The 576,716-nt window shown below is 36.3% G+C and overlaps 2 protein-coding genes and 2 long non-coding RNA genes across 6 annotated transcripts; 2 read left to right on the top strand and 2 right to left on the bottom strand.

Moving 5' to 3' along the window:
* Window positions 1-171,567: 171,567 nt before the first annotated feature.
* Window positions 171,568-191,694, bottom strand: LOC129479423 (uncharacterized). Its single transcript, XR_008656674.1, has 3 exons — window positions 191,649-191,694; window positions 189,773-189,811; window positions 171,568-171,674 (listed from the first exon to the last, which is right to left on the bottom strand). It is a non-coding gene; the product is annotated as an uncharacterized lncRNA (long non-coding RNA).
* A 9,879-nt stretch (window positions 191,695-201,573) lies between these two features.
* On the bottom strand, window positions 201,574-442,836 carry LOC134736312 (uncharacterized). Its single transcript, XR_010120256.1, has 4 exons — window positions 441,175-442,836; window positions 439,608-439,745; window positions 289,385-289,450; window positions 201,574-201,764 (listed from the first exon to the last, which is right to left on the bottom strand). It is a non-coding gene; the product is annotated as an uncharacterized lncRNA (long non-coding RNA).
* FERD3L (Fer3 like bHLH transcription factor) lies at window positions 442,775-448,264 on the top strand. Of its 3 annotated transcripts, XR_010120255.1 has the most exons (3): window positions 442,775-443,309; window positions 444,329-445,438; window positions 448,237-448,264. XR_010120255.1 is itself a non-coding variant. In XM_063637040.1 (2 exons), the coding sequence occupies exon 1, from the start codon at window positions 442,776-442,778 to the stop codon at window positions 443,274-443,276; it is 501 nt and encodes a 166-aa protein (XP_063493110.1). In that variant the 5' UTR covers window position 442,775; the 3' UTR covers window positions 443,277-443,309; window positions 447,111-447,169. The 3 variants fall into 3 exon arrangements, 2 of the variants coding, with proteins under 2 accessions (XP_063493110.1, XP_055128472.1); XM_063637040.1 differs by lacking the exons at window positions 444,329-445,438; window positions 448,237-448,264 and adding an exon at window positions 447,111-447,169; XM_055272497.2 differs by lacking the exon at window positions 448,237-448,264 and having other exon boundaries at window positions 444,329-445,522.
* Window positions 448,265-472,449: 24,185 nt separating this feature from the next.
* TWIST1 (twist family bHLH transcription factor 1) lies at window positions 472,450-474,423 on the top strand. The gene is made up of 2 exons (XM_055272498.2): window positions 472,450-473,219; window positions 473,758-474,423. Exon 1 carries the CDS (start codon window positions 472,566-472,568, stop codon window positions 473,175-473,177), a length of 612 nt encoding a protein of 203 aa, XP_055128473.1. The 5' UTR covers window positions 472,450-472,565; the 3' UTR covers window positions 473,178-473,219; window positions 473,758-474,423.
* Window positions 474,424-576,716: the final 102,293 nt, after the last annotated feature.

The following is a 576,716-nucleotide window of genomic DNA, read 5'->3' on the forward strand; positions in this document are numbered from 1 at the left end:
TTTATTTCTTGGGTCTCTTTATGTTTTTCCTATCTTAGGGAAAGGTAGTATAGTAAGGGCAATGAATGATGGGGGAAAGTACATATCAAAAAACTCTTAAGTGTGTGTCTACACAAGGTACTGGGCCAAAATGGTAGGTTTTGTTCAAAACATTTGTAAGGGCAATCTTTAATATAGTTGAAAGAATTATTTTATAGGAATCTTGTATATATAAATGAACTAATATTAAATCAATTCAGTACTTCTGACAAACTAAATAAATTATGAATTAGGAAACATTTATGGTTATGGTGACACAGGGAGCTTATCATAGTGGTTAAGAAGGTGAGTTCTGGAGTTTAGTCATGGAGATCAAAACCCTGAGTGACCGTGGGAAAGTTAATCTCATATGCCTCAGTTTCTTCAATTGTAAATTGAAGATAATAATAGTAGCTATCTAATAGGGTTATAATGAAAATTAAATGACTTTTTTTAAAAAAAGGCTTGGAAGAGTTGCTAGCAAATGCTCGATAAGAATTCTTTTAGATTCCTATAAATGATTGTATCAATATAAAATATTAACTGAATGTAAATATAGTCATGTGGTAAGTGCTGAATTTACATAGATAATTTCACAGTTGACTGTTCAAAAACACAATCTTACCAATGTGACATGGTATATGCATACGCAGGATTAAACTTACAGCCAATGAAGCTGCAAGAAACATAATAGCGTAGACATTAGGCTCTTTGAGAAAAGATTTTAGTTATAATCTAATATGATTTTCCAGGAAAGGAAACTAAGGTCCACAGAAATTAACTGGCTTTCCCAAAGGAACATAAATTAGTGGAAAAGCTGAGCCTTGAATGAAGATCTTCTGATTTTGTGTACCTATAGAAAACTTATAGACATTTACATTTTGGGGACAGTGTGTTTTAGACATTGTATTATAAAAAGATAATTGTATGTTAGCATAGAACAAATTCTATAATTTGGTCTTTTGATTCTTATCAAACACCATTAAATAATTTAGCTATGACTGACATATGAGTTATTTAGTAATCATAGTATTACAATATGTATGATTTGTATGATTATTTAAAACAAAAAGACTTTGGCATATCCATACTGTAAATACTGCTAGTATAAAGTATGGTATAAAGCACAGACAGCATTTTAAAAACCAATTCTATATATTGAAGAAGAGAAACTAATATTTTCATTTTTCTTAATGCTAATGACATATTTTTTCAAGTAATTCTCACAGTTTTATAAGTAGTTATTATTGAACTTATTTTATAAATTACCTGAGGACCAAGGTTATTTAGGTAGCTTTATCCAGGCTCACACTATTAGTGAGTGGTCCAGATGAATTCAAAGCCAGATCTCTAACACCAAATCCCACACACCTCCAGTGTACTGGATGAATTTATTCTGCACATATTTACTCACTCTTTCCTTTGCCTTCTGAGAATATAAAAGTCTCTTGGAGATTATTTCTTTGCATAGTCCACATTTTTTTAATGTTCAATGGAGTTTGATGATTTTCTTTTTTGCTCAAGTTTCTTTACACAAGTCAAGGTGTTCAAAATCCTATTTATTTGAAGGGTAATCTCTAAGGCTGCCAGTATGAGCATTATCTAGGAGCTTAGAAACGCAGATTCCTAGCTCTACACTCAGATCTACTGAATTGGAATCTGCATTGTAACAAGCTCCCAGGTATTTTACGTGCACATCAAACACTGAAAAGCACCAATCCAAATTACTATACACTTGTTTAAATGCTGTTCAACCATTAGTGGTGTTCATAATGGTAGTTGCAAAAAAAATTAGCCGGGCGTGCTGGCGGGTGCCTGTAGTCCCAGCTACTCGGGAGGCTGAGACAGGAGAAAGGCGTGAACCCCGGGAGGCGGAGCTTGCAGTGAGCCGAGATCGCGCCACTGCACTCCAGCCTGGGCGACGGAGCAAGACTCCGTCTCAAAAAATAATAATAATAATAATGGTAGTTGCAGTGCTCATGTTTCACAAATTAAACAGTTTGTGGAAAAAAATTGTTTTTAAAATCAAAAGTTAAATCAATATTTATGCCCTTTATATATTATTTCTCTTCAATTTACCATAAGCTCTGCACAGCCATTAAAAAGTGCGAATTAAGGAAGTCAGAGGATTTCATATGCCTTTGAAAACAAAGGGATTGATTACTGGATCATTGGACCTTTTACAAGGACTCTCAAAATATCTTCTGGAGAATTAGGAAGATAGGAATAATGGAGCACTGAATCACCATCCATCACCTTAATTGCTAACATTTATAAAATCTCTAAAGTTGAGAGGAAATTTCACATACATGATTATGAATGTTTCCGGCAGTGGGGGAAAATCATATAATTGAATAATCCAGAAATTAAGGTATATGACTTTAAGTGCAATGTAATTAGAAAAGTTTCTCTTAAAATTTGCTACTTGCACAAAGGACTTTACATGTCATATAGTTTGTAGGTCTCATGTTAACTGTCAAAAACAAAATGTTTTTTTAAAAAATACATTACATTCCAAAAAGATCACTCTTAGAGCTAAGTTGAGACAGAGTCTAATAGTGTAAAGACAGAAATAGGAGACCTGCCAGGAAAATATTGCAATAATCAAAATTGTAGGTCAGAACAAATTGGCAGTAGAAGATATGAGACATGAATAGATTCTGAAACTTGAATATAAACAGAACGTGCTGGTGGATCAGAGGCGGAATGTGAGAGAAAAGGGAACAGAAGTTGGTCTCAAGTCTTTTAGCCTGAGAAACTGGTAAGGAGTTGCCATCAAATTAGATGTGGATGCTCTACTTGGAACATGTTTTTTTCAGGAAATATTATTAATATGAGGAAAACATACTAGGAATAGGTGATGGGGAGATTAAAAATTTGCAATATGAAGGAAAGGTGTAACAAAAGCACGGCACTACAGTAAGGGAGTGAGCTTGCTTGAGAACATTGTGACTGTACACTAATTTGAGGTTTTGGTCATGAAGCTATAGTAATACCAACTTTTCAGGATATGCAATCATTTTCATCATTACCCAGCTGTACACATTCAGTAAGGCAGAAGACAGAGTTTGGTTTATCCTGGATTTGATTGTTGACAGTGTGATGAAGGAAGAAAAGGAGAGTGAGTTGAGGAAATTCACCAAGGAATGTCTATAACGTTGAGCTACAGAATTTAACCAACGTAAAGGGGAGATAAGAATTAGACTGGCATGGTGGCAGATGCCTGTAATCCTAGCTACTTGGGAGGCTGAGGCAGGAGAATCACTTGAACCCAGGAGGCCAAGGTTGCAGTGAGCCGAGATGCACCACTGCACTCCAGCTCAGGCGACAGAGCAACACTCTGTCTCAAAAAGAAGTTGTGGAGTACAGGGAGAGGGGGAAGTAAGGAGACACTAAAATACCAACAACATATAACATTTATAGGATTCGATGATCTTACTGCCTTTAAGCCTATTTCCAAAGATTAACATTGACGAATGTGCCCACAAAGAAAAATATTTATCACATTGCTGATAATAGCAGTGCCTGAATTGTTCAGCCTAGATATTATTATAGAGTGTAAGAGCAAATATACTTTCAAAGTTCAAACTCATTTTCATTTATTCTTTGTGACTAGTGGACTTAATAAGAACTTCTGACAGAAACAGATTTTCATCAACTATAAATAGAACATAATTCTTGAATTTGTGAATGGTTCTTTGCTGTTATTAATTAGTCCTTTCTTTTTCACATGTAGACTTAATTTAGTGATTAATTGAAATGTGTTAGGACACTTGTGTTGTCTTAGCGGCTCTGTAGGATTTATGTACGACTTCTGGACAGCGATATAAAATGTGGATTTAATCACAATGCCTTACACCCTATCTCCAAGAAATTCTATAAGAAACTAAGCTTTCCTAGTTCTAGTGCTTGTTTGGCAGAAAGAATTAAACTTTTTAAAACCATATGGCTCCATCATTTTATTATACAGGGCTTTCTGTATGTGGGTTACCTAAATGACATAGCTGAATCTAATGAGCCAAATTTATCAGAGACCTATAGGTCTCATAACCTCCTCAAGACCAGATAGAAAGCATAATCAGTGAGTGTGGATTAAAGATACATTTCCTATAATTGTTAAGACTTTATCGTAACCAGATTATGAATCTCTAGATACCAGTTCAACTCTCTCCTGGGAATTTTAGTGCTTATTTATTAATTTGAGGAACAGACTACCATCTTACATCTGGTAATACTATGGACTAAATTAGTTTGTGTCAAATTTCTCACCTTCTTATCTGGTTCTAAGCCTGTAATGACATGAGTTTTCCTCTGTTCAAAAAAGACATATCATCTAGTCTAAGTATCATAAAACACATATTATCATTAAACATCTCTGCCTAATCTGAAGCTATTATACTTGTTCTTTATCTTGGAAGCAGTCAACTAACACCACCCACAGGGATCAAGTATATTTAATGCAGGAGGGATGACGTTTGGGTTTGTCTGATATTTTCTCATGAGTAACTTCAGGTGATAGGCCTCCAAAAACGGCTGTCTGATGAAGTTAAGCCATTCTCCACCACAAAAAGTTAGAATAAAATGTCACAAAATAGAAACGAATAGATAAATAGGTATTTCTGGGTACTGCAAAATGATCAAAGGCTTACAACAAAATGAGATATGTGTTTACTCTTTAAAAACTGCTATTGCCAGTGAGGTGGCTCATGCCTGTAATCCCAGCAGTTTGGGAGGCTGAGGTGGGTGGGTCACGTGAGGTCAGGAGTTCGAGACCCGGCCTGATCAACGTGGCGGAACCCTGTCTCTACTAAAAATACAAAAAATTTAGCCGGGTGTGGTGGCAGGCATGTGTAATCCCAGCTACTCAGGAGGCTGAGGCATAAGAATTGCTTGAACCGGGAGGCCAAAGTTGCAATAAGCTGATATCACACCACTGCACTCCAGCCTGGAGGATAGTGTGAGACTCTGTCAAAAACAAACAAACAAGCAAACAACAAAAACCTGCTACTACATTGGAGGAAACCAATGGAACATCTGTGGGATTCTTACCCAGGGATGCTCAAAATACCACCAACCTCCACCCACCCCTACCACCAAAGCTCAGGCAGTAAAAACTGGAGCTTTATGAGCGGTAAGTGATGGTTCACACAGTTCAAGATTTGCGGCACAAAGGTTTACTGGCCATGCTGGTGGACTCATTTAGGAAGAGAATATAGGAGGCAATAATTGGCAACTATAATGGCCAGAAATTATGGTCTCAATGTGGGGTGGGAGGCAGAACATTAGAAATTTAAGGGAGAAATCTTGAAATGGAGTTACAGAAGGCATAAAATAACAAACTCTCCACATCTTTGGTGGACTGCTAAACTATGCCTTAAGTTGGAGACCTGTGACTGACCAACGAAAAGTAGAAGAGATTCTTGAGTCATGAGTAAAATCCAAGTCACTTGTTATTTTAAACGTATTCCTCTACCTACGCAGCCCAGTTAGCAGAGAGTGGAAGCCTTACAAATTTGAGGTGATTCAGCATAGTTTCTGCCCAAATCACTGTTTTAAATGTGAAAGTATCCAATCCTCTAGGGATCAAGCTACAAATATGTTGAGTGGAGATATATGCGGCTATACACAAGAGGAAACGGATTTCCCAGGATGAATCTAATCAATTAATGGAAACAAAAAACTTTAACAAGTAATTACAGCAAGGTTATAGAATAAAAGGTTAATATACAAAATCAGTTGCTTCCTTATATATTAGCAATGAACAATTATAATTTATAATTAAAACACAGTATCATTTATATTAGTGCCAAGAAAAGAGTGAGAAAGAAATAATTATGTACACACCAAACAAATTATATACAGGATATATGGGAGAAAACCTAGAAAATGCAATAAAGAATCAAAATCTAAATAAATAAAGTCTATGTTCATGGAAATAAAGACTTATGAAAATGTCATTTCTTCCCCAAATGAATTAAAAATCCAACACAATCCCAGTCAAAATTCCTGCAAGTTATTTTGTAGATATTAATAAACTTACTCTAAGGTTTATATGGAAAGGAAAAGATCCAAAACAGCTAACACAATGCCAAAGAAAAACAAGGTCAAAACACTGACACTAACAACTTCAAGGTTCACCATAAAGCTATGATATTCACAACAGTGTGGTATGGTGAAAGAATGGACAATTAGATCAATGGAATAGACAGCCCAGAAGCAGACCCACCAAAATACAGTCAACCGATCTTTAACAGAGGAGTAATGGCAATTCCAAAAGAGAATGGATGGTCTTTTCAACAAATGGTGCTGAAACAACTGGACATCCATAGGCAAAACAGAACTAAACAAAATAAAAAACAACCAGATAGGCATTTTATGTCTTTTGCAAAAATTAACTCAAATGGATCTTAAACCCAAGTACAAATTGCAAACTTATTATACTTGTGGAAGATAAAATGGGGTAAAATTCATGCAACCAGATTTGGTGATGAGTTTGTAGATACAACACAAAAAGCACTATTCATGGAAGAAGAAATTGATCATTTAGATGTTATTAAAATTAAAAACTCCTGCTCATTGTTAAGGGAATAAGGAAACAAGTCACAGACTGGGAAAAATCATTTGTAAAACATATCAGATAATGAATTTGTATACAATTATATACAAAGAACTCAAAAACTCAACAAAAAACAACACAATTAAGAATGGGCAAAAGATCTGAATACAGCTCAGTAAAGAAAATTATACAGATGACATATAAGCATAGGAAAAGATACCTCATATGAAGTATCTTTAAGAAATTATAAACAAAACAGTAATGAAATACCATTACACACCTAGTAGAGTTGCTAAAATTAAAAACAAACCAACAAACATACGTGATACCAAATGCCAGTGAGAATGCTGAGCAACAGGAACACTCAATCATGGCTGGCAGCAATGCAAATAGCTCAACTATTTTGGAAGACAGTTTGGTAGTTTCTTTTAAAGTTAAAAGTAATTTTACCATATGATCCAGCCACCATATTCCTAGGTATTTACCCAGTTTTGAAAATTTATGTCCACACAAAAACCTGCACATAAATGTTTAGAGCAGCCTTATTCATAAATGCCAAAAACTTAAAGCAACCAAGATGTTCTATAATAGACGATGAAGAGACAAACTGTAGTGCATTTACGGAATGAAATATTCAGCAATAAAAAGAAACCTGCTAGTGTTCAATAGCACTGTTGGGTGACTATAATTAACAATTTATTGTTTATTTTCATATAGCTAGAAGAGTGGATTTTGAATATTTACATTAAAATGGATAAATGCTTGAGTTGCGGGATATGCTAATTACATTTGTTTGATCATTGTACATTATGCATTGTACATACTATACTCCATAAATATGTAAAATTATGTTTCAATTAAAAATACTAAAAGCAACACAAAACACATGTGCTATAAACCATGAAAAGACATGAAAACAATTTAGATGTATATTATAAAGTGAAAGAAGCCAGTCTGAAAAGGCTCCATGCTATATGATTTCAATTATATGACATTTTTGAAATGGCAAAACTATAGAAATCATTTTCATTTACAGTATTTAATGGATCACTTTTACAATTTTGCAATTTTTAATGAATCAGTTTTACAGATATTTTTAGATCAGTGGCAGTCAGCAGAGAGGGAGGAGAAGGATAAGTAAGTGAAGTACATGGTATTTTTTAGGATGGTGAAACTATCCTGTATAAAACTGTAATGGTTAATATATATTATTATGCATTTGTCAAGCCCTGTAGAATTTTACAGCACAACGAATGACCTTAATATAAACTATGAATTTTAGCTAATAATAATATATCAGCATTAGATCATTAATTATAACAAATGTACCATCCTACTGCAAGATGTCAGTAACATGGGAAACTGTGACAGTCATGGTAGAGAATGGGGTTTGAATGTATGCTGAATTATTTTGTAATACCTGCTGAATTATTTTGTAAATCTAAGACTATACTAAGAATGGTCTATTCATTATTTTAAAAATCAACAACCCTAAAACAGAACAGAATCTAGTCACTGTCACATATTACTTATCATGCTAATTGCAAAAAAAAATTCCAGACATGTAAATAAGCAAAAATATGTGATGCATGGTTGAGAAAAGAAAATCAAAAGGAATTGACTTCAGGTGGGCATGGATATTAGATTTAGCAGACAAAGACCTTAAAGTAGGACTGAGAAGTATGTTCAAATAATTAAAGAAAGAATAGCTAAAATATTAATGGGAAATATCATAACAATGAGACAACAAATAGAGGATCTCTATTGAGGAATATAAAGTATAAAAAAGAACCCAGTAGAAAATTTAGAGCTGGAAAGCATAATAAATTTAAAAATTACTCAATGAACTCAATAGTAGGTTTGAAATAATAGAAGAATCATAACTTTGAAAATAACCAATAGAAATTATTTTATCCAATAAAATAGAAAAGGTTAAAAAATAAACATTACTTCAGAGATCTCTGGGATAATATCAATCATCCTAAGATATGTGTATCTGGAATTCCAGGAAAAGAGGTTGAGAAAGAGAGAGGCAGAAAAATTATTTTGAAATAAATGGCCAGAACTTTACCAAATTTGCTCAAACACATTAACTATATAGATCCAAGGATCTCAACAAACCCCAAGTAGGATAACACAAAGAGAAGTACACCTAGAAGTGTTACAGTAAAATTCCTAAAAGACAAAGGTTAAAAGAAAACAAAACAAAAATTTTAAAAGTATCAAGACAGCTACAATTCATCATGTAGAGAAGGATGATAATGAGGTTAAAGGCAGACTTATCAGAACAATGGAATCCAGGAGATAGTAACATATTAAAAGTCCTGAAGTAAAAGAAAATGTCAACTAAATATTTTATGTCAAAATTATTCATCACAAAATAAAGACATTTCCAGGTTGAGAAAAAAAATAAACACAGAATTTGTTGCTATAGACCTTCCTTTCAAGAAATAACTTTAAAATTCCATCAGATGGAAAAGAAGGGACATGAAATGGTAACTAAAAACCACAGGAAAAAATGATGAATACATAGATAAAAGATTTTGTGTAGGTGTATGTAGGTATTTTCTTTTTCTCTTTAATTTAAACACATTATAATTAAATCCAAAAAAACCCCACTCAATTGTTGTTTCTATAATGCATACAAACACGATATGTCGATAATAGAAAGAGAAAAAAATGGAGCTATACAGAGACAAGTTGCTATATTTTATTGGAAATGAAGTCAGTGCTAACTTGAAGATTGTATTACGTTACAGATGCATATTTTAACTCTTAGAGTAATCAAACACTGAAAGTTACACACCTAAGTGTCAGAAGAGTTAAAATGGCAAAGTAAAAAAGTTTGTTTACCAAAAAAGAAGGTAATAGAGGATGAATAGAGAAACAAAAATAGTTAAATAGAATAAAGCAAAATGTCCAACCTAAATCCAACCTTACCTATTATTATATTAAACATGAATTGAATCAATATTTCAAGCAAAGACAGAGAATGTCAGACTGTATAGAAAAAAATATTCAACTAGATGTTTTCAACGAGAGATGTACTTTAAATACAAAGTCCCAAATTGATAGGACAACATGTAAAAAGATGTTCCATGCAAAAAAATTACAGTTTAGCTGGAGTGGCTATATTACTATTAGAGAAAAGAAGCTTCAATATTTAAGTAATAATAATAAATATTACCACTAATAACAATTACTAATTATGCCACCACTTGGCTAAATATTGGAATAGATGCTTTTCTAAAGAAGGTACACAAACAGCAAATAAGTACATGAAAAAATGCTAACCTTTGCTAGTTATTAGAAAAATGCAAATCAATTACATAATAAGATGCTGCTACACAAACACTAGAATAGTTGAATTAAAAAAAAACACTGACAATACCAAGTATTGGTAAGAATATGAAGAAGTCAGAATTCTCAGACATTGTTGGTGGGAATTTAAAATTTGACAGCAACTTTGGAAAACAGATTGGTAGGTTTTTACAGACACTTATATAATTTAGCAGTTTCATTCACAGGTATTTACCCAAGCAAAATGAAAATCTATCATCACACTAACACTTGCATATAAATATTTATAGGAGCACTGTTTATAACAATGAAATAAACCAAATGTCCTCTAGCAGAATGTCTTCTTCCTTGGGGAGCCTCATTGATTCGTCTTAAGGCCTTCAACTGAGTATGAGTCTCATCCAGTTTATGGTGGGTAATTGGCTTTACTCAAAGTCTATTGATTTAATAGTTAATCGCATCTAAAAAGTGTATCCACAGCAACATCTAGACTGGTATTTGATCAAATACCTGGACACCATAACCTAGTTAAGTTGACACACAAAATTAACCATCACAGTATACTACACACATAGCACCACATCTATCAGCCAATCCTTCCTCCTTTCAAAAACTACCTCATTAAGCTCTTGAGTTCCTTGAACCCACCTACTTTTTGTTCCCTTTCCATATTTTCCTTGTTGAGTATTCCAAGACGACTCCTCATTTTCTTCTACGTCTAACAAGCTCCTTTCCAACTCTGGGTCATTTTTACTTCATATTTTCTCTGTTTCTTTTTTTTTTTATATACTTTAGGTTTTAGGGTACATGTGCACAATGTGCAGGTTTGTTACATATGTATCCATGTGCCATGTTGGTTTGCTGCACCCATTAACTTGTCATTTAGCATTAGGTATATCTCCTAATGCTGTCCCTCCCCTCTCCCCCCACGCCACAACAGTCCCCAGAGTGTGATGTTCCCCTTCCTGTGTCCATGAGTTCTCACTGCTCAATTCCCACCTATGAGTGAGAACATGCGGTGTTTGGTTTTTTGTCCTTGAGATAGTTTACTGAGAATGATGTTTTCCAGTTTCATCCATGGCCCTACAAAGGACATGAACTCATCATTTTTTATGGCTGCATAGTATTCCATGGTGTATATGTACCACATTTTCTTAATCCAGTCTATCGTTGTTGGACATTGGGGTTGGTTCCAAGTCTTTGCTATTGTGAATAGTGCCACAATAAACATACGTGTGCATGTCTCTTTATAGCAGCATGATTTATAGTCCTTTGGGTATATACCCAGTAATGGGATGGCTGGGTCGAATGGTATTTCTAGTTCTAGATCCCTGAGGAATCGCCACACTGACTTCCACAATGGTTGAACTAGTTTACAGTCCCATCAACAGTGTAAAAGTGTTCCTATTTCTCCACATCCTCTCCAGCACATGATTATCCCAATAGATGCAGAAAAGGCCTTTGACAAAATTCAACAATGCTTCATGCTAAAAACTCTCCATAAATTAGGTATTGATGGGACGTATCTCAAAATAATAAGAGCTATCTATGACAAACCCACAGCCAATATCATACTGAATGGGCAAAAACTGGAAGCATTCCCTTTGAAAACTGGCACAAGACAGGGATGCCCTCTCTCACCACTCCTATTCAACATAGTGCTGGAAGTTCTGGCCAGGGCAATCAGGCAGGAGAAGGAAATAAAGGGCATTCAATTAGAAAAAGAGGAAGTCAAATTGTCCCTGTTTGCAGATGACATGATTGTATATCTAGAAAACCCCATTGTCTCAGCCCGAAATCTCTCCTTAAACTGATTAGCAACTTCAGCAAAGTCTCAGGATACAAAATCAATGTACAAAAATCACAAGCATTCTTGTACACCAATCACAGACAGAGAGCCAAATCATGAGTGAACTCCCATTCACAATTGCTTCAAAGAGAATAAAATACCTAGGAATCCAAGTTACAAGGGATGTGAAGGACCTCTTCAAGGAGAACTACAGATCACTGCTCAATGAAATAAAAGATGATACAAACAAATGGAAGAACATTCCATGCTCATGCATTGGAAGAATCAATATCGTGAAAATGGCCATATTGCCCAAGGTAATTTATAGATTCAATGCCATTCCCATCAAGCTACCAATGACTTTCTTCACAGAATTGGAAAAAACTACTTTAAAGTTCATATGGAACCAAAAAAGAGCCCGCATCGCCAAGTCAATCCTAAGCCAAAAGAACAAAGCTGGAGGCATCACGCTACCTGACTTCAAACTATACTACAAGGCTACAGTAACCAAAACAGCATGGTACTGGTACCACAACAGAGACATAGATCAATGGAACAGAACAGAGCCCTCAGAAATGATGCCGCATATCTACAACTATCTGATCTTTGACAAACCTGACAAAAACAAGCAATGGGAAAAGGATTCCCTATTTAATAAATGGTGCTGGGAAAACTGGCTAGCCATATGTAGAAAGCTGAAACTGGATCCCCTCCTTACACCTTATACAAAAATTAATTCAAGATGGATTAAAGACTTACATGTTAGACCTAAAACCATAAAAACCTTAGAAGAAAACCTAGGCAATACCATGCAGGACATAGGCGTGGGCAAGGACTTCATGTCTAAAACACCAAAAGCAATGGCAACAAAAGCCAAAATTGACAAATGGGATCTAATTAAACTAAAGAGCTTTTGCACAGCGAAAGAAACTACCATCAGAGTGAACAGGCAACCTACAGAATGGGAGAAAATTTTTGCAACCTACTCATCTGACAAAGGGCTAATATCCAGAATCTACAATGAACTCAAACAAATTTACAAGAAAAAAACAAACAACCCCATCAAAAAGTGGGCGAAGAACATGAACAGACACTTCTCAAAAGAAGACATTTATGCCACCAAAAAATACATGAAAAAATGCTCATCATCATTGGCCATCAGAGAAATGCAAATCAAAACCACAGTGAGATACCATCTCACACCAGTTAGAATGGCCATTATTTTCTGTGTTTCTAGTGTATGGCTGGTAATGAGCAAAAATTGTTTCCTTGTATCTAAGAAAACTTCATGCTATCAGTTCTCTGGGAAATTCCTTGGGAAGCCTCTTATTCATTTCTCATAAATTCCCTGTTTTCTACAGCAATGTGACAGAAATCTTCATAAACCAAATTTCTGATATCATCACTTTCTTTATCCCTCTTTGAGGTGCAAGATTTGCCATCATCTCTTGACCAAAATCAGTTAAGATCCACTAATTAATATTTGGACTCCTCCTGACTCTAGTTTCAACTTCTTACATGACCATTACCCAACTTCAAATTCTAGCCACATTTCACTGTAACATAAATCTGATTCTTCACAAAAACTGGATCATCAACATTTCCTCAAATAAAGACCTTGCCTTATGCTTCAGAACTAGTGGAATGCCCTTCACTCAAATGTTTATTGAAAACTTTCTAAACCCATGAATGAGTAAATGCATAAACTCTTGAATCCATGCTTGTTTCTCAATCTTTTAAATTCGAATCTACCCCTTAAGGATTACCTCAAGTGCCATTTTATGTTGTATATCTGACCTGATCAGACTGCCTGAATCTCAATAAACACTCTGTCTGCCTGTCTATAGCACTGATTTTTTTTTTGTATCATTCATCTGGTACATAATATATCCTACCTTTTAGAAATATGCTCATGCTGATCTCCATTAGAAAGTAAGCTATCTGTCTTGTTTACGCAAGAACTGCCTCACAGTTGTACTAATTGAAATTCCTTTAGTGTAGTGTTTCACACAGTATCATTGCGAAACAACAGGTCTCAGCACAATAAATGGGTGGAGGGATAAAAGAATTAATAACTGAAAAATAAATGTTACCAGTAGATTCCTGATAGTACATCATGGATTTATCTTTAGTTAGTTAGCTCTTTTTATTTTATTAAATACCCTACAATATTCTCTAACAATAAAGAGCTATATTTTAGCTCAAGCTGTTATATCAGAGAAATGTAGAATTAAACACACAATGAAAAATACATTTATTTTAAATAGCGAAAGAAAAAGCATAAATTTTATTGCAAGAGAGATAAAAAGTTAAGATCTAGTTGACTTACCCTTACTTTAAAAAAAATATGTAAAGGGACATGGGGGGAAAACAGAAGTAGTCTTTTAAAACAATGCTGCTGACTCAGCCCTCCAAATAAAAACATCAATGATACTGGTACGACAAAATAGAGTCTAGCTTAACAGAATTCTAAAGGTATAAATGAAGTTGACCTTTAAAAGAAAACAAGTAAAATAAGAAGAAAGTCAAAGAACCTTAACAAGCACCAAGTATCTTCTTTTAAACTGTGACAAATATGTTCCCAAGAGATGATTCATCAACATGAGACTACCAACAGAAGTTCCCAGCCAGTACCTAATGTTCTGGATAAACCCACAGGATTACACTGAGAAGTGAGTAGAAGGAATTTACGGCCTATGGCTTCTTCCCCCCAAACCCCTGGCTCAAAATAGTAGTTTCACATAATTTTAAAGGAACCTTAATATTCTCTTTAAGTTTAATTTTAAATTCATAAAACTTCCTATCATATTTCTTTAAAATTTCATAGAATTCTTCTATTAATCTATTCGCAAGTGAAATATCACAATGTCACTTTTAATTTTGCATTTCCCGTCAGGTAATAAATAAGTTGAGGACATTGAACATCTTTTTTTTTTTTTTTGCCTAGTTATGGAGTTAAAGCACAGGGTGTAATCTTAGCTGCTGCTCTTTCATTATTTGGGAACTCCGTTCTTGGAAACAGCTAGCCTTTTGTGCCAGGGGGCATATTCCCAATTATTTCATAGAGTAATTTGACACCACATTTAGCCAGGGATAATTTCTTACAGTTGTGATTTGATCAGATGATAATTCACTGAATTAGCCTAATTAGACTTATCTCACTTTGTCCTTTGGCTTTGAATGGAGGTGACTAGAGTAATACACATTCACTTATGATTTTTTAAACCCACCAAGTTAAAAATAGTTTTAAAATAATCTGTTAGCCAGATTATTTTTCTTATTTGGTAACCAGACAGAAACATTTAAAAACATAATCTGTTAACCAGACAAAAACTTCTTTTTTGATTACGAATACAGTTTACATTGATGAGCAATGGAGATTATTGAAATGTGACTGGAGATTATTGAAATCTTAACTGCAATTTAATTTTGATAATTAAATCCTAAGCCATGGATGACTTTTTTATATTCAGGAAATATATATAAAAAAAGAGCTTGGATGATCTTCTTGTGCCAAAAAGTAAGAAAGCAGCAGAAAAAGAATAAAAGAAAACAAAATGATGCAGGTGAGGTATGTCAAATACACATAGAAGACAATTAAAAGAGATCCTAATGGCCAAAGCTGACACAATTTGAAGAACAGAATAGACAACATTATATTAGGTCACAAAATAAATATCCATGAGTCTATAGTGATAGAATAAAAATAATCAAATAAATAAATGGAAGAGAATAAACAAATCTTATCTGCAGGAAAATTCTAAATAATTTTAATATCTCTAATAATGCAGATATACTCCCACTCAAAGATGAGGAACATAACTCCCTACACCTCCAGTCTTTATGTGTAGGCTGTATACAGAGTGACTTCTTTCCACAGTTCAATATGAAAAGAGGGGAAACAAGAATTAACTTTACAATGGAAAATTTTAACGTGGTCTGCCTCGTCTAGCTAGTGCATGTCAAGTTTATTTCTGTGGTCTTCCTTCCCCAAATCCATAGCCCCAGTGGAATCATTAAAAAAAAAATCAACAAATTGAGGGACATTCTTACCAGTGTCCTGGTAAAATGTCTTACCAGTACTCCTCAAAACTGTCAAGCCATCAAAAATAAGGAAAGTCTGAGAAAAAAATCAGAGCCAAGAGGAGCCGAAGGAGACATGAAAACTAAATATAATGTGGTATCCAGAATGGTATCTTGGAAGAGAAGAAGGACATTAACCAAAATCTAAAAAAAACCGAATGAGGAACAACTTTTAGTTAATAATTATGCCTTAATACTCATTCATTATTTGTGACAAATGTATCCTACAATGTAAGATGCTAAAAACAGAAGAAATTGAGTGTAGGGTACAAGGAACCTCTATAATATCCTTGAAACTTTTCTATAAATCTAAAAGTATTCTGAAATTTAAAAAAGTGTGTTTCTTTTTAAAAGCAAAATGTCATGTTTAATTTTAAATACATCTTGAATGGGATACTTATTTGCTGCAGCATAGTCATCAAATATAATACATTTTGAAGGAAGATTCCACATACTTTTCAGATGCATCAGCCTTAACCACAGGGTGGATAAAGAATAATGACGGGACAGATATCTCCAGAAGGTTGTTAACACCACAAAACATTTCCTCAAGAAAGCTGCAGTTTGATCATTGACAGCTCAGTAGCAACTTCAGATCTTAGGATAATACAGGCTGCCTATTAATTTAGTAATAAAAGCAAATCTCCTGCAAATCTTAATCTTGGACCATCTTTTCATCATCACTGTTCCTTCTCAGTAAATGGGCCATTTAGTTATTTGCCCACTCCCTTGTGTCTTCAACACAGTTGAATACAAATCCAGTCACCAATTCTATTAGCATGACAGGATCAGAATCAGCATTTCAACATTTATTTGTATGATCAAAGCCTTAAATTGGAAGAACTGCAGGTTCCATATGAAACTAATATCCCCTTGAAGGAGCTGCTGGAAAGATCTGATCCAATTATAACAGAAGTCAAATCCCCAGGTTTTCACAGTAGCTAGATTGTCATTCAAATAGAGGAGCCAAATACAACCCTCTTGACTTGGCAACACCATCACTTGGATGCCTGTCATTTGCTTTGAGACAGGATGGACTATTGAACTTCTTGAAGATTTTGGGACTGCACTTACAAAATAGTTTTAGTAGCACTTATGAGTATTGGGACTACAAAAATGATTCTGTATTTAAAACTGGAAAGCAATTTTATTTAACTGTGAACAATGCATATTCCAGATGTTTTTTATAATGTTGAGTAAGTCATGCAAACATAAAGGCAGTTTATATATTTACCAGTCTTATTCATTATTATTTTGAATGCAATGGGAAAGTGAAAAATCATTATTCATCACAGACCAGTCAGTCATTTGCAATGATTCCCAATGATAGGAGGAATGAGAGAATGCCTTTCTGGAGAGCAGATTGTGTGTCATTAGCTGGAGTGGGCAGGGGAAATGTGTACACACACACACATATATATACACACACATTTTATATAAATTCTGTAAAGTTTTCTCAGTTGATGGTACTATGCATAAAACAAAGCGAAAAGTAATTGTTGGTTTCAAACCATTCAGAAACATTGTGTGAAGATTCAGATATTGCATTTAGACATAGGTGCACCGTTTTCCAGTTTCAGTTCTTTCATTGTTCTAATTTTTATTTGTAGAAATACACTTTTCCCTCTGGGTTCTCCTCTGTGACCAAAACTAATCGTTACTTTTCTATCTTTGGATGTAAATTATGTGCCCTACTTTCTCCTTTTTTTTTTTTTTTTTTTTTTTTGAGACTCAGTCTCGCTCTGTCACCCAGGTTGGAGTGCAGTGGCGCGATCTCAGCTGCAAGCTCCGCCTCCCGGGTTGATGCCATTCTCCTGCCTCAGCCTCTCCGAGTAGCTGGGACTACAGGCGCCCGCCACCACACCCGGCTAATTTTTTATATTTTTAGTAGAGACGGGGTTTCACCGTGGTCTCGATCTCCTGACCTCGTTCTCTTCTTTATTGTTATTATACTTTAAGTTCTGGGGTACATGTGCAGAACGTGCAGGTTTGTTACATAGGTATACATGTACCATGGTGGTTTGCTGCACCCATCAACCTGTCATCTACATTATGTATTTCTTCTAATGTTATCCCTCCCCAAGTCCTCCATCTCCTGACAGGCCCCAGTGTGTGATGCACCCCCCTACCCCCTGTGTCCATATGTTCTCATTGTTCAACTCCCACTTAGGAGTGAGAACATGTGGTGTTTGGTTTTCTGTTCTTGTGTTAGTTAGCTGAGAATGTGTTAGTTTTTGTGTTAGTTTGCTGGTCTCGAACTCCTGACCTCAGGTGATCTGCCCACCTCAGCCTCCCAAAGTGCTGGGATTACAGATGTGAGCCACTGCACCCTGCTGTGTGTTTAGTTTTTAATAACGGCCGTTCTAACTGGTGTGAGATGGTATCTCACTGTGATTTTGATTTGCATTTCTCTGATGATTAGTGAGAATGAACTTTGTTTTATTTTTAACATTTTTTGGCCACTTGTATGTCTTCTTTAAAGAAGTGTCTGTTCCTTCTCAAAAGAAGACATTTATGCAGCCAAAAAACACATGAAAAAATGCTCATCATCACTGGCCATCAGAGAAATGCAAATCAAAACCACAGTGAGATACCATCTCACACCAGTTAGAATGGCCATCATTAAAGTCAGGAAACAACAGGTGCTGGAGAGGATGTGGAGAAATAGGAACACTTTTACACTGTTGGTGGGACTGTAAACTAGTTCAACCATTGTGGAAGTCAGTGTGGCGATTCCTCAGGGATCTAGAACTAGAAATATCATTTGACCCAGCCATCCCATTACTGGGTATATACCCAAAGGACTATAAATCATGCTGCTATAAAGACACATGCACACATATGTTTATTGGGGCACTATTCACAATAGCAAAGACTTGGAACCAACCCCAATGTCCAACAATGATAGACTGGATTAAGAAAATGTGGCACATATACACCATGGAATACTATGCAGCCATAAAAAATGATGAGTTCATGTCCTTTGTAGGGACATAGATGAAACTGGAAAACATCATTCTCAGTAAACTATCTCAAGGACAAAAAACCAAACACCGCATGTTCTCACTCATAGGTGGGAATTGAACAATGAGAACTCGTGGACACAGGAAGGGGAACATCACACTCCAGGGACTGTTGTGGGGTGGGGGGAGGGGGGAGGGACAGCATTAGGAGATATACCTAATGCTAAATGACGAGTTAATGGGTGCAGCAAAATAACATGGCACATGGATACATATGTAACAAACCTGCATATTGTGCACATGTACCCTAAAACCTAAAGTATAATAATAAAAAAAAGAAGTGTCTGTTCATGTCTTTTGCCCATTTTTTAATGCATTTCTTTGGGGTTTTGCTAGTTGATTTAAGTTCCTTGTAGATCTTGGATATTAGGTCTTTGTCTGATGCACAGTTTGTGAATATTTTCTCCCATTTTATACGTTTTCTGCTTATTGATAATTTATTTTGCTGTTAAGAAGCTCTTTAGTTTAATTAGTTCCCACTTGCCAGTTTTGGCTTTTAAGGACTTAGTCAAGAATGGCATTTCCTAGGTTTTCTTCCAGGGCTTTTATAGTTTGAGGTCTTACATTTAAATCTTTAATCCATCTTGAGTTAATTTTGCATATGGTAAAAGGTAGGGGTCAAGTTTTATTCTTCTGCATATAGATAGCCAGTTATCACAGCACTATTTGTTGAATAGGGAATCCTTTCCTTATTGCTTGTTTTTGTTCAGCTTTGTTGTAGATCAGTTGTTTATAGGTGTGTGGCTTTATTTCTGTGTTCTTTATCCTGTTCCATTGGTTTGTGTGTCTTTTTTTACACCAGGACTATGTGGTTTTGGCTACTGTAGCCTCATAGGATAGTTTGAAGTTGGGTAGTCTGTTGCCTTCAGCTTTGCTCTTTTTGCTTAGGATTGTTTTAACTATTTGGGCTCTTTTATGGTTCCATATGAATTTTAGAATAGTTTTCTTCTAGTTATGTAAAAAATGACACCAGTAGTTTGGTAGGAATAGAGCTGAATCTATAAATTGCTTTGGGCACTATGGCCATTTTAATAATGTTGATTCTTCCAATCCATGAGAATGGCATATTCTTTCATTTATTTGTGTAATCTCTGATTTCCTTCAGCAGTGTTTTGTAGTTCTCCTTGCAGGGATCTTTCACCCTCTTGGTTATCTGTATTCCTAGGTATGTTGTGTGTGTATAAGGGAGGTAATTGTAAATGGGATTTCATTCTTGATTTGACCCTCAGCCTGAACATTATTGGTATATAGAAATGCTACTGATTTTTGTACATTGATTTTGTATCCTGAAACTTTACTGAAGTAATTTATCTGTTCTAGAAGCCTTCTGGTGGAGTCTTTACGGTTTTCTAGGTATAGAATCATATCATCATTGAAGAGAGCTAGTTTGACTTACTTTCCTATTTGAATGTCTTTTGTCATTAATTTATTAATTTAGGTTCTGAAATATGTTTATTTTAAGCAAAAGTCTCTGATGTATACAGTTTTAAGTCCCTAAATTATTATTCCTTTGATTTAGAAATGATTACAGAACAGAATTTTTTCCAGATATACAACATTCATTCCTCAGTTAATTTCTCATTACTTCAAGGAGCATGAATTGCCTATTCTATTTAAGGCACTATAAGGTACGGAAGATTAATAAAATTCAGACTCATTCCTTAAGTAGCTGAGAATCTGCTGGCAGAGTCAGAAAAAAAAAAATAAAAATCAAATAAACAAAAACCAGTGTGATAAATAGCAGTGTGCTAGTAACATTAAATGCTCTACTCTCTATGAGAAGGTGAAAATCCCTGGTTTGTGGTGTTTGCCAATTTCCATGGTATAAATATTCCCACTGTGGTCAATTTCAAGACACCATTGTGGTATCACTGAATGTGGAGTTGAGAAGAGATGCATATAATTGGCTCTTACCAGCTGGTTTCAGCACATCACTGAATTAGAAAAGAGATATGCCTTAATACTACAGGTACGCAGCATAGGTGGTCAGAAGAGAGACATTTGACTCTACGTGTTAGGTCAGGAAAAGATGGCAGAATAGGGAATCTTTGGGTTGATATTTAAAAGACAAGTAGGCGTCAGTCAAGTGGGCAAAGCAAAGGAGAGTATTGCAGGCAGAGGAAACAGCATGTGCAAAGCAAGGAGGGATGACTTCTTTTAGAACAGAAACCAGCAAAGATTTTCTTAAAGGGCCAGAGAGTATAATAGTAGGCTTTGAGAGCCAAGAGGAAAATTCTGGATATTATGTAGGGACTCATATAACTATAAAATATTACCATTTGAAAAATGTAACAAACAGTTTGAGGGCTATAAAAAACAGGCAGCTGACTAGATTTGGCCCAAGGATTGTAGCTTGCCTGACCTCTGTTCTAGAAGAAGATACAGACTGCAGGCAAATCACACTAAAGCCTCCCTTCTGCAGAGTTGGTGTGTTTTTCTCATTCTCTTAAGATATAACAGAGCCAACAAGTCCACTCACAGACTTCTGGAAACAGCATTTTATTTGGCTTGACCTCACACTTCCTGATCCAGCAGCACTAAGGAGTGTTAGTGAGCAACATCAAGTGAATAAAATTCCCCATTCATTTTATGTACCAAAATACACATTGCTGGACATTGGATGCTATGATATCCCCACCAAGTCAGGGAGGAGAATGGAGTTCAGAAATTATTTCAATGCCAATGCTTACAGACGAACTTAAGCCATCATTCTTACATAAAGTGCAGTAATAGGAATACTCAGATTCTTCAACAGGATTAACTTAGCGTGAAAACAGGTAAGTGTTTGGTACAATATTGGAACAGAGACATTCATTGGCATTAATCTTTCTGTGATAGTCTCGGAAGATAATCTTTTCCTGGTTTTAGCTTTTAAAAAAATATACAAAAGCTTTACATGTATTACATTCTTAAAGGATCTGATTGCCTCTCTTCATAACAAAAGCATCTCGTGGTGCCAGGAAGTAAGGATGTACTCAGAAAAGTATAGGCTTATGTCAAAAGGGCACAGGAGCCAAGCTAAAAATCTTCTCCAATGGCCAAAACCGGAATTATCTGGGCAAAAGTAAGTGAAACATTACTGGATTGTAACTATTATAAAAAATAAATACCTCACAAAAATAAATATCCAAAGCTAATCATAATTCAACCAATAAACAAATGAAATAGAAGAGATAGTTAATTCTTTCAGAAGAATACCAATTATAACTGTAGAAGGGATAAGACCATTGTAATGATCACCATTAGAAAACGACGATTATTATTGCAAGCAAATTCTACCAATGGATGCTAAAATTAGTGAGCAAAAGCTTGAGGAAAAACAGAGTATTTGCATAGTCTCAAGGTATTATCTCAAAGTATAACCTTTGAAATTTAGAAATATCTACCCCTAAGATATTTCTAAATTGCAAAGGAGACACCTAGCAGGCAGCTTCTTAACCAAGTTATCAAGATTAACATTGCTAGAAGTAAGTCATATCAATATTTTGTACCCCTTCATATGATATTCTGATTGAAGTGAAGTAATTACATTACTTCCGTGTTATGCTTACCAAAATTTACAACCTCAATCTAATTATTAGTAAAAACTCAAAGCCAAATTGAGAAACATTCTACCTGACCAGTACTCTTCAAATTTGTCAAGCTCATGAAACATAAAGAACAAATGATGAGCTGACACAGACTGAAACAGACTTAGGAAACAAACATGACAATTAAGTGCAATATGGTACCCAGGACTGGATCTTGAAACAAAAGGAGGACACCAGTAAAACAAAAAAACCACCACCACAACAACAAAATTGACCTATACTGTAAGGTCTGCAGTTTGGTTAATGCATTTTATCAAGGGTTTTGTTACGGGTTTTTTTTTTTTATTTGCTATGGTTAATCAAGATATTAATACAGGGAAGTTGGGTAAAAGGTATACTAAAATTCTCTGTACTATCGTTGCAACTGTTCTATAAGTAAAAAAAAAAAATTTCAAAATCAAAGTTTAAAAAAATAGGGAAAGACTGAATTAACATTTTTCATTTATAGCATATTTTCCCTTCCTGGACCCTATTTGGGTTTTCACCATTTGTTTTAGTTCCTACAGGTGAGTAAGAGCCATAGCTTATACACAGGAGGGTATACTGGACTTGAATCCCTTCTCCAACCTGCTTAAGGTGGAGAGTACAGCCTTTAATGCGCACAACTGTACATCCAGCCTGACTAATTTTATAAAATCCCAGGAATTTTCCAGGAAATAAAATATCATTTTTATCTCCATTTTACATTCAGTGTTATTGAGGCACTAAAATATAAACTCCATCAGCACAAATTTTTGTCTTTTTTGTTTACTGTCATGTCTTTAGCATCTAATATATTTCATAGCATATTTATTGCATTCAATAAATATTTTGAAAGAAATGAATAAAGGAATCTTAAAACGATTAAGCAACTTACCCACACAGCTAGAAAACAGAAAGTTGGGTTTTTACCTAGAAACGTCTCATCTCAGAAGACAAACTCTTATCTACTGTACTAGACAACATAGGTCTTAAGATTCTGAAACAGTGGGAATAGCTGCAATACATTTTTGTGGTGACTGCTCATTTATACTAGTCAATTCATAAAAGATGTGAGAACCAGGAAATCTAAGGAGACTGTTAGTCTGACTTCTGCAAAACTTGTTTTCTCTCTGTTTGCTCAAGCAATTAAAAAATGGACAAGATATTTCTTAGCAAACCATGACTGCAAGTAAGAATGACACAAAAACACATTCCTAGAAATGGCATACAAAGTACCACAGTGGTATGGCTTCCACTTTGAACAGTAGGAGGACATTGCTGATGGTTTGGCTAAGTTTAATTCACCTTCCATGGAGTAGTTTGCGGAATTTTCCCCAAGTATTTGGCTGAGTTTATTTGAATTTCTCTCAAAGTTAAACTTGAATAATATTTTCATTTCTTTACCACAGAACGTGACAATTAATTTAAATCACATCTCATATTTTAACATTGTAGCACCTTTGGGACTAGACATTTTATTTCTGTGTTACTTTGGAAAAGAGTCTACTGCAAATTGAAGGCCTGGGTAATGTATTTGAAAGACCTCTGGATTGAAAGTCAGAATAGAGTTCTAGGTCTGGCTCTACTATTAACTAGTTGTGTGACTTCTAGCAAGCAATTCAAAACATATCTGAGACTCAGTTTCCGCATCTCTAAAAAGAGAAAATTATTTCTTGGCCATTTTACACAAATCTGTTTTTAAAATTAAATGATAAAATAGACCAGGCACAATGGCTTATGCCTGTGATCCCAGCACTTTGGGAGGCCAAGGTGGGCTGATCGCTTGAGGCCAGGAATTTGAGAAAGGCCTGGCCAGTATGGTGAAACCCCACCTCTACTAAAAATACAAAATTAGCTGAAGGTGGCAGCACATACCTGTAGTCCCAGCTACACAGGAGGCTGAGATGGGAGAATCACCTGAGCCTGGGAGTCAGAGGTTACAGGGAGCCAAGATTGTGCCAATGCACTCCAGCCTGGGCAACAAAGTGAGACTATGTCTCAAAAAAATAAAAAATAAATAAATAAAGATAAAATATATGTGGCTATGTTTTACAAATTCGAAAGCATTATATCCAAGGCTGTTTTTGTAAACTAAGAACTCAGAAAAGTAGCATATTCATAAAATGAACTGTAAGTCCTTTTATAAAACATCTTTTATGTTTTTAACCTATGACTAATTTATTTTATATAGGTTTTCTAGTTTTTTCTACTCAAGTTCATTCTTTCTATGTTAAATTTTTATCATTAGTATTTACAATATGTGAATTTTCCAAAATTTTACATAATCCTGTAGTCCATAATTTTCTCAATAACTTTTACTTAGAAATCCTAGGACAATATTTTTAACTAGAAGCCCTTTTTTGTTTTTTTAAGAATATAGTCTTTTAAGTTTACATGAAAGGCTATCTCTTAAAAAATGAAAGACCTACTTAAAGATTAAACTGCAGATAATCATTTAACTATTTTAGCCATCCCTCAAATTTATTGAACACTAAGAACACAATTATGAACCTCCATTAGTTAGAAAAGAGAGAGAATAAAACAAACCAAAATTGGTATTATTTATATCAGTCATTCATCTGAATTGATTCAACCTTTAAAAAGTGGTCCATTGGTAACTATAGTCACCATGTTGCACATCAGCCCTCCAGAAGTTATTCATCTTGCGTAAATGAAACTTCGTATCCTTTGACCAGCATCTTCCCATATTCCGCAGCCCACAGACCTTGGTAGCTACCATTCTGCTCTGTGCTGCATTGTATACATGAGGTTTACTAGAAGGCTAGATCTTAAATATTTTTACCAAAAACCTTGAAAGTGGTGATCATTTCACAGCCTATAGGTATATATAAGTATCAAGTTATTATATATGTAATATATATCATTTAAATATATATTTATATTTATATATCATTTAAATATATAATATATGATTAAATGATATTTACCATTTAAATTATATTATTACCTCTTAAATACATATCATTTCTATTTGTTCATTACACCCAATGAAGCTGAAAAATATGATGTATTAGGAAGTATTATAAAGATAAGACTATATTGGATGTCACGAATTCAAACACCACTGGGGACAGGCAATGTGAATGAGTCAAGCAGGCAGAACAGGGAACTACAGTGAGGACTGGGGACCCAGTGGCAAAAGGGGGCCACTTAATTCTAACTGATTGCTGCCTCTCAGTAATGCACACAAAACTCAGCCTTTAAAGATATGTGATCCTTCAAATTAAATTGAGAATCTGATTTTTAGTGAAATCTTCAGTCTTTAAAAGTTACAAATGAGTCAAATTTTTATAAAATTGCATGGGACAAATAAAATAGTCCTCAGAGGTCACTAGTTTGGTAATTCTGTTAATTTTTTCATCACTATCAATTCATTGCCTTAGGTTATGAATAAGTTCTTTAGATAGACATGTGTCTCCACTGAAGAACCTCTGATATAAAAGCAATAATATTGGAATCCAGCATCATTAGTATTAGAAAAGGAGTTTTTACAAAGTGACTCACCTTAGGAAAGTAAATAAGTAGTGTGTTATTGAGAAGTGAAGCCAGCTGGACTTCCTGGGTCAAGTGGGGACTTGGAGAATTTTCTGCCTAGCTAGAGGACTGTAAACGCACCAATCAGCACTCTGTGTCTAGCTAAAGGATTGTAAATGCACCAATCAGCACTCTGTAAAAATGCACCAATCAGTGCTCCATGTCTAGCTAAAGGACTGTAAATGCACCAATCAGCGCTCTGTAAAAATGCACCAATCAGCACTCTGTGTCTAGCTAAAGGATTGTAAATGCACCAATCAGTGCTTTGTAAAAATGCACCAATCAGTGCTCTGTGTCTAAAGGATTGAAAGCATACCAATCAGCACTCTGTAAAAACGCACCAATCAGCTGTGTCTAGCTAAAGGATTGTAAATGCACCAATCAGCACTCTATAAATGAACCAATCAGCACTCTGTAAAATGGACCAATCAGCAGGACTTGGGCAGGGACAAACAAGGGAACAAACACTGGCCACCCCAGCCAGCGGCAGCAACCCACCTGGGTCCCCTTCCATGCTGTGGAAGCTTTGTTCTTTCTCTCTTCACAATAAATCTTGCTGCTGCTCACTCTTTGGGTCCACACCACATTAAAGAGCTGTAACGCTCACTGTGAGGGTCTGCAGCTTCATTCCTGAAGTTAGTAAAACCACGAACCCACAAGGAAGAACAAACAACTCCAGACTTGCCACCCTTAAGAGCTGTAACACTCACTGCAAAGGTCTGCAGCTTCACTCCTAAAGTCAGCGAGACCACGAACCCACCAGAAGGAAGAAACTCTGGACACATCTGAACATCTGAAGGAACAAACTCCAGACACACCATCTTTAAGAACTGTAACACTCACCTCGAGGGTCTGCAGCTTCATTCTTGAAGTCAGTGAGACCAAGAACCCACCAGAAGGAATCAATTCTGGACATACTATTTTGCTACATTTAAAATAAAATTAAGCACAGCAATGCAACAATAATATACAATCCTTCTACCTCAGAAGTCTCCAATGCCCTGGCCACAGACCACTGCCAGTGACCTGTTAGGAACAAGGCCACACAGCAGGAGGCGAGCAGTGGTGAACCAACAAAGCTTCGTCTGTATTTATTTACAGTCACTCCCCATCACACGCATTACTGTCTGAGCTCTGCCTCCTGTCAGATCAGCAAAGGCATTAGATTCTTTTGGGAGGGTGAACCCTATTGTGAACTGCATATGCAAGGAATCTAGGTTATATGCTCCTTATGAGAATCTAATGCCTGAAGACCTGCCACTGTCTCCCATCACTCCCAGATGGGACTGCCTAGCTGCAGGAAAACAAGCTCAGGCTCCCACTGATTCTACATTATGGTAAGTTATATAATTATTTCATTATTTATTAAAATGTAATAATAGATTCATGGGCAAGACAGCCGAATAGGAACAGCTCTGGTCTGCAGCTCCCAGCGAGATCAATGAAGAAGGCAGGTGATTTCTGCATTTCCAACTGAGATACCCGGCTCATCTCATTGGGACTGCTTAGACAATGGGTGCAGCCCATGGAGGGTGAGCAGAAGCAGGGTGGGGTGTTGCCTCACCCCGGGAAGTGCAAGTGGTCAGGGAAATCCACCCCCTAGCCAAGGGAAGCCATGAAGGATTGTGCCATGAGGAATGGTGCATTCTGGCCCAGATACTACACTTTTCCCATGGTCTTCACAACTCACAGACCAGGAGATTCCCTCAGGTGCCTACACCACCAGGGGCCTGGGTTTCAAGCACAAAACTGGGCGGCCATTTGGGCAGACACTGAGCTAGCTGCAGGAGTTTTTTTTTCATACCCCAGCGGTACCTGGAATGCCAGCGAGACAGAACTGTTTACTCCCCTGGAAATGGGGCACTGAAGCCAGGGAGCCAAGCGATCTAGCTCAGCAGATCCTGTCCCCATAGAGCCTAGCAAGCTAAGATCCACTGGCTTGAAGTTCTAGCTGCCAGCACAGCAGTCCAAAGTCAACCTGGGATGCTCAAGCTTAGTGGGTGGAGAGGTGTCCACTATTATTACTGCGGCTTGAGTAGGTGGTTTTCTCCTCACACTGTAAACAAAACCACTGGGAAGTTCGAACTGGGCAGAGCCCACCTCAGCTCATCAACGCTGCTGTAGCCAGACTGCTTATCTAGATTCCTCTGGTCTTGGCAGGGCATCTCTGAAAGGCAGCAGCCTCAGTCAGGGGCTTATAGATAAACTCCCCATATCCCTGGGACAGAGCACCTGGGGAAAGGGGTGGTTGTGGGTGCAGCTTCAGCAGACTTAAACATTCCTGCCTGCTGGCTCTGAAGAGCAGCAGATCTCCCACAGCACTCGAGCTCTGCTAAGAGACAGACTGCCTCTTTAAAAGTGGGCCCCTGACCCCGTGCATCCTGACGAGGAGACACTGCCCAGCAGGGGTCAACAGACACCTCATACAGGAGAGCTCTGGCTGGCATCTGGCAGGTACCCCTCTGGGATGAAGCTTCCAGAGGAAGGAGTAGGCAGCAATCTTTGCTGTTCTGCAGCCTCCACTGGTGATACCCTGGCAAACAGGATCTGGAGTGGACCTCCAGCAAACTCCAACAGACCTGTAGCAGAGGGGCCTGACTGTTACAAGGAAAACTAACCAAAAGGAATAGCATTAATATCAACAAAAAGGAAATCCACACAAAAACCCATCCAAAGGTTATCAACATCAAAGACCAAAGGTAGATAAATCCACAAAGATGAGAAAAAACAACACAAAAAAAGCTGAGAATTCCAAAAACCAGAATGCCTCTTCTTCTCCAAAGGATCACAGTTCCTCACAAGCAAGGGGCCAAAGCTGGATGGAGAATGAGTTTGACGAATTGACAGAAGTAGGCTTCAGAAGGTGGGTAATAACAAACTCCTCTGAGCTAAAGGAGCATGTTCTAACCCAATGCAAGGAAGCTAAGAACCGTGATAAAAGTTTAGTGGAATTGCTAACTAGAATAACCAGTTTTGAGAAGAACACAAATGACCTGATGGAGCTGAAATGTAGAGCATGAGAACTTCATGAAGCATAAACAAGAATCAATAGCTGAATTAATCAAGCAGAAAAAAGGATATCAGAGATTGAAGGTGAACTCAATAAAATAAAGCATGAAGACAAAATTAGAGAAAAAAGAATGAAAAGGAATGAACAAAGCCTCCAAGAAATATGGGACTATGTGAAAAGACCAAACCTATATTTGATTGGTATACCTGAAAGTGATGGGGAGAATGGAATCAAGTTGGAAAACACTCTTCAGGATATTATCCAGGAGAACTTCCCCAACCTAGTAAGGCAGGCCAACATTCAAATTCAGGAGATACAGAGAACACCACAAAGATACTCCTCGAGAAGAGCAACCCCCAAGACATATAATTGTCAGATTCACCAAGGTTGAAATGAAGGAAAAAATGTTAAGGGCAGCCAGAGAGAAAGGTCAGGTTACCCACAAAAGGAAGCTCATCAGACTAACAGCAGATCTCTCTGCAGAAACCCTACAAGCCAGAAGACAGTGGAGGCCAATATTCAACAATCTTAAAGAAAAGAATTTTCATATCCAGCCAAACTAAGCTTTATAAGTGAAGGAGAAATGGAATTCTTTACAGATAAGCAAATGCTGAGAGATTTTATCACCACCAGGCCTGTCTTACAAGAGCTCCTGAAGGAAGCACTAAATATGGAAAGGAAAAACTGGTACCAGCCACTGCAAAAACATACCAAATTGTAAAGACCATCGACACTATGAAGAAAATGCTCAAATAATGGGCAAAAAACCCAGCTAACATTATAATGACAGGATCAAATTCACACATAACAATATTAACCTTAAATGTAAACAGGCGAAGTGCCCCCAATTAAAAGACACAGACTGGCAAACTGGATAAAGAGTCAAGACCCACTGGTGTGCTGTATTCAGGAGACCCACCTCACGCGCAAAGACACACATAGGCTCAAAATAAAGGTACAGAGAAATATTTACCAAGCAGATAGAAAGAAAAAAAAAAGCAGGGGTTGCAATCCTAGTTGCTGATAAAACACACTTTAAACCAACAAATATCAAAAAAGACAAAGGGCATTACACAATGGTGAAGGGATCAATGCAAAAAGAAGAACTAACTATCCTAAATATATATGCATCCAATACAGGAGCACCAATATTCATAAAGCAAGAGACCTATAAAGAGACTTAGACTCCTACACGATAATAAGGGGAGACTTTAACACTCCACTGTCAATATTAGAAAGATCAATGAGACAGAAAGTTAACAAGGATATTCAGGACTTGAACTTGGCTCTGGACCAAGCAGTACTAATAGACATCTACAGAACTCTCCACCCCCAAATCAACAGAATATACATTCTTCTCAGCACCACATCACACCCCTTATTCTAAAATTGACCACATAATTGGAAGTAAAACACTCCTCAGCAAATTAAAAGAATGGAGATCATAACAAACAATCTCTCAGACCAGAGTGCAATCCAATTAGAACTCAGGATTAAGAAATTCCCTCGAAACTGCACAACTACATGGAAACTGAACAACCTGCTCCTGAATGAGTACTGGGAAAATAATGAAATTAAGGGAGAAATAAATAAGTTCTTTGAAACCAATGAGAACAAAGACACAATGTACCAGAATCTCTCTAGGAAACAGCTAAAGCAGTGTTTAGAGGGAAAGTTACAGCACTAATGCCCACAGGAGAAAGTGGGAAAGATAAAAAATCGACACCCTAACATGACAATTAAAAGAACTAGAGAAGCAAGAGCAAACACATTCAAAAGCTAGCAGAAGACAAGAAATAACTATGATCAGAGCAGAACTGAAGGAGATAGAGACAGGAAAAACCCTTCAAAAAATCAATGAATCCAGGAGCTGCTGTTCTGAAAAGATTAACAAAATAGATGGAACGCTAGCGAGACTAATAAAGAAAAGAGAGAAAAATCAAATAGACACAATAAAAAATGATAAAGGTGATATCATCACTGATCCCACAGAAATTTAAACTATCAGAGAATACTATAAACACTTCTATGCAAATAAACTAGAGAATCTAGAAGAAATTGATAAATTCCTGGACACATACTTCCTCCCAAGACTAAACCAGGAAGAAGTCAAATCCCTGAATAGACCAATAACAGGTTCTGAAATTGAGGCCATAATAAATAGCCTACCAACCAAAAAAAGCCCAGGACCAAATGGATTCACAGCTGAATTCTACCAGAAGTACAAAGAGAAGCTGGTACCATTCCTTCTGAAACTATTCTAAACAATAGAAAAAGAGGGACTCCTTCCTAACCATTTTATGAGGCCAACGTCATCCTGATACCAAAATCTGGCAGAGATACAACAAAAAAAGAAAATTTTAGACCAGTATCCCTGATGAACATCGATGTGAAAATCCTCAATAAAATACTGGCAAACTGAATCCAGCAGCACATCAAAAAGCTTATCCACCAAAATCAAGTTGGCTTCATACCTGGGATGCAAGGCTGATTCAGCATACACAAATCAATAAATATAATCGATCACATAAACAGAACCAATGCCAAAAACCACATGATTATCTCAATAGATGCAGAAAAGGCCTTTGACAAAATTCAACACGCTTCATGCTAAAAACCCTCAATAAACTAGGTACTGATGGAACGTATCTCAAAATAATAAGAGCTTTTTATTACAAATCCACAACCAATATCATACTGAATGGGCAAAAGCTGGACGCATTCCCTTTAAAAACCAGCACAAGACAAGTATATCCTTGCTCACCACTCCTATTCAACATAGTATTGGAATTTCTGTCCAGGGCAATCAGGCAAGAGAAAGAAATAAACGATATTCACATAGGAAGAGAGGAAGGCAAATTGTCTCTGTTTGCAGATGACATGATTGTATATTTAGAAAAACCCATTGTCTCAGCCCAAAACCTCCTTAAGCTGATAAGCAACTTCAGCAAAGTCTCAAGATACAAAATCAATGTGTAAAAATCACAAGCATTCCTATACACCAATAATAGCCAAATCATGAGTGAACTCCCATTCACAACTGCTACAAAGAGAAGAAAATACCTAGGAATACAACGTACAAGGGATGTGAAGGACCTCTTCAAGGAGAACTACAAACCACTGCTAAAGGAAATAAGAGAGGACAAAAATAAATGGAAAAACATTCCATGCTCATGGATAGGAAGAATCAATATTGTGAAAATGGCCATACTCACCAAAGTAATTTATAGATTCAATGCTATACTCATCAAGCTACCATTGACTTTCTTCACAGAACTAGAAAAAAAAGTACCTTAAATTTCATATGGAACCAAGAAACAGCCCGCATAGCCAAGACAATCCTAAGCAAACAGAGCAAAGCTGGAGGCATCATGCTACCTTACTTCAAGCTATACTACAACGCTACAGTAACCAAAACGGCATGGTACTGGTACCAAAACAGATATATAGACCAATGGAACAGAACAGAGGCCTCAGAAATAATACCACACGTCTACAACCATCTGATCTTTGACAAACCTGACAAAAACAAGCAATGGGGAAAGATTCCCTATTTAACAAATGGTGTTGGGAAAACTGGCTAGCCATATGCAGAAAAGTGAAACTGGACCCTTTCCTTACACCTTATACAAAAATTTACTCAAGATGGATTAAAGACTTAAACATAAGACCTAAACCACAAAAACCCTAGAAGAAAATCTAGGCAATACCATTCAGAACATAGGCATGGACAAAGACTTCATGGCTAAAACACCAAAAGCAATGGCAACAAAAGCCAAAATTGACAAATGGGATCTAATTAAACTAAAGAGCTTCTGCATAGCAAAAGAAACTATCATCAGAGTAAACAGGCAACCTATAGAATGGGAGAAAATTTTTGCAATCTATCTATCTGACAAAGGGCTAATATCCAGAATCTACAAAGAACAAATAAATTTACAAGAAAAAAACAATGCCATCAAAAACTGGGCAAAGGATATGAACAGATACTTTTCAAAAGAAGACATTTATGCAGCCAACAAACATATGAAAAAATGCTCATGATCACCGGTCATTAGAGAAATGCAAATCAAAACCACAATGAGATACCATCTCATGTCAGTTAGAATGTCGATCATTAAAAAGTCAGGAAACAATAGATGCTGGAGAGGATGTGGAGAAATAGGAACACTTTTACACTGCTGATGGGAGTGTAAATTAGTTCAACCATCATGGAAGACAATGTGGTGATTCCTAGAACCAGAAACACCATTTGACCCAGCAATCCTATTACTGGGTGTGTACCCAAAGGATTATAAATCATTCTACGATAAAGACACATGCACACGTATGTTTGTTGCAGCACTATTCACAATAGCAAAGGCTTGGAAGCAACCCAAATGTCCATCAATGATAGACTGGATAAAGAAAATGTGGCACATGTATACCATGGAATACTATGCAGCCATAAAAAAGATGAGTTCATGTCCTTTGCAGGGACACGGATGAAGCTGGAAACCATCATTCTCAGCAAACTAACACAGGAACAGAAAACCAAACACCACATGTTCTCACTCATAAGTGAGAGTTGAACAATGAGAACACATGGACACAGGGAGGGGAACATCACACACCAGGGCCTGTCAGGGGTTGGGGGTCTAGAGGAAGGATAGCATTAGGAGAAATACCTAATGTAGATGATGGGTTGATGGGTGCAGCAAACCACCATGGCATATGTATACCTATGTAACAAACCTACACATTCTGCACATGTATCCCAGAACTTAAAGTATAATTTAAAACAAAGAAAAAATAGTAATAATAACAGAAATAAAGTACACAATAAGTGCAATGCACTTGAACCATCCTGAAACCATCACCCCCCTACCTCCAAAACCTGCTCTGTGAAAATAATTGTCTTCCATGAAACTCGTCCTTGGTGCCAAAAAGATTGGGGACCACTGTTCTACATTATAGACCCCCCCATGCCTTCCTTTCTCTACACCCAGAGGCTCTTAGAATTTAATTCTATTAGCTGAACAGTAAATTAAAGGTAAGAGAATAAACCTCACACTGGTAAATCTCTATAACATTCTACCCACTGCAAAAGTTTCTCAATTCTCATTGATTCATATAACTAGGTTTGACTGAAAATAAAAGATAAATAGCTGTGTCTTTTGGCTTCTGTTTAACACACCTTCGATATAGTACCTGTCCATCCAATAGAGAGAACTGTAATGGTGATTATCTAAGCCAAGTGACACTGCCATTTCCAACATATTTTCACCCCAATTTCTGAGAGCTCTCCCAAGATTTCCAGTCTCAAAAATATGGCACCTCTTTCAAACCTCTCTGTTTAAGTCTCCTCCCTCCCCTACCTTTACACCATCTCTGGGACTTCATTACATTTTCCTTCACCAGCCACTCACCAGATGCATTATCCCAGCCCTCTGAGAAATGAGAAGTGAAAAGTGGCTCTTTTCAAAACTAGATAGAAACTTCTGTCTTAATATTTTTCTGAAGCTTGCTTTTATTTTCCAAATGATCTGGGTTTGGCAAAATCCTTTTCCTTAAGTAATAGACAAAAGCGTAACATTCCAAAAGGGAAATGGCAAACCTAAACAATACCGTGAAGATTAAACACTGGACCCTTTTTGTGCGGCCCAAATAATCTTCCCCAAAATGGAGACCCTCTTGCACTTCTTCGATAGCTAGTATAATAGGATATGCATTGCTGTCACTTAAATTGGTGTTTTATTTTATTCCTTCTCTTCTTTTATAGATGACAAGTAAAAATTTTCATTTATGTCTAGAGCCCAAGGCTCTTAGAGTAGAACTTAAACCCAGAGTGAAGAAGTCAAATAATGACTTGTGGTTAGATACTACTATTATCCTCATTTTAGACAAAGTAACTGAGACACAGCATGGCTAACTAATTTGAACAAGATTCCACAATTTTAAATTTTGAATCTGGAATTAAAACCTTGGTTCTCTTTTTCCAGAGCCCTTGACCTTTAACCCTGTGCTATGTGGCCTCTCCACTACTCTATTTTTATATCCCTTTATAAAGTATCTGACTCTGGGAATGTATTTCCATTTTGAATTTGAAACAAGCCATTGCTGTTGGCCTGAGACCAAAAGCCTCTATAATTTTATATTGCATATATAGCTCTCTAGTTCTGATCTTAAGACTGAGAATCTTAGATTTTGATGTTCATTACAGTGATGAGAATTTTAAAAAAATCCTTTCAGACAAATTCTTAAGAACAAAGCTCCTATTAACATATTCTTTATTCTAAAATAAATATCAGAAGGGAAAATTCATACTGAAATTATTAGAATACTTCATAAAGCAAAAGAAGAAAAAAGACACTGAGGGAAGAGAGAGCCCTCAAAAATACCCTCTGAGCCATTTTAGTGAGTTTTCTAAACATATTGTACCAACTTTAGTTATCCATCCTCTCCAGCCTCAGGCTGGGGTAACTTCTGAGGACGGTGGAACCTGTGCTGTTACTCCTCGGAGCTCTTGTTCTCTGCCAATGGGACCCTGGTAACTTAATGGAGAGAAAGCACCACCACTGGGGATGTGTCTCATGTCCCTGTAACATCAGAGAAGGTCTTCTCAGGCACTATCAAAGCTTGTTTTCCTGCTCTATTTTTAGTAACAGTCGATATATAGAATCTGAACATTTAGGCCTATTGGGGCTTCATGGCCTGTCATCATAACTAGTGATGACAACAGAATTCAGTGAGGATCTGTATCTCTGCTCTTTCAGGTTGAGACTTGCCCATCTCATATTCCTGTCATGTTGTTCGGTCTTGGTCCTCTCTACGAAAAGCAGGTCCCTGAGAAACACTAAAAGTTGTACCTTAAAACCTTTCAAGATGCTTTCATGTTTCTCTCCCCCTTTCTAGCAACTCCTTTCACCTTTGAAGGATCCTGGCGATTCAGAATTTCTTTGAAAAGCAGGAATTTCTTGAATGTAAGGTTCAACTCAACATGAAGTAGTGAAAATAAGTACTGTCAAAAGCGATTAAGGGTTTCACACCCAGAACATAAAGTAAGCAGGTACCAATGCCTACAGATGCTGATGCATTTATAGCATTTACAGTAGACTGTTATTGAGATCATCCAGAGTCAAAGAGCAAAATCTTGCCGTTATTACCTTGGAGTCCTTAAGCAGGCCCTCAGCCATAACTGTGAGTACCGTGTCTTCTCAGGTACATATGTTCCATGTATCTCCACAGCCTTTAAGCGAGCAGCTTCAACAAGTGCATTCTATAACACTGTTCCCTGAGCAGGACAGAGCATTCTGAACCAGCCCCTGTCCATAAGTTTCCCTCTGCACATCAGGAGAAAAATATCACTGCTTTGAGCTGCTCTGTTCTTATGGAAGGCACAGCTTCCTCTGGTTCTCTATTTGTGCCCAAACACAACCCAGCAAATGATACTACAGGACTTTGTTCCTGTCTTAGTTCAGAATGAGCATGGCCCTTGGGCCAAGATGAGACGGGAGGCACATTTTCAAGTCTAGAGTCTGTGATGGCCTCTCATACCTCTGAATGTGCCTTGCTTATTCTGTCCTTCCTTTTTCAAACACCATGAACCTCCCTCTTTCCAAGCACCAGCTCCAGGCCCATTCATGTGGTCTCTTTGAGAGGATGCTGTACCCACCCCTACTCTCCTGCCTCTGCCAGTGATACATGTCAAGGACTTCCAGGTACCTGAATGGGCTCCCTGGACCTTAAGTTCCTCATATTCATCTTCATAGCCATATAATGGTTCTCTCCCACCAGATCCCCACCTCCAGCATCCATGGTCAACCTCCTGGGACTCTTTCCCAGAAGTAGATTCCCCACGGAATTGGTCCTAAATTGTTGTGAGAGACAACAGAAAGAAGCCGTACTATATCCTCACAACTCCTGCTCATTTATGCTTTACTCAATGGCATGTGATGCACTGGGCTCACTGTAATGAAGGGAAAAAAAAGAAGAACTAAATCAGTTAACCAGGTAGATGACCCTCACCTTTTTCTGTTTTGTGCCTGGGGCTGGGACCCATAAATAAAGAAGGGAAGGGAGGGTGTGGTAGATACAAGATGCAAACCCCTGATGTAAGTGGATAGTTATATAATACTTTGAGGAAAAAAATTAGTTTGTTATTTTCATTTACTGTAATTTGTATTGTACAATAAAACCTTGTCTAATCAAATTCATGTTAAGAATGATTGGTTTTTGCATATTAATTGCTGTCATGAAAATAGTATTTCTAACACAGTTAAGAAATTTTGGAATCAAATTCCCACTGTAATTGTCTTTACCTGATGAGTTGATTTACAAACTCTTTATAAATCATTCTATGCTAAACTTAAGGCAAGCTCTTGTTGAAAGTATCACAAACTATCAATCTGTAAGATTTTACTGTGTTCCTAAATCCTATTTCCCATCTCTAAGTATTTTCCCTTATGAAACTGAACAGTTTGATGGCCTCTTTGATATTAACCTGTGACATTTTCAGAAAAAAAAAATTCCTCATTCCATTTTTACTGCCTTATGGAGATACAATCCAATTTTACTTTTTGCCTTCCTAACAATACACAGAGAAATCTTAAAAGTTCTATCAAGAAAATGTTTACTGCATATTTCCAATTCAAATGGAAATAGCTTTCACTTTTGATCTTGTAGGAAAACCTAGCTAAGTGATGAAGTACAATACTTTCTTTGTGTTACACTAGGCTGCATGACTGTTACAGAATATGTTTGAGCATTTCAGCTAAGAGAACAGAAGAGGCTTTCCAGCCACATGTTTAAAAGAACAGGCAGCAAGAAACGGCTTAAGTCAATTATAACCTTCCTTTCAGAACCATCTTGTGGGACGGATACTACTATTATCCAGATACTTGTATCTAACAGTCAGCCAATTCTCCTCTTAACTGGCTACGTTTTTGAAATCCACTTACTCTTGAGACTGACCATAAAATCAACACACTGACAAAGCAACAGTTTTAAATTCCAAACATGCACAAAACCCAGAACTGTAATTACCTCAACTCTAAGCCCAGTGGGAAAGTGAAGCATGTCGCCTCCTGTATTTTATTCAGTGCTGGGGACCTTGTCAGTACTTCACGAATGCCAAATAAATCCTCAGAACAACAATCCTCCAATCTAAGGGCCAATGAGACAGGGAGAGATTTATCCTGAAAGGCAATGCACATCCTAGACTCCATGCTCACTTTGTGATAAGTTTTGCCATTTTAGCCAGGGGCCACTCAGAGAAGGAAATCAGGACCACTACCCCATGTGAACATGGTCCTCCGAAGAATGGCTGGTTCATACAAGCTGCAGGCATGGGGTGCTTATTCTAAGCACAAACTGAGATACAGCTCACTGAAATTTCAGTTGGTTAGATAATTGAAGTCTTATACATTTAAAGCCCAGTTCTAAGGAGAATATTGAAGAAAAGTTAGGTTTTTTGGGGTTTTTTTTGTTTATTTTATTTTATTATTTTTTTTTTTTTTGAGATGGAGTCTTGCACTGTCCTCTGGGCTGGAGTACAATGGCGTGATCTTGGCTCACTGCAACCTCCACCTCCCAGGTTCAAGAGATTCTCCTGCCTCAGCCTCCCAAGTAGCTGGAATTACAGGTGCCTGCCACCACGCCTGGCTAATTTTTTGTATTTTTAGTAGAGACGGGGTTTCACCATGTTAGCCAGGATGGTATCGATCTCCTGATCTCGTGATCCACCCACCTCAGCCTCCCAGTGTGCTGGGATTACAGGCATGAGCCACTGTGCGCAGCCAAAAAGTTAGTTTTTAATAACCCTCTACCACCTCAGAAAGAAGAACTTCTTTAACATTGAGTCAAACAGATAGATTGTTTATAATAGGTCTTTATACTAGAGATGTTCATTATTACCATTATTATTATTATCAAGACAAAAGGATCCACTCTGTTACACAGGTTGGAGTGCAGTGGCATGATCTTAGCTCACAGAGACATTATTTTGAATGTTCTGAAGCATATTGGATGTTATTGAGAATAAAAATCCTGTCAAATCCATACAGCAATAATCAAACAAGCCAGTGAGACTTTTTGTAACTGAATAATGTCAGGTAAGTGATTACTCACAGAGATGTATTTTATGAATGTTTTTCAACAAATAAGTATCAATTTCCTACCATTCACTGAGCACTATGCTAAAGGTACTGTGTATCCTATGGGAAACAAAAGAGAAAAAATGGCCCCTGTTCCTGGTGGAATTTCCAGGGTAGTAGGGAAGGCAGACATTATCAAACAAAATATTAGGGAATTATTCATTAACAAATGATTCCTCAAGGTCCTAAAAAGCCTGTGTGTGAAAAAGTTGTATTCTGGGCCAGATGTGCTTTCCTGGGTGTTATTTCAATTGATCAGGGATAGAGAAGAGGCACGAATTTCTTATAGTGCTGTATTACCTCTGCCACTAGAAAACCCTGTTCAGACACATGGGGACTTGGTCCCAGAAGTAAAGGCATAGTCTCCTTATCATCAGCCTCTTAATTAAAACTTAGCACCCAGTGGAAACTCTGCTGATGTAAGTTACTGAGCTGAAAAAACACATGGCAGTTATGGCAGCATGAACTACACACATTGGCCTCCAGGGCAGGCTTTAATTGTGATCAAGAGGCTGCATTTCACCAACATGGAACATGTATACATATGTAACAGACCTGCAGGTTGTGCACATGTACCCTAAAACTTAAAGTATAGTAATAATAAAATTAAACAAAACAAACAAAAAAAAGAACACTTTACCTCTGCCACAGGACCAAAGGAACAGAAAGCAACTACCAACTGTTTCCCAGCAGTCTGTCCAGAAAGCATGCTTATAAACTGAGCCCTGATCTTCTGATTATGGATCTACTTGCCGAAGTAAATTTTCAAATGGATTCATTGTGATAGGTACAGTTTTTAGTGATCTCAGTTAAAAGACAGGTATGAGTTTTAGTAGCTCTGAGACATAGACTACTAATTTGAGGTGACGCCTACATTTTCTCTATGGTAGCTTCCATAAAAGGAAAAAATGCATTCTTTACTCACTACAATTCTGTAGCCATGTATGAATTTGAATCATAATTTTGTCATTATATACCCATTTTGAGACAGGACAATAAAAAACAATTCTGTGTTCAAAAGTAGCAGGTCTTATTTTGCATATAATACTGGAATTTTAGTTAATTATATTTAAAAGTGCAATTTCAGTAAATAATAATGTGCAACTTTTTGGTGTAGTCATGTATATGGATGTTTACATGTGGGTATATGTGGGTATACATTAATAGACGTTAAGTTGGTATATGGTGAGAAAAATCAATTGTCTCATAGTTTTGCATAATAAATTCTGTGATAACTGTTCCTATCATTGTAGAGGAATGTGCTACATAATAAACTGAGTGTTATCATTTTATACAGTAACTCACACAGAGGTTTTTGATTCACTGCAGATTCTGAATTATTGAGAAAAAATGGCAGTTAACTGACCATAACACCTGTGCTGGAACACCTCGGTGGTGGGGGGGGTGTGGGGGAAGGAAGGGGACTATAAAATTAGCACTTTGCAACTGAGTTAAATATATCATTTTAGTTCAGTAGAATTGACTATCATAAGCCAAACTCAGGTTACAACGAATTAACTTCTTTTATATGCAAAAATGTATTTATTTGATTAATTCATTAATGCACTCTTTTATTGATTTTGTTCCTAAACAAGGTCTACTGCCAAAAACTGAGTCACAAGTGGGTCTTTCCAACATAGTTTTAAAATAAACTAATGCAATAGCCCCTTCTTTCTGCAGTTGTAAAATGGTTTTCCATTGTATTTTAGTCAATTGATGTAATATTGTAGCTAGTTTTACCCTTCACCTCCAGGGGAATATTCAGTTCTTGAGAGAGAAAATAATGTCTTATAACATTTAATGTTATAAGATGAAACGATATGTACTTGAAAATATTTTCTGTGCCTTGATCTTAAACCACCACAATGTACTAGAACAAATAGCAGGTTGTGAATTATTTAATACAACTTCTCACATTTATGAGAAATTCTGCTATAGATTCAACAACTGTAATTTGGAGCCATGTATGCATCCATTTCTCTATGTCTTCATTCAACAGATATTTATGGAGAGTATACCATGTATATTAACACCATGACAGTTTCTGGGGGATGTAGAGCTGCATTAAGGCAGGCCTGATTTAGGTACCTACATATATTTTTCATTTCTCTCCAGAGAAAACTTGAGTCACTATCATTATCTCAGTGCTGTAGTTAAGTGATTAAAATTGGAAGATAAGGCATGTACACCCTTCCTCAATGTAGAAAATGGAAAGGAAGAGCAATTTCCAGGATTTGTTTCTATCATCCTCTAGGGTGAAAAAATGACAGATGGTATAGTAAGTGTAAATTAAGTAACTTTAATTGAAAAATCATTGAAATAACATTTTAATCAAGCCATTATTTTACATGTGCGTGCATACACACACACATATATATTTCAAAATTCTTCCTAAATAATGCCAACTTATAGAACCCTCACCACAATCTAGTTTTAGAACATTTCCATGGCCCCAAAAAGATCCTTGTGCCTGTTTACAGTTAATTACTGTTCCCACCCACAGCTCCAGGCAATCACTATTTACTTTCTGTTTCTCTACATTTGACTTTACTAGACATTTCATATAAATGGAATAATACTAAAACATGTAGCCTTTCTGTGTCTCGTCGAGCCATTCTTTCAAAACATAGCTTTTAAGTTCTTATTAAATTATTTAACAATTCACTCATGTACCTTATAACTCTAGGAACTCATTAGGCATAACTGGAAACTCAGGGCCTCAAGTATACATGTTAAGAAACAAAACAATCCAGCCAGTTCTTTTGTTTGGATGACCAATTCATGGAGACTGGATATAGACACAGTTGTCATTGTTGTGTATATTTATAAGGTGATTCAGTGTCTCAGCAATTTTCTTAGTGATGAGCAATGAAGTATATATTTTACGACCAAAGTCATTGTTGACTGCAGTCCCAGAGTCTCATTAGGTCATATGTTTGAATATAATTTAAGAAGGAAAATCTGAAAATCTTGATATTTTAATGAAATTTAGTGCATTTTGCATACCAATAATATGCTGACAGATACATTTTATTCCAATCCAATGCAGTTCTAAGTATGATGATCAGAGAAAAATGATGATATTAGGTAAATAGATTCATCAATTGTACATAATATTTTTTCAAACTAGTTTTATTTTGGCTATATCTTTTTTGGGGGTGATATAGGATTTATTTTAAAATTTTTTACTATTTTTTTCCAACTTTTATTTTAGGTTCAGGGGGTACATGTGCAGGTTTATTAGAAAGGTAAATTGTGTGTTGCTGGGGTTTGGTGTACAAATGGTTTAATCACCCAGGTAGTGAGTACAGTACCTGATAGGTAGTTTTTAGATCCTCATCCTCCCCGCTCCCTTCACCCTCAAGTAAGTCCTGATGTTTATTGTTCTCCTCTTTGTGTTCATATGTACTGTTTAGCTCCCAATTATAAGTAAGAACATGTGATATTTGGTCTTCTGTTCCTGCATTAATTTGCTTAGGATAATGGCCTACAGCTGCATCTATGTTGCTGCTAAGGAGATGATTTCATTCTTTTTGATGGCTGCATAGTATTCCATTGTATATCCATGGTGTATATGTACCACATTTTTTTATCCAGTTCACAATTCATGGCCATCTAGGTTGATTCCATGTATTTGCTATTGTGAAAAGTGCTGCAATGAACATATGTGTGCATGTTTCTTTATTGTTGAATGATATGTATTCCTTTAGATACACACCTAGTAATGGAATTGCTGGGTCAAATGGTAGTTCTGTTTTAAGTTCCTTGAGAAATCTCTAAACTTTTTTCCACAGTGGCTAAACTAATTTACATTCTCACCAGCAGTGTATAAATGTTCCCTTTTCTCTGCAGCCTCACCAATGTCCGTTATTATTTGACATTTTAATAAGAGCCATTCTGACTGGTATGAGATGGTGGTTTTGACTTTCATTTTTCCAATGATTAGTGATGTTGAGTATTTTTTCATGTGCTTGTTGGCCATGTGTATGTCTTCCTTTGAGAAGTTTCTGTTCGTGTCCTTTGCCCATTTTTTAATGGAGTAGTTTTTTGCTTGTTGCTTTAAGTTCCTTATAGATTCTGGATATTAGATCTTTGTCAGATGCATAGTTTGCAAATGTTTTCTCCCATTTTATAGCTTGTCTGTTTACTACATTGATAATTTTTTGTTGTTTTTACTTTTATTTATTTTTATTTTTTGCTCTGTAGAATCTCTTTAATTAGGTATGTGTTAGTCTGTTTTCACACTGTTATAAAGATACTACTGGAGACTGGGTAATTTATAAACAAAGGAGGTTTAATTGATTCACAGCTCCATATGCCTAGGGAGGCCTCAGGAAACTTACAATTATGGCCAAAGAGGAAGCAGGTGCCTTCCTCACAAGGCAGAGAGAGAGAGAGAGAGAGAGAGAGAGCGCATGTGAAGGAGGAACAGTCAAAAACTTATAAAACCATCAGACCTCATGAGAACTCACTATTATGAGAACAGCATGGGGGAAACTGCTCCCATAATCCAATCACCTCCCACCAGGTCCCTCCCTCAACATGTGGAGATTATGGGGATTACACTTCGAGATGAGATTTGGGTGGAGACACAGAGCCAAACCATATCATTATACCCCCGGTTGCTCCCAAATCTCATGTTCTTTTTACATTTCAAAACCAATCATGCCTTCCCAATAGTTCCCCAAAATTTTAACTCATTTCAGCATTAACTCAAAAGTTCAAGTTCAAAGTCTCATCTGAGACAAATCCCTCTGCCTATAAGCCTGTAAAATCAAAAGTAAGTCAGTTACTTCCAAGATACAATGCCGGTACAGGCATTAGATAAATGCTCCCATTTCAAATGGGAGCAAGTGGCCAAAACAAAGGGGCTACAGGCCCCATGCAAGTGTCCCACTTGTCAATTTTTGTTTTTGTTGCAATCGCCCATGGAATAGGTTAGGGGATCAGAAATAAAGCCACACACCTAGTTACATGAGAAGATCACATCTGCTCCTCTACAAAGTTGACAATAACAAGCAATGGGGAAAGTACTCCCTATCAATAAATGGTGCAAGAATAACTGGCTAGCCATATGGAGAAGATGGAAACTCGACCCCTTCCTTTCACTACATATAAAAATCAACTCAAGATAAAAGAAGACAAATGCAAATCCTTAAACTGTAAAAACTCTAAAAGAAAACCTAGGAAATACCATTTTGGATGTACACCTTGGCAAAGACTTCATGACAAAGCCCCTACCTTTGAGGTAAATCATTGAACACACTAATGGAAGCAAGAGAAAACAAAGCCTTTTTTCTCTTACCTTTTCTTGTAGGAAAGTAATTAAAACTCTACAAGGTTTTTATTGGTAATATAGCCTGAAGAGTAGCAAGAGAGATTAGTGTAACTAGATGATTTTTAACCACATAAATCACTAGATACGGAAAGTTAGTATAAATAAGGAATTAAGTGCCATTAAAATAAAAATTTGAAATTAATAAAAAGACTACTAGAGAAAACAAAACAGGCTCTACACACTTAATGCTATAAGAAGAGCTTGGAGAAGTTTCTTTCAGAGCGATTACTGCTTTTGAAGAAGTTAGGAGAGATTAATGAGTTGGACAAATTTGTGACTACTAATGGTATCTGTAGCAGTAAAGATAACAGTGAGGAAAAGGAAATCACAAATTAATTGATTGTGTCCAAATGACAGAGAAGTCATTTATTGCAAAAACCGTAGAAAAACACAGGCAAAAACTCTAGTAAAGTTCTCAGCAGATGTAGTTTTGTAATACACCAGACTAAATTCCTCAGGGTAGTTTTAGTTAAAAACTAAAAACAAAACAAAACACTTTTGACCTAACTCAGTTCTTACAGATGACTTTTAATTCAGATGCAGTTTCCCTAGGTGCTCCCAGTAAGAGAGGTTGTCTTTATCACTAACTGCTGCTGGACACTGCTGATGTCAACCTAGGATGGAGCTGACCACAGTGCTTCTCTAGTTCTTAGGGGATCTTAATAATTCACCTCTAAACTTTCAACTATCCTAGAAGTAGTATTTATCCAAGTTGGGAAACTAGAGAACTTCTTTGATTGATCTGACTTACAAAGCCAAATTCATTCTATGTAAACATACATACATTTTCACAAAAGTATATGCCCTCCAGTTTAGAGGGGAGAGAGGGTCTCTTTGAAACTTACCACTTCAGTTGATCTCTTGTTTGGTAAAGAAATGAAGTACAGTACACTTCGAAGAATGATATAGTCACATCTTACCCTTATACATCATCTATCTTACCCGCAAACACATGATGAAAAACCGTATTTCAAGACTCCCCATTGTTATATACAGAAAATATAAGCAAGTGAAATATTAGAGTTCATAAGAAGAACAAAATGACATTCAATCATTATTCAATTTGTTTGTCTATGTGGTTATGCATGAATACATAGAAAAAAATATTCAACCAAATGTTGATTCCATAAAGAAAGTCAAACTTAATCCCATATTCCCCCAGGAGTGGCTAAATTTCTCAAGTTGTTCCTCCAAACTAGTGATACAATGCAGCTGGGAAAGCAAGAGCAAATCCCAGGCTTGCTCCCAAAACTGCAGATATCTGGTAACCTTCAACTTAGAAATAACACTACATCAAAACTTATCAGCAAACAAGATGCTCATTTAAATATCACAGACTTTAAAGTTTCTGTCTCTCAGGTCTAACTCCCAAAAGGCAGATGCTAATTTGGAAGGGTTGTGAAATTACTCTGAAAAAAATAAACAAAAAAACAACCAGCTGTGGTCTTTCACAGCCTTCCTCTCAGCTGACTTACCCACCATTTCAAACATCAGAATTTTCACAAGCTTTGGTCCATATTCTATAAGCCATTCCATGAAAATATATTTTTACAAAACATTTTCTAGCTTCCATCACAAATGTGTGGAAATAGATAGAGTTGAGTCAGTCTGTAAGATCTCCTGCAGTTACTAACAATTTTCACAGCACATCAACCTTTCCCAGTGACCGGTAGGTTTTGCCTCATTTATCTTTGATATGTTTTTCCTCCGTGTATCATCAAAAAAGTTTAGAAATAAAGGCATACTTACAAAATATTGGGGAGCTGGACAGAGGCTATTTTCCTAAATAGCTATTTTCACTGGGATTTTGGTTCCAATTCACAAATAATAGGTTAAAAATTACTATGTTTGTTTTTTAATAATTATTATAAAAATAACGGTAATATAACCACATCAGAGAAAAAGTTTGGAAAGGAGAAAAGGAAAAATATACATAAGACACTGCCTCAAAATAACAGCTACCATGATTTTGGAGTATTATTCCCTATCTTTTTCAGATGCACATTTTTAAATATCTGTATAGTTTACACAAAATTTTTATCATGTTTTTTTTTGTTCCCTAACATTAGTTCATAAGCCTTTTTTCATGTCAATATATAATAATAACCATCACTTTAATGGTTGAATAATATACATGTGGTTGATGTATCGTAATTTTTTTTTTTTTATTATTGTACTTTAAGTTCTAGGGTACATGCGCACAATGTGCAGGTTTGTTACATATGTATCCATGTGCCATGTTGGTGTGCTGCACCCATTAACTAGTCATTTAACATTAGGTATATCTCCTAATGCTATCCCTCCCCCCTCCCCCCACCCCACAACAGTCCCCGGAGTGTGATGTTCCCCTTCCTGTGTGCATGTGTTCTCATTGTTCAGTTCCCACCTATGAGTGAGAACATGTGGTGTTTGGTTTTTTGTCCTTGTGATAGTATACTGAGAATGATGATTTCCAGTTTCATCCATGTCCCTACAAAGGACATGAACTCATCATTTTTTATGGCTGCATAGGATTCCATGGTGTATATGTGCCACATTTTCTTAATCCAGTCTATCGTTGTTGGACATTTGGGTTGGTTCCAAGTCTTTGCTATTGTGAATAGTGCCACAATAAACACACGTGTGCATGTGTCTTTATAGCAGCATGATTTATAGTCCTTTGGGTATATACCCAGTAATGGGATGGCTGGGTCAAATGATGTATCATAATTTAAACAATCACTTGGTAGGCTGGTACGCCTGTAATCCCAGCACTTGGGGAGGCCAAGGCCAGTAGATCACCTGAGGTCAGGAGTTCAAAACCAGCCTGGCCAAGATGGAGAAACCCCGTCTCTACTAAAAATGCAAAAAATTAGCCAGGCGTGGGGGCGGGTGCCTGTAATCCTAGCTACTGGGGAGGCTGAGCAGGAGAATCATTTGAACTTGGGAGGTGGAAGTTGCAGTGAGCCAAGATCACACCACTGCCCTCCAGCCTGGGTGACAGAGTAACACTGTCTCAAAACAAACAAACAAACAAACAAAAACAACCATTTGGTTATCACTGAATGCTTTTGTGTTTTCAGTTTTTGGCAGTTACAGATATCACTAAACAACAGGGTTACCTTCTGAGAAACGTATTGTTAGGTGATCTTGTCATTGTGCAAACATCATAGTGTACTTACACAAACCTAGATGGGAGAGCCTACTATACCTAAAATATTCGGTATAGCCTATTGCTCCTAGGGTACAAAGCTGTACAGCCCATTACTGTACTGAATATATAGGCAATTGTAACCCAATGGTATTTGTGTATCTAAACATAGAAAAGTTTACAGTAAAAATATCATATAATTTTATATTTAAGTCTCTATTCCATCTTGAGTTAATTTTTGTATATGGTGTAAGGAAAGGGTCCAGTTTTAATTTTTGCATATGGTTACCCAGTTATCCCAGCACCATTTATTGAATAGGGAGTTTTGATATTCAATATTCCCCATTGCTTGTTTTTGTTAGGTTTCTCAAAAATAAGACTGCACATGGTCTTATTTCTGGGTTCTCTATTCTGTTTCATTGGTCTACTTTTTGCTTAGGATTGCCTTGCCTATTCAGGCTCTTTTTGGTTTCATATGAATTAAATTTTTTTTCTAGTTGGAGGCCATTATCCTTAGCAAACTAACACAGGAACTGAAAACCAAATACCGCATGTTCTCACTTATAAATGGGAGCTAAATGATGAGAACACATGGACACATAGAGGGGAACAACACACACTGGGGCTTTTCAGAGGGTGGAGGGTGGAAATAGGGAAACGATCAGGAAAAAAAAAACTAATGGGTACTAGACTTAGTACTTGAGTAATGAAATAATTTACAATAAACCCTCATGACACAAGTTTACCTATGTAACAAACTGCACATGTATTGTTCAACCTAAAAGTTAAAAAAAAGCCATATAATAATCTTACAGGACAACCATCATATATGTAGTCAGTCATTGACTGAAACTTCATTATGCACAGAATAACTATAGTGCTTTTCTAAAAGTCTTTGTTATTTTCTTGTGATAGATAGCCAGATACTGGACTAATGGATTACGGTATTGGTTGTATAGATACATTGTAAAATTAGTTCCTCAAATATCATGCTCCTTGTTAATACTATGAAGAGTATATGAAGTCGCCAACTTTAGTTGCATTTTGTTGTTTGTCTATTTCTGTAATTCCACACTTTGTAAATTACTAATGAGATAGAATTTAAATTTTTATTATTTCCCATTTTGTGTCGATAGACCAGAACCCTTTTCTTTGTTATTTTATGAACACAATGCAAAACAATTTATTATTCTATTTTATTTCGGTTAAGTTACTAGATGATTGAATATCATATGACAATAATAAAGACTTTTTCTGGATTACACATTAAAATAATTAGTCCTTTTTTTCTTTAATACCAGGTCATGATCTTTTTGTAAGTAACCCCTTAATTTGAGGCTCACAAAAGATATTAGCTAAAAAAAAATAACAAAACAAAATAAAATACATTGGTTTAAAATCCCAGGATCATGCCATGGATATACTGTGGACCATATAGACACTCGACAAATGAACTACACTAGGGACAAAAAAACCCTCATTCAGTTAAGGTCATCACAATACTGATATCTAAAAGATGGAGTGTGTTCAAATGGAAGTTTATATTCAAATGGAAGTTTATATTCAAATGATTAACTAATATTTGCCTTTCTATCTGTATGTCAGTTATACGTAAGGTTCAGTTTGAAATAAAGGTATAAAACATTGGCTTATCTGAACACAAATGACAACCCAGTGCTTTTGGAGAAATGTCATTATCATAACCACATAGTGAATAATATCCCATGGAAATTCGTAAGAAAGAAATTATAGAATTTCAATAATGTGACAAAAGTTCAAGTGAAATGTTAAAGGGTATTGTATAACCTTCTTCATAAATTTTAATTTGCTCATTATTCTCTTTGAAAAATATACATAATCTATAATAAATGAAGTAACCAGGTTATTAGACTTTGGCCTAAGAAACTGGAGCCAAAATATAATGTTGTGTATTCACAGCGGCCTCTTTTCCAAACCTGAAATGCTAAACAAGTCTAAAAAAATATCCAGCCTAAATGAGCAGTTGGTAAAGCAATCAGCCTTTCACATTGGAACAAGCAACAAACATATGCAATGACCTTAGCATTTCTTTTTGATTTATAGCATCTTGGAAAGCAGCTTAACAAGGTGGCACAGAACTTCCAGAGCAGTTGCAGTCAATTTATTGTCTAAGTTGTTAAAGATGTTAATTAGATTAGGAATTTGCTGAGGACTTTTATTCCTTGTAAGAAAGAAGAGTGTTTCTAGTGTTTCTCTTTGAAATTCAGCTTTGTGGCATAAAAATACAGGAAAGAAGAAATCCTACACTCAAGGAAATTGTAGGGTCCCATTGAATTCCATAAAATTGTAAAAATTCCAATAATAACATTTAGAAGAGAGCCAAGAAAGTACCAGACCTGTTTTTAAAAATAATATACTCCAGTGATTCCTGCATTGTTTGATGTACATAATACAAAAAGTGGGCACATCATGGATGGTATATCTAGGAGGCCTGGGCTTACAGAATGGAAATTATATCAGGGAGCACATCCAAGCATGCATTGAGACAAAACAAAGAGTTTCCAGAAAAACAACAGGCAGGGCTTTTTAGTCCAGTGCAATGAACATCACTCTGTATGTTATTTTAGTACTCTGGACAAATGTTTTAATAGTGAGTTGTTGCATAGGCATTGGAAAGGTCATTAGATACTTTGCTTTTAACACAATTCCTTTGCGGTAGTCCATTGTGGGAACATGTTTTGCCTTAAATTAAACAAAAGAAAACATAAGACAGCCCAGTAAATTACCTATTCATCTATAAAAAGTGTGAATAGAAAATTTTCTCAGAAATGTAACTGCAAGCATGAAAAAACAAGATTGTTATCCAATTAATGGGGTAAGTAGAATATTAGGATAATTATTCTAATATTCTAGTAATATTGGTAAAGATTAAGTTGTAATGATTGATCCATTGTTGAAGGCAATTTTTCTAAAATTATTTTAGATAAATTTTGAAACAGAAATGTACATATGCTGACAAATGCAGGGTAATTATTCACAATAGCATTCAGGAAGAAAATGCATAACGTAATAGCAAAGTCAAGTATTTTAAGCATATATGATCTAGGCAAGGTCACCTTAGGAAAGAAAAGCTGTTGCATGGTCCAAGGAACCTGAATAGGCTGGATACTTAGTCAAAGACTTGAGTCCTTCACATAAAGTCCTTTTATTCTAACTTCAACAGTAACTAATATTTCAGGGAAAGGGCTTCAGATTTTGTGAACTAGCTTTTTAGCATACCTAGCAGACAGTCTTTGGTCATTTAAGAAGATGAGGGGGAGCACCTTGCACCGTGTGATCTTTAATTTTCCACCCTCCTCCACCTCCAAGACTGATCAGGGGAAGAGGTGGGGGTAAAGCTGAGAATCAAGTCAGTTACCAAGAGGTTCTGAGGACGGGGAAAGGCCTAAAGCTACCTTTAAAATAGTCAGAATCTATTTAAATAACTCCACAGTGGTGGCACCTTTTAAATAAAGCTAAAAAGTTTTTCCAGTAATTCGACCCCATGTATGGTGTTATGGACAAAATTTGTTTCTCCCAAATTCATATATTAAAGCTCTAACACCAATGTGATTCTGTCTGGAAATGGGGCGTCTAAGGAAGTAATCAAGATTCAATCAGATCATAAGAGTGGGGCTTTGATCTGATAGGATTAGTGACCTTATAAGAAAAGACAACTAGGCTGGGCGCAGTGGCTCACGCCTGTAATCCCAGCACTTTGGGAAGCCAAGGCGGGTGGATCACCTGAGGTAACGAGTTCAAGACCAGCCTGGTGAAACCCTGGGGGTCTCTACTAAAAATACAAAAATTAGCCTGCATGGTGGCACATGCCTGTAATCCCAGCTACTCAGGAGGCTGAGTCAGGAGAATTCACTTGAACCCAGGAGGTGGAGGTTGCAGTGAGCTGAGATCGTACCATTGCACCAGCCTGGGCAACAAGAGCAAAAGTACATCTCAAAAAAAAAAAAGAAAAAAAAAGAAAAAAAAGAAAGAAGAAAAGAAAGGAAAAAGAAAAGAAAAGACAACTAAAGGATCTCCACTATGTGCATGAATGGAGGAAAGGCCATCCAAGGACATAGTGAGATGGCAGCTGTCTACAAGCCAGAAAGAGAGCCCTCGCCAGAAACTGAATTGGCTGGCACCTTGATCATGGACTTCTATAGCCTCCAGAATTGTGAGAAAATGCATGCCTGTTGTTTAAGCTATCCAGTCTGTGGTATATTGTTACAGCATCTCGAGCAGACTAATACAGATGGCATGAATGCAGGGCATTGGAAAAATGTAAGAATATTTTTATAGTTTCCTTAAACATTGTGATACTTGTTTGGGGGAATTGGTGAAAATGACAATTTCTTTTTGTCTAGTTGTTACTTGGTACGTTGGGCATACCTCAGAACAGCTACAATTTTAGACTTAAATTTATGGTGCCATTCATTCTTGTAAAAATTTCTCATCTTTGTGGTATTCCTTTCTGCTTCTTCATTGACCTCTAGAACTCAGAAAGTCTTCAACTTCTTTACTATTGCCTTGAGTTACTATGCCATAAGACAAACTATTAAACAGATCTTCTTTTCATGCTTGCTGGTAATCTGTAAATATACCTAAAAAGCATCAAGAGATTAACACTGCATTATTTTATATGACTACCCCAACAATTTACCTCTATAAGATATATTTGGTAGAGTGCAATTTTTACAGTGCAATTTTGTAATCTTTCTTATTTCAGTATAAATTAGTATAATCCACAATTTAACATCCATATATACAGTTACTTTGTCTATGAAATATTTTTTAGATATAAACTAAAAAGCTCAGATTAAGAGGTAAACACAGCTTCAAATATATGGGGTGTTACTTGAAAAAAATGCATGTTTAGGAAGTTATTCTCTTTTTATTTATTTAAGCCTAAATTTTAAAATTAGAAATTAAAGGTAGGATGCTGGAAAGAAGTTAATTCTGCATCTACACTTTTAAAATTGTATAAGAAATTAAGTAGAGATATTTCTGATTCTAGTATCAGTGGTAAATTTACAAGGAAACTTGTCAGAAAATGGATAGGCTGGTAAGGGGGTTGTGATTATGCATATTATTCTCTTAGATTTTTTTAATGAAATAATAAAATGTTTCTTATATGAGAATGTCTGATTATCAAAAAGGAAAAATGTCTGAGTCATAAATCTGTCTGTCTGTTTATTCACCATCATGAACCACTGTAACTTGTTTGGGTTGTAATTGTTGGAGTACTTTTCATATTTCCCAACTGGATTTTATGTTCCCTGACAGCAGAAATCACAAATGTATGGTTCTCAGTTTTAGGCAATTATTGTTTTGCTCAGCTCTTCCTTTTCTTTTTTTGGTTAATTCCCTTTGCATTTTCCTCAAAGTAGAAGCCATGAGGCAAGAACTCCCTAAACTTTCTTCTTCTATACTACAAAGATCAATGAAAAAAAAAAAAGATGAAATTAAATGTTCTTCGAGAATACTAATAATCACAATAGTTCAGAATAAGTGTTTGTAAAGAAAACAAACTCTTGAAAGACCACCAAGATGAGAACAAATTACATAAAGAAATAGAAAACAATAAAAGATGAAATAATAGAAGACATATCATAAAAGTCCAGGTTACAAAATATAGAGATTCTGAAAAACAATGCAAATAGCTTAGCAACAACAATCCACTGTATGGGCACAAAGAACTTTCTTAATCACAAAAAGAGCTGATTTGGGAGCCCTAGAGATTGCCAAAATGTTCAAGCAAAACCAGTGTATTAAGTTCAAACGCATACACACATACACAAATGCCCCAGAAAAAATTATTAAATTTCAAGATTAAAGATTTTTTCTAGCATCCAGAAGGAAGAAAAGAGGTTACTTTCAAAGAAGTAAAATCTAATCAATCTCACATTTCTTCTTCATGACAATAAACAATTCAAAATGCAATGAAAAATTGTCTTCAGAGATTTGACAGGGGAGAGAATTATGCCCTGACGATTTTATTTTATTATAAAACATCCTCAGATTTACAAGGTTTTGGAAAATGAAACAACATAATACTTTTTTCTTCCAAAGATTTCTATGTGGTCAGATGACTCAAACAAGAACAAGCCCAAGAACTGAGGAGTCACAGTGGAAACAGACTGACAGTGAATATGAAAGCGAGCTAAAGATCACAAATAAGATGAAGGGAGAAAATAAACACGCACTTGGATCAGAAATGTTCCAGTTTTACAAAACACCACGTGGAATTTATCTAGTTTCTTAAGCTCACACTATTAATATAAGATGAAGCTAGTATTTCTATCTAGATCTTTCAGCTTCCAGAAGGCAAAGGAAATGAAATTACTATTTTTGAGAGGGGGTTTGAACCAATTCCTAAATAACTGTCACCATGATATCAAAACAGTACAAATGAGAAAACAGAAATGTTGATAGTAATTTAGTATACATATAGATGTATAATTTAGTATGTATATATATGTTGCATGTATATATATATATACACACACACACACATATATACAGGATTTGCAGTGCTAGGTTGAATAAATGAAGATAAGCAAAAGAAAAAACATGCAGGCCAAGGAAAGTTATAATCGTTTCTTACAAAATGGGTTTTAAATTATTTTTTTTGTAATTTAATTATACAATTGGACATTATGTACATTTGCCCATAATGATATCATTAAAAGAATTAAAATCACAATAAATTTCTGACAAATCAATGCAAAAGATAAAGCAAGCAGTCTGTATAACAAAAAAGAAAATGAGAAAAAGATGGAAGCCTGAATAACCTATTTGTAACTGAATTTATTGTATTCATGTAGCCTTATTTTACCTGATGTCTCATTTAGAAGTTTGAGGTCTCCTATCTCTTTGGTTGCTCTTTCTCAACTTCCTTTGCCAATTTTGCTTCTTATACCCAATTAAATGTTGAATGTTTTAGTCCATCCAGGCTGCTATAACAAAATATCATAGTCTGGGAGGCTTGTAAACAGAAATTTATTTGTCATAGTTCTAGAAGCTGAGAAGTCCATGATTAAGGCAGGTTTGATGTTTGGAGAAAGCCCACTTTCTGGTTTCTAAATAGCACTTTCTTGCTATGCTCTCCCATGATGGAAGAGGCTAGCTAGATCTGTGGTGTCTCTTTCTTAAGGGTGCTAATTCTGTTCATGAGAGCTCTATCCTCATGACCTAATTACCACCCTAAGTTCACACCTCCTAATACCATCGCCTTGAGAGTTAGGATTTCAACATACAAATTTTGGGGAAAACAAACATTCTCACCATAGCTTTTGAGAACGTCAAGGCTTGGCCCAAGGCCCTTTTACCTCCTTGACAGTCTTATCTTTAAAAAATTATTCTTTTCCACCTTCTGTATCTGTCAATGACCACCAGTTTTGTATCTCCTAATATAAATTTATCTACTCAAAATTTATTCTTTAAGATTTTCCAGCCCTCTGAAACTCAGTATGATAAAAACTGAACATCTTCTATCCTTACCTCCCCAAATCAGGATTCTCATCCAACGTTTCTAACCTCATTAAAACTCATCACTATACCTCCTCAGCTGCTCAAGTCATAACTTAAGAATGGTCCTGGGCTTCTGTCTCTTCTCCAACACAGTCCCTTTACCCCGTCTATTCCAATTAGTCTTACTGATTCTATTTCCCCTAAATCTAGGTGTATCCATTTAATTCCAAATTGCCAAAACTGTTTTAGTGCAGGTCATGATCATCAGTCACTCCAGATCATCTAAACCTTTCTAGATGGTCTCCCTTTGCCCATCTTTATTTCCTTCCAAACCATTCTCTATTAAAGTTGAATTTTTATAAAGGCTAGTATCAGAATGTCATCCTTTTCTTTAAAATTTTCTGTACTTTTAAAACAGAATCACCATATGTCACCATTTATGCTCATGTCCAGGCATAATTATTAATAGTGCCTCCTGTCTTTCTCAAAAGTATCCCAGCTTATGTGAGAAATAATATAGTCACTGTTCTTCTGAGGGCTTTCCTGACCTGCACAGCTTTTCTGACTTCCTCTCCAGACTCACCTCATCTACTCCCCACCTTGCCACGTGTACTTTCAACATGGCAAACTCTCTCTTCTTTTCTCCCCTACTCATCTTTTCTTTCCTTTTGGCTCTAGCCAGTTACCTACGAACAGATAAGAAAAACCAAAACCAAAAATTTAATCTTGTTTTTTACTGGGTGACTCATACTCACCCTCCATATTTTAGAAAAAAAAAATGTACTTGCTTTAACTTTCCCCTATTCCTTAGACTTAGGATTTCCTGCTCTGTCTTTCATAACACATATTACCTCCCTACTATGACAACACTTTATTGTATCATACAATTTATTGTGATTTTTTTCTATAATCCTCAGTGTAATACAAGAGATATCAAGACTGGGTCATCTTTTTTATCATTTTAACCTCAGTTCTCAGTCACCAACAGTTAATAAATATTCCTAAAAGTCATAAAAATGTTAGTACATTCTTGAAAGTCATAAAAGAATTAAAAGAATACCAGTCATAACAACTTAGACCATCTTTCAAAACTCTTCCTCATACATACGTAACTTTTTCCCATTGGCTTAGAGCATTTTAACTAAAAAGTCTATATCATTAGAAGGAGAATATTTCTTTAAAGAAAAGGCAACACATTATGTGCTTGGACCATGCCAAAAGTTTTGCTTCTCTCCTATTGGTTATATTTTTATAGTTAAATATCTTCTAAGGTAAATTGCCTTTGTAGCAGATCTCTAAATCTTGAAAGGCTTTAAAAGAAGCCTTCCTATTTTCCTTCTTAGAAAATTGCAGCTGCAATAGTGTTGGCAACCAGGCACACTACATTCTTCATCTCTTCCCATTTTCTCCCAAGCAGCTGTGGGTATTTTCTCACAGGACTTCCTTTCATTCCCTTCTCCTTTCATGATCACCCTTCTGAAATTCTGTTGCTGGTAACAATCACAGGCTGCAAGTACTTTGTGGAGATATGTGTACTTGTCCATTGGCAAGGCTTCCGAAGCACATGAGGACTTGCCAGATGTGTAGATTGGGAGGCTAATTACGGCCAGTGGGTAGCTATGAAACCCTTTATTCCTCTGTGTCTCAATTCAGTCTCTCGTCTGGTTCAGATTTCAGTGTGATATTTCACCCTCCTGCCCCTTCATTCTGTGGCTGGAGTGTTAAGTGTTGATGAGATAATTATTGGATCAAATCCAAGGAGTGCTTTAAAAATTTAATGTATGTGGGTAATGAATAATGATCTCACACAGTGTATGACCCAGAGTACTTGAGTGTGTCGTGTTACTAAATTACCCTTAGGTAACCAAGACTGTGTCTGGGTGGTCACTAGTAGCAAAGGAAGGTGAAGGGTGTCTTTAAGTGTGTGTGGTGGAGGTAGATGAGGGCAGAAGGGAGTGGTGTGTCGCATCAGTCTCAACATATTCATACTCTTAATTGGCCTGTCACTTACACAATTTTTATATATCTATGTGAAAGCATTTGATTTTATAGGTATGTATTTTGCTGTTCCTGAAACTACCATAATTTCTATTAGAAGTCTGAAGTAGGTTTAGTGCTTGTGTGGCTTTCAAAACAAAAAGGTTTATAAAATATCTAATATTTTTCAAGCTTATCCAAATATCTGCAATGTTCATTTGAAAAGAAATTTCATTAATAATTATTTTCTTGAATGGAATGTACATATAAGATGAACTCTTTATGGGAAAGCAATACTGAAAAGCAGAGTTAATATGATAGAAAGCTCCTATAACAATAACTGAAGATTTTTCCACCTTCTAAGTGGTTCTACAAGTCCAAGGGATTAGGAGAGGCCTGCAGAAAAAATGGAAATGGAAATGTTTTTATACTTTTACAGTGTATACAGGCACCTCAAAATATAAATCACTGAGTCTGATCCCTTGTCTTTGAGTTTGGGTACACTCCTACATGAAAATTAAAATAGCAGATCTACCCAAGGAAACATTTATGCCTAATACACAGATAGAACTCAAACCTAAGAATCTCAAATACTGTTTAATGTGCAACAATCATTAATTAACACACTTGTGTTGTCTACTCTGACATAGGAAGTCTTAACAACGATGAATAGGAGACAGTTCTTGTCTGAAAGAACTCACCTTCTCTTGAGGGAGACAGACATAAATAGTGATGTGCCAGTAGGGCATATGTAGTATTAGGCATAAATTTTGAGAATAATAGGAAGACAAAGGAGATACAACAAAACCAGTCTGGGTGTTCAGGGAAGGTTTCCTGTTAGAGGAAACACATGCATGAGCAAAGACTTAGAGGTGTAAACAACACATGGCACATAAGCAATTAGTAGTGATGGGCTGAAGAAAGTAAAAGATAACAGAGGATCTTTCATGACATGAAGAAAAGCTAGGACTTGATTCTGTACTGATTGAGTACCATTGATAGATTTTTTTTTATTATTATACTTTAAGTTCTAGGGTACATGTGCATAACATGCAGGTTTGTTACATACGTATACATGTGCCAGGTTGGTGTGCTGCACCCATTAACTTGTCATTTACATTAGGTATATCTCCTAATGCTATCCCTCCCCCCTCCCGCCACCCCACGACAGGCCCCAGTGTGTGATGTTCCCCTTCCTGTGTCCTAGTGCTCTCATTGTTCAATTCCCACCTATGAGTGAAAACATGCGGTGTTTGTTTTTTTGTCCTTGAGATAGTCTGCTGAGAATTATGGTTTCCAGCTTCATCCATGTCCCTACAAAGGACAGGAATTCATCATTTTTTATGGCTGCATAGTATTCCATGGTGTATATGTGCCACATTTTCTTAATCCAGTCTATCATTGATGGACATTTGGGTTGGTTCCAAGTCTTTGCTACTGTGAATAGTGCCACAATCAACATACATGTGCATGTGTCTTTATAGCAGCATGATTTATAACCCTTTGGGTATATACCCAGTAATGGGATGGCTGGGTCAAATGGTATTTCTAGTTCTAGATCCTTGAGGAATTTCCACACTGTCTTCCACAATGGTTGAACTAGTTTACAGTCCCACCAACAGTGTAAAAGTGTTCCTATTTCCCCACATCCTCTCCAGCACCTGTTGTTTCCTGACTTTTTAATGATCACCATTCTAACTAGTGTGAGGTGGTATCTCATTGTGGTTTTGATTTGCATTTCTGATGGCCAGTGATGATGAGCATTTTTTCATGTGTCTGTTGGCTGCATATATGTCTTCTTTTGAGAAGTGTCTGTTCATATTCTTTGCCCACTTTTTGATGGGGTTGTTTTTTTCTCATAAATTTGTTTAAGTTCTTTGTAGATTCTGGATATTAGCCCATTGTCAGATGAGTAGATTGCAAAAATTTTCTCCCATTCTGTAGGTTGCCTGTTCACTCTGATGGTAGTTTCTTTTGCTGAGCAGAAGCTCTTTAGTTTAATTAGATCCCATTTATCAATTTTGGCTTTTGTTGCCATTGCTTTCGGTGTTTTACACATGAAGTCCTTGCCCATGCCTATGTCCTGAATGGTATTGCGTAGGTTTTCTTCTAGGGTTTTTATGGTTTTAGGTCTAACATGATAGATTTTAAGCAGAAGGAGGTGGACTGTGAGGTCATGTTACAGTCTATCAGCCACCCAAGTAGCACTGAATTAAGAGATTACTGTAATGATCCAGGAGACAGATGATAAGGGCTAGAACGAGGATGATGATAGCAAGGATGTAGAAGATAGAGAAGACTGAATAAAGACTTCAGGGAAAGAATAGGTAGGACTTGAAATTGGCCATGAGGCTGAGAATGATGGGGAAGTAAGGATAACTCCAAATTGGTGATGTGATGGATAGTAAAACTATGAACTGGGATGGAAGATACCAGAATAAGAGTATACATATTTAGAAGGAGCTACTGAATTCAGGCTTATTCATGTTGAGTTTCAGGTGCTTATGGAAATGTTCAGTTAAGAATATAACAAAAATGCTGAGTGAAACTATCCAATAAGTAGTTAAATTAGTCCATCTGATACAGGCTAGAGAGTTGGGAGTCATGGGCCTATGAGTGACTTCCAAAATTTAAATTATATAGGATCACTAGAGACAGAATTCTGAACTTCAACACATAAGAGACAGATGGGAGAAAAAGAAGCTGAGACTAATATGAAAAAGAAAACCATATTGCCACTTTTCTGGGACTACTTTGTAAATACATGGATAAATATGAAGTCAGTTACCCAACTTTAGACTTTGTTTAAAATATGTTTAATCCACATGTCTCAGTTCTAAAATGTGTAATACAATAGCAAGTTACTGGCTTTATAAAGGGTTTTATGCTCATGTGTAAGTATGAACTGAGAACACTTTTGATAGAATTACTTGCTGATGCCATTTAAGAGACTGACACTTCACATTCAAGCAAGTCTGAGTGCATGGATCTAACAGTTCATGGCTTTAGAAAGAGTTCTCTATGTGTGTAAAAACCTAACAACTAATTTGTTTTCCATTAAAAGTAGTGCTTTCTTCTCTTTACAGAAAAGTCCAAAACGAGATTTAGAAGACTACTGCTGTGCGAAGAAGCCAAGTTATCACTAAAATAGATGGAGCAAAAGAATTTAACAATACTTTCACAGCTGAGTATTTAATCCCATAAAGAGATGATGGCTCTGATTATAAAGAGATACTGACTCAGAATGTATGAGAACGGAATTTGAATTTCTAAGAAAAAATGTTTGAGAATGAGAAAACTGCAAATTCTGTGAGAAACAATGTTTTAAGTGCCTTCTAATAAGAATAAGGTGTTTCTTAGACGAGACAGAAAGGACATACTTCCTTCTTATCTAGGTATAGATGTTACTCACTTGCAAGATTGAGATATTAATTAAATTTGAGCATGCTAGGTAGAGGAAAGGTCAAGAAGATACCTCACAGATGGCCATAAATTACCACTAGAGTCTGAGCTAGAATCTGAGGTTAGAAATTTTGTCTGTTTTGTTCTCTGATATATCCCAAGCACTTAAAACAGTATGATATCTACCAGGCACTCAATGAATTTTTATTGACTAAATGGTCAGTTTAACAGAGTCTAAAGTTTTAATTTTATCAGCACATCTACAGCATATCCATGTCTTAGGGGTTTACTTCAGCAATTCAAGAGAGAGTGGTATCAAAGAACAATGATCATTTATTAATTTGGAAGAGAAAAATCATCATAGGAATAATCAAATGTGCAACATTAACATAAATAACTTTGTTGTCTAGCTAAATACAAAGCTAAGTCATAACCAGAAATAAATTTTAAAATTTACAATGAGAAATGTAACTTTCCTAGGAATCCCAATGTTAATGTGTGTCTGAAGAGCAAATTAAACCCCTGTAAAAATCAAATGGGAACCAACATTAAATGAAAATAAACATGTAATCCTTAAAAGGAAATAACTTTAAAAGTATAATCTTAGTGGAACCTGATAAGTAGGCTGTTGTAGTCCTCTCAAAACAGGACAGAATACTAAAGTTCAGTGTCTATAATCTCCTTCATTCTGCGACACATATATTGGCTTCCGCCAAGGATACAGAATGTAGAAAGTGCATTTACAAAAGTTTCCCTCGACCATGGACTTCCTTGAAGAACAGACTTCAGTCTATATGCCTATCCCTTTTAAATTCCTAATGGAAAAATCTCCACCCACTGCACCGCCCTCTAATAAATCTCTTCTTTGTTTAGATAACTTGATAAATTAAATTATGCAAAAGCAAACTATTAAATCTTTTTCTAATTTTACTTCGCACATTCTACTCTGGTTAATTATGTGTTGATCTTACATTTTAACCTTCAAAAACAATTCCTATAATTCCCAATTCTAAAGTTTGGTGGAATACCTCAATAACAAATATAATTTATTGTGTGTGTCTATACAATCATATTTTAGTTAGTTCTATGGTATCCATACAAGGTAGGTATTGCACAGCCTGATATGTAAAATTGTAAGTAGTTACGAAGTAACAAGCTTTGGGTGGCCACAGAAAGTCAACAACTTCTGAGCAATGGAGAAAGTTTTTTATTATTCAACTTATATATTTTATTTTTGCAAAAAAAAATCAACATGGTCCATTTTACTAGTCTCAGGATTGCTACTCAGTGCAAAGAGGGAGTTCAGAGAGGAAACACTGTTGCATAGTGTGTACTTGAGAATCCCGTAGTTGTTTCATGGCTGGGCATTTATTTGCAATGGCAGATTGAGAAAAATAGCAACAATGAAAGCAATAGACAAAGACATGAATTGATGTATGTGTTAACCTGACTGACTGTACAGATTAATTGACTGCTCTGCAGTTCATTAAAAAATAAAATTATTTCAGTAATTAATTCTGAAATGCAGAATAACTGAATTGTACAAAATGAAGATGGTGAAAAGAAAAACAGAATCTATGAAGCAAGGTAGAAAAATTTCCTTCAGTCAAATCAAATTAAGGGGTACAACAAGAGAGAAATGATGATTAGTGAATTTTTTAAATTACATTTTTACATATTGTTATAAACTTTGTAAGGTTCTTTCCACATTCCAACTACTAAAAACCGTAACATCAACCAAAATATTCAGAAATCTCATTGATAAAGAGAAAAGACAAGATAATTTGGCTAGTTCATTTCCTTTCAAAAATTCAAAATATTACTTGTGAGTGAAATAAAATAATGAGATAAGAATTACATAACTAACTGTGGGGTAACGTTTTTCCTCATTGCTAGGCCTTGATCTGGGCTATGTGGACACAAAGCAGAATAATTATGCAAATGCCACCACAAAGTCCATGCTATATCTCTAAGCATCGTGCTTTACTTGCAGACGAAGCTTTGGAAACTTGGTTTAGAAAAATAGGTAGTCACGTTTATTATTTTAGAAAAATACCAAAGCTATTACAACAGAATTTTAGAAATTGAAAATGCAAAATGAAAGATACAGCCGCTCGGCTGCTGACTTGAAGCTAAAGAAAGGGGCTGTGAACCAAGGAATGCAGGCAACATTGAAAGGCTGGAAAAAGGTAAGCAGATACAGTCTTTCCTGGTGCATCTAGAAGAAATGAAGACCTGTCCACACCTTGATTTTGATCCAGTGAAACTCACTGCAGAATTATGACCTTCATAACCAAAAGATAATTAGTGTTGTTTTAAGCCACTATCTTTGTGATGATTTGTTATGGCTGTAATAAAAAACTAATAATCTGTAATTTTATTTGCAAATATCTTTTGCAGTTTGACATTTTTATTTTACTAATTGTGTCATTTTTCTATGACAAAGTTTTACAATTTTTATATAATCCAGTAGGTCACTGTTATCCCATACACTAATAGTTTGGATGATATGAAAGTTTTCCCCATGCTCAGAATATAGGGGAATTCACACATGATTTTATTTTCTAGTACTTGTATGGTTCTCTTCTTAAGTTTAAACTACTGATCCATGCCAAATTTATCTTGGTATATGGTATAAAGAATGAATCCAACATTTTCTTTGTCTATAAGGCTATTCCTTTTTTATATTTAATAATTTTTTCTTCTCCTTGATTTGTTTTGCTACCTATAGCATATTCAAAATTTCCATAGATAATTGGTTCTGTTTCTGGATTTTATATTTTTTGTTCCATTCATCTGCTTAGCATGAGCCGATACCAAATGGTTTTAATTATATAGGTTTTTACATTAGATTTTTTAATGCCTGTATGGCCAGATCCCTTCATAACCCTTTTGTATTAGTCCTTTCTTAGCTATTTGTATTTATTCTTCCAAACAAATTTCATAGTCAACACTTACATTTAAAAAAAGAATAATATTTCTACTGGGATTGCATTTTATTTGTAAATTAGCTTGGGGAGAACTGACATTTTTATGATGCTACATATTACTATCCAAGAACATGGTGCATCTTTCCATTTCTCCAAGTCTACTCATAATTCTCAGGAATGTGATTTAGTTTCTTGACAGATATATTGGATTTTCTTTAAGTTTACATGTGGATTTTTTTCTTATTATGGTAAATCAAACTTTCAAGTTTATATTTTCTATCTTGTATTTGTATTGTAACTTGTATGTTTTCATATATAATTTTCTAAACTGCTACTTTATTAAATTGTTTTTTATTTTTCCATTAGTTCTTTTGGGGTTTCCAGGCATATATGCATGTATCTGTAAATAGAAGAAATTAGAACTTTTTTAGAAACTACTAATTGCTTTACCTAATGTGCAAATAATTCCAACAGTATGCTAAATAGTACAGATAATGAACATTCTTGTCTTTTTCTTTAGTGCGGAAATATCTATTGATTCCATGTCAAGTAAGAAACTAGCTTTGGGGGCTGAGATTATTTTTATATTCCAAACTACATGCTCTAGCCATCTATCTCTAGCTATTTATGTTTATCTATCAATCTAGTCACGTAAGAAATGATATACCCCAATTCCTGTCTTATGGAGTGTTTTTAAGATGACTGGGTGCTGAATTTTATCAAATGTACTTTCTTCAAATATGAAGATAGCATGTGATTCTGAATTTCTCAAATCTTATTCGGTCATGATGTACTACTTTTTTGGATTTGCTGATAGACTATATATTAATATTTAAGTTTTTTACATTTATATGCACAAGTGACATTGGCCGATAGGTTTTTTCATTAGCGAGTTTTGATTAATGTATTTACTTCATCAAATTAGCTGGAAAGTATTTCTGCTTTTCCTATTCTCTGCAATTGTTTGAGCAGCATTGGAATTATTTAATCTTGTAAGGTTTTATAGAATATTCCAGTAAAGTTACATGACTCTGGTGCTTTTATGTGGAATAACTCTAAATACATTCTCTATTTATTCTATTGCCATTGATCTGTTTTAGATTGGTTATCCCTACTGGGATCAATTTTGGTATGTCTGAAATATCAATTTAATCTAGGTTTTCAAATAGAGTTATATAATGTCTGTTAAGACTTGCTTAAATTAACTCTTTGGATGACTATGTCACACTTTTTAATTGCTAATTTAGTGTATCTGTTTTTTTTTTTTTTTCTTTTATTTGTTCGAAGTTTAGTTAGTGGTTTTTCAATTTTGTTGCTTTTCTAGTTTGCTGATTTTCCATTTCCTAACTTGTTAACTACTGGTTTTTTTTTACCTTTATTAAACTGTCTTCTACTTTGCTTTAGTCACTGTTTTTCTAGATTTTGAGTTGAGGATTTAACTTATTTTATAGTTTTTATTGATACAATTATTTCATTTAAAAAACTTACTAATTTTTTTAGCTCTATCCCCAAAATTCTGATGTCATATTGTTCTTCGTTTCTAAAACATCCTTCATTTTTTTACTTTGAAATTATCCTTTAGTCATTAACAATGTGTTTCTTTCTTCCTCTAGGTAGAGAAAATTTTAATTTTTTGTCAGTAATTTTTAGATTTACTGTCTTAAGTAAGTGACTACCTTTGGGTTGTTTCTGTTGTTTTAATTGGTTGAGGTTTTATGAGAAAGGAAGATATATTATTTATTAACAGAGTTCAGTATTTGTATTTTTCTATTAGAAGTATTTTATTTTGTCATCATTATCTTGGTTTGTCCGTTTGACCCATCTTTGAAGGAGTTACTTAAGTTAAAATCTCCCTTTATTGGTGTGTCTTTCTATGTGCATCTTCTGTTGCTTCTGCTTTAGGAAGTTTGCTAGAATATTATTACATAATTTTTTAAAATTTTTATTTGTACCCCAGACATTAAAAATATTCTTTCTTATATCTTTTAAACCATTTTGGACTGGATTCTACCTAATTTGAATCCATTTCATAAGCCTTGCTTTCATTTCATTTACAATTAATTGCCTTTCATGTATTATTGTCCTCTCATTTTAATTCTTTGTAATCTGTTTTTGTGTTTGTCTCATAGAAGCATATTTAAGCAGTTAATTAGTTAAATGCTAATTTTTGGATAATCTAAAACTGTCTTGTAATATATTTAGATTTTTTGAGATTCAATTAAAACTTATTGGTATGATTGATGTTTTATTCTTAATTCTCTCACATTCTGTTATATTTGAATATGTCTCCACACATATAGCCTCTCCCTGTGTGCTGTTTTATGCTTGCTTCTGTTTTTCTTTTTACTCCTTCTTGCCATCACCCTCCTTTCTCCTTGTTTTACTCTTCCTTTCCCCCTTCTTTCTTCTTGTTAATATCATTATATAATAACCTTTTTTAGGCTACCATCTATTTATCCTTTTCTGTGGGCAAAATTGTCATTAATAACTTCTACTCTCTTTACTTTTTCTCCCCCAGCATCCTATGTTAAGTATATTCTTTTACTACCATTAATACTGGTCAGTGATTAGAAAGTCTATTTAAATTTTCTTGCTTTTTTTCTCCTCACCCTCTATTTTTCATAGTTATATTATAGCTATGTAATTAAAGCAAACCACCATTACATACCATGATCTATTATCTTCCTTATAACCATTATGTAGCACTGATTTACAGAATAATATAGATTTAACATTTATAACTATCTTTATTTTGATGTGTCTCCAGGCTTTTTTGTTGTATAAAGTTTACTATTATTATATTTTCCAGGAAATACTCATAGGAGCAATAATTTCTGAATCTTTACATATTCACAAAATTTGAGTGGTTTATTTGCTTGCTATTGAGTGGTTTTACTTCCGTAAATATTTTGATTATTAATCTTTTATCAGATGTGTAGTTTGCAAATATTTTCTTACACTCCATAGGTTGTCTCTTCTGAGTCTGAATATGTATTGCACATATTCCTAAACCATTCCAAACTTGCACTCTAAGCAGAATCAGATTACTCTATACAGCAGAATAGAGAACTTTTCATAGGTTCAGGCCACAAATAGTATTTCTAATTACAAAAAGCCACTGCTTCTGTATTGCAATAGAAAATAACAGATTGGCTGCATAGACCACCAGGTATGTCAGCTTCACCTTGATAATTGAAACCCTGCCATCAAGCAAAACTATATCCTTTGGTGTTACACTGGTTTGGGATCTGGTCAATTAAAATTGTATGTTTAATTCCCTTAACATACACCTGCAAATCTTGAAGGCAACACAGGTGTAACTTCGGAAGTTTGAGTGATATTTGTAGCTCACCTCTCAAAGTTCAGTTAAAACATTTCAAATTAGACATTTTTTTTTTTGCACTCCTGACTGCCTCTTTCAGTCTGAAGAAGAACAACGTGCACAGGAGTTAGAATGATTTTTACAAAGGACCCCAGTGCTGTTGTGGATTGGGGAGGAAAGTGAACAGTAGAGAAACAAAACCAAAGCAATGATTTGTTACCATTTAAAAATGCTGCTGGATTTGCCATCAGAGTGGCAGTGCAGCTTCATATATGCAAACACAAGCCTCTTTTAAGAAGAATCTTTATGTCTGAACAGAAAGTATTTTGTCTTCGCAGGCAGGAAAACTAATGCAGGGCTTACCCAGAGATATGTTTTTTACCATGTGGCCAGGACAATAAACATGGGGCTTTTGATCTGTGTGGCAATACTGGCTGAGCTGGAGTTCTAAAAGGAGAAAAATGGGAAACAAATCTGCCAGGGGTGAGTGTGTGCCCTTGGGGTACTTTTGCATGTCTAAAGTTCACCAAGGAAAGCAAGAGAGATTTCAAATAAACATGTCTAAAGGGGTCATAAAAAACTTAACCAGTGTGATTGCTTAAATCCCAGTGTCAAAACACAGAAATGCATGGCCTACATCACAAGAAACTTCTTTGGCCCCAGGTTTATAAATTAAACCTCTTTCAAACTCCTGTTTTTACAAACATAAATTTATAAATGCCTTTCCTCCTTACCACCATCTTCAAACTATGAATAACAGCAATATTTTCTGTTACTGCAGGTGAAATAGTTTTGTAACTAACATGGGGGCAACAAGGACACTCATAATGAATCTTTTCTAATTTTCACAAGGACACAATTGTACACCATTGTCATAGTATCGGTGTCCTTTTTAACTTGTTCTTTAAAAGGTTATCCAAGAAATCATTGCAATTTATTATGTTACACGCTACCTTCATTTTCAAATCAAAATGCCAAAGTGAAGCACAGTGTATTTCAGCAATGTTGAAATAGAGTGCTGTTATTAGAAAATGTGAGTAGGTTGAAGTGGGACTCCCTGTGAAGTTAACTTGGCAGAGTTAGAGTTCCTGGCTCAACCTAATATTAAAAGTGAGTCATCAGTTTACCCTCACAGCAGGGTCTTCACTTTGTACTTCTCAATCTGAGCGACTCAACAGTGGGGCCAAAGATTCAAGGTTAGTTTCTATAATTAGTAATCAAGTGAAGAAAATCTCTTGTTTATTTTGAGATTTTATTATTCATAAATTCGTAAATATTACTGTCTAATAAATAATATGACAAATAAGAATCTACCTCATAAAAACAGTTTGCACATTCAGTGCGACTTATCTTTAGTAGAGACCAAAGGTGTCTCTGTTCACATGAAAGAGTTTTTATCCTTTATATCCATTAAGATAAATTTGAAAGGCAACAGTTTCATGCATTTTTGCTCCTATGTAAGCCAACATTTTTGGAAGAAAAAATTCAGTAATTATTGTGTGCTCATATAAAGATACATATTAGAACTATCATGACTTTGTAATACTTCTGGTTTTAATAAAGAACAAAGAAAAAATATTTTAAAGATGATTTTCTTACTTTAAGAATTTGAGTGCAATTTACTTTACCTTTATTTAATACACTAAATGTAAGAGATACAGCATGGTTTTTAATCCAAACTCAGTAAATACTTATTTTTCAATATAGCCTTAAAATGTCTTGGTAAAACAATATATTTCCTACTGCTTACTAGAGCATGCCTATTCGAAAGTGAAATAACATGTATTATCTTAAACAATATACAACATTGACAATTTTTAAAAGGTTAGTGTAAGTTCCCTGGTAGCATTTTAAAAAGATTGTGCATTTTTTTGGTTCACACATTATGTATACATATAATCTCCCACACCCATACACACGTATATTTGAAACATACTTTCTTAGAATAGCAGAGAAAGCCCTTCATAAGTCAGACCTCATCTGAATTTCCAGCGTGGCCCTCATGACTTGCAGTCATGAACTCCAGCTACAGAGATCTAATCTGCAACAGGCTTTCTCAGGCTTTGCATCTGTGCACACACTGGCTCACCTCCCAGGACTACCTTCATCACTCTTCTATCTGGGACCCTGATAGGTATCTTTAAAACCCTGTTCAAGTATTATCATGATGCTTTTTCAATCCATTAACACATATTATAATATTAATTCCAATGTATTTTAATCAGTTGCTAAAACTTTTTTGTTTTTTTGAGACGGAGTCTCGCCCTGTGCCCAGGCTGGAGTGCAGTGGCACGATCTTGGCTCACTGCAAGCTCCGCCTCCCGGGTTCACGCCATTCTCCTGCCTCAGCCTCCCCAGTAGCTGGGACTACAGGCACCCGCCACCACGCCCAGCTAATTTTCTGTATTTTTAGTAGAGACGGGGTTTCACCATGGTCTCGATCTCCTGACCTCGTGATCCACCCGCCTCAGCCTCCCAAAGCGCCGGGATTACGCGTCCAGCCAGTTGCTAAAACTTCTGCCTCCAGCACAAAACTTCTAGAATAAATGGCTTCAATATGTCCTTTACTCCGTCCATTCTATTTCCTGCCCTTCACCATTAAGAAACACTGAATATCCCCTAACAGATGTTCTATGCTGGTACATGGGGACAGCAAGCTCACATATCACTCGATTTCCTGTGAGACATCTCGCAGTGCTTGAGTTTGCACTCCACCTATTCCTAGCTATCTAATTGAACATCTCATATGATCCCCTATCAACTTTTTAAATTCCAACCATCAAAAAAAAAAAATCCTATTGGCCCTTTTATGGAGACTGAGTTAAATATATAAATTTTAAGTGGAACTTGATATCTTTACTTGGTAACACTTGTCAATCAGTAAGTTCTGTTTCCGTTCATTCTAGTCTTCCTAAAATTTCCTCATTAAAGTTTTGAAGTTTCTTCATATAGGTCTTACGTATTTCTTGTTAAAATTATTCCTAGTTATTTTATATTTTTGTTTAATTTTCATTTTGAATTGTATCTTGTTAGCTTTATATTTTTAGTCAAGTTTTGGCAGTTCATGGTTGAATGTTGAGTATTTTAACTTATATATAATTTTGATTAGTTATGACAGATTGTTAGCTTATTTGACTGAATTATCTAGGTAGACAACCCTATACATCACAATGATTTTGTGTACTCTTTTTCAATATGTATGCCTCTTTTTGTCTGCTTTAGTGTATTACTTATACATTCTAATACTATTAAAATTAGGTTTGACATTAGATGGCCTAAACTTTTAATATGATTTTGAATATTTAGAATTTATATTTTCATGGAAATAATTTTATTGTAATTACCAAATTAGTATTCATATTACATGTTACAGTACTTTCAGATATATTTAAAAATCTCTGAATATGAAGTTCTGTGTTATTTTTCTGAGTTTTTCTTTTACCTCATTAGCTCAGTTTTTCTGAATAATCAGTCATTCCAATATTTATCAATTTATAATTTCCATCTTTATCTTAATAATCCTTCTTCCCTCTCAGTCTAGGTTGTTCTGCTGTTCTTGTTCTGTCTTCTTGAGTTTAATGTTTAGTTTATTTTTACTTTTTTCTTATTTGTGGAAGAAAAGATTTAGAGTTGAGATTTTTTAAGATTTTAACTCTGATGAGAGACAGTCTAATAGCTCCTATGGCTTTGATACAGTAGGTTCTAAATGTTGTGAATTCCTAATTGTTCTCTGACTTTTATTTGTTCTAAAATTTATGAAGGAGAGTGTTTTTGTTTTGTTTACAATCTGAAGTGACAGCGACACTTCTATCTGTCATTCATAGTTTATTTCATTTAATGTTTTTGATCAGATAAGAGCTGTAAAATCTCTGCATATTTTGATGTACTGTCTATGACTCAAAACATGATCTTTTTCTTTCAAACTTCCCCACGACTAGGCAAAATGTAAACACTATTTATAATACATAGAATACATATACATAGAATACATATACATATATACGTATATATGTATACATACATATATGTATGTATATGTATACATATGTATATATGTATACATATATATGTATGTATATGTATACATATGTATATATATGTATACATACATATATATGTATGTATACATATGTATACATACATATATATGTGTACATGTATATAAAACATGTAATTAACATATGTCTGATATATAACATAATTTTTATAAATACACATACATAATTAATAGCAATACCCATTATGGCTTGCTGTTAAAAACAAGGGCTCTGGACTTAGACTGCCTGACTTTAGATCTCCATCCCTATTTTTATAATGGCATAACCCTCAGTTAACACTAGGGTTGTTTGAGTAATATTAAACTATGTGAAGGATATAACCTAGGCCTGATGTATAAGTGGTCAGTAAATATTACCAGTAATTACTATTACTGTTTTCTGCACAATTGATTTGTCAAAGTTCAAAAGATGTGAGTTTCAGTTCTCCTGAGTTGACATCAATTTGCATTTACAAATGCATAAAAAAAGAATTTATTCTTAAGGTTTAAATGATTTAAGTTTTGATATTTGGGGACTTTTGAAATTATGTAACTCAGTTTTTAAATATCATTGAACATTTGAGTGTATCTATATTAAAGTATGTCAAGTGTAGAACATTTCTAGAAATTGTGTTAATAGCTTGGTTTGTTGAGGTTACATTCATTGAAAAAAGGAGATTAAGTGGACAACCAGCATCTACAATTTCCTATGACTTAAGCTCTGTGTTGGAAAAAAAATTTAACCAGACATCTGTATAATTTTAGTTTTTTTATATTAACAGTTCCCCAGCATCAAGAACAATTTTTATTTTATGAAATTATCTAGTTTAATTAAGTCACACCAGAACCTATGGGTAAAAGTCAAACTTCTGACTGAATATCTAATCCCATGTGACAGTTTCTTTCAGGAAACACTACGTTGTGTAGAGTTTCTGGCAAGCCTTCAGTAAAGGTCATAGAAGTTAAGTGTTCCAGCAGTGAACCTAACTCTTAGTAGCCTTCAAAGGACTTCCCCAGGTTTTGAACTGTACATTACAACAGAGAATATCAAAGGCATCCCTTAAAATATTTTTGCAGTTAATTTTGACCACCTTTCCATTTTAGGCATTCAAATACTATTAAACTTTAGGCTAGTTTAACCTGTACTGAGTATAAAAGATAAATGCATAAATGGTAACAAATTGTATTTCTTTCTTTTTCCTCTACCAACTATACCCTTTCTTCCAACTTTAGTTTGAGAAAGAATAAGAGCCTTATTTGTTCTATTTCATATTTTTTCAAAGTATATTTTTTAACTTGAAATTTTTTGAACTGTAGCAGACTTACAGATAAATGCACTTTTCACAAGTGTATAACTTGATATAGTTTAATAAACCATACACACCCATGTAATCAGCAGCCAGATCAATAAACATTTCCAGGACCTTTAAGCTCTTTTGTGCCTCTTTCAGTCACAGTCCATGACCTGTCCCCCAAGAGTATCCACTTTCTCCAATTTTACCAGGACAGATTAGTTCTGTTTTATAATTTTAAATTTTCCATGTAATCACATGGTATGTACTCTTTTGCTCTTCATTATGTTTGTGAGATTGAAAATATTCTCCAAGTACTTGTAGAATATTCATTGTCATTGCTATACAGTCTTCCACTGTATGACTATAGTAATTTATTTACCCATTTTGCAAAAATCAAGTATTCACATAAATGTAAGTGTATATGGACATGGTATTCTGGCCCAATCATCCCTGTGTGTATCCTTTTCCAATTCCATATTGCCTTCATTAATATAGACTTATAATAAATCCTGCTATAAGTGTTAATGTCCATTTTCTAACTGTTTTTGTTATACAAGATTGTCTTGAATGTCTGAGTTTTTGAATTTCCATATACATTTCTGAAAATCTTTCTCTCCCTTCTAAAAGAAAATCTTAACTGAAATTGGAGTGTCTTCGAATTTATGGATGAATTTGAGGGAAAATTGGGGAGTATCTTTACAATAATTAGTCTTTCAATCTGTGATTATGTTTTCTCTCTCAATTTTGGTATTCTTTCATTTTCTCAATAATATTTTATAGTTTATAGTGTAGGGATATTTCCTTAGATGTATTCATAGGCATTTGATATTTCTTAATGTACTTTTAAATTGTATTAATTTTAAAATTTTTTATATAAATATAACTGATTTGGGAATATATAATTATATACCTTAATCATGAATTCATTTATTAAAACATACCTTTTCTATAGATTTATGTAAAGAAAAACATCAAGAGCTCTATGAATAGTGCTTTATTTCTCCCAGAAATTATACATTTTTTTTAAAGAAAATCCTATCTTCATATTTGAAACATAAGAACAAAAAATTTTAAGTGTAACATGAGCCTAGTAGAGTAACACCCAGTACACCCTTTGCCCAATCCACTGTTTACATTTTGTCCCAAATGCTTTATCATTCTCTCCTCTTTTCTCCTTTCCTCTTCTCTTCACTCTATCTTGTATTTGTACGTGCATATATGTATGTATAGATATTATATTGACATACATGTATAGACATTTACATTTATACGTATTGACTTATATATATGGTCAGAAACATGTCCCTACAACAACAAATACTTTAGTACATATTTTCTGAAAACAAGAACTCTTTTTTTAAGTTCTGGGGTACCTCTGCAGGATGTGCGGGTTTGTTACATAATTAAATGTGTACTATGGTGATTTGCTACACCTATCAACTCATCAGCTAGATATTAAGCCCAGCATGCATTAGCTAGTTTTTCTGATTCTCTCCCTCCCCCCAACCCTCTTGATAGGCCCCAGTGTGTGTTGTTCACCTTCTTGTGTCTATATGTTCACATTGTTCACCTCCCACTTGTAACTTAGAACATGGAGTGTATGCTTCTCTGTTCCTGTGTTAATTTGCTGGGGTAATAGCTTCCAGCTCCAACCATGACCCTGCAAAGGATCATGATCTCCTTCCTTATTATGGCTGCATAGTATTCCATTGTGTATATATACCACATTGTTTTAAATCCCATGTATCATTGATGGGCATTTGGGTGGATTCTAACAAGGAAATTTTCTTAATGACCACAGGAAAATAATCAACATCAGGAACTTTAATATAGTAATTACAATATTATCTAATAAATAGGACATATTCAAATGTCAATTGTCCTAATAATGTCCTTTATAGTTCATTTTTCCATTGTCCAGCGTCAAAAAGTTGTTATTCATTGCCTCTGGTTATCATGTCTTTTACTGAAAGTCAAGTTTACTAGGGAATAATTTACATATAGTAAAATTCCTTGATATCAGACATCCAGCTTTATGAGTTTTAATAACTGAATACAGTTGTTTAACAACCACAAATATCAATATGTTTATTTCCGGAACTGTAAAATGGTGTCCCTATAATATTTGACATGCAATCATCTTCCCCATCTCCAGCCTCTCATAACCACTGATTTTATTCTTGTCTCTATAGTTTTTTCATTTTTAGAATTTCTTATAAAATGAATTGTACATTATTGTATCTGACTTCTTTCAGGAAAAAAGCTATACATTGAAAAGCATAAGGTATTAATGAAAGAAATTGTAGGGGACACAAATATAAAGATATCCCATATCCATGGATTTGAAGAATATTGTGAAAATGTTCATACTACTCAAAGTGATCTGCAGATTCAGTACAACCCCTATCGAAATCCCAATGTCATTTTCACAGAAACCAGTTCTTTTGCAGATTATTTGAAATTTCCTACATAGACAATTATGTCATCTGTGAATCAAGATGTTTTTATTTCTCCCTTCTGATTTTTATGCTTTTCTTTTTTATTGCACTGACTAGATCCCTAGCATAATGATTCAAAATGATAAAACATCTTGCCTTATTCTTGATCTTAGAAGGAAAGCATTGTTGTTCACCATTAAGTGGATATTAGCTATAGATTTTTGGTTGATCCCCTTTATCAAGTCAAAGATCCTTTCAATTAGTTGAGAGTTTTTGTCATGAGTGGATATGGAATTTTTACAACTGTTTGTCTGAATCTGTTGAAATAATTATATGGGTTTTTGTCTTTAGTTTGTTGATATGGTAAATTGCATTAATTGATTTCTTACTGTTGAAACATCCTTGCATTTTAGGGGATAAATTCCATTTGGTCATGCCATGCCTTTTTAATCTCCTTTAAACTGGAAGAGTTTCTGAATTCTTTGTTTTTTCTTGACATTGGAAGTTTTGACAAAGACAAAAGCCAGTTATTCTGTAGAAATCCTATCCATTTGGGTGTTTCTAATATTTCCTCATGATTAGATTCAGGCTACTCATTTTTAGAATGCCATTGATGTAACAGTGTTGCTTCTCAGTGATTTAAGTTAGAATGCACATATTTTCTTTCTGATTTTGTTGAGATTAACACTGATCACTTGATTTAGGTAACATCTACCAGGTCTCTTCTTGATTAAATTATGTTAACTTATAATAACTAATTTGGGTGATAAATCTTGAGGCTATGTAAATATCTTACTCCTCATCAAATTTTAATCAACTAATCATCCACTTTTGGATTTCTAACCACATTATTCCTTCCATCTTAAAATTTTACAATATAAAATAACTTTCCTTTCTTCTTTATTCACTTATTTAATCAATGCATTTATAGATTCAAGTATCATTCAATTGTTTATAATCTATTACTGTTACTTGGCTTCTGTGTCCTTTTAATATATACTCTTAGTTCTTTGAGCATTTCCTTAATTTATTATAGTGCAAAAAATATTTTCAGGCTCATCCTGTACTTTTCTTTTCTCAGCCCTGTGATCGGGTATTTCTCCAAGAAGCCTTGGTTCTTTTTAATGATAATAGTATTTAGAACAAGTACTGTACAATAGCTGTACTCTGATTGGCGAGCAAATCATTGATTCCAGGCTATCTTAGTATATACATACATATGCACATATGTACATACCTATGAGGTACACGTATTTATCTACATCTTCATATATACTTCCACATATATACACATAAATATACACATGTACATATAGGTGTGTGTACATATATGTAATTAATTACTTCAATTAAAATCCAACAGGACAGGATTATTCTAGTCTCCCCATTTTTATATTTTTAACTTCCTTCTTTGAGTAAGAAAACTATCTCCCATTATCAATATATGTATACATTTTTTAAGCCCAGAATATACAATAATTGTAAGATTGCAAACCCACAGTACTGTAAGCGCATCAACCAATTAGTAAGTTTAATTTTATTAATATCTCTTTCTGAGGTTTAATTTTCATACACTGAAATGCACAATTGCTGTGTGCAATTTGATGATTTTATGAGAAAACCCTAAACTCAGTAATATCCTGGAGCTAGCCCATACTGGCTTGTAAGAGGTGATTACTAATTTTCCAGAATTTAATTGTTTTAAACACAGTCTTAAAAATGAAATTTTGTAAACTTACAACTATGTGTATAATATTGACCATAAAGACAATAAGTACTCTAATGTTTCCTTCCTACTTATTATATATTAGTATTGTCTATACCCTTGAGGTTATTTATGTCTATTGTATCTGTGTTGTGAAAATACTTTAATAATGTGTTATTGTGCATTTCTTCCCAATTTGTGTTCAACGATGTCATGTTAGTAGCTTGAAATTGTCCATGGTAGGAGTATTTATACCACAGAAATGGACAAATGCTAAAAATTATCACTTAATTCATTGTTTGCTCATTGTCTAGACTTAGAAAGTAATGGAAAAATGTGAATATAACAAACTAAATTTAAAATAGGGTTGTACCTGTATCCTTTACATAGCAAATAGCACAAAAATTTGAGGTAATGATATTTAGTATTCAAAAATTCTTCTCTGATTCAGCAAATAAAATGCTCTTGTCATTGACGAACAAATAAAAATAGATGATCAAAATAAAAAACGGAGGTAATGAAAAACCAGATTTTCCTTACTCTCATCCATATCCTGGTTTCCTTCACAACTGTCATTCTTGCTAGACTGCAAGATCAACGTAAGATGCAGAGGTACTTCCCCAAATTTCCTAAGGCTGGACCTTCTAAACCCTAGAGGAAATCCTTTAGTCTGTTATCTACAGTTGTTCTAATGCTAAGTTATGATTTTCATCCATCTTAATGGCAACATTTTTCTGATGAGTTGTTACCTACAGGAAATTTATGCCAATTATTTTCATCTTTAAAAAAAAATAGATAGGGTCTCACTCAGTAGCCCAGGCTGAAGTGCAGTGCTACTATCATAGCTCATGGTAGCCTCAAACTCCTGGGCTCAAATGATCCTCCTGCCTCAGCGTCCCAAGAGGCTGGGAATATGGTCATGTGACATCATATCTGTATACATATCTTTTAAATTTTTGTAGAAATGGGGGGTTCTTGCCACATTGCCCAAGCTGGTCTTGAACTCCTGACCTCAAGCGATCCTCTCATCTCTGCATCCCAAGTAGCTGGGATTACACATGTGAGTCTTTATGCTGTGCTTGACTTCACCTTTTCTTACATAGTATCTTAGCATGTTGTTGAATGTATCCTTTTTTCATTACTGCTTTTTAATAAATTATATTTCCCAGAATTATTTTCCAGTGCTTTCTCTAAGGATTGGAGATGGATTAAGATATCTGTCCAAACTTCACAAATGTCAGAGCTCTCTTCTGTTGCTACAAGATGACCCATGGTCTTAAAATAAGGTTCCTCTATGTAACCATTTCTCCTCTGAATCTCAGAACTTAATCTCGTAAAGGAGAATTTATACCACCAGTTTTAAGTTTTACTATTTTCTTTACAAACTGCATCTCAGGTTACTGTTATCAAGGGACACACAGCCTTTGTCTTCCAAGATGATGGCATCACAGTTACGTGTATTTGGCTAGTGCTTTTGAAATTTGCAACTTCCTTGCCCCACTGAGTACTTTCTATGCCTTCTTCCTCCATCTCGCTGTGCCAGGGACATGTTAGGTCTCAGCCTTGCTGATAGCATCTCTACCCTAGAGTGGATTCTCTTTTTCTAGAAATGAATACTCGTTAAACTTTCTCAGCTGCGCCACTGACCAATCTGATAATTAATGAAAACGGAGCAATTTGGCAACTAATAAAGAGGGAGGATTAAGACATTAAACCAGTCAGCCCTAGATTAGGAAAATATTATCAGCTCTCTCAAAAGTCTTCATAGTATAAACTAAAAGTCTGCTAGATTTTGTTGTAATTAATTTAAAATTTAATCTTTAAAACTATTTCTAAACTATTATTAAAATGTATTAGGGAGTGAACTGATCATTTAATATACCTTGTGTTCTGAGTTTCTGTCTCCTTTCCGGTGCTTCCATTTCAGCGTGGCCCCTTACTTAAGGCTCTATCTCTATTCTCTGACACCACACATAAAGGTCTCATGTTCATTTAGATCTTAGTTGCATGCCAGTTGTTCTAATTAGGAATAGAAACTTGTAGAAATGCCTCCCTCCTGGCTTTTTCTACTGTGCCCTGGCACCCTATCTCCCTATCCACTGCCAACCCTACCCACCCACAACCATAAAATTATGTTGTCCCTAAGCTCCGTCTTCCACGCATAAAGAGAATGCTACTTTAAGCAAAATAGGATGGTTTCTGTGTTAGAACTGAGAAATTCCACACTTGGTCAAATTTTATATATTGGTAGACCCCGTTACTAACTAATGATAATGATAATACAAATAGTAATGTTAAATTAGCTTTGGATTGAACTGGTAGACTTTTCTGAAAAATATCTACGAAATATGTGCAATTTTACTAATTTAATGACATCTTTCTAGTCATGCCATGGTAGAATTTCTTTAAGCTTATATTTTGAAAGTATCTAGAGAATAAATAGAAAGTAATATTTAACTCATGTGAGTAAAACATTCTTCCTGTTACAACTATTGATTAAGAAAGTACAAAATAAATTCAATTCAAATGGGAGATTAAGTGATTTCAAATAATCCAAGCCTAGTTTTTCTTGCTGCAAGGCATTTTAACATTTATTTAGTTTTTTTCAAGTTCCAAAATATGCCTGATTTTCAGCTCACTTTGGAATGTATGTTCAAAACACATTTGACTAATAAATAATAAACTAAAAGGCAAAACAACAACCATTTTACTGTGCCATATTCAAAAAGCTATTATGTTAGACTTGGCTGGATAAAAAGTATGAGATTTCCACAGTCAGTACCTTCTGTACCAAATATACTATTATTTTTAAGTAATTTCAATTTTAAATGCCAAATTAGAACACGTGACATTTATTTTGAGAAGATGACAAATTAGCTAAATGAGAAAGAGTGAAGTCTTCACCAATTTGAGAATAACCAGCAGAGTCCTGGAGAATTCTGACATTTCTTGCTCTAAATATACTCTTACCTCTCAAAGTGAGCTGTGTGAACTTGGAATTTGTTTGCTATTGTAAATCTTTTAGAGTCAGGAATGTGCAGTTTCTCAGATCCCCAAAGAGTCATTTCAAAAGATTAGGAATCATAGTTTTTCTTCTCCAAAAATCTGTTACAAAATGACAGATTAAAAAACTGAACATTGTGATGGTTTATGAATAACTATTCTGGCTCTAGACAAGAAGCAGGACACTTCTGTTCTGAATAAATTTCAGTCCCAAGGGGTTGTGAATTTAAAGGAGTTAGAATCATCTGTTTCTCAGATGCATAAAAACAAGAACAAATAGATTATCTTTTTTCCACAATGGAACAGAAAAATGTGTGTACTTGTCTGCACCTACTATTGGTGATCAACCAAAATAAAAATAGTTTCCGCATCAACAGAACTCAGAGGGTAAAGATAAATAATGTATGATAAAATACTTGAATTTTCAATCAGAAATTGGCAAGAATGTTCCACACAAAGGTCACTTTCCCCAAGGGACTTTCCGTTTGTCTCTTGATTTGACTAAGTCTGTGTTCTCTATCCTTGTAAGCAATCGATGCATTCTTCTACTACTAGAATCTTCCATTATAGAAACAATGTCGTTTATTTCTGTAGTTTTAATCATATCAAACATTAAAACTGAAACTTCATCAAGCAATACACTGCTGCATCTCAACATCTAAAACAGTTTCTAACACATAGTAGGTACTAATAATTATTAGTTGGCCTAATAAGTAGGCATTTAATAATTATTAGTTGCATAAACGATTTGGATTTCAATAAACAATATATCTAATTAGTCAGCACGGATGCCAGAGGAAGATTACAGGTCAAGCTGTATTGTAAAAATAAAAAGTCCCCACATTATAAAGATTTTCAAGTTGTAGCCATAAACTAAAATGCTACAAGTCACTTTTGTTGCAGTTAAATTTTAATTTGCTCACTAATATAGGAACTATTGATGCAGACAATTCCACAAGAGAGGCTAGAGATAGTGAGGAGACCCCAGAATATTAACCAAACCATATGTAAGTAAAACCTCATGAGGGGAAAACTGAAAATATATCTTGGTAGGAGGGAACCCAAACTCATCCACCCACAGGAAACCCCAGCATTTTTTTCCCCAGCAGAAATATATTTCTTAGAAAAGTCATCAAAAGTATATTTTAAAATTTTCCTCTGATATTTTAGTTAACTAATTGTGTGTGTATGTGAATATATATGTATGTGTATATATACATGTATATGTGTGTATATACATATATGTATATATGTGTGTGTATATATATATCTCTGTGGAAAACAGAAGTAGAATCTATAAATGTTGATGCATGATATACACTGGTCAGTATATGGAATCAGCGTCCAATCTATAAGATTCAATCACAGAGAACAAAAAAGAAACAGGCATACTTATTGCTTTTCACTTCAAATGTTAATGAGAGCATAAACAAATTTCTAAATTTTTGCTATACATTATAGTGTATATTTATTACCCAAGCAAATGCTGAAGATTAGCTTGAAACTTACTATATTCTAACTAAACTACACGCAACTAGTTTCATGAGAGCTCACGGTCCAGCTGATCTTCAGAGTATAAAGTAACCGTGAAATGTTGGCCATCTTACCAAGAAATGGTGTAATTGCCATTCACAGAGAAACTGATGCAGAAATAAAAATCTTTGCTCAGAGAGGTGAAAGGAGAAAGATGTTTATCATCTTAAAACTACTGTGCTTCAGGAAATGCCATAATCACTCCCACATGCAAGGTATGTGCATGCAAAATAAAAATGGTAAAGTACTAGAAAACTCTGGGTGAAGACGAAGTTCTAGGTATTTCCAGTCGGATAACTGAGAATCTGGACTTACTTGGTGCCATCTGAATTCTCTCAGAACAACTGAAAGTTTGAGCTATGTCCAAAATTGACAAATGGGATCTAATTAAACTAAAGAGCCTTTGCATAGCAAAAGAAGCTATCATCAGAGTGAACAGGCAACCTACAGAATGGGAGAAGAATTTTACAATTTACCCATCTGACAAAGGGCTAATATCCAGAATCTACAAAGAACTGAAATAAATTTATGAGAAAAAAATCAAACGACCCCATCAAAAAGTGGGCAAAGGATATGAACAGACAATTCTCAAAAGAAGACATTTATGCAGCCAACAGACACATGAAAAAATGCTCATCATCGCTGGCCAGAGAAATGCAAATCAAAACCACAATGAGATACCATCTCACACCAGTTAGAATGGCCATCATTAAAAAGTCAGGAAACAACAGATGCTGGAGAGGATGTGGAGAAACAGGAACACTTTTACACTGTTGGTGGGACTGTAAACTAGTTCAACCATTGTGGAAGACAGTGTGGCGATTTCCTCAAGGATCTAGAACTAGAAAGACCATTTGACCCAGCCATCCCATTACTGGGTATATACCCAAAGGATTATAAATCATGATGCTATGAAGACACATACACACGTTTATTGCGGCACTATTCACAATAGCAAAGACTTGGAACCAACCTAAATGTCCATCAATGATAGACTGGATTAAGAAAATGTGGCACATATACACCATGGAATACTATGCAGCCATAAAAAATGATGAGTTCATGTCCTTTGTAGGGACATGGATGAAGCTGGAAACCATCATTCTGAGCAAACTATTGCGAGGACAAAAAACCAAATACCACATGTTCTCACTCATAGGTGGGAATTGAACAATGAGAGCACATGGACACAGGAAGGAGAACATCACACACTGGGGCCTGTCGTGGGGTGGTGGGAGAGGGGAGGGATAGCATTAGGAGATATACCTAATGTAAATGATGAGTTAATGGGTGCAGCACACCAACATGGCACATGTATACATATGTAACAAACCGGCACGTTGTGCACATGTACCCTAGAACTTAAAGTATAATAAAAAAAAAAAAGAAAAGAAAGTTTGAGCTATGTACATCCACACCCTCGTCTTGAAAAAACAATAAAGCTTTTACTACCAAGGCTGTAATTGCTATTAGATGCTATTAATGGTTATGACAAATCTATTCCAAGATAACTCCTTTTATTTTAATAACTTTAAAATTAACTTTCACGTCTGCCATAATTTTTAATCTTTATTTATGAATATCCCATTCTATCAAAATTTTATTTTATTCCACATGCCATGCCTCTCAAGTTTTCTGTTTTAGTTTTGCTTTTTCTATCCAATTCTTAGAAGACCACTTGGCAAAGATAATGAGACATTCATCACCCAGTTGTGTGGAAGATGGCGGCAGGTTTGAGTGAAAGGAGGCTACCCTCATAGAACTTGCCATTTGACAGGGAATTTTCAAGAAGCCTACTGGTTTATCACAGTAAAAACATATTTAGAAATAATTTAGATTTGTGTTGCTTGTATACTTCAGTTTTCTTTTACCACTTACAGGTGAACATACTAAAAGCATAAATATACAAGCACAATTACATGAAGAAATGGAGTGTAACCCTTGGTAAAGCAGCAGCACAAATTAATTTAAAATAACATTATGTATAAATATTTTCTACTTTTACCTTTACCTTTTTATATAAACTCACACAAAGGACTTCACCTTCTACAGCAAGACTTATGCTTTCCTTTTATGTAATCAAAGCTTAAAATGAAACTACTTTTGGACCTTAACTTTTCCCTAAGTGTTTTTAAGGAGTATAAAGAGGAATTTCACTTTAAATGATATAAAACAGCTCCAGTTTCTTTCTTTGAAAGCTAACTCCAACCACCAATAGCTATTGCTCATTATTTGCCTTCTGCAGAAATATTTTCCAGTCAATAATATTTTAAAAAGTAAAACGTCCAATTCAATAAATTGGAAGTTAGATAGCTCTGCAGAAACCTTATCATTGATATTCAGAATATAGTTTTACTACTACATAAAGAAGCCCATACTTAAGGGAAGTTTCTTCTGTTCAGCAGGATGTGTAATATTTAAGCTGGTGGCTACAGGGCGCTCTTTTGTATCAGAAGCAATTGCCTAAAAGCAAAATCAAATCTATGAAAAAAAAATCAAACTAATTTTTTTACAAATTAAAGGCAACCATTGATGAAAGTACAATGCATACCTGACATTTGATTTAAAGCTTGTATTCTTATTTATGTTTTTCCCTTGTATTAACAGCAACAACAACAACAAATAAAGACAAAACCAAGTCAAGTTTAATTCTTCCAAAGGGCAAGAGCCAAGGTCTGATGCAGCAGGTACCTCAGATTTATTTTCTAGAAGTTGCCAGTCAGTTTATGCAAACTTAAAGGCTTGCTACCAAAAGCACATGAACTCACTTTAGAAAAAAGGGAAAGTGGAAGGCGATCAGCCCTCTTGTTTAGAAGTACAAGGGTCCACCTCATGTGGCTACAGAACACATGGAACCTTTGTCAGACCTCTGGCCCTGGCAGCAGGACTTCAAAGCTGTGCTGTCACCTGCCACACTTTGCTTCCTTTCAACTGTTGCGTGGGAAAATGAGAGGCACATGTGAGACGAACTCTTACAGTAAAGGGATAAGGAGGGAAAAAAGCTTACCCTTTTACCAATCAGTTTGCTTACTTTTGCCTTTTCTGTTTCAGACCACCGGGTGTCTGGAATTAATATATCTAGGGCCAAATCCACTTCAACTCAGCCACAGTTTTGGCAAACTGAGCTTCCACTGTGTGGTTTGGTGTGCCTTTGGCCTCCTCTGTCTGCTGGTCAGGTAGTTAGTTCTCTCTAACCATGAAATTTGTGGGCGAGATTCCTAAGCCTTTTCTTTTACTCTTTCCAAAGCACAGAAATTGGAGCATTAATATTTATTTAAAAATCAGAATCCTTGAGCATTGGAAAAATTTGTGGGGCTTCATGTCCCTACACTGGTGGTAGGTAGCTCAAGGGATTGACTGCTTGGGCTTGGGATATTTGCCAGAGGAGAGTTTCAACTTAATTATAAAAAGCCATCAATACCATCGAGTCCATCCTGGGTATGAACTTTTAACTGCAAGCCTAGAGGTCTTGACCACACACTAGGCCTTCTATAAACCCTGAGGTAGGCTCTGAGGGTGTGGTCTGTACTTTGCAGACTCCAGTGTCCGGGTTAGAAAAACAGGCAGCAGCTTTCTCAGAATGTTACAGTCATTTAAAATATCTACCTCTTTCTAAAGTAAAGGGCAATATTTTTATTATTTTATATGCTGCACATTTCAAATACTAACCAAGACACTAATGTGTAGAAAAAAGTACACTTTACAGCAAAAGGAGAATGACTTTAAAAGACAACAATAAACTGGCTTCTGATATTTATTTGGGGATCTCAAAGCACCATCAGTAGTAACCTAATGAAGCATCCTGCCATCTTTCACAATGTAGCTTTTGGATCACTGGAACCCATGAAGGTGTTCCAGGTGGTTTGGGGACAAGCCCAAATTGCAAGTTACTCACACGCAACAACATATTTTTATAAATGTATTTTCCACTGCAAAGCTGATCCTGTGCTGGAAAGCATGAAAATGAGCTTTTTAAAAAATCTAACCACAATAATGATTACAGAGCCAAGCAATAACACCACAAAATTGTATTGAAGCCTTTGTGATATCAAGGAAAGGAATACACTTGAGTAGGTGGTCCTCAGGGCCTTATGCCCTAAGTGGTCTGGGAAACTGTCCCAGGGCAGTGGAACCAGCATAATTTTCTCAAGGTCTCTTGCAGGTGAATATTTATCTTAGAGAATGGCTCACATTTTCCAAAGTTTGGGGCTTCTTGTTATTATATTCTTAATACATACTTCTACATGAATTAAACACTGATTATATAATACTCAATGTTTATCTTTTGAAATCTCTTAAACTCAGGAGTAAACAGACGTAAAATGTTTTTAGTTAGGGGAGCCACACACTTATGTAAACATAATCCTTATTTGGGATCATGCATTTATTTATCATGTACACAGTCAAGCTAAATTTGAAGCTGATTTTCAGAGGAAGCCTATGGCACAGTGGTGGTATTTAATAATGGTACCTATTACTATTCAGTGGACATTTTGGGGTGTGGGATGGAAGCTGCAATGTTCTATCATATCAAGGTAGGTTCATGCCAGATTGCTTTTTATTTGGATATATTTTGAGTTAAGTCGAAGGGGGAATGGTGGAGAAACCTGTGGGATTTGTACTGTAGCAAATATAATGCTACTAGCTTTATAGGAATTATCTTATTTACTTCTCACAATAAATCTATAAGATAGATATTATTGAAGGCAGCAATGGCCCATCTGGAGGGGCTACTGTGAAGACTCTGGCTGCAGCAGGGGAGGTGCAGCGGGGACCACACGCTCCACGGAGCTGGCAGGGGCCAGGAACAGGTGAGAGCCCTGTCCTTTTCTGAGTTGGTGGGGCAGGAGCCCCACTCTCCCAGGTGTGGTTGCAGCTGCCCAGCCACAGCTGTGGACCTGGACATTCCTGCACTCTCAGGGGCCTGGGAACGCCCTTTGCCCCTGCAGGCTTGAAGGTGTCTGCTCCTGCTGCCTGGCCTCTCTAAACTCCTAGGACCCACTCTGATTTTGGAACAAAGCTGAGGCTGAGCTCAGGTACTGTTGTGACCCAGCAGGTGTGCACACTCTTGAGGCAGCACTGACACACCAAACCCCTGCCAACTTGGCCCCCTCTGGTCTTTAGGCACTGATGATCATGGGAGGGAGGCCAAGGGGGACAGAGGGTGCTTGGTACAGGTCTGCAAGCACCCTTTGGCATGAGCAGCCTGGGCACTGTGGACAGCAGGTTGATGGCAGCAGGAGGCAGACTGACTCCCGGGTGGAAAGGGGTAGGTCCCTGGTGAAGCACACCTTCAAGCTAGGGACAGCCTGAAGCATGGGGTCCAGGCTGTCAGTTCTGGGTGGAGTTCCTGGCCCAGACCGAGAACTTATGGTGCTTTTTCTAGGCCCAACGATGGCCGTCCATGGACCAGTCAGCATGCACTTCTCCCTTCTGAAGTCCTTAAAAACCCGGGACTCAGCTAGACTCACAGAGACATCAAGATGACCTGCCTGTGGATAGGAGCTACCTGCTCTGGGTTTCCTCTCCGCTAAAGACTGCGGAGATGTTGGAATGACCTGCCTGCAGATAGGAGCTACCGACTCTGGGTCTCCTGACCACTGAGGGCTGCTGAGATGTTGGATGACCTGCCTGCAAATAGGAGTTACCTGCTCTGGGTCTCCTCTCTGCTGAGAGCTGCAGAGACATTGTGATGACCTGCCTGCAGATAGGAGCTACCCACTTTGGGTCTCCTGAGAGCTGTTCTGTCACTCAGTCAAGCACTTCTTCGCCTTGATCACCCCCTGGTTGTCAGCATACCTCATTCTTCCTGGATGCAGGAAAGGAACTTGGCACCTGCTGAATGGTGAGATTGAAAAAGCTGTAACACAAGAAGGACTGAAACACTGCCCTCCCCTGCTCACCATGTTGTGGGCAACAAGGAGAGAAGAGCTGAGGCCATTCTGGGAGCCCAGACCTAGGGGCTCACTGAGCCAGGGCTGTGACACCCTCTTTGGGGCTCTGTGGTTTCTGGTGTCTCCAAACTTCCGGGCACCACTATGTTCCCCTCATCCCGAGGCAGGTGCCTACAGCAGAAGCCACTCCCAATGCATCTGATCCAGCTGAAGACTTTCATGGAACCAGCACCTGTGCTGGTGCCTGTAGCTGCCCACCCCACCACAGCAGCCAGTGTGGCACACTGCATAGACCCCACACTCACTTGCTCACATGCCCCTTGCCTCTCTGCACCTGGCTTGCCCTTGGCAGTCGTGGGATCCAGGCCAGTAGCATGAGCTGAGTGCAGTCTGCCAGGCTGAGTGGGTGGAACGAGCTCAGCAGGCCCAAATAAAAATGGGCAAAGGTGCCACGGGCCACAGAGGCTTCCAGCTAGAAATGCAACACCCCAAGGGTTTCAGGACATTATTACCTAGGTTTACAATAGACATGAAAACAAAAGCTCAGAGAAATTAAGTGATTGGTCTAAAGTCACATGTCAATAGAGGTAAGGTGCAAACTTCAACTCCCATGATAATGTATCAAGGGTATTTCCATTACATCTTTTTAATCTGCCATCCTGAGCTTCCTCACAGGTTGGCTTCATTCTTGTCTGTTGCTGTCTCTTATCTAAATGGTAGAGACTACCGCTCATCCACCAATAGTGCATAGAATTTAACAGTTGGCTTCATTTTTGCCTTCCACACCCACCCTTCTGGGAATTGTACTACATTCTGGGAATGTACTTTTCAAGGTAACTGAAAGCCTGATCTGGAAGAAATATTTTTACTTGGTTAAGAATAACCTGTGTATTTAGAGATTAAAGGTTAAGTTGTCATTTGGGGTTTTTCAAGAACTTTGGGAGTATGTTGGGAGAGACGGTATTTTGTGAGTCTCTTGCTTCCTACAAGTCTGACTAACTTAACTGTGTCAAGAAGGTGAGGCCCTGACTGTTCTTCACACTAGTAATTCCTAAGGATTTTGTTTATGCAATTGGTAACCTTGAGAGATAAAATAGTGTCTTTCTACTAAACGAATAGCAGGCTTTCTTACTGCTTGCTATAAAAGTAGTAGATTCCCCAAGGTTAGAATTTCTCTACTGGGATGCCAAACTGCTGCATGTGAGCATTCATCTGAACCATGCTTTATCGTGGGACCTACAAATAAAAAAAAAAAAAACTTTGGTAGGCGGAATTATAACTCCAAGAAGATTCCACACCTAATCCCTGAGAGAGTGAGTATAATGAGATAACATTCTTGTGAATACATTGCCTTACACAACACAAGGTATTTGCAGAGGTAATTAAGGTTACCAAATAGTTGACCTTAAAATAGAGACATTATGCTGGATTATCAGTTTAAGCATAACATATTCATATCAGGCCTTATAAGCACAGGCAAAAGAGAAAGTCAGGGAAGTACAGGAGGAGACGAAGTCAAGGAGATTCAGAGAAAACGTATTTGATGTGCCATTGATCTTGAAAATGGAAGATCCCACAGGCCCGTGGATACAGGTGACCTCACCACGAAACTGAAAATAAGCCCTGCCCAACAGCAGCCAAGAATCAAGGTCCTTAGTCCAACAACCACGTTATTTGAATTTAATTCTGCCAACAAATTTTCGAATGTGCTGCAAAATGTATTCTTTCATGGAGCTTGCAGAAAAGACTCCAAGCCTACTGACACCTTGATTTTGACCTTGTAAGACCTTAAACAGATTATCAGCCAAGCCTCTGGACTTCTGATCTACAGAACTGAGAGATAATAAATGAGTGTTGTTTTAAGCTGCTAAATCTGTGGTAGTTTGTTACATCAGTAAAAGACAACTAATACAGAAACCAATGTGTATCTACTAATGCCCAAGTTGCTTAATAAGTTGTGAGTAACACATTCTTTGTCACTGACCCAAGAGTTCTCTGTCCTCTGCAAGCAACCATCAAACAGTAATAGGCAAACTTATTAGCTAACAACTAGAGGAAAATCAAATTGCAGACTCATCAGTGCCCAGAATTAGTAGGTATTAGTGATAATACCCCATTGTGCTAATAGAGGCTCTATGGCAGAATGAAAAAAATATTAGAGGGGAGAAGACCCAGGATTTAATCAAGGTTCTAACACTTAATAGCTATATGATCTTAGACAACTTAAGTGACCTTACTGAACTTCCATTTTTAAAATTTTTATATTAAATTGCTGTCAACATTAAATGAAATTATAAATATTTAATTATTCTACAGTATCTGACATGTCATAAAGTCATCCCCTTTCTTGCTTCTTGCAACTTGCCTGTATGCCTGCCAGAATGATAGTTTAGTGAACAGGGCAAAAAAAGTGAGTGAAGTTTCTGGAGTAAAAGAGAAAATCTCCCTTAATAACTTATTTCTTCAATTAATGATCCAGTGTGTATGTTAAGAATTTCAGTGGGAAAACACAAACACACAAAGATTAGCTCCAACAGCTGATCTTATACAAACGTAGATATTGACTGATTCTAATTCTTTTTTTTTTTTGAGGCAGAGTCTCACTCAGTCGCCAAAGCTGGAGTGCAGTGGCGCGATCTCGGCTCACTGCAAGCTCCGCCTCCCGGGTTCACACCATTCTCCTGCCTCAGCCTCCCAAGTAGCTGGGACTACAGGCACCCGCCACCACGGCTGGCTAATTTCTTTTGTATTTTTAGTAGAGACGGGGTTTCACCATGTTAGCCAAGATGGCCTCGATCTCCTGACCTCGTGATCCGCCCATCTCGGCCTCCCAAAGTGCTGGGATTACAGGCGTGAGCCACCGCGCCTGGTCGACTGATTCTAATTCTAACTTTAGATAATCTTCATGTAAAGATTTATTTAGTGCCACAATTATATTGATGACTTTCAGGTATTCTTATTCTAGATTAATTTTTACCCTCTCAGTATCTTGCTCCCCCTACTCTTGTCTTCTTGTCCATGAAAAGCAACATTACAGGCTACCTTTATTCCTGTTTTTTTCCAATGTCTTGAATTATCTGCAAATATTCACTCAGAGTTTTCAGGCAAAATCTACAGCCACTAGTTGAAACAGCTTTAGCTTCTCAGTCATTAAGGTGATATCTGGAACAAACATTCATTAGAGGACATCAACTAGAAAATGTTTGCAATACATGGGATTCTGAGATGGGCTGATAGCCTCCAATTTATAGATGAGGAAATCTCATGCACCAATATTTAACGATACAATAGTGAAAGGCCACACTCAGATCAGAACCCAGTTCTCTGGCTTCCCCAAGCAGTGGGCTTTTTATTCTACCCCACCTCTAAACACATGGGCAGTCAATGCCTCTCCTTTATGATAAATACTACACAGAAAGACACAGATTCAGAAATGAGTGGGATTCTTTTTACTTTTCCATTGCTCTTTTATATACATCTTCCTTTTTTACCTGTCTAAAACAACAGCTACAACAAATATATATTCATGGCAACTGACTCCCAAGGATCACTTTTTCTGCCAGAGTCTTGGAATTATTGACCCAGCAAGTGGTTGAGGAGGAAACAAAGGAAAGAAAGGGAAAAAAATAAATTTGAACATTGAGGACTTTGACAGGTCACAGTTTGTAGAACCGCTGTAGCTCATTTTTCATTTTTTCTTTTTTTTTTTTTTTTTGTACATAGACTAGGTAAGAAACAAATTTAGTCTTCTACTGACACGACTTTTCTCCATTTGCTCAACCACTTTGGTGGTTAGGAAACTCTTTAAGTCTTATTTGAAGAATTCAGGCAACTGACCAGCATATAGTTGACCTTGAGTTATTTAGAATAACTAAATTAATGTGTCATGGAAGAAGTAAAAGAAATGTATTAGAAATTCTGCTAGTGGAGAACCATTCTGAATGTTGAAACAGCCCAGGATGTAGTGCATATTTCTCACCTCATTAACTTACACAAAAACATGCCATTGTCTACTACTTTTCAAATTAAGTAACCTGGACAACTCTTAAAAATATTTAATTTGACCCACTCCATGAAACAGTCAGGTTCACCTCTGCAGTTGTAAATGTAAATCTTGCTTGATTTGATAATCTGCAGTGATTGAAAACATTTTTGTGAAAATGTAGAACACATAGGTAAAAAAGAAATGAAATAAAAATGAAGGAACCCAATGCATGGAAAGTTGGCTCCCAAGGCAGTTTTGCAGAAGGTTTTGGAAATGAAGCCATAACCAGCATTCCTATCCCTTTCTTCTTCAAAGTTCTTTGTATTTTCATTGACCCCCACATCTTTTGGTCTTCATATCATTTTGATTTCTTAACCGTATGAATTTTTTCTGAATCTTCCAGACTAGCAAATTAACAATGAAATTATCTGCAAAAATAGTTTGCTAAATATCACTTCCAAGACATCTAGACATATGCATAGTCAAGAGCAGAAATGTCTGTATCTTTAAATCATTTGCCCTTTTTTTTCTGAGCGTTATTTAAAAGTAGCACATCTTGGTCGTCTTTTCTGAAACACTGAAGAGTTTTAAGGTACTGTTTTGCTTATTCTAATTCCAACTCATATCTTTTCTTCGATAAGACTTATCTGGATATGCAACAGAATTTTTTAAATATATAAAACATTTTAGATGTTATATTAAAAAAATCACTTGTCTAAGCTAAGCCACTTTTATTTCTTACATTTTTTTGTCCTAGGAAATAATTTCCTGTGTTTTGGGACCTTTGCTCTTTTTCTTTGGACTGTCTTTTAAGGACATTAAAATGTAATTGAGTTTATCAGACCCAATGCTAAAATAAAAGGACTTCAAAAGTTCTAACATTTGATACCTTTAAAAAGGCATAATTTTTAAAAGGTATAATTTCTGAGCTAATGGAGTGTAGGAGAGCTAGGCCCTGTGCCTTAGCATATTGAAGTGGCTGTTGTGGTGTGGTTGTTGATAAAGGAAAATGCACAGACTCACTCAGCTTGGTGTTTTCTGAGATAGCAGATGAACCTATCACAAATACAGCACCAAAAAATACAGCAAAATGGATATTGCTCGTTAGAAAGATCTAATGACTCTATCAACAGTGGGCAATGTATTCTCTCCTTTTATGAAAGTAATGAATAATTGATTCACAGCTTTACTTTTTAAAAGCATATATTCAGGGCTCTACTATATGTCTGATGATAGATGTATATTATTATCCTTTCCTTGTTTTTTTCACTGCTCTCCCCTTCATCCTATTCTTATAATTTTATAAACGATTTAACTGAACTGAATTACATGATTATGTTGGCACTTATTGTCAAATCTGAATTACTCACATATCGGGAGTTTCTTTACTTTCATATCCCTATTATCCATAATTGTTCACCTGTTGTTACTTTATATCATTAACTCAGGAGAGAATGATTAAAAGAAATAAAATTACATTTATTGGCTGGTAACATGAACAAGGTATTTGGTATTTTAATATCTGATTTAATTTTCACAAAAATCTATGAGCCACAAAAATATTTTCACATTTATTTAACAGATTAGTTAACTAAGGCTGGATTACATAAGTAAATTGCCAAAGTCACATAACTACTAAAGAAATAAGTGATAAATCTAAATAGGGTTCAAACAACGATATATATCACCTAATTAAGTTAGTAATTACATATAAGTAATTATTAATGCCTTAAGCGAAAGACATAGGAAGTTGGAACTAAATTTTCTTAACCAACATATTCATTAGTTTATCAAATAAAAATAATACCAGAAACCATTTGATAGAAACGTAGTTAAAATATATTACGAATTTAAGATTTAAAATGTGTACTTCAACTTCCCCTTCTACTTATGATGTTGTCGTTTTTGGCAAACAGCAAACAATACTCCCACTGAGAATACTTAGCAAAGCTGAAAAACACCCATTCCTTCATCCCTGCCCCCACAGCTTCACCCCAACACACATACAGGGAGAAGTGATGACGCGGGCAGAATTGGAGGAACCAATATCTGAAGGGAACTTCAGAGTGATGAGCAGACTTTCTACCTACTTTTGTCTTTAGAATATTTGCTGATTCTTGGCACTGTGAGAGGTTCAGAATTCAAGTACAGGACCACTGCTAAAATAAAGAGAAGCCAGTAGGTGTTAGAAATTCCACAAACTTGGGGAAAAAAAAAGAGATTATCCATCTGTCAAGGCAGTCAGTACTTTTGGGACCAAGATTTCAGAGAGAAAATGAAGATATAAACAGAACATTCAATGGATTTCTTCTTAAAACACAAGACACACTTTCCAGTTTCACTGGATAAAAGGCTGAGAAGACTAACAAATTTAATGAATAGCAGAGTGAAGTTTTAGCAGTCTCACAGTGCTAAGGTGATTAAACGAGGAGCTCAATACCCATCGAGGAGGTGGAGCACTAGCAGACATCCCAGGCTTCTAGTCAGGAATGATAGAGGGCTATGCCTGGTGTGGGGCTGAAACAGAGGTGGATCAAGCCTTACAAATTAACTTCACTCTGATTATCAAAAGAATGGCTATCCTTCCTTTGAAGATAGGTAAAATAATTATAATCCTCTACAATATTTTATACAGAATATATGGCATTTGCTTGATAGCTACAGATAAGACAAACAATCCCAAGACACAAAAGAACAAGATGACAGAAATGGACACATAGATTATTTAGTTAGTAGAGTGATCATATGTAAATCTTAGACCTAAAGTAGATAACAATAACTAAAACTTCTCCAGAGAACTGCAAAACATAAAAATGAAATAAATGGAAATTAAAGGGCTAAAAATAATAATGTTATGAACCAAATTGACGGATTTAATTGCAGATTACACACAGCAAAAGAGAAATCAGTAGAAAATATCCAGGTAAATATGAGAATAAAACTGGAAAATGAAAACAAAATACTTATTAGAAAATATGAAAAATAATTAAATCATCTAAGGTGTGTGTAATTAGTTACGTAAAAGAATGGTACAAAAAATGTTAATATAGGCTGAAAATTTTCTGAACAGAAATATATTGAGCCAATAATTCAGAAAGCATTATAAACACTAAGCAACATATATATAAAGAAAAACACACCTTGGCATGTTGTATTACATAATAACTGGTAAAAACAAAACTGAAAAGAAAATATTGAAAGTAGCCAGATGAAAAAGATACATCAGGCCGGGCGCGGTGGCTCATGCTTGTAATCCCAGCACTTTGGGAGGCTGAGGCGGGCGGATCACAAGGTCAGGAGATCGAGACCACGGTGAAACTCCGTTTTTACTAAAAATACAAAAAATTAGCCGGGCGTGGTGGCAGGTGCCTGTAGTCCCAGCTACCTGGAGAGGCTGAGGCAGGAGAATGGAGGGAACCTGGGGGGCGGAGCCTGCAGTGAGCCGAGATCGCGCCACTGCACTCCAGCCTGGGTGACAGAGCGAGACTCCATCTCAAAAAAAAATAAAAAATAAAATAAAAAAAAAAAAGATACATCATTTGCATATTGAGTTAGATATTCAGTGGACATTTCAACAGACATAATAGAAAACAAAAGACAATGAAATACCTCTTGAACCTATAGAAGGAAATTAATTTCTATTTTAGTCTGTTCAGGCCATTGTAACAAAAGTGCCATAAACTCTATGGCTTATAAACAACAGAAATTGATTTCTCATAGTTCTGGAGGCCGGAGAGTCCAAGATCAAGACACTGGCAGACTTGACACCTGGTGAGTACTGCTTTCTGCTCCCCAGACAGATGACTCTTTATTGCATCCTTACATGGAAGGAGAAAAATAGCTCTCTGGGGCCTCTTTTATAAGGGCTCTATCTCTAATCATAAGGGCTCCACCTTCACGATCTAATAATCTCCCAAAGGCCTCACCACCAAATGCCAATATATTGCGAGTTAGATTTCAGCATGTGGATTTGAGAGACACACAAATATTCAGTCTATAACATTTCACCTGTGACTCCGCCCCATTTCATATCCTCACATACAAAACACATTTATTCCATCCCAATAGCCCCACAATACTTAACTCTTTCTGGCATCAACTGTAAGTTCTAAGTTCAAAGTCACATCTAAACATCATGAAAATCAGGTATGGGTTAGACTCAAGATGACATTCATCTTGAGGCAAATTCCCTTCCAACTGTGTACATAAAATCAAACAACTTCTGTGCTTTCAAAACACAATGGTGGAAAAGCATAGGATGCATTCCCAGCCCTAAAGGAAGAAATAGCAAAAAAGAAAGAAGTGAGAGACTGCAAGCAAGTCCAAACCCAACAGGTCAAACAACATTAAACTTTAAGGCTTGAGAATAATGATTTATGACTAAATGCTCTGCCCTCCAGGCCTACTTGGGCCTAGGTCTCACCTTGAGAACACACGGGGGTGGGGGTACTGCCTTCTGGATTCACTGGGGAAGCGGTCCTCCCTCCACAGCTTTGCCAGGCAGGGGTTGAGCCCCCATGGCCATTCTCTGTGGTAACTCTACCTCCATAGCAGCTGTTCCTGGGTCACGTACCTGAGGCTCTCCCAGCCTGGAATTGCATGCCAGTGGCTTTACCAGTCTGGCGTCATGGGGACAGCACTGCATCTGCAGTTCCACTGGGCACTGCCCTGTCAGGGGCTCTCTGTGGTGGCCCCACACTCACTGGGCTCTTGCACTCTAAATCTGTGTTGGGAGGGGCAGCCCTGATGATTTCTAAGGTGTCTTTAGGGTCATTATTCCATTATTTTGGATAATGGGTCCTAATTCCTGATAGCTGACTAAACTTTTCTGATGGTTGGTTGGCCACACCCTTCCTATTCTCTTCCAAATAGGTTCTCTCATTCTTTTCAATGTAAATAGGCTGAAAGTGTTTCAAATCTTTAACTTCTGTTTCCTTTTTGATTCACTATTTCATCATTATATTATTTCTCTCTTCTCATATTTTACTATAAGGAGTCTTAAAAAAAACCAGACTGTCAAGATAGCCAAATAAGAACAGCTCCACTCGGCAGCTTCCAGCATGAGCGACACAGAAGAAGGGTGATTTCTGCATTTCCAAATGAGGAAACAGGTTCATCTCACTGGGGCTTGTCAGACAGTGGATGCAGCCCACGGAGCAGGGTGGGGCATCACCTCACTCAGGAAGTGCAAGGGGTCAGGGAATTCCCTTTCCTAGCAAAGGGAAACTGTGACAGATGGTACCTGGGAAGTTGGGACACTCTCACCCTAATACTGCGCTTTTCCAGCGGCCTTAGCAAATGGCACTCCAGGAGATCACATCCCGCGCCTGGCTCAGAGGGTGCCATGCCCACGGAGCCTCGCTCACGACTAGCACAGCAGTCTGAGATGCACCTGCAAGGTGGCAGCGAGGCTGGCGGAGGGGCATCCGCCATTGCTAAGGCTTGAGTAGGTAAACAAAGCTCCTGGGAAGCTCGAACTGGGTGGAGCTCAATGCAGCTCAAGGAGGCCTGCTTGCATCTGTAGACACCACCTCTGGGGACACGGCATAGCTGAACAAAAGGCAGCAGAACTTCTGCAGACAAACATCCCTGTCTGACAGCTTTGAAGAGAGCAGTGGTTCTCCTAGCACGGAGTTTGAGATCTGAGAATGGACAGACTGCCTCCTCAAGTGGGTCGCTGACCCCCGAGTGGCCTAACTGGGAGACATCTCCCAGTAGGGGCCGACTGATACCTCATACCGCTGGGTGCTCCTCTGAGACAAAGCTTCCAGAGGAAGGATCAGGCAGCAACATCTGCTGTTCTGCAATATTTGCTCTCCTGCAGGCTCTGCTGGTGATACTCAGGCAAACAGTGTCTGGAGTGGACCTCCAGGAAATTCCAACAGACCTGAAGCTGAGGGACCTGACTGTTAGATGGAAAACTAACAAACAGAAAGGACATCCACACCAAAACCCCATCATCAAAGATCAAAGGTAGACAAAACCACAAAGATGGGGAGAAACCAGAGCAGAAAAGCTGAAAATCCTAAAAATCAGAGCACCTCTTCTTCTCCAAAGGAATGCAGCTCCTTGCCAGCAACAGAACAAAGCTGGATGGAGAATGACTTGGACGAGTTGAGAGAAGAAGGCTTCAGATAATCGGTAATAAACTTCTCTGAGCTAAAGGAGGATGTTTGAACCCATCACAAAGAAGCTAAAAATCTTGAAAAAAAAAATTAGACAAATGGCTAACTAAAATAAACAGTGTAGAGAAGTCCTTAAATGACCTGATGGAGCTGAAAACCATGGCACGAGAACTATGTGATGCAGGCACAAGCTTCAGCAGCTGATTTGATCAAGTGGAAGAAGGGGTATCAGTGATTGAAGATCAAATGAATGAAATGAAGCAATTAGAGAAGTTTAGAGAAAAAAGAGTAAAAAGAAATGAACAAGGCCACCAAGAAATATGGGACTATGTGAAAAGATTAATTCTCCATCTGATTGGTGTACCTGAAAGTGACTGGGAGAATGGAACCAAGTTGGAAAACACACTTCAGGATATTATCCAGGAGAACTTCCCCAACCTAGCGAGGCAGGCCAACATTCAAATTCAGGAAATACAGAGAACGCCACAAAGATACTCCTCGAGAAGAGCAACTCCAAGATACATAACTGTACATTCACCAAAGCTGAAATCAAGGAAAAATGTTAAGGGCAGCCAGAGAGAAAGGTCGGGTTACCCACAAAGGGAAGCCCATCAGACTAACAGCAGATCTCTTGGCTGAAACTCTACAAGCCAGACGATAGTGGGGGCCAATATTCAACATTCTTAAAGAAAAGAATTTTCAACCCAGAATTGCATATCCAGCCAAAGTAAGCTTCATAAGTGAAGGAGAAATAAAATCCTTTACAGACAAACGCTGAGAGGTTTTCTCACCACCAGACTGCCTTACAAGAGCTCCTGAAGGAAGCACTAAACATGGAAAGGAATAACTGGTACCAGCCACTGCAAAAACATGCCAAATTGTAAAGACTATCAAGGCTAGGAAGAAACTGCATCAACTAACCAGAAAAATAACCAGCTAACATCATAATGACAGGATCAAATTCACACATAACAATATTAACCTTAAATGTAAATAGGCTAAATTCTCCAATTAAAAGACACAGAATGGCAAACTGGATAAAGAGTCAGGACCCATCAGTGTGCTGTATCCAGGAGACCCATCTATCTCAAATGCAGAGACACACATAGGCTCAAAATAAAGGGATGGAGGAAGATCTACCAAGCAAATAGAAAACAAAAGAAAGCAGGGGTTGCAATCCTAGTCTCTGATAAAACAGACTTTAAACCAACAAAGATCAAAAGAGACAAAGAAGGCCATTACATAATGGTAAAGGGATCAATTCAACAAGAATAGCTAACTATCCTAAATATATATGCACCCAATACAAGAGCACCCAGATTCATAAAGCAAGTCCTGAGTGACTTACAAAGAGACTTGAACTCCCACACAATAATAATGGGAGATTTTAACACCCCACTGTCAACATTAGACAGATCAATGAGACAGAAAGTTAACAAGGATACCCAGGAATTGAACTCAGCTCTGCACCAAGCAGACCTAACAGACATCTACAGAACTCTCCACCCCAAATCAACAGAATATACATTCTTCTCAGCACCACATCACACTTATTCCAAAATTGACCACATAGTCGGAAGTAAAGCACTCTTCAGCAAATATAAAAGAACAGAAATTATAACAAACTGTCTCTCAGTCCGCAGTGCAATCAAACTAGAACTCAGGACTAAGAAACCCACTCAAAAGTGCTCAGCTACATGGAAACTGAACAACCTGCTCCTAAATGACTACTGGGTACATAATGAAATGAAGGCAGAAATAAAGATATTCTTTGAAACCAGTGAGAACAAAGACAAAATATACCAGAATCTCTGGGATACATTTAAAGCAGTGTATAGAGGGAAATTTATAGCACTAAATACCCACAAAAGAAAGCAGGAAAGATCTAAAATTGACACCCTAACATCACAATTAAAAGAACTAGAGAAGCAAGAGCAAAGACATTCAAAAGCTAGCAGAAGGCAAGAAATAACTAAGATCAGGGCAGAACTGAAGGAGATAGAGACACAAAAAACCCTTCAAAAAATCAATGAATCCAGGAGCTGTTTTTTTGAAAAGATCCACAAAATTGATAGACCACTAGCAAGACTAATAAAGAAGAAAAGAGAGAAGAATCAAATAGATGCAATAAAAAATGATAAAGGGGATATCACCACTGATCCCACAGAAATACAAACTACCATCAGAGAATATTATAAACACTTCTACCCAAATAAACTAGAAAATCTAGAAGAAATGGAAAAATTCCTGGACACATACACCCTCCCAAGACTAAACCAGGAAGAAGCTGAATCCCTGAATAGACCAAAAACAGGTTCTGAAATTAAGGCAATAATTAATAGCCTCCCAACCAAAAAAAGTCCAGGACCAGATGGATTCACAGCCGAATTCTACCAGAGGTACAAAAAGGAGCTGGTATCATTCCTTCTGAAACGATTCCAATCAATAGAAAAAGAGGGAATCCTCTCTAATTCATTTTATGAGGCCAACATCATCCTGATACCAAAGCCTGGCAGAGACACAACAAAAAAAGAGAATTTTAGACCAATATCCCTGATGAACATCGATGCAAAAATCCTCTATAAAATACTGGCAAACCGAATCCAGAAGCACATCAAAAAGCTTATCCACCAGGATAAAGTTGGCTTCATCTCTGGGATGCAAGGCTGGTTCAACATACACAGATCAGTAAATGTAATCCATATAAATATAATCATATAAATAGAACCAATGACAAAAACCACATGAATATCTCAATAGATGCAGAAAAGGCCTTTGACAAAATTCAACAGCCCTTCATGTTAAAAACTCTCAACAAGTTAGGTATTGATGGGATGTATCTCAAAATAATAAAAGCTATTTATGACAAACCCACAGCCAATATCATACAGAATGGGCAAAAGCTGGAAGCATTCCCTTTGAAAACCAGCACAAGACAAGTATGTTCTTGCTCACCACTCCTATTCAACATAGTATTGGAAGTTCTGTCCAGGGAATCAGGCAAGAGAAAGAAATAAATGGTATTCACATAGGAAGAGAGGAAGGCAAATTGTCTCTGTTTGCAGATGACATGATTGTATACTTAGAAAATCCCATTGTCTCAGCACAAAATCTCCTTAAGCTGATAAGCAACTTCAGCAGTGTCTCAGGATATAAAATCAATATGCAAAAATCACAACCATTCCTATACACCAATAATAGCCAAATCATGAGTGAACTGCCATTCACAATTGCTACAAAGAGAAGAAAATATCTAGGAAAACAATGTACAAGGGATGTGAAGGATCTCTTCAAGGAGAACTACAAACCACTGCTAAAGGAAATAAGAGAGGACACAAACAAATGGAAAAACATTCAATGCTCATGGATAGGAAGAATCAATATTGAGAAAATGGCTATACTCGCCAAAGTAATTTAAGATTCAATGCTATACCCATCAAGCTACCATTGACTTTCTTCGCAGAATTAGAAAAAATTATCTTAAATTTCACATGGAACCAAAAAACAGCCCGTATACTGAAGACAATCCTAAGCAAAAAGAACAAAGCAGGAGGCATCATGCTACCTGACTTCAAACTATACTACAAGGCTACAGTAACCAAAACAGCATGGTACTGGTACCAAAACAGAGATATAGACCAATGCAACAGAATAGAGCCCTCAGAAATACTACCACACATCTACGACCACCTGATCTTTGACAAACCTGACAAAAACAAGAAATGGGGAAAGGATTCCCATTTAATAAATGCTACTGGGAAAACTGGCTAGCCATATGTAGAGGGCTGAAACTGGATCCCTTCCTTACACCTTATGCAAAAATTAATTCAAGGTGGATTAAAGACTTAAATGTTAGACCTAAAATCCCAAAAACCATAGAAGAAAATCTAGGCAATACCATACAGGACATAGATATGGGCAAGGACTTCATGACTAAAACACCAAGAACAATGGCAACAAAAGCCAAAATTGACAAATGGGATCTAATTAAGCCAAAGAGCTTCTGCACAGCTAAAGAAACTACCATCAGAGTGAACAGGCAATCTATAGAATGGGAGAAAATTTTTATAATCTACCCATCTGACAAAGGGCTAATATCCAGAATCCATAAAGAACTTAAACAAATTTACAAGAAAAAAATCAAACAACCCCATCAAAAAGTGGGCAAAGGATATGAACGGACACTTCTCAAAAGATATTTATGCAGCCAACAGACACATGAAAAAATGCTCATCATCACTGGCCAGAGAAATGCAAATCAAAACCACAATGAGATACCATCTCACACCAGTTAGAATGGTGATCATTAAAAAGTCAGGAAACAACAGGTGCTGAAGAGGATGTGGAGAAATAGGAACACTTTTACACTGTTGGTGGGACTGTAAACTAGTTGAACCATTGTGGAAGACAGTGTGGTGATTTCCTCAAGGATCTAGAACTAGAAAAACCATTTGACCCAGCCATCCCATTACTGGGTATATACCCCAGGATTATATATCATGCTGCTATAAAGACACATGCACACGTATATTTATTGCGGCACTATTCACAATAGCAAAGACTTGGAACCAACCCAAATGTGCATCAATGATAGACTGGATTAAGAAAATGTGGCACGTATACACCATGGAATACTATGCAGCCATAAAAAATGATGAGTTCATGTCCTTTGTAGGGACATGGATGAAGCTAGAAACCATCATTCTGAGCAAACTATTGCAAGGACAGAAAACCAAACACCGCATGTTCTCACTCATAGGTGAGAATTGAACAATGAGAACACTTGGACATAGGGTGGGGAACATCACACACTAGGGCCTGTCGTAGGGTTGGGGGAGGGCAGCGGGATAGCATTAGGAGATATACCTAATGTAAATGACGAGTTAATGGGTGCAGCACACCAACATGACACATGTATACATATGTAACAAACCTGCACGTTGTGCACATGTACCCTAGAACTTAAATAAAAAAATAAAAAACAAAAAGAAAAACCAGACTGTTCTTTTAATGTTTTGCTTAGATGTCTCCTCTGGCAAAATCCAACTTTATTTCCCACAAGTTTTCCCTTCCACAAAATAGTAGGACACAAACACAATTCAACCAATTTCTCTGCCATTTTTAAAGAACGACTGCCCTTCTTTCATTGCCTAATAACATGCTCTTCATTTCCATCTGAGACCGTATCAGAATGGCTTTTACTGACCATATTTTTACCTAGATTCTTTTCAAGATTACTTAGGTACTTTCTAAGAAGATTAAGCCTTTCTTTATAGCTCTCTCTTCTTTCTGAGCCTTCACAAGTATCCCCCTTAATGATCCATTATTTGCAATGCAGACTTTCTCTAGCATGTACTTTAGAACTGTCCAGCTTCTAGTCATTACTCAGTTCCAAAGTCACTTTCATGTTTTTATATATTTGACTGTACCCTTACTTCTTGATACCAATTTTCTGTTTTCATCTATTTTGGCTGCTATAAAAAATAACATAAACAGAAACTTATTCCTCATAGTTCTGAAGGCAGAGAAATCCAAGACCAACACGCAGCAGATTTAGTTTCCAGTGAGGGCCACTTCCTGGTTAATAGATGACTGTCTTTTCACTGTGTTTTCACATAGAAGAAGGAGCAAAAGAGCTCTCTGAGGTCTCTTCTATAAAAACAGTCATCCTCTTAAGGAGGACTCTACCTTTCTGACCCAATTACCTCCCAAAGTCTCCACTTCCAAATACCATGACATTGGGGATTAGGTTTTATAGGAGATTAGAATATGCCACTCCAAAATATTTCACTGACGTAACAATGATGATGTTATTTTGAGCTGAAGGCAATGAGAAGAAGCAGATACAAAAAAAGCTTTCTCCCCTCTCCCTATTTGCCTAAAAGCAGGACATAAATTTACAAAGGTGTTCCTCCTTCCCTATACACCAAGAAAGACAAAAATTGATCACTGAAGACAACTTTAGATCCATAAGAGTGGGGATGGCAGAAGAGGAGTCTACAAAATAAACTTTGATTTATTTGTCCTCTTGCAACTTGCTACCCCTAAAGACTTACATACTTTTATTTTGTCTTGTCACTTTTCTAAATAATTATTGTTCTTTGTTGAAGCTGCTGTATAAGTTAGAGTTCTAAGCTATCTCTTTGAAAATTAATTATTTCCTGTGTATCTCCCATGTATATATAAATGTTCAAAAACAAACCCTTCTATTTAATTTATTCTTGTTAATTTTGTATGTTATAGGGCCACCAGCCAATAAACCTAAGATGGGAAGAAGAAAAAATTATTTTTTCCTTCCCTAAAATTTCAACATATAAATTTTGAGGGACCATAAATATTTAGTTTACAGCAACTTCTAACTTAAAATTCTACATCCCGTGATAATATCCTTTAAAGGGAAAGACATATTTTCAGAAAATAAAAACTGAGATAGTTTTCTCATTGGTAGAACCCTACTAAAGGCAACACTAGAGAAGAGAGAGGGAGGTGGAGTAAGATGACCAAATAGAATCCTCCACCCATTGTCCTCCCCATAGGAACACAAAATTGAACAACTCTCCACATAAAAAAGCACCTTTATAAGAAGCAAAAATCAGGTGAGCAATCACAGTACCTGGTTTAAACATCATATCAAGGAAAGAGGCACTGAAGAGGATAGAAGACAATCTTGAATTGTCTACACCCCTGCTGCCCCATCTCCCAGTAGTACTGCATGGCATGGAGAGAGAATCTGTGTGCTTGAGGAAGGGAGAATGGAGTGATTATGTGACTTTGCATTGGAAGTTGGTGCTGCCCAGTCACAGCAGGAAGCAACACCAGGCAAAATTCAGCCAGTGCCTGCAGAGGGAGCATTTACACCAACCCTGGCCAGAGGGGAATCATTCCTCCCAGCAGTCAGAACCTGAGTTCAAGCTAGCCCTGGAACTCCATTATTGGCTAAAGCTCTGTGAAGTCCTAAATAAACTTAAAAGTCAGTCTAGGCCACAATTCCTAGAGAAGTCCCATTGCTGTGCTGGGATTGGAGTCAATGGACTTGGGATGCATGCAACTATCAAGACATTAGCTGTGGTGAACAAGGGATTGCTGTGTCACTAACATAGGAGTTAAGAAGAAATTACTTAGAAAGATAATAAGGATACAGGAGTCCAGAAAGGTGGCACAACTCAAAGCAGGAAGTGGACTTCCAGGTTACAGGTAAGTGAGAGACAAACAGCTGCATTCTTTTGAGTTTCTGGTTAGCTTTTCCAAATGAGGCAATCAGATATGCATTTATCTCAGTGAGCAGAGAGATGACTTTGAATAGAATGGAAGGCAGGTTTGCCCTAAGCGGTCCCCACCTTGACTTTTCTCTTCAGTGATTTGGGGGCCCAAAGATTTATTTTCCTTTTACATTTACCCCCTTGTCTTTTAAAAATCTTTTGGAGAAAGAATTTTAGAAGAAAAGGAGTCTCTGGTCTCAGGTTCTTCTGATCGCTCAAGGCTAAGACAGATTATTCCTAAATAAGTAGGTCCCAAGTTATTAGAAAAGCTGATTTTTAGCAGGTTGTAAAGTCTCATGTCCTACAAAGAGAAAATAGAAAGAGGAAGGGAGAAAAACCACAATAAACAAAAGAACAATCCTGGAAAATCAATATAGGCCACATTACTATGAAGTCTATACATTAGTAGGCAGGTGTGAAAGTGGCTTATGTATGTAAATAAGTTGCTGTTATTTTCTTCTGAAGTTTAAGTTGTCTAGCTTGAGTTTGCTGGGCTTTAAGAAAGAACAGCTAAGTTTTCAGTGATTTCAAATTAGGAAAAATAGGTAAGAAAAGGAAAAGAAAAAATAAAAACAATTGAAAACATTATTTTAGAAACATGTAGCCAGGAAAAATTAGAATTTAGTCCAAACAGTATAAAATAATAAAAATAGAAAAACATTAGACAAGACTAGAATCTAAAAACAGGTATACTATAGTTTTTGAAACATGATTTTTCTCTCTCCAGTTTCCCATTTTTACTAAAGACAAATCATTGTAGGACCAATTTGTTTTATTATACTTGGCCAGATAATTTGTATGAAGTGCAACAAGAATCATTTTTCACATAGGCATTTTAAATTGGCTTTGATGGAACTTTGTTCCATAAAAGCAATCTCAGATAATTATTTTCTAAAGCTGAGCCCAGCCATGGATTTGTACCATCAAATACCAATGAGTTGGGTAAATTCCTCTCCTCTTGAGGTCCCAAGATAACTTAGGGCTCCTGGGCCTGTCAGAAAGTGACACTCATTACTTACCACAGGTCAGGAACCCTGTTCAGGGACTGTTTAGACAAAGTATGAGGCCAGTTTTCCCAAGAGGCTTTTATTGGCTCTGCAAATCCAGTTTGATTCTTTAAAGAAAAGCACACTATTCTAGTCAAAGCCTTGGAAAAATAACCACTTTCTCCAGTGGTGTCCTGTTGCAGAAGAAAACATTCTTAGGGCACTTATGCGAATAACTATATTGCCATAAGTTAAGCATAATCACAAATACTTTCCAAATTCTGGAGAAATCAGGTAGAGAGAAACAAATACACTCCAAATTTTGTTCATAGGAGTACACTCTACCCAATTGCTACAAACTGTTAATAGCTCAAGTTTTCTTGACTTTGAAAAACAAAGAATCAGGTATGTTTTAAGCAAAAATGTCAAAAGATTAGCTCAGTCCTCTATTGGTTCAGCCCATGCAGTCAACTCCTGTTCTGCATAATATTCATGAACATTCCAGCTCTACATGATAGTCCTGAAAGTTTTCGCTCTAATGTCACAATCTCCAAAGTTATCAGAACCCTGCATTCAAGAGCACCTGTTAGAGTTTTACAGCTGACTATAAAACCTCCTTCTAAACAGGACCAAAACAAGACAACGATTGTCCGTGGATGACAAAAAGTTTTAGGGCAGTCAAGGATGCAATTGACAAGAAAATTTGTTACCTATGTCACACACAATAATTTAACATAACAATTACAATTATTACTGATAACATACACTAAGTCATATCAGAATTATAGGAGTTTCCCATAATTTTGGAACACATACCAACAACATATTTATATAAATACAGCCCCCAAAATGTCAAACATCATTTCATATTTGACAATGCTTCCTGTATGATTTTTATACCAAATAAGCCAAATAGTCATTTTTGGACTTTAGGAAACTTAATATCCTAAAGCATTAAGTCAGAAAAAGACATAATTTATAATTTGATTTTAGAAAGTTTGTTAAAGAAGTTTAAAACACTTGATATCACAAAATGGAATCACAGGTCACTGTAAAATAAGTCATTCATTTAACTAAAGTGATACCTCAAGGATTTCCAAAAGAGGCAAAAAACATTCTTTGAGAGGAGACTTAATTTTCCATAAAAGCCCTAATAAAAACAGCATGAAGCCAATTTAATTTGGTTTTCAAAATCTTATAAATAATCTATAAAATTTAAATCATCTTGACTATAAGATATAAAGGTTATAAAAGGCTTATGGAAATTATAACCTTTATTAAGGAGTTGATTAATGCTTCAAGAAAACCTTATTAGGGCCAGGTGCGGTGGCTTACACCTGTAATCCCAGCACTTTGGGAGGCAGAGGCAGGCTCATCATGAGGTCAGGAGCTCAAGACCAGCATGACCAACATGGTGAAACCCCGTCTCTACTAAAAATTCAAAAATTAGCCGGGCATGGTGGCGTGCACCTGTAATCCCAGCTACTCAGGAGGCTGAGGCAGGAGAATCGCTTGAACCCAGGAGGCGGGGGTTACAATGAGCCAAGATCGTACCACTGCACTCCAACATGGGCAACAGAGTGAGACTCTGTCTCAAAAAAAAAAAAAAAAAAGAAAATATTAATCTGACTCAGGGGCCAGGGGCCCATATGCTGGTCTTGCATCAGTGTGCTTTTCACATTAATGGTTAATTTATAGGGAAACTGAACTTAATTCATCTCTCAAAATTGGTCTTTACAATGTCATATGTCCACCTCATCCATGCTAGTTCCTGGGCCTTGAGGAGTTGAATAGCTTTAATTTCCGGCCTTGTGTCTCACAGTTTATTTTAATTGGCATCTTCTACCGGATTTGAAGATGAGGTTTTAACTGCTGTTAGTGTTAAGACTTAACCAGGACTTGGTGTCCTTCTTAACCCAGGAGTTAAAGCCCTCTAACTCAACAGCACAAGGACTTTAAAAGCACATACAGAAAGTTACACAGATGTAAAAACCTTGATTTAAAAATTTTCTCTCAGTTTTTCTCTAAGCAAACTAAACTTAGTAATAATGACATAGGAATTCTTTCAATAAAGTGTAAAATCTGTTTATTAGACCAGTTACCCAAGGCAAAATAAAAGACCTTCTGCAGTGTGACTGCAATTCCCTATGGGGAGTATTATGTTGGGAGGAAACCTTCCCTTTAGACCTTTAAGATAAAACTTTTCTTTTCATTTTGCTTGCCATTTTCCACCCCCCCAACCCCTCAACCCGCAATAGCGCCTTTTGTGTGTATGTGTGTGGCAGGGGGCAATTTAGCCACTTCAGAGGACTTGTTCCCCACAGTTTGGAAGTTTCCTTCGGATTTGATCAAGTTGGATATAATTGGTCAGACCCAATGGGAAAAAGACTGAAACAACAAAACAGACTGAAACAACAAAACAGAAACAAACAACAACAAAAAAAAAAACAGTTAAGGGAAATAAACAATCACACAACTTATATGATTATTGAGTCCTCTAACGGTAAGAAGAAATTACGAGCAGCTGGTTGTTAATCTTCACTTAGCCAAGACAAACCCCAATTCAATTACTTTCCAGGGGAAAAGTCTCAGGCTGAAGACTGCTCTCTACCATCCTAGAAAGAGGTAAAAACTTAAACTCATCTTCCCTGTTGGGAGTGAGCTCAAACTCCATAAAAGAGTTATCTGACTTCCATCATCATGGAAGCAGGAAAACTTGTGTTCCTTGTGTTGGAAGCAAGCAAACCTCCAAAAAAGAAGTTGTATAGCAAAATAAACCTTAGATCTTGACTAAATTTGGGGAGATTAGGGATTTCTGGAGGGGGTGCTTCCAGGCCTCAGTAAATTGTCCTATTGGTTTGAGCCATAAAGATAGCTTAACCTGGTACTATGCATCAGTAGAAGATTTGTCAAAGCTCAGGCGCACCTCCACTCAGAATCCCTTTGTGGTTACCAAAATGTGAAGCCCAAATATCTGATACAGGTCTCAGTTAATTTAATAAGTTTATTTTGCCAAGGTTGAAGGTGCATGCCTGTGACACAACCTCAGGAGGTCCTCATGACATGTGCCCAAAGTGATTGAGGCATAGCTTGGTTTTATACATTTTAGGGAGACATCAGACATCAATCAATATATGTAAATGTATTAATACATTGGTTTTGTCCAGAAAAGTGGAACAACTCGAAGCAGGAAGGGGACTTCCAGGTCACGGGTAGGTGAAAGATAACCCATTGCATTCTTTTGAGTTTCTGGTTACCTTTCCAAAGGAGGCAATCAGATATGCATTTATCTCAGTGAGCAGAGGGATGACTTTGAATGGGAGGCAGGTTTACCCTAAGCAGTTCCCAGCTTGACTTTTCTCTTTAGTTTAGTGATTTTGGGGTCCCAAGATTTATTTTCCTTTCACAACCCTAACACACATATGGCTACATGACCAAAAACTTAGATCACAACACTCAATTCCCTTTGAATGCTTGGAAAGCTGTCTTAGGGACAGGTGCAAATACATCCAAACTGCAGAGATTAGATACCCAACTCTTCAATGCCCAGCCATCGATGAATATACATAAGCATCAAGACCATCTAGGAAAACATGAACTTACAAATTGAACTAAATAAGATACCAGTGACCAATCCCAAGTTACAGAGATAAGTGACCTTTCAGACAGAGAACTAAAAAGGGCTGTTTTGAGAAAGCCCAACAAAATTTAAGATAACACAGACAAAATTTAGAATCTCATGAGACAAAATTGACAAAGAGTTTGAAATAGTTTTTAAAAAATCAAGTGGAAATTCTAAAGCTGTTAAGTTTAATTGACAAACTAAATAATGCATCAGAATATCTCAACAGCAAAATAGATTAAGTGGAAGAAAAAAATAGCTTGAAGACAAGCTATTTAAAAATTTACAGTAGAGGAGACAAAAGAAAAAAGCATAAAAAGAAATGAAGCACACCTACAAGATCTAGAAAACAACCTTAAATGGACAAATCTAAGAGTTATTGGCCTTAAAGAGGAGGTAGAGAAAGAAATCAGGGTAGATAGTTTATTCAAAGATATAATAACAGAGAACTTTCCAAACCTAAAGAAGGATGTTGATATTAAAGTACAAGAAGCCTACAGGACACCAAGCAGGCTTAACTCAGAAAAGACTACTTCAACACATTTAATAATCAGACTCTCAAAGGTAAAAGATAAAGAATGAATCCGAAAAGCAACAAGATAAAAGAAAAAACATTTATTATGGAGAAGAAAGTCTCTTCAAAAAATGATGCTGGGAAAACAGGAAATCCATATGCAGATGAAATGAGATTCCTATCTCTTGCCATATATGAAAATCAAATCAAAATGGATTCAAGACTTAAAGAACAAAACTGTGAAACTAGTAGGAAAAAAAAAAAAAAAAAAATTGAAAAAACTATCCAGGACATTGTTCTGGGCAAAGATTTCTTCAGTAGTACCACAAAAGCACAGGCAACAAAAGAAAAAATGGACAACGGGGATCATATCAAGTTAAATTCTTCTGCACAGCAAAGGAAACAATCAACAAAGTGAAGAGACAACCCACACAATGGGAGAAAATGTCTACAAACTATCTACTGAAAGGGACTCATAACCAGAATATATAAGGAACTCAAACAACTCTATAGAAAAAAATTTAATAATTTGATGTAAAAGTGGACACAAGATCAGAACGTACATTTCTCAAAAGAATACATACAAATGACAAAGAGATATATGAAAAGGTGCACAACATTATTGATCATCAGAAAAATGCAAGTCGCGTTGGGCATGGTTGCTCACGCCGGTAATCCCAGCACTTTGGAAGGCCAAGGCAGGTGGATCACCTGAGGTCAGGAGCTCAAGACCAGCCTGACCAAGATGGTGAAACCGCATCTCTACTAAAAATACAAAATTAGCCAGGCATAGTGGTGCGTGCCTGTAATCCCAACTACTTGGGAGGCTGAGGCAGGAGAATCACTTGAACCTGGGAGGCGGAGGTTGCGGTGAGCCCAGATCACACCTTTGCCTTCCAGCCTGGGCAACTGGAGTGAAACTCCATCTCAAAAAAAGAAAAATGTAAGTCAAAACTACAATAAGATATCACCTCACCCCAGTAAATGGGTTTTTATCCAAAAGACAGATAATAACAAATGCTGGCGAGAATGTGGTGAAAAAAGAACCCTCGTAAAATGCCAGTGGCAATGTAAATTAGTACAGCCACTATGAAAAACAGTATGGAGGTTCCTCAAAAAGCTAAAAATAGGACTACCATATAATCCAGCAATCCCACTGCTAGGTATATATCTAAAAGAAAGGAAATCAGTATATCAAAGAGATATCTGCACTCCCATTTTTATTGCAGCACTATTTACAATAGCCAAGATTTAGAAGCAACCTAAATATCCATCAACAGATAAATGGATAAACAAAATGTGATACATATACACAATGGAGTATTATGCAGACATAAAAAAGAATTTGATCCTGTTATTTGCAACAATGTGGATGGAACTTCATGACATTATCTTAAGTGAAAGAAGCTAGGCACAAGAAGACAAGCTTTGCATGTTCTCACTTATTTGTGGGAGCTCAAACTTAAATCAATTGAAGTCATGGAAACAGTAGAATGACAGTTAACAGAGGCTGGGAAGAACAGTGGTGGGGGAGAGTGGTAACGGTTAGTGGTTACAAAAATACAGATAGAATGAATACGATCTAGTATTTAGTAGCACAACAGAGTGACTGTAGTCAGTGATAATTTACAGTACATTTTAAAAAAACTAAAAGTATAATTAGAATGTTTGTAACACAAAGAAATGATAAATGCTTGAGGCGACAGATACCTCATTTACTCTGATGTGATTATTACACATTGTATGCCTATATCAAAATATCTCATGTACCCCATAAATATACACACCTACTATGCACCTATCAAAATTAAAATTAAAAACATAAAATGAGCTTTTTGAAAAAAAAAATACTAAAGAGAGTTTTTTCAGGTAGAAGGAAACTCAGAGAAACAAGATAATGCAAGAGACAGTAAAGTGCAATGAAAGTAAATGTATATGGTAAATAATAATAAAGTCTTCTTGTATCACGGGGTGTCTTTGTGTCTAAAATGCATGTCAGCTGGGTGCAGTGGCTCACGCCTGTAATCCCAGCACTTTAGGAGACTGAGGTGGGTGGATCACTTGAGGTCAGGAGCTTGAGACCAGCTTGGCCAGTATGGTGAAAACCTGTCTCTACTAAAAATACAAAAATTAGCCAGGTGTGGTGGCGTACACCTGTAATCCAAGCTACTAGGGAGGATGAGACAGGAGAATCGCTTGAACCTCTGAGACAGAGGTTGCAGTGAGCCGAGATCGTGCCATTGCACTCCACCCTGGTCAACAGAGTGAGACTTCATCTCAAAAAATAAAAATAAATTTTAAAAAATAAAATAAATACCTTAATAAAATGCATGTCAATGATAACGAAGGGCAAGAAGGTGATAAACAGAATAAAAGAACTAAAGTCAGCGTTGTCAAGTGGTTGTAAAAGTATTGTATTATACTATAATAAAAGAATTCATGTTGTATTCTCTATGATAATCACTAGAGAATAGAAAAAGAACATACCTAATAACTTCATAGGTTGGAGAAATGAAAAATATATTATAGTAGATTTAAAGCCAAATCTATCAGAAGTTGCATGAAATATAACTTTTAAATGTTTTCTTAAAACACAAAGATTCTTAGATTGAATTACAAAACAAAACCTACATGCTACTTGAAAGATTCAACTTGAATATAAGAAAACAAAAAGGTTAAGAGTTAAAAAAATGTTACTAGATACAAACCTGTCCCTCTCATCATACATAAAAATCAACACAAGATAAATTAAATACTTAAATGTCAAACTCCTAAAACCATGAAACTACTAGAAGAAAACAGAGGAAATGCTTCATGACACTGAACCTGGAGAAGATTTTTTTAATTAAGACCTCCAACAGAAATGAGAGAAATCATTTGCAATCTATACATCGGACAAGGGGTTAACATCCAAAATATATGAGAAACTTAAACAATTCAACATCAAAAAAACAACCAGATTAAAACATGGGCAAAAGGCCTTAATGGACATTTTTTCAAAAGAAAACATACAAATGGATGACACATATATTTTTAAAAAACAGTTAATATTACTAATCATCAGGGAAATGCAAATCAAAATCACAGTAAGATACCATGTCAATCTACTTAGAATGGCTTTTATCAAAAAGACATAGGAAAACAAGTGTTGGCAAGGGTGTGGAGAAAAGAACATTTACACACTGTTGGTGGTATTGTAAATTAGTACAGTCATTATGGGCAAACACTATGTAGGTTCCTTGAAAAACTACAACTACTTTATTATCCTGCAATCCCACTATTGGGTATATATCTGCATTAGTCCATTTTCTGTTGCTATGACGAATAGTTGAAACTTGATACTTTATAAATAAAGGGAATTTATTTCTTACAGTTATAGAGGTTGGGAAGCTCAAGGTTGAGAAGCCACATTTAGTAAGAGCCTTCTTACTGAGGCATACCAAGGTAGTACAGGTTATCACATGGCCAACTCAGTGGCCTCCTTCCTCTTCTTGTAAAGGGACCAGTTCCCCTTCCACGGTGAACCACTAATCCCTTAACTTATTAATTAATGAATGGATTAATCCATATGACCCAATTACTTCTAAAGGATTCATTTCTCAATACTGCCACATTGGGGGTTAAATTTTAACATAAGTTTTAGAGAAGACAAATTCAAACCATAGCAATATCCAAAGGAAATGAAATCAATATATTGAAGAAATGGTCTGCTCTCCCATGTTTATTGCAGCACTATTTACAATTGTCAAGATATAGAATCAACCTAAGTATACAACAAAGGATGTGGATTTTAGAAATATGGGTGTGTGTGTGTGTGTGTGTGTGTATATATATATATACACACACCATATTTTATACATAAATATTATCTGTATATAATTCTGTTTACATATATAAACAGAATAGAATACTATTCAACCATAAAAAGGAACAAAATCTTGCCATTTGTGACAACATGGATGAATCTAGAGAACATCATGTTAAGTGAAATAAGCTGGACACAGAAAGACAAATACTACATAATCTCACACACATGTGGAATCTAACAAAAAAATATGTTGATATCATAGAAGCAGAGAGTAAAACAGTAGTTGTCAGAGACCGGGGAGGAGAGGGCCATGAATGAAGGATGAGTAAAGATTGGTCAGTGGTACAGTAGTGTAACTAAGGTATTGTAGATCTCAAAATAGATACGAAAAACAGGCTTTTGAATGTTCTCACTACAAAGAAATAATAAATGCATGAGGTGATAGATATGCTAGCTACCCCAATTGATCATTATACAACATACATATGTATCAAAACAACAGATTCTACTCTATAAATATAATAAAAATTACAATGTGTCCATTTTTAAAAATAGATGCAAACACTAAATAAAACTGGTACACCCATAGAACCAGTTTTGCAGACTTTAAAGCATGAAACCCTAATATATATACATATAAGGGATTCATAAATATTAAAAGGGCAATGCACTAATAACAAGTAATAATTATAAATTTATATGCATCTAGTAAAATATTTATACAATGCATAAATCAAAATTGGAAAACCTGAAAGAGAAATGAAATAACCTAAAAAGAGAAATGAACTAACCTATAATTAAAGTGGAAAAATGCATATGGCTACCTAACTGAACAACATGATTAATAATCTGGACTTGATTGACATATATAAAATTCAGAAAAAGATTAAGCAAGTAACATTATCATATGGTAAACTTCCAGCAAGTCTTAAAGGATTAAAGTCTTAAAGGATTAAAACAATTCAAAACATTTACATGAAATCAAACTAAATAATTAAAAGATAAACACTGCCAAATATTCAGAAATTAAAGAAAATTCAGAAATTATAAGAAATTCAGAAATTAAAGAAAATATTTTCTAATTTGAATTGGCATGAACTAGAATAGTCTATAGAATTAATTATACCAATCAATGTGTACAGCTTCATGAGAAAGTACAAATGAGAACACACATAACCAGCATCTAAATCAAGTAAGAGTATTACCAGAAAGTATTGTACTTAGCAATGCATTTCAGTAATTCAAGGGTTAAAGAAAAAAATCACAATGAAAATTAGCATAAAATTTGAACTAAGTAAATATATACCCTTTGATAATTTGCAGGATGCAGATAAAGTTGAGCTTACAGAAAATTTGTAACTTAAATTAATATTAGTGAAAAAAACTCATCTTCTAAGTATCCATCTCAAGAAGTTAGAAAAAAACACAACAAATAAAGAATAATAGAAGAAAAGCACTTACAAAAATATGAAGGTATTAATGAAATAGAACAAAGACCCGCATTTGAGAAAAGGGAGGGAAAGCCAAACATTTGTTTTTTTTTTAAGGATCAATACGATTGACAGACTTCTAGCAAAAAGAAAAAAAAATAAAAGAAAAGAAATTATCACCAATATAAAAAATAATGAGGCCATCCCAAGCATTCAGGAAGTATAAAATGTCTATCATTCAACAACAGAAACAGAGGAAACACTTTCTAACATGATTTATGAAGCCAACTGAAACCTAGAAAAAAAAAAAAACTGACAAGAACATTCCAAGAAAGAAATATTAAAGGCCAAGCTCTTTTCTTAATATAAATGGAAAATCATCAATAAAATATTTGCAGACATCTCAGGAATATATAAAAAACATGATAATAAATCATGATAAAATTGGATTTGATCCACAAAAGTAAAGTTATTTTAACATACAAAAAATTATCAATAAAATTTACCACCTGAACTATAAAATGGAAAAAATGATATTTTATTAGCTATAGAATAAGCATTTGATAAAAATCCTTTTATAAAAAAACTCATAGCAAACCAGGAAATTTAAAAAATATTTGTATTGTGACTAAATATCTACCAAAACCCTTTATAGCTAATATGATGCTTAATGATCAAATGTTAAACCTCTCCTCAAGTTTAGGCCTAAGACTTTTACTGAACTCCGTACTCTAGTGGAATTAGGTAAAAATAAATAAATAAAAATATGTAAACAGAAGAAAGAAAACTGCCATTATTCATAGATAATATTTTAACAAAGAAAGTCCAAATAAAAATAAAACATAAGAATTTATAAATAAATTTAGCAAAATTATTAGCAAAGGCAATAGAAATTTGATTTCTATAGACTAGCAACAAAAAATCAGAAAACAAAACAATGATTTCATTTTGGTCAGTTCTGAACAAAATAGAGTAGATATATTTCAACCCATTCTGTCTTGCTGATGATACTGATAAACAAGTACAACAAAATACATGAAACTATCATCAGAGTACTCTGAAAGGTAGGGGGAAAATGCAGACTCTCTTGAGAACTGAGGACCCTGGGTTCAGTTTCCCATTTTGTGTTTGATTGCTTCTTTTCTGTTTTTTGGTTCTGTTTGTCGGTTTTCCCTCCTGTGTATCCCCAGTCTGGTGATGAAGAAGCTTTTGCCACCTGGAAACACCAAGGGTCACACACTGTAAACGTGAAAAATAAAAAACTGGCCAGGCACAGTGGCTGACACCTGTAATCCCAGCACTTTGAGAGGCTGGGGCAGGAGGCTTGCTTGAGCCTAAGGAGGATGAAGTTGCAGTGAGCAGTGATCATGCCACTGCACTGCAGCCTGGGTGACAGTGCAAAACCCTGTCTCAAAAACAAAAGCAAAAACAAACTACCACACCCATACGCACAAAAAACTATTCATGCTTTTTCTGTTCTAGCTGTAGGTCTGGGAGAGGAGTATCCCTGCAGGACAAAAACTTTTTGTTTTGTTAGTGGTTTATTCAGGGATTCGACTTCTTCCTGGCTTAGAGTTAGGAGGGTGTATGTGTCCAGGAATTTATTCATTAGGTTCTCTAGTTTATTTGTGTAGAGGTGTTTACAGTATTCTCTGATGGTAGTTTGTATTTCTGGGGGATCAGTGGTGATATCCCCTATATCATTTTTTATTGCACCTATTTGCACTGAAATTGAGGCAGTAATTAACAGCCTGCCAACCAAAAAAAGTTGAGAACCAGACCGATTCACAGCCGAATTCTACCAGAGGTACAAAGAGGAGCTGGTACCATTTCTTCCGAAACTATTCCAATCAATAGAAAAAGGGGGACTCCTCCCTAACTCATTTTATGAGGCCAGCATCATCCTCATACCAAAACCTGGCAGAGACACAACAAAAAAAGAAAATTTCAGGCCAATATCCCTGATAAACATCAATGCAAAAATCCTCAATAAAATACTGGCAAAACGAATCCAGTAGCACATCAAAAAGCTTTTCTACCATGGTCAAGTTGGTTTCATATCAGGGATGCAAGGCTGGTTAAACATATGTAAATCAGTAAATGTAATCCATCACATAAACAGAACCAATGACAAAAACCACATGATTATCTCAATAGGTGCAGAAAAGGCCTTCCGTAACATTCAACACTGCTTCATGCTAAAAACTCTCAATAAACTAGGTATTGATGGAACATATCTCAAAATAATAAGAGTTATTTATGACAAACCCACAGCCAATATCACACTGAATGGGCAAAAACTGGAAGAATTCCCTTTGAAAACTGGCAGAAGACAAGGATGCCCTCTCTCACCACTCCTATTCAACATAGTATTGGAAGTTCTGGCTACGGCAATCAGGCAAGAGAAAGTAATAAAGGGTATTCAAACAGGAAGAGAGGAAGTAAAGCTGTCTGTTTTGAGATGACATGATTGTATATTTAGAGAGCCCCATCATCTCAGCCCAAAATCTCCTTAAGCTGATAAGGAACTTCAGCCAAGTCTCAGGATACAAAATCAATGTGCAATAATTACAAGCATTCCTATACACCAATAACAGACAAACAAAGAGCCAAATCATGAGTGAACTCCCATTCACAATTGCTTTAAAGAGAATAAAATACCTAGGAATCCAACTTACAAGGGATGTGAAGAACCTCTTCAAGAACTACAAACCACTGCTCAAGGAAATAAGAGAGGACACAAACAAATGGAAAAACATTTCATGCTCATGGATAGGAAGAATCAATATCATGAAAATGGTCATACTGCCCAAAGTAATTTATAGATTCAATGCTATCCCCATCAAGCTACCCCTGACTTTCTTCACAGAATTGGAAAAAAACTACTTTAAACTTCATATGGAACCAAAAAGCAGCCCACATAGCCAAGACAATCCTGGGCAAGAAGAACAAAGCTGGAGGCATCACACTACCTGACTTCAAACTATACTACAAGGCTACAGTAACCAAAACAGCACAGTACTGGTACCAAAACAGATACATAGACCAATGGAGCAGAAAAGAGGCCTCAGACATAACACCACACAGCTACAACTGTCTGATCTTTGACAAACCTGACACACATAAGCAATGGGTAAAGATTCCCTATTTAATAAATGGTGTTGGGAAAACTGGCTAGCCATACACAGAAAACTGAAACTGGACCCCTTCCTTACACCTTACACAAAAATCAACTCAAGATTGATGAAAGACTTAAACATAAGACCTAGGACCATAAAAATCCTAGAAGAAAACCTGGGCAATACCATTCAGGACATAGGCATGGGCAAAGACTTCATGTCTAAAACACCAAAAGCAATGGCAACAAAAGCCAAAATTGACAAATGGGGTTTAATTCAACTGAAGAGCTTCTGTACAGCAAAAGAAACTATCATTAGAATGAACAGGCAACCTGCAGAATGGGAGACAATTTTTGCAATCAATTCTGCTGACAAAGGGCTAATATCCAGAATCTACAAAGAACTTAAACAAGCTTACAAGAAAAAATCAAACAACCCCATCAAAAAGTGGGCGAAGGATATGAACAGACACTTCTCAAAAGAAGACATTTATGCAGCCAACAGACATATGAAAAAAAGTTCATCAGCACTGGTCATTAGAGAAATGCAAATCAAAACCACAATGAGATACCATCTCACACCAGTTAGAATGGTGATCATTAAAAAGTCAGGAAACAACAGATGCTGGAGAAGATGTGGAAAAATAGGAATGCTTTTACATGGTTGGTGGAAGTGTAAATTAGTTCAACCATTGTGGAAGGCAGTGTGGTGATTCCTCAAGGATCTAGAACTAGAAGTACCATTTGACCCAGCTATCCCATTACTGGGCATATACCCCAAGGATTATGAATCATTCTATGATAAAGACACATGCACACCTATGTTTACTGTGGCACGATTAACAGTAGCAAAGGCTCGGAACCAACCCAAATATACATCAATGATAGACTGGATAAAGAAAATGTGGCACATATACACCGTGGAATACTATGCAGCCACAAAAAAGGATGAGTTCATGTCCTTTGCAGGGACATGGATGATGCTGGAAACCATCATTCCCAGCAAGCTATCACAAGATCAGAAAACCAAACAACACATGTCCTCACTCATAAGTGGGAGTTGAACAATGAAAACACATGGACACAGGGAGCGGAACAACACACACTGGGGCCTGTCAGGGGTCGGGGGCTAGAGGAAGGATAACATTTGGAGAAATACCTAATGTAGGTGGTGGGTTAACGGGTACAGCAAACCACCAGGGCATGTGTATACCTATGTAACAAAACTGCACATTCTTCACATGTAACCCAGAACTTAACGTATAATTTAAAAAAATCTTTTTGACTACACTCACTCTACTCTAGCCAAACATATGAAAATAAACACCACTCTATCCCTCCCTTGCTCCACTGTGCACAGCTGCCAGCGCTGCAACTGTCTGACAAGAGCCTTGGCTTCTACCCCACCTCTATAGTGAGGAAGTAGCTTTGTCTCCTGTCTGGTAGGCATTTGCAGAGGCTGTGCATATGAGCAGAGCCTGGCTACCATCCCAAGGTGACCATAGGGAGACAGTTCCCCTCCTGACACTGGTAGGCATCTGCAGAGTTTGTCTGAGTAAAGCCTTATTATCATCTCACACAAGCAGTTAAAAGACAGCTCCTCCTGGCTCCTAGGTATCTGCAGAGATTATGTGTGTGAACACACCCCTGACTACCACCCTAGCTTGACTGTCATGACATTTAAATAGGAAACTGAGTCATATCATACTACCTCAAATTTCTAAAATGCAATACAACTCTTCATAACTAGAAACATTAACTCAAATGAGGAACAATCAATCTGACACTAACAGAGCAGAGAAAAAGCGTCAGTAAATTTGAATATAAATAAAAAGGTATTGTCTGAACAACAAAGAGAAGATTGAAAACAAATGAATAGAGCGGAGCCTCAGGGAACTGTAGGACAATACGAAGATCTTATCTCTGTGTCATGCGACTCCCAGAAGGACAGGAGTTCATAGAGTTTCAATTAAAAAATAAAATAAAATAAAATGAAGGCTGAAAACTGCTCAAATTTGGTGAAAGACATAAAATTCCAGAATCAAGAGGCTCAGTGAACCCACAAAGAGGATAAATCAAAATAACCCATCCCCAGGCACATCAAAATCAAACTTCTGAAAACCAAGAACAAAAAAAATCTTAAAATCATCCAGAGAAAAACAATGTATTACTTATAACAACAACATTCTGATGACAAATTTCTTTTCAAAAACCCTGGGAACCAAAATAAAGTGGCATATTTTCCAAGTGCTGAAAAAAAAGCCCCTGCCAAGAGTTGGAATCTTATATCCATGGAGAGTGAAATAAATACCTTTTCAGATTAAGAAAAAGAGAGATTGATACCAGAAAACCTATCTGAAAAGAACTGTTGCAGACAGCTATTCAAATAAAGGAACTAACAACAGAAAGAAGTTTGGAACATCAGGAATGAAGAAAGAGTAAAGAAGCAGATAACTACATGAGTGAATATAATAAGATATTCTCCTTCTGAGTTTTAAAAACTGTGTGTGTCTCTAACAAAAATATTTTATCTAAAAAAATAGAAACTCATCCAAATCAACAAAAATTATAAATAACTTTTAGGAAAGATATCCTGAAATTTGAATTGGCATGTCAAAAATGTTTTAAGGATGATATAGAAATGGCCAGTAATTATGTGAAAAGGTATTTATGTTGAGTAGTGACCAGGAAGATGCCAATTTGCAATAACATGGGATACCAACATGCACCTATTAACATGGCTAAAATTAAAGATTGACAACACTAAGTATTGGCAAGATTGCAGAGCAATTTGAACTCTCATATACTGTTGGTGCTATGTTCATTATTCACTATAGTACATTTTTTGGTGATCAAACAGAAGATGCATTTAGTTAACATCTATTAACTCATATTTATGGTCTTTGGTGTTATATTTTAAATTAGTTTTATAAAATTTCACTGTATTTCATAAATGTTCCATGGGCAGAAATTTTTAACAAAATAAATTCAGTATTTGTTAAAGAAAGAGTAAACTACATATGCTGCAGCCAAAATTGCTCATGGTGAAGGCATGTGTTATTTTCTCTGGATGGAGTTGCAGCTTAAATTTTCTCTGATGTTTTTCTGTATTTCTGTATTAATGCTAAAATACAGCCAAAGGTTCCTCTCAAATTTGTTCAATTTTCACTTAGGTCATAGAAATACTGTTTTTTACTTTCTTGCCAATACTATTCTTTTTTTTTTTTTCAAAAATTACACATATACATGGCTCAGACAAGCAAAGAGTGCCGGAGATAATATAAAGAAAAATAGCAGCCTCTTGTGCCACTTCATATTACCCCAATTCCTGCATTCAACTCTGTTATTCGGCATTTATTTCCATGTTTCCAAACAACACAATACTGTTATGTATTGTTTTCATTTCAGCTAAAACTTGACTTCTTAGTATGGAAAATCCTCATTTAGTTCTTGACCTAAACTCAGCATGCTTTTTCTCTAGTATGATATAACAATTTGTAATTAAACTTCTCTCTCGGTCCAGCATATGAAGAAATCCAGGGGTTTGGTTATTATGCTTGTCAGCATTATCATGCACTCTTGTTTCTTTTTTGCTTCCTCCCATGCAGATGCTGATATCATGAAGGTCTTGCTCGTTTTGGTAGGTTTTGATGGGTTAGCCCCACCTGCTTGTATTTTTGGATTTGTAGGGAAACCTTGTCAATTAGTTTTGTTGTAAATGCGCATGGATTTGGGGCTTTGCTGTCTTATTGCTCTGCTTCTGTGTGGGGATTTGCCATCTCCACTGTCATGACACCTTTCTGATATCCCCACATTTGAATATAAAACTGAGATGATAACACATGTTCTTACATTATAAGTGTATAAGAATTCACTTAGAAGAACACCATTAATAAATACTATAAGAAAATGTGATGAATCACTGAAACGGAGCTTTATATAGCAAAAGGCGTATTTTCCCAATGAAGACTTAGGTGATCATCACAGCCCAAGAAAAATAAATCATAATTTCTCTTCTGGCATTTACATAATGATGGCTTGAATAATTCTCACATGCGGACATAATTTGTCTTGTAATCTCCTTTGTGTGATTGTGTAGGACAATGGTTGAATGCTCATTATTACTGAATAGACTCTAGCATGAAACAGAAGTGGTGCTAATGATGATCAGTGAAGATTTGTTAAATGAGCAAGTAAACGAAAGTGTGAATTGATTAAAAATTATTTTTCTTTGATTTAGAGTAAATACTTACATATTCGTGGACAGGTTATCTTACTTCTTGCATTATCTTGTATGGCAGTACAAAAACATTTCACTGAATTCTTTGCTTTATTGACAAGTGAACTCCTATTTTCTCTGAGCGTGGAGATTTCCAAACAACTATGTAGGTTTTGTGTTACAGAGAATAAACATGAGAGGATGGAACTTAGACCACTCTATTTTCTTCCCAGAGGAAATTACAGAACAAATTTTAGTTTGGAATTAGATTGTGGGAGTGGGCTCCTGTCCAGTTCCTGCCATGTCAGACCTTCAAACTGTGGCTTTATTATTCTGTTCAAAGTGAATTCTCAACATATCAAACACATGTAATAACATATGTCTAAAAATGTTACCACTACTGGATGAGATAAATCAATTTTACATTATTTAATATTTTAATCACTTCTTCCTCATTATGATTAACAGAATAATGACTTAGTGGCATTAGGAATAGGAAAAATTTTATTATTTTATTATTCTGTCATATTCATTCAGCATATTTTTAAAAAGGGAAGCCCTGGTCAATGTTACCTAGAATCCTAGGGAAAGAAAGAAGCTGGCTGTGGTGGGAGGTATATGGTATCTAAGTTACCCCATGTCATCATCTAAAAATTTCAAGGAATTTGGTCTTACAGTATATGACAACCAGAACTGGCCTTATAATTTGTTAATAACATTATTTACAGTTCATATTTCAAAGCTAAGAAAGATTAATTAAGCCAAAATTTCACAGAGAGGCAGAACTGGAACTAGAATCCGGATTTCCTGGCTCCCTGTTCAGTGCTTTTTCTTCCTCATCTCCCAAATTTGCCCCAGCGCAAGTTTGTTTTGATTAGCCTTCTTCAGGTCTAAACTATTAATGCCTGAAAATCAGACACAGAATATTCCAGAAAAAAAGTTCTATAGTGGCCAGATTAAAAATGTGATAAACCCCACTGAATTTGAGAAGAGTGCTAAGTAATTGAGACATGCCATGACATAAGCCTCTGCCATCAGTGCTTCCCACTTTGTCCTAAACTGTAAAACTCAATACCTCCCTGAAATGGTCCAAATGCTGAACAGAAATTCTATTAATTATAATTGAAAATGGCATCACTTACAATCATCTTAATAATGCACACTCCCCAAAGACAATATGTAATGATTAGCCTTGAGTCCAGCACACACCTATATAACAGTATTGGGTTACAGTTCATATGATTTTCTTTTTTGTTTCATTTAAAAATATTTTATATGGCATAAGGCTATTGGATTTTTGAAATCTTAAATCTACAAAGATGTTCTTTCAGCTTTGAAAACATTTTCTGTTTCATTCATAAAGATCATGTTTATTTGGCCTACTTATGGCCACTCAAAAATGCTGTTTTAAAGGAAAATACTTTTTTAAAGTTGACTAAAGTTTAGAATTTACAACACAGATAAAATATTATTCTCTATCTTAGTATGTTACTAAACTGGATAATTTATGCAATTAAAATATTGCACAAAGGAATTGCTCTATGCCTCATCATAGTTTTATTTTTCTTAACACGATCTTAAAATGCTTCTTTAACTCATTTCAATTCTAGAAGTAATAAGGATCAACCACATTTTTTAAAGACTTTAATCTTCCTGGAGGTGATTACAGAACAAATTTGAGTTTGGAATTTGATTGTGAGAGTGAGCTCCTGTCCAGTTCCTCCTGTGTTAGAACTAAAAAACTGTGGCTTTATTATTCTGTTCAAAGTGAATTCTCACTTTATCAGACACATGCATAATAACATCTATGCCTAAAAATGTTACCACTACTGGATGAGATAAATCAATTTTATATCATTTAATATTTTAACCACTTCTTCCTCATTATGGTTAACAGAAAATGACTTTGGATAACAGTGCTTTATCAGATGTGTATGTTGCAAATACATCCTCCAAGTTTGTGCTTTTCTTCTCATTCTCTTGATATTGTCTTTCACAGAGCATAAGTTTTTAATTTTAATGAATTACAACTTCTGAATTATTTCTTTCATAAACATGCCTTTGGTGTTGTATCTACAAACATCACTATATCCTAAGTCATCTAGGCTTTCTTCTATGTTATTGTCTAAGACTTTCTAAGACTTTTGTAGTTTGTATATTACATTTAGGTCTGTGATTCATTTTTATTTATTTATTTTTATTCCAGCGTAAGGTCTCTGTCTAGATTTTATTTGAACATGTGGTTGTTGAGTTGTTCCAGCACCACTTGCTGAAAAGACATGTTTTCTCCATTGTATTGCCTTTGTTCCTTTATCAAAGATTAGTTGATTATATTTATTGGGTCTATTTTCTGGGCTGTTTTTTCAATTGACCTATTTGTCGGCTCTTTCAACAATACCACAGTCTCAATGACTGTAGCTTTATAATAAGCATTGAAGTCATGCAGTGTCAGTCCTCCAACTTTGTCCTTCACCATCAATATTGTGTTGATTATTCTGGGTGTTTCTCCTCTCCATCTAAATGTTAGAATCTGTTTGTCAATATCTGCAAAATAACTGTCTGGGATTTTGACTAGGATTGCATTGAATCTGTAGATCAAGTTAGAACTTACAACTTGGCAATATTGGGTCTTCCTTTTCATAAAAGTATTTCTATTTATTTAGTTCTTCCTTGATTTTATTCAGATTTTTTGTCATCTTCCTCATGGAGATCTTGAACATATTTTGTTAGATTTGTTTCTGTTTAATCTTTGGGGTGCTAATGTAAATGGTAATGTGTTTTAATTTCAACTTCCAATTGGTCATTGCTGGTATATAGGGCAATAATTGACTTTTGTATATTAACCTTGTTTCCTACAACCTAGCTATAATTGCTTATTAGTTCCTGAAGTTATTTTTGTCAATTCTTTCAGATTTTCTACATAGGCAACCATGTCATTTGTGAAGAAATTAAGCTTTGTTTCTTCTTTCCCAATCTGTATAGTTTTCACTTTATTTTCTTGTCTCATTGTATTAAGTAGGATGTCCATTACAATGTGGAAAAGCTGTGGTAAGAAGAGACATCCATGCCTTGTTCCTAAATTTGGTGGGAAAGATTCTATTTTGTCATCATTAAGTATAATGTAAGCTGTAATTTTTATGTAGATATTTTCATTTACCTCTATTCCTAGTTCATCATGAATGGACATTAAACTTTAACAGATGCTTTTTCTGCATCTATTTGTATAATTACGTGATTTTTCTTCTTTTGCCTTTTGATGAAATAGATTAATTGATTTTTCAATGATGAACCAGCCTTGCATACCTAGGATATATCCCCACTTATTCATGGTGTGCAATTACTTTATTACATGTTGGATTCAATTGCTAGGATGTTGAGGATTTTAGAATCAATATTTGTTAGATATTTGTCTGTAGTTTCCTTGTAACATCTTCTGTTTTGGCATTAGGGTAATGCTGGCCTCAAAGCATGAGTTAGGAAGTATTTCTTATGCTTCTGTCTTCTGGAAGAGATTAGAGAATTTGTATAATTTTTTCTTAAAAGTTTGGTAGAATTCTCTAGTGAACTCATCTGGTACTGGTGCTTTCTATAGAATATTATTTATTTATTCAATTTATATAATATAGGCCTATTCAGATTGTCTAGTTCTTCTATTGTGAGTTTTGGCTAATTGCGTTTTTCAATAAATTGGTCAATTTCATCTATGTTATCAAATTTGTGGGAAAAGAGTTGCTCATAGTATCGTCTTTTTAATGGACATGGAATCTGAAGTGATCGCCCTTCTTTTGTGCCTAATACTAGTAATTTGTATCCCCTCTCTTCTTAGCCTGGCCTAGTGATTTAATTAAACATTTTTTTTTTTAAACCTGCTTTTGGTTTTATTGATTTTCGGTTTTTAATTTCATAATATCAGCTCTAAACCATCATATCTAATTTAATTAATCAATTTCAATGTAAAAACTTTACAGCAGTTTTAAGTTTATAGAAAAATTGAAAGGAAGGTAAGAAGATTTCCCATATGCCCTCCTAGCCCCAGGCATGCATAGCCTCTCCCAATATCAAATCCCCAACCAGAGTAGTACATTTGTTACAATTCATGAACCGGTATTAACACATCATAATCACCCAAGATATTTGTATAGATTGAAATTTTAAAAAAAATATAGCTCTGATAATGATTACACTGAATGAAATCACATCAATTTTATCTGGTTTTTGTTTTTAAGTTTTTCTCTATCAAAACTATACCTGATTGTTCTAAAATTCAAATTGTACAAAAAGCGTCAGGTGAACATTACAACTTAAACTATTGTCACTTTCCAACTTTCCAGTCCAGAAATAACTACAATTAATATTTTTGTAGGTATCCATTAATATTATAAACATAAACATATGTACATCATTTTCCTACAAATAGGATTCTACTATCTATATAAATCTGTAACTTGAAAATCTACTTAATCTCTATCATCAGAAAATCTTTACTAGAGTAACATCATTGTTTATGTCAATAGAATGCATAACAAACTAATTTAGCTGATGCTCAGTTCCCCACAGCTAAATTTTAGCTACTAAAGATACTTCAGAATAACCTAGTATTGAGGATAGTAGGTGAGCCAATTTGAAACTTTAGTTGGTCATGCCTAGAATATTGGAAAATTTGTTGACTGGCTTTGGAACGATGATGTTAAATCAGATCACTGAATTACCACAAATGCAAAATCTCAAACTATTCTTCCCAAATCTAAAATGATGTATTTTACGTTGTATCTAAGTTACCTTTTGAAAAATTTCCTCTGGTTTTTCAGACTATCTTAACTTCACCATTAGAATCTGAGACTCAGTCAATGGTTTAGGACGGTCAGAGGTAGAGCTCACAAGAAAATAGGACACTGTCATTGATGAAGGAAGATCCAGTAAAGAACACCATTATCTTTTAGAGCTGTGAAATAATATTTGAGGGTCTATTTATACGTCACCAAAGAAATGGAGATAAAAGATCAGATTAGTACATTTAGAAATTAGTCTGTGGGCAAACTTATGCACTCTTTTCATTTTTATTTTGAGAGGAATGCGCCTAGGGCAAGAAACACCGGCATCTACATAATGGATGGCACCGTGGAAATGCTGGGCTTCTTTTTGGTGATTTTTTAACTTTGAAAAGCAGTGGAGGAACTGTGAAATGAGTTTCATGGCTAGGAGCTCAGCAATCTCATTTAAAAGGCCACTCCATATTTTTTTCAAATATAATTAAACTTATATCTTTTGTGAATACATCTTTTCACGTGATTCAGCCAAAAAATCGCTCAAGAGGTTAAACAGTAAAATTAAGGAAAAGCATATTTTCTTATATAGATGTCCTCGGACTGCCCAATTTCATTTGGAAGGTTTTTAGCATTTATAAAAATGTACTCTAGGCCATTGTTTTTAAAAGATAGAAACATTCCAGAAATCCCCTGGTAGAGATCATGTTATTAACCAATTGGCGAAATGTATACAAGAGACGTGGGATTATTTGTATAAAAACTTACAGCCCAAAAATTTATGGCAGTAATATAAACTCATGAACGTCCAGTGCTGCTTGAGGGAATTCTCTGCAGTAGCTAGATGACTGATGATGTGGCAGAGTGTGATAACAAGTACAGCTGTTTCTATAAAAATGTGATCATAACAAGCTAAAGAATAAATCCTCCATAAGAAATCTCTTAAAGTGACAATCTAGTTTACTTGTTTTACTGTAATAGAATTCTATCATCTACTCTTTCCACCCAATGTACAAATTAAGTTTACAATATTTCTTATTCTGGTTCTTCAAATTCAATAAACAAGATAATTTTTCAAGTGTAATATTTTAAAGTAAACCATTTTACAAAGAAATAACATAAACTAAATACAACTGTCACAAGTCACAACTCACTCAAGGAAAACATTTTCAGACACAATTACATCATCTTTAGTGATGGAAGTGTCCATGTTTCTTGGGTTTATCTTAAGGTTTGATGATTCCACATCAATTTGGGGAATCCCAGGACATGAAATGTTTTGAACATTTAAAATTTATGGGTAAAAATTATCTTCATGCTGTGAAACTACCTATAAACAGAATATTAGAGAATGTTATATGTATATATGTATATAAATGAATTCTAGCTTTTGCTAACACACTTAGACTGGCCATACGTATGCCCCATACCTAAGCATGCTCCAGAAAATTTGAGTTCTAGTGTATGACTTCCCATAGTGACCAGTGAAAATTCCATCTCTTCAAGTATACTCAAAATTAACACATAAATTTAGTTTAATCCTAAAAGAGACTTCTACTAATATTTTCTTTACAAGGGTCAAAATATGTTTGGCTAGTGTGAGAATTAAAATGTTAATTATTAATTTTATCTTATCTGTTATGGCACAGTAATTTTTGGGACTCAGACAAAGCAATGCAATATTGCCTAAGCCATGGGAAGAAATGATAGAGGTTCTGTCAGCTGACACTGGAATACATAGTGGGGGTGCTAACTTCCAGAGAGAAAGGGTGGTTGTTGATGCTTACTTTAGCCACAGATTTGCCAGTAGGGGCAGGATCAAAGTGGTTGTATCCCTCTGGTTAAAAAAAGGCTCATCACCTACATATCCTGTACTAGTTATAAATGATCTCATATTGTATAAAATATACTCTTTTACCTCCAAAAATGTTTTAAGAAGTATATACACAACTATTTGTTAACACTAAATTTTAATTTTACATCATTTCCCAGCACCATAATAAATGTAAAGTCTATCCTATTCAAATAATTGAATTTTATTAAGCATACATTAGTTTGACACCTGCATGTGTGTGCAGATATTTTTTAACTCAACACATATGTAATAAGCTGGGTCACCACACATCCCAGTTTGTCCAGGTCCTGGTTTTTAAATGTTGTGCCAACATAATTATTAAGAGTATCCCTTTTACTCTCAAAAAACTTTGGATGATAAATCATGTGGCCTCCCTAGTATAAATACATACTTGGATATTTTTGGTTCAATTATATTTACCTGGATTCTCATTTCAGAACTCAAGCAACCTGCTTGTAAGGATGAGGTATTTGTTATATATATAAAGCAATATAATTATGTAAGTTATATTGAAACTTGAAATAGCTTGAAAACAATAGACTCCTGTAAGCCATGACGGCCCACTATACCCATTCCATGTAAATTGTGATACTATTACTGCTGCTAGTAAAAAAGACAACTGAAAATATTATATTAAATTAGATAATAGTGAAATCTCAGTTACAGGGTGTACAAGCTGCCAGATTATCACACTGGTATGCACACACATAGTTATGAGACTGGAAACTAATCCTTTCCCCAAGCATCAAGCCCAACAAGGTTAACTCAGGTAGAGAGACTTTAAGAAGGTCCATTGTGATGGATTGTACAGATTCAGGAAATTGGACCAATGGACCTCAGAAATCACTAGGTTCCTCTATTACTCATAGGAAAAGAGAATTTGGGGATTTCTCATTTTCCCGAAGTACTACATTTTCTGAACACAATGATTGTGCACATTGCTCATATATAGTTTGTGCTCCATATGTGATCAATGAGTACATGAATGAGCTGCTGAGTAGAGATAATATTTATATCCTATACCTCCCCTTGAATAATAATTACTTCCAACAAAAAATAGTATAAACGTTAGACTGATTCCATATTTCTAGTTGTAATATGAATTAAATAAACTTCATCTTTTGAATTAACACTGTATATTAACCTTAAAATTATCATACTTAGAATGCTTGAGAACGAGTTACAGAATACAGGAAAAACATGAGAGGATAGATTACCATAATCAAATGCTTAGAGTAAAATACTATCTTAAGTACAAATAGTTAAAGAAAATACATATAATGACTATTCTATTTTTGCTGATGTAATATTATTCCCTTTAAATTAATACAGTATTTTTTACCCTTAATTTTCTGTAAGTTGTCTTCTAGCATCAGTTTAAAAGTTGACCTACTTTAGTAGTGGTTGTGTTAGTATGAGTTGCATGTCAAGTCATTTAATCTGCCTTCAATATATAAAATAACTTAATTTACCATAAGAATTGAAACCAAGAAGCTAGTACTAATATATACATTATATATAATATATATATATATGTGTGTGTATATATGTGGCAAATAACAAATTACAGTCATATTAATGCAAACTTAAAACCACATCACTTTCACTGTATTGTATTAGTATCAGCAAATGTAGCATCATATCTTACAGTCAAATTTTACAAATAGGCTAACTTTATATAGGGTATGAGTTCCCTCCTATATTTTATATTTGAGGGGGAAGAGAAACACAATTGTCCCCATGCTCTCTGGCTCTTTTTCTTTGTGGATTAGGGATATTCTGTATCTTAAATAAATGACCATGTTTGAATAAAAGTAGGCTGTTTCTTTCCAATAAAGTGAGTGTTATTATGAGATAGGAGATTTAGACTGCTTTTTGGTTTATGAAGTTTGGCTTAAGACTTTCACCTTTGCTTTACTTATTATGTTTTCATTTGGAGTGTTGGGCTTTTTCATGCTTAATTTTTCTGCATTTACAAGCTGAAAGGCTCAATTCATAATGAAATATTTGTAAGCAATATGCACAGTTTCGAAGGTTTTACTAGGTGGCTGCCAAGGAAGCATGTAAAATGGTCAAAGAAAATGAGCCTTTTGGAGGATATTTGTTGGTGTGGAAGTGGAGGTTAATGAGGAAATGTGGTTCTATAATAATAATAATAATAATAATGCTTTGCATTTATATACCTGCTTTCCTTAGAATGCTTGAACACTTAACCTCTGCCTTCATTTTCTGACACTTGTCATACATTTTGAATGGTTGTTACAAATCCATGCTAGGTAAAAAAGAAATGCTACAAATTTACTGCTTCTCAGACATTAACAAGAGCAATCAGCCTCAGGGTCTAGGTAGCTATTAGGAATGACACATAAATTAGTATGTGCATTCAGATTTTTTCCATTTACAGACAGAACCCTTGGACTTCTGCTCAAACTATAAATCCTAGTTTAGGTATGATCATGTTGGGTGAGTTCGGATAGGAGGCCTCCCAAAAAGGCTCATGTCTGAAAAGCAGAGAGATTCAGGCTTCGTTACATTGTCCAAGATTCACCAGTGGGAGCCCCAGTTTCCTTATCTATGTTTTTGGTAACCTTTCTTTGTTCTCAACCCCAAAAAAGAGAAGTCATCTTATAATGTTTCACATATGTGTGCATCAAGGCTACATAAATAGTTTCAAGAAACAGGACTTACACTTCAGCCAAATTCCCCAGAAACCATGAGCCCATAAAGAGCAATCGTTCGCAGCCAAAAGAAAATCCACCCAGGCTCTAAATTAACTATTGTTCAGTTATCCATTTTTCTTTTTGTGCCACAGAATATTTCACGAAATAAAAGTTATATATTTTTTCCACTTACTACTTAGAAAAACCTGATCAAACCCTTGAAAATGAAGGGAACCCATTTAAGTAGATATTTTTTAAAAGATGCTTTGAAAAACCGCAAAAAATCATTAAAAAAAATTAATAATGCTTCTTGAGACTTCTGAGTAAGGCTCTTGCAAAGTCATCACCTAAAATAGAAAAGGTTAAAGTAATTTCACAGGAGCATACTGTGAAATGATGATAAGACAAGAGGGGAAACAGGCATCTCATTCCCCAAGCTTGCATCTCAACAGAGTCAGGCTTTCTCTCAAGCACTCAGGAAAAAGCATCTGACCATTATCGTTTTTTCCAGAAACCTGCATTACATTATTCTCTGCTTTTTAAATAATTGAAATGAAAGATATTTTCTACCAAGGACAACTCTGCTTATAATTAACCCTAGGGGCTTATATTTTGACTCCATGGATAAAGTTATTATAATGTTGAAATATTGTGCCAAGTGATCACAGGAATATAAAAGCTGGAGCGAATTTCCACCTAGCCAATCTGAATGTAAGTCAGATTTGCTTCTCTTGGGGAAAAAAGATGCACTATTGCCATGACCCAAATATCTCCTACTTTAACTTTCTCTAGGTAACTCCATACATGATTCATGTGCATAATATAGACTGGGAATACAGGTCTGATATTTATTAGCATTAGATCCATAAAAGGAAAAATGTACATTGGTTGTTTTTTCATATTCTAAATCATGTTTGTAATTATTAAGTAGAAAATAAAATTTCTTTTTGATGTGACATTAGATTTATTCTGAAATTACTTCATCTTATGCTAATTTAGTTCCATAGATTCTGTCCTTATGATACCACTAGACTAAAACCAATTGAAATTTTAAATATAGTAATAAAATGGAAGCTTAAGTTTGAGGAATGTCGGAAAATACTGCTGGTGCAAACCATAGCTTATAAAATATCAGAAAGCCTTGGACAGAATGATCTGCAGGAAGCAACACTGAAGTGCATTGATCTTCCATCTACAGCAGGGGTCATCACACTGTGAGGCAAGAGACAAATATGTCCCACCTGTTTGTTTTTGTAAATAAAGTGTTACTAGAACACAATTATGCCCATTTGTTTATGTATTTATGGCTGCATTCATCCTTACCAGAGTAGAGTTTAGTAGTTACAACAGACCATACGATACACAGAGCCAAGTAATTTCACAGGAACACATTGTGAAGTTATGATAAGATGAGAGAGAAAAAGGCATGTCAATTCCCAGGCTTACTTCTCAACGGAGTCATACTTTCTCTCAAGGGTACAGGAACTATCTGACCCTGATAGTACAGAGTACTATCAGATCCTTTCCAGCCTAAGCTTGCCAACCCCTGCTCTAAAGCAATTGTTCCCAACCAGACACATTCCCTGGATATCTACTGACCAAACTCCAACGCAGGCCAGGGATGATAAATGTCCAGTGTCAGAGAATCCCAGAGAATGAAGAACCATCTTCATCAGAATAAAAACAGCATCCCCTATGGAGAACTTTTGCCACTGCCATTAAAAAGTTTGTATTGATGTAGGAAAGAGTATGGACACAAATAAACCATAAAAAGGTGGAAAAAGCAGAAGATGGAATAAACAAGATGAAGTGTATGTGTGTGTGTATCTTAGCATTGGAAAAAATGATCAAAGTCATGCAAGTTCCCCAAAGGGATGTTAAAAAATGTTTTTTTCTTGTTTTTCACAATGTGAAGCATACATCTGAAAAGCATATAAATCGCAGTATCTATGAATCATAATGTGTACACATCCAAGTAACCACTAGTTAGATGTAGATACAGATGACCAACACACTACAGTCCTCTCTAGCATTCCCTTCTAGTTATTACTCAGCTTGCAACATCAACTACTGTATTAGTCCATCCTCATGCTGCTAATAAAGACATACCCAAGACTGAGTAATTTATAAAGGAAAGAGGTTTAATTAACTCAGTTCAGCATGGCTGGGGAAGCCTCAGGAAACTTACAATCATGGCAGAAGGGGAAGAGAACACATCCTTCTTTACATGGCAACGGCAAGAAGTGCCAAGCAAAAGGGGGAAAAGCTCCTTATGAAACCATCAAATGTCGTAAGAACCCCTCACAAGAACAGCAGCATGAGGGTGACTGCCCCCATGATTCAATTACCTCCCACTAAGTCCCTCCCATGACACATGCAGATTATGGGAACTACCATTCATGATGAGATTTGGGTGGGGACAAAGCCAAAAGGTATCAACCACCATTTTGATTTGTATTGTATGCTAGGTACACTCTCAGGTGGCTCCCATTGATCCCTGCCTCCAGATGTCCATACTCTTGCATAGTTCCCTCCTTCATTACACCAGGGTTGCTTTTGTGTGGTCAATTTTATATAGCATAAGTGTTCATGTGTCACTTCTAACATTCAGTTATTAAAAGACTGTGGCTCTATCTTGGGTTCTCTCTCACATACATTAGTCACTCCCCTGAGGGAAGGCTATGTCATAAGCAGCCTTATGGATGGTTCAATATGATGAGGAACTGAGGCCTCCAGCCAACTAAACTGAGTGAGCTTAGAAGAAGATTCTTTAGCTCATCAAGACTTTAGAAACTGCAGTTCTGGCTGATAGCTTGACTGCACTCATGAGGGACCCTGAGCCACAATCACACTGTTAAGCCACTCCCAGATTCCCAACCCCTAAAAACTGCATGTGATAATAAATGTTTTTCCTATTTTAAGCTATTGTTTTTTTTGAGACAGACTCTTGATCTGTTGCCTAGACTGGAGTGCAGTGGCACAATCTTAGCTCACTGCAACCTCTGCCTCCTGGGTTCAAGCAATTCTCCTGCCTCAGCCTCCCTAGTAGCAGGTATTATAGGCACATGCCACCATGCCTGGCTAATTTTTTTATTTTTAATAGAGAGGGGGTTTCGCTATATTGGCCAGGCTTATTTCAAATTCCTGACCTCAGGTGACCCACCCACCTCGGCCTCCCAAAGTGCTGGGATTACAGGCATGAGCCACGGCGCCTGGCAGCAATTTTTTTAGTTAATTTGTTATGTAGCAATAAATAAACAACACATATCACCATGGATGTGTTTTGCCTGTTTTTAAAAGATTTTAATTTTATAGAGCAATTTTAGGTTCAAAGCAAAATTAAAAGGAAGACACAGAGATTTCCTATATACTCACGCATAGCCTCCCCCATTATCAACATCCCCCACCAGAGGGGTGCATTGGTTAACGACTGATGAAGCAACAATGCTACATCATAATCACTCAAAGGTAATAATTTAGAGTTCATTCTTGCTGTTGTACATTCTATGGGTTTGGGCAAATATATAAAACATGGATTATTATAACATCATCCAGAGTGTTTTTACTGCCCAAGGTTTGACTCCTTTGAGTATATAACAAGGAGCACAATTTCTAGATCACATAGAGTATGTTTAGTTTCATAAGCAATTTGGACCCTTCTCTTATGCTATACATGAAAATCAACTCAAAAGTGGACTAAAGACTTAAATGTAAGACTTGAAACTGTAAAACTCCTAGAAGAAAACATAGGAATAAAAGCTCCTAAACTTTGATCTTGACAATGATTTTTTAGATATGCCACAAAAGCATAGGCAAAAAAAAAGCCAAAATAAAATACTATACCAAACTAAAAAGCTTATGCACAACTAAAGAAAAAAATTAAATATCAGAGAAAAACTGAATAGCAAACAAAACAACAAATAACTAGAAGAAAAAATAAGCAGAGGACCTGAATAGACGTTTCTCCAAGGAAGACACACAAATGGCCAATAGGTATATGAAAAGGTGCTACACATTACTGCTCATCAGATAAATGCTAATTAAAACCACAATGAGAAAGTACCTAACACCTGTGAGGATGGCTTTTTTAAAACGTGTTAGCAAGGATGTGGAGGGAAAAAAAAAGCCCTGTATACTGTTGATGGGAATGTAAAATTGTACAGCCACTATGGAAAATAATATTTTGGTTCCTCAAAAAAACAGAAAATAGAACTACTGCCATATAATCCAGCAATCCCACTTCTGGGTATATATCCAAAGGAATTGATATCAGAATCTCAAAGAGATTATCAGCACTCCATGTGTATTGCTGCCTTAATAACAATAGCCAAGATATGGAAACAACGGGGCTATTGACAATAGCCAAGTTAATAGGGGGATATTAACAACAGCCAAGATATGGGAACAATCTAAATGTCCATCAGTTAATGTATTGGTAAGAAACTGGTCTGTACATACAATGGAGCATTATTCCACATTAGTAAAGCAATAGCATGGATTTACTTGGGTGTTGTTCAGTGAGATACGTCAGACAAAAACACATACTATGAGCTAACTTATATGTGAAATAAAAAATAAACTGAAAAGGCAGAGAGTAGAATGGAGGTTACCAGAGGATTGGGGTGGGGTATGGGGATGCTCATAAGGTACAAAGTTTCAGTTATGAAAACAAATTAGTTCTGGAGACCTACTATATAGCACAGGGCCTATCACTAACAATATAGCTACAATGAAAATTTGCTAAGAGCATAAATATTAAGTGTTCTTTCCACACACACACACACACACACACGCACACACACACACACACAACAATAATAATAATAATGATAAAGGGGGCAGAGGGAAACTGGTAGTTGATGGATGTGTTTATGGCCTTGGTGGTGGTGATACTTCTCCACGTGTCCACTTGTCCCGAAACTCACTGAGACGTATGCATTAAATGTTTACAGCTTTTTATGTGTCAATCATACCTCAATAAAGTGGTTTTGAAAAGAAAACTTTGTATACCACAAGATTACAAAGCTATTTTCCTTTGCTATCTTTTATTAATTTTATTGATTTTACCTTCCACTGTAGTTTTGTGATTTATCTAATTTTGATAGTTGTATATTATGAGAAATTGGGGTAATTTTTAATTCCATATAAACATCAAATTGATCCAAGCCATTTTTGTAAAGATCACTTTTTTTATATCGCACTGTAGCTCCAACTTAGAAATAAATCAGATGATTCTATAAATGTAAATATTTTTCTGGTTTTTCTATTTTATTCAATTGATCCAGTTTGCTATCCTCATGTCATGCTAACACCACACTGTTTAATTTGTATAACTTTGTAAGTATGAAAGATTACCAACTTCATTCTTCAAGATTTTAATAGTTATTCTTGGCCTTTTGCATTCGCATGTAAATTTTAAAATCAGGTCTGAGAGTCAGGAGAGGCTCCTGGGTGGGGAAAACAGTAAGAGAAAAACGCTGCAGGCTACATGACAGGCTTTTACCATCTCAGCTGTGAAAGAAATCCTTTACCCACTAGGGCCCCAGGCCTGACTTGAAGTGCTGCCTAATGATTGCACAGAACTGTCGCTCCAGAAAGGGAATCCACACAGGATCCCACAAGATATCTAAGCCTGGAGAAGCTTCAGCTAGGAGCCATTTTGAGATTCTAGATACCAGGGACCTACAGACATGGCTGTAGCCACTGCGCTGCTCCAAGAAGGGAGAAGGGAGACGAGGTGCTCCTGTACCCCTATGAGGGTCCCTGCCACCCTGCTGTGGGCTGCCGAGACCGAGACAGGAGCAGACTGTACTACCCACAGCTTCTTGCTCATGCTGCTGGCCTGAGAGGGATCCCACCCTCTCTGTTTCCAAGCCAAAGGCACTATTTTGAGAGTTTAATGTTGAGCTGTACCCCACCCTCTGCCTGAGATCCCGCTGATTTGGCTGCAGCAGCTGCCCAGCCAAGGAGGAACAGGGAATCAAGATTATTCTATGCATATATAGGACAAGACCCATTACTCTGCAATGGGCTCCTGTGAGACTGAGATGCGAGTGGACCACACCCTCCACAGCTTCTTCCTATACTACTTAATTTAAAGGTGCCATGCTCCCTCTGATCCTTGGCCCAAGGTGCCATTTTGAGAGTTTACCTTTGGGCTGCACCCCACCCTTGGACTGAGATCAGGCTGACATGTCTGCAGCCACCACTGAGCCATGGAGCATCAGGGAAACCAGGCTACCCTATGCACATCTAGGAAAACACCCACTGCTCTCCAATGAGCTGCTGTTGATACTGAGATGTGAGCAGACTGCAGTCCACACAGCTTCTTGCCCATGCTGCCTGCCTGGGAGGTGCTTCGCCCTCCGTGGTTGTAGGGTCAATGTGCCATTTTGAGATTTCAACACCATGCTGTGTCCAGACCTCAGGCCAAGTTCAAGTTGACATGGCTGTAGCCACCACAGGGTCAAGAAGGACAGGGAAACCAGGTTCTTCTATGCATATCTAGGACAATATCTAATGCACTGTTATGAGCTGCCATGAGAACAAGACTAGAGCGTACTGCACTCCCCAGTTTCCTGCCCATGCTGCTCACCTGACATGGGCCCACCCTATGTGGTCACAAGCCCACAGCTGGCACCATTTTGAGAGTTTAAGGTTGGGGTGTGCCCCACCTGCAGGCAGTTTGAGGCAATGTGGCTGTAAATGGCATCTAGTCAGGAGACGAACAGGGGAGAACAGGCTCTCTTAAGCACGCTTAGTACAATAACCTTCGCCCTGCTATGGGCAGCTGTGGGACTGGGAACTAGCCCACCCAATCCATCAGAGCTTCCAACAACAGCAACACAGACTGCTTGGGTCCCAGGAGTTGCTCCACCACCACTACTACCATCACCCACACCACACCAGCTACCCAGTGGCCTGAGAAGCTACCTACATACCTGGTCCACCATTCCCATTACTAGCTTCTAGGCTGGCCAGCTGGAGGCCCAGGAATCAGCTCTCCAGGACCCACTCACACCAGGGTCAGTGAAAGCTGCTCTGGAGCCTAAGAACAGGCATGCTCACCCTACTTCTGCCACCACTGGGGCCTGAAGACTGGGCTTGGTTGGTGTCCCAAGTCCCAGCAAAACTTCACCACAACCTCAACTAATAACTGTGCCCTAAGTCACTCAGGAAATCACAGAAACAACTGACCCTGTGTACTGCCGAAGACAACATACAAAGAAAAAACTACCCTAGGCACCCAAAATCAAAGCCAAAGTATTAAATTCAATAAACAGGGTACATGAGTCTCAGGAAAAAAAAACTCACCTACAAAAGCAATTTCAAAATTTTGGAACAAGTGACTGCTACACCAGGTACACAAATATCATCAGAAGGACACAGGAAACATGAAAAAGCAGGGATATATGACACCAAAGGACCAAAACAATTGTCCAGCAACAGATCCTAATTAAAAAGAATTCCCTGATATGCCAGATAAATACTTCAAAATATGGTTTTAATGAAGCTTAATGAGATGCAAGGGAAATTTGAAAACTAACACAAATGAAATCAGAAAATCAGATCAAGATATGAAGGAGAAATTTACCAAGGAGATAGATAATAGTAAACACATCACCAAGCAGAAATTCAGGAGCTAAAAAATTCATTGAAGAAAATTCAAAACACATTCTAAAGCTTCAGTAATCTGCTAGACCAAGCAGAAGAAAGAATGTCAGAACTTGAAGACAGGTATTTTGAAACAATCCAGTGAGACAAAACTAAAGAAAAAATAAAAAAGAATGAACAAAACTTTTGGGACACCTGGGAATACATAAAGCAACCAAATTTATGAATTATTCTATACTGGATTTCATGCCTATCAAGGGAGTTAGACATCCACATAGAGAAGGCCCAGTAATCCCCAGGCAAATACATTGCTAAAGGGCCTTTACTATAGCATATTATATTCAGAAAGTCTAAAGTCAAGGTGAAATAAATAATTTTAAAGTTAGCAAGAGGGAAAATGGCAAATAGGAGGTAGGACTAACTCGCAGCTTCCATTTGGACAGACAGAATAGTGTGTGGAGACTCACATTGTGAACTTCTGCTCTAAGAACTACCACAGGAACCTACCAGGAAAGCCAAGAGAATCCACAGACGCTTTGAAGGAGGTGGATTGCTACTGCAGCCTCCCTGGGACAGCCAAAGAATTGTGAGTCTGTGAGTCTGCTTGCTTTCTGAGCTGAGAGGCTTGTAGCCAGGGGCAAGTTTTCAGCCCTGCTCACTGGCTGCCTGAGAAATAAACCTAGTGCAGTTGGTGGGGGCACAGTGAGAGTGAGACCAGCCTTTCTGGCTGTGGCAGAAAGGGAGCTGGGCGAGCCTGTGGCTACCAGCTTTCTCCTACTTCCCTGGAAACCTTCCCTTGCAGCAGACAAACCAAGCCCCACCCAAGGAGAGTCTGAGTTCAGACAAACCTAACCCTGCCCCCACCTGATCGTCTTTCTCTATTCATCCCAGTAGCCAAAGACAAAAAACATCATCCCTTGACAGCCCTATGGCCCTGCCCATCTCTTGACCCTAGGGCAAGCTTGAATCCTCCCTATACAAGTGCAGCTGATGCACCTTTGAAAGTACCACCTCGTGGCTGGAGGCCAACGAACACAAAACCAGCACACTGAACAAAAATTTAACCAATTATCTTCACAAAGTCCACTTCACTCCCCTGCTACCTCCGCTGGAGCAGGTGCTGGTATCCATGGGTGAGATACCTGAAGATGAATCACATCACAGGACTCTTTGCAAACACTCTCCAGTACCAGCCCAGAACCAGGTAGCTCTGCTGTTTGGCTAGATCCAGAAGAGAAATAACAATCATTGCAATTTGGCTCTCAGGAAGCCCCATCCCTAGGGGAAAGGGGAGAGCACCACATCAAGAGAGCACCCCATGGGATAAAAGAATCTGAACATCAGTGCTTGAGTCCCAGATCTTCCCTCTGACACAGTCTACCCACATGAGAAGGAACCAGAAAAACAATTCCGGTAATATGAGAAAACGAGATTCTTTAACACCCCCAAAAGATCACACTAGTTCCCCAGAAATGGATCCAAACCAAGACAAAATCTCTGAATTGTCAGAAAAAGAATTCAGAAGGTAAACTATTAAGCTAATCAAGGAGGCACCAGAAAAAGTGAATTCCAACTTAAAGAAATTTTAAAAAAGATACAGAATATGATATGAATGGAAAAATCTCCAGTAAAATAAATAGCATTAAAATAAAAAATAATTATAAGTTCTGGAAATGAAGGACACAGAGAATTGCAAAATTCACTGTAAAGTCTCAGCAACAGAATCAACCACGTAGAAGAAAGAACTTTAGAGCTCAAAGGCAAGGCTTTTTAATTAACCCAATCTGACAAAGGCAAAGAAAAAAGAATTTAAAAAAATGAACAAAGTCTCCAAGAAGTTAGGAATTATGTTAAATGACCAAATGTTAGAATAACTGGTGTTCCCAAGGAAGAAATCTGAAAGTTTGGAAAATGATATGGTTTGGCTGTGTTCTCTCCCAAAACTTATTTTGAATTGTAGCTCCCACAATCCCCATGTGTAGTGGGAGGGACCCAGTGGGAGGTAATTGAATCACGGGGGTGGATTTTTCCCATGCTGTTCTCATGATAGTGAATAAGTCTCATCAGATCTGATGGCTTTTTAGAGGGCAGTTTCCCTGCACATACTATCTCTTGTCTGCCACCATGGAAGATGTGCCTTTGCTCCTCCTTTGCCTTCTGCCATGATTGTGAGGCCTCCCCAGCCATGTGGAACTGTGAGTCCACTAAACCTCTTTTTCTTTATAAATTACCCAGTCTTGGGTATTTCTCCATAGCAGCATGAAAATAGACTAATACAGAAAACATATTTGAGAGAATCGAAACTTCTCTAGCCTTGCTAGATATCTGGACATCAAAATAGAAGAAGCTCAAAGAACACCTGAGAAATTCATCACAAAAAGATCATCGCCGAGGCACATAGCCATCAGGTTCTCTCTCTCAGACCACAGTGGAATAAAATTGGAAATTAACTCCAAAAGAAACCCTCAAAACCATGCAAATACATGGAAATGAAATAACTTGCTCCTGAATGATTGTTGGGTCAACAATGAAATCAAGATGGAAATTAAAAAAATCTTTGAACTGAATGATAATAGTGACAAAACCTATCAAAACCTCTGGGATACAGCACGGGTGGGACTAATCGGAAAGTTCATAGCATTAAATGCCTACATCAAAAAGTCTGAAAGAGTACAAATAGACAATATAAGGTCACACCTCAGGGAACAAGAGAAACAAGAACAAACCAAACGCAAACCCAGCAGAAGAAAATAAATCACAAAGATCACAGCAGAACTAAATGAATTTGAAAAAAAAAATACAAAAATAAATCAAAAAGCTGGTTCTTTGAGAAGATAAATAAAATTGATAGATCATGAGTGACATTAACCAAGAAAAGAAGAGAGAAGATCCAAATAGGCTCAATCAGAAAAAAAACGGTAAATATTACAACTGATACCACAGAAATGCAAAAGAGCATTGAAGGCTACTATGAACACTGTTACATGCATAAACTAGAAAACCTACAGAAGATGGTGGATAAATTCCTGGAAATATGTAACCTTCCTAGATTAAAACAGGAAGAAACAGAAACTCTGAACAGACCAATGACAAACAGTGACATTGAAACGGTAATTAAACAGTTACCAACAAAAAAAGTTCAGGACCAAACAAATTCACAGCTAAATTTTATCAGGCATTCACAGAATTGGTACCAATCCTATTGACACTATTCCAAAAGATACAGAAAGAGGGAACCCTCCCTAAATTATTCTGTGTAGCCAGTGTCACCCTGATACCAAAGCCAGGAAAGAACATAACAAAGAAACTACAGACCAATATCCCTGATGAACATAGATGCAAAAATCCTCAACAAAATCCTAGCTAACAAAATTCAACAGCATATCAAAAAGATAATCCACCATGATCAAGTGGGATTCATACCAGGGATGCAGGGTGAATAATATCTGCAAGTCAATAGAAGTGATAAACCACATAAACATAATTAAAAACAAAAATCACATGATCATCTCAATAGACACAGAAAAAGCATTTGACGAAATCCAACATCACTTTATGATTAAAACCCTCAGCAAAATTGGCATAGGAGGAACATACCTTAAGGTAATAAAAGCCGTCTATGACAAACCCACAGCCAACATTATACTGAATGGAGATAAGTGGAAAGCATTCCCCCTGAGAACTGGAACAAGACAAGGATGCCCACTTTTACCACTTCTATTCAACATAGTACTGGAAGTCCTAGCCAGAGCAATCAAACCAGAGAAAGAAATAAAGGTCATTAAAATTGGTAAAGAGAAGCCAAACTGTTGCTGTTTGCTGATGACATAATTATATACCTGCCAAAAATTCCTAGAACTGGTAAATTAATTCAGCAAAGTTTCAAGATACAAAATTACTGTACACAATTCAGTAGATGTGCTGTACCCCAACGATGGCCAAACTGATAATCAAGAACTCAGCCTTTTAGAATGAATGCAAAACATAAAATACATAGGAATATACTTAGCCAAGAAAGCGAAAGACTTCTACAAGGAAAACTACAAAGCACTGTTAAAAGAAATCATAGATGACACAAATAAATGGAACACATTCCATGCTCATGGATTGGGTAGAATCAATATTGTGAAATTGACCATACTGCCAAAAGCAATCTACAAATTTCATGCAATTCCCATCAAAATACCAACATCTTTCTTCATAGAACTAGAAAAAACAATCCTGAAATTCATATGGAACCAAAAAAAGCCCACACAGCCAAGGCAAGACTAAGCAAAAAGAATAAATCTAGAGGCATCATATTATTTGACTTCAAACTATATTAAAAGGCCGTAGTCACTAAAACAGCATGGTACTTGTATAAAAATAGGCATGTAGACGAATGGAACAGAATAGAGAACACAGAAATACAGCCAAATACTAACAGTCAACTTATCTTTGACAAAGAAAACAAAACGTAAAGCAGAAAAAGGACACCCTATTCAACAAATGGTGCTGGGATAACTGGCAAGCCACACATAGAAGAATGAAACTGGATCCTCATCTCTCACCTTATACAAAAATCAATCAAAGATGGATCAAAGATTTAAATCTAAGACCTAAAACCATATAAATTCCAGAAGGTAACATCAGGAAAACCCTTCTAGACATTGGCTTAGGCAAAGACTTCATGACCAAGAACCCAAAAGCAAATGCTACAAAAACAAAGATAAATAGATGGGATTTAATTAAACTAAAAAGCTTCTGTACAGGAAAAGAAATAATCAGCAGTATAAACAGACAACCCACAGAGTGGGAGAAAATTTTCACGATTTGTAAATCTGACAAAGGACTAATATTCAGAACCTACAAAGAACTCAAACAAATCAGCAAGAAAAAAACAATCCCATCAAAAAGTGGGATAAGGACATGAATAGACAGTTCTCAAAAGAAGATGTACAAATGGCCAACAAACATATGAAGAAATGCTCAACATCACTAGTTATCAGGAAAATGCAAATCAAAAACCACAGTGCAATACCACTTTACTCTTGCAAGAATGTCCATAATAAAAAGAAACAGATGCTGGAGTGGATGTGGTAAAAAGGGAACACTTTTACACTGTTGGTGGGAATGTAAACTAGTACACTGTGTAAAACAATGTGGAGATTTCATAAAGAACTAAAAGGTGATCTACCATTCAATCCAGCAATCCCACTCCTGGTATCTATCCAGGGGAAAATAAATTATATGAAAAAGATACTTGCACATGCATGTTTATAGCAGCACAATTTGCAACTGCAAAAATATGGAACCAACCCTAATGCCCACCAATCAATAACTGGATAAAGAAAATGTGGAATATATATATCCCATATTATATATATAAATAATATTATATATATATATGTATATGTACCATGGAATACCACTCAGCCATAAAAAAGAAATGAAATATGACATTTGCAGCAACCTGGATGGAATTAGAGACCATTATTCTAAATGAAGTAATGCAGGAATAAAAAAACAAACATCGTATGTTCTCACTCATAAGTGGAAGCTAAGCTATAAGAATGCAAAGGCATAATAATGATACAATGAACTCTGAGGACTTGGGGGAAAGGGTGGGAGTAGGGGTGAGAGATAAAAGACTACACATTGGGTACAGTGTACACTGCTCAGGTGCTGGGTACACCAAAATCTCAGAAATCACCACTAAAGAACTTAATTCATGGACCCAAATATGATCTCTTCCCCAAAAACCTATTGAAATAAAATAAAATTAGCAAGAGAAATGTGTAGTCATCAATAAAAGAAACCCCTTCAAGATAACAGTGGACTTTTCAATGAAAACATTACAGGCTAGAATATAACTGGATGGCATTTTCAAGTTGCTGAAAGAAAAAACCCTGCCAGTCAAGGCTTTTGTATCCTGCCAAAATAAGCTTCCAAAATGAAGGAGAAATAAAGTCCTTCCCAGAAAAGCAAATGCTGAGAAAATTTGTCACCACTAGACTGGTCCTACAGGAATAACACAAAGGGGTATTAAACATAAAAAGAAAGGTCCAAATTCACCATCACAAAAGCATCTGGAAATATGAAACTCATCATTCATATTCAACAATTCCACAAAGGAGGAAAACAAAGGAATGAAATGGCAACATGATTGAATTTCATCAAACCACATTACAAGAAAAAAAGAAAGAAATGGAGAATTTATCAAACAACTTGAAAATCATCAATAATATGACAGGGAAAAAGCCTCCCATATCAATGTTAACCTTGAGTGTAAATGGATTAAATGCTCCACTTAAAAGATACAGATTGGGGAAATCAATTAAAAATTTAAAGAAACCATGATCCAACTATATCATGCCTACAAGAAACTCACCTTATCCATAACACATATAGACTAACAGTAAAGGTGTGAAAAAAGATTTTCCACACAAATGAAAACCAAAAGTGAACAAGAGTCGCTGTACTCATATCAAATAAAACAGATTTTAATCAAAATAATAAAGACAAGGTACTGTTCTGTCCAAGAACTGGAATAAAACAAGGATGCCCTATTTTACCACTTTTATTCAACATTATACTGGGAGTCCTAGCCAGAACAATTAAGCAAGAGAAAAAGAAGTATCTAAATTGGAAAAGAGGAAGGGAAATGACCTTGTTCACTGATGATATGATCTTATGTCTAGAAAATCCTAAATATTTCATCAAAAATGCCCTTAGATTTGATAAATGAATTCAGTATACTTTCAGGATACAAAAGTAATATATAGAAAACGGTAGCATTACTATACACCAATAACAATCTAGCCAAGGACAAAATCAAGAAGGCAATTTCATTTACGATAGCAACAAAACAAAACAAAAAATCTAGGAATATATTTAACCAAGGAGGTGAAAGACCTTTGTAAGAAGAACTGCAAAACACTGATGAAAGGAATGATAGATGACACAAACAAGTGGGCAAATATCCCATGTTCATGGACTGAAAGAATCAATATCATTAAATTGACTATACTTCCCAAAGCTAGCTACAGGTTCAATGCAACCCCTATGAAATTACCATTATCATTTTTCGCAGAATTATAAAAAAAACCTAAAATTCATATGAAAAGAGACTATGTAGCCAAAGCTATCCTAAGCAAAAAGAACAAAACTGAAGGCATCACACTACCTGACTTCAAACTATATTACCAGGCTATAGTAACCTAAACAGCATGCCCCTGGTATAAAAATAGATGAATGGAACAGAATAGAGAACCCAGAAATGAAGCCACATACAATCAACTGAGTTTAAAGTCTACTAAAATATACAGTGAGGGAATGACATTCTATTTAATAAATGTTGCTGGGATGATTGGATAGCCATATGCAGAAGAATAAAGCTGAACTCATACCTCTCACCATCTACAAAAAAATTACTCAAAATGGATTAAAGACATAGTGTAAGACCTGAAATTATAAAAATTTTAGAAGAAAACCTAGGATTTTCCAACCTCCTCTGGACATCGGCCTTGGCAAATAATTTATAATCAAATCCTCAAAAGAAAACACAAAAACAAAAATAGATCAATGGGGCTTAAACTAAAAAGCTTCTACACAGCTAAAGAAACAGAATAAACAAATAACCTAAAGAATAGGGAGCAAACTATGTATCTGACAAAGAGCTAACATCCAGAATCTATAACGAACTCAGACAACTCAACAATAAAACAACCCCATTATAAAGTGGGCAAGGGAAATGAACGCACATTTTTCGAAAGATGACATACAAGCAGCCTTCGAACTTATAAAAAAAATGCTCAGCATCCTTAATCAGAGAAATACAAGTTAAAACCACAATAAGATACAATCTTATTTTAGTCAAAATGGCTATTATTAAGAAGTCTAAAAACAACAAATGTCGCCAAGGATGTGGAGAAAAAAAGGTAACACTTATATGCTACTAGTGGGAATGTAAATTAATACAACATTTCTGGAAAGCAGTGTGGAGATTTCCTGAAGAACCAAAAATAGAACTACCATTGGATCCAGCAATCCCACTACTGTGTATACACCCGGAAGGAAATCTTTATATCAAAAGGATAACTATACTTGTATGTTTACTGCAGCACTATTCACAATAGCAAAGATATGGAAGCATCCATCAACAGATGATTGGATAAAGAAAAAGCAGTATATATACCATGAAATACTACTCAGTCATAAACAGAAAGAAGAATATATTGAAAGGAACTCACAACCAATAGAAGTTTAAGAATGTATGGTTAATTTAACATCTTAAATTATTTAATGTAATGAACCACGTTAACAACGAAAGGAGAAAAACCATATAACCTCACCCAAGCAGATAAGCAGTATTTGATAAAATTCAACACCCATCCATGGTTAAAAACACAGGTCTTAGCAAAGTAGAATTATGATTTGACCTCCCTAGTGAGATAAAGAATACAGAAACATGCAGCAAATTTAATACTTCATGATAAAATATTAAAAGCTCCCATTGTGATGTTGGGAACAAGGTAAGGATATTTATTAAAATTATATCTATTCAACATTATACTGGAGTTCTTTGCCAGTGTAATATGGCAAAAAAGAATGATTTAAAAAGGAAGAAAAACATTTTCATTATTTGCAAATGATATGATGGTATGTAAAAAATTGAAAATTTGAAAAAAAATTATATAAAACATTAGAATTTGAATTTTGCATAGTTACTTCATGTAGCACAAATATGCAAAGCAATTATAATTGTTTTTCTGACAACCAACTTAAAAATCTTATAATTGATATAATTTATAATAGAATCAAAAATATCAAATTCCTAGGAATACATCAAAGAAAAGTTATACCAAACCTCCATACATAAAATGATATTACTGAAGGAAGTTTTAAGAGACTTAGGAAAGGGAGATATATCCCATGTTCATTGTTTAAAAGACTCAATATGTTAAATATTTCAGTTCTCACCAAAATGATCTATAGAGTCAATGTATACTCAATGTTGGCAGGGTATTTCATAGAAATTGACAAGTTGATTTAAAATTATTTTAAAGAATTCTTACCTTTTATGTATTTAGGGAGTGCAAATGCAGATTTATTGCATGTATATATTGTGCCATGGAGAAATCTGAGCTTTTAGTGTGCCAATCACCTGAATAGTGAACACTGAATCCAATAGGTAATTTTTCAACCCTCATCTTCTTCCCACCCTCCCACCTTTCGTAGTCCTCAATGTTTATTAATATTTTGCCAGCCCTCCAATTTTTATTTTTTGTACTCTCCACAATAGGTTGTGGTATCAATATAATGCTACTCTCATAAAACACATTGAAAACGTCTTCATTATTCTACTCTCTAGATTGGAAAATTGAACACACATCCCTCTATTCAGATGCTTTACTTCTCATGGCAGTATTAGTAAGTTGTGTTTTTCAAGCACATTGTTAATTATATTTAAGTTTATTGATGTAAAGTTTATAACAGCTTTTTACTACCTTTTTAATAGCTGAAGGAACCAAACTGATGTTCCATTTATTATTCCTGATATTAGCCATTTGTGCCTTTTTATCACTATTGCTAGAGGTCTGACTCTTTTATTACTATTCTCAGATAAAAAAAATTTTGACTGTTGATTCTTTTTACAGTGTTTATTTCTATTTCATTAATCTTTGCTTTTTTTCACTTTTGTTCTTCGATTTTGTGCTTAATGTGTTATTCTAATGTTAGCTTTTTCAAATGGATAGTTAGGTCATTGATATTCAGTCTTTTTGAATACTGACATTTAAAGCATTAAAATTTTCCCAAGTCAGGATTTCTTAACCTAGTCACTATTGACATTTGGGGACAGGCAAGTCTTTGTGGGAAGGAATTATGTATACTGCAGTATGTTTAGCAGCATCCTTGGCTTCTACTCACTAGATGGCAGTTATACCCCCTCCCTCCAATGTGACAACCAAAACCATCTACAGACATTACCGCATGTTCCCTTGCAGGCAAAAGTCACCCAGATGAGAACCACTGTTCTAATCAGATTTAGTTCTGTCCCACAAGTTTGATGTATTTTCATTATCAATCAGTTCAAATTACTTTCTAATTTCTAATATGATATCTTATTTGGCATGTGTGTTATTAAATATATAACACTAATTTTCAAACAATGAATTTTAAAATTTTTGTAATGATATTCTAATTTCATTCCACTAAAATCAGAAAATATATTGCGTTTGAATTCAACCCTTTGAGCTTTATTTAGACGGTGTATTACTCTGCTCTCAAACTGCTGTAAAGAACCGCCTAAGACTGGGTAATTTATAAAGAAAAGAGGTTTAATTGACTCACAGTTCCAGGAAGGCTTAACAGGAAGCTGACAAGGAAGCCTCAGGAAACTTATAATTATGGTGGGAGGTGAAGAGGAAGCAAACACCTTCACAAGGTGGCAGGAGAGAGAAAGAGTGCGAGCAAGGGGGGAAGTGCCACACACTTTTAGACCATCAGATCTCCTGAGAACCCACTTTCATGAAAACAGCATGGTTGAAACCCACCCCCATGACCTAATCACCTCCCACCAGGTCGCTCCCCCAACATTGGGAATTACAATTCAACATGAGATGTGGGTGGGAACACAGAGAAAAAACATATCAGATGGCTCTATATTTTGTTAAGTTCTCCATGTGCACTTTTTAAAAAACGTGTATTTTGGCAATTATTTAATCCAACGTTCTATATATGTCAATTAGAATTTGTTAATTGTGTTCAAATTTTCTATAGATAGCCTTACTGATTTCCAAAAAGCTCATTCTGTTGGCTTCTAATATTAGTGTTACATTTCCAACTATAATTATGAATTTGTCTCTTTCAATTGCTTAAGGATGTTAAGTTCATATTAATATAGAATTGTTACGTTTTCCTCTTGCTTATTTATTTTAATGTAATGATGTTCTTAATCCTGGTATTCTCTTAAACTCTATTTAACCTGATATTAGAAAAGCTATATCATCTTTCTGTTATTTATGGTTTTTATATATTCTTATGTCTGTATATTTAAGTATGTCTCTTGAAAGCAACATGTTTTTTATTCCTATCTGAAAATATTTAACTGATGTGTTCAGTCCATTTATATTTAATGTAATTACTGATATATATAAATTTAAACCTACATTTCAATATTTACTTTCTATTTGCCCTTTTACTAATTTTTTCTTTTAATCTCCTTTCCTGACTTCTTTTAAAATAACCAACACTTTTCCAATTTTCCCCTTTATTAGCTTTTTAATGTTACATTATTTTATTCTTATTTAGTAGTTATTCTAGAGATGTCAACACGTATCTTGGAATTATTGCAATCTCGTTTATACTTTAAGTATTTCTAGAACAGATAAGGAATTAACCAAATTTCAATGTGTGCTCCCTTTTGTGTTATTATTGTCATTTATGTTAATGCCAAATATGCTTAAACCTCAAAAGATTATTTTAAAACAAAAACAACCTATTTATCATTTAACATTTTCAAGGATTTGTATTGCCTTATTATCAAGCTGCTATATAAAAATCAATGCATATCACTACTAAAAAAAGTACTAAAATTGTTGCCATAGTAGTCATTATCTGATATATGTCAATTCAAATACAATCGATGACCCTCACTTTCTATAATAAAGTCCAACGGCCCTAGCCTGACATTCATTGTCTATTAAACTAATTTCCAACCTTATCAACTTTCTTAGACAAAAATCTTTGAGTTCACTGAAATTATCTTGATCACCCAAATATATGTAACTGATACACTGACCAAGAAGGACTCATGAGATGTAATTTTCAAATCTTTATTTCTGTTTCCCATTAATAATTGAAACTTTATTTCATGATGGTCACCTTGGATGAAAACCTAGGTAGGTCCTATGGTCAGTTTTTTTTAACATTTACACAGTATAAATTCAGGAGTATGAATATGAGAATAGCATATTAATCTACAATCAATCTTCATGGAAAGCTGAGACTTCTTTGCAGTCTCCCAGACAGGAACTTCTGGTAGCTATTGCATGCTGCAGGAGAAGGGTTGGGGGGAGGCAGTGTAACTGGCTTTCTCATGTCTTTTTGTACACCCTTCCCTCACTCCTAGCTGCTATTTTGGACACCTTCTGGACAGAGATTGGAAGTGGCATAAAGGATATTTAAAGTTGACCTCTTCCTTCAAGGGCCACTTTCATGGGTTCTGTGAAGACCCCAACGACTAATGATGTCACCTGCAGGCTTCTTGACCATTTTATTCTACAATGATCCTCAGCCCCACAGAACTCCCTCTCCATCTTCAGGATCCCCTCTAGGTGGCCCTATTGGACAAGTTCTAAGATGGCCTATAATGCACTATCTCTGGTCTTCAGGAAGCACTCATTTATTCTATGCCTGTACAAAATCTGAAAGTGCAGCCCATTCACAACACAGTAGGCACACTCCCCACACCACCATCAAGTCACTGGCTGGCCTTCTCTGCCTTAGATATTTTCCCAGCAGGAGTCAGATAGCAATGTAACTAACTACAGGAGGCCCAGAATGCTGAGAAATCCCACTAAAACCCTCTCTCTTGTCTTGACAGGAAGAGGATCTTACCTCCTACCTTACAACCTAGTTCTCTCTAAAGACATCCTCATCACCAACTTCCCTACGCTTCAACTGCCTTATGTATATAAGATGTGTAAGGTATGTAACAAGTTTTTGATTAGTCGTTTGTAACTTGCCTATGGTGTAGCACTTTCCTTGGAATCAGCTTTGATTGTATCTAATGTTTAAGTGGAAACTTTCAACATTTGGTAATATACATTTAGCCCTTGTTCATTACCAAGCTTTTCGAAATACACTTTCAAAAAGAACATTTCAGTTTCTTTCAAAAGAAACTGTTTCCCAATCCATATTCTATCCATATTTACAAGTTGTAATTATTGTTTTTGTTTAAATGCAACACCAGGATTTAAAGAATCTTTGAAAAATGCTAAACACTTGTACTTTATCAATTTCTAATCACTAAAATATGTATTTCACTATTTTTCTAGAAACATCACAGCTTGGCGGCTATTTTGGTTCTTTTTTTTTTTATTTTTTTATTTTTTTATTATACTTTAGGGTTTTAGGGTACATGTGCACAATGTGCAGGTTTGTTACATATGTATCCGTGTGCAATGTTGATTTCCTGCACCCCTTAACTCGTCATTTAGCATTAGGTGTATCTCCTAATGCTGTCCCTCCCCCCTCTCCCCACCCCACAACAGTCCCCGGAGCGTGATGTTCCCCTTCCTGTGTCCATGAGTTCTCATTGTTCAATTCCCACCTATGAGTGAGAACATGCGGTGTTTGGTTTTTTGTCCTTGCGATAGTTTACTGAGAATGATGTTTTCCAGTTTCATCCATGTCCCTACAAAGGACATGAACTCATCATTTTTTATGGCTGCATAGTATTCCATGGTGTATATGTGCCACATTTTCATAATCCAGTCTATCGTTGTTGGACATTTGGGTTGGTTCCGACTCTTTGCTATTGTGAATAGTGCCGCAATAAACATACGTGTGCATGTGTCTTTATAGCAGCATGATTTATAGTCCTTTGGGTATATACCCAGTAATGGGATAGCTGGGTCAAATGGTATTTCTAGTTCTAGATCCCTGAGGAGTCGCCACACTGACTTCCACAATGGTTGAACTAGTTTACAGTCCCACCAACAGTGTAAAAGTGTTCCTATTTCTCCACATCCTCTCCAGCACCTGTTGTTTCCTGATTTTTTAATGATGGCCATTCTAACTGGTGTGAGTACTACAAGGCTACAGTAACCAAAACAGCATGGTACTGGTACCACAACAGAGACATAGATCAATGGAACAGAACAGAGCCCTCAGAAATGATGCCGCATAGCTACAACTATCTGATCTTTGACAAACCTGACAAAAACAAGAAATGGGGAAAGGATTCCCTATTTAATAAATGGTGCTGGGTAAACTGGCTAGCCATATGTAGAAAGCTGCAACTGGATCCCTTCCTTACACCTTATACAAAAATTAATTCAAGATGGATTAAAGATTTACATGTTAGACCTAAAACAATAAAAACCCTAGAAGAAAACCTAGGCAATACCATTCAGGACATAGGCGTGGGCAAGGACTTCATGTCTAAAACACCAAAAGCAATGGCAACAAAAGCCAAAATCGACAAATGGGATCTCATTAAACTAAAGAGCTTCTGCACAGCAAAAGAAACTATCATCAGAGTGAACAGGCAACCTACACAATGGGAGAAAATTTTTGCAACCTACTCATCTGACAAAGGGCTAATATCCAGAATCTACAATGAACTCAAACAAATTTACAAGAAAAAAACAAACAACCCCATCAAAAAGTGGGCAGAGGACATGAACAGACACTTCTCAAAAGAAGACATTTATGCAGCCAAAAAACACATGAAGAAATGCTCCTCATCACTGGCCATCAGAGAAATGCAAATCAAAACCACAGTGAGATACCATCTCACACCAGTTAGAATGGCCATCATTAAAAAATCAGGAAACAACAGGTGCTGGAGAGGATGTGGAGAAATAGGAACACTATTTTGGTTCTTAAATGTAAATGGTTGGACGCAAACCTTCTTTGAACAAAATTTAGAATCTTCACAGTTTACCCAATCCAAATGCATATGATACTATATAACTAGAACAAGTTCTGACTATAGATTTAGAAATCCGTTTATCAGGTTTCTTCCCCTGATGCTAATTAAAAATTAAAAAAAAAAAAAAAACAGAACAAGCATCTTCACTGGGCTGCAATTGAAATTATCATGTACATACGTTTCTGTCTTTTTCAGCATGTTTTATATGATTTTAACGTAATTTAAAGAGAAAAAAAACCATCAGAATGGAGTCTCAGTCCACTATGAATAGCTGTGTATCACTGAGTATACTAGTTGACCTCCCTAAACACACTTGTTCCCTAATCTGTAAAATGGGAAACACCAAACCCACCTCGCAGAGTTAATAATGAAATGATTAACAGATGTAAAGTGCTTAAAAAGACCCCTAGCAACAGAAGGTGAAAAATAAAAGTTACTGTTTCTTCTTTCAGTTCTCTTTTTATTCTCACTCCTGCTTTCAATTACCCCCAAAGTGATTTTATATACATGATTTTGAAATCACCTGAGGAAAAGCAGTTTGGGGGGGAAAAAAAGGCATTTCCTTTAAAAGTACCCTCATTGTTCCCTTCCGTGATCATCTTGTTCCACACTGTGAATTTTCTTCACTATTCTTTAGGCACTTTATATTTATTAGAAGCATTAGCTTTCCTTTAATTTGTCTAATCTCTAGAACTGAATTTTAGTAGCAACTTCCTTAACACGACTAGGAATTTTAACAGGAACTGAATCCTGTGAAACAGGAACTTGGTCTTATATTTACTTCTTGTATTCCCTAATATTCCACAAACTCCCTTTCCAAAGTAGAAACTCATTGAAGATTTATGTATTGTCTCTTCTGGTGAAGATTAAAAACTTTCAAGATTGGTGGGGCAAGGTCTTAGCGGCCCTCGACATTAGTAATTAGGAGGTGCTTATTCTAGGAATTGTGAGAACTGTAAAAACATAGTGATGTAAATAGTGAGCAATTAGTATGTTTACCAATTTTAACCAAGTGCAACAGGGGAGTGTTTTGGGAAGTCAAAAGGAACCCACATGGGCTCTAATAAGAGGATAGCTTTCAAAAGCATACTTCATAAGGCTAGCCTGTATGAGATTAGCTGAAGGTAGAAAAACCTTGAATGGATATCATTTAAATTACTATCTTCATAATGAGTAAAAATATCGCCTTAGTCCATTCTGTGCTGCTATAAAATAACACCCGAGACTGGCTAATTTACAAAAAACAAGAATTTATATTCTCACAGTTCAGGAGTCCAAGATCAGGGCCCTGGTAGATTCGATTCCGTTGTCTTGTGAGGGCTCCTCTCTGCTTCAGTGATGGCGCCTCACTGCCGCATTCTCCAGAGGGAAGAACATTACATCCCCAGAAGGGAAAGCTAGCTGAACCCCACCTGAAGCTATTTTAATAAGGGCCTTAATTAGGGGAGGAGCCCTCATGACCTAATCACCTCTTAAGGGCCCTACCTCTTAATACGATCACATTGGCAACACCTGAATTTCAGAGCGGCCACACTCAAACCGTAGCAAATATTCTTCTTGTTGCAGGTTGCATTCACTGGAAAGTAGACTCTGTGACAGATATTAGAATGCAGGAGGATCATTAGTGTGTTGTATTAGTCCATTTTCACACTGCTATAAAGATACTACCTGAAACTGAGTAATTTATAAACAAAAGAAGTTTAATTGACTCACAGTTCAGCATTGCTGGGGAGGCCTCAGGAAATCATGGCAAAAGGCGAAGAGGAAGCAGGGGCCTTCACATGGTAGCAGGAGAGAGAGCACAGGGGAAACTGCCATTTTAAACCATCAGATCTTGTAAGAACTCCCTCACTATCACAAGAACAGCAGGGGTAAAACTGCCCCCGTGATCCAATCACCTCCCACCAGTTCCCTCCTTTGACAAGTAGATATTTACAATTTAAGATGAGATTTGGGTGGGACACAAGGCCAAACTATATCAGGAATCCTTTGAAATCAAAATTTAGGGAAGAAGATTTGAGAAGAGAGGGGTTAGCTGTAATTCAGTCTCAATGAAGACCTCAGCTAGGAACTCTGAAGCTAAAATGACCTTCAGACTTGTCCTGAGTTAGAATAAAGAAATCAGCCTTATCCCTCATATTGATCTGTCACTGGAAACAGGGAGTCCTGGGAAGGAGACACGACCTTGGAAGAGGTTGCTCTCTTGACCCTAAGTAATTCCTAAGGGTTTTCAGCTGAGGGCTGTCTACCAGCAGCACTCCTAGCGTTCGAGGTACGAAGCCCATTGTTCTTGTTCTTAAAGGAGGACCTGGGTCCACCACACCTAGGAATGCTGACTCTATTTTAAATAGCATGTTAATGCCTATTTGAATAATGACTAACTTATATGGAGCAACTAGCAAGTGCCAGAACATTGTTAGGTACTGAAGTTCAAAATGAAACAAGACAGGCTGGGCACGGTGGCTTATGCCTGTAATCCGAGCACTTTGGGAGGCCGAGGCCGGCGGATCACAAGGTCAGGAGATCGAGACCATCCCAGCTAACACAGTGAAACGCCGTCTCTATTAAAAATACCAAAAAAAAAAAAAATTAGCCGGGCGTGGTGGCGTGTGCCTGTAGTCCCAGCTACTGGGGAGGCTGAGGCAGGAGAATGGCATCAACCCGGGAGGTGGAGTTTGCAGTGAGCCAAGATTGCGCCACTGCACTCCAGCGTGGGCAACAGAGTGAGACTCCATCTCAAAAAAAAAAAAAAGAGAAAAAAAGAAACAAGACAGTTCTGGCTCTTGAGAACCTAGTATATGACATTTTTAAAATATTAAATATGCACTATGGGAATATTATAATATTATAATATATTCATCTATATGTGAGTCCACATGCCCGCTTTGTGGGCCTTGTATAAACCATCTTCTAAACACAGTCAGACAAACTAGAGCCTATGGGCCAGATCTGGCCTGCCACATATATTTACAAATAAAGTTTTATGGGAACAATCATGTCCACTCATATATGTATTGTCTATGGCTGCTTTTTCTCTACAAGGGCGGAGTTAGGTGTTTCCAACAGAAAGCATACGGCATGCAAAATCAAAATATTTACTATCTGGTCTTTCACAGAAAATGTTTGCTGTTTGCTCTGAGTTTTATAGTAACATGATATTATGACAGGTCTACAAAGTACACATGATAGTGATCTGGGAATTATAATTTTATTTTTTAAGAATATATTGTCCACACGTTGGAAAATGTTATCTTTGATTATTAATCACATCCTACTTCCCCATTGTATAATGCTTATACCATAAAGAAATTTTCTTTTAAATATCTTTCATGTATCCCTTTGCATCATCATCATCATCATAATGCAAACTAAAAAAAGAACACATTTTGAACATAACTCTAGATAAATTTAGTCAATATGGCTTGAAATATTAATTAATGGTTCGATGCCACCCTGGATGAAAATATTCTGTGGTATCCCACAGTGTTTTATATGTATTGTATTCTTTTCAGCATTTTTATCAGGAATTTGGACTGAAACAAAAAGCATGTTTATCCAGTATGTGTATAATACAAAGCTGTGTAGCAGTAGTTACTATATTGGATGATAGAGACAGTATTCAAAAAGATTGAAAAATATTGGAAAGATGGGCCAAAACTAACAAAGTGAAATGTAACAGGGCTAAATATGAAGTTCTATATTTGGGTTAAAAAATCAAGCCACAAATGTACAAATGCAGGATGGGAGAACACATGATGAAACAGCAGTAAAAGGTGACGGAGTTTTACGGTTATAGTTAACTGAAAGCTTAATTGTGAACCAACCCTTTGATATGGATATGAAAATCACTCATATAATCTTGTCATGCGGTTCAATATAATTATGCATTCTGTTCAGATCAAGGTGGCTAATTGCATTGCATACTGCATTGGTCATAAGCCATCTGGAATGATGCATTCAGTTTCAGAACCTATGTTGTAATAGAGATCTTGACAAATGTAGTGGATGTTTGACATTTTTTTTCCTATCATAGATGTCAGATACCTGCTTTCTCAGACCCTTGAAGCTAGGTGCAGGCATAAAGCCAGGGTCTAATCAGCAGCACCTGCAGTATGAGCCAGAGATGCAGAGTAGCAGAGAATACTTGGAATTCATTCTAGTGAGGATAAAATCAGGGCTATAGATCCAATTTCTCGAAGCATTGGAGTTAAGTCAAGCACTGAATGTTGTCGGCAGTGAAAGTCATTGTGTTTGTGGAGAAGTGATGTCTTCTAGATCAGTTCTGAGTGTAATTTTATACACTGTTTCTGGCTATATATAAGGCATTATAAGGGATGGTAATCCAGATGACCTCCAGGGGCTTTCTCAACTCTAAAATTTCTTGATTTGCTGTTTTTAAATGGCTTACTCTTTACAGCCTGAGAAATATATGGGAGTATACATAGAAAGGTTATAGTGCCAAGGACAAAGAAAAATTAATGAAAGTGCATTAGGGAAGGGAAGTGGCTAGAATCTGCCTCTGTTAAATGGCTGATATCAAGTCCTTATTCTATAGGAGAAAATACATTCAGGTTCTTAAATAGCTTGCTAGTAAAATATTTCATAGAAAAGACCATATATTATAAGCAATAGAGAGACAGGATGATTGGGCATTAAAAAAAAACAAGTATATAATGTAGAAGCAATGGTGTTTATGCTCTTTGTATCATAAACTGTAATATGCCTCATGAAATTGCCTATAGAATATAAGTGAAAAATGTGCTCGTTTCAATTTTTTTCCATTTTATTTGGGCTTACTATTTATATTTTATTACTCTGTTCTATTACCCATAGTGCATTACCTGGTATTCTTTCCCTATGTAATCAATGGTTTCTGAATGGCAGAGTGCATTATGAAGAGAACATGGGCTTTGGAGTCAGGCTAGGCCTGAGTTCAAGTCCCAGGTCTTCGTAACTAAGTCTGTGATTGCGACTTTGGAAATTTACTCTAGCATCCTGGGCCTGTATTTTCTGATCTGTAAAATAACAAAGAATGTATCTCACAATGTTGTCCTGAAGTATACGTAAGTTGAAGCATAGAAGCGTGCACTGGTAATACTACATCTCACACCCAGCTTTATATTTTTTTGTCACTGTCTTCATTTTCTTTGCTTGCCCAAAGAAGATGAGAAACCAATAAACTTTGGATAAAATAATTTTTTTTTGAAAATTTGTGTTCCCATTCAGCTATCTCATCCCCAAAACCCATGCCATCCCCCCCGTACCCCACCCGGAAAATGACTTCCCTACTTTGAGTAATTTCTGTGATAATATTCCATGTGGAATTGTAAAGAAACCAGTCACTGATTTCTAAAATTACAGTTTTATAAAGCTTATCTCATAAAGGAAGGTGCAAAAGTCCATGGTTTTTGGATATAATAAATGTGTGAGGAACGAACAGAAAAGTAGTAAATATCATATTAAGTGCTTCATAACTCAACCATAAAAGTTCTTATTTCTGGCCGGGCGCGGTGGCTCACGCTTGTAATCCCAGCACTTTGGGAGGCCGAGGTGGGCGGATCACAAGGTCAGGAGATCGAGACCACGGTGAAACCCCGTCTCTACTAAAAATACAAAAAAAAAAATTAGCCGGGCGTGGTGGCGGGCGCCTGTAGTCCCAGCTACTCGGAGAGGCTGAGGCAGGAGAATGGCGTGAACCCGGGAGGTGGAGCTTGCAGTGAGCCGAGACTGCACCACTGCACTCCAGCCTGGGTGACAGAGCGAGACTCCGTCTCAAAAAAAAAAAAAAAAAAAGTTCTTATTTCTAGGATTAGCCACTAAAATAACAGAATCTGGTTTTTGAAAGGTTTGTATGAAAACAATTGTTGATAGGAGGTAAAAAAATTTATTTAACTTTTAAGTAAGTATTGTGTTTCTTAGATTATCATAAGGCATGTTGTCACAGAATTAGATTGTCACTATTTAAAAGACTGGAAAATGGTATTTCTAGAAATAAGATTAATATATATATTACTTAAATTTTGAAACTTCAAACCCTTCTAAGAGACATAAATGAGAAATAAAGCTATATTTATTAATAGAAAAAATATTTTAAAGATATCACTGCTCTCTAAATTATTTCATAATCATAATATGATACTAAACTAATTTTCAATTGTAACAAATATACTACACAAATGCAAAATGTTAATAATAGGAGAAACTGTGTTTTATTGTGACTATTGTCAAGTTCATCTGAAAAATATGCTAAAAGAATCAGGAAAATATTAAAAACTAATGAGGGAGTCTAACTGTACAAGTAGAAATATAAAAGGAACTTGAAATGATTCATTATTAAAAATACAATAATTTAATGAATATGAAGGAACAATATGATTCATAATTATACAAACACAAATGCAAATTAAATAAAATATGCTTTTTCACCCATTGGAATGGCAAAAATAGATATGGGAAAATTGATATTATAAATTGCTACAAAATTAGGAGGGTAATTTGGCAATATTTACTGACATTTAAAATGTGCATGCCTTTGGCCTAATAATTCTACAGATAGAAATTTATGCTGTGGATACAACAACAAAAAACAAGGAGAACACAAAAATTTTAGAATTCATCAATATTTGGCAAATACTACTCAATTTTTTAAAATAATGATATATATATGTATGTGCCAATATAGATCTCCAAGCAATATTATCAAAATAAATCACTATGAAAATTGTGTAAATAAAAGGAGTATAGGTATGCACATATATAAGTGCACATATAAATATACACGTATGGCCAGGTGCAGTGGCTCACGCCTGTAATCTTAGCACTTTGGGAGGCGAGGGCAGGTGGATCACGAGGTCAGGAGTTCGAGACCAGCCTGACCAACATGGTGAAACCCCGTCTCTACTAAAAATACAAAAATTAGCCAGGCGTGGTGGTGCGTGCTTGTAATCCCAGCTACTCAGGCGGCTGAGGCGGGAGAATCGCTTGAACCCAGGAGGCGGAGGTTGCAGTGAGCCAAGATCACGCCACTGCACTCCAGCCTGGGCGACAGAGCAAGACTCCATTTCTAAATAAATAAATAAATAAATATGCACATATATTTATGTTAATAAATAGACAATGTTCTGCAAGGAAGTATAAGAACATTGCAACAATGGGAAGTAGGGTTGTAAGTCTAAGGGGAACATACTTCAATTTAATTTCTTTTTATAATGAATGCATCTTTTATCCTGTGCATTTATTACTTTTTTATTAATATATTTTATTTTTAAGGAAATGTTAGGGCATAACCATCCATGAAATGGAATATCTTTCCATTTATTTAGGTCTTCTTTGAACCTTTTCATTAGAGTTTTATAGTTCTCTTCATATAGGTTTTGCACATATTTTATTAGCTTTACACCAATTCAGGTTTTTTGGTGATAATATTGGTGCTAAGGTAATGTTAACATAAATGAAACAAATTCTAATTGTTAATTGCTGATATGTAAGAATACAATTGATATGCATATTAATCTTGTATTCTAGTACTTTACTATAATTACTTATTAGTTCTAAGAGGTTTTATGTCCATTCTTTGGGATTTTTTTTTTTTTTTTTTTTGAGATGGAGTCTCCCTCTGTCACCCAGGCTGGAGTGCAATGGCATGATCTCAGCTCACTGTAACCTCCATCTCCCAGGTTCAAGCAATTCTCCTGCCTCAGCCTCCCGAGTAGCTGGGATTACAGGCACCTGCCATCATGCCTGGCTAATTTTTGTATTTTTGTAGAGACAGGGTTTCACCATGTTGACCAGGCCGGTCTTGAACTCCTGATCTCAAGTGATCTGCCCGCCTCGGCCTCCCAAAGTGCTGGGATTACAAGTGTAAGCCACCGCGCACAGCCGGGATTTTTTTTTTATATAGACAATGTATTAGGGTTCTCCAAAGGGACAGAGTGAATAGAATATTTGTATATATAAAAGGGAGTTTATTAGGGAGAACTGGCTCACATGATTCCACGGCAAAGTCCCATGATAGGCTGTCTGCAAGCTGTGGAAAGGAGAAACCGTACTGGCTCAGTCCAACCACAAAAACCTCAAACCAAGGAAGGTGACAGTACAAACTGTGGTCCTGAGAACTCCCAGGAAGCTGTTGGTTCAAGTACCAGAGTCCAAAAGCTGAAGAACCTGGAGTCTGATGTCCAAGAGCAGGAGGAGCAGAACCAAGAGTCTAGCATGGGAAGAAGAATAAAGAAAGCCAGAAGAGTAGGCAAGCAAACTTAACCCACCTTCTTCCTCCTGCGTTGTTTTAGCAGGAGCTGATTTGATCTGGCAGCTGATTGAATGGTGCCCACCCATTGAGAGTGGATCTTCCTCCACCAGTCCATGGACTCCTCTTGCAACACCCCCACAAACATACGCAAAAACAATACTTTGCCAGCCATCCAAGCATCCCTCAATCCAACCAAGTTGACACCTAATATTAACCACCACAGACAGTTTTATCACCTGTAAACAAGGAGTTTTATTTATTCTGTCTCAAATTGTATATATTTTTTTCCTTTTCTTATCTTATTGCATTAGTTAAGACTTCCTGAGCAATGCTGAATAAGACTGGTAAGAGGTGATGTCATATTTTTCTTGTCCCAAACTTTAGGGAGAAAGCATGTAGTTTCTCATCAGTGAGTATGATGCTAATTCTTTTCCTAGGTTGCTGACAGTCTTTATCATGAATGCTTGCTGGGTTTTATCAAATGCTTCTTTCTACATTTATTGATATGATCACATATTGTTTTCTTCTTTAGCCTATTGATCTGATGGGCCATATCAACTGATTTTCAAATGTTGAACCAGCTTTGTACATAAAAATAATGTACCAAAAAAATGACCAAATAAACTACTCGGTCATTGTATTATTAGTCTTTTATCCCACTGCTATAAAAAATGCCCAAGACTGGGTAATTTGTAAAGAAAAGAGGTTTAATTGACTCACAGTTCCACATGGCTGGGGAGGCCTCAGGAAACTTACAATTATGGCTGAAGGGGAAGCAGGCACATCTTACATGGTGGCAGGTGAGAAAGAACATATGAAGGACGAACGGTCAAACACTTATAAAACCATCAGATCTCCTGAGAACTTACTCACCATCATGAGAACAGCATGGGGGAAACCACCCCCATGATCCAATCACCTCCCACCAGGCCCCTTCTCTGATACATGGGGATTGTGGGCATTCCAATTCACGATGAGATTTGGGTGGGGACGCAGAGCCAAACCATATCAGTCATGGTGTATAATTATTTTTATGAATTGTTTTGCTAATATTTTGTTGAAGATTAGATGTATTTTTGTGAGAGATATTGGTCTATAATTTCCTTTCCAGTAACGTATTTGTTTCATTTTCATATGAAGGTAATTCCAGCCTCATAGAATAAGGTAGAAAGTATTTCTTCAGTTTTTATATTGTGAAAAAGATTGTAGAGAATTATTTAAAGTTTGTTAGAACTTACCAGTGAAACTGTCTAGGCCTGGACTTTCCTGTTTTGAAAATTTATTAGTTATTGATTCAAATTCTTTAATTGATATAGACCTATTTAAATTATGTATTTCTCTAACAGATATATAATCTTGAGTTTTGGTAGACTGTGTCTTTCTAGAATTGACTCGTTTCATCTAAATTTTCAAATTCTGGGTAATAGAATTGTGCTCACTTCAGCAACACACAAACTAATAGAATTGATAATAATATTCCGTTATTGTCCTTTTAATGTCTGTGCTATCAGCTGTGATAACCCTTCTTTTATTTTTGATATGAGTAATTTGTGTCTCCTCGTTTTTGGTTAACTCAGCAAGAGGTTTAGTTATTTTATTGATCTTTTCAAAGGACTATCTTTTGGTTTGATTGGTTTTTGTACTAATTTTCTGCTTTCAGTTTTATCGATTTATATTGTAATTTATTATTATTTATTTCCTCCTTGGATTTAATGTGCTCTCCTTTACTAGTTTTGTAAGGCAGAAACTTAGTTAGGGACTTCAGATCCTTTATCTTTTCTAATACATGTATTTAGTGCTACAAATTTCTCTCTAAACACTGCTTTTGCTGCATATCACAATTATTTTTATCTTTTTTTTTTTTTGAGACAGGTACTCACTCTGTTACACAGGCTGGAGTGCAGTGGCATGGTTTTGGCTCACTGCAACCTCTGCTTCTTGGGCTCAAGCAATCCTCCTGCCTCAGCCTTCTGAGTAGCTGGGACTACAGCTACATGTGCCACCATGCCTGGCTAATTTCTTTTCTTTTTTTTTTTCAGTAGAGATGAGGTTTCACCATTTTGCCCGGGCTGGTCTTAAACTCCTCGGCTCAAGTGATCCACCTGCCTTGGCCTCCCAAACTGCTGGGATTACAGATGTGAGCCACCACATCTGGCCACAAATTTTGATAGTTGAATTTTTATTTTCATTTAGTTTGAAATTTATCTTGACTTCTTTGAATCACATATTATTTAGAAGTGTGTTGTTAAATCTCCAATTATTTTGTGATTTTGTAGCTATTTTTCTGTTATTAATTTCTAGTTTAATTCTATCTTGACTTCTTTGAATTTTACAATTTATCTTGACTTCTTTGAATCACATATTATTTAGAAGTGTGTTGTTAAATCTCCAATTATTTTGTGATTTTGTAGCTATTTTTCTGTTATTAATTTCTAGTTTAATTCTATTGTCATTTTGAGAACAGACATTGTATTATTTTTATTATTTTTAACTTGTTCAGGTGTATTTCACTGCCAGGAATGTAGTTTATCTTGGTGAATGTTCTGTGAACTTGAAAAGAATATGTATTATTACGCTGATGGGTGAAGTCTTCCATAAATGTCAAATAGATCCAGTTGATAGATGGTGTTATTCGGTTTCATTATATAAGTACTGTCTTTCTATCTGCTGAATCTGTTTAATTCCTGCAAATTGAATTCTCCAAATATAATAGTGGATTTTCCCATTTCTCTTTGCTGTTCTAACAGTTTTTGCCCCATGTATTCTAATATACTTTTGTTAAACATGTACACATCCAGGATTATTATGTCTTCTGGGAGAACTGACACTTTTGTGATTACATAAAGCCTGTCTTTATTTCTGATCATTTTTCTTGCTCTGAAGTCTGCTTTCCCTGAAGTGAACATAACTACCCCATCTTTCTTCCGATTAACATTAGCATGGCGTATCTTTCTTCATACCTTGGTTTCTCATATATTAGTGTTTTTATATTTAAAGTGGGTTTTTTGTAGGTGAAATGTAATTGAGTTTTGATATCCACTCTGACAGCCATTTTTAATTGTTGTATTTAGATCATTGACATTTAAAGTGATTATTGATAGTACCGGGTTATTATTGGCTACATTCGTTGCTGTTTTCTATTTCTTTCCCCTGTTCTTTCTTTGTTTTTGTCTTCCACTCTCTTTTTTCCTTTTCTGGTTTTGAGCATTTTATATTATTCTATTTCCTCTCCCCTCTTAGTGTATCAATCATACTTATTTCTTTAGTTTTTTAAATGATTGTCCTAAAGTTTACAATACACATATACAACTAATCTAGGTCCACTTTTTATTACAGGTACCATATAACAAAGGATTTCCAATTTCTCCCTTCCATCTCTCATAACGTTACTGTCTTACATTTCACTTATATATAAGCTGTATTTGTTCAATACACTGTTGCTATTAATGTTTTTAACTGTTACGTTTTAGATCATTAAAATATAAACTAGAAACAATTTTATTTTATCCCCTTTTATTTCATTTGAATGCTCTTCCTTTATATAAATCCAATTTTAGTATCTATATCATATTCCTCTCCTCTGGAGGAATTCTTTTAACGATTTGTGTGTGTGTGTGTGTGTGTGTGTATTTAAATTTAAGGGGTACAGGCCGGGCGAGGTGGATGATGCCACTGGGAGCCCGAGGCGGGCAGATTGCAAGGTCAGGAGTTTGAGACCAGCCTAACCAACATGGTGAAACCCCGTCTCAACTAAAAATACAAAAATTAGCCGGGTGTGGTGGCACTTGCCTGTAATCCCAGCTACTCAGGAGGCTGAGGCAGAAGAATTGCTTGAACCCGACAGGTGGAGCTTGCAGTGAGCCGAGATCGTGCCACTGCACCCCAGCCCGGGCTACACAGCAAGACTCTGTCTCAACAACAAAAAAAAATTAAGGGGAAATGCAGTTTTGCTACAGGGATATATTGCACAGTAGTGCAGTCTGGGCTTTTAGTGTAACCAATACTTAAATAATGTACCTTGTACCCATTAGCTAATTTCTCATCCTTCACCCCCTTCCCACCCTCCTACACTTCCAAGTCTCCAGTGACTACTATTCCACACCCTATCTCCATGTGTCCACATTATTTAGCTCTCATTTTTAAGTGAGAACATTCAATATGACTTTCTGTTTCTGAGTTGTTTCACTTCAGTCCACTCATAACAAATTCCTTCAACTTTTTTTGTCTGAGAAAATCTTTATTTCTCTTTCCCTTTTGAAGAATAATTCACTGAACACAAAATTCTAGGTCACTGGGTTTTTTTTTTTTCTTTAAATACTTTCTTTGTATTGCATTCTCTCCTTGCTTACATGGTTTCTGATGAGAAGTCTGATATATTCTTATTCTTGTTCCTCTACAGGTAAAGTGTTTTTTTTCTCTGACTTGTCAAAATACTTCTTTGTCTTTGATTTCCCGAAGTTTAAATATAATATGCGTAGGTATACATTTTTGATACTTATCTGAGCTTTCTGGATCTGAGATTTGCTGTCTGTCAATAATTTGGGGAGATTCTCAGATGTTATTTATTAAAATATATCTTCTTTTCCTTCTTTTTTTCTTTTTGTATTCCCATTGCACATACATTACACGTTTTGAAATGGACTCATAGTTCTTGGATATTTTGTTCTCAAATATTTTTATTTACTTTTTAGTTTCGAAAGTTTCTATCATCTTCATCCTCACTGATTCTTTTCACAGCTATGTCCAGTCTAGTGATAAGCCCATCAATGACATCCTTCATTCATGCTGCATTATGATTTCTAGTATTTCCTTATGACTCTTCTTTAGAACTTTCATATCTCTGCTTATATTCTCTACCTATTCTTTCATGTTGTCCACTGCTTTTCATTAGACCTCTTAGTATATTAGTCATAGTTACAATTTCCCAATTGGATAATTCCAAAATGTGCCATATATGAGACTAGTTCTCACTCTTTCTGTCTCTTTAGACTGTTTATTTTTGTTTTGTTTTGATTTTTTCTATTTTACCATGCCTTATAAATTTTTTGTTGAAAGTTAGAAATGATATGTTATGTAAAAGGAACTAAGATAAATAGGCTATAGGGTGGGGTGTCGTTTACCTGGCTAGGATTTAGGCTATGGTTACTCTTTGCTACAGTTGTTATTTCAGAGGTTAAAATTTTCTCTGATGTCCTTGTTTTTGTCTCTCCTGTCGTGCTCAGGTTTCCCTAGAGACCACTTTTTAAACAGTGTCTGAACCTCACAGATTTTTTCAGCTGCAATCTCTTGCTATTATACAAGTTCCTTATTGTCATGGTAGTAAAATGTCAGGAGAAAAGTGTTGTGTACTCCTGTGGGTAGGTCTCAGTCTTTTAGTGAGCTTGTGCCCCAGGTTATGACTTTTACCAGGGTTTCTCAGCTTTTATGTTCAATCCCTTAGGTGAGATAGAAAGGCTAGAGAGGGCTGGAGTTGGGTATTTCCTTTTACCCAGGTCAGTTAAACTAAGGTACAGTTGAACTTGGTTAGGCTCTGGTAAAATAGTGTCCTTTGAGGGCAGGCCTTTGTTAAGGAGAACGGAATGCTATGGACACATTTGCAAGTGGTTACTCTTCCTCTCCTACTGCTGGAAGCAGGAAGGGATTTTTCATGGATCTTCACAGTGAGAACATGTTGGCGCTCTTAGAGGTAAAACTCACAAAAGTATGAGGAACCCCCTAATTCTGGGATTTCAGGAGTTTTTATCTCTTAAGCTAGTCCACACTCAGTCTCCAGCATTTAGTCAGTTAAGTATTCTTTAACTGTTCTCACCAGATGCTGGCTCCTGTGGCATTTCCTGCTCACTATGCTGTGATTGTTTGTTTATACCTGACTCTCCAGTTTTGGGGATGGTAGCTTACCTTGTGAACTCACTTCTCTGATGTATCCAAGAAGAGCTGTTAATTTTCAGTTATTCAGCTTTTTTTCCTTATTATGAGGATAGGAGAGATGGCTTCCAAGCCATTTTTATATAGTACCCCAAACCAGAAGTTCATATATTACTTTTTAATTCATTAAAGATTATGAGTATATAATGTCTGTGAAGTTAAAGGCGTTTTCTCTCCCTCTTCCCTTGCCTTGTCTTGTTTTCCCTTCCCTTCCCTTTCTTGAAAAATCAGTTTTAAAAATATTAGTGGCCAGAACAAGTCAGGCTGAATAAGATGCACCTGTGGAGAAGTGGTGCACTATGGGTTGTCAGCCAAAGCGGATTAGAGGTTCATGCACACATGTGAGGTGGGTGGCCAGTATGGGCAATCAGCTAGAGTGGTTAACATCATTAGTAAAGGAGTAAGTAGAACCTGTGAACCACCTGATAGGATGCAACAAGAAAACCTAGCATCCTTGAGATATTCTTGACAATGATGCATAACCCGAATCTAATCATGAGGCCAACTAGAAAGACACAAATTAAATAATATGCTATAAAATGTGTCCTGTAATCATCAAAAGTATCAAGGTCATGAAAGTCAAGGCAATAATCGGAACTACTCTAGACCAAAGGAGATTAAAGAGACATAACGACTAAATGCAACTCATGATTCTGACCAGAATTTTTTTCTATAAAAAAATTATTTACAAAATTGGAAAAACTTGAGTAGGGTCTGAGGCTGAGTTGATAATAATATATTAATGTTATTTTCCTGATTTTGATGGCTGTATGCTGGTATGTAGGAGATTGACTATGTTTATAATAAATTACACAAGATTAAAGTATTTAAGTTGTTTATCAGGTCAACAACTTACTTTCAAAATCAATACTTTGTATTGTGTTTGCAAGTTTTATGGGATTATTTCAGAATAAAAATACATTTAAAATAGATGATTCCAGCAAGGGATAAAAGATACAAAATTAACTGTTTGAGTGACTCTAAATGAGTTCCTTCTTTTGTGATCTAATACCTTATACCTTAGCATCTATTTCTTGTTTATTTGCTTCTTTGTTTTAGTGCACTTTTTTTGGCACATATTCTTCTCTCATTTTCCTTAGAGATAAGGTACTTAACAGACACACACAATTTAAGACCATTGAAGACAGGATGAACATCTTGTTAATCATATATTCATGGCTTAGAATTCTTTATCTCTTATTTATGGCTAAAAAAACTTTATGTAATAAGCTGCTTGGTCTTAATCATATTGTAAATAATATTAACAATGCAAACAAAGCAAAACAGTGTAAAAGATACTAACTCCAGAAAAATTCAGCTTTAATTTTTCTTCATTTTTTACTTTGGCCTTGGTGGAAAAGAAACATTTGTCTTCATAAGTTTCTTTAAAACAGTTCAATTTGAATAAACTCTGCAAATACACTTATTTATTATGTCTCTCAAATTGCAACTACAGCAAGAATATAATTTAGAAAGTATATAAATTATTTTTAATGTTTAAAAGATAAAGCATAATCTATTTTTTCTCTCATGTGTTAGCATTATTATTTGCAATGCCAACAGTCATATTCCAAAAGACTATTGTTTCATAAAAAGCTAATTTTTAAGTGTAGCTTTCAAAGCAGGGAGCAAATTTGGTCTGCCAGCTCTAGAAACTGCTTCTTGACCTAACTTTATCAATTTTATGTCTGGTCAGCTAGCATATTTATGTTGGTTTTATCTTATATAAATACAATTATCAAAGTAATGTTTCTGAAAATAAAATATATAAATTTTTAATTTCCCAAATGTCTTACCACTTCTTACTGTAAGAAGGAGTCTAAACCCATTTTTTCTTTTTTTTTCTTTTTTTTTTGAGATGAAGTCTTGCTCTGTCGCCCAGGCTGGAGTGCAGTGGTGTGAACCTGGCTCACTGCAACCTCCACCTGATGGGTTCAAGTGATCCTTCTGCCTCAGCCTCCTGAGTAGCTGGAATTACAGGCATATGCCACCACGCCCGGCTACTTTTTGTATTTTTAGTAGAGACGGGGTTTCACCATGTTGGTCAGGCTGGTCTGAACTCCTGACCTCGTGATCTGCTCGCCTCGGCTTCCCAAAGTGCTGGGATTTGAAACCCATTTTAGAGATGTGAAAACAGGCCCAGAAACACTTAGTAACTGGTAGGTGACGTTTAGATACTTGTAAGATGATACCAAATAAACAGCAATTTAAGGAAAAGCACAGTAGTCATAGAGCAAAATGGTAACATATATTCATGCATATACATATGTATCTGTTTTTCACTCATTGTATCAATAAATATGCATTAAGCATGCAATATAAACTCTAAACTGTAGTATAATATAGTTTGGTTTTTGTTTGTTTGAAACCTTGTCTTCACCCAGTTTTGCAGCAATAGCTAGAGGCAACCAGATCCCCTTCCTGGGCAGCTATTTATGTCTATACCCCAGCCACTTCCTTTATCAGGTTCTTACACTCCTAGGTAACTATGAACCCTCCTGCTTGCCCCAGAGCTAGACACCAGACAACTAGAAGCAGCCTCAAAGCCCTGGACCCTACAAAATTATTCAAACTTGCCAATAAACTAGGAGTCCAGTAACCTATCTAAACCCACCCCACTTGCCATACATAAGCTGCCCCTACAGCTCCAGCTTGTTGTTACTCTTCCCTGTGTGGTCCTGCATAGCAGCCTTTTCTCCTCTGGAGCTATAAGTGACAAAGAGTTCTGCCTTTCATCTTTCTGTCATTGTGTTTTGTCCTACCATCAAAAACATATTTTAATCTTAGAAAATAGATATAATGGTGAACAAAACCCAGTCTCAAATCTAACAGCTTTCCTACTTATTGGAAAGACAGACAACTAAGCTACCATGCACAAGCCAGGAGATTCCTCAGTTCCAAATCATGACCTCGGACACTATTAGAAGTTTGTCAGATGACAGGTATGGAAGGCAGTGGGGGATTACTACAGGAGGAGTCTAAAAATACTGCAAAGAATAGGAGATAAGAGAAAGCTCAGAAGATTGGTAGAGCATAATTTGGGTGAGTGGAAAGGTCAGAAGAAGTAGTGAAGGATGATCTTAGTTGAACAGAATCAGACACTACAGAGCATTTTATATAGTAAAGAATGTTGGCCCATCTTGAGGCTAATGGAGAGCTATGAAAGGGGATTATGCAGAAAACTGGCCACGACCAAGATAATATTTTGAAAGAGTGTTTTGATTTTAACATGAAAAATGAATTGGAAATTTTTAAGGGGGAGTGCAAACTGTACACAGGGAATACTAGCCAGGAAAGCAGTAATACTGGCTACAGTGGCTGAAAGAATGACTTGGAGTAATGGGAGCAGGACATAAGTGTATGGCCATGAACAAACTGTGGCAGGTGAGGGTAGACTTTACAACACACACACACACACACAGACACACACGTTTGTATCCTGATTAAAGGTTTTCAGGAACTTTATTTTTAAACTTCTAACATGGCTTTAATCTATCCTGTTATCTTTTAGCTGGTATTGGCTCCAGTTCAGAGTTTTATAAAAATGATTTTATTGAAACCCTTCAGCCTAAACCAAACCTTAATCAAAAACATGGTTCCTTCTGATTCTTCCAATGCTAATTTATACAGTAGTAAAAATGCTGTCCTAAATTAGCTTTAATCTTCATTTGTATCATATCATTTACAATTGAGTTAACTTGTTAAATATAATTGATTACAGATTAAGCTTTCTAGGGAATAAAATATACTCTCTCATGTAAAATGACCATAGGGAAAATCAAAGCACTTGATGCAAGCGTATCCTAAGCAGTCTATTTGAGCAAAAGGAAGAGTTTTTCTTTTCTTATATATTCTGTCTATTATTAGGAAAGATCTTTATTTGTGCTTAAATGACCAAAAATGACTATATTCAACTACCAACAACTGGTAGATTGGCATTCAACCCACAGAACAAGAGCTCACCCAAATAACATGTCTTTAAAAAAATTCCATATGCTTGGAAACTCATTGATTGCAATTAAATTTTTAGCAGCATATTGTACTTATTTCTCTTAAGTGAGCAATGGGTTAAGACATTGTAAAAGGACAATATAGTCTTCTGGGAGTATGGCAGAACTTTTATTGACTAGGAGTTTCTTTTTTGTAAAGTTGACCTTCATCCTGATTTTTTCATCTGTTTTTAAATTACATTCCTAAACATTACACAGAAAGAAACGGTCATACTGTTCCTCACTGTCTCCTGCCGTTATGAGGTCCTCAGATGGCCTTGGAAATAATCCTATAATCCCGTGGACAGAAAAGTATTCTAGTGACTCTCAGCTAGATCATTAATCATAATGCAGAATCCACAAATAGAATCATCATTAATCTGTTTCAGTATCCCTTGAGAAATCTGAAATATAAAGTGAGTCACACATAATTAGAAAAATCATATTGCATTTCAGGAGAGGAGGGCAAAGGGCTCTCAATGACAAAGCTACATGTAAAATGAAGAAACCCACTGAGTGCAAGTTTAGCAGTGAAAGAGTACTCGCTTGACTACCCTGCCATGTGCCTGTTTTGTATAGGATGTCAAAAAACAGCCTACAACTATATTTGATAATTAACCAGTAAAAATTTTTTTTATTTATCTGCTCAAAACTTCGAATAACCAAAGAACCAGAATATAGAAGAAAAATATTCTTAAAGTTACCTATAACATTTATGCATGCATCTATAATATGGTGAAAATAGAATTTATGCTTAAATGAATACTATTGACATCAGTTCTATACTTGGATCGAGATACATTTAAAACATTTTTTTAAATTTGAGACAATTAAAAGTTTATAGCTGGTGCAGTTGCAAGAAATAATAAAGATATTTGTGTACCTTTTACCCAGTTTCATCAATTATAACATTTGCAAAACTAAAATAAAATATTACAGCCAGGATATTCACATTGATACAACCCACTGATGTTGTGAGAATTATGTTATTAATGCCTGGTCAACATACCCCAAATTGAGCTAATATCTCCCTCTCCTCATATTGTTCTTCACACTATACTCCCACATTTATGTTTTGGATTCATGGGCAAATAATTTGCCATTTGCTGAGATGATGAATAAAAGAGAAAAATTAGGTACTTGAAGGTGGTGATTAGAGAGAAGAGTCTGAAGATGTTGGGCTGGGGTTCCTGCAAGACCTCCAGCTTGAGGTGTCTGGCAGGTATTTGGCTTGACAACTCTGCAACTCAAATCTGAACTCTGCCACACCTAGCTAGAAAGTAGGTATTATAATTAGGCTAAAGAAGCCAAGAAAAACTTGGCCACCTTTAAAAAAACACACACACACATCAACAGTAGTGGACACATCTCTTCCAGAATACCCCTCTAGAACAACTACTTCCTTTATTTCTCAGGGCTTCTATTTACACCTCTTATTGGCCTCGAGAGTGAAATGTCAAGAATACAAAGATTGATTTGGTTTTGTCTGGGAGTAGAGTTTATTTTAAAGATGCTAACAAATTCAAGTAGTGGCAGAGTATAGTTTCTATAATATAAAATTTCAAACAGCCAGTTACTGTTCTTCCATCCCTTTGAAGGGGCCCAAACTAAACAGCTCCATATTCATTACAAAAGACCTCTGTGGAGTACCTTATTATGCATCATTTAAAGAGTGTAGAAGAACACAAATCCAGGAATCCTTTGGAATTTCAGACTATATAAATAGCCCGTCAGTGAATGACAGCTTAAGCTGTGCTATGCAAAAAGCATGGCAGAGACAATAAATTATTTGAACTGAGTTGGTTTTTCCATATTATTCTAACCCTTGAGCATCATAGGGACAATTTCCCTTTGCTATATTTCTATACTAAAGTCCAAGGGTAATATTTGGAGTGATTTCCCAAGAGCTCCTGTGATGATCTGCATTATTAAAAACGATTATTTCCAACCAGAGGCCATATCTGCCAGCAGCAAGACAGGGGGGAAGCATTGTGTGAGCTCCTGGCTCCAGGAACACTGCTGTAGATCCCGGGATAAAGTGCCAGTGACTTTTTTCACCTGACTGGAGGATTTGGAAATGGTTTTCCTTTGTGTCTGCAATCCACTTTAACAAAATAGTTTCTGTATTTAGTTAAAACCAGAATAACAGAGAAGATGAGGCCTTTGAGAATGGTTGTTTCATCAACTAAGGACTCCTGGCAAACTTTAAACAATGCTGAATTACATTCCTTCTTGATTTTTCTGGCCAAAATAGCATAATGGGTGATACAACATCAGGTAGACTCACCGCTGGATATGGAGTAATAACGTGCAACTAAGATTTGTAGAGATTAGGGAAATTAAATGTGATTTATTAAATGTTAGTTAATACTCATCAGTGCCTCCATCTTTGCTGGGCCTTTCACAGCCTTAGATAAATGTGAAACACCCTTTGGCATTTTCATATCTATCTAAGGCTTTTCCCAGAACATTCTTTACCTGAACCTGGTGTCTAGACTGTGAATGTAATTGGAAGGAAATGTCTAAAGCTGAGAGGAGCAGAGAAAGCTTCCTCCAGAAATCCACTAAGAACCTTACTTTCAGAATAATAACACCCTGATGTCAACTGCTTCCTTCTACTGACTACGTTTCTGCCAATGCCAATCTTGACCTGAAACACTAACTCCCTTCCCCCTCTTTCATAAGAAATCCAAACATATTTAATATATTATTTTTTATAATATTGCAGGTTGGGGAAGGTAGGTAGGTAGGTAACAGCCCACAGCCTACTAATATTTCACTTTAAAAAAGTCTCTTTACCAAACCACAAGGTCATATGACTTCCTACTGCCAGCCACAAGGTCACAATGCTGTAACCATTCTTCCCACTCACTGTTCAGAAGGGTTCCTTCTTCCTTTCACCAACACTGGGTACCAGTCCTAGGGTAATTTTTCTTTTTGAGTTGGAGTCTTGCTCTGTCGCCCAGGCTGGAGGGCGGTGGCGCAATCTCAGCTCACTGCAACCTCTGTCTCCCAAGTTCTAGCAATTCTCCTGCCTCAGCCTCCCAAGTAGCTGGGATTACAGGTGCACGTCGCCACACCCGGCTAATTTTTTTGTATTTTAGTAGAGACGGGGTTTCACTGTGTTTCCCAGGCTGGTCTCAAACTCCTAAGCTCAGGCAGTCCACCCGCCTCGGCCTCCCAAAGTGCTAGGATTACAGGAGTGATCCTAGGGTAACTTTTCAAAAGGTCTTTTGATCAAATCTTATCTTGCCCTACAAAAATATTCTCACATCAGTGTTCAGAAATTCGACTTTTTTCTGTATCATTGGATTAATAATGATGATAATGACCTCAAGCAAAAGAAGGAGAAGAGTATGTCTCCTATTTCATCTTAGAAAGTATTCTATGGAGAAAGCAATGTTGCATAGACAGAAAGTAATATGCTCTGGGATGGGGAAGGAGGCAAGAGTTAGGTTCAGCCAAGGTAAATACAGTTAATGACTCCACAAACAATTGACTAGATCGGACCCTTTCTTGTCACTTTCTGTTACATAGCATTGGGGTATGTTTAAAAAGTTCAGAGAGGGCAGCTATTTATAGAAATTATACAGGAGGTATCTTTATGTTTTCCTATTACCAGTATTTCAAAATGTATACTGCACTTCCCTAAATTAGCACTTCTTCACTCCAAATTGATGTTTCCATTCCCATAAGGATGTATCTAGTTTTAGGTCTTCTATGAAATCCTCTTCATATTCATAAAATAAATATAGGTTATCTTCAGAAAAATTTATAAATACTGAATGTCCATGCTAATTTGAGAAAAACCCTCAATTAGAGACCAAACTACAATACGTAAAGAGAAATATTGCTACAAAGTATTACTTGACAAACATCTCAGAGCACAGTGTACCTATATTTTTATTCCTTCCTTCCTTCTTTCCTTCCTTCCTTTCATTCTTTTTTTGAAATGGATTTTTATTCCGTCCTTCCTTCTTTCCTTACTTCCTTTTATTCCTTTCCTTCTTTCTTTTTTTGAAACGGAGTTTCACTCTTGTTGCCCAGGCTGCAGTGCAATGGTGCGATCTTGGCTCACTGCAACCTCCACCTCCTGGGTTCAAGCGATTCTCCTGCCGCAGCATCCCAGGTAGCTGAAGTTACAGGCATGCGCCGCCACACCCAGCTAATTTTTTTTTTTTTTTTTTTTTTTTTTTTTTGTATTTTTAGTAGAGACGAGGTTTCACCATGTTGGCCCGGTTGGTCTCAAACTCCTGACCTCAGGTGATCCACCCGCCTCAGCCTCCCAAAGTGCTGGGATTACAGGCGTGAGCCACAATACCCGAACTCTGTTTTTTTTTTCTTCTATTTCCCTCCTTCTGAACCTCCCCTCTCTTCCATCCACACAATGAATAAAATAAATTTCTATCATCCTGGAAATCAGGATTATTTTTTGAGAGTCTCATCTCCAGTTTCGAAATATTCATAATTTGCCCAGCAACTATTGATGAAGTTCATAGCTGATTCATCTCCCATCAACATTTCTCATCTCCTCTGTCAGGCTAAAAGTGCCCTTTAGAGAAAATGGTGACTGCTGTAAGCAAGACTGTGCCTCAGTTTGGGAAGAAACAGCAGGTAGGGTCTACAGGAGCCTTGGGCGTTTTCTTTGAAGATCTGTTTTGGGGATGGGATGTTAGTGGAGGCATAGTAATGAAACATTTTGGAATCGGACAAGAAATGAACAGGAAGTTGTTTTAGTCCTGGTTTGCTAAATGACTGCAAGGAGCAAAAAAGGAAAGGAGAGACGGAGAGAAAGTTGGATAGCCATCAAAGGATGATTGCTTAAAAGTTCCTTCCTCCTCTTCCTTTTTATTTCGATTAACTATCGTGGAACTGCCAGCTTTTCCCTGAAATTAACCCTCTGTTACACTACCAAGAACATAGAAGTTCTGTTTAGAGAAGTCGTTCTATGAAGAGTCACTGCTATTTCAGAGAAGGAAAGTGATAAAGGGTAGAGTAGCTAAATGGAGTCAAATGGGGAAAAATGAACGGCAAGAAACAAAGAAGCAAATGAGCTATGTACCAGATTTCTAAATCTGTAGTTTTATTTGAGCATGCAACTAAGATTTTTGAAAAATTTAATTAAAAATTTTATAGAACCTTGGAGTTATAAATTACCTTAGAAACAACAAAATATGACCATTCTCTTTTTCCGCTTACATGAAGAAAATGAATTCCTCACGGATGAAGACATTTGTCCATACATGTCATAACAGTGGTAAGTTTAGACCCTCAACCAGGTCACCTGAATTTTTGAACATAATTTTTTTTTTTTTTTTTTGAGATGGAGTCTCGCTCTGTCATCCAGGCTGGAGTGCGGTGGTGCAATCTGGGCTCACTGCAAGCTCTGCCTCCCAGGTTCACACCATTCTCCTGCCTCTGCCTCCTGAGTAGCTGGGACAACAGGTGCCCACCACCACGCCCAGCTTTTTTTTTTTTTTTTTGTATTTTTAGTAGAGACGGGGTGAATATTTTTATGTACTAGAATCATATAAACAAGTTACTATGTACAAGGCATCTGTCAGTCAATTGACAATATTTATTATGATCACTAATTATTTGAACATTATTCTTAAAAAACAAAATACAGTAAGCTATAAATAACATTGTGATATATTTTAAAATTTAAGTTGCATACATGCAAATAGAAGAAAACAAAGGAAGCCATAATACAAATCAGTGTTCTGACCTCTACATGATGAGCATTCCTTTAAAAAATTGAATAATTGCCATCTCTGTTTTCTTCATGTTTCAATATTTTTTAAACACCTGAATTTCTAGCAAACTTGAAGCACCACATTTTTTTAGTTCAATTAATAGCCAGGAAACCCTGGGTAAGTTCCTTAACCTGTTGTGATGATCAGATGAGGTATTTTATGTTGAAGTACTTAGCCTGGCATCTGGTATATAATCAGTGCAGTGTTAGCTGTTTTTATTAGTAGTAAGCATTTTTTAATGAAAAGAGTAAAAAGGAAAGGGTCACCTATATCCGAAAAAATGTAGGATTTGGCTATAAGCGTCAGTTCACTGTAAGCAACAGCTGGTCTCTTTACAGGGCTTAGGATACAGATTACATAAAATATATATATAGGAAGAGGAAAAGGGTAAAAACTTTCAAAGTTCACCAGTTGTAGCCTACAGCATTTCACTCAAGCTCATTAGGAAGTTTACATTTATAATGTAATCTCTTTGAAACAGATTTGATTTTTTTTTTTTTAGTAAGGATCTTGTAAATTAAAATTTTCCCAGGGGGCTAACCTAATACAAGTTGTTCCAAGAGGTGGAATTCCTTCTGATCAAATATCTCCAAGCAGAAGAAAAATGGTTCACTAAGACTAGTGTACTGGCTTATATAATTAGCAGTGAATATCAGAATACCAGGGGGCAGCACCAGCAATTAATAATACACTTGCCTTCAGAACTGCATTTAGCAAAAGAAAGACATTTAGCCTACATAAAAGAACTGCACAAATTAGCAGTACATTGTCTCAGTCCAGCTGTTGTAAAGTATTACCATATGGCTTTATAGTACACCTTTATTTTACCTTGGAGATTAAAAAGCCTTTTTAAAAAATACTATTTCCTAAGGTTGTTCTCTGCTACACAAAAAATACCAGTACATCTAAACATTTTGGGGAAAATGGCTAACTTATGAAGGTTACAGTTTACACCCTTACCTTTTCCTACTACCTCACCTAGCCAAGATTCCTGTGAATGAAGTCATACTTACATCAAGCAAAGTAATTCAGAAGTGAATTAAATTCTGCTTCCAAACCACAATGCATGCAGAGACACTAGCTGCGGAAAGTGCCATGTAGGGAACAAGAGAGTTCCTGCAGGAGATTTTTCTTTAGTTGAACTCGATATGAAAATGGGGCCCCTCAACAGAGGCAGACTGAAGGTCTTATGAAACAGTGACCAAGCATATTGCCTGGCACCAAATTGACACTTATAGATGATATATGCACCAATAAATACCTTTTTTAAATGACATTGGGATAGAGTCTCATAGGTTTGCTGTCATTTGTAAGGACTATTCAGCTCCACAGGAGCAAAATACTGTTCAGGAAGCCTGGTGATAAAAAATGTAAGATCTGGGAATAAAGCCTTTAGAATCCTGCCACTAAAGGGAGGTAAACTGACTTGAAGCCAATAAGGTAAATGAACAATAAGAGAGTAAGTATTTTTTATGCACTTCTACTAGTGGAAAATTTTATATCCAATGTGATCAAATTTATTGAGCAATTATTTGAAAAATCAGCTGAAGCTAATTATCATCTTTTTAAACAAGGACATACATATCTGGAATATTTTAAAGCATAAATACATGTATATTCTAGCTATATGCTGCTAATGTGGGACAACATCCTTTTCATTGCATAAAGTGGATTTTCAAATTTTTTCTGTAAAGGACTATATATTAAATATTTTAGGTTTTGAGGGCCCTGTTGGGCCTCTGTTGCTGGGCTGCTGCAGATCCTCCTCCTCCACCCCCTTCTGCCTCTTCTTTTTCTCTTTCTTCTTTTTACAACCTTTTAAAATGTAAAAATCATTCTAAGGTCATAGTTCATACAAATACAGGCCTCAGGCCATTTTTGACATAAGCCATAGTTGCTGGCTCCCAGGACATAAGTTCACTGTTGGTGTTCTGTTTTCATCCCTGCATAAATCACATTGATAATCAAGTGTAACTTCCAAATTATTTCTCTTTTAACTGCAAATAAATCATTTAAAGACAAATGCACAGCACTATAAATGTAATACACATTTTTTTCTGATTAAAATTTCCTCTACAACGTTCAACTTAGTTTTCCTAGAAACAATTCTGTTACTTCTTAAATTTCTATTTTATAGGTTTGCCTAGTACTCAAATTGCAAGGATAACCAAAATGGGAATATACAGGTTGGAAACAAACCTATTGTCTCTGGGAAAAAAAAAAAAAAAATCAAAGACAATAAGCAGAAGCAGCAGTGTGGTAATACACTAGTGTGTTAGCTGTGAAGCTTCCGCATGCCCTGGGCATTGATAAGTATGTTTTAGAAAGAGAATGGAAAGCACTGGTAATCCCATGAATCAGTTTAACTGCAAGTGATTCTGGAAACTTATATGGAATTCCTTGGGCACTATATTAAATCTTTACATATGTTTAATGGCCAGAGAGATACCATCCCACAGGATAATAAAAAACTAGCTAACATATATTGCACACTTAATTTGTACCGAGCAGTTTTACATGCATTCTTACTTAATCCTCACCATACCTCTAAGATGTAGGTACAAGTATTAATATCTGACTTCTGATATTTAGTAGCCATGTGACCTTAGCCAAGTTTAGTTTCCTCATCACTTAATAAGAGTAACAGCACCTACATAATACAGTTTCTATTCTTTTTCAAATACTTATTGAATACTGACTACATCATTTAGGCATGGAAAATAAAACAGTATTTAGACCACTGGCTCTCAGTGTAATCACTGGCCCAGCAACATCAGCAACACCTGGAACTTGTTAAAGATGCAAATTATCAGGCTCCACCCTTGATCTACCCAGTAAGAAACTCTGGAGTTGGCACTTGGCAATCTGTTTTAACAAGCCCTTCAGAGAGCTCTGATACAGGTTAAAGTTTGAGATTCACTGGTTTCAAATGGACGGTCCTTAGACTGTAATACACTGTTGTGAGCATTTTTCCAGTTAATACATATATAAGCACTCAGAATTATTCCAGGTACAAACTTGGCAATCATTAAATGTTTGCTATTATTATTATTATTATGACTACTACTAGTACTGATATAATAACTATGAAGTAGGAAATACTAAAAATTTACTTTCATTAGACATAACTTCTATCTATGACATTTAGTAGATATTTACATTATGAATATGGAGGAACATTAATCATAAATAAATGACTCAGGACAAACTTTAAAATATGGTTTTGTAAATTTCAGAGAAGAAAGAGATCATTTAGAAGTTAAAACTCCAAGTGCAACAGGTAATATAAATGACTCTTAAAAGTCCTATACTAAAGAGGGAATTGAACACATTATATAAGGGGCCACGGCTACTCACCTGCACCCAATTGTTGCTACGTGGAAACGCAAGCCCAGCAGTGCCAGATTTTATGATTTTTCAAGTGAAGCTGGAAATCTGGAGTTTTATATAAAATATCCTGCCTTTTAAATATTTAAACCTAATTCAATCTGTGGATCAAATTAAATGTTTCTGTAGGCCACACCTGGCTCTAGAGCCATCAGTTTGGAACTTTTATTTCACCTATTCCTTTTCGTTTTACATGCATACAAATGAGGGCCCAGAGAACTTCAGAAACTTATTTAAGATCACAGTGTCAATGAGGAAGAGAAACGGGAATTTATGACTTTCTTTTCATAATCACAGTGCCTCGTTTAGCCTTTTCCTATTCTGAATGACATTTACCAAAATTGGGTGGGGTAGAGGGGAGGAGGATCAGAGATGAAACTGTACGAAATGAGAAATTACCACACAACGTAGGATTTAATAAGTGTTTATGAGTTAAATTCCAACATGAATTAGAGTCTTTCAAAGATCTAATATTTCAAGTACTCAAGTTCACAGGAGAGTAGCTTTGTTTTTTTTCTTTTACTACACCAACCTGGTCTGATTCTTGGAATAGAGTTTCTGTTTTGTTGAGGAAAATTCATATTGCTTCTTTTTGTCTCTGAATGTTTTCACCATCTTTATTCCTTTTCATTGTCCCTGGTGGCTCAGGCCTTAACACAAAACTTTAAGAATTTTGATTTGTAAATGCTGTGTTTGCATGCAATTGAGAAGAGGCCACTTCATTTGTATGAAAAGAGTTGAAAGACTAGCAGATCCATACAAGGCCAGATTCCATATGAGGCACCTCACACTGCACCCAATATGGCATTTCCAGGCCCCAAGTGAAGTTAAAGTTAGCCATACTATACACCATCATTCAAACTTGTTTAGATTTTTTCTTTTGATTCATGCCTTTGCTGCACTTTGTACATCCTCCTGACCATTCTTAGCAGCTGTAACAACACTTGTGGTATTACCAGTAATTTGCAACTTATCAAACATGATTGAACCTTGTTCTTTTGTGTAAACGAAACAGAACTCTTTGGTTGGCTTTCTTTATACTTTGGACATAGCGTAAAGGAAACGGAGACTATATTTGCATGCCAGACAATGAAACATAACACACAGTGTATACATGCCTTTGACATTGTAATTACTAGCTGTTGTTTAGATTCCATGTATGGTCACTGGCTTTGGCTGTGTTGAAATCAGCTGTATCAACATTTAATCAAAGTCTTATAGATTTTGGTTGTATATTTTTCTAACGTCAAAATAGAAATGCTGAGACTAAAAAATAGGTTGGAAGGAATGGAAATGTGTGTGCAATACATTGCAAAAATAATGAACATTCACGGTGTAATAAATGAAGTTTTTCTGATTTTGTCAGTAATGAAATCAAACATCACATGGAGCTCGTTTAAAATTATGATTATTTCTCTAGAAGTCAGCAACTACTAATTAATTTTGCTTCAGTTTACATTCAAAATAGCCCCCTTTGCAACATATTCTATTTAGGTATTTTGTGATTTAACAAGAAAATTTTTTTTAATTGTAGGATTTTTCTTTTGGCAAAACCATAATATATAACTCTTGAAAATAACATATAGAATATACAACAAATACCATATCATTTAACACCATGCTATGTAATGACATTGAGCACCACAATGTCTAGTAGTACTTTGCTCCTGGGATAAATTTTTACAGATTTATACCTGGGACTTCTAAAGTTTCAAATGCAATATATATATATATATATATATATATATTTTTTTTTGGTGGCAGTGGCTGGGGAGAGAGGTGGGGAAAAAGAGGAAATGATCTGTGGTGCCAAATCCAGGCCTATTGCTCTATGAATTTTTAGAAAACTCCCAAGATAATGGTATTCTCCATCCTTTATTACTCAGATTAATGTCCCTTATTGAATATACAGGGTTCCCATAAAATTTAAGGCTATGAAACCATATACCCATAACAAGTGATGAACATATATTTATTATCTCATATACTACATGATGCTATACCCAGAATTATCTTTCATTTACAGGATCATATAATTCTTATGTACCATATAATGCAACTATGGTATAAATATAATGAATATTAGGTTTTTGTACTCATTAACCAATCGTCATGTACTTTTGATATATAAAGCCCTGGAATAATCACCATAGAAAATATAAAGGTAACTGAACCTGAAATCTGTCTTTCATGAGTTTATAATACCAGAATACATTGCAATTATACAACATAGAAAGCAAGTCATGCAGAAACATGATTGCATTATGTGCTAGATCAGAAAAGAGAAGAATCTCTTCTAGCCATAGTGATCAGGAATGTCCTTATGTGGACTTATATTGAGGAAAGACAAACATGGGACATGTAGGGCTAGAGGGACTACCACTGATGTTCTCTCAAGAAGACAGGGCTGCAAAGCTGAGTTTCAGGAGATGAGGTTTGTGAGTCTACAAACATGATCAGAAACATGATTTAAAACTAGATGAATAACAGGCACGGTGGATCACTCTTGTAATTCCAGCACTTTGGGAGGCCGAGGCAGGAGGATTGCTCGAGCCTGGGAGTTTGAGACCAGAATGAGCAACATAGCAAGACTTCATTTCTACGTAAAAAAATTATTTAAAAAACCAATTAGGTGGGCATGGTGGCATGGGCCTGTAGTCCCAGCTACTTGAGAGCCTGAGGAGGGAGGATCACTTGAGCCCAGAGACTGAGGCTGCAGTGAGTTATGATACCACCACTGCACTCCAGCCTGGGCAGGAGAGTGAGACCATGTCTCAAAAAATAAAAAATAAAATAAAATAATATAAAAATAGATGAATATATGTGAGTAGGACAAATTTAGGGATACAAAAGAAAAATGAAGAAGTTGCTGTAATGATATCTGACAGATTATAAGAGATTGATGTGTGAAAGAGGGGATATAGGAGACAGCTGTAGAATTAACAAAGGAGGCTAGGAAAATATTGTTGATTAAAACATCAAGCTTGCATGAGTTGGGGAGTGGTGGAACAATATTGCAAACACAAAAAGCTCAATGGGGAGGAGAAGTTCAGAAAGAGGTATATGAAATTTACAAATAAAGGAGTCAGCTAGTTGTCATGCTCAGCTAGTACCTGGGAAAAAGAACCGGGCTAGAGATGTACATTCACAAAATAGTTTTCCATTGGTTGAGGAAATTACCAAAGGGTTATAAGGAGTCAAGAATAGAAACTTGAGTAAAAATTAGAAGGTCCAAAAACATTTGTTGTTGAACGTTCCAGACCCAGAGAAAGAAAAAGAAGACATATAGAAGTCAACATAAGAGATGTTCAAGGAAAGCTTGGTTTTAACAACATTAAATTTTTTAGAGAATATGGGACGATGTGGACCAAAAACAGTTTGTAAGTAAGAAATTATTGCAAGTTTTTGCAAGGTGGCTTAATTTTTTTTCTTAGCTTGCTAGACAGAAACCAATGCAAAAATAAGTAATGGAAAAACAGAAATAGTAAAAACACAAGGATAGACGTTTTTAGGTAAATTGTAGCGTGGAAACACCAAGAAAATCCTTTTGCCATTCTCCATTAATGTACTTAAATATCCCCTTTTATAGAAGAGCATGTTAAACACCCGCAACAATCATAAACTAAAATCTGTTTGCCACAGACTGTGTAGGATTCTTCAATAACAAATGAGCACATGCCTCTAAAAGTGATTTTAAAATAAAAAGCACAATTTCAATCTATGAACTATTATTGTCATCATCCTCACAATAAACTGATCCACAAGGCAGCTAGCCTACTTAGGCTGTTCTCTAACTTCAAAGTTAAATAAATGGGCCTTAAAAGCAGCCCTTAAGACTGGGTAAGGATTAGCAAATTAAACTTGGAGATGAGTCAAATGTACTTTAACTATAAAGACATTAAGAGAGGCTTGTCTGTGGCATAGAGGGTCAGTAGGATACAGAAAATGTTGCTTCTTGTTTGCTTTAATTGAACAAGACTCAGTTATATTTTAGACTGAAAAGAAGGATCCTTTAGAAAGACAGCTGGTATAGAGGAATACTTGATGGAACTAAGTCTCTTAGGATATAAGAAAAAGGAACCAATGGGCACTATTTGAAATCTCACATTTGGAAAAGGAGTCTATTTCTTATTCTGATGCAAGATAGAAAAAACCATGATGGTGAGACAGTCTAAAAATGAATACAGAAGTTGTATAATTATATGTGCATATGAAAATTTGGTTTTAGAGTTCAATATAATTCTAGGTAAAATTAAATCCACAGCACACCAATTTTTAAAAAATCAAATCTCTTGGTAACATTTCAAAATATTAAATTCTGTATTTAACTCAACAAAATTCTAATCTTAGTATAAAACATAGCTAGCTTTTGTACTTTGGACTCTATATGAATAATGTTAATCACTTGATGCTTAGCCAAAAACTACTATCTGGGGCTGCTGTGGACTGGCTTTTTATGCTGGCAAAGATCCTCAAAGCAAGGGAGCAATTTAGCAGGAAGCCTGACTTATTATTCATTCTCAGTTTTTACATCCTTTTTTTCTAGGGACAGGCGAAGTTTACCAATAGTCTCTAAATACAGAGACAAATATAAATATATAAATTTATACAAATATATAAACAAAATATGCTTCCTATTAATCCTACTAATGAGAAGTAAAATGCCTGAATTTTATAAAGGCAGATGTTAGCAACAATTTTACAGCTGCTCCATTGGACTCTGAATGAGACATCATTTGTCAATACATAAAAATAACGATGCTGGTGAGGTTGCAGAGAAAAGGAAAGACTTATACACTGCTGGTGGGGAGGTAAATTAGTTCGGCCATTGCGGAAAGCAGTATATCGATTCCTTAAAAAACTTAAAACAGAATTACCATTTCACCTGGCAGTCCCATTATTAGGTATATCCCAAGGGAATATAAATTGTTCTGCCATAAGGACACATGCATGTGCATGTCCACTGCAGTGCTGTTCACAGTAACAAAAACATGGTATCAGTCTAAATGCCTATCAACAGTAGATGAGATGAAGAAAATGTGGTATACATACACCATGGAATACTATGCGGTCACAAAAAAAGAATGAGATCCTGTTCTTCACAAGAACGTGGATGGAGCAAGAGGGCATTATTCTAAGCAAACTAATGCAGGAACAGAAAACCAAATACCACATGTTCTCACTTATAAGTAGGAGCTAAACCATAGGAACACATGGACACAAAAAGGGGAAAAACAGACACTGGGGCCTACTTGAGGGTGAAGAGTGGGAGGAGGGAGAGGATAAGAAAAAAATATCTACCTAGTACTATCTTTATTACCTGGGAGACAAAATAATCTGTGAACCAGACCACTGTGAAAGGCAGTTTACCTATATAACAAGCCTGCATATGTATTCCTGAACCTAAAATAAAAGTTTTTAAAAATTGGTAGAGATTAGAGAGCCCACACATGAGGCAAAATGGAACAGCTGTGAGCCCCTTTGGGAGAGAATTAAAACACGACTTTTTAACTTCCAGAGATTTCAAAGGCTATCTTTGTTTTCTGTAAATGGGAAATGATTTTTCAAATCAACAATGCTTCCTTGTAGTAGTAGCAAAACACTTTCTAAAGAGGACTTCTCTATAGGATAAAGTCTTCTTTTTATTTAATCAGAAGACTTGGGGTGTTTTGAGATATGACAGGAGTTGTCCTGGCTAAAGCAACTCAAAGGCAAACACAGAGCTGCACTGGTAACTGTTACTCTAAGACATAAGAAGACATCTGTGCAGAAAACATTGTAACAGTCCTTGAAGTGTTTTTGAATGATGGCAAAAGTCAGCACTATGTCTTTTTAATCTCATAGAGAGAGAGAAAAAAAGAATGACAAGTAACAGCACCCAGATCACCCTTTGAGGAGATAACATTGACTTGAAATTGCTCTAGACAGAGGAACTCTTGTCTAGAAGTTGAAGGTTTTAAGCCTTTAGTTGTATGCTCACAGGAACAAAACCAATGGTTACTTAGTTTAGAAATTATTCATTCAACACATAGTATTGACACCAACTCTGTGCCTGATGCAAGAGTTGGGAATATAACAGTAAACAAAATATAGAAATCTCTACTCTCACTGAGGTTACATTTTAAGATAACAGACTCAATAACCAGAGTAAGCAGGTAGATATTGTCTGGTTGGGGTGCATAAGTGTTTTGGAGAATCAAATCCAAGAAGAGAGATGAGGGAGGATGGCCTAACAGAGAAGGAATTGAGACCTGAAGACAATGAAGGAATGAGCCATGTGAAAATCTGGAGGGTTCTCCAGGGGAACAGAACTGAAAGTACGAAGGCTTTAAGGCATAAATATGCCTGGCAGGTTTGTGAAAAAAGCAGAGGCCAAGGCTGCTGAAACAGAACAAGCAAGGAGAGAAGGACTGGGAATAAAATCATAGGAACAGTTTGTAGTTCCTTGTGGTCCATTGGAAACACATTGGCTTTTACTCTTTGTGAAATGGAGAGTTACTGAAGAATGTATAAAATGATGTGGTATTCTAGGAATCGCTGCCTGCTCTAGTGAAAATAGGAAAGGAAATCAAGAGCAGAAAGCAGGGAGACCCACGATGAGGCTATTACAATAATCCAGGTGAGAGATGATGGTGGATCAGACTAGGATGGCGGCTGTAGAAATGAAGAAATGTGATTGGGTTCCAGATGTATTTTAAGTAAAGTGCTGACAAGATGTCTTGAAGGATTTGATGTGAGGTATGAAAGAAAGAGGAATCGGGAATGATCCCAATAGTTTTGGTCTAAGCAACTGTAAAAATAAAATTACCATTTGCAGAGATGAGTAAGACAGAAGCAAAAGATGATTTGGAGTGATGGAAAATGTCAGTAATTTACTTGTAGGCACATTAAGTTTGAGAGATGCCCATTTTACATCCAAAGGAAGATGGTGTGGGGGTAGCAGGATTTAAGATTTCAGAGTTCAGGAGAGAAGTTTAGGATGGAGATACAAATCCTGAAGTCGTAGGCATACATGTGGTATTAGATCCCTTAGCAATGATTTAATAAGGGATTTAGTGTAGATGCAGAAAGGAAGAGGACCCATGATTAGGCTTCAGAGATGAGAAGGAAATAGCAAAAGGGCGTGAAGAGAAAATGGCTACAGTAATTGAAGACAAGAAGAGCGTGGGTCTTAGACACCCAGAGATACATAAGTTATAACAGGAGTGCTTCACGACAATGACAAAATCAGTATTCAGAATAACCATTGGAAATTTAATGGTGAGGTCAGTGGTGGCCTTAGTAAGAGCAGTTTCAGGGGAAGTGGAAGAATAAAAGCTTGGTTAGGGTAAACGAGAGAGAAAATGGATGGAAAGCTGTCGACTAAGTATAGAAAGCTCTTTCAAGTACATTTCCTATCAAAGTAAGGAGAGAAAGAGATGCTCAAAGAGGGATGTGTCAAGAAATTTTAGTTTTTTTTAAGACAAAAAAAACATGTTTGTATGCTGATAGAAAAAATCTAGTAGAAAGGCTAAACTTGATGATACAGGAGCAAAACAGAAATGCTGTCATGACGTTCTGGAGTAAGTCAGAGAGGTTGGGATATAGTGCACAAGCGAAAGATTTAGCCTTTGTCAAGAGCACAATTTATCTAGTGAAATAGGAAAACCAGAGTAGAGGCCAAGATGCAGGTGGAGAAGGACGTAGTGGTGGAACAAATGGAAATTCTCTTCTGACAGATTTTATTTCCTTAGTAGAAAGGAAGGAGTCATCAGTTAAGATTGAGTATGGGAGATGAGGTGTTGGGGGTTTACATGGAGAAGAAAAAGCATGGAGAGTCATCTAGAAGGGTAGGAATGGAAATGGGTTAGGGAAATAATTGCTGTAATTCATTAACAGTCCAGCTGAGTTTGGTAATCATAAAATTAAAGTGTGACTATTTTTGTCTTTATTTTCTAGCCCCCTTCAATCAGCTGCTTGGGTACATCCACAGAATTTACAGAGAGTTGGATTCAAGCCAAACTTTACATGTTCAAGTGGTTAAAAATATTGACTTCACTTTTATTTTTCAATTGTATCATCATGAAAACGTGGTACATATGAAATGTTCGTGATCATCAACAGTGCTAAATTACCCCAGCTCTAATGCCTAATTTTTTATGCTGTACATAGATTTGCCTACGTATATTGATATAAATTGTTTCACAATATAGTATGGCTTTAAACCATGGGTCAGCAAATTTTTTTTATAAAGGGCTCAATAGTCCACATATTAGGTGTTGTGGGCTATATGGTCTCTGTCAGGTATTCAATAGCTATTAATAAAATATTTAGATAAACTTAAAATTTGTGAAAGCATCTACAAGTGTGCCTGGCATTAACAAAGATAATTAGAACATTTTCCTTCAGTGGAATGTATAGTTGGAATCCTTGATGTCCAAGGGGTAATATACAAATCAACAGGATCAGCTTCACCTGGGAACTCATTAGAAATGCAGAATCACAGGCTTCCCATCCTGTCTTATTAAGGAGTTTGCGTTTTAAAAAGAGCCCTATGTGGTTGTATGCACATTAAAGTTTGAGAGCTTTAGTTCAGAAAGCAAGACTAGGATTTTCCATATGTGGAATAAAATAACCTGTAACAAATATCACAAAGTTAACAAAAACTGGAATAATATGAAGCAAAACAAGAGAGAAATAAGAAAAGAAGAGGAGGGAATTCATTTCCTGATCAGATGTCCATCAAACAATAAATGGATAAATAAAATGTGGTATATCCATAAAATTGAATATTATTCACCCATAGATGAATCTTGAAAATATGCCTAGTGAAAGAAGCCAGTCACAAATGGCCACACATTTTATTTCCAATTATATGAAACGCCCAGAATAGGCAAATCCATAAAGACAGAAAATAGATTAGTAGTTGCCAGGAGCTAGAAAGAGGGAAGAATGGGAAGTGATGGCTAACGGGTATGGGGTTTCTTTTCTGGGTGACGAACGTGTTCTGGAATGAGATAATGATAATGGTTGCACAACTGTGAATAAAAGCTAAAACCCACTGACATGTACACTTTAAAATAGTGAATATCATGGTATGCAAATTATATCCCAATTTTTAACATTCAAAGAATTGAAAAATGGAGACAATAATTTAAAAAGTGATGAAAGATTTCCTCCCATGGCAATTTTGTGGCAATTGTGTTTAAAGAGTTCAAGAATTTTAGGAAGGAGAGATGAGCAGAGACTGCCGTTCCTATAAAACTGATTGAAACAAATATCTATAATCAGAAGGAGTTTTTCTTTAGACTTTAGGTGAGTTTGATAAGGATGAAAAACTGCAGAGAAATTGGTTTTCCAGTGTACCTAAAGTAACCTACCTTGGGCCAAGTTGGCAGGAAGTTTGCTGGCAACTACTCCTGAAAGAAAGAGAGGGAGGGAGAGAGAATTTGCAAGTTTGGTATGTTACACTGAATGTAACTTGAGTATCTTCCTGTATTAACTAACACCACAGATCTCTGCCACTAACCCCACAACACCACACCCTGTAGCCACAAACAGCCTTCAAGTTTTTCCTCCCCGCCTTCATAACCGTCTTAAGCCCAACCACATAATCTGAATTGGAAGATTTAAGTTGTTTGTATATGCTCCAAAAGGAATCCCAACTGTTTGAGTGTTTCACATACTTCGGAGTCAGTAATCACACAGCCTGGGTGATGACTGAATGAGTCACACTGAGGAAAACACAGACTGAAGTTGAATCTGGACTACAATTTGCAGATGTGCCCTCACACCCACTCAAAATGGGAGTCTCCACTTATTTAAAGCCTCTAACTGTAACTTAGTACCATTCTCTTATACTGAAAATTTACAAAACCCACAGATTTTCTTTTTTTTTTTTTATTATACTTTAGGGTTTTAGGGTACATGTGCACAATGTGCAGATTTGTTACATATGTATCCATGTGCCATGTTGATTTCCTGCACCCATTAACTCGTCATTTAGCATTAGGTGTATCTCCTAATGCTGTCCCTCCCCCCTCCCCCCACCCCACAACAGTCCCCAGAGTGTGATGTTCCCCTTCCTGCGTCCATGAGTTCTCATTGTTCAATTCCCACCTATGAGTGAGAACATGCGGTGTTTGAAAACCCACAGATTTTCTGAGCTGAAAATTAATTTTCAAATAAAGCTGAAAGTAGCAAATTCTTTACATTTTGAAAAATATATATAAAGAGAGCAGTGAGTGCATTAGTTACTAATAATTAGTAAGCTGTGATTTTTAAGGTTTTTAAGGATAATTTTCATTTTAAAGTCAATAACATCAAGCTTATCTATTAAGGAGCAAATCTTAATTCTTCTTTTCCTGCACCCACAGTAAAATGATAGTGGTAGGACAGCATATAATCACTTTCACAAACAAAACCTAACTTCCTAAAAAATTCCAGTTTGGGCCGGGCGCGGTGGCTCATGCCTGTAATCCCAGCGCTTTGGGAGGCTGAGGATGATGCATCACGAGGTCAGGAGATCGAGACCATCCTGGCTAACACGGTGAAACCCCATCACTATTAAAAAAAAAAAAATACAAAAAGTTAGCTGGGCGTGGTGGTGGACACCTGTAGTCCCAGCTACTCGGGAGGCTAAGGCAGGAGAATGGCATGAACCCGGGAGGCAGAGCTTGCAGTAAGCCAAGATGGCGCCACTGCACTCCAGCCTGGGCAACAGAGCGAGATTCCGTCTCAAAAAAAAAAAATAAAATAAAAAAATTCCATTTTGGATTAACTCAATAATATAGTTAACTCATTTTGTAAGAATGAACATAGAATGAGCAATGGGACTTAGAAATAAAACAGATTATAGGCCAGGTGTGGGTGGCTCATGCCTACAATCCCAGCATTTTGGGAGGCTGAGGCAGGCAGGCTTGAGCCCAGGGTTCGAGACCAGTCTGAGAAACATGAGGAAACCCTGTTTCTACAAAAAATACAAAAATTAGCTGGGCTTGGTGGCAAGTACATGTGGTCCTAGCTACTTGGGAGGCTAAAGTGGGAGGATTGCTTGAGCCCAGGAGGTCAAAGCTGCAGTGAGCCGAGATTGTGCTACTGCACTGCACTCTAGCCTAGATGACACAGCAAGCCCCTATCTCAAAAAATAAATAAATAAAAGATTATAATCTTTTAGGGAAATTTTGTTAAAGTCTCTTTTAGTCATAGTATGTTTATCATAGTTCAATAACTTTAGAAGAAAAAGTTGCACTATACCTCTGTATACTCTTCTCGAGGGCTGGTTCTTATGCCAGTGAAGCAGTAAGTAAATGTTATCATCTCCAATGAAGAGAAGAGAAAGAGTAGATATTAAAGCTTAGAATATAACTCTAACGTGGAATGCCAAATACATTTCATCATTTGAACCAAGAACTTAATGGTGGCTGCCTTGAACAAGGACTTGAGGAAGATTCTCAAGCTATATCTAGTTCCCTAATCAATTAGATATGTCTGCTACGAGCTTTAGAAGTGAAACGTGGGTAGAATTTCTATACGATATTTATTGCTCAGGTTATAATTTCAGTCCTGAATATATCATCCCTCTCAACCTCAGGTCACCATACTAAGTCAGGGTGAAAGCTCAGCCCTCAGTTAAAATGATTTTATGAAAAAAGAGCATTTTCAAGAAAACTAGAAATCATCAAAATGAGAATCCTTGAGGAAAACTTAGCAATCAAATACCAGTTTGAAAAAAAAAATGCAGACATCTGAAAGGTGGGTGAGCATCCAGAGAATACCTCCCAGGGAAGTTAATTTGTGTAGTCTAAGTGTGCATGGTAATGCATCAAAATGCAAGTCCTTAGAAAAATAACCCGCCTTGTTCTTTATTCTTGTCTGCTTTCATTTGTTCCTTGACTTTAGGACTCCCAAGATTAGTAGGGTCTTTTCTCAATGCTTTTGCTGTTTAGGTATTTCCTTATAAATTTGCCCATTTTTCTTAAGGATTTTTGTCATTTCTTCCAGCAAATCAAAATATTTGACATGGGATAATAATCAATCAGAACTACATCTTGAAATACATAATATATAGACATGTATGTTTGGTTTTATGAATAATGTTATATAGCTGTGGTCACTAAAATAACTTAAAATATACATTTTTTTGTTTTACTTGTGCAGCATTTGCAATTTCAGTCATTAAATGAGCTTTGCAGGTGTGCAAATACCCTGTTAATCCTGGTGTTTTCTGAAAGACTGCTAGCCACATCAACAAATACTTTGGAAGACTGGCAAAATGGAGAAGCTTTTGCAGAACCCAACAATAAATTAATAAGATGAGTTGTATAACAACTGGAACTTTGTTGAGTTAAAAAATAAGACCACCTGAAATTTTATTTTTTAAGTCATCAAGAATTGGATTTTTAAATGCAAAACCAGATATGACCATTCTTGTCTGTCCTTTCCTTTTTCTTACATGTAAACATTATTTTCTTGATGGGGGGAAAGTCCCTAACCTGTACTTCTCATTACAAAAATAATAATAATAATAACATTCAGACTGCTCTGTTGAGTTTTGGTCTGGGGTACTTCTTTTAAGGGGCACTTGTGTGCAGTAGAGAGAAACTATCTTTACATCTTCAGGGTGATGTGTGGCTGTTAGAAAACACCAATGAAACTACTTGGATGGCATGCAGAAACAAGTAAAAAAATACCTTTACCTTTTCAGTGTATTTTTAATGGTCTTTCCACACTGTTTTTAGCTGATCACACAAAGAGCTTTATAGTAACAGTGTTCTTTACTGTTTCTACAATAGAAAAGTAACCTGATACGTAATTCCCATTGTAGAGTCAGCCTAAGCTGTGAACTTTAAAAATGTGTCAGTAACAGAAGTCAGGCTTTATATTACTTTGTAGCTGCCAACAATTCAGGTTATATTTTGGACCCAAATTCTGTAAATTATGAAGGAAAATAATTCACTCAGTTCTACATAGAGCTTGAGAATACCTCTTATACTTGGATGTCATGAAAATGACTGGAAAAATGGCAAGTTCTCAGGTATTATTGCCACCCCAGTGGCAGCCAGTTATCAATTGTTTTCAAATGATCCCATACATTATTAGTTCTTATGAATTTGCAATCATTGACTCACTATGAATTTGGTAACCCTTTGTATAAATAATTCTCCTCAAAAGAGAGGACGAACTTAGCACTGAGAAGCATATAGGCATCTTAAACATCCTTTGAAGACCAGCCTAAGAGAATACTGTTTATTTTTTTGCTGCATGTGAAAGTTCATTCTCAGTATCAAGTTTATTTTGTCCGCTAACTTTGTTAACCTTTCCAATTTCTTCAGTATTTGGTATCCTTTCACAAAGAGCTGTTAGGATAGAACAGTTGCATCAGGGTTAAAGGCCAGAGCCATTACCATGTTAACCTGAAGCATATATACTATTTCTTGAGCTCCCAATGTGTTTCTGATTACTTTTTTAAAATAAAAAATGCCAAGAGTATTATAGCATTGTACAAGGCATCTATAAAACCTCCTATATCTAGTACATGTTACGTAAATGCTTAAAATATTTCTATTTGTAAGGTCACTAAAAAGGGCAGGAAAAAATGCAGTTTTTTAATTAAAAGAATCAGTTTTGATGATTTTATTTTAGCTAACATAGCTGAATTTGTGATGAAATCAGAAATTTGAACTTTTTCAAAAAGTGATGTATTTCTACTGATCTTTTAAAATAATATTTATCTGAGCATGGTTAATGACTGAAACAATATCCATTCTTATTGAAATCATACTATCATAATGAATAACTAACTGAGAGATATTTTCTTGTAAAGATTTACTGCTAATCCCTTGGTCGTAATTCATTTCACTTAAGAGACATTCAGCCTATCGCTTAGAAACAGTATTTGCAGACTTCACCAGGGTAACAGCTCTAATCCTTAAGGTAATCATCTTTCACCCTCCTCTCCAGTTCTTTCTCCTTTTAAGTCTTCACTGGTCTTTTTAGAAAAACAAAAACTAGAAGACAGCTATTATTCTCCTCCATGGGATAGTCTACTCCATTCAGGCAAGTAATATTGTCTTCTGTTTACCTTCATCTATAACAAGTGCACAGGGTCACCCTCTTCATGCTGATATTTTCCCAAAGCCAAAAGAAAGACTATGTCAGGAGACAGTCAGATTGCCAACTATAAGAACCTAAGAAGTAAGCTCCATTTGCCTTTTTATTTTTGTATTCAATACCCAAGGGAGAGGAGAAAGAGAAGATGATAAAGGGGAAGGAAGAGAAAAAGAAGAAGGAGAAGGAGAAAAGAAAATCTATGTTTCCACATCAGAACTCATCCTAAATCTATCTGAATATCTTCTTTTACTTTTGCTAATATTCATTAACAACATTCCAAAGCATACTATGATCAGCAACAAGAATAATTAATACTTCATTATTTTATTTAATACTGGCATTTTCCAATATAATTTCAGGCCAAGGAAGTATTAGTACATAAAGAATGGAAAGTACTAGTACATAAAGAATAGATTACATGCTTTCATATACCAGTGACATTTTTCCCAAAACTTACCAATTGTGTCACTTACTTATTTAATGATCCTGATGGGTCCCTAACAACAGAAGGGAAGTTTCACATGCCTTAGCTTCACAAACAAGGCCCTCAGTGGAATAGCCAGAGCTTGTCTTTTCAATCTTATCTTCACACATTCATCCTTTATCTGTTAATCACACTGAACTCTAAGTTCTTCAGGCATAGATGTTTTTTTCTTTAATCTTTATCTTGAATTTTCCAATAGGATCTTATACATTGCTCTTCCTAAAAGCGCAGTGGCTCATACCTATAATCCCAGAACTTTGGGAGGCCAAGGTGGGCAGATCACTCGAGGTCAGGAGTTCAAGACCAGCCTGCCCAACATGGCAAAACCCCTTCTCTACTAAAAAAAAATACACAAATAGTTGGGCTTGGTGGCACATGCCTATAATCCCAGATACTCAGGAGGCTGAGGCAGGAGAATTGCTTGAACCCTGGACGCAGAAGTTGCAGTGAGCCAAGGTCACACCACTGCACTCTAGCCTGGGTGACAGAGCAAGACTCCACCTTAAAAAAAAGAATAATAAAAACTAACAACAGGCATATAGTCATTAAGACTTCATTAAATTTAGATTGTTTTCCTTTGGACAAGCACTGACACTTCTTTTGCCTATTCTTCTTTGACATTTTATTCATTCAGGTTCCAAACAATCCTGCCTTTAATATACCCTACAGATGACATTTCAACTGGCAACATCCTTCCTCGGATATTTTGTTTTTATAAAGGCAGGATGTGGCTTCTTCATTCTGACCTTTGGGCACTTATTATTATGAAAATACATAAGTGAATTATAAAAATCCATTTATTGACTCACATGTTGGTTCACCATATAAAATCAGCAAAAATGTCGCCACAACTTCTACATACCACACCCCAAAAGGAGAAACTTCATGTACTACCATACTATTAAGTAGCCTCAGAGATCTCTACCCACTGTTTTAATGCTGAGTTCCACAATGAGGTCATGTGAACAAAACCTCAGGTTCCCACATAGGGTGGCTCACTCTTGAAGGAAAGGGAGCTTTCACTTCCTCGAACTGCAGATAGCCTCATGCACAAACCTTAGGAACAGGGCCAGATCAAGATCCGTGGGTACTCAAGACAAGCTAATAATTTAACATCCTTTTAAACCTATACTTTTCAAAGTCTAGCTAGATCACTATGTATTTAGAAAAGAAGCTGGGAACTCAGTAAGAAAAAGAGAAAAAGCAGAAAAGGAGCATTCACACAGCTTCTCTTGTCATGAAAAATCAACATGAAGAGAGCAAAATTCCGGGCTTGTAATCGTCACTTTTATGTGTCACCTGGACTGGATCATGGGGCACTCAGACCTTTGATCAAACATTTGGTTGTTTCTATGAGGGCATTTTTGGATGAAATTAACTAATAAAACAGTTGCCGTTCCTAATGTGAATGAGCTTCATCCAATCAGTTGACGGACTGAATAGAAGAAAAAGTTTGAACTGCCCCTGAGTAAGAAAGAATTCCTCCTGTCCAATGACCTTCAAACTGGGACATCAGCTTTTTTCCCCTGCCTTTAGACTTGAGCTAAAACATCAGTTCTTCCTGGGTTCCAAGAATACCAAGCTTCAGGCTGGAACTATACCATTAGTTCTCTTGCAAATAACTAATTCAGGAAAAAACAAAACAAAATGCAACATATAATTAAAAGAATATTAAAAGATGTAAAGGATGTTTATTTCCAAAAAGCAAGGATGTTTCCATATTTCAAAAATCTATTAATTCAACATACAAGTAGATCCAAAGAGAAAAATCACACAATTATGAAAATGCTAAAAAAAGTTTGATAAAATAAATCATCTTTAATAATTTCCTATAAGTATGTATGTGTGTATATATGCATGTGCATATGTACACACATACACACATATACACACACACCTGTATTTCAGGCTTACTGCAGAAATACCAAGAATATCTTCAGTAAAGTAAAAACTGAGACAAATATGCCCACTATCTCACAATCATTTAACACTATATAAGAAGTATTAGCATTAGAGTTCAACTAGGAAAATAATTAGAAGCATAAAAATCAGATATACAAGACCAAAAATAGAATTAGCTACACTGGCATGATTGCATACATAGAAAATCTAAGAGATTAAAATTCTAGAGAATTCAGTGAATTGGCAAGGACAATTTGAAATCAGTATCTTTCATATAGACACACAATAGACTAGAAGATATAATGGAAAAAATTCCTTTTTTACAACAGTAACCGAAACAATAGAAATATTTTAAAATTTGTCTAGTGATAAGCTTGCAAGAAATGTACAAGATCTACAGAAGGCAATTTTTAAAATACTACTATATTTTATAAGAGAGACTGGAAAAAATAAAATTTTTATAAAAGGAAACCCCCCAAAATTTAAAGTAACATATATTTAATGCTACTTCTATGAAATATTAGAAAGATGTTTCTGTTTCTTACCAGACAAACTGATTTTTGCATTCATATGGAAAAATAAAAACAAAGGATTAAAATAAAATGAATGATGGGAGAGCCTAGTACTACCACATTTTAAAACACATTCAAAAGCAATAGTAGTTAGAAGAATGAGATAATAGTGCAGGAAGAAATAAACAGATAATTTGAAAAGAACAGAATGTCCAGGAATTAACCCAAATACATTAGGGAAATTGCATTCCGAAGGTTGGAATTCAATCACTACAGGAAAGAATGGATTATTTAAGAAATTGTGTTGAGAAAGACAAATAGCCATTTAGGATAAAATATTTTTGGTTACATACCTCAAGTCTTATACAAAAGTAAATTTCAAATGTATCAAAGAGTTGAATGTGAAAAATTAAACTGTATAAATGCTAGAAGAAATAATGTTAGCATGTTTTATAATCTCTGACAGTTAAAGACCTTTTTTGACCCCCAAAAAAACTACATAAGACATTGATAACATTATTAGATTTTTAGGAAGGTGTTGGTTTTACTGATCTGTCAACTTGTCTAGGCTATATAAGGTCTCCAGTTGTTCAATCAAGCACTAATCTAGATGTTGCAGGTAAGGCATTTTGCAAACGTAAATAAAATTCCTAGTCGGTTAACTTTAAGTAAGAGAGATTATTCTGGATATTCTGCATGGGCCTGACTGAATCCACTAGAAGGCAAAAACACAGGAGAGAGATGTCCTGAGAAAAAGAGACCTTCTGCCTACGGACAATAGCCTCTAGCTGTTACTGTGGAGTTCTTTCCTGCTTGGAATACTCCTTTCCTGACTACCTTGCTGTACAGGCTAATAGCTCAAGCATCCACCTGTGGGTTTGAGACTGTCCATAATCTCACTCTTCCTGACTGGCTGCCCTGAAGATTCTGGACTTGCTTAGCCAGACCCCACAATCAGATAAGCCGATAGACAGACAGATTGACAGACAGACAGACAGACAGACAGACAGATAGAAAGAAAGAAAAATATATACTACTACCTCCGACTGCTTCTTTGTTGAACCCTGGTTGATATAGGAGGGTAACTGTGTGTTTAGGATGAGAGATGTGGGAGATAAACTTTTGGCTGTATCTACTCTTCTATTTTTAAAATTGGAAAAATGTGAATATATTACAAACTCAACAAATAAACCAAATACATTTAGATAGTATGCCCTAAACACAAAGTATTGAAAGCTCTGCATTAATTAATAGAAATGTGTTCTAACCTCTTAAAAGGACTTACAAACCTGCTATTTTGCTATTTTCTACCAAAATTAAATTCAGTATTTTTTCAAACCTTTGATAGTTGCTGTTTGCCTACACATGGTTCTACCCCAATTCTATCTCGAGTACCTGCATTTTTAAAAATGTATATTGAAAACTTAGTATTTATCTTGACACATAAAAATGAGCATTGGCTTATTCCAAGGCTTCAAACTGACCTCCTAGCATGAATTGGCCTTCATTTATCTACTTGGCTTGCTCTCCCCAAGGCCCTACCTCTGCCAACGGCAGTACAGAATGGTAGAGAGCCCTGCTCTTCGAGTGGAGACATCTGGGGTTCAGTCTAACCATAACATTTATTAATTTTGTTATATATAATATCTAACCAAACTGCTCTAAATTCAGAATAACCTTGTGTGATGGTAATAGAAACAGTTCCTCTGTCCACACCACATAGCATAATAAACCTGGAGGCATTTGCCAACTGTGGAGTGCTGAGTAACTGCAAGTCGCTGTTTTTATCACTGTTAGTTATTTTAGATTTGAGTCTACTTGCACTTGGATTGATGTAACTACAAACCAAGAAGGAAAAGAAAAGAAAGAGGTAAATTATCTGATAAGTATTTGCTCCACCTAGGCTGCTTTCTCAACCTCATTTAGTATAGCAACTCCTGAAGGTAGGTTAACTCTGCCAGAGTTCCAGAACAGGTAAGAAGGGAAGCTAAATTTTAAAGAAAAAGCTGCCCGGCTTTGAAGTTGGTACTACAATGGAATGGCCATACAAATAACTTTCCTTGTTTATTTATATATCACAAACATAAATATATATGTAAAATAACCCAAATCCTTAAACCCAAAGAACCATCAGATTAAAGTTAGTTAAAACAATGTTCTGCATTAGAACCATTCAGTTTTTTTTTCTTTTTAATCTTGCCGTTTCATTTGTGTTGGTGTTTTGTATACTCAACAATAAAAAGAGACGGGTACTTCCTTGAGATTCCATTTGATAAGGAAAGACAAATTAGACTAGAAGACTGAGATTGCATTAAAATGTCCATTTAGCTGGTTGAAGAGAAACATTGAACACTTTGTTCAAAATCATTCTGTTCACAGCCTTGTGGATTTTCTCAGAAATAAAATTACTTTAGAAAACAAATTTTTAAAAATCCCTCTGATTATAGATTTATTCTAATAGGGCATACATTGGATTATATAAAAAAGGTATTTTTTTCTGAATGTGGGATGATAATATAAACATATGGCTTTTGCTGAATGTTAATTTTCTCTGGATAATCTTACTGTAAAATTAAAAAATATTTATTTTTGGACTCACTGTATTTTTGAGGCCATGTATTAATATACTACTATAGTAATTATAATTGGATTTGTACTTTGGATTCAGATTAAGCTTAGTCATTTGAGTATCTACTATATGCCATATTTATTTCTATTATTTCATAATTTTTATAATAATCATTTGTTGTAGTCCTATTTTTCTTAATGAGGTAATAGGCAGAGAGGTTGTGAATAAGTAAAGCCGTATTACATATTTGAAATTTGCTAAGAGAGTAGATTTTAAGTGTTCTCAAAAAACGGTAACTATGTGAGGTGACGAATGTTCTAATTAACTTGATGGTAGTCATTTCACAATGTATATATATAACCAATTATAGCACTGTACACATTAAATATATATGATTTTGTTAGACAATTATACCTCAATAATGCTGAAAAAACAAAACATAAACAACCAATCAAACTGTATATCTAAAATGGGAGCACTTTATTACATACAGATTATACCTTAATAAAGTTGATTTTAAGCAAAACTGAACCTACTTCATGGGACATGTCTGGAACTTTACAATGCAGTTAGAAAGATCAGTCTTCCTCATACCTTCAAGCTGTGAGCCTGGCCTGCTTCTTTTAACTCATTTATCCTACAAATAGAAGACAGAAGAGACTTCTTCAAGCAAATTTTTATTTGCATCACTTCCCTGCTCAAATCCTTCTAACTATTCCCAATTATTTTAAAATCGAGTTGCTACTTTGAATTGGGAAGCCAACAGTTAATTACTTGATTACTACAATTTGACAGAGTACTTATTTTCCAAACACATCATTCAGAATTCTGTCTTCTAGTTACAAAGTGTCTTCCTTGTTTCCTACCAATTCTTCAGAAATTTGTTTCAAGTTCAACTACTTTCTAAAGCTAGTCCAACTAAAGGCAAGTGTCCCACTTCTCCATGTTCACACACTAGCTCATGTGCACACACAAATGCCTATGACTGATCATGTATATATATATATATACATATATATATATCTGTTTTTTGGTTGGTGGTGACTCTGTTGCATGTAACTTATCACGCTTCAAGCATCCTTTGTAAGTGCATGTAAAATATTGTAAAATTGGAGGCCTTCGTAAATTTTAGTTTCCATCCTTTTTACTTTTTTCTGATTATAAGCACCTTGAGGGCAGTGTTGCCATTTCCGTTTACCACCTGGCTAGTTATAGCTCTTCTAATATGGCAGGTGTTCAATAAATTGCATTGCATAAGGATCTGTGGTTGACTGATTAACTTCTTGGCAAATGAAATTTATTTAATATTCCCCTTGAGTTCACAAATGGTTTATGCACTTCACAAAGCACCTTTACTTAGAATCATTCTGGCCTTGCTTGAATCTGACCAGTAACCTCTAAATAAAACACTAAGGTTTCTAAAATGAAGACTGTCTTTTAGCCACATGGAGTATTTTCATTTTTATTACCCTATTGTTGCACACATATCAGACTGGAATATGGTTTACATACTAGAATCTTCCAACCTCCAACCCAGCAGTCTTGCACTGGTCTTTCTGTGCTCTGTTTTCTTTGTGAATCACGGATTAGTAGTGTAGCCTTTCTGACCTGCAATAAAACTCACACATTCTCTTAAACATATGCTACTCTACAGTGAATTTCATTGAAGGAAAAAATACACGTGAATTCTACCTGACTGATTTTTTTTCAGCTTTGGGGTACTGTGGTTAGATCAAATAATGCAAGTTATGTCAGAGAGAGCCAGGAACTTCAGGCCTCCATAAATTCTGATCCTGTAAACCCAATGACAGAATTAGAATATTTTTCTTTGTCAAGGCTTCAACTTATTTTTGTTTAAACATCAGGTCTTTCTAATCAACTTGCTATTGTTTCTCAGACAAAACAGAATCAGAAGTCATATTCTAAGGAAGGATGTGGCACAAGATAAATGATGGGAAATAAAGCTTACTACTGGAAAATACTCTTTAACAGTTTTCACTTGGATATCACAGTTTTGTTTACTCTCTCGCTCTCTCTAGCACTAGACTTTTGAAAATACACATTATCCATACCACACCAACATAAAATGAAGCCTGATTCTGTATGTATTAATACTTATTTACATTACTAAGTCAAAGAATTTTTAAGTCACATTTAAATATGTTTATCATTTCCAAAGCTTTTTAAGAAAATGGATATTATTTATCTATCACTAGAAAATACTGCTATGAAACTCTCCTCTGCCCGCTCCACACAGAGAAAAGATATATACACACATATTAATTGTTTGCCTTTTTCTACACAAAAACTCTGGAAGAATAAATTATTAAATTTTTAACAAAGTATTTTATGTATACTTCAGCCTCATTTTTTTAGGGAAGCATTTCTATAAGTTATGTCAATTTGTTTCTATTATGAAGACATACAAAGCACTTCTAATCTTCTTTTTGAAAGTAGACACTGGGGGAAGTTATTTTATCCCATCATGAATTATGACTTTAAATTTACTTTGTTTTTAAAATTATTTTTAAAATTAATATACTTTGGGGTTGAGTAATTTTACATTCCCAGAAAAACTGGGTAGAACATACAGTTTCCATACATTATTATCCAACCCTCCCCACTTATAATTTCCTGTGTTATTAACAATTTGCATTAGTGTGGTAGATTTATAATATTCTTTTAATATATGCCTTTGGTAGCATTTATATTAATAATAATCTATGCTTAATAGCAGCTGAAAATACATTTTTAAATGGATATTTTACCTTTATGTTAAAGATAAATAATAAAGATCTATACAGAGTTATAACTATTTATTTTATGAGATATAAATAGTACATAATCCATCCCATTTTTATGATACTTTATAAAATTTTAAGCCTACCTTGATGCTTTTTGAAATAAACACACACACACACACACACACACACAACTGCTTGTTTATTTTCTGAGGCCTGCATGGGCATTTTACTTCAAAATGTGCTAATTGCTCTGACTTCAGCCCGGACTCTTTGCTGGGCTGCACACCTCTGTCTGCTACATCTGTGTTTACATAACTTGTGGGATCACTCAGAGTCCTGCTGCAGGTCCCTTTGGCTTCTTTCAAGACCAGGCCTCAGTGAGTCTAACCAAAGTCAAAATCACCCAGATCAGTTACTCCCGAGAGCTTACTCTGGTCAGAATCTACCTTTCACTAACAGTTTGATGCAAAATCATACACAACATATTCCCTCAACTGAGGACATATGGTTTGTAAGACTGTGAATTTAAAAAGTAGTTGATAAATTACTTTGTAAGACCTTTACTATTAATTTCTGTCAGGAGACAGAAAAATAGTAAAGGGCATCTACCATTGTTCCAAAAACAACACTTCCTGCAACAGGGTAGAACTCTCTGCAGTGTCATATTGAAATTAATCTTGCTCTGGTGCTGGTTACTGAGTGCTATTCAAAATTATTCAGCTGAAGTTAAACAGAAGTATTGTTCTTACCTAAGAGTATAAAACCAAATTCATATATTTCATATATAATTAATGTCTGCAACACAGGTCTAATAATGTCAGCAACAAGATACGGACGGAAGAAAGACAAATATGTAATATTAGAAGTCAGATCCACAAATATAATGAAATAAAAACTAGTTGGAAACTTATGCCTACTCTAATACAATGGATATGCCATTTGTTGTGCTCTAGGGTGTTTTTTAGGTAAAGCACAAACTAATTTGTCAGTTTAAGTGCCTGACAAAGAATTCAAAATAATTGTTTTAAAGTAGCTTATCAAGTTACAAGAGAACACCGTTATACACCTTAATAACATCAAGAAAAAAATATACAAACAAAATGAAAAAATCAACATAGATATGGGAAAAAACAACAAGCAGAAACACTGGAACTGAGGAATACAAATGAATGAAATTTAAAAGGCAATAGAGGGTTTTCAACAGCAGACTTAACCAAATGAAAGAAAGAATCTGTGAACTCAAGAGAGACATTTGAAAATATCTAGTCAGAAGAGAGAAAATGAACAGTGAAAAGGGATGTACATAAAAAGCCTGTGGGATTCATGGGACACGTTTGCACTACATGAATTTCATAAGATAAAAGGACAAAAGTTTATTTAGCACAATAATGGCTGAAAACTCTCCCAAATCTACTGAAAGATACAACCATCTAGGTACATGAAGATCAAAACTCTCCAATCAGGTTCAGCCCAAAGAAGACTTCACCAAGACATTTTATAACCAAACTGCCAAAAATCAATGACAAAGAGAATCTTAAATCCAGCAAGGGAAAGGCAGTTTGTCACATACGATGGAAACACCATACTGGCTACTGGATTTCTCGGCAGAAACTTTGCAGGCCAGAAGAGGTGTAAAAACTATTTTTGAAGTACTGAAAAAAAAAAAAAAAAAGGCCGGGTGTGGTGACTCAAGCCTGTAATCCCAGCACTTTGGGAGGACAAGGTGGGCAGACCACGAGGTCAGGAGATGGAGACCATCCTGGCTAACACAGTGAAACCCCACCTCTGCTAAAAATACAAAAAATTAACCGGGCATGGTGGCACACGCCTGTAGTCCCAGCTACTCGGGGGGGCTGAGGCAGGAGAATCGCTTGAACCCAGGAGGTGGAAGTTGCAGTGAGCCGCCCACTGCACTCCAGCCTGGGTGAGAGAGAGACTTCATCTCAAAAAAAAAAGGAAAAAGAAAAAGAAAAAACCTGCCAACCAAACATACTTTGCCTGGTAAAGCTGTTCAGCAAGGGGGAGATCAAGACTTTCCCAGACAAACAAAACCTGAGAGAATTCATTATTATTAGACTTGCCTTACAAGAAATGCGACGGGAATACTTCAAGCTGAAAAGATGGATTCTAATTAGTGAAATAAAGTAATATGAAAGCATAAAACTTACTGGTAAAAGTAAGTATAGTGTCAAATTCAGAATATGTAATACTGTAATGGTAGTGTGTGTATAACTTATAGCTCTAGCATAAAGGTTAAAAGACAAAGTTATTAGAAACAAATAGAGCTACAATAATTTGTTAATCAATACACAATATAAAACTATGTAAATTGTGTCACTGGAAACGTAAAAATTCAGGAAGAGAGTAAGCGTGTAGTTTTTATATGCAATCAAATTAAGATATTAGCTTAAGATAGATTGTTAGGATTATAAGATGTTATATGTAAGCTCATAGTAATCACAAAGCAAAAAGCTACAGTTAAAGCAAAGATAAAGAAATCAAACCATATCATTAAAGAAAATTATCAAATCACAAAATTAGAAAAATAAGAGGAGAAAGGAACAAAGGATCTACAAAACAACCAGAAAATAAATAACAAAATGACAATAGTATTTACCTAAAAATAATTACCTTGAAAGTAAATGGATTAAATTATCCAGTAAACAAAACATAGAGTGGCTGAATGGATTAAAGAAAAATATATACAAGATCCAGCTATATGCTGCCTATCAGACTTACTTCAGCTTTCAGACTAGACTGAAAGCGAAGGATGAAAAATGATGTTCCATGCATATGGAAACCAAAAGAAAGCAGAGGTAGCTATACTTATATCAGACAAAGAAGACTGTAAGTCAAAACTGTAAAAAGAGAAAAAGAAGGTAATTATGTAATGACAAAGGGGTCAATTCATCACATATATAACAATTATATATATGTGTGCACCTAACAGCAGAGCACCCAAATATGTAAAGCTAATATTAACAGAACTAAATGGAGAGATAAACAGCAATATAATAACAGTAAGGGACTTCAATACCCTATTTTGATCAATGGATAGATTATCCAGACAGAAAATCAATGAGGAGACACTGGACTTGAACTATCTCAACAAATATATACAGAACATTCCATTCCACAACAGCAGAATACCTTATTCTTCTCAAGCATAAAACAGAATATTATCTATAATGGATTCTATATTAGGGCACAAAACAAGTCTTAACAAATTTAAGCAGAGTGAAAGTATATTTTTTTTCCAACTATGATAGTATAAAAATAGAAATCAGTAACAGGAGAAAAACTGGAAAATTGACAAATATGTGGAAATAAAACATGTTCTTTTACCCAAAGATAATAGTCTTTTATCCAAAGATAATAGCCTTTGGATAAAAGCTATCTTAATTGATGTGAAGTGATATCTCATGGTGGTTTTGATTTGCATTTCTCTGATAATTAGTGATGCTGAGTACCTTTTTATATACCTATTGGCCATTTGTGTGTCCTCCTTGGAAAAATACCTATTCAGTTCCTTTGCCCACTTTTTTAGGTAAAAGATGTTATCACTTTCTATTTATTTTCCAAAATCATGGAACCAACCCAAATGCCCATCAATCAATGAGTGGATAAAGAAATTGGTATATATATACAATGGAATATTACTCACCCATAAAAAGGAATGAATTAATGGCATTTGCAGTGACCTCAATGAGATTGGAGACCATTATTCTAAGTGAAGTAACTCAGGAATGGAAAACCAAACACCATATGTTCTCAATGAGATGTGGGAACTAAGCCACATATCATGAGGACACAAAGGCATAAGAATGATACAATGGACTTTGGGGACTTGGGGGGAAGGCTAGGAGGGGGGCAGGGAATAAAAAACTACAATAGGGTGCAGTGTATACTTCTCAAGTGATAGGTACACCAAAATCTCACAAAGCACCACTAAAGAACTTACTCATGTAACAAAATACAACCTGTAACCCAATAACCTATGGAAAAATAAAAAAAAATTAAAAAGGCTATTATCAAAAGTTCATGGCAGCATTATTCACTATAAGCAAGATATGGAAACAACCTGTCTCTTGATGGATAAATGGATGGATATATTGTGTGTGTGTGTGTGTGTGTATGTATGTGTGTGTGTGTGTACACAATGGAATATTAATAAGTCTTAAAAAAAAAAAGAAGGTCCTCACATTTCCAACAACATGAATGAACCTGGAAGACATTATACTAAGTGAAATAAGCCAGACACAGAAAGACAAATACTACATAATCTCACTTATGGGTAGAATCTAGAGACGTTGAACTCAGAGAGAGGAGAATGATGGTTACCAGAGGTTGGAGGTTGAGGAAATGGGGAGATCTTGGTCAAAGGTTAAAAAATTTCAATTAGGCAGGATGAATGAATTTTAGAGACCTAATGTTCAGCATGGTGACTATCAATTTTAAAAATACACTATATGCTTGAAATTCAGAGACACTAAGAAGGTATGTCTTAAGTATATAGGCATGTTCATTAGCTTGATTGTAGAAATTATTGAACAATGTATATGTATATTAAAACATCATGTTATACTACTTTAAAAAAAAGAACTCATTTGTTCCACTGTGGGATTCTTTTACGTAAAGCAAAAGCTGATTTGTCCACAAATTTAGAAGCAACACTTTACATTTAAAGAGCTAAGTAAAGCACATATAAATTAATAACATGCACTTCTAATAACATAGGAAAGAATTATAATTAAGAACTTTTAATACAGTTCTAAATATATTAATAAGTCATTGACTTTGTGGATTGATATGTATTTTACATTTTTAATCCTTTGAGTGTCTTTATACAAATCAGTGATCTTTAAAACTGACTTGCTAGTATTATACTCATATAGGTTGACAAATTCATTCCCCACCTATCATGAAGTAGCATTAAGATGAAACATATATTTTGTTAACTGTCTTTTGTTCAAGGCGGTTACTGCTGTTCTATATCACTGCAGGTAATTCAATGTCTATATTAGATATTTTCTCTTTAAAATATTGCTCAAAACTCACCTATACAGAATATGTGAGGTTTAAAGAAATATAATATTGATCATCTTGAAAGGAAGCTGTTTAATATTCATTTTGGCAAATATTTTCACCAAAAATGTGTGTTACATGGTAGAAATAGCCTATATTATGTCTTTGCAGTAGAATTGAATTCTGATGAATGTTAGTGCTACTTCTTCATTGGCTTTTGACAATGTTAGTAGCTCAGAACACAGATTATAAGGGTATCAGAAAGCCCATTTAACCTTGAGGGTGGCTCAGTGAGGCTGGATCCAAGGCTAAAACAGAAGGAAGGAAGATGGACCTCTGTGATACGAGACATGGTCGTGCCCTATTTACTGACTAAAAGGCTAAAGCCACGCATGTGACCACCTTACAAGCCACTGTTCCTCTTACTCTCTATGACATGTCTGAAAGTGCACAAGGTGTTAGGAAACTAAGGTTCATTGCATGTTAATTTTAACTCAACAAATTCTTGTTATAGTGAATGATATATAATACAGAGAAAAAGTAATAAGTGTTTCATATTTTATAAGACCTAAGGATTTTATGTGAGATTTTTTATTCAGTTTTTACTCAAGAGAAAATTTTGAATCTTTAGTTTTATTGACTACCCTCTTAGGAGATTTCTAATAGGACTTAAAATTTTTTTCCCAAGAACTTTTGCCTATACTAAGTATTAGATATTAATTTTCAACCATCAATAGGTAACTTTTTCTTGGTGTCATCATAAGTTGGAAGATGAGCTATGTGCCTTTTATAGATAATACCAATTACCTATAGCTTACAAGTAATGTGCTTCATGGAAGGCTCTTCAGGACCTCAGAATTGTACTTTCTATCAGATATTCTATATATACACATGAGAAGCATCTTGCTACTTTTTAAGATTTCTTAACACTATATAGAAAAGTTTTTTTTCTATTATCTTCTTTTCACAACTATTTTCTAATATGAGGTTATATGCTTTTGTACCTGCCTATGATTTTTCTTTCATATAGCCTTCCCAGACATCCTGTAACTCTATGTCTACCCACTCAGCCAAAAGCAAGTTCCTAACTCTGAAAGTCTAAGATTTTAATTAGTTGGTCATGGCATTATTGACAAGATACAAGAAAACAGGTTTGCAGAGACTTAGGTTGCAACAAAAGTTACATCTACAAACTTTTAAGTAGTATGTGTGCACACACACACGCACACATGCACACATGTATATAAGTGAAGAGAGGCTTTGCTTCATTTACACTTGACCAAAAAAAAAAAAATATTATCTAGTATATTTCATCCATGCACTGTTTTAACAGCTTTTAGAGTCAGTTTTCACTTTTGCACCATTTGGGGTTTATGTCTAGGAAGCATCCTCTGGCAAAGGCTGTGCAATATTTGTGAAAGGAATAGCACATAAGTTACCAATAAATCAAATGAACTTTACATTAGAAGTCTATAAAGGAAATTAGAGTGATTTACATCATGGGTGAACCAAGATTGACATTATTTAGAAGTATTAGATTGGAAAGATAAGGAAAATCTACATCCTCTTTTGCAGAGGGACTGTTGATTATGGTAGGAAGAAAAGAAAGTGAGAGATGCAGGGTTTCATCAATAGCAGAGAATGCAAAGGCCACATTGTTTATCTGGACTTTCCAAAAAAAGGAGAGTTTTGTTCCAAACCAGTATCATAATTCTCTTCAGGTAGATGGTGTGGCCATAACAATCAAACCATGGAAAGAAAATATCAGTGAAAGTTTTGAGAAGAGTACAAAAGTTTGAAGGGAATTAAAACTAAAACTATATGCAGACCAGCATATGCTTTCCTGCTGCTAACTTTAGAGCAAGCTCTCAAAGTGTTTTTTAAATTTAATTTTTACTGGTTCTTGATGAAATGAGAGCAGACATAGACTGCTAAAACTTTGTTTTTACAGTAATAAAAAAAGCTGAAAAGGAAATAAGCAACTACACTCATTTTTTAAGTCAAATGACAAATCCTGCCACATATTTCAAAAGCAGCTAAAGAAGAGAATAAAATAACAGCTAATTTAATCTGATTTATTTGAAAACCTAGATGTGTGTGCAAGTTTTTAAAACCATGGTTTAACTCATGCTGCGTTTTAATTTGATATCTTTTCCTTTGAATTCAAACGCACTAAATTAATAGTATTATCTTCTTTGTAAAACTTACATATATTTATGTTTCCATGCATAATTTAAATTCCCTTGCCCAAAATAATAATCAATTGTTTTATCAGAACTTAGTAGCAACCTAAAGAAAAATAAAAGAATCCAATGGAGCACTTCCAGTTATTATGTATGGAGATAGCTCTGAACAAATTCATATTTATCTGTTGGGGGACCAGGTATTTTTTTGCAAGTCTCACGTCACCTGTTAAAATAGAGTAATATGATACTTCCAGAATACAACTGCCTAGTGGAGTGAAGTTTATTTGTAGGATGAAGTTGTATTTAATTCCTCATTTCTTTTCTTACTTACTCAAATGGCCTCTAAATCTGATTTCAACTGTTTTACATAGGTTAATCCTTCTCTGACAGTGGGCAAATGTTTGCCACAGAAAGAATCACAATTAATCAATAAAATAATATAGAAATAAATCATTCAATCTACTTCCTCCTAATTTTTCTATCCAGAGCTCCTTTTCTAAGTCCCTTTGGCCATAAAACTCAATGAATCTACTAGATAACAGATAGTTGATCTAGAAAGCTGTTCCTTATACCTTGAAAAAAGTACTTCTTGCTAAAGTTTCTAATTTATTTTCAGTCATTAAGGAGACCATAAGAGAAATTAAAAGTAATCCTTGGCTATATTTCTTGTTTTATACTTTTTAATCCACTTTACATTTAATGCATTTTCCTCTTATTTTTATATAGTGTCTGCATCACTCACCTGTTCTTACTTGTGGTAAAAGTTTGCAATTTTTTTTCCCAAAAGTAATACATGTGTTTGGTAGAATATCAATTGTTGAATTGATAAAGGTATTTTTACTCTTGAGATTTTTTTGTTTACTCTTCTTTTTACTATAACTACAAGAGGGAAAAAAAGGCATATCTACCCTAGGTTTAAAAATTTCCCTGAACTCTGAAAACCTTCCAGCTGTATCTTAAAAGGAGATTTTGGCTTTTGACTCTCTTTCCTGTCTTATGGATAAGAGCCTAGCTGTTTTCATAAACAGTGACCAGCTGTTCAACTTCTAATACTGTTCAACTATCTCCTACTTTTCACAGGAAAAATACATCTTGATTGCTTCTTCTTCTCCCGCCTAAGTTAGGAAACTCATTAAAGATTTTGAATTTATAAATGCTTCCTTAAGCTGGACACGCAATAAATGTATTCAGCTGCTGGTGTAAACCTAGAAGTTGTCTGTAAGTTTCAACAACCTCCTTGTAGTTATTAAGCAGACTGTTTGGGGATATTTTAGAAACTTTAGAGTAAGACACTATCAATGTAAGAGGACAGTCGAGGGACAAGTATACGCTGAGCATTTATGAGAAATAGCCTAACCATGTAAATTTGTTTCATGCAATTAGCAAAGTTGGCTACATGGAAATGTTATGGGAGCAACAGATACTGCTCGTCTTTACTGCCTATTCCACCATGTAAGGGACTTAAGAACAGTAGTACAATTGTATGGGGTGAATAAACTAATTGTCACAGCCATTCTATCTTAAAGAATAATCAGAACACAGGGAATATAAAACTCTAAGTTGACCCATCACATAGTAATCTAAATGCTAAATGCTTTATTTATTTTAATTAACTAATTTACTTATTTTTTGAGACAGAGTCTTGCTCTGTCACCCAGGCTGGAGTGCAGTGGTTCAATCTCGGTTCACTGCAACTTCCACCTCTGGTTCAAGCGATTCTCCTGTCTCAGCCTCCCGAGTAGTTGGGATTACAGGCACTGCTACCATGCCTGGCTAATTGCTTGTAGGTCTTTTTTTGTTGTTGTTGTTTTGTTTTGTTTTGTTTGAGACTGAGTTTTGCTCTTGTTGCCCAGGCTGGAGTGCAGTGGTTCAATTTCGGCTCACTGCAACCTTCACCTGCCAGGTTAAAGTGATTATCCTGCCTCAGCCTCCTGAGTAGCTGGGATTACAGGCACGTGCCACTACGCCCAGCTAATTTTTTTGTATTTTTAGTAGAGACGGGGTTTCATCATGTTGGTCGGGCTGGTCTCGAACTCCTGACCTCAGGTGATCCACCCACCTCGGCCTCCCAAAGTGTAGGAATTACAGGTGTGAGCCACTGCGCCCGGCCAATTTCTTGTATTTTTAATGGAGACGGAATTTCACCATGTTGGCCAGGCTGGTCTCAAACTCCTCAAGTGATCCACCCGCCTTGGACTCTCAAAGTGTTGGGATTACAGGAGTGAGCCACCACGCCTGGCCAATGCTTTATTTTTTCAAGTGAAGACTATTAAGATTAAAAAGATGGCAAGCAGAAAAGGAGAAAAAAATACGGGTAAACTTTTAAAAGCGATAAAAAATAGACTTTTTTCATTAAGCTTTTCTAATTGAAGAACATTATTAATTATTCTCAAATAAAATATTTACTTTTGTGCAAAAACTATCAGGTGAAGAAAGTATCACTATCATAATCCAAATGATAAGAGCAGGTATTCTGGGAACATCTCTTATTCTGATTAGATAAAGAATAAATACATATGTCTATATCCATACGATATATGACTTGAATATAGACATGGACAAGAACATCGTTACAGAGATGCCTCCTTCTTGAAATTAGACTGCCATAGGCCAGGATTATAGGGAGATGGAAGGAGGAAGGAGATGAGAGAGGAAACTGGAAAATATTTTCCACATGTGAGTTCAAATATTTCACAAAGAAAATTCCTGTATGAATAATTGTTCAACCATTGTTCTGTCAGAATATTCTGAATTGCAAAGGTGTTACATGGAGTTCAATGTAGCTCAGAGTCTGTTACTTGTGAGGCTATATGTGTATTTTCCTTACTAAACAAGTACCTGTAAGTTTGCAATTCCATGGGACTTAGTAATCTAAGGAATGTTAGCAAATGAAAGGATAAATATCAGAAGGTTTCCTGCTAAGGACATTTAAAATGTCAACAGAGTGTGATGTTTACGCATCTTGGAGAATTTTGAAATAAGATCCTGGGCGCTCTGTCTGAATAGTTATGGCTAGATTAATTGGACTGACTACTAAAGTAATACTTTATTTTTTCATTATATTTCAGGTACCTCTATATTTTATTAAGAGACACAATGTAAATGTAATTTTACAAAAATGAATTTCTGATGTCTGACTTGGATTTTCTTTGAAATTTAGAATTTGTAACTTCTAGCAGCTATGGATTTGCCATGAAAGTATGCCCTCAAGAAGGAAAGGAAAAGCTCATATATCAAGGAGAATTTAAAACTTTTGAAAAATAAGGCTATTTTAGATTTATATAAAATGTCTCCATGTATAAAGCACTTTGACAGCCATTATATCATTCCGTTCTCTCAACGACTCTGTAAGGTTGGCAAGGAAATGGTATTTTTCCCATTTCCCAGATGAAGAGGCTGAGGCTCCAAATGCTTTCATGCTTTGCCTTAGAACAATGTGCTAGTTAAGCTGCAAGACTTGAATTCTGACCAGCTTTCTCCAGCTCCAATAATCTTACTTTCCTACACCATCTGCCAGAACAGCTACACACAGGAGATGAAGGGTGACCAGTTATTTAAAATATCAGAAATTAATAAATACACTACCTTTGCTTTCTAAGTAAAACTTTTTTCCTGGTAGGAAAAAAAAGATAACTCAAGAATATTAAGCATGCAAAAAACTTTTCTTCATCAGTTTGGTTCTTTTCAAATTAAAGAGATTTAGTGAACTTGCTGTTGGAGATGACAGTAAACAACTCAAAATACAAACACACCAATCAAACCTGTAAGTATAGTCATAGTCATTGAAATTCAGAATCACTGTTCCTTGTCTGGTTAATTAATATAATTTTAAATATTTCATATGAAAGAATTTTTTGGAAAAAAAATGAAATGAACCTAAGATTGACTGGAATTTACAAGCTCATTTAAAGAAAAGTCTCAGCTATTTTTTTCTTAAAAATGTAATACCTCCCCAGATGGCAGTCTTTGTAGTTTGTGGCACTGATTCAAAAGGCTTATTAACTGCCACTCTACTAGCTGCATCAAGCATTTACAGGCCTCCCTACAGAATGGGTTCAGCAGTAATTAAAATAACACCCTTCCTCAGGGTGAAGTTACACTTGAAGAGTTCGGGGATGTTTTTCTTTCCTTCCTTTGGGTAAATTCCTTCTCCCCAAAATATAAGAAAAAGATGGGAGTGGAGAGAGCTTAAGAGAAAGATAGGGAGAGAGGGAGAGAAGTTTAAAGTAGTACACCAAAGCGTGTGTCACATAAACTATGTTAAAATGTTAGTATTTCTTCCATTCCCTAGCAGACATTGATAGACAAACAGGTTGAAAAAAAAGCAAGGGGGAAAAATATCATTTACTCACTGTAGCAGCAGGAAATCAAGGAAAGAAAATAAACAGGGCTTGAATTGTGGGCCTTTAACCTGCTAGTCAGACAGTTTCATTCTGTGTGTATTTGTGTGCTGGTAAATGGCGAAGGGGAGGTACAGGGACGGGAGGGCTGTGGGATTCTCGGGACTCCCACAGCTACCAGTCCAGCTGTACAAACATGCACAAGCTTTGTTAAGGTACAGTGGGCAACAAGCTCAAACTGCTGAGCTATCTGACCTATAAATCCCTAGCAAAAGCTCCACTTGAGGGGAAGCCAGAAGTTATGTGTAAATTTTTCATCCAGCCAGAAGCTAGCTATTGGTCACTTCCGTCTCCCCTGTCTTTTTCTCTCAATGGATCCTCTGCTCTGGCGGGCTATATTTTAAGTATGTTTAGATGCATAAATGGCTATCTTAAATTCTACTTCTCTCTAGGCTAAACAAGAAAGAGGATGACTCAGAAGCACCCCCCACCACTTCATGACACAGCTTACAGCATATGTTCCAAAATTATGAGCCATAACTTTAGGCAGAGCAATGAAACTTTCTGTTATTATTTTTATAAATTTCTTTTTCAAACTCAGTAAGCGCATCACTTTAAAATACCATAAATTTACAAATACAATTTTTTTTAAACAACACAAGCACAAGAGACTTGAGATATTCCCTTACATATGACACAACTTACTTTGCTCTGTTTTTAACTTTGCTTTTTTCCTGATTCAAAACAGATAATCTTAGCTTGGCATATTGTATCTTGAATGCAAACAAAGCAAAGGTTCTGAATTGCTAACTCCAAAGCGAACCTTCCTAAGATTTTTTTTTCTCTTTTCTAAACATTTCTGAACTCTAAGTGACCTCCTTTTATGAAGCTTCCAAATGGCATCCAAACACCTTAAACATCGTGCAGTTACTAAACTGTTTAGACTATTAAAAAGCTGAATAAATTACATAAAACGATAACAAGTGAAGCAGGCTTAATTGAAGTAGAAATGGCTTTTGTAATCATTCAGAAAGCTAGAGATGTCTCTATATGTAAAATACTTAGAAGCCAATTTGGGCTTTCCAAAATCCCGAGGAAAAAATATAATCCACACTAAAAACAAAAGGCATGTGCCCACAGAGAGATGTTTACTCTATGCACCTTCTGTTCTGGTAACTTAGAGTTATGTGATTTGGGTAGCATTCAAACAATATTAAATATTGAGAGACATTAAGCAAAAGTTGCATTATACTGAAATAATATTTCATGTTAGTCTAAAGATTTACTTCAATAATTGTCACTGAATTTCTACAATACACTGAGCACCAGATTAGGACTAAAAAGGGTGGTAAGTGATGAATCATTGCTCTTGCTATCTTATCAGAATGTGCACTCAGGGAAAGAAGATAAAACAAGCACAGCCATAACTACACCACACAACTAAAAGAGAGAAGTACACCAGAAAAGTAAAAACGCAGAACTATGGACATTCAGAAGTGGCAGGAAGGACTTCCAGAAAGAGGAAGTCAATAAAAATCATGCCTTGGACCTTTTCATCTTCTCAAAATATATCATATATATCATATGAAGGATGGATGACTTCCATCACATTAAAATAATGATAAAGAAATAGAGATGACTTGTGGCAAAAGTTTGTAAACATTCTCTGACAAGGAATTTGAAGGACAGAGATTTTGTTTCAGTGAACCAAATCCTGGGAGATGCAGCCTCCAGTGTAAAAATGAAGGTGCACATTCTAGAAAACAAGGAGAGGGTTCAAGTTTTATAGCAAAAAAATCCTGCCTGGGTTCCCAATCAGATCTGTTTATGCAAATGAAGGACTGAATCTTCCTTAGTTCTGATTGGTCAGTGCAGCTGAGCCTTGATTGGTTGGGGCAAGTAAGAGCCGACTGGTTTGTTTCAAAGCCCCAAACCAGAAGTCTCTGTCTTGTTTTTCTTTCAAAGAGCAGTGGTGGGTGTGCAAGAGGGCATGAGATGGCATGAAGCGGGGTGAGGTTCTGGCTTTCTGGTCCAGGCCTGACAATAGGAACTGGTTTTGCTTGATTATAGAAAAGAAGGTCCTGTGATACTTTCACAACATCTTTCTGAGAACATTGAGTTATTGATGCCTCCCTCATCCAGCTATGGCTGCATAGTTCTGTTTTAACTTTAAGCACTTCTGTCAGCCGTGGGGAAGTCCATTTTGTCTGTTGGCCAGCAACACACTTTAGCAAGTTAAAGGCTAGAGTAAGTGACTTCCTATTGAAAAAGATAGCTCAGCTAGGATAACCAAAAAAGAAGTAGATTCCTGGTCCCTGACTTCCATTCAGAAGGCAGTATCTGTTCATCTGCCTTCAGATATAGATTCAGAGAACACAGCTTTATATAATCTCTTGGAATCCAGAAAAGTCTAGTAATGTCAGCATTGATTGTGTGCTTTATCGAATTAAATTGATATAAAATAATACAATTTATCTCACCATCATTTCTCCCTAGTTCTAAAGGCCAGTTTTCCAAGTGTTCTCTTGATATCTCTAATATTCTAGGAAATGACAAACAAACCCCAATATATGGAGACTCTAATAATAAATAATGTATATAGCAATTCTAACACTTATAAATGCAGATGATGTTAGGGATCACTATTCATGGTGACTGTGGCCTGACTACAGTTACTATTGATGATATTAGGGATCACTATTCGTGGTGACTGTGGCCGACTACAGTTACTATTGCTTCTTGCCTTATTTCTGTGAACTAAGAAAGACGTAGGTAATAATATTGACCAGGACCAAGGTAAATTTAGAAGAAAAAAAATCATGGCACAAAGTCACAGAAAGTAAAGCTCTGACTGCTATTACAGTGACTCTGAACTTTAGCTGTACACATAATAGTACGTCACCTCACTTTGTCATCCTTTAGCGCGCATGAAAGTTTGTCGCTTCAAAACCAAGTATACCACATACAGAATTTTATCTGACTTAAGCCACTTGGCAATTCAAATATAAAGAAAAAGGAACACTCTTAGCTAAACAGAAAGAAGGAAGGAACTTGATTTAAAACAGAATAGATGTAGCTAAACTAACCAGGATCTTCAGTGGAAAAACTACTGACCTGAGATTTAGGACACTTTGTTGTTCCACTGAGTCCCTCTGTAATACACAGAAGTTACTCAATTGCTGTTTGCTTTGCTTTGTTCATTTGTAAACTAAAAAAAAAAAAAATTGTTTTCCCTCCCTACTTCAAATGGCTTTGAAAATATTTTTAAACCAATTGCAGTATAATTATTAACAAAATGCCTTAAGACAACAATAACTGAAACAATAATATAAAATGATAGAGCAAATTAAAAAGTCATCCATTCATGAGCAAATGTAATATTTTTTAAATTTTATAAAATTATTTAGATTCACCAAATATGCCAAATACCAAAGACAAATTATAATTATTGCAAAATTTTTCTCATACTCATTTTTATTATTATTGCAACTTTTTAGTAAAATATTAACACAGTAAAGTGTATTAGAATTATTATTTAATGACCTTAACATATTTACTTTGCTCATTTTTCTCAACTAATACACTGGACACAAAACAAACTTTCCACTGAATTCTAAGCTTCCATCTTCCTGTTATATAAACTTAATAAGTGAAGTTTTTTTGGATTTTTTGAAATATTAGAGAGTAGAGATTAATATTTGAATACCACAAACTGACAAGATACTCCATAACATCAATGAAAACATTTTCAATGCAAGATGATACATAGGCAATAGTTTTTAAAACTGCTGACCAACCAATATTTATGTCTTCATAAAGCATTTAAAAATGTAATATATTTCAGATGTCAGGAAATATTTTATATAACTTTATTTGGTTATTCTGAGTTTTGATATTAACCCACAGTAATTCTCATAATTTCACAATATAAGATTAATTATTCATCATGATTATCTCATATTCTCATCATTGTGTATTTTCTTTGGAGTGTACACCTCCATACACACACACACACACACACACACACAAACACACACAGATATTCAAATGGCAAGTAAAGATACATGTACTAAATTATAGTTTTTGAGGGAATTTTATATTTCTTGAGTGACTATGTGCCATAAAGTTGCAACACTAGACACCTCACACATCACTGAATTCTCCTCCAATCACATGAAGTAGTATACTTACTTGCTGTTCATTCTACTGATCTACCAAACTAGTGGATGTGCATTTATGCTAAGCATGTCCTTCTGGGGCCCTGCTGTAATCAGACCAATTTTGCTTTTATTTATTTATTTATGTGGCCATGCAAGATTTCATTTCAACAGATATTTTTCATGGCTAGCAAGAGTTAGAAAATTACTCTACAGAGACTCCCAAGCATCTGGGATTAGTCCTTTCCAATCCCGTAGATTTATAATTGAGAAGTCAGGAAATCACCACTAGAAATTCATTATAGCCACCTGACTATTTTCAGAAGGAAGCAAATTATTGCTTAAGTTACGTATCCTTGATTTTGAGAATTTAACTTTGCTATGTGATCTACATATAACTTTATGGTAAGCAATGCAGTTAATATCCATGTTTCCAGGAGACCCTTTAACCTGTACTTTTGTGAACATAAACAATATCTGCAGTGTGAAAATGGGAAGGCAGAACAAAACAATTTCCTTTACAAATGTACTTGGCTTCCTCCCCCAAATCTGCAACTCCAGTCTAATCATAAGAAAATATCAGACAAACACAAACTGAGGAACATTTTACAAAGTATCTAACCAGAACTCCTCAAAACAAGTAAGGTCATCAAAAATGAGGAAAGTGTGAGAAACTGTCACAGCCATGTGGAGCCTAAGGAAACAGGACAAGTAATTGTAAGATGGTGTCTTGGGTGGGACCCTTGGACAGTAAAAGAACAACAGGTACAAACTGAGGAATTCTCAATAAAGTATAGATTTCAATTAATAAAAATATATCAATACTGATTCATTAATTGTGACAAATGTCACAATATACTACAGAAGATACTAACAGGGCAAATTGTGTGGGATGGTATCTTTACTATCTTTGTAATTGTTCCATAAATGCAAAACTATTCTAGAATATAAAATTTTTCAAATTTACAAAGTGTGCTTGGTGAAAAACATGCATTTTCAAAATTTTGACTAATCTGGAGGCTATAGTAGCTATATATAGTTTTTATAAAGGAGAAGGAGAAATGTTTATGCTTAAAAGAGATTAACTATAAATTACATTTTATTTCTGAATCCTTTGCTGATGCTTCATTTCACCTGTGTTAACATAGGGGCAAAGGAGATATTACAAGTTTAAATTTGTAAATTAATGAATGGATTGAGTAAATTACCTGCATTTTATTAAAACACATTTTGCCATTAAAAAATTATTCCTCAAAAATGACATTTCTTTATAGAAAAGTAGTAGATCAAGAAATCTAAATATAACAGTCCAAAGTTTTAGTGGTGCAAAGGAGAAGCTGTTATATACAAATAAAAGATTTTTTTCTAATATGTGCCTTCTGAAGTTGATATGAGGGTAATAATACCATTATCTTTACCTAAAGTATAAACAGTAAATTATTTTCTGATCACATATTTATGGAATGCTCACACAATTCTACAGCACAGCTCACACGTCCTTTAAAATGGCTATCTGGCCCAGAAATGGATGGGGGTGGGGATCTAAATATTCATAAACTGCCTCTAGAGACGCAACCATTTTTTTCTTGGACCTGAGAGACGGAGTTTATCTATTCAGTACCCATAGTGGGAAAGTCACTTTGTAAATTTGCTGTAGATCTGAAATTAAATTTACATCACTGAACAGACTCAAACCTAGAAGAAGATATCACATCTCTTTTGGGTCATCCTCTAGCCTTCATATAATTTACTTCTAAAATACCAAAGTTAAAGAAACTTATTCTCTAAGAATTTCTATGATTGACAACTCACCGTTTATTGGAGGATTTATCAATCTCAAAGCATTGCTTCCTTACATCTAACCAACATCTCTTTTAAGTCAAGCCTGCTTCACCTCTTATAGTTCTTTACTGACAGAGAGCAAAGTGATTACCACTCCTCCATCTCAAAAAAAAAAAAAAAGAAAGAAAAACTTATTTTAGGCCTTAGCATGTAGCAACAGTTGTTAATGTTCAATTGCTAATTATAGCATAGATTAGACCATGCAAAGGTAGCACAGAACAGTGTAACATGATTAACCTGTATGACAGCAGATATATCATTACTATTATGGTGGCATTATTAACAGAGTTCTTCCTGTATTAGAAGATCATGCATTTCCCCACCTTAGGGACTTAACTCATCAATTTGGTGAAAGTTCTAAATATTGACCTGACTAGCCTAGACTGAAGCAGCAGAGTTACTAACCTCTCCTCATAATGAGTGCAGAATCTCGAACTACTCGTGTCACCTCTGCATTGTCAATAAGCAAAATAATTGTGCGCAATGGCAGATGGAGCTAAAAAGACATCTAAGATCTTGGTCTCCTTGAAAGAGAAAACAAAGTCCATTCACAGATACAGTAGTATGTGTGTGTTTGAGGTCGAAGTACTGAGAAAGGAGGAGCAAAGAGAATGAATGACAGAGGTGAATATTTTGAAAAAGTAAACTGGATTATTTTTAAAAATACAGTAAGAAGTAACTACAAAGTGTCATGATGGAAAGTAATATTAAACTATCCATTCATCAAGAATAAAACACACTTATTTTCTTTCAACCTCAAGAAAACACAGTACTTCTTTTTGTCTGCTCAGGCCCTTCTTAATCATCTTTAGCTACTCTCCTTAATGCAACTGTGTGCATCTACATGGGTAAGACTTTCCTATCTTAAATAAAAGGAAACATCTGGATTGATGGAAATGATGAGCATGCTTTAGAAAGGTGCTGTTGAACAGCAGGTGATAAAGTACTCATAGTCAAAAAAATATTAACATTGTTTCAAGGTCATGTTCTATATAAAAGATAATGTTTTCCTTTTGGAATTTTAGCTGTTCCCGACCATTCACACTGTTTGAAGTGCTGAGAACCATCGACCCAACTCAGCTCGTAATCTCCTTCTACTTTGATGTTTCACCATGACCAGGCTCAGGAGTTGCTCAAACAAAAAGATGACATATCCTAACGACCTGTGTGTTTTTCTTAACGATAGACTCATAAAAAGATGCTGAAGATAGAGTTAAAAATATATGTGCTTACCTTTCTGTATTCCTTCTCATGTGTACTTGTGCATAAGAACATAATTATATCTGGTTTTGTACCTCTGGCAGACGCTATTGTTTACTCACTCAGTAGGTACATCTCATCTCCTCCCTATTTGTTGAACAGCTCCAATTTTTTTCAGGTATGTTCTCTCTCATAAGCTTACAGGAAGTTACCCTGCCCCGGAGAGTGAATGCAGATTATTCTTTCTAAGCAATCATGGTCACTCCAGTCCCTTTCATGGTAATTAGTTTAGGGGTAGGCATGAGATGTAAGCCAGACCAATGAAGCATAAGAGAATTTATGGATTTCTGGGGAAGCTTTTCCTTCCTAAATACAAATTGTAAAATATAGCTTGCTCCTGACTGGATGGCATCCAGTGGTACATTAGAACCAACTTATACTGACTCGTGATGGTGCACATCTCTCCCCAGCTCCGCGTTCAGACACATCATGTTGGACCTGGGAATCATTTGATCCTGGTGGGAAAATTTACAACATAAAAATCAGCAAATGCTGCAAATTAAAATGCTTTTTGTTCATTTTTGTTTTCCAGATAAAAGGTGATTAAACATTTACCAGACCATCACTGAGTACTCTGAAGTGTGATGTTTGGCTCTAGTGACACCATCTTGTTACCAGGAAGATAGACATTAGTGGCACACTGAGAGTGCAGATGGTGGAGGTGGGAGTGTGATAGTGATGAGAAATCCTGAGTTCTTTATAGCATTCTTCAGCCGCTAAACCAGCCCTGGAAGCACCTCACCTTCAGATCCCTTCTTATGTTAATAGATCCACATTGTTTAAATATCTACTGCTGAATATCTTGTTACTTGACTTGAAGCTGAAAATAGCATGTACAGTCTGTGAAAACAGACATAGAATGGACTCAATTTCTCTACTAAAGAAACTCTGAAATTATGTTTCATTTTATTAAAAGAGATGAGAAAAGAGTATTTATTGCAAAGTATTTTCATTTGAAGCTTTAAAGTTAAAAGGGGTGGGGGCATTAAGTGAAAACAATAGTAAAACTGCACCCACTATTTCTTTTCTAAGTTAGGAATATGATCACTAACATTTTCCTTAATTACATGATTAGGGATACATTTAGTATTTGTAAAACAAGATGTTCTGAGGGAAATATAAGAGTAATAGCCAGAGCAGCAGGGTGAGCACAGCTAACCACTGCAATAACATTAGACTAATCCTTCTTACCACACAGGGACTACCAGGACACAATCACATCCAATTCAGACCAGAATTTTAGTGATGGGATTTCCATGAAGCTGGGATTCTGCCCTGAATATGTTATATTACGTCCTTCTGTTCCTCGGGCAGTGGGATGAGGACAGTGTGAAATGAGTTGTTCTGGTTTCATCTGAAACCAATTACCATGGGTGGACCCAAATTGCTAAGACTGCTGCCGAGCAGCCGCATCCCAAGTACAGCTGGGAATCCGCTGCAGAGTGCTGTCAAGAATTCTCCCTATCAATTGATTCCAGGCCAGTTTGTGATTGCCTTTCACCTCTCAAGCATCACTTTTCTGTTCTCCAAAAACTGTTCCAAATGGCAAGAATTTGCAAATAAAATTAAGTAAGGAGGGGGAAGGGAAAGATCGGGAGAGAGAAGATTCTGGGAGTAGGACCAATCAGGAAAGGAAGAACTTGGCATGGGACCTCAGTGAATTTATTTTACTGGTGAATACTCATGTATCTGGGATCAATTTTATAATGAATGAATTCTTTTTCTTCCCCCTGCAAAACAACTCTTCTCCATAAAAGCAGAAACTTGTTGCTATTTAAATGAATTGTCTAAAAGCAATAATTATTGATTTACTAGTTATAAATTTGGGTTTCTAATTTTCTCCCTTATTCTGATTATTTCTTAGTTTAAACAAAGGACCCTGATTTTATAGAGAAGTTGTTTCTACAGTAGTCTGTTGCTTTCATGTAACAAGTATAGGTGAAATGCACAATTTATGAGTTTCCCAAAAGGCATTATGGGACAGTCTTTTTAAGAAACAGTAGATTTTAACGTATGTTACAGGAAATAATATTTAAAAAAAACAAAACAAAAATGTTTTCTTCTTGTAATCAGCAAGAAACAGGACGAATAAGCTAACAAATGAGTGATCTTTCCCAGTGGTTTCCAAACTTTGCTGCACATGGGAATTATCTGGTGATTAGAAAATTTCTAATATTGTGATGTAATCATTATGGGCTTAAACTGGACACCAGGATTTTTTAAAAGCTCCCTAGGAGATTGGGATGCGTAACCAAGTTTGATCTTTATCAATAAGACAGCAATAGCAACAATAATCTTTATTTGCTGGAGAAAAGGTTGTCAATTTCATTATATTTAATATTCCGTACATGCCATAGGTATTCTTTTATTTCATAATGAAATTAATTTATATAAAAAAATTTGAAAATATATTCTAAGCACTCAACTCAAGAATATTGAATACCAGCCCAGGCACAGTGGCTCGTGCCTGTAATCCCAGCATGTTGGGAGGCTGAAGTGAGAGGATTGCTTGAGCCCAGGAGTCTGAGACCAGCCTGGGCAAGATAGTGAGAAAAAGAAAAAAAAATTAGCTACAGGTGGTGGTGTGCACCTGTGGTCCTAGGTACTTGGAGACCTGAGGCAGGAGGATAGCATAAACCAGGAGTTTGAGGCTGCAGTGAGCTATGATTGCATCACTGCACTCCAACCTGGGTTACAGAGTAAGACTGCAACTCTAAAAAAAAATCAAAATAAAAATGAAGATAAATATGATGTACTCCGGAGGCTGAGACAGGAGAATGGCGTGAACCCGGGAGGCGGAGCTTGCAGTGAGCCGAGATCGCGCCCACTGCACTCCAGCCTGGGTGACAGAGCGAGACTCTGTCTCAAAAAAAAAAAAAAAAAAAATATGATCAACACAAAATAAATTCGAGAAAATTAAGATGAAAGCAGAAATTACTAAAATGAAAAACAAATGAAGACCTCAAAAAGAAAAGTTGATCAAAACTCAAACCTGTTTCTTTTAGAATGTTATTTTAAAGGCCTAGTTAAAATTCTTCAAGAAATAAAGGTAAGATAAATATTTTTAAGAAACATAAAAGAATCATCAAAATGAACACATTTGTCAATAAATTTGAACATTTAGTTAAAAACATAAGTTTTTTTTGAAAAAAATAAATTACAAAAAAGACTCAAAAATACAAACTACTTCATGTCAAAACCTTGGTGTTTAAGTACTATCTCACCTACTAAGAACTATGGTTTTGGGGAATAATTGCTGTTTCCAGGGATGTGGCTAGAAAAGTACACGACAAGCCTAGCACATCTTGAAGTGCCACAGAATAAGAACGTTCCAGGAGTGAGGGGGACATGTCAAAAGGACATAGGAGCCAGCTTACAGTGACTCCTACTCACCAAATCTAGGATGAGATCAAACTAGACAAAGGCAGCACTGGACAGTCATATTAAACTAATCTTACTGATGAAAGTGAATGGAAAAAATGTTAAACAAAACTTCAGCAAAAGATCTCAGCAACATTAAAAAATCATAATGATCATCTTCCACTCCCGCTCCTCCATTCCTAAAGAGCAGAGTGACCTTTTAAAAACAGAAGTCAGATCATGTCACTTTCCCTCTTCAAAACACTCCAAAGGCTTAACATGTCCTTTGGAGTAAAAGTCAGTTTTTACAATTTCCTACAAGCCCTCTCCTGATCTGCTCTGCTTCCCTTGACCTCTCTTATCTTTTCTTCTACTCCTTTCCTCTATACTATACCACTACCTGGCTTTCTAGGTGTTTCTTGGTCATTCTAGGCTTTTATGCTGTTAAGGTCAGATCTACTTTGAAACATTTTCTGCTATTAACTCATTTTAAAATTTCTGAGATAAATTGTATTTGTTAGACTCATTAATAATTGCTCTCTCACATTGTAGCTTCTCCCAAGAGCTTGCACTTAGTATTCAGAATCATGCTTTTGTTTCTGTTTTACTGATGTCTCTTTCTCCCTAGTAGACTGCAAGTTCACCATTTTATACTCAGTGGAGAATACAGTGTCTAGCAAGTAATACCAGTTCCTAAGTATTTGTTAATTTTTATCAATCATCACTAGCATAGAAGACTTGACCTTCATAAGAGCCAAAAGTCCTGAAGAAAAAATAGCATGTGCTACAAAAGGAAATTTATGATATCAGAAATTTAAAGCTGAAGAGAAAAATTGAAATCTGAACTGAAAATAAACAAAAACTGCCTAAACAAATGGCAAAACATTAAACTTAAGTCGTGTAGAACAAATAAGAAATTCTCTCAGAAACCAAGAACAAAAAGACAGCATGCTATTTAGAGGGGCTGGGGATTTAGAAGGACAGGGATTGGATACCAAACTATAGAATTATAGATACAGATATTTTTATTAGAGAAATTATAATTACACATATAAAAATTATTTTAGATAACTTAAGAGAACATTTTTGGGCTTAAACCAAATTTAAGCATAAGAGGGAAAAGTTTCACTATCTCCCAAACAAATATATAACAAAATCCTTGAATAGATATACCTTGGAATTTTTACATATCAAGAACAAAGAAAGCATTCTCCAAGTGTTTTGGGAGAAAATAAAATAAGCAGAGAAAAATGCCAGAATAAGACAATGGAGGAAGAACATTTTAAAGATACATGTTACATAGTAAAATCTTTAATTGGGTGCAGAGGAGGATGATCTGGTTAGACAATACTTTTTTTAGGCATATCTCTGCTTTAACACAACCATTTTGTGTTGACTTCTTTTGAACTCTACCCAAAATTGTTTTATTAGACTTCCCTCCAAATACCCTAGAAACCACTGGGTGCAGTAAATAGAAGGGGAATAGCATATTACCATAGCCATTCTTGTGCTAATGACATTCTAAATTGTCTTCAAATTTTGAGAGTTTTGTATACACAAATGAGTGACGAGTCACTCAGGAGATACTTAGTAAATGAAGGACCGAGGGGATTGAAGAAATATTTGTTTAGGGCTAGCTAGGGAAATATTTGCCTGACCTGTATTGTTGACTCCTCTTCTGTCATCTCTTCTCTTGGTATTTGAAAGCATGCTTTTTTTCCTCGAAACACCACTCCTAAATGTCATTTCTGATTACACACAATCAAATATCTCTAACTACAGTATATTTGTTTTATCTTTCAGCAGGATAAATAAAAACTACCCCACAGGATCTCTAGTGCTGGTAATGCAACAGACTAACTCTCTAACAGCTGACAATGAGAAACCATACATGGACTAATGAAAATAAAACATTTTGAAGTCTCTGGTGTACAGTGAAAATCAGGTAGGGATCACAGAGGATTCACCCTTAAAAGTAAAGAATCTCCCTGGATAAGATCCACATATTTATGACCTTTCCCTTGAGGGAAAACTTCAGTCCTGTGGCACAGGTTGAATAGAACTTGAAAAGAAAGCGACAGTCTCTTGAGTCTGAGAAACCTGATGAGGTATGGAGATTGACTAAATGGAGGCATAAAGTGAATTCCTGGGGATCTGGAAATGTTCTATATTTTGAGTTGATCATTGGTTACATGAATGTCTACATTTGCCAAGCTCATCAAACTGAACACTTTAGATATGTACATATCTTTCTACGTACATTTGTCTTGGTTTTGTTTAACAAAGGAAAGGCAAAAATATTTGTATTATACAAGCCAAGAGCATTTTTGCCTAAAGATTAAGGCAATCTGAAACCAGATGAAAATTAAGATGCAAAAATAATAGCCATATGTTATGAAGTTTATAACAAATGAAGAAGTAACATATATAAAAATAATAGCAAGACAGTAAAATATATAATTACTATACTGCTGTAAGATTCTTACCTTGTACACAAAGGGGTAATATAAGACAGGCCGTAATAAGATAGGAATGTATATTGCAACTCCTGCAATAACCACTATAAAACAATATAAAGAAAGATAGCTAAAAAGATAATAAAAGAGGATGGAATACAAAGAATACATAGAAATTTAAAAGACAGAACGGAGGCACAAAGGGAAAAAAACAGATGTGGGACAACTACAATTCTTATACATTACTGGCGCAGACAGAAAATTGTCCAATCACATTGGAAAACAATTCATACATTTCTAATACGAAGTTGAACCCACATTTATCCCAAGTCACAGTAATTCATCTATCATAAGACATATCCCTATGTAATTACCCAAGAAAAATGAAAACATGTCCACAAAATTGCTTCTGCAAGAATGTTCACAGTAGTTTTAATCATAATCTACAAAAACTGCAAACTATCCAAATTTCTGTAAAAGGAAAAGTGACTAAACAAATTGGTGTATTCATAAAATTGAATATTACTCAGGAATAAAAAGATTAAATTGCTGATACATGCAATACTATGGCTGACTATCAATGACATTTTGTCGACCTCAGCAGTCAGACACAAAAGAAGATGTGCTGTTTGATTTCATTTGTATAAATTTTTCGGTCTGCAGACTATTCTAGACTACTGTATATCAACTACAGCAATGGAAATCACAAGTTACCCTGCAGAAGTGTAGATAAATTGGAAAGTGTCTCTGGGAACTTAGTGTAACGGAAAAGTCCTACATCTCAATTGGTCACAAAGATGCATTCATTTGTCAAAACTCTTCAAACTTTATACAAAGTCTGCTCATTTTGTTATGTACAATAACACCTCAATAAAAAAGAAAAGCATACTGTACATTACTGTTTTGACTTTTTCTATTTAAATATTCCATGTACACACACTGTCTACATTACATATTGTTCCATGATAAGTCATCCTTAAAGAAGAACTTTAATTGTTCAATAAGTAAGTAATGTGTCCTCATCCAAGAAACCCTTTTTGCAGAAAGGGACTTGGTAAATTTTTGTACATTGTATTTTACATTTAAAACAGACCAGAACATTTGTATCATATTTGGCCTTTATTTGGATACTTTTAAATGAATATTATTTCACTGATATGTTAACATATGACTGATTAAAATAAAATGTCCGGGCAAGGAGGGGTGACTACAGTCATGCTCAGAAGTAATTAACACCATTTTTTTAAGGGACCTACAATACATATGTATCCCTCAATGCTCTGAAAGTAACAAAACCCAACACCAGCCTACTTAAGCAGAAAAGAAATATGTTTTAAAAATGTGTGTTCAATCACAGGATCTCTGTGCTAGTTTCTGTCCTCCAAGAAGGAGACACCAGGACAGAATTAAAAGTTCAAGTACTTCATTAGGGAAAATGTCCCTTTAAATAAAATGGGAAGGGATCTGGGTCAGCTTGGAGAGCCATCAGACCTTGCAGCAATTCCATGCCTGTGAAGGAGAGAAGGGGAAAGATCAAATGGGGGATTCTGAATACAGGCTAAAGAAAGCTTGGGCCAACAGACAGCCCATTGTTCCTGAGTTCAGTCACTGATTCAGTGCAGCCTTTTTGGAAAGCAAGGACAAATTCAGTGTTGAATTCAGAGCTTATCAGCTATACCCTTGCTCAATTAAGCTTTTAATAGTTGGAGGTCTGTGAGAAACATTCTCATGGCCACCACAAGCACCAAGTGGACTAACAAACAAGTGTCAGAGTTTTAAAACCAGGAATAACTCTAAAAATTATATTTCAAAACTGTCTAGTGAAGACCCGACCGAGTCACCTCTTAGGACAGCGTAAGGCGGCTTGCATTACTAATATGGAAAGTACTAGATTTTAGATGCCACCATTAGCAGCACAGACCTTGACTCTCTAGGAACTGAATCTTTCTGCAACCTCCAACAGAAAGGAGTTCTGGCGGTCCTTGCATCACGAACTCCTGATTTGATGTGTGGGACAAGTGAGTCAGAAAGTTGAAGTCTAAGTCATTGGTCCACACCCTACCTAGCATGAAATCTGGGAAATCAAGTATCAGACATTTGGTAGGAGGCATTGCATCTTACCAAAACTCAAAGATGAGAAATATTTGAAAGATAGGTGCCAGGGAGACAAAAGAATGACAAATATCCACCACAATATGCCACTAAGAAGAGATGAAAATAGTATTTCCAAAATTGTCAATTATATATATACTGTCCAACATTTGTTTCTGAAAATTCTAATTGATCTCTATCCATTATTTGTTAGGTCAAGGTAGTTATTGATGCTAACGTATTTTTTTAAGAGAAATTCTTGGGAAGAATGGACATATAGCATATGTCTAAAGAGGATTAGAAGGCCACACATTTGTCAAACATCTGGAATTTTCACTGAAAAATCTTTCTGACATGAATATTTTGACTATACCTGTAACCCTAATAACACCAAAAGAAAATTCCCAGGTGTCAAATATTTCCTAACTTTGCTGACTAAAGGTTACTTGTTACACTCTATAGCTTTAAGGACTTAATTTTAAAAGCTGCATATAGTTTTGCTCAAGGGCTATTTCCACAGCCATTTGATTAAGCACAACTTAAAAATTTCAGGAAATATATTTGAATGCACTGATTGAACAAGCCACAATGCTTGTACTTACAAAATTAGACATAATTTTTTTATCCTTAAACTTTAAAGTTGCCTTCTCATTCAACTCCCTCCACCTTATTCATTTTTATTTTTTATTTTTGACATTAGAAAATAATGCCGATGTTGCTAAACTACAAGAACATTTTCAACTATAACCTGTACTATAAATGGGTTTTCAAATGTAACTACTATATACACACAATGCAGATAATAGGCAGAGAGTGCAGGGAGAAGAAATATCTTCTAAAAATGCAACAAAATATTTCCTAGCCATAATTAATTAATGTAACAAACGTAGAGTGACTCATATAACTACATTTTTGAATCCTAAGTGTAAGAAAAGTATAAAAAATACTAATGGATAATTTCACAAAATCTGCTATATTTTTTGAAAACAGTACAACTACAAGAAAATTATTAAAATTTAGGTGTAATATTTCTAGTTTCTAGTTTTGGAAAACTATAATCATTTTATAATTGTATGATATCCTAAATAAATTAAATTTATAATATTTATCTTGTTCTTGTTTTATGTTTTCACAACAGGTATATTTTAAGACATGATAACAACTAAATATTTGGCAAGCCTCAGTTTAACATACAGAGAATTTCTTCTATAGAGTATTCATAATAAGCTACACTAAAACTATTTTTGAAGTACAAAATAAGTTTAATATGGCTTATTAATATAAGTTCAATTATAGTTTATTGAATTAAGTTCAATAGTAACTTTAACATATAATTTTTTATTTAAGCTATAAAAGAATATGTTTAATCATCTTTTAATTTTAAACAACAGAGTCATATATGATAATCAAATCTAGGTCAGGCCTTATATCTATTTAATTAGCATTGTGAGTTTTAGAGTGAGTTAATTAGAACTCCAGAGATACAACTTATCAATAAGAAACCAAACACCAGGCAGGAAACAGAAGTTGTCCAAAGTCATACCACTCACTAGTGGTGGATATTAGACATAATTTTGTATATTTTAACTACTATGCCATTGTTGTTTTTATTGTACTATATTGGTTTTCTGATTATATTAATTTGATGGTTGTTTTATCATTTTTAGATATTTTCCTTTACATAGCACAGGAGTTATATAAACACAAACATAAAAATGTTCAAATAGAAAACCAGACACTGCACGTTCTCACTGATAAGAAGGAGTTGAACAATGAGAACACATGGACACAGGGAGGGGAACAACACACACCATGGACAGTCGGGGTTGGGGAGGGGGATGAGGGGTGAGGGGAGGGAGAGCATTAGGACAAATAACTAATGCATGCGGGGCTTAAAACCTAGATGACAGGTTGATGGGTGCAGCAAACCACCATGACACACATATACCTATGTAACAAACCTACACGTTCTGCACTTGTATCCCAGAACTTACAGTAAAACAAAACTTAAAAATGTTCAAATAAACTCTTACATTTTAATTCTCTAGACTATGTAAACCAGTACTTTTACAATGTATTTTAACATTGTTTTGCATATATTTTAACTACCTAACAGATTATGTACTACCATGCTTGGCATATATGCCTAAGATTTTGTGTTGAATAAGCATAAAATGACCTTCTACATATAGCAGATATTTGAGGAAACCATGGCATTCTCTTACCTATTCAGCAACATCTCCGTTTTCTCTGCCCTTCCTTGATACCAGAAATTTGGTTATATTCAGAGCAGTAATATATGAAGACCCTAGCAATGAATTATGATTAATCCAAACTAAGCATGATAATCCTGCTTCCCATTGTCAGATACAACATATTTCTTTTCTTACAACGATCAGTTCTAGCCCACCGACATAAGGAAAAGTTTGATAGGGATATTTCTTGGATTTAGCTTGCCTACTAAAGGAGATGGGTATGTTTAGGGCAATGTGTCTCTCCTTTTTTATGTTCTAAATACAGTCTTGATTTCTAGAGTTGGAGCAGCCATCTTGCCATCATAAGGAAAAGACCAAGAAGATTGTGGAGATATCGCTCCTGAAGTCATTGCAGATAGTAACCATTATCACAGCTCTTATTTTTTTTACCAGAATTCTTTTATTATTATTATTATTATACTTTAAGCTCTAGGGTACATGTGCACAACGTGCAGGTTTGTTACAGAAGTATACATGTGCCAGGTTGGTGTGCTGCACCCATTGACTTGTCATTTACATTAGGTATATCTCCTAATGCTATCCCTCCCCTACCCCCACCCCACGACAGGCCCCAGTGTGTGATGTTCCCCACCCTGTGTCCAAGTGTCCTCACTGTTCAGTTCCCACCTGTGAGTGAGAACATGAGGTGTTTGGTTTTCTGTCCTTGTGATAGTCTGCTCAGAATGATGGTTTCCAACTTCATCCATGTCCCTGCAAAGGACATGAACTCATCCTTTTTTAAGGCTGCATAGTACTCCATGGTGTACATGTGCCACATTTTCTTAATCTAGTCTATCACTGATGGACATTTGGGTTGGTTCCAAGTCTTTGCTATTGTGAACAGTGCCGCAATAAACATGTGTGCATGTGTCTTTATAGCAGCGTGATCTATAATCCTTTGGGTATATACGCAGTAATGGGATGGCTGGGTCAAATGGTATTTCTAGTTCTAGATCCTTGAGGAATCGCCACACTGACTTCCACAATGGTTGAACTAGTTTACAGTCCCACCAACAGCATAAAAGTGTTCCTATTTCTCTACATCCCCTCCAGCACCTGTTGTTTCCTGACTTTTTAATGATCACCATTCTAACTGGTGTGAGATGGTATCTCATTGTGGTTTTGATTTGCGTTTCTCTGATGGCCAGTGATGATGAGCATTTTTTCATGTATCACAGCTCTTATTTTCAGATAAATTGCTACATGAAAAAAATAAGCATAAATTCTCTTTTGTTTAAGTCACCTTAAGTCAGGATTTCTAAGACTTTCATCTGAATGTGTTCCTAAGTTATACATGCAAATGTAAGCATTGTTGTAAATGCAATGAAAATATTATCATCATTTAGGGATGTTTGCTGATATGTTGTTTCCACCCACTAGTAAATGTTTGTTTTACTCTGTTTTCTGTTTATAACAGAATACCTGAACTTGGATAATTTGTAAAGAAAATAAATGTATTTCCTACATTCATAAAGGCTGAGAAGTCCAAGCTGGAGGGATCACATCTAGTGAGAGACTTCTGGCTGGTGGGGACTCTGAAGAGTCCTGAAGTGGCACAGAGTACCGTGTGGCAAGGGGTCTGAGTATGCCAGAATGCGTGAGTAGGTCTTTCCTTCTCCGTTTATAAAGACACCAGTTTCATACTTTGGGAGGCCGAGGCGGGTGGATCACGAGGTCAGGAGATCGAAACCATCCTGGCTAACACAGTGAAACCCCGTCTCTACTAAAAATACAAAAAATTAGCTAGGCGTGGTGGCGGGCGCCTGTAGTCCCAGCTACTCGGGAGGCTGAGGCAGGAGAATGGCATGAACCCAGGAGGCGGAGCTTGCAGTGAGCGGAGATTGCACCACTGCACTCCAACTTGGGCAACAGAACGAGACTCCATCTCAAAAAGAAAAAAAAAAAAAAGACACCAGTTTCACTCCCATGAACACCCACTATTCCATTAATCCATGAATGGATGAATCCATTCACAAGAGTGGAGACTTTACAATCCAATCACCTCGTAAAGGCCCCACTTTCAATACTGCCACATTAGGGATTAAGTTTTCAACACATGAAATTGGTGAACACTATCAAACCCTAATAATATTTAATATTCAATGAATTTTATAAAAAATTTCTTTGATCTGTGTTACCCTGTCACAACTAGAAGCATTGTAACATAACCAAATCTCTACTTACCTTATATCAGATAGATAAACCAAATAGAAGTTATTATGGTTATGATTATGGTCAATTCTGTGTATGCTATAATGATTATTCTTTTTCTGAAATTGTGGAGTGGAAGCATTGATCACACTACTTAGCAATTGCTGACTTTGTTGTTGCATGCCAAACACTATTCAATTTGGCCTTTTAAACTTCTTTAGTTTCTAAAGACTGTAAGCATTGAGATTATATCAATTCAGAGTTCAATAAAACTTCTCACCCTGTTGCAAGGCATGATTCATTACCAAATATTTTCTTCACAGAACCCAGAGGCCTCCTGATTGGTACATACTATTTCCCTAGGTGGATATTCCTTATATGAGGTCCTCTTTTACATGTGGGTGGCTCTCAGGACATTCTAAGTACAAGAAATGTATCCATTACACTGTATTTCAGCTCAGCTCACACAAAACGCTCAGCTCTAGTGACAACTGAACAGCCTTAGTCCCAAAACAGCACCCTCCCTGACTGAGTGAGGAGGAGTTTACAAACCCTTGTCTCTTCTGCTTTTGTTTCTTAATCATTGGTCTCAATCTGACCTCTGTTGAAAACTTCTCATTTCTGAGTAGAATAAAATTTAATTTCTCTTACTCTATCTTTTGTTTGGATGTTTAGGATACTCTTCAGTTCCAAATGCATTTCTACTTAGGATATCTCTACCTTTAATTTTCAAACCCTGTACCTATGGTACACTCCATGTAATCTCAGCTCATGGAATCAAGTATAAATAAATACCCAGGCAATTTTTTCTCTTTGAATGAAAAGAAAGCCAAGAATTTTCTCTAAGATTAGCCACAGACATTAATTCCAAAAGAAAAATAGCTGAATTTTCCTAAACAGGCTATTATGAAAATGCCACCTGACATGGGGTATAAAGATTTATGATAAATATTTGCTAAACTGGATTGAAAAATTAAAAAAAAATCCTCTACTAGATTTACAGTGTAATTATGTTTCTAACACAAATGTACTGAATTAATCTTCACTACATTTATACACATATAAAGTACTTAATAAATACCTTTTGATATTAGGAGTTAAGGAATTTTACAACTAATAATTTTCTGTACAACTTTATTTATTAACTTATTACTGCTGTGATGTAATCAGCACTAAAAATACTGACCCTCTACTAAATATCTCTGGTTGTTTCAGTACTTACATAGGGTGCATAGCACTGCCAAATAATTCTTAAAGCTGATTCAATTAAAAAAAATTGTGGCTGGGTGAGGTGGCTCATGCCTGTAATCCCAGCACCTTGGGAGGCCGAGGTGGGTGGATTACCTGAGGTTGGGAGTTCGAGACCAACCTGACCAACATGGAGAAACCCTGTCTCTACTAAAAATACAATATTAGCTGGGCGTGGTTGCACATGCCTGTAATCCCAGCTACTCAGGGGGCTGAGGCAGGAGAATCACTTGAACCTGGGAGGCAGAGGTTGTGGTGTGCTGACATCGCGCCATTGTACTCCAGCCTGGGCAACAAGAGTGAAACTCCGTCTCAAAAAAATATAATTTTTGTTTTCTGAATGGGGGGATAAGTGTACTTTTGGAGGTGATGGAACTGTTTATTAGCTTGATTGTGGTGATGGTTTCACGGGTGTATGCATGTGCCCAAACTTATCAAATTGCATACATTAAATATATGTAGGAATTTATGTCAATTATACTTTAATGAAGCTATTTTTAAAAAGAAAAAGTAGTTCTTTTTCAAATGCCAACAATGTTTTATTTCAGTTTACACAAAATCATTCACTACTAGTGTTACAACATTAGTTACCTCCTTGGGATCCTATGAAGATTCTTTGCCAGCTTATGAAAACCTGAGTTGTTAGAAGAGTGGTTTTTAAAGCCAAACTTGACAGAAATTTAATTTGTGGCATACCAAATGTAGCGATTTTCCATTCCTCTTAGAAAAGTCAAAGGGTGATGCAGCCATATGGGTTACAAATATATCAGCAGGCTAAATCTATTCCTGGAGCTCATTCATCATTATAACACCCCTTTGACATGGGAGGGTGACAAGGATTATTGTTCTTATTTTAAATAGGATTGAAAAGTCCTTGACTAAATCCTGGTTTGAGAGTGAAAAGCAATTGGACTAGACTCTTATCCATGATTTTACCTGAATGCGGATCTCTAAATATTAAGGTAAACATCCTTTGCTACTAAAACTCATACTTTCTAGATTATAAAGCCCATTGTCATTCAAAAAATTCTAAATTAATGCACTATGAAAGGTTATTTCCTTTTTAATTTTACTATCATTTTCAAAAAATTAGATAAGAAACAGTATAATGAATCCATATAATTAAAACTGAGATTTAATAATACTATGCCATATTTGCTTCATCAATCTAATTGATATTTTTTGCTTACGTTTTAATTACATTTATCATGACATTTTATCTTTAAATATTAAGGTACATATATTTAGAAAGTAAGCTATGTTTCTATATGACTGTGACACTTGTATAGATTGGAATTCTCCAGAGAAAGCAGGACAGTGGGATATATACACATACATAGAAAAAGACTGATTATGAGAAACTGGCTCATGATTATGGAGGCTGAGAAGTTCCACAATCTGGTATCCACAAGCTGGAGGCCCAGGAAAGCCAGTGGTGAAGTTCCATTCAATCCCCAAGGCCTGAGAACCAGGTAAGCCAACAGTGTAAGTCCCACTGATATAGTTTGGTGTCCCCACCCAACTCTCATGTCGAACTGTAATCCCCAATGTTGGACGAGGGGTCTGGTGGGAGGTGATTGGATCACAGGGGCAGAATTTCCCTTTGCTCTTCTCGTGACAGTGAGTTCTTATAAGATCTGGTTGTTTAAAAGTGTGTAGCACCGCCCCCTTCACTGTCTTCCTCCTGCTGTGGCCTTGTAAGGCATGTCTCCTTCCTCTTCACCTTCCACCATGATTATAAGTTTCGTGAGGCCTCCCCAGCCATGCTTCCCATACAGCCTGTGAAACCAAGAGCCAATTAAGCCTCTTTTCTTTATAAATTACTCAGTCTCAGGTAATTCTTTATAGCAATGTGAGAATAGACTAATGCACCCAGACAGAGTCCAAAGGCCTGAGAAGTGGAGTTCAAAGGGGCCTGAGAACCAAGAGAACTAATGTCCAAGGACAGAAGACGGACAGAACAGCTCAAGCAGATAGAGCAAATTTGACCTTTCTCCACCTTTTTGTTCTATTCAAGCCCTCAAGGAATTGAGTGATGGCCACTTCCATTGGTAAGGGTGATCTTCCTCACTTAGTCTACACATTCAAATGCTAATATATTCTGGAAGCACCCTCACAGAAACACCCAGAATGTTTTATCAGCTATCCCTTAGCCCAGTCGAGACGTAATTACCAAGTCTTTATCAAATGTGACAAAGTAATAATTTTTAAATATAGTAGTCCTCCCTTACCCATAGGAGATACGTTCTAAGACCTCCAGTGGATGCCTGAAACCAAAGAAGGTAGCAAACCCCATATATACTATGTGTTTTCCTGTAAGTACATACATACTTATGTTTAATGTATAAATCAGACACAGTAAGGATTAACAATAACAAAACAGAATTAGAACAATAAATTGTAATAAGTTATGGGAAGGTGCCCTCTCTCCCTCTCTCAAAATATCTTATTGTACTGTACTCACACTGCTTCTTGTGATGATGTGAGATGATACAATGCCTATCTGATGATATGAAGTGAGGTAAGTGACGTAGTGATGTAGTGTTAGGATACTACTGACATTCTGTGTTCCTGAATCTTAGTAAACACCCCTTATGTGAAATAAATGGTTCCATGTCACTTGTTTCAGGAGATCCCATTGCTAAAGTCTTCCTTTGTATAGGATCAATGCTTTCTGGCTCAACACACTGCCATCAATCAAACATCGTTTCTATTCATGTCTTCCACCCACAAATGTAATACCTTTTCCTTCTTAACTGAGCACTGATCAAGCACTGTGGCTTCGCCTTTTGGAGTTTGAGGTACAACAGCAAAACTAGCATGAATTTCTCCTTCTGCACAATTTCACAGACAGAAAGTTAGTTCTTACCTTAGAACTTATCATCCTCAACATATGATGCTTTTTTTCTTCTTAATCAGTGGAAAACTTTCACATTTTGACTTAAAGGAAGCATTTTATGGCTTCTCTTTGGCATATCCAAATTGCCAGCATCACTACTCTTTTACTTTGGAGCCATTATGAAGTAACATAAGCATTACTGAACACAAGCACTGAGATACTGCGATAGTTGATCAGTTACTGAGAGGACCTGTAAGTGACTCAGGGGCATGTGGCCTAGGGGGCATGTGGCCTAGAGGGCATGGATTTTCTGGAGGAAGGGGTGATTCATGTCCAGAGCAGGACAAAGTTAGACGCCACAAGATTTCATCAAGCTACTCACAATGGCATGCAACTTAAAACATAAATTATTTCTAGAATTTTTGATTTAATGTTTTTGGACAATAGTTGATGGCTAGTAACTGAAACTTCAGAAAGCAAAACCAAGGATAAAGGGGAACATCTTTATTGTCTAATATCCACTACATATTTAAATTTCTGCAATGGTTCCAGAGTTATGTCTTATAGCTAGTTTATCCAAACCAGGATTCATTCAAGGACTATATATTTCATCTGGTTGTTTTGTCTCTAAAATCTTTTTTAATTTGCTAAAGTTTGCCTTCCTCAACTTGTCTTTTATTCAATATATCAGCTTATTGAAAAGACTGGGACTTGTAGGTGGTCTCATTTTCTGTTTTTCTTTTTTTCTTTTTTAACTGGTTGCTTATTCTATTGTTTGACTTGTTCCTCTATACCTTGTATTTTCTGTAAACTGGTCCAAAGAAATGACAGATTTAACATTTTTGGCAAGTGTACTTCTTTAGTGATGCTGGAAAGCCCCTATTTATAATGGAAAAATAGTAGAATAAACCTAAGGTTTTCATTTGTTTTTGCAAGGATAATATAATCATTTCTGAGTTTATGGCAACTAATGGCTTCAAATGCCAGGAACTTTGGAAGATTTTCTTATTCATTAGGTGACAATCTGGATCAACTGCTAGGCAGTTAAAGGTCTTCAAGAGCTATAATATGGAATAAACTTTGCAAAAATTCTGATGTCAAGAGGTTTCCACTTCAGTTAATAAAATTAAAAGGATCAAAAGGGGTTCTGAGAAATCTACAAACCACACTGGAAAAGATGTTTCTACTCTGGATGACACACATTCAATGGAAGCTTCATGACTAAGAAACATATTCTCAACAGAAAAAAAGACATCTGCTTAATTTAGATTCATATGGGAATTTCTCCTTGGTACGGCTATAGATACATAAGCAACAGAAAGGTAACCTCAGCCTCCTCTACTTCCAATTGTGTACCTGCTCCTGAAATTATGGTTGTCACTGGCCTTTGTTGCTAGAAAATACTGTTTTAGTTGATTTGAAAAGGTGTAAGGAATTTTTCTCATTTTTGGTTTTTGAATTTGGATCAAATACATATAAAAGGAAAGCCTTGATAATTTTACTCTCTTGAGTGGATAACAGAAGCAACTGTGCATATGCAAAGCAGAGTACAGAAACAGTAGGAAAGGGTATTGCTGTTTCTCTAAGCTACAAGTAACATTCTTCTATTCTTGATTCTTAGAGTTTAGTTCACACCATAGTTTGCTACTATGTTGGGGCAGAATTAATGAAATATTTATAAAGTCAAGGACTCACCCTTGAGGAATGGCTAAGCTCTGTTGAGCTTTTATTTCTTCCAGACCACACAAGACTCCATTTTAATCATGCTCCTCAGATGTTCTTTAGATCATTTCTACCACTGCATTTTTAAACTAACATCTATGCAGAGTTTATTTATTGCTGTTTCCAATAACTCCCTCAAGGTATTAACATAATGATGACGTCTGCCTTAAAACTTGTTTCATCATTTTGTTTTAAAAATAGAGATGGGCTTACGCAAAATTATTAAGTACTTAGGTTTAAGTTTTTATGAATTTCAGTTTTATACGGAGTCTGTACACACATCTGCCATACAGATACAAGTTTAAGAACTTCAATATCAATCTCCAAACTCCTTTTCATTTGGCCAGGACCTTCTGCTTTCCTCATTTTAATTCTTACTTGACAGTTAGAGGTGGTTTCCTAGTTATCACAGACCCAGCTTGGTCAGTAACTTGTGGTACTGCAATGGTAACTACATATTAAATCACACTTGATCTACGCAGTGTTATACTAAATAGTTAGAGGAAAATTACCCAGTAATTTTTTAAAAATTAGCTATACAAATACAAACACAAACATAATTGTTCCATTGTATTCAATTATTTACTTGAAAAAATATTCATTCAATGTAACAAACTTTAATATATTGATTTATTTGGGAATGTTGGCATGAACTATTGCTACATAAATTCTTTAGACAAATTTTATATTAAAATTGGAGTTTCAGCTAAATATACATATTCCTGTTTATCATTCATTTGAAAAAACACTTTTTTATTACCTAGTACTGTGCCAGGCCTATAGTAAAAATTCTTAAACTCTAGAATTTATATGAACACTTGCTAAGAAAGAAAATTTCCAAACACATCCCTAGCCTCTGTTTCAGAAGCTCTAAGGTAGATCCAAACATCTGCATTTCAAACAGTCTAGTTGTTTCTGATACAGGTGGTCAGTGTTACATGCTATGAAAAGCACAGCTCTATATGGGACAAGGATTTTAAATGAAAAACATAAAAAAATCAAAAGAAATATAAGTCAGGTAAATGTTCAACACAAAAGAACTATGGGATATGCCATTTAAGTGGTATAAAATGTTTCACAAGATATTCCAATTGAATAGATTCTATCCAATTCCATGTTACATAAAACAAATAATTTAAAAAGTATTTATTATGATGAATAACTATCTGAAGACCTTTAAAACTGAATTGCAGTTGACCCTTGAACAACAGGGGTTTGCACTGCATGTGTCCACTTATACAGATTTTTTTTCAACCAAATGTTATATAAGAAAATATAACGTTTGAGGGATATAGTCTACCTACATGGAGGGCTGACCTTTCCTATTCCTGTGCTATGCAGGGCTGACTGCAAAGCCTGAGTATGTGTGGATTTTGGTAAACATGAGGGGGTTGAGGAACCAATCCTCCATGTATAACATCTTTTAACATTTTTATTTTTTTATTTTTATTTTTATGTTTTTTTTGAGACGAAGTCTTACTCTGTCACCCAGGCTGGAGTGCAGTGGCATGATCTCGGCTCACTGCTACCTTGGCTTCCTGGGTTCAAGAGATTCTCCTGCCTCAGCCTCCCAAGTAGCTGGGACTACAGGCATGTGCCACCACGCCTGGCTAATTTTTGTATTTTTAGTAGAGACGGGGTTTCACCATGTTGGCCAGGCTGGTGTTGAACCCCTGACCTCAAGTGATTTGCCCTCCTTGGCCTCCCAAAGTGGTGGGATTACAGGAATGAGCCACCATATCCGGCCTTAAAATTTTTACATAGTGTTTGTATGACTCTTCACCTCTGAAATAAAATTTCAGTTTGAAGTACATCATATTCAAGCCAACTTAGAAACATTATAAGAACACTATTTTCTACCATATTTCCTCCAACTAATTACTTTCATCACACTTAAAATTTCATCTAGTACTCTACATTTTGGCCTGCAAAATAAAATTTTTATACACTGGATCTAAAGGATTTAATCTATTTTTGCCAGAATAATTACAACTAGTATTATTCCAATGTATGGCTTTTCCTCTCCCCTTAATTAGATACATCTGCATAAAAAACTACTTCAAACTTAGTGACTTAAATCAAAAACACTTTCTTCGCTCGTAATACTGTGGGTTGCCTAAGCTGCCTCTGTTGTTTGCTAGGGATCCACTCAAGTTGTTGGCTGAAGACTGGATAGTCAAGGAAGGCCTCAGTTGGCAGTCTGGAGATTGGCCAGAGGGAAAGCGACAACTACAACTTGTCAACCGGAGGGAAAGCGACAACTACAACTCGTGTGACCTGTGTTAACCAGGTATATACAGAAAGTGGTGTTCCGGGAAAGTACACTTCAGCATAGGCCAGCTGACGCTTTACAAAGTAGCATAATGCAACAAAGCCATTGAAATACCAATGGGGCCAGTCATGGTGGCTCACGCCTGTAATCCCAGCACTTTGGGAGGCCAATGTGGACAGATCACCTGAGGTCGGGAGTTTGAGACCAGCCTGACCAACATGGAGAAACCCTGTCTCTACTAAAAATACAAAAATTAGCTGGGTGTGGTGGCACATGCCTATAATCCCAGCTACTAGGGAAGCTGAAGCAGGAGAATCTCTTGAACCCAGGAGGGAGAGGTTGCGGTGAGCCGAGGTTGTCGTGAGCCTAGATCACGCCTTGCACCACTGCACTCCAGCCTGTGCAACAACAGCAAAACTCTGTCTCAAAAAAAAAAAAGAAAGAAAGAAAAAAGAAATACCAGACAATGTTAAACATGCACATCCCAGCAATTAGAAATTTGGAGTCCTAACTCAAAAGGATCATGAATCCTAATTATTAAATGCAAACAAGTTTTATATACTGAGGGTGTAGCCTCAAAACTGAGGTTATAATCTGGTAGATGTTAGTGTTCTTTTCTATTAAGATGTGCACTTACTCTAAAAATTACTGTCACCTCCTTAAAATTTAGTAAAAATATGTTATCTGCGGATAAATGAATGGGCAAATGAGATCTAGAAGTACAGACAGAAGATGAGCTGAGAGAGAATGAGAAAATGGGAGGCCAAGGCACGGAAATATAAAACATACTACTTACTTATTATCTGGATATGTTTTAATATGTAATATTATTTTTAATCTTAAAAGAAGGTGCTAAAATATCACACATGTTATTTTTCTGCATAATCAAAATTTAAGCTCTTTACATTGGGTTTTTTCTCTGTCTTCTATTGACTCTAACCTGGCACATCTTGAAGGTTACCATGTTTGATTTATTCACTTACACAGTGCCTGGTCCATATTAATGACATAATAATGGTCCATATTAATGACATAACTCATGAACAAATAAACTCCTTTTTGAAGGTTTTTTTTTTTGAGAAAACATGGAATTCCTATATAGGAATGAGTACAAGCAATAGCATTTGCAAAGGAAAAAACAATAAAAGGTTTTGGATAGTTTACAGCAAGAATTAAATCCCCACTGGTTCTTGTCCATACCATTTTACTTTGTTAAATTATTTTCCTTTCTAGTAATTGTCATTTGACCATTGGCAGAAATGATTATAATTGGACAGCATCTTTTTATTACTACCTTTGTGTGAAAGGATTTTTGTTTTAGCTGACATAGTAAGAGTATCAAGAGATTCATAAAATTTAAGCTCTCTAATTTTGAAACATAACAGGCAAATTACGTACTGTAAAAAAAATAATATGGCTTGCCTTATTACAGAAGGTCTTTCAGAACTGAGAATCTGGCAGATTTATTTATGCATTGCTTTCAGGCATTCCTTAAATACCATCCTGAGACATGACAATTAGATGACAAAAAAAAAAAATCAGCTTCAAAACTGATAGACCCTGGGTACAATTAGAAACTAACCTAGGCCTCAATAGAATTGTTCCATTTAACATTCTGAAGATATGATATCATCTTTATCAAACTATGAAGGAATGAGCTTTGAAGTTAGACTTCAAAACTTTTCATTCTTTTTCTGATTATAATATAAATTGACTTACAAAGCCATCATTACCTAAACATGTAATTCCTATAAGCATATATTGAGAGCAGGGTGTTTTGTTTGGTTTTCTTTTTCACTGTAAAAATTAAGCAAGACTATGATGGTTATAGAGTATTATTTTTACAAAATAAAAATTTTAGGCATTTCTATACCAGTGCAAGAAAAAAATTATACAGTGATTTGAATTTTTTTTTTCAGCGTAGAGCAAAGGGCATGTGATAAGCAAGAAAATGTATTTACATTGGGCCAAACCGTTACTTGAATTAACATTAATTTATAATACTGAAAGTCTGTTACAGCCCAGAAATAATTCTCAGGTGAGTATTGTTATCCTTCATTTTAAAATGAGGATGTTGAATCCTCAAAAAGTCAATTAACTTACTTAAGAACATGCTAGCAAAAGTAGTAGGACCTGATATCAATTCTGTCTGATTTGAAAGCAAATTCCATTTTTACTGGTGAGGCAGCAACTGAGAAAAGAGTCTTAAAATTAATTGTGGCCAGTCTGGCAGGTAAGGAGCTTGGAAGTGGCCGCTCCACTACAAGTAAAAAGGTGAGCAAACTGAAACACCAACAACTCTTCTTAGACCCATGAGAGAAGTGAGACCACAGGGCAAATGACTGACCCCAAAATTGGAGACACAGACAGGCAGATACAGAGACTCACAACTTAGTAGGGCAGAAACCCATCAACAGGAACCTCCGTGGAAATTAGTTCCAGGGTAGAAAAACCTGCACTGTGATGAACTGCTGGAGGCTCAGAGGGAACAACTCTGGAGAGTTAAAAATTCCAGGGAAACCTAGACATGGAGAACCTCACACTTTTGTGAGATTTACCTCCAGGAGCTCTACGAAGTCCTCACAGTGAAAACTGGAGGAAATACCTTTTGCTTCTAGCAGGGATATAGGAAAAGAAACCATTTTGAAATACACCAGAGCACTCTGTTCTTCAAAAAAAAGGTCATCTCTTAGGAGAAACTATTTTACTGGAGCCTAGCCTACCTTAGGTAAGTTAGGAAAAAACCCAACTCTAACCCCCTCTACCCATCCTGTTCCATCTAGGGTCAGGGGACTGGGATGCCCCAGTGACGTTCATATTCCAGCTTCACAGGTTTATCAAAAGACTTCGACATAATCACAGGACTATAGAACACTTGCCCTGCCCCAACACATTACCACCACAGTACTAAAGGCCTGCGTATTGCAGTTCCTTTTACTCACTACATCCTGTTCGCCATTCAACAAAATATTACAAAGCATACTAAAAAGCCAATCACAGTTTGAAGAGACTGAACAAGCATCAGAATCAGAGTCAGATACAGGAGAAGTTGGAATTATCAGACTGGGAATTTAAAACAACTATATATATTTTTTTGAGATAGGGGCTCACTCTGTCATCTAGGCTGGAATGTAGAGGCATGACTATGGGTCACTGTAGCTTTTACCTGCTGGACTGAAGGGATCCCCTTGCCTTAGCTCCCCATGTAGCTGGGACCACAGGTACACATCACCAAACCCAAATTTTTAAAATTTTAGTAGAGACAGGGTCTCACTTTGTTTCCTAGACTAATTTTGAACTCCTGGGCTTGAGTGATCCATCCACCTAAGCTTCCCAAAATGCTGAGCTTACAGATGTGAGCCAATGTGCCCGACCTAAAACAACTATGATTAATATGCTAAGGTCTTTAACAGAAAAAGTAAGTAGACGATAAGCAAGAACTGATGAATAATGTAAGCAAAGAAACGGACATTCTAAGAAAGAATAAAAAAACTCTATAATCTCTTTTATAGAGATTAAAAATACTATAAGAGAAATAGAGAATACCTTTGATTGGCTTGCTTGCTTATTTATTTTGAGATGGAGTCTCACTCCGTCGCCCAGGCTGGAGTGCAGTGGCATGATCTTGGCTCACTGCAACCTCTGCCTCCCAGTTCAAGCGATTCTCCTGCCTCAGCCTCCCAAGTAGCTGGGATTACAGGCAGGGTGTCACTGTGTTAGCCAGGATTGTCTCAATTTCCTGACCTTGTGATCCGCCTGCCTTGGCCTCCCAAAGTGCTGGGATTACAGGAGAGAGCCACCACGCCTGGCCTTTGATGGGCTCATTTACAGACTGCACACAGCTGGGAAAAGATCTCTAGGCTTGAGGAACTCTGAAGAAAAAACCTCCAAAACTGAAAAGCCAAAGGGAAAATGTCCAAAAAAAAGAGAACAGAATATCTAAGAACTGTCGGACAACTATAAAAGGTGTAACACATGTGTAATGAAAATACAAGCAAAAGTAGAAACAGAGAAATAAACAGAATATGTGAAACAATAACGAGTGAGAATGTCCCCCAAATTAAGGTCAAACAGCAAACTACAAATCCACAAATCTCAGAGAACACCAAGCAGGCTAAAGGAAGGAAGGAAAGGAGGGAAGGAAGAGAAGGAAAGAAAGAGAAAGACAAGAAAACTGCACCTAGGCATATCATTCTGAAACTACAGACCATCAAAGATAAAAAAATCAACTTATTTATCAAGTAGGAAAGATAAGAATTACATCTTCTCAGAAACCATGCCAACAATAAGAGAGTAGACTGATTTGAAATGTTGAAGGAAAATAACCTTACGTATCCTGTACTTTGAAAAATTATCATTACAAAGTAAAGGAGAAACAGACTTTCTCAGGCAAACAAAAATTGAGGGAATTTGTTGCCAGTAACTTGCCCAGAAAGAAATGTTAAAAGAAATTTCTTCAGAGAAAGGGAGACTGACATAGATCAGAAATGTGGATTTTCAGAAAGAAAGGAAGAACATTAGAGAATAAGGGTAAAATTAAAATTTATATTTTTCCTATTATTAATTGATTTAACAGATAACACTTGATTCAAAATTGCCACAATGTATTAGATTATGTATGCATATAGATATAAATACTTGTATCTTATGTATAGTGAAAGGAATGACAGCAATGATACACAGGATGACAGGGAAGAATTAGGAATGTTTTGTTATAAGATACTTCCACTATCTGTGAAGCAATATAGTGTTATTTGAAAGTTAACTTTGATTAGTTTTAAATGTATATTGCAAATTGTAGATAAACCACTGAGAAAAAGCATTACATATAGAGGAGGAAGAAATAACACTGTTTTTGCAGATGATATGATTATTTAGGAAACCTGAGATAACTGACCAAAAAAAACCCTCCTGCAGTTAATAAACAATGATAGAAGGTTGCAAGATACAAAGTTAATATACAAAAGTCAATCACATTCCTATATACCAGCAATGAAAAAGTGAACTTTAAAATTGAATATACATTACCATTTACATTAGCAGCTAAAAAATTAAATATTTAGGTATAAATATAAAAAAACGGACAGGCACGGTGGCTCACGCCTGTAATCCCAGCACTTTGGGAGGCCGAGGCGGGTGGATCACGAGGTCAGGAGATCGAGACCATCCTGGCTAACACGGTGAAATTCCATCTCTACTAAAAATACAAAAAATTAGCTGGGCGTGGTGGCAGGTGCCTGTAGTCCCAGCTACTCTGGAGGCTGAGGCAGGAGAATGGCGTGAACCTGGGAGGCGGAGCTTGCAATGAGCCAAGATCGTGCCACTGCACTCCAGCCTGGGAGAGAGAGCGAGACTCCGTCTCAGAAAAAAAAAAAAAAAAGTTCAACATCTGTGAGGAAAATTATAAACACTGATAAAAGATATCAAAGAATAAAGAGATACTTCATGTTCACAGATAGGAAGACTCAATATTGTCAAGATATCAGTTCTTCCCAGTTTAATCTACACATTCAACACAATCCTAATAAAAATCTGAACAAATGATTTTGTGGATATTGACAAAATGTAAACCGTATGTACAGAGGTCTTCCTCAGGGATATAAGTATGGGAGTTAATACAGAAGCCCAGTACTGTGCACTAGGGGATACATACACTTAATAGGAGAAAGAAGGATTGGCATAGGAGAATCAAAACTTTCCCTAACACTTCTTGTTTAATACAACATTTAATATTTATAATTAATATTAAATGACCATATTCTTCATTTGCCTCATAATTTTTTTCTAGTTGAACTGAATAATTCCTAAGACTTTCACATATGTGACAATATTGTACATAATTAACAAAAAGTTGTAATTGCCAGATACTTTGGTCATTATTAGCATGATCAAGTCGATCTCTCCTTCATTATCAGATCCAAAAATATGGGATTTCTTTTGTAAATGGAATCTCTAAGTTAATACATTTAGGATAAAATGTCTAATTGTTAACAAAGTACACACCAAAATGGAAGAATCTTTCCCCACATTCTGGAACAACTACTTCTCCAAAAGTTCCTTTGCAAAAACTCCTCTAAGGAGGAGGGTTTTCTAAACCAACAGTGGACAATTATTTTTTCGAAATTCTTTCAACCACACTCACTGTGCTGTGCCTTTTTATCTCTGTTGCCATCTTCCTGTGGATTCCTAGGATCCAGTTTTCTTTCTAGGGCTTTGACCAGAAGCCTGGAATTGACTCTGGGACAAAAATGTGTCTCTGGGTGGGGGTTGCATTAACTCCTTATAAGCCAAATGCTAACTCCTTATAAGTCGAATGCTAAGATGAAACTGTGGAACTGAGTCCTCCACCAAAAAGGGAGAGGAAAGGATGTCTTGTGACACACCAGCTAACTGGTAGCTATAGTTATGCTTGCTAGGATTTGGGTGCATGGTGCTTGGCTTTGGTTAGTTCCCTTGGTCTTACTTTCCCACAAAGGAAACCTTTGCATGATGGGTATCCCATTTATTCCGTTTATTCCATCACATGGCAGACTTTGCAGGATAACTGCTCAGAACTAAAATATTCATCCAGATTTCTACATTATCCATCCCTTTTGTTCTTTCTGAGCTGTAGCCAGAGATTCTTGGTAGGTTCACAGGAACAAGCAGGGTTAGTCTAAAATGCAGGCAAAAACTTAACTAGTGGGTTTAGAATTTAATGACAACTATATGATAAGTTTTTAAGCATAATTTCTCTCTCTCCAGTCCTCATTTTCATTAAGAAACAAATGATCCTAGGACTGAGCTGTTTAATAGACTTTAGTCTTATACTTGACCTGATTACTTGCATAAAGTACAGCAAGAATAATTATTTCTACATAAGCCTTTTGGATTGGCTTTGATGGAAATGTGTTCCACAAGGAATCACTGATAAGACCTTTTAAAGCTCAGCCCAGCCAAGGGTTTGCATCCTCAAATACCAGTGAGTTGGGTGATCCTCTCTTCCTAAGGCCCCAAGCAAGATAAACTTGGAGCTCCTGCACCTGTTAGAAAGTGACATTCTTTACTGATCACAGTCAGGAACCCTGTTCAGGACTGCGTAGGAAAGGGTATGAGGCCAGTTTCCCCACTAACTTTAGTCTAGTTAAATAGACTAAAGTCTGTTTAAACAACTCAGTCCTATGAGCTTTTATTGGCTCTGTGAGTCGAGCTTGACTCCTTAAAGGGAAGCATACCCTTCCAGTCAAAGCCTTGGTAAAATAACCACTTTCTCCAATGTGTCCTGTTGCAAAACAAAAATGGATTCTTACTGCACTGATGCAAACAACTATATTGCCATAAGAATAAGAATATTCACAGAGGCCGGGGTGGTGGCTCACGCCTGTAATCCCAGCACTTTGGGAGGTGGCCAGATCACCTGAGGTCAGGAGTTTGAGACCAACCTGGCCAACATGGCAAAACCCTGTCTCTACTAAAAATAAAAAATTAGCTGGGCATGGTGGCGTGTGCCTGTAATCCCAGCTACCCAGGAGGCTGAGGCAGGAGAATCACTGGAACCCAGGAGGCAGAAGCTACAGTGAGCCAAGATAGCGCCACTGTACTCCAGCCTGGGCGACAGAGCAAGACTCCGTCTCAAAAAAAAAAAAAAAAAAATACTCACAGATATTTTCCAAATTCTAGAAGAACCAGGCAGAGAGAACAAACATGCTCCAAATTTTGATCACATTAGTATATACCTTACTTAATTATTAAGGCTATAATCAGTTCAAAATGTTTCCTTGACTCTGAAAAACAAAACATGGATCAGCGATATTCTAAGCAAGTCAGAAATGTTGCTTCAGCTTTCTGAGTTCAGTCCATTTAGTTAATTCTTGTTTTGCTTGATATTCATGAGCATTTCAGCTCTTTATGTCCTATACATTTTCCTTTACTCCAATGTTACAGTCTCTAAAGTTATCAGAAGCCTGTATTTGAGAGCACCTGTTAAAAGTTCTATAGCTCATTACAAACCATCTTTGGAAAGGATTAAAACAAGACGACAATTGTCTATGAATGGCATAATGTCCAGGTTAGTTACAGTTAGAAACACAATTGACAAAAAAGTTTGGTTATCTCTGTGGTCTACAATAACTTACCAACCCTAATTATTATTGATGGCATATACTTAGCCATTAGAGTTTTATAAATCCCATACAATTTTGGAACATATATTAGCATTATTCACAAAAATATACCTAAATAAGATTGAACATCATTTTGGCAATCCCATGTATCTAAACATGTCAATCCTGTTTACCTCTCTTTTCTGGACACTTCGTGGGCCCTCTGAAGTATGCGTAAAGCCAGGTGCCAGGGAAGGCAATTTTGAAACTGAAGTTTTTTTTTTTTTTTTTTTTTTTGAGACGGAGTCTCGCTCTGTCACCCAGGCTGGAGTGCAGTGGCACAATCTCGGCTCACTGCAAGCTCCGCCTCCCGGGTTCACGCCATTCTCCTGCCTCAGCCTCCCAAGTAGCTGGGACTACAGGCACCCGCTACCATGCCGGCTAATTTTTTGTTTTTTTGTTTTTTTTTGTAGTACAGACAGGGTTTCACCGTGTTAGCCAGGATGGTCTCGATCTCCTGACCTCGTGATCCACCCGCCTCGGCCTCCCAAAGTGCTGGGATTACAGGCGTGAGCCACTGCACCCAGCCGAAACTGAAGTTTGATTTTGGGAAGGCTGTCAAATATGTTCGAGGTTTAAAACACTCGATATTATGAAATAGAATTCCAGATTACCATGTTATTTATTTTGCCAAAACAATTACTCAGAAATTTTAAAGAAGGAAAAATCTTTTAAATCCCCTTCAATTTTAGTCAATATGTCCACAGAAAGAACCTCTTCTGCAAGATTAATTTCCACAATTCTTCTACCACTTCTTTGAACCTTCAGCTTTTCCTGTCTAACTCAAAACAATCCTTTAACCCTAGGCCAAAGTTTACATTTTCATGCCTCCTTATAACCTTTTACTATAAAACACATTTTACTGTTCTTATACCCCTTGCATGTAAATCTATTTTCAGTAGTTTAATTATAACTAGGAGTTATAATGGTTATTTTTGCAAGTTTTAACTTTAAGGTAAAACTTGGTAAATTGCTTTAATTGTGTGCTAAGTGGAGCCAAGGTTTGCCTTCTTAGTTAAGGGCGTGGTTAGTTCATATGCCCCAGGGCCTTACCAATAGTGAAGCCAGAAAGTCAAATAGTTCTCAAAACCTAAAAAGCAGTTTGTAGCCTCAAAACACTCAGCCAACCTAGCATCTGACCTGCATTTTACCAAGTCTTTAGGGCTGTTTTTATTTCTCAAAGATTAAAGTCACAGTCACGTGAAATGAAAGGTACCATAGCTTTAAACTTCCTTTAACGAAATACTTGATCCCAGCGCTTTTCTTCTGGCCAAATTATTTAGAGCTCTTTTTAGAGACACCGCACACAGTCCACACACATACAAGCAGAAGAAAACCCAGTCACTGGGTGAGACCCTTTAAGAGACAGGGCTAGGAAAACATGCAGATATTGAATCTGAGAGGGCTCATCCCCTCAAGCAGGATTGCTAACAAAGCCTTGCCACCAGAGTTACAAGCCATGCCCTCAGGGTGTAAAATAAGAGGAAGGCTTGATTTCATAACCAAAACTTTGCAGAAAATATAAACAGTGCTAGTTGGGTAGGGGGAGAGGGGGTCCTGGCCTAGTAAAACAGCTTTTAGGCAGGGCGTGGTGGCTCAGGCCTGTAATCCTAGCACTTTGGGAGGCTGAGGCGGGCAGATCACGAGGTCACGAAATCAAGACCATCCTGGCTAATGCGGTGAAACCCAGTCTCTACTAAAAATACAAAAAAATTAGCCGGGGTGGTGGCACGTGCCTGTAGTCCCAGCTACTCAGGAGGCTGAGGCAGGAGAATCGCTTGAACCTGGGAGGCGGAGGTTGCAGTGAGCTGAGACGGCGCCACTGCATTCCAGCCTGGGGACAGAGCGAGACTCCGTCTCAAAACAAAATCTTCTAGAAAGAAAATAAAATTTTAAAAGTTAACTTGCTGACAGAGTACAGAAGGGGAAAGAAAAGAAACAGTTTAAAAGTGCATGGGGAAGAACCTCTTATTGTTATGCAAGTGGTTCCTCCACCAGAGAGATAGTTTAAGCTTGAGTTTAAGTTCACTGTCCGATAGAGTTAAACCCCTTGGCCATGGAAGGGGAAGGCTGGGGCAGCCTCCAGTAGCTGGGAACCAGCCAGCCACCTGTGCAGGACCCTTGGGTCATGGGTCCCAGCCCCAGCAGCGAGTGGGGAACGGTGGGAGCTGCTGTTCACCGGTGGGTCCCCAAAAAGGAAGGAAAAGGCCATGAAAAGGCCGGGGAGCTACGGGGGTTGGGGGCATGGTTTGCCCCACCCTCGGAAGTCCGAGGATGAAAAGGCTTAGAAGCAACAGTGAGAAGTTTTGAGTCCCCATTTCACTCACCGCTTCTCCAGCCCCCATGTGCGCCAAAAATGTTTCAGGACTTTTCCTCAGTTCAGCTAAAGACGGTGTTCTTTTCCCACTTCCATGAAAATTTTGGCTCGCAGACAATTTGAATGGTAAGACAGGGTTTGATTGGGTGAAAAGGAAGAAAAGGAGAAACAGGGAGTCTCACTAAGCCAAAGTCCCTGCTAGAGCACTTAACCCGCCACAGCTTGAATCCCAGGTTCCACGCAGGAAGAGGAGGGGCCAGCCTCCTCCCAGCTGCAAACCTGAGGCTCCACCTCAGCGGGCAGGGTGGTTAGTGTTTCCCCTGGGACCCCCTCCCACCTGGCTGTCTCATTACTAAGACATCTTGAACAAGGAATTTGCCCTCTTCCAGCTTCAGTTTCATTGTCCAAAGAAATGAGGATAAATAATGTCTTCTTATAGGTTTATTATTAGAATTAAATTAAATGAGATGTTTGTGTAATGCTATCCCAATATCTAGCATACATTATTAAATATTACTACTTATTTACTATATTTACATATTTAATATTTAATAATTGGTAACTCTTACTATTTCTTTAAAAAGTTCAATATATAGTTCTTACTTCCCCAACTGGATTTCAATGTAATTAAGAATAAAGTTTATATCCCCTACTTATTATTAACAATAATAGTCATCACTTATTGACTACTAACCACTTTATATGAACTATCTCATTAAAATTAGTAACAATCCTATGATGAAGTTATTGTGAACCCTGTGAACAGATGAAAAGGAAAATGTGACTTTGAAAGATTGAGGAATTTGCTCAAGGTGACAAATTATTAAAATGAGGAAGTGGGCTGGGCACGGTGGCTCACACCTGTAATCCCAGCACTTTGGGAGGCTGAGGAGGGTGGATCACCTGAAGTCAGAGTTGAAGACCAGCCTGACCAACATGGGGAAACCATGTCTCTACTAAAAATACAAAAATTAGGTGGGTGTGGTGGCATGCGCCTGTAGTCTCAGCTATTCGGGAGGGTGAGGCAGGAGAATCACTTGAACCTGGGAGGTAGAGGTTGCAGTGAGCTGAGATCACGCCACTGCACTCCAGACTGGGTGACAGAGCGAGACTCCGTCTCAAAAAAAAAAAAAAAAAAAAAGGAACTGGGAATAAAGAATAAACTCTAAAGCCTGTGCAACTAATAGCAAAACATAAAGCAAGCAGCAGAACCTAACCTTAGTTATATATGGAGGTAGACATTCAGTAGATCTTTGAGAACCTGATCAAAACAATGTGAACCAACAAAATGTGACCTCTTCTGTTAAAGATAAAAAAAAAAAAAAAAAAAGATTGGTTGTCAAAGAAGCAGCAGTAAGATAAAAAAAAAAAAAAAGATTGGTTGTCAAAGAAGCAGCAGTAAGACTCTCAAAACTAACTAGTAGAATAAAACCAGAGTCCAGATTTCCAACTCCTGTTCTTTTTTTTTTTTTTTTTTGAGACGGAGTCTCGCTCTGTCGCCCAGGCTGGAGTGCAGTGGCGCAATCTCGGCTCACTGCAAGCTCCGCCTCCCGGGTTCACGCCATTCTCCTGCCTCAGCCTCCCGAGTAGCTGGGACTACAGGCGCCCGCCACTGCGCCCGGCTAATTTCTTTTTGTATTTTTAGTAGAGACGGGGTTTCACCATGTTAGCCAGGATGGTCTCGATCTCCTGACCTCGTGATCCGCCCGCCTCGGCCTCCCAAAGTGCTGGGATTACAGGCTTGAGCCACCGCGCCCGGCAATCTGTTCTGTCATCAGGAACAGTGACCTCAAGCAAAGCCAGTATCCTCATAGCCCTCCGTGATCTCAGCAGTAAGAGGAGCAGTGGAATGGCACAGTCTTTTGGAGATGAATATGATGAAAATGATACAGTGTACATATATTTCATGCAGAGTAGTGAATGCCAATCAAATCATTGTGATACAAATTTAAAGAATAACTCATCAAAAGACATTTAGATGTATATGAAATAAAACCTTGCTTTGCTTAAAAAAAGAGAGATAGAGAAAGGGTATTAACAAATGAACTGTTGAAAGTTGAATTCTGAAGAAGAATAATTTAGGGAGGTACTAAAAGGGTCTAGATCTCATAGAAGCCCCTTGGGCGTTTCCCACGTTTTAGTTTGACAAGTCTTAAATGTGAAGATAGTATAATGTGGAGTACAAGAGCCAAAAGCAAGAAAACTTGAACTATGATAAGGGGACCCAAGAACAATGAAATACAGAAATAAAGTGGTTGTGTGATATTTTCTTTGTAATTTTTCACAAAGTTTAGTTGTTTGCAAAGACTTCTTTAAATGTCAGTGTATATATGAATAACAAAGGAGAGAATGTAAAAAACACTAGAAATAGAAATAATTCCTATTAAAAGGTACATGTTTCTACTTTTCTGAGGGAATGATATTCCATCTACTTAATTGTGTGGATAGACACATCCTTCTGAAGAGATGAAGAAATTGCTGTATTGTATCGAGTATGATTTTGACTTGTATCTTGTCCCGACCAAAGAGAGAGAGAGAAAAAAAAGGGGGGGTGGGAAAAAGGAAATAGCCAATTATATGCTGATTTGCTAATGTTATTTTTCAGATTAAATGCCACTTCAAATTACAAAACCTCTGGTACTTGAAGCTGTCAGTTTTCTGAGCACTTTCTTGAGAAGTCTTGTCTTAGCAAAGAGAATGTTGAAAAACAGGGCCCCTCAGGGGGCCAAGGAAACTTTGACAGAGGTTTAGCAGTCCTTGAAATTATATCCCCAAACCTTAGAGAGCCTGCTGATTCAGTGGAAAGGACATAAACTGAGCAAGTTATAAATAAACTCTTTTATCAGAGGTGATGGTGTCATGGTGACTTCAAAGACCAAACCATGGATAGTAAGTTCTCTGATGTTCTGAAGACAGTAAGAACTTTATTATATTGGACAGGTCATTCTTGGACCTAAGCTGAAATTTGATAACAGTAGTGGGTTTTTTCCTCTATATGTACAATTTTGAATTAATTTCCAGTCAATCAAGGTCACTAACGTGTATCATTAAATTTTAAAGTAGCATGATAATGTATATTTTATGATATATCATTACTGTTTCTGTCTCACAAGAGTCAAGATTTTTCCAGTGTACAATATCATCTTACATAATGCTCTCCATAGTAAAAATTTATTTTGGGTAGCAAGTTTTTGAAGAGGCACAGAATAGATTACCTCAAGTCTATCCTGTGTAACTTATAACCTACAATGTGCCTTTCTGTGTCCCATAGTAACCATGAAGGAAATAAGACAAAAGTGGGGATCTTGCTAGTTAGATTGAGTTAGTGGATTCAATTCCTGTGCAGTGACTTTAGAGTCTAAGAGAAGAATGAAGATAAATGTAATGTAATAGTAGCCAACAAATTTGTTATTGGAAAGATAAATAAGGATACTTATCCCTTGGTTAAGATAGATTTTTAAATGTTAGTGGGAAAATAACATTCAAAGAACTTTTTGAAAAATATTCAAAGTACAATTTAAAAAGCACTTGTAGAACAATTTGAAGTCCAGCTACCTCAAAATACACTGTGAGGGAATTAAGCAGTTCAACACACAGAAAATATGTCATGCTATACTGAAATTGCTAGCACATAAGCAATCAGATATGAACTGTGGCCCTCGTGTGTAAGTTTATAGACTTTATAAAAGTGATACCAATAACCTCTTAAAACATAAGACTTTAGGCTTTTGTATCTACTAACATGTATTAGAGAAATAATAAGAATACATTTATGATGACATGGCTATAACAAATATAGCAAAGATCTGTGTAGCATCTGCTTTGACTCTATCGCCAATTGGAGCCAAGTACATGGGTCTCATGAACGCTTAGTGTGTGTGTGTGTGTGTGTGTGTGTGTGTGTGTGCATATGTTGCAAGGAAAACCTTGTCAGACAGATATTCAAAAGAACTAAAAAATTGAGAATATTGTCATTGGCCAAGGAAAAGAAATAAGATGAAATCTCGCCAGCATCCGAGGAAACTAGCAGAAGGGGCTTCACTCCAAAGGATACAGACCTTCTAGTGCAGAGGTGTTAGGATCATTTATGTCAGACAAAAAAGTAAAGGAAAATAAAGTAAAATAAGTAGAAAGGTTGCACCTGTGCCTTATACCAGGTAAGCCCTTAATTTAGGCATACAGAATGGTTAAATGTTGGGGATATACTCATGAATGCTGTCCTTTGCACATTCCTAGGAGATACACACACTTTCTGCTAAAACATATAAACGTCACGTCACAGCCCTCCACAGAAAAGCAGAATGGATAGAATAGCAACATTCACACAGAAAGCGTGTGAGTTTTTAACACAGAATTTGTTACTGCTTTAGTGTACTGAAAGAAGTATGTAAGCCACTGAGCTCTGTAATTCCTTCATGGCTTTACAATGAAGTCAGTGCTCTTTGTGGGCTAACAAGATGGCAGGCCAAAATTTCCAAAGAGAAGACCCACAGTGTAAGTAAATAAATAAATAAAATTACGGCAAATGTGAAGTGATGCGAAGGAAACTATGCAAGAAACGGAGGTAGAAAATAGCAGGGTTTAATCAATGAACTTCTTCCTAATTAAGTAATTCTTGGTCTGAGACCTTAGTGAAAGGAGGGAACGGTAGAAGGGGAAACAGTGCAAGGGAGGGTGGCAAATTCCAAGAAAAAACAAGAACATTTACAAAGACTTTAAGGAAGAAGGATTGAGGAACAGAAAGACTTGTTTGGCTGGAGTAATTGAGCTTGGTGAGAGCAGCTCCAGAAGACACAATTTGAAGAACTGGGTAGAGCCAGATGGAGAGAAGTGAGAATTGTATTCTAGCTGATAAGAAAAGCCATGGGAGGATTTCATGTAGAAAAATCCTGGTGGAGTTTGTATTGTAAGATCACGCTGATGCTCCACCAAAGAGAGCAAGCAGGGACACAGAGTCTGAGTTGCGAGTCACCTAGGGGCAAGAAGTGCTCCCTTGCCATTCCCCAGTTCTGGACTTTGTCTCCTGTCCCTTACCCTCCTCACTCCCCAACCTGTCTCTTGTCTTTTACCCACTTAGATGATTCTACACATAAGGGCCAACTTGATCTTTCTAAGGATGGAAATTTCCTGATGTTCATTTTTCTTTTGAGTAAAGTCAGTCATCAGCCTCACACAGAGTACCTCAAAGATATGACTGCAGCAGCCTAACTTACTAACGTGGCTTGCCCAAGTGAACACAGTTTAAGTTGCTAGTGATTCAGTGTCCCAGTTCAGTGTTTGGTTTTATTAAATTTTATCATGAGAGGAAACGGAAAGCAAGAATAAGAAATTTTCCATCTAATGATAACTTGTATACAAATTTTAAGAAAAACATGATGTTCTCTCTGATTTAATATTTAAATACTATATTTTCAATTTTTCATTATTTCCAATTATCACAACTATAAAGATGAAAGTTGATAAAGCCAGAGTCATGGGACAGATAGAAATGCATTGCTATAATTAAGAACTCTGTATTCTGGGACATTGCAAGATCATTTATTTCTAGATAAATTTCTCTCTCTACCGTCTAAAAATCTGAAAGCAACAGTGCTCACACCACTGCAGCATTGATGCTGACGTCTCATGTCCTTTCCAATCACACAAATTCAACATTAAGGATTTCAATCATTAGTAAGTTTACTCATACCTAACAATCTAATGAAATTTTGAAATACTTCTGGAAAAATCAGTAAGTGATCAAATAGAAACATTTTCTAAGATATCCTTGAGAAAGTGACTTCTTTTTATTGAAATTTTTTGTGGTTATGTATGTAGGAGTGAAGTGTTTTAGTTGTCTGTGTTTAAAGGTGCTACTTTCCACACATAAGAGTCAGTGAGCTCTCACTCTTCCCCTCACTGGGAGCCTCTCTGATCCATCTGGAATAGAAGCCCTATCAGCCCCTCCTCTTTTCAACTCAGCTTGCTGAAGGCCTCATAATATCATCAGCAATCCCAGCTGTGGCTTTCTGAACAATACTTTCTTTTGTGGTAGTTGTCAACTCTGCTTACAGTAACCAAACAAAAAAAAAGAGTCCTAGATAATCTAAAAGTCTTCCCTCTAAAGCAGCTCTCCTCAGCACCTGATAGACTACAGAGAAGTGGTCTACGCTGATAATTTTGAGTTGAAATAAAATGGATAAATTGTAATACCAATGTAAACAATGTGATCTTAGGTGATATTCATGTATAAATAAGGCATTTACAGTCAAATTAAAACAAAATCAGGAGTACACAAATTTTCCTTTTGACCATAATTAAGTCATCTCTTCTGAATATGTATATTGTATGCAGAGGGGGACCCTGAATTAATATTTTTAGTGCATTCATTATATAGAAGGTTCTCTACATTTCTAGTTAAATTTAGTGCATACAATGCTATTTTAAAGTTATCTTCTTTTTATAAACAAGGAGTAAGACTTAAGTAAGAAATTAAAAGAGTTTGAAGCCAAGGCCTATAGCATATTTTCACTTCTGTGTAGAATAAGAAAAGATTTCCAAAAACCTTCTCATTGATATTTTTGAATAGGTCAAAGGAAGAGAGTATTCTTTGGGCATTATTAATCCTCAGTCTTTGTCATGGTAAAAGCCCATCATACATTACAATAGGCAAAAAAATGTATAAGCAGATAAGCTTGCAGACTGTCATAAATGGATCCAAACATCCTAGAAGTTACGGTAAAATTATTCTCCTTTTGCATTCAAGTAAACAAAAACACAAGCATTCAAATTCTTCCTTTTTAACTTTACTGTGATACAATTAATCCTGACTAAAGCATCTATTTAATTGACTTTAAAATATCATAGGAAAAGTGCCAGCTAATTACTAGGTAAATTTGAGGGACAACAAAATAAGCTTTGGTGGCTAGTTTTTTACTTTTTTTAAAATTATTTATCCTCTGTGCCCATTTATTTAAGAGCTTAAGCACATTGAAGGATTAATGACTTAGTTATTCAATCATTGGTTAGTGGTTCCAGAAATAGACACTGCCCAACAAAAACCCATAGTACAACTTATTCATCATTATTTTTCTCTAAAATTAATTAAAAGAGATTCTAATAAATAAGTTTCTGCTTTAATCTTTATTTAAATAATGAAGTACATATTTCTAAATAGCACATGTATTTCTATAAATAGTATTCACTATATGCAGATATATATAAGAATCAATAGTAAAAGAAAGAAATACCTGGTTTGGATTTTTAAAAAATAAGCACAAAGCCTTAAACTTACATTAAGTAGGGAAAAAAAATCCACTCCGGTATTCCAGTGCTGAGTGGAATACTCCAGGCTCTACACAATACACTATTAATGGCAGACGAAAGGGAATAAATGGTGGAAATTTCAGGAAGATATCCTAATATTGACATCTATAAAACAAACAAACTCAAGCTTCCTAATCTTCTCAACATTAATTAAGTTATATTATTGCAATTGTCATATAGTTTATGTAACAACTAGAATTTAGGACAATGATACAAACCTAACAATTGTGAAATAAAAATTTTAATTACTAGTTTGTGATAATTTCATTCCATGGTTGCCATGCAAACACCAGTGAGTCCTTAGGTATTTAGAATTATCTCCCCAGTGTTTCGCTGTGATTTTTACAAACTAACAATCACAGTAGATTCAGAGTATGTTTAACAGTCACTTTCTATAACAAACAGATCCTCAAGGATCTCTTACATTAAAAATAAAAGATTTCAAACACCTCAAATCCATTAGGAAGACTACTACCAAAAAAAAAACTGGAAAATAATAATGTTGGTGAGGATGTAGAGAAATTGGAACCCTGAACCCTGTTAGTGGGAATATAAAGTGATGTAGACACTTAGGAAAACAATATGGCAATTCTCCAAAAAAATGAAAATAAATTTACTATCTAATCGAGCAATTTCACTTCTGGATATATACCCAAAATAACTGAAAGTAGGGTCTCAAAATGTTATTTGTGTAGCAATGTTCATGGTATCATAATTCACGATAACGAAAAGGTAAAAACAACCCACATGTCCATCAATGTATGAATGTATACATAAAATGTGGCATACACATGCAATGGAATATTATTTAGTCTTATAAAGGAAGGAAATTCTAACACATGCTACATCATGGATGACCCTCAAGGATGTTATACTAAGTGAAATCAGCCAGTATAAATAATATATGATTCCATTTATATGAGACACCTAGAGTAGTGAAATTCATAGAAATGCAAAATAGAATGTTGGTTGTTAGGGGCTAGTGGGAGGAAGGAATGGAGAGTTGTTACTTAATGAGTATAGAGTTTTAGTTCTGCAAAATGAAGAATTCTGCAAATACAGAATAGTGATGGTTGTACAACAATGAGAATGTACTTAACACTACTGATCTGTATACTTAAAAATGGACAAGATGGTAAATTTTGTATTAAATGTATTTTGCCACAATTACACATAATAATAAATAGAAAATAACAGATTTCAAAATTCAGGACTACTTGCTATACCATGCATTGTACATCATTATGGGTATCTTCAGGTTGCTAATAATAGTGAACACTCTTTGAGTGCTTTCTACGTTCACCAGTTACATACATCATCTTCTTTAGTTCTCACTCCAGAAGTGGGTACTATTATTATCCCAAGTTACAGGTGGGGAAATTAAATGACAGGAAGGTGAGGTGCCTGCCCAAGGTTACACCTGTTGATGGTGAAGAATAGATTTGCATCCAAGCCTATTGGCCTCCCAAACCCATACCGCTAAATAAATTCTGATTTACTCAGGTAATTGGGTTTTTTTTTTTTTAAGTGTAGAAAGAAAAGTATACGGAGACATGCACTTTCCTTAATAAAACCATTAATACCAAATCTTCCATGAGAGCCTTTATGTATTTATTTGTTGATAAATGTATAAGAATTTTACCCAGTATTGTTCGTGATACTCACAAATGAACATTTGGAAATGTAGGCCTTGCTGATTCAGTGCTGGGCTGGCAATCTGGTGGTCTGGGTAGTTGATATTTGTGCTTCTATTGCTGACATCACAGCTTTGGATATTTCTGAATCTTAAATTTTTCATTAGTAACATGGTATCTTTTCATCTTTCACCTACAGTATTGTGTATTGGAAAGTGCACTGCCATCAGAATCAAAAGATTTCATTTTAATTTTAATCAATATTAGTTATGTTACTTTGGAAATATCACTTCTTCAAGTCTTGCTTTCTTACTACAAAATGAGGGCTGTGTACAATCCTTTAAGGTGCATGTTCATAATGTTATTTCAACAAAATAATATAAGGATTGATTATAGTCACTATCTTGAGTTACTTATTATGGTTTGATATAAATTAGAATTCAATATATTTCAAAATTAATACTTAGATATATAGCTGAACAAATACTGCTTTCCAAAATAAAACCTAAACAGATTTTACCAGAAAACATTTTTACCATGTTGGTTTTTTAATAGGATAATTGTTATATTTATTTCTATCCTTAGAAATACCACCGGGAAAGAGAAGGAATTTATTAGCATGGTATTCACTTTCTTTCTTTTCCCCTTGCATATCACGATGACGCTCCTCATTCCATCATTCTATCACCATCTTGACAGTCTCCAAGCAATATTTCATCCTTCCCTTTTCATCACCATCCTTATTTTGTACATTCCTTCAAGAAGCAAAAACAACTCTCTCCTCTCAAACACAAATAACTTAAGAAATTCCTATATATACACAAAGTACAGCCTGTTCCACCTCTCATCTTGACATCTTGCATTTCCATGCAGCTCCATTTTTCTTGCTGAATGTGGGAAACTTGGTTTCCCCCTATTTCAGGACACATTTCTGCTTAGTGTCTTCCTCATCCTCTGTTTGCAGTGAACATGATATTCGCTACTCAGTGAAGAGACATTAAACTATAAAAGGATGGTCCTCTCAAGTCTTCTGTAGGCATTTCCTCAGAGAGCTAAGGAAAATATCATGATGACTTTGATGAAGACATAATTTGTTAGAGTCTTTAGAATTTGCAAATGGCTAATTCAGTTCAATGTGTTTAACGTCTCTTGAATTCCTCTAAGTTTTCTCTATATGGTGCATGGCTTTGTTTTTAATTAAATATAATCCTAGTTCAACTTTTTGACCAATATTACTTGCTATTTAAATTAAACCTTAAAAAACAAACAAAAATCCCTCCATGAGAAATTCATTCTCTTACACAGCTAAGTACACACACATATATATCCACCATATATACATATGTACATATATATATCTTGCCATTAAATCTAACATTTTAGTTAATTTAATGTTGGCCATCTATTTACACAAGTTCAAAAGTACAATTTTGAGGGCAAATTAAACATTTGTGAGTAGATCCTCGCAAATTCAGATGACAATTTATGGTTCTCCCTACCCAGAGAAAAGTTACTAATTCATAGCGTGAGCTCCTGTGGAAGCATGTTAGTTGCCTGCACCATTGCATAAAAAGCTGTCCCTGCCACTGTTACTCTCACTTGCAATCTTCCCTCCCATAAAAGAATGAGATTGGTAGAAATTTTTCTTCAAAGGTGAAAACGTTGGACCAATGGCTTCAACTACTCTCCCAAATTCTTTTTCTAAACTGCTATAACCAAATTCTTTTCAATTTTAGGCAGTACACATAAGCACATAAGTTAGAGAATTTGTTATATAAAACAAGACATGGGAATTATTTGGAAGCAGTTTGACTAAATTTGATATTACAACCTATGTTATTCTGTTTGAAGGCAAAAAAAGAGTATTTGTATATTTATGTTAAATATGTATTAGATTATGTAATGATTGCATGAATAAGGTTTGAACAAAATGGGTTTTGATATTCTACCTTTTTTAATAGAAGAGTTAAGCAAATCAGTGAAATTGCCAGAAACATATAAGGATGCTTTTGATCCTTGCACAATCGCAAAAATGACCTCAAGGTCAGCAGTGTGAGAGTTCAGAAAACATAGGGTTCAAGGAGCTTAGGAATTGGTAACACTAATAATTAGGAAGTACTGTAAAAATAGTTTCCTTCAATTCAGTTGTAAAACTTTATAAAAGATATGTATCAGAGTATCCATGAGTATGTTCAGTTAATAAGAAAATCTTAAAAAGAAATGAAGACATCTATCTTATAAGGGCCTGCACAATGTCTCCAATTAGGTAAATCCTCTCATTACATTTCTATACTTTAAAGCCTATTATACAGTCACTTAGATAATTATTATCAAAACAGGCCTCTCAATTGATTTATCTAGAAGAATGGTTCTTATCTTCTTTTGGAAACATAGTACTTCATATTTTAACTTTTCTCAAGGACCTTAATTGTCAGCAATTTGTCACTAAATCTTCTGCAAAGGACACCACAAAAAAAGTAGAGATAGGAATTCTGGGCAGATTAAGCATTTTAATTAGTCATTGACTTCTGCTTTCAGTGATTTCATAGCCAGGGGATTTGGCTTTCAAATGTTTCAGTCCGATATCCTCCATGTCACAGTACTTACTCCATGAAGAAGAAAAAGAATATGTAAAACATTAAGGTGCAGAAAAAGATTGTTTTGAGGTGAAACAATTAATCTCACTTTCTGCCTGGACTAGATATCACAATGTGAACTGACACTAATAAACACTTGATTACAAAATAGAGAAGTAATTGTTTCCCATGTTTGCCTGCATGCAGATATTTTCCCATATTAAAGTATTGTTTCTTAGTTTTACTGATTTTTTTTCTCCTTTCACCTCGTCAGTAACCCTACAACTAACAGAACCATTTATAATGTTTTTCAAATTGATAACTGTTTTACATTTAGGCTTACAAAGTCATTTTTTCTCTGTGGTTCCTGAGAAAAGTCACGTATTCTCTACAAACTCCGAGGAATATTTATTGTAGAATCATGCAGAAAGAGTAGTTGTTTTCTTGTTATACAAATAAGTTTAAGAACTAAAAATATAATCCATTGCATAGGTAAAAAGGGTTCAACTTAAGAACAATTGTTTTCTGAGAACACACTGCATTTTCTGTAAGTGGCCACCAGTCTCTCATTCTGGGTGGGTTGCATTCCACTGCTGATGTACTTAAGTTTTGTATTTCATTCAGATGTCACCATTAGGGTTGTTGGCTTTTCAATGTTTTAGTCTTGGAGACCCAACAAATCTGCAGCCAATGAAAACTCATTTTTTTAGTTTCGTGCCCAAAATATATCATCATGTAACTTAAAAAGATCATACTTTTATTGCAATATCAGATGGGCTAAGTTTGTTACCTCCCAGCAGATTAACTTCCAAGTCTGTACCAATTCATTAAACATGCACATCAGTCACCATACTGCAGCATAATTTATTGCAATTAAGCACTTCTGTGTTAGGGAACCCAAATAAGATTGTCCATTATCAGTGCTGTTAATGGTTTTCTGAACAGTTGCCAGTTCATTCACCCCACCAACCCTTCAATAATAAAATAATTTTGACAAAGGGCCCATGTTTCAACATTTTTAATAAAAACAAAATAGAAAAACCATCAGTAACTGAGCAGTAAAGTTTCCTCTCTCTTTCTTCCTTGCCAAAACTAACAGAAAAGAAAATGTCAGTCTGGCTCCTTGCCAGAAAAAGAGGAAATTGAATGGCCTCAGTTCTTATTCTTTGACTAGTAACATTGTGTACATAGAATGCTTGGCTCTTGGGTTCATTTTGACAGAAATGAAATAGAGATAAGAAGTTTTGAGGACTCCATTCTGCAATTTATAGACCTTGATTCTGTTTAAGATCTTTCAATACCACATAACAAATCAATGTGATTTAGAAAATAACGTTGTTTCTGCCACTGACATAAGCCATATGTGAACTGCTAAGCTACTATGCAAGCGACAGCTATAAATTTTGGTCACTTGCAGGAGAATCCTCATTATTTGGGGCATCAAAATAGTTCAAACCATTATCATCATCTTGAATGATGTGTCACTAAATGGCTGTCTGGTAATGAGCTGAAAGGTTTCTCACACTAAGGGAAGATAAAGCTGTTTTGAAATAAATTTCCCAGGTAATTTATTCAGAATGATAGGACCATGGCCTCTGTTTTAAAAAAACAGATTCTGATATATTAAAATCATTAATGTCCCATTCACATACACAATGACTATAATCAAAGGAATACGAATATTAGATACAGACAGTGTTCTATTCAGATAGTAGAGCTATTAATTACAAAGACACCAAAAACATATATATATATGTGTGTCTATATATACATGTATATATATGTGTGTATATATATATATATATAAAGTGTGGAAATTTGTCCTTCTATAAAAAACAAAATGTGTTCTTCCTAAGCTGTTAAACTTACTCCAAATGTCCTACTGAGAAGAAATCAGAACTGCCATCATTTTTACTGGAAATAGCTAAAATAATGTACGTGGCAAAAAGGATACATGAAATAGTGACTTTGTCTGTAATTTTCTAATTGTTACCCTCGTTTTACAGCGCATACAAAGCATAGTACTGGTACGGCTTAGCCAGTGGGAATCTAATCTCACATAAAAAGAAATCTAAATTTTTAGACCCTCTTCAGATTGTCAATTATTCTATGTTTCTGGAATATGTATAGATATTTTTTAAACTGTATAGAATCAGAAAGTATTTTTAACATAATTCACTATTAAGCTTCATTAGTAAATATGGGAGGGGAGGGAGCTGTGAGATTAGACAAATAAAATGAGATTAGAATAATGAATCAAATTCAAGATTCCAAAGAATACTCAAGGGCTATATTCTCAAAAACCATCTAATTGGAGTTCTAGTCTCTCTCCATTTCTTCTTTTCTTCTCTTAAAAGTGCAGCTACGCCCAAAACTGGTCGGTTCTTTTCCATTTGCACAGAAAGTCATTCAATTCAGCCAATTTCTAAAGTCAGTCCAAATCCACCTTCATAATAACTACAAAAGATGTATTTAATTTTTCATAAAAATTATTTTTATTCCCACATTGTAGGAGTGTTGGGTTCAAAATACACATTCAATTAAGTTTAAATATCCATATAATCATCATAAGGCTAGCAATAATCAATAAATTATCTGTTTTAAGATTTTTTATTTTTCAAAATTAAATACTTTCAGATGATTGGGTATTTAAAGATAATTCCTTATTTAATACGAAATACCAAATATGGTGGTCGAGAATTCTTGGTTTGAAAAGTAAATATTGTCAAAAACTAACCTTATGAAATACAAAATAGATACTGAACTAGGATTTTAAATTAATGTCTATCCTCACAACATACCAGAATCTCTGGGACACATTCAAAGCAGTGTGTAGAGGGAAACTTATAGCACTAAATGCCCACAAGAGAAAGCAGGAAAGATCCAAAATTGACACCCTAACATCACAATTAAAAGAACTAGAAAAGCAAGAGCAAACACATTCAAAAGCTAGCAGAAGGCTAGAAATAACTAAAATCAGAGCAGAACTGAAGGAAATAGAGACACAAAAAACCCTTCAAAAAATAATGAATCCAGGAGCTGGTTTTTTGAAAAGATCAACAAAATTGATAGACCACTAGCAAGACTAATAAAGAAGAAAAGAGAGAAGAATCAAATAGATGCAATAAAAAATGAAAAAGGGGATATCACTACTGATCCCACAGAAATACAATCTACCATCAGAGAATACTACAAACACCTCTATGCAAATAAACTAGAAAATCTAGAAGAAATGGATAAATTCCTCGACAAATACACCCTCCCAAGATTAAACCAGGAAGAAGTTGAATCTCTGAATAGACCAATAACAGGTTCTGAAATTGTGGCAATAATCAATAGCTTACCAACCAAAAAGAGTCCAGGACCTGATGGATTCACAGCCGAATTCTACCAGAGGTACAAGGAGGAACTGGTACCATTCCTTCTGAAACTATTCCAATTGATAGAAAAAGAGGGAATCCTCCCTAACACATTTTATGAAGCCAGCATCATCCTGATACCAAAGCCTGGCAAAGACATAACCAAAAAAGAGAATTTCAGACCAATATCCTTGATGTACATTGATACAAAAATCCTAAAGAAAACACCGGCAAACTGAATCCAGCAGCACATCAAAAAGCTTATCCACCATGATCAAGTGGGCTTCATCCCTGGGATGCAAGGCTGGTTCAATATATGCAAATCAATAAATGTAATCCAGCATATAAACAGAACCAAAGACAAAAACCACATGATTATCTCAATAGATGCAGAAAAGTCCTTTGACAAAATTCAACAATCCTTCATGCTAAAAACTCTCAATAAATTAGGTATTGATGGGACGTATCTCAAAATAATAAGAGCTATCTATGACAAACCCACAGCCAATATCATACTGAATGGGCAAAAACTGGAAGCATTCCCTCTGAAAACTGGCACAAGACATGGATGCCCTCTCTCACCACTCCTATTCAACATAGTGCTGGAAGTTCTGGCCAGGGCAATCAGGCAGGAGAAGGAAATAAAGGGTATTCAGTTAGGAAAAGAGGAAGTCAATTTGTCCCTGTTTGCAGATGACATGATTGTATATCTAGAAAAACCCGTCGTCTCAGCCCAAAATCTCCTTAAGCTGATCAGCAACTTCAGCAAAGTCTCAGGATACAAAATTAATGTACAAAAATCACAAGCATTCTTGTACACCAATCACAGACAAACAGAGAGCCAAATCATGAGTGAACTCCCATTCACAATTGCTTCAAAGAGAATAAAATACCTAGGAATCCAACTTACAAGGGATGTGAAGGACCTCTTCAAGGAGAACTACAAACCACCGCTCAATGAAATAAAAGAGGATACAAACAAATGGAAGAACATTCCATGCTCATGGGTTGGAAGAATCAATATCGTGAAAATGGCCATACTGCCCAAGGTAATTTATAGATTCAATGCCATCCCCATCAAGCTACCAATGACTTTCTTCACAGAATTGGAAAAAACTACTTTAAAGTTCATATGGAACCAAAAAAGAGCCTGCATCGCCAAGTCAATCCTAAGCCAAAAGAACAAAGCTGGAGGCCTCACGCTACCTGACTTCAAACTATACTACAAGGCTACAGTAACCAAAACAGCATGGTACTGGTACCACAACACAGACATAGATCAATGGAACAGAACAGAGTCCTCAGAAATGATGCCGCATGTCTACAACTATCTGATCTTTAACAAACCTGACAAAAACAAGAAATGGGGAAAGGATTCCCTATTTAATAAACGGTACTGGGAAAACTGGCTAGCCACATGTAGAAAGCTGAAACTGGACCCCTTCCTTACACCTTATACAAAAATTAATTCAAGATGGATTAAAGACTTAAATGTTAGACCTAAAACCATTAAAATCCTACAAGAAAATCTAGGCAATACCATTCAGGACATAGGCGTGGGCAAGGACTTCATGTCTAAAACACCAAAAGCAATGGCAACAAAAGCCAAAATTCACAAATGGGATCTCATTAAACTAAAGAGCTTCTGCACAGCAAAAGAAACTACCATCAGGGTGAACAGGCAACCTACAGAATGGGAGAAAATTTTTGCAACCTACTCATCTGACAAAGGGCTAATATCCAGAATCTACAATGAACTCAAACAAATTTACAAGAAAAAAACAACCCCATCAAAAAGTGGGCAAAGGACATGAACAGACACTTCTCAAAAGAAGACATTTATGCAGCCAAAAAACACATGAAAAAATGCTCATCATCACTGGCCATCAGAGAAATGCAAATCAAAACCACAGTGAGATACCATCTCACACCAGTTAGAATGGCCGTCATTAAAAAGTCAGGAAACAACAGGTGCTAGAGAGGATGTGGAGAAATAGGAACACTTTTACACTGTTGGTGGGACTGTAAACTAGTTCAACCATTGTGGAAATCAGTGTGGCGATTCCTCAGGGATCTAGAACTAGAAATACCATTTAACTCAGCCATCCCATTACTGGGTATATACCCAAAGGACTATAAATCATGCTGCTATAAAGACACATGCACACGTATGTTTATTGCGGCACTATTTGCAATAGCAAAGAGTTGGAACCAACCCAAATGTCCAACAACGATAGACTGGATTCAGAAAATGTGGTACATATACACCATGGAATACTATGCAGCCATAAAAAATGATGAGTTCATGTCCTTTGTAGGGACATGGATGAAACTGGAAAACATCATTCTCAGTAAACTATCGCAAGGACAAAAAACCAAACACCGCATGTTCTCACTCATAGGTGGGAATTGAACAGTAAGAACTCATGGACACAGGAAGGGGAACATCACACTCCAGGGACTGTTGTGGGGTGAGGGGAGGGGGGAGGGACAGCATTAGGAGATATACCTAATGCTAAATGACGAGTTAATGGGTGCAGCAAACCAACATGGTACATGGATACATATATAACAAACCTGCACATTGTGCACGTGTACCCTAAAACCTAAAGTATAATAATAAAAAATAAAAATAAATAAATAAATAAATTAATTAATGTCTATCCTTTTATCTAAAAAAAGATTTTTCAAATTTAAAAATTGCATAGAACACAATTCAAAATGTCGTTTGCCCCAGTTTAAAAATAATAGAGAAAAAAGTTAATTTTCTCTACTAATTTCATATAATACATAATTAAAACACATATATGATGTTTGTATTTATTTTTATTTATTTATTTATTTTTATATAATACCTTGTATTAGGAATGGAAGAAGAAATTTATTAGAAGCCTAAGACATAGATCACTAGATGAAGCATTTACAATACATTAAGGAAAATAAAAGAAATATCCATTAAGGGTCATTGTGACATTTGTCAAATGGGAAATTTTAAGGTTTGTTATGAATTGGATTTAAGGTAGGAAAGAAAAGGATTCAGCTGTCAAAGATGGAGTAGTTTTCTAGAGTGGAATGTGTGCAATAAAAAGCAGAAGGTTTGAAGGTGCACCCCACAGGTGGAAGGGAGAGAAGCCAGGCAGAGTAGTCATTACGGTGGAAGGTGAGTCAAGTTACCAATTAAGAGAAGTTGAAATAAAACCTGAGTGGGAAGGGGTAGTTTTCTAATTATAAATATCCTGGGTTAGGATATATTATAGAGGGTAATGCAGCCAAATAGAGATGAAGTGGTATATGATTGGTGTGGCTTATATTATCATCTCATTTTAAAATGAATGGTCTTGTGCTAATGTTGAGTTTGAGAATCAGAAAAAAAGTGGGGACGATACTTGATTAACTTCCAGTTTGGGGGACAAAATGTAAATAATGCTGAAATTATTACCACGAGATTTTTTACATGGCACTGAATGACATATAGATTAGAAACAATTTGCAAAGAAAGGAACCCTTTAATGAAAGGACTGCAGTTTAAAACCAATTATCTATGAGTTGGTAGTGCTTACATGCATATATATATATATACATATATACACATATATAATTTCATTTAAAATATCCCATTGAGCTATATAATATATAACATATACACATATATATGTATGTATATACACTTATATACATATATACTATGTGTGTATATGTATGTGTGTGTATGTATATAATATATACTATATCTCTTAATGGGTTATTTTAAATGAGATACTAATGCAGGTTGCTAGATTACAGTAGAATAAAGAAAACACAATCCCATGATGAGGCAGGATCTTGCAAAACATCAATCTTTGCTCATTCATGCCTCTGGAAACAGAGAGTTGGTTTCCCTAATCCCTGTTTTTCCAACCCTATCCAATCATGCTCTAAGCATAAGAGTACTGTAATGTTAATCCCAAGAGAATGGTACTTGCAAGACCTGCTTCAGAGCTGCATGCAGGAGCTGGCATGGTGAGCTGGTTACAGAGAATACAGACTTTGCTGAAAGGGTCTATCTGAAAGTTGGCTGACAGGTGGCAAATGAACTTCTAAGAGAAGCAAGGCAATGATGAAAAATTAATTAGATGCTAACATGTTTGATTTTCCTTCCTCCTTCCTCCCTCCTCCCTCCTTCCCTCCCTCCCTCCCTTCTACCTTCCTTCCTTCCTTCTTCCTTCCTTCCTTCCTTCCTTCCTTCCTTCCTCCCTCCCTTCCCCCCTTCCTCCCTTCTTACCTGACTTTCTTTCTTCCTTTAAAATTTCTTTTTTCTTCTATTCCTCCCTCCCTCCCTCCCTCCCTCCCTCCCTTTGTTCCATTTCTAATAGGGGAAGTACCTTTAGCCACCAATAAATTATCAAGAAAAAATTTGAAGCTGCTGACATTGAAGATTACCAGATTCTGCCCTGAACCTTCAGTATACTTGAACTGAACTGATGAACATTTTCTCCATGATCAAATTAGACAAAAGGATTAAGACCACTGTCATTACAGTTTTTCCCTTCTGTTTAATTTTAACATAACTTCTACACAAATGAGATGAGGTGAAGAGAGCATTTGTTTTCATTACCCTGTACCTAACTGAAGTTCTTAGTATTCCCTTGCATTTTGCCTGCTTCACAGATGTTTAGGCCAAGGACAGCAGAGTGGATCTGTGATGTTCACAATATCCATGAAATCACAAATACACCGTAGCACCAATGAGATTTCAAATCATGAATGCACTGTAGTATCAATGAGATCTAAAAAAGTAAATGTGTGAAACTTAATTTATCCACCCCAGAAGGATTAAGAGTAGAGTTTAGTCTGCCAGGATGCAAGACTTTGATTTCACAGAGTTTAGGTACTGAAGACTTGTGCTGAACTCTCCCTCCAGATACATTTATGCAAGTTGTTTATGGGGAAAAAAAAAAGCTATCATAAGAGTCACACATTTTTAATCATTCTCTTTTATGGGTGTATAATTTTCTGGGTAAAAATGCTCTGGTTTGTCTGAAATTTTCTTCTTTGGTATTTCACCATTCTTTAAAAAGACTTGGATAAGTAATGGATAAACTCCCTTAGAACTAAGATTCTATTTTTTCATTACAAAATACTTAAAGGTTTAACATTTTTATTTTGAGGCTGAAATTTGTATTGCCATTGTATCTCACCTCTTCCAGGCTAAACTATTTCCTCTTCCAAGGTAAGTCCCCTTGAATAGTCACCACAGTCTTTTCTCGTTACTAGACTATTTTAACTTCAAAAAAGAATTTAAGCATTTTAAGAGAGAATGTGGGGAAAAAATAACTCACAAACTATTAACCTGAAAACTTCACTCCAAAGGAGCATTCTTTCTTATATTCAGTGAATTCTGTATGTGTATGTGTCTTTCCCCAATTTAATTCTAATTTAATTTAATTCTAATTTCATGACGCCAAGGTCCATCTGTGATGTCACTCTTTCTCCCATGACACCAGGAACAATATCCAGCATGTGATAGGTCCTCAACAAATATTACTGATTCCCTCAAATCCAGGAAGACATCTTACTTTCCTGAAATTGCTTATCATTTATAAGTTGACATCAATTTTACTAAACTAAATAACATTCATGGGATCTGAAAAAATAAACTTAAAACACATGGGACACGTGAGACTGTAATTTTATTGTTGATTTTGCAAGTAAAAGATAAGCAAATAAAACCACGCAATTAATTGAGAGGAAAAATTGTCATAAGTCTTATATAGGTGCAAGTAACCGTTGGTTGTTGTTATAAACGGAAGAAAACAGAAAAGTAAATAACCCAAGCTGGCAAATCTTCCAAGGAAAGCTTGTATTTTGAATCAAGCAATTGTGTTTTTACACTGACATTTGACTAAGATGGAATCTGCTGCTCTGGGGATCTACTCCAAGGGAAATAATAATGTCCTACTGTAAAGACACCACACAGGAGGCTCAATAAAGTTGTTCAATGTCTTCAACATTTTTTCTTCTTCACATTCCACCCCATGCTGGGCATATATCATTATGGAACAAATTCACATAAAATTTTCCCTCTTGCACTTGGCCCCCAGAGGATTGCAAGTAGTTCAGTTTTCAAGTTTCAAAAAACTTTCAGTAAAAGCTAAGGCAGAAATGGCAACAAAAATGTCACTCAAACACATAATATACAGTCAATAATTTTTGCCTGAGGAGTCACTAGCAAATATAATGGCTAGTTATGACTGTAATGCATATATTTATCCCAGATAATACGAGATTTGTGTGTGTGTCCTAGTCTTGGATGTTCGCTGGAATGAAAGCATTTTTTTCTCCCAGAATCTTTTTTGGAAAGCTCATTTCACAATCCTATGCCAAATATATTCTTTTCAATATCTTAAAGGTTTTACTTATTATCACTGGAGTTAATAATCACAGAAGCTGCAAGTAATTAAAAATAGTTTTCACAATAAAATTAAACTATACTCCAAAATTTCTTGACAGCCTCTGAAACACAACAAAGAAATTTATTCATTTTAATGTTCTTATAAAAATAGAAATTACATTAGTCCCATAGAAATATGAACACATTTTAAACAACCCCCCATGACACACGTTGATCTATGTAACAAACCTGCACATCCTGCACATATAACCCTGAACTTAAAAGTAAAAAAAAAGAAATATGAACAAATTTTAAATTAGATATTTCAACCTGTGCTATTTAGACCAGTATGTTGAAGACAAACACCACAACATACAAATGATAAAAAATAGGCTACCTTCTCTTTGAATCAATAGACAGCGCAAATACCAAGAAGACAGAGGACAAGTCTGTTCATTTCTCTTCTCTACACTCCAAGCCTAGAACAGTGTTGAATGAATTTTAGAAGTATTTATTACATGAACAAATGAATATTCCACAAACACATCAATAGGTTTTTCCCAGAGAGGCAGAGATGAGATGAAGGAAGTTAAAAAATCTAAAGACCTTATCTCAATATTAAATATTCTCTCAGTTACTAAAGCCAATCTCTGGAAACTTGAACTAACACGCATTTGAGTGTGTGTGTGTGTGTGTGTGTGTGTGTGTGTATAAATGATGTCAGTCAAGCTGATTTTGACCCAATCACAACTTCTCACCCTTATTTTACAGGCAGGGAACAGAGATTATTTATTATTGAATATATTGTTCTCTTTATAACATTTGTATGTATAGGTTGAGTATGTCTTATCCGAAATGGCTAGGACCAAAAGTGTTTCAGATTTTAAAAATTTTTAAATTTTAGATTATTTGCAAATGCATAATGAGATACCTTGGGGATAGGATCCAAGTGTAAACACAAAATTTATGTTTTACCTACATCTTATGCACATAGCCTGTAGGTAATTTTATTCAATAGGCTTAATAATTTTGTGCGTGAAACCACGTTTGTGAACATTAAACCCTCAGAAACAAAGATGTGACTATCTCAGCCACCCATGAGGCAATCTGTGGTTATTTGGCATTGCCATCATTCCTGACTCTGAATTTGTATGCTACCTATAAAAGCAATCATTTTCTTAAACTTATTCACACATAAGTACTTAACGGTAAAAAATATGACATACTATTAATACAGTGATAAAAACAATGTGTTCAGGATAATGAAGCAGCCCAGTAGCATGACCAGAATACCTGTATCAGCTATCAAACAACAGCAACAACAAACAATGGCAGGCTTTCAGTCGCCACCTACAGTGCTGTGCTTTGATGAAAAGGTTGCTGTGCACTGTATTTTTTTTTTTTAGGTGAGAAGAAACATCAGAAGCAGTTGAGGGACCAGGAAGTGGGTCCTGCAGGGATGAGGAAGCATCCTGCCGGATGGCTTTTTTAAATGTTTCCTCCAGAGTCATCTGCCTCATTAACAATGGTTCTGTTTCAGAGAGCTCTTTGATTTTATAAACTTCCATCATTTATTTTTCTGTTACGAACGCACGCTGCTCTAGTCCTTCAAAAAGCCCACCACCACACATTTTCACCATTTCACCATGCCTTTTATAGACTCTTTTTCTACAGTTAATAATGTCATTTTCATTGTTACTGTTATCACAATCATCTTGATTCAGAACCATTCCTTGGCTATTTCGCCATCTGTTAAGGAATTAACAACCGGAGCCTGATTATTGATGTTAAAAGCTTCTCAATACTACTTCTGCCAGCTTACTGATGGACTTCGAAGGTACATTTTTTTTGCATATTTAAGGAGGTGAGACATTATTTCTTTCTCACTTGGCATATGAAATCCTTCAACATCGCCACCTTTTTCATCATCATCACTGAATACAGTTTCAGGCCAGATATTGTGCCAGGCATGCACAACTGTGTCTTTAGTCACTGTGTTCCAAGCACTTGCAGCAGCATATACAGCACCCTTCATGCTAAACTTTTTTGAAAACCTTCCACATGCTCGCCTCTGTTCACTGCTACCAGCATGCTGTTTGAGAAGCTGTTTTTATATTTACTCTTCAAGGTATTTATATTTACTCTTCAAGGTATTCTTCTAAGAATACGTTGGTTACATTGTTAAATTAACACAGTCACATTTGGAGGAAAGTACATGGGATAAACGTTATTTTTGATGAGAATTTCAGCTGGAGGATGAGTAGAAAAGTTGTCGAGGAATAAGAAAACCTTGCAGTTGTCATCCAGTTCAGCTTCCTTGCAGTAAGCACAAACCACTAGTATAAAATGTTTCTGAAATCCACCAGAAAAATGGTCTCTGATGATCCATACCTTTGGGTTAGCATAATAATGGGCTAGTAACACATTCCCTCCTTGAGAACAGCAAGGGTGCAAAGGTCTGTCTATCACAGCCAGTTTACACTTACGAGTGCCTACTGCATTAACACATCTCAGCACAATTATTTTGTCCGTGGCATCCTCAATTTCTAGAAGGGCTATCTCACCTGTTGTAGTCAGTGTTTTTCTGCAGTAAAAAAGCCAAAAGCGTGATGTAGTCAGTGTCTTTCTGGGGTAATAAAGCCAAAAGCATGATGTTTCATCAGCATTATATGTTCATTATATGTTCTGGTGTCATATTTTCATCAGCAAATATTCCATGTTTTGATATGCCACTAACCTACCTTGATAGACATATTCAATATAAATGTTTTGACATCTACAATCTACCTTGGAAATTATTCTGAGCAAGGTACTGTGTATATGTATGTGTGCGTGCACACATTATATCCCTCAAGGAACTTACAGTTTATATGTACACAATTTAATTACACCACGAGGCAATATATGGTAGGTGTAACAGATGAATTTGTTTATTTGTTCATTTATTCAACAAATACTTGCTGAATATCTCCAAAGAGCCTACACTAAGAAAAGCAACAAAAAGTGGGAAGAAACAAAACAGCAAAGAACAGAAATGATAGGAAATAGGTGGCAGTGTTTTAGATAGGTTAAGACTTATGCAAGCAGCAGGTTGAAATTAAGAGAGTTCATAATAGACATGACACAAAGGAGATTTTAGTACATTAAAAATACATTAAGGAGTAAAAATGAACTGAGTGACATTTCTAAACAAAAGCACCTGAAAAAGTATAGGTGGTGAAATACCCATGTAAAGAAGCATTTGTTTCACTCACTCCCTAGAGAAGGAAGATACTTTTGTTCAGACTACATAGTATGTAGCAAAGATGTAAACTCCAGAAAATTTATTTGAGGCATGAGGGGGAAAAAGCCAAACACCAGGAAAAATACATTCCAGACTATAAAAATCAGATCAAATCATATAATTTTATGAAATACTATGTGGAAGCATCCCACATATCTTTTTATCCTAGATTTTTTTAGGACCAAACTAGTAAAGTTTTCATATAGAATTATTGTCTTGTTTTGAATCTGTAATGGTAGATATTACAGAATTGTCAAAAGAGGTTAACTTCAATTTTTGGCTATTTATGTTCTTACGCATTTTAAGAATCACTCCACATGAATATCTGACTTTAACTTCGAAAAGCTTTTCACTTTGAGAAAAGTGTTAGGTATCTTAGAAAACCACATAATTTATTTGTGACTGTATGAGAAATACAGTGCTCAGTATTTATTTTTCACTGGGAATGTTTGTTTGAGTGCTAAATAAAATTTCATAAAATGGTTGCCATATGTGTCTGGGATAATGTCTACTGCTTAATTCTTTCTGAATATTTTAGAGCAATTATCAATGTTTACAAATAAATATGCAGACAATTATCAAGACAAAAGTTTTTTTCAGAACTAACTAAAACATTTTAAAAATTTAAGGAAGCTGTGTATACTTTATTCAAATACATGGCCAAACACTCTCTCAGAGATTGTTCAACTGGGGCTTTGGTTCTTCTTAATTCACCTGAGCACTGATTTGTTTGCCTTCAATGGCTATGAATGTCAGAATCCTAATATTATCTTAGAACAAACTTTTGTAGTTAATATTCTCTAACTATATAAAAAGAAGAGCAGCACCTCTGCAGTGGGGAAGGATTAGGAAGACCTGGACTTAACGGACACAGAAAGTGGGCTCAGAAGCAGAACACCTATAAATTCACATTTTATTAGCCTGGTTCACATCCTGCTGGAATCCTCTTTCACTCCACAAGAGAAAATTCCTGTTTACATCTATAATCTGCTTGGGACCATGGAGGAGTATGAATTGTGCTCTATGGAAAGAACCAAAGTCATATTTGGGAACAATAAGCTTAATATGACCTGTGAGGGCTGTACATTTACTAATCTAAATTCGTCTTAAGAGATTTACCATCCTCAGTCCAGTGAACCTAAACAGGAACCTCCTGTGATCATCAGTTACTTTAGTATTCTACAGTTAATAAACCAACAAAACTGATAGTGGAGTATGGCTTAAATTCTTATTTTAAAAATAAAGATAGACCAGCATGGCTAGAGCATGAATGTATCTCTATTCTCTCAATGTAACTGGGTCTCTGAAACTTAGATATAGAGTGTTTTTAAAATATGTTTTTGTTAAATAAGCAAATACTTCTATTCATATGAATTCTATTTCATAGGAGACTGAAATTAAACAACTTGGGAAAGTAATCTAATTAGAGGAAGCATAGAATGTAAAAATCAGCGTAAATGTCAAAATATTCTATCCAAGCTCTTATCAGAAATAAAGACTCTGCCTTAGACTGAGTTATAAGAATATGTGGTACTTAAAGATGTAGATGGTATAATTCAAATAAAATATTATAAACATATCATCCAACTTTATCTTTAGTTGTTTAAATTCTTGTTTCAGGTAAATTGTTTTCTTTGAGCCACCCTATAGAGAAATGGAAAGCCCTGAGAACAGCAAACCACAGGGTGCTAGCTTAGGGGCAAGAATCCGAAGACAGTTCAAGGGATTTTCTGTGGCTGATTTTGAAACACTTTTTAAAAAATGGTGAACAGTCACCTTACAGGGTTAATTTACACTATTACGGTACATTTGTTATGACTTTTGTTATGACACTGGGGGTTAGAGTTTTTACTTCTCCAATCTCTCCTAGCTCTTATTATACTTATTTCATTAATAATCACATAGCCTGCCTTGTTCTCAAAAGTATTTGTAGTTGCTTATAAAAATTCACACAGTAAAATAAAACTTTTTAAATTAGGAAAATCAGGACACAGAGAAATTGAAGCTCATATTTTATGAAGATGCCAGAGAGTAAGAACTCAGAAATAAATGTGTATATTTCTGCAAAAGAATTAAAAATGGATCATAAATTCAGCTCTGACTCCCCTATCAGACAAAATAAATTGAGAAATATGATCAGTTATAAATTATCATTGTGCATAAGATAAAAAAAATACCAGCTGTTCCAGAGAAACACACATTTTGCTACACTGAAGTCTACACAAAACTCTCCTATGGTTCATCACAGAAGGGACACTGAGGAAATTTTGGTGAGCGTCATCCTCAATAATAAACCTGCAATACATAGAGAGTTCCATAGAGCTGTTTCTCACTGTGGCTGCCCCATCTTATTCACCGACTTCATGCCAAAGCATAATTTAATATACAGAATTCGAAAGGACTGCCAAAACCACACAATCTAAGCATGCAGCTTTCTGATTGCCTAACTTTATTCAGAGATACATTTTTATGCTATTTAGCAGACTAGATGGATCGGGATGCACATACTTCAGGCTGTTTTTTTAGTATTAATTTTCAAAAAACGAGCTTTAATAAGAGTTAGATCACCAAGGCTACATTCTATGGCAATACCCTAGAGTTTAGGCATTGCATACAGCTGATCCTGATTGACAATTTATCCAATCCAAACTTCCAAAATCGCCTCTGTCAGAACCTTACAGGATTCTAGTCTGAATCATTTCCCACTCTAACTCTACAAAAAAGGTTACCAAGGCAATATCTTCATGTAGGGTGAAGATTATTTTAGAAAACAGGCCGGGCGCGGTGGCTCACGCCTGTAATCCCAGCACTTTGGGAGGCCGAGGCGGGTGGATCACGAGGTCGAGAGATCGAGACCATCCTGGTCAACATGGTGAAACCCCGTCTCTACTAAAAATACAAAAAATTAGCCGGGCGAGGTGGCGGGCGCCTGTAGTCCCAGCTACGCGGAAGGCTGAGGCAGGAGAATAGCGTGAACCCCGGGGGGCGGAGCCTGCAGTGAGCCGAGATTGCGCCACTGCACTCCAGCCTGGGTGAAAGAGCAAGACTCCGTCTCAAAAAAAAAAAAAAAAAAAAAAGAAAACAGTTCTGGCTGTGCTACAACATATACATTATAACATAATATACATGACACCAAAATTTAAGCTCCTCAAAAGTGGGGATCTTTGTCCATTTTCTTTACTGCTACTAGAAATAATGTCTGGCATATGGTTGATATTCAACCAGAATTTGTTTAATTACTGAATGAATGAATGCACAATGAATGATATGAGTAAAAGTAGTCCAAATCATTACCCCACAAAATGGCAGTTCTTAGCATTTTCAAGAACAAGAACCCCTTTTGAAAGTAAGAAATCATAACAATAACTTTGCTAACCCCACATGTTTAGAATTATTCCTTTTTGACAAAATTGCTTAGGAAAATTATAATGAACAAAGCTCCTAAAAATCAATGGTGATTAATAATTGGATTTATATCTTATTATTTATATGCAGATATTTACATTTAATAAATGTAGGATGTAACAGCTTCATTGTATATAGATAATGCTTGAAGTATATTTGGATTTACAGATGCATTATATTAACTAGGATATCCCTCAAGGGTACATAATCCATAGGCTTGGAAGCACTAGATAAAAGCTTTGCCTTTATTATGTTGACGTTGAAACTGGTCTCAAAGGATATTTCAAATTGCTCACCAAAGCTATAGAAAATGGTGTGGTTAAGTGCATGTTTTGTGAACTCGGCAGTCCTACATTTGAATCGTGGCTTCACTGTGTTCCAGCTAAATGGCCTTAAGAAATACACTTTACTTCTCTGATGTATCTGAAAAGAACGTAATTATATCCACATCAAGAAAGTATTGTGGCTGAGTGTGGTGGTTCACGCCTGTAATCCCAGCACTTTGGGAAGCCAAGGCGGGTGGATCACTTGAGGTCAGGAGTTCGAGACAAGCCTGGACAACATGGTGAAACCCCGTCTCTACTAAAAATACAAAAATTAGCCAGGCATCCTGGTAGGAGCCTGTAATTCCAGCTACCAAGGGGGCTGAGGCAGGAGAATCACTTGAACCCAGGAGGTGGAGGTTGCAGTTGCAGTAAGCCAAGATTGCACCACTGCGCTCCAGCCTGGGTGACAGAGCAAGATCCTGTCTCAAAAAAAAAAAAAAATGGGGGAAGAAAGTATTGTAAGGACAAGTGAAACAACATATGCAAAGGGTTTCACAAATAGTAAGAGCTCTGCAAAGTGCTCCTTTTTTTCCAAGAGATTCTAGATGGATAACGAAAATTAATTCATGAGAATACTCTTGGTTCCTTGCAATATATTCATTTCACTAGCACAAAGAGGCCTATGAACACTGCATTTGAAAGGATTACCTGATCTGCCAGGGACCTCCTGTTGCCCCTCACTCTTGCAATGTCATTATGATAGAGGTTCTAAACAAATTCAATATCTAGATTAGATACAGCTCATGAAACTTATCCTATAAGCAGTGCCCTGAACTCAGGGGTGGAAAGCAAAGGAACAATCAATAAAAGATCTCAATGTTCTTTTATGTTGCTGTCACATTTCTCCACAAATATTATATACTCAATGAGCTAATTTCATACCAGGCTAAAAGGGCAAATAGTAGCCCCGACAATTCCCTGGTGAAATATTGACAATCAATATGATACTAATGAATGAATATTGCTTTAATATTTTTTTACTCAATATTTTGTTTCAGTTTATCCAAAAGAAAATCTCAATAATCAACGTGCCTTTAGTGTGTCTGTAACGGACTCAGGGATCCCTTTCATCTCCTTTTCTCCCAGCACCAGACAATAGTCTCTTTATTGTAGTTATTACTGACATTAATGCAAATATTTCTGACAAGTGGAAAATCTTCTTGTAATTAAATTTCTGTTGTACTTTAATGTTTGTTCCCTAAAGAAAGTTCCTGTTAACAGATTTCAAGCTGTGATAATAATATTTTCTTCCTATGTTATCAAAAGTTGTAATCTGTTTTCTTTCCTGGACAGCACTCAAAGTAGCTTTAAGATTTTTTTTTAACTGGAAATGGTACTTTTTTTCAAAGTTTGCATGAATTGTTCTTAAATATCAACTTAGAGTTTCAACAGAGTGAAGGAGAGCATTAGGAAACCTAGTATAATAACTTGATTTAGAATATTAAGTCTCAGCAAAGGTCACAGTCTAGAAACTACTGAGTTTTTTAGAGGTGGATGGGGAAGTAGGAAAGAGATACTTTAATGGAAGGGAATTTACCTGTGCTTTTAGACTCATAGTCTTTGATAACTAAGTTACTACTTTGGATTATCATATAAATCAACTCTGAAAATACTTTCATTGATTTAACTCGTCCTTTTCTTCAGCTTTTGACTAATTTACATATGAATAGTCCATCTTAGCATAAATATACAATGACTAACAATATTTATCACAATAAAATTTCAGCTTTGCCAGATAATTACCTTTGAGCCAACTATGTATACTACCAAATTTCTTCATGAATAAGATTGAGTTCAACACAGCTAAAAGTCAGCTTTTTAAATTCTCTTATTTGATGTTATCATGTACCTATTTTGAGCTTTTATTTATTTATTTTTTTTTGAGACCGAGTCTTGCTCTGTTGCGCCGGCTAGAGTACAGTGGTACGATCTCGGCTCACTGCAACTGCCTCCTGATTTCAAGCGATTCTCCTGCCTCAGCCTCCTGAGTAGCTGGAATTACAGGCACCCGCCACCATGCCCAGCTAATTTTTGTATTTTTAGTAGATTCAGGGGTCTCACCGTGTTGGTCAGGCTGATCTCGAACTGACCTCAGGTGATCCACCAGCCTCAGGCTCCCAAAGTGCTGGAATTGCAGGTGTGAACCACTGCACCCGGCCCTATTTTTAACTTTTTAAGATGACTTTTAACTTTTTTAAAAACTGGAGCCCCACAAATAAAACAAATCCTTTTTAAAATGTTTCAATTAAATAACTGATTTTTTTTAAAAAAATAGGATTATAGTATATAAAACATTAATAGAAAAAAAATCTGTTGTCTCCTCTATATTAATCAGTACTTATAAAACATAGATGTGATAATAAAAAGTGCTGCCAAAACAATGAAACCTACAGCAGCTTCATAAACTTTAGTCTTCATCTAGTGTCACTAAACAAGCCAAATACTCATTTCTCAGGATGTATCAAAGTGACAAGCACTCACAGCCACAGGAATGGCAATGGGCACACTTTGGTCCCAAACAAAACTGGAGGGGACAGGTAGTCATTAACTGAGTTGGAGTAAGGAGAGTCCCCAGAAACTGAAGTTTTTGTTTAACAACTGAAAAGAATGGCATCGGGGAAATTAAGCGATGTAACCAAGGTGTCAGGGTGGTTCGACATTACAGAAGAACAAGAATTTAAAGGTGTTGACTTCTAATCCAATAGTCTTTATCCCAGACTCCTCCTCAATAGAGATCTCATGCTAGAAAATTTTTATTCAGAGATGTTTTACAGCCTTGTGAATGAAGAATCCATATTGTCCAGATGGAAATCAAATTTTAGTTTTTCAAAAAATATATTGGAAATTCTTCCTTCTACTAGATCTGCAAAACTAAATCATGGCTCCTGCAGAGATAAGCTATCAACTGACTAAGGACGTCAGGAAAATGTATCTCTAGAACATTTAATGAAAGGAGGATGTATTGCTTATCACAAACCACTTACATAGCCAAGTAGTAGAATAGTTCAGACTTCTAATTTTCATTAATAAAGTTACACAGCTTGTTCCATTTCAAAGATGAAGTGCCTATTTGTAATAGTTAAACAAATAAAAATAACCAATGAATGGACTCCGAGGTTTCACAGTCTTAACATTGACCTGTTTGAGTTATTAATATTTTAGGCAACAGATGTTTCCTTCAATGAAAACAGAGCATTAGCAGCATTGGAGGTTCCTGATCAAGGTAAAAATGAAGCAGGAATTGGCACAGACTTTGTCATAAATATTTGACAAATTAATTTTGCTACCACTATTATGAAATAATTGATTTTTCAAGAAAATGCTTACATGTACTCACCACTAAAATTTTGCTATGCTAGTACTAATTCTAGGCATTTAGTTATTCTCTTCCGAAAACAAACATGTAAATTCCTCATCTACTAATGCCATCAGAGAGATGCTGAAGCATGCTAAAGATAGACTTCAGTGTGCACCAACCAGTTAATCACAATCAGAAGTCCCTACTCACAAGTTATCAAACTGAACAATGATCTAAACCCAAAGGCTTGTTTCTGGTGCCATATACTTCTTCCCTAGAACTCTAAAGGAATCATTACCAAGGCAAGGAGATACTCAGACCAGTATTCAGCATCCTTCAGTCTGGTGAAGAACTCACTCTCAATGAAATCCTTTCTCCCTTACCTGTCCTGCACACACACACACACACACACACACCCTCATTGTTAGCCTTCAGGAAATTGGGAAATATGACGGACAACTGGTATTGAGGAATATCCAATGGCAGAAAATTAATCTCTCAGTGACAGAACTAGCCAAAATTGTAGGCCGTAAGCACTATAGCTATGCCAGTATACATGAAAATTATCTTGTTTTCTGAGAATTCTGTTTTACAACCATGTGGAGCTCAAGATTTTCAATTATAGTCCCACCATTTACAATGTACCTTCATTCTAGTTACTTGTTTTCAAACCTTTTTTTTAATCTTAAAATGAGGATAAAAATAGTTTCTATCTTTATAAGGTTATTATATGAGCAAAAATGGGATTCTGTGTGTGTGTGTGTGTGTGTGTGTGGCTGTGTGTGTGTGTGGCTGTGTGTGTATGGCTTAGCCCAGTGCTCAATAAGTGTTACCTATTCACATTGTATCCCTTTAAAAAAAATCCAACAATATTAAGATTATTGTATCTGAGAACACATTTACAGATCAGGACCCCCTACACACACACACACACCCACACCCACACAAACACACACACAATAAAAGCTTTGTGGCTATTGGCAACATACTTCTTAAAATGCATGTTCTTTATATGGTAGATGTTATCAGGAGTGCATAGTAAATATGCATGATATTAAATGTGTAGTTACATACACAAATCTTGTTACAAAATGAATTTCCAAAAACATAAAATATAACTAAGAGTAAGAGAGTAAGGGAACATGAGAATATGAGAAACAAGGTTAATATATGAAAAGAATGGACAGCAACAAGTAATAGGAATTTACCCAGGCATAAATAAAAATATGCTTGGGAAAAGATGTGGCACTATACTATGGGATTTCATAAAACAACTTATATTATTTCTCTCACCGCTGTTAACTAGCATATTTATTAGGTGATGCAAAAGTAATTGCTGTCTTTACCATTAAAAGTAATGGCCAGGCCGGGCGCAGTGGCTCATGCCTGTAACCCCAGCACTTCTGGAGGCTAATGGATCATGAGGTCAGGAGACTGAGACCATGCTGGCTAACATGGAGAAACCCCGTCTCTACTAAAAATACAAAAATTAGCCGGGCCTGGTGGCGGGCGCCTGTAGTCCCAGCTAATCAGGAGGCTGAGGCAGGAGAATCGCTTGAACCCAGGAGGCGGAGGCTGCAGTGAGCAGAGATCATGCCACTGCACTCCAGCCTGGGCAACAGAGCCAAACTCCCTCTTAAAAAAAAAAAGTAATGGTCAAAACGGCAATTACTTTTGTACCAACCTATATGAAATCTAATATCAAAATGATTGTGTAGTACTGTAGTATTTTGGTCACTGTATAGTGATAAGTTTCTTTATTTCTTATAATTGTTGAATAATATTTAATTTTTATGTTATATGCATTTAATCAAAAAATTGATGTAGGTTTCTAACAGTTTTGTAAATCCTGATTTTTTTCTAGGTGAGCCACATTATATCATGATTTTCAGAAATCACTTTCTAAAAGAGCAACTTCTGAGAAGTGAATAATTTAGGGATTTTCTCAAGAAAATCTCTATTCTTAAATTCTGTGTCTCTTCTCTTTCTCTCCCTCCCCCTCCATCTCCCTCTCTCTGTTCTCCTTTCAAAACTGAGTCCTAAAATCTAGAGTTGACTGCTGATACATAAAGGTTGAAGGTGGTTACTAAAGTCTTAGGAAGCCTATTGGCTTTTCAGTATCAACCAATATAATGATGGCAGGTCCAATCGACCACATGATGACTCAGTATTAAACAGATCTTTTATTGTAACATCGTATATTTTTTAAAAATTGAGCTAAAAAACATGAAAATTTTATATAGTGAGGGTTTCTATTAAGGAAGTAAAGGCTGAGGTAATGAAATAAAAAGATGTTTCCATGTCATTTTTTATCTAAATTCACTTGAAAAAATGTCAATATATGTGAATCACTTTAACCAAATTCTCTGTTACCTAACACAGAACATAACATTGGAGATGTTTAGGGAAAATTCATCTTTTCATCATGTACCTCCTTCTTTAATGCTTGTTTAGGCTTTGACCAATCAGGATAACTTAAGGACATCTCAAAATAGAGATACTGTCCCTTGATCTTTTACTGCCTAAACTCTCCTTTTATTTACTTATTTTGAGTGAAAGGTTTGGAGAAAAGGACTAATCATTGCTAATGAATTTGGTGTTGGTGAAAAATGCCAGATGGGCAGTCACGGGGACTGAAGTTCTTTTATTCAGAGGCTAAACCAGAACATTTTCCCCCATTCTTTGCTTTCAGATGCAACCTGGAGTGCTGGGCTATCGGGCATTTCCAGACCCATACAATCTCTCCTTCATTAATCAGCATTTTCACATTTCATCAGGCATCATTTCTGATAGGCACATTCTAGCTACACAGAAATGACCATTTCTCATTTCTCGTTTCTTAGCTTTACAAAAATAGGAGATTCAAATTAGCAATATCCTTTGGGATATGTTATATAGTATTTTAAGAAGATGAACTTAGAAAAAACAAAGTTATTCATATAATGATGTTTTGTTCTTTTAGGCATCTAATTGAGAAAAGATTTCTGCCAAACAAATAGATATTTTTGTACGTGTTAGGCCAAAGTACCCATGTTAGAACATTCCTGACTTAAAAAAAAATCATATTAACTCATGATGGTGTTCTCAACTAGTATGCCAAGGACAATCTTTAATTAAAGCGAAATAGCAATGGAGATGCTGTAATAAATTTTTTGATAATGATTATTTCTTCAGAATAACTAACATTTCAATTGTGCCTACAAAGTGCTAGTCACCAAAATTTTGAAAGACAACTTTTATTTTCAAAACATCTAAGACTCCAAGGATTAGATGACTTAGCTGAGGTCACCCAGATTACAAAGAGAAAGGGTCATAACAAGCCTTAAATTTGTATGAACATTAACTCACTATGTCACAGTGTTTCCCTGCTGTCAAATCTCCAGCTTCAGAACAGACCACTAGTCTCATGTGCTCAGCTATTTCCAAGATATTTTCAATTTACTGTCACTACATTCAAAATGGAATTTTAATATCCACTGACTAACCAGCTCCCATTCTGTTATTTGTACCACTGTTACAAATGCCTTTTGGAGTCATATTTAATTTTTCTATCATTTACAGCCATAGTATTCAGGTATTTAAGCTCCTATTTTTTCCTTCAAAATTCCTTTGGTTTTCAACAATAACAGGACTTTTTAAAATATATATATATACTAAAACAAGAAAAAAATTAAAATTCAATACCTATTTGAATACCATTATACATAGAAGAAATAAGTTCGGGTGTTCTATTATGCCACTGGGTGACTATAGTTAATAATAATGTATATTTCAAAATAGCTAAAAGAGAGGATTTGGAATGTTCTCACCACAAGGAAATGATAAATGTTTGAGGTGACTGATACTACATGTTTTTTCCAAGTCATTCTGCAAAACTTCATCCAGTTGATCTACAACAAAGCCTTTTAAGAACAGTTCTTACCTTAAAAACCTTCAGCAAGTTGTTCTAAGTCTAAAACACTGCTACGAAAATAAAGCTGTCTGTAATCTTGGCTTACTTTCTGTCTTCAGTATCACTTCTCTAAAATGAGCACATCACTCTGGCTAGCCATGACATAGTTTTCCTTCCATTCTTTGTTTATGTCTGACAAGCTGTTGCCACTTTTCCTTAAATAATACCTTTTTGTTGAGCATTCATTTAACATGCCAGCTCCTTTATAAACCCATCTCCAAGCCTCACTTTCTGCTTCCTTCATGTCTTGGATTGAAAGTATCTATTTAAATACTCGTTTACTTAACTCTACCTTAGAGTATTCTCTTTGTATTTTTTGTATATTTTTCTTGAGAGCAAAGCCAGGTCTTATTCGCCCTTCTCTTGGTTGTACAACAGCATCCAGGAAGTAGAAAAGGATTAATAAACTCTGGTTGATTTATTGATTGGGATTGATGCTGCCTTCTACAGCAGACATTTATTTTAAAACATAAAGCTGTGACTTTTAAAATATTTTATAGGCCAGGCACGGTGGCTCACGCCTGTAATCCCAGCACTTTGGGAGGTCGAGGTGGGCAGATCACGAGGTCAGGAGATTGAGACCATCCTGGCTAACATGGTGAAACCCCATCTCTACTAAAAATACGAAAAATTAGCCAGGTGTGGTGGTGGCCGGCGCCTGTAGTCCCAGCTACTCGGGAGGCTGAGTCAGGAGAATGGCGTGAACCCAGGAGGCAGAGCTTGCAGTGAGCCGAGATTGCTCCACTGCACTCCAGCCTGGGTGACAGAGCGAGACTCTGTCTCAAAAAAAAAAAAAAAAAATTATAAATTTTCTCTAAATTCAAATATTAGCATATTATAAAAGTTTTAAAACAGCAAAGATTGGATAAAGGGTGAGTTCCTAATCCACATAGGTTAGGTTTTAGATGTGTGAACAGTTCAATAATTTACTATACGGACAACTAGGTTCAAAAAATTATAATTGTATTTTAATACTATATCTTTAATAAAACAGAACCTCAGTAATTTAGCTCATGTTTGTGTGTTGCTTCAACAAAATCTGAAATCATATCATTTAGTTATCCCAAAGTCATAGATTCTTGGTAAACTTATGCTACCATTTGAAGTCATTGTTAAAAATACTCACTGCATCATAAAGGTAAGCTCTGTTTTTACATATTTCATTCTACTAAGGTTATTAAACTTGATGTTAGAAAATTTAAACATACATTGCCAAATATTAGCACTTCAGATATTTCTAGCAAAGTTTACAAAGCTGGAAGAAAAAACCGAGCAAATGAAAATACAAAAACATGAAAAATGAGCAAAACAACTCTATAATTTCACAAATGTTACAGAAAGCACCAACGCTTTGTAGTTAATTATCTGATTCTCTATTCTGGATCACAGAAATTATAATGGAATAAAATACAAAGCAATAAAATAAAAGGGAGGAAATTTTCTAACATTTATTACAAGCAGATAGTTCAAATTTAATTCTATCATTAATAAGTACACACCTTGGACAAGCTAACACCTCTGAATTTCCAGTTTCTTCATCTGAAAAATGGTGCATTAATTCTTATCTGTAATTATAATGAGAATTAAGTGTGACAATATATGTGAAGTCTCTAGAACAGTAAGCAGACGCATATGAGTCATTTACTTATTTTCTTTACCAGCTCCATGGAATTCTGAATGATGAATGACCTAGAACTGGCCTCAAATTTTACTGCTTTGTCTTCCCTTTCAGATATTTTTTATCCACTTGCCTGATCTCATTGTTCAACTCTAGAAGCATGAATATCATTTCTAAGTGGGAAGAACATGGCCTCTGTTTCCAAGTTATCTATCAACTGCATACATTGACTTCCTTGCTTCATGTTTGGGTTCTTCACCCACTCTGTCTGGGTTCCTGACCAGCTCTGGGTTCCTCAGGCCTCAGTGCTTACCTTTCCTGTTACCTCGAACTCTATGTATATGTATGGATGTTGTTTGTTTGTTTTCCCTTCAGTGTGATAATGCATCTGCCTACAGCCTCTGCTGAATCCCTTGGAACTAGAATCCAACTCGACTTTTATCCGTATAGTGCTATTAGTTTTTATAATCGTCACTGCAATATACCACTTTTTTAAGTGATAAACGTCTCAGAAGCTGGGGCCTCATCACCCCCAGGACAGCTAAGTGAGGTCTATATCCAAGTTAGTGAAAAATGCTAGTGTCTAAGAAGCTCTATACAGTCAATTCAATATAATTTAGAGCTTGTTTCTCTCTTATCTCCCATGGCATGGCTGCAGGGATTAACAGGAGAAATGAGAGTGATCAGAGTTTGTAGATATCCAGGAACTTATCTCTTCGTGGAATCATCATAGTAATTTCTATGCTGTTTGAAAAATCCAGTCACTACCGTATTGGTAACATCGCTTTAATGACTAGAAATAGGTAAAAGAATCCAAACCAGATCACAGTGAATATCAGATTCACCTAGGGAGATTTTACAAGATGCTTCTGCCTGGTCCCTACTGAAACAATTAAATCAGAATCAGTTGGGATATGATGCCCTGAAAGAAGTCGAACACACACATTTGCTTCCTGGAACTTCTGTGCGTGACCACCTCTCTGGCTTCTAACTGAGCAGGCTAGGGTTTCAGGTTCTTAGTATATTAATAGATATAAAAGTTTCCAAGCAACACAATTATATTTGCACATTTTCTCAGCTAGGAGGAACATTTCATGGCAATGGCTGAGGCAGATGCCTGGAAAACACATAAAGTAAAACTTTACAAGTTTCATTGACTTTTATTTCCAGAAAACATGATCCAAGAAAATGCATTTTGGAAGATTAATTTTTATCTATAGTTTGTTTTCTTTGATGATAAAACCTTATCTGAGAATTGCTATGAAACTTTTGTGAGTTCCTCCGACCATTTTGAAACATCAGTAAAGTAGAAAATGAAACCACTTATTTACCAGAGTGATAAAGCATACAAGATTTACATGTAGTCTCTACACAGTTTTTCTTTTAACAACCTGGTTTCTTTAAGGCGCAATTTAAGGGGATGATATCAGTTCATGTTGCTTGAGTTGTGTTTACAATGAGATTTAGTTTCTTTCTTAAGTACTTTAAACTTAGTAGGTTCAAGGATGCTCAGTGAGTCCAGACACTCAATAAATGCTTTTTGATGATGATAATGCTGAAGTTGCAACATGAGTGTTCTTGTATTTACTTACACTGAATGTCTTAGTAAGGTTCAGACTGGCTGGGCGCGGTGGCTCATGCCTGTAATCCCAGCACTCTGGGAGGCTGAGGTGGGTGGATCACGAGGTCAGGAGATCAAGACCATCCTGGCCAACATGGTGAAACCCTGTCTCTACTAAAAATACAAAAATTAGCCAGGTATGGTGGTGCAGGCCTGTAGTACAGCTACTCAGGAGGCTGAGGCAGGAGAATTGCTTGAACCCGGGAGGCGGAGGCTGCAGTGAGCTGACATCTAGCCACTACACTGCAGCCTGGGTGACAGAGCAAGACTCCATCTCAAAAAATTAAAAATAAATAAATAAATAAATAAAATTCAGACTTTTTTCTTAAGGTTATACAATGTCATTGTTTCTTAAGGTTATATAATGTCAATGTATTAGTCCACTGCTTCCATGTCTTCATTTTCTTAGTGCAGAATCCAAAAACACAAGAAAGGAAATAATGGCTGTGTTTTCTTAAAACAAGCTGGGATCTTCTATCCATAGGACAGGTAATACAGAAAAACTCCAACACGCTGTTTCGATGCTGTTGTTTTTCTCTAGTACCTCCACCTTTTTTTTTTTTTTGCCTTCCTTCCCTGATCTTCCTAAATACTGCTCTTCAGGCAGTGTTCCCACAGGTAATGCTGTGAAGTAGGGGTTCAGGGTCAGGGGCCAGTGGGCTTGCTTTCATGTATGTAGCTCTAACTGTAACCCAATGCATCTCTTTCCCCTGAGCAAAGCATTTGTCTTCTCAGCATGAATTGCTACATGCAGAGCAGGACAGGATCCTGCAGACTGTTTGAGGATCAACATTTGGAGACTTAAGACTCACACAAGGTTTAATTGTATTACAGTTGATGAGAAAATAAATATTGAACCATTGCTAGCACCTCATCATGCTTTGAAAATTTAAAATTCCTGATTGGCCTAAGTATCAGGAAGTCGGTCTCTAACATCTGACTTGACTAGAGACTGCATGCTGAAAGAGTCATGCATAACTAGTTGTTGCAGTGGCTTCTCTATAAAAGAAAGAATAGCCAAAAACACTACACAGACCCCTTCCAATCAAAGAGACTGAACTTTAAAAGCTAACTTTACTGCCTGATTCTGAAGTTTTTATTTTCTTCGCCAGACAGGTTCAAAAAGAATGTCTGTTTTCATTTCATCAAGCTTAATCCATACATAACATCCTTTCCCACTATTTACTAGACTACAGCTATCAAATGAAGATATGATGTCTGTGTTTGGGTTAGTTACTTTAAATTCTAATGACCATGATGTAATCACTGTAATCAAGAAAAGCTTGTCTGTCTTTAGATTTCGGTCCTTTGCCATTGGCCTGGCACACTTTTGAGCCTTTTCATTAAGCTAACCACGATTTTGCCTAATTTGTAATTATCTGAGCTTGCTTTACACAATCTGTGGTCCTAAATTAAAGCTTATTCCATTGTGTGTGTGTGTGTGTGTGTGTGTCTGTGTTTTGTGGTGATTGTTGTTCTGGCAAAACCGTTAACAAATATTTAGATAAGAAAGCTTTATCAGCAGTGTATTTTTTTACTAGACTGATGTGTTTGTGCATTTGAGTGTTTCTTTCTAATTATGCATTTTCTGGTAATTATATCTAAAGTGCAGATTCTTCTTTGCTCAAGCAAATGTTTAGAGAAACTTTAAAGTTTAAAAACATTTAAGTTGAAAAAACATGAAAATTGCAATGAGTATACACGTGAATATAAAATGTTCTTTCAATCTTTATTTCTTTGAGTTTGTTAAACAATAAAGGTTTATATGAATAAAATAGAACCCATACACATATTCCTAATATGGGGAAAGTTAAACTATTGTAATGAGAACCCCACTATGTTCCCATTCTACACACCGGCTTTTAAGAATTACAGAATTGGCCGGGCGTGGTGGCTCACACCTGTAATCCCAGCACTTTGGTAGGCCGAGACGGGTGGATCACCTGAAGTTGGGAATTTGAGACCAGCCTGACCAACATGGAGAAATCCCACCTCCACTAAAAATAAAAAATTAGCCAGGTATGGCGGCGCATACCTGTAATCCCAGCTACTCACGAGGTTGAGGCCGGAGATTCGCCTGAACCCAGGAGGCAGAGGTTGCAGCGAGCCGAGATCATCCACTGCACTCCAGCCTGGGCAACAAGAGTGAAACTCCGTCTCAAAAAAAAGAAATTACTACAGAATTATCCTTTTGGTCGGTTGTTCACTAAAAAGGAGCCCTAAGAACCCCTCCACTCTTTTTTCTAAGGAAAAATACTTGCTTATAAATTTGGAAAGTACAGATCATTAAATAAATTATTTTGGTAAAATATCCCATTCTATCTGATAAAAGTTTGCTACTCAAGCACACTTAAATCCCATTTCATCAGAGATACCCTAGATAACATTAGCATTTAGCTACATTCCTGACATCCTTCAATGTATGAAAATCTACTGAATTTGAATGCCTGCATATTTAATTTACACATCGGGGATAAATATTTTTCATCTTTTAAGTTGCAAGGTGAATAGAACAAATGGGGAAAGGGAGAATTATTTAGTTGCTAAGTAGCAGAGTGCCAAGGAACAGAGATTTTTAAACCAAGGCCTGATAAGCTTTCAGTAGTGACCTGGGAAATCGATGGAGGGGGAGGGAGCATTCTCTGCCTCTCTGTGCCTCTTTTCTACTTTTTTAAAGCTGGGAGTAATGGTCTATTCAAATAGTAACGTGTATAATTTTTGCTATGCCATATGTAGGTATGACTGTGGAAGATTGTAAATCTTCCAGTTCCTAGTGATGGCTTACTCCTTTGCCTCAGCAATGGCAGAAGTATATAGATGGATGGTTAGCATTAACCCCACGGGATGGCATACAGCAAGGTTAATTAATTAACCTACATTAATTAATCACTGAGTTGGTTGAGATAAATGAATTGCCATATGTATTCTAGTACAATAATCTTATCTATATGCTATTTTATTTTGACCAACTAAAATAATTCATGAAAATCAATAAAAAGAAAGAGGCAGCAGCATTAATTTAGTTTAAGCAAAGCTCCATTTAGATCTTATTTATTATATTAAATAATCATTTAAATGCCTGATGTCAATATGACCAATAGAGGAACTAATTTTAACATGATAATAATGACTGAGTCCCAGGAATATTAGAGAAACAGCAATTTTCTTAGGTGGGAATGCTGAAAATTGAAATAAAATCAATCAAATATGATTAATATAATAGGGTGTTTAGGTTAATTGGTGTGATGCATGTTTATTATAAAAAGTTGTTGCTAAATCCATGCCTGTTAACCTTTAACCCTAGAGCCTTATTTAACAGTTAACTTGCTTACCAGCAGGATATCTTCAGGATTCCTCTGCTAGGTCTAAGCATGGAGAGGCAAGTCCTGACAGTGACAGAAATGAGAAAAAAACAATTTCTCTTGTTTCCTAGAACATATTTTTTCACGGCAATAAATTCTTCTGTGGAGATTCTAATATAGTGAGAAAAATACCGTGTTCTTACTTAGATGAACTAATAGAAAACAACTATAAATGTTTTCATAGTATTAAGTTTTAAATTGCAAAACTTTGAAGAACCACTGACCAAGAAATTGGAAGAAACATGAACTACAGATGCATGCTTTTAATCTTCATTAACTTCCAGTAAATGTGCATTATGTATTCTCTATGTGTGTATGTATACATGAAATCGAGATGTGCATTGTGTTCTTAGATTTTTAAAATTTAAATGCATATATTTTTAACATTGAGATTTTAGTGAGACCTTGAAATAAAGCTGCTCTTCCGTGATAAAAACCAGGATTTAGATTCTCTGCTTTAAGGAGATGCAGATGATGTGGGCAACTCATGAAGATTTTCATGGTGCCATTGGTTAGACTGCCTCATTACACCATTCTGTCACTCTTGTGATCTGTTATCCAATGCACTATATGTTTAATTTAATGTTTATGTGTTATATCCCCAAAATATTGTAATCGCCTTATGGGAACGGATTCCAGCAACATCCAACACAATGGCTCTCATACAGTGGCATTTAAGAAAATGTCTGTTGTCTTGCTTTGACTTAACTCTTTTATTTGGAAGGTTTGATTAGACTAAAAAGAGGCAGGGGGACCTCAAGCATCATAAAGAAAGAAAATAATGCTATCAGGCAAACACAAATGAAGAGTTCTCTGCTGTGTTTGAAGAGTAGAGAACTTATAGAGAGAGACTGAGAGATGAAGCTAAAAATATAGGTTCAGTGGGCATTGTCAGGGGCTGCGTATAGGATTAAGGAAGAAATTTATCCTTTGGATATACAAGTCACATATCCAATGTCAAAGAATGCCAGGGAGTTAGAGGTATAGGTGAAGCATGCCTGGTAGAGGCAATAATAGGAACAGTGGCAAAGTGAAACACTATCACTCCTAGGAAATGGACAGCCAATACTCAGCTCTAGCAATCAGTGATGTTTAGAAATGCAGGCACAGTGACGCTAGACCTCCAGATACCATCAACAGTAACCAGAAATCCATGATTTTGTAAAATATTCTAATTCTTTTTTGTCAAATTTGTTGGTATGAATCTTTCTGTCATATTTTTATGGCATTAAGTTTGAACACTTTTATTGTAAATTGACAATTTACAATTGTATATATTTATGGGGTACAATGTGATGTTATGATTTATGAATACAATATGGAATTATTGAATCAAGCTAATTAATATATGCACCAACCCAAATATTTAACATCTTTTGTGGTGAGAACATTTGAAATTTATTCTCTTTGCAATTTTACAATGTACAATACATTTTTCTTAACTTTAATTTTAGGTTTGGGGTACATATGCAGGTTTGTTATGTAGGTAAACTTTCGTCACAAGGATTTGTTGTGCAGATTATGTCGTGAGCCAGGTACTAAGCTTAGTACCCAATATCAGTTATTTTTTCTGCCCCTCTCCCTCCTCCCACTCTCTACCCTCAGGTAGGCCCCAGTGTCTGTTGTTTACCCCTTTGTGTCTATGTGTTCCCATCATGTAGCTCCCATTTATAAGTGAGAACATGCAGTATTTGGTTTTCTGTTCCTGCGTTAGTTTGCTAAGGATAATGGTCTCCAGTTCTATCCAAGTTCCTTCAAAGGACACGATCCATTCTTTTTATGGCTGCATAGTATTCTATGGAGTACATGTACCATATTTTCTTTATTTAGTCTACCATTAATGAACATTTAGGTTGAAATCCATGTCTTGGCTACTGTGAATAGTGCTGCAATGATTATCTTTATTTTTAAAAATACTGCTTGGGTCAAGTAAAACATATGTACAAGCATGTTGTGACCTGTAAAGCATTAGTTTATGACTTCTAGCATTGGCAAAGAACTATGAAATAATTTTGATTTTTTTAAGCATAAGGAGTAGAGGTTTTACTGCCACTTTCTGAGTATAATAAAAGTTTTGATATGACATCACATGACACAGGTATAGTGATGCTGCTCAATAGACAACCAGCAATTTTAATAATGAGTCCAGAGCTTTGCTGAAAGTATAGATGGGTCAATGTACTCAAACATGCTAAAAAATGTAACTCTTCTTTTAAACTTATAAATAAGCTAATTTTCTTCTTGAGCCATGACCTACTGGTTAGTGAAGGGAAAAATTAAAACTTTATCCAGTTTAAAACTCAGCCTGGTACACATATGCAAATAGTCTCTTTAGCTAATACTGCTTCTTCTCTGACAACCCCTATCCCAGCTCTTATTTTAAACAGACCTCCACATGTATACTGGCTGTATCCATTTGTTTCTAGCATAATGATCCCAATCCACCTAATTCCTGGGCACCTGCTGGCATCTATCTCTAAACTGTTTCTAAACTCCACAGCTGATTAGCTCATTGCCCATTGCTTGGGTGAAAGGGATTCCCCTTGGCACATCCACCATCTGTCCTTTGCTGACTTTCCCTACAGTTATCACAGGTTTCATAGCCAAGTCTCTGCTGGGTGTCCATCAGTCCCCAAGCCTGATGGCCCACTGCAGTCTTGGCCATGGCTCACCAAACCCCAACCGCTGCACCCTACAGACCCCTGGATCTCATCTCAGCAACGAACCACAGGAGCTGAAGGAGGCTGATGTGTGCCAGCCCGACCTATCCTCTCTAACTATGCTGCTCTGTCCTGTTGGCTAGACCAAAAAAACTACCCTATATTGGAACCCCCTCCCTCCTTGTTTCTTATAGATGGGGAATTAGCTGACGCCATCCAGTTCTCATTGTCCTACTCTGATTATATAACATACCTCCTGGGCAGATGAATTAGAGACACACCATGAATTAGAGACACATGAATTAGAGACACACATCTGACTACTTTTCTCTTTCTTCCTTTCCCTCTTTCTCCAATGCTTCTCATGTTTTCCTGAGGCTAGAGAGAGGAAGTTGCCTTTTACTTTCTATATGTCCTGTTTTCTACCATGAAAGTGCCTCACTGGGGGAAGCAGAGGGGACATTCTATCCACACAGAGGCCTAACTCTATGTATGGCTCCTTCAGGCTGGATCTTTGATATCTTAATGTAAGTGAAAGAAATTTGGACAATTCTTTCCCTTCCCCTAAACCTGGCTTTCAAGCTTATTGTCTTCTGTGCAAACATAGCTAAATATTAAGTCTCTCTCTCTTCAGAAGCATGTCCAATGTATTAATCTATACAACACTACCCAACCCCTAATCCCATCCCCAGAGGCGGGGAAAAGCTCAAGTCCAATAAGCAGGAAAGTCATGTAGTCAGAAATGCAAAAGAGAAAAGCATATCAGAACCCTCAAAATATTACTTGCGTTACTTAAATTTTATAGAGAGTTACAACAATGAAAATTAAATGAAGCTACAACTCCCTTCATCCCAAACTTACTTAAATCTTTTTGCAAATTTTGTTTCTCCAGTTGCATTCCAAGGCAACTTCTAAACATTCAAGGCTTATACATTGCAGGTCTGATATAAGTATACCATGAACTTTTTTGATACTGGGGAACATGGGTTCTGAGGCTTTTGGGCATATTGAACGATTTATCTTTTCATTCTAACTAATTTTTACTCTCTGAATCTAGAAAGCCCTCAAAACACAAAATGATTTAATACAAATGATGTAATGCTGTGTATATATTTTAGGCTTTTCCTTGCCAAAGTTCCATTTAAAAAAAAAAAAAGAAGAAAGAAAAAAATTATTCTCCAAAGACACTGCGCACGATGAAAGCTATTTATATCCTGCCACTCCTCCATTGCACAAAATGAAAACCTCCTTTTAAAAGCTTGTCAACAAATGCTTCAGTATAGTAAAATACAGTAAAGCATCCTTTTTTAGTGTGTCACAATTAATAACAATGACTAAATATATTGCCTCCATAAAAAACAAATATTCTCTGATTATGTAAACAGAATCAACATTTAAACCCCAGTGTTTTTATGTTACTTCAGGAATACAACAGCAAACTAAAATTATGTGTTAATGGATTTGAAGTTAATATACTTCTTTCAAGTCTATTCATCTATAGATTTTGATTAGGTGGAGAAATTAGTATATAATCTGTACTAATTTAAGGATGTAGATTTTTCTTCACAGCATTATGAGAAACTAATTATTTTTAAAGGCAAAAAGAAAACGTACAATTTCTATTAATATCTATCTCTCAAATTTTAACAAACTGCCATTGAAATGAAAACTGTGAAGAATTCTAACTACTGAATGAACATAAAAATAGAAAATAGCAACGTTTAAGACATTTGCTGTTCTTATTTTAGAAGATGACTACACAAAGCCAGCCTAAAGAGAGGGATAAGATTTCACATTTTATTGGCGTTTAGGGAAACTTTATACCCTGTCTCTGGAAAATCAGAAAGGGAAGTGGTTATAAGGAATCCACATAATAACGTATGGGAAAGCCAACTAGAATTTACAAGGGAGGGGACTCTGCTGGTGAATCAAAGAGCTGCCAAATCACATGTTGCACAATTTATTAATCGTGGGCTGTTCTACCAGCCAGCAGTTTCTCCATTTTCTCCTCATTTATGACTCTATTCCCACTAACCCACTAAATTATTTTTGGTGCAAAATATGTGTTATGAGTGAAAACACAACACAGGACAAAATTAGAAGAAAGTAAACATTTGGCAGCTTTCAAAAGCAGGTGGAATGAGTCCAGATTGTCCATTGTCTACAAGTGGAGCATTAGATTTTGGCCAGGGAATATTATTTGTTGTTAAATGCTACATAATTCTCAGTTTGGTTTTTAAGAAACAAGGACTCAGCATGGTTTTGAAGTCCAATTACTGTGGATCTGTTGGTGCTAAGAAATGCTATGTGCCCTTGACCCTGCTCCAGTTTCCCAGCTGTGACTCCAAGCCAGGGAATTTTATAGATGACACTGACAGAAAAGATTTTTCTAAGAGTTTACTTGAAGACTCTCTTTACTCACTTGGAAAATGTCCAAACATCACGTTACCACTGCTATGTTCTACATGTGTATAAATTTTCTCATTAAAATATATTAAGCTATCTTTGTAATCCCTTTCTTTGATCTTTGTATGTAGCCAATATTTTAAAACATTGCATTTCTATGTACCCTAGATTCTCTAAGGCAGGATAAAATCAGACAAGAGGTTTGGCTCAGTACTTCTCACCCTGCTTTCCTTTTTACCCTCTATCAAAAGCTAAAATACTGTCCACTGTGATAATTTGGGCTCAGTGGATGTGAAATTGTGGTGAGGAAAATCCTCTCCAACAATCTATATATACTACTTACTTAAAATGAAGTGCAATGGATCACAGAAACATCATCTCCCTCTCAGGTCGTATCAAATGCCTTTTGTCCCATGTCAGGCCTGCATGTCACTGGGCTTTTTAGCCTCAATTAACCTCACTGAAGAGGGCTACAGGACAAGTATATTCATTTATGAATATCTTTTTAAACATTCTAGATCAACACTCTCTGCTTAAGGAAATCATACAGAGAGGCTATGCAGACAAAGGAATGTGTAGACAAAGGAATCTGCTCCTCACTGCTGTTTGGCAATTTTCAGTGCATCTCTTGTCTGTTGCACTCCTGATCGCAGATGTTACTGATCCCTCCAGTTCCCTCTCCATACCCCTTCATTCCCAGAAGAGAAATGTCACTTGTTAATTTACTACTTGGGCTGAGCCCAATGAAATGCACTTCTTCAAATCCCTTCTCTAGCCTTCTTCCATCTTTACCCAACTCCTTTTTCGTCAGTGCTCCTGTGGAGCTGCATCGGCTTGCCACAGCAGATATCCTCATCTCTGCTTTAGCTCTCATCCAGGGATCTTGCTCCATCATTATCATTTTTTTTCCTTTGTCACTTTCTCTTCCCTTGCTGATCATTGCCTTTTATTGACAAATAAAATCAAGCCTTCCTTATACACAACACCTCTACTTATCTGCTTTTCAATCTCTCAAGAAGACTTAAGATTCACAGAATCTTAGACTTCCAGAATATTAAAGCTGGAAAATAACTTGTGGAACTTTATTTAAACTAAACCTTTTTGTAAAATAAAGGAAAAATCCCATGTCCCTTTGCAGTCTTTCCTCTATGCCCATAATTTTGAAAAATCTATTCATCCAAAGGTAAGAAATGACTCTTGTTTGTTTGTTTGTTTTTTTGAGACAGCATCTCACTCTGTTACCCAGGCTGGAGTTCAGTGGCATGATCATGGCTCACTGCAGCCTCAACTACTCAGGTTCAGGCGATTCCTCTACTACAGCCTTCTGACTAAGCTGCAACTACAGGCACCCACCACCATATCCAGCGATTTTTTTCCTATTTTTTTGTAGACACAGGTCTTACCATGCTGCCCAAGCTAGTCTTAAATGACTTAAATTGTTCTTAGTGTTTATCTTTCCTGGCTTTGCTATTTTTGGTAGTTGTTTCTTCTCAGATAAATTATTTCTTCCTAGTTACCCAGACCCATAAAGTTGTTCCAACACATAGTCATCGGGGATGATCCCAGGCCCACATAGCTGTCACCAAACTTCCCAGCAAGTGCTTGACCCAAATTCTTAGAACCATCCTTGGCTCCCTCCTTCCTTTCATCTTTAATTTGAAAAATTTGTAAATAATATGAAATCACATCCATTCTATTCCTTCTTTTCTGCTGTCCTTTTAGCTTCCATTTTCTTTTTATTGATTATTATAATAGGGTTCTAAACAGGGTCCTCACAAGCATTTTCTGTCCTCCTCAGTTCACCTCATATATTTGTATCTCATTAATTTTCTTCAAGTGAAACTCTGATACGATCATTTTACCCTTAAAACCATATTTGAGCTTATAGCTCCAACCCCCAAGGAGGTTGCCAACCAAGTAAACTACAATTCCTAGCATTCAACGTTCTTCCGAATCTGTTCCAATTTTTATTACAGATTGTTATTCACTAGTCTCCTTTTTGAATCTCAAATTGTAGTCAGAATGAAGGACTGGAATAGCTATAAACGTATTGCACACACCCTGCCTCTATACCATGCTGCTTTCTGTTAATATCTTTCTCTAGCCTCTGTTTCTTCCTTCCTTCCTTCCTTCCTTCACCACCATTTCTGCTAACCAAAGCACTCATGATCCAGCATGGCGAACCTCAAGGAATATCTCACTCATGCTGCCCATCCTGATCACACAAACAGAAGAGAGTTTTCTCTTTGATAAATCACAGCATTCTTTGCTCCTGTTTGATGTCACCTAGAAATCTAAAAGATACTTGGGTGTTTGCATTATTCCTTTCCAGAGAGAAAAATTGCTGAGGCTCAGAGCTGTTTGATTTTGAATTTTTCAGAACTCTTAGTATAATACCTTGTGTTTGTGTGTTCAACTATATGTTTAGCTGTTGTCCTATAGGTTCTAGGAAATTCAATAGGTCCAAAACTAAACTCCTTCCTCACACTCTCACATGATCCCTGATTAAACCTTTTTTCACAAAATTCTCTAGACCAGGCTAATGGTTTTACCAGTGACTCAGTAATCAAATCTGGAAATCTGGAAATCTTAAATTTCTCACCTTTCAGCATAATTCTTATTGATCATTCACATTTGTAAACAAGCCTTGTTATTCTCATCTAAAATCCTTATAAATTTCTCACTTCTTTCCATCAACACAGTCTCTGTCTGAGATCAATCCTCAACATTTCTTACTTGGATTATTGTCATAGTCTGGTGACCACATTTGACTTCTTTGTTACCTATCCTCCTGGCTGCTATTAGGACGATTTCTCTAAATAGCAAAACAGACCATTTAATCCATCTTCTTTAAATTTTCCCAGACTTCTTATAAGCTACAAAGAAACACCTTAAGACTGTGTATGGTTTGCAAAGCTCTTCACCATCTGGTTTCTGCCCTCCTTTCCAGCTTTGTTTTATACTACCAGTTTACATATATCATGCAAACATAAAAAAACCTTGGAATGCCATTATCCCTTGTTGCTTAAGTAAATCCTGCTCATTCTTCAAGGCTCAACTCAGTCCACTTGCTAGTACGTATCATAAAGCATTAGGAGTCCTTTCTCTGTCAAATCACATAATAACTATAAGTTTACTTGTCTGTGTTCACCAAAAGAATGAGAACCCCTGCAAAACTTGGAGATTGCCAAATTTTGATTCATTTCATAGAGCCTAATAAAATGTCTGGAATATAATATACTATTTGCAGAATTTTGTTAAGTATGAATTAATTAATTCTAAGCATACATTTATTCAGTTCTGATTCATATTAAACTACATTTATAAAACTCCTTTTATAGGTTCAGAAACTAATAACTAAATAACATATTTTTAGGCATACATATTTGAGTTAAAAGGAAATTACAAACACAAATGTCAAGATAATTCTGTGAGAGGTACAATAGAGAAGCAAAACCAGGCAAATGTTAGTTACCATTCATCTAGTTCTTTGTCCAGGTGGTAAGTTCACTAATGTTCATTCTATGGCTAGTTAATTATGTTTTTAAAAATATGGCCATTCATGGGTGAACAATGATAGCATATCATGAATCAAGATGTGAGATTAATCTAATTATCTGGGGAGTTTGGAAATCATATTGGGCATCAGATTTATTTGGTTCTAATTGACAAAACTACTGAACTCATCATTTTATTAGATTAATAATAATCTTACTTTTCTAAAAAGTGATGTTTTATAGATCCATGTACCTTTTTACTACATTCGTTTTGATCTGAAAACAATTAGAAAAATGTGATAGAACAGATAGACCATACAGGTATGAACATAACCAAATATATCTACTCTAATATTCACATGTGTTTCTATTTTGTGATGTAGGCTCCACAAAATAGATATCTTCTCTAAGGAAAAAGCAACTGCACTGGAAAGAATAACCACAATTGGGTATTCTCCTGGATACCCTGAAGAGATACAGGCACTCAGTCATGAGGAATTTACTGAGCTACTACCATATTTCAGGATACTGGATGCTGAGGACACAGAGATAAATAAAATATTGTTTCTGCCAACAAAGAGCCTACAGAGGCAAGAGGCTCCTCTTTGTATCACATTTATACCTTGGAAAATTGACTTAGCAATTTGAGAGACTGCAGTTCAGAAATAACTGTCTCTTTAATCTAGTTCAAAGAAAATTCTTAAAAAATTTGTGAAATGTTTCTTTATATCAGTTTAATAGAATGTATTATTTATACTCAGAAGATAAAATGTGTTTTTTTTCATTTTCTACCACAGAATTTGATATTTTATAAGCTATAATTATAGACTAATTTCTCAGAAAATGAAAAGTAATTGTAATAACAGCAGTTAGATATTTACATTACTTTTTAAAGCCTTATTGTTCAACAATTTATAAGGGGGCATTATGTAATTTTATTTTAAATGAAGTAATAAATTTGGTTCACTTTATAATGATTTTGCAATTGTCTAATATGAAACTAAAATAGTAAGTTCTGACTTCTTATTTCTTTTCAGAATTTTATAATAAAGATAGATCTTCTTTTTGAGACATGTACACTATTCATTCACTGATTATTGATTATATTTTCTATAAGAAACAAAAAGTTATTCAAAATTTCCATCAAATAACAGTAGAAAGAACACATGCACTTTTAGAAAGCAAATTCAATTCACATTTTCTTACGGTAAGTAAGAAAATTGATGGATGCTGTGACAAAGTAGAAAGGTGATAGATTTAAAATGGTCTGATTCTTTTTACTTTCATTTCAGTAGTATTTAATATATATTTTACAATTACCAAGTGATTATCATGTGACATGCTTTAGAGGGGGAAATCCATGTTTAATGAATGAAAAACTACTGTATGTATAACATTACTCTTAGCAGTGCCATGTGTAGTCTAAGTTATCTAAGTCATCAAAACTTTATAGAAGAAATGAAAATTTAAAAAAAGGAAAGAAAGGAATGATAGGTTTGCTGTAAGGATAAGCTTTGTGATTTTAGTGATTTATCATAATGGAAAGGTAGTGAGCAAAGCAGAGGAAAATGAAAGCTGTAGCAAAAAGTACTTAGCAAAAAAACTTCAAAGAGGCTTTCCATAATGTCTGTGATCCTGGTTATAAAGAGAAAAGAAAACAAAATATCTATCCACTTAAATGTAAAACAAATGGTCGTTTATATGGCATAAGTATCTTTTGTCCAGGCAGAAGGATCAAACCTTAGAAAAGAAAGAAGGTAACTATTCCTTCTTTAGGACGCAAAACAAACTAGATTGCATGGTTACATTTTATCGTGTTAGCTACAGAATTTTAAGCTTCATTATTCTAGATTTTCTACACGATCAGTTTTGTGAACTGAACAGGCCATATCTATACACATCCTTACTTATATTCATATATTTGTTTCTATTCCCAACCATAGTACATCACTAATTATTAAAACATTGGAAGGTAAGAAAGGATAGTTTTGCTTTTCTTCAATATCTTGATGGGTTTATAGCCACAAAAAGTGACTTGTAATGATTTATGAGAAGTTGAATATTATTTTAAATGTGAAATGCTAATTTTATGCTTAGTTTTTCAAAGCATGTTATCTCTAGTAAACTCTTTTGATCATCTCAACAATGCAGTGATGGTGCTTTGTTACATTACAAAAAAAAGCACAAAGACAAAATTATTAAATGACTAATTGGAATCCAAATGTGTCAAACCTCTTCAATCATATTTTCTGACACGAATTCTAAATCATTTTCTAGAAATTGTCTATGCTGGTTTATACAATCTTTGAATCATTAGTCCCGGAAGCCTATCATTACTATGGAAGCCTAGTTCTAGACAAATCCTCTTGCCTTCAAAGAATACATTTTGAAAGCACCAAATAGCTCAAATAGCTTCTCTCATTACTATCAGGGAGAATTCAGATAACCATTAAGACTTTCATTGCTTATTTGAGGGCTATGTATTAGCAGCTTACATCTATATTTTATATATCTCCATGTACTATTTCAGGTCAACCTTTTAGTATTTGGATTCTCCCTCATCCTAGTATCAAATGATCACACAATTGTAAAATTACACAGACTGCATATACTGGTTACTAAAAGATGAAAGGCAAAATAGACCAAAAGTCACGATGCCTAAAATTTACTTTGAAACTCTTTGGTATAAGCAATCTGACATATTGTGCATATATATAACTTATATTAAACCAATACCCAAGTATCTATTAAAAAAGCATATGTGAGCAGTGGTCAGCTGGCATGTTAATCACGAATGCACAGTCCTGATGCAATCTAGCTGCAGTATGCTATCAGAAAGGGTTATACTTGAGCAGTGACTAACAGAGCTCTTCTGAAATTTTTGTCTTTGATCAATAACCAATATTTTGCTAATAGGTTGCCGGATACCTAAAATGGGTTTTTGTTGGTGAAACTAGTTACATACCTTGCTAACTTGAGTAATGAAATGGGTTTTTTCTTGATAAGATTAGAGGTCATCAAGACATGGATTGCTTAAATTAACTTTACAACTTTATTACTCAAATAAAGTTGAGGTCCAAGGTCCAAGAGCATCAGCATCACCTGGGAGTTTGTCAGAAATGTAAAACCCCAGGCACCATTCTGGCCTTACTGTATCAGAATCCCCATTTTAACAAAATTCCCAGGTGATTCACATACGCTAGTTTAAAAGCATTCTAACTCTAGCAAGACCTGTGACTTATAGCCTTAGGAATAATGCTTGAGGCTTAACCTTGAGGGGTCTATCCCATCATATCTTTGAATGCTGTTGGTTAAAAGGTGACCTAATGCTAGGACTCGGAATGGTAGTGCATATCTGTAATCTTAGGAACTCTAGAGCTGAAGTGGAAGGATTGCTTGAAGCCAGGAGTTCAAGGCCACAGTGTGCTATGATCTGGCCTGTGAATAGTCACTCCACTCCAGCTGGGCAACATGTGAGACCCCATCTCTAAACCTGGAAAAAACAAAAAAAGACATGGTGCTCTGGAATTTTGCATTTGCTTTGAATAAACCTTTTATTCAAAGTGCTGATCTGAATACATAACAAGGCAAAGAGTTTTGATTCATTCAACTTTGTTATAAGTTGATTGTATATCTAAGACAGTATCAATTTAAGCCTATTGTCCCAGTGTAATTATGCCCTATTTAACTCTCAAAGGTTTCTAGGTTTAGATAATAAACTATATGATCAGTCTATGAACAAGTCATATGCATTTTTACTTTCATAAGTTTATTTGTTGATAATAGACCCCCACATTGACAGTTTTTACAGAGATGAGATGGGAAATTTTTCCTTTTGGGAACCTCTAGCATCTATGATGTCTCAAGGTTACCAGCTTATTCTGCCATCCTGATATATCACCCAATATTTAAAAAATTATTATATAATAATGAAATTGGTATTGATAATTGATGGAAGAAATCAAATATATTTTCAAACCCATAATCTGTGGCCCATCATCTCTAAGTCTTAGCTTCTCTACACGATTATTTTTGCAATTTAATAAAGAAGAGGATAGAAGATGTTCCAGTTCTAAAAATCAAAGTATTGATGATGCGGAAGTGAATCAAAGCTAAATTTTAAAGTGCCTTGATTCAAAAATTTAATCCAAAAAATTATTTAAAAAATCAGAATAACTTGTTTTTTATCCAGTCACATCTGTGGTAGTGTTTAATCAATCATCAAAATCAAACATATTTTAGCCCATATTAAATCTTAATCAACTTTTTGAATCCCTATCACAATTTATTTTTGGAATTAATAGTTACATTGATGGAATTTTAATGCTTCCTAAATGCCGAAAATTCAACTATATTATCTACACCAAAATGTGTTAGTAGCAATATGATTCAAGGTCATCATTTAGTTCTAAGTTACTGTTTTCTGAAAGTAAATGAAAAGATTCAGAGCTCTCATTTGAATAGATAGTAGATCTGTGGTACAGTTTTGGCAATGTTGTGTTTTCTTGGTACATCATTGTTACGATAATGGCTAAAGATCTTATGAACATAACATTTGTGGTAAGTAGATTACAACTGAAAATGAAAAGATGCATTTTCAAGATCATAAATAAAGCTAAATACCCTCTTATTCAAGGGAAGGAATATCTAAAACCTGACCAATTGTACAAGGATCCCAATTAACTAAGACATTTCTTACTGGTGTGCAGAACAACGTGTGATTACCCTACAATTACGGAAGCAGATTGCTGTGGATTTACTATCTCAGAAAATGCCCCTTTTATTTTCAATGGGTTTTAATTCTTATATTAAACATGGCAGATCAACTTAAATATTAAGAAATAACCCAGAAATGTATTTATCAGATAAATTTGCCAAGAAAAAATGATAAATTGATTAAAATATTGTATCAATTGGTCTCAAATCTTTGTTAAAAAGATCATATTTTCTGAGAATGCTGATAATCAACAAGGAAAGCCCACAATGTACCCAGTTACAAAGTTGCAACTGAATGAAATGCAAAAAAAACATTGATTTCTCATTTTAATTCATGGCATACTCATCACTGAATGGTTCTGTGTTAGTTTCTACTGGAAATTTATAAAGCACTGCTTTCAGATTTTTGACAGGGTACTGATATATGTTTATAATTGATGAAATATGGACACGAAATATCATAAAAGAAATCCATCTAGGAAATTCAGCATTCATACTAAAACTTAGAGAAAAAGGAACATGGACAATGAAGAATTTAAAAACTTATAATCAACAAACCACATTTCTTTGCTTTCCCAGCAATTAATACAGAGTGTAAGAGTGCAACAGTCTACAAAACGAATTACAATTTAATTCTCACCACTCTCAATATAACTGCCATGTTAAGTGTATTAAAGCTTAAGTGCTAGTATTGCCTTCCAGCCCCCAAATATTTAAGTGTAAATTATTTTACCTTTCAGTTTAGCAAAATGAAACTAATGGACATCAACAACTCATATTTGGTATCCACAGAAAATAGATGTTATAGAAAAAGCAATAAATCAAGTGTTAGGACATGTCACTAAAGTCTCACCTCTATTTGATTATTCTTATTCTATTCTTAAATAGTGAGAGTCCAGTATCTAACTGTGTTTATATCCCAGCTAAAATATTTACTGGTCATGTGACTTGGGTAAGTTACTCCCCCTCCTTTTGCATCAGATTGCTCATCTGCAATAAGGGTATAATTTTTTAAGTGTGTTTTGAATATAAAACATATTAATTCATTTAAAGGGATTTAAAGCAATGCTTGGCAAAAAGAACTACTGAATAAATACCATGAGTAGTTCTTTAACTCTGTAATGTAATTTGTTCTACAAAGATTTTAAGACAAGAAACTTTACAAGTTCTGGACTGTTTCTCCTTACCCTTAAATTCTCACTTAAGTTGGTTGATTTCCCTTAAATTTCTAAGAATGTGCACATTCCTTTAAACTTCTAAAAAGACATGAATAACAAGGTAGTCATCTCCAAAGATTATATCTTACTCAATACTGCATTGCTGAGGTAGTCATAAAGTGTTTTATCTAAACTTGTATTTTCCAAAAAGAATTATATGTACCTATAAGGAAATTCCAAGAGAATGTATAAAGTCACAGAATAACTGCAACAAATCTATGTAAAACTTTAATTATAGAAAAATATTTGGAATATTTTTTCTAAAAAAACCCAATTGATTAAATGATTTAAACACACACGGCTATGAAGCAGAAAGGGTCACTATATATATTTTTTAAAGCATGATAGGCTACTTCCATAAAACAAGTTGAGACTTATTACTCAAAACTGTTGAAAAGAGTGGCTATTTTAACATTTATATCTCTGTGATTTGTGCTAGTAAACATAGGCCATGGGTACTACCACTGACGTGGCTGTTGACTTGATTTCAGTCAACTCTGCCACTAAAGGCTCAGAAATTTCATCTGTCATTCTTGACAAACTACTTCTTTTATTGAGAGGTTCTTCTCTAGGGTTGTCCTTATGCTAGCTGAGACATATCAATTTTAACATAACTTAAGACTCAAACTCACAGGATTGTTTTGTAAAGCAGTCTAAAAGTCACATATATCAGTTTTATTTTTGTGATGAAATTACTACTAAAACCATGTACTTTGGAAAGCTCACAGTGGTTTGAACCAAGAGAAAAACATTGCTTTTGTTACCACACTAAAAACAAAAGTACCTTTAAAAAAAACTTCAAAACAAAAAGTCATACATTAAGTTTATCTTAGAAACTAGTCATGAGTTGTCTGTCAATGTGAAATTCTGAACTAAGACAGATGAACTCTTTCCTACTTCAATATATTAAAATTTTGTATAAAAATAATCATATTAAAATTTAAAAAATATATACTAGATTTTAAAAGAAAGGGAAACACCAGGTTCTACAATTATGGAGATAGTTAAATCAAACTTAGAGTGGTAAGAAGTAGGAGCACAAGAGAATTTCAACACACTTGGACATTCACAGGTCTGATGGGAAATCCTATTTTTATGTAGATATGGGAGATCAGAAACATGACCACACCATTCCAAGGAGAGCATCTTTAATGAAGCCTGAAAGCGTATTTTCTCCTTGAAAAGAGAACACAGTTGTTGACCCCGGTCTATGGAAGGATCATAAAAAACAAAATAAAGGAAAACAAAAAACAGAAAACCAAAAATTTTAAGTCAAGTATGAGTATGAAGTCTGAATTTATATTGTTTTATTTTAATTTTATTATTCTTGTATAGTTGTTTTTTCTTGTATTGGCTTTGGTTAAAATCCCATTTATCTTAAATTGTTTCTATATAGTCCTGAAATACTGTTAACATAATTTTATATTTTACTATACATTTTACTTCACATCATGGTATTCCCCAACAGAAAAATGTATGAGTAAATGCAGAAGAAGGGAGTGCTATGCAATGGTGAACAAAGCAATTGTGAAAACATTAGTAACACTAAATAATTATTTGCTAAAAATGATAAAAATGATAATAGTAACTAATTTGGATGATTTAAATATAAAAGGTTAACTAATATGCTTGACAAAAATAGGAAAATAAGATGGAGGAAATCAAAATTAAGGCATTCTTGAATTATTTTATTGTCCCAGGGAAGAATAAAAAGGGTAATTAAGTTTAGACTTGTTAATTCCAATACAAATGCTTAACTCTCATACCAGTAGAGAGAAATAAAAGTAAGAAGGAATTATGAGGGATAGGCAAATAGCATCTACAAAGTAAAGTGGTTGAAATTATTCCAAATACATCAGTAATTATAAGTATAAAGAAATAAATCCTACCCATTAAAAGATACAGTTTCAGCCTAGATGTATAAAAGAAAGAAAATCTATGTGTATGCTGTTAAAAAAAAAAGTCTCAACATTTAATAGCAAACACACTTACACAGTGTAGGACAAGAAAATCAAATAAAATTATAGAAAATTAAAAGAATTGAACTAAACTGCTATTTATTGCACAGAGTGTGATTTTATGAATAAATGTTGTGTAGACATCTAAAGAAAAATTATGACAAACAATAAGAAAGTTCATCAAGTTTTCTGAATTAAAGGTTAACATATAAAAATAAGCTGCACTCTAATACAGAAGAAACAAGTAATTTGAAAAAGATAATTTAAAAATATTGAAATTCATAAAAGTTTGCTGTGAGATTTATCTATGAGGAAAGTAATAAATGAAAGTTTTTTTTAAAGTATTAAATAACTGCAGTATTATACCATGTCCATTGTGGAGAAATTTTGTATATAAAAGACCTCAGTTTTCCTTAAATTAATCCTCAAATAGGATGAATTTCAATTGTAATAACAAAAGGGTGTGGGAGGTGATATGCAACCTAATCAGCTTATATTTAAATGTATATGGAACCATGACAGGAAAAAAAATAACCAAAAAAAAAGCATGAAGAAAAAGTAAAAGGAGTTATTTGCTTTACCTTTATAAGGTTATTAAACCTTGTTATAAAGCTAACGTACAGTTGTCCCTCCTTATGTGTAGGTTCACTTTCTGTGGTTTCTGTTACGCATGGTCAACCATGGTCTGCAAATACTAAATGGAAATTTCAAAAATAAATATTCATACATTTTAAATTGCATGACATTCTGAGTAGCATGATGACATCTTACACTGTCCCGCTCTGTCCCACCTGGGGCCATGAATAATTCCTTTCACCAGCGTTTCTATGCTGTATTTGTTACTTGTCTGTTAGCGATAAACATTGTTTGTCTCTGACACCCAATCATCTGCATTTTCAAGGCTCTAAGATCCAAGATCACATGAAGCAGATGAACCTTCTTCTGACATGTCATCAGAAGGTCAATCATAGCCCAATACTACACCACAAAGGCTAGGTGTAGTACAGTACAATGTTTTGAAACAGAGAGAGAGAGAGAGAGAGAGAGAGGGATCACATTCACATAACTTTTATTATAGTATCTTGTTATAATTGTTCTTTTTTTAATTAGCTACTGTTAATCTCTTACTGTGCATAATTTATAAATTGAACTTTATCATAAATATGTATATATGTACAGGAAAAAATATAGTGTATATAGTAGATATAGGGTTCGGTAGTTAGTATACATGGCTTAAAGCATCCACTGGGAGTCTTGGAATTTGTCCCCTGTAGATAAAGGGGCACTATCATCAATGAAAATGCCTGGTAATAATTTACGTTTTAAGAAAATTGATCAGAACAGAGAATTCAGAAAGGTACTTATTCAAACATAAGAACTTATTATATCACAGAGATATTAATAGCATTATAAATCAACAAAGAAAACTTCTATATTCAAAAAATAAAGATCAGAAAATTGGCTAGCCATATGGAAAATAGTTAGATGCTTTCCAGATATCTTCCACAAAATAAACTTCAGTTGATTTAAATACAAATCGAAATATTAAAAATAGAGCATTAAACTTTTTTAAAAAAAGAAGATATATTTATGATAGCCATATAAGTATTATTATCACTATTTTCCAAATAAGGCCCAGAGAGGTAAATAAATCTACATAAGGATTTAGGACTTACATGTAACCAGGACTTGATGCAAACTCCATATGTTTTAATAATCATTTTATTTTCTCTATTTGACTCAATAAAATGAAACTCTTCAATATATCACAAACTTATTTTTAACACAAGCAAGAGACTGAGAGTAGACTGTCAAGCTCTAACATGCAAATGATTACTTAAATTTCATAAAGAAATCTCACAAATCAATAAGAAAAATATTTCTGTAAAGGATCTTTGATATATCAGTAATCAGAGATATGCAGATTAAATCTACAGTGATACACCCTTGTATGTCCAGTGAATTGACAAAAACTTTTAAATATGTAAATACCAAACATTGTTAGGGTGTGAAGAAACATTCTTATAGGCTGCTGGTGGGAGTAAAATTGAAGCAACTCTTATGAAGAGTAATTTTTCATCTAGTAATATTGCAAGTCCAACCATTTATAGTATTGAAGAACTTACGGAAACTTCTTACACAAGGAGATATATACAAGGCTTATTATCAGATTGCTAATAATATCAAAGACTTTTAAAAGTTAAAAGTCCACCAGTATAAGAAGAGTAATGTCAACAAGATGGTGGGACAGTTTAGCCCTGGATAAAAACACTGATAAAATAACAATATCTGGGCCAAATATCTTTATGAGAGCTCCAGAATCCAATTAAGAAGTTGACACAACTCGGACAAGCACAAAACTAAGAAAAACCATTTTGAAATGAGTAAAAACAGTAGTTTCACTTTATCCGTGCCAACCTCTCCTCAAGCCAGCACAGCTCAGTGCTAAGAGAGATCCACTTGGCCTACAATTTCTCTTTCAGGAAAAAGAGTGAGTGAAGTATGCATTCAACATCCCCAGTCTTTGGGGGGCACTGCCCAAAGACCTATTTCTGTCTTACCTTACTCAGAGTACTCTGGCAACTGGCACAGTTAGAACACTTGGAAGCAGCTAGGCAAAAAGAATAAGGTCAGAGGCTCTCAGCAGCCTGCACAACTCAGCACAACTGAGAGAGAGTATACAATTCTGAGATCTATCCTTTTGGAAAGAGGAAGAAAGTGAAGTTAGCACCCAACATTCTGGCATTCGGCTGCATTGCTTTAGGTAAAACAGATGGGTAATTCTCAGCATACAGCACAGTTCTGCAGGATAGGGAGAAAGCACAAAACCCAGAACTTTTTTCTTTTGGAGGAAGGGAAAGGAATCGAATTTGCCACAAATGCTTCAGCATTTCAGTGCACTACCTTAGAGAAAGGGAAAGAAGGTTTACCATGGTCCACACAGCTATGTAAGGTTGGGAGAAAGAGGAAAATCTTGAAACTTCTTCCCCAGGAAAGAGGAAGAGAAGTAGAGTGTGCATCTTATGTCCAATCCTTTTGCTGTTCTGCTCTAGGGGGAAAAAAAGGATGAACTGCAGAGACCACAACAGTCCTATGAGATAAGGAGAGGTTATACACCCTGAAAATCCTCCCCCAGGGGGGGAGAGAAAGAAGTTGAGCATGCACTTCCATAGAAGACATTTGAGAGGCTCTTGGAATCTCTACTCAGGCTGGTTGGTGAAGGTCTTTCTCTGCCTATACCATTCCATAAAGACTGGAAGAGGTGGCTGCATCTTCAAATGCACAGACATCAACGCAAAGCTACAAGGAACATGAAGAATCTGGGAAACAGGACAATACTAAAAAAAAATAAATCATCAGTAACCAACCCTTAATAAATGGATATCTATGAAATGCCTTACAAAATATTTGAAATTATAATCTGAAAGAAACTCAGTGAGCTACAAGAGAACACAGACAACTAAACAGATAGTCTAGAAAACAATAAATGAATAAAAATAGAATTTCAGCAAAGATATAGAACCAAACAGATATTCTGGAGCTGAAGAACACAACAATTAAATTGGAAATTTTAATAGAAAACTTTGCAAGTAGAGAAGATCCGGCACAGAAAAAAAATTAATAAACTCAAAGACAGATCATTTGAAATTACCTAGTAGGAAAAGCAAATAATAATAATAATAATGAAAAAAGTGAACAATACATATGAGACTTATGATAAATAATCAAGTATCCCGGGGTGGAGCCAAGATGGCCGAATAGGAACAGCTCCGGTCTCCAGCTCCCAGCCCCAGCGACACAGAAGACGGGTGATTTCTGCATTTCTGCTTGAGGTACCGGTTTCATCTCACTAGGGAGTGCCTAACAGTGGGTGCAGGACAGTCCGTGAAGCGCACTGTGCGCGAGCCGAAGCAGGGCGAGGCATTGCCTCACTCGGGAAGCACAAGGGGTCAGGGAGTTCCCTTTCCTAGTCAAAGAAAGGGAAAACAGACGGCACCTGGAATATCGGGTCAGTCCCGTCCTAATACTGCGCTTTTCCAACGGGCCTGGAAAACGGCACACTAGGAGATTGTGTCCCGCACCTGGCTCGGAGGGTCCTATGCCCACGGAGTCTCGCTGATTGCTAGCACAGCAGTCTGAGATCACGCTGCAAGGCGGCAACGAGGCTGGGGGAGGGGCGCCCGCCATTGCCCAGGCTTGCTTAGGTAAACAAAGCAGCCAGGAAGCTCGAACTGGGTGGAGCCCACCACAGCTCAAGGAGGCCCGCCTGCCTCTGTAGGCTCCACCTCTGGGGGCAGGGCACAGACAACCAAAAACTCAGCGAGAACCTCCACAGCCTTAAATGTCCCTGTCTGACTGACAGCTTTGAAGAGAGTAGTGGTTCTCCCAGCACGCAGCTGGAGATCTGAGAACGGACAGACTGCCTCCTAAAGTGGGTCCCTCACCCCTGAGCAGCCTAACTGGGAGGCACCCCCCCAGTGGGACAGACTGACACCTCATTCAACCGGGTACTCCTCTGAGACAAAACTTTCAGAGGAACTATCAGACAGCTGAATTTGTGGTCTCACGAAAATCCGCTGTTCTGCAGCCACCGGTGCTGACACCCAGCCAAACAGGGTCTGGAGTGGACCTCTAGTAAACTCCAACAGACCTGCAGCTGAGGGTCTTGTCTGGTAGAAGGAAAATTAACAAACAGAAAGGACATCCACACCAAAAACCCATCTGTACATCACCATCATCGAAGACAAAAAGTAGACAAAACCACAAAGATGGGGAAAAAACAGACCAAAAAAACTGGAAACTCTAAAAAACAGAGCACCTCTCCTCCTCCAAAGGAACGCAGTTCCTCACCAGCAACGGAACAAAGCTGGATGGAGGATGACTTTGATGAGTTGAGAGAAGAAGGCTTCAGACGATCAAACTACTCTGAGCTAGGAGAGGAAATTCAAAACAATAGCAAAGAAGTTAAAAACTTTGAAAAAAAAATTAGAAGAATGGATAACTAGAATAACCAATGGAGAGAAGGGCTTAAAGGAGATGATGGAGCTGAAAGCCAAGTTTCGAGAACTACGCGAAGAATGCAGAAGCCTCAGTAGCAGATGCGATCAACTGGAAGAAAGGGTATCGCTGATAGAAGATGAAATGAATGAAATGAAGAGAGAAGGGAAGTTTAGAGAAAAAAGAATAAAAAGAAATGAACAAAGCCTCCAAGAAATTTGGGACTATGTGAAAAGACCAAACCTACGTCTGATTGGAGTACCTGAAAATGATGGGGAGAATGGAACCAAGTTGGAAAACACTCTGCAAGATATTATCCAGGAGAACTTCCCCAATCTAGCAAGGCAGGCCAGCATTCAGATTCAGGAAATACAGAGAACGCCACAAAGATACTCCTCGAGAAGGGCAACTCCAAGACACATAATTGTCAGATTCACCAAAGTGGAAATGAAGGAAAAAATGTTAAGGGCAGCCAGAGAGAAAGGTCGGGTTACCCACAAAGGGAAGCCCATCAGACTAACAGCTGATCTCTCAGCAGAAACTCTACAAGCCAGAAGAGAGTGGGGGCCGATATTCAACATTCTTAAAGAAAAGAATTTTCAACCCAGAATTTCCTATCCCGCCAAACTAAGCTTCATAAGTGAAGGAGAAATAAAATACTTTACAGACAAGCAAACGCTGAGTGATTTTGTCACCACCAGGCCTGCCCTAAAAGAGCTCCTGAAGGAAGCACTAAACATGGAAAGGAACAACCGGTACCAGCCCCTGCAAAAACATGCCAAATTGTAAAGACCATCGAGGCTAGGAAGAAACTATAGCAACTAACGAGCAAAATAACCAACTAACATCATAATGACAGGATCAGATTCACACATAACAATATTCACGTTAAATGTAAATGGGCTAAATGCTCCAATCAAAAGACACAGACTGGCAAACTGGATAAGGAGTCAGGACCCATCAGTGTGCTGTATTCAGGAAACCCATCTCACGTGCAGAGACACACATAGACTCAAAATAAAGGGATGGAGGAAGATCTATCAAGCAACTGGAAAACAAAAAAAGGCAGGGGTTGCAATCCTAGTCTCTGATAAAATAGACTTTAAACCAACAAAGATCAAAAGAGACAAAGAAGGCCATTACATAATGGTAAAGGGATCAATTCAACAAGAAGAGCTAACTATCCTAAATATATATGCACCCAACACAGGAGCACCCAGATTCATAAAGCAAGTCCTCAGTGACCTACAAAGGGACTTAAACTCCCACACAATAATAATGGGAGATTTTAACACCCCACTGTCAACATTAGACAGATCAACGAGACAGAAAGTTAACAAGGATATCCAGGAATTGAACTCAGCTCTACGTAAAGTGGACCTAATAGACATCTACAGAACTCTCCACCCCAAATCAACAGAATATACATTTTTTTCAGCACCACACCACACCTATTCCAAAATTGACCACATAGTTGGAAGTAAAGCTCTTCTCAGCAAATGTAAAAGAACAGAGATTATAACAAACTGTCTCTCAGACCACAGTGCAATCAAACTAGAACTCAGGATTAAGAAACTCAGTCAAAACCACTCAACTACATGGAAACTGAACAACCTGCTCCTGAATGACTATTGGGTACATAATGAAATGAAGGCAGAAATAAAGATGTTCTTTGAAACCAACGAGAACAAAGACACAACATACCAGAATCTCTGGGACACGTTCAAAGCAGTGTGTAGAGGGAAATTTATAGCACTAAATGCCCACAAGAGAAAGCAGGAAAGATCCAAAATTGACACCCTAACATCACAATTAAAAGAACTAGAAAAGCAAGAGCAAACACATTCAAAAGCTAGCAGAAGGCTAGAAATAACTAAAATCAGAGCAGAACTGAAGGAAATAGAGACACAAAAAACCCTTCAAAAAATAATGAATCCAGGAGCTGGTTTTTTGAAAAGATCAACAAAATTGATAGACCACTAGCAAGACTAATAAAGAAGAAAAGAGAGAAGAATCAAATAGATGCAATAAAAAACGAAAAAGGGGATATCACCACCGATCCCACAGAAATACAATCTACCATCAGAGAATACTACAAACACCTCTATGCAAATAAACTAGAAAATCTAGAAGAAATGGATAAATTCCTCGACAAATACACCCTCCCAAGACTAAACCAGGAAGAAGTTGAATCTCTGAATAGACCAATAACAGGTTCTGAAATTGTGGCAATAATCAATAGCTTACCAACCAAAAAGAGTCCAGGACCTGATGGATTCACAGCTGAATTCTACCAGAGGTACAAGGAGGAACTGGTACCATTCCTTCTGAAACTATTCCAATCGATAGAAAAAGAGGGAATCCTCCCTAACACATTTTACGAAGCCAGCATCGTCCTGATACCAAAACCTGGCAGAGACATAACCAAAAAAGAGAATTTCAGACCAATATCCTTGATGAACATTGATGCAAAAATCCTCAATAAAATACTGGCAAACCGAATCCAGCAGCACATCAAAAAGCTTATCCACCATGATCAAGTGGGCTTCATCCCTGGGATGCAAGGCTGGTTCAACATACGCAAATCAATAAATGTAATCCAGCATATAAACAGAACCAAAGACAAAAACCACATGATTATCTCAATAGATGCAGAAAAGGCCTTTGACAAAATTCAACAACCCTTCATGCTAAAAACTCTCAATAAATTAGGTATTGATGGGACGTATCTCAAAATAATAAGAGCTATCTACAACAAACCCACAGCCAATATCATACTGAATGGGCAAAAACTGGAAGCATTCCCTCTGAAAACTGGCACAAGACAGGGATGCCCTCTCTCACCGCTCCTATTCAACATAGTGCTGGAAGTTCTGGCCAGAGCAATCAGGCAGGAGAAGGAAATAAAGGGTATTCAATTAGGAAAAGAGGAAGTCAAATTGTCCCTGTTTGCAGATGACATGATTGTATATCTAGAAAACCCCATTGTCTCAGCCCAAAATCTCCTTAAGCTGATTAGCAACTTCAGCAAAGTCTCAGGATACAAAATCAATGTACAAAAATCACAAGCATTCTTGTACACCAATAACAGACAAACAGAGAGCCAAATCATGAGTGAACTCCCATGCACAATTGCTTCAAAGAGAATAAAATACCTAGGAATCCAACTTACCAGGGATGTGAAGGACCTCTTCAAGGAGAACTACAAACCACTGCTCAATGAAATAAAAGAGGATACAAACAAATGGAAGAACATTCCATGCTCATGGGTTGGAAGAATCAATATTGTGAAAATGGCCATACTGCCCAAGGTAATTTATAGATTCAATGCCATCCCCATCAAGCTACCAATGACTTTCTTCACAGAATTGGAAAAAACTACTTTAAAGTTCATATGGAACCAAAAAAGAGCCCGCATCGCCAAGTCAATCCTAAGCCAAAAGAACAAAGCTGGAGGCATCACGCTACCTGACTTTAAACTATACTACAAGGCTACAGTAACCAAAACAGCATGGTACTGGTACCACAACAGAGACATAGATCAATGGAACAGAACAGAGCCCTCAGAAATGATGCCGCATAGCTACAACTATCTGATCTTTGACAAACCTGACAAAAACAAGAAATGGGGAAAGGATTCCCTATTTAATAAATGGTGCTGGGAAAACTGGCTAGCCATATGTAGAAAGCTGCAACTGGATCCCTTCCTTACACCTTATACAAAAATTAATTCAAGATGGATTAAAGACTTATATGTTAGACCTAAAACCATTAAAATCCTACAAGAAAACCTAGGCAATACCATTCAGGACATAGGCGTGGGCAAGGACTTCATGTCTAAAACACCAAAAGCAATGGCAACAAAAGCCAAAATCGACAAATGGGATCTCATTAAACTAAAGAGCTTCTGCACAGCAAAAGAAACTATCATCAGAGTGAACAGGCAACCTACACAATGGGAGAAAATTTTTGCAACCTACTCATCTGACAAAGGGCTAATATCCAGAATCTACAATGAACTCAAACAAATTTACAAGAAAAAAACAAACAACCCCATCAAAAAGTGGGCAGAGGACATGAACAGACACTTCTCAAAAGAAGACATTTATGCAGCCAAAAAACACATGAAGAAATGCTCCTCATCACTGGCCATCAGAGAAATGCAAATCAAAACCACAGTGAGATACCATCTCACACCAGTTAGAATGGCCATCATTAAAAAATCAGGAAACAACAGGTGCTGGAGAGGATGTGGAGAAATAGGAACACTTTTACACTGTTGGTGGGACTGTAAACTAGTTCAACCATTGTGGAAGTCAGTGTGGCGATTCCTCAGGGATCTCGAACTAGAAATACCATTTGACCCAGCCATCCCATTACTGGGTATATACCCAAAGGACTATAAATCATGCTGCTATAAAGACACATGCACACGTATGTTTATTGCGGCACTATTCACAATAGCAAAGAGTTGGAACCAACCCAAATGTCCAACAACGATAGACTGGATTAAGAAAATGTGGCACATATACACCATGGAATACTATGCAGCCATAAAAAATGATGAGTTCGTGTCCTTTGTAGGGACATGGATGAAACTGGAAAACATCATTCTCAGTAAACTATCGCAAGGACAAAAAACCAAACACCGCATGTTCTCACTCATAGGTGGGAATTGAACAATGAGAACTCATGGACACAGGAAGGGGAACATCACGCTCCGGGGACTGTTGTGGGGTGGGGGGAGGGGGGAGGGACAGCATTAGGAGATACACCTAATGCTAAATGACGAATTAATGGGTGCAGGAAATCAACATGGCACATGGATACATATGTAACAAACCTGCACATTGTGCACATGTACCCTAAAACCCTAAAGTATAATAAAAAAAAAAAAAAAAAGTATTTAAAAGCCGGGCACAGTGGCTCAAGCCTGTAATCCCAGCACTTTGGGAGGCCGAGGCGGGAGGATCACAAGGTCAGGAGATTGAGACCATCCTGGCTAACACAGTGAAACCCCGTCTCTACTAAAAATAAAAAAAAATTAGCCAGGCACGGTGGCAGGTGCCTGTGGTCCCAGCTATTCGGGAGGCTGAGGCAGGAGAATGGCATGAACCCGGGAGGCGGAGCTTGCGGTGGACCGAGATCACGCCACTGCACTCCAGCCTGGGCGACAGAGCGAGACTCCTTCTCAAAAAAAAAAAAAATAATAAATAAATAAATAAATAAATAAATAAAAATAAAAGTATTTTTAAAAATAAATAAAAAGAAAAAACAATGCTGCCATTGCCAGGCGGTGTAAACCTGTAGCCCCAGCTGTTCTGGTGGATGAAGTGGGAGAATCTCTTGAGCCCAGGAGAGTCTGAGGCTGCAGTGAGCTATGATCGCACCATGGCACTCCAGCCTGAACAATAGAGCAAGACCCCATCTTAAAAAAAAAAATTAATTTAATTTAAAAAGAATACTTTGCACTCTCCTTGTACACCTGTGGAAGTGTATCTAGAATATAAACTATAAACTGAACTGTAAGTCAAAGGAACATATATATCAAGCCACAAAATGTTTACTCCAATGTATTATCCCAGAAACATTGTAGGCAACTATTTCCCTACAGCTTTGCTAACACTGGGTATTTTTACCACTGACTAGCACCGGGCATCCTTCTGCCACTGGCAATTTATCTTTGGCGCATTTATATATTTTTATTCCCCCACCCCTTTTTTTTACATTGAGCAATTCTCTTTTTTCTTATTATTTGGATGGGCTTTTTAAGCATTGTGTCCTTTTTTATTTTTTTGGAGACAGAGTTTTGCTCTGTGGCCCAGGCTGGAGTGCAGTGGTGTGTTCATGGCTCGCTGCGACCTCTGCCCCCTGGGCTCAGGCAGTCCTCCCACCTCAGCCTCCTGAGTAGCTGGGACCACGGGCACAAATCACTATGTTTGTCTTTTTTTTTTTTTTTTTTTTTTTTTGTATTTTTGGTAGAGACAGGGTCTTCCTGTGTTGCCCAGACTGGTCTTGAACTCCTGAGCTCGCCCCCCGCCCTGCCCACCCAAGTGCTGGGATTACAGGTGAGCCCAGCCAATTTGCACAATGTTTGTTGCTATTACTTAGAGTCTAAGGGATGAAGGCAATATTTACATTTAAACCCCTAATTTTCCTAGGCTATTAGTGTGCCATTCAAATGTGTCTATAAACTTTATTATAATTAAAGCAAAAGTTTGAAATTTGAAAAAAAAAAAAAAAAAAAAAAAAAAAAATCAAGTATCCCAATATACACATCATGAGAATTACAGGAAAGGGGAGAATAAAGAGCAAGACTGCTTATTTAAAGATGTAACAGCTGGAAAATTTTAAAATCCAAGAAAGAAAATGAACATACAAATTGATGATGTCCAAGGGATCCAACCTAGAATGAACCCTAAGAAGTCTACATAAAAACACATAATTTAAAAGCAGGAAAAGAAAAACAACTCATGACATGCCAGGGAGCTTCCATAAGACTATAAGCAGATTTCTCAGTAGAAACCTTGCAAATCAGAAGGAATACAATGATTTAGTCAAAGTGCTGAAATAAAAAAAAGAAAACTTTTAACCAAGAATATCATACCCAGAAAACTTAGCTTTAAAAATGTGAGATAAAGACTTTTCCACACAAACAAGCTGAAGGAGTACAACAGCACTCAACCTGCTTTGTAAGAAATGCTTAAGACAGTTCCTCATATTAAAATGAAAGATGTTAAAGAGCAACATGAAAATATACAAACATATAAAACTAACAGGTAAATGCAAATGTATAAACAAATACAGACTACTATAATAATGTAAGAATAGTGTGTAAATCACTTTTAATTTTAGTTAAAACTAGAAAAATATTTTAAAATTTAGCTAGAAAATTTGTTAATGGATTCACAGCATAAAAAGATGTAAATTGTGATGCCAATAATATAATGTATGAGGGGATAGAAAGTAAATATGCAGAGTTACTGTATGTAATAAAAGGAAAGTTGCTATCAGCTTAAAACAGAATGTTTTAAGATGTTTTATGTAAGCTGAATGTTAACCACAAAAAGTATATGAGAAGCTGCATAAAAGAAAAAGAGAAAGAAATAAAAGAATATCACTATGAAAAAAATCAACAAAAGAAAAACAGCAAGAGAGGAAACAAGGACCAAAATAACTATGAAACAGCCAAAAAAAAAAAAAAAAAAGAACAAAATGGCAAAGGTGGGTTCTTCCCTGTCAATAATGACTTTAAATGTAAAATGTCAACAGGAGTAAACATTAACCTCCTCAATCAAAAGACATAGAGTGGCTGAATGAATAAACGAAATTCAGCTATATTCTGAAAGCAAAGTAAAGAGAAAAGATATTCCATGAAAATGATAAACAAAAGAGTAGAAATGGCTGTATTTAGTTTAGAAAAATAGACATTAAATAAAAAACTGTCATGAGGGTTAAAGAGGGACATCATATGATAATAAATTCATCAGGAAGATATATCAATTATAAAAATGTATGCACCCAACATCAGAACACCTAAGTATATAAAACAAATATTAATAGAACTGAAGGGAATAATAGAAAGCAATATAATATTAGTAGGGGAAGTCAAAACCCCACTTTCAACAAGAAATAAAATATCCAAACAGAAAATCAGTAAGGAAACACATGACTTGAAACAAACTGTAGACTAAATATGCCTATTGGATACATACAAAACATTCCACCCAGCAATAGCAACATATATATTCTTTTCAATTGCACACAAAACTTCCTCCAGAAATGATCATGAGAAATGATCACATATTAGGCCATAAAACAAATATTAAAATATTTACAAAGATTGAAAGCATATCAAATGTCTCCTCTAACCACAAGTGTATGAAACTAAAAATAATAAAAGGAAAATTAGAAAATTTACAAATATTTGGAAATTAAACAACACACTCCTAAACAACCAGTGGACCAAAGATGAAACAAAGGGAAATCAGAAAATATCATGGGACAAATGCAAATAAAAACACAGTATACCAAAACTTACAAGATGCAGCAATAGCAGTACTAAGAAGGAAGTTTATAATTAAAAATACTTACATTAAAAATGAAGAGCATTCTCAAATAAGCATTCTAACATTAATTTCAAGGAACTAAAGAAAGAACAGACTATATCCAAAGTTAGTAGAAGAAAAGAAATGATGATGATTAGAGAAGGAATAAACAAAATGGACGCTAGGAAAACAATAGAAAAAAAATCAACTAAACCAAAATTGTTTTTTCAAAAGATAAACAAAATTGACAAAGCTTACCTGGAATAACTAAGAAAAAAGAAACAAGATCCAAATCAATAAATAAATTAATAAACAAGATCCAAATAAAATTAGAATTGAATTTATAAATAAATTAATAAACAAGATCCAAATAAAATCAGAATAGGAGACACTACAAGTGATGCCACATAAATACAAAGTATCATAAGAGGCTATCATAAACAATTACACCAACATGATAAAAATGTTCAACAAACTATGTGAAGAAGGATGTACCTTAACATAATGAAGTCCTTATATGACAAACCCACAGCTAACATCATAAATTAGTCCCCCCTTATTTGCAGTTTTACTTTCTACAGTTTCAGTAGAAAGTTTCAGTAGAGTGTGGCAAACCACAGTCCAAAATATTAAATGGAAAATTCCAGAAATAAATAATGAATAAGTTTCCAATTGTATGCCATTCTTAGTATGATGAAATATCTTGCTGTCCTATTCCATCCCAGCCAGGATGTGAACCATCCCTTTCTCCAGCACATCCTTATTGTACATATACTAACCACCCATTAGTCACTTAGTAGCTGTATCAGTTATCCAATTGACTGTTATGGCATTACAGTGCTGTTGTTCAGGTAACCCTTATTTTACTTAATAAGGTCCCAAAACATAAGAGTACTGAGTCTAGTTTAGAAATTAAACTTTATCATAGTTATATATTTATAGAAAAATACATAGTATACATGACACTTAGTACTATCTATTGTTTCTTACATCTACTGGGGGTTTTGAAATATATTCTCCAGGATAAGAGAAAGATAATGCACTCAACTATGAAAAATTGAGATCTTTACGTCTAATATCAGGAGCAAGACTAGGATTCTTACTCTTGCCACTTCTATTCTGCATTATACTGGAAGTCTTAGCAAAACAAGTAGACAAAGAAAAGAAATAAAAGAATCTAAATCAGAAATAAAAAGCAAAAGTATCCCGGAGGACATGATCCTATGTGTAGGAAACCTTAAAGACCAACCCCCAACACACACACATAGTATTAGATCTAATAAATAAATTCAGCAAACTTGTAGAATGCATAATCAACATACAAAATTCAGTTGTGCTTATATAGACTGAAAACAAGCCGTTCAAAAAGAAAATTATTAAAACAACTACATTTACAATTGCATCAGAAAAATAATAGACTCAAGATTAAACAATCAAGGAGGTAAAAGATTTGTACACTGAAACAAATGAAATTTGTAACAAATGAAATTAAAGTACATGTAAATAAATGGAAAGACATCCCATGTTCATGGATTGGAAGACTTAATAATATTGAATGGTCCACATTATCCAAACGAATCTATAGATTCATTCCTATCTCACCAAAATCTCAGTGGCATTTTTTACAGAAACATAAAAAGTCCAAAAATTTGTGTATAACCACAAAATAAAGAATCCAGATAGCTAAAGAGATTTTGAGACAGAACAAAGCTGAAGATATCAAATTCCTTAATTTCAATTATGTCATGATTATTCAGTAAAACCTGAAGTATGGGTCCAGCATAAAGACAAACATATACACCAATAGAACAGAATACAGAGCCAAAATAATAAATCCACACATATTTGTCTTTGACAAGGGTTTCACGAATACAGATGGGAAAAAAGATAATCTCATCAATAAATTATGCTGGAAAAACTGGATATCCAAAAGAAAACTGACAGCAAAGTAAATAAAATTGAATCCCTAATTTACCTTATACATAGAAAAACTCAAAATAGGTTAAAGACTTAAATGTAAGACCTGAAACTGTAAAACTCCTAGAAAAAAAACAGTGAAGAGGTGGACACTGATTTTTGCAGTGATTTCTTGGATGTGACACCAAAAGCACAGGCAGCAAAAGCAAAAATAGACAAGTGAAACTACATCAAACTAAAAGTTTTCTTTCCAGCAAAGGAAACAATCAACTAAAAAAGGCAATCTACTCAATGGAAAGAAAATACTTTCAAACCATATACCTGATAAAAGGTTAATTTTCAAAATATGGAAGAAACTCCTATAATTCAATCACAAAAAAATTAAAATAAAAAATCCAATTAAAATTGGGCAAAGTATTTGAATATACATTTCTTCAAAGAAGACATACAAATGTCCTAAAGGTGTATAATAGATGCTCAAATCATTAATTATCAGAAAAATGCAAATTGAAATTATAATGAGATATCACCTCATATCTATTAAGATGGGTATTATTAAAAAATGAAAACAAATGTTGGCAAGAATGTGTATTTATTGGAACCCTTCTATACTCTTCATAAGAATGTAAAATAGTTCTTTATCTATGAAAAACAGCGTGGTGATTGCTCAAAAAGTTGAAAATAGAACTACTAGATGATCCAGCAATCTCATTTCTACATATATATTTAAAAGAATTGAAAAGAGGATATTGGGGAGATACCTGCATTCTCATTGTCATGGCAGCATTAATCACAATAGCCAAGACACAGAAGCAACCCAAGAATTCATAGACCAATGAATGGATTAATAAATGTGCTATATATTAATACATACCATGGAATATTGTATAAACTTAGAGAAGAAGCAAATCTTGCCTTTTGCAACAACATGGATGAATCTGAAAGTTGGAATTCTAAGTGAAATAAGCACGTCACAGAAGGAAATATACTATATTATTCCTCTTATGTGAGGTATCTATAATAGCCAAACTCTTAGAAGCAGAAAATGCAATAACAGTTTGTGAGGGCTGGCAGATGGGCATGGAGAGTTGTTTAATAGGTATAAAAGTTTCATTTATGCTAGATGAGTAAGTTCTAAAGATCTGCTGTATAACATACTGCTTATAGTTAACAATATGGTAGTATACACTACAGAATTTTGTAAGAGGGTAGATTTCATGTTAAGTACTCTTACAATAAAATGTATAATGGTATTTGTATATGCCCAAATTCATCAACTTGTAGACATTAAATATGTTTAGTCCATTGTATATCAGTTATACCTCAAAAAAGCTGTTTAAAAATGTCTGTCAATAGAAGAAAACATTAAATATTTGGTTTCTTCATACAACGCAATGTTACATAACAGCTAAAGGAAATGCAAAATTTGACAGCATAAAGAGCATAAAAGTTCAGAAAAGTTGCAGCTTGATAATGCATAGAAAAGAAAAACCCATTTTCTGAGGAGGAATTCAAGATGCCTGCAGAAATTTGCATAAGTAATGAGAAGCCAAATGTTAATTGCCAAGACAATGAGGAAAATGTCCCCAGGGCATGTCAGAGACATTTGCAGCAGCCCCACCCATCACAGGCCTGGAAGCCTAGGAGGAAAAATGGTTTACTGGCAGGGCCCAGGGCCCACCTGCTCTGTGCAGCCTAGGGACTTGGTGCTCTGCATCCCAGCTGCTCCATCAATGCCTAAAAGGGGCCAAGGTACAGCTCTGGCCATGGCTTCAGAGGGTGCAAGCCCCAAGCCTTGACAGCTTCCATGTGGTGTTGAGCCTGCGGGTGCATGGAAGTCAAGAATTGAGATTTGAGAACCTCCACCTAGATTTCAGAGGATGTATGGAAATGCCTGCATGTTCAAGCAGAAGTTTACTGCAGAAGCAGGGGCCTCATGGAGAACTTCTGCTAGGTCAGTATGGAAGGGAAATGTGGGGTTGGAGCCCCCCACAGAGTCCCCACTGGGGCACTTCCTAGTGGAGCTGTGAAAAGAGAGCCACCATCCTCCAGACACCTTAATGGTAGATCCACTGACAGCTTGAACCATGCACCTAGAAAAGCTGCAGATACTCAATGCCAGCCCATGAAAGCAGCTTGGAGGGGGGCTGTAACCTGCAAAGCCACAGGGGCAGAGCTGCCCAAAACAATGTGAGCCCACCTCTTGCCGTGTGACCAAGGATCTGTGAGACCTGCGTAAAAACAAAGAGCGTTTGAATGCCAGCAGGCTGGAGGAGGTCTTCAAACACCAACGGAACCTCTACCTTAGCCAGTATCCAGGCTCTTGACACCATTGCAAGAAAGAATTCAAGGATGAATCAGAAAATAGTGAAAGTATGGAGATTTATTGCAAAGTAAGTATACCTTACTTAGGAAAGGGAAGAATGGGCATACTCAAGAGAAAGTCGTAAAATGGAGTTTAGAGCTTCTACCTTTATGATTTTTTTTAACCAAAGGGTAGAATATTCATGTAGACTCCTGGGAACTGTGGTGCCACCCATTTTTACACCAAATGTTGGTGTTTCTGGAACTGTCATTTTGCTGGTGGGTATGTTATTTCATTTTAGTTTTAGTTTAAGTTTTTGAGACAGAGTTTTGCTCTGTCATCCAGGCTAGAGTGCAGTGGTGTGACCATGGCTCACTGCAAACTTCACCTCCCAGGTTCAAGTGATTCTCCTACCTCAGCCTCCCAAGTAGCTGGGATTACAGGGATGCGCCACCACTCCAAGCTAATTTTTGTAGTTTTAGTAGAGACGGGGTTTCACCATGTTGGCCAGACTGGTCTCGAACTCCTGACCTCAAGTGATCCACCTGCCTTGGCCTCCCAAAGTGCTGGGATTACAGGCGTGACCCACTGCACCTGGCTGGGTGTGTTATTTGGTATGTTAATGAGCATATAATGAAGTACTAGGTGAAACCTAGGTCAAATCCAGGAACATGTTGGGTCCAGTTAGTCTCAGCCAGCTTGTTCTCCATTCTGGTTAATCAGATTCTTATCAGCCTATGGCTTCTTCAGCTATTTCAACAGTTTTCTTTTGCTAGTCATGTAAAACTGTTGCCTGAAATTTTCTATTCTCTTGTGAACATCCTGTATTTCTCCTGTTTCTTTTTCTGTTATTACTTCTGTAATAATATAAGATCATTAATTTTTGTAGTATGTATCTCAATATTATTTAGACATTCGGTTCACACCCTTTTGAGAGGAAAAAGAAGAATAACCCAGTTAGTAATTAAGGACTAGTTTAGCTAATTAAATTGGTAAGAGAATGAGGATACCAAGATAAAAAATGACATATTTGTAATTTGATAAAAAAGATAAAATTATCTAAAGATAAAGTTTATCAAATTTGTATTTGATAAAAAAAGATAAAATTACATATTTGAGCTAATGCCACTAACTTTGACCAGTATCTTGAAAAGTGTTTCTCTAAGTAAAGCATACAGTTCTTCTTGCTTTTTTATTCAATTTGGCAGTCTTCGTCTTTCAAATGGAGTTATTAGAACATTAACATTTAGTGTATTTTTGGATATGGTTAGGATCTTACAACTGATTTTCTATTTGTCCCAGTTGTTGTTGCTTTTGTTTCTCTCTTTTTCTGTTCTTTTTGCAATTAATTGAAATTTTTTAATGTGGAATTCCACGTCAGTAACATTATCTGCTTATTACCTAAACACTTAATTTGCTTTCTTATTGGTTGCTTATTTAACTTATCTCAGTCTACCTTTAAATTATATTATACCACCTTACATATATTGAAAGAATTCTAGAACATACTTTTTACTTCCTCCCATCCTTCACACTATTTTTGTCATGCATTTCACTGCTACATATTTTATAATTTTCAAAATACACTGTTATTAGTTATGCTTTAAGTCATCAGTTATATTTTAGAGAGTTTTTTAGATGTAGGAGAAATATTTTGCATTTTATACTTAAATTTTATATTTAATAAATATTTATTATTTCCAGTGGTCTTCAGTCCCTCATGAAGATACGAATTTTCATCCATTGTCATATTTTACCTGAATTTAATATTTAGCATATTACAACTTTTGATAGTATAGTTTTGCTGATGAGTTTTGTTTTTGTTTATCTGAAAAAATCCTTATTTTTTTAAATTTTAGGGCGATCATTTTGCTGCATATACAATTCTAGGGTGAAAGTTGCACTTTTTTTTACCTTCATTACTTTAAACATGTTGTTCCACTGTCTTCTTACTCCCTAATTCATTACGACATATCTGCTGTTATTTTTTAATTTATTTTGTGCATGTAATACCCTTTTATCTCTACCTACTCAAGTTTTTCTCTTTATCACTGTTTTTTTGATATTTTACTATCATATGGCTTGGTGTGGCTTTCTTTATATTTTTACTTCTTGGTGTTTATTGAGCTTTGTGGCTCTATGTTTATACAATTGTCAACAAATTTAAAAAAATTATGGTCATTAATTCTTCCATTATCATTTCTGTTCCCTCCACACTTTTTTCTGGGTTCTTATTACACATGTGTTAGAACACTTAGTATGGTCCCACAAGCAAATTTTTAACTTTTTTAGGCTTCTTTTTTCCTGTTCATTGCGGATAGTATTCATTGCTGTTCCTTCAATTTCAATGAACTTTTCTGCAATGTTTAATCTGTTATTAATCAAATACAGTGTATTTCTCATTTCAAATATTATACTGTTTATCTCTAGAAATTCACTTTGGTCTTTCTGTATCTATTTTCTATGCCAATAATGTTTATTTTTTCTTTATCTTCTTGAACATATGGAGTGCATTTATAAAAACAGTTTTTATATCCTTATTTGCTAATAAAGTAATGGAGCTCATTTCTTGGTCTACTTCTATTTAGAATTTTTTTTAATTCTCATGAATTCTATTTCTCAGTTTATTTGCACCAAGATGCAGATAACTTAAATAGATCAATTTTAACCTTTGAGGCTTCCTTTTAATCATTTTTTTAAGCTTAGATCCAGAAATTCTTTTAATTGAAGATAATTTTGTTTCACCACTAAGACAATACTCTTTAGCAGATTCTATCCAAAGTCTTGTATACTAGACAGTTGCACTTTGCCTGGGGGCAATATAGATTATTGCTGGCCCTGTGTGAGCTACAGAGATTGCCTTGCCTATTTATTTCTGTTGGTTCATTTCTTTGGTGTCATGTACTTACCTCACATGTGCGTGCAAAGCGATACTGAGCTAGAACCTCAAAGGGATCCCTGCAGATATTTGGAGCCCTGTATCGATGCTGTTCCCTCATATCTAGCATTTTGTTCTAAAAATCCTAGGTGCCTTGGCCTCCTCAATTTCTATCTCCTCAACTTCACAAGCTCTTTGAATATCATTCAGACTTCTCTCTCTTATATCTCCTCCTGGATACTCCAGGCCATGAATTGGGACAGCTGTAGGACTCATCTCCATTGTTTTTCTTCTCTCAGGGATCAATGTTCTATCCTTCTTTTTGGCTAATGTCTAAAAACTGATGTTTCGTGTTTTGTCTGGTTTTCTAGTTGTTTTTAATATTTTAGAATAAATCTGGCCCCATTATTCTACCATAGAGAAAAAAGAAAGTCTATACTGTTTGTGAGTGTGTTATTGAATGTTCAAAAAATATCTTAAAATTTAATTATTTTATTTCTATCTAAAGATCTTGTCAGTGCACAGTAAAATTTCAAATAAGTCTTCCAGGAAAATAAGTGTATTTGAAACTTTGTTTTCATTGTATATTTTAATCATATGTCTTAATATGTAATCAAATTGCTACATAACACTATGATTTTTAGAGCAAGAAGTGTTCTTAAATTCAACTCTATTTTCCTTTTCTAGTGGAAATTGAGACTTTAAAGTTCTGAAGATATTTTCAATAATTTTATCTTCCTAAAATGGAAGCAGAATTAGAAATTATGACACTTTTTAAAAAGAATTCCCCCATGTAGGATTGCATTTTTGAAATTCCATGCCTACTGAGCATGAGCACTCTTCAAAGGTTTTATGTTTGTTATTTTACTTATGGCAGGACTTGAAGGGCAAATGCAACATCTCTGCCTATGTTGGGTCTCTCTATTCTTGGTTATTTATAGATAAGGGTTAAAATAATTTTCTATTCATCTCACAGTTTAGGAGTAAGAGAGGTTATATGCTATGAAAAACAATTCATAGCTTAAAGGAGCTGTTTTTGTGAAGACAAGTTTATTTACAAATAAAACTATACATCTCTCTGGGACTTCTCTGTCAATCTCCAATGCAGTCTCAGAGACAACAACAGAATTTTTAGTTTTTTGCAACAGAATATAAAAAGAAAGTTACTCTTGGTATCTTATTCAAAAGGGAATGCTTATTTCATCACATTTTGTTTATTTTCATTTTTTTTTAAGCAAGCATAGAAGCTTTTCTTTCTTCAGAAAATTGAAATAAATCCACTGAGTCATCTAAAAAATTGAAAAAAAAAAAAGTGACCGGAGGTAGACTCACGATGATTGTTCTTTGGGTTTTAAATCCCCTTAGCTCAATCTAGCTCAGCTAAGCCTTAATCTTTCATTTACAGGGTAAGTGCTTTTGAAACACATGTACTAAGAAAAGATTCACTGGCAAAGAATGACATGTTCAGCGGTTGGGTAATATGCAGTAATAACATTTTGATTGTGTACTACAGAGAACTATTATGTCATTATGAAAGCACTAGGTAGCATTTGTCAAATCTAAGAGGAGAAATTTCAAAGTTGCACCTATAATTAGCACAGTGTGAAATTTAACATTCTTTCATTTTTTACTTCCAAAACCAGATTTTTGAAAGTGGTCAGATTGTGTCTTCCAAGGTTTTGAATTAAATTAGAGGGCAGAAACATTTTCTTCCTCTTAAAATGACAGCAAAGAGAAACAACTTCTCAATTAGGACAGAACTTAGATACTGACTATTGACAGTGGCTCCGAGACAGTTACTTGCCAGTCCCAGTGATTGTCAAATCCCTTGATGTATGAGCCTTGACTAAAATTGTAGTAGGTCCACTGCATTTGAGCAATAATTGACATTTCCAATTTAAACTTGAAAGAAAACTTTAACCATTCCTAAAAGTCTCTGAAACTACAATACATTTTTCTGAGCAAAATATTTAAATTTTGTGGGCTTAGAGGCTGAGGTGGTAGAGTGGGCTTCAATGCCCACCCACAGTAAATACATACATGTCTTCAGTGCACTGATTTCAAAGTTTTATCTTTTTCCCTTGAGATTTTTAATAAGTCTTGTCAATGAATAAACCATTGTCTCTGTTGCAAATACCAAAGAATGCCAAGAGCAAGTCTTGTTGATAAAAGTGAAAAGAAAATAGAGCAGTCTAAGAAAGCAATGATTCCGGAGGCAGAAAATAAACACATAGACAAATTAGAGCACACAAATCAAATGTGATGGTTGTATTAATGAATTCACCATGCGTTATGAAGAAAAACCAAAAAACCAACTAAGAAAACTAGCTTGGCAAATACTTCCTTCAGTACAAAAGTGATCATTAAATGAGATAAAACTTTAAAAGAAAACTTGTGGTGTGAGGTTATACATAGGTCACACATAATTCTAAATGGAAATGTGATTCAGGAAAAAGCCAGCTTATATAAGTATCCTATAAAGCAACAGGTGGCACAGACCCTGGTATGTTTTAGAAATGTAAAAAAATGGACACTGTTTCATAAAGTCAAGAGTAGCCCATGTGAAAATAAAGTATCTTTGCCTGCATGAATCCCTCCAGTGCTTAAACTATGATCCATCAACACCATTCAGAGTTCGTATTTTAATTTTGCATATTCAGGTAAGTTCATGGTTAATTTTTTCTCAGAAATGATGTAATGTAGCACAGAGTTTGTTTTACTGACATTTATTGTGACAGCTTTTATAAATGACTTTAGCTCTTTTATTTATAGAATCATTAGACATCTGAGGCTCTTCCTTATATTTTTCAGTTTTATGTTGCTGCTTTTCTTGAGGACTTTATAAGCTATGGTGGTATTTTCAGACTTTTTATTTACTGAGAATGATGGGATAAGTTTTGTGGAAACAGATGAGTTTCACAGCAAACTTTCCTTAAAGTTTAAAAATAATTTTACAAGTCTACCCAGGTTCAAGATGAAAGAACATAAACTCACTTCTCAAAGTAGCAATGTAACCGAAATATAGGATGGGAGATATCATTGTGGCCATCTTTGGAAAATGCAACCTATCACACATGTTTAGTTATCTATTCTATATTTCCCTCAAGTCTTCTTAACATACAGTATCAAAAGTAATACTTACATAAATGTATATTACTTCATTTATTGCTATTGTAGGTAGACTTTTTAGTCACTATATTTACAGTTTGTGAAACAAACAGAAATGTATTATTTTACAAAGTTAGTAGCATTATTAACATGTCTCCCAGGTGAGATTGATACAGCTACTGAAGGTTTTGTTGAAAGCATGGCAATGCTACTACGGGTGTAGAATCTGTGGGTGGATCTACTAATAGAGGATGACGGCTTGAGTTCTGTTGTGACCTCTGTCTCCAATATGGCCCTGAGAAAGACATTCAAAATTCCTGGGTCTTTTATTTTGATCCTCAATAAAAAGTCTTTTTTAAAAAATTATATACTTGTATGATGTTGTTTTCTCTCTCTTTGACTGCAGAGAAGATATTTCTTCTTTAGAGACGAAGCAAAAAAAAAATTCAAGGAGATATTGTATTTGTTTATAACAAAAACCCAGCATTAAAGTTAAGACCTGAATTTAACTCCAAGTGTGCTACTCTCAACTACACAACATATTCAATCAAAAAACCAAAAGTCAACATCATTGTATCTAGAGTAACTATATCTAGAATGACTACAAAACTGAATGGAAATTTGCATCTGTATTACTGAGAAAGTCAATAATTACTCTGCTTCTGTCACACTGATGATACAATTGATCTAGGCCTATCCTGCTTGCCCATGTTTGCCAGGATCCATGTCTGAAGGATGCCAGCAGGCCACTCTAGAAATTTACATCTATGTCTAGTTCACACAAGATCTACTAAACTAGACTGCCATAGGTCCACCCTATTGTATTTCTAGCATACCCCACTGTATGTTCTCTCTCTCTCTCTTTTTTTTTTTTTTTTTGAGGCTGTTGTCCAGGCTGGAGTGCAGTGGTGCCATCTCGGCTCACTGCAAGCTCTGCCTCCCAGGTTCACGCCATTCTCCTGCCTCAGCCTCCTGAGTAGCTGGGACTACAGGCACCCGCTGCTGCGCCCGCCGCTGCGCCCGCCGCCACGCCCGGCTAATTTTTTCGTATTTTTGGTAGAGACGGGATTTCACCATGTTAGCCAGGATGGTCTCGATCTCCTGACGTCGTGATCCGCCCGTCTAGGCTTCCCTGTTCTCTCTTAATCTTTCTATTCCCCATCATCCTAAAATTAGATACACATATGTTTATAGAGCCTATTAATTTCACAATTACTATGTTAACTTATTTGGAAGATGATATGCCAACATAAATCTGCCTCAATTAGTATAGGCATTTTTCATTTTTCAAAAATCAAGTTTTAATATTTTATAAAGTAAAAACATGAACAAATGCCAAAAAGGTAACGGTTTGCATTCATTGAACGATTTTTGCATACATTAGCCTTCTTAAACAAAGAATAAAAAGGAAAATCCTTTTTGGCATATGATTGAACAATTGCATACTATTTTTCTTTTCTTTTATTTTAAGAGCATTTTTGAGATTCCACCTGTCACCCAAACACATCATTCTAAGAGTAGATCTATCCAGAATATTATAACACTTTCTTGAAATTAAAATTCAGAAGGTTTGTTCAATGTAATTACGAGATTCTTGATTGTACTGACAATTTTCTAGGGGGAAAAAGCAGTTATCAACATTAGCCCAAGGAAAAACAAATAACTTGAATAGAACATTAACCATAGAGAAGACTGCAAATAAAATCAACTAATTATTTTCACAAACCTTTCGAAGACAGAAAGCTTTACCAGTGGCCTTTTTAGAACTGTGAAAACATTTAATAATTTGTTGTAAAATTATCGAGGTTTCTAAGTGTATAACCATATCTCTGCGAATAAAGATAACTTTGTTTTCCTTTTCTTTTTTAAATTTTTTCCTTTTTTTTTTTTGAGACATTCTCACTCTGTTGCCAGGCAGGAGTGCAATGGCACAATCTCAGTTCACTGCAACCTCCACCTCCTGGGTTCAAGCTATTCTCATGTCTCAGCCTCCTGGGTAGCTGAGTTTACAAGCATGCACCAACACACCTGGCTAATTTTTTTATTCTTAGTAGAGACAGGGTTTCACCATGTTGACTAGGCATGTCTCTAACTCCTGGCCTCAAGTGATCTGCCCACCTCAGCCTATCAAAGTGCTAGGAGTGAGCCACCACGCCCAGCTAGAGTGAGCCACCACGCCCAGCCATTTTCCATTTTTTAAAATGTATTATATTGTAGATCATCGTTACAAATACTGTTACTGGTGTCAGACTGACCTATGTTTACATGCTGGCTCCACCATGTGCAAGATGTGCAACTTTGATCAAGTAATTGGACTTCTCTAAGCCTCAGTTTCTTCGTCAGCAAAATGAGAAAAATAAAAACAGTATATTAAATAAAATAATTTCCATTAATTTCTGACAGCATCTGACACATGGTAAGTGTCAGTAGGTATCAGGTACCAGCACATTCATTGTGTATTGGACATTCTGACCAATTCTATAAGGTGTCAAATGGAAATAAAAGGTATAATGAGAAATGAATGGATTAAATGACTATTATTATTGACAATTATATGACCTATGTACCAAAAATTTAAGAGAACTACAAGTTTATTTGAATTATCCTAGACTAGAAAAGTGGTCAACTATAAGATAAATAAGTAACGTACTGTATTTTCTAAATAAATTATAATTGTAATTATAAAAATATTTCATTCCCATATTTAACAAAATTTTCCTGGAAGAATAAATGAAATGATAGATAACAAATTTGAAGAGAAGAATAATAAATATAAATTTATCTTACTGTAATAATGGTAATAAAAATTGTTCTAAGAACTCACAAAGTGACTAATGTATTAGGAAATCTTAGTGGAGCAATATACACACTTACGAGTTTAACGTAAGACAAAGCAAATATTATAAATTAGTAAAGAAATGATAGAGCACCAATACTTTTTGTTAGGAAAGCTATTTGAAAAATAATCAGGTTAGGTATGCATTTCTAATGACCACTCACCTATTGATCATCTCCCCAGCTCAAAAGATTTTTCCTCCTCTGGTAACTATCCTTCTCCTGATTCATTGGTATATGGAATATGATCCACAGAGAATGGGCTCCTAGCAGCCAGGATTTATCCAATGTGACCCTGTTTCAGAGTGATATTCAGCACCGTATCCAAATTAGAAAAACAGAGTCACTTTGCTAAGAATTTGGATTGGGAGTGAAACCCAGATTTAATCTTTTTTTGGATGATTGGATGGTTCCTACTGGGACAGGAAAGTAGAGAAAACAAGTGAGGTGGTTGAGGAAATACACTGAGAACACAAGCAAAAGAAAAAGATACAGAGACACGGAGTACCAGTGAGTGGCATGCCTGCCCTGTTTCCCTGTATCTCCCTGAGCTGTGGCTGCATCCAGAACATGGGTTCTGTGAAACTCTTTGTCCTTTTCACAAGAATACCCCCACCTGTGACAGCTCCAGAATTCCTGTGACTTGCAAGCAGAATATTCCAAAATGAAATTGTAAATTCCAAAAGCAGTAGAGGTTACATTTTAAAATGAAGCATAATGTGACTATAAAAATATTGGCAAATATTTTAGTTCATCTTGGGAACATAAAGAACATCCTGATAGTAAAAACTGTGTGACAATAAAAAAGAAACTACTTATTTAATATATCACACTTGAAGCATTACTCCAGTATACAAACAAAGGACAAACAGGAAATATTTCTGCACCAAATATGACACAACTACCTATAAGACTTATTTGCATGTTTAAGGGAAAAAGATCTCTAAAAAATGAAGAAATATACTAGCATCCTTCAAATTCAAAGCAGACAAAGGTCATGAACAGACAAATCACAGAAGAAATATAAAAGGTTCCTAAGCATGTGAAAAGAATTCTAGAAATGTAAAGGAATATTTTCACATATAAAAATACATATTACTTGTGTCAATATTAGTGCATAGATATAAGTACTACATGGCTGGTAGTGCTGCCTGGAAATTAATGTTAAAACATGTGTAAAGATCTTCAAACATATTAATACCCTTTTGAGCCAATGCACTAAAACAGCACCCTTGCTTCCAAGTGCAAAAACCCAACTCAAAATGCTCTAATGAGAAAAGCGATAGGTTGGCTCACTCATAGGTAAAGATTCCAGCAGTGCTTGTGCTGGATACCACTGCTCCAATATGTGATTATGGCTCTTTCTCTTCATGTCACTTCTGTTTTCAACAGGCAGATGGCTCTCCTTCAAGATGAAAGATGGCAAGCTAAACTTTAGGCTTACATTCTACCAGTTTAATAAACTGACTGAAAAGTGGACTTCAACTTCTCAATGATTTTCTGTAAAACCACAAGATAATACCTCATTATATCAAAACTTTGGTCACATGTGTCTCTCTGAAACAATCACTATGGTCAGAGAATGAGTTCAACTCCTTAGCAAAGAGCAGGTATGAGAATCATACTGCCTGAATCAAAGTGATGGACAGTAGACGGAGATGGATCACAAAGGAAAACTCAGGTGCTATTTGCAGAAGGAAAATGCATGCTGTGCACATAAAAATAATAAATGTCCACCATACTCTCACACCTGCTCTTTTAACTTTTAGGAATCTTGTCTGAGAAAACAATTGGAAAGGAAGTAAAAATTATGGTATACAGTATTTAAATAACAGCTGTATTTCTTCCTATAGTACAAAAAATGAAAACATTGATAGGGAAATGGTTAAATAAACTATAATAGAAACACAATAATAAAACTATATACAGTTTTATAATGTTCATAATATTTACCACATACAGTTGGCCCTTGAATAACATGTTCAAACTGCATGGATCCACTTATATGTGGATTTCCTTCTGCCTCTGCCACCTCTGAAACAGCGAAACCAATCCCTTCTCTTCCTCCGCCTCCTCAACCTATTCAACTTGAAGACAAGGAGGATGATCCACTTCTACTTAATGAATATAAATATATTTTATCTTCCTTATAATTTTCTTAATAATATCTTCTTTCCTTTAGTTTACATTATTGTAAGAATACAGCATATCATATATATAACACGTAAAATATGCATTGATTGACTGTTTATGCTATTGGTAAGTCCTCTGGTAAACAGTAGGCAATTACTAGTTAAGTTTTTGAGGAGTCAAAAGTTATATGTGCATTTTCAACTGTGGCACCTCTAGCCCCCACATTGTCCAAGGGTCAACTGTTTATTGTATTCATGTATGTATATATACACATATTAATATCAATGTTAACATATATACACATATCAATATCAATATTAACACCATATTATTAACATTATACATATATTACATACACATTTTATATATATATATGTATATATTGCAGCCACTGGAAAAATGCAACAGTATATTAAAAGGTAGGGTAAAAATCTAATTACATTGTATGATCCCAGTTTTATTCAATTTGCATTTATATAGAAAAAAAATTGAAAGGAAATAGACCATAAAGATAATCTAGTGTGGTGTGGGGTATTTTCTATATGGACGATGACTAGTTCTTAACAAATAAAAACTCTCTTATACAGTTTCAAAATGCAAGAATTTGGTAGATAATTATTAAGATGCTCAACACCTACTGTGCTTAGGCAACCTGAAGTTATGAAATATCTGAGTGCTAGTTGACCTCTTAACTATAAACCTGAACATTACTTGAAATCTTTAAACTTTAGTATCTACATCAGAAAAATTGGAATAAGAATGTCTTCTTTGTGCATCTCATATGAATATTATTAAAGTCATGTAATATAAATAAAAGCACCTTTATTGATAATATTACAATGTGCAATAAAAAGTGATAACATTATCATTTTTAAAGAAATAATTTCACATTTTACTTTAGATTCAGGGTGCACATGTCCAGATTTGTTACAAGGGTATATTGTGTGATACTGAGGTTTGGGGTACAAATGATACTAATGATACCATCATCCAGGGAGTGGAGTACCCAATAGGTAGTTTTTCAGCTATTAACCTTCTCCTCCTCTCCCCTCTCTAGCAATCCCCTGTGTCTATTGTTCTGTCTTGACATCAAGTCTACCCATTAATTTGCTCTCACTTGTGGATAAAAATATGCAATATTTGGTTTTCTGTTCCTCATTTATTTATGATAAAGGCCTCCAGCTGCAGCCATGTTGCAACAAAGGACAGGATTTTATACTTTTTTTATGACTGCGTAGTGTTCCATTGTGCATATGCACCACATTTTCTTTATCCACTCCACCACTGATGGGCACCTGGGTTGATTCCATGTTTTTGCTATTGTGAATAGTGCTGTAATGAACATGTGAGTACATGTGTCTTTTTAGCTGAATGATTTGTTTTCCTTTTGGATATATACCTAGAAATGGGATTGCTGCACTGAATGGTAGTTCCATTTTATGTTGCTTGAGAAATCTACAAACTGCTTTCCACAGCAGCTGAACGAATTTACCAACAGTGTATGAGTGTTCCCCTTTCTCCACAGCCTAACCAGCATCTGTTATTATTTGACTTTTTACCAATAGCCACTCTGAAATTTGGAAGTTGATATCTCATTGTGGTTTTGATTTGAATTTCTCTAATGATTAGTGACATTGGGCATTTTTTCATGTTTGTTGTCTACATGTATGTCTTCTTCTGAGAAGTGTCTGTTCATGACTTTAGCCAACTTTTCAATGAGGTTATTAGTCTTTTGCTTGTTAAGTTGCTTAAGTTACCTATAAATTCTGAATAATAGACCCTTGATGAATGCAGAGTTTGCAAATATTTTCTCCCATTCTGTACATGTCAGCTTATTCTATTGACAGTTTCTTTTGATGTGTAGAAGCTCTTCAATTAAGTCCCACTTGTCAATTTTTGTTTTTGTTGCAATTGCTATTGAAGACTTATTCACGAATTACTTGCAAGACCAATGTCCAGAATGGTATTGCCTAGGTTTCCTTCTAGGATTTTTATAGTTGGAGATATTAATATTATATTTACATCTTTAATCTATCTTGAGTTAAATTTTGTATATTGTGAAAGGAAGGATCAAAGACTACACATTGGGTACAGTGTATAGTGCCTGGGTGACAGGTGCACCAAAATCACAGAAATTACCACTAAACAACTTATCCATGTAACAAAAAACCGTATATCCCCCATAAATTATTGAAACAAAATAAAATTAATGAAAAAGAAAGGTAGGGGTCTAGTTTTATTTTTCTGCGTCTGGCTAGCCAGTTATCCCAGCACCATTTATTGAAAAAAAAAAAGTTCTTTCCCCATTGCTTACTTTTGTCATCTTTGTTAAAGATCAGACGGTTTTAAATGTGAAGCATTATTTCTTGGTTCTCTATTCTGTTCCAGTGGTATGTGTCTGTTTTTGTACCAGTACCATGCTGTTTTCATTACTAAAGCCATATAGTACAGTTTGAAGCTGGGAAATGTGATGCCCGTGGCTTGTTCTTTTTGCTCCAGATCTCTCTGCCTATTTGGGCTTTTTTTTTCTTTTGGTCCATAAAAAGTTTAGAATACTTTTTTTAATTATGTGAAAAATGACATTGGTAGTTTGATAGGAATAATGTTGAATATGTAGATTGCTTTGGGCAGTACAGTCATTTTAACAATATTGGTTTTTCCAGTCCATAAACATGCAAAGTTTTTCCACTTGTTTGTGTCATCTATAATTTCTTTTAGCAGTGTTTTGTAGCTATCTTTGTAGAGGTCATTCATCTTTTTGGTTAAATGTATTCCTAGATGTCTTATATTTGTTTGTGGCCATTGTAAATGGGATTGTGTTCTTGATTTAGCTCTCAGTTTGGACATTATTGATGTATAGGAATGCTACTGATTTTTCGACATTGATTTGGTATCCTGAATTTTACTGAAGTTGTTTATCAGTTCTAGGAGTCTTTTGGGTGAGTCTTTAGGGTTTTCTAGGCACAGAATCAGATTGTCAGCAAGGAGAGATAATTTGATTTCTTCTTTTTTATTTGGATTTATGTTATTTCTTCCTCTTGCCTGATTGCTGTAGCTAGGACTTCCAGGTCTATGTTGAATGCAAGTGGTGAGAATGGCCATTTTTGTCTTCTTCCTGTTCTTATGGGGAATGCTTCCAACTTTTGCTCATTTAGTATGATGTTGACTGTGGTTTTGTCATAGATGCTTGTATTAGTCCATTCTCACATTGCTAACGGGAAATAGTCAAGACTGGGTAATTTATAAAAGAAAGAGGTTTAATTGACTCACAGTTCTGCATGGTTGGAGAGGCCTCAGGAAACTTACAATTATGGTGGAAGTCACCTCCTCACAGGGCAGCAGGAGAGAGAAAGAGTTTCAGCAGGGGAAATGTCAGACACTTATAAAACCATCAGATCTCCTGAGAACTCACTCACTATCATGAGAACAGCATGGGGGAAACCACCCCCATGACTCAGTTACCTCCACTGGCTTCCTCCCATAACATGTAGGGATTATGGGGATTACAATGCAAGATGAGATTTGGGTGGGACACAGCCAAACCATATCAATGCTGTTATTATTTTGAGATATGTTCCTTCAGTGCCTAAATTGCTGAAGGTTTTTATCATAAAGGGAGGTTGGATTTTGTTGAAAGCTTTTTCTATCTATTGAGACGATCATATAGTTTTTGTTTCTAATTGTTTATGTGGTGAATCACATTTATTGATCTTTGTATGTTAAACGAACCTTTCAACCCACAAGGAAAGCCTGCTTGATCATGGTGAATTAACTTTTTGATGTCTTGTTGGATTCACTTTGCTAGTATTTTGGTGATTATTTTTATGTCCATATTCATCAGGATATTGGCTTGCTGTTTTCTTTTTTCATTATGTCTTTGCCAGATTTTAGTATAAGGGAGATCTTGGCTTTATAAAATGAGTTAGGGAGGAGCCTCTCTACCTAATTTTTTCAAAAAAAATAATTTCAGTAGAATTGGTAACAGCTCTACTTTGTAGGTCTGGTAGAACCTGTCAGAGAATCTTTCTGGTCTGGGGCTATTTTGTATATTGTATTTAGATAGGATTTTTTATTAATGATTCCATTTTGGAACTCAAATTTTGGCTCTTCAGGGTTTTTAATTTTTTCCTGATTCAATCTTGGAAGGTTGTGCATTTCCATAAATTTATTCATTTCCTGTACTTACTGGTCTTCTTTGGACTTTATTTTTAATTAACAAATGGGGATAATACAACCTCCTTGTTCGATCCTCTGTGAGTTAAACCTAATTGATGTGAGGCAACATTGAACACCTACTAGTGCCTGGCGCAGAGAAGGCATATAACAAATGTAAATTATCTGTCTGCCATCTTCTTATATCATGCCTATTGCCTCATCTATAAAATTTGTATGACATAAATGCACAGTTGCTGAGAAGTAAGTAGACAATATCCAAGAATGCTTTCCACCTTTTGGTTTGGATTTTTCCATGAAAGACAAACCTCTTTCACATGGTAGGGTAGTGGATTACACCATACAAATGGCCAAATCAGTGGCTTCACATATTAAACACTATCTCTGCCTAGGGTTTGAGGATAAAGAAGACAGCACACAGAGCTGCTGTGCCCCTGTGCCCAGCAGATAGTAATTCTTATATAAAGGACCACTGAAATCCAGGTCCTCCCAATATACCTCTGCCAGGATTGCTCCCCTAAGAAAACTGGGAACCTTAAACACACATGGATTCTATATGGACTCATAGTGAGGATATAGGCTACTGGCCGCATTCCCACAGGTTGCCAAATATGCAAGTTTGACTCACTAAAGAGTGGTCAAGAATAATAAAACAAACTACTTGGGAAAGAAATAGAATCTTCTGATTCTAAACTATAACTTTCCCTCTTCTCCCATAAAATTCATACTACCCCTACAACCTTGTGAACTCCTCATCACCCAGACTCTGCCCCTCCCTTCTCCTGCAACAGCTAGGAAAGCGTGTATAGAATGGGGATTCACTGGGGCCACCCTCCCTTGCTCTCACCTTGATCCTGTGGCAATTTTTCAATACTCAAGACAAGAGTCTGTTTCTTTACTGAAATTGCTAGAGACAGCCTAAAATCTTGGGCAACTGAGAACCTAGCTTGTCCCCATAGGGTAGGAATGTATTAACCACCCTATAAAAGTTATTTTTAAAGTTTTATTTAAGGAACAGCAGCTGGAGGATAAAGAAAAGAAAGGTGAAACACGATTCCTGTATAGCCAGGCTGTAATCCCTCTCACGTTCAATCCCCCATGGCTTTCTGTGGGAATTGCCTTCATGTAAATCTTTAAATCTGACCTCAAAAACTGGAAACTGAAGAATTCAGAGATAAAACAAACAGGAAATACAAAAGGGCCATGTTTGATCAGGCCCTTGCCGAATTATATTAGGGGAGTTTGACAACAAGCTTGGAATTCTTTCATTAGATTTGGAGGTAATTATCAGAAAAATTATAACAACATTAAAATACCATCACATATAATGAACTCACTACCATTTGGAAATTATCTCTAATCAACGCATTGTAAATGGTAGCAATGGGAGGTTTTCTAGCAGTTTCTGTGCTGTGGTTGAGAAAATAATCATTTGAGTAATGGGGAAAAGAGATTTAGCAAATTGCAGAGTCATGAAATGAATAAATACTGATGCAGCCCATATTCCATTAATCTCTAAATTATGTTGAGAATTTATTCTAATTTTTATTGTCATTCTAATCATGCTACATTTGAATTATATGACTGCTCTATCTTTTTTCCTTAAGAAAACAATGCATTGTCAAATTGGAATTTATCTCAGTTCAACAAGAATTATTGAGAGCACCTACTGTATGCGAAAGGCTGTTTCTACCTCAAGATAGTTATGCTACTGCAGAAATAAAATATATATGTTCATGCAGAAAACTGAGTGCATGCAATGCAAAGAACAGGAAGGAACAGCAAAAGCAGGGGCAAAATGTGGGAAAGCACTGTTTAGTCCAGAAAATAGCAAGTAACCTCTCAGCAGCACGAGATGAGCAAAGATTTCAAAGGAAAAACAGGCTCCAAGCCTACTTCCACACTTGCTAGCTTTTGACTTTTGTCAAGTTACATAACTATTCTAAGCCTCTGTTTCCTCTGTTTAAAACTGAGCCACTAATAAGTATGCTATAAGAGTAAGATCATGCATGGGAAATACCTATCATGATGAGTAGTATATAGAGAACACTCAATAAATGTTTAAAGCCAAAGAAGAAAGAAGAGAGGGAATGAGTAAGAAAGGAAGAAAAAGAGGGAGGAAGGAAAAGAAGGAAAGACATAGGGAAGGAGGGAGGGAGGGAGGAAGGAAGGAAGGAAGGAAGGAAGGAAAGAAGGAAGGAAGGAAGAAAGAGAGAGAGAAAGAGAGAGAAAAAAGGAAAGAAAGAAAAAGAGAAGAAGGAAGGGAGGGAGGGAGGGAAGAAGAAAGGCAGGAAAATAAGTCAGAGATTTCTGAGAGACTTAGGCTTAAGATATGTATTTTGTATCAATGTGCATATAAGCCTAAGACATGAAGACAAATACCATAAGCTAAACAGGGCAGAGGATAGAACTTTTGTGGTGGAAGATATGTAAGTGATATGATTTTGCTGTGTCCCCGCCCAAATCTCACCTTGAATAGTAGCTCCCATAATTCCCATGTGTTGTGGAAGGGACATGGTGGGAGATAATTGAATCATAGCGGCAGTTTCCCTCACACTGTTCTCATGAAAGTGAGTAAGTCTCATGAGATCTGATGATTTTATAAGGGGAAACGCCTTTTGCTTGGTTGTTGTTCTCTCTCTTGTCTGCCGCTACGTAAGATGTGCCTATTGCCTTCCACCATGATTGTGAGGCCTCCCCAGCCATGTGAAACTATGAGTCCATTCAACCTCTTTTTTTTTTTTTTTTTTTTTTTTATAAATTACCCAGTCTCGGGTATGTCTTTATCAGTAGCATGGAAACAGACTAATACAATAAGGTCATGTGATACTATGAAATAAGAATGGAATGTAGGTTCAGATTTGGATACCACTAAGGTTTGTGTGGCTTTGAAAAAGTTTCTAGAACTTCTTGGGTGGAAAATATCTTTCTCACAAAATCATTCTGAACAATACAAGTGATAAGATCTAGAAAAGCATGTAACGCCATGCCTGACATTATGGAAAAACATTGATAACTATTAGGTCCCTCTTCACTCTTTTGCTTTCCTCCCCTACAGACAGAAGAAAGGAGTAGTAAATTGAAAGAAGAAGAAAAAACTTGTAGAATACAAGGGAGTTAAAGTGACTATAATGGAATAAAAGAAGACAGGGAATAATAAAGGAATGTTGTGAGGGTTGTTGTATACAGTTACTATTCATCTTTAAGATTTTGGTTTCAGTGGAGGGTTTGGAGAAAGAAGCCAGATTATATATTGAAAATATGAAATGAGTGATGAAGTCCTGCAGCAGAAGTATTACCATTTGGTGTGTTCCCAACTCCTGTCAGACCACGAAACATTAAGAGAAAATAATAGCATGCCTGAGTGTTAAGGTTAAGTGAGTCGTGTTTTATCTAGCCAGTTATTTTTAGGGAATGGACAATATAAAACCAAAAGGAAAACATAAGGAAAGAAGAGATTGAGGTTGAAGACGAAAGTGATGGCATGTTCTGGTAGATGTGAGTTAAGTCTAAAACTTGGGTAAAAATTAGTCTCCTGGTAAGTCAAAGATACTCATAGTTGGTAGAAATACACAAATTTCTTCAGGGGGTGAGGAAAATGGCTGAGAGAGGTCATGCCGGAAAGAATATATCTTCTGAATTAACAGGGTTCCAAGAATGACTTCTGTAAATGCTTGACACTCTAGAATTGGCATGCTGCCAGTCACCAAGGATTCGCAAATACGAATGAGAGCCTTATAAAAATTGCTATCATATTGTCTCAGAAAAACACATGGAGACAAAACAAGAGTGATGGACCAAATATTTGAGTGTGTGGAATGAAGCCTTGAAAGATCCGTGATCGAAGTGTACAAATAAAAGTGCAAAAGGCAGAACACTGAGATCAGAGAGGGCCATTTAGAATTTAAAGGGTGTAACTATAACTCTTGAATTTTGATTGGGCCTTCTCTTGCTCAAGGGTGTCAGAGAGTTAGTAAAATTGGAAGGATTCCCTTGAGTCTAGAGATTCTTCTCACCTGAAGCTTCAGGGGGATGCTAACATCAAGAAAGCAGAGAGAGGGCTGATCAACTAGGAATGGGTTAATGTTTTCATGGGTAATGTTTAGAGGGATTCAGTTTAGATGGCTAAAACTAAGGATACCGAAAGCAAATACTGAATGCTGAGGAATAAGCCAGTGTCCAGAGAACCAATAGAGAAAACAATCAGGGGTAGGAAATATTCCTGGGTGCCTTCCAGCAGGAAGGATCAGCTGCAGCACAGCTCAAAGGTAGGCCTGCCAAAGGAACAAATGAACTTGGCAAAAGCTTTTCTATCTTCTTGGGTGGCTGAAGTGAAAGGAACACAAAGGGTTTGGGGGAGGTGAGAAGCTGTACAATCAGAATGATATAAAGCTCACTATTAAGTTTCATGAAGTATTCAAAATGATGATAAGTGCATGATAATAAATGATAATGCTAGAAGGTTCACTAATAAGTTTATAATTATTCAGAATATTGGTTTCTTCTGAGGGCTGTGAGAACAAATCGGTTCCCTGCCTCCTCCTCTTCTGGTGGTTTCCTGACAATTTTTGATGCTCCACGGCTTAAAGATTCATCTCCCTCATCTCTTCACCTGGCATTATTTCTGCATACCCCTCTGTCACCAGATTTCTTTTTAATCATCTTAGATTAAGTCATAGATATATTAGACTAAGGCCCACCCTTGATGACCTCCTTTTAACTTGAGTACAACTTTAAAGACTCTATATTCAAATAAAGTCACATTGCAAGGTACTGGGGGTTAGGACTTCCACATATGAATGGAGGGGGTCATAATCCAACTCATAGCTCTTTACCATATTCAACACAGGGAAATTGGGAAGTCATTTCAAGACTGTATGCCTAGAAATCCACACAATGCCATACCTACTCTCTTACTTACAACCCTTGCTGGACCTGTTGCTTGTTGCAGGGTTTAGTAATTTCCCAGCTTCTCTCCGTAAGTGACACACTTTCCTTCTGCTTTCAAACCCCCAAATGCTGTATGTCTTGATCACAGTCAATCGGGGGGCATGACTACTCAGAAACATACTACTACATCAAATCATTTTGCTTTCCATGTCAGGACTCTTCTCCTCAGAGGAGGAAAACTTACTGTAAGACATCAATGCCCAGCCTTTTTAGTCTCTTATTCATAGCATAAGTTGGAAACATTGATGCTTTCAGGGCTAAGTGCTTCTATCTGAAAAGCTTTAACTTCTGAAATTCAAAATTCTTTGTCTTGTTTTTTGACATTGTTTTGTCTCTCCTGTGGCAATGAATGGAGGAAATGGAGGAAAGGTCCTGGAACAAAAAGAACTACCAGGAATTAAACTTGCACCAGTTCACATGGTCATACCTAACATGCCGATATTTTTCCTACTAGAACCAATATTCTCCAAAGTGGGTTTCTCAGTTGTTTTTCAGTGTCAAAATCAGATTATCAGAAAGCGCAAAAATAAGAGAAATTTATATTAAAATATTTTTCAGACATGCTGAATTAAACAAACGAATTTAGATAAGAAAGAGACCTTAGGTTTAGTCTAACTTTCTTTTTTGGCAGATGAAATACCTGATCACAGAGGGGAGAAATAACTTATCCAAGATTGCAGCTACTAATACAAATTAGATTGCAGCTACTAATACAAAGTAGATTATAGCTACTAATAAAAAACTCAGTATTTGTACTGAATACTATATTGCACACACAGATAAAATGTATAGTAGAAAATAGTAATATAAATATTATTTAATTCAACCAACATCATTGACACCTACTATATAGTGTCAATAGCCTAGACACTAAAGATAATAGTAAAGAACAAGACATGAATATTGAGTTTCAGGCATTCATCAGGTAGATGTAGTATAACCCTACAATTTCACTCAGATGACAACCATAATCACCACACGTTAAAAGGATATAACTATGTTATAGAATAGAAAGCATTGCACAATATCTATTATAATGACTTGCCACTCAAACAACTTAGATATACTCTATAATGTGAAAACAACATAATTTTAATTAGTGGAAATCATACCAAATTAACCTATTAATATGCTTATAAAAATTCTTAGAAAATATGCCAACCCAAAGACTATTGATAAGAAACTCCTTTGTTGCATATATGGAATTGTTTTTAAAAGGGTAGATAAAAGTTTAGAACAAATAAAAATTTACCTCCATGAAAACAGAGAAATAATAACTTTTCAGAAAACTGTCAATTCCAATTTTAAGAAAATCACACACGTTCAGAATTAGATGGGATCTTAGGCATTAACTAGTCCATCCAACTCTTTTATTGATGATATAACAGAGGTGAGAGGAATTAAGGTACTTATACATGTTTATAATTATCTTGAAATAGTGTGAGAATAAATAGTAAAACTTCAAGTTTTGTAAATAAAATGATATACTAAAAAAACAAACAAGAGACGGGGAAAAACATGGAAGCAGGATTTTTTGATGCTGCAGCAGTAGAGATGATGACAAATATATTTCAATGTGAATTAAGTACATTAGCGTATTTAAGATAAGTAACAAACTACTACCACCAAGTATTTGATTAAAACATTATTTGTGATTTGAAATGAGATCTAGAAGTTATTATAATCTCTTCCTATGGAAGTTAATATACTATTACAACAGAAAAAGCCTACTAAAGGCCAATCAACAAGATCTGTGAAAGACAAACCATCATTCTCAGCAAACTATTGCAAGGACAAGAATCATATTTCTGAGACAAGAAAGGAAAAGACAGAGAGAAAATACCATGTAAGTGTATTTTTCACATATGTCATGGATTGTGTATGAAGTGGCTTGTTGTAATGGTGACATGATGAAAGCAGAAATGCTCTGTAACTTGATCAATGTAATAAGACATATAAAACAAGGTTATCCATTCAGCAGATAGTAATGTGTGAGGTCCATTGTTATAAGGTGTGACAATCTGATGATACTCAGACCTCACTCAATAGGTAGTTTAGGTAAAAAAGAGTTAAAATATTATATTTAATGACATAGCTGTTTAAAAGGTAGATACCTAAATACTGACCACCATATCATGCACGTAGTGCTTTTACCACAGAGATGTTGTCTGTGAATAAGACATATTAACAAAAATCGCATGCTCTTTTGTAAGATTCCAAAAATTCTCACATAAGTAACTCAGAGGTCTAGAATACATGAATCTTTGAAATGAGAATAAAAGACAAAATTTTGCAAACACCTTGGTTTTCACCATTTGTACTAAATGAATTGGCAACAGCCTGTGATTGTAGAATGAGTAAGATCACTACAGTATTAGTTGACGACATCTGCTACCGTAAATGGGACAAGGAAGAATAATGTATAGCCTGTGGCCTAATCTTATGGGAACAAATCTAGATTCAGTAATAATAGGGCAGTGTTACTAGGAGCAATCTTTTTTAAAATTACACCATAGGTTCTGGTAAATTCATGGTAAATCTATGTTTGTGTATCCTATTTTTTTTGTAATTGATTGCAAAGACACAAGAGATTTCAGCTTTAATAAGTACGTATCTTCACTCAAAATGAAATAAACATTTGCATAGGTGATACAGATAATTTGGCCAAAACTTAGACATCATCATTTTTTAAATGAATAGGAGAAAATGAATATTTGTAAAAGATATACTACCATTTATTCTGCCTTCAGCTCTAACGCCACCAGCTTGAATCAAAGAATTTGAGACTTTGTCTTTCAGCTCAAACTATGTATTTTCTATCTTAGTACTCCTACACATTTAACTTTGTTTTACTCTCAATCTCGTGTTATTTTAGAAACTACCGAAATTAATACTAGTAGAAAGCTGATGGAAACTCTCTGTGGATAAAATACGTATTTTTATTAAGCCACTTTACTCCTGGCAACTGCTCTCGTGGTGTGGTGGTGGTAGCATTCTTAAAATGCCAACATTCCACTGGTACTGAACGCTGGCACTTTTCACAAATAACTGAGAACTCTGAAGTCTAACCCATATGAATTTCACACCTCATGCCTAGAAAACTATGTGATTTCAGGGTGGAGGAATAAAATGATAGAACCTCATGATGAACATACTGATTAAGAGGTAGGTTATCACTCTCTATCTTCACTCACACCTGATAAAATTTTAATAGATAAATTTTTAAAAATCTATTAATGGAATCTTAGTCCCTCAGCTTCTTCTTGTTAGTAACTTAGCTGTTAGTTAAATCGATTTCTTTCATGAGAATGTCCTGGTCTTTCCGATTTCTCTTTTCTAATGCCTTTCTTCATAATGCCACCTGGGTGTGTTATGCATGTGACTCTCTAGCGTCAGCCTCTACAGCTCCCCCATCTACCCCACAAACACCCAAACATGTGTGGATCTTTTGCATGGGATAAACAGGCTGTGGAGAGCCAGGAGGTAGTTTTTTTGGGTTCATACATCTAGCTGCCCTCTTCCTCCGAGAGTGGCCAAGTCTCAGCAGAAAGTTATGCTTCTGCTAGAGTCTGAAGCTTCTCTGAATCATGTCTAAACGAGCATGTTTTAAAAGCCAATACATATTCTTGGGTATCTCCATACATATCTACATGTTTACACAACCCCTTCAAAGTTTAACCACAATATAAGAACTTTTGCATCTGACTTCCTCTCCTAACTGCCTATCTGTTCTGTTCTATGTATGATATTTAGCAACCTAGATATGTTGATATAAGTTTAAGGTAAAAATTCTTAACTCCTTTAATACTATTTTCTGACACGGATTTAAAAAAAGAAACATTCCTTTAGTCAAGGTAACATCTACTTTTCTCTTGATGAGAAGAAAATTGAGAAGAGAGTCAAAAGAAAGTAAGATTTCACAGCACGAAAATGCATTTGAAAATATTTTGTATTGCATCCCAACGAATAGCTATATTATACCATCTACTTTCTCAATATTGATAAATTTCCCAAACTCAATGAGAAAAAAGGCCTCTGTGGGTGATTGGTTTCAGAATGTTACAGCACATCTTTTAAAGCTGTTTGAAGGGAAACACTATATAGTTAATGATGACCAATAGTGAGTGATCACACAGAGCATAAAAGAGAGTGTACACAGTGTCTGTGGACTCCAATATTTTCAAGACTAGGGTATGTACACACCCTAGGGCAGTTTTTCAGAGTGTAGTCCAAGATTTGCTTATATCAATAATATAATGTGAGGCAGATTTCATGGCCCCAGCTTAGATCAATTGAATCAGAATATTTTAGTTTGGGAGTTGGTATTATCTATTTTCAACAAGTTTCAAGGATGACTCTTATGCACATTTGTGACTGAGATACTCTAAAACTTCATGTCTCACAAAGGGCTATCGACATTTTTTTCTCCTTTGGAAAAGTTGGTGAAGCCTAAACTTCACCAGTCTACAATGATACAATTAATACTAGCTTGCTTGTCAGAGATTAGAAAAAAAGGAATGTGTATACTGGATTCTAACAAGTGATAGAAAAAGCACAAGGCAAAATATACTATTTCTAATATTCCTCATTTCATTGCTGCTTGACATGTAGCAAATCTTACTAATCCTTCATAAATTATCACCTATGAAATTTACATTTAATTAGTTTATGAAAACTTCACAAAGTTGTGATAATTTCAGACTTTATAAACTTAAAATTTATCAAATACATATATGGATTGAATGGCATAAACAACAGTATTTTCTTCCATGTTGGCAGACCACAAAGGGCTTCAGCAATATTACCATAATTTTTGACACACCTGTGCACGCACACAAGCACACATACACACACAACTGTTGTATACATTTCTTGTCCTTATTCTTCATATTTCCTCAAACATTATTTTTAATATTCTATGCTCTAGTTTAGTTATTTATTTTACTCATAAAAAGACACACAGTCACTAAGTTTCCCCAGCAATGAGTTTTAAGTTATGCACTGTTAGAAAGAAATACTAATTCCCCACTTTTCAAATTTTCTTGCAGACAGACTTCCCCTGAGCATTTTTTATCTCTCTCCATTCACTGGGAGAGGAGAAAGAGACAGAGAAATATATCTGATTGACAAAATGTGGAACAAGGAATGGAATCTGCATGGCTCATCCCTTACAGGTTTCCTCCTTCTGAGAAATTCACTGCTGTGATGATTAATATTAAGTGTCAACTTGATTGGATTGAAGGATGCAAATTATTGTTTCTGGTTGTATCTGGGTGTTTCTGGGTGTTGCCAGAATAGATTAACATTTGAGTCAGTGCAGCTAGAAATAAAGCAGGCAAAAGAAGGTGGAAATAGCTGACTTGCTGAGTCTTCTGGCCTCCATCTTTCTCCTGTGCTGGATGCTTCCGGCTCTCAAACATCAGACTCCAAGTTCTTCAGCTTTTATACTCTTAGACCTACACCAGTGGTTTGCTAGGGGTTCCCCAGCCTTTGGCCACATACTGAAGGCTGCACTGTCGGGTTCCCTACTATTGAGGTTTTGGGAGTCGGACTTGCCCCTCAGCTTGCAGACGGCCTATCATGGGACTTCACCTTGTGATTGTGTGAGTTAATTCTTCCTAATAAACTCCCCTTCATATATACATATATCCTGTTAGTTCTGTCTCTCTAGAGAACCCTGACTAATACACCTGCCTACAGAGAGTATGCATTCTGGTTTACTCCTCCAAGCCACAAATTTTACAAAATAAGCACTCTCATCTGAAGAAGTGCTGTTTAATGCTGTCTGTAACTTGATGGGTAAGCCTAATTCCAACGTTCAGTATTAGAAATCTCTTTGTTGCCATATCCTGCAATACACCATTTATCTGCAGTAAGCTCATATTTTGATATCCATCTGCTTGAAAGTTTTTTGTCTATCTCTAAATTGGTTTCAAACTCAGAAGGAAAATAAGAGTAATATTTATTGTACTTCTCCAACCCCCAAAACTATTACATAATTTAAGTAAATATATGTATAATTTGTAACATATGGCTACTCTTATTGTATTTTCTTCATATTCCTCTTTGTCAACCTCCAAAGTAGGCCTTGTATTTGTATTTAAGAAAAAACTACGGCATCTACAAATAGTGACAATATTCCAGAATAGAAGCCATATAACAGATTGAAGGGTTAAATGTGGCAGCATCATTTCAACTTTTTTTAACCTGAGTGCAAAATAATTGATAACAATAATTGGAAAATTTTCATTCCTCAGTCCTTCTATTTCTCTGTGAGGGAGGTTTCTTTAGACTAAAATCCAGGCCTCTTTCCTGGTCCAACCATTATTTCCATTTTTTTTTCTGGAGGATGAAGTTATGAAGAACCTAGGAATGTGTGCCCCAGCATTTCGGAATCTAGTCTTTGGAACATGCCTACCTCACAGAGCATATGCACCAGCTGTTTCCGATAAGCAGCATTTTGTGTGGCCTGTGCCTTTCTGGCATTTCTGTGCCCATGCAGATAATTCTGCCTATGACTGGGTACAGTATTATGAAGCTTATTATTTCCACTAACCTGAGCCATATTTTACAAACAGTTTTGTCCGCAGTTAGGGATCTGTTTCCATCTACAGTTTTCTAGTGCCTATCGATTGTTTTCAAATCAACTTGGGGATAAGGGAGTGTTATTTACCAGGTTCCCCAAAACAAAACACCCCAAATCACTAGAATGTAAGCTGCGCTGAGGCAAAAGCTTTATTGTTTTTAATTATTGCTATAGCATCAGCAGCCAGAATAGTGTTTGTCATCTATTAGGCAGTCAATAAATATTTGCTGAGTTTGTTAAAGGAATTGGAATTTTATCTTTTTTTACTTGATTGAGTAACAGTTACATGTGTCTTTGGTATTTCAGGGAGGGCTCAGAAAATAGGAGGAACTGAAATTCTTCTTTAGATATTTACATAACTTCTCGTACAAAAATCTTTTTTTAAGATTCCTTCAATCTTCAAAATTCAATGAAGATTTGAATGATTTCATCTTATAGAGACAAAGAATCCTCAAAGCAAAAATTTGTAATGAGTTTTGTTTCATCACATAACCTTAAAAACACACTGAGTACCTATGATAATGGCTGAAACAACAACAACAACAAAATAGTGCCCGTACCAAATGCTAATAGAAAGCAAAGAAACTATATTACTCGTACATTGCTGGTAAGAATGCAACATGATACAGTCACTCTGGAAAACAGTCTGAAATTCTTTCTAAAAAAAACTAACGAGACATCTAACATGTCACCCAGCAATTGCATTCCCAGACATTTATCACAGAGAAATAAAAACTTGTGTTCACACAAAAACCTGTACGCGAATGCTCATAGCTGCTTTATTAACAATAGGCAAAAGCTGAAAACTATCCATATGTCCTTCAATACCACGGAATACTACTCAGCAATAAAAACAGATAAACTACTGATATAATGAATATCTTTAATTAATCTCTAGATAATTATGCTAAGAAGAAAAGGCCAATCCCAAATGGTTACATAACAGATGTTTCCATTTGTATAACATTCTTGAGATGACAAAATTATAGACGTGAGTAAGAGAACAGTAGTTGCCAGGGGTTAGGGACAAGGCAGGTGAGAGAAGTAAATGCTGTTATAAAACAGCCATAAGGGATACTTGAGGAGTTGAAACTCCTTTGTATTTTGACTGCAGAGATAGAAAAAGGAATCTACATAAGTGATAAAATTGCATAGAAATAAATACACACACATCTACATAAGTACATGTATAGCTGTGGAATTCTGAATAATATGTTATTTGACCTTACCTGGAGCTGAGACAAATTTAGTGAAAGTGAAATACAGGAGTAGAGAAAACCGCAGGAAAAGCCCTGTGGGCACTCTTGGTCCCCAAGAAGCCATTCTGACTTTGTCTCACAGAGGTATTTGGGGGTGAGGGGAGGGGGTCTTCCATTGAAACTGGGGAAAAACCACAGGGAGACGGAAACTTCCAGCTGAACTTTGTAACATTTTGATTGAACACGAAGTTTCCTGGATAGAACCTGGGGAAGGGAGCAAACCTGGAGTTTAACATGAGCACAGAAGGCATAGCAGGCAGGGAGGTACAAAATGTAAAATCGCTGCTTGCTTTCTCAGAGGGGAGGCTTGTAGCCTGGGGTAAGTTCTTAGCCCTGCTCACCAGCTGCCTGAAAATAAACTTGGTGCCATTGGGCTGTGGGGGAGCATGATGAAGAGTGCAACCAGCCTTTCAGGCTGCATGTGAGCTGGGTGAGACCTGTCACTGCCAGATTTCCCCACTTCCCTGGTGGCCTTTATGACACAGCAGAGGCAGCCATAATCCTACTGGGAACAGAACTCCATTGACCTGGGAGCCACACACCCGTTCCTCACAGCAGCTGCAGTAAGCCCTGCTCAAGGAGAGTCTGAGCTCAGACACATCTAACCCAGCCCCCACCTGATGGTCCTTCTCTGCCTGCCCTGGTAGCCAAAGACAAAGAACATAATCTCTTGGGAGCTCTATGGCCCTGTCCGCTACATGAGAAACTCAAATACTTATTCAGATGACCTAGGGCAAGCTGGTATCCTCCCTATACCACCACAGCTGGTGTTCTTTTGAAAGTGCCGGCCGGGCGCGGTGGCTCACGCTTGTAATCCCAGCACTTTGGGAGGCCGAGGCGGGCAGATCACGAGGTCAGGAGATCGAGACCACGGCGAAACCCCATCTCTACTAAAAATACAAAAAATTAGCCGGGCGTGGTGACGGGCGCCTGTAGTCCCAGCTACTAGGAGAGGCTGAGGCAGGAGAATGGCGTGAACCCGGGAGGCGGAGCTTGCAGCCAGCCGAGATCGCGCCACTGCACTCCAGCCTGGGTGAGAGTGAGACTCCGTCTCAAAAAAAAAAAAAAAAAAAAAGAAAGTGCCACATCCTGGCTGGAGGCCAGCCAACACAAAACTAGCATACTAAACAAAGATACAACCAAGGAGCCTGACAGAGTCCACTTCACTCCCCTGCTACCTCTGCAGGAGCAGGTGCTGGTATCCATGGCTGACAGACCTGAAGACAGATCACATCACAGGACTCTTTGCAGACACTCCACAGTCCCAACCCAGAGCATGGTAGCTCCACTGGGTGGCTAGATCCTGAAGAGAAATAACCATCACTACGATTCAACTCTCAGGAAGCCCCATCCCTAGGGAAAAGGAAAGAGCAACACATCGAGGGAGCACCCCATGGGACAAAAGAATCTGAACAGCAGCCCTTGAGCTCCAGATCTTACCTCTGACATAGTCTACCCAAAGGAGGAGGAACCAGAGAAACAATGCTGGTAATATGACAAAACAAGGCTTATTAACACCCCCAAAAGATCAAACTAGCTCACTAGCAATGGATCCAAACAAAACAGTCTCTAAATTGCCAGAAAGAGAATTCAGAGGGTTGATTATTAAGCTACTCAAGGAGGCACCAGAGAAAGATGAATACCAACTTAAAGAAATTAGTTTAAAAATGTTACAGGATATAGATGAAAAAATCTCTGGAGAAATAGAGAGTATAAATAAAAAACAATCACAACATCTATAAATTCAGGACACATTTAGAGAAATGCAAAATACACTGGAAAGTCTCAGGAATATAATTGAACAAGTAGAAGAAAGAAATTCAGAGCTCAAAGACAAGGCTTTCAAATTAACCCAATCCAAAAAAGACAAAGAAAAAAGAATTTTTAAAAAATGAACAAAGTCTCCAAGAAGTTTGGGATTATGTTAAGTGACCAAACTTAAGAATAATTGGTGTTCCCAAGGAAGAAGAGAAATCTAAAAGTTTGGAAAACATATTTAAGGGAATAATTGAGAAAAATTTCCCTGGGCATGCTAGAGATCTAGACATCCAAATACAAGAAGCTCAAAGAACACCCGGGAAACTCATCACAAAAAAGATCATCACTTAGGCACATAGTCATCAGGTTATCTAACGTCAAGATGAAGGAAAGAATCTTAAGTGCTATGAGGCAAAAGCATTACCTATAAAGGAAAACCTGGCTGGGTGCCATGGCTCACACCCGTAATTCCAGCACTTTGGGAGACTGAGGTGGGCAGATCACTTGAGGTCAGGAGTTTGAGACCAGCCTGGCCAACATGGTGAAACTCCATCTCTACTAACAATACAAAAATTAGCTCAGCATGGTGGCACATGCCTGCAATCCCAGCTACTTATGAGGCTGAGGCATGAGAATTGCTTGAACCTGGGAGGCAGAGATTGCAGTGAGCCGAGATTGTGCCACTACACTCCAGCCTGGGTGACGAAGCAAGACTCTGTCTCAGAAAAAAAAAAGGAAACATATCAGATTAGCAGCAGATTTCTCAGCACAAAACTTATAAAGTAGAAGGGATTGTGGTCCTTTCTTTAGCCTTAAACAAAAAAATTAGCAGCCAAGAATTTTGTATCCAGCAAAAGTAAGCTTCATAAATGAAGGAAAAATACAGTCTTTTTCAAACAAATGCTGAGAGATTTGCCACTACCAAGCCAGCCCTACAAGAAGTGCTAAAAGGAGCTCTAAATCTGAAAACTAGTCCTGGAAATACACCAAAATAGAACCTCCCTAAAGCATAAATCTCACAGAACCTATAAAACAATAACACAACAAAAAAAAAGATATTTAGGCAATAACTAGCATGAGAAATTGAATAGTACGTCACATCTCAATACCAACATTGAATGTAAATGGCCTAAATGCTCCATTTAAAAGATACAAAATGGCGGAATGGATAAGAATTCACCAACTGATATGGTTTGGCTGTGTCTTCACCCAAAAATCTCATCTTGAATTATAGTCCCCAAACCCCCATATGTAAAGGGTGGGATCATGGGGTTGGATATCCCCATTCTGTCTCTTGACAGTGAGTAAGTCTCATGAGATTTGATGGTTTTATAAGCACCTGGCATTTCCTCTGCTTGCACTCACTCCATCTTGCTGCAATGAGACAATGGAAAAAAAATGTCCCCAGGGCATGTCAGAGACCTCCACAGCAGCCCTCCCATCACAGGGGCGTAGGAGGGAAAAATGGATTCCTGGGCCAGGTCTAGAGCCCCCCTGCTATGTGCAGCCTCAGGACTTGGTGCCCTGTGTCCCAGCTTCTCCAGCTGTGGATAAAAGGGGCCAGGGTACAGCTAAGATCGTTGCTTCAGAGGGTGCAAGTCCCAAACCTTGGCAGCTTCCACGTGGTGTTGGTCCTGCAGGTGTACAGAAGATAAAAATTAAGGTTTGGGATCTTCTCCTAGATTTCAGAGGATGTATGGAAATGCCTGGGTGTGGAGGCAGAGGTGTGCTGCAGGGGCAGAGCCCTCATAGAGAACCTCTGCTAGGGCAATGAGGAAGGGAAATGTGGGGTTGTATCCCCCACACAGAGTCCCCACATGAGCACCGCCTAGTGGAGCTGTGAAAAGAAGGCCACAATCCTCCAGACCCCAGGATGGTAGATCCACCAACAGCTTGCACCATGCCCCTTGAAAAGCTGCAGATACTCAATGCCAGCCTGTGAAAGCAGCCAGGAGGGGGACTGTACCCTGCAAAGCTAAAGGGATGGAGCTGCCCAGGGCCATGGGAGTCCACCTCTTGCATCAGCGTGACCTGATTGTGAGACGTGGAGTCAAAGGAAACCATTTTGGAGCTTTAAGATTTGACTGCCCTGCTGGATTTTGGAATTGCTTGTGGGGCCTATAGCACCTTTGTTTTGATAAATTTCTCCCCTTTGGAAGGGTGCATTTACCCAATGCCTGTATCACCATTGTATCTAGGAAGTAACTAACTTGCTTTTGATTTTACGGGCTCATAAGTGGAAGGGACTTGCCTCGTCTTATATGAGACTTCGGACTTGGACTTTTGGTTTATTGCTAAAATGAATGAAGACTTCATGGGACTGTTGGGAAGGCACGATTGATTTTGAAATGTGGAAGGGACATAAGATTGGTGGGGTGAGTAGGGACTTAATAATATGGTTAGGGTTTGTGTCCCCACCCAAATCTCATCTTGAATTGTAATTCCCAAAATCATGGGAAGAGATAACTGAATCCTGGGGGCAGCTTCCCCCATGCCATTCTCATGATAGTGAGTGAGTTCTCACAAGACATGATGGTTTTATAAGTGGCTCTTCCTCCTTTGCTCAGAGCTTTTCCTTTCTGCGGCCTTGTGAAGAGGGTGCCTGCTTCCCCTTCACCTTCTGCCATGATTGTAAGTTTCCTGAGGCCTCCCCAGCCACACCGAACTGTGAGTCAATTAAACTTCTTTCCTTTATAAATTATCCAGTCTCAGGCAGTTCTTTATAACAGTATGAAAACAGACTAATACACCAACTAAGCATTTGGTATCTTCAAAAGATTCAACTATCACATAATGACTGATATAAAGTAGTATAAGGTAAAATGGTGAAAAAAGATATTGCATGCAAATGGACACCAAAAGCGAGCAGTGGTAAGTACTCTTATATCAGACAAAACCAACTTTAAAGCAACCACAGTCACAAAAAAAAAAAGAGGGACATTATATAAAGATCAAGGAACTTCTCCAAGAGAAAAATATCAAAATCCTAAACATATTTGCACCTAACACTGGAGCACCCAAATTTATAAAACAATTACTACCAGACCTAAGAAATGAAACAGCCATACAGTAATATTGGGGGGACTTCAATACTCCACCGACAGCAGTAGACAGATCATCAAGACAGAAAGTCAACAAAGAAACAATGGACTATTACCTAGAATAAATGAACTTAAGAGACATTAATAGAACGTTCTACCCAACAACTGCAGAATACACATTCTATTCATCAGCACTTGGAACATTCTCCATGATAGACCATATGATAGGCCACAAAAAAAGTCTCAATAAATGTAAGAGAATTAAAATTCTATCAAATACTCTCTCAGACCACAGTGAAATAAAATTGGAAATCCACTCCAAAAGGAACCCTTAAAACTATGCAAATACATGAAAATTAAATAACCTGCTCCTGAATTATCATTGGGTCAACAATGAAATCAAGGTGGACATTTAAAAATTTTTTGAACTGAACAATAATCATGATACAACCTCTGTGATAAAGCAAAAGCAGTGCTAAGAGGAAAGTTCATAGTATTAAATGCCTACCTCAAAAAGTCTGAGAGAGCACAAATAGACAATCTAAGGTCACACCTCAAGGAACTAGAGAAACAAGAACAAACCAAAGCCAAACCCAGCAGAAGAAAAGAAATAAAAAAGATCAGAGCAGAATTAAATGAAATTGAAACAAAAAATCAAAGAAACAATGAGCAGGTTATTTGAAGAGATAAGTAAAATCAATAGACCATTAGTGAGATTAACCAAGGAAAGAAGAGAGAAGATCCAAATAAGCTCAATTAGAAATGAAATGGGAGATATTACAACCGATACCACATAAATACAAAAGATCATTCAAGGCTACTATGAACACCTTGATGTGCATAAACTAGAAAACCTAGAGGAGATGGATAAATTCCTGGAAATACACAACCCTCCTAGATTAAACCAGGAAGAAATAGAAACTCTGAACAGACCAGTAACAAGCAACAAGATTAAAATGGTAATAAAAAAATTGCCAACAAAAAAGTCCATGATCAGACAGATACACAACTGAATTTTCTCAGACATTCAAAGAAGAATTGATACCAATCCTACTGACACTATTCCAAAAGATAGAGAAAGATGGACTCCTCCCTAAATCATTCTATGAAGCCAGTATCACCCTAATACCAAAACCCAGGAAGGACATAACAAAAAGAAAACTACTGACCAATATCCCTGATGAACACAGATGCAAAATCCTCAACAAAATACTAGTTAACCAAATCCAACAGCATATTAAAAAGATAATCCACCATGATCAAGTGGGTTTCATACCAGGGATGCAAGGATGGTTTAACATCTGTAAGTCAATAAATGTGATACACCACATAAACAGAATCAAAAACAAAAATCACACAATCATCTCAATAGGTGCAGAAAAGGCATTTAACAAAATCCAGCATCCCTTTGTGATTAAAATCCTCAGCAAAATCATCATAGAAGGGACATAGTTTAAGGTAATAAAAGCTATCTATGACAAACCCACAGCTAACCTTATACTGAATTGGGAAAAGTTGAAAGCATTCCCCCTGAGAATTGGAACAAGACAAGGATGCCCACTTTTACCACTTCTATTCAACATAGTACTGAAAGTCCTAGCCAGAGCAATCAGACAACAGAAACAAACAAAGGGCATCCAATTTGGTGAAAAGGAACTCAGACTGTCACTGTTTGCTGATGATGTGATCATATACCTAGAAAACCCTAAAGACTTGTCCAAAAACCTCCTAGAAGTGATAAATGAATTCAGCAAAGTTTCAAGATAGAAAACATATTGAAATTAAAAAAAAAAAAGATGTTACCATTGGGAGAAACTGTGTAAAGAGTTCACAGGATCTCTGCATTTTCTTACAGCTTCAGGTGAACCTGCAATTATCTCAAAATGAAACTAATTTAATGTCTAATCCTTAGGATGGGGGAGGAGGAATTAACAGCAACTACCCGATAAGAAGCTTTTATATTTTTCCTAAAGTAAGTGGTTAATGGTAACTTCATTATTTCTTTTTTTCTCTTTCTTTCTATTTTTTAAAAAGGTTTTTTTTTAGTTATGAAAGCAGTTATGCATATTGTAAACAAGTAAATAAAGAAGTGTGTAAAAACATGTTTATAATCTCTTGCTTTCTGACTCCCATCCCCTTGACCCCCAAGTAACAGTAACAGGTTTTAATACTTTTGGATATATCCTTCAACACACGTATCTATGCTCATACAATCATGTATACACACATGTACTTATATGTAGCACTTTATACACAGATTTAATAACATAATATTCCTTAGTAGAGATGTACCATAATTAGTCATTCTGGTACATAAATAGTAGTTTTCCCATTTTCCTGTAGATATTTGGTTAAAAAACTATGCTGTAACAAATATGCTTTTATCTTTGTCCTTACATCTCAGTAGTTTTATTTTTATAAAACAGTTTCCCAAGGAGGTTGTTTCGTCAATATATTCATTTTATTTTAATGGTTATTGGTTATATTTTGAAAAGCTAGTTACACAACACTGAACACTACTTACGAGGATATCCCTCTTGTGTGTGAGGTCTTTATAACTATCTAAGAAAAATTAGGATGGCTGGGCATGGTGGTTCATGCCTGTAATCACAGCACTTTGGGAGGCTGAGGTGGGCAGATCACTTGAGCCCAGGAGTTTGAGAACAGCCTGGACAACATGGACCCCTGTCTCTACAAAAAATACAAAAAATTAACTCAGAATAGTGGCACATGACTGTAGTCCCAGTTACCTGGGAGGCTGAGGTGGGAGTATCACCTGAGCCTGGGAAGTAAAGGCTGCAGTGAGCTGTGATAATGCCAGGGCAGTCCAGCCTCGGTGAGATACAGTAAAACCCTGTCCCCCCGCTCACTAAAGAAAAAGTAAAGAAAAAAGAAAATGTAGAATGACCAAACTATAGTCTGGTAATTATAAGTGTAATTTCTGTGCACTCAGAGAAAAAAAGACCTGAATTTCAGCATTTTGTCTCAATAGTACATTTAAAAATATGCTTATACTTGCTTTTAATTCTTTACAAGACTGTATTATGATAAATTATTGGTTTCTTTTACATCTTATATTATGGGGTTCAATCCCTCCTATAAAAACTTACAGATTTATGACTGGGCATAGTGGTTTATGCCTTAATCCTAGTAGTTTGGGAGGCCAAGCCAGGGGGATCTCTTGAGCCTAGGAGTTTGAGATCAGCTCGGGAAACATAGGGAGACCCCATCTCTACAAAAAATTTAAAAATTAGCTGGGCATGGTGCCATGTGCCTGTGGTTCCAGCTACTTGGGAGGCTGAGGTGGGAGGATCACTTGAGCTGGGAGGTCCAGGCTGCAGTAAGCCATGATGGCACCACTGTACTCCAGCCTGGGCAACAGAGTGAGACCCTGTCTCAAAAAGAAAAAAACAAACAAAAATTTACAGATGTAATATTTTTAATAAAATTTAATTTTAATTCATAAGTACTCTAAAAAGCTAAGAAATTTGAGTTTAGTACACTATTCCCGTTATTATTATGTTTTAAGATATATTTGCTGTTAACTTGAACTTTCCATTTAAAATAGCTTTTATTGATAGTACCCAGTATTAGTAAAAGTGCAAGGAATTTCATCGCTTGGTAGATACTTCCAGAAAATAATTCATAAATTATTTGACAAAAAATAGCTGTGCAAATGTTCATATTTTAACACAGTAAGTCTACTTCTCAAACTTTTATAAGCAAATAGTTATAATGTAAAAATAAATTTTAGAAAAAAAATTAATGAGATGGGAAAATGTCTATAATATATTGCTAAATGAAACAACACTTTATAAAGATATATTAATTAAGCTTCTTTTGATATTGAAGTAAATAAAACCCACTCCAGTTCAGTTAAGCAAAGTGGAAATATACCAAAAGAATGAAAGTCAGGAATTTAGCCAAGCCTTGTAAATACACTAATTATGGCTGCACAGTAATGAAGACCTTTTCCCTGTTTCTGAATCTCCTCCTTTCTTCTGGCCTGTCTTACTTTTCTCCCCTGCTGCATCCTGCCTTCTTCCACCTTCTACTGTACATGTCAGGAAATGTTGGTTTTTCCTCTATCCAATAGACTAAGGAGTGTGAAGCTGGAATCTGTTCATTCCAAATCCAAATCCCCTAGAGAAAGATCTCATTCCGCTTTCTTGGATCATTTACTAATTTGTGTGAGTATGGGGGTGGGGGAATAAAGAAAACTTATATGAATATAAATACATAGATAGAGCCTTGCCTCAAGATTTTTATGAATAGAAAAAATATATGTATATATTTATAGAGGACATCTACGGAGTGCTGCCCAGCACTTCCATAATGCATAATATGCATATCAACACAGAGAAATCTATAGATATTAATAAAGATTATGCTACATATGAATATATATAAAACACATCTAAATGCTAAGCAAATATTATCTATTATTAAAGTGATGTGATTTTATTTTCTTCTTTATTCCCTATACTTTTAATTTTATCAATAAATATGAATCACTTTTATGATCAAAGCAAATATATTCAAATATGTATCAAGTAAAATTAAATAGGTATAGAAAATACATAAGATTCACAATGTTATGGTAATTTATTGTTTCATAAATAGATGTTCTGAAACCATGCTTGAAAAATTTAAATTAAACCAATTCAAAATATGCACATTTTTACAAAGTAAATGCCAATTTAATGAAATGCGAAATTTCATAAACATAAAGGGTTATTATATATGGTAAAACAAAAGTGGGCTGGGCGCGGTGGCTCATGCCTGTAATCGCAGCACTTTGGGAGGCTGAGGCAGGCGGATCACAAGGTCAGGAGATCGAGACCATCCTGGCTAACACGGTGAAACCCCATCTCTACTAAAAATACAAAAAAAATTAGCTGGGCATGGTGGCAGGCGCCTGTAGTCCCAGCTACTCGGGAGGCTGAGGCAAGAGAAAGGTGTGAACCCAGGAGGTGGAGCTTGCAGTGAGCCGAGATTGCGCCACTACACTTTAGCCTGGGTGACAGAGCAAGACTCCATCTCTAAAAAAAAAAAAAAAAAAAAAAGTGTTCTTCAATTAACATTCACTTTGTTAATATGCAGGAATATGATATAATTTTAATAACTGAAAATTACTAAATTATACTGAAAAATAAATTTAATAAAGCATTTTAGAGATGTAACTGATATATATTTTCCTAGGATTATAAGTAATAATAGTATCTAGAAAATTAATATAATAATTATTTTTTGGCTTATTTCCACCCACATTTTAGAAAGAAAATATAGTATTTCTTTTAAAATCTTTAAAAGGCTTTCAAACGCCATATGTATATATATACTTTAAGTTCTGGGACACATATGCAGAATGTGCACGTTTGTTGCATAGGTATACACATGCCATGCACCAATCAACCCATCATCTACATTAGGTATTTCTTCTAATGCTATCCCTCCCCTAACACTCCACCCCCTGACAGGCCTTGATGTGTGATGTTCCCCACTCTGTGTCCATGTGTTCTCATTGTTCAACTCCCACATGCAGTGTTTGGTTTTCTGTTCTTGTGATAGTTTGCTGAGAATGATGGTTTCTGGCTTCATCCATGTCGTTGCAAAGGACATGAACTCATCCTTTTTTATGTCTGCATAGTATTCCATGGTGTATATGTGCTACATTTTCTTTATCCAGTCTATCATTGATGGACATCTTTGTTGGTTCCAAGTCTTTGGTATTGTGAACAGTGCTGCAATAAACATACGTGTGCATGTGTCTTTATATTAGAATGATTTATAATTCTTTGGGTTATACCCAGTAATGGGATTACTGGGTCAAATGGTATTTCTGGTTCTAGATCCTTGAGGAATCGCCACACGGTCTTCCACAATGGTTGAACTAATTTACATTCCCCCACAAACAGTGTAAAATCATTCCTATTTCTCCACGTCCTCTCCAGTCCTCTGTTCTTTCCTGACTTTTTAATGTTGCCATTCTAATTGGCATGAGATGGTATCTCATTGTGGTTTTTATTTGCATTTCTCTAATGACCAGTGATGATGAGCTTTTTTTCATATCTTTGTTGGTCACATAAATGTCTCTTTTTGAGAAGTGTCTGTTCATAGCCTTTGCCCACTTTTTGATGGAATTTTTTTTTCTTGTAAAATTGTTTAAGTTCTTTGTAGATTCTGGATATCAGTCCTTTGTCAGAGATGCAGACTGCAAAAATTTTCTCCCATTCTGTAGGTTGCCTGTTCACTCTGATAATAGTTGCTTTTGCTGTGCAGAAGCTCTTTACTTTAATTAGATCCCATTTGTCTGTTTTGGCTTTTGTTGCCATTGCTTTTGGTGTTTTAGTCATGAAGTCCTTGCCCATGCCTATGTCCTGAATGGTATTGCCTAGGTTTTCTTCTAGGGTTTTTATGGTTTTAGGCCTTACGTTTAAGTCCTTAATCTGTCTTGAGTTAATTTTTGTATAAGGTGTAAGGAAGGGGTCCCTTTTCAGTTTTCTGCATGTGGTTAGCCAGTTTTCCAAACACCATTTATTAAATAGGGAATCCTTTCTCCATTGCTTGTTTTTGTCAGGTTTGTCAAAGATCAGATTGTTGTAGATGTATGGCGTTATTTCTCATGCCTCTGTTCTATTCCATTGGTCTATATAGCTGTTTTGGTACCAGCGCCATGCTGTTTTGGTGACTGTAGCCTTGCAGTATAGTTTGAAGTAAGGTTGTGTGATGCCTCCAGTTTTGCTCTTTTTGCTTAGGATTGTCTTGGCTACACTGGCACTTTTTTAGTTCCATACGAAATTTAAAGTAGTTATTTTCTAATTCTGTGAAGAAAGTCAATGGTAGCTTGATGGGGATAGCATTGAATCTATAAATTACTTTGGGCAGTATGGCCATTTTCACGATATTGATTCTTCCTATCCATGAGCATGCAATGTTTTCCCATTTGTTTGTGTCCTCTCTTATTTCCTTGAGCAATGATTCATAGTTCTCCTTGAACAGGTCCTTCACATCCCTTGTGAGTTGTATTCCTATGTATTTTATTCTCTTTGTAGCAATTGTGAACGGGAGTTCACTCATGATTTGGCTCTCTGTTTGTCTATTATTGATGTATAGGAATGCTTGCAATTTTTGCACATTGATTTTGTATCCTGAGACTTTGCTGAAGTTGTTTAACAGCCTAAGGAGATTTTGGGAAGAGACAATGGGATTTTCTAAATAAACAATCATGTCATCTGAAAACAGAGACAATTTGACTTCTTCTCTTCCTATTTGAACACTCTTTACTTCTTTCTCTTGCCTCATTGCCCTGGCCAGAACTTACAATACTATTTTAAATACAAGTGTTGAGAGAGGGCATCCTTGTCTTCTGCCAGTTTTCAAAGGGAATGAGTCCAGTTTTTGCCCAATCAGTATGATATCAGCTGTGGGTTTGTCATAAATAGCTCTTATTATTTTGAGATACATTCCGTGAATACCTTGTTTATTGAGAGTTTTTAGCATGACCTGTTGAATTTTGTCAAAGACCTTTTCTGCATCAATTGAGATAATCAGTGGTTTTTGTCATTGGTTCTGTTTATGCAATGGATTACATTTATTGATTTGCATATGTTGAACCAGACTTGCATCCCAGGGGTGAAGCCAATTTGATCATGGTGGATAAGCTTTTTGATGTGCTGCTGGATTCAGTTTGCCAATATTTTATTGACGATTTTTGCATCGATGTTCATCATGGATATTAGCCTGAAATTTTTTTTTGTGTGTGTGTGTCTCTGCCAGGTTTTGGTATCAGGATGATGCTGGCCTCATAAAATGAGTTAGGGAGGAGACCCTCTTTTTCTATTGATTGAAAGATAGTTTCAGAAGGAATGGTACCAGCTCCTCTTTGTACCTCTGGTAGAATTCAGCTGTGAATCTGTCTTGTCCTGGTCTTTTTTTGATTGGTAGGTTATTAATTACTGCCTCAATTTCAGAACTTGTTATTTTTCTATTCAGGGATTCAACTTCTTCCTGGTTTAGTCTTGGGAGAGTGTATGTATCCAGGAATTTATCCATTTCTTCTAGATTTTCTAATTTATTTGCATAGAGGTGTTTATAGTATTCTCTGATGGTAGTTTGTATTTCTCTGGGATCAGTGGTGATATCCCCTTTATCATTTTTTATTGTGTCTATTTTATTCTTCTCTCTTTTATTCTTTATTAGTCTGGCTAGCGGTCTATCTATTTTGTTGATCTTTTCAAAAAACCAACTCCTGGATTCATTGATTTTTTGAAGGGTTTTCTGTGTCTGTATCTCCTTCAGTTCTGCTCTGATCCTAGTTATCTCTTGTCTTCTGCTAGATTTTGAATTTGTTTCCTCCTGCTTCTCTAGTTCTTTTAATTGTTATGTTTGGGTGTCGATTTTAGATCTTTCCTGCTTTCTCCTGTAGACACTTATTGCCATAAATTTCCCTCTATAAACAGTGCTTTAGCTGTATCCTAGAGATTCTGGTACATTGTGTCTTTGTTCTCACTGGTTTCAAAGAACTTATTTGTTTCTGCCTTAATTTTGTTATTTACCCAGTAGTCATTCAGGAGCAGGTTGTTCAGTTTCCATGTAGTTGTGTGACTTTCAGTGAGTTTCTTAATCCTGAGTTCAAATTTGATTGCACTGTGGTCTGAGAGACTGTTAGGATTTACATTCTTGTGCCTTTGCTGAGGAGTATTTTACTTCCAATTACGTGGTCAATTTTAGAATAAGTGCAATGTGGTGCTGAGAAGAATTTATATTCTGTTGATTTGGGGTGGAGAGTTCTGTAGATGTGTATTAGGTCGGCCTGGTCCAGAGCTGAGTTTGAGTCCTGAATGTCCTTGTTAATTTTCTGTCTCATTGATCTGTCTAATATCGAGAGTGGGGTGTTAACATCTCCCACTATTATTGTGTAAGTGTAAGTCCCTTTGTAGGTCTCTAAGAACTTCCTTTATGAATCTGGGTGCTCCCGTAAGGGATGCATATATATATTTAGGATAGTTAGCTCTTCTTGTTGCATTGATCCCTTTACCATTATGTAATGGCCTTCTTTGTCTTTTTTGATCTTTGTTGGTTTAAAATCTGTATTATCAGAGACTAGGATTGCAACCCCTGGTTTTTTTTGTTTGTTTGTTTCCCACTTGCTTGGTAAATATTATTCCATCCCTTTATTTTGAGCCTATGTGTGTCTTTGCACATGAGATGCATCTCCTGAATACAGCACATCAATGGGTCTTGACTCTTTGTCCAATTTTCCAGTCTGTGTCTTTTAATTGGGGCATTTAGCCCATTTACATTTAAGGTTAATGTTGTTATGTGTGAATCTGATCTTGTCATTATTATGTTAGCTCATTATTTTGCCCATTAGTTGATGCAGTTTCATCATAGCATCAATGTTCTTTACAATTTGGTATGTTTTTGCAGTGGCTGGTACCAGTTTTTCCTTTCCATGTTTATTGCTTCCTTCAGGAGCTCTTGTAAGGCAAATCTCGTGGTGACAAAAATCTCTCAGCATTTGCTTGTCTGTAAAGTATTTTATTTCTCCTTTGCTTATGAAGCTTAGTTTGGCTGGATATAAAATTCTGGGCTGAAAATTTTTTCCTTTAAGAATGTTGAATATTGGCCCCCAATCTCTTCTGGCTTGTAGAGTTTCTGCAGAGAGATCTGTTGTTAGTCTGATGGGCTTCCCTTTGTGGGTAACCTGACCTTTCTCTCTGGCTGCCCTTAACATTTTTTCCTTCATTTCAACCTTGGTGAATCTGATGATTATGCGTGTTGGGGTTGCTCTTCTTGAGGAGTATCTTTGTGGTATTCTCTGTATTTCTTGAATTTGAGTGTTGGCCAGTCTTGCTAGGTTGGGGAAGTTCTCCTGGATAATATCCTGAAGAGTGTTTTCCAACTTGGTTCCATTCTCCCTGTCACTTTCAGGTACACCAATCAAACATAGGTTTGGTCTTTTCACATAGCCCCATATTTATTGGAGGCTTTGTTTGTTCCTTTTCATTCTTTTTTCTCTAATCTTGTCTTCATGCTTTATTTAATTAAGTTAATCTCAATCTTTGATATCCTTTCCTCTGCTTGATTGATTTGGCTATTAATATTTGGGTATGCTAAACTATCGCAAGGACAAAAAACCAAACACCGCATGTTCTCACTCATAGGTGGGAATTGAACAATGAGAACTCATGGACACAGGAAGGGGAACATCACACTCCGGGGAGTGTTGTGTGGTGGGGGGAGGGGGGAGGGACAGCATTAGGAAATATATCTAATGCTAAATGACGAGTTAATGGGTGCAGGAAATCAACATGGCACACGGATACATATGCAACAAACCTGCACATTGTGCACATGTACCCTAAAACCTAAAGTATAATAAAAATAAAAAAATAAAAAAATAAAAATATTTGGGTATGTTTCATGAACTTCTCATGCTGTGTTTTTCAGCTCCATTAGGTCATTTATGTTCTTCTCTAAACTGGTTATTCTTGTTAGCGATTCCTCTAACCCTTTTTACAAGGTTCTTAGCTTCCTTGTATTGGGTTCAAACATGATCCTTTAGCTCGGAGGAGTTTGTTATTACCCACCTTCTGAAGCCTACTTTTGTCAATTCGTCAAACTTATTCTCCATCCAGTTTTGTTCCCTTGCCGACGAGGAGTTATGATCCTTTGGAGGAGAAGAGATGTTCTTGTTTTTTTAATTTTCAGCCTTTTTGCACTGGTTTTTCCTCATCTTCATGGATTTATCTACTTTTGGTCTTTGATGCTGGTGACCTTTGGATGGGGTTTTTGTGTGGACGTCCTTTTTGCAATGTTGATGCTATTCCTTTCTGTTTGTTAGTTTTCCTTCTAACAGTCAGGCCCCTCTGCTGCAGGTCTACTGGAGTTTGCTGGAGGTCCACTCCAGACCCTGTTCGCCTGGTTATCACCAGCGGAGGCTGCAGAACAGCACAGATGGCTTCGTCCCAGATGGGCACCCGCCAGATGCCAGCCGGAGCTCCCCTGTATGAGGTGTCTGTCGACCCCTGCTGGGAGGTGTCTTCCACTCATGAGGCATAGGGGTCAGGGGCCCACTTGAGGAAGCAGTCTGTCCCTTAGCAGAGCTCTAGTGCTGTGCTGGGAGATCCGCTGCTCTCTTTAGAGCTGGCAGGCAGGAACATTTAAGTCTGCTGAAGCTGTGCCCACAGCCACTCCTTTCCCCAGGTGCTCTGTCCCAGGGAGATGGGAGTTTTGTCTATAAGGCCCTAACTGGGGCTGCTGCTTTTCTTTCATAGATGCCCTGAGATAGTCTGGCTACAGCAGCATTGCTGAGCTGTAGTGGGCTCCACCCAGTTTGAACTTCCCAGTGGCTTTGTTTACATTGTGAGGGGAAAACTGCCTACTCAAGCCTCAGTAATGGCGGATGCCTCTTTCCCCACCAAGCTCAAGCATCCCAGGTTGACTTCAGACTGCTGTACTGGCAGGGAGAATTTCAGACCAGTGGATCTTAGTTTGCTGGGCTCCGTGGGGGTGGGATCCACTGAGCTAGACCACTTGGCTCCCTGACTTCAGCCCCCTTTTCAGGGGAGTGAATGTTTCTGTCTCGCTGGTGCTCCAGGTGCGACGGGGTATGAAAAGAAACTCCTGCAGCTAGCTCAGTGTCTGCCCATAACCCACCCTGTTTTGTGCTTGAAACCCAGGGCCCTGGTGATGTAGGCACCTGAGGGAATCTCCTGGTCTGCATGTTGTGAAGACTGTGGGAAAAGCATAGTATCTGTGGCTGGAGTGCACTGTCCCTCATGGCACAGTCCGTCGGGGCTTCCCTTGGCTAGAGGAGGGAGTTACCCGACCCTTTGCACTTCCCAGGTGAGGTGACACCCCACTTTGCTTCGGCTCACCCTCCATGGGCTGCACCCACTGTTTAGCCAGTCCCAATGAGATGAGCTGGGTACTTTAGTTGGAAATGCAGAAATCACCTGCCTTCTGCGTCAGTCTCACTGGGAGCTGCAGACTGGAGCTGTTCCTGTTTGGCCACCTTGCCAGCCACTTCTCCAATGCCTTTTAGACAGTAAATACAAAGTATTTAGGCAGTATTTAGTAAATACACAGTAAATACAAAGTATAATCTGGAAAATCTGTGCATTGCACTATAGCTTCTTTTGCTCATTTTCCATAAGTCTTCATTAAAGTTTAAACTCAATGTTCTGTAACTGTTAGAGTTCTCTAACTAATAGAGGCCAAAAGTCAGCTGAAATAAGAAGATTGACTCCCAGAATGGGAAATTATTCAAGATCTCTGATGATCTTGACTAGTGATTTCAATTATTTAAAAATACTTTGATAATTTTAGTCATTGATTTTGAAAATATAAAATGCTATTTTTTATACCCATAGCAATATATTGCAATAAGAAGTATGTAAACTGATTTCTTGATTGATACAGTCATAATTGAATTACACTCAGTGAAATCACCAGTTTAATAACTCATTGCTTTTGTGACTTCCCTTTTGATAAAATGGAGAGCCTACCTCTTGGTCACCCATGTAATATAACATTAAGTTGCCCCTAGAGCCTGTGATTGCCGTTAGAATGCCTGTGCCAAGCAGGCTTGATAAGCCCTTCACTATAAAGGAATAGATTGCATTTTGCCAAATTTTGCCTGTATCCATGAGTAAAGAACTGCATAATTTTGTCTTGGAACTGTCAAGGATCATATAGATGTTTGAGTAGTTTTGAGATCATCTAAGGACTGTGATTATCTCAGAAAAGCACTTCAGTCTTTTGAAGTAAAATAAATCTGATAAAATCTCTCCATAGAATATTTTGAGTTAGAGTTAGGAGGAAGGAAGACAGAGTCTGAAAATACAACCCCCAAAAGACGTAGCATGTAGAATGCAGGAAATTTCCCACTCCATCCACCAATCCCCTTCACTATGTGCATCCCCTCTAATGTTCTGATATAACTACCCAAAAAATGTAATAGAGCCAGGAGCTGGATAAAATCATCTATGTACACTCTAAAATATAAAGCATGGTTTGATTCTATATGATATGCTATATGTTGCTAGTTTTCCTTCAAATTGGAAATGAAAGTAAAATTACAAACTGTATCTCATGAAAGACATACTATTACCATCTTCACAATTGTTTTCTACACTCTGCTGTGCCTTTTTTTCATCACATCGTCTGCCTCTTCCCCAGAATACTTTCCTTTTCTGAGGCTGGAGAACAGGAGTGGCTGTGGGTGATTTTTGTACCTTTTTACCTCTAGTGAAGAGATCTCTACCCAGAAGTACCCAAATATTTTACTCTGATGTCTGAATAACAGGAAAAGCTGGAAAGTCGTATAGGGACACATGAAGCTAGAGGAAGGGATTACATAGGTGTTGAATTCAGATTTCTTTTCTGTACCCCAAAAGACAGATTGATGGCAGAATCCCAGAAGTCGCTGGCCTTGAGCCCAGAGTTGAGCTTAGCCAAGGGGTCCAACAGTGACCTTGACTACAGGTCTAAAATCAAGTAGGTCTGAGAATGGAAAAACACTGAATCTCCTCAGCAGGATCATATGTTTTCACAAACTCTCAGCACATAGTTTGAGTTTTTCTTCCTATTAGCTACAAAATGCTGGGTAGGTGTGATCACTAGACAGTTTCTTTCAAGGAGCCTATTAGAGAAATAACATTTTGTGCATCAACTACTGGGAAGAAGTAAAAATATGCCATTTCCCTACATCAATGGTTAAAACAAAAATTAAAAATAACTCAATAAGATGGAAATGCTAGAAATAGAAAACGTTTCTATGAAGTTTAACGCTTGCAGTGCTTAAAATTACTCATTAATCCAATTTGCAGAGTTGGTAATCTGATTAAATAAAGCTCTTATTTAGATATGAATTAATTCCTCCATCTGCTAGAAAACAACTATCATTTAAGTTGCTTTTTCATTGAAATATATCTATTTCAGGCCTTGTAACCACAAATATGCTTGAATCATAAAATGAAAAAGCCTAACATTTCATGTAAGATAACATTTCCCCAACACACAGAATACTTTCCAATGTGATCGTCTTCTTAGTTGAAAAATCAAACTTTGGTTTACATCACAAGAAGTATGAATAATGAAATTGCTATATAGTAAGCTTGAAAACAGATCAGAACAGAAAAAGCCAAATTGGGAACAGAGGATGCCCTAACTAGACTACTTCAATCCAATCCTATTGCCTGCATAAGTGTTCATTAGTCTTAGAGTTCAGAGCACCAGGACCATGTATGGCCTCCCTCCTTCCCCTCCTCTTAATCTTTATTTCTGTCTTTCTCATCCAGATACAATAAAAATAACTAAAATTCATTATTAGGTGATTATTTCATGCAAGTTATTATATTAAATACTTTTTAACTAATTTAATTCTCACAAAATCCCCATGAGGTAGATGCTCCTATTATCTCTACTTTAAAGATAAGCAAACTGAATACACCCATGTTAGTAGCAACATTATTTGCAACAGACAAAAGGTAGATGCAACCTAAGTGTTCATCAAGAGATGAAAGGATAAACAAAACGTAGTATATACGGACAATGGAATATTATTCAACCTTGAAAAAGAGAAAATTCTGACACATGTATGAACCTTAAGGACATTATGTTAAGTGAAATAAGCCAGTCACACACCAGAAAAACTACTGTATGATCCCACTTGTATGAGGTATCTAGAACAGTCAAATTCATAGGACTGAAATTAGAAGGGTGGTTTCTAGGAGCTAGGGAGAGTAAGGAAGGGAGATTTATTGTTTAATGGATATAGAGTTTCAGCTGTGCAAGATGAAAAGAGATCAGAAAATTCATTGCACAACAATGTGAACGTACTTCACACTACTGAATGATACACTTAAAAATGATTAAGATCATAAATTCTATGTTATATGTATTTCTATGTTATATGTAATTTTTTTTTTTTTGAGATGGAATTCTGCTCTTGTCGCCGAGGCTGGAGTGCAATGGTGTGATCTCAGCTCACTGCAACCTCCACTTCCTTGGTTCAAGTGATTCTCCTGCCTCAGCTTCCAGAGTAGTTGGGATTACAGGCACCTGCCACTGTGCCTGGGTAATTTTTATATTTTTAGTAGAGACTGGGTTTCACCATGTTGGCCAGACTGGTTTTGAACTCCTGACCTCAGGCGTTCTGCCCACCTCAGCCTCTCAAAGTGTTGAGATTCTAGGTGTGAGCCACCATGCCCAGCCTGTTATACGTAATTTTAAAATAAGCAAACTGAGACACAAAGAGGTTAAGCAACTTAACTTCACTCAGTTCTGTGTTTCACATGGAATACTACACAGCCATAACAAAGAAGAAAATTACGTCCTTTCAGCAATATGGATGCAGCTGGAGGCCATTATCCTAAGTGAATTAAAGCAATAACAGTAAACCAAATATTGCCTCTTCTCACTTATAAGAGAGAGCTAAACCTTATGTATGTAAGGACATAAAGTTGGGAAGAAGAGACACTGGGAGCTCCAAAAGGAGAAAGGGAAGGAGGGCAGCAAGGGCTTAAAAACTTCCTACTGGGGCCAGGTGCAGTGGCTCACACCTGTAATCCCAGCATTTTGGGAGGCTGAGGCGGGCAGATGTCTTGAGGTCAGGAGTTCGAGACCAGACTAGCCAACATAGTGAAACCCCATCTCTACTAAAAATACAAAAATTAAACAGGTGTGGTGGTGCATGACTATAATCCCAGCTACTTGGGAGGCTGAGGCAGGAGAATCTCTCTAACCTGGGAGGCAGAAGTTGCAGTGAGCCAAGATCACGCCACTGCACTCCAGCCTAGGCAACAGACTGAGACTCCATCTAAAAACAAAACAAAACAAAAACTTCCTACTGTATATTATGTTCACTATCTTGCTTATGAGATTAATAGAAGCTCAAACCTCAGCATCACACAATAGACCCTTATAACAAATCTGCACGTGTACCCCCAATCTAAAATTAAAATTGAAATTGAAAAAATAAAATAAAACAAAGAAGTTCTGTGTTTCTACAAATGCCATATTAAAATGGCTTTGATATAAAAATTGATTTTTAAAAGTTTAAAAGAATTGTGGTTGTATATGGAATCACTCCTGTAGAATATACCTTTCATTCAGACACAGAAGCCATAATCTGGACATTTTCTTCTTTTTTTAAAATTTTGTTCTGTGGGGGGACATTTTCTTAACATCAACATAATTTCCTCTCCTTCATGCCCAACTTCCAGTCAGTCACTGATTCTCATTAATTTAACCAATAAAAATATCTCTTATTTCTGTCTCTTCCTTTCTTATCACTACTTCCACTTCTTTATTCAACGGGGACCATTGCAATCACTCTAACTGGTCTCTCTGTATCCACCAAGACTCTTCATTATAGAAGTGTCTTAATCCCCAGTCTAATATCCTTCAAAGCCACCCCCTTTGAATGAATGAAACAAAAAAGTCCTTCACATGACATATACAGTCTTGCAAAGAACTTATTTTACATCTCCCATCTCATCTCATGCCACTATCTCTGTTCCATAAGCTCTGGACATAACCAACACTTTAGAGGTGAAAAATAGACCAGGTTGCTATTAAATTTCTCAATCTTTGAACATGCTGCTTCCTCTAGCTGCAGTTGCTCCCTTGCTCTCTCCACTACAAAATATTTCTACTCATCCTTTAAAAATTATTTCACAAGTATCTAGGCCGGGAAGCCATACTTGATACCCAGGATTGCAAACGACTCCCTCAAAATGATTTAACAGTATTTATAGAATGTCATTATAATTATTTGTTTTTGTGTTTCTCCCATGAGTTTATGGCTCCTTAAAAGTGGTCAAAATGTCTTTTTCTGTCACTATGGCTGCCATCTAGCCCAGTGACTACCATATAAAGTAAGTGCCTGAATGCATAAGTGAACACAAAATGAATGAATTAATAGATTAATGGTTATTCAGCATAAGTCCCAGCACTATAGTCAACAAAAGAGCCACATCTTCCTGTTGGAATGTGGGTCACTGATTATATAGGCTAGTCCCTGGATTGCAGAAGAAAGTGGGTAAAATTGAATAATTCTTCATATTTTCCATCTCATTAAGGAGACTAGAGACTTGCTCAAGAGAATGGAAGACTTATTTAGCCCCAAAAGCATAAAAAGAAACAGAATCTAGGAATAAGATAATTCACAGCCAGACTCAAGGGTTGGTCACTGGAAAAAATAGTTTCACAGACTAGAAAAAGTGAAAAAAATTCTACGTTGAACTACGGAGCAACACAACATATTTGAGACTGTTTCCACAGAGGCTACAGCTAAATTCTTCACAATAGAACAAATGATATCCCATTCTTCAAAAAAAATCATTAAAAGGATGCTGGGCCCCTGAAAATTCTGAATATCATTACTCATCTAAAAAGGAAGAGATGTACATTAGTAACTGACAGCTTCCTGCTGAGAAACACAAAAACAGCAGAACAAAAAACTGCTGTGGCCAATCAGGAGGTGAGATATGTTGCTGTACCACATATAAGAAGTATGAATAAAACCCATTATTATTAAGCAAACCCACCAACGGCTATCAATTGCTGCTGATGCCAGCTCACATGGGAAGGTTTAACTCAAACAAAATAGAGGATGCATTTCTATAAAGTCCCTGCTGGAAAAACTGGAGGACTTGAGTGAAGGCATATGCAGCATTTTCTTTTTTTCCATTTGAAGGTCATGACTTTAGAAAGAAACTAATAATGAGGTTGAAAAGTAGCTTGGGTCAGACCATGGAGCAAATAATTCCGACAGATTTGGAATTTACCCAATAAGCAATTAGGAGTCATTGAAGTTCTTTGTGAAGGGAAGTAAATTTGCATTCTAATGTTTAAATTAGACTCATGTACATCGAATTTATGGAATCAATTAAGTGTGACATAATGCACCTAGAATCTACTAAAACTAAATCATGTTCTAAGACTTGAAAGACAAAGTACTAAATTTTGAATAATAATAACTGTACTAAGCTTTATTGAAACTTGGAATCATTGGCCAAATGTTCTTTAGCTCACTGTCCATCACTTTTTGGATTTTTTTAATCCACAGTGCCTAAGGGTACTTATGAATAGCAAATGTACATCAAATTTCTGGCAAGAGTGATGTAGGAGGGTGAGAATGGTGCTCAGTCCCCCTCTGTAAAGTTATATCTAAATCCCCAGTCCATTGTTCCTACTAATAAGGGTACTAAAATAGTAGCAATAATAATAATAGGGTTATAACATATGCACGCACATATCTACATGCCTTTTATGAATTACATATTTTAAAAAGGATGAATATGGTTTCTCAGATTTGGAGAGAACATCTGGGGTATTCTTAGGGCCGGGCACAGTGGCTCACACCTGTAATCCCAACACTTTGGGAGGCTGCGGCGGGTGGATCACCTGAGGTCAGGAGTTTGAGACCAGCATGCCCAACATGGCAAAACCCCATCTCTACCACAAATGCAAAAATTAGCCAGGAATGGTGGCTTGTGCCTGTAGTCCTAGCTATTTGGGAGGCTGAGGCAGGAGAATTGCTTGAACCCAGGAGGCAGAGGGTTGCAGTGAGCTGAGTCTGTGCCACTGTACTCCAGCCTGGACAACAGATTGAGACTCTGTCTCAAAAAAAAAGTATATATATGTATATATATATATATATATATATATGTTTATACCAAGAAGTTTTCTTTAGTGGGACCTCAAAGTAATACCAACGCATAACAAGATGTTTACATGCCTGTCAGCTGGAAAAAAATGCCATTTTTTTACTATACTTTAAGTTCTAGGGTACATGTGCACAACGTGCGGGTTTGTTACATAGGTATACATGTGCCATGTTGGTTTGCTGCACCATTAACTCGTCATTTACATTAGGTATTTCTCCTAATGCTATCCCTCCCCCTATCCCCCACCCCAAGACAGGCCTTGGTGTGTGATGTTCCCCATCCTGTGTCCAATTGTTCACATTGTTCAATTCCCACCTATGAGTGAAAACATGCAGTGTTTGGTTTTCTGTCCTTGTGATAGTTTGCTCAGGATGATTGTTCCCAGCTGCATCCATGTCCCTGAAAAGGACATGAACTTATCCTTTTTTATGGCCTCATAGTATTCCATGGTGTATATATGCCACATTTTCTTTATCCAGTCTATCATTGATGGACATTTGGGTTGGTTCCAAGTCTTTGCTATTGTAAACAGTGCCACAATAAACATACGTGTGCATGTGTCTTTATAGTAGCATGATTTATAATCCTTTGGGTATATACCCAGTAATGGGATGGCTGGGCCAAATGGTATTTCTAGTTCTAGATCCTTGAGGAATCACCACACTGTCTTCTACAATTGTTGAACTAGTTTACACTCCCACCAACAGTATAAAAGCATTCCTATTTCTCCACATCCTCTCCAGCATCTGTTGTTTCCTGTCTTTTTAACGATCGCCATTCTAACTGTTGTGAGATGGTGTCTCATTGTCGTTTTGATTTGTATTTCTCTGATGACCAGTGATGATGAGCATTTTTTCATGTCTGTTGGCTGTGTAAATGTCTTATTTTGAGAAGTGTCTGTTCATATCCTTCACCCACTTTTTGATGGGGTTGTTTGGTTTTCTTTCTTGTAAATTTGTTTAAGTTCCTTGTAGATTCTGGATATTAGCCCTTTGTCAGATGGGTAGCCTGCAAAAATATTCTCCCATTCTGTAGGTTGCCTGTTCACTCTGATGGTAGTTTCTTTTGCTGTGCAGAAGCTCTTTAGTTTAATTAGATCCCATTTGTCAATTTTGGCTTTTGTTGCCATTGCTTTTGGTGTTTTAGTCATGAATTCCTTGCCCATGCCTATGTCCTGAATGGTATTGCCTAGGTTTTCTTCTAGGGTTTTTATGGTTTTAGGTCTAATATTTAAGTTGTTAATCCATCTTGAATTAATTTTTGTATAAGGTGTAAGGAAGGGATCCAGTTTCAGCCTTCTACATCTGGCTAGCCAGTTTTCCCAGCACCATTTATTAAATACGGAATCCTTTCCCCATTTCTTGTTTTTGTCAGGTTTGTCAAAGATCAGATGGTTGTAGACATGTGGTATTATTTCTGAGGCCTCTGTTCTATTCCATTGGTCTATATATCTGTTTTGGTATCAGTACCATGCTGTTTTGGTTAATATAGCCTTGTAGTATAGTTTGAAGTCAGGTAGCGTGATGTCTCCAGCTTTCTTCTTTTTCCTTCGGACTGTCTTGGCAGTGTGGGCTCTTTTTTAGTTCCATATTAACTTTAAAGTAGTTTTTTCCAATTCTGTGAAGAAAGTCATTGGTAGCTTGATGGGGATGGCATTGAATCTATAAATTACCTTGGGCAGTGTGGCCATTTTCATGATTTGATTCTTCCTATCCACGAGCATGGAATGTTCTTCCATTTGTTTGTGTCCTCTTTTATTTTGTTGAACAGTGGTTTGTAGTTCTCCTTGAAGAGGTCCTTCACATCCCTCGTAAGTTGGATTCCTAGGTATTTTATTCTCTTTGAAGCAATTGTGAATGGGAGTTCACTCATGATTTGGCTCTCTGTCTGTTACTGGTGTCTAGGAATGCATGTGATTTTTGCACATTGATTTTGTATCCTGAGACTTTGCTGAAGTTGCTTATCAGCTTAAGGAGATTTTGGGCTGAGACAATGGGGTTTTCTAAATATACAATCATGTCGTCTACAAACAGGGACAATTTGACTTCCTCTTTTCGTAACTGAATACCCTTTCTTTCTCTTGCTGATTGCCCTGGCCAGAACTTCCAACACTGTGTTGAATAGGAGTGGTGAGAGGGCATCCCTGTCTTGTGCCAGTGTTCAAAGGGAATGCTTCCAGTTTTTGCCTATTCAATATGATATTGGCTGTGGGTTTGTCATAAGTAGCTCTTATTATTTTGAGATACTTCCCATCAATACCTAGTTTATTGAGAGTTTTTAGCATGAAGCGCTGTTGAATTTTGTCAAAGGCCTTTTCTGCATCTATTGAGATAATCATGTTGTTTTTGTCATTGGTTCTGTTTATGTGATGGATTATGTTTATTGATTTGTGTAGGCTGAACAAGCCTTGGGAAATGCCATATCTTTTAAAGATATTCTAGATATAAATAAATATGAGTTCATATTTCAAAGTGAAAGTCTCAACAGTAAGCACTCTTAATAGCAAAAACTATATTTGATTGAACTGCTTGTTATTTATACAATTCCATATAGTTTGATCCAGAGATCCAGGATTTTGAGTGCCTGTTTGTTTTTTTATTTCACTGCCTTTAATGAGTCTCCAAAGCAACCTCAGTGAGATTAGAGTAATACGTATTTAACACACTGCTTCCAGAAGAGGTGCTTATCACAGGAACTCTGAATTTTTATGTTTTGGGAACATTGCCCAGTGAAGCCACGGGACCAGAAGGGCCAGGATTGTGGTATAAGATAAAACATTTGACTGCAGAAGCATTACTGCCCAACATTTATCACAATAATATGTATACAGCACCTGCTATATGCCAGGTACTATTCTAATAAAGAGAATAGATAGATAGTAAGATAGACAGATAGATAGATAGGCATTTATTTAATCTCCACAGATAGCAAATGTGATTTTCATAAGACCACATAAACTAGAGACTTATCACTTACGTTTTACAGAAATGGAAATAGAGGCACAACGTTATCTTCTACCAAACTTCGATGCCACTTCTATAAAACATAAACCCCCTTTCCCCTTGTTTATACTTGTGTAGCACCCTCTGACTGCCTCTATTATAGGGTTTCTCATAGTACAGTAAAATTTTGCATATGTACTGTGTGTGTATGTGTACAGTAATACAACCCAAAACCCTCTATGAGCCCATCCTACACAAGGATAAAGAATACTCTATATATTTTTGCCCCCATCATTCCTAACAGAGGGACTCAATATATGGTAAACATTCAACAAATGTGTGCTAGTGAAAACCCACCTGAACTCCCTGGCTGCTGTTCACTACTATTGGGCACATCTGCCTGCTCAGTTGGCATTTGTTCTGTCTTTACGACAGTTGACTTTTCACCTTCAACTTCTGAACCTCAATCTTCAAACTCCTTTCAGATTGCTAGGCCTGGATCATAATTATTAATAATATAACATCTGCTAGCACAAAAACAACAAAAATAATTATAACAACAATAATGACAGGAGCTAATATTTATTGAGCATCAACAAAGATTTCAGTCTTGGTTAACCTGGGCTATCCTAGTGCCTGGGTTGTATGCAATGCAGATTATTTTGTTCTTAGGCAAGCTCCATATGCTGTGGGATTGTCTAAAGAAGCAATCTAAAATGAAATATTTATTCAGTAAAATATTTAATCTAAAAACACCTAAAACTGTAGTTCTTTGCTTTATAACAGAAACTACAACTTTTTTAAATTTTATCAAACCACAGGTTTTTCTTTTGCATCTTAGAATATCAGCTCTGGCCAGAAATTTATTAAATTGAATGAAAATCCTACTGTGTATAATTTTAGTTAACATTTCAATCTACCTTTGGAATGCAATTAAGGGGCAGTAACAATTTATCTCAATATAATGACTTCTGGCTCTTATAAAAAAACTATTAAAGAATGAGAACAAGAGCTTTCTTCTTCACAATTAATATTTACTAAGTCTCCAGGGCTGAAATGACCTCAGTCTTTTTCTTCAAGTCTACAATCACAGCTGCAGTTTTTTTCCATTACTATAGCAACCACAGGAATGCAAGCATTGTATTTCCTTCTCTGTCCAAAACATATAAAAGGGACCAGAGTAGCAACAACCATCAGGAGACAGATAAATGCCCTTAAAATGATCATAATTAAGAATTTACATTTATGGGAGTATTTTGAAAGCACATCTGACTTCAGAGTACTTATATCATTCAACTATGACCAAATACATATTCATTTAGGTTTATTGAACCAAGATTCATTAGTTTCATTTACAGGGACTTTCTACAAAGGAATTCCAAATTTACCAGTTTTGTCTTTTCATCTAAACAAATGATAGAAAAAATTCTCCTCCATTAAGGTTATAGAGAACTTTCTAAATTACATAAAAATAATGTCTTATTTATCCCTAAAGGGAGCTAGAATAGGACCAAAATATAAGAAGTTAGTGGTTTAATCCCTAATTTGTTGTTTATACTTCAAAATCATAGTAATAGTAAAGACATGTCTGTATGCCTATATTTGTGTCTTTAAGTAATTATAAAGTAACACTAGCACAGTATTTTAAAAAGATCTCAGTGGAACTTTCAAACATATGACTCCCATTCTGTATATCTACAGTTAGATGACTTTAGAAGTCCCAGGCCCAATTTTGCTATAATAGAATACATTTTAAGGTGAAAGACTCATGGAACAAATAATAGCATTCTTCATTATAAATACAATGACTTTAAGCTTTGGACATAGGCACATCTCTAGAATTGGTTGGTATATTATACATATGGGGAAACAGAGGAGGAAAAGATTTTGAATATTTCCCTCCACCATCTATTCGAACCTCTTTTTGAAAAAAGAAGAAACTGATTCAAAGATAAAATGATGAATAAATAGACAATTAGATGACAGACAGACTAGATAGATAGATAGATTAGATGATGGATAGATAGATAGATAGATAGATAGATAGATAGATCCCCGTAGATCCCACTTGATACAAAGGGAGGTTTCTATTACTTAGCAATTTTTTCCTTTTAAATTTGAAAAATGAGACTGTTACTCTATTTCTTTTCTAAAGAAACACATACTAACTACTTGCATTCATCCTGTCAAACTTTTCAAGGGCTCTTTCTTGGGAGCTGGGCTCCTACCTCTATGTGTAAAACTTGCTGGGATATGTGCTACATTAGATGTATTAAGAGCGCACAGTGAAAACACATAGGATGAGTCTCATTTTTCTGGGAGCAGTTGCACAGAGCAAGGACCGTTTTTGTTTAGTGTTAAACATATTTCATTCAGCCACACAGGGAGCTGTGTGGAGGAAATATGCTGGAAGATGGAATCAGAAAAGTGAGCGTGAGATCATTTTGCAAAGGGCCTTGAATGCCATCCTAAAGATTCTGGACTCCTGAGGGTAACAGGAGGACTCTCTTTAAGCAAGACCGTGGCTGTATTAAAAGGATAAATGGGGAGATGACATGCAGTGCGGAGAGATGATAAAACAGGAAGGCTGTTGCATTAAACAAAGAAATTAAATAGAAAAGTTACGGTGAAATGGAGGAGATGGATTCCAAAGATATTTAGGAAAAAGACTTCACAGGACTCAATAATATCTAATACATCTAAGAGTGAATGACATAACTAGTTGAAGATAACTGTGCCAAATTCTAATTAGAGAAACATGTAGAGCAGAAACAGTGAGTCATATTTAAACTTATAGATTTGTCAACACAATCGTGCAGGTGTTACCTTCTCTACTTTGAAGTATCCTCCACTCTATGCCCTGTCTTTGCCAACTAGATCATCAAGATGGTTGTAAAAAGCAGAGTTAGTTTAACATCTCTGCTCATCTTCTCTCAATTTTTATAGAAAGTTAAAAACACTCAATGAAGTAGTCCATGTAAAAATACCACAAAAAAAGAAAAGAATTGATCTCTTGAGTTCATAAAAAACCAATAATTTCAAACACTTTATAATTACTTCTCCTTAAACATTTAACCTCCATCCCCTCCTCAGAGAACAAGAAAAAGAAACTTTAAAATAGGAAGCAATCCTACAAATATAGATTTAAATTTTAAGAAAAGAATAGCAATCTTCTTTTTAAAACATTTTTTTCTCACATTCATACACTGCAGGGGAAAAAATCTACCTTTACTTGCTAAATAAATGCATTTTAATATCTATCTTCCTAAGAAATAGCTATAGCTTTGGAATATGTTACATAACTCTGTAACACTACTATAGATAATTACACTTTGCTAGCAGGACAAGAAAAAACTGTAATTCTATTATTTCATTGCTATAAATGCATGAGAAAGAAAATGGTGTATTAGAAAGTACACGTTGCATTTTATTTCTTACTTCTTTTTACTCAATATTATGTATTATGATTTGTACACACTGTTGTATGTCAACCAATTCTTTTGCTTCTAACTGCTGCGTTATGCTCCAGAAGTTGCATTCACTACATTTCTGATCCAGTTTGCTTGCACTGAACATCTAGGCTGCCTTTATCTCCCTGCTACCACAAACAATACAGTAAGAAATAGGATTAATTTTGCTAAGTACTGTAAGATTTCTTTCCAGAACGACTGCATGGTCTACACTTTGACTAGCAGTGCAAAAAATTATATCTTTCCCATCTCTTGATATTAACCATTTTCCTTAATTTTTGCTGCTGTTATTAAAGTAAGTGTTGTCTTATTGATATTGTAGTTTGCATCTCTTGCATTGAGTTGAGTTTCTCTTCCAGTGAATTGGAATTTCTCTTTATATACTTGAAAGCCATTCATAGTTCCCTTTCTGTGAATTGCCTAGTCATGCTATTTGCCCATTTTGTTATTTAGCTTCCTGCCTTATTCACTTGTGATATAAATTAAAGTTACATATGCATACAAATTACATAACATGTTTTACACAGATAGCTGAGTATTTAATTACTTCCCTAGTATACAGAACACCCGCCTGCAAATAGCCTTGCTAATGTACTATTTTTAATTCCAATTTAAGCTAACAGTTATAGGGCGTTATTTATTAGAAATTTTATTCTATAATATTTACATTTCCTGAGAATTTATACTACTTGAAAAGTTCAATTGAAATAAAAATCTACATGAAGAATGATTGGAAATCTCCAAATCTTCCACAGTAACAGAATGATGAAGTAAATTCTACTGGAGAAATATGGTAGAATATACTGTTGCAAAAAAATTATAGTTATAAAGGTTGTATAATAATTCGTTCCAGAAACATTCATTGGGATCTTATAGAATACTAAGTGCCACATTCAGGTCAGGAACTAGACACACTATATTTCAGGCTACATACAAAGAGCACATCATCTAGTTCACAAAAGTACATGCAGACAGTGATTATGGGTTATCTGTGTACTGTGCAGATATGCTTATGTGGAATGGGCTGTGGGGGCTCAAATGACAGGAACCCTCTGCCCAGAGTCAAGAAAGTGAAGTGCTTTGAAGAGGAGTCTAATGTGAAGCTGAGTTGTAAGAAATAAACACCGAGTGCTCGAGTAGAGTAGGGAGGCAGCCTTCAGTTGAAGAATAGGAAAGCATATGCAAAGGCACTGGGGTGTGAAAGAGCATGGCCCGTTTCAGGAATTCCTGATTGATTTTTATGGTTAAAGTCCTGGATAGATGTCCAAGACCTGCTGGAATGAAACTGGAGACTGGGAAGATAGGAGGAGGCATGTAATGAAGATTCTTCTATGCCTTTCCCAAGAGGTCTCCAGATGTTGAATATAAACCTATCAAAGGCATATATGCACAGTTATAAGGCACTGGGCTGGGAGTTGAGGATGTGGTAGTGAATAAGACTGACAAGCCTCTGTTGCAGGGTCTGAAGTGAAGAACTGACATCCTATGTTATGTTTTCAATCGTTAGTCTGGATGAAGTGTAAAATAAAAAGTAGGAATTGAACCACGGAGGCTAGTTACATTGCTTTGGCAATAATCCAGACCTGAACTAAAGCAAAAATCATTTATGGCATATTCATGGGAAGTAAAAAATACAGAATAAAAATTTGCAATGATTAGCATAATCATATTTTGAAGATTACTTCATAGTACTAAAACTTTCAAATGCAAGGTCTAATTAACTCTTCAGTAGTCTCTGAGAATAATTTTATCGTCACCTCCACATTCTAGATGAGACTCAGTGAGCATCACACCCGAGGAAGACAGCCAGGAAATGGCAGAACAGAACTGCTGTCTCCGTTCACTTGATTTGATACTAATTCATTTATTCACCAAACATTTAATGAATGACTTGTATGTGCCAGGCACTTTTCTATAAGCTAGGGTAAAAATTCTAACAAAATAAAACCCTTTTCCTTGCAAGGGTTTGCTGTGCAGAGGATACCAATAAGTGAATAGCCAGTTAGAATGCACTTCAAACAGCAGTATGATAGGGTGTGAGTCTGACTGGCCTGTTCATTCAGAGCCCTGTAAAGTATAAGGAAGTGTAAGGTCATACTGGGAAGGAAAATCTGTTACCCCAGGGTGGCAGGAATGAAATGTATGTGTTATCTCATAATTCATTGAATGTTATCATGGCAGTTTTACAATTTGAAAGGCTAAAGGAAGATAAACAACAGAGAATAAGCATCCAACACAGAACAAGCATGACTTCATGGGAGCTATTTTATCTCTTTCTATTAACAGAGTGCATAGAAACAATATATGTGCCAGATTCATAAGCAAATGTTTGAAACATGAGATAGCTATAGAGAATTTCCTTAATTTAAAGAGCTAAGTGTTTAATAATCAATGCCAGCAAGTAGACTGAAGAGGTAAAGTAGAGTAAAATAGAACTGAGGAAACTGGATCAGATAACATTGTTTGCATTAATGATAAACATGTCAAATTGAAGGTAATTACCAATGATGCCTGCAGTTTTGCCAGCAGCATTATAATTCAAATCACTCGTCCATTTCTTTGTCAAAATATGTTTGAGAATTTGTTTTGTGATATGTGAGATCATGTAAGAAGTATCAATTCTAGACTGAGTGTTTTTTAAAAACCACAAATGCATTTTTTAATGCATGAGGGCATATTACCCACAAAAAGTGCTCAAGTAAATTAAGAAGGGTGTTTGCCTATTAAAGATCAATATAAAGGTGTAAGGTTTGTGGAACTGGGATTAATAGGTTGGGAGGATTGCCTCCGGTGATCAAACCACTCATTTTATCATTAATTTCACCATATAGGTTTTGTTATAGGCAGTATAGTACATACTGATCATAACGTTCATCAGATGTAACTCTGGGGGATAATGATTATCTTTCTCTTTGATGAGGCTGTAGTGGATACTGGAAAGAGGATGGGATTTGAAGCTGGAAAGTCTAAGTTTTGGTTTCACTTCTTGTCAGTTGTGTGTCCTTGGGCAAGGCTTTTAATAGCTCTGAAATCCGAATTCCTCAGGCAATTTCACATAAAGTTGTTGTGATGTTTAAGTGAGATAACATGTGCCAGCATTTGCAAAACAATAAAATGCCACATAAATATCAGTTATTTATTACTCTATATATAATTTTAAAGGAAATTATTAAGCTTTAATCAAAACCAAAACAGAGCTAAGTTACAAAAAAGAAAGAAACTCGGACCAGAAGCAGACTTTATCTGCTTTCATTACCTTGTCACCTCATAATATTCATTTCAAAACATTTTTTTGGAAGATGGAGGGTCATAATTGATGGGCTCCAACAGAACACAGTCCAGAACTTTGGAGGAAAAGGAAAAGATTAACATTTTTCAAATACTATAGAGAAAATGTAGTAAAGAATATGTTCTTTGAGAATCTCAATACTCAAAATCCCTACATAATTAACCATTCCTCTTTCTCTTATTGGTTTGGGTTAGTAATCATCTCTTCTTTTTAAGGGAAAAGAAACAAAGGCTAAATGATTAATACAAAGCTCAAGCTAGTAGCAGTCCTTAGATCCTCAGACTCTGAAATCCGGCCTGTATTAGCTAAGTCACCAATAAACCTTTCAAGTTGCCATTGACTTAAATAAAACCTTCACATCAACCCATTTCTGTCATTGTTGCTTTATCCGCTGTAACCACTTGAAATATTACCTTCTTTTCTAATGGATAGAGCTATGACCTAAAACAGGCATATATTCCTTCTGCTACCACTTCTAAACCTTGAAAGGCACAAACCACATCTAAAAAGCCTCAATGAGAAAGTTCCTGTGAAGAAAAATGACAGAGTGCTTGGAAGTATTAAATAGAAAAAAAAATTAAGTAGAAGTTTCTTATGATTGTATAGAGTCATAATTGGCAAGTTGGAGTTTTGGCAGAGGTAGCACTAATTGCTTTTCTGAGTTCTATGCCAAGACTGTTTTAGGGAAAAGTTCATTTTCTCTACATCAGTAGTACCATTGTAGTCTCAAAGAGAGTAAAAACAGCAATAATAACAATAATACCTGACAATTACATGGCATTTACTTTGTGTCAAACACTGTCCTATGCGCTTTTTATCTTAAGTCATTGTCCCTACATATAATCAACAGTATCTCCAGGGTACAAAAAAAGCTGATATTTTATCCAACTGTTAGCCTTTAGGTAAACAATAATTTAGGAAACTGAAGCAGTTTATAATGACCAGTTTCCCGACAGAGATACACACACATCCCATCTTCTTAGCAAAACCTCTATGAAGAAAGCAAGTAAAACAATTTCAATCCCCTCTACTTGTAGTTCAGTAGATTTGATAGTAAGAGGCAGAAAGATATTCTGAGAAGCAAAAAATTTGTTAAATAGTCTAAGAGAGGGATTGTCTTCCAGGTAACATACAAATGAACTTTTTTATATAACTTTTCTCTGCCTAAATTGAGAAAAGTCAATAAAATCCTACTTACCCCTGATGCAGAAGGCCTTCTGTAGCAGATAGATTTTTACTAAGTGTTAGCAGAATAATTCACATTGAAAAAACATCTGTTTTCCAAAAATTGCACTTATTTGTGCCATCGAAAATAGGAAGAGAAATAACTGAAGCCAGTAGAAATACAAGCACAACAGCTCAATGCTTCACAGATGGCATTTGAGCAATTGCAGACATAAACAAAGCTCTCTGCAACAAGAATATGGGATTGGATTCAAGGAAGTGATCAGTAGGATGTGGGTCTGTGAGATGTGTGAGCCAGTACAAATCATGTAATTGAAGACCGAAAACCATGATGATGTGATGATGACCAGGGGAGACCTTGAGGGACCACGCGCTCCACCGATATTTTAGTGGGTGAGCAGGTAGTAAACACCATACTGTTTGCTCTTTTGTTCTGTTTTGTTTTTAACCTAAAACCTGAATTTGGCTGCTTAAAAAACTACATAGGATGAATTCAGCTCATTTTAACAAGTCTTTTGTCAAATTTATAAAATCTTCTATCATGTGTTGCCTGTGTTGTAAGAAAGGAGTTTCCCAGCCTGTTGTGACCAACCAAAATTGTGAACACTATTTTTGAAGTCCCATATGGAGCAGAGCAGGCAGCAGATTTTTTGACAAAATGCTTTCTTTGAATTATCATACCTTCTTGTTTGTATCCAGAGCAGAGCTTGAGGAGAGAGTGTAAGGAATAACTTCCACTAAGACCATAACCCTTCACTCAGGAGCAGAAATGACTGCACAAAAGCAAATGTGTAATAGGCAGCTCTAATTCTGAAGTAATTTAACTTTTACAGTACTTATAAACTAATTTGAAGTAACACCCAACCTCAATGGTGTTAAAATTCAATATTGTTGGCTGGGCGTGGTGGCCCATGTCTGTAATCCCAGCACTTTGGGAGGCCAAGGCGTGTGGATCACAAGGTCAGGAGTTCAAGACCAGCCTGGCTGACATGGTGAAACCTCGTCTCTACTAAAAATACAAAAATTAGCCGGGCGTGGTGGCGGGCGACTGTAATCTCAGCTACTTGGGAGGCTGAGGCAGAGAATTGCTTGAACCCGGGAGGTGGAGGTTGCAGTGAACCGAGACTGTGCCATTGCACTCTAGCCTGGGAGATAGAGCAAGACTTTGTCTCAAAAAAAAAAAAATTTCAATACTGTTTATTCTCAAACAGTGTTGATTCTAGAAAGAATGAGATAAAGGCATAGGTTGTCTTTGCACTGGTCAAATACTACCGATAAGAAAGTAAAAATTATTCCCAAAAAAAGCAATTATTTGCAGGGCACAATGGCATGCACTTGTAGGCCCAGCTGCTCAGAAAGCTGTGTCAGGAGGATAGGTTGAAACCAAGAGTTCAAACCTAGTCTGGGAAATGTATCAAGACCCTATCACTAAAATAAGTAAATAAATAAAAATACAAAATTTCCAACACATGAGTTTAAGAGAAGAAAATAAAACAGGTATCTATTTATTGAAAAAGTAATTATGATGCTTTTTATAACTATTCAAGGCTGTATCAGAACATATAGCCCAGTTGTTTAATTCCATTAACTATCTACTTTATATTGCTAAATGCAAGTGAAGCACATTATTGTTGCTGGAAAAATAAGATGAAATGTTAAGCTCTTTAGAGAATTACAAAGCAGTGATGCCAGATTTTCATACTTATAACTCAATATGACTATTCCTATAGAATAAATATCTGGCTTAAGTTGTGTAAGCATTTAAAAGGTCCCAAAGTCTCCTTCCTGGCTCTCTTCTCGCCTCTCAAATGTTAAAAACACATTTCCTGACACAGCTATGGTGCATGCCAGCTCCCTGTCAATGTAGAGTAAGAATGAGAACTTTGACACGGAGGCCATCAACAACCCTCTATGGACCGCCACTGTTTGGAGTCTGTTTCTCTCTTTGGAGATGAGGCATCTTCTTGGTCCAGCGCCTCTACTCTTCATTCTACATCATTTTCCAGCTACAGTCTCTTTGTGGGAATTCTCAAGATTCCAAATAAGCCCTTCTCTTGGCCAAACTTGGTTTTGGAACACAAAATCATTTCTTAAGATGATCAGGCACCAAAATAATCAAACCGTTAATTTTCTAGCATTCCTGTAATTCTGCAGTGACTGGAAACTTAAAAGAAAATACACACCCCAGGAATTAATTCCACAAATAAATGTTAAGCTTAGCAGAGGTTTAGGAATAAAACGATAAATAATAGAAAATAATAAAAAATATAAAACTAATGTCAGAGATGAGTAGAATTGGACAATTCTGATTTGCCATTTTATTCAATAAACTCAACGTTTATTTATTTACAATAATGAGCACATAGATATTCAATAAGTACTTCATGTTAGCCTTTATAGTAGTGAATGGGCATCTATGTATCTATAAATAGCTGTGAAAACGAAAGCAGAAAAAGGGAAAAATATATAGCATTTTTTATATGTATTATTAATTCAAAAAATATTTAGATCATAATAGTTAATATTCCTGGGAGATATTCCTTGGAAAAAGAATACATCAAAAGATAATTCCATGGAGAAGATCCAGCCTTCTTGTTCACTGCTTATCTATTATGTGCAGAATACCAAACTGAAACATACAAGCACAATTGTATCTTCAAAGAAGGCAAGTTCCATGGGTAATATTGATATGTAAACAGCTCATTGCAATGAAGCCAAACCATAATGAAAATGTTATATTTATTATCATAAATATTTAAAATACATTAAAACATACCTATTTATTTTATATACTATATTACCATAAATGTTATAATATAATGTATTAATAAATATTGTACTTTATGTTATAATCTATAATAAACATGTTATTTTGTGATTATACAACAAGGCATATTGCCATAATAAAATAGAAATTTTATTGAGGGCTAGAGGCTCTTGTAATAAAACCATACTTACAGAAAGATAGTCAAGGTAATTGGAGCAATTTTTAAAAATCTACTCTTAGTTTAGCATAAGATTTTCATAGATTAGATACATGAAAATGAAATATTCTCCTTTCTCTTCTAAATCTTCTTTCTTTTCCATTGTATATAAAGCCACCGAGAAATCAGATTATTGAAATGAATATTTTGCCATGTTAGAGTCATAGCATCTTATTTTTAAGTCCGTAAGAAGGATAGCCATCAGTTACTATAAATTCCTATTCTCAGGATGACCAAAGAAACACCTAACTATTTTTCTGTTTCTTTCCTCATGTTTTACACAACACTGTTCCAAAAAATAATTAAAGAAAGCTTATGAAAATATACATCCTCCAATGTGCATTGGTACTCAGAAGTAAAGCTGAAGTTAAAAGTCTGTGGCATTCTAACAGCCAAGGACTCTTCTGATATTCATAAGAAGACATAGTATGTCCCAATCATACACAATCTCTAAATGTGTTACTCTATCTTAGTTTTTTAAATATCTTTTGAAAGCCCGAATAGAATGAGGCAGTAGTATAGGGGCTCGTGGCAGGAAACCTAAGGACTTTCTAGAACTAAATCAAACAGAAAAACCCCAACTTTCTACAACCAAGTAAATAACTTTGTGACTTCATTTCAGCTATGGCAGGAAATATCATCTTCATTTGCATAGAGTGTACACCAAGTAACTGATGGGAAACCTCTAGAGGGTATTTAAACCCCAGACAATTCTGTAACCAGACCTTGAGCAACTTGCTTGAGCCCTTTCCCACTCTGTGGAGTGTGTTTTTGTTTTCAATAAATCTCTGCTTTTGTTGCTTCATTATTTCCTTGCTTTGTTTGTGCGCTTTGTCCAGTTCTTTGTTCAAAGCGCCAAGAACTTGGACACCTTCCACCGGTAACAAGAACAGCATCTCACTCTATAAATAAGAATTAGGGCTTGGACTTGGCCAAAAGTGGAAAGCAGAATATCTATTATTACTATAGGTAATAATGACAGGTGGCAGTTATTAAGGCAATTCAGTTTACATGTAATAGAAGTCCCATGTATTACATCAATTGGTTCTCAAGAAGTTTCTTACCAGATAGAATAAAACTAATAATTTGTTTATCTAATGAACAATATTCTACAAGGAGTGCTTGAACCTTTACATCTATTATATATCATGTAGTCGCCAATAACATATACAGGTTGGTAAAATATCTTTATTAAAAATATAAACCTTGGAGGTTTGGAGAACAATGCTGACCATTTTAAAATCTTCTCATCATTTTCCCAAAACAAAAAGATCTAGAAAGATAAGAATTCATCCACACAAGACCCATGACTTCAGCATTAGATAGACAACACTCCAAGTTCTAATTATCTGTAAGTTGAAGAAAGAAAAAAACATCCCAACAGAGTTTCCACCACTGGCCTACTCCTGCAACCAGCCTGTGGATACAGAGAGCAATGGAGGGGAAACTGAAAAGACTCCGTCAAAAAGCAGAGGATATACTTAGAGGAAACACAGGCAAAACATCCACAGAAAAAGAAAGTGAAACAATAAATGCAAAACTGATGTAAACGGGTCTGGATTTGGTAGTTCATAGGCCTGGCTATGGGGAAGGAGGTGGGAAGTGTGGGGTACCAGAAGTGATGAAATGGTTATGTAGTAACATTTCTGAAATTACTTAGGTGGGGGATTTGATGTGGGGGGATGAAGGCTTAGGGCTTGTTTAACTAAATTTCATAGTGTGTGTCTTAAAGGTCCTCCACAGGCGGATGCATTTTTCAACTCTGGAGCTAATTATAAAGAGCAGGACATTCTGACGCCTTACTCTTTCCAGTCACCACAGCACTAGATGACCAGAGAACAAGATACTCTGGTTAGAATGTTCACCCATAGTACCAAACACACAGCAAAGTCAATGCTGGAGTATTAAATGACTCATAATATTCTGCAGTGCTTACTGAGAAAAAAAAATTCCATAGTAATGGTACTAACAAATATGTAGACATCCTAGAGCCATTATAGTCGTAAAGACAAAGAATTTTCTGCAAATAGAAAGAAGGCCGCTGAAACAAAGAAACAATTAGGCACACAAGAACATGAGATAAGAAAAGTTGGGACACACAGAAAAATATCAGAGATACCTGTGACTGTTCAGAATGTACAATTCTCTTATCCATACTCTCTCTTACCTACATACATTTTAGCCAGTTCCTGAATAAAATGATTTAAGATCTTCAGTATTTCCTCTGTGAGGTGTTGTATAATAATATTTAGGTTAACTGAATAGAAATCTGTATTATTTCTGACTGCATTCTCATCAATTATGTATATCCCTTCATAAAGTCCTGAATTAAAGACTATTTCCAGCTATTTACATTCAAATGTCTGTGGTGTATAAATTTGCCTAATTACTATAATCATTAGGGTCCAAAGTCAGGCAAGCCAGTTTAGTTACAACCTTTAGAAAATGTGCCTTAGCCACATTTATTTCTATTCCTGTGTGCTAGATGTAACACCTTTACTTGTTAAGAATTTCAACCAAAATGGAGAGAAGCTAGTTTTGCAGAGAAACAGGTAACTGTGTGAACAAATTCATTTCCAGGTGTTTGTTGTGTATCCAGTTACAGGCACCTACTTTAAGTTGGTAAGATAAAGATACTCCTTTGTTTTCATCCAGTAAAGTTTCATGCAAGGGACTGAATAAAGGGTTTATTTCCAGGAGACTGTTTTTGCCATCGAAAACTCTGTCCTCTTCAGACATTTCGCAAATGATACATTAGCAGGAGCCACAAGGATCACATTGTTTCACACCAAATAGCTCCTACACTTTGATTCATATATCACACATGTTCTGTTTCTTGCATTTCTGTTTCACACCCACTGCCTAAGTGCAAAGGGATTTGAAGACAAGCAACACAGTTTTCTGACTTTCAGCTGCTTGGTTGTATTGATGGAGGAAGTTATCGAACATGTAGAAAATAGAATCAAGATTAAGGAGATCATATTTCTGTTTTATGCCCTGTGATACAGTGAAGTTCACCGAGTAACAATTACTCAGAACATTCATTTCAGATCCTTTAGTTTCACTGAAAATCCTTTAAATTGGCAAAAACAATAAAAGAAAAGATTATTCTAGAGAAGAGAGAGCCAGAAGTGTGATTTCATAGAATGTAAAGGAGGCTATAAATAACAATAAATAATTGTTTTATAAAATAAATTGACAAGCAGTTCTCCGTATCTTTTCAGAAATTTAAAACAAGGTAGTGAAGTGAAATGACTCCAGGAATGTTTGTTCCTTATAGATAACAACAAATAACAATAATACTGAGATATAATAATGAGGATGATTACATAATTTCTTTATGATGTTTTAAAATGCACAAATAGTCTATTAATGAGTCTTGAAATTTTGCGTAGTTATACTTCCTGGTGATTCCAGGACTCTCAAAAAATGAATTCAACAAATAGCCTTAGGAAGTCCTATCTGATCCTATTAATTCACATTTTTCAAATAAATTTAAATAAGTTCTCAATCTACCAGATGAGTACCTAATGGATGTTCAACCCCCAAGACATTATTCTTGAAATAATATAATTAATTTTATGATTAATGGGACCCTGTGACCATACATCTGACTAAACCCTTTTTTCAGTATATATAAAGGTGTTATAGGGGAGACAAATGAGGCTGGAAAATAGTACAGACTTGTTCAGTACCACAAAGTGAATACTGTAGCTCAGGAATCCTGATTTCGAAGTCAACGTTTTTGCCACTATATCTCATTTCACACACAATCTGCAATGACAAATCTATATGGATGTACTGCTACTATTCAGGTCCCCCTTCTATGCAGCGTACTTAACTTTCAGAGGGACTGGAAAGAGATTTAAATATCAGTTCTTCCATCAATGCACAAAGATATTTTGCATAATTTCTTAATTACCATCATGGAGAATGTAGAGTGAAACAATATAAACAGAATCAAAGACAAAAACCACATGATTATCTCAATAGATGCAGAAAAGGCCTTTGACAAAACTCAACAACACTTCATGCTAAAAACTCTCAATAAATTAGGTATTGATGGGATGTATCTCAAAATAATAAGACCTATCTATGACAAACCCACAGCCAATATCATACTGAATGGACAAAAGCTGGAAGCATTCCCTTTGAAAACTGACACAAGGCAGGGATGCCCTCTCTCACCACTCCTATTCAACATAGTGTTGGAAGTTCTGGCCAGGGCAATCAGGCAGGAGAAGGAAATAAAGGGCATTCAATTAGGAAAAGAGGAAGTCAAATTCTCCCTGTTTGCAGATGACATGATTGTATATCTAGAAAACCCCATCGTCTCAGCCCAAAATCTCCTTAAGCTGATAAGCAACTTCAGCAAAGTCTCAGGATACAAAATCAATGTGCAAAAATCACAAGCATTCTTATACAACAATAATAGACAAACAGCCAAATCATGAGTGAACTCACATTCACAATTGCTTCAAAGAGAATAAAATACCTAGGAATCCAACTTACAAGGGATGTGAAGGACCTCTTCAAGGAGAACTACAAACCACTGCTCAATGAAATAAAAGAGAACACAAACAAATGGAAGAACATTCCATGCTCATGGGTAGGAAGAATCAATATCGTGAAAATGGCCATATTGCCCAAGGTAATTTATAGATTCAATGCCATCCCCATCAAGCTACCAATGACTTTCTTCACAGAATTGGAAAAAACTACTTTATATGGAACCAAAAAAGAGCCCGCATCGCCAAGTCAATCCTAAGCCAAAAGAACAAAGCTGGAGGCATCACGCTACCTGACTTCAAACTATACTGCAAGGCTACAGTAACCAAAACAGCATGGTACTGGTACCACAACAGAGATATAGATCAATGGAACAGAACAGAGCCCTCAGAAATAATGCCACATATCTACAACTATCTGATTTTTGACAAACCTGACAAAAACAAGCAATGGGGAAAGGATTCCCTATTTAATAAATGGTGCTGGGAAAACTGGCTAGCCATATGTAGAAAGCTGAAACTGGATCCCTTCCTTACACCTTATACAAAAATTAATTCAAGATGGATTAAAGACTTACATGTTAGACTTAAAACCATAAAAACCCTAGAAGAAAACCTAGGCAATACCATCAGGACATAGGCATGGGCAAGGACTTCATGTCTAAAACACCAAAAGCAATGGCAACAAAAGCCAAAATTGACAAATGGGATCTAATTAAACTCAAGAGCTTCTGCACAGCAAAAGAAACTACCATCAGAGTGAACAGGCAACCTACAGAATGGGAGAAAATTTTTGCAACCTACTCATCTGACAAAGGGCTAATATCCAGAATCTACAATGAACTCAAACAAATTTACAAGAAAAAGCCAAACAACCCCATCAAAAAGTGGGCGAAGGATATGAACAGACACTTCTCAGAAGAAGACATTTATGCAGCCAAAAAACACATGAAAAAATGCTCATCATCACTGGCCATCAGAGAAATGCAAATCAAAACCACAATGAGATACCATCTCACACCAGTTATAATGGCCATCATTAAAAAGTCAGGAAACAGCAGGTGCTGGAGAGGATGTGGAGAAATAGGAACACTTTTACACTGTTGGTGGGACTGTAAACTAGTTCAAACATTGTGGAAGGCAGTGTGGCGATTCCTCAGGGATCTAGAACTAGAAATACCATTTGACCCAGCCATCCCATCACTGGGTATATACCCAAAGGATTATAAATCATGCTACTATAAAGACATATGCACACGTATGTTTATTGCGGCACTATTCACAATAGCAAAGACATGGAACCAACCCAAATGTCCATCAATGATAGACTGGATTAAGAAAAATGTGGCACATATACACCATGGAATACTATGCAGCCATAAAAAATGATGAGTTCATGTCCTTTGTAGTTCATTCTCAGCAAACTATCGCAAGGACAAAAAACCAAACACTGCATGTTCTCACTCATAGGTGGGAATTGAACACTGAGAACACATGGACACAGGAAGGGGAACATCACACACCGGGGACTGTTGTGGGGTGGGGGGAGGGTGGAGGGATAGCATTAGGAGATATACCTAATGCTAAATGATGAGTTAATGGGTGCAGCACACCAACATGGCACATGTATACATATGTAAGAAACCTGCACGTTGTGCACATGTACCCTAAATCTTAAAGTATAATAATAATAAAATTAAATTAAAATTAAAAAAAAGATACAGTGTGGCTGGTAATAAAGGATAAATATATGGAGTCTTGCCCACATCCTTTTATCTATCATGATTCACAATTCTTCCTTAGCAAGTTTCCCATCCACTGAACACCACCAACAATGCTACTATGCTATAAAAATTCAATGTTCATTTTTCCTCCTTTGTAGAAATATTCATGAAACACAGCTTAGCACAAGTATCCGTATTCATTACACTGTAACTAATATTTTTTAACTCTATAAAAGCTCAGAGAACCTTTTGAAGTACTTTCTACTAGACCCTAAAACAGACTGTCTAAAATACTCTTTTGAAAACATAACCACAGCAAGGTAAAAAAATCCATATATATTCATTGTATATACATAAATACATATATGTTTATGTATACATGTGTGTGTTAATATGCATTTATACCCACACACAACACAAAAATTTGGCCAAGCTACTGTGATGAAGAACAAAATACTAAATATAATGTTACTTAGTACATAATGACTTTTAATGACACATCGCCATTCCTTATGGTTCTAAACATATATTGATAGAAACAAAAAGCTAACAAATAAACAAAAAAGTTCTAATTCTTTCCAAACAAGATCTTACTAAAATGGAAATTTGGTCTTCAAAACTCATTGGCAGCATATACCAGAAGTACTGATGGCAAAAACATATTGCCTTTAAAGAAATATAAATTCTACATAGAAACACTTCAATGTCTTTAAAAAACAAATTTAAAACCCCACTGTTATGATTCATGAAATCCTTAAAGTATTTTTTACACATTAGAACTATAGTACCCATGGTGTTCTCAACAAGTAATCACTGACCATTAAAGCACTTGAAAAAGAAGGAAGATAGTCACGCTAAAAAATAAAAACCCTGACTATGATGTATACATATACACAATGAATATATATGGAATTTTTTAACCTTACTGTAGTTATGTTTTCAAAAGAATATTTTGGACAGCTTGAGAGGCCCAGCAGGGCTATATCTAGAAGTCAACTTCAACAGGATGGACCTGCCCGGGATAAGCTGATTCAAATGAGCTATGTTGTTGCATCTTTCTTCGGTTCTTCGTGTTATGATTTTCCATTTTTAATTGATACATAATAATTGTACATATATACATACAATATGTAATAATCAAATCAGGGTATTTATGATATACATAATCTCAAACGTATCATTTCTATGTGTTGGGAATATTTCAAATCTTCTCTTCAAGCCATTTTGAAATAAACACGAAATTATTATTCACTATAGTCACACTGTTGTGCTATAAATTATCAGAACTTATTCCTTCCATCTAATTGTATGTTTGCACCCAGCTTCTCTTCACTCCCCACATCCACTCTTACCATCTTCTGGTAACCATCATCCTACTCTTCACTTCCATGAGATCAACTATTTTTACTTCCATATATTAGTGAAAATATGTGATATTTGTGTTTCTGTGCCTGGCTTATTTCACCTAACATAATGACCTCCAGCTTTATCCATGTTGCTGCAAATAACAGGGTTTCATTCTTTCTTATGGCCAAATAGCATTCCATTGTGTAACTATACAACATTTTCTTTATCTGTTTGTCCATTGATGGACACTAAGGTTGATTCCGTATCTTGGCTATTGTGAACAATGCTGTAATAAACATGAGGCTGCATGTATCCCTTTATATACTGATTTGCTTTCCTTTGGATAAATACCCAATAGTGAGATCGCTGGTATATATGGTAGTTCTATTTTTAGTTTTTAAAGAATTTTCTATGTTGTTTTCTATAATGGCTGTACTAATCTACATTACCATGAACAATGTATGAGAGTTCTCTTTTCTCCACATCCTTGCCAGAATTTTTTTTGTTTTTTATATTATAGCCATTCTAACTGGGATAAGATAATATTTCATTGTAAATTTGATTTGCATTTCCTCAGTGATTAGTAATATTGAGCATTTTTCATATACCTGTTGGCCACATGTATACTGTTTTTTTCAGAAACATCTATTTAGATCCTTTGCCCATTTTTAATGGGATTGTTTTGTGTTTTGTACTTGTTTGTTTTATTTTGTTTGTTGTTGTTTGAGTTTTTTGTATTTTCTAGGTATTAATCCCTTATCAAATGACTACTTTGCAAATAACGTCTCCCATTCAAGAGGTTGTCTCTTCACTCCATTGATTATTTCCTTTGCTGTGTAGAAGATTGTTAGTTTAACATAATCCCATTTGTCTATTTTTTGTTTTTGTTGCCTGTAGCTTCCAGGGTGTTAGCCACAAAGTGTTTTCCTAGACCAATGTCTTGGAGTATTTTCTCTATGTATTCCTCTAGTAGTATAACAGTTTTAGGTCTTATATTTAAGTGTTTCATCCAATTTAAGTTGATTTGTGTATATGGTGAGAGATAGAGTTCTAGCTCATTATTCGGCATATGGATATACAATTTTCTCAGCATATCATTTATTTAAAAAGGTGTCCTTCCCCAGTGTATCTTCTTGGCACCTTTGTCAAAAATCAGTTGGTTGTAAATACATGGGTTTATTTCTGGATCTCTGTTCTCTTCCATTGGCCTATGTGTCTGTTTTTTGTTTTGTTTTATTTTGGTTTTGTTTTTGAGACAGGTTCTGACTCTGTCATCTAGGCTGGAGTACAGTGGTGCGATCTTCGCTCACAGCAACCTCACTCTCCCAGACTCAAGTGATTCTCCTGCCTAAGCTCCCCAACCAGTAGCTAGGACTACAGCTGTGTGCCACTATGCCTGGCTAATTTGTGCTGTTTTTTTTTTTTGGAGAGACAGGGATTTGCTATGTTGTCCAGGCTGGTCTCGAGCTCCTGAGCTCAAGTGATCTGCCCACCTCACCTCCCAGAGTGCTGGGATTACAGACGTGAGCCACAGTGCACGGCCTATGTGTTTGTTTTTATACAAACAGCATGAAGTTTTATTTACTCTAGGATTGTAATATATTTTAAAGTCAGATATTTTGTACATCCAGCTTTGTTCTTTTTTTTTTTTTTTGAGACAGAGTCTCCCTCTGCCACCAGGCTGCAGTGCAATGGGCAATCTCTGCTCACTGCAACCTCTGCCTCCTGGGTTCAAGCAATTCTCCTGCTCAGCCTCCAAAGTAGCTCGGGCTGCAGGCACGTGCCACCACTCCCAGCTAATTTTTGCATTTTTAGGAGAGATGGGGTTTCACCATGTTTGCTGGGATGGTCTTGATCTCTTGACCTTGTGATCCACCCGCCTCAGCCTCCCAAAGTGCTGGGATTACAGGCGTGAGCCACCGCGCCAGCCTTTGTTCTTTTTGTTCAGGATTGCTTTGGCTATTTAGGCTTTTCTTTGGTTACGTACACATTTTAGGATTTTTTTTTTCTATTTCTGTGACAAATGCTATTGAAATTCTAATACAGCTTGCAATCAATCTGTAGATTGCTTTGGGTATTATGATCATTTTAACAATATTAGTTTTCCCAGTCCAAGAGCATAGGATGTCTTTTCATTTTTTTGTGTTCTCTCCAATTTCTTTCATCAGTGTTTTGTAATTTTTCTTCTGGAAGTCTTCCACTTCCTTAGTTAAATTTATTCCTAGAGTTTTTTTTTTTTTTGTAGCAATTGTAAATGGAGTTGCTTTTTTGATTTCCTTTCCAGCTAGTTCATTATTGGTGTGTAGAAACACTACTGATTTTGTGATGATTTTGTGTCCTGCAACTTTACCGAATTTGTGAGATTTCAGAGATTTTAGTGGAGTCTAGGTTTTTCTAAATATAAAGTTATGTCAGCTAGGCATGGTGGTTCCTGCCTGTAATCCCAACACTGTGGGAGTTTGAGGCAGGAAGATTACTTAAACCCAGGAGTTCGAGACCAGCCTGAGCAACATAGTGAGGCTTTTTTTCTACTGAAAGTGAAAAAAAAATCAGCCAAGCCTGGTGGCACATGCCTGTGGTCCCAACTACTTGGGAGGGTAAGGCAGGGGGATTGCTTTAGCCTAGGAGGTTGAAGCTTCACTGAGCTATGATTATGCCACTGCACTTCAGCCTAGGCAACAGAACAAGATCCTGCCTCAAAAATAAAAAAGGGACAACTCGACTTCCTCCTTTCCAATTTGAGTATCTTTCATTTATTTTTCTTGCCTGATTACTGTGGCTAAGAGTTCCAGTACAATGTTGAATAGGAGTGGTGAAAGTGGGCATCTTGTCTAGTTCCACTTCTTACAGGAAAGGTTTTCAGATTTTCCCCTTCATTATGATGTTAGCTGTGGGTTTGCTATAGATGGCCTTTACTGTGTTGAAGTATATTTCTTTTATGCCTAGAATGTTGAGCATTTTTATCAGGAAGGGATGTTAAATTTTATCAAATGCTTTTTCTGTATCTGTTGCAATGATCTTATGGTTTTTGTCCTTCATTCTGTTGATATGATGTATCCCACGTATTAACTTACATATGTCGATCCATCCTTGTATCATTGAGATAAATCCCACTTGCTCATGGCATTTTATTTTATTTTTTGATTTGCTGTTCAATTCGGCTTGCCAGTATTTGTTGAGGATTTTTGCATCTATGTTCATCATGGATACTGGCCTGTGGTTTTCTATTTTGTTGTGACCTTGTCTGGTTTTGGCATCAAAGTAAGGCTGTGTCTGGATTCAGTGGCTCACATCTGTAATCCAAGCACTTTCTGAGGCTGACGTAGGCAGACTGCTTGAGCCGAGGAGTTAGAGACCAGTTTGGGCAACACAGTGAGGCAATTTTTAAAAACAATTGTAAAAATTAGCTAGGCATGGTGGCACACACCTGTAGTCCCAGCTACTCAGGAAGCAGAGGTGTGAGGATCACCTGAGCCCAGGAGGTCGAGGCTGCAGTAAGCCGTGATTGTGCCACCACACTCCAGCCTAGGCAACAGAATGAGACCCTGTCTCAAAAACAAGCTAACTAACTTAAAATCAAAGTAATGCTGGCCCTGTAGAGTGGGTTAGGAAGAATTGTATCCTCCTTCATTTTTTGGAATAGGTTGAGAAAAATTGGTGTTAGTTCTTTATAAATTTGATAGAATTCCACAGTAAAGCCATTCAATCTTAAGCTTTTCTTTGATGGGAGACTTTTTATTGCCACTTCACTCTTGTTACTCATTATTGGTCTGTTCAGGTTTTCTATTTCTTCCTCGTTCAATCTTAATAGGTTACATGTGTCCAGAAATTTATTCATTTTCTTTAGTTTTTCTAATTTGTTATTGTATAGGTGTTCATAATAGTCTCTAATGATCCTTTTTCATTTCTGGTTTTACATATTTCAGTCTTCTCCCTTTTGTGAGAGGGTTAGTCTAGCTAGCAGTTTATCACTTTTGTTTGTCTCTTCAAAAAACGAAGTTTCCATTTCATTGGGTTTTGTTCAAGTTTTCTTTTTTCTTGTCTCTATTTTGGTTAGTTCTGCTCTGATCTTTATTATTTCATCCCTCCCACTAGTTTTGAGTTTTGTTTGTTCTGGCTTTTCTAGTTCCTTGAGGTGCATCATTAGGTTGTTTATTTGAAATTTTTCTACTTTTTTATGTAGATGTTTATTACTATAAACTTCCCTCTTGGCACTGCTTTTGCTGTATCCCACAGGATACAATGTTTTGTTACATTGTGTTTCGATTTTCATTTATTTCTTGAAATTTTTTACTGCTTCCTCAATTATTTTTTTGACCCATTGGTCATTTAGGATTGTCTTGTTTAATTTTTATGTATTTGTACAGTTTTCAAAGTTCTACTTGTTATTGATTTCTAGTTTTATTCCATTGTGGTCTGGGAAGGTACTTGATATTATTTTAATTTTTAAAAATTTGTTGAGACTTCTTTTGTGGCCTAACACATGGTCTATCCTGGAGAATTTTCCATGTGTTAATAAGAAGAATGTGTATTCTGCAACTGTTGCATAAGATGTTCTGTAACTGTCTGTTAGGTCCATTTGGCCTAAAGTGCAGTTTAAATTCAATGTTTCTTTGTTGATTTTCTGTCTAGATGTTCTTTCCAATGCCATAGTGGGGTTTTGAAGTTCCAAATTATTATTGATTTAGATTCTACCTGTCCCTTTAGATCTAAGAATATCTGCTTTATATGTCTGGGTGCTTCAGTGTTGCATGCATATATATTTAAACTGGTTATACCCTCTTTCTGGATTGATTTCTTTTTCATTATATAATGACCTTCTTATCTGGTTTTATAGTGTTTGTCTTAAAATCTGTTTTGTCTGATGTAAGTACAGCTACTTCTGTTCACTTTTGACTTCCATTTGAGGGGAAAATCTTTTTCCATCCCTTCACTTTCACTCTTTGTGTGTCTTCACTGATGAAGTGAGTTTCTTGTAGATAGTATATCATTGGGTCATGTTTGTTTATCTGTTGTGAGTCTATATCTTTTAAGCAGAGAATTGAATCCATTTACATTGAAGGTTATTATTGATAGTTGAAAACTTCAGTCATTTTGTTAATTGCTTTTTGATTGCTTGTATATCATTTGTTCCATTCTTTTGCTCTTGTTCTTTATCATTATAGTTTGGTCATTGTCTTTATTTTATTTTATTTTATTTTGATGGAGTTTTGTTCTGTTCCCCGGGCTGGAGTGCAGTAGTGCAATCTCGGCTCACTGCATTCTTCGTCTCCTGGGTTCAAGTGATTCTCCTGCCTCAGCCTCCTGAGTAGCTGGGATTACAGGCGCCTGCCACAATGCCTGGCTTATTTTTGTATATTTAGTAGAGACAAGATTTCACCATGTTGGCCAGCTGGTCTCAAACTCCTGAACACAGATGATCCACCCACCTCGGCCTCCCAAAGTGCTGGAATTACAGGCATGAGCCACCATGTCTGACCAGTTTGGTCATTTTCAATAGTGGTAATGTTCAACTTCCTCTTTCTCATTTGTGTATCTGCTTTACCAGTGTGTTTTATAGTTTCCTGTGTATTCATGATGGTAGATAATGTCACTTTGCTTCCAGATATGGGGCTTCTTTAAGCATTTCTTGTAGCACCAGTCTAGTGGTGATGAACTCCATTAGTTCTTGATTTTCTGTGAAAGCCTATATTTCTCTTTCATTTTTAAAGAAATGATTTGCTAGGTATAGTATTCTTTGCTGACAGGGTTTTTCTCTCCCCCTAAACACTGTGAATATATCATTCCATTCTCTCCTGGCCTGTGAAGTTTTTCTCGGAACTCTGTTGTTAACTTGAAAGGTATTCTCTTACATTTTACCTAATTCTTTTGCTAGTTTTAGAATTGTCTCTTTGTCTTTGACTTCTGACATTTTGACTATAATGTGCCTTGGAGAAGACCTTTTTGCATCGAAACTACTTGGGGAATCTCTGAGCTTCCTGTATCCAGATGTCTATATTTTCTACAAGACTTGGGAAGTTTTCAGCTATTATTTCACCAAATGGATTTTCATGCCTTTGCTCAATTCTTCTTCTGGAATTCCCATAATTAAATAACTTATTTGCTTTATTGTGTCCCACATGTCAGGTAAAGTTTCTTCAGTTTTTTAAATTCTTTATTTTTTTTAATCTGACTGGGTTATTTCAAAAGAACTTCAAGTTTAGAAATTATTTTTCACATGATCTAGTCTATTGTTGAAGCTCTCAGTTGTATTTTTAAATTTTATTTATTGAATTCTTAAGTTTCAAGATTTCTGTTTTGTTCTTTTTTATGATACATGTCTCCTTATTGTATTTCTCATTTAGACTATGAATTATTTTCCTGATATCTTTGTATTGTTTATCTGTGTTTATCTGCATTGTATATCACTGAGTTTCTTTAATATGGTAATTTTGAATTCTTTTTCAGCCATTTCACAGATTTTCTTTTCATTGCTATTTATTACTAGAGAATTATTATGTTCTTTTGGAGGCCTCATGCTTCATTACTTCATATCTCTTGTGTCCATATGTTGATATCCCTACATATGCTGTAATAGTAATTTCTTCCAATTTTATGGATTGGCTTTCATAGAGAAAGACTTTTCTAAAGATGTACATAGTGTTGGTTCAGTAGGGTGCTTTGGCTTTGATTATGAGTGGGCACAGTAATATAGTCTCCATATGAATTCTTCAGCTGTAATCAGTATCAGTGTATTCTGTGAGTTCTTCAATGGTAGGCTGTGGCTATTAGTGAAGGCTACAGAGAGGCTTTTCTGGGAATGAAGAAACTAGGTAGGGTAGTTCTTGTGCCCTAGGCAGCATTTGTGAGCAGCAGTGATAGCAGGGCCAGGTGGGTCAGTCCTTGGGCTTTCAGGTGGTTTGTTTGAATGCCAGTGACGGCAGTAGTAAGACAGGTGGGTGAGTAGATTCTTGGGTCCCTGGGTGGTATGTGGGGTGCCAGGGGTGGTAGTAGCAGCATGGATCAATACTCAAGTCCCAGGATGATGTCCACAGGTGCTGGCAGCAGTGGCAGTGATGGAAGGGGCAGACCTGTTCCTAGGCTTCTGGATGGTTCATGTAGATACCCAAGGCAGTGTGTAGTACAAGTCAACCCTCAGGCTCCCTGAAGACATGCACAGGTGCTGGCAGTGGTGAATAGTGCAGGTGTGTCCTCAAGTCTCCCGATTGTTTGTATGAGCACTGGCTGTGATGGCTGAGGCAGGTTGATTCTCCAGGCTTCCAGATGGTACACTCAGTGCTGGTGCCAGTGGGTGTGGTGGCTGTCCTCAGACTCTGGAATGGTTCCCTGACAGTCTGGTTTCCAGGCTCATGGAAGGCCTATGCTGGTGCATTGCAGCCGTGCCACTGGAGGGGACATAGTTGCTCTCAGTGGCAGTGGCTTGGTCCCTCATATTATTAAAACAAAATTTTAAAATTGAATTTTAATGATGCTCAGAAAAGCAAAGCACAGTCATTCCTTTACACCCCACTCTGAGCAAGCATCCAGACTGGCTTCTGCAGTTGCCAGACGCAATAGCTGAATATATACTGTATCAACTAACCACAAAGAAAGAGGAGTCAATGTTAGATCTTCTTGGATGTCTTCAGAGGGAATTAACATACCAACATTTGTGTTTTCTTTTGTGAATGATTAGTACATCTAAGCATATGTGAAGTAATTGTGAGCCTCTTTATTTACTTATTTATTTATTTATTTATTTTTATTTTATTATTATACTTTAAGTTTTAGGCTACATGTGCACAATGTGCAGGTTTGTTACATATGTATACATGTGCCATGTTGGTGTGCTGCACCCATTAACTCGTCATTTAGCATTAGGTATATCTCCTCATGCTATTTTAATTAAAGATAAATTTATTAGCTTCTGGATCATTTATATTAACTCATATGTATATTTCCATATTTAGATTTCACCAAAAAGACACATAGGAGCAAAAAATCTCACTCCTGTGACCTGAAAAATCTAAAGGCCATTAGGTTAGAGCCATAATTTTACTTTACATAGGGGCTACATATAAAATTAGTAGTTGATGAAGAATTATAAAGAGACACATCTAGTCTGGAAAGCTACAGAGAGAAAGAATATATTAATATTTGCAGACCATATTATCCAATAAATGACTAGTATCTATAATATATGCCAATTCTCAAAACCCAACAGTAACAAACCAAACCAAATGATTAGAGAATGGGCAGAAGATATGAAGAGACATTTCACCAAGGAGGATATACAGACAGCAAACAAGTACATGAAAAGATGTTCAACTTCACTAGCTATGAGCAAATTGCAAATTAAAGCCACAGTGACATATTTATATACACTTATATAAGTGGCCAAAATAAAAAATAGTGGCAACACCAAGTGCTGACAAGGATGAGCAACAATGGCTCTCTAAGAAACAGGCTGGCAGTTGCTTAAAAACCAAGCATACAAGCACCGCACAACCCTGCAATTACACTCCTGGCATTTATCCCAGAGAAACAAAAATGTATGTTCACATAAAGACTTGTAAAACAATATTTATAGCAACTTTATTCCTAATAGCCCCAAACTGAAAAAAACCCAGATGTCCTTCAATAAATGAATAGTTAGAGAAATAGTGGTATATCCATACAATAGAATAAAAAGCAATCATAATAAATAATCTATCCAAACACTCAACAATCGGCATGTGTCTCCAGAGAAATATGTTGAGTCAAAATAACTTTCTTGAAATGACAAAAATTAAAGAAATAAATAACAAATTAGAGGTTTCCAGGAGATGGGACAGAAGTGGGTTTGGCTACAAAAGGGCAACATGATAGATCCTGTAATGACATAAATTTTCTGTATCTAAACCGTATCAATGTCAATATCCTGGATGTGCTATTGTACTATTAATTTAGCCAGATGTTACCACTGGGGAAACCAGATAAAAGGTACATGTGTTCTCTCTGTATCAATTCTTATCACTGCATGTGAATCTATAGTTATCTCAAAAGAGAAAAATAATTTTAAAAAGTTTCACACCCACTGTTTCAACTGACTAGCCTTAAAAAATAGTTTCAGTGTTAACTTCCTCAAAACAATTAGTCTCCACCTCTTCTACAACCCTACTATCCAGCATTTATCCCAAACATATTTAGAAAAGTGATATTAATTATAAAACACTTCATAATCTATTGTAATTATTATTTTAACCATCTACTTCCACAAATCTTTGAGGCATTTAAACACACTAGCTGTAGTCACCATTGTAAGCAAAGATGTTTGTATCTGTTTCTGTCATTGGATTACAATCTTTTTGTGAGGAAGAATGGATCTAGTTTATTTTTAGGTCTCCAAGATTAAATTTTTCTTAATAAGTTCAAAAAAGCGATATATCTAATCTGAAAGATAATTTTTTCCTGTGGTCTTTCCACATTTTATATCTCACCACCATATTTCCTTGTGCATAAAATGCTTTTACTTACTGGAACAAAAGGGCATAATTCTCAATGAAAAAAATTAGTCCAATCTAAAACAATGTATAAATCCTCTACATTAGAGGCCATATGATTCATAGAGTCCTAATGATTTGCCACAATACATATACCAGCTGAATATCTAACAAACAGGTAACGTTACCTAAATTCTTTATTAAGGGGTTCTAACTGATTTTTAAAAGGTGTGGCCTCAAACTGTCTTGCAAGTAGTAAAGGCTACAACAATCTCCTGCAAAACGACACAGCAAATATTGCTAAACACTACCTAAAAATCAAATATTTGCATTTTATATACATAGTCTTGTCAGTGACTGTTCAGTTTTGACACACATAATCTAACTGGAATTCAGACAACTAATAACATACTTCCAGAGAAAAACCTGTATAAATGCAGAAGACAGTGCCTGAGAAACCACCTTAATGTAATTGCTTAGATTTCCATCTTTTTGCTTTAATAGCATACATAAAAGTTTTAAAAATCTGACAGTGGAAGGCATTATGGTTCTTATACCTCCTGTAGTCTAATGTCACCCCGTTGTGCATGGCAGCCAGACTTGAAGAGCGAAAACTGACAAAGTGAGAAGAACAGATAGAATCAAGAAAATATAAAGTCTTAATTCTCTCTCTCCGGAATTCCAGGGCCTCATAATGGTTCTACATCCTGACTGTTTTTGGTTTGCAAAAAAAAAAAAAATGTGTATCTTACTATATATCCTATCCTCTATTATAGACATGCACAAAATTATGATTTCCTTGTGATTTAATTAGGTTTTCCCTTAATTTGAAAATACCTGGAATAATGACATAATATTATGGTTTTATATTTGCTTTTAATTTGTTCTAGTTTTTTTAAGTAGGAAAATAAATTTTTGTTTTCCTACTGATGTGCTAAGGATTCAGCTGTAGCTACACAGACCTCATATTCCCTCATATCAATAAGTGGAGAGAATTGAGGTAGTAGCTGCATAGTTTACTAGGAATGAGTGCTTTCTTTTGTCCCTAATTTTCAACAGGACACTTTTCCCATTCACTACTACTCAGTCCCTGTGAAGCATTAGCGTGTGACCTAAATAAAAAGGTAAAATAATGTTTTAAAATAAAATAATCTAGAAGTTGGCAGATACAGAATAAACTGGTGGAAAGATTGTCGACCAAAAAGCAAAGGGGTAACATTTTATCACTGATAATCTCCCTGAAGTCAAACTCATTTTTTTTACACACTCCTGTTCTATCCACTATTATTATGAAATCATAGTTTTAATTTTTTTAGGTAAAGCATACAACATATCTCCAAATAAAGCTCAGTCACCACCTCCCCATTTTGGATCTTTTAACCTTATTTTGATATATTCCACCTCTTTATCCTACTTTCTAATCTTAAATATGCTTCTATCCTTTACCTATAACTACTTTTCCAGCTTTTATTTATCTTTAAAATGAGAATAGACAAGGAAATATCACGGAAAAAATGTGAAAAGTTATGCTGATATTATGGTTAAGCCTATTACAACTCTGAATATGTGGTCATGGTTTCCTTTATTTTAGACATTTCATACACAAAGAAATTCTACGTAACTTCATGGGAGAATCTAAAGAAGAATATGAACCCAAAAATACAACATGGGCAATTTATTCAAGACTTTATGCTAAAACAGAGAGTTATGCTCCCAAACCCTTAAAATCAATAAAGAGTAGCCACATTCTGATGGAATAGCGTATCTGAATGTAAAATATGAAGTAAAAATAAACTAGGAGGATCAACACATGTTAGAAACAGTGTAAAATGCAGCTTGAACTAATAAGTGCTTGGATCTATTTAGTTATGCCACCTTGAAATATATCTACAAAGTGAACTCTGGTTTCCTAAGGTTTAGATGCATTAAATATTTAAGCAGATCTCACAGTTTAATCACTTTAAATCATGCTCTTTTGGCCTAAGGCTACTGACACTTTTGTGCACATGCACAAGACACTGAAGTTAGGAATAATACACACTTAAATTTTTAAATCAAATTTAAAATTATGAAAAGTAATTTTCCGAAAGTTTTTTCCTATAATTTCTCCTTTTTATTGTTTATCTCTCTAAATTATGAGAACCTTAAGGCACTTTGTATGATTTGCTGCCAACTTAAGGCCTAGAAACAACGCAGACTATTAAATCAGTAGTATAGCCTTGAATAACCAAATCTTGTCTAGTATATATGTATATATAACATATCATATATGTAACATTTATATATATATGTGTGAGTGTGTGTGTATATATATATTACTGAGAGTGATCCATGTTGCTTTAAGCACATCACAATCTATAACATGCTCACCTTTCTGGTAGCACATGTCTGGGATGGAAAGTCCTTTGTAACAGGTCATTTTCTATAATAATCACTTATGTTGGTTTAGTCAGAACACTAACATTTGTTTCACATGTCTTTTCTTTTACCAGCTGAACCTCAAGCTGAATGTGTTTCTTCTAGAAAATGCTAAATTGCCTCAGAGAGACTTGGTGGTTACACACAGGGTGGTTCCTGCAGCCAGAATTATGTGCGTTGTAATTCTTGCATGCCACATCATGGTGCTGCAAAAGCAACCAGAAGTCACAGTTGTCCCTAGAAAACCACAGTGACTGGACACATTCCCTTTGTGGCTGTGCCAGAATGAGTTCCTGTCATCTGTTCCCACCTCATTCATGAGCCATCACCTTCCACCTTGAGTCTAAGCTTCACTGTAGTGCGATGACCGCAAAGAAGAAAGTAAATGTCCTTAAATGAATGTCATCCTGAGCTTATACACAAACCTTTCTCTAGTTATCAGAGCTTGCTATTCACACAGGGATAACTTCTTTTGCCTGTAATATTTCACAAGCACTCACTGAAAGGTTGATAAATTGAAAAGATGGCATCTCCTTCTCTGTGTAGTCTTTGCCAGTGTCCCCAAAATTGCTGTGCTGTATTACATAATACTTCCTTAGCCAGATTCCAAGAATTCTATAGGCTGTAATTTTATCCTAGGAAAACCAGAGGATATTAAATGATCTAAACTGTCTTAGCCAGAAATCTCTGACTTGGCTGCCCTTTGAAGTTTGTATCTGAAACTTTTTGATGTCTTAATATTGTTTTAGAAATTGGGGGGTGAGGAGTTGACTTTGTAAATCATTTTAGGATTGCAAAAATGACATTATGATGATGAATGGCACAAGGCTTTAAAAAAAGTTTCTCTGAATATTAAATTAATCACAAACCAAGGCTGTCTAACATTAGCTCCTGATAACTTAGAGATCCTGTGGCATTCCAGATGCTCTATGAAACAGAAATATTCTGTCTTTATTATGAGCACCTTTCCACATCTGCAATTCTGTTATACAATAAAGTCTTGTTCTTTTGTTGCAAGATTGCCCTGGCTCATTTTTTTATTATTAATTTAAACCATGTGGGTAAAGGGTAATCCAGTAAGCCATAGGATTTCAGATCAGAGCTTTCATACAATCACATGTAACATCAAACATCTGGATATTTAGATGAATGGGGTAGGGGGGAAATTAACAGGAACTAAAGCATTGTATGAACGAATAAATTTTAATTGTATATAGTTTTATTCACTTTGAATATATTTTCTTAGTGTGCCTTCTTTAAAGATATAAGGAAATAGAAATAAAAATTCATAACTCAATTGCATCAATCACATATAAATGCCTAATAACAAATTGCTTTCAGTGAAAAAACCTTTGGCTATTAATATGTTATAAATTGCTTGACTAGCCTAAAATCACTTTTATTATACTGATTTTATTACACTTTTATTATATTTTAAAGCATGTCTAACAATCCACGTAAAGAGAGCATGATCTACTACCTTTCTTAGAACGCTAAGTCACATGGTTGTCTATTTAACATAAAACTGTCCCGGAAATATTTTGCCTCAAAGTACTGAGATATATTGTGGATTTAAAAGTACTGAGATATATTGTGGATTTAAATATCCACATTACTTAATTATAAACAATAAATTAATATTTGTCTTTCTCTGTTTTTGTTTTTGTTTTATTGCCAATTCCTGTATTTTTCCTAACTCCTCTTCCGTGAAAGCTTTGGGGAAAATAAGTCACGGTGATGTACAATTAAAAAAACAGTCTTTTGCCTGGTTTCAAATTTTTACATTTTCCCAAAGTACATAAAATTTCCAGACAATAAATAGCATAAAGAAAATATTTAAATATTTTGCTAATTAATAATTCTCTCCTGCCTTTATAAATCTGTTTGAAGCAGAAAGTTACACAGAAACTTTAAGAAGCAAAACTAGTCATTCTTACAAATAAACTAGGTTAATAACACTCTTTAGTATTAAAATAAAGTTGAGAATAGCAAATGATCCTACTCAGTACCAAAAAGGGAGGAATAATAGGTCCATCTAAAAAAGAATTAAGGTTGACCCCAAAAATCATGGAAAGTTTTTACTGCAGTCCAAATCAATTTATTTTCAAACAGTTATTCTTAAAGATGTGCCTGAATGGATGTTATTTGCATTCTTTAATCCAGATGCTGTGCATTTTACTGCAGATGCCAGGTGTGGACATTCAAAGGTAAAAATCTAAAGATCAAAGAAGCAAAGGTTGATCCTGTTGAAATATTTAGCCACAAGTCATTCATATGACTAGAGACTTTTTGTTTCATGAGGTGTTTACATCCTTTGTTGTTAAAACTATTTATTACCTTTGAAAACAGGTCACCTTCCTTTTTGGAATACTATAGAGTGTGATATGGTCTTAATGTGTGTTAAGGAAACATCCATGTTTGCAATGAAAATCGCCACCATTATTCCTTCAAATGTAAAGTCAACTTTTTGATTAAAAAATAAAAACAGGTCAATGTTTTACTTAGAGAAAAAACCCAAGCCCTTAAATAAAGTGTGATGAAAAGTAGATAAATATAAAAATGTAAAAGCTAAAGTAAATAAAAAGAAGGAAAAAAATATAAAATTCAGTTAACTCCGAAAGGTCACTGGACAAGGGTCATTAGACAAAAGTCAGAGTCACCATGCAGCATACTCTCTTTCCTTAATAGATTTGACCATCTGACTTTAGCATCTCTTTAATCATTAGTTAACAAACACTTTTTAAGTACCTTCTGTATGCCAAGCAATGTACATACCAATGAAAACAAAAGAGTTACTTCCCTTGGCAGCTTACAGTCTATTTGAAAGAGACAAATATACTAAATTTTTCAGTATACTGGAAGATGTATTGGTTTGAACAAAGTTCAGGTGGCCACAGAAACATTAAGAAAGAGGACACCTATTTTAGTGGATCCGAGCAGACATCCCAGAGTGATTTCTACTCTGAGACTAGAAAAATGAACATTAGGCTTAGTCAGAGAAGAGGAAAGAAGTGAGTGATCCTGGCAAAAAGATGTGTGACTTCCCAGAGACCAGAAAGTACAGCAAGTATATATATGCACATGCAGAAAATGAGGGCTCTACGGCAATAAATGGAAAAAATTAATCGTGAGAGGTAAAAAATCTCCAGATCATGAAGAATTGTTTTTATTTCTTCTCATTCCACTACTCCAAGAAGGAAATATTATCACAGCTCAACTCACACTATTCATTACATAGCTCCATCTTAGGCAAGGAATTATTTATCCTCCTCTAGTCTATATTGCATGGCATATGTTCTTCTGAAATGTAGACTTAATCTATTTTTTAAAAATAGAAATCCAGAATGGACATTTTACATTGTTGTCTCAATAGTCACTTACTTGTGAAAATATTATGCCAGATCTTTAGGACAAATAGCAATGGGGAAGGAGTAGGATTCCGCTGGACCTTTTGCCCTGCTGAAGTTTGCTTGAAAATAGAGAAACAATGAACTTAACCATTTTCTAAACAATCTATCTTACTGCTACTTTTCATTACCTATTATCATTTAAATGGGCATAATAGTAATATTAATAATAGTAATAACTTTGAGAATTGAGTGTCTGCTAGACATTCTCCTGAGTTTTTCATGCCGTCTCTCATGTGTTCTTCACAATAAAGAGTTCTGAATTGGTTTCAGTCATTATCTTCATTTACAGATTAAAATACTTACGGTCAGTGATCTAGGTTGTTTGCTGGAGATTACAAGTCTAGTATGTACAGATCCAGGACTCGAAGACAGAACGTGGAAAATATACAAATACGCAGAGATAAATTTTCACATACTCTGATAACATACCCACAGTTCCAAATAGATAGGAGTGTAGATTTAATTACAAAATAATAATTTCCCAAGTCTGTATGGTCCCTCAGAGAAATGCTAAATGTTCTCTGTGGGGATGATGAAAAAATTTCTGGGAAAAAAAACACTCTTTAGTGCTCTAACAATCTCTCATTACTCTTAATCACTTTCAGACTCATCAACCTTATCCTCAGTTGCAAACATATGTGTCCCTTTTTCTTTCTTGTCTTCTTTGGCCAATAGATCACTGCAGTAATAAGTTTCAAACACAGTCCAATCTTTAAACATTCAGAAACCACACACTATTTCCTGTTTCCTCCTGCTTTTCATCTCAGTATCACAGACAGAAATAAACTCTTAGCAAAAAAGATCACATGATCCCCATTGATAGATTTTATTTTTGCATAATTACCATAACATCTTATAATCCTGAGCAACAATGTGGAGATGAAGTGTTCCTGTTGTCAAATGCTTCATATCAATCACCCCAAAACTTAATGGCATAAAACAACAATTCATTATCTCACATCATTCTGTGGGTCAACTGAGCTCAGCTGAGTCATTCTTGTTTGGGGTCTCTCATTTGATTATAGTCAGATAGTGGCTGGGTCTAGGTTCATCTGAAGTCTTTTTTACCCACACGTCTGATGCCTGTACGGAAATGGTTGGAGCAGCAAGGGGTTGACTAGACATCTTCCTCCGAGTGGCTATCCATGTGACTGGCCTGGGCTCTTCCATAGCATGGCCCTTCCAGCATAGTCAGATTTCTTACCTGGAAGCTGGCTGCCCTCAGAATGAGCATTCCAAGAGGTTAGAATTGGAAACTAACTGCCACTAATTCTTAATAGGTGGGCTTGGAAACATACACAATGTCACACTATCATATTCTATTGACCAAAGATATCATAAACTGCCTCAGATTCAAGAGGTAAGGCATAGACCCCACCTCTCCATGGGAAGAATGTTAAATAATTTGTGGCCACCTCTAATTGACCGTACATAGCTCTCAGTTGGAAATAAAAACAATCTTAAATTTTATTTTGAAAAACAATTGTTTTAACATTCCAAATTTCTAAAAGCAGTGAAGTAAAAAAGTGTTGTCATTCAATATGCTTAATCATTGTTCATAAGGAGAAAGTAATTTATATTCTGTTAGAAATTTAAATTTTAGTTAGGTTACAACTAGTACATAATGTTGACCAGTGTCCAAGTTGGTTATTCATGTTAGCCATGAGACTGAAAATTTGATAGATGGTATTATTATTCATAATTTCAATTCAAATGAGATGAATTGTCAAAGATTCCAAGATTAGTGATTATAGGGCAGAAAATGGTAATTCTTTCATAGTATTTACAAGCATTTTTTAAGCAAGAAGTTATGATAGACTGCATAGCAAATAATATGCTACTTTCAAATGAGTTTATAAAGATAGCAACAATTTTCATATACTGGCATGGGAGAATTTTTCTTTCCATAAGTACTTTTTAACGACTATTTAAACAACAGTCAATATTCACACAGAATTTAAAACACACCATAATGGCTTGATTCACCTCATTAGTAAGTCTGTGGGAAAATCAGTGGCCCCTTAATTTGGGATTAAAAGGTTTCTTCCTATGGTCTTTAATTTAAATTGTCGGGGAGAGAAAAAGGACATGAGTCTTCAAAGTTACATATATTAATGTAGCCTATCTCAAATACAGCGTTTACTGACCTGTTTCATGCTGAATAAAATTTATGACCCTATCTACAAGGGAAGTGGTAAAATGATTGTTTGTTATGGTGAGAAGTTGGAGATCTGTGAGTCCACCACTGGGAAAGGAGATAGATAAAAATGTAGATTTGCACACTATAAACTACTTTCAGAAACAGGGAAAATACTGTATGCATATAAAAATAGTAGCACACATATATCTTAAAAAACATAATGCTAAGTAGAGAAACCTAAGAAACAACCAGATCTGTACAAAATAGACGTTTTATAAAATTAATCAAAGACCAAGAAAAAGTACAAATGATAATGGAATCAAAATCCATGTACATGCCAAATATTAAATTTCTCATGTTTGTTTCAGATTTGCAAATTAAAACCTAAAGCTAAGGTGAAATTCTTTATATTCCCCTCCTACTCCTTTCTTCCCATTTATTTCCTCAAAAAAAAAAAGCTACGGTAAAATCATAAATCTGATATGCATCTAATCAATGTTTTTAAGTAAATTGTGTAGATATAGATATACAGGTATTGTTGAAGGTTGGGTCCTATGAAGGCAGATGTTGAGACAGAATATGGGATGTAAAATATTTTTTAAAGACCAACATCTATCAAGGGAGTGGAGAGAGAGTAGGGTTGGGCAGAGGAAGAAGTCACTGGGATGCAGGCTCAACAAAGGCTAGGTCAACCTGGCAGGGAGTTCTGGATGGAATATTAGCCAAAAGAATATCCTTCATTGGGCGAAAATAACCTGGCCCTCCTCATTCAGTCACTAGGTGGGGGATGCCATAGAAAGAGCAAGATGGGCCCCTGCACTGTGGAAAACTCTAAAGCAGGGGGTCCCTAACCCCTGGGCCATGGACTAGTACTAGCCACGGCCTATTAGGTACCGGGCTGCACAGCAGGAGGTGAGCAGTGGGTGAGTGAGCAAATCTTCACCTGTATTTACAGCCATTCATCATCACTTGCATTACCTGAGCTCTGCTGCCTCTCAAATCAGTGGAGGCATTAGATTCTCATAGGAGCACAAACCCTATTGTGAACTGTGCATGCAAAGGATCTAGATTGTGTGCTCCTTATGAGAATCTAATACCTGATGATTTGTCACTGTCTCCCATTGCCCCCACATTAGACAATCTAGCTGCAGAAAAACAAGATCAGGGCTCTCAGTGATTCTACATTATGGTGAGTTGTGTAATTATGTCATTATATATTATGATGTAATAATAATAGAAATAGAATAGCAGAATATAATAGAATAATATAGAAATCTCATTATATATTACAATGTAATAATAATAGAAATAATGTGCACAATAAATGTAATGTGCTTGAATCATCCCAAAACCATCTGTCCTATGCCTGGTCCACAGAAAAACTGTGTTCCATGAAACTGGTCCCTGGTACCAAAAAGGTTGGAGACCACTGTTCTAAAGGATCTAACAACTGGAGGCTCTCTGCTGATATTCCTTGCAGTTGGGCAGCAAAATCTCTTTAAAGTGTAATCTGGGTGATGTCTCTCTGTGTCTATTACATATAGATAGATATATAAATAGATATATATAAATACAGATATAGACATAGACATGGACATGGATGGATATAGATATAGATATTACAGATCTATAGATATAGATATATACAGATACACATATAATTATTGTATGAGGGTATATATCCAAAAAATAATATATAGCATTGTGTTTGGTTATTTATTATTGCTTTAAAAATTTCACCAAAGTTTGGTGAATTAAAAAGAAATCAATTGTTTGCTCATGAGTTTACAATTTAGGCAGACCTCAGAGAAGACAACTTGCCTCCACTCCATGGGGCATCAGCTGGGGAGTCTTAACTAAGGCTTGAGTATTTACTTCAATAGTGGTTCACTCGCGTAACCAACAAATTGGTGCCAACCATCTCCTGGAACATCAGCTGGGCTCAATTACACTCAAATCGTGTATTTTGATGTAACAGCACGGGCTTGCTCACAGCATTGAAGCTGAATTCTAAGAAGGAAAAAGAAGCTCTCATGCCTTTTATATCATGGGATTTGCAATCTAGACCATCACTTTTTCTACATTCCATTGGAATTATGTCCCAATCCAAGTTCAATGGGAAGGGGATATAAGCTCCACCTCTTAATGGGAAGAGAGGCATGCACATCCAGGGAGGAGAATAATTACTTGTGGATCTCTGGAGACTAACAATCACAGCCTAGCTACTGGCCACAAAAACTCACATCCCTCCATGTACAAAACAATTTCACCCATTTCAAGACCCCTAACAGCCTCCTTTCATTATTGCATCAACTACAAGTTGAGAATTTTATCTACATCCAAGTCTAAGTAGAGATGAGTCTAGGCACAGTTCCTTGGAAGAAGTTCTTTGAGAATGGTTCTCCTCAATGTGAGGAAACAAGGCATCTGTTCACATACAATGGTGGAAAAGAGACAGGAAAACTTCAACGAGTGCTCCAATTCAAAAAGGGAGGAGGAAAGGAAGGTTCATAGTAATGCCAAATCTATTACAAAGCTAAACACATGTCTGCAGTTACTTGATTAAAGCCAACTGAGTTGCCTGAGAGTGGCTTACCATGACACATGGCTCTATCTTCACCTGTGTTTAGAGCTAAATAACTTTGTCTGCTTCATGTCTATAGAAAGTTAAGGACCTAGATACATCTTGTTATAAAATTCCTCTGTTCCTTTAAATTCAAGCTAACATAATTTATTTAAAATTCTGATGGGCTTCTTGTTTATCAAATTATAAGCCATATTAAATGGCATACGAATAAGCTAAATTTGAACCTCCAGGGAAAGGAAAAGCTTATTTGTGACTTAGCTAAGCAGATATGATAATCCATGTTAAAATTCAAACTTCATCTTATCAAAAATAATGCTTTTATTCATTTTTCTAACATGGATCTAAATGCAAAACTTTAATTGTATTTGACAGCATTATGTAAATTGAAAAACTGCAAGAAATTTTGAAGAACATTTTGTTGATATTGATAAATTCATAATTTTCAATTTTGCCAAACCCTTTTGAATTTAATGTTAATAATGTGAAGTTATTGAAGATTTAGTGAATTTACTTAACTTGGACAGATACCATCTTGAAATTAATATACTTTTGTTTTAAAGTTCTATCAATTCCTCTAATAACTGAATCAGTTTTATCAATAGGCATTTGAATGTTAATAAAAATGATTTGGGGTTCTCAATTAAGTTATTGGAAAACTGGTAAGTAAATTTGACATAATTTGAGTGTATGAATCTACCTTTTCAACTATAAATTTTATGAAATTTAAATATACATCAAATAGATACAATGAAAATTTGGTGTCCAAATTATGATGTAGGTGTAAAATATACATTGAATTTTGAATACTTAGTATTAAAAAAGTAAAATATCTCATTAACAATTCTATATTGGTTAAATGCTGAAATAATGCATTGTTAAATTGCATTCAATATTATAGTTATTTATTTCACCTGAGTTTTTCTAATATGGCTGTGTCCATTATCAATTTATTGCATCTGAGTCCCAAAGTCACCCTTAAGTACATGCTCTGTGGTAACGAACTGGATTCTTAAACATTTCTCCTTTATAGGCAATATGATTTTAAGCTTTGTCAGTTGCAGATGCTAGAGGGACATTGCAGGATGCAGAAGACTTCTTTTCCTGGTTCTGACTGCTGAGCTTTGGGATTTTATCTTGTTCCTGATAAACAATCACTCCGCATGTGGGTGTTGGAGGACATTTATTTGTTGGTGCTCAGCCCTAACTATGTATCTAGGGTGCACAGGCCCTCATTACCTTCCCACATCTGATATAGACACCACACCCATAAGAGTGCCCCAACCCTTTCTGAATACCCACCTACTAGCCTCAGCTTGTCACAGTTGCACCCTCGAGGATTGTTCCTTGCTGCTCAGCAACTGTAAACCATCACTCTTGCCCAGGTAATCTAGCAAATTGTCTGCTGTCCAGTGAGCTGAAATCATACTTTTTTCCAGGGAGTATGGACCTCAGCCTGAAAGAGGTCCCCCACTTTCAAGGTTATCCTTCCTTGACTACTCTTCCTCAGCTCTAGGATACCTTTTAGAGTTCTTTTTAAATCTTCATAGTTTTATCTTAGCTTAATAATTCTTTATATTAAACTTCCCCTATTTAAGTTACTGTGTGATTTCTGTCCTTGATTAGACTCAGATTACATGGTAAATGTGAAGAAAAACTTTAATTACATATAGGACTTACATTATATGTTTATTAGATAGTGCTGCTAAAGAGTATATACCTAGAGAAGATAGGGAGAGTGCAAGTAGTTGGAAACCTTGAAAACAATGACAAAACATTAAATTATATTTTAATAAAATTAAGAATTAAAATCAGGTCAAGCTTCAAGAGATAGATGAAGTATTTGAATTGGCACATCAAAATGGCATTGAAATATGATTCTTTCTACCATGACTCAAATATTTTTCTGGGAAAGGTCTGAAAGTCTACCTGAGAGGTTAGCATTCTTGTCCCATTGAAGGATAGTTTAAGTGCCAAACTACAGCTGTAGAAAAGAATGGAGAGGAAGAGATAGATATGACAAAAACAAAAACAAACAAAAGTTAGGAGTAAAATTGGCAAACTAGTCTTTAGACAAAATAGATATGTCTGGCAAAGGCCAATGTTATATTAAAGATAACACCAAAGTGTACAGTTTAGTCATTATTAGAATAGCAATATCTGAAAACAAAGTTTGTTCCTAAAAAACTGCTAGTCTAGATCTCCAGTAGCACGAATGAGTACAAGCTAACCTACAAAATAGAAGCATATTTTAACCTTATCACTTGAATTTAGGTAAGCAATGTTATTCAATTAAAAATCACCTGCTTAGAAATCTGTAAAAAAGATTTTAAAAGGGCTTTAAAAGGGGTCTTTTTAAAAAGGGATAATAATTATAGACTAGTAAGAACTGCCCCACTAAACTGTTAAAAGTTAGACAGAATCTCATTATTGATTGTTAAGATAAGGCCTAATACTGTCTATGTGAGCAAGTTTATATAATAATATTGATTTAATGTTTAATGTGAAATAAATATATTATTACTTTTCAATTTTTAAAAATCCTAATTAATTTTGTTCTATGTGGCTTAAAATACAATTATTTATGTACTTTATATATAATAACTGAATAATCTTTATAACATTAGGAAAACTAAAAGCCATCGGCTAATTAAAAGCCGTACCCATTGAACAGCAAAGGAGGGGAATTTTACTGCAATGTAAATTCCAGTACTCCAATTATAATTTCAGTCATGCAAAGACCAGAATATTAAGCCAACAGAAAAAATAATTCATGGAAAAACTGCTTATTCCATGTATTTTTGACTGAATATAGCCCTAAAAATACATTTCAGAAAGTTTGTTTAGTATTATATAACTACTTGGGTTATGTGGTTTTCATATTTTTTAGTCTATTTACTAAAACCATTGGTCCTACATTTAATTGTTCACCACAAATACAGACTTTCCAAGCTTTAAAAATAATGGAATTACATTAAGTATCATCAATATTTAGGATGAGAATTGCATTAGGTTTCATATTGATGATAAATGTAATCAAGATATTTTTTAAAATATGTTCAGTATGTGTAATTCACTATAAAATTTTATTTAAAATTTTTCTATGAAAGCCTTTTTCAGAGTTACCAAAATCAATTAAGGCAAGTACAAACTGGATTCCACAAAATTCTATCTGCATTAGGTGTTAAAAACATAATGTAAACAACAGGGTCCAAAGCAATCTTACTGAATTGCAGGTGACACAAAACTAGACAATATAAGAAATGCACAATTAGATCATGGGCCAGATAACTAAACTGATAACAGCTTATAAGGTTTTGAGAATTTCCAGGTTTATACTTCAAGAACCCAGATCCATTCTCAAGTCAATAGAAGTTACATTCTCCAAACCTTTCAGTTAGCAACTATTAATCTTGGTAGCACCCCACACATTCTGCTGAGTAACTTCACCTCTCATCAACTCAGGAGAGCTACAGAAGTAGCTTAAGGGAAGCTTTGCCTGTTAGACACATTCTTTACTTTTTTAAGGTAAAACAGCTTTATTGAGGTATAACTGACATATAATAAACTACACATTTAAATGCAATTTGATAAGTTTTGATATATGGATCCACCTATGGAACCATCACCACAATCAAAATAATAAGCACATCCTTTGCCACCAAAAGTTTCCTCATCTCCCTTAGGAATTCCTCTCGGTAAAGCATGTACCCCTAGTTCACTGGCCACTGACCTGCTTTCAGTTACGATAGATTAGTTTGCACTTACTAGAACTTTACACAAATGAAATAATAGAATACGTACTTTTATCTATTTTCTTTCAGCAATTTAAGATTGATTTGTTTTTATAATGTGTACTAATAGTTCATTCCTTTTTACTGCTGAGTAGTACTCCATTCTTCAGATGTATCACAGTTTGTCCATTCATTTGTTGATGAACATTTGGATGGTGTACAACAAAATTATAAGAAAGATTGCAGCTATTACAAGTAAATCTGCTATAAACATTTATGTGCCACATGTATACTTTTATTTCTCTTGGCAAAATAACTAGGAGTAAACAGCTAGATCATAGGGCAGGTGTATGTTTAACTTATTTAAAAACTGATAAATCTTTTATTGTGCAGTCATATCACTTTACATTCCAACTAGCAGTGCATAAGAAGTCCAATTTCTCCACATATTTGCCAACACTTAGTATAATTAGTCTCTTTATCCATTTTTGATAGGTGTATAATGATAACTCATTGTGGTTTTAATTTATATTTCCCTGTTGACTAATGATGTTGAGCCTTTCTTCGTGTACTTATTACTACAAGTATTTTTTCTTTGCAAATTTTTGCAATATTTGTTCAAAAATTTGCACAGCTTTTTACCGGATGGTTTATTTTCTAATAATTATGTTTTCAAAGTATTTTCAATATAATTTAAATATACTTCCTAAGTATTTGAATATGCAATTTGAAAATTGTTTCTCCTAGACTGTGACTTTTCTTAACCATGCTTTGAAAAGCAAAAGTTTTAATTTTGATGGTCTAATTTATCAATTTCGTATTTTTATGGATCATGCATTTGAAATCAAGATCACAAAGGTTTTTTCTTGTATTTTTTTCTAGGAGTTTTGTAGTTTTATGTTTACATTTATGGCTTTGATTCTTTTTGAGGAGAATTTTATTTGATTTTAATATACACAAAATTAAATTTACTGATATGGCATTACAGAAGAAATGCATAGTGGCTAGTTAAGTGACCAAAAGTTATAACCACAGGTTAGGTGATGGGAAGATTTTGCAGATTGTTTGAAAATCCCACCACCTGAGAAGTTTTTCATGATTTTTTTTCCATTGTCTCTTTTTTTCAGGTAGTAGGGTAAATTCAGTGCCTTTTGCTCTACCTTGCTTAAAAATGGAAGTCACTTGTTTTTTATTTTATTAAAAGTGTACCAACACTACAATCTCTGTATTTCCTACCTGAAGAACTGGAAAAAATCAGAAGGATGTGGTGGCAGAGGGCATGTAAAAATATTTTACATGTCAGATGTCCTTTTAGGTATTACGGCCTATCCCTGGAATTCAAAAAGCATAAGCATGTCTAAAGCAAAGAGAAAAACTGAGAGATGGTTATAGAGAAGTTGGCAGTGATCAGATTACTGGAGGCTTTGTTAGTCATATCAGAGATTTCTTAATATATCCTAAGAATGATTAAAATCATTTAAAGGTTGTAAGCAGGTTGGTGGTGATCAGATTTCCCATGTTAAAATAATCACATTTAGCTGTTGAATGAAATATATGTTACAGCAGGGCAAGATATTCAGAGACCAATTAGGAAATGGGAAACATTTTGGGCAGAGGAGTGAAATAATGTAAGTCAGGGGTGTAGAATGAGAAGAGTAGGGAGTACCAGGGCAAATAATCAGGAATGAGAAAATGTATTCTTGGGATGGCTAAGAGAGTTTAAAGAGGGCAGGTGAGGGTAAAAGGTAAGTAAAAATACAGGGTGAGTCTGAAGGGTCCTTAATAGTACTCAAAGGATTTGAGGATTTTATATGTATACGATTTTATATATACATATAATAGTTTATTAATTTTGTTATATAGATACAATATTTTGTAATTTATTTTGTTATATAAATATATTTGGGTGTGTAGGTATACAACAAAATAAATAAACTATTAAGAAATTGAAGGTTTTGTGTGAAAGCATGTCAGAGAAGTTCTTTATTGATAATAATATGTCACATGGATTAAGAGATAGACATAACCTTCGAGGACATTTGGAGATAACTGCAGATAGCAAATCAAAATAATCTGGAATTCAAGTAGATTTGAGAAAATGGAAATTGATATTAGGGCAGAAATTTATTTAGATAGTCTTAAAGCTTATATAATTTATTCACACTCCCTCTTTAAACCAAGCTCATTTCTCAAGTCTGCCTTAGATGTAGATAATTGTCTCTTATAAACCTAAAATATTATTTAGCTACCAAAAATGTTTTATGAGCTTTAAGATACCCTAAACATAGTATTTTGTAACTCTTTTTGTAGTATACAAACTTTTTACCAAGTTTAGCATTATTTCCACCTACACCATTTTTCTTAGAATTAGCATCTTAACCATAAAAACCATATCCTTTTATTGATTTCTACCCTAATCTACTTAAGCATTTAGTAGAATAATGGCAGTAAAATGATTTAAAACTGAAATAAAACAATTAACATCTTCATAATTATAATTATTTATCAATAAAGGCAATGTGATAATGGATCGATGCATATAGATTTTTCCTTCCCTTTATGGATGAATATTCCTAGCAAATTCAGCTCTCTGATGAACAAAATACATCCAGTGTGTTGTAATTTGAGATTTGGGTTTTAACTATTTGATTCAAACATTGCATTATAGAAATCACTGCTGATTTTTCTGTTCGTTTAAATTACCATTACTGTTTTCAAAACAAGAAAGCTAAGTCACATCAATGAAATGAATGCTCAGATTCACTAAAATTATTATCACCAAAGTCATAAAATATATAAATGGCAACTTCAGTAACTATATAGACAAATATACATATTTCAGAGTACCGTGTGTGTGTCTGTGTGTGTGTGTGCGTGTGTTACATTTGAATATAGAATCCTGTAAGAAAATATGCGCCATACCTAAGAACCCTGGAAAGCCATATAGGAGATCACCTGACACACAAACATAGAACATTAATCTGAGTACTGATTTATGCCTTAGCAATATAATGGTGATTTAAAAACCCAGCAGCAGTTGCAGTAATTGGGACTTCATGCATCAGATTACTATCACCTACAGGATGAATAAGACAGAGAAGGTTTTTCTTTTCATTTTAAATGATACTCTGATTATTATCTTTCAAACCTCAGAGGAGAGTTATTGGTTTAATATACTTAAAAATCTATTCCATTTTTTAGTAAACAATGTATGTAACTTGAATTTACCTAATGATTGTATTTTTAGGTTTATAACTTATTATAATAAAGTTTCCCAGGCTAATAGCTCAATACAAGTATTCTAGTTCATGTTTGTTATTATTAATTCCAAATATGTCTCATCTTTCTTCCTGCTGGAAGTGTTGACCGCAGTGGTTGTATAAGAATCCAGCTTTGATTGGACCATATACTACAGGGTCAGAGAGAAAGCAAAGCAAGTCAAAGATAAGATTACACTATTCAGGTAACACTATTTTCCTAACCCATGGCTTTCAAATCTCGCTGCATATTAGAATTCTTTGGAGAAATTCAGCTTAAACGCTGATTTAATTTCTTAGGAATGTGGCTCCACTATCAATAGTTTTCAATTCACAGGAAATTCTAATATGCAGCCAGGATGAAGAATCACTGCTAAACTAAACCTCAATTCTTAGCATACATAACAATCTCCTAAATAGGGTAATCTCTGTATATCATTAGATATTCTGATTCTTTGTCTTTGAGTTGGGTCCAGGAATCTACTCTTTAGCTAACTGGTCATTCTGAGACAGGTGGTCTTCAGCTCAAATGAGAGTCATTGCCTTATGTTCAAAGCTGCGCTTTGCATTTTTCTGATGTGTGTTCATTAAGGCTTGTCTAAAGAATACCCCCACTTCCGTAAAATAAAAAGACTCAGAGACTCAGAAAGGAGGAAAATGAAATCAGAGGACAGGTTGACATGTGAGGACTCTAGAAATCTTATTACTTTCATATAATGGAATAAAGAGCAAGAAGAAGAAAGGAAAACCAGTAGGTGAGCAAAAGCTTCACCTTTGCAAGTTCTGCCTACTAGGACAATGACCCAATAAAACGTCCTAGAATCTCCATCAGAAATTACTTATCTTCCTTGGAAATGAAGTAAGAGAAGGACTAGAGAGAGGACTTGTGCTCCTCCTAAAAGCCAGTGTTCTCTCCATTACTGTTATTTAGAAATATATCTTGATTGATTTCTTCAGGACTATCACTGTCACATTATGAACCTAATTCTCCATAACGTTAAATAAATTACGATCCTAAAGATAGCATACTTTAAATGATTGTATATGTGATATGTAAATCTTCATCCTACAGTCACACCAATATGCATCAAAATTACTCTGCTCTTCTTAGAGAACCCTGCAGTGGAATATTCCAGGCCAATGTTTAACCTAGGTAATGAAACGAATCCACCAAAGCTTTAATCAAGTTATTAACCATAGTCATATCATACTAGAAAAAGACTAACTCCCTCTGGAGATACATGATAAAGAATGAAACTGATCATTCAAATGCAAGAAAATTTCTTGGTCTAGATAGGATGCATATCATGGTTGAAGACAAGGCAGAATCAAAGGTAAAGAGACTGCACTTGCACTGTGCCAAATACATAGTAAGTGCTCAGTAGTTTTAAAAATTATTTTAGTATTATAGTATCAGTCATGGTGGAGCCCCTAGCCTAGTGGAAAAAGACAGTATTATGAGATCTGAGGGTCACTGAATGAAAATATGAGGTGAGAAAAATGGGAAAAGAGAAAAGATACAATATAGAACCCTAAAAATTCTAAGGCCCCCAGGACCCACTCCACTATAACAGTGTGTGTGTGTAGGGTGTTTCTTCTCAGATGACAGAAAGTAAATTGACAATGGCTAACAACATTATGGTATTTCTTTATGTTGTTACTTTATTAATTCCAAGGGTATTACTGAACCAGCTCATACTTGCCCTACACAGTTTTTGCCTTCCATAGAACATCAAGTTCAAACTTGATATTCAAGCAAGGTCAAGGTCACCAGATTATGAGCTAGAGTTAGAACAAAACAAACCTTGCAAGTCTTTATCTATAAAGTACAGATAAATTCTCAGAAATGTTTTAACCATTTGATCATTTTTTCTCTAATATCTTAAAAAGCTTGTTTAATATCTAATAATCTAATATTTAATATCTTAATAATCTCTACTATCTTTACTTATGTCTACCATCTTATAACTTTACCCTATAATGAACATAAAAAATTGATCACAGAATCCCTAATGCATTCACAGAGAAAAAGAGACAGAGAGAGATCAGTTAGCCTATAACAACCATCAGAGTAGAATTCTGTAAAGAAGAACCTCAGGCAGAGATTCCTACTGAAGATAACCAATCTGCTGCTAATGGTTCCAAGAGCCACTTCAAAGTTATCTAACCACGGAGGAGAATAACAGATCAAATCTAGAGTATAATAATCCAGGTGGGAGTAACATACTAAATTCTGAAGCCTGGGGAGATAGAGAGAAAGACTGAGACTGCATACATAGGTGGGATAAAAAGGGAGTCAAAGACTCCAGAACAGTTCTATTGATCCAGCAGCCATTCTTGGGTGTGGGCACTTTGCTTTTAAATGGTCTTTAAGTTAATGTTGTGTAGGAGAGCCAGTGTGGCTCTCAAATAAAGAAACAGGATAAGCTCAAAATTCAATCTGAAGACTGCATGAAATCCCAACGGAATGTATTGAAAGAGGTCTTCTTGAGTCTGTACTCTAGGAAGACGATAAAAAGAGTATATCAAATCACTTTGCTAAACAAGATGATTGATATAAATTTAAGGCTACTTGGATAGAGTAAAGGGAGATTTGTTTTAAAATTTTGAATTTTCTCTTGGCACAGAGCAGCACTTGTGAGCATGCTCCTGAAGGTCATCATCTTTCAGGACCCACAGAGATCAAGAAGTAATGCCTTCCACCATGTTAATGGTTTTCTCCATCCATGATACTAACCAAAGGGAGATTCTGTAATCCTCAAATGATAGCTATCAGAAGCCACAAAGAAGTTAAAGACAGTGGCAGGATAACCAGAAAACCCTGCGTGAAGTTTGGTGAGTCAAGAAGCAGCAAAATGGTTAGGAAGCCTTCCATTTCAAAGTTGTTAGTGCTGACACAACCAGCATTTTTAAGCTTAAGTAAATCCCTTACGTTTAGAGGAGATAATATAGGACAGAAATAAGTGCAAATAATACCCTTAATATCATTGCTTAAAGTTATTTAATGGAAATATCTAATGAACTTATTGTGATATTCTTCATTGAAAAAATGATACTTGGGCATTTGCACATTGTAAACTCAATCTTTTGGAGACTTGCTTTAAAAATGAGGAAAGGAGAAACCCTTCTATACAGGGTTATGGTAAGTATTAAATGAGGTAATATAAGCACAGCACTTAACACATAGTAAGTGCTCAGTAACTATTACTGTTATTATTATTATTATCATACCAGTCTTGAGAGAGCTTACAAACTAATGAGAAGGGAGATAATTATCATGTGTAACTCAGGTTGCAATTTTCAAAATTTACTTATTTAATGCCTGTAACTTGGAATATACTGTTCAAAACACTGGAAATTTAGTTCAGAATTAAAAAGATAACTCTTGCCCTCATACTGAGAACAGTTAGGAATGCAAGAGGTAAATACCTGTGGTGGGGTAAGGGTAGGTGAACTATGAACTATAAAGAGGAAATATGCAGAATTGGGCAAGAAAGGCTTCAGGCTGTCATAAATATATAACATCTGTGAAAAGAAAGAGGGGAGGAAGTAAAACTGGGCAGAAAGAGCACTAGACTGTGCTGCAGATACAGTGCTGTCTCAGCCAATACAAGAAAGAGCTACAGCACAGAACTTTTCTATTAGAAGAGTCTCACACAGGGCAAAAATGGCCAGGCTTTATTATTATCACCATGCTCAGTCATTGGCTGGAGACTCAGTAAGAAGAGCACGTCTTCAGCTTGAAAGTTGCAGTGGATTCGGTAGATGTTGCAGTTGAAGGCAGTCAGCTAAGTGCACACCTTAGAGCTGAACAATTTCTTCCTAGAATAGAGATCTGAGCATTGCACCTCTACGGATGCCACACTTCACTCTTTGTGCCATGTGATTCACCTCTCTATACATGAGTTGGGTGTTGGACCCTTCAAAGTTCAGTTAGTCTCTCTTCCTGAGCAAAAATTTAGAAGGGAGGGATTAGTGGAACCAACTATAATCCCATTACTGCAGTTCTTGAAGTTACAATTGGCGCTCCTTGTCTTCCTTTTCCACTCCATATTCTAAATTTTCCCCACCTCAGGCATCATCTCTGATGGTCTTGAGAACTTACCTAGTGATGTAGCTCAAACTAGCTTTCCTGAGAAGTCTGAGTCTGGTGTAACCATATCCTCCTCAGTCACAATTGAGCAAGGGAGGGCCAAGAGGCACCAAAGTGGATCATCAGAGTTCGCTACATTTTCCTCCTACCTCCTCCTGCTTATCAGAGGATGATGGCTCCTCTTCCTGCCTGCTCATCCCTGGAAACAACACTCCAAAATGTCCAGCTGGCACCCATAGCTTATGATTCAACAGGACCTTTGCTCCCTTGGTGGATCATTTAATCATTTTTGAAACTCAACAACTATAACTATTAAGTCCTAAATTTGGTTTTCAGCTTTTTCTCTTCTCCCATTGCAGGAGATAAGAACCTTGGCCTTCACACTTTTTAGAAATTATTTGTTAACTGATTGCAACTTTTCACTATTTTTCATTAGGACATCATTGCGGTTTATTAACAATCAGTCAATATCATTATCCTTTGTGTCCTCCACACTTTTATTACATCACCTAGTATAATTCCCTCCACGCAAACATCCTTTCCAGTCACCCTAGTGAAATTTTCAGCAAATGTACCACTTCTTTGTGCCAGGGACTATCTGCATTCTACCCACCATCCAGGATGAGATTCTCAGTGTCAGCCATGGGCGGGGTGGAGGGAGGGTAACCCAATTCCTAAACCCCAAATTACTACTTACTTAGAATGCTCCCAGTAACAAATGTCTCCATTCAGAGTCTTCATGAATAAGATACTAAGACTTAAGACCAAGTCAGGAATACAAGAGATTTGGGAAGGGTGGGAGATGGAATGGTAAATCTTGTGAAATATAAAGGGGAAAGAAACGGAATTGATGTGGGTGAAGCTTGAGGCCAGAATACGAATCTGATATTTATGAAAGGAAAAAGGGAAGGAATCAGGACTAGGCAAGAAGAACGTCAGACCGTGTTGCAGAGCTGAAAAAAGTCTCAGCAAAGACAACGGGGAGATGTGGAGCAAATAATATCTTTGGACAAGTCCCACATTGGGCAGAAATGACCAAGCCCTAATATCCCTTTTCTGTTGGGGCTGTCCAAAAAGAACATGGTCTAGGCTTGAGTACTGTATTGGCTCTCTAAGTCACTGCAATAGAAACCTGTTAGCTAATTGCAATCCTTGAAGCTGAAAGAAAAATCTGAGCAGTGCAGTTCCATGGCTACCATTTGGAACTCATATTCTAGTGAAGAAAATCAAAACTAACCAAGTAAATACGAAAATATGTATTGTGCCAGATGGTTTGTGTGCTATGGAGAAAAAAGCAAGGTAAAAGTGTTAGGGAGGGCAAGACAGAGGAGGAGAGTACTAGTTTATATAGGGTGGTAAGGGATCACCCGATATAATATAGGGTGCTTCTCTGATAAACTGGGATTATCGAGGGACCTGTTTATCAGAGTGTTGGGAATGATAGAATGAGATATGTGAATATCTGAGAAAGAGTATTACAGTCAGAGGAAGCAGAAATGCAAAGGCATTGAGTCAGATAATATTTGAGAAACAATTGGCTGGGCACAGTGGCTCACACCTGTAATACCAACACTTTGGGAGCCTAAGGCAGGAGAATTGCTTGAGTCCAAGAGTTGCAAGAATTGCTTCAGTCCCAGAGGTTAAGACCAGCCTAGGAAACATGGCGAGACCTCGTCTCTATAAAAAATAAAAAATTAGCTGGACGTGGTGGTTCGTGCCTGTGGTCCCAGCTACTGGGGAGGCTGAGTGAGAGGATTGCTTGAACACAGGAGGTTGAGGCTGTAGTGAGCCGTGTTCATGCCACTCCAGCCTGGATGACAGGGTGAGACCCTGTCTAGAGAGAGAGAGAGAAAGAGGAAGAGAGAGAGAAAGAGAAAAGAAACCAACACAGCTAAAAATGAGTGAGGCAGAAGGGAAAAAATGAGATGTGTTCTCATAGGTATTAGGGTGTAAAAATAGTGTAATATGTAGCACCCTGTAAGACATGAAGATTACTTTTACCCTGAGAGAGACAGAAACTTACTCAGAGTTTCCACTTGTCTGTCAAATAAATATATTAAACTTAAGGTGATTGAAATGGATCTCCTGATCTTTGCCATGCCCCAGATCTCCTCTTCCTGGGGTTTTTCTTACGTTAGTTGATCACAACTCTTTCTTTCCAGGTACACAGTGAACTCTTAGATCAATTACATAATTTACATAAATGACAAAATACATAAATTACAAAATCACACATATAGCATTTAGTCTCCAAATATACAAATAACTTATAGATTTAAGGATTAATGTAAAACCTATAACATTTATTACAAAGAAAATTCACCTTTAAAAATCATATACCAAGATGTAGTATAAGAAATGAGAAAAAAATTATTTGAGCATAGTATTTTATAGCATCCTGGGGGAATATTTTTTTCCTTTATACCTCTCTAATTTTCCACATTTATAAAAAGGAATAAAGAATTTGGAGAGGGTTCAAACAACAACTAATGTAAGAACTAATATAATTGAAAATTTGAAAGATAGATTTACCCCAAAGGCTAACTGAAATGGAATTATTTCATAGGAAGAGAAAAAACCTGAGATGAAAAAAGTGATGACAGATTTTAAGCAGTTTTTATAATTATACTTTAAAAATAGATGTAAAGAAGCATATCTATCTGCTTAATCTTCAAATCATCTTCTAGATTTTTAGGTGCCAGCAGAAAGCATACCACTTTCATAAAGAGATATGAGATGCACTAGAAGTATACTCCCACCTTTACTCTCTATTTGAGAGCTACAGCTCTACTCTACAGGTCATATTAAGTCCCAGTTTTCTGTTGCTCTGCCATTCCCTAAGGCAGGTGTAAGCAACCTATTACCTGAGAACCACATTATGCCTTCCTTCCACTTTCGTAAAGAAAGTTCTTAATAGCTACACCCACTCAGTTATGTATTGTCTATGGTGTTTTCACAATACAATGGCAGACTTGAGTAGTTGCGGCAGAGACCATACAGCCTGCAAAACCTAAAATATGTGCTATCTGGCCCTTTACAGAAAAAAATTCCCCAAATCTTGCCATACAGTGATATCCTTTGCTACATGGCTAATTCTAGCTCACTACCAACATTCCCACATTTTAGGCAATGGGAAGAAAGCAACAAAACCAAGCAGAGGGCACATCATTTGCTATCCAAAAGACCAACTTTAAGTTGCACATATCAATGCTACTCATATCCCATTGGCGTCAAGGTAGTGGGGTAAAAATATGCCACCTAAAATATGTGTGGGTTGTTCTATTACCAAAAGGCAGAAAGAGCAAGTAGATGTTGAGGAAAAACGTGCAGTCTCTGCCAGATTATCTATGGCACAAAGATGGTAACGTAGGTGGACAGGATCAGCAGCTGCCTACATCATTTAATTTGGCAACATTAGACAATGAGATTAGTTCATCTTAACAAAGAGAAGCAGTTCACACAGTAAAAGACTGCTCTGTCCAGTGACTTTACCTCTTCCTTCCTTATTCCTAGTTGAATGTAATTTACCTATAGCCTGCTAATACTAATATTTGAAAGTGTAGATCATCAGATTTGGTGTTTCTTGTCAGTGATTAAAAATAAGCACTCAGTCTCTGCACTGGTAACTTTAAGGTGGTATGCACACCTCCTGTGCAGAGCTGCTTCTTGTTACTCTCTAACACCTCAGTGTAACTTCAAAGACAGAAGCTACAGATTCAGTTGTTCAGGAGCATTTTTATATTCTCTTTTCACCTCCCCCAACCCATGTGAGATACATATATATGCGTAAATCTAATATACACTCAAAAAATTCATATTCTCTTATATTTTTGATGGCCTTATCTTGGCAAGTATACATATTAGGTGTACCAGGGTACCCGGGAATATGGAGATAGGCTCAATAAATGGGGCAGGAGTGAGAAAACTATAGCCCAAGGGCCAAGTCCAGCCCACTGCCTAATTTCGTAAGTGAAGTTTTAGAGAACACAGTGATGCTTATTCATTTGCACATTGTCTATGGCTCCTTTTGTACTACAAAACTGGAGTTGAGTAGTTGCAACAGGACTCATGACCTGTACAAACTAAATTTTTTACTCTTTCATCCATTAAAGAAAATGTTAGCCAATCCCTAAACTACAGCATTCTAGAGTCCTTATTTTTATTTGAACCTAGATTATAATCAAAATGGCAACAAATTAGTTGGACTATAAGCAAGAATTTTTGAACTATAAATATAGTTCAAAATATAGACAAATCCTAGAATTGTTTTCCTTTTATATTTGAATTCTTTTCTTAGCACTCCTAAGAACAGAAAAAGTTCTCATTTAGTTTAGAAATTTTTCCATAAAATGAGTAAGTTTAATAAAATATGATAGTCTTTTCAATAAATGTTTCTGGGTCAATTGAAAACCAAATAAATTTTGACCACTGCCTTCATTACTCATACCATACAAAAATAATTTCTAGATTGGTTACAGTTCTAAATGTTAAAGAAAAAACAGGCTTTTAGAAGGAAGCATAAAATAATATCTTCATGATGTTAAAATATGTTAAGATTTCTTAAACATGACATAAACAACACTAAGGACTAAAAAATCATAATTTTGACTACACTAAAAATAAGAACTTCTTTTCATCTACAGATATTAAATGATTCATACTTCCTGATTTCAAAATTTACTACAAAGCTACAGTAAACAAAACAATGTGGTTCTTACATAAAGACAGGCAAATAAACCAATGAAATAGAATAGAATGCCCAGAAATAAACCCTCACATATATGGTCAAATGATTTTTGACAAGGATCCCAAGATCGTTCAATAGAGAAAAGATAGTTTTTTTTTTTTTAACAAACGGTATCAGGAAAACTGAATATACTCATGTAAAAGAATGAAGCTGGACCCGTACCTAACACCATATACAAAAACTAAGTTGAAATGGATCAAGGACCTAAACATAAGACCTAAAACTAAAACCTCTTAGAAAAAAAAAAAAAAAGATTTACAACATAGGATGTGGCAGTGATTTCTTAGATATGATACCAAAGGCCCAAGCAAAAAGAAAATATAGACAAATTGGACTTCATGAAAATGTAAAACTTTTGCGCATCAAAAGACACGATTAATAGAGTAAAAAGACAACTTATAGAATGAGAAAAGTATTTGCAAATCATGTATCTGATAAAAGATTGATATCCAGGATATATAGAGAACATTTTCACTTCCATATACATAAAGAAACAATTATAATTTTTCTCAGAATACTTTTCAGATGTATACAGGGTTTCAAAATGTATAACACATGGAATGCATCATAGAAAGTTTTTGTCCAATAAAGGTCTTGGAAAAAAAGAAACAAACAACCCAATTCAAAAATGAGTGAAAGACCTGAAGAGACATTTCTCAAAAAAAAGATATACAAATAGACAATAGGCATATAAAAAGATCCTCAACATCATTAATCATTAGGGAAATGCAAATCAAAGCTATAATAGGATACAAACACACCCATAAAGGTGGCTACTATCTAAACAAACAAACAAACATAAAACAAGTGTTGCTGAGGATGTGGAGTAACTGGAGCCTTTCCACAGTGTTGGTGGGAATGTAAAATGGTAGAGCCACTGTGAGAAACAGTTTAGTGCTTCCTCAAAAAATTAAAACTAGACAGCAGCACAAATGAGCCTGAAGGACATTATGTTCAATGAAATAAATCAGGCACAGAAAAATATGTGGTATTTTTCTTATTCATATGGTCTTATTCACATGTGGGTGCAAAAAATGTTGAGCTCATGAAGTAGAGAATGGAATTGTGGGTTTTCAGAGTCTTGGAAGGGTAGTGGGAGGGGAGGATAGAAAGAGGTTGGTTAAAGAATACAAAATTATTTTTAAAATTAAAAATAGTGTTACCATATTATTAGCAATTCCACTTCTGGGGACACATCCAAAAAAATTGAAAACAGGGTCTCAAAATGATTTGTGGATATCCATCTTTATAGCAGCATTATTCACAATAACTAAAATCTGGAAGCAACCCAAGTGTCCATCAACAAATGAATGGGTAATCAAAGTGTGGCATATACATACAGTGGAATATCATTCATTTTGAGACTCCATCTCAAAAAAAAAAATTCATTTATATTTTTTCCAATTTTTATGGCAGTAAAATACATATAACATAAAATTTATCACTTTACCTATTTTTAAGTGTACAGTTCAGTGGTATTAAATACATTCATAATATTGTGCAACCATCACCATCATCCATCTCAAGAACTCTTTTAATTTTATAAAATGGAAACTCCATATTCATTAAAAAAGGAACTCCTCATTCTCTCCTTTCCTCAGCCCCTGGCAACCACCATTCTACTTTCTGTCTCTTTAAATTTGACTGCTCTGGGTAGCTCATACAAGTGGAATTATACAGTATTTGTCTTTTTGTGACTGGCTTATTTCACTTAGCATAATGTTCTAAAGAGTCATCTATATTTTAACACACATTAGAATTTCCTCCCGAGTAGCTCAGACTACAGGCACCCACTACCATGCCTGGCTAATTTTTTTGTATTTTTAGTAGAGACAGAGTTTCACCGTGTTAGCCAGGATGGTCTCAATCTCCTTACCTCGTGATCCGCCCGCCTCGGCCTCCCAAAGTGCTAGGTTTACAGGCGTGAGCCACCACACCCGGCCTGAAATTTTTGAATATACCATAAAGAGAGTGAAAAGGAAAGCCACAGAGTTGGGAGAATATATTTACTTTACATACATCTGACATGGAACTTATACCCAGAATATTCATACAAATCAATTTTTTAAATTAGAAAAATCCAAAAAACATTGGAGCGGTACTTTATTAAAGAGTCAGTAACTAATCGGCTAACGTGAAATGGTGCTCAATTTTACTTATCATCAGGGAAATGTAAATTAAAACTGAAATGTGATACCCATACACATCTTTAAGACAGCTTAAATTAAAAAGACAGAAAATGGCAAGTATTGGCGAGGATGTGAAGAAATTGGAACTCCAATATATTTGTGACAGTGTAAATTATTACAACCATTTTGGAAAACAATTTTATAGTAACCACTAAAATTGAACATATGCATAATCTATTCCAATTCCAGGTGTATCCCTAACAGGAAAGGATAAAGGCACTCACAAAAAGATACGTACAATAACCTCTATGACACTGCTATTTATAGTGACTAAAAATTGGAAACTATCCAAATGTCCACCAACAAGAAAAGGAAAGAACAAATAAATAGTGGTATATTTACACAATGAAATACTATTCAACAATGAGAATATGCACAAATTGCATAAATAAAATATTGACTGAAAGACACAAGAGTATACAGAATATAATTTATTTTTATAGATTATGCATATACTCACTTTGTGAAACAGTCTCAAACTATAAACTTAAGACTTAACTGTTTTTACATTACCTCAAACTTCAAAAAGGCATTCCATTTCTTCATTTGGGCACTGGTTTCATGGATACATTCACTTTGAAAATTCATGAAGCTGCACGTATATAATTTGTGAATTTTAAAGTACATACACTGAGCTTCAAAAAAGTTTACCTAAAATATGAAATGAAAAAAAACAAAATAAATGGATATATATTCTTCTATCTCTAAAACCAGCCATGGTCACAGCCCCACATAATTTGAAATTGAATAGGAAGAAGACACAGGTCCCTTCTCCAGGTCAGCGGAAGGAGTGCTTATGCCTTTCTCCTACAATCATCACAGACATCTACCTTCGTCATATCTTTATCATTTGCCCTAATAGTTAATGTTTCTGGAATAATAGAGGAAGGGACATGAGGAAGGAAAGGTAGGGTTTTTTAATTGTGGGGATTTATATATTTGCTTTACTCCCTGGATGCTTTATTTGTCTACCTTTCTCCCCTTAGCACCATTAAACCCAAGCTTCAGCTCATTCAAGAATTATTGCTTAAGTTATTCTTGGTCATTTTTTTTTTCTTTTTGCTTTGATTCTGAGCAGTTTAATAGTATAAACAAAAAGTTTTATGTCTAATAGGAATGGTCAATAGAAATAAACTAGATAATCAAATAAGCAAAACTGTCATTTCATAATCATTTCTTGAAATATTTTGAGTAAAATTTGTGAAGGAGTTATCAAACTTTTTATAAATACCTCCCTATAGGTCACTGAATAACTATAAACTATAGGTCTAGAACACAGCGGAAGGGGAGGGAGGGAGAGAGGAAGGAAGGAAAGAAGGAAGGAAGGAAGGAAGGAAGGAAGGAAGGAAGGAAGGAAGGAAGGAAGGAAGGAAGGAAGGAAAGCAGGCAGGCAGGCAGGCAAGCAGGAAAGATACATTCCCTTGGCTAAAATCATAAAGGAGTTCTGTCCAGTGAAACTATCTCTTTAGTTTCATGAAGGCTTCTGACCCCCATTTTATGAAATTTTAAATGTAAATATCGACCATGTTTTCCTTCATTAAGTTTTCCAGTGTATTATGTTGTGAAACTAGATTCTCACTTGACTGAGGTGTTTAATCCCCTTGCAAATAGGTTGTAAATGAATAAAAAATAAGTCACTGAGAAGCATTTAACATAATTTAAAAATCAACAATAAATTTGTCCAAATATTTAATAGCATATTAATTTAAACAAGGGTTAGAAAGCATGTTACTACTTTTTTGAAACAAAAATCAGTTCTCCCATTTACTAGCTTCATAGCCACTGTTCACAATCCTATTAGTTTTTATTTTTCAGCCTTCCCTTTGAAAGAAGCTTAGCAAAAATCAACTAAGTAATAACCAAAGATCTCATTCTCTTTAACATCTTCCAGGATTACAAATTTCAATTATTCTCTGCCTGAGTTATCACAATTCAAACTGGAGAATGAAGAGTAAACACAAGCAAAAAAAGATCGAGAGACACCAGACACAAATGGGTTAAAAGAAGAAGAAGAATTAAAGGTTATACTGTTTTGATTACACAGAGAGAGGCTAGGAAGAAGAAAATGAATTGAGATTACCTGTTAGAAATAGGCGGTTTCTGGTTTCTGGGAGCTGTCCAATGTACTGAGTGAACCATCATAGCCACGACTTACCCCCTTAAGAGGGACTGATGCCCTGGGCAGTTCTCTTTTGAACCGGGATGTTTCTACATTCATCTTTTTAGGCTATTTCTTCTAATCTACCTTTAAAATTATCTTCTAATCTGTCACTTTGACACAATGGGTCTTTTAAATAAATCTTTACACAGTACTGAATAATTAAGTAAATATAGTTACTGGCAAACAAAGAAAAAGAACCCTTTTGTCAAAATATTAGGGATACTAGAGATAATATAAAATGAGTAACTCTTATTTTTCTTATGCCAAATTTAAAATCTCTTTTTTATCTCAAAAATAACGATCTAACGATAGCCAAAAAGCTCCCATAAATATACTTCCATAAATCATTGTTTCTGCACTTAAATCTTACTGTAGGACAATACAAATCAATGAGGAAAATACGCCAGATGGAAGTGTTAGGTTTTTTTCTTTGTTCAGGAACAAATACTCGATCCGCAATTTAAAAGTCCGAAGACTCCTCAGCAGAGGGTGAGCTGATTGACTCTTTGGCTTATCAAGGGCAAATCGCATTTCTGAAAAGAGCTTGAAGTGGTTTTGTTTTTGAGGAGAGTTTGCTTTGTCCCCCACACTGAAAAGTATACAGCAAAGCCCGAGCACAGAAAATATCCTGAGCTTAAATTTCTCATTTTATTGCCGTCATAACTTTTCCTCTTGGAATAAAATCCTCTATTTTATATGAGTAGGAGGTAAAGGTAGGGAAAGGAAAGTCAAGTATCTCAATTGTTAGGCTGATTGCATCCAAACAGACTTTGGAAGTCAGGGTTTGTAACGTGGCAGGAGAGCTATTTGCGATGCCCTGGAAAGAAAAAGAAAGCCGGTTCCAACAGCGACTCTGGGGAATGCACTCTCGGCCCCCCTGCCATGCTTACTTAAGCTAATGGAAGGTCTTGCCTTTCAGCAGCCGCTGCACTGGGATACCAGACAAACAGCTCCCCTGGATCCCAGGCAGGCAGGGCCCCTCTTCAGGACATCATTAAAAGCACATGCACTTGCTCCACATCCATTGGCAGATGGTGGCAAGATTCAAGACTCCTACCCTGAAGTCAAGGAGAAGCCATCGCGGTGGAAAACATCCTCGCTTTGAAAATCCAACACGAAATTAAAGAACTACACGAGTTACGGAGCCTGGAGAACATTAGTTTGCTGCAGGGGTGAAGACAGACACAAAAAGCACAGCAGGTAAGAGCTGGGGGTTGTTGCCAACAAGGAACTGTCCCGGGTGGCACAGAGAAAAGGATCTCAGAACTGGAGGCCTGTCCCTTTGAGTCTTCCAAGCGTGCTCAAGCTTGTCATCTTCCATAAGCTTCGAGAGAAGGGACGTTGTCAGAGCATTCCTTATCGGTGCGACTAATCCTGTTATCAGCTTGGTTATAAATATTTAATGTTCCCTGGCCCTTCGATGATGGTGCCCCATCAGATTCAAGGCTGTTAAGAATCCCCACCAGCAGCCTCGCCCCTCCCTGCGGAAAACCGATGAGAGGCAGGGCCAAGCCGAAGCGATGGCGGCCTATCCGGAGAGCTGCGTGGACGCTACGGTGCTGGACTTCGTCACAGACCTGTCCCTGGCCTCCCCGAGACGCCCTCTCCTCTGCGACTTCGCACCCGGGGTCTCCCTGGGGGACCCAGCCCTTGCGCTCCGAGAGGGAAGACCCAGGAGGATGGCGCGGTTTGAAGAGGGGGAACCAGAAGAAGAGGAGTGCGAAGTGGACCAGGGGGACGGAGAAGAGGAGGAGGAAGAGGAGCGCGGAAGAGGTGTCTCCCTATTAGGCCGCCCCAAGAGGAAAAGGGTGATCACCTACGCCCAGCGCCAGGCCGCCAACATCCGCGAAAGGAAGCGGATGTTCAACCTCAACGAGGCCTTTGACCAGCTGCGGAGGAAAGTGCCCACGTTTGCTTACGAGAAAAGGCTGTCCCGAATCGAGACCCTCCGCCTGGCCATCGTCTACATCTCCTTCATGACCGAGCTCTTGGAGAGCTGTGAGAAGAAGGAAAGCGGCTGAGCCTGGTGTGGAGAGTCTGCCCTTCCTCGTCTGGTAGTGCTGGGGTGTGTCAGGGCCGGGCACTGGGTGAGGCTAAAGGGCCGGGAGGGACGCCCCAAGACAGAACGTCTGGCCTTTTGGAGGTCGGGGTCGAGATTGTAAGATCCCCACATCCCCTGAGCAGAGTGGCTGCTGTGGAGTTCATATCTACGCGACCGCCCTAAGTGAAGTCGGGGTCACGGGCGAGCGCGGAAGTCAGAGAGCGTGAGGATGAGTCGGGGCCGTTCAGGCTGCTCCTAAGAGCTTCCGTGGGCTGGGTGGGTGGGAAGTGACCCTCCTCGCAAATGGCAGACTTTGGAGCTTCTATAAAATCTAACCTCTCCTCTTTACATTTTTTTTCATAGAGATAATAAAGTAGAAATTCTTACTTTTTAAAAAGCCTCAAGGGTTGGTGGTACGCCATCCCCAGCAGGCGCTCCAGCGGGCGCCTGCGTGGAGGGTCTGAAGCAGACGCCGCAAGGGTGCCGGGGGTGCGAGCTTTTCTGATAGCCAGAGGGTTCTGTCTGGTCCTCCGAGACTTGTCCAGGAACTGAGGAAAGGAAATATGGAAGGCAGAGCAGTCGAGAGGAACTGCTGACGAAGTGCGACCTCTGAGAAGGGACACCCTTCCTGTCTTCCATTCCCTCTCCCTCCCGTACCTTCCTCTCTCCCGCGCGCGAGCCCTCTCTCTTCCTTTCTCCCTCCCCTTCTCCACCTAGTTGATCCCAGAGGGACCATAGCTCCTTGTCCCAGGGCCACAGTGGTGTTCATTCAGTGCCTTAGCTAGAGTGCAAATCTACGCTTTGCATCTAAAGTGCAGCATCAGCTTCCGTGTTCCAGGGCCTTAAGGCCCCAGGCCAGTGTAAGGAGCGAGTGCACTCGGGTCACTCCTGGGCCGCAGGGGGCCTTGGGCGCCCTGCAGCTTCGCCACCAGCCAGCGCTACCAACTGTCCCCCGGCCAGGGGTTGGGGTATGAAGGGGCCTGGATCTTTCTAGGAGCAGGGCCGCCTGAGCGCTCACTTTTACATTTTCAGCTGTAGGGAGGAAAGTTAGCTTTCACTCTAATGGCTTCTAGAGACTACCAGGGGAGACAAAAAGTCCAAAGAGGAGATGCCTTCTGACGCCTTGCAAAACGCCTGCCATGCAGATGAGGTTGAAGCGGGTCCATGCTGAGAGGCTGCCTCTAGTTTGGATCTGTGCCATTCCAGGATTCTTCCTTCTAGGTGACGTGCTAGTACCAGAACTGGGGTCTTTCAGAAGGGAGTGGGTAACTGAGGAGAGGAACCCGGCTGAATAATGCCCACCTAAACATAAATTCAGTAATCCTAAAGGATAATCCCCAGTGATTATTCCAACACTTTATTTCGCCCCTCATTACACACAGGAATAGGCAGGCGCCTGTGCGAACACACAATTCTCTTAATCACGCTTTCAGAAATAGAATTCATTTCATTAATAAGTAACATATACTCATCCTAGAAATTCTGGAAAACAAAATTTCAAAAAAGAAAAAATTCGAATCATTCCACATTACCATACTATTAGCATTTTCTTCTATTTCTTTCCAGTCTTTTTTTCCCTGTGCAGTTATAAATTCAATATATTTAACTAATTCGAGATACGTTGGGACACTGATATTTTTCCACTTGGCATTATAGAAGGTGCAATGTTTTCCCTTAACTTTAAATATTATTCAAATGTGATTTTGATTACCATATCTTATTGTCGTATCCATGTATCACAACACCAGCCCTTTACAGATAGATAGCTATTTCCTTTTAAAAAATAAATGATGCTGCTAAGAGCATTCTTGTAAATGTCTTCTCTGTCTATTATTATTTCATAATATTTGATACCTAGAAGTGAAATTTCTGGATTCAAGTTTGTGGATATAAATGGCCAGATTCCCTTCTCGGTGGGTTCTGCCAGTTCACTCTCCCACCCTCTAGCATTGCAGGGATTTGCCTGTTTCCCAGCCCCTTCATTAGTACTTCAAATATTTAAAACTTTTCTTAGTTTTCCTTTTCATAGGACCTGGATTAGCTCTGAAATGAGCCCCCACTCCCAAGATGTTTTTTTACTTTTACTGTGTCTTTCCACCAAGAATTTTTCCAACTCTACCATAAGAACATCAGGATAAACAGGTAAATGAGAAAAATACATAAACAGCTAACACCAGACAACAACAAAGCCCCATAGAGTGTTGTTTTTTCTTATTCTTCCACCAATTCAAGTTCCCCTGGAAATTAAACATCATTCTTTTTTAAAAAAATCTTCTGAAATTGTTGAATAAATAAAAAGAAAAAAAAAGTAATTCCAATCTAGGAATTCTTAATATTTTGTTGAAAGAACCAGTTTTGAAAATGAGAAATAAAGCAAAATTATGTAGACCAGGGACCATCAACATTCCTAAGTCCTGAAGAGTAAACACAGCCACCCATTTTCCTTAGTCTTCTCCCTCATATTCTAATACATTTTGTTCCTAGTAAGCAAATAATATTCCTCCAGTGAATACCTCTTCATCATTGTAAATGATACCTAAAAAACTTCTAAATGAAAAGTTATTTTCCTATTATCAATAGAGGAATTATCCACCCTTCTTAAAAAAACTTTAATAGTTTATAAATGCTTTGCTATTTGTAAGTTTACATGTTTGGGAACTGCCTCAAAGGTAGTCTTTTAAGATATTTTCATAATAATTTTACTCAGAGTAATTTGAACCCAGGTAAGGATCAGAGTCACATAGAAAGGGATTGACTTATTCCTTTCATCAAATACCAATAGAGGTAAGACAAAATGATCCACGTCCTGAACTTAAATCGAGTATACCTCCATATTCTGACCCTCAACTTTTCTAAGCATTATTTTAATTTTAGTTTTCCTCATGTTAAATGCATAAAATCAGTGCACCTTTAATACAAGCTTTTTGTTTGTTTGTTTGTTTGTTTGAGATGGAGTCTCGCTCTGTCGCCAGGCTGGAGTGCAGTGGTGCAATCTCAGCTCACTGCAACCTCCAACTCCCTGGTTCAAGCGATTCTCCTGCCTCAGACTCCCAAGTAGCTGGGATTACAGGCATGTGCCACCACACCCAGCTAATTTTTAATACAAGGGTTTTTGTATGTAATACCCACTACATTAAAATAGTTTTACTATTTATTATCTCCTAAACTAACATTGATAGAAATAAGACTAGATATTGGCTTTTCAGTAACTTCAACCAGGTTTTTTTTAAGACCTAATGGTGTCAGTTACTTCTGGAAAATTAAAATAATTTGTTTTTGAAATCTTAAAGTCATTTGAACATTTAGAATCTAAATACCATCTGAGATGTTGCTTGGAGGCGATTTATTTATATACTCTCTACTGATGGAACACTGCCTTTTGGTCTCAAACTAAGTTCCCCATAGCTATCAGATTACTATTAGTATTCAGACATGTAAGCCATAAAAAGATCTAAATGAAATCATATTTGAAAGACATAATTAAGCTTTCTGAGGAATCTAAAAATAATCAGAGCCCTTACCATCTACAGGGAGTCATTTAGGCTGATCATCTTTTACAGTTAGTTGCCCAATGTTAAAGCAGATTTTGGCAAAATTAAGTGCTGGAAACTGAACCAAATATTCTGCTAGTATGCATAATTCCTACATGCAGACATATGATACAATTAAGACCCTTGGATTAGTGTTTATTATCACATTTGTCAGCATTTCCATTATAAAATAGTCTTTTGGGAGATTGATAACATAGCTGTAAAAATCCTGAGATGAAACTTGATAAGCATGATTTTAGGATACATTTTTTTCTTAATTACAGATCTTCAAAGGAAACTTCTAAGGTAACGAAGCCACAAGTACATTTTACATGTGCAGTTCCAAAATATACCTGATACTTTAAAAAAACAAGAGAATCTATTTAATACAAAATACAAATTAGACTTATTTTATTTTTATCAGAAAGAGCTAGCAGATTAGTATTGAATGTTAAGTATGAACTTGACTTTTTACAGGATATTATTTCATGAAATTATATTTTAAAAGTTTTTGGAAAACTGGTGAAGTTTGCTATACATCATTAACTTGGCACAAGTTCACTCAAAGGTTCCTGAACTTTGCCAACATTTTGGGTGAAGTTAGGCCCAATTTCTGGTCAGCACCCTCTCTTCCTGTGAATACTGGACTAAAAAAAGATTACAAAACAAGAGTCAGCAGTTCTGACCATTTTGTTTTGACTTTGGGGTTTCTTTGAATCCAAAGCTTAAAACCAAACCTGGCGGAGGAGGAGAAGGAAAGAAAAGAACCAATGCAAACTGACAGGAATACAATACCAGAAAGGTGGAAAATTTTCTTCAAGTCTCTATAAACCAAAGCCTATAAATTTTCACAACATTTTCTGTGATACCAAATTGTTAGTTCTGTGTCTATACTACATTTCTTAAAGGAGTATGAGGAAATGCAAAGAAAAATATGAATGTATTTTCAAACACTCTTCATGGCAATGTGTGGTAGAATCCCACCCTTAATCTGGCAGAAGGCATGGAACATTCGATATGCTGTGAAAGAATTTGGCAAATACGACATGATGGAAATGATTACAATAAACTGTTTTAGGTTTACTTAGTGCTTTATTGTTTTCAAGGCACCATTCACATACTTTCTCTCATTTGATCTTCACAATTGGATTTCAGCAAGTTCTCGAGTCTCTCTATTAAACTGAGTCATCAGTGTACCGTCTTAAACATTCCTTCACTCACTATTGAAATCAGCAAGATACTGGGACTCCCAAAAAGACCAATGGTCACACATAAGCACCACAGCACTTTGAAAGATATTGCCCTCAAAGATCAAAAGCACCTTAACATGTTCTGTGGATGATAAATTATACAAAAGGCTGGTTTGGTCTGGCTCCCTCAAAGGCCAAATTTTACAACCTTCTATTTCAGCCTGTGTGAAGGAGATTTCCACCTGCAGCCAACAAATGTAGATGACCTCAAAGCAGCTGTTATGGACAGTTTTTTATGATTTCCAGTCTTCAAAAGAGAAGAAAAATGTCTATGAGAATTTGGAAATAGATCAAACAGTTGGTGAACAATAGAAGAAAAAACATCTTCTAAACGTGTTTGAATGAGTGAACGAATGAATGATAGCACTATTACTTTACTGCAGATAATTTTGTAACTTCTTCAAAAGATAGTAATACAAATCTATATTTGGTACTGGCTAGATCTTGAACTGATTGGCTATATTCAATACCAAAGTTCAGTGAAATATTGGAGAAACCAGAAAAGGTCTCAAAGAGAACAAAAAAAAATTGGATTATTGGATCTGAATGAAGTAATATTATCCATAATAATAAGTAGTAATATCTGTAATAATATAACAACTGTATTGAAAGCTTATGACAGCATATGTTCTAAACACTGTGTTGAGTTCTTTATATGTACTAAACACTGTGTTAAACTTGTAAAGTTCTCATAAAAATTTTAGGATATACACACTATTGTTATTTCCATAGTGATGAGGACACTAAAGAATATGAAAGTTAAATAATTTTTCCAAGTTCAATCAGCTAACAAATACTGAAGTTAAGATTTACACCCAGACAAGGATTTCAGAGACCAAACTCTGAGGGATTAAGATTATTTGGTGATGATTATATGATCATTATATTTAAGTAGAAATATTGTAAAAAATGAAAATCGTCATCTTTGCATAGTCTTGTGAATCTATAATTACTTCAAAATAAAATTTAAAAATTAAAATAATCAGATAATTACTATGACATCCTTTGAACCTATAAAACACCATAGTAATATAAATTATCATTAGCTCTAATGAGCCATTCACAGATACTTAACTTATGTCTTGTTCTACTGTAATTTTTCTTCATGTGTTTCATGAAAGTGAAACCAACATTTTGTGCTTGGCATTATGTGGTTTCTGGAAGAAAAATCGAGACTTGTTTTTTCACTCTGACCCTAAAGAATATAGACGAGCACTGAGTGCTTGACACTGGGTTCCTTGGTCTGTGCTGATATTCTTGGTCAGCTACATTCTAAATATGGATTTGTAGTATTTGCACATTCTAATTCTGTTGCTTGCTAAATTAGATTACTAACTTAAAACTTAAACCTACTCATCCTGATTTGTAAAGTGGAAATCATGAACACAGAACTATTTAAAGACTCAGAAGAGATCATATAAGTACAGTGCCTCACACAATATAAAAATTTAGCCAATGCCACTATTGTTGTTTATGTTATTTCAATGTTGAATGTGTGCGTAGGACAAAATGATAATTCAGCCTTTTAGAAAGGCTCATGATAACACATAGAATAGGATTATGAAATACCTGTCCTGTTTCTCCTAAATATAATCAAAGTTTTTGAAGTAATATGACATTTTGTGCCCAATCTAAGTTGCTGCCTTGAACTCTTTTATGTTTTAGAACATATAAATTTAAAGGTAAGGCTTCTGGTCCATGGCATATGTAATCACAATCTTCAGTCTGCCAGGAAGGTCACTGTAAACCCTACGCTCCTGAAATATCGGCCGGGAATGGTGGCTCAGGCCTGTAATCCCAGCATTTTGGGAGGCAGAGGCAGGTAGATCACCTGACATCCGGGGTTCAAGACCATCCTGGCCAACATGGTGAAACCCCATCTATACTAAAAATACAAACATTAGCCGGGCCTAGTGGAGTAAGCCTGTAGTCCCAACTACTCGGGAGGCTGAGGCAGGAGAATCACTTGAACTGGCGAGGCAGAGGTTTCAGTGAGCCAGGATGGTGCCATTCCACTCCAACCTGGGCAACAGAACAAGACTCCATTAAAAAAAAAAAAAAAAAAAAAAACTCTTAAATTTGCATATAAAGCTTTTTATATGAAAAAGTTACCATACGTTTGGTAAATCCTCTGGGAATTTATTTTCGAGTAAGTAAACTGCCTTATCTAGGCTGATATGAAATCTGAAAACCTAGAACCCACGCAGCCTGTTCAACTGGAAATGAGGTGGTGTGCCATGCTTTGTTTTAGGCTCCCTGAGACGTATGTCTCTGTCTACCTAAAAAAGTTAAGACGCTTCTACCTGCCTCCCATAGAAAGGAGTCAGAGAGGAAAAAAGAAAGGGCCTCTTCTTGGTGCATCAGAGAGGCAATGTGAGCCTTGAAGTGGTCTTTGGACATCCTCTGTTGTATGTGCCATTTACACAGTCTTTAAAAATTTGACACCTAACCTATCCTCTTTATACAAACAGATTTTTTGTTTTTTGCACTTTAACATTAGTGGCTTTATACAATATCATGGCAAAAGCTCTGTATTCTTTGGCCTAGGTTTACCCGCAATCTAAGTAACAGTTTTTGCAAAGATAAAATTGGCGTTCACTTGCACATAATCTCTCAACATTTAAAAATGCATAGCTCTTTTTACATATGTACCATGTTATATAATAAATTTTCCTCCTTGCCTAGAAAGTTAAAAGGAGAATTATTAAATATCCCATTTCTTTTAAAAGCTTTGATTCAACTCAAGTGGCTCATTTGAGGGTTGATGGTAAAGAGCTTTCCGAAATCTACTAAAATGTTTCCAATTTGGGAAACATACCCAATTTCAAATATTCTGACCATCGGTTCATATTTTTGGCCAAATAATGTGGTGAGTATAGTTAACAAGCATTTGACAAGTAGTGGTTTTGTTAATTGTAGATCTTATTGAACAAGCCATGCCATTTCTTTCATCACTATTTATTTGCCTAATCTCACCAAAGCCCATTAAAATTAAAGCAGATGAGTTCAGTTAAAAAATATATATTGGATGCCATTTTGTTTCAGATGACAGAACCACAAATTAAACTTCATACCCTTTATTAGTATACTACATTTCATCAAATTCAGTCAACTGCTTCTAAAGTTAACATAAAACAGGCTGAAAAAGGCCCAAACTCAAAGCATTACATAACAAAACACAACAACTTCTTCCCAAATTACATGCACATGAATATACGCATCATACTTCAATCCAAACCTCAGGGTCCTTACACTGAACACCCTCTGAACTTCTGCTTCTCAATTCCACAATCCCCCTACTCCCTGCTGATTGTATGATTCACACATGGAAACATACATACATGCAAAACCAAAGTATTTCAATCAGAGTGCCTTCGTGTGTATTTTAGAATGAATTCTGCATATGTAAAGTCTTTTTTGTTTGTTTGTTTTTTGAGACAGAGTCTCACTCTGTTGCCTAGGCTGGAGTGCAGTGGCAAGATCTCAGCTCACTGCTACCTCTGCCTCCCGGGTTCAAGTGATTCTCCCACCTCAGCCTCCCAAGTAGCTTAGATTACAGGCAATTGCCACTATGCCCAGCTAATTTTGTATTTTTATAGACAGGAAGTTTCACCATGTTGGCCAGGCTGCTCTCGAACTCCTGACCTTAAGTGATCCACCCACCTCAGCCTCCCAAAATACTGGGATTACAGGCATAAACCACTGCACCTGGCCTGTAAACTGTTTTTATTCCTAGCTCAAACCTTAAAAAGGATTGACTTTTCTTCCTTTTCCTCCATGATTTGGTAGACAATTTTACTCTTTTTTCATAATAGATGTCTCTTTCTTAAATAATTTATGTCTTAATAATAAGGATTATTGAATATTTCTGTCTGTTGTAACCAAAACAGGTATTTAAGTGAGCATCAGTATTTTTCTATGCATTGAAAACGAGCCCAGGAATTTTGCTAGTTCTTCACCAAACATTGGCCCCACATATGTATATCAGGTCTAAATATAACTACTAAGACCAACAGCCAGAAAATGGTAGAAAAGAAAGTGTCTGGAATTGCTATTCTGAAAACCTACAGAACACTCATTGATTAGATGAGGGTCATTGACTCAATGAGAAAAACGGAATTTTCCTTGGGAGTAAGACTGTTTCTTCTTGGGGAGATTCAAGAGTATCTGAAAGTTCAAATAATTTACCATATCAAGAAAGGAGTTAGAAGGGATTCAAGAGTGCTCTCTGAACCTTAGCTCTGATTGGGAAGATCTAAGTCATATGTATAACATTATGACATTTTGTGTATTCTTACAACTTGCCTACAAAAATTTCACTTGTAGGAATTTAGCCTAAGGAAATAATCAAGACCATGCACAAAGATGGCACTGCAAAATATGCACCTCAGTATTGTTTATAATATCAAAATATGGAAAATAGCCTAGATGTCTAAAAAAGTTAAGTCCTTAATTAAAATTGTTGCATCCATTAAAAGGATGAGTTATCAAAAAAGTTTGTACTGCAGAAAGGTAATTCCAAAAATTGATAAGAAAAAAGTATTTTATAACGCAGTGTGTAATGCGTAATTTTATTTCTGCTTCATATGAGAACATTTTTATCTGTGAATGTGCATATTTTTATATCTATAAATATAAATGTTCATTTTATATATGCTAGAGGGGGACTGATCATTTTTTGTGCTTGTTTGTATTTTCCTGGTTTGTAATCAGGCCGTCCTTTTGTAATCAGAAAAATAATAAAGTTATTTTAAACTAAAAAGAGCAACACAACAATACAATTTATGATATCTACTCTCAGTTGAAGAGCAGGATCTAGTTATCTAGGTGAGAACTCTTGTCTTTTTAACTCTAAAACATTTGAAGTAGGTATTTAAGATGCTTAGCAGTTATATTGTATACCTTTTTTTTTTTGGATACTTGAGAGTAGACCCTTCCCAGCACACTACAGGCCCCTTTCCAATCATTGCCCGTCTCTTCTTGCAAGAATATTCAGTATCCTGACTTCTAATAGCCTAGTTTCCCAGTTTTTGTATTGTTTTACGTAAAAGAGATCATTGGTTTTGGGAAAACATTGATTTTCTTTTTTTTTTTTTTTTTTTTGAGACGGAGTCTCGCTCTTTCGCCCAGGCTGGAGTGCAGTGGTGCGATCTTGGCTCACTGCAAGCTCCGCCTCCCGGGTTCACGCCATTCTCCTGCCTCAGCCTCCCAATTAGCTGGGACTACAGGCGCCCGCCACCGCGCCCGGCTAATTTTTTGTATTTTTAGTAGAGATGGGGTTTCACCGTGTTAACGAGGATGGTCTCGATTTCCTGATCTCGTGATCCGCCCGCCTCGGCCTCCCAAAGTGCTGGGATTACAGGCGCAAGCCACCGTGCCCCCCGAAAACATTGATTTTCATTTATAAATCTGTCTTCAGCAAAACATGTATTCTGACAGCTTTCCCCAAAAAAGGAAGTTAAAATTAATTAGAAAGATAAGGATTAAATTTACCATTAAATACTCAGAGTTTAAAATTTTAAAGGAAAACCATTTAACAAACATGCTCTTTCATTCTACTGACACTTAAATGGAAAATTTGATTAAACGTTAAGGGATTTCATCTAAAACACAGCTCGGTTTATCTATAATTTACACACAAACACCTTCCCCAAAATAAACAGGTAACAGTAATCTACACTAACACTAAGGCATTTATTGACTAGTCAGGAATACACTTAACATTTCTAATGAAATTTCAGACTTTTAAACAATTAGTAAACAGTTTTTCTTCCTACTTAGCCCCAGCGTGTGTGTTGTGTGTGTGTGTGTGTGTGAAGGTGCATAGAAATTGTGTAAAATTTAATATTTACTTTCTAAAAGAATATATTAGAACCTGATAAATGTGATCTCCGAAAGCTTTTACAAATTCATATTCACATGTTCATATGCATATGCATTTTAACATATTTTGCACATTCATGTTTTGAAAACTCCGCCACAGAACAAAAGAAAAAAAATCAACTTTTCTAGCATAATTTCAAAATATTTAAAATCTGAACTGCTTTTAATAACTTGTATTGTTTTTAACATGTGACATTTTATCCCCATTAGTAATAACAGATGTCTAATGCATTAAAAAGGAAAATCCTGCACATGTGTTGAAATAGAGGACTGTACTGAAAGGAAAGCATGTGCTTTGATTTATATTAGTCAAAATTTAGATACTGTACTTGGCGCTATTTCAGGAAATGAAAAGGTGAGGAAACAGTTATATACCAGTAAACCCGAACAAAAAATCTCCTCAGAAACTAAAACAGTTTGCCACTTATGCTAAATTAATACCTAGAATATGGTCATATTAGCCCCGAGAGAGAGCTAATTCTAACAAAACAAAACCCTATCCATTGATTCATGTGAATTATATTGTATTTACAATTATTCTTTGTTCACATTTAATTGTCGAAAATTAATCAGTTAATTACATAATCAGAGATTATGAAAATTTGGGTGAATTCTAAAAAGAAAAAGGTCACGAAAAACAAGTGTTTACTTACTGTTCTCTGACTCCATTATCTTCACTACTGGTGTAAAGGAACACAAAGGGCAAATTCAAAAATAATGAGCCATAAATCCAGTATTATTTGTCTGGCTGGTTTTTGCGTCTGCTTTTAAAGGCACCTTCTCTCCTGCGGACTGTTCCAGTGAGCTGTTGCCACCCCCACTGCAGCCAGTGCAGAGAAAGGCACCTCAAAGCCAGGGGACAGAGCAATTAATTCACAGGACAACTACTGGGTGCCAGCTGTTTACGTAAGTTACGCCATTCAAACCTCACAAAGACTTACTAAAAAGGATATTAATATATCCACCTTACACAGAGAAAAACAAATTCAAATTGGTTAAAATAGCTTGTTCACGCAGAGACAAAGGTGGAGCCAGATTTTGACTCAATTGTTACCTTCTCTAGAGGTAAACTTGACAAATGTCGGTGTAATGAAAGCTCCATGTCCATAACAATTAGGCATAGGTTTGCATACAATCTACAATCCTTGCAAATATGGACCAGAATTGCTGGAGTGGCCAGCAATTTACAAGCATAAACAGAAGGACTCCTTTACAAAGTTGCTGGTAGTTCCTCTGTTTTCTATTTATACTACTTTTCAAATAGCATATCTGTTGCTACTGAGATGATTTCTACTTCATAAAATTCGTACGATGTTTCCCTACTCTCATTTTATATATTAGTACTGCTTTGTGTTCACAGAGTGAGAAAGAAATAGTTCCTTTAATCTGAATTGGGCTATTTCTTAAATGCTTCAGAAATACATCTACATTTATGCGTGTTTATATGTGTTTGCTATATATATGTGTGTATATATGTATATATACACATGTGTTTGCTATATATATGTGTGTATATATGTATATATACATATGTGTTTGCTATATATGTGTGTATATATGTATATATACACATGTGTTTGCTATATATATGTGTATATATGTATATATATAGTATATATACACTATATATATATACTGTGTATATATGTGTGTGTATATACGTATATACACACATATATATACTGTGTATATATATATGTGTGTGTATATATATATACACATACATATACACATATATATACACACATATATATACAGCATCCCCTTGCCTGTGCTATAATAAAAAGATTATTACTGCAAGACCATATAACACTTGTTATTTCCTTTAGGTGATACATTTTATTAGAGTATTTCATTATTAATAATAAATATGATAAATAGGGTACTTTAGCTGACAACATAACATTATCATATTAATGCCTACAGCATGAATATGAGAGACAGGAAAAAATATGACTATTAGATAACCCCATTCTGTGTTTTAGCCCAGGTCTGGCCCACTACAGTCAAACTTTATATCAATACCTTTGTACAATTTAATTGAGATGAATTTCTAATGGTTAAATTTGAGCATTATAACAAAGAATATTTGTGTGAAATGTTTGTTTCATTATCTCAACAAAAGAGAAACACAACTTCTGAGTGAAAAACTGTTTTATGTCATATGCAGTGCTAGTATTCAAAAAAAAATTGCTAAGTTATACTGTCATACCCAAGGAGCCCAAATCAATGACAAGAGCTGCACTGAGTTCAGAGATGCTAAAGAGTCCTGGCCGAGAGGACAGTGTGAATACAACCTAAGTAAACACCTTTTAAGAGGAAAGAACACTACTCAGACAAACAGTAATTTTCAGTCTGAGGTCAGGGGGAAACACTTTATGGAGGCTCATACGAAATGTATTACCAAATGGATCAAGTGACAAAGTGAATACAATTCTCAAATTTATGGCATTTAATTCAGAAATAGAGGTTCTCTTGAAATAAAGTTCCAAGCATTGGGAGAATTTCCAAGTCAGATGATGTGATTTATAACATTTTCTTCATCAGCTTGAAGTATAATGCCATTATTGCATCTATGATTTTGCAGATGTTCTTTAAGAGTACTTCACTCTTTCATAAATCTAACATTTTTAATACTCTGACTGATTTGCTACAGTTTAGCTGTAGTTGTTTTTTAATGCTCCTATATCATTAGTAATTGGCTTTCAACGTATTGTACTGTATTACCATTCTACTAGTTGTTCATTTATCATTCATGGCACAAGATAAGTAGCTATGAATAACAATAACTTTTTAAAAATCATAGCTGTCTTCCTCTCTCTCTGTCTCTCCCCCGTCCCCCTTGTCTTCAGTTTTTTTTCACTTTAGTGACCACATTTCCTATGCTGGTATATAAAATTAAAAGTTTCTTTTCAAGATTCTTTTCTTCTATAAAAATGAATGCAAATTATATGTTTTCTACAGAAATTATATAGAAAGAAAACATGAAGATATATTTTATTTCAGCTTAATAAAGTTATTGGGCTACATAAATGTCTCCTTTGGGAAAGAGGGGTTGACAAAATGATCAAGAAGGTGAACAATTTCCTGATTCCCCTTTCCCAAGTCAAATGTTCATGGTCATTCTTATGTGTAGCCCTAAACTAAACAAGCATATAAATGTCATAGTGAGGAGAGAGTGAAAAGCAGAAATAATGTAGGCTCAGTTTACATTTAAATTGGACAGGATCAGATTGAGTTTTCTTGCTCTGTTCAGCAGCCAATTCTTGTGCTAACTTTCATTACCAATTTAATAAAAATCTATCAAATATTTATTGGATGCTTACTATGAAGTTGGCTCTGCTCACCACAGTTTTCTAGTTTGGTTAGAAGTTCATAGTAGAATGAGGGACATGCACTTGGCCAACTTGAGTAGATATTGGATGAGATGTGGGGGAATTAGTAACATGAGCCACTAGGATGGGATAGAAGAAATACAGTTAACATATTGTAAATTCTATACTATTTTATATTTAAATGTCTATAAATTGAGATTGCAGGGGAGAGCAGCATTGGCAGGCTAAGGAAAATGGTGTATAACTAGCATGAAGAATATGAATAGAATTAAAAGAGTAAATTCTAACTTTTGAGCCAAATTTAAGCCAAGGATCACGCCTACTTCCTTCTCCACGTGAGAAAGGGCCTGTTTTAACTATCTGACAATATTTATTCTCCCCTTCTTTGTCAGCAATAGAACCTGCAGAGGTTATGCTAAACATGGCCATCCAGCTATAGGTACATTTCACAGCCTCACTTGCAGTTAGCTGTGGCCATGTGACTAAGATCTAGCAATAGGAAATGAGCAGAAGTCACATATGTAATTTTTAAATAGTTCCCCTTAAAAAAGCAAGGAGACATGTCTTCCCCCTGCTTTTCTCCTTTCCCATTGGCTAGAATGCAAAATTGGCATGAGACCTGGAGTGGTCTCTTGGTCCATGAAATTGAAGCCACGTTCTGAGAATGGCAGAGCAAGAAGTTAAATCTCCAACATGGCTGAGCCACTGCTACACCAAGCCTGTAGCACCTATCCAAATTTAAAAATAAAAAACCGCCTTGTTTAAGCCACTATATTTTGGGATCTCTTTGTTACAGTCCCATATCCTACCTAATGTATGTCTTCATCCCAGGTGCCTTGAGGTAGTGCCTGACACATAATAAGGTCTCATTTAATACTGTGAACCACCAAGGAACTGAATGGTTCCAAAATACACACAAGATTTTTAAGCCTGTGGCTAGAATACAACTAGGCAAAGACCAAGCTGAAATTCTTATGAGCATATTAGGCTGACATGAGAGAGGGGGTGCTATACACAATGCCTTGTTCCCACTCCAGCTTATAACACATAAACTGTTCCTCACCCCCTTACTTCATCTCACAAGGTATTATTCTGATGTTTCAGACCAGAAAAGCAATCTAACTACATAAAATGAAAGAGAACATGACACGTGATGGAATAGAACGCAGTTGTATACGTTATGAAATACAATTCAAAGTTATGTTTATTCCATGACAGTGTGAACAGTATAAATTTAAATGCAATAATGTTTTCCAAAGATACAGTAAAATATATCTTACCTAAATTCAAATTTTAAAATTATAAAAAATGTTGCCTACTTTTACATTATGTCTGATATGACTTTCTCTCTTTGACAGTTCAATTCAATACTATTAGATTTGAACTATTTGAACTAATAGTATTGAATTATACCATTAGTTCTATACTACTGAATTGTACTATTAGTTTAAATATAATAGTATTGAATTATAGATGATGATGATGATGATTGAATGGTTACTTATTATGTCCTTACTTCCAATGAGGGGCAAGAAAGCATTCCAGTTAAACATGCCTTCCATTTAAGATTTTGTTGAGTTCAGTGATTCTCTCAAAAGATTATCACCTCACTGGTAACCTAGATTATAGCATTTTATTATCAAATTTCAGGAAGCACAATCTCAAATCACTTCTCAACAATTTCAATGTATCAGCTAAGAAAGACAATATTTAGAAATGATGACTAGAAGAATATAGATAACTCAAGACACTCAAAAACCTATAGCAAGATTAAACCACACAATCAGAAAGAATTAGCCTTTGGTAAAAATTACTTGGAGTAAATCATTTTTGCCACCATATCATAAACCTATATTAAGTGACATTATTAAAAAAAAACAGTTCTGGCCAGATATGGTCATTCACACTTGCAATCCCAGCATTTTGGGAGGCTGAGGCGAGTGAAATGCTTGAGAGTCCAGTTCAAGACTAGCCTGGGCAACATGGCAAGACCCTGCCTCTACAAAAAAAAAAAAAAAAGCCAGTACTATGAAACTTAGTGGATATTTAATATGCGTGTGTTGTCAAGGAGTCAAGGATACTGTCCTTGATGATATTCAGTGCTTATTTCTCCATGAACTTAAGTGAAAAAACTTTTTTTCAGGTCACAATACCAAGAATAGTTGGGATTCTTCTGGACAGTGCATGTGTGTGTGTACACATATTTCCTTAGAGGCCCTATGAATCTTCACAATTGTTTGTAAAACCTGTTCACATTATTTACTAGACTTTCTTAGAGATAGTTGTCTGACCGACCACTACAAAATACATGACATTAAATATACATTCTGAGGCTAATTCAGCTAAGTTTTATATTCTTCATATTCTTCTCTTTTTGATTAATTTATCTCACTTGTCTTTAATGTGTCTTATTGCTGAGTTTTTAAAATTCATGTCATCTATCTCAAGTCTGTTTCTGGAATTAAGTTTATATTTACAAATACATGAATACTTTTATAAGATATACTTCTTGTTTAAGAATGTGTTGTTTCTTTTTGTACTTACTCTTGTTGTCTTTTTTTGTAACAATTGATTAGATTTAAATCTCTATGTTTATTTGTACCATTGCTCACCACAGTTCTTGGAAGTGAGATTCTCAATAAGTAAAAAAATTCTTGACTTTGTTTTTATAAGGGAACAAAATGGTATTTCCATAGTCCTTTCACACTTCGTGTAGTAACACGCAATCTTAGCTGGGTATATGAACTGGCTGGACAACATCCTTTTGACATTTTTTCTTTATGGAGAAAACCTAAAAAGCCTGTTTTCATTCCTTTACAGATAAATTTTCCTCCGCATGCTTATAGGATGGCTTCTTTGTCTTTAATGATCAACATTTTTCTGAGAATATTTATGGATATGAGTCTACTTTCATTAACTTTGCTCAGAATACAATGTGCTATTCTGCTTTATAAACTCTGGTTTTTTTGTTTTTCCTGCTCTGGAGAATTTTTTCTATTATGTCTTGCATTATTGCTTCTTCTCAATTTGTCTTAGTCTTTTCTTAGGAAAAGTAATTATCTCTGATTTCACAAATATTACCCTTCTTAAAATTATACTTTCTCCATTAATCCCTATGTCCCTTCCTTGTTTTATTTTTTTTTTCTTCATAGCAGTATTCACCATCTTTTTCAGTTTCAGTCCTCATCTCTTCCTCACACAGACTCACTCCCATAGTGATCTCCAATTACATAGCTTCAAATGCTATCCATACTGATTAATTCCAAATTCTATCCTGGAGCTCCCAACCCAGAGCTCTCTCACAAACTTGAGATGCACATATCCAACTACCTGCCCAACAATTCTACTTGAATTTCTAGCTGACAACTCAAAGTTTGCATATCTAAAGCTGAACTCTCTATCTCCCTTGAAATGTGTTGCATTCACAACCTTCTCCATCTCAGTGGTTGCCGACATACCCTTTATTTTGCATGGATCAAAAGACTTAGTGTCACCCTTCATTCCTCTCTCTCACACCTCGTCTTACCTTTAACGAATCCTGTTGGCTACTTTCAAAATATATCTGCAATCTTATCATTTCTTTCCAACTCCAGTTCCACAACTACCACTCAAGTTCAGGTCACAATCACCTGTTATCTAGATTATTGCAATGGCCTCCTAACTTGTTTCTCTGTTCCCCCAAAGAAAAGCCCATACATGCCATAGACACTGACCAATTTCCAGGTCAGCACTATTCATTCCTGCTGCACAAGAATGGTGTGGTCAAGTGAATACTCATGAGTTCTGAGACTGCTGATGGAGTGACATTGACATATTATGACCAGAATGCACCACTCCTTAAATGTTTGGACCATCCTGAGAAATCAGAAGAGGATAGAATTGATGTTTTCCGCAGTCAAAGAAACACTCTTTTCCTATTCTAATTACTACAGCCACTGATTGGGAACTCCCTTGGTATTTTCTCCCTACTGTTTTATTACACAAATCTTTGGCTTTTGAAACTACGCATGCGAAAGGTTCTTCTCCTCTTCCAGTTCAGGGTCAACTAATTTAATTTATTCTCTGCAAAGAACATAAATCAAATAATTTACAGATGGTCTCTGCTTTATTGTAGTTCTTTTTACTTCTCATCAATACTTGTACTGTGTCACATCCTTCTGGTTCTATGATACAAAATACAATATTGTCCCAATTACTCATTATTGCACTTGGGCAAGCAGTGCCAGATATGTTCATTGGGTAATTCCAGAATCCAGAAAGAAATATTCTCTAAATTAATATTTCTAAAGAAGTGTTTTTTAATCTCTGATTTTAAGTAACAGATATTACTTGGTTTTACTATTTGTGCATATTAGCTAAAATGCAGGTTTAAAGTAACACTGAGGTAAATTGAGAAATATTTGACCTATGGAAGACTGAACTTCTTGTAATTCTCCAGAGAGAATAATAATCACTACACAAGAATTTATGAAGTATCTATTTTGCACATTACGGAGTCCATAAGTAATATGAGAAGAGTCTGTGTTCTTGCGGCAATTAGGCTACTTAGGAAGAAAATCCTAACACAAATGAAACAGACTCCAGTTATGAGCCATTGTATGCCACATTGTCCCACAGAGAATCTTAGTGCTACAAACTCTGGCAATGTCATCTCTATTAGAGTTTTGTGAACTGTCCTGCATGCAAACCAACTTCCTACTATTGGTGAATATCCAGTCTGTCAGTCTTGTTGGGAGACTGCTCTCCTCTCATAATCACTTGGATGAAGGAGATAGTGGGATAAGAAAAACAGAGGAATCGATGATGGCTCTTAGGCTTTTAGGCTAAACAGATAAACAATTTACCAAAATTTACTGATTTGCAGGGGTGGAAGCAATAGGTTATGTGAAAGTGACAGTAGTGGGATGTCTGTGAGAATCCCACATTGTCATATGAAGTACACAGTTTAATATAATAGTCTTTACCTCAACAAAGATGTGGCCCAGTATGGAAACTGAAGAAATCATATGTGTCCTGTTACCATTCTTTCACAGGCAGGGCATAGATAAATTATAAAACTTCCAGTTGATGTCCCCAGTGTGCACTTTGTGGCTTCGGGTGGTAATAGATGGATATAGAAATAGTTGCTCTTCAAACAGAAATGGCTCATCAATTAATTTCCTCATTTACCCTTTAAAGTGCAACTTTTGCATTCAGAATTGAGGGTAAATGCTTCATTTCAGTCTACAAGGTCTTGCATAACTTAGTTCTCACTTAAAACAATAATATAAAGCATGTATCAAGTACCAGGCACCATCTTAAGGGGTTAGCACTTAGGAATTTAATCATCACAACCACCTAATGATGTACATTATTTTCTCCCTTTCACAGGAAGCATGGAGGGGTAAGTAACCTATCTAAGGTTAAACAGGTAGTGAGAAGTTGAGCCATATTTGAACCCAGGCTGACTGCCTCTAGAATCCGGGCTATAATCCACTACTCTACTCTCTTCAGCCACTCTGCCTTGCCAGAAAAGAAAGAGTTGCTCTGGACTTCTGAAACCTCTTCTAGCTCCAGTATTCTATGATTTTATTCAAGCGCATTTTGTAAGCAGTTTCTCCAGTCCTCGATTGTGATGTGTTAAAAGTTTGACAATAAGTTAAAGTAGAATTAGATTCCTTTTTGTTCTATTTTTATTCTGCTTTCATTCTATCAAATTATTCCAACAATATGAACTTCTGCTATACCTAGTAACCCATGGGAATGATACAAGATAAAGCAGTTGTGATTGCTACTGTACTCACATGTAAAATTGAATAATCTTTCTGCTAAATTTTCTCTTAAAATTCTTTCTCTTCCATTTAAAATATGCGTTAAAATTTCTACAAAATTACCATAGAATATTTTAATGAATCTCTATTTAAAATCTGGGTGCCCAACATTCATATAAGAATCAACATAATGAAAATAACACTGAATTAAAGTTACATAAAACTAGAAGTAGAGTTTGTTCTTTCTCATAATTAAATCAGATTGTAGTACATTTTAGAGGATGTCCCAGTTAAAACAAATTAAGTATAATTCATTTACAGTATCTACTTGCTCCTCAGATAGTCCAAGTCTGCTCATGTTGTTCAGAATTAATATCTTTGTCTTTTTTTTTTATTTTTTTTTGAGACGGAGTCTCACTCTGTTTCCCAGGCTGGAGTGCAGTGGCGTGATCTGGGCTCACTGCAATCTCCGCCTCCCGGGTTCACACCATTATCCTGCCTCAGCCTCCCAAATAGCTGGGTCTACAGGAGCCCGCCACCAGGCCCGGCTAATTTTCTGTATTTTTAGTAGAGTCGGTGTTTCACCGTGTTAGCCAGGATGGTCTCGATCTCCTGACCTCATGATCCACCCACCTTGGCCTCCCAAAGTGCTGGGATTACAGGCGTGAGCCACTGTGCCTGGCCCTTTGTCTTTCTTTTAATTTATACATAACTGTTACTTTCTTCCTGTCCAAAATTTGGCTGTAAAGTTAAAATTGCATTAAGATTGCTTAAGACCTTTAATGGATATTTTTGTTTTCCCGGTCTTCATTATATACACTTCATATTTCCTGGAAATATTCCTACTTTTGATGACAACTATGTCTCTACAGCCCATTACAGTTAAAACGAAGAGCCTATGCAATACTTTTTGTTACTAGCTCACAACTCAGAGTGAAATAGAAGAGTATGTCTTATTTGATAGACATAATTCAAGGTTTCAAGACCTTTCAATTGACAGAAATCAAGACAGTGAGACAAGACCAGGTGGGTTCTTATTTCCTCATTTTCTCACTGTGCTCTATCTATCTAGAACTGGTCCCAAAAGACAGAACTAACAGTTTCAGCCATGCTGTTCAGTCCCAGCTGTGGACAAGAGCTTCTGCCCTGTGTCTCTCCATTCATCCTCCATTCATGCTTATCCTTAACTTTGGACCTCTTAAGCACAGCATCAGCAGGGAAGATTGATATACAGAAATACAGAGAAAAAAAACCTAGAACATGTTAACAAATGAAAGTCATGGAAGACTTGAACAGGACCATGATATCAGGCCAATTCCTATGTTAGGAAAAAACAGCATAGAACCTTAGTACCACAACCTTCATTTTCTTCACAATTTTTCCTGCCTTTCAGCCTAGCCTCCCCAACATGTTCCAGTGTCCTCTGGCTGCCTGAGCCCCCCGTCTTGAGAAAAACAACATACAATCAAATTTATTCAAAGATATTACAGATCCAATGTGCTCCCTCACGTTGGGGCATTGTGATATAAAAGAGGAGCCTGGAGAGGACAATGTCTGTCCCAAATTAATGAGTTACCAGTGATAGATTTAAAGCATGACTCTGGGAAACATAAGGTGGCTTTTAGAGGGAGTTCCTTTTACCCCATTCAAACCACTTCACTGCCTATTTCAATCATTTTTGGCACTGAAGTTTTAGGTCCACAGTTGGCCACAAGTAGTATCTACAACTAGAAGAAAACATATTCTTATCAGTTGGAAAAATGCTTTTGGGTTACACATATGGCTGAATTATAGAGTTAGAAATGAAGCAGCCAGAAAGAAAAAAAAAATCATCTATAAAGCTGGCTATTTAGACTAGATAATTTCTAAAATCCCTTCAAATTTAAATGTTTTTCAACTTTTTCAAATTACGAATTTAATTACTTCATTTTACATCTCGGGAAACTAATATTTGGCATCAGTTCTGGCTGCTCCCTCCCGCACTCCACCTCCACTCATACAAAAACTCTTTACGAGCTCCTGAAAAAGCCATGCATGCCCATGCCTCTGTGCCTCGCCCACACTGCACCCGGCACCAGGAATCTATTCTTCCCCCTTTCCTTTCTACTTCTTACCTGGTTCACTACCACTCATCTTTCAAGAATAAAGCTGAACTAAAGTGTCCTTCAGAAAAACTGCAATGTATGCTTACTACGATTTTTATGAATAACTATTTCTACTAAAGAAAATCAGAGAAACAAGAAGAATAGATGAATTTCAGCAAAGAAACAAGTAGCATGAGAGACATCTTAAATATCAGTGGTGTAAGCAGACCAAATAGAGACAGAAAGACCAAGTAAGCATGAAATTGTTGTAAAGCTTGTAAAGAACCCCATATTCATGAAGCACTCATATTCATGAGGTCTTAAACAGGCTCTTGTCATGGACATCCAATCTGGCCCACTCGTCCTTTAGCCATGACAGAAATAAAATCCATAGCTGCTCAGCAGGCTGTGTTAAGCCCCAGCTGTGGACAAGAGCATCTGCCCATGTCACATCCTCCATTCATGCTTATCCTTAACTTTGGACCTCTTAAGCACAGCACCAGCAGGGAAGATTGATATAGGGAAATAGAAAAAAAACCTAGGACAGGTTAACATCATATACAACAGGATCTGGGGAGCATGGTCCTTCCTTCCTGTTTGCAACCTATGCTAGTATATTAAACTAGGCTATAGATTTTCCTTTTTTTTTTTGCTGTATATTTCAGATTGACTCAATAAACCATGTGACATGTCATCTGTATCTTAATTTGGTCTGTGAGCCTTTCTGTGCCTTTCCGTGTGGGATAGCTATAGTGTTCCTGGCCACTACCGTGGCATTAAGGTAATTCTCCAATGCACAAAGGCACTCATCACCTCAGTCCAGGTTTGATGTCCTTCCTTGGCATTCTGTTCACACATATATCATAATATTTAGCTCCCTATGTTACAAAATTATTTTCATATTTTGTTTCCCAAAATACTGTTACATATTTGTCAGGGACTAAACCTTACTCAGAGAACCTAAGACACATTGACACATTTCTGTTGAATTACAAAAGAATCAATAAATCTATTGCAGTTAATTAGTGCCAGTTGAAACCAGATTTCAGATCTCCCAAATGCACCATTTGGCAGAACCAGAACCTTACAATGTCTCAAGGTCTTGAGTAGAGTGAGTGAGAACAAGAATCGTCATTTGCATTGCTTTTACTAAGGTATCTGTGGTGGGAAGGGCAAAGACATTGACTCTAGCGAACCACTAGGAAAAACACAGTTTGACTTCTAATGTGCAGGTCAAATGGAAAATAATATCATGTCCATGGAAAAATGATGACATCTGTCTTCCCCCAGATGAGATCCACCCTGAGATCCAGTAATGACAACATATTGCCATCTTTACTCTAATTCGGCACAGAGCTCACCCATTAGATGAACACCAACCTTAAGTATAAATTGAATGGCTCTCCACCTGTCTCAGCTTTGTTATGACTTGGGCAACAGTTACAGAAATTTTTGAATCTAAATGTCTGTACCAAGGGACAGGCAGTGTCTTTGATCAGAAACAGAGACAAATAATCCTGGAGCTTTTATATTTCTCTCAAATGCATCAATTTCTTTCTCGTTATTTAGGCCTTTTATTCCTCCTATATATAAAGTCTCATTCTCTTGTTCTCTCTCACTCTTGTCCACTTGTTCCAGCTCTCTCTTTCACCTTCTCTGTCCAGATTCTGCTGTATCTCTTGACCTCCTTATTTTTCTTATTTTCTCTTACTCTTTCCGCTTTCTTTCTTTCTTTTTTTCAGAGTCTTTGGTCTACTGCTCACTCACTACAGCAGGGTCTCAGAGAGAGTAATTAGGGATCTATCTGCATAAAGATACAAATGCAAAGCAAAAGCATTTAGTTCCAAGGAAAGCAGGATTCCACAGCCTGATCGTGGTAGCAATCCACCAGAACCATGAAAGTCTTCAGAAAAGTATCAAGCTATAATCCAATTTAATGTACAAAGTAATCAAATATTCTAAAATGTTTTTGAAAGAAGGTACTAGAAAAGAGGAAGGATCTCTAAAATCAGAGATTGTGTGTAATAATTCTGAGGAAGTGCTGAGAATCAGTACCTTAAGATATCGCATTTTTTCCATGTATCTGCAAAATAATTTTTATTATCCTAAAATTTGCATTAAAATATGAGTGGAAAACTGTGAAACATAATTTTCATATAGTTTTCAATGTAAAGACAACCCAAATGCCTGAAGTAGAAATTCAAACTGTTAAAGACATTTTGAAAAATTTTTTAGAAAAAAAAATAAACTGTTTTTCATTGCCAAACATGGAATTATGTAAAATTCAAAGTCACCAAGAGTTTTGTACAAAATTATGTCAACGTAAAATAAACATTTTCCCTTAACTACAACATTAGTATATTTTCTTTATGTTCTAAGAAAGTACAAATTATAAAATCTTCAAAAGTTTGAATGCTAACTCATGCTTTTTTAATTAATAAAAATGGCATAAATCAAATAGACATCTCCAAATGATATTCATTAATTGTGTGTTATTTTTGCTGTTTTGTTAGCTTTCCTCTTCTCTGAGCTTCTTTCTAAACAAAGTTATCTGGGAAATTGTGTCCTCTTGTGGTGACTGGCAAAAACAACATGTTTTCTGCAGAAAGAACCAAATCAAACAATAGCAGCAGGACACAAGGCTTCAGGAAAACCCATTTGTGAAAAACGGAAATCCCTTCAAGTGAAGAAAGGTGAAAGTTATGAGTAATCAAATTGAACTGAAAAAACATAGAATGTAAATCATTCAATTTCTATTTAAATTACTGGTCATCGGATGATTAAAAAGAAGATGCATAATGCTATGTAGAAAGACTGAGACCATGATAATAGTTCCTATGAATAACTATTTATTTCTTGCATTCTTTCATCAGTTATTCCAGCAACTCTTTGATATAAGTGAAGTGACTGTGTTTTCCAACAAGGTTAATGGACACCAACTCTCCAGCCTGCAAACCCCCTGAAAAAAAAAAGAAAAAATAATGCTCTTCAAGACTCCATACTTTTCCATATTCTGATCCTTCACTTTCTACAGGTTAGACCTATGTCTCCTCATCCCATCCTTAAGCTGAGTTCAGAATGTCAGCTATTTTAAAGATTAACATTTATTTGAAAATTTCACTTGCGGTACTGTTGGCACCCCAATTTATTGTGTTTTTTACTTTTTCATTTTATTTCTGAATTGAAAACTTCACATCTTATAACTTTAGTTTTTTTTTTTTAACTTTTAAAGATATTCCGATAGAAAAATGTAGAATCAGTTGAATTTATGAATTAAATCATCATTTAAAGAGAAAGAATGAGTTTTTATATAGGGAAAGGTGTTCAAACATCATTAAGGCTACCAGGGTCATGAAAGAAGAATAAGCTTTTACACAGTTATTGTGCTGACATGACTTTATATTCCACTTTACTAAAATTCTCTCATTTAAACAGCAGTCCCTCTGGAGTGTTCAAAACAAGATGAAATCTAAGATATACAACCTTATCTGATATTCACTCAATTGCAGCCTTTCTAATTTTCACTCCCTTACGTGCGAATGCTCCTGTGCATTATTTATGCAATTCAGATAAATTATTTCTCAGAACTCGGAGCCAACAAACAGGTGATAGGCCATCTAAAGTCTGAGAAGAAAGAAGAGTAGGAACAGATTGAGGTACTCACCTTTTATGCAAGCCCAAACTCCAGAATTTACCAGTTTGGTAACCATTCTATAGTGTGTGTTTCTTTTCCTTATCTAAAAGTATTTATAACTGATTGTTGCTAAGAGAATGTCACAGCATATTCAAACTGTCAGGATACTTAATACTTATTGTATATGTTCAATGTGAGATTTCTAACTCCGTTACTTTTAACAGTATTTTTTGTTTCAATTTTTAACACGGCACACATTCCTCAGGCAGGATTGCAAACATGCCAAGTTTGCAGTTTGAAAACAAAGATCGTTTTGAACTACCCAAGTACAAAAGAAATTTTTTTTTTCAGTTAAATTTTTTTGGGGAGGACTTTACTTTAGAAGGAGGCAAAATGACTGAATTCCAGTTAATCTAGCATTCCCAAAGAAGGTAGTCCCCACTGACATCCTTTCAGTTAGGCTAACTTCAGCCTCAAAAGAAAATTTCTAAGATTGTTTTTATGATCCCAAGATTGGGATTTTAGAAAGAAGCTTTCAAATTTAAACTAAACATTGCAGAAGTTGCAATTATTGTTGCATATATAAGAGAATCCAGAATTATACCTGACCTGTCAACAAGTAAAAAGGGAGCCATCCTTACAAATGTGGAAAAGAAAATTAGTAGGTAAAATGTTAGATAAGAAAGAGCTGTATATGAGCAGACTGGACTTGTCAGCCAGGGCGTGTTGCAGTTTGTAAAGCAGGGAGTATCTAGCTCCAACCATTTTTTGAGAGGTAACTCCTGGACTACCTTTTGCTACAAAAGTAACATTCAAGCCCTACTTAAGAACTCAAAAGTCGTCTCATCCTCCACTCTTTGGAACAGTTCAAGAGCCATTTCTTCTTAGAACTAGGCATCAATTGTGACTGTGGCTGAAAGATTCCATGGTCAGGATGGTTCTGGTTAGGTGTTCATTTTGAATTCCCCTCTAAGTATTCTGGCATCAGAGCGTCGCCTGAGCCTTGGGGGGGTCCCTGTACCCAATGGCCAGGAGCTCTTCATCAGCTAGAAGTTTAGTGCCGGGAAAAGGGCTGGGCTCACTTGTTTAAGAACCAGTCTTTGAGACTGATGACTTTGCAAGATGGGCTGGCTAATGACCTCTGGCTGCTGCGCTGTTGTGGACTTGGTTTCTCCTCCAGCTTGTCCGCTCCCCTCCCCTTCCCCAATTCCCCTTGGTCAGGTAAGATTTCCTTTACACTTTACCCACACTTTCCTGTCTTGCTTATCCGCGGCCACAAACGAAAGAGTCCAATCATTCGATCTCTTTATTTTTGAGAAAAGAGAAAAAAAGAACAAAACAAAAATAAGATTTATCTTTAAAAAAAAAAGCTGAAGTGGAAAAAGTTTCGAGATTTCTGCAGCCACGCTCTAAATAAGAATTGCAGAACACTGTAAATTCAGATTTACAAAAAGAACACTTGGTGGAGAGTGGGGCAGAATTTCTGCCGCATTCTCTAAGCGCTTCCAAGAGATAAAATCCTGTAAGCGGAAGATGCAAACGCAAGGGTGCAGGGGTGACTGTTTTGAGAACTGCTAGAGTGCTACTGAAATTAAGTGGAGGTCAAATGGAATCTGAGTTTCGGACAGACTATTTTACAATAAGACAGCGGCTCACTAAACAGGCCAGTTGACAAGCTGTAGTCACTGTTTCTGAATATTTCTGTAAAAATTGTAAGGGATCAACTCTGCAATTTGTCTCTCCCATGAAAGCACGGTCTTGTTTACACCTCGCTGGAGAAATAACACTCGCCCTTACTTCTCCCAAAAAGCTGAACCCTTCAGTCGGCCCAAGGAGCTCCACACCCTAAGGTTTCCAGGACCAAAGCTGCGAGTCTCAGCGGGGAACAGCCACGTGGCCTGCCTGCGCCTCGCCTGGGTTCCTGCCTCCAGCTTGAGATATCTGCAGCCGCGAACCTTGGTCCAGCCCAGAAAGGGGCGCTTTGCTCAATTAATTGTTCCCGCCGGCGAGTCCGTACTGAGAAGCCCATGAGCGGACCTTATGCGCAGGGTACTCCAGCGCGGTGCACAAAACTCGTCGCCCCCAAACGCTGCCCCCACCCCAACACTGTGTACTGACTCCAGCTTTTTACTTTGCCATGTAAGGGATGGACCTGAAACGGTTATTTTACCTCAATTCATTTCAAAAAGAAAACAAATATGGCATTGCAAAAGATGGGTTTCTTATCCAAGGCAGCTTTCTTTCTCGTTCATCAACTTTGTTGCTTCCAGTTTGCCAGGATCTACATTAACACCCTCTTCAGGGCTCTTCGTTTTAACTTATAGACAGAAATGCTTAAAATGTTAGCGTATCCAAGTATTTGGAATGTGTTTGGGGCTCACGAAGCCAAATCGTCCACTGGATCCCCTAGATAGTGGGGGCTGGGGCGGGGGGGTCTCAGAGCAGGCAGTCCCTTATGTCCAGGCGCTATCGAATTCCCACTTCACTCTCTTACAAGCTGGCCTTTCAAGGTCACAATGCGGAGCCTAATTTGGGGGTGGGGATGAAATGGCCACAGGGTCTCTCCCTTGGGTTGGCATTGCCAGCTGTTAGGGCCGCAGCAAAGGCGCTGCGCTGCCCCCCTCTGGCTCTGCTGCCTTTCCCATGGACTGGGTTTCCTTCCACCGAAGAGTGAACTTCTGCCTCTTTCGAGCACCTTCCGAGGCGTAGTCCTTTGGATATTGGGGAGTGTTAGACTGGGTCATTGTAGAGGGGAAAGGAGGGCCCAGAAGGGTGACAGAGCAGGCCGGGACGCAAATCCTCAGCCCCCGCGGCGCGGCCACGTCTTCACAAACGCCCAGGCCCTCGGGGCTGGGCCGCCGCGGTTTGACCCTTGGAACTCCAAGGGGTTCATCTACCTGACCATTGGGTGGGCTCCGCGGTTGACAGTTTTCTTGGCATGCCCCCCCACCCCGCGCCACACCACCCCCCAGCCCCAGCAATCCCAAATCGGCCCCACGGACCTAGAGGGATCTTGGGCGAGATGAGATATCACCCACTGTGTAGAAGCTGTTGCCACTGCTGCTGTCACAGCCACTCCCGATGGGGCTGCCACCGCGGCCAGGACAGTCTCCTCCGGCCGCTTCCTGGGCTGCGCTAGGGTTCGGGGGCGCTGCCCGCACGCTCCGGCGGGGAAGGAAATCGCCCCGCGCCCGCCGGAGGAAGGCGACGGGGAGGGAAGGGGGAGGGCGGCTAGGAGGCGGGTGGAGGAGTCGGCCGCCCGGGCCAGGTCGTTTTTGAATGGTTTGGGAGGACGAATTGTTAGACCCCGAGGAAGGGAGGTGGGACGGGGGAGGGGGACTGGAAAGCGGAAACTTTCCTATAAAACTTCGAAAAGTCCCTCCTCCTCACGTCAGGCCAATGACACTGCTGCCCCCAAACTTTCCGCCTGCACGGAGGTATAAGAGCCTCCAAGTCTGCAGCTCTCGCCCAACTCCCAGACACCTCGCGGGCTCTGCAGCACCGGCACCGTTTCCAGGAGGCCAGGCGGGGTGTGCGTGCAGCCGTTGGGCGCTTTCTTTTTGGACCTCGGGGCCATCCACACCGTCCCCTCCCCCTCCCGCCTCCCTCCCCGCCTCCCCCGCGCGCCCTCCCCGCGGAGGTCCCTCCCGTCCGTACTCCTGCTCCCTCCTCCGCGGGCCGCACCGCCCGGGCCGGCGCCGCGCGCGGGGGAAGCTGGCGGGCTGAGGCGCCCCGCTCTTCTCCTCTTCCCCGGGCTGCCCCTCTGCCCCGGGCCCGCGAGGCCACGCGTCGCCGCTCGAGAGATGATGCAGGACGTGTCCAGCTCGCCAGTCTCGCCGGCCGACGACAGCCTGAGCAACAGCGAGGAAGAGCCAGACCGGCAGCAGCTGCCGAGCGGCAAGCGCGGGGGACGCAAGCGGCGCAGCAGCCGGCGCAGCGCGGGCGGCGGCGCGGGGCCAGGCGGAGCCGCGGGCGGGGGCGTCGGAGGCGGCGACGAGCCCGGCAGCCCGGCCCAGGGCAAGCGCGGCAAGAAGTCTGCGGGCTGCGGCGGCGGCGGCGGCGGCGGCGCGGGCGGCGGCGGCAGCAGCAGCGGCGGCGGGAGCCCGCAGTCTTACGAGGAGCTGCAGACGCAGCGGGTCATGGCCAACGTGCGGGAGCGCCAGCGTACCCAGTCCCTGAACGAGGCGTTCGCCGCGCTGCGGAAGATCATCCCCACGCTGCCCTCGGACAAGCTGAGCAAGATTCAGACCCTCAAGCTGGCGGCCAGGTACATCGACTTCCTCTACCAGGTCCTCCAGAGCGACGAGCTGGACTCCAAGATGGCAAGCTGCAGCTATGTGGCTCACGAGCGGCTTAGCTACGCCTTCTCGGTCTGGAGGATGGAGGGGGCCTGGTCCATGTCCGCGTCCCACTAGCAGGCGGAGCCCCCCACCCCCTCAGCAGGGCCGGAGACCTAGGTAAGGACCGCGCCGCTGCACCCCTTCGCCTCTTAGGTGGCAGACGGCCGGCCGGCCGGCCAGGCCGCGGTTCCCAGTCCACCTCGATTTCTTCCCCTCTCCCACTCCCCTCTCAGCCTTCGCACCTCACTTGGCACCGTTGCCTCGCGCCCCCAGCGTCCCGGGAAGGCCGGTCTGACCCGGCTAGGGAGAGCAGTCTCCAGGGGGATGCGCCCTGGTGAGGGGTGTGTGTGCGCGTGAGTGTGCGTGACAGGAGGGGAGACAGAGACACCCAGGGGTCATGGGTAAGGACCGTTTTGCCAGCGCCACCCTTTCTTTCGGCTTTCAATTTTTGTTCTCCTTAAAACAAATGTTTTAAAACAAATTCCACCTCCTCCTCCTTTCCACCCACCCACTTCCTCTTGCCCTTGGGCTGAAATCCTTCCAGGTTGTTCAGCTTAATTTCTCAGTGGTGGTGATAAGAACAGTGCTCACTAGTCTTAGAAAACAGCCACAGAGACCTAAACAATAACCGACTCCCCCCTCTGGGTTTTTGCAGATGTCATTGTTTCCAGAGAAGGAGAAAATGGACAGTCTAGAGACTCTGGAGCTGGATAACTAAAAATAAAAATATATGCCAAAGATTTTCTTGGAAATTAGAAGAGCAAAATCCAAATTCAAAGAAACAGGGCGTGGGGCGCACTTTTAAAAGAGAAAGCGAGACAGGCCCGTGGACAGTGATTCCCAGACGGGCAGCGGCACCATCCTCACACCTCTGCATTCTGATAGAAGTCTGAACAGTTGTTTGTGTTTGTTTTTTTTTTTTTTTTTGACGAAGAATGTTTTTATTTTTATTTTTTTCATGCATGCATTTTCAAGAGGTCGTGCCAATCAGCCACTGAAAGGAAAGGCATCACTATGGACTTTCTCTAGTTTAAAATGGTAACAATCAGAGGAACTATAAGAACACCTTTAGAATTAAAAATACTGGGATCAAACTGGCCTGCAAAACCATAGTCAGTTAATTCTTTTTTTCATCCTTCCTCTGAGGGGGAAAAAAAAAAAACTTAAAATACAAAAAACAACATTCTATTTATTTATTGAGGACCCATGGTAAAATGCAAATAGATCCGGTGTCTAAATGCATTCATATTTTTATGATTGTTTTGTAAATATCTTTGTATATTTTTCTGCAATAAATAAATATGATAAAAAACTTAAAGAACCTTAGAGTTTGGTCTATATTTTCAAAGCTAAAGATTAAGTTGGTGGTAAATACCTGCTTGTTTAATTCTAGAGGCACCCAGGAGGGAGGGGGCACTAATACAAACAAAGCAATGAAAAACTCAAATAAAGCAGCTACTGACAGGCACAAACATGTTATTTTAAAAGACAGCTTTATTATTATTCCAGTTTGGTATTCAGAGGGCTTAGTAGCATCTCTTCATCTCTTATCGTCTCCAAACAGCAAAAACTAACAAATTTGCTATTCACCTCCTTTATATTTTGAGGTGGTAGTTGTTAAAACAGTTAAATGCAAATAAGGAGTGTAAAACCTGCACTATTCTCTTATTATGTACTTTTTGTCATGCTCTTCACTCTTTGTGAAGATTCCTGAATAACAGGTTCTTTTCAGTGAAAAGATACAGTGTTAGGAAAATCATTGGTACACACATAGAAATGACCAGAAATGCATAGAAAATAAAGTGTAAATCATCAGAAAAGAGAAAATTCAATTTGTAATTTGCTTAACTCTTTCATGAATGAATATGACATTTAGTGTCATGTTTGCTAAAAAGAAAAGTTAATATATCCCTATATTGATGCTATTCGGGAAGCATCATTCTTTTTTTTATGTGTGAAGAACATAAGGCTGTGGAATAATATACAAATAATGAAGATCCTGAACTTTCAGTATCCTTGGTAACTGTTGGAACAATCACAGTTTTAAATACTACAGCTATGCAGTTTCTAGTCAATTCATTAGCATTATATTTTATCCAGAATTACACAGAATTTTTCCCTGGTGAGATCATACATACACACACACATTCTGAAGTTAAGTAAAACAATAATGGGCAAACGGGCGTGTTTGATTTTTTATTTCATTCTGATTATTTGTGGGCCAGGAACATACTGGCTTTTATAATTAACATTATTAGAAATAGTGATTTTATATCAGTTCTTAACTTTTACATCCGATTTACTGCATTCAAGTGTAACTGGGGAAGCTTTCAAACTGGAAAATTATTTTGGTGCCTATTTCAAACAATGACTAATAAGTGTATGTATCCAAACAGATCGTTTTTGCTTAGCTCAGGTCGAGGTTATTTTATTGCCTGAAGGTTTTTGTTTTCTTCTTCACACAGCACCATAGAATGCTGACATAAGAATATTATGAATTTATTGTTAATAGTTCAGTATTTTACAATAAGGAGTCTGCAGCATTTACTTGTATTAAAAGGTTACTGAAAGCTTGGAGAAGTATTATTTTTTTATTTTGATAATCCTTTAGCAAATAACAGAAAGGGAAGGCGATTATGTGTTGGTGTATTTGTGGGGGGGGTGTGTGTGTGTTGTGCGTAAGGCAGGTTAGAAATGTAAGGAGGGTGCCCTAGGAGGATGAGAGAAAGCATTAGGTTGGTAATTCTCTTTTGTATGTATCATCCAACCACCTCCATTTTCTAAATTATTCATGGGGAATCCCCTTGTTCACTAGCTTGGTCTGACTATTTGATATTTCAGATTTCTTAAGGTACACCAGGATGGAGCTGGCCATCACTGCTGAGAAGGTAATTGTTATCTTAATTCTGGATATAAGAACTAGATGTGTCAAAGAAAGGTAGCTCTCCATTTGCCTTTCTTTTCTTTCTTTTTTTAATGTGTTTTGCTTTTTCTACTTTTTTCATAAGGAAACACTTTGGAGAAGAGCAAATGCCATATTTATAGTAATATTAAATATTAAACTGAAGGTAATGTTTCACCCCAGATTTTCAGAGAAATAAATGAATGAAAAGGGTGGTAATTTTATTTTGAATGAGGCGACTGTACACTGAAAAATATTAACTACTGAAATGCAATTTCCAGCTTGCAGATTCTAATCCCTACCCCGTATACACAAGACATAAATCGCGAAATTCTTTTTTGGAATAGAAATGAAGCCAACTGTTTCTTTCCCTCTACCATTATATCTTCTTTTGATTTTATGTTACTTCATTTTATTTTTGCTACCTACTCTTATTTAAAGAACACATAGAATGAATTACCTCTTGTTTCAGAAATAAGAAGCTAACGCTTTCCAATTAATGTGTTGGTTCACTCGGGATCTTTTTCCTTCAGGATGCATTTGCTAGGGGAAAGTGTTGTATTAAATTGTCTTGGGTAAATTGTAGAAAATTGAATGTTTCCTTTACTGTGCTATTGATTATTTTTATCTTATTTATAAGTTGGTCAGATTGATAGCCTTTAGTTATAAGAAAGCAGTAATTTTTTTACCCGTATGTACGTTTCCCCTTTTGTGCACATACACGCTAAGCACATGTCCAGATAATATTCACGCACAGTTACAGGTACCCTCCCCAAAGTGGAACGTATTATTAATAAAATAATGTTAAGAAGCAGAAACTTGCACAATGTGTGTAAATTTTTTCCCACACTCAACAACGGCACAAGCTTCTTGACCCTTCAGTCTTAAGGTTCATATTCATAATGGAGCTTTTTAAGGGACACTTGGCCTCTTGCAAAAAAGTAGAGCATTTTGCACATTCCATGGTTTGGCAAAGTCAGAACTGGTTATTTTCTCTAGACCGGTATCAAGTTCTTCTCAGGCATATGATTTCACTTGAAGTCTTGCCCAGGAATCCTTCAAAGTGAGCGTTTGTCCCGCTCTCATGATGTCAGGCGGTTTTCCCTGCATCTGTAATTTGAAGAAAAACAAACAAACCTGCGGGGAACAAACGCCACGGAAACTCAAACAGAACTCCGTGGGGAGCGAGGGTCTCACCTGCAGCAGGCGCGGGAGAGGGGTACCGGCACGGTGTCCACTGCGTGGGTGGCGGGCCCGGCCCGCGCGGTGGGGAGAATGACGATGTCCCTATCTCCTTCGGTTTGCGTGGAAGGCCCCTGGCCCCGCGTCTGGCCGCTGCTAGGAGGCGGCGGTGCCAAGTGTCAGCGGTAGCAAGGGGAGCAATAGCAACAGATTCAGGCAAAGGCCCAACCTCGAATTTCCAGAGACAGGCCCACATTAGCGACAGACAGGGGTCGGGCGGGGATCCCCGGGGGCCACTTTTGCAGAATTTTCCTCTTATATGTCGTAAAGAGTGCGCCGCCCCCAGCACCAGTGAAAGTGGAAGGAAAGTGCACTGGCAAAGTGGAAGGAGAAATCGGTTTCTTCATATTTTCTTAAAACCGGCAATCCCACTATTTCTCAGAAACCTTCCAACTCTTTGAGAGCCCACGAATGTGCAAATAGGAGGATTATTAACTATATTTACTGGACAGCAAAGGATAGACTCAGTTTAAATTAAAAAAAAAAAAGACATGGGATACATTTTCCATTTCCCCCTCGCTTTCGTCTCAAGGCCTCAGGACGTGAGCCCACTTAATGTTCTTAGCAAATCAAAGCACGTGTCCTTTGAAGAAGGTGTGTAATTGGAGTTTAAGGCATGTATGGAATTCCCAGATGTCTATAAAGTAAGAAGGAGCATGTGGCAGGTCACTGGAAGGTGGAGCAGGTTAAAATCACTGGCACAGACGTGCCCCCTTTAGATTCTCCTCCTTTGTAAGGACCAACGAGATAAGCCTTCTGAAAGGTTGGGATGGGATCTTGATGAATATTCAGCTTCTGGAATCAGAGTCACAGTAACCATGGTAAAAAGCACATGGTCAGAAAACCTCAAAGAAAACACTCAATTATAGCTGGGATTTTGTGGGCGCCCTGCAACGAGATCGTTTGGGGTTTGATGCAGTGAGAGCCTCCAACAGCCTCCTTTCTTGTTTACGTGGACTCTTCTTTTCCTTCTATTTTTTTTTCTCCCACCCGCTCTCAAGTTTGTCGATGTGTCCTCCTCCTTCGTGCGATTTAGGCTGAAGTCAGAGGAACAAAATTCCAGATTAGGAAAAGAAAAAACAACTCTAAAAGCATTCATTCCAGAAGGCAGCCTTCTTGGGGGAGGGGAGATTTCCAGCAAGTGAAATTAAGTTTCTGTAAAACATGAAGTTTGCGTATCTACCAGAGAGGGAAATCTCACGAAATGACTACCACCAAAATCAGCTGCTCTTTTCTTTCACTTTGTTGAGGAATATATAGATGTATAAGGGACTATCGAACCTAAATGTGAGTTTGTATGGAGTAGTCGGCAGTTTGTATGGAGTTTGTATGGAGTAGTCGGCAGTTTTCCTTTTGGTTTGGTTTTGGTCTGAAGACAGAATCAAAATATGACTTTTTTTCTGGGGTTCAAAATGCTACCCTCATTTACCTGCACAGTCAGGCCTGAAGTGGGAGACTAAGGATCGGGAGTCTCTCAAAGAACCTGGCCATGGCAAAGGTTGGCACTGGGAGGGGGTGATATTGTGGGAAGCTGGAACTGGGGGCCAGCGACATGGGGGTGGGAGGTGGGAGGACTGGAACAAAGTGCACCCCCACAGAGGCCACCACTGAGGCAGGCGGGAGAGGGAAACGGATGCCTTGGGGGGTGATGTGAGTGTGACAAGTGAAAAGTTAAGCAGGTACCTGAAGGAAGTTTATCTTGCCCAGATGTTAGGGCTTTTATGAAATGTCACGTGAAAGGAACAGATGTACAACTTGCAAATGGGGACACGCCTGTAAATACAAGGAAGGCAAATGCTTGGAGAGAAATCCAGGCATAAATCATCAACCTCCTTTTCTAGATATCTATTTTCTTCTTTAAACATTTGCTTTCAGAAAGGGAAGACACATCTTAAGTTGTTAAGTGCATCTTCCAGAAGTCGCAATTCCATCTCCTGCCCAGCATGCCCATCCCCTAGGTTCCTTTGGAGAGTTAGGGTGAGAGATGAATTTCACCATCCCCCTCCTGTTTTCCTTCTTCACATTCCCCATTTCCCACATTGCTCTCTGGACTTCTCAAAGACGTTTGATCCTGAAAAACATATCGGATCTCGGTTTGGAAAAGCTGAAACTAATCAATTGCCTTTTTGAAGGGGTAGAGAGTGATAAGAAGAGCCAAGGAATGCCAGGCCTGACAGATTCTAAACCTCCAAGATGCTTGGATGGGCTGAAAGATGAGCGGGTGATCCCTTACTCATGGGGCCAGGACCCAGCACTCTGAAATCCCTGAGCCCATGCGGAAGGGCTTTTACCAAGATACGTGATCAGTTTGATTGAAAACGATTTTTAAAAATGACTTGTAAACAGAGGAAGCATTTTTTTTCATGCAAGAAGAAAGCTTGTAAACAAAATTAAAACGAATTAGCAGTTCACCAGATGTGGAAGAGAGTCCATTCCTTTCTCCATGTTGAATAGGAATGTTCATAGAGGTTACTGTGAGTGCTAACATGTGGCTCAGGCCAGGGTCTTGGCATACAATAAGGTTTTAAATATTTGTTGCCCATATATTAAGACGATATATTCAATGAACTGTACTGTGGCTCTTCTTTTAAATGCAACACTATCCCTAAATCTCTATTAAATTGACATTACATCTGGCTTATGTTATTATATAGCCACCCATATAGCTCTCTACTTTAAACAAAATTTAAAAGTCAGGGTATTTTCTTCCACAATATTAAATCCAATTTTACTGTCAGGGTTTATCTTTTTCCTTTTTGGGCTTCCTACAGGCATAATCAGAAATGAAATATAGTCAGTGATCATATTAGCTTTAAGGGTTGGCAATTTTTAAAATTTCCAAGACCAGATAGAAGGCTCTTTATAGCATTTAATCTCAATACCCATCCAGTCATTCCTAGCCTTGATTTATTGTTACCTTTGGGTGCATATCATATTATTTGGTTATAGCTCACAGATGTCCTGGTCACTGAGGAGCATCAGATCCTGCCTCCCTAGGTTTTCCTGTCCTTGTAGAAATATTGGGTCAAACCCCAACACCCAGATTTGGTTGTGCGAAGCTCTTCTTTGGGACTGCTATGCCTCCATTTTCTAAACATAGTACTGGACAAAAACAGCCCACATTTCTCTTCTTTTGTTCCTGAAACTTAACACCAATCAAAGAATTGTTACTATTATTGAAAGCAAACTTGAAGCAGAAACCATCTTCCTACCTCAAATTTAGCAATGACAAACAAGTCCTTTAGAGAGGTCTCTGGATGCACCCCTAATGGAGTCAGCACTCCATTCCTGGGGAAGAATCCTGACATCTAGAGCAATATTTACAAAATGTTCCTATAAATCTCGTTTGTACATTATGATGGAGGAAATTTCTATTAGCGTCTTGCTAAGGTTGCCTTTTGCTTCATTCCACCCCCGACTTCTCTCCCTACCCTTCATCAACACACACCTTTTAAAACTTCTAACTTTGTAACCTAGAGACTCCTTCTTCCTCTTCCTTCTCTCCCCGCTGGACTACGTGAAACGTAAAACACATCTCATAGATCAGTTTTCCTTCTCTGATGTTAGGCACAGTCCACCGCCCGGATTTTCAAATAGCCCAGGCTGGAGTCTGCAATATTTAATCCAGTCAGCTATTAAATGTCCTCTGGCTAAATCAAGAGTATAAGAAAGAATCCATAGCGGGATAATGATACCAAGAGCAGTTTGGTGGAGGGAAAGGAGGCTAGGAGGGGGCAGATAACTTCAGGGATCCTTTGATTTGGAAAAATCCTGTTTTTAGAACTCCTGTCAGAGTAATAACAAAGCAAAGAAACATGAAAGAACAACTCTTTGTTCCAGGATATGGTTTTAATGAAATACTACTAACACACACACACACACACACACACACACACACACACACACACACCCCTACTATTAATAACCGCTTCAGAACTCCGCTTTTCCTTTACCTATTAGGGACTAGGAGGCTCTGTAACGTGATCCTCTCCCCCTTTCCAGCTGCCTCTTTCCCTCCCCAATTAAGCCAAAGTGGTTGTTCTGATGAGTCCGGGCCCGCACAGAACCGCAGGCTGAGGCTTCCCCCGGTGTACTGGCTCCCTACCCCAGCACCCGCCTTTTCTGGGCAGAGCAAGGCCCATGGGACTTGGCTGTGAAGACCTCATCTTCTCCTTTCCGAAGGCAGGCAACCCCCACCTTAAGAGTAAGCTCTTCTGGTCTCCAGCTAGGGGCCTTAAGACCCTAACAAATGTGGCATCAGGAGGATGGCGTGCCCAAAGTATGCCTGCCTTGGCTTCCTACTGACCCTGCTCTGCGCTTTTTTGTTGACTTAACCACCCAGAGGGATTGCAACTAAGACAGCAAACGGGGTTGGGGGTAGGGGAGGAGAACGAAGAAGCAGGGGGTGGGGACCGCCAGAGAAAAAGCAACAGCATTTGGGAAGGGGGGAGCAACCTTTTAGGCAGCGGGGACCAGGCATTTTAGCAGTCGCATCTGTCATCTGTAACAGTGGACAGATAAAACCGTCCCTGATCAAAGAGATTCGTTCATAAATCACCCGTAAGAAATGGATTGTGAGGAATAAAAGACACGTGTCGAATAATCTCGACCCTGGAGTCTGCTCGCCGCCAGCGCGGTTCCCAGCGCCCCCTCCTTAACATAAACGCGCTGCGAGCGAGCTCGTCTCCCAGCTGGGAATGTCTGTGGGGCAAGGACTCTTCTTCCTGATCCTCTCTGTCCCCCATTCCTGTCATTCCCCTGCCTCGGTTTCAGAAGCTGACTGGGCCATCCCTGTTCGGGATTTCAGGAGATTTCAATACAATCGGTTGATTCTGAGTTGACCAAAGAAACAGCAGGAGGGAAGTTGGCGTCTTTTCATTTCTGAGGCGACGAAGTTGCTCTCTTGGGAGAGAAGATATCTGCCCTCCAGGTCCCCTCTTAGTGTTCCTGTCGCCCTAACGATCTTTCCTCCGAGAGGACTCGGACATTTACAAACAGTTGCAGTGCAAACGTAACGCAGGCGGACGAGTTCAGCGAGGGCTAAAATTGGCTGGGCGGGAGTTTTCTGTTCCGGGTTTTGCAAGTTTCGAAGGCACAGCGCTTTGCAATCAGGTTTCCGCCCTGGAGTAATATCTAAGGAGCGATTGCTGTCCTCTACACTAGGACCTAGTGGATTCTCTTTCCCCGCCTTCCACCTCCTAAGCCCCAGAGTCTCGCACCTGCTTCTCCTGGTTGAAAAACAGGCAAAGGCGAAGGTCCAGTCCCGTGTGCTAAAAGCCCCGGCCAGCTGTTCCGAGGACTCCAGAAAAGCGTATTGGGTTTAGAAGCGCTGTAGCCTGTCTCCAAGAAGGTAGTTGATAATGCTAAGAAAAATTTTGAGATTTGTGTAGGAAATTTACAGCGAAAAGTGCCCGTTACCCCTTACTTTACTCTCAGTTTTGGCATCCTCCAGATAAGTAGGATTTTGCATATAATAGGTGTTTATGGTTCCAGGAACTGCACTTTGATCTAGGATTTTGGGGGTGGAGTGTCTAAAGGGTCTCTAGACGCTTGTCTGATTTGAATGCTTTTCAGGATGATTTATGGCAAAAGGCTCATTTCTGACACTTCCAGATGTCAAAGCTCTTACCTTCCAAGAAGGGATGAGGGAAACTTGCTTCCATAGCCATGCGGATGGGAGCCTGAGCGCCTAATACGCCTGCCTGCCGGTCTTCCTAAACTGACCCTGTCTACGGGCGTCCATCTGGAGCCGCTGATAACCTTTCCCCGCCTTCCAGCTCAGGAGAGGGGAGGGACTTGCTTTTTATGACGGCAAAGCTACAGAGGGAAACCAAGTCACTCGCCTGCAAAACGAGGTTTTTCTGTAACTCTATTTGTGCAGTTAACCACCTGCTCCCCGCCCCGTTGGTGGTTTGGCTTTAATGTGATTTGACCCCCAAATGTGAAGCTGGGCAGAATAAACCCTCCGTTGGGTCCCTGGTGGTGTCAGCCTCCGGCCTCAACCTCTAGCCGCCGAGGAACGGATCGCAATCCTGGTTCCCGCGGGGTGGAGACCCGCGCAGCGTTCAGAAGCTGCCGGGGAGTCAGGGGGAGGAGGCGATGTCTTTCCGAAAGCTCCCTGCAGGCTCAGGACCGCGAGGTGAGGCCAGGAAAAATAACCCTCGCGACTCAATTACTGCGAGCTCCACCGTGAAGCTGAAAAGCTGAAATGTGCGCCGCGGCAGGGGGGCAGGTCAGACAGGGCGGACGCTCGGGCGATTTTAGGGGACCCCTAGGGCCAGCTGAGCTGAGAACGAGCTGAAGGCATTTGTCAACCTGAAGCTAAAGGTGGGGCAGACCCTCAGTAGCTGCCGCGGACGCTTTTCTCAAAGGAAACGGAGTTTTCCAGTTATTTCTCCTTCTTTGAAATGTAACATTGGGAACGGGGAATGGGGGGATTTTGTTTCCTTTTTTCTCAAAGTGAAGGCAAATTAAGGAAGGAATTGTCTGAGGAGACTTGGAGAGCAGCTGTTAGGAGGGTCTAGTCCAGGGCATTGCTTATACAGGAAGGTGTACCCCAGAGTGATATTCTGGTTATTTGCTTAGAATCCTATAAGACAGGAAATCTGTAATATTTGGGGAACAGTATCTGACTTTCAGTCTTTTTTGATGATGTTACATGGTCCCTTCTCTTTTCAAGTCCTGTCGATGTTAGTAACTTGAAGGTCAGCTGTTTGCCTTCCCAGTTGAAAAATACGTGCGATTTCCCAGGTGAAATAAATTAATTAATTCGAGCCCCTTTAAACAAACTTATTTTCCAGTGCACAAGCTTTCCTCATTCTTCATAATGTTACAAAACAAGGAACCAGATCAGAGCTTATTGGTGTGTGTAGAACCGATCCTGATTTGATAAGCTTAATCATATGACAAAGGTCTACTAATTATTCCGTCCTCTCTCTCAAAAGACAGCCAGAAAGGTTTTTGAAAGTCTCTGCCTTTTTCCTAAAGTTCGATTACTACTTCAAAAGACTTAGGTCACCTCTTGCCTTTTCTGTATGTACATATTCAAGAGCATAAAAATATTAAATAAAAAACTTTCCCAACTTCAAACCTATCAAATGTTTAACAGCTGAAGGATATTCATCTTTAGGAGGCAGGCCAAAATGTCAATAAAAATTTAATTGTTTCTGAAACATATGGGAGCACTTACAAGACCCAAAATGTGATACTAAGTATTGATATTAAGGGGAAACCTTACAATATACTTTCATATTTGCTGGTCAAGACCTTATACCTTCAAAAGGTTCCAGAAGCCACAGAAATTTTTATTCTTCCTGACAAGGTTTCTAAAACTAGCTTGAGCAACAGGTTGGTGGCCAAAGGGGTCACCTGTATTTTGTGTAAGGAGAAATTAGTGTTGAACTTCTATATGTTTGACACTTGTTTTCTGTATAAAACTGTGATATGTGTAGTAGCAAATAATATTTCATTGTGGAATGGGGAGATGGTATACATTGGTGTGGCCATTTTTGTTAACAGCAAACACTGATTGCCTTCCGAAATGTTTCTTCCAAGTATTCTTCCTGACCTATTGGGAAGTGACACTGGTAGTGTTATTTCCATAGTTGGCTGTGACAAACAAGAATGATATGTGACCTAAAATGAACTCCAAAATATAGGTAGAGTCTTTTGGTAGCCACTTCTTCTATTCATAAGCTACAGTTTCATTTTTACATATAGCTTCCAGTAGACGTTTGATTTTATAAACATGCCACTCAAACTTCAGTTGAATTTCAGGTTAGGTGGCCGGTCAGGTCAGGTACTGCTTTGGGACCATTCTTCTGATAAACTCTGACAACTGGTTTGACTTTATTGTCATTATTTCCGATTTTCACTGAGGTTGTCTTCACAATGCTTTCAGAAGTTGCTTTGGCTGCCTCTTTCTCCCTCCTAAGACAAGTGGTTTCCAATGCCAACTTTCACCTGATGGTGATTTCCATACCTTTGTTTGGTTATCAATAGGCCTCCAACATTGGAATAAAGTTTCTATTTCTTTCAGTGTTTAGATTCATTTGATTTAACTATTTAATTTACAGGAAGGACTCAAAGCCCAATATGTTTGAGACATTTGCCCAAGAATAATTTGGCCTAGTCTAGCATTCTTTTCTCTACTTGGAAGCATGATTTTTGTACTTTAAGTACGATAGTAAAATCTAAAATTGGCCTGGGTACCAGAACTACTCATTTTCTTCAGCTGAACAAGGACTCCTCAAGGCTCAGTATCATTTTCTTTTACTACAAAGTTTTAGATAAACAAAGCAGATAACAAGAACATGACTGTCTCTTAAATAATGAGACTGGACACTATGTATAGACTTAACACCTGGTAAGTTGTAAAGGCCAAATTATAGGAATAAGAATTACTATTTGGCTATTATAGCATTTCATTTCCTGACTGAAAATACGTGTTTTTATTTAAGTTAAAAATTCTAATAGTAGTATTTTGAATACATGTAACTTTCTAAATACTTTTAATTCCATTTTGATTTTTACCATTTCTGATATAAAGCCTTGCTTGTGGAAAAATGCCCTGAGACCATTATTTTTGCCTTTTATAAGGATAATTACCACTAAAAATACTCATATGAATTCAAGACTGATGGAAAAGGAAAGATAATTTTTTTTTTTTTTTTTTTTTTTTTTTTTTTTTTTTTTTTCCGAGATGGAGTCTTGCTCTGTCGCCCAGGCTGGAGTGTAATGGTGCGATCTCGGCTCACTGCAAGCTCCGCCTCCCAGGTTCATGTCATTCTTCTGCCTCAGCCTCCCTAGCAGCTGGGACTACAGGCGCCCACCACCACACCTGGCTAATTTTTTGTATTTTTAGTAGAGACGGGGTTTCACCGTGTTAGCCAGGATGGTCTTGATCTCCTGACCTCGTGATCCACCCGCCTCAGCCTCCCAAAGTGCTGGGATTACAGGCATGAGCCACCGCGCCCGGCCGGAAAGATAATTTAACTAGCATGTGCAGAACTGTTTGTTGGTCAGAAAAACCAGGAGTGCAGTTTGCCCCGTGGAGTGATTACAGAATGAGGCAGAACCAAAGGAGAGTGATCATGAGTGGTTTTTCCTACTCTGTGCAGATGATCCCAGAGGTCTTTTCAATCTGTGATCTGCGGTACCATTCTTACATCTGACATGCTCTCCTAGTGGGTTTTCATGAGTTATTGATGTAAAGAACAACTTGTAATCAGAGTGTAGGTAGCACAATTCATAAATATAACAACCTATGTAAAAAGTATGTGGACTTATGCAAACATACAGCCACAGGTGACTCTCATTTATTTCTGTAAATCATGTACTCAGTTATCTGGCTGTACAAATAGAGTTAAAATTGTAGATCTGCAAGAAGTAATGTTGAAATGTTCATTCTTAAGCACTTTTCTTCAAGTGACAGGCTGCATGTTTGGTCACTATGACACTGCCTTCAGTTGAACAAATGAATGATTATTCAGTCAACAAACATTTCTTGGAGTTCTGATTATGATCTAAGGACTACGCAGAAGTGACCATGCTATGCTCATGACAATGAAGGAAGAAGCCTCTAATCATAGAAGCGTGGTCTTGCTTGTGTATGTTTAGCTACATGTGCACTGGAGGTCCTTGCAGTGGCTACCATACCCCAGTTTTCTCTGATATTTTGAGGTGGTGCAGAAAATTAGAGACCCCTTACCTGTGGGAGAATAGGAGTGGAGAGGCAAAATAAGTTCCTCTGCATTAAGCATTCTGAGAGTATAAACTTTAGAACAGAACTAATGGAAGTGAGCCCAAGAACTTTTTCTTTTGCATTTGCTATTTTATCTTTTCATCAATTTGTAGGAAAAATTAAGTGATTAGTAGTCACTTATTAGACTATATGCTTTTGGTATACAGATGCCTATCCAGCTTAGTGATGTATTTCTAGCACTTTGCTTAGTGCCTGGCATATGACATTTTTGTTAATTTGAACTAAATAGACTAATTATCACCATTATACCAATAGGAAAACCTGGGCAGAAATGACTGAAAAATGACAATACTGACAGTCCCATTCTATCATAGGCGGGGGGGCGGGAGGTAGAAGGATTAATACTCTTATCTTTTGAGTCTGTTTAGAATGAAAGCCCAAGTAAGCACAAAAGATGTTCAAAAACATTTATTGAAACATTATGATTCAGACACTTATTTTAAATGTTTTGGATTTAAAATAGCTGTGGAGCCCATAGTTGCTATTTGCTTATATGAGCTCCCTGTCTAAATAGTAAAGGGAGCCCTTTTTTTCAGGGCTTATAACTTACTGTGCAGAGTGGAACTTATTTCAGGCCCCTTTGCACTGTGGACCAAGTGCCCTTGTTCAGTGAACATCCCTCACAACCATATGTGGCAGCCATGGTATTCTGAAAATAATAAGTATTAAGTCTAATAAGAAATTTGGCTAGCATATTAGTGCATTGTAATGTCTGTGAAATCAACTCCATTTGTTTCATATGAGAGCTCCACATATACTGTCCACATGTGATTCTTGTCCAAACTGGAGCAGCCTGTCCAGAAGGGTCTGTTTTTTCTCCTGATTTGGCCAATTAGGGCTCTATTTTCATATATTCCTGTGCAATAAACAGCTCCACATTGTTCTTTCACCTTCTAAAACAGCATAATCACTGATGATTAAACAGTATATGTCAATCAGTATCTGCTGAGACACTAAAACTTCAAGTTACTTATTTATTGCACATATACAGACATTATTCCAAACCCAAGAGTGGTGGTTTAGAGACTGAAATGTAATTGATTGTGAATTGAAAAGAGGCATTCTAAAAAGATTTTACCATTTGTGTGATTAGTATGAATGGAGAAAGTTGCTTCTCCACCCCCATTCTTCTCCTGCCTTCCCCGTCACTCCAGGGATGCAGTGAACTTGTATAATTTAAGGCAGGTGGTCCACATAGTAGGCTGACCACAGAGGATGAAAGAGTGTGCATTTGATACTCTGACTGCTGCTCTTTAATAGACTTTAAATATACTCTGACTATTATTTGGCTTTGGCTATTACATTTATTTTCACTTTCTTTCAAAGGCTTTTCTCTTTCATTTCGTCATTTTTCCACATACTGAAATGTAACCCCGGTCCAATGGCACCAAATGGAGGATTTATCTATATTGTCATCAAACTAAATGCAAACGAAAAATCAAAGGAGAGCAGAGGGCACCACTATATTGGTCTCTTGAATGCTGACAGAAAATGTGTGCATTTTTCTTTGCCTAGGTAGTAGCAACACTTTATTTTTATATAAAGCCTTTCATCTGAGAATCTCAAAGGCCTTCAAGATGTCATTTGGGTCTGGCATTCTTCAATTGGCTGCCTTTTGTCTCTTTCAGTAAGGAAATATTGCTGTTAGATGTAGTTTTATAACTGAGCTTGCACTTGGGTATGCGCATTCAAAGGTCCAAGGGCATTGGGTGTTTCTTGAGTGGATCAAATAAATGACCAGTTATGACATGCTCAAAACAACCCCAAGAGGAACATGGGTGGCAAAGGTGATTACTGAATTTGCAGGTGGAGCAGTTGTGACACAGCAGGGTTGTGACTCACCTGAGGGCACACAGTGGAGTCTTTGTTACTGCTGGAAACAGAAGCCCATGTACCATTCACATGGCTGTGCTTCTGTGACATACCACTTATCTGCTCCTTCTTTCAAAATGAAAATCTGGAAGAAAAGGCACTCTTGTGCATATAAGAAAAAGATTCCAATGCAAGGGAGAAAAGAGTAACAACTTTGGAAATGTCAAAGATAAAGAAACCTGTGGACCTTGCTTTTCCAAAAAAGCACACAGCTTCTAGTGAAATTATTGCATATAAATATAGAAAGAATATTGCTTGCACATAGAAAGTGGAAGTGTGATTTTTAAAGTTTACTTCCTTATAAGTACAAAAGCATGTTGATCTCAGCTAGGGAGAAAAGGCATAATGCTATATGTTATATACCTATACACACATACATATATATGTATAACTATATATACACATATATAGATGGATATATATGTATGCTTTTAAGCTACTTGCACATTTTCAAACTTAAAGGCATTTTTCTTTTCTATCTTATTTATAGCTACTTTATTCTGTCCTGGAATTTTGTTTTGCCTCATTATCTCCAAGCATAGGCATCTGCTTCAAGATCGTAGTGATTAGTCTGAAAAGCTTCGAAATAAATGTAGATTATGCCTCCTTGGCATCATTATACAGTTTACTATTAACTCTGTGTGACAGTTTTGACTGTGTTATTCCACTTGACATTTATGTTTTAATATCCTCTTGAGACACCATTTCACAATTTACATTTACTTTTAAAGCCCATTGTCAAGTTTGGGCAGGAATCTCAACTCTGCTTTCAGATGTAAAACAACTTGAGTATTTTATTCCAACGAGGGAGCCGATAGAAGGACTATATATAATTTTAGCAGATAGGATGTCATAACAAAGAAGACTATAGTTTGTATTCGAGAATAATTATACATTTGAAACAAAACAATTTATTAAATAAAAATTTATTTCAGTTTCCCTTTCTTTTACTTTATATTCAAGGTGAGTTTTTAAATTGCAACCTATGTTTCATAGTGAAAGATTCTTACACAAAGCCAGAAACGTTCTGGAATCATTCTAATATCATACATACTAAAGCTGACCTTAGTCCATCTTACTTGTAATTGTTTACGTAAAAAAAAAAAATCCTAGATCTATGTCCTCTAATTTTCTAAGCTTAGAAATTCTCAGATCCAAGCTATGTAATTTAGAAAGTTTAGAAAAAGCTGTTCCATATATAACATTGGTTTTAGCATATCGGGGTAGAAATCTTGACGTGATATGCCCATTTCTTTATCTGTGCATACCATCTAGGTTCTCAGCTTAGTTTTGATCTGCTCGAGAAGAAATATGCATAAACAAGCAGGAGTAATGATTTTTTTAAAAAGTTAAAAACGTGATTATGTTATTTCGCCTGAATTTGAGAGTCTAGAATCTGCACTGCATTTTGTCATTATTAGTCTCTCTTGTCCATGAAATCTCTGTTGCTTTGTGCTGTCTCTGGTGAAGTTTGAGAGAGGTTAAAGTTTAGCAACATAAAACAATGTTTTAAGAATGTTTCTGCTTCATGATTGCTTTATGAGCAATATGCATTTTGCTCTTCTTTTTCTTATATACAGTAATCAAACCATTAATGTTGCCCTTCTCATTGGCATATGTGTCTTTATTTTGAGGTTATGAGGTCTTCTTGCATTGTTAATTTTGCCCTAAATAATTTTGCCCTAAATAAAAATTCCTTTTCTGATGTGTAGTTGGATTAGCTTGGGGTACAAATGGAAAAAGAAAGAGTCTAAGTTCTGCCAATTATTAGCTCTGTTCCGCAGCCACTTAAATGAATTTATTTGAGCATCTAGGTGTCTATAGTTGCATAGCAAAATGGATGTATCCCTAGCACTATCATTGTGGTAACTGAATATGTCTGACAATGCCTCAGTAAAATACAATTTTCAATTACTGCTCTAAATTATTTATGCATAGTGTTCCATTATTGGAATGATAAGCTTGTGGGAGTTATTTGTATCCTACTGCTCAAGGTCATCGCCAAGGTCTGATTTTTCACAAAAAAATTTGCAACCTCCATCATAAATGGGTTGTCAAGAAATGTTTTCTGTCAGATGCCAAATTTTAAATCTACAGAATCTTTTAAAATGTTGTGTTTTTAAAAATCATAACTAAAGGCTGCAAAGTGAAGCATTATTTTAAAAATCCAAAAATTCTTTTTGAATCTCAAATTACTATAGTGAAAAAACAAAAAGAAAAACTTGAGATCCAAGAGCAAAAACAAAAACAGTGATCAACTAATAATATGTTCTTGCTATTAGAAGTCATTTGCTAATAGTTTTACTTCACTATTTTCTTGTTAAAAGAAAGTATTTGTTATTAATTCGTTGAATCAAAAATTAAGAGTCTGCCATAAGTCATTCATAAGATATCTTTACTAGTCAATATTAGTCTTATCCAACAGCTCGTAGCTATGTTATATGCCTATGAGAGACAATGAGTGTGTATGCTTATGTAATGATTAGCACTCTTGCTACTGATAATGGAAATAATAGATACGGGAACGTATATTGGCAAGAAGTCTTTAAAATATCAGTTCAAAATTCTTCATCAAAATTTTCTTTTTCACCTATGATCTTAAAGTAAGGTTTAGAATTTGAAACTTTTCTTAGGATCTATGCTCTGGAGTATTTCTGTTTCTTGTTTTGTTTTGTGGTCACTAACCACAGAGAAATTTGTCTTTTTTACATACGCTGGAAATAATTTACTGCTTTTAGAAATATTAAACCACACTAAAAAGCCAATACTAAAGAAACATTATGGGTCTGCTGAATCCCTCAAAAAGCCAGGAAATTGAGAGTTAATGCAGAAGCTCTGATCTGGCTCTGTGTCCTAGGGGCTTTAGAACTCTGAAGTATGACAGGTAGTACCCAGCCCACATATATGCAAAAATTAAGACAAAAACAAAAACTATTTCAGCAGGATGTGTGGTAGAGGGCGTGCTTAGTTAGTGCAATTTATCTGAGACACTAACATTTACACTTACTTGATATAAAATAATGCTTTTCATAAACACCAATTATTGTCTAACACTTAGATAAAAATTATAAATTCAAAGGCTTCCAATGTAACAATGTAGATTGTGATCTGTGGTATAGATACACTTAATGGTGTAGACTTAACAAATATGAAACTCTCAAAGTTTTAGGAGTAATATTCATTTGTATTATCTCTGCATGTGGTTTATGGTAGAAGCTATGCTTCTAATCTATTCTACTAATCTCACTTAAGAAACCAGAAATTCAGGCTGTTCCCACAGATTCGGTCTTGAAAATAAAGTCTCATTTATGTACATGGCACAAAAGCAAAAGTTCAACGTTTGTAGAGTACGTTTTTCAAGTGTTATTTTCCAAACATTATTTTACATATATACATATACAAATTGAAATTTATAAATTACTCAAGAAAGCAAATTTCAATGGATAAAAACATTGAATCTGATTAGCTATTATACTGTAATGAATTTATTTAAATTACATAACACTTTTCCTCAAGACCTTATAGTTACCTGTTTTCATTTTAATATTTAATTATTATATAATACACAAATGATACTTGGGATTTTTAATAACAAGGTTTATATCAAAAGTGGTTTTATTTTTAAAGAAACTTCAACACATAATTTATTATAATAAAGGTAAGTTTATACCAAAATATTTTCTTGAATCGAGCACAACGCTTTAAATGTTTTAAATCTATAAAAATAGACTGACAATCCTTAAGTTACAGATATACTCCTGATAATATTATTCAAAGTGCATTGTCTCATAATGGATAGGATATAGTATACTTTAAACGTATTTCCCTTGAGCTGAAGTTTTGTCCGAATAATTAAACAATGATAATTATGAATAATGTATTGCTTCACTTACAGCCATATTATTTGCTTTCTTTGTAAACGAAAGAGAAAGGTAGTAATATACAAATGTGTGAGTTATTTAAAGTAAGCATGTTTGGAATCAGAAAGCTGAAGATGAATTGAAATAAAGCAGAGAGCATAGACTGCTTCTAATTTTAAAGGAAAAAATATTTTTTGTTGTTTTTGACATAGACTTTACCTCCCCAAATGCAATTTTTGTTTTTTTAAAAAAGCTCTGTTTTAAAACAAATTTTATCATAAAAATTAGGCATGATAGATGATGTATTTAAGAAATAGTTATTATTCAACATAGAATTAAATTGATTGAAAACTGATAATTTGCCTGTTCATGCTAGTGATTTCAGAAAATACTGGTACAATAACAAGTATATAGTGAAAAATATTTAACAACCCATTAAGCTAGGAGTTACAATATTTTTATAGTTTGGAAAGGATTAATTGCTGCATTCCAGAAATACTTCCTATACTTATTGAATTTTTATATATTAGTTTAGATCTAAATTATTGATTTCTATACTTCAACATAGAAACGTTTAAAACATATTGCTGAATGAAGGTTATACAATGAAGTATTTCCAGATTCAGGAGTACAATTATAATTTTTCACATTACATATTACAAATCAGAGATTTTATTGGGTTGCAGTTTTGTGTAAATAAATGGATTTATTAATCCTACTATTTAACATATTTTCCCTATAAACTTGGGAAGCACATTACCAGGGAGAAAAATGAGTATGTGAACAAAAATTGTCATTAACACACTTCTGAAAATTAAACTTTGTAAGTTTAAAAATCACAGCTTCACAAACAAGAGACAGTTTGCCTTTCTACTCTGGGCTGAAAGAAGGATATTTGACACATTTACATAGCAAACTTAGTCAATGTTTGGAAATGCTTTGTAGTGGCCAAAAGCTATGCATTTCCTTCTGTTGACCTGATTTTTTTTCCCTTCCAATAAAGTAAATTAATAGAAGATGCATCAAACAGGATTATTGCAGATGTGCACATACTGCAGTACTAATTGCTCTTTTATTTTTACAATCCAATCCTGCACATGCTTTAATTTATATTTGCCTGAGTTAGCTTTTTAGTGAATTAGCAGTATCTGCCACACGCTGAATAGTAATGTGCTTGCATCACGCGATTATCTCAGATATATTATTGTCTAGAATCCATGATCCTAATTTCCTTACCACCCACACCCATCCCTTTTCTCTGCTTGGAAGGCTGATTTGTGTTAAGAGGGACCACCAAGATATTAACCCTAGGACACAACTAGCATTGTGCATAGAGAGTAGGGCATATGATCATATCACATTTGAACTCTTCCACCAGCATTATCCTTCTTTCCCCCAATGCTTTCACGAGGTAATAACTCCAAATGCCTCGCATGGAAATGATAAACTGTCTGTTGTGCCTTTCCTTTGACGGAGTTCTCCTGCAGAGTATCATATTTAAATAAATTGCCATTGAGTTTAGCAAGCAGCACAATCATGCCCATTGAGGTAGATTCTTTTGATCATATTTTGTAATGCCATCAAGGATCACATGAGGATGCTCAAACGGGCCAGCCTTGCTGTGTGCTAAATAGGCAACAGGAGAAAGAGAACATTAATTGCCCTGAATCCCAAGGACATAACAAAGCACACCTGTGTCCCATGTCCCACAGACCCTAAGGCAGTGGGTACATAGACAACCAAAGTAATTCTTTTCACGTGATCGATCAGTAATTTTAATAAAACTATTAGATTTTTAAAATAGCTGATATATTCAGATTTTCAAAAAATCTCAAATGTGAACACATAAGCACAGCATTTTTGTACTTTTATGTAAGGGAATGTACTAGATGGCATCCAGAGGCCTAGGCTCCTGGTCTGCCTGTTGGTTGAGTGAGTTGGTTAACATTCCTGCCACTGATCTCCCCCTCTTTCACACCCTATGTACAAGAACAATAACTGCCCACTTACTGGCACAGTTCTTTTGAGTATTGCAGGAGACCATGATTAAGAAGAATTTTAGTAATAAAACACCTTACAAATGTATTTTTCTAATAGCTGTGTGGATATATGTGTGGCACAAACTGTATATGAAGTGTTCCATTCCCATTAACTGTTTGCAAACATTTTTACAGTATGAATCTTTCTGAAAAAATAAAGGGCTTGGGGTCTTTCATCTACCAAAAGTATCAGTCTACTAGCAAGGAATTGCCTACTGAAAAATTAATTGAGGAAACCTGGGGACACTATTGAACTTCAGCAGATGGACTTAAAAAGAGGCAGCAGATGTGGAAGTGGGGGCTTGTAAAGAATTTCCTGCTTTACTGGTCCAGCATTCCAACTTTCTGTTAAACTCTGAAATGTGAATGAGAAAGAACTAACCCATACTATCCCAAATCATTTCCTGCCGACAGCTACTGTTTAGTAACCTGTTACCCTGTCCACCCCCTGCCTTTGATGGTGCAAGAAAGATAAGTGAGAGAAAAATTAAAAATTGAGAAAGTAATTAAGAAACAGTTTTTTTCTATCCCTACCAAGATCACTTTAGTGGAAATGTAATTTGTTTTTCAGAATGGTTCAACTTAGAATAGAGCATTGTATGGTGGAAAGAATATTGCTCTTTCATAAAGAAGAAATGTGGAGGTCCAGTCATAGTCTAATACCTTACCTTTATGCCAAAATGGAAGCAACCAAAAATATTAGGGGTGGGAAAGGCACGTCTTTGTTCCTAGAGGGTGGTGACTGAGGCTCTTTCATAAATGTTAAACAATGTTTATAATTCTATATTCTTATTATGAGGTAAAGTCAAATAACCTGAAAAATAAATTACTGGGAAGACAAATGGGCTGAATGGCTTTTATATTACTTTGGAGTCTGAATTAATTACCTAGAGTTGCTATAACAGAGGACCACAAACTACATGGCTTAAACAATAATTTATCTCACAATTTTGGAGGCTGGAAATTCGTGAGCATGGTGTCTGCAGGGTTGGTTTCTTCTGAAGACTCTCCTTGGCTTGCAGAATTTCACCTCCCTGTGTCTTCACATGGCCTTCCCTCTGTGTCTGCCTCCTAATCTCCTTTTCTTATGAGGACACCAGTCATATTGAATGAGGGCCTGCCCTAATGACCTCATTTAACTGTATTTACCTTTTTAAAGATTCTATCTCCAAATATAGTCACATTGTGAGGTACTACTGGGGATTAAGAGTTTCACATATGAATTTTTAGGGAACATAATTTGCCCCACAACAGAGTCCTTTTTTTCTGCCCAAGCAGTATTGAAAAGATGCTGCCTCAAGTACTCTAGGGGTAAAATTTCTTCCCTCAATTCCTACTGATATTACAGAAAACTTACAATGTATTTTACGGTCCTGACAATTACAGGTGGGATTCATAGGAGATATATTGACATGACTTTTGGATTTTAAACAGTGCTGAGGTAATTAAGCAGAATCTGAATTAAGATTGGAAGTGGCCACCCAGGAATGATAACATTTAAATAATCTAGAAACTACTTTTGTAATTGCATTAGGAGAGAGCAAGTGTTCTCATGGCTGTTCTTTCTCACATAGATTCACATAAACCATCCACAGCCCATCTGTAAACCTGCCTTATGTTTCCCCATAGCCTTTGTTTCTTGCCTTTCCAACCAAGTAGCTCTGGCCCTCTCACTCCCACCTTATCCTACAAATGTAAACTTTATAGGGACAGGGCATTGTGTTTTTCGGTCACCTCTGTAAAGTCAATGTTAAGCATGCAATGAAAGCTATGTACATATTTGATAAATAAGTATTAAGGTTATTGTTTTATGTAAGAGTCTAAAGTTTGGACACAAAATTACTCTTTATTTCATCTTGTACTTTGCCTATCACAGGAGCAATAAAAATATCAGAGTTTCTTATGAGTCCAACATGTTTAGTAAAGCTAAAGCACTTAAATAAAGCTAAAGCATGGAAACTATGGTAGAAGTCGCAGTCAGATCAAAGAACATCTTGGTAGCAGCCATACCTGCAAGCCAGTTGGCTCATCAGATTAACAATCAGTTGTTTATAATGGGAATTAGTACTAGTAACTAGGCATATATATGCGTTATCTCTAATCCTTAAAGTAACTCATAGTGTAATATATATAACTTCCATTTTACAAATAAGGTAATGAAGTTCAGAGAGGTTTGAATAACTTATCCAGGATTCCACAGTCATTTAACTGACAGACCCATGAGTTCTATTTAAGTCTCTCAGGTTCCAAAACCATGACTTTACCCCTTACTCAACGTTGTATCTCTCTAGTCAAAATGACCCCTCTAGTGGGGCTGGGGAGATCTAGCCAATTACAACCTAATAATATTTTTATATATTCTGCTTAAGAATTTTTCCAAATACTATTTTTCTTGTTAGTAAAGTTGAACAAACTATTGACTTCTTGTTGTAAATGCAACATGTGTAACTAAAAGCTGGGTGGTATTTTCTGAAAAGAAAGGAGAATGATTTGTCTGTGCTCAACTGGTTTTCTCATAACTTGACTTCAACTAACCTTATTAATCAGGACAATGAAGAAAAATTCACAAGTCTCATGAGTCAGCCCATTTTAGATTCTCAGTGTCAGCATATGGTCTCAAAGCCCAAATGCATTATTTTCACACGGTGCATCTTTGTTTATTACAGGGGAGGTAGAAGAAGAGGAAAGCATTCTTTTTTGTTATACATTTAGAAACACAGTTAAATGTCTTAATCCCCAAAGGCAACTTGGCAGTTTTGGGCTTGGTGCCCACGTTGTTAAAGCTGCGTTTGTTCTCAACCCCCTAGAAGGACTTTTTAATATTTTAAATATTCTAGTTTCTTCATGTCCCCTCCCTATCCTCAAAGGAATTGTTTAAATCATATGATTGATCTATTTTTAAGCAGCAATTCTGTCATGAGTGTACAGCAGGGAGACTTGTTTTCTTTTAACTTTATGGTACTTTATATAGGACCTTTTAGTCATGTTCATAGAATATCAATCAATCTGTAATCCCAGTCTCGTGTGTTTTTTTAATGCTTTATGAATTAAACATTGTATTGTATGCATATGACTGAAAGCCCTTCTTTTCAATCACAGGAATAATAAGTTCTAAATATAAATTAAGTAAAAATTTCTCCTCCTTATTTAATTCTAGTGATTTAATTTTAATATGGGATAGGAAGAAATGTATTTGGATTTCATGATTCTTATTGTACATAGAAGATTTTAAATTAAATGGTTGGTGAATTGAACTAATATGCAGGCCATGTGTTTTGTTCACCTACCCAGACCCCCATTTACTGCTACACATAGGTGAGGCCCTTGGCATCCAAGGTCAGTGCTTTTGATTCAGATCTCCCTTGTGCCAGCTCAGCAGTGTGATTCTGTGCAAGGTGCCCAGTCTCTCTACACCGTTCTCACATTTGCTAAGTGATTTTACCTATCCATAAAGGTGTGTCGGTTAAATGAGATTATCTATGTAAAAGATTTAGACTAGCATCTGGCACTTCATACTTCCTAAAAACTACTCAATCTTGTTATAATTGTGGTCATTATTATCACAGAAAACATGAAAATATCACCCTTCGCTTTTGTGGAAAAGAAGAAAAGCTATTTCTCTGACCTTTTCTCCTCCTTTCCAATTCTGTGCCTGTTGAAAACAGATTTTCTCAGCTTTCTGTCTAATGCCAGCATGGCTGCGGTGCAACTAACAGCACCAACTCACTACCTGAAATCTGAATTTGTTACTAGCGTTGGGGACACTGAAGTTCTTTCCAAGCTACAGTGAAAAGTGCAAAAGAGTGTGTGTGTGTGTGTGTGTGTGTGTGTTAGAGCGAGATGAGGGTTTGGAGGCTGGACTCCTAAATAATATTATTTCGGTGGAGTAAATTGTTTTCATCTTCAGCTCCTCCTTTTCTCTTGGTAAATCTAATTCACTTGCAGTGACTCACTGCAAGTGCAGCTGGAATAAGGATGGCTCTTCCCCAGCAATGGGAAGGATTTTAAAGCTGTTTCTGTCTTAAAAATAATAGGTGGGTTTCTATTGGGTCAGGAGAAAATGTAAGCACTAACAAGTTAATATTTGATTTAATATTAAAATGAAACATCTTGGCACATTTTTGCAAAAATTTTGGGATTATTGCCACTAGGTATAGACATGGAGGAATAGAAAAATAGAAAGATGTGAAATAGATCTTGTATGTCACTCTTTGCAAGCCATGATACTTCTTTTGGCAATAGTCCTGCTACTTGTGTGCATTGAAACCTCACAATCAACGACCAGAAAAACCTAGAAAACATAGTAAACTTCTTAGGGTGAGGGCAGTTAGCACATAGTTTCATGTCTTGAGGGCAATACCATGCTTGCTACTCCAACAAATGGCACACTTTCAGTGCTGTCAGCCTTGAGGATTTGAGGCTGCCAGTGTCTCCTAAATAATTCTGAGTCAGTGTCTCTGCAGTACTCCAATTCTACAATTAAATATCTGATAAATAGCCATACTATCTCTTTTCTCTTCCCCACTATCCCCCTTTCACAGAAAATTTCACTTTTATTTTCTTTCACAGACATAACTTGTGTAGGAGAGCTAGCAGAAAGTCACTGCATGAGAGTAAGTCAGGGGAAGCCCTCGCCAGGACTGTTCCTCCTGCCTCTTCTTGGCAGTACCCGCACAGCACCCCTCCTCATTTCCACTAATGTGTCAGCCACAGGAACAAGAACTTCTGCAAAGCACGTTTTAGGCTTTGCTATGTATTAATTTATATACAGCTATGTATTAATTTATATATGTCTAAAAACTCTGGGCTTTTGAACTTGCTATCTTGCTCATCAGTGTCACATGAAACCTACTTCATCATTCAAATTAGAGGAAATAATATGTTCTGCATTTTTACAAAATGTAAGACTCCCTCACAATTCCTGAGATCTGAGTTTGGAACTGGAAATGGACCTTCCCAGAGCTAAGTTAAGTCTAATGTTTTCAAGCACAGCATCATGGTTCAGAGGGAAAAAAGAAAAGCATCCAACCAAGGTTCACTAAGTAAAAAATTTATCACTTCCCTTAGTCAGCAAATGCTGCCTCAGAAGCCACGCTAATGAATTGCACGTTAGTGAATCAGAAACAGAGCTGTAATTAACACAAGGCTTCAATGGGAAAAAATACTTGGTCATATGCTTTTTCAAATTTTGTAAATATTGTTCAGTTCTACAACTGATATGTTAGAAAGTTGATTTTTTACAGCTTACTCAGGCATAGTACACATAGCATACAGTTCACCCATTTAAAGCATACAAACCAATGATTTTTAATATATTTACAGTGCAAAGACCAAAACAGTACATTTTATAACATTTTTGTTATTTCAAAAATAAACTGATACTATTTAACTGTCACCTTTCTATGCTCCTATCCCCAACTCTTCCTAAACAATCACTAATCTACTTTTTATCTTTGTTGATTTGCCTATTTTGGACATTTTGTATAAGTGGAATTATACAATAGGTGTTCTTTTGTGACTTTTTTCACTTAGCCTAGTGTTTTCAAGGTTTATCAATATTGCAGCACGTACCAGTACTTCAGTTCTCTTTATGACCGTATATGAGTGTACATTTTGCTTATCCATTCATCAGCTGATGGAAATTTGAGTTCTTTCCACTTTTTCACTGTTGTAATTAATGCTGCTATAGACATTCATGTACAAGTTTTAGTTTGGATGTATGTTTTCATTCCCCTTGAGTGTATGTAGCCAGGAGTGAGTTGCTGAGCCATATGATAGCTCTATGCTTAACCATTTGAGGAACTACCAGAGTATCTTCCACAGTGAATGCACCATTTTACATACCCACCAGTAGTGTATGAGTATTCCAATTTTTCCACATCCTTTTTAACACATGTTATCATCTGACTTTTTTATTCTAGCCATCTTAGTGGGTGTGAAGTGGAATCTTGTGGTTTCCATTTATGTTTCTTTGATGGCTAATGATGTCAAGCATCTTTTCATGTGCATATCTCATGGCCATTAATACATCTTCTTTGGAGAGCTGTACATTTTAATCACACGTATCTTTATAAATTGGGTTATTTTTCTTCCTATTGTTGAGTTGTACGAGATATGTATGTTCTAGACAAAAGTTTGTTACTATATATATGATTTGCAGATGTTTTATCCCATTCTGTGGGTTTTCTCTTCCTTTCTTGATATTGCTCTTTAAGCACAAAAGTTTTTGATTTTGATAATGTCCAATTTATCTATTTTTCTTTATTGTTCATATTTTTGATTTCATATCTAAGAATTTATTGCCAAATCCAGGGTCGTGAAGACTTATACCTAAGTTTTCTTCTAAGAGTCTTATACTTTTGTAATTATATTGAGGTCTTTGACTCAATTTAATTTTGATGTATCATATGAAGTATATGCCTAACTTTATTATTTGGCATGTGATTATCAATGTGTGCCAACACCAATTGTCAAAATAATTATTATTTCTCCATTGAATGACCTTGGAATCCTTGTTAAAAATCAGTTGACCATAGATATGTAAGTTTAGGTTCCTAATTCTGTTCATTTGATCTATATGTCTACGTCTAACCTTATATCAGCATCATACTGTTTGATCAATGTTGCTTTCCAGTTAAGTTTTGGAATTGCACAATGTGAGTCTTTCTAATTTAATCTTTATTTCAAGATTGTTTTGTCTATACAAGTCTCTTGAATTTCCACAGATATTTTAGAATCAGCTTGCCAATTTCTACAAAGAAGTGAGCTGGAATTCCGATAGGGAGTGCAGGGAAATCTGTACATCCTTGGGCAGTATTGTCATCTTAAAAATATTAAGTCTTCCAATTCATGAATATAGGATATTTTTCCATTTATATAGATATTCTTTAATTTATTTCAACAATGTTTTGTAGTTTTCACAGTATGTCTTACTCTTCTTTTAAAATATTTATTTCTAGTTATCTTATGTTTATGCTACTGTAAATCAAATATTTTTCTTAATTTCATTTTCATATTGTTCATCACAAGTATACAGAAAGACTATTAATTTGGCCGGGCGCGGTGGCTCACGCTTGTAATCCCAGCACTTTGGGAGGCCAAGGCAGGCGGATCACGAGGTCAGGAGATTGAGACCACGGTGAAACCCCATCTCTACTAAAAATACAAAAAAAATTAGCCGGGTGTGGTGGCGGGCGCCTGTAGTTCCCAGCTACTCGGAGAGGCTGAGGCAGGAGAATGGCCGTGAACCCGGGAGGCGGAGCTTGCAGTGAGCCGAGATGGCACCACTGCACTCCAGCCTGGGTGACAGAGTGAGACTCCATCTCAAAAAAAAAAAAAAAAAGACTATTAATTTTTAATATTGATCCTGCAACCTTACAGAACTCATTTATTAGTTCTGCTAATTTCTAAAGTGCATTTATATTTAGACATTTTTCCAAGATCAAGGCAGAATTCAAAAGATTAAAATTAAAATAAATTTAAAGATATGTATAGATGGCCAGGCATGGTGGCTCATGCCTGTAATCCCAGTAACTTGGGAGGCCGAGGTTGGCAGATCACTGGAGCCCAGGAGTTCAAGACCAGCTTGGCCAACATGGTGAAACCTCATCTCTACTAAAAATACAAAAATTAGCCAGGTGTGGAGGTGTGCACCTGTAGTGCCAGCTACTTGGGAGGCTGAGGTACAAGAATCACTTGAACCCAGGAGGTGGAGGTGAAGGTTGCAGTGAGCCAAGATTGTGCCAGTGCACTCTAGCTTGGGTGACAGAGTGAGACTCTGTCTCCAAAAAAAAACATATAGATAAGCTCTAGATGACTTTTCTTTCTTTATGTTACTTAATTGCTATGGCTAGAACTTCCAGTAGAATATGGAATAGAAGTGTGAGAGTGGACATCCTTCTCTTACTTCTGATCTTAGGTGGAAAAACCTCTAGTCTTTCACCATGAAGTGTTAGCTGTGGGGTTTTTGCAGATGCCCTTTATGAGGTTGAGAAGATTACCTTCTATTCCTAGTTTGTTGAGTATATTTATTATGAAACAGTGTTGGAGTTTGTAAATGCTTTTTCTGAGTCTATTGAGATGCTAATGTGGCTTTTGTATTTTATTCCATTGATATGGTGTATTAACATTAATTGATTTCCGGATATTAAACCAACCGTGCATTCCTGGGATAAATTCCACTATTTCATTGTGTATAATCCTTTTTCCATGTTGTTGGATTTGTTGGATTCACATGGCTAGAATTTTGTTGAAGATTTTTGTATCAATTTTTATGAGACATTGATCCATAGTTTTCTTTTGATGTCTTTGTCTTGTTTTGGTACCAAGATAACACTAACCTTGTAGACTGAGTTGGGAAGTATTCTTTCATCTTTAATTTTTTGAAAGAGTTTGTGAATAACTTGTATCCTTTAAATGTTTGGTAAAATTTAGGTGTGAAGCCACATGCACCTGGGCTTTTCTTGTGGATACATTTTGGATTATGAATTCATTTTCTTGTTATAGTGCTATTCAGGTGGTATATTCTTGTGTTAATTCTAGTAGTTTGTGTTGTTCTAAAAATTTGTCTTTTTTGTCTATACTACTTGATATATTTGTAGATGATTTTTTTATTTATCTATTGAGACAGGATCTTGCTGTATCACCCTGGCTGGAGTGCAGTGGTGTGCTCACAGCTTACTGCAGCCTAAACCTCTTCAGGCGAGCTGATCCTCCCATCTTAGCCACCTGAGTAGCTGGGACCACAGGCACATGCCCCCACCCCCTGCTATTTTTTTTTTTTTTTTTGGTAGAGACAGGGTTTTGCCATGTCACCTAGGCTGGTCTTGAACTCCTGGCAGTTTGCCCACCTCAGCCTCCCAAAGTGCTGGGATTACAGGCATGAGCCACTGCACCTGGCCTGTATATGATTCTTTGTAGTATTCTTTATAATTAATTTTCTTTCTCTAAGGTTAGTAGATATGTCCTCTCTTTCATTTCTGATTCTATTAATTTTAACCTCATCAATTTTTTCCTGGTCATTCTAGCTAAAGTTTCATCAGTTTTTGTTGATCTATTCAAGAAACATTTGATTTCACTGATTCTTAGCTCTTATTTTTATATTATTGTTGTCAATTTCTGTTCTAATTTTCATTATTTCCTTTCTTCCATTTTAGGTTTACTTTGCTCTTATTTTTTTCAGCATTTTAAGGTACAAGGTTAGATTATTCATATGGTATATTTCTTTTTTTATTTAACATAGGCACATACAGATAGCTTTCCCAGTAAGTACTGCTTTAATTGTATTTTGTAAATTTTGATATGTTGTGTTTTTATTTGTTTTCATTACAAAGTATTTTCTAATTTCTCTTTTGGTTTTTTCTTTGACTCATTAGTTATTTAGGAATATATTGTTTAATTTTCACATATTTGTGAGTTTTAAAAAATATCTGTAATTGACTTCTAATTTCATCCCACTGTGATTAGAGAACATACTTTATATTATTTCTACATTTTCAAATTTATTTTGAAAGTATAGGTTTGTTTTATGGCCTAACGTATGTCTAACCTGAGGAGTGCTTCATGTGTACTGGCAAGAATGAATGTTCTGTGATTGTTGAGTGGAGTGTCCTATAGATGTCTGTTAAGTCTAATTTGTTTACAGTTTTGTTTAAGTCTTTTATTTCTTTGTTGATCTACTGCCTAGTTGTTCTATCCATTATTGAAAGTGGTGTATTGAAGTCCCCAACTATTATTGTTGAGTTTTCTATTTCTCCCTTCATTTCTGTCAAGTCTTCCTTCATGTATTTTGGTACATTCATATTAGTTGTTTATAATTGTTATATCTTTCCAATGAATTCACCCTTTTATAATTATAAAATTTATATCTTTATCATTAATAAAACTTTTTGTTTTAAAGTTTATTTCATCTCATATTAGTGTAGCCACTCCAGCTTTCTTGTGGGTGCTGTTTACATTATATATCTTTTTCATCCTTTTAGTTTCAATCTGTTTTTATCTTTGACTCTAATGTGTATATACTGTAAACAGCATATAGTTGAATCTATGTGTTTTAAAAATCTAGTCTGACAACTCTGTCAATTGGTTGGGATATTTAATCTATTCACATTTAATGTTATTGATATGGTTGAATTTACATCTGCCAATTAACTTTTTGTTTTCTGTATCTCTCATATCTTTTTTGCTCTTCTATTCCTCCTTTAGGGCATTTTTTTCATTAAGTGAATATATTCTAATGTAACATTTTAATTATTTTAATACTTTTTTTCATCATATATTTTAAAAATTATTTTCTGACTGGTTACTCTAAGGCTTATTATATACAGCTTAACTTCTCAGAATCAGCTTTAGACTTATGCTAACCCAATCCAGTAATACATAGAAAATTTACTGTTATACAGCTGTATTATCTTTTTCCCTCTTTGTGCTATTATTATTATATGTATTACATCTATAAATATTGCAAACTCCACAATATATTATTATAATTATTATTTTATACAGTGTTATAATTTTTAAATACTGTGAGAGAAGAAAGAATAGCAAGTATATATTTACAGCTTTTGTTATTTAAATCTTATTTATAATTTCTTGTCCTCTTTATTTGTTCCTGTAGGTCAGAGCTATTATCTAGAGTCATTCCAATACATCTTTTGTTTCCACCCATCTCCTTTGTGCTGTCAGGGTTAAATATATTATCTTTCTTTATGTTATAGGCCCAATAATACACCATATATATATATATATATATATATATATATATATATATATATATACACACACACACAATAATACACTGTATATACACACACACACACATTTATAGTTTTATGCACATTTATTTAAATCATTTAAAAGAAAAAAGAAATATTTATTTATACTGTATTTAATAATTACAAAATTACCTTTACTGGCACTGTTTTTTCATGTCGATTCAAATTATCACGTGGAGTCACATCCTGTCAGCCTGAAGACACTTCTTTAGTATTTCTAGTGAGAGGGAGATTTGCTAGTCAAAAATTCTCTCAATTTTTTTATCTGTGAATATCTGTATTTCATCATGTATGTTAATCCCACTACTTTTCAGCTTCTCTCTTTTTTTTTTTTTTGAGACAGAGTCTAGCTCTGTCTCCAGGCTTGAGTGCAGTGACATGATCTTGGCTGACTGCAACTTCTGCCTTCCGGGTTCAAGCGATTCTCTTGCCTCAGCCTCCCGAGTAGTTGGGACTACAGGTGCCCACCACCATGCCCAGCTATTTTGTATTTTTAGTAGAGATGGTTTCACTGTGTTGGCCAGGATGGTCTCAATCTCTTGGCCTCCCAAAGTGCTGGGTCTATTTTTTTTTTTTTTTTTTTAATGAGAATTCAGATGTTAATCTTATTGGGTTTCCCTTATAAGTGACATACTTTTTTTTTTTCCTCTTGCTGTTTTTAAGATTTTCTCTTTGTCTTTGGCATTCGGCATTTTTTCATTTGTATGTTGAAAATTTTTTTTTTAACATTTTTATGTTTTTCTTTTTAATAATCGGACTCAGCCTAATGCACCCCGTGTTTATCCATTTTGGGGAAGTAAAACAACATATATTAATGAATATTCTCCCAAATGTTTAATATGGCAAACCTTTACTCAAATAATAAAAGCATTAAGTATTCTCTGAGTTTTTGTTCTTATAAAACACATTTGAATAAAATGCATAACTTTGTAAACTCATGAGGTACCTTAAGAATATCCCCAGAAATAGGCCAGTGCACAGTGGGCAGGGAGCCAGGGCTGACTCTTGAAATGAAACTCACACTCTTGAAATCCCTTTTAGGGTCACATTCTTGAAAAAAATCCCCTTTATACACAGTTGCTTTGTGTTCCCCCAGCAATGGTGCATCCCTTGGGCATATGTTATTGTATTATATTTATTTTTCCATCCCACATATTTGTGAGTTCTTTGGAAGTGGGTGCTTTGACAAGATCAGCTTCACACTCCCCAAACATAATACTTGGCACTAATCCAATCCCAAATAATAGACCACTAATTCCAAACGTTACATATTCAGGTGAATTCATCCCTACTGACATAATTTATTGCCTCAGCACGGTACTATTGATTATTTTTTATTCCTTTATTTATTTATTCACAACCTGGGTGCCTTTAAGGAGGACCTAAAACTTCCAGTTACCACAATGCCTCTCCCAAGGTCTTTTACCTTGATGTTCTCCAACTCCTGCTGCCTGGATGGTCCCTGGAAGTCCTGGGGATTTTTATCCTTTTCAAAAATAATGTATGCAAACTAAATGACTGAGTAAATTTTAATTATATAGATCAAGTTTCTTAACCAAATATTCATGAATTGGCTTCTGGTAGTTAATTTTTGTTCCTTTGGCATTTATAAAGAATATTATTGATACACATATATAAATGTATTTTCATGGAAAGAAGATCCACAATTTTATCAATGATGAGTATATGTAGCCACCGTATTTCCTCAATTGTAATATGCACCATTGATTTAGTAACAGTCTTTTGGAAAAATTAAAAATTAAATGTATGCAGTGTTTTTCAATTGATTTTACAATTCAAGAAGATTTTCTTCAATAGCACAATCAAATTTGATTGAGTCTTTTACAAATTTAAAATATAAATAATATTTCTGGCACCAATACATAACTAACTGAGTTGAAAAAGTCAATGGTAGGCAAAAGTATTTCTCTTATGCATGGCTACATTTGTAACTGTATAGGAAGAAACTACAATTGGTGTTTCATTGGTTATTTTTCTACTTAGCAACTTCCAAAGTTTCTTTGACAGTGACTACAAAATACATACAATCTTCATAGAGGTTAAAATTTTAGTATGTTTTTGGAAATATGGTGTTTATGTAGTTGTAATTGAAGTTCTTTAGTCAGGAAATTAACCCATATTTATAATGAAAACTGTATATGGTTTAATGTACAGACTCTTAGGAAACAAACTGTAAAGGTTACATTGCTAGTTTTGAGATAGTTTTCCAGTTTTTCCTTCCTAAAAGAGACTGATAATTGTTAGTTTGGCTAAGGGATGGCCTTTGCTAACTACAACTGTTTATTCTATTTTGCTCTCCTTTCACAAATTCTGATCAGTGCTGGAACTTTAGCTTCCTAACTCAGGGACACTATTTCCAAGTCTCAATCTTTCCTCTTGCAGTTTCTCCAAGTATAATCTTTGAATACGTATTCTTGGCTGCAATGCTCTCATTGATTGTGCTGTATTGGCAACAGTATGGTCTATGTAATGCTAAGACTGTGATACAGCGATGATGAAAAGAGTTTTCAAGAGCTCTATAGAGATGAGTCTCTCTTCTTGCTTTGATTATGAAGTGAAATATGGATCACCAATTAGTAGAGTGTGATTGAATCGTTTGGGCAGAACTACTATGGTTGCTTCAATACTGTTACCACTTAATTGCTTCATATCTCAATGTGTGGCTTCCAATAGCAAGAATTTAGTTGACAAGAAGGACTTGATCTATTTAAAAGCATCCTAATAATGATAGGTTCAAATCTATAGTGCACCTAATTATGAAGATGTAAGTTAGTTCCTCAACCATGTTATCATTTGTGGATAAAAATAGAACAGAAATTGAGATATTAGAGAAAGTTGTGGTTCTTCTTTTTTGTGTTTGATGGAATGAGAATATTATGCAAAGTATGACATTTATCTTATGCCTTTTTCAAGTAGCATAAAAAGGTAAAATACATCTTCTGTTTTCCAATTTCATATGCTTTTTCTCTTAACTAACTATACAATTTATGACACCTTCCATGTATGATTGTTTTGATTCCTCCTCATTTTGAGGGACTATATCTTGCTCATCTTTTATATTCTAGAGTCAAGAATAATTACTAGCACATGGTAGATGCTTAGAAATTTTATATTGAATATTATGAACACTTAGATATTGATTCTTAAATATGTAGATATTTTTTTTCCCTTAAGAGGTTTTGTGAACTTCCAAATTTTATACTGAGTGACTTTATTTGAGAAAGTGTGCAATTATGTATTTATTTCACAGTTTCCAGTAATCTCAATTATCATAAAGAAGTCAAGTGAACCTTCGCAAAATTAGTTCTGTTTATATTTGGTGTCCACGTATGTTAAGAAGTTCAAATGTACAGAACTATTTTCTCAGGCTTCTCTTTAGGAGAAAGTGATGTTATAGGTGAATTTCAAGGTAAGAATGTTGCCAGACAGTGGTCCCAATTCAGACCCAAAGAGAGGGTTCTTGGATCTCACACAAGAAAGAATTTGGGGATTCTTTCCCCAAGTCCACGGAATAAAGTGAAAGGAAGTTTATTAAGCAAGTAAAACATGCCTCCTCCATAGGCAGAGCAGCAGTGTGGGCTGCTTGATTGAGTATACTTATGGTTATTTCTTGGCTATATGCTAAACAAGGGGTGAATTATTCATGAGTTTTCTGGGAAAGGGATGGGGAGTTCCTGGAACTGAGAATTCCTCCCCTTTTTAGACTATATAGGGTAACTTCCAGACATTGCCATGGCATTTGCAAACTGTGATGATGCTGGTGAAAGTCTCTTTTACTATATTAATGCATTATAATTAGCATATAATGAGGTCACTTTTGTTGCCATCTTGGTTTTGGCCAGCTTCTTTATTGTACCCTGTTTATCAGCAGGGCCTTTGTGACCTGTATCTTGTGACCTCCTATCTCATCTTGTGACTATGAATGCCTAACCTCCTGGGAATGCAGCCCAGCAGGTCTCAGCCTCATTTTACCCAGCCCCTATTCGGTTGTGATTTGGAGTAGCTCTGGTTTGAATGCCTGACAGGAAAAATGATCAAACTAGGAATGTGTCATGGGGTTCTATACTCAGAGCAGATAATCAGACAGAAAGGTTAATAACTAAGGTTACAAAAATGAGGTGTTGATGATGATGTGTGCAGATAGCAAGTGGTGAAGTCCACAACTGGGAAAATTGATAACAGGAGAGATGGGAGCTTATGAACAGATGGAAGCAACTGGTTGAATACAGAGGTCAAAAAGAGATATGAATTTAGGATATAGGTTTAATTAGTACTTAGCATGTGTTTTGAAGACATGGATGGGAGCCCAAAGAAACCGTTTTTATTATAGATATCACAAAATTTTGCTTTTAATATTTTGGGTATTGAAATTGTCTTATTTTATAGTCTTTTCTCTTGAAAGGAGGAGGAGAATCAACCTTTAGATACTCCTTCTAGATGTGTTTATACCATATTTAACTAATTAGTGAACTGAACAATCTAGTGGTATATATTTTTATGCCCATTTTACAGATAAGGAAAAGGAAATTCAATAAATTTAAATCCATCTAGTTAGGCAGTAATAGAGGTGGGATTTATACCACTCTGTTATACTACAGATGACAAAAATAGAAAATTCAAAGACTTCAGCTTCTACCATGAAAAAGTAATCAGTTCCAGTTTTGCCTTACTGCTATAAACAACTAGAGAACAGGACGAAAATATATGAAGCAATCATTTTTACAAATTGGACAGTAGGCAGTACAGGACTGTGATCTTTGAGAGAAGAGAAATAAACAAAGTGAGCTTTATGATTGCATCATCTTTCTGCCTAAAGGAATTTTCCGTACCATAAGACAGGGATGGGACCTAAGGAAAGCACGATGGTCTTTCTGGGTAAAAAAAGAGATTATTGTTCTGGGAGGCAAAGCCAACTGAACTCACAAAATCCTTCAGAGGAGAAAGGTGACTAGAAAAGGAGCATTAGAGTCTGCATAGAGGTGACCTGAGTCTGTGACTGATTACTAAACTATGCATTTATAGGTTGGAACATGAGGTCAGGCTCAGAACTACTAGGGAGTTGTAAGGTGAAAAATTCTTAGAGCTCACCTGCAAATGGCAGATATTTGTGTTCCAACTAGTCAGAGGGAAGAATTGTTGAACATCTGGGGCATTCAATATTAAGTAATAAAATACAATGTGTTAATAGTAAAACTAAGCTAAATGTAGAATAAAGGATACTCTAGACCTGCTCTAATATGATTTATTTTTATTGGTACTATTTATACATATTCAAGGGGTATATGTAATATTTTGTTGCGTGCAGATATGTGTGATGATCAAGTCAGTGTATTTAGAAATCTCCATCACCATTAGCATGTATCATTTCTGTGTTGAAAACATTTCAAGTCCTTACTTCTAGCTATTTTGAAATGAACAATACATTGTTGTTAACTATAATCACTTGCTATAGTATGAAACCTTAGAACTTATTCCTTCTAGCTAACTGTAATTTTGTACCCATTAACCAACCTCTCTTCATTCCCCCTCTCCCTACACACCCACAGCCTCTGATAACTATTATTCTACCCTCTACCTCCATGAGATCAACTGTTTTAGCTTCCACATATTTGCCTTTCTGTGTCTAATTTCACTTAGCACATTAACCTCCAATTCCATCCATGCTGCTACAAATGACAGAATGTTACTCTTTTTAAATAGCCAAATAATATTCCATTGCATAAATATACGACATTGTCTTTATCCAATCACCTATGTATGGACACTTGGGTTGATTTTGTATCTTGGCTATTGTGAACAGTGCTGCAATAAATATGGAGCTGTTTGTATCCCTTAGATATACTAATTTCCTTTCCTTGGATAAATACCCAGTAGTAGGATGGCTGGATTGTATGGTAGTTCTGATTTTAGTTTTTTGAGAAGTCTTCATATTGTTTTTCATAATGGCTATACTAATTTACATTTCCACTAATGGTGTATGAGACATTTTTTTCCTCTGCATCCTTGCCAGCATTTGTTTTTTTTTTTTAGTAATAGTCATTTTAACTGGGGTAAGACAATATTTCATTGTGATTTGATTTGTATTTCCTTGGTGATTCTTTTGAGGGCTCAATACACTGTTGGCCACGTGTTTTTTTTTTTCTTTTTTTTTTGAGAGATGTCTATTTAGATCCTTTGCCCACTTTTTAATGGGATCGTTTGGTGTTTTTTGTTAGTTTTGTTTGCTGTTGAATTGAGTTTTTGTATATTCTAGATATTAGTCCCTTGTCAGATGACTATTTTGCAAGTATTTTCTCCATTCCATTGGTTGTCTTTTTATTCTTGATTAGTTCTTTGGCTGTGCAGAAGCTTTTCAGTTTAATATAATCCCATTTGTCTATTTTTGGTTTTGTTGCCTGTGCTTCTAGGGTGTTAGCCATAAAATATTTTCCTAGACCAATGGTCTGGCATGCTTCCCCTTTATATTCTTCCAATAGTTTTATATTTTCAGGCCTTATGTTTAAGTATTTAATCCAATTTGAGTTGATTTATGTATATGGTGAGAGATAGGTGTTTAGTTTCATTCTTCTGCACATGGATATCTAATTTTCCCAGCACCATTTACTGAAGAGGGTATCTTTTCCCTAGTGTATATCCTTGGCACCTTTATCAAAAGTCATATGGCTGTAAATACATGAGTTTCTTTCTGGGTCTCTATTCTTTTCCATTGACCTATGTGTCTGTTTTGGCACAAATATTGTGATGTTTTGTTGACTCTAACATTGTAATATATGTTAAAGTCCGGTAGTGTGGTGCTTCTGGCTTTGTTCATTTTGTTCAGGATCGCTTTGGCCATTTAGACTCTTCTTTGGTTCCATACATATTTTAGGGTTGTTTTTTCTATTTCTGTGAAAAGTACTATTGGTATTTTGATAGAGCTGGCAATGAATCTGTAGATTGCTTTGGGTATTGTGATCATTTTAACAACATTAGTTTTTCCAATCCAAGAGCATAGGATGTCTTTTCATTTGTTTATGTTCTCTCCAATTTTTTTCATCAGTGTTTTGTAATTTTTTTTTTTTTTCTGGAGGTTCTTCATGTACTTGGTTAAACTTATTCCTAGTTTTTTTTTTCTTTCTGGTAGCAATTGTAAATGGGATTGCTTTCTTGATTTTTTTTTCAGCTAGTTCATTATTAGTGTTTATAAACATTACTGATATTTGCATGTTGATTTTGTGTCCTATAACTACTGAATTATCTATCTGATTTTTGATGGAGTCTTGAGGTTTTTTTCAATATGCAATGATGTTATCTGAAAAGAGGATCTGTGTGATTTCCTCTTTTCTAATTTGAGTGCCTTTTATTTTTTTCTGTTCCTGAGTATTGTGGCTAGGACTTTCAGTACAAGGTTGAATAGAAGTGGTGAAAGTGGGCATCCTTGTCTAATTCTACCTCTTGAGTAAAAGCTTTCAGATTTTCCCCATTCATTATGATGTTAGCTATGGGTTTGACACATACGGCCTTTTTTAGGTTGAGGCATATTCCTTCTATGGCTAGTTTGTTGAGCATTTTTATCATGAAGGAATGTTGAATTTTATCAAATGCTTTTTCTGTATCTATTGAGAAAATCGTATGGTTTTTGTCCTTCATTCTATTGATATATCACATTAATTGATTTGCACATGTTGAGCCATCCTTGCATCCCTGAGATAAATCTCACTTGATCATGGTGTTTTGGGTTTTCCTGATTTGTTATTGAATTTGGCTTGCTAGTACTTATTGAGGATTTTTACATATGTGCTCATCAGGGATATTGGCCTGTAGTTTTTTTTGTTGTTGTGACCTTCCCTGGTTTTGCTTTCAAAGTAATACTAGTTTTGTAGGATGAGTTAGGAAGAATTCCATTCTCTTCAATTTTTTGGAGTACTTTAAGAAAAATTCGTGTTAGTTCTTCTTTATAAGTTTGGTAAAACTTGGGCTTTTCTTTTTTGGTAGACTTTTTCTACTATTTCAATATTATTACTCATTATTGGCCTGTACAGGTTTTCTGTTTCTTTATGGTTCAATATAGTAGGATGTATGTGTCCAGGAATTTATTCATTTTCTCTAGGTTTTCCATCTTATTAGCATATAGTTGTTCACAGTAGTCTCTGATGATTTTTTGTATTTCTGTGGTGTCAGTTGTAATGTCTCCTTTTTCTTTTCTGATTTCATCTGAGTGTTCTCTTTTTGTCTTGGTTAGTCTAGCTAGCAGTTTGTCAATTTTATTTATCTTTTCAAAAAGTCAACTTTTTGTTTTGTTGATCCTTTGTATTTGTTTTTGGTCTTTACTTTGTTTGGTTTTGCTCTGATCTTTATTATTTCTTTTAATAATTTTGGGTTTTGTTTCCTCTTGCTTTCCTATTTCCTTGAGGTGCATTTTTAGGTTATTTATTTGAAGTCTTTCTACTTTTTTGATATAGGTGTTTATTGTTGTAAACCTCCCTCTTAGCACTGCTTTTGCTGTATTCCATAGGTTTTGGTATGCTATGTTTCCTTTTTCATTTGTTTCAAAAACATTTTTTTTTCATTCTTAATTTCTTCACTGACTCAATGGTTATTCAGGAGCATGTTGTTTAATTTCCATATATTTGTACAGTTTCCAATGTTTTTATTGTTACTGATTTCTAGTTTTATTCTATTGTGGTCTGAAAAGATACTAGATATGATTTTGATTTTTAAAAATTTGTTGAGACTTGTTTTCTGGCCTAATACATTGTTTATCCTAGAGAATATTCCATGTGCTGATGAGAAAAATATATGTTCTGAAGTTGTTATATAAAACGTTCTGAAAATGTCTATTAGGCCCACTGGTCTAAACTGCAAATTAAATTCAGTCTTTCTTTGCTGATTTCCATATAGATAGCCTAACTATTGCTGAGAGTGGGGTGTCAAAATTCTCAACTATCACTGTATTGGGTTTATATCTCCCTTTATACCTAATAATGTCTGCTTTATATATCTGGGTGTTCTGATGCTGGGTGCATATATATTTAGAATTGTTATATCCTCTTGTTGAATTGATGCCTTTATCATTATATAATGACCTGTTTGGTCTCTTTTTACTATTTTTGACTTAAAATTACTTTTTAAAGATATAAGTATAGGTACTCCTGTGAGCTTTATTTCCATTTGCATGTATTTTTTTTTTTTTTCCTTTACTTTCCTCCTATATGTGTCTTTGCAGGTGAAGTGAGTTTCTTCTTGGCAGCATACAGTTGGGCCATGTTTTCTTATTCATTTAGACAGTTTATATCTTTTAGGTGAAAAATTTAATCTGTTGACATTCAAGCTCATTATTTATATGGAGGACTTATTCCTGCCATTTTATTAATTGTTTTCTGTTCTTTTTTGTATATTCCATATTCTTTTCTTTCTGTCTTATTGCTTGATTTGTTTTTTTCTTTTTTTGTAGTGGGGACATTCGTGTCCTTTCTTTTTCTCATTTGTGTGTTTACTCTACCAGTTAGTTTCATACTTTCATGCATTTTCATGATGGCAGATATAGTCCTTTCACTTCCAGGTGTAGAATTCCCTTAAGCATTTCATATAGGTCTAGTTTATTGGTGATGAATTTCTTCTGTTTTTACTTGCCTGGGAAAGTCTTTACTCCTCCATCTTTATGAAGTATAACTTTGCTGAGTATAGTATTCTTGAATGACAGTTGTTTCCTTTTAGCACTTTGAATATATCATCATATTATCTCCTGGCCTGTAAGGTTTCTCCTGAGAAATTCACTTTTACTCTAATGGGAGTTTCTTTATATGTGACTAGATATTTATCTCTCACTATTATTTTTAAGAAATTTCTCTTGGTCTTTGACTTTTGACAGTTAAACTGCAATGTGCCTAGGAGGGAGAAGACCTTTTTGGGTTGTATCGCTTTGGGGTTATCTGAGCTTGTCATATCTGAATGTTTAAATCTCTTGCTAGACTTGGGAAGTTTTCGGGTATTATTTTGTTAAATAGGTTTTCTGTGCCAGTACATTTCTCTTCACCTTCTGGTTAGTGGGTTCAAGCAAGCCTATTCTTGGGGCTCCAGATGGCTTATGTGGGTGCCCATAGTGACAGTGGTGGGTCAAGAACTCACCCTTGAGCAACATGTATGTTATGGGTGATTGTAGTAGTGGTGGCTGGACGTTCCTTGGGCTTCCAGGTGGTACTTGCTCGTGTTAGTGGTGGCAGTGTGGCACAAGTGGACCACTCCCCAGGCCTCCATGTAGCATGTGTATAAGGATATCAGCAGTGTTGGTTGTGGCATGCTGCTCAGGTTGATCCTCAGACCCCCAGGAGAACTGCCCATATTCCAGTGGTGGTGGATGGGGCAGAGTAATCTCCAGGCCTCCAGATGGCATGCTTGGGCAACAGCAGCAGGTTTTCTGGACCTGTTGTTAGGCCTTCTGGTGGTGTGCATGTGCCACTGGGGTGACTGATGAGGTGGGCAATCCCCAGGCCTCCAGATAGTGAGCCCAAGAACTAGGAGAGGGTGGTCCCAGGTAGGCAAGAACCTATTCTCAGGTTCCCCCAATGGTGTATATAGGCATCTCTGTTAGGCAGGGCAGAGCAAGCTCCAGACACATTAGGTGCCAGCTTTGGCAGGCATTCTGAGGCTGTAATTAGAATGCATAAATAGAAGATGAGAAAAATGGATAAATCAAAGATGAGAAAAATAGAAAAAATGAGACAAACTCCATCATATCAGTGCTTGCATTAATTAAATATAATCTAAACGTTCTCGTTAAGAGGCAGAGATTATGGAATATTTTATACATACAGGCCCAAATATATGCAATCTATTAAAAGATTTTACAATATATGAAATCATAATATATAAATACATGTTTTATTGCATATACATCATACAAATACTAAAAGGATGGGAAAGATACACCATGCAAACATGTTACATGATAACTCTGAAATGATTATATTAATATCTTACAAAGTAGACTTAACAAGAAATATCGAGGATAGAGATTATTTAATAATAATAAAAAGCCAATCCATCAAGAAGACATAAAAATTTAAAATATGTTTGCACCCAGTAACACAGCTTCAACATGGCTGCTTCAAGTATTGACAGAACTAAAAAGAGGAATAAACAGATCCACAATTATAGTTAAGATTCCAGTAATTGATAGAAAATGTACCCAGCAAATCAGTAAGGATACAAAAGACTTGAAAATAGTATCAACTAACTTGAACTAATTGGTGATTATAACACATAGTAAGCAGACTATATACATTCTTTTCAAGAACACATGGAACATTCACAAATATATACCTAACTCATGGCCATAAAGAGTCTCAAAAATGTAAAAGAATTGAAATTATACAGATTATCTGTGTTTAACTCTGATCACAATGAAATTAAATTGAAAATGGATAGCCAATAGTTACTTTGTAAATACTCAAATATTTAAAAATTAAATAACCCTCTTCTAAATAACCACAGTTAAAGAAGTCACAAATTAGAAAATATTACAAATTAAATAGACATGAAAATACAACATGTTAAAATTTGTGAGATGTCACTAAAGCACTGCTTACAGGGAAATTTAAGATTTAAATGCTTATTTTAGTAAAGAAACAAGATATAAAATACATGATCAAGGCTTCTAAACAAAATAGATAAAGAAAAGTAAACTAAACCCAAATTAAGTAGAAGAAAGAAAATAGAAATATGACAAATATTAACAATATGAACATCAATGAACCAAAAAGCATATGATGTTTCTAATTTCTAGCATTTCTTGTTCTTTCTTAGAGTTTCCTTCTCTTTAGTGGCATTACCCAAAAGTTGTTGAATGCTGTCTAATTTCCCATTAGAGACCTTACATATTAGAGTTATTTTTAAACCTCTAATTAATTCAAAATCTGTGCCATATCTGGGTTGCATTCTGATGCTTGCTTTGTTTCTTCATACTGTGGATTTTTAGCTTTTTAGTCTTTAGTTGTTTAACATGCTTTGTAATTACATTTGTTAAAAGCCAGACATGTTGTATCCAGTAATAGGCCTTTAATGTAGAGTTTTATGTTAACTGTAGATGTAGATGACAGAGCATTCAAATTCCTCTAGTGTCTTCCCTGTTGACTTTGGACTTCCCTGAGGACTCCTTCCCACAGACAGCCTGTGTCTTGCAGCTTGTTCATCCATAGCCGACTATCTTGAAAACAGAGCCCTCTTGTGTGGTGATAAAGTCTAGCGGGAAGGGGGGAAGTCTTATGATTAAATATTAATCATTTAGTGTGTCTGTGATCCTGATCTATGACTTCACAAGTGTTTCTTAGCTATTTTCTTACAGGAAGTCTAAAGGGGCCTAGGGTGGGAGAAATGTCATTCACTCAGTGGGATAATGCTCTTTCATGTTAAAAGTAAAAGGATGGGGAAGCTATACCATGCAAACATGTTACATGATAACTCTGAAATGATTATATTAATATCTTACAAAGTAGACTTAATAACAAGAAATATTGGGGATAAATAGGGATTATTTCATAATAATAAAAAAGCTAATCCATCAAGAAGGCATAAAAATTTAAAATATGTTTGCACCCAGTAACAGCTTCAACATGGCTGCTTCAAGTATTGACAGAACTGAAAAAAGGAATAAACAAATCTACGATTATAGTTAAGATTCCAGTAATTGATACAAAGGAGTAGGGAGATAATTGATAGAAGAGAGTAGGGAGAGTAGGCCTTTGTTATGGAGAACATTCTAAGTGCATTTCAAAATGATAACTCTTCATTTACCCTGCCAGAGCCACCAGGGTACCTTTCTCTACTCTTCACCATAAGAATTTGGTGGAGTTCCTAGGGACAAACATATAGAAATGCAGAGACCCACTAAGACTGCAGCCCCTAATGGATTCCTACTCTCACATTAGTCCAAATTCAGCCTCCAACAATTTATCAAAATTGTAATTTAATCGTTCCTACCCATTTATGGCTCCAACGGCTTTGGCTTCCAATACATAGATCTCAGCAGTGAACTTCTAAATTCTCTTGTCTCCAGATTCGTTGTGCTCATTTGCTCTTAGATCTTACCTTTCCAATGGGCCCAAGAAAGTCATTGACTTTTGGTTCATTCAGTTTATTGTTTCTTGTTTTAAAGATGAAAATAATGACATCCAATCTCTTTGCATATTGGAGATAAATTCAGAGTCCCATCCATTGAGTTTTTAAATTTCAGTTTAAATTAGGAGTCAGGAGTAGGGGACCCCCACAGGTCTTTGCTGACACTACTCTGGCCACTTCTTGGGTCCTGATGTTACTAGCTTTCCTGCCTTCTTTCTATCTTTTATGTTTGTTTTTTATATGACATACAGGCTTTTAAATGTATTTAATTTTTCTCAAAAATCAATGATGCTACACACACAAAGAAGGCATGAAATGATTATTACTCACGTGATGAAACGTTTTGTGGAGAGCTGTGGAAAAGGGCTTGAGAAAACAAGGGAAGAAGATGGGCTTTCAGCTTTATGGCAGTTGGGAGTGGGGCTGAGGGAAGAGTTCTTGTCTGTGGGCCCAGGCTTACACAGTTTGAAATTCCCACTGGCACCAAAGGAGGGAGCACCTAAGCTTTCTCATCAGCATCCCTACATAATGAAGCAAGAGGGGTAGGAGGAGGAGTGAGACTTAAAAACTGTCAAAAATTTAACATTAAAGTGGAGTCCAGACTCTTTATTACACAACCCAAATGTCCATCACGGTGACTATATAAAGCAATTGTGACATATGTATACAGTGGAGTAGTATTCAAAAATAAAAATTAATGGACTGCTCACATATGGAAAAACATGGGTAAATCTTAAGATTTTTTGACAAAAGAAGTAAGACAGAAAAGAAAACATCCTATGTGATATTATTTGCATGAAATTCTAGAATGGGTAAAACTAATCTAAATTGACAAAAGAAGTGTGCCTTTGTTTACTTGGGCTTGGGGAAGGGGTTATTGACTTCAAAGGGACAAGAGGGAACTTTTTTTTTTTTTGGAGACGGAGTTTCGCTCTTGTTGCCCAGGCTGGAGTGCAGTGGCACGGTCTTGGCTCACTGCAACCTCCGCTTCTTGGGTACAAGCGATTCTCCTGCCTCAGCCTCCCGAGTAGCTGGGATTACAGGCGCCTGCCACCATGCCTGGCTAATTTTTTGTTATTTTAGTAGAGATGGGGTTTCACCACGTTGGCCAGGCTGGTCTCGAACTCCTGACCTCAAGTGATCCACCCACCTTGGCCTCCCAAAGTGCTGGGATTACAGGCGTGGGCCACCGTGCCCGGCCAAGAGGGAACTTTTTTGGATTATGGAAATATTCTATATCTTGATTGTAATGTTGATCATATGTTTGAATATATTTCCCAAAACATGTGGAACCTGACACTTGACATAGCTAGAATTTTTTATATGTAAATTATACATCAATAAAGTTGAATAGAAAAAGAGGAACCTTACAAATGAAGAAATAAAAATGAAGTATAGACATGTGAAAATGTCTAGCCTTGCAAGTCATACTAGCAATTAATTTGTATTTTGATTAAATTTTAAAAAATGGTATAGATCAAAGTGATTCAGTTTAAATTCTGATAACCACTTATTAGCTAATAGATTAATTTGGGAAAATTACTTGATCTCTCTGTGTCTTTTTTCCTACTTCAGTAAATGGGACAAATATTAGTTAATACCTCAAGAGTTATTTTGAGTACTAAATGAGTAAATATTACCATAGTGCTTAGAACAGGGCCTGGGAAAAAATAAGCCAATGTTAAATATTAGCTTTACTATGTTTTTACAAGCCTCTAGGGAAATGGGTACTTTCATGCACAGTTGCTGGAAATGTATATTATTGCATTTTTTTGAGGTCACTTCATATAAAATCCCTTTAAAATGTGCATTAATTTGGCCACCGTTTCCATCCCTGGGAATGCATACTACACAATTAATTGTGTGCAACTGCAAATTTTCTTCAAGGATATATAATTACATCATTTTTTATAGAAAGAATAAAAGGAAGTAGCACAAATATCCACATTTCCAAATATAGGGAATTAAGTTATGGTGTAGTCATATATGATTTTCTTGAATTTCCATAAAAACATGTACCAACATGCAACAACACTATAAATTAGTGTAGAAAAAATTTCAGGTTAATAATTAATGATAAATCAATGCAAAAACATTGTATACATTACAGCAAGAAAAAAGTAAAATGCTAAAATAACCTATGTAAAAAATTTTAGTACTAAAAGGGAGAATTTATACAGAAAAAAATAGAGTCATATCTAGCTGTGATTTGCTAGCTTTATGATCATCAATAATTCACATAACTTTTTAGAGCTTCAGTATTTCTAAGGGTTAAAGTAGCGATAAGTATACAAGGGTATATAAATTTCTTAGATTTTGTGAATACATTATTTGAGGTGTCACATATTAATAAAACATGTTAAGTGATGAAAAATGGTGGTTATTATTATTCAAATCAGTTTAACAAGACACATGAGTAGATTAACATGCAATTTTGGGAGGATAGTAAAACTAAATATTACAAAGATGCACAGCCTAGCAAAAATTTAAGAAGCATCACAAAAGTCCATTTATAACTCTAATAAGATATTTACTGAAATACTTGCTACATTCATTTGGCAAAACAAACAGTAAACATATCTAAGAACATTAAAAAAATAGGACAAAGGGATGAGTCTTAAAAAGTGTTTTAAAGCTACAATAATTAAAGCAATGTGGCTATGAAGAAATCATAGTCAAGTCAGTAAAATGGGAAATTATAATGAAAATATATTTTTATCTATTCATACTGATTTAGATCTAAATATGGATATAAGAATTATATACAGTATAAAAGTAAAATTAAAAATCAATGGTAGATTTCTCAATATTTTATATCAGAAAAAATGAATAAATATTTGAAAAAATTAGGTCTTCACCTCACACCTAACCATAAAATACATTTTAGATTAAGAAAATACTTAAATGTTAGAAAGAAAAAAAACCAGAAAATGAATATATATCTGATCTCTAAAACTTTTTAATTTAAATAAATGCAAATAATCACAAAATAAAATATCAGCAGATATAAGTACGTAAAAGTGTCTGTTCCTGAAACACAGAAATCTTAAGTGAAATTAAGAGGCAAAATATTGAAAAATATTTGCAACAAATAAGACAGTCTTGATATTCTTAATGTACATATTTTTTGCTTTAAAAATCATTTTTTTCTGAGTGCGGTGGCTCATGTCTGTAATCTCAGCACTTTGGTAGGCCAAGGTGGGTGGGTCATTTGAGGTCAGGAGTTCGAGATCAGCCGGGCCAACATGGTGAAACCCCGTCTCTACTAAAAAATACAAAAATTTGCTGGGAGGCTGAGGCAGGAGAATCACTTGAACCTAGGAGGTGTAGGTTGCAGTGAGCCAAGATCGCACCACTGCATTCCAGCCTGGGTGACAGAGCAAGACTCTGTCTCAAAAAAAAAAAAAAAAAAAAAAAAACCATTTAAAATTATTTAAAAAACTTTTATAACATTTCATTTTTCTTAAATTTTAACTAGAAGATTTTGTGATTTTATAAGAAAAAATAATTTTACGAACAATAAATGGCAAGATTTATTCATGAAAACTGGGTGATTTTGTGGAGGTGACAAAATTTAAACTTATTTTTGACTTGAATGGCAAAACTTCTAAGTAAGGAATCTTATTTAAATAGAGCCATTCATCAAAATTGCTTACTCTGTGAATGTAAGTATTTTTAAGTGCGTGTAAACAGAAAGAAAAGGGAATCAGGGATAGTGGATGTAAGCAACAGGATAGTAGATGTAAGGCAAAAGTAAGCAAAGGCATAATAGAGGTAAGCAATTAATTGTTGATAAATACAACTGATATTGAAAATAATCTGGCCTTATTTGTAATTAAATGAAATTCAAATTTTAAAAAATTCCAATCTTGTATCTTATATTAGCAAATCTATCCTGGTTCCTGTATCACAAAGGCAGGTAAGTCAATGATGTTCACTCATTCCCGCAAATAAACATGTATGTGTCAAGATATTTGGAATAGAATTAATTATAGAATGAAATTATCGTTAATGTCTTATATTAGAAAATAAATTGCAGCATTCATCCTTATGTTGAAATGTTGTCTACCAATTAAATTATTTTTTAGTAAGAATTGTTACTGATAATGAAAATAGGAGTGAAAATACCAAGATGTGAAATTATTGGCGATGTATTCTTAACTATGAATCATTAAGGCATTCACAGACAAAAGCCTAAAAAGAAATATGGGTATGATTATGAGTATTAGGTTCTTCATGATTTTTTGTGTTATTCCAAATGTATTACTCTGCATTCCAATACAAGTTATTTTTATATGAATTGTTTTATAGCAATACAAAATATGCTCTGTATAAAATTCTTTTGCTATGACCATCAAATTTAGAGTCCCTTTAAACGTTTGTGTAAGTAAATTGCTTTGTTTTGGGCTTGTAAAAGAATGAATTTCATGAATGTATTAACTACTTGGTTAGTTGAAGAATTCCAACAATTCCTCACCTTACTTTTAAAAAGTGTGGTTTGTACTTAGACATGCTTATCATTAAAAACAAAATTCCTGTTTTACTCTTTTCTGCTCTACTGGAGAACACAATGTGAAGGAGATAGAAAACTCTAGAATTACCTTTTCAAAATGACAGAATTTATTGTTTTAAAAATGTTATTTTATAAAACACTTCATTGGGTGGATACTGTTTAAATGCTAATATATTGCCAACTATCAATTGTTGACATTACTCTTTTTGGTCATTTTAAAATTTGTTTTAATTAATAAACCAAAATATTAAATAGTTTTATCTCCGTATAGTCAGTCTGGAAGGTAGTTTTGTTTAGTTTGTATGTTGTATCATGGATTTTCAGTATGTTGGGAGAGTTCTCTAAAATGCCATTATCCAGAATGATTTTAAATAATATTCAATTTTCTGACTGATAAAAACATTCAGAATAAATGACAGAAAGGACTTAAAACATGTACTTTTCTTATAGAGTCTTATAACACCATCTTTAAATACCATTTTAAAATAAAGGCAATATAAAAAGTAATTCTTAAAAAAAAAGTTTGAAAGATATCATGTTAGAGTTTCAAATGGTGAGTCCTGTTTCCTTTGAGCCACTGCTGCTCCAGAGGCCTATAAATATTATTGTTTATACAAGTGGAGTATCCCTAATCCAAAACTCCAAAATTCGAAGTACTCAAAAATTTGAAGCTTCTTGAGAACCAGCATGATGCTTAAAGGAAACTCTCACTGGAGCTTCACAATTTTCAGATACTTGGATTAAGGGTGTTCAACTGGCAAGTATAATACAAATATTCCAAAATTTGAAAAACAACATTGAAATCTGAAACACTTCTGGTCCCAAGCATTTCAGATAAGGGATACTCAACCTTTATGTAAAACAGTATTAATTATGAATTCACATACTTTTTTCATATTTATTAGGGATAGTGGATGTTTTCTACAGACATGCCAATTCACGTGCTACTTAAATCACTCTAAAGGATCCCTATCATATTCCTTAATATTTTATCTACATAGATCTCTTCTCTATTTTAGGATTAATTAGATTTTAGTTCTGTGTTTCACATACTTACCCAAACAAGAAATGCTCCCTGAGGAAAAATATTGCCATAATCTTCTTCCTAGAAAGCAGAGAAGTTTCCAGTCAAAGATACGAAACTAGAAGTTAGAAACAAGAAATCTAGACAAATAGTAAGTGTATTCACTTAGCATTCATCATTTGCCTGTCACTGTGTTAACTGGTTTATATACATTTATTTGTTTAATCTTAAAATCAATTCTGTGAAATAGAAAATTGAGAAAATGGATGCCCACAGAGGTTATGAAACTGGCTTGAGGTTATGTGGCCAATAAATGAAACATCTGAGCCTGGAACCCAACTCTGGCTTCAGAGTCCACACTGTTAATCACTATTCTATATGATTAACAGAGTCTGAAGTCAGCTGCATCTAGAAACTACTCAGTGTCTTGATTATTTTATCAGCGAAGTTGGACCTATCACAAACAATTATTTTTTCATTCAGTAAGTATATTAGCATTATATTCTGGCTGGTAAATAGGATCCCTATATTAAAATTTCAGAACACACTGAGTTCCCATGCTGAAGAGCAAGTATTCATCATGTAGAAGACTTTGAAAGTAGCCTGTTTCACTATCTATTTAATAGTGGAATTAAGTGGGATGGTTACAAAGAACATATGTGGCAGTCACATTAGGGACCAGTAGAAGTCATGTGCTTAGTAGAAAGCCAATGTGCTTGGTAGAATGAGGTGGTAGAAAGATGATGGCCTGTGGGATACAAATCATAGCTCTTCTTTACTTACATTGCAAGCTTGTGCAAAGTCCTCCCCATAACCTTTAGTTTTCCCATGTGCAACATGCTCTCGTAAGGCCTATTTGGGAGAGTTTTTATGAGGATTAGTGACACCAGTGAAAGTATCCAGACCAGCCTCTAACACGCAATAAATTTTGGCTATTAGTACTGTGTATACTATGAGTAATAGGTACAACTTACAGACTAAAGAGGGTCTTCTTCTGCTCTGTATGGGAGTACTAACATCAAGAGAAGGCATGCATTATATAAGATAAAAAGATACAAATGCAAATGCCGGTCTACTTGTAAACAGTGAACATACATATCTTAAAAGCATCTTCTCAGTATGGAAGGGTGTGTTGAAATTGTATAAGTAACAAATGACAGCATTCATTTTATCATTCATTCCACAGGCAGTTATCCAGAGCCTACCTTATTCTAGGTGGTAAAGACAGACTCAATCTATCCATTGGTGAGAATGTAAATTAGCACAACCGCTATGGAGAACAGTTTGGTGGTCCCTAAAAAACCTAAAAATAGAGCTACCATATGATCCAGCAAACCCACTGCTGGGCACATATCTAAAAGAAAGGAAATCAGTATATTGAAGAGATACCTGCACTCCTATGTTTGTTGCAGCACTGTTCACAATAGCTAAGACTTCGAAGCAACCTAAATGTCCATCAGTAGATGAATGGATACAGAAAATGTGGTACTTATACACAACGGAGTACTATTTAGCCATAAAAAAGAAAAAGATCCTGTAATTTGCAACAACATGGATGGAACTGGAGGTCATTATGTTTAGTGAAATAAGCCAGGCACAGAAAGATAAACATCACATGCTTTCACTTATTTGTGGAATCTAAGATTCAAACAGTTGAACTCATGGAGATAGAGAATAGCAGGATGGTTACCAGCAGTTGGGAAGGGTAGTTGAGGAGTTGGAAGGAGGTGGGGATGGTTAATTAGCACACAAAACAATAGAAAGAATGAATAAGACCTGGCATTTGATAGCATAACAGGGGGACTATAGTCAATAATAATTTATTTGTATATTTTAAAATAACTACAAGGGTATAATTGGGTTGTTTGTAACACAAAGTATAAATGTTCGAGGGGATGGATACCCCATTATACATGATGTGATTATTACTCATTGCATACCTGTAGCAAAATATCTCATGTGCCCCGTAAATATATACACCTATTGTGTACCTACAAAAATTAAAAATAAAAAAAATTAAGTATGTTCCATGAATGGACTGCCCATCTAAATTACTGATCTTTGATGAGAAGGAACTTGCTCTAGATGTAAACTAAATATGTTACTAAGGACACAGCTGAATTCAGTAACAACTTTCTTGATGAAGGAAGCCGTTTGTTGATTTACACTGGTGCAAGCTTCTAGTAGTGGATCAGCACTTTGAGTAACATTAGATTAGCTGTGTGTCCAAGGGAAAGAAACAGATTGGGATACCAATTAGCCAGTTTCTACTACACTAAATGTATAATTTAGATAGATCTATATTGTTAAGCAGGTGTATTGTGCACTGGTTACCAACTTGTCTCAGTTCAGTGAGAAAGAATACCCTCATACACAAGTTACATGAAGCAGATTTATTACTTATAGATGGGCAGCAAGGGATGACAGACGCCCAGGATTCATTGTGATGCAGTTGCTGAAGGCTCAGGAAAGCTGCCTGGGATACATGGAGTCTCTGCTGCATATGCCCCACTTGCACTACAGCTGAGGGACCTCGAAAAGCAGTCTGCCCTTAATTTTATATCTCAGGGGGTCACATGATTTCCTGGGCTAAAGCATTTGAGGGACAAGTATTCATCATTTAGAAGACATTTGAAAGTAGCCTGTTTCACTATCTATTTAATAGTGGAATTAAGTGGGATGGTTACAAATAACTTATGTGGCAGTCACATTAGGGACCAGTAGAAGTCATGTGCTTGGTAGAAAGCCAAGTTTCTGCAGGGAAGGGCAGGGCAGGGGAGACTGCAACAGAGCTTGGGCTATTCCAGCCAGTCCCTCCCTATCACAGAGTGTTGCATTCCCAGCACATTCTACAGAACTTTAAAAGAAAAGGGCAGGGCGTGGGGAATTGAATCAATCCAAGGCCACCCAGAGAACTGTCCTGCATATGTGTGTGAGTGATGATTGTTTGGATTTTAAATATCTTTAAGGAGTTATCAATATTAAAATGTGAGTTACTTAGGCCAGGTGTGGTGGCTCATGCCTGTAAACCCAGAACTTTGGGAGGCCGAGGTGGGCAGATCGCTTGAAGTAAGGAGTTTGAGACCAGCCTGGCCAACATGAAGAAACCCTGTTTCTACTAAAAATACAAAAATTAGCCGGGCATGGAGGCATGTTCCTCCATACCATGCTCAGGAGACTGAGGCGTGAGAATTGCTTGGACTGGGAGGTGGAAGTTGCAGTGAGCTGAGATAAAGCCACTGCACTCCAGCCTGGGCAACAGAGCAAGACTCCATCTCAAAAAAACAAAAAACAAAAAATAAAAACAAAGTAAGTTACTTAAAAAAATTGCAAGAAATGAGTCTCTATAATGTTCTTTTAAAATACGTGTATGAATATATTAATACACTGAGAATGAATAAATGATAATATAGGTTAACTGTAATCTACATGGTAAGTTTTGAGAATCAAATTTTACTGTCATTTTAAGATGTAAAAATTATATTGCATATACTCATGTAACCCAAATGAGTTTACTCAGTTAACTCATATCTAAAGAAATGAGATTTTTGATAGTAAAAGGGGCTACAAAAGCATAACAGACTTGAAATTAGGAGTTTTGCATTCTAGACTTAGCTGTATAGCTAACCACCTGTGTGTCATTGGATAAGGAATGAGCATTATTAGGAAAGTTTGACTAGATTAGGGATGTCAAATTAGTCTTGCTTCTTGCATCATTGCAACATAACTACTGGGAGAAGGATTCTGAAGCAGAATTTAGGCCCTTTGGTCAAGAATACCATGAACAATAACAAATTTATACTAAGGGTGAAAGATAAGAAAATAGCCACATAAGAAGTAAATATTTGCTGTATTTCAACTATCTTATTTATCAGGTTCTTTATGTCTCTAAAATAAGCGTTCCTTTGGAAGTTGTAGACATAATTATCATAAAGTATACCAAAGGAAGGGTGTGCAATAGAGTATGGATAATTAAACAGCAAAAACAAGAAAACTGAGATGTTTAGAAAGTGACCTCATTTGTTTGAAGAGAACTTTCAAAACATAAATGTCCATGTTTATTGTTAGCACAAAGCACATTACAAATGTAAATGTCTTTTGGATTACTCACCATTTTGTATTATCCACACCCTGTTTCTTTTTTAATGTGGAGAATCAAGAGTTTTCTGGATGGCACATTGTACCATTATTGTGACCTATTCACTTGAGCATAGAAATAGACTCACATGGTAATAATGGGATATAATACTGTACACATCATTAACAAGGGTGATGCAATACATTTAAGGAGGGAAATGTGACCCTACTATACAGGATAAAGCAAATGTAGATGCAGATGGAATTAATGAAATAGGATTTAAGCTGTGCCTGCAGATGTTTGACATTCCTCTTTAAAACATCTCATATGGAAAAACCAGTCTATTTTGGTCGATCTTGCTTTGACATACACAGTGAATTTGAATCTAGATTACAGATCATTTACATTGGTCAAAGATATTCTGAACATTAGAATGAAATGGATCTCTTGATCTATCTGGGATAATTTAAGGTATTTTTTTATATTTATAAATGCTGCTGATTCAAAAGTCAGGAAGGTAGGATTCTAGTGCTAGCTCTGCCATTATGGGGGCAAATCATTTTGCCACTCAAGATTTTGGTTTCTTCTGTAAAATTCAAACAGATGCTTTCTGATACTCATGGTATCTTATGTTTTAATCACAGAACACCAAGGGTTCCCTGCCTTGTGATTTACAGGTAGGAATCTTGAGAACCACATGAAGGCAGAAAGCTAGACCTTGGTGTCAATAATCTTCTACAAAACACGTAGCCATTGTTCCAGAAATCCCAGAGTCATCCTGTATATTCCTTCCTCAAATGAAATCCATTTTCTTCTTAACATCTGTTGGGTTCACGCCATACCATGCTTCAACTCTATTGCTGGGGTTGAATGAAATCTGGCATGAAACAAAAGATCACTTATTTCCTTTCCTTCAGGGCTCCCCTGCACTTTTCCACCCCCCAAAACCAGTTCTTACTCTTACTCTTTTTTATCTCAGTTCTTTGTAATATATGTCTGCTTTCCTTTTCTCCCCGAAACAATGCAAAGCTAAAAGGTTCATCCTTAGCCATTCCTGCTCCCTGAACATTGAGATTTTAAAGTAATTATGGAAGAATTTTAAGGACTTAAAAGGCAACTATGTCATGAATGACATAGTTCATTGATTTCCAGCCTTTCTTCTTTTCTAAAATGCCCCAGTGGGGGTCCAACTCCCTTCGTGGCCTCTCTTGGATAGCTATGGGATTGTATGTATTGATATTTACATTATTATAAATAAAAACTTGAAAAATATTTTTCTAAAAGAATATATTTTCTAAGACTAAGAAATATGAGAAAAGTGACATTGTGTTACAGTTTTGCAAATCTCTTGATTTCTGATTCTGCTTCAGCATTTAATCTTTTGCAACATGCTGTTTCAGTTGTCATATGTAGCAAAATTTTGGCCTCACTAAATAATGTTGTGGGACTAAGGAGTATTTTGCTAGCCTTTTTTAGGTAATTATAAATATTCTTCTTTGATATTACACCAAAACTCAGCAATAGTAGTTTCTTAAAGATGAGTTTTGATGGGGAATTTGAAACCATATCAATGCATTTTTTCCTGCTCTGTTACATGAAAATCTATTAGTCTATATCATATGTTGAATAGGACTTTTAACCATGCATAACTTTGTAACAATATGCATTTATATTTGAAAATTATTGGTTAACTGAGTTACCTGGAACTTCCAAATCTTGACACATTTTATTATATAATATCATAATTCCAAAATCATTAATATCACCAATATCTTCCAAAAAGTCTTAAGTATTGGGAAGCTTTCGAGCTCAGGGCAGTTGATGTAAGTTTTCCAAAATTTGAAATTTTTGTTTGAAAGATTAAATTTTATCATTAGCAATGAACATTTTCAGTTATTGCTTTGGAGTAACAAGCTTATTTTGGTCATTTTCAAGAAAATGTCTGCCAAAAACCCATGTCTGAATAATCATAGTTTGACAGTCATTCTTTCATGTAAAAAATGACACTCACTCACCTTTTCTGTCCCCTCTTGAACCCCACATACTCATCAGCAAGAAAGAGTTTTTTTTACACTTATTATCTTAAACAAAGATGGGCATAATACACAGGCTCAATATGGTTTTGGATAAATACTGATTAGATCTCATTCCTCCAGAGTGAGCAAGTCAGTTAGCCTCTTGCCTAGTGCTAAAGTATCGATTTTAGCAAGTCAATTACCCTTCTATTTTAATATACCTAAATGGATAAAGGAGTTTCTGATGTATACATATTCATATACACACATTTACATATATTGCAAGCACCTATATCCATTTAGGTATATTAAGCATTGGCTCTTTCATGTATACATATATCGTGTTTTTATACAACATTTATTTAAAGGAGAAAAATTGCTAAAAACATTTTTTTTCAACAAGAATCTCTGTTTGCTAAAGTTCTAAAGATACCTCAAGCATGACTGTGATATAAATATTCATGTTCAGCATTACAGAAAAGTGTGCCTCCTATTATTTAAGTCTCTCAATTCCTATAAACTCTTAGGGTCTGTGTCATTTTTTAAATCAGGAAAAAACAGTAGGAAGAAATGATCACTTGAATAATGAGAAGCAACCTAAAGTAGTCTGTTGCCTCCAAGTTGAGATAATTGATAAATAAAATAATTTGAGCCAATTAGTATTAGTTCTTGTTTTTAAATTTACAGAAAATTGTTCTTAGTTTCAAAAATATGCAAATATTATACTAACTATTATTTTTTTCTTGGCATTATTCTAGATACACCTGTACAGGTAGAGCAAAATGCAGAGCAAGCACTCAGCTGGAGAATTTGATTAATGCAGGCAAGCAAACCGTTTATTTTGTTTTGTTTTGTTTTTTCCTAAACAGAAGATTTGGATGCCCAATTTGTAAAATTGTCTCCACTCTCTTTACTTCATTCCGGTATATGTACAAAGCACACATGTCTAATAGTAGTTATTGCTTTGGGATAAAAGAGTATAGAGTGGTGGTAGTGGTGGTGGTGGTGGTGGTGGTGGTGGTGGTGGAGAAGATGCGTATATGTGTTTGTGAAGTTTCTCTCAAAGCCAACATAAAGCAACATTTGCCTGGAAAGTTTGTAGATACATCCTAGAGTATCATTACATGCATCCAGAAAGGGGGGCTGGGATAAAGATTGCTAGCCTCAGTAAAAGTTAAAAAACATTTCCTAGGTTGAGAATGTGCCTTTTAGGTTTTAGGTAAATGATACTTTTGACTCTATCTATCTTATCTTTCTTAGACAATATAGTTTTAGTGGTGGCAGCAGGATAGTTCTTAACCTACTTGTCATATTTTTCTGATTTTACTTTCACCTACTGGAACTGAGTTGAATATGGGAAAATACAAACTGTTTCTGCAAATAAACGAACCATCAACTGGACTTGGTACTGATAAGTGAAAGAGTTTGGAAGCAGCATTCAAACTTATTTCCATTTATTAATCACAGGTGTTTTTAAAAAGTGGCTCAATGCTAACATCATGTTAATCCTTGTTATAAAACAAGGAACCCATAGCTACAAAGAGGCAGAAAATAGATTAAGGCTTGAAACTTACTTGGATATTTTATCATATTTATTTTATTTTTAAAATTATAAATTGAAAAAGTATAGCTATACGTATAGCTAAATTAAAGCTATATGTATACATATATACAAAATGATGTCATGATTTATGAATACAATGTAGAATTAGATCAAGCTAATTAACATATCCATCATCTCACCTGGACTTTTATTTGTTATATAACCTCAATCCAGTTGCTTAAACCTTTTGAGCTTCAGGTTCTCCATTTGTAAAATAGGAGCACTAATATCTTGCGAAGATCAAAGGAGATATCATATGTTCATATATGTAAAATGACCCATGACATAGCATAAGCACTTGATGAATGCTCATTATTTTCCCTTATATTTTCCAAGATAATAGTCCTAGTAAAAATAGTCCTAATTAAATTGATTGACCATTTTTAATTGGAATTTCAGGATAGCAATAGGGCTAAAATACTAGGAAGTATTCCCAATATCACAGGAATTTAGACATTAGAAATCTCCGTAACAGTATAATTTCTGAGTCTATAAGAAATTTACCTCTTTAATAGGAAAGTAACATCATTCAGTGCTTTGGTTACTTTCTGATGTAGTAGAATTAGTCTCCTAATTAAGTTGCAGTTACTGCTATTATACATCATTATGTTTAAATTGAGTATCTGGAAGATGTCTCAATTAGACAGTCCTCCCAATTAAGTGTGTCCTGTAGGTTAATAGAAATCACTTCCTTTACCTTGGATAGTGCTGTTTGGAAAAAATACCAAAGGCCTACTCATTAAAAGGTCAAAATTATGCTTCTCAGTTAACACTCCATTAAGTCAAACTGGGAAACTTTGCCATGACTGCTGTTTTTTGTCAGTCTGGCTGCAAATCAATCAAGACATTACATTCTGAATTACAGTATGATGTACACTTTGAGGCAGAATAATGCACAGTGAGATCAATAAAACTCTTCAAAAGAACCAAAATCTGGTACTTGTCAGAATAATTCACCATTTTTTTTATGCAGGTGTGATACAATTCATAAAATAATTTGTAATTAAGAAAAATCAGACAAGATGGAGAACAAGAACAAATGTTGATATGACTTCCAGAGGCAAGAAAAAACACTTCACGGAAGAATGGTAAGTTTAAAAGAGTAACATTATCTGCTGTACGAAGCATTTTGCACTATGACAGTAAATATCAAGACACTGGAAAATATTTTTTTGTCCATGAAGTACAAGATGGTGAACGCTTCTTAACTGCTGCTACTGTGACAAATGTCTGCAGATAGTTAAATTACTGGAAACCTGGAACTGGGTGTAAAATGTATACAATACTAATGTCTAGGGTAAAAATTTTGGGTAAGGCCAGTGTTTCACCTGTCTTTGACTACCTGGAACATGCTGCCTTATTCTACTTATAGTCTGGGAAGGAGTCACAGAAGGAAAATGCATCTTGCTCTTTCGGACTTAAGCTGCACACAGCCTCCCATTTGTTTGGCTAAAAGAATTGAAAATTTTCAAAGACAAAGATTGATGAGAAATATTTTAGAAGATGAATCTTTGTATTTCCTTTTTTTGCTGGAAATGACTGAGTTTCTTCAGGGCACACACACAAGAAAATATAAAGGAAGAAGTTTTCCCAAGAATATTATTAATGTAATCTTGTCGAATATTCTAGAAAATCGTAGGATATTTTTATATTTTAAATATCAGTACAGAGCCAGGAATGAAAAATATTACCAACAAAATTTTTTAGATAGCCCTTCATTTATTATGGACTCAACATTATGTTTTACTTTTTTTTTTTTTTTTTTTTTTTTTGACACAGGGTCTCTCTGTCACCCAGGCTGGAGTGCAGTGGCACAATCTTGGCCCACTGCAACCTCTGCCTCCTGTGTTCAAGCAATCCTCCTGCCTCAGCCCTGCAAGTAACTGGGACCACAGGTGTGTGCCACCATTCCCTGCTAATTTTTATACTTTTTGTAGAGACGGGGTTTCACCACATTGGCCAAGCTAGTTTCGAACTTGTGGGCTCAAAGTAGTCTGCCCACCTTAGCCTCCCAAAGTGCTAGGATTACAGGCATGAGCCGCCGTGCCAGGCCTAAAAGGAATGCACTAACATTACATGTGGCAACAATATTTTTAATCTCCTCCTTATTTACCTCCCTGGAGTTCAGTCTTACTCCTTGACTTCATTTGTATGCATCCTTAATATGCTTGTGATAATACTTTATATAATCTATAATTTTCTTTTCTCCAAAAGTGGGTATCATTTTTCAGAGTTAAGAAATGTGAGAAAATCTTTGTTTCTTCATTGGGCAAATCTAACCTTTTCTCATTCACTAAGTGGTTATGATCTTTTACTGGCATGTAGTTTTTTTTGTGGGGGTTCAGGATACACATATACACATAGTTGATTAGAAGACCCTAAATAAATAATAACATTGCAAGGCTTGTCAATCAAACTGAACCAGTTTATTGGTGAATTGGAGATTCCAACAACTGAATAAGGCTGAAAGTTGGCACCCAGTGTGAAGCATTATAGTGGGTGGCTTCATTAGGAGCTTCTGGTATATAAAAATTGATCCAATGCCTAAGTCCTCATCATCTAACTTAGAATGGCATTCTAAAAATTGTGCCCAATGGCACCATCCATAGAGTCTACCATGGTGGCAGGAATCAAATTGGAGCACTGTGGTGGACAAGATGTGCCACTCAGACCTCACTTCATAGGAGGACATGTTCCTCTGTCTATCAGCAGGCAGCCTCCATCTGTCAGCCCCTTCAGGGTTTGCCTCAGCTACAGTGTACTGTCTGGCCAAGGATCACTATTTCCTAGGGCAGCCCACCTCCAGTGACTAGTCAAGATGGGATTAGAAAAGCTTGGCCATTTTAGCTGCATGCTGCATAACTCTAGCATAATTCTAATTCCAGATCTTGCTGTGAGGATGACAGGTTTTATAGGGCTTGAATCCAGACTTCCCCTTTGACCCTTTCTGCTTCTTCTGTTTCCCTTCCACAGGCGTTAATCTCTAAAAACTTCACCTCAGCCTCTGCTTTCAGAAAAGCTTATTGGCAGCAAGCACAATATGAATTTGTTGAATTTCTGAGCTTCCGTATCTCTGTTTGCTCCTTTTCTTTGATTGTTTGTGTTGTGTGTAATGACTTTCATTAGCTACTACCTTAAGTGCCTGACAATATTTGTCCTTCTCTTTAAATCAAGCTTGTCCAACCCATGGCCCATGGGCTGCATGCAGCCCAGAATGGCTTTGAATGTGGCCCAACATATTTCTTAAAACATTATGAGATTTTACCAATTTTTTTAGCTCATGAGCTGTTGTTAGTGTCAGTATATTTTATGTGTGGCTCAAGACAATTCTTCCAATGTGGCCCAGGAAAGCCAAAAGATTGGATACCTCTGCTTTAAATCATGTGACAAATCCTGTGTTCTACAGCTAGACATTTTTTGGTTCTACAGTGCTATTCTGACCATTACTGTGTAGTTGTCTAAGTCTTTTCTCAGGCCTGGAAGTACTTGTTTTATGAATCTGAGTGCTCCAATGTTAGGTGCACTTATATTTAGGATAATTAAGTTTTCTTGTTGAATTAAACCCTTTATCATTAAGTAATGCCCTTCCTTGTCCTTTTTTTTAATGTTGTTGGTTCAAAGTCTGTTTTATCTGATGTAATAGTGACCTCTGCTCTTTTTTTGTTTGCTGTTGGTGTGATAGATCTTCCTACAACACTTTACTTTGAGCCTGTCGGTGTCATTACATGTGAGATGGGTCTCCTGAAGACAGCAGATGGATGAGTCTTGTTTTTTTATTCAAGTTGCAATTCTATGCCTTTTAACTGGGGCATTTAGATCATTTACATTCAAAGTTAATATTGATATGTGAGGTTTTGATGCTATCTTGAAGTTGTTAGCTGGTTGCTTTGTAGTTTCTATTTTGTGGTTGCTTTATAAGGTCTGTAGGCTATACATCTCTGTGTTTTTGTTGTAGTATGTATCATTCTTTTGTTTCCATGCTTAGAACTACCTTAAGGATCTCTGCTCAGGGTGATCTAGTAGTAACAAATTCCCTTAATGCTTGCCTTTCTGGAAAAAAATTATTTCTCCACTGTTTATCAAGCTTAGTTGGTGGGATATGAAGATCTTGATTGGAATTTTTTTTTCTTTAAAATGCTGAAAGTAGGTCCCCAATCTCTCCTTACTTGTAAGGTTTCTATTTGGAAGTCTACTCTTGATGGGGTTCCCTTTGTAAGTGATATGACCTTTTTCTTTAAATGCCTTTGATTTTTTCTTTAGTGTTGCCCATGGAGAGTCTGGTAATGATATGCCTTGGTGATGTTTATTTTGTATAGGGTCTTGCAGGTGTTCCCTGGATGTCTTGTATCTGCATGTATCTCTCTCAAGCAAGATTAGGGAAATTTTCTTGAATTACTCTGACAAATGTGTTTTCCAGGTCATTCACTTTTTTTGCTTCTCTCTCAGGAATGCCAATAAATTATAGGTTTGAAGTTTACTTAAGTCTATATTTGTTGAAAACTTTATTCATTTTTTAAAATTCTTTTTTTTTTATCTGGACAGGGTTAATTTGAAAGACTTGTTCTTTAAGTTCTGAAATTACTTCTCTGCTTTGTCCAGTCTATTGCTATAGCATTCCATTCTATTTTGAAATTCCTTAAGTGAGTTTTCAATTCCAGAAGCTCTGATTGATTTCTTTTTAAGATGTTTATCTCTTTCTTCATTTCCTGGATTGCTTTAGATCATTTGTTGTTGTTGCTGTTGATGATGATGATTTTCAATCTTGGATCTCATTCAGCTTCTTTGCAATCCATGCTTTGAATTCTTTACCTTTCATTTCTCAGTTTCCATTTTGGTTAGGAACCATTGTTGGAGAGCTACTGTGATCCTCTGGTAGTGTCAGTACATTCAGATTTCTCATGCTGCCAGAATTTTTATGATGGTTCCTTCTCATCTGAAGAAGATGGCACTTTTAATTTTTGTAATTATTTTCATGTGGGTAGGATTTCTCTTCTTTCTTTTTTCCCTATATCATTGTATTTATTTCTTCCCTTCCTCCCATTACCCCAGAGGTTGTGACTAATTACCCCAGAGGTTGTGACTATAGAGGATGTTGGATAGGGCCTTTGGGCTTTGCTTCTATAGACCTATGCCCTTCTCTCCACAGGTTATATACTGGGATGTGCAGTACAAGGGAACGGCCAGTAGATGGCGATTATGGGTAAAAGCCGGCTCCAGCCAATGTGGTTGGGTATATGCTTATTTATTTATTTTTATTTTTTATTTATTTATTTTATTATTTTTTATTATACTTTAAGTTCTAGGATACATGTGCACAACGTGCAGGTTTGTTACATAAGTATACATGTGCCGTGTTGGTTTGCTGCACCCATCAACTCGTCATTTACATTAGGTATTTCTCCTAATGCTATCCCTCTGCCACCCCCCGACCCCAAGACAGGCCCTGGTGTGCGATGTTCCCCGCCCTGTGTCCAAGTGTTCTAATTGTTCAATTCCCACCATGAGTGAGAACATGCGGTGTTTGGTTTTCTGTCCTTGCGATAGTTTTCTGAGAATGATGGTTTCCAGCTTCATCCATGTCCCTACAAAGGACATGAATTCATCCTTTTTCATGGCTGCATAGTATTCCATGGTGTATATGTGCCACATTGTCTTAATCCAGTCTATCATTGATGGACATTTGGGTTGGTTCCAAGTCTCTGCTATTGTGAATAGTGCCACAATAAACATACGTGTGCATGTGTCTTTATAGTAGCATGATTTACAATCCTTTGGGTATATACCCAGTAATGAGATCGCTGGGTCAAATGGTATTTCTAGTTCTAGATCCTTGAGGCATCACCACACTGTCTTCCACAGTGGTTGAACTAGTTTACAGTCCCACCAACAGTGTAAAAGTGTTCCTATTTCTCCACATCCTCTCCAGCACCTGTTGTTTCCTGACTTTTTAATGATCGCCATTCTAAATGGTGTGAGATGGTATCTCATTGTAGTTTTGATTTGCATTTCTCTGATGGCCAGTGATGATGAGCATTTTTTCATGTGTCTGTCGGCTGCATAAATGTCTTCTTTTGAAAAGTGTCTGTTCATATCCTTTGCCCACTTTTTGATGGGGTTGTTTGGTTTTTTCTTATAAATTTGTTTAAGTTCTTTGTAGATTCTGGATATTAGCCCTTTGTCAGATGGGTAGATTGCAAAAATCTTCTCCCATTCTGTAGGCTGCCTGTTCACTCTGATGGTAGTTTCTTTTGCTGTGCAGAAGCTCTTTACTTTAATTAGATCCCATTTGTCTATTTTCGCTTTTGTTGCCATTGCTTTTGGTGTTTTATTCATGAAGTCCTTGCCCATGCCTATGTCCTGAATGGTATTGCCTAGGTTTTCTTCTATGGTTTTTATGGTTTTAGGTCTAACATGTAAGTTGTTAATCCATCTTGGATTAATTTTTGTATAAGGTGTAAGGAAGGGATCCAGTTTCAGCTTTCTTCATATGGCTAGCCAGTTTTCCCAGCACCATTTATTAAATAGGGAATCCTTTCCCCATTTCTTGTTTTTGTCAGGTTTGTCAAAGATCAGATGGTTGTAGATGTGTGATATTATTTCTTAGGCCTCTGTTCTATTCCACTGGTCTATATATCTATTTTGGTACCAGTACCATGCTGTTTTGGTTACCGTTGCCTTGTAGTATAGTTTGAAGTCGGGTAGCGTGATGCCTCCAGCTTTGTTCTTTTTGCTTAGGAATGTCTTGGCAATGTGGGCTCTTTTTTGGTTCCATATGAACTTTAAAGTAGTTTTTTCCAGTTCTGTATAAAATTGGATAGGGATGGCATTGAATCTATGAATTACCTTGGGCAGTATGGCCATTTTCATGAGATTGATTCTTCCTATCCATGAGCATAGAATGTTCTTTCATTTGTTTGTGTCCTCTTTTATTTCGTTGAGCAGTGGTTTGTAGTTCTCCTTGAAGAGGTCCTTCAAATTCCTCGTAAGTTGGATTCCTAGGTATTTTATTCTCTTCGTAGTAATTGTGAATGGGAGTTCACTCATGATTTGGCTCTCTGTTTGTCTGTTATTGGTGTCTAGGAATGCATGTGATTTTTGCACATTGATTTTGTATCCTGAGACTTTGCTGAAGTTGCTTATCAGAATAAGGAGATTTTGGGCTGAGAGGATGGGGTTTTCTAAATATACAATCATGTCATCTGCAAACAGGGACAATTTGACCTCCTCTTTTCCTAATGAATAGCCTTTATTTCTTTCTCTTGCCTGGTTGTCCTGGCCAGAACTTCCAACACTATGTTGAATAGGAGTGGTGAGAGAGGATATCCCTGTCTTGTACCAGTTTTCAAAGGGAATGCTTCCAGTTTTTGCCCATTCAGTATGGTACTGTCTGTGGGTTTGTCATAAACAGCTCTTATTATTTTGAGATAACGTCCCATCAATATCTAGTTTATTGAGAGTTTTTAGCATGAATGGCTGTTGAATTTTGTCTAAGGCCTTTTCTGCATCTATTGAGATAACATGTGGTTTTTGTCATTGGTTCTGTTTATGTGATGGATTACATTTATTGATTTGCATATGTTCAACCAGCCTTGCATCCCAGGGATGAAGCCAGCTTGATCATGGTGGATAAGCTTTTTGACGTGCTGCTGGATTCGGTGTGCCAGTATTTTATTGAGGATTTTCACATCGATGTTCATCAGGGATATTGTTCTAAAATTCTCTTTTTTTGTTGTGTTTCTGCCGGACTTTGGTATCAGGATGATGCTGGCCTCATAAAATGAGTTAGGGAGGATTCCCTCTTTTTCTGTTGACTGGAATAGTTTCAGAAGGAATGGTACCAGCTCCTCTTTGTACCTCTAGTGGAATTCGGCTGTGAATCCGTCTGGTCCTGAACTTTTTTTGGCTGGTAGCCTATTAATTATTGTTTCAATTTCAGAGCCTGTTATTGGTCTATTCAGGGATTCAGCTTCTTCCTGGTTTAGTCTTGGGAGGGTGCATGTGTCCAGGAATTTATCCACTTCTTCTAGATTTTCTAGTTTATTTGCGTAGAGGTGTTTATAGTATTCTCTGATGGTGGTTTGTATTTCTGTGGGATCAGTGATGATATCCCCTTTATCATTTTTTATTGCATCTATTTGATTCTTCTCTCTTTTCTTCTTTATTAGTTTTGCTAGCAGTCTATCAATTTTGTTGATCTTTTCAAAAAACCAGCTTCTCGATTCATTGATTTTTTGAAGGGTTTTTTGTGTCTCCATCTCCTTCAGTTCTGCTCTTATCTTAGTTATTTCTTGCCTTCTGCTAGCTTTTTAATTTGTTTGCTCTTGCTTCTCTAGTTCTTTTCATTGTGATGTTAGGGTGTCCATTTTAGATCTTTCCTGCTTTCTCTTGTGGGCATTTAGTGCTTTAAATTTCCTTCTACACACAGCTTTAAATGTGTCCCAGAGATTCTGTTATGTTGTGTCTTTGTTCTCATTGGTTTCAAAAAGCATCTTTACTTCTGCCTTCATTTTATTATTTACCCAGTAGTCATTCCGGAGCAGATTGTTCAATTCCATGTTGTTGTGTGGTTTTCAGTGAGTTTCTTAATCCTGAGTTTTAATTTCTTTGCACTGTGGTCTGTGAGACAGTTTGTTGTGATTTCTGTTCTTTTACATTTGCTGAGGAGTGCTTTACTTCCAACTATGTGGTCAATTTTGGAATAAGTGTGATGTGGTGCTGAGAAGAATGTATATTCTGTTGATTTGGGGTGGAGAGTTCTGTAGATTTCTATTAGGTCAGCTTGGTGCAGAGCTGAGTTCAAATCCTGGATATCCTTGTTAACCTCCTGTCTTGTTGATCTGTGTAATATTGACAGTGAGGTGTTAAAGTCTCCCATTATTATTGTGTGGGAGTGTAAGTCTCTTTGTAGGTCTCTAAGGACTTGCTTTATGAATCTGGGTGCTCCTGTATTGGGTGCATGTATATTTAGGATAGTTAGTTCTTCTTGTTGAATTGATCCCTTTAGCATTATGCAATGGCCTTTTTTGTCTCTTTTGATCTTTGTTGGTTTAAAGTCTGTTTTATCAGAGACTAAGATTGCAACCCCTGCTTTTCTTGCTTTCCATTTGCTTGGTAGATCTTCCGCCATCCCTTTATTTTGAGCGTATGTGTGTCTCTACACATGAGTCGGGTCTCCTGAATAGAGCACACTGATGAGTCTTGACTCTTTATCCAATTTGCCAGTCTGTGTCTTTTAATTGGGGCATTACCTCATTTACATTTAAGGTTTATATTAATATGTGTGAGATTGATCATATCATTATGATGTTAGCTGGTTATTTTTCCAGTTAATTGATGCAGTTTCTTCCTAGCATTAATTGTCTGTACAATTTGACATGTTTTTGCAGTGCCTGGTAATGGTTGTTACTTTCCATGTTTAGTGCTTCCTTCAGGAGCTCTTGTAAAGCAGGTCTGGTGGTGACAAAATCGCTCAGCATTTGCTTCTCTGTAAAGGATTATATTTTTCCTTCACTTATGAAGCTTAATTTGGCTGGATATGAAATCCTGGGTTGAAAATTCTTTTCTTTAGGAATGTTGAATATTGGCCCCCACTGTCTTCTGGCTTGTAGAGTTTCTGCCGAAAGATCTGCTGTTAGTCTGATGGACTTCCGTTTGTGGGTAACCTGACCTTTGTCTCTGGCTGCCCTTAACATTTTTTCATTCATTTTAACCTTGGTGAATCTGACAACTATGTGTCTTGGGGTTGCTCTTCTCGAGGAGTATCTTTGTGGCATTCTCTGTATTTCCTGAATTTGAATGTTGGCCTGCCTTGCTAGGTTGGGGAAGTTCTCCTGGATAATATCCTGCAGAGTGTTTTCCAACTTGGTTCCATTTTCCCAGTCACTTTCAGGTACACCAATCAAACTTAGGTTTGGTCTTTTCACATAGTCCCATATTTCTTGGAGGCTTTGTTCATTTCTTTTTATTCTTTTTTCTCTAAACTTCTCATTTCATTTCATTAATTTGATATTCAATCACTGATACCCTTTCTTTCACTTGATCTGATTGGCTACTGAATCTTGTGCATGTGTCACGTAGGTCTCATGCCATGATTTTCAGCTCCTTCAGGTCATTTAAGATCTTCTCTATACTGTTTATTCTAGTTAGCCATTTGTCTAATCTTTTTTCAAGGTTTCTAGTTTCCTTGTGATGGGTTTGAGCATCCTGTTTTAGCTCAGAGGAGTTTGTTATTACTGACTTTCTGAAGCCACTTCTCTCAACTCGTCAAAGTCATTCACCGTCCAGCTTTGTTCCATTGCTGGCGAGGAGCTGTGATCCTTTGGAGGAGAAGGGGCACACTGGTTTTTAGAGTTTTCAGCTTTTCTGCTCTTCTCCCCATCTGTGTGGTTTTATCTACATTTACCCTTTGATGATGGTGACCTACAGATGGGGTTTTGGTGTGGATGTCCTTTTTGTTGATGTTGATGCTGTTCCTTTCTGTTTGTTAGTTTTCCTTCTAACAGTCGTGTCCCTCAGCTCCAGGTCTGTTGGAGTTTGCTGGAGGTCCACTCTAGACCCTGTTTGCCTAGGTATCACCAGTGGAGGCTGCAGAATAGCAAATATTGCAGAACAGCAAATATTGCTGCCTGATCCTTCCTCTGGAAGCTTTGTCTCAGATTGGCACCTGGCTGTGTGAGGTGTCAGTGGGCCCCTACTGGGAGGTGTCTCCATGTTAGGCTACACGGGGGTCAGGGACCCACATGAGGAGGCAGTCTGTTCGTTCTCAGGGCTCAAACACTGTGCTTGGAGAACCACTGCTCTTTTGAGAGCTGTCAGACAGGTTCATTTAAGTCTGCAGAAGTTTCTGGTGCCTTTTGTTCAGCTATGCCCTTCCCACAGAGGTGGAGTCTGCAGAGGCAGGCAGGCCTCTTGAGCTGCAGTGGGCTCCGCTCAGTTCGAGCTTCCTGGCTGCTTTGCTTACCTACTCAAGCCTCAGCAATGGCAGACGCCCCTTCCCCAACCAGGCTTGCCACCTTGCAGTTCGATCTCAGACTGCTGCGCCCACAGTGAGCAAGGCTCTGTAGGTGTGTGACCCACCAAGCCAGGCACGGGATATGATCTCCTGGTGTGCCATTTGCTAAGACTGTTGGAAAAGCACAGTATTAAGGTGGGAGTGTCCCGATTTTCCAGATACCGTCTATCACAGCTTCCCTTGGCTAGGAAAGGGGAATCCCCCGACCCCTTGCACTTCCCAGGTGAGGCGATGCCCCACCCTGCTTTGGCTCCCCCTCCATGGGTTGCACCCACTGTCTGACCAGTCCCAATGAGATGAACCAGGTATCTCAGCTGGAAATGCAGAAATCACCTGTCTTCTGCATATATCACGCTGGGAGTTGCAGACCGGAGGTGTTCCTATTCGGCCATCTTGGAATGGACCCCCTGATTGATTATTTTTCACTCAGAGAAGCTCTCCCGTTGCCTCTGTCAATGGGTTAATCTGTGGCATGCACAGTGGTTTGAACTCCCTGCTTAGCTTCAGAGGGGCAGGGGAAAAGATGGGCAGGGTCAGACCAGGTAGGTTTTCTGATGGTAAGTATAAGCACCAGTGCTGAGGGTGAATCCAGTGGGCAGCCACCAAGCACCCAGAGGTGTGCCTAGGTGTGGAGCTGGCAAACATTATCTGCCCAGGTGGGTGGGACAGTGGAGGCAGCCTAAACTAATAATCCAGAAGAGTGGATGCTCCAGTTGCTTGCAGTTCTGTCTAGACATGAAGTTGAGAGGCCCTCCCTGTACCAGGGTCTCTGCATAGGAAGGCTGGGTGTACTCAAGCTGCTGATCCAGGTGAGGGTGTGCTCTGAGTGTCTGGAGATCTGCCTGGTCTTGGAGTGGAGAGGGCCTCACTTCACCACAGTCTCTGCACAGCAAGGGTAGGTGGCTCAGGCTGCTAATCCTGGCAAGTGGCTTCTCCAATTGCCTGAAGATCTGCCTGAGATAGTTTATTTTCAATGCAAAATTGAGCTAGAAGAGCAAAGAAAATGTTAAGTATTTGGAGAAATCTAAGGAAACATTGACTTTGCAAAATTATAATATGGGGAGAAATTATGAGTAAAATACATAATAATGACATGGAAGTTGAAGGTCATAACTGAAGTTACAGTGTTCTAAAGACCTGATTGCTTTGGAGTCAGGTAATAAATACTGATCAAATTTGTATACAACAAATTAGGTATACATATTAAAATTCTAAGGCAGCCATTAAAAGAATAAAAATAGAATGTATAACTTAAAAGGATAGAAAAAAAGAACAATTAAAAGATGAATTTAAAAAACAAAATGAAGAAAACAGAAAACAGAAAATGCAGAGTAGCTATAAGTACAGAATATATATTAAAATAAATCCAAATTTAAGACATAGATATTTATGCCACAAGGAAAATATAAATTTATGTTTTCTTATCACATAGCCTCTAATATAGTATATATATCAAGAATTAGACAAATCCACTATCATATCAGGAGGTTATAATTCACCTTTCTCCTTAATTGATAGATCAAGTAGACAGAATTTTTTTTTTTTTTTTTCTGAGATGGAGTCTTGCTCTGTAGTCCAGCCTGGAGTGCAGTGGCGTGAGCTCACCTCACTGCAACCTCTGCCTTCTGGGTTTAAGCGATTCTCCTGCCTCAGCCTCCTGAGTAGCTGGGACTAGAGTCATGCACCACCATGCCCAGCTAATTTTTGTATTTGTAGTAAAGACAGAGATTCACCATGTTGGTCAAGCTGGTCTCAAACTCCTGACCTCAGGTGATCCACCCGCCTTGGCTGCCCAGAGTGCTGGGGTTACAGGTGTGAGCCACCATGCCCAGCCCAGAAGAGGATTTCAAACAATATAATTAGCACACAATATTAGAGCCATTATATAACTCTGTATCTAACAAAGCAGAAGAATTATAGTTTGCATATTCACATAAAAGAATAATGAAAATTGATCACAAAATGAGACACAAAGAAAGATGCCATAACATTCACAGAATATATTCTTGGATCATAATGAAATTAATTTCGAGGTAAAAGACAAAATAATATTTTAAAATTTGGAAATGGAATATATCTCTAATCAATTCAGGTGCTAAAGAGGAAATTAAAAAGTCTGGAAAATATTTAGAAAAGAGACAAAGTTAGAGGCATCACACTACCCTGCTTCAAACTATAAGGCTACCATAAATGAAGCAGCATGGTGTTGGTACAAAAACAGACACATAGACCAATGGAACACAACAGATAACCTAGAAATAAAGCCACACACCTACAACCATCTGATCTTCAACAAAGCTGATAGAAACAAGTGATGGGGAAAGGACTCCCTATTCAGTAAATGGTGCTGGGATAGCTGGCTAGCTATGTATAGAGGAATGAAATGGACCTCTGTTTCACCACATACAAAAATTAACTCAAGAAGGATTAAATATTTAAGTGTAAAACCTAAAAATAAAAAAATCCTGTAAGAAAGCCTCAGAAACACCATTCTGGATGTAGGCCTTGGGAAAAGATTTATCTGTAAACCCACAAAAGCAATTGCATCACAACCAAAAATTGGTAAGTGGGACCTAATTAGACTAAAGAGCTTCTGCACAACAAAAGAAACTATCAACTGAGTAAACTGACAACCTACAGAATGGGAAAAAAATTTGCAAACTACGCATGCAACAAATGTCTAATATCCAAAATCTGTAAGGAACTTAAACAATTTAGCAAGCAAAAACCAAATAACCCCATTAAAAAATGGGCAAAAGACATGAACAGACACTTCTCAAAAGAAGACATACATGCAGCCAACAAACATAAAAAAATGCTCAGCACCACTAATCATCAGAGAAATGCAAATCAAAATCACAATGAGATATCATCTCACACTAGTCAGAATGGCTATTATTAAAAAGTCAAAATGGCTGTTATTTTTAAAAGTCAAAAAATAACATGTTGGTGAGGTTGTGGGAAAGGGTACACTTATACACTGTTGGTGGAAATGTAAATTAGTTCAGCTACTGTGGAAAGCATTTTGGAGATTTCTCAAAGGACTTAAAACAGAACTACCATTCAACCCAACAATCCTATTATTGCATATATGCCCAAAGGAAAATAAATTGTTCTACCACAAAGACACATGTACTTATATGCTCATCATGATGCTATTCACAAGAGCAAAGACATGGAGTCAACTCAGGTACCTATCAATGGTGGATTGGATTAAGAAAACGTGGTACACATATCCCATGGAATACTATGCAGCCATAAAAAATGAAATCATGTTTTTTGCAGCAACATGGATACAGCCAGAGGCCATAATCCTATGCAGATTAATGCAGGAGTAGAAAACCAAATACTGCATGTTCTCACTTGTGAGACAGTGGGTACTCACAGATATAAAGACAGAAACATCTTTAGACATAGATACTGTCTAAACACTGCAGATTACTAGAGGAGTAGGGAGGCGGTTGTGGATTGAAAAACTACCTATTCACTACTATACAGCTCACTACCTGAGTGTCAGGATGTGTACCCCAAACTTCAGCAGCATGTAATATATGCCCATGTAACAAACTTGTACATGCATCCCCTGTACCTAAAATAAAAGTCGAAATTATTTTTAAAAGTCTACTTATAAAAAGTTAGAAAACAAAGGAATAAGATCATAATAAATCTATTTGGCAAATTTCAAGAAACCATTGGATCAAAAATATAGTGAAAGTTACTAAATATAAAATATTCAGAATCAACCATATACAGATCAGAAAAACAAAATGTAATTTTAAAATACTATTTCAACACTATAAAATATGAAATCTAAGAACAGATTTACTCAAGTGCATGATGTCTACAGAGGAAACAAATTAGAAAACTTTATCTAAAGCCACTAAATGTGACTTTAAAAATTGTGTATAGTAAGTTTATGAATTGGAAGTTTCAATGCTATAAAAATTTCACTTTACTCTGATCATAATTTCAATTTAATTACAAATCAAAATTTCAGTGAACTTTTTGTAGAACTTGACAAGTTGATATTTATATATATATATATGAAAATGCAAATGATCATGTAATGGTAAGATATAGCTGAAGAAGGAAAAATTGGTATAACTTGATTTTAAAGGTATTAAAAGTTATTGTAAAGCTATAGTAATTAAGATGGTGTGATGTTTGTGCAGGACTAGAAAGAGATCGGTGGACCAGATACATATATAAGAGGAGACCAGTAAGAATGTTCCCAGAAGTATTGTTCACAATAGCAAAATTCTGCAAAAACTCAAAGGTGCATCAATATGAGATTGATTTAATGGAATCCATTTACACAATGGAATATTATATAGCAGTGAAGATAAATGAACTACTCAAATATAATACATACGATGACTCTCAGCAAATAATATATAAAAATCTGAGAATATTAAATGTTTTACCCTTTTTTAAAATTAAAAAACCTAAAAGTGAAAAATACTTTTAAAGAAATACATAAGCATGCACTAAATCTATAAAAAAAAAAAAGAAATAAAGCTATGGAAGAATAATAAACATAAGACTCAGGGGGATGGTTATCTTGTGTAGATGGATCCAGGAAAAGGTGATGGAAGGCAAACTGTGGTTAGATAAGGTAATTTTCAATATCCTACCTTTTGTTTTTGATACTGGGTTTTAGGTGGGATGTTTGGGGTGTTAACTATAAATATCTAAATAGCTATTAAGTAAAAGCACATCATACAATGCTAAAAGTGTATTATGAATTAGGGATTATGATTCAATTTTGTGTGTCCAAGCCATCAAAAAATCAAAATTCAAGTTCTGATTTGATAGTGGAATCTCTAATAAAAGATGTCAGATTCCTTTTTGAGCTGAATGCAAATCAAATTAAAATCATTAAAATAGATGGCTTTTTGATCATTACTATGGTAAAGGCTATTATTGCCAACTAAACATAATTTTATTAGAATGTTATTTCTATAGTTTTCAATCCTAGACACTACCTATTTAGGATGAGCAAAACCTTATTATGAAAAAAAGCACTTCCATAAGAAGAGGTATTAAATCCATATTTGAAATACTTTCTTCGCATCTTTTCTTTTAGCTTTTACCCCACTTTCTTACTCCTTTTCACTTTCCCTTTTGATTCTCTCTTCTCTCCAACCTGTAAGTGTTGAAATGCTCCACAACTCCGTTTTTGGTTCTCACCCATCTATACTTACCTCCTTAGTATTTTCCTCCAATTGTATGGTTTTAAATAGCATTCATATTTGGTGACTCCAAATTGTATATCCCTAACCCAGACCTCCCTCCCAAAGTCTAAATTCATATTTCAATGTGTCTTCCTGATACCTCTGCTTATATGTCTAATAGACATCTCAAATGCAAGCTGTTAGAAACTGAACTCCTGATCTAAACCTGCTCCACTACAGCCTTCTCTATCTAGTTCAAAGGCAATTCCATTGCTCTCCTTCTCAGCTGCCAAACTTTGGAGTCATTCCTGACTCTTCCCTTTCCCTCTCATCATACATTGAATCTATTAGTAAAGTTGCTTGGTTCAGTCTTCAAAATCTGTATAGAGCTTGCTCCTTCTCTACTGCCATCTGAATCTGAGCTAACATCACCCTCTGGATCAGTGGCTTAACTGCCAAATTGATGCATTCTAAATTTGCTCTTCTGAAATCTATTCCTGACAAAACAGACAAACTGATCCTTTGAAAATATAAGTCAGATCGGTCCGTTCCAAGATGGCCAAATAGGAAGAGCTCTGGTCTGCAGCTCCTAGCATAATCGACACAGAAGACAAGTGATTTCTGCATTTCCAACTGAGGTACTGGGTTCATCTCACTGGGACTAGTTGGACAGTGGGTGCAGCCCATGGAGGGCTAGCTGAAGCAGGGCAGGGTGTTGCCTCACCCAGGAAGCTCAAGGGGTCGGGGGATTTCCCTTTCCTCAAGGGAAGCTGTAACAGACTGCACCCAGAAAAACGGGACACTCCTGCCCAAATACTGTGCTTTTCCCATGGTCTTAGCAACCAGCAGTCCAGGAGATTCTCTCCCATGCCTGGCTCGGTGGGTCTCATGCCCACAGAGCCTTGCTCACTGCTAGCGCTGCAGTCTGAGATCAATCTCTGAGGCCGCAGCCTGGCAGGGGGAGGGTAGTCCACCATTGCTGAGGCTTGAGTAGGTAAACAAAGTGGCCAGGAAACTCCAACTGGGTGGAGCCCACCACAGCTCAGCAATGCCTACTGCCTATATAGACTCCACCTCTGTGAGTAGGGCATAGCTGAACAAAAGGCAACAGAAACTTCTGCAGACTTAAATGTCCCTGCCTGACAGCTCTGAAGAGAGCAGAGGTTCTCCCAGTATGGCATTTGAGCTCTGAGAATGGACAGACTGCTTCCTCAAGTGGGTCCCTGACCCCCGTGCAACCTAACTGGGAGACACCTCCCAGAAGGGGCCCACTGACACCTCACATAGCCAGGTGCCAATCTGAGACAAAGCTTCCAGAGGAAGGATCAGGCAGCAATATTTTCTGTTCCACAATATTTGCTGTTCTGCAGCCTCCACTGGTGATACCCAGGCAAACAGGGTCTGGGGGGGACCCCTAACAAACTCCAACAGACCTGCAGCTGAGGGACCTGACTATTAAAAGGAAAACTAACAAATGGAAAGGAATAGCATCAACATCAACAAAAAGGACATCTACACCAAAACCCCATCTGTAGGTCACCATCATCAAAGAGTAAAGGTAGATAAAACCACAAAGATGGGGAGAAACCAGAGCAGAAAAGCTGAAAATTCTAAAAACCAGAGTGCCTCTTCTCCTCCAAAGGATTGCAGCTCCTCACCAGCAATGGAACAAAGCTGGACGGAGAATGACTTTGATGAGTTGAAAGAAGTAGGCTTCAGAAGGTCATTAATAACAAACTTCTCTGAGCTAACCCATCTAAGACAATGTTCTAACCCATCGCAAGGAAGTTCAAAACCTTGAAAAAAGGTTAGACAAATGGCTAACTAAAATAAACAGTGTAGAGAAGTCCTTAAATGACCTGATGGAGCTGAAAACGAGAACTTCATGATGCATGAACAAGCTTCAATAGCTGATTTGATCAAGTGGAAGAAAGGATATCAGTGATTGAAGATCAAGTTAATGAATTAAAGCGAGAAGACAAGATTAGAGAAAAAAGAGTAAAAAGAAATGAACAAAGCCTCCAAGAAATGTGGGACTATGTGAACAGACCAACTCTACATTTGATCGGTGTACCTGAAAGTGATGGGGAGAATGGAAACAAGTTAGAAAACACTCTTCAGGATATTATCTGGGAGAACTTCCCCAACCTAGCGAGGCAGGCTGACATTCAAATTCAGGAAATATAGAGAACACCACAAAGACACTCCTTGAGAAGAGCAACCCTAAGACACATAATTGTCAGATTCACCAAAGTTGAAATGAAGGAAAAAATGCTAAGGGCAGCCAGAGAGAAAAGTTGGGTTACTCACAAAGGAAAGCCCCTCAGACTAACAGCGGATCTCTTGGCAGAAATCCTACGAGCCAGAAGAGAGTAGGGGCTAACATTCAACATTCTTAAACAAAAGAATTTTCAACCCAGGATTTCATATCCAGCCAAACTAAGCTTCATAAGTGAAGGAGAAATAAAATCCTTTACAGACGAGCAAATGCTGAGAAATTTTGTCACCACCAGGCCTGCCTTACAAGAGCTCCTGAAGGAAGCACTAAACGTGGAAAGTAACAACCAGTACCAGCCACTGCAAAAACATGCAAATTGTAAACACCATCGATGCCATGAAGAAACTGCATCAATTAATGGGCAAAATAACCAGCTAACATCATAATGACAGGATCAAATTCACACATAACAATATTAACCTTAAATGTAAATGAGCTAAATGCCCCAATTAAAAGACACAGACTGGCAAATTGGATAAAGAGTCAAGACCCATCAGTGTGCTGTATTCAGGAGACCCAGCTCACATGCAGAGACACACATAGGCTCAAAATAAAGGGATGGAGGAAGATCTACCAAGCAAATGGAAAGCAAAGAAAAGCAGGGGTTGCAAGCTTAGTCTCTGATAAAACAGACTTTAAACCAACAAAGATCAAAAGAGACAACACCATTACATAATGGTAAAGTAATCAATACAAAAAGAAGAACTAACTATCCTAAATATACATGCACCCAATACAGGAGCACCCAGATTCATAAAGCAAGTCCTTAGAGATCTACAAAGAGACTTACACTCCCACACAATAATAATGGGAGACTTTAACACCTCACTGTCAATATTACACAGATCAACAAGACAGGAGGTTAACAAGGATATCCAGGATTTGAACTCAGCTCTGCACCAAGCTGACCTAATAGAAATCTACAGAACTCTCCACCCCAAATCAACAGAATATACATTCTTCTCAGCACTGCATCGCACTTATTCCAAAATTGACCACATAGTTGGAAGTAAAGCACTCCTCAGCAAATGTAAAAGAACAGAAATCACAACAAACTGTCTCACAGATCACAGTGCAATCAAACTAGAACTCAGGATTAAGAAACTCACTCAAAACCGCACAACTACATGGAAATTGAACAACCTGCTCCTGAATGACCAGTGAGTAAATAATGAAATGAAGGCAGAAATAAAGATGTTCTTTGAAACCAATGAGAACAAAGATAAAACGTACCAGAATCTCTGGGACACAGTTGAAGCAGTATGTAGAGGGAAATTTATACCACTAAATGCCCACAAGAGAAAGCAGGAAAGATCTAAAATCAACATCCTAACATCACAACGAAAAGAACTAGAGAAGCAAGAGCAAACAAATTCAAAAGCTAGCAGAAGGCAAGAAATAACGAAGATAAGAGCAGAACTGAAGGAGATAGAGACACAAAAAACCCTTCAAAAAATCAATGAATCGAGGAGCCGGTTTTTTGAAAAGATCAGCAACATTGGTAGGCCACTAGCAAGACTAATAAAGAAGAAAAGAGAAGAATCAAATAGAAGCAATAAAAAATGATATAGGGGATATCACCACCGATCCCAGAGAAATACAAATTACCATCAGAGAATACTATTAACACCTCTGTGCAAATAAACTAGAAAACCTAGAAGAAATGGATAAATTCCTGGACACAAACACCCTCCCAAGAGTAAACCTGGAATATGTTGAATCTCTGAATAGACCAATAACGGGCTCTGAAATTGAGGCAATAATTAATAACCTAACAACCAAAAAAAGTCCACGACCACATGGATTCACAGCGGATTTCTACTGCAGGTACAAAGAGGAGCTGGTACCATTCCTTCTGAAACTATTCCAATCAGTAGAAAAAGGGGCAATCCTCCCTAACTCATTTTATGAGGACAGCATCATCATGATACCAAAGTCCGGCAGAGACACAACAAAAAAAGAGAATTTTAGACCAATATCCCTGATGAACATCATTGAGAAAATCCTCAATAAAATACTGGCACACCAAATCCAGCAGCAAATCAAAAAGCTTATCCAGCATGATCAAGTGGGCTTCATCCCTGGGATGCAAGGCTGGTTCAACATATGCAAATCAATAAATGTAATCCATCACATAAACAGAACCAACAACAAAAGCCACATGATTATCTCAATAGATGAAGAAAAGGCCTTCAACAGAATTCAGCAGCCATTCATGTTAAAAACTCTCAATAAACTAGATATTGATGGAATGTATCTCAAAATAATAAAAGCTATTTATGACAAACCCACAGCCAATATCATGCTGAATGGGCAAAAACTGGAAGCATTCCCTTTGAAAACAGGCACAAGACAGGAATGCCCTCTCTCACCACTCCTATTCAACATAGTGTTGGAGCTTCTGGCCAGGGCAAGCAGGCAAGAGAAAGAAATAAAGGGTATTCAATTAGGAAAAGAGGAAGTCAAATTGTCCCTGTTTGCAGATGACATGATTGTATATTTAGAAAACCCCATTGTCTCAGCCCAAAATCTCCTTAAGCTGATAAGCAACTTTAGCGGTCTCAGGATACAGAATCAATGTGCAAAAATCACATGCATTCTTATACAACAATAACAGACAAACAGAGAGCCATATCATGAATGGGCTCCCATTCACAATTACAATAAAGAAAATAAAATACCTAGAAATCCAACTTACAAGGGATTCGAAGGTCCTCTTTAAAGAGAACTACAAACCACTGCTCAATGAAGTAAAAGAGGACACAAACAAATGGAAGAACATCCTATGCTCATAGATAGGAAGAATCAATCTCGTGAAAATGGCCATACTGCCCAAGGTAATTTATAGATTCAGTGCCATCCTCATCAAGTTACCAATGACTTTCTTCACAGAATTGGAAAAAACTACTTTAAAGTTCATATGGAACCAATATAGAGCCCACATTGCCAAGGCATTCCTAAGCAAAAAGAACAAAGCTGGAGGCATCACGCTACCTGACTTCAAACTATATTATAAGGCTACAGTAACCAAAACAGCATTGTACTGGTACCAAAATGGATATATAGACCAATGGTACAGAACAGAGGTGTAAGAAATAACACTACACATCTACAACCATCTGATATTTGACAAACCTGACAAAAACAAGAAATGGGGAAAGGATTCCCTATTTAATAAATGGTGCTGGGAAAACTGGCTAGCCATATGTAGAAAGCTGAAACTGGATCCCTTCCTTACACCTTATACAAAAATTAACTCAAGATGGATTAAAGATTTAAATGTTAGACCTAAAACCATAAAAACCCTAGAAGAAAATCTAGGCAATACCGTTCAGGACTAGGCATGGGCAAAGACTTCATGCCTAAAACACCAAAAGCAATGGCAACACAAGCCAAAATAGACAAATGAGTCTAGTTAAACTAAAGAAAGAGCTTCTGCACAGCAAAAGAAACTACCATCAGAGTGACAGGCAACCTATAGAATGGGAGAAAATTTTTGCAGTCTACCCATCTGACAAAGGGCTAATATCCAGAATCTACAAAGAACGTAAACAAATTTACAGGAAAAAAACAAACAGTCCCATCAAAAAGTGGGCAAAGGATTTGAACAGACACTTCTCTAAAGAAGACATTTATGCAGCCAACAGACACATGAAAAAATGCTCATCATCAATGGCCATCAGAGAAATGCAAATCAAAACCACAATGAGATACCATCTCACACCAGTTAGAATGGCAATCCTTAAAAAGTCAGGAAACAGCAGATGCTGGAGAGGATGTGGAGAAATAGGAATGTTTTTACACTGTTGGTGGCAGTGTAAATTAGTTCAACCATTTTGTAGAAGACAGTGTGGCGATTCCTCAAGGATCTAGAACTAGGAATACCATTTGACCCAGCCATCCCATTACTGGGTATATACCCAAAGGGTTATAAATCATGCTACTATAAAGACAGATGCACACGTATGTTTACTGGGGCACTATTCACAATAGCAAAGACTTGGAACCAACCCAAATGTCCATCAATGATAGACTGGATAAAGAAAATGTGGCACATATACACCATGGAATACTATGCAGCCATCAAAATGATGAATTCACGTCTTTTGCAGGGAAATGGATGCAGCTGGAAACCATCATTCTCAGCAAACTATCACAAGGACAGAAAACCCAACACTGCATGTACTCACTCATAGGTGGGAATTGAACAATGAGAACACATGGACACGGCGGGGGAACATCACACACTGGTGCCTGCAGTAGGGTTGGGGTGAGTGCTGAGGGTATGGGGGAGGGATAGCATTAGGAGAAATACCTAATGTAAATGACGAGTTGATGGGTGCAGCAAACCAACATGGCACATGTATACCTATGTAACAAACCTGCACGTTGTGCACATGTACCCTAGAACTTAAAGTATAATAAAAAAGAAAAAAAAAGGAAAATGTAAGTCAGATCATGTCACTCCTCTTCTCAGTACATTTCAGTGGATTCTTTTTCACTCGGGGTGAAAATGAAAGCCTTTGCAAAGTCCTACAAGGTCCTTCAGAATCTGATTGCTTCTCCTATTCCCCGTCACCTCTTGCCCTGGGCTGACCTATCTGCTGCTCCTCAAACCCTCCAGGTACTGCCTTTGCTCTAACTGCTCCCTCTGGAAGGGTCTTCCCCCAGATGTTTGTTTGGCTTACACCTTCCATTTCTTAGTCTTTCCTCAAATTTTGTGCTGAGCCCCCTTTTTACCAATAAGAACCAATTGTTAAATATTCAAGAATTTTGTTAGCTATTTTTCAAACCTTTGGTAGCTTGAAATTAACCATAGTGGAAGTATTTACACCACAGGAAATAAGGCATACCCTGAAAATTTCATTTAAAATTGTGATTTTTCACATTCTGCCTCTTTAACTCAATTTTTTCTGATTCCAGTCTACTTTTTCTTTCTCTAATAGCACATGCCATCTAATAACTTACTGTTTAATGTGTTTATTGCCTTTATTATGTATTGACTATCTGCAAGCTCTAGAGTTCAAGGTTAACTAGGGTAAGGTTTTTGTTTAGTTTACTGACATAACTGAAGATATAATATCTAACACATGGTAAGGACTCAATAAATATGTATTTATTGAAAAATGAAATAAGATAAAAGGTGTTTTTATTTGTTATTATACTTTAACTTCTGTGATACATGTGCAGAACATGCAGGTTTGTTACATAGGTATACAAGTGCCATGGTGGTTTGCTGCAGCCATCAACCTGTCATCTAGGTTTTAAGTCCTGCATGCACTAGCTATTTGTTATAATGCTATCCCTCCCCTTGCCCCTGACCCCTCGACAGGCCCCGGTGTGTGATGTTCCCCTCTCTGTGTCCATGTGTTCTCGTTGTTCAACTCTCACTTTTGAGTGAGAACATGTGGTGTTTGGTTTTCTGTTCCTGGGTTAGTTTGCGTTGAATGATGGTTTCCAGCTTCATCCATGTCGCTGCAAAGGACATGAACTCATCCTTTTTGATGGCTGCATAGTATTCCATGGTGTATATGTGCCACATTTTCTTTATCCAATCTATCATTGATAGGCATTTGGTTTGGTTCCAAGTCTTTGCTATTGGGAATAGTACCACAATAAACATACGTGTTTATTGTTATAATCCTTTGAATATATACACCCAGTAATGGGATGGCTGGGTCAAATGGTATTTCTAGTTCTAGATCCTTGAGGAATTGCCACACTGTCTTCCACAATGGTTGAACTAATTTACACTCCCATCAACAGTGTAAATGTGTTTCTACTTCTCCACATCCTCTCCAGCATCTGTTGTTTTCTGACTTTTTAATGATTGCCATTCTAACTGGCATGAGATGGTATTTCATTATGGTTTTGATTTGTATTTCTCTAATGAACAGTGATGATGAGCTTTTTTTTCATGTGTCTGTTGGCTGCATAAATGTCTTCTTTAGAGAAGTGTCTGTTCATATCCTTTGTCCACTTTTTGATGGGGTTGTTGGTTTTTTCTTGTAAACTTGAACAAGGTGTTTTATCTTCCTGTGAGATAGGAACAAGTAAGACTTATAAGTAACTTTCAGTATTTTTATATCAATCACTTTAACTTGTTCTTTGAATTGACTAATAATAGACTAAATAGCAAAGCAGGGGCAGTGACTTCAAATTTCAAATAATTTTCTCTGAATGACAAAACAAGTTATCTTTAGGAAGAAATGTTTACCAATTTAGTGTATATGAAAGCAGCTGAGAAATGTTAGAGATGGCTTCATAAAGGAAATATTTTTAATAAAATTTGATGGGTATTTTCCATTCTTGCCCAAATGCTAGACAGCCTACATAACTTAAATTTCTCTTAAGTGCTTATTCCACAAACAGAATAATACACTCAGTTCATAAAGCAATGATGCATGGTGAAGCTAATCCCTTGATAGCTATATGTTATTTTTATATTTACTTTTCAATTAAGGAAATTGACTTCCAATTGTTAGAAAGCAGTTAGCTACCCTGTCTTTGACCGTTCCAAAATTGTAGAGAATATTAGAGTTGAAATAAAGTAAATTATTTCATATTTATATATATCTTTTCATTGCTAAGGTTTCCATAAGCAAAGATTGGACTAAATTTAGTGTTAACTACCAACAATTTCACTTCGCGGCTACTGAAAGGAAAATGAGTGTGTGTATATACATGTGTACACACACATATCTGAAAATCACATACTTCATTTTAACAATCTCTTTTTTGAAATTATATGTTTAATTTATTTACTGCCCAAAACACTCACCTTCAATTTGCCTGGGTATTACCACTTAACATGGGATTTAGGCTGGGTGTGGTGGCTCACGCCTATATTTCCAGCACTTTGGGAGGCTGAGGTGGGTGGATCACCTGAGGTCAGGAGTTTGAGACCAGCTTGGCTCACATGGCGAAACCCCATCTCTCCTAAAAATAGAAAATTAGCCAGGCGTGGTGGTGTACACCTGTAATCCTAGCTACTCAGGAGGCTGAGGTGAAGAATCGCTTGAACCTGGAAGGTGGAGGTTACAGTGAGCCAAGATCGTGCCACTGCATTCTAGCCTGGGGAACAGAGAGAAATTCTATCTCAAAAAAAAGTAGGATTTAATTGACTTCTGACTCTCAATATTCCCAACAGGTAAGTTAGCTTTCAAATGACTTCAGATGTAAACATGATAAAAATATTTGAAATGTAACGAGATGGCAAAATTCACACATGCTAAAAAAAAGTGGACCAAAAACCTCCATGTTTATTCAACTGTTTCTTGATCAGATGTTATTGAGATATCTTATATACTAGTGGAAGTGCCTTCTCTTTGCAATGTGCTTCTAAATATTGCCTTATTGGTCTCTCATGTACTTGCTAGCAAAAGTGTAAAGTCGTTTTCATACTGTAATTTGAGAAATGTCAAAACATTAAATTATAGCCACTTAAAATAATTACATTTCTCTAGCTACAAATGATAAACATCTGAAGTTTGGTGCATGTGCTTTGCTTGTGTTGACACACTAGTATCTTCTTCAAGGTGTGGAAACCAACAACAGTTCGGAAATTTTAAGCATAATATTAATATTTTTCATTATAGGAAACAATAGTTTATATAAACCAAAAGTTTTACACAAAAGTAAACCAAATGGGAAGAAGCTCTTTTAAAAAGACAAATCTCTACAAATGAACCTTATACTTATTTCCAGTCACGTTAAAATTCAATGAAATACTAGAGGCCTTTAGGAATCTTAAATATGTTTCCCAGAAAGGTTTCACTTTCTTAACTTTTCTAAATATAGAGAAGCTCCCCCAAATTGTTATTTCCTTGGCTTATTACAGTTACTATAGGGAAATATTACAGATTAATAAAGTAAATCCTGGAGTGTAGAAGGATTTATACAAATTAGATTGCACATAAGAAATAAATTTGAAAATGTTTTTGTGATAAAGATACTAAAGCTGTGAACGCTCCTATAAATCTAACATTTACATTTTATAATGATTATGGGACCTCACTTCAGTAAGTCTCATGCTTACAGAATTCTAACACTCCAAGTTCTTTTTCACATTACTCACAGTCATTTCTGCCAACGTTACCATGGACTCATTTCAAAATTCTAGGTATTTATTGCTCTAAAGTGTGTCATAAAATGTTAAATCAACCTGCTAGCCTGAGGTCTACAAGATAGTTTATGACTTAAACAGATACCACAGGGTTGCTTGAAGTCATTGCCCTGGCCTTTCTTTCCTCTGAATCCAAAGGCATTGAGTCTAGCACAAGGCAGTCTAGATGACAAAGAGCTTGCTGGTACCCAGTAGTTGGGTCAGCAAAGGTGGTTTGGGAGTTTGTGATTTTTACTGTGATAAATATTTCAACAAAAATTGTCCAGCAACTGCACGTATTGTAGGTCATGTTTTAAAGCTTTTGTCATTTAAAATCATATTGTGCTGCAGATCAAGGAAAACCTATCGTGGATGAACAATTAAGGGTTATTTTTTCCTTTTTTTCCCCACGTTGTAACATGAATGTTGATGATAGGTTGCCCAGGGCTGATGCAGTTGCTCAACCATAGTGTCAGAGACCCAAGATCTTTTTGAGTCCTTTGTACACCGCCATGCTTAGTATATTGTCTTTCACTCTCATCCTTGTCATTTCTTGGTCACAACATGGCTGATGTAGCAACAAGCATTATATCTGTATTCCAGGCAAGAAGAAAGAAAAAGAAGCAAAGATCTACATAAGCCATATGTTTTTTTTTTTAATTGAGAATGTAATGCCTTTCTAGAAGCTCAGTCTAGAAGACTTTCTCTTATATCTTTTGGGTTAAAAGTAATTCACATGACCACTTCCAGACCAATAATTGACCAAAGACAATTAGATAACTACAATGGTTTATACCAATGGAGCTTTGCTCCCTAGCCTATGGTGAGAACCAAAATCTCTGAAATCAAGGTACTGTAGGCACCACCTGAATAATATCTAGCAGCAGGGAAAGGTTATTGAATGTTGTGTAGGCAATGAAGAGATATTTTCATATACACCATTCTGCCTCATTCCTCTTCAAATTTAATTTTTAGCTTTAGCAAATAGCACACAAAGCCAAAGTATAAAGTACAGCAGCAGTTGTCTGGCAACATGCTTTGACTTTCACCTTGATTTGCTACCTAGTTTTTAGGTATAAAGGGTTATAAATGACATCCAGACTTCTTAATATGTTGATATGTAAGTAAGCCTTAGTCCCATGATATAAGTGAAGGATAATATTCAAGACTTGGCTTTGATTCTTAGTTTTGGCACTTACAAGCTATGAGACTATTTAAGGGATGTTAACTAAAGCTCAATATTCTCATTTGTAAAATAGGAGTACTTACTATCAGTTATTGTGGGGACATATGCCACAGTGTGGTTGTACAGATTACAAACTTTAATTGCTTAGCACAGAGCGTGATATTTTCTAAGTGTCCAGTAAATGTTTGCCATTAGGATTGTTCATTGTCATTACTATTCCTATGCCCAGGGCTTATTGAATCACTAAAATGACCTCCACTTAATATTTATTGTATAGTATATAAGGTGGGAGTCGGGGGAGTATCCATAGTGTGTCCAGTGCAGAAATTCTAGCCTCAGGATAATAACTAAACTTTCACTATACGTATATACATATATGTATATATATAAAATAGGATATATATATATATATGCACACACGTATATAGTTTATACAAACTATTTTGTATATAAAACTATTTTGTATACAAACTATTTTGTATATATATATACACACACATATGTAGTTTATACAAACTGTAAATATATATTTATAATAGTTTGTATATAAAATATACAAAAATATATAAATAGTATATATAATATAAATATATAAATTATATAAATATATAAAATAGTATATATATTTATATAGTATATATACTATAAATATATATATAGTATATATACTATATATTTTTATAAATATTTTTATATTTTATAAATATTTTATATTTTATAAATATATATTCATAAATTTATATAAAAATTTTATATCTTATAAATATTTATATATTTATAAATATATAAATATATAAAATAGTACATATATAAAATATTTACAAACTGTTTTATATATGTATATAAAATAGTTTGTATAAACTACATATTTGTGTGTGTGTGTGTATATATATATATATATATATATACACCCTATTTTAATACCCTATTTACCCTATTATTCACCTATCATGTGATTACAAACCTTAGAATCAAAGGAATACTTCTTTCTCCAAAACTTGGGACCTCACAGGAATCAAGACTGTTCCAGGAATTTTTAGAATTCAAGAGGGAAGTGGGTTTTGCTTGGATACTTCATCAAGGCAATTGCAATGTAATTTCATTTAAACTTTTAATGTTAAGCCAAACTTCTACAAATAAATAAGTTTATGTCAGATTCTGAGCTATTGTCTATTTTAATGATATTTTAAATTAATTGTCCAATTTTAATGATATTTTTATACATCCATGTTTACATAGAACAGATCTCACCCTCTGTTCATTAAAACAAGTCACTCATTAGATTCATTTTTAACTTAACTTTGCAAAAGTTAGCACTGTTCACCCCATCATAAAATCAAATGGCATAAAGTGACTATAGATGTAAAATGTAAAGAAATATAAAATTGTTTAAAAAGCAAAAGAAATCACATTCGAAGCACAGAGGTTCAGAGAACCTTGTAGTGATTTAAACGGAGTGACCTAGGATGGTACAAGCATTACTCATGGCTCTGTCAGTTTCTCTTAGCCTCTTTTTCAAGTAGAATAAAAATAAGTCTCCCAGCTGAACATGTCTGGTCATGGGGATTTTACTCAATCCCACCAAAAGATCACTAAGAGGGTAGCCTTAGACCTCCAAGGCCATTATCTAACAAACTTTATTGAACACCTACTATGTAAACATAGTGCAAAACTTGTTGGAAGTATTTGATTTTAGGTCTTTTTTTTAAGATAGTATTGGAAATTGCTAAGTAATTGCCTTTTTTTTCTTTGATGCTAAAATGTAAAATCTGTTATAGTTTTTCTACAAATTTCCCGAGGGATTAAAAAGGGAATACATTTGAAGCTCCAGAATATTCTAAGGGTAGAAGATAGCTTGCTGGAACTTTCTCTAAACCTTGAAAAATCAAATTATTACATGCGGGACGTACATGGAAATAGTAGGACAGTGCTTTACTATGTTCCTTACTTAGCAAAAAATACACGTTTATATAAAATATGTTCCTCTTTCTGTTCACTACAGTGTTCATGTAATTTCTATGTCCCCTAACTGAAAACCTTTCAATTTACCATCGTTCTAGATGAGTTTCCAGTTCAGAATCCAGTTTTTTGGTGTAGTTTTAGTTGCATCCATTATGTCAAGAGAAGTTATTGCCACTTTACTTTCTGTGTCATCATTCCTCTTCATCCTTGGTTTCTCTGAACCCACAGGTTGCAAATCCTTTGGGGATAAAGAGTGCTGACAATTTGGGCTAACTCTAGTCAAAAGTTGGTCTTCTAATCCCTCCCATATCCAGCAGTTATTGCCTTCCCACCCAATACCCTGAGCAACTCCAATCAATCTGTCCACCCATGCCTGTCCACAACCATGCTTTCTTACTTCCCCTTCCATTATTGTGCTGCAACATTAAGGTTTTTTTCTGATCAGTGTTAATAACCAATGTCTCAAATATCTATCTTTTATGCCAACATTTGGTAGATTTGAGAACCTGAAGTCTTAGGCGAGCAGGTTGGAGAAAGCTTCTCATAGCATCATCGGCTCTTTTCTCTTTAGGTAACTTGAGAGCATATACAATGGTCCTCTAAAGGCCGTTTCTACCTTTGCCATCCAACGTGGGGAACAAATAATTCTTACATAATTTGCTAAATTCTTACTGACCTACTCATCAGCTCTAGCTTATTTGTTCTTGTCTTCCATATAAAAGGTTTTATAATTTTCTTCTTTTCTTTTTATTGATTTGCTATAGCTTAAGCAAAAATTATCCATATAATAGATACTTAGAAAATCATTCAGCTATAAAATGGCAGTAGGATAAGTAATAGCCTGGTAGTCAGGTGGCAATCCCACTTCTAAAATCTCTAACAAAATAGCAAAGTCACTATGCAAGAAGGATATGACTTATCTGTTTCCTAGTCATATTCTAATTGTGATCAGCTACCATTATTGCATTAATATACATTAAATAAAGATATTTTATAGCATCAATTCTCACAACCAGGGCTAGACTGACATTGTAGGTATCCTAAATTGATTATTGAGGGACACTTCATGCTGATTTAAAGTATTAAAATGTTCAATTTGATTTATTTAATTCAATAGTTTTGGTTTTATTTAATATTTTGATTCAAATATTTTGGATATTTCCTTAGGAGAGTTTAAGGTAAGCCAACTTTCTATTAATATACTTTGTTCTCATAATTGGAAATCTACTTGGACAGAATGCAACATGACATTTTAAATTATTTGAGATTGTATTTATTGCAAAAATTTTCCATTACTCATCATATAGCATCAGTCACTCCTACTTACTGAAGATAGAGACAATGTTTTAAGGTTCTTTCCCCACCATCTTGCCCCTTCTCCACTCCAAGTTTTTTTTTCTTTTTGAGACAGAGTCTCGCTCTGTCATCCAGGCTGGAGTGCAGTGGTGTGATCTCCACTCACTGCAAGCTTCGCCTCCCAGGTTCACGCCATTCTCCTGCCTCAGCCTCCCCAGTAGCTGGGACTACAGGCACCCACCACCACGCCTGGCTAATTTTTTGTATTTTTAGTAGAGACGGGGTTTCACTGTGTTAGCCAGGATGGTCTCGATCTCACGACCTTGTGATCCACCACCATCGACCTCCCAAAGTGCTGGGATTACAGGCATGAACCACTGCACCCAGGCTCTCCACCCCAAATTTCAACATATTATTCAATTTTTTGTCTGCACTTTTTTGTGTGTGATTTTCAGAACTAAATAACTTCTTTGGATACCAAGTAAATGGTTTCTATTTATAGATAGAAATTTACATCACCTGTTCTGGTAATCGGCCCTGTGGCTGCCAACTTCAGGCAACTACAGCTTTGTAGGTCCTAGGGATCGAGCCCTGCAGTTGCACCACATAACATACACATGTCTGTGACAAAACTTTTCAATAAAGTCAGGCTAGTGCAGATGATGACTGTTTTATTTCCACTCTGGGGTGCTATCTGTTTCAGGGAAATCAGGGCCAACTGACCTCTTGCCAGTTATATAAAAATCCCATGTGGAAACCTGAGTTAGCTGGCCCCATTTTCCAATGATATTTTCGTACCTTTTACAGTTGGCTTCCAAGGCAGCAACACAGTTAGACTTACCCCATAGCATAGCATGATTCAGCTTACAACTATCATAGTTATCAAGTTAACATTCAGAACAGTACTTCCTTCTAAAGGCATGAAAACTCCACTGTGGCAACTGCCGAGCACAGAAGCTATTTGTTAACCATCCCCAAGCTAATAGGCTATGGTATTATATCTGTCATATACTAATCAGCAGAGGCTTCACAACTTCTTAGGGCCTTGAAAAATAAGTCTACTTCTTTTCAGTCTGGTCAGATTTTAATGAAACCAATCAATAATCCACAGACTTTTTTTTCCCTACGTGAATAGATGGATATAAAGAAAGTTGTTTTTTCTACAAAAAATTCTTGTCAGTGTAGATGAACAGGAAAGACAGAGATTCCAGTTTCTACTTGAAGCAAAATTGTTAATCATAGCAAAGGGCAATGTGTAACTCTTCCTTTTGAAGATTTTCCTACAGTATCAGTGTAAAGTAGTTCGTTCTTAGCTCTTTTAAGTTTCTTTTCTGAAGCACTTTTCTGCTTTTCTGGTGAGGTGCTTTTCTCTTAAATGTTCAGTTATCTCTACCATCCACGTTCTGCTTTTACTTACTGTTCTGTGGATAAATGCGTTTTAATCTAATGCATGGCCTGTCCTAACAGTATTTGTAGTTCTCCTTGTAAAGTTAATGACTTTCCTAATGTTAAATACATGGTTGCTGTATGATAAAGAGGGAGATCCATCAGGGCAGAGGGCTGAATGGCCCTGATGATCTAGTGTAGGAATTGCTTTGGCACACACAGTCCTATGTAAGAGTTTATCAGATGCACCTAGCACATTTTCACAGTAACCTCCAGGGGGGACATTGGGTCAGCTAATCAAAGTCCCACATTTGTTCCCTGACCTGTGGAGCGAAGGCTATTATGGTGGGGAAAGGCAAGAGGAAGCCACTAGAACTGTGTCTACCTAGGAAAATAGTAAACTAAGAGCAACGCCACATTCCTGGGACATTATGGAAATTGGTACCACCATGAAGGACTTGAAAGATGCAGAGGTGGTGATTCTCCCTGCATCCCCTTTCAATTCACCTCTTTGGCCTGTGCAAAGCACAAACGGATGTTGGAGACTGATAGTACCATCAGCTCAACCAGGTGGTAACTCCAATTGCAGCTGCTGAAACATATGGTTTCATTGCTTGTGGAAACTGATACATCAATTTATACCTGGTATGCAGCTATTGATGTGGCAAATGCCTTGTAAGAATAATCAGGAGTTTTCTTCTAGCTGACCAGCAATAAGCCTTCACTGTCATACCTCAGGGATATATTAACTCTCTAGCCCTATGTTGTAATTTAGATTGTAGGCGTTTTGACTGCTTTTGCCTTCTATATCACACTGGTCCGTTATATCTATATAATAACATTATGCTGATTGGAACTAGTGAGAAATATATAACAACTACTCTACACTTATTGGTAAGAAATTTGTGTGTCAGAGAGTGGCAAATAAATTTGACAAAAATTCAAGAGCCAGAGAAATTGCTGAGGGTCCAGTGGTGTGGGGCATGTGGAGATATCCCCTCTAAGGTCAAGGATAAGTTGTTCTTATCCTTATCATATGCTGGCCTTATCTTATCCTGGCCTCTCCTGAAACCGAAAAGGAGGTACAATGCCTAGTGGGCCTTTTTTGATTTTAGAGGAATATATTTCTCATTTGGGTGTGAAACTCTGACCTATTTACCCAATAACCTCAATAGCTACTGGTTTTGAGTTGGGGCCAGAACAAGAGAAGGCTCTACAGCAGGTCCAGGTTGCTATGCAAGCTGCTCTGCCACTTGGGCTATAAGATCCGACAGATCCAATGGTACTCACAGTACCAGTAGCAGACAGGGATTTTGTCTGGAGTATTTGGAAGACCCCTACAGGTTAATTTTCATGCAGGCCCTTAGGATTTTGAAGCCGTGCTCAGCCATCCTCTGCAGATAACTACACTCCTTTTGAGAAATAGCTCTTGGACTGCTACTGGGCCTTCGTAGAAACTGACCACGTAACCATGGATCACCAAGTTACCATGTGCCCTACCTGAACAGCCCATTATGAACTGGATGTTACCTGGCTTACCAAGCCATCAAGTTGAGTATGCACAGCAGCACCTCATTATCAAATGGAAGTGATATTTATACGATTAGGCTTGGGTAGGCCCTGAAGGCACAGTAATTTACAGGAAGAAGTGATTCCAATGCCCGTGTTCCCCACTCCTACTACACTGTCTTCTCACTCAGCTTGCACCCATGGCCTCAAGGAGAGTCCTGTACAATTGACAGAGGAAGAGAGAGTTTGGGCTTAGTTAACAGATGGTTCTACATGATATGCAGGCACCAACGAAAGGCAGTTGCATTACAGCCTCTTTTTGGGACATACTTGAAACATAATGGGGGAGCGAAATTCTTCTAGTGGGCAAAACTTCAAGCAGGGAACGTGGTTGTTTACTTTGCTTGGAAGGATAAATGACCAGACATATGATTATATAACAATTCGTAGGCTGTGGCCGATAGCCATGATGATCGGGCAATTGGAAAAAATATGGTTAGAAAATTGGTGACAAGGGAATTTGGGGAAGAGACATGGATAAACCTCTCCGAATGGGCAAAAACTGTCAAGATATTTGTATTCCATGTGAATGCCTACCAAAGGGCGACTTCAGCCAAGGGAGATTTGAATAATCAAGTGTACAGAATGACTTATTCCATAGATACCAGTCAGCCTCTTTCCCCAGCTTCTCTTCTTATCACCCAGTGGGCTTCTGAGCAAAGTGACCATGGTGGTGAGAATGGAGGTTATGCATGAACTCAGCAAAATGGGCTTCCACTCTTCAAGGGTGCCTGGCCACCTCCACTGTTGAATGCCCAATCTGTCATCAGCGGAGGCCAATGCCGAATTCTCTACGCAACCATTTTCTGGTGGAAGGTTGATTACATTGGGCTACTTCCATCATAGAAGGGGCAGCATTTTATTCTTACTGGAATAGACACTCTGGATATAGATTTGCCTTCCTGTCATGCAGTGCTTTTGGCAACACTCTCTTCTGTGGATTTACAGAATGCCTTGTGCAGCAAAGGGCCCATGCTCATGAAATTCACTGGTCTTACCAGGTTTCTCCTTATCCTGAAGCAAATGCTTAATAGAAAAGTGGAATGGCCTTTAGGAGACTCTCTTACAGTACCAGCTATGTGGCAATACCTTGCAGGGCTGGAACAAGGTTCTACATAGGATTATACGTTCTGCATCAGTGTCCAATACAGGAGTTATTTCTCCATAGCCAGGACTTACAGGTCTAGGAATCAAGGGTGGAAATGGGAATGGCACCACTCAAAATTATCCTTAGTGACTGACTAGCAAATTTTGTTTCTATTTCCCATAGTCTAATGCTCTGGTGGCCTACAGGTTTTATTCCCAAAAGAAAGAATGCTTCCATCAGAAGACACAATAATGATTCCATTGAACTGGAAATTAAGACGGTTACCTGACCAATTTGGGATTCTCATGCTTCTGAATCACCAGGAATGAAGAGAATCACTGTGCTGGCTAGGGTGACTGATCCTGAATATCAAGGGAAAGTTGGAGTACTACTCCACAATGGAGGTAAGAACTAGTAGGTCTGGAATACAAAAGAATTCATAGGGAGTCTCTTAGTATTACCAAGCCCTGTGATTAAGATCAATGGGAAACTATAGCAATCCAGGGAAAGATTTGGATCACTTCATCAGGTAAAGAATTATGACCAGCTGAGACTCTTGCTGAAGGCAAAGGGAATGCAGAATGGATAGTAGAAGGTAGTTATAAACACCAGCTATGACTACAGAACCAGTTACAGAAATGAGGACTGTAATTGTCATAAATATTTCCTCCTTATTTTGTTATAAATATGCTTAGGGCATGTGTGTGTGTATCTATCTATCTATCTATCTATCAATATCTCAAATATATTTTTCTTCCCTCTCTTATTCATTTATCATGTAACATAAGATATATTGACTTTATATCATAGTACAGCAGGTTGTAAAATGAAGTCATTTTGTTAAACATTGTTTTGTTATAATGTTAATGAGAAAAGAAATCAAATCCCAGCAGGGGCCACTGTCGTGTGGAGTTCTCAAGTTCTCCTCGTGTCTGCATTGAGTTTTCTCTGGAGACTCTGGTTTCCTGCCACATCCCAAAGATGTGCATATTAGGTTAATAGGTGTGTTCAAATTGTTCCAGTATGAGTGAGTGCGGGTGTGTGTGTGAGTGTACCTTGTGATGCAATGACATCCTGTTCAGGGTTGGTTACTGCTTTGTTCTTTGAGCTGCCAGATTAGGCTCCAGCCACCCACAACCCTGAACTGGAATAAGCAAATTAGAAAATGAATGAACACACAAATACAAATTATTGTAAAATAAACGTTTATAATGTATATGAAAATCATACTAATGCATGACAATAAATGATGTGGCACTTAGGCATGCAGTGACTTTGCCATATTTGCTCTTGTTGGTTTTTAAACTTTATGGTGGGAGGAGATGCTCCTTACAATTTTCACTTCATAGACACTTATTCCTTCATTTAACCCACCATCACTATGGCCACCATCACTCACGGATTCACCAAAAATTGGAAAAAATAATTACCTTACTTGTTTTTTAATATTAATCTTTCTTAAATGTATGATAGCTCACATTTATTTCAGTGTTTAATATTAAAAGTGTTTGGGGTCTTAGAAATTTGATGATGTTTTTGTATCAGAAATTTGCCATAGGAACTTAACTCTTGTTTATATTAATATCAATTAGCCTATGCAAAACTGGTTTTATTAGACATCGTTTTGCTTACTCACAGTCTCCAAGAACCTATGAACAATGTTTAGTGAGGACTTATTATGTGTTAACTTTAAATCATAGTATTTAACGTATGGGATATGAAGGAGAAGAGTAGACATCACTCGAGAACTTTACCTCCTCTTTAGGGGAAGAGGTAGTGCATTTTTAGTGATATGCAGAATAGTTGTGTCATGTTAGGTGGATATGGCAGATTCGATTTCATTTAAGGAGATGGGTATAGACTCTAAATTGACAAGGGGTGTACTTGTGAGGGTTAATTTTATGTGTCAATTTGACTGGACCATAGGGCTCCCAGACATTTGGACAAACATTATTCTGGATGTGTCTGTGAGGGTGTTTTTGGGTAGGAGTAACATTTCAATCTATAGACGGAGTAAAACAGATTGTTTTCCTCAATGTGGATGACTGTCATCCAACCAGCTGAAAGTCTGAATAGAACAAAATATCTGACTGTCCTAAAGTAAGGGGATTCCTGCCTACATTTGGGCTAGGAAGTCAGTTTTTGTTGTTGTTGTTGTTGTTTGTTTGTTTCCTGCCTTCTTTTTTCTTTTTCTTTTTTTTTTTTTTTTTTTTTTTGAGAGGGAGTCTCGCTCTGTCGCCCAAGCTAGAGTACAGTGGTGCGATCTCGGCTCACTGCAAGCTCCGCCTCCCGGGTTCACGCCATTCTCCTGCCTCAGCCTCTCCGAGTAGCTGGGACTACAGGCGCCCGCCACCACGCCCGGCTAATTTTTTGTATTTTTAGTAGAGACGGGGTTTCACCGTGGTCTCGATCTCCTGACCTCGCGATCTGCCCGCCTCGGCCTCCCAAAGTGCTGGGATTACAAGCGTGAGCCACCGCGCCCGGCCTGTTTCCTGCCTTCAAATTCAAACTGGAACATCAGTTTTTCCTGGGTCTCAAGCCCACTGGCGCTTGGACTGGAACTACATCTTCAGCTCTCCGGGTTCTCAGGCTTTCGGACATAGACTGGCACTGTACCATCAACTCTCCTCAGTCTCCAGCTTGCCAACTACAGATCTTATGGCTCCTCTTGCCTCCATAATCCTTTCTGTTTCAATAAAATCAGTAGTAATGTCCCTTCTTTCATTTCTGATTTTAGTTATTTGGGTCTTTTCTCTTTTTTTCTTAGTCAATCTAGGTAAAGTTTTGTGAATTCTGTCCATGTATTTGAAAACCCAACTCTTGGTTTCATTGACGTTCTCTGCTTTTCTATTCTCTGTTTAATTCATCTCTGCTCTAATCTTTACAATTTCCTTCCTTCTACTAGCTTGGGTTTAGTTTGTTCTTAATTTTCTAATTTCTTAACTGGATGTGTAAACTTAAGTTATTGATTTGAGACCATTCTTTCTTTCGAATGTGTTTACAGCTATCAACTTCCCCCTTAGCACTGTTTTCACAGCATCTCGTATGTTTTGGTATGTTGTGTTTTCATTTTTTTTTCTCTCAAAGACATTTTCCAATTTTCCTTGTGATTTCCTTTTTAAGCCAGTGGTTGTAGAAGTGTATTGTTTAATTTCCATATATTTGTAAATTTTCTAGTTTTTCTTCTGCTATTGATTTCTAGTTTTATTCTGTTGTGGCCAGAAAAGGTACTTGGTACGATTTCAGTCTTCTTATGTTCACTGAGACTTGTTTTGTGACCTAACATATGATCTATCCTGGAGAATGTTCTAGGTGTGCTTGAAACAAATATATGCTCTGCTGGCGTTGTATGCAATGTTCAGTATATATTTTTTTACCTTCAGTTCATTATAGTGTTATTCAAATCTACAATTTCTTTGTTGATTTTCCATCTGATTGTTCTACCCATTATTGAAAGTCAAATTAAAGTCTTTAATTATTATCGTATTGCTGCCTATTTCTCCCTTTAGTACTCTCAATGTTTGCTTTATATATTTTAGGGGCTCTGGCGTTGAGTGTCTGTATATTGGCAATTGTTATATCTTCCTATTGAATTGACCCTTTTATCATTATATAATATACTTCTTTGTTTCTTGTGACAGTTTTTGACTTATTTTTTTCTGATGTAAGTATAGCCACCTTGTTCCCTTTTTATTACTATTTCTATGAAATACCATTTTATCCTTTCACTTTCTACCTAAGTGTGTCCTTAGCGCTAAAGCATGTTTCTTATAAACAGCATACAGTTTAATCCTTTTTTGTAAAAAACATCGATTCTGACAATCTGTGTCTTTTTATTAGTTTAGTTATTTACAAAGTGATTACTGATAGAAAAGCATTTACTTTTGCCATTTTATCAATTCTTCTGATACTTTTTTTGTGTTTAATTCTCTCTGTCTCTTTTTTTTTTGTAGTGAAAATATCTGATCTTTTCTCCTTTACTTTTCAGTATATTCTATAGATAGTATCCTTGTGGTTACTATAGGGATTACACCTAATATCTTAAGATTATGATAAACAGTTTTATATTGATACCAATTTAACTTCAAGTGCAAACAAAGCTCTGCTCTTTTACAGCTTAAGAATCTCCTTATTTATGTAAATGATACCAGAAGTTACATTTTCATATTTTAGTCTCATTAGCATAGAATTAAGTTTATTTTCTATTCATTTGTCTTTTAAATCCTGTTGAAAATAAAAGTGGTTTCAAACTAAAATTACAATAACACTGTTTTGTGTATTGGTCCATATATCTACCTTTACTGGAGAACTTCATATTTCTCTATGGCTTTGATTTACGATCTAGTTCCATTTTGTTTATTCTTGAATGACTCTCTTTAACATTACTCATAGAGAAGGTTTAATGATAATAAACACACTTAGCTTGTTTATCTGTGAATGTCTAAATATTTTCCACATTTTTGAAGGACAGTTTTGCCAGACGTAGAATTCTCTTTAAAAAGTTGTGGGGTTTTTTTTTTTTTCAGCATTTAAAATATATCATTCCACTATCTTCTGGCTTGCAATGTTTCTGCGAAAAGTCTGCTGAGTCTTATTGAGAATCTCTTGTGCTTGAGGGGGTACTGCTTTTCTCTTGATGCTTTCAAGATTTCCTCTTTGTCTTTTTCTACAGCTTGATTATAATGTGTCTCAGTGTCAGTCTCTTTGCCTTCATTCTACTTGGAGTATATGGAGCTTCGTGAATTTGTATATCCACGCCTTTCCTCAAATTTGGAAGATTTTCAGCTAACATTTCTTGAATTAGCTTATTTTGCCCTTTCTCTACATCTTGCACTTCTACGACTCCCATAATGTACATATTCATCCACTTGGTGGCATCCCATAAGTCCTTTCAGCTCTGTTCACTTTTCATTCTTTTTTCTTTTTGCACTTTAGACTTAATAATTTGAAATGGCCTACCTTCAAGTTTGTTGGTCATTTTCTCTGCCCATTGAAGTTTTTTGCTGAAATTGTCTAGTAAACTTTTATTTTGATGTGGTATTTTTCGGCTCCAGAATTTGTGTCGATTTATTAAAATAAATTCTATATTTTGTTGGCATCCTCATTTTTTTTCAAATTTTTTTTTTCTTTTCCCTGCCACGATGATGGATTAGAGGCTTTTGGCATACCACTGCCACTTAAAAATAGCAAGATAGCACATGAAGATCAACTCTGTGAACTTCAGTTCAAGAAGGAAAACACGACTCATCTAGAATTGTGAGAGACGCCCAGATCCTGGTGAATAGCACACTAGCAAAACTCCGTGTGATGGTATCTAGCTGATAAAGATGAGAGAAGCCCTGGGACATGAGAGCAGCAGAGAGCTTCCCTTTGTGATTCATCTTTCCACTGAATAACTGAGAAATCTAGGCCAAGGGAGACCACTATGTTTCTCCCAAGTCCTAGAGTTAACTTGGGAAGAGGCTTGGAGATGCTATGAGAGGAATACAATGGGAAAAACTGCAGACATTTTCCCATACTGGAGACTGAGAGCAGGATGCCACTTTTAATCTGGGTGCATACAAAATCAGTCATTCACCTCTTAGGGAGGGGGAGAAGGAGAAAGCAAAAAATATTATTATAGGGAAAGAAAGAAGAAAAACTCGTACTCACATGAAAGTAATATGAACATTAGAAGTGCCAGCATCTCCAGATGAGAGGGAACCAATGCAGGATTTCTGGCACCATTAAAAAATCTGAATTTAGTGACATAACCAAAGGACCACACTATCTCTCTAGCAATGGTCCCTAACCAAAATGGAAACTCAGAAATGACAGAAAAAGAATTCAAAGTACAGGTTGCAAGGAGGCTCAATGAAATTCAAGACAAGATTGAAAATCAACACAAAGAAGGATCTAAAGCAATCCAGGAAATGAAGGAAGAGATAAGCATCTTAAAAATAAATCAACCAGAGCCTCTGGAATTGAAAAACTCACTTAAGAAATTTTAAAATAGAATTGAAATGTGTATCAATAGACTGGACAAAGCAAAAAGAGAATTTCAGAGCTTGAAGACCGGTCTTTCAAAATAATGCAGTCAGACAAAAATAAAGAAAAAAGAATTTAAAAAATTAACAGCGTCTTTGAGAAATATGGGATTGTGTAAAGTGACCAAACTTATGAATTATTGGCATTCCTGAGAGAAAAGCAGAAAAAGTTAACAACCTAGAAACCATATTTGAGGGAATAATTTAAATTCTTTTTCTAATCTTGCTAGAGAGTATATTTCCAGATACAAGAAATCCAGAGAACATCTACAAGAGCCTATACAAAATGAACATCAGCAAGCATATCACCACCAGGCTGTCCAAGGTCAACACTAAAGAAAAATATCAAGGGCAGCTAGAGAAAAAGCTCTGACCACAAATAAAGGAGACCTCATCAAGTTAACAGCAGACTTCTCAGCAAAAAAAAAAAATAAACTTACAAGCCGGGAGAGACTGGGGCCTATTTTCAGCACTAAAAAAATTTCAGCGAAGAACTTCATATTCTGCTAAACTAAGCTTCAGAAATGAAGGAGAAATGAAATCTTTTCCGAATTAGCAAACATTAAAGGAATTGGCTACCAATAGACCAGCCTTATAAGAGATCCTTAAGAGTGTTAATAAAATGAAAGAACAATATCTGCTATATCTATCTGCTACTACAAAAATACACTGAAATACATAGACCAAAGACCCTGTAAAGCAACCACACAATAGAAACTACAAAGCAACCACCTAACAACTTCAATATAGGATCAGAACCTCACCTATCAATGTTAACCTTGACTCTAAAGCATGTAAACACCCCCTCTTAAAATGTACAGACTGGCAAGTTGGATAAAAGAAAAACAAAAGAAAATGAGCAAGAGAAAGAAGTTAAAGTTATCCAAATAATAAATTAAATTAAAGAAATTAAAAAGATCCAGATAAGAAGAGAATAAGTCGAACTATCTCTCTTCATTGATGATATGTTTCTATACCTAGAAAACCCTAAGGACTCTGTCAAAAAGCTTCTAGAACTGATAAACAACTTCAGGAGTGTTTCAAGATACAAATTAAATGTACCAATATTAGTAGCATTCAAGATGGGAACCAAATCAAGAATGCAATCTCATTTACAGTAGCCACAACAAAATAAAATAAAATACCTAGGAATACATCTAACCTAGAAGATGAAAGATCTCTGCAAGGAGAACCACGAAACATTGCTGAAAGAAATCACAGATGACACTAACAAATGGAAAAACATTGCATGCCCATGGGTTGGAAGAATCAATATAATTAAAATGGCCATACTGCTCAATGTACTCTACAAATTCAGTGCAGTATTCCTATCAAAATACCAAGGACTTTTTTCATAGAAGTAGAAAAAATATTCTAAAATTCAAATGGAACCATAAAAGAACTAGAATTGTCCAAGCAATCCTAAGCAAAAAGAACCAAGTCAGAGGCATCACATTACCTGACTTCAAACTATACCATAAGGCCACAGTAACCAAAACAGCATGGTACTGGTACAAAACAGACACTTAGACCAGTGAAACATAACAGAGAACCCAGAAATAAAGCTTCACTCCTAAAGCCATCTGATCTTCCATAAAGTCAACAAAAATAAGCAATGGGGAAAGAACTTCCTATTCAATAAATGGTTCTGGGATAGCTGACTAACCATGTGCAGGAGAATGAAACTAGACCCCTACCTTTGTCACCACATACAATAGCTAATTCAAGATGGATTAAAGATTTAAATGTAAGACCTCAAACTATAAGAATCCTAGAAGAAAGCCTCAGAAACATCATTCTGAACATAGACCTTGGGAAAAAAATTATCCGTAAAAAGCAATTGCAACAAAAACAAAAATTGACAAGTAGGACCTAATTAAACTGAAGAGCTTCTACACAGCAAAAGAAACTATCAATAGAGTAAACAGACAACCTACAGAATGGGAGAAAATATTTACAAACTGTAAATCCAGCAAAGGTCTAACATCCAGAATCTACAGAAACTAAAGCAGCTGAACAAGCAAGAAACAAGTAACCCCATTTTAAAAAATAGGTAAAAGATATGAACAAATACTTCTCAAAAGAAGACATACGTGTGGCCAACAAACATGAGAAACATGTTCCACATCACTAGTTATCAGATAAATGCAAATCATAACTACAATGAGATATCATATCTCACCAGTCAGAAAGACATTATTTAAAAGTCAAAAAAACAAGAGCTGCTTAGTGAGGCTGCAGAGATGAGAATACTTATATACTGTAGGTGGGAATATAAATTATTTCAGCCATTGTGGAAAGCAGCTCAGAGATTTCTGTTAACAAAAGAACTTTAGGTTCTAGATAACTTAATAAACAAAGTTACCATTCAACCCAGCCATCCTATTATTAGGTATACATCCGAAAGAAAACAAGTCATTCTACCGATAGACACAAGGACTCACATATTAATCACAGCACTATTTATTATACAATAGCAAATACATGGAATCAATCTGGGTGCCCATCAATGGTGGGTTGGATAAAGAAAATGTGGTACAGATACACCAGGGAATACTATGCGGACATACAAAAAGTAAAAATACATCGTTTGCATTAATGTGGGTGCAGCTGGAGGTCATTATCCTAAGTCAGTTGGGTGAGGAACAGAAAATCAAATACCATATGTTTTCACTTTTTTTTTTTTTTTTGGGACGAATCTCACTCTTGTCCCCCAGGCTGGAGTGCAATGGCACAATCTCAGCTCACTGCAACCTCCGCCTCCCGGGTTCAAGTGATTCTCCTACCTCAGCCTCCCAAGTAGCTGGGATTACAGGTGCCTGCCACCATGCCCAGCTAATTTTTGTATTTTTAGTAGAGATGGGGTTTCATCATGTTGGCCAGGCTGGTCTCGAACTCCTGACCTCAGGTGATCTGCCCGCCTCGGCCTCCCAAAGTACTGGGATTACAAGCATGAGCCACCGTGCCCGGCCATGTTTTCACTTTTAAGTGGGAGCTAAACATTGGGTACTTATGGACATAAAGACGGCAACAATAGAAATTGTGGACTACGGTAAGGGAGAGAGGGAAAGGAGAGAAGGTTGGAAAACTAATTATTGGGCACTATGCTTAATACCTGGGTGATGGAAACATTCATACTCCAAACCTCAGAATTACACAATATACCCATGTAATAAACCTGCATATGTACCCCTGATTTTAAAATGAAAATTTAAAAATAAATAAAATAATCTGATAATGATGTAAAATTTTAAAAAAAGAAAATTATTTTATTTCTACCTAGCAGCCTTGCATCACTTATTTCCTCTTTGATCCCTTTCATTTCTTATCTATCATGCAGATTTATTGCTGAAAATGCTTTAGATCATATGAATTTAAATGAAGTCTTTAATGTAGCAAAACTTTTAGCTGGGTCACCCAAAGAATAGGAATGACTGTTTTAAAAGACCCTAACTAAATGACCTTTAAATGAAAATCATACTCTATGATTTCAACATTGTCTAAATCTTAAATTGCATGTAAAATATCAAACAAAACACTAAAATAGCCAAAAAATCCACCAAATTTGTTTTACCGATTTTCTTTAGTCCTTGTCCCTGTTTCATTTATTTGTTTGTCTCTATTTCTTTTATCCTTTTAAGCATATTTAAGACAGATGTCTTAAAGTCTTTGTCTAGGAACCCTGATGCATGTTTCTTTGGAGACTGTTTCTGGAGATTGATTTTGTTCCTTTACA

Source organism: Symphalangus syndactylus, chromosome 3 (assembly GCF_028878055.3).
Source record: "Symphalangus syndactylus isolate Jambi chromosome 3, NHGRI_mSymSyn1-v2.1_pri, whole genome shotgun sequence".
Taxonomy (NCBI): domain Eukaryota; kingdom Metazoa; phylum Chordata; class Mammalia; order Primates; family Hylobatidae; genus Symphalangus; species Symphalangus syndactylus.

Bases quoted from the DNA above. Each gene is read 5' to 3' on its own strand.
- FERD3L (XM_063637040.1), top strand. From the start codon at position 442,776: ATGGCGGCCTATCCGGAGAGCTGCGTGGACGCTACGGTGCTGGACTTC.
- TWIST1 (XM_055272498.2), top strand. From the start codon at position 472,566: ATGATGCAGGACGTGTCCAGCTCGCCAGTCTCGCCGGCCGACGACAGC.